Source organism: Hippocampus guttulatus, chromosome 9, assembly GCF_054856545.1.
Source record: "Hippocampus guttulatus isolate MCC_2025c chromosome 9, RoL_Hgut_1.0, whole genome shotgun sequence".
In the NCBI taxonomy this organism is placed as follows: Eukaryota; Metazoa; Chordata; class Actinopteri; order Syngnathiformes; family Syngnathidae; genus Hippocampus; species Hippocampus guttulatus.
In genome coordinates, this window is record NC_141269.1 from 8962377 (window position 1) to 9539092 (window position 576716).

At 41.6% G+C, this 576716-nt stretch overlaps 16 protein-coding genes across 44 annotated transcripts in view; 10 read left to right on the forward strand and 6 right to left on the reverse strand.

Moving 5' to 3' along the window:
* Positions 1 to 11384, reverse strand: part of clockb (clock circadian regulator b) — an 18808-nt gene extending 7424 nt beyond the window's left edge. For all 3 annotated transcript variants that reach the window (XM_086119032.1, XM_086119031.1, XM_086119030.1), the window contains exons 1-19: positions 11260 to 11384; positions 9415 to 9506; positions 8893 to 9035; positions 6253 to 6341; positions 5282 to 5341; positions 5027 to 5175; positions 4118 to 4209; positions 3906 to 3995; positions 3560 to 3680; positions 3171 to 3284; positions 2964 to 3082; positions 2782 to 2864; positions 2541 to 2647; positions 2285 to 2432; positions 2046 to 2121; positions 1522 to 1660; positions 1127 to 1224; positions 788 to 994; positions 499 to 657 (exon numbers count right to left, since the gene is read on the reverse strand). In XM_086119032.1, the coding sequence (XP_085975158.1) occupies positions 499 to 657; positions 788 to 994; positions 1127 to 1224; positions 1522 to 1660; positions 2046 to 2121; positions 2285 to 2432; positions 2541 to 2647; positions 2782 to 2864; positions 2964 to 3082; positions 3171 to 3284; positions 3560 to 3680; positions 3906 to 3995; positions 4118 to 4209; positions 5027 to 5175; positions 5282 to 5341; positions 6253 to 6269 (1779 nt within the window). In that variant the 5' untranslated portion in view covers positions 6270 to 6341; positions 8893 to 9035; positions 9415 to 9506; positions 11260 to 11384. The remainder of the gene's footprint in view (positions 1 to 498; positions 658 to 787; positions 995 to 1126; positions 1225 to 1521; positions 1661 to 2045; positions 2122 to 2284; positions 2433 to 2540; positions 2648 to 2781; positions 2865 to 2963; positions 3083 to 3170; positions 3285 to 3559; positions 3681 to 3905; positions 3996 to 4117; positions 4210 to 5026; positions 5176 to 5281; positions 5342 to 6252; positions 6342 to 8892; positions 9036 to 9414; positions 9507 to 11259) is intronic.
* Positions 11385 to 15664: 4280 nt separating this feature from the next.
* On the forward strand, positions 15665 to 18867 carry exoc1l (exocyst complex component 1 like). The gene is made up of 3 exons (XM_086120305.1): positions 15665 to 15870; positions 16219 to 16400; positions 17154 to 18867. The coding sequence occupies exons 1-3, from the start codon at positions 15750 to 15752 to the stop codon at positions 17421 to 17423; spliced, it is 573 nt and encodes a 190-aa protein (XP_085976431.1). The 5' UTR covers positions 15665 to 15749; the 3' UTR covers positions 17424 to 18867.
* A 1285-nt stretch (positions 18868 to 20152) lies between these two features.
* Positions 20153 to 28663, forward strand: smc2 (structural maintenance of chromosomes 2). Its single transcript, XM_086121108.1, has 25 exons — positions 20153 to 20421; positions 20509 to 20658; positions 20978 to 21100; positions 21174 to 21212; positions 21289 to 21399; positions 21483 to 21527; positions 21938 to 22171; positions 22271 to 22420; positions 22539 to 22772; positions 22892 to 23051; positions 23118 to 23235; positions 23351 to 23489; positions 23570 to 23689; positions 23763 to 23967; positions 24369 to 24504; positions 24600 to 24724; positions 24799 to 24992; positions 25076 to 25219; positions 26281 to 26355; positions 26555 to 26674; positions 26754 to 26954; positions 27116 to 27232; positions 27784 to 27944; positions 28015 to 28162; positions 28248 to 28663. The coding sequence occupies exons 1-25, from the start codon at positions 20254 to 20256 to the stop codon at positions 28407 to 28409; spliced, it is 3579 nt and encodes a 1192-aa protein (XP_085977234.1). The 5' UTR covers positions 20153 to 20253; the 3' UTR covers positions 28410 to 28663.
* A 723-nt stretch (positions 28664 to 29386) lies between these two features.
* Positions 29387 to 45842, reverse strand: ecpas (Ecm29 proteasome adaptor and scaffold). Of its 2 annotated transcripts, XM_086120302.1 has the most exons (49): positions 45716 to 45842; positions 43791 to 43921; positions 43120 to 43236; positions 42918 to 43036; positions 42365 to 42514; positions 42057 to 42237; positions 41834 to 41973; positions 41628 to 41706; positions 41427 to 41546; positions 41225 to 41310; positions 41063 to 41138; positions 40933 to 40982; positions 40536 to 40602; positions 40327 to 40449; positions 39980 to 40083; positions 39753 to 39876; positions 39588 to 39668; positions 39298 to 39514; positions 39136 to 39227; positions 38890 to 39024; positions 38659 to 38818; positions 38408 to 38580; positions 38216 to 38317; positions 38007 to 38130; positions 37476 to 37621; positions 37258 to 37312; positions 37048 to 37162; positions 36886 to 36954; positions 36682 to 36799; positions 35763 to 35930; positions 35587 to 35666; positions 35128 to 35233; positions 34853 to 34900; positions 34658 to 34776; positions 34426 to 34576; positions 34254 to 34319; positions 33934 to 34023; positions 33520 to 33586; positions 33351 to 33442; positions 32879 to 32945; positions 32613 to 32810; positions 32327 to 32538; positions 32186 to 32229; positions 31173 to 31365; positions 30922 to 31069; positions 30589 to 30694; positions 30421 to 30509; positions 30266 to 30337; positions 29387 to 30003 (listed from the first exon to the last, which is right to left on the reverse strand). In XM_086120302.1, exons 1-49 carry the CDS (start codon positions 45735 to 45737, stop codon positions 29864 to 29866), a joined length of 5532 nt encoding a protein of 1843 aa, XP_085976428.1. In that variant the 5' UTR covers positions 45738 to 45842; the 3' UTR covers positions 29387 to 29863. The 2 variants fall into 2 exon arrangements, with proteins under 2 accessions (XP_085976428.1, XP_085976429.1); XM_086120303.1 differs by lacking the exons at positions 29387 to 30003; positions 30266 to 30337; positions 30421 to 30509; positions 30589 to 30694; positions 30922 to 31069 and having other exon boundaries at positions 31268 to 32097.
* Positions 45843 to 46947: 1105 nt separating this feature from the next.
* kdm4c (lysine (K)-specific demethylase 4C) lies at positions 46948 to 70052 on the forward strand. 4 transcript variants are annotated; one of them, XM_086119560.1, is made up of 22 exons: positions 46948 to 47053; positions 48541 to 48707; positions 48785 to 48960; positions 49657 to 49771; positions 50264 to 50457; positions 52026 to 52075; positions 52406 to 52509; positions 52717 to 52854; positions 53227 to 53420; positions 53585 to 53823; positions 53960 to 55929; positions 56009 to 56120; positions 57064 to 57254; positions 58467 to 58710; positions 60607 to 60683; positions 61012 to 61067; positions 61193 to 61301; positions 65031 to 65225; positions 65616 to 65786; positions 65966 to 66085; positions 66704 to 66796; positions 69037 to 70052. In XM_086119560.1, the coding sequence occupies exons 2-22, from the start codon at positions 48564 to 48566 to the stop codon at positions 69202 to 69204; spliced, it is 4860 nt and encodes a 1619-aa protein (XP_085975686.1). In that variant the 5' UTR covers positions 46948 to 47053; positions 48541 to 48563; the 3' UTR covers positions 69205 to 70052. The 4 variants fall into 4 exon arrangements, with proteins under 4 accessions (XP_085975686.1, XP_085975688.1, XP_085975687.1 ...); XM_086119562.1 differs by having other exon boundaries at positions 66704 to 66781; XM_086119561.1 differs by having other exon boundaries at positions 53960 to 55920.
* Positions 70053 to 82924: 12872 nt separating this feature from the next.
* Positions 82925 to 273451, reverse strand: LOC147200216 (receptor-type tyrosine-protein phosphatase delta-like). 9 transcript variants are annotated; one of them, XM_086119019.1, is made up of 44 exons: positions 273249 to 273451; positions 244138 to 244245; positions 210730 to 210755; positions 197436 to 197511; positions 194481 to 194526; positions 152681 to 152830; positions 138061 to 138206; positions 137230 to 137371; positions 131080 to 131268; positions 125724 to 125834; positions 124421 to 124432; positions 123618 to 123887; positions 122512 to 122621; positions 121677 to 121874; positions 120816 to 120941; positions 120579 to 120726; positions 120364 to 120509; positions 120025 to 120169; positions 118758 to 119060; positions 117622 to 117815; positions 117483 to 117509; positions 117007 to 117124; positions 115234 to 115821; positions 114774 to 114868; positions 113958 to 114214; positions 112931 to 113024; positions 111512 to 111736; positions 111269 to 111429; positions 110675 to 110686; positions 109924 to 110036; positions 109801 to 109842; positions 108393 to 108490; positions 104393 to 104516; positions 102083 to 102258; positions 100164 to 100187; positions 98561 to 98680; positions 96832 to 96986; positions 93585 to 93870; positions 90079 to 90257; positions 89880 to 90006; positions 88937 to 89062; positions 88715 to 88869; positions 87437 to 87572; positions 82925 to 87347 (listed from the first exon to the last, which is right to left on the reverse strand). In XM_086119019.1, the coding sequence occupies exons 6-44, from the start codon at positions 152763 to 152765 to the stop codon at positions 87279 to 87281; spliced, it is 5832 nt and encodes a 1943-aa protein (XP_085975145.1). In that variant the 5' UTR covers positions 152766 to 152830; positions 194481 to 194526; positions 197436 to 197511; positions 210730 to 210755; positions 244138 to 244245; positions 273249 to 273451; the 3' UTR covers positions 82925 to 87278. The 9 variants fall into 9 exon arrangements, with proteins under 9 accessions (XP_085975145.1, XP_085975144.1, XP_085975149.1 ...); XM_086119018.1 differs by lacking the exon at positions 273249 to 273451 and adding an exon at positions 244372 to 244485; XM_086119023.1 differs by lacking the exons at positions 109801 to 109842; positions 273249 to 273451 and adding an exon at positions 244372 to 244485.
* A 2106-nt stretch (positions 273452 to 275557) lies between these two features.
* LOC147200217 (uncharacterized) lies at positions 275558 to 278497 on the forward strand. The gene is made up of 4 exons (XM_086120954.1): positions 275558 to 276608; positions 277271 to 277540; positions 277880 to 277997; positions 278311 to 278497. Exons 1-4 carry the CDS (start codon positions 275558 to 275560, stop codon positions 278495 to 278497), a joined length of 1626 nt encoding a protein of 541 aa, XP_085977080.1.
* A 1510-nt stretch (positions 278498 to 280007) lies between these two features.
* Positions 280008 to 287570, forward strand: tyrp1b (tyrosinase-related protein 1b). The gene is made up of 9 exons (XM_086120616.1): positions 280008 to 280134; positions 280803 to 281161; positions 281635 to 281743; positions 282149 to 282362; positions 282778 to 282982; positions 285011 to 285178; positions 286131 to 286310; positions 287042 to 287188; positions 287267 to 287570. The coding sequence occupies exons 1-9, from the start codon at positions 280121 to 280123 to the stop codon at positions 287470 to 287472; spliced, it is 1602 nt and encodes a 533-aa protein (XP_085976742.1). The 5' UTR covers positions 280008 to 280120; the 3' UTR covers positions 287473 to 287570.
* A 2873-nt stretch (positions 287571 to 290443) lies between these two features.
* Positions 290444 to 331362, reverse strand: LOC147200219 (multiple PDZ domain protein). Of its 6 annotated transcripts, none has more exons than XM_086119952.1 (43): positions 331091 to 331362; positions 330165 to 330264; positions 328805 to 328971; positions 327491 to 327712; positions 327197 to 327265; positions 326970 to 327092; positions 325457 to 325540; positions 325269 to 325373; positions 324701 to 324803; positions 324493 to 324584; positions 322699 to 322912; positions 322237 to 322311; positions 321625 to 321704; positions 321083 to 321229; positions 318240 to 318425; positions 317958 to 318119; positions 317277 to 317486; positions 316197 to 316358; positions 313536 to 313659; positions 310122 to 310320; positions 307152 to 307385; positions 305458 to 305622; positions 304149 to 304326; positions 303613 to 303723; positions 303183 to 303248; positions 302789 to 302860; positions 302220 to 302319; positions 300714 to 300922; positions 300027 to 300118; positions 299818 to 299941; positions 298412 to 298486; positions 298049 to 298333; positions 297820 to 297903; positions 296542 to 296735; positions 295239 to 295386; positions 295092 to 295163; positions 294805 to 294901; positions 294634 to 294686; positions 294156 to 294278; positions 293718 to 293822; positions 292778 to 292872; positions 292231 to 292354; positions 290444 to 291221 (listed from the first exon to the last, which is right to left on the reverse strand). In XM_086119952.1, the coding sequence occupies exons 2-43, from the start codon at positions 330178 to 330180 to the stop codon at positions 291078 to 291080; spliced, it is 5490 nt and encodes a 1829-aa protein (XP_085976078.1). In that variant the 5' UTR covers positions 330181 to 330264; positions 331091 to 331362; the 3' UTR covers positions 290444 to 291077. The 6 variants fall into 6 exon arrangements, 4 of the variants coding, with proteins under 4 accessions (XP_085976078.1, XP_085976077.1, XP_085976081.1 ...); XM_086119951.1 differs by having other exon boundaries at positions 294805 to 294928; XM_086119955.1 differs by lacking the exon at positions 307152 to 307385 and having other exon boundaries at positions 294805 to 294928.
* A 1614-nt stretch (positions 331363 to 332976) lies between these two features.
* Positions 332977 to 483545, forward strand: adgrl3.1 (adhesion G protein-coupled receptor L3.1). 7 transcript variants are annotated; one of them, XM_086119558.1, is made up of 27 exons: positions 332977 to 333468; positions 351334 to 351414; positions 373634 to 373757; positions 380846 to 381059; positions 397817 to 397926; positions 408488 to 408502; positions 409494 to 410282; positions 429415 to 429822; positions 430212 to 430315; positions 431804 to 431989; positions 433718 to 433756; positions 441869 to 442052; positions 448987 to 449109; positions 449197 to 449402; positions 450743 to 450919; positions 452238 to 452447; positions 457668 to 457888; positions 463320 to 463386; positions 465556 to 465647; positions 470029 to 470197; positions 474481 to 474657; positions 475132 to 475225; positions 476714 to 476842; positions 479220 to 479237; positions 479835 to 479891; positions 479958 to 480137; positions 481005 to 483545. In XM_086119558.1, the coding sequence occupies exons 3-27, from the start codon at positions 373703 to 373705 to the stop codon at positions 481643 to 481645; spliced, it is 4665 nt and encodes a 1554-aa protein (XP_085975684.1). In that variant the 5' UTR covers positions 332977 to 333468; positions 351334 to 351414; positions 373634 to 373702; the 3' UTR covers positions 481646 to 483545. The 7 variants fall into 7 exon arrangements, with proteins under 7 accessions (XP_085975684.1, XP_085975681.1, XP_085975679.1 ...); XM_086119555.1 differs by lacking the exons at positions 332977 to 333468; positions 351334 to 351414; positions 373634 to 373757; positions 380846 to 381059; positions 397817 to 397926 and having other exon boundaries at positions 408438 to 408502; positions 476804 to 476842; XM_086119553.1 differs by lacking the exons at positions 332977 to 333468; positions 351334 to 351414; positions 373634 to 373757; positions 380846 to 381059; positions 397817 to 397926 and having other exon boundaries at positions 408438 to 408502; positions 476804 to 476842; positions 479835 to 480137.
* A 43691-nt stretch (positions 483546 to 527236) lies between these two features.
* On the forward strand, positions 527237 to 537743 carry gtf2e2 (general transcription factor IIE, polypeptide 2, beta). The gene is made up of 8 exons (XM_086119799.1): positions 527237 to 527435; positions 528553 to 528733; positions 533717 to 533799; positions 535295 to 535402; positions 535511 to 535693; positions 535794 to 535887; positions 536240 to 536355; positions 537160 to 537743. Exons 2-8 carry the CDS (start codon positions 528574 to 528576, stop codon positions 537277 to 537279), a joined length of 864 nt encoding a protein of 287 aa, XP_085975925.1. The 5' UTR covers positions 527237 to 527435; positions 528553 to 528573; the 3' UTR covers positions 537280 to 537743.
* On the reverse strand, positions 529613 to 532501 carry smim18 (small integral membrane protein 18). The gene is made up of 2 exons (XM_086118967.1): positions 532239 to 532501; positions 529613 to 530074 (listed from the first exon to the last, which is right to left on the reverse strand). Exon 2 carries the CDS (start codon positions 530067 to 530069, stop codon positions 529731 to 529733), a length of 339 nt encoding a protein of 112 aa, XP_085975093.1. The 5' UTR covers positions 530070 to 530074; positions 532239 to 532501; the 3' UTR covers positions 529613 to 529730.
* Positions 537744 to 538359: 616 nt separating the features above from the next.
* Positions 538360 to 540975, reverse strand: dctn6 (dynactin subunit 6). Its single transcript, XM_086119801.1, has 7 exons — positions 540661 to 540975; positions 540399 to 540463; positions 540193 to 540298; positions 539655 to 539740; positions 539506 to 539553; positions 539273 to 539415; positions 538360 to 539145 (listed from the first exon to the last, which is right to left on the reverse strand). Exons 1-7 carry the CDS (start codon positions 540846 to 540848, stop codon positions 539053 to 539055), a joined length of 729 nt encoding a protein of 242 aa, XP_085975927.1. The 5' UTR covers positions 540849 to 540975; the 3' UTR covers positions 538360 to 539052.
* Positions 540976 to 541070: 95 nt separating this feature from the next.
* On the forward strand, positions 541071 to 548145 carry hgsnat (heparan-alpha-glucosaminide N-acetyltransferase). 3 transcript variants are annotated; one of them, XM_086119798.1, is made up of 19 exons: positions 541071 to 541285; positions 541760 to 541793; positions 542088 to 542206; positions 542279 to 542415; positions 542720 to 542835; positions 542917 to 542986; positions 543086 to 543155; positions 543285 to 543388; positions 543618 to 543694; positions 543774 to 543804; positions 543895 to 544055; positions 544117 to 544232; positions 544351 to 544472; positions 544868 to 544994; positions 545101 to 545187; positions 545933 to 546010; positions 546249 to 546319; positions 546396 to 546508; positions 546775 to 548145. In XM_086119798.1, exons 3-19 carry the CDS (start codon positions 542126 to 542128, stop codon positions 546954 to 546956), a joined length of 1743 nt encoding a protein of 580 aa, XP_085975924.1. In that variant the 5' UTR covers positions 541071 to 541285; positions 541760 to 541793; positions 542088 to 542125; the 3' UTR covers positions 546957 to 548145. The 3 variants fall into 3 exon arrangements, with proteins under 3 accessions (XP_085975924.1, XP_085975922.1, XP_085975923.1); XM_086119797.1 differs by having other exon boundaries at positions 541089 to 541173; XM_086119796.1 differs by lacking the exon at positions 541760 to 541793.
* A 606-nt stretch (positions 548146 to 548751) lies between these two features.
* Positions 548752 to 554753, forward strand: LOC147200225 (recombining binding protein suppressor of hairless-like). The gene is made up of 11 exons (XM_086120962.1): positions 548752 to 548994; positions 549433 to 549471; positions 549625 to 549720; positions 549831 to 549996; positions 550399 to 550573; positions 550661 to 550798; positions 550924 to 551036; positions 552021 to 552161; positions 552997 to 553152; positions 553245 to 553348; positions 553549 to 554753. Exons 1-11 carry the CDS (start codon positions 548975 to 548977, stop codon positions 553904 to 553906), a joined length of 1506 nt encoding a protein of 501 aa, XP_085977088.1. The 5' UTR covers positions 548752 to 548974; the 3' UTR covers positions 553907 to 554753.
* A 1372-nt stretch (positions 554754 to 556125) lies between these two features.
* On the forward strand, positions 556126 to 565352 carry LOC147200226 (stromal interaction molecule 2-like). 2 transcript variants are annotated; one of them, XM_086119958.1, is made up of 12 exons: positions 556126 to 556264; positions 558607 to 558737; positions 560670 to 560781; positions 560857 to 560968; positions 561068 to 561183; positions 561515 to 561692; positions 561778 to 561955; positions 562049 to 562210; positions 562657 to 562757; positions 562866 to 563119; positions 563607 to 563790; positions 563877 to 565352. In XM_086119958.1, exons 1-12 carry the CDS (start codon positions 556141 to 556143, stop codon positions 565330 to 565332), a joined length of 3108 nt encoding a protein of 1035 aa, XP_085976084.1. In that variant the 5' UTR covers positions 556126 to 556140; the 3' UTR covers positions 565333 to 565352. The 2 variants fall into 2 exon arrangements, with proteins under 2 accessions (XP_085976084.1, XP_085976083.1); XM_086119957.1 differs by having other exon boundaries at positions 556141 to 556264; positions 563601 to 563790.
* Positions 565353 to 576716: the final 11364 nt, after the last annotated feature.

Sequence of the window (576716 nt, forward strand, 5' to 3'; positions counted from 1 at the left end):
AAAATTTACTATGTAGAGAGGCCATATGGTTTTTACCTCTCCCATATGCTTCAAAAAAATGTAAACGTATTAAAATCCACTTTTTAAACACAATGTAACCATATTAGAACTAAATACATGCATAAAAAGAAAATAATGTATCCTGTATTGAGTGTCTGTGATACATGCATGTGCCTTTTAGAGGCGAGGCCTGGTGAGGTGGCGTGTGATGTGAGCGATTCTGAACATGAGATGTGGCAGGCATCATTGTATTTATGTTTTATCGATCTCCTGGCATTCAATAAACGGCTGAAACGTGCATCAGCGACTGTGACTGTCTTTTCCCACATGCAAGGGCATTACAGTAAGTCAGCAGACTAAAAACTCAGACAAAATGACCGCTTACAAATGTACTGTATGTTATAGTCCAGACAACAGTGAACTGCGATATAGCGTGGAACATCGTCCTTAAAAACCTATGGGTAAGATACAGGATATACTGTATTGCTTTTACTGTACCTGGATACCCTGGCCCTGGACCCTCTGCAGCTGTTCCTGGATGTTTCTTAGCTCCTCCTGCTGCCGCTGAATGTTGGCCTGTATCATTCTGGTCCTTTGCTCTAGCTGCTCCTTCAGATGCTGCATCGCATTCACCTGCGCTGAGAACTCCATCACGGGCTGCAGGGGAGGTGAAAAGAAACAGATCCGTCTAACAAGAGTTGTGATGATAGCTTGTACTCTACGAACGCATGATCGATCAATGATTTTCGACACAGAGAAAAGAGCAAGGAAAGCAGTCGTGACTCGCCTGTACGTTTGACTGCAGTTGCTGTGGTTGTGGTTGTGGTTGCTGCTGCTGCTGCTGTTGTTGTTGTTGCTGCTGCTGCTGCTGGTGTTGCTGCTGCTGCTGTTGTTGTTGTTGTTGTTGTTGTTGTTGTTGTTGTTGTTGCTGCTGTTGCTGCTGACTGATCATACTTGGCGTGACGCTCTGCCCAGTAGTCTGAGAGCTCATGGACTGCAGATATGGAAAAACAATTACAAAAAAAATTCTCTCAATTTTGTCTTTAAAAAAAATCTATAGAATAAGATTGGCAATGCAGCATCACAGTTTGCTACATCTAGATATTTTTGGTTCATTTGGTCTCACCTGGCTGCTAATGGATGAGCGACGCTGTGAGGTCATATCCATGGTTGAAGCCAGAGATTGTCGTGGAGGCGTGGCTGTATCCATATGTAGCTTGGAGGCTGTTGGTGCACAAAAAGAATCAGTGACTAACTAAAAAACAAAAACCAAATGAGGAGATTGAGGTTACTGTTTACATTCTTTGCATTAGAGACAATGGATTACACTGGTTATTATAACGGATAGGGTTGTGCACAATAAATTCAAAAAATGAAATGTCAGTTAAACATCACTCCTACTCAATAGATAAACTGATAAATCTCCATGTTTTACTATGACAAAGGCAGACATCAAGTCCCTTCCATTGTAAAAGTCAATGTTTATCTAATCTGGTATGCAAAAGCTAGTGTGTCACTTACAAGTGCAAGTGTTGTCTGATACATGCGATGAAGACTTCCGGGAACTTCGCGAAGAGGTTGAGGGTGTTCGGCTGCGGTCAAACCTTTCTAATGCCTCCTTGAGGCTGGATGTGTTCAGCTCTGAACCGGAGTCCTGGCTCTGTGTCAGGGACAAAAAAAAAAGGGAAAATAAAATCCGATTTGAACCTACAAAAACGTAACGTTACATTTTAATTGGAAAATGCTGCATCCACTTCAGTCACTTAAAATTTGTTATGTTATGGAGCCAAATGTTTCTCTCAAAACAGGCAGTGGAAGGTGGTGTCAAAGGCAGTATACCCCAGTTTACTGTATTAATACATTGAAGTCAAGAAAAAAAATTGTATTTATTATGTGATTTTAATGTTGCTGCAATATATTTGTTTGTAAACCAGTCAAGATGAAATTGCTTTCAAACACATGTGGGTTTATCAATTAATTATGTCTTGCTTTTATTCAATATAATGTATGTGATTCAATGAGGTGCCATGAAAAAAACATTTCACCTTATCCATAGTGACCTCGGGTTTGGACTCTTCAATGCCCAGCTCCCTTCGCTGCTCTGCCCTCACTTCTGCATAGCTACAAAGATGTTTTTTTTTTGATGGGGGGGGGGGGGGGGTTGAGAAGGAAGAGATTGTTGAGTCAATACGTGAACGTTTTAAGTTGTTAGAGTGACCTCATTCAAGTGATTTTCATTCAAGTGAAAAGGTAGAAAGGCAAGAGGTATTTTTGCTCGTAATACCTGACTACCGTGTGTGTGCAGACAATAAACTCAGGCCGAGAGTTCCATTGGTGATAGGTGATGTAGTAGTGCGTCTGCAGCCAGATCCACTGTTGACCTTTCGTCAGGAAACGGTAGTAACAAGACTTCCCTTTACCGTACTGCATCACTGAGCAAAGGAAAGACAAATGGTCCAATCAGAGATCTGTGAGCAGAAGTACTTTGGACATGGAAAGATTTTTAGCATTACAAAGTGATTTTACAAGCGAGCCCTCACAGTGTTCGTGGCACTTAGCAAGGGTCTCCAGGTCGTCCACGTGATAATAGTCGTACCCTGAAGTTCCCAGAACCTCAAATGGTAAATAGCCTATAATTGGTGGAGCTCTGAGAAAAACAAATGAAATGCATCAATTATTGCACAAGAGTGGCGCTGTGTTAATATAATACGGTATAATGTAATACATTGGCGTATCTGATGAATGAAGAATTATATACACATACAGTAGATGTTAATTTACCTGTGGTCTAGAAAAAGGAATTTCCATTCCAAACTGTGACGAGACGTGAATTCTTCATTGGGCTCTTCCACTGTACACATCTCCTATGAACATAATAAAAATAATATCGTAGCATTATTAGATATGCTGTAGCGTTTTCACCACATTTAATGATATTGTAGGGTGAGCATATCTGAGACTACCTTGATAAACTGAGGTTTAGTTAGCCGTACAGTAGCTACGAAGCACACTTGGTCATCAAAGGCTGGCTGAAGAGAGCGCTGTAAAACCCCCGCCAGACCATTCCTTGTCACGTTAGGAACTAGGAGAGAACAGCAAGCTCTGACCATAACAAATCAGGTGACAACAGCTGCTTCCAGCTAATTCGACTAATATGTGATATACTGTACCATTGTTGAGCGACTTGAAATTTCCAATGAAGCTGACATATTCATAGATAGGAGGTTCTTTTGGATCAATTGACCCTCGGAGCATATGACAACAAAATTCCATGTAGTTTTTACCTGGTGAGGGGAAAAAAAACATCTTTCTGTCAACTAAATTCTCAAACATTTAGGGGCCAAGGACTTGATATAAGATGTACAATGTGTACATCCATTCACTGTACGGATGTGCGAATCAGTCGCCCACCGTGCTGACTGACGTACAATGTTTGATAAAATTACTACGGTCGGAAAATTATATTCCCAATACCCGTACTTCATATGAAGTTGTATGGCAAAATAAAGCAGAAACCTATCAAGCTACATTACACATAAATTAGTTGTGTGTTACTGACTCTTTAAATAATCTGACGTGAGGGTTTCTGGGTCGTTGGGGTGTGTGGACAAGGCTTTGTACACATCTGAGTGCTCTCCAACTGGCAGGAAGTTTAACAAATTCTGGTCCACCAGGTCAGCCTGCCAAACCAAGAAAGAGAAAAAAAAAGTCAAAATGCTTTTGTACGGCGCATTCTGGCAACATAAAAAAACTGTCAAATATTGTGTGCTATGGAGTCAGATATGCAAATGCTGATCTTCCATGCCAGTTACTATTTGCTAACACAGGCTGCTAATGCTATCTAGAACACAAGGGTAAAAAGATTATTAATGACTTTACGATACAGTATCGCCTGGGATACTCACAGGAAGGTGTTCCAGTAATGATGTGACACTTTCTGACACATAGAGGATATTCCCATCAGTCATTATTGCTATGAAGAAGCCATCCAGTGCCTGAAAATGTCAGGGAAAGACAAAAACACACTCTTTACTATTGAGCTACAGCCGTTGGAGTACCAGGTAGTCTGTTAACTTGATTAGTATATTTAGAATAAAACTGAAGTAAGATATCTGACCTCCAACATGAGCTGGGTGAACTCCTCATTGCTAAGAAATGGCGGCTTCCAGTCCTGTCTGATCTCACTGGACTCAGACTGGGCAGCGATTTCTAATCAGGAGAAAAAAATATATATACAGGTATATATATACATATTTTGAGAGGGGGGAACCTAGTGTAGAAAGATAAAATAAAGAGAGAGAAATATGAGGCATCAAAAAAAAAAAGCCAGCAGTGCCACAAGAGGCATTTTTGGAAAATGTATTGATAGTGCAAAGCTCAGAGTGAAAACAAGGCAGAATGATCATTAGCGTGCTTAAATATAACACTAAATGATGTGAGATAAAGTCATCGGGCCCTATTTTGGTAAAATGGCATCTGTGCACTGAGTGTAAAAAACGGCTGTAATTTCATTCTCTTGCCAATGCAAATCTAGACTACCTTCTGTGACGTCTGACCGCTCATACAATATGAGCATACTATCAACCAACCATCAATAACAGTACATATACTGTACACGCATGAATTTCAACAACATGCCATGTTGAACATTATCACTGTCTATCAGGCGTCTTCCAACGGTGAGGAGTTTTACTTTATCTTAGCTTGTTTTTATGCTTTTATAACAAAATCGCTATCATGGTAAGCAAAACCTTGCCATACTGTCAAAAGAGCTGTAATAGGGAGACAGCTTGAACCTGGAACAATTAACACTTTACATCATGTATATGGGGATTTTCTTTTTTTTTTTAATTAGAACAATTCGCATCTAAAAATGAACTGCTGGATTCTGGATGTTTCACTGTAATAACATCAGGTCTCGATCAAGTTCTTACAATGAAAGTAAACAGAGACAACATTATTTAGGAAGCAGGAACATTTTGCTCTGTGATGCGATGCTCAGAAACAGGAAGTGAGGTGACCTGACCTTTGTGTTTACACAGGAAGTCGATACTTTTCTGCAGGATGGTGGACTTGTCCATCTTCCTGGTGTTGCCAGGCAACATGGTGCCAAGTTCCTTGATGAGGACATTGAACTGGTCTCTCCGTTTCTTCTCAGACTTGTTCCGGGAAACGCTACATTTCAAAGGCAGGGTAAGTTCAATATGTGAATAACTCTTCAGGTTTGACGTGGGAATCTTATTTAGTGAGTAATCAAAAACAGTATTTCAAGTCAATTTACCGTTTTGCTTTGTCCTTTTCATCTTCTTCCATCAACCCATCAAAGATGCTACAATCATCCCTGTGTGAGGAGAAAAACGAGTTTTGATGAGAAACTACTGACTCTTGCGCTTTTGTTTTCCTGCCCGGTCACACACTTGTGAGTGGCTTGAAAGCAGATAGGCATTGGCAATAAGAGCCAATAGAGGATGTTGGCTAATGAGAATTCTACATGCCAGTGGCTGGTTTATTTTTGGGTCACACAGAAAGCGAGGCAGACAGGGAAAGATCGAAGGAATGTGTTGTGCTCGCCAAGAAGGTTACCAGAGCGTTTGTAAAACCAGTGTGTCATCTTGGGCTTTCGGGCTTCCTCTCTTATAACCAAAATCAAATAGTATCTTTTAGTTTCTGCTCAGGCTTTACTGTCATCATACTAGACACACGTGCAGTTTCTTGAGAGACTTACATTCAAAGTAGAGAAAGTTTTCATAAACCACAAAAAGAATCAAATGCAGATGTCATGAACTACTGTGATTTCTTAAGTATAAGACACTTTTTTGCCCCCCCCTTCCAAAAAAAAAACATGCAAATAAAACAAACCATCCAGAACTGAAGGGGAGTATTAGACATAGGGTTCGAGGAAAAGAAAATAAATGTGGGTATCTAGTGTTTGTGAAAAAGGTGAACTTGAATGTCTAATGTTACAAATTTATACATCATAATGATGCGGTGTTGACATAATTTTCCCACTAAACTTAGACCCAATTAGCATGTTCCATGCATGTGGTGTGCTCTAGTTCAGGCCTTGCGGTCATTCTTGTTCATCCTCCAAGCCTTGCATAGTTTTGAAAAGTATGCTCAATAAAGAGTTGTCTGTGATTATAACTCAGACGGCTCCACAATAACATAATGGTCTCAAAGTATATATTATACTGTTTTGCATCACTGAAAATACAGCACGGTGTCACACATTGTATGTATGCTATAACATACGCAATGCTTGATGTCATGGTGGCTGCTGCTCAGGGCTGTGGTTGTGGTGACTTGCTCTTTAGGCGTGAGGTAGGCATTTGGAAGTCCACCTTGAAGGGGATGGAGGGAAATATGTATTAACCTACTTTGACTTAACGTTAAGAATGTAATTCAGATGACAAAAAAAAAACAAGTTTAGTCAAATTTCAATTGAGGGCTTTTAGTTTTGTAAACAAAAACAATAACACACAGTAAGTGTAAAGCAGCAGTCCCGAAAGACTGTCTCAACTTGGGCAGCTTCCCCAGAATAATAGCCTAGATGGATACAATTCTTCACTGAATAAGTGATGACAAGTCAAGTTGCTGTTAAAAATAAATAAATAAATACAATAAAAATGTCTCGATAATTGACAACACTGTCTTGTTGAAAAGTCATACACCCTTTGTGCAGCCTTGGTACTGACAAAAAGAATAAATATCATTTCAGGCATGCTGGCAAAGCAATGTTTTAAATCATATTCAAACATTTTTCCATCCGTCCATCCATTTTTTGATCCGCTTATCCTCACAAGGGTCGTGGGGCGTGCTGGAGCCTATCCCAGCTGTCTTCGGGCAGTAGGCGGGGTACACCCTGAACTGGTTGCCAGCCAATCGCAGGGCACACATAGACGAACAACCATCCGCGCTCACACATACACCGAGAGACAATTTAGAGTGTTCCATTAACCTGCCACGCATGCTTTTGGAATGCGGAAGCAAACCAGAGTACCCGGAGAAAACCCATGCAGGCATGGGGAGAACATGCAAACTCCACATAGGAAGGCCGGAGCCGGAATCGAAACCCTGCACCTGTGCACTGTGAGGCTGATGTGCCGCCCTCGAAAATTCTTAACGGTAAAAACAAACAAACAAACATAAAAATATGTTGTTAATAGTAAAACATATAATAATAATAATAATACATTTTATTTATAAGCGCCTTTCAAAACACTCAAGGTGTCATGTTTCGGTTTGTGACCAACAGGTGGCACTGTGGGGCTTTTTTCTGCAGCTGCACACCTGTTGGTCGTTAGATAATTAGTGGCTTTAAAAGGACTCCCAGCCCGAGCACTCATTGTCGGGTCATTGGTGCTCTTTGCTCCTGTCATGTTCGTTTGTTGCTGTTCCTTTGCTACTGTCATGTTTGTTCAGTCATGTTTTTGTTATTAAGAGTTTTTAGTTTCTGCCATGGTTTGTGTTTGTTACTTTGGATTTGTTTTGTTCTGAGGACTTTGTTCTGGATTTAGTTTTCTATGTTTTGATACAATTTGTCAAGTACACCCTGCTCCTCCCTCTTGCCTGCTTTTTGGGGTCCATCATCACGTTGCTAACGTGACACAAGGACATAAGCTTCAGTGTTAAAGTTGACGATGAAAGACTAGGGTGTAGTGCTGGGTGATTCATCGATATATTGGTTTGTTTTGGGGGTTTTCCCCTTTGGGGGGGGGTGGGGGGAGCTCACATTGTTTTAACAAAAACTACATTTCCCGCTTCGATTCCAGCTCTGGCCTTCCTGTGTGGAGTTTGCATGTTCTCCCTGTGCCTGCGTGGGTTTTCTCCGGGTATTCCGGTTTCCTCCCACATTCCAAAAATATGCATGACAGGCTGATTGAACACGCAAAAATTGTCCTTAAGCGTGAGTGTAAGCGCGAATTGTTGTTCGTCTCTGTATGCCCTGCGATTGGCTGGCAACCGGTTCAGGATGTCCCCCGCCTACTGCCCGAAGACTGCTGGGATAGGCTCCAGCACGCCCTGCGACCATTGTGAAGATAAAGCGGATCAGAAAATGGATGGATGGATGAATGGGCTATGGAGCCTGCTGACGTGCACTCTTTACACTGAAGACATGGTGGCGAAAAGAGAGGAGCTAGTGTCGTCAGTCATTTGGAATTGGTTCGGGTTTCCAACATCTGACAATAACCACCAGTCCACTGCAATGTATTTTTAAAGACTGTTGAAACCAAAGCGAGAAGCACAAAATCGAAAACTCACGCTATGAAACAGACAACAGCAGGCAATTATGAAATCGACCACAATGAACATTGCCCGAGATGTATTAAGTTGAGAGTTGAGTTGAGGTTTGTAAAAGCAGTCATTTATTCACACGCTGATCCACTTCGGGGGTGGTTAGCAGCATTTGTGATAAACGAGATACAATGTAACTGGAGTGCTGTACACTGAATGCAGGACCTTGTTTAGATCTATGTCAAAAAAGGTTGCTTTTATTTGGGGGCAGCATCTTGTACTTAGTGCCCTGCGATTGACTGGCAACCGGTTCAGGGTGTACCACTTAATTGTTGATGCTGAGTGTGGGTTTTATATATAATATATATATATATATATATATATATATATATATATATATATATATACACATACACACACACACATTCCGGTATTTATTTATTTTTAATGAAAACTTCAAATTACCAAGCATACATGTGTTTGTTGATTAGCAACATATCTATACTTTAAAATAAAACTACTTGGCAAATTCCACAAAAAAATACCACACGATGCTGTTGCATTTATTTACCTTGACGTAATCTGCATAATTTGCAAACTAATTACGACAACTAATGACTAACTATTCTCAATGAAGCATTTAGCGTGTTCACTCACCCCACAGCAGCTCATGCACGGTGTGAGTTAATAACCGTTTTTCCACGGGTTTAAGGATAGGGTTAGGAGTCGGAGCCCGGGGGTCATCAGGGGTCACCAGACCACGGGAAAGCCATAGTGGCCATCAAACCTGTAGGAAAAATCTGAACATGACACTGAGGGTCAGCTTTCAATTGATCGTTCAAACATCGGGCTACGGATATAGTAACTGAAATGTTGAGAAAAGTTTATATACCGAGTAAAAGTTAAGTTAAACATATCAACATGAAAAAACTGACAAAAAACTTTTTTTCATTCAAACTTTATGTTTGTGTCTTTTTTTTTCTCACAAAAAAACAATGACTCGACCTTGAGTGAGAAAGACAAGTAAAATGCATTTTTGTGCACTGTGTATACAGCACATAAATGCTGGAAATAAATAATTTGTCATGCTTCTATACTGTGGTCTTGAGAAGTGTTTTGGAGCACAGTGACCTAGTTATGAAAGAAAAAAAAAAGGATGATTCAAAACTGTCAACTTACTCAGTCACTGGAATGCCCCTTTGAGGCAGAGCCTGTTGTTTTAGAGGCTATCCTGAGAGCTTACAGATCTTTTTGTGTTAGCCACACCTCGCCTGCAACACACACACACAGACAAACAAAGCCTGTCAAACAAACATGAGACCTGTGCTCACTGTTTGACATGCATGCAAATGGTAGAGGCTTATTCAAAAAAGAAAAAAAATAGCTCAGTAACCTCAAAATGGTATTTAGTATTTTCAACATTAAAAAATATGATAGTAAATGTTACAATATTGAAAATAATAACTCAAATTGTCATATGACATTTAAAAAAAAGAAACTCATATTCGGCCTGTAGCTAGGACAATTGAACAAGCCCAAAGCGACACAAATATTCATTATAAATGATCATATTTTTTTAATTGTATCGACTTAGTTACGTAGTGTAACCCTCACAGGACCTAATAACATCTGAAATGTCCCAATAGGAAATAAATCAACCCTCAACATCTTCAAACATATTTATTGTACTGTCTACATGGGCATAAAGGAAAAACGCAATTTTTGGCAAGCACACTGGTGGTTTCTATTGATATTGTACTAGGTTCAAAATGATTTAGGCAACTACAGCATTTGGCTCACGATAATATATTTGATGAGAAACTGATAAAATCCTCACATTTTAAAAGCTGATGATGGTGAAATGTTTCCGGTAGAAATACATTTCCTTCACGATTAAAATCTCTCGTTTTGCAGTCATTCACACCATGTCAGCTACTACTGTACTAAGCAAGGACCATAACTCGTGTAAAAACATGACTTCAATAACAGTGCAGATGTCCTATGTGTACACGTTGGCAACAAATGAAAATTTTCAAGCAACGATTTCAACTCCGCCGATGAATGACTGGAAGTTTTACAGCAACCATCTTGACCCTGGAGTGGCTGCACTTCGGGAAGCGCTGCCATGACCTACTGTACAGTAATCCTCATGGCTAAGCTTTTATTTCATTGAGCCATTCTTTACAGTGGACACACGTTCAAAAAAGAGTACGGCAGATTTACACCGCATCGCACAGCTCGAAATCGAGTGAATAAAACAATAAGCAAATGTGCCACAGGTGTTCGTTATACAACCGGGAAGGCAACCCACATACTGTAGCTAGCTAACATGCTAACTAAGCTTTGCTACCGAAACCTGCCAATTTAGCTCACTAATCGAGTGACTCGATTCTTCCTACCGTTACATTCGCGAACGGCACCGACACGACAAATGACGCATTCGTTTGAACATTTTTGAAAACAATTTTGGCAGCATATCACACCAAAACTGGCTTTGAGCTCCGAGCTGTCACGCAACAACTGAGAACCAAATTATTCCATAAAATACCGCAAACACTAACGCGCGCCAAGCTCTCCACTAAATACATTTTTTACGCTTTGGGAACATTTACGTCCGTTAAAAAGCAAATATGGCAATGGTGGAAACATTTACGCGGCAGATGTATGGATGTGTGTGCGCGCACACACACGCACACACTTACAAATGTAAATATCTCTCTCTCTCTCTAAATATATATGTATATAAATATATACATACATTACGTACTAACACGCGCCACCAGCGGTTACGCACGTACACACACACACGCACACACACACGCACACACTCACACACACGGAAACGGACGCGCGCATAGACACAAGGCTGCTGAGAATGTGGGTCACTGGGCCTTGCTCGCCCTCCAGCGTGCGGAAACAGTTCCCAAGCCTCCGCTGCAGTCGAACCGCTTCCGCGCCTCTTTCCCTCTCGCACACAAACACCGAATAAAACGATAACTATCCACCGCACCAAAAGAGCCTCACCTCGCCTAGCGTTCGACAGCGAAGCCTGCTGTTGTGCGGTTCGCTCGTAGCCTTGCATCGAGAGGAGGCGGCGGGGGCCAAGAGGACTCCGGCTTGGGGAGAAAAACAGGAGGCCTACTTCATACTACGCCGTACAGTCATGCGCAATAGAGACAGTAGGGCGCACTATTTGGCAAGTACAGTACACAAGCAGCCAAGTCGGAGACCGCTGAGGGATCGTCACCTGAGGGAAATGACTGCGTGTTTTTTTCCTCTCCACTCTATTTTTTATTTATTTTTTTGGTAATGATTACAGTGACGACTTATATATATATATATATAAAACGTGCTTTATTTATTTATTTATTTTGGGGGGGGCAATATACGAAAATATACATTTTTGATGTGACATTATGATTTCAGGGTGCCATAAGAGGCGGGTTGAGGGTGGCCTTACCGCGGAGAGAGGGGTTCCCCTTTTATTCGACACCCAATCAAAAGCTCTATAAGACGTGACGTTGCACCCGTTCCTGTAATCCTGTATGGAGGTTCCCCTTATATTATTGATTAATTCCACCCTATCGACAACCTTTATGAAAGTTAGCGTCAGTCCGCAAAGTAGTGCATCAGATGCAGTTCACTGCCTATATCTTGATGATTTAACAGCGTTTGATCATTTTGCCTTGCTCAGTGTAAAATGTCTTATCCCATGTTACTGTATATATACAGTATGCTTGCCTATTGTTTCCTTTTTGTCCTTTTGCCCATTTTACCTATTTATGTTCTCACAATTTGTTCACTGATTGTGATATTGTAAGCACATTCAATTATAAGAAATATTTTACAGCAAACACGACATGAATATCATTGGCCGTCGTGGTACAAGATTTTAGATTGATACACTAATAAGGGTAAAATGTCATTAAAACCTTGTGAATTAAGGTGGGTCTGCCTGAGCCCTGAAACTCCAGGGCTGAAAATGTGCGCCACTCAGGCCTTGAATACAGCTCAAGTTTCGTGAACAAATACAATATACTGCACTGAAGAAAAAAAATGAAGAAAAGTGCAATACAAAATGAGTGGAAAATCTTGATACAATGCCTCCGACAACACCACATAACAATCCTCAACACACCTTTTCACACGATGGTGCTCATATTATTCAGCTATTTGAGGTCGAAGGGGAAATATGACCCTTATCAGAGTGCCTCGAGGGCCACATTCAGCCCTGCACATCATTTTAGGTGGCCCATGAAAGCAAATTACATATGTGTGTCAACTTCATGTTTCTTAGTACAACACCAAAATTGCATTTTGTCTTCACGTTAAAAACATTGAGAAATTGCAAACCTTTTTTTGTTACCAATCCCTACTTTAAAAATCAATGTAATGTTTGAGCACGTTTTACTGGCCTTCAATTTCAAAACAAGGTATTCATCAGTTCGTTTGTGTGTATGTAATATGAAACATTTATTTGAGTTCAAAGTCATAACGGCCCTGCGAAGGAAACCATTGCTAAAATGTGGGCCAAAACAAAAATTGAGCTTGTCACCCCTGCTCTATGCAAATAATCATGACAAGATGAATTGATGGGGTTAAAGATCCTGATAAGTAAGTACAATAAACCTCATGTGTTATGTATGAGATTCAACACGTTTCCCTCCCTGGCTACTTCCTGCTTGTACTCGCTCATCTTTCCATCTCAGACGCAAAAAGCCTTCCAACAATCAGGACCAAAACAATAATAAAAGCACTTAGCGGTGGAGCGAACCGTTGTTGTTTTCACAAATGTGACAAATCCAATGGAGCCACATTGCTTTAAGGCCACAAATCAAATCAGTCCTTTGGTCTTGTTCATTCCGCTGGGACTTGCTCTCTTCCAATTTAGGATCATATTTCTCATATAAATGGAACTAGAGAAATGATCAATGTGTTCTGTTGTTTTCTCTGATTATCGAGCAACATCTCTCGGCCTCGTCGTTAAGTGTAGCATCGTTTACATCCTTGTAAGGGGAGCACTTCACCCCGCACCTGTGCTCAAGGAGAGAGCCAATGACTCGTGAGGTTAATGGGAAGCATGCAGAGTGCTTTGGGAAATCCATTTCCCACACAACAAGCGTTTAATCACAGAGAAACACTGGGCAATGTGCCACATCATGCAGCAACGTCAATAAGGGAGTGAGTGGAGGGGAGACAGAAAGACCAAGGGTGGAACTTTACAGTGAGTGCTTGCATGAGAAGGATGGGGCATACAATGTTGTCTTGTGTGACACTGTACAGTTCCAATCAATGACGGCAGAGTCCGAAATTAAGCCTTTTTGATTGGTGGCCCGGTCGGCCACCGTGAGCTTCGTTGCAGTGGCCCTATCAGGACAGGTACTGTCCCTTTATATTCATAATGTAATACAATATGTTTCAATTAGTATTTTAAATTTTGCATATTTCTACTGTAAAAATGTCTTCACGGGCATGCACTAACCTTACTCAAGTCAAGGCATTGCAATTGCGCAGATTAACATTAATATACTAGTATGAATGCTTCAAAGAATAAATCACTTACAAAATTCTTGGAATATCGAATTAACAAATTAACACATACATTTAACAATGCATTATATATATATATATACACACATATATATCTATATATAAATCTATATATATTCATAGATAAAGGGCAGAGGAAAGCCGTTGTAGTGGATGTAGCGGTTCCAAGTGATGGAAACATCAGAAAGAAGGAACACGAGAAACTCGAGAAATACCAAGGGCTCAGAGAGGAGCTGGAGAGAGCCTGGAAGGTAAAGGTGACAGTCGTGCCTGTGGTGGTCGGAGCACTCGGGGCAGTGACCCCCAAACTAGATGAGTGGTTGCAACAGATCCCGGGAACAACATCGGACATCTCAGTCCAGAAATGTGCAGTGCTGGGAACAGCAAGGATACTGTGCAGAACCCTCAAGCTTCCTGGCCTCTGGTAGAGGACCCGAGCTGAATGAGGGATGGACACCACCCGAGGGGGGGTGAGACGAGGATTTTTTTTTAAATTTTATATATACTGTATGAATACAAACAAATTAAAAAATATATATTACAGTTATACAGTTATTACTCATCATTGGCTACTCTTTGATGAGACCGGTCATGTTTTATTCCCACAAGTGTTACAACAGGAAAGATACAGTCGTTTAGTTAGAACCAGTAATGCACTTTTGGGCCATTTTTGATGGCTGGTTTTCGGTGACTTAAAAATTTGCACTGGCCCATAACGGCCACCTTCTGAGACTAGGTGGTTGCCCGACACAGTGTCACACAGGCCCTGGGCCATAGGGCCACTATTAATGTTGAACCCTGAGTGTGGGAAACATTCGCCTTCAGTGCACTCCAATATACTTAAAACAAATTCTACTGTACTATTGTCCTCTTAAGTGGCATTTCTCTTTTATATTGTACACAAAATCATCACCTTTTTGTACCTAATGATTAATTGCATTTTTTGTATTTTAAATAGCAATAGACGATAAAAACGATATTCGGAAAATGAAACACACTACATGAAATAAAACAATTTAATTCAAATGAGGGCGCCCCGGTAGTCCAGTGGTTAGCACGTCGGCTTCACAGTGCAGAGGTACCGGGTTCGATTCCAGCTCCGGCCTCCCTGTGTGGAGTTTGCATGTTCTCCCCGGGCTTGCGTGGGTTTTCTCCGGGTGCTCCGGTTTCCTCCCGCATTCCAAAAACATGCATGGCAGGCTGATTGGACGCTCTAAATTGTCCCAAGGTGTGAGTGTGGGTGTGGATGGTTGTTCGTCTCTGTGTGCCCTGCGATTGGCTGGCAACTGATTCAGGGTGTCCCCCGCCTACTGCCCGAAGACGGTTGGGATAGGCTCCAGCACCCCCCGTGACCCTAGTGAGGATCAAGCGGTTCGGAAAATGGATGGATGGATAATTCAAATGAAATATGGATTAAACCATTTCTAGAACTTAAGAACAGTGATTACTTAGTAGTACTTTGGGAGTACTTTTTCATTTGTATCATATGTTATTGTTAGAAAAGTAAGACTTTCTACTGTGTTTCCAGATGTGCATTTGAGAAATAACTGTAGAACACTGGTGGGGAAACTGTAATGATCGCGAATATGATCATTGCAATGCGGCTTCTGTGACACAATAAAAAGAGAAAGGGTTTGGCCTTTATTGCTCCTCTTTTTGTTCAGTCCCTGCTGAGTTTTCATGAAGACAGTACAATAGTAAAGTAATGAGACATGGACGATCACACCTGATTCGTAAAGAGTGGAGCATGGACTGTATGTGTGTGTTTGTGTATGCATGTGTACGTGTGTGTGTGTGTGTGTGTGTGTTCTTGAGGAAGCACTCATTTCACACACCAACCAGAGAAGAACAAACATCCTGCCCTCCCCACCATCTGCTATCAGGTGTTGTCATTTCATCTTGCTATATTTGTTGCCCACATTTATTTATTCAGCCTTGACTGTGGTCCGCTCTTCACTCCGGTGATGTCGTCTCTTCTGAGGGAGGAGATGCAAAGGGTTTTATTTCGACCTGCAAAACAGAGACTGATGGAATTTATTGAGATTGAAGAACCGGAGATTGGACGACATTTCCTCTGCGTCTCAAGTAAGAAACTTTATTTGCTGCTGCTTGAAATTATAACAGCATCTTTGACATTTATTCGCCCGTCTCAAGAACTGTTGAATGATGATAAAATGCACATGCACACTGGATTTATTTCTCCCTGGCCATTAGTCATCCATTTTCAGGACTCTCAAGACTGTACTCCATGTAACAAACAGCCACTTCATGCACAATCCTATGCAAAGAGCCACATCGAAATTCAAGCCTAAGAAAGCTAGTAATGTTCACATTTGTCTACCAGAGAGGTTTTTATTTAGGACTATGTTTATTTGTACCTTGGCTAATTATTTGACTTACTCATGGGAATCAAACTGTTGTGTGTTTCTGCAGTTGGAAACAGAAAAAGGCTTGTGCAGTTATGCATTGTGCGGTGCCAGATGACACAGGCTCCCCTTAAATCTGGATCCAAAAGGGGCCACACCAAACGCTCCAGTATCCAGGAGTGCTATAGGAGGACAGAAATCTGGTCCCTGCAAGATCTGACTCTGGTGGATGGGCGAGACCCTGATGTGGTAATCTTTATCATGACTTACCGTATCGTTTCAATCAACAACATAACGAAAGTTAGATAGATATTTGAGGATGTTTTGCACGGACCACAAGATTGGCTTAATTCATTGTTTAAAATTTGTGGCACATTTGGGAGTAAACTCTTTGTTTGTAAATTACCCATTCTCCTGTTTGATCATTTAATATGACTTGTACAACATCCATCAAATTGCATTCAAACACTTGTGGAAGATTTTTCGTTGCAATAAACATGAACAAAACAGATTCAAAAGAAACCCTTTTGATCCAGAAGTATTCTACCATATCCACTGCTTAACTCTGATAGCTCTACAAATTAATTCAAGTTCTTATACATCGAACTTCCTACAACAACATTATATTGTTGGAGGCATTGGATATGGATCAGGGTTTTTTTTGGTATTTTGTTTAACTCTCAGTTGCAAAAAAAAAATAATTAATCAGCTTCTTAAAATTCTTTATATAATATTGTAACAGATGAGATAGTTTCAGCAAGCCAAGGACTTGTTGAAATCAGAATATTATATGAGCTGTTATGGAAATTGTTAATGGTGTGAAGTATTATTTTTCATCCCAATATGATGACACTGCTCCAGCCACAGCCCAACTCAACGTAATTTTTAAATTATAAATATGTTTGAATTCATCGAAAATCATTTAAAATCTAAAAGTTTTAAAAATAATCAAACTGTCACATGACATTTGAGTCTTATGTACGGTATGTGTTTCTGCCTCAGGATGACCCCTGTTTCTTGCTCCACTTTGACAAGGTCCGTACAGTACACGCTGTCAGCTGCTCGGCCAAATACGCATTCGTGCGTGCTCTGGTTCCTCTCAGTGAACAGCACTGTCAGAGGTCGCTGAACCTGGACAACTTTGACTGGGCCTACATCAAGCCCACATCGTTCTATTCCAACAGAGGAGACTGTGTGGTGCTATCACAGATATGTTTCTATGCGTTCAACTTGGTGTGTCTGTCCATGTGCCCTGTGCCTCTGGAAACATGATCGAGAGTCAAAATGATGTGTGTGTGTGTGTGTGTGTGTGTGTGTGTGTGTGTGTGTGTGTTGGGGGCTGGGGGGTATGGGTGTGTCACTGTGCGTGTTTGTGTGAGTGTTCAGGTCAGAGTGCGTGAACATGTTCACTGCACATACAGTACATAGCATCCATTGAGAAGGAAGAATTAATTGAATGGAGCTTATGTTGCATTATTGAGCCTTTGGTAAGGTGATACATTTCGATAAAACTGAATGCACGTTCATGATGAATGCAGGTTGTAACTAGCTATTTTTTTTCTGTTTAAAATGACCATTCACAGTCTGTACTGATTATAGGTATTGGTTCTTAGAGACAAGTCATGCATTTCAGTTCATCCGCAAGGAATATGTCCTGTAAATGTACTATCTAGTACCATCCATTTTCTGTACTGCTTCCTGTCATTAGGGTCATGGGTGAGCTTGAGCCGATCCCAAGCTGACTTTGGTTGAGAGTCAGGGTACATCCTGACTTGGTCGCCAGACAATTGCAGGGCACATATTGCTGGTGTCAGTATCTTCAAAATAATCACTTTTCAGCACTCCCCAAAAACGGCATGTTGCTTCATTTGTTTAAAAATGTATTGTCAAAGAGATGAGCCAATTTTCAACCATTTAGATTGGTCAATAATTTGTAAAAGTAACCCCAACATGTGTGGGCGCACGAATAGTATAGATTTGTGAAAAAATGACTTTCCAAATTTTGACAGGAGGTTCTGGCCCGACATCGGCGATATAGACAAACAAACAAACACTCAAACTGATGTCGAATTTACAATCTTTAACCTAATATTCATATTTTTGGAATGTGGGAGGAAGCTCAAGTGTCACAAGCATAGGGTGAACACAGGGAGAAAAGTTGGAGAACCCACACAAGAAGGCCAGAGCTGAGATTCAACTGAACTGTGAGGTAGACGTCCTAATCACGAGGCCCACCATACTGCACTATAGTATGTGTACTTATGGAATACAGAATGTGCACAAAGCGGTGTGGTGTATTTCCTGTAAAATCTCATGATGCACTGCCCTTTCCGGTATTGCCAGGTGTGGTTGCTTATATTCGTCAAGACATCGAAGAAGACGAGAGAGGACAGTACATCAAACTATCACTGCTGTGTGTCTGCCCAGATATACAGGTACTTCATGGTTTAACTCCGCTTTGATGAGCAGCAGAGGAAGTGGGGTTGTTAACATTCTCAGGGATACATTTGTAGTTACAAATAGCACCAAAGTCTGTTCTCTGCATTTTCTTCCTGCTGATGTCATAATGTAGCTGTCAACCATACAAGGGCGCCATTTAGAACTCCAGAGCCGTTCATTTTGACAGTTCTCAAGTTTTGATGTGTTGTTACACTGTTTACATAGATTCACAATGGTTTTGGCCTTTTAAGTTTGTCTGTGTGTGAATGTGTAAATTATTCCCTCACTGCCATTTTATTGTATTAAAAAATATATATATTTACGAGTTATTATTTCTATGCTGGGGTTCCTTCGCAACCACTTTTCAGGATTTTTGAGAAAACTCACCATGGTCAATAACAGTTAAAATGTAGAGGAAGCATAACATCTGTTTCAAAAATATTGACGAGGCTGGGTCTAAGGATGATTAAGACAGCGGGTTCGCCCAAGAGTTCTCCGCAAAATTGAAAGAGAGGAACAACAGACTTCTGTCTGAAGCTCCACCACCTAAACTGGCACCGTCTTCCGCTGAAGGGACGGGAGGTACTGGGTGAACTCTGGTGGTCCTGGGAGAGGATCCATCGTCCATAATTTACATTAAAAGATAGTCACAACAGACTTTTCATCACCAAAATGCCTTTCATAGCTTCTGAAACAGCAAGTCAAAATCATTTAAGGTGATGATGTCATTGTCAGAGCGCAAACTGTGAAATTTTAGTTGTATTCTTATAAATTCTTAGTATAGTACCACTAGAATTGCTCCTGTATTGGTGAGCGATCGTTATTATTATGTTTAATGATGACGAAACGTGTTTAGTTAACTCACTTTATTGATAATAAAAGTTCAGTTATGTAAATTTAGTGATAAGAATTACATTTACTATTATTACATATTTTTTTGATTTTGACCGATCATGTAACAAAAAAATAATACGCCCCAAAAACAAAGTGGTTATAATGCGTAACACGCCTGAGTTCATTCAACATCGCGCATGCTGCATCAACACCAATCGATATGAACAACACGACACGCCCCTTTTGAATTGCGTCCTTTTGACGACGGTAAACTAGGAGGCGCCAAGGCGTTATGCATTATTGGTATGGATGCCAAGATTAAAAAAAAAGATAACGTACAAAGCACACGTTTTTGCATTGACAAAAAAGGGTAACGTAACAATGAACTTCGCTTGAGTATCAAGCAAGTTACAACTGAATTTCAATGGTTGTCCCTCCCAACATGGCCGCAGTGTAGGCACGTCGGTTGACAGGCTAACAACAGCCAAATAAACTATGTTAGCTGCCCCAGAATATGCCTGACAAATACAAGTTAAAGAAACACCCAAGAAAAATGAGTGAAATAGTTTCACTCAATTTTTTTCAAGGTTTAACATTTTAAAACGTTTTCTAATTTTACCTGTTGTGTTATCATAACTAAAATTCTGTACTTGTGCTCTTTTTGGTACCGGCGCAGATAGAGTGCCTCGTGATTCTATTACTGCCGCCAAAATTCAAGTTATGAGAACAGTGCTGTCGGTGATACTCACTGGAAAACCTTGAAATTGTTATTTTGTGGCGAAAAGTACGACTCATTTTCTGAGGGCACCATCGAAGGGGCGGCTTAGAGATGCACATCAAGTCAATTATCATCGAAGGGTTCAAATCCTACGCACAACGGACTGAGATCAACGGCTTCGACCCGCTCTTCAACGCCATCACCGGGCTGAACGGTAGCGGCAAATCGAACATTTTGGATTCCATATGTTTTCTCTTGGGCATTACGAACCTTACTCACGTAAGTGGCATTTGGGGATCCTTCTCAAAGTCACATATGTGGCATTTTTATGCGTTGTGTGAATAAATTCGTGGTTCCACTGGAAAGGTTCGAGCCTCCAACCTCCAGGACCTGGTCTACAAAAACGGGCAAGGAGGTATCACCAAGGCCACTGTGTCCATCACTTTTGACAACGCAAACAAAAGTCAAAGTCCTTTGGGCTTTGAAACACATGATGAGATCACAGTCACCAGACAGGTGAGTAAAACTACAACTGTACAGGTGAAATTAATTTTGTCGCTCTCTAAACTTAACAATTTTCATACTATTTGCACAAACTTGCTGAACACCAAAGTTTACAACAGGGGTTTGAGTCATGAATGGACTCAATCTTCATCGTGCTATTTACATTTGAGCATCATTCTTAAGACCGCAAAAAGGACTGAACCATTTGGTCATGAGAGAATCAAATTAAGTTCACCTGAACAGTGTTAAATTTAGGTTAATTGTGAAAATTGCACACGGAAGTCGAATATTGCCAACTTTGTGCTTAGTAGTGTCTAACTGTCTCTTTAAGGTTGTAATTGGTGGCCGAAACAAGTATCTCATCAATGGAGTCAATGCTAACAATACCAGAGTCCAGGACTTGTTCTGTTCTGTTGGCCTCAATGTCAACAACCCTCATTTTCTCATCATGCAGGTAAGCCTTCTGTTCACTTTTCCCTTTTATTCTGTTTATTTGTGATACCAACATGTGTTACTTAAATCTTTAGGGAAGGATCACCAAAGTTTTGAATATGAAGCCACCAGAGGTAATGTCCGAACACGTCCAAACAGTTGCTGTTTTGCGATATGGCATAAAGGAGTAATGTTGTTGTGCTCTTGCAGATCCTTGCCATGATCGAGGAAGCTGCAGGGACCAGAATGTATGAATGCAAAAAGATTAGCGCCCAGAAGACCATTGAGAAGAAGGAGGCCAAGCTGAAAGAGATCCACACTGTATGTCGGCTCCCAAAACTTTACAACAGTGTCCTGTAAAATACAAAGAAAGTGTGTTGTCATTTACACTTTTAATTTTTCAGATTTTAGATGAGGAAATTACTCCAACCATGCAGAAATTACTTGAGGTATGTCGACCCACACAATACACACATAAGTTAAATGCTAGTGTTTTAAAGTCTTAAATTGGAAAAAGTGTTGGTTGCTTATTTGAGTAGCTTACTTTTTTTTTTTTCCATCCATCTGTACAATTTTTTTCCCGCTTATCCGGGGGTCGCGTCACAGGGGCAGCAGCTTTAGCAAGGCAGCCCAGACTTCCATCTCCCCAGCCCTTTCATCCAGCTTTTCCAGTCTCTTCAGCGTGTCCTGCGCTTTGCCACTGAGGAGCTTTTTAAACCTATGCATTCATTTCTTCTCTTTCTTTCAAACTATTTGGATCTAGCCCTGGTGCATTGTTGTGAATTTCTTAACCCAGTTACGTGCTAAAAGCTTGAATAATTGCATAGATCTCACTGAACAAGATGCATGAACCCTGCAGGAGCGATCGTCTTACCTGGAGTACCAGAAACTAATGCGTGAGATCGAACACTTGTCGCGCCTTTACGTGGCCTGGCAGTTCTTGTGTGCCGAGGAGACCAAACTAAAGTCTGCTGAGAATCTGAAAGTGATGCAGAACAACATTGCCGAGATGCAAGCTACCCTGGCTGAGAACGAGAGCAAAGTCCGTGAGCTTTCTGTGCAGATTCAGGAACTCAAAGACAAAAGAGACCAGGTATGCCCACAGAGAGTTTGCCATTCTGAGAAATAGGCCCCAGAAAAAAAGCATTCATTCTGGGCTTGCATTCTGTTTTTGTTTTTTGCTGATGTTCAGGAAGTGAACAGTGTGCTAAAATCTCTGGAGGAAACGCTAGCTGACGTGCAGCGTGTGGACGCGAAAGCTCAGAGTGCTCTCGATGTGAAAAAACAGAACTTTGAGGATGAAACCAAGAAGCAGGCGGAGCTTGTCAAGAGTATGCAGGAGGTCAGTATCAAGACGCCGTTTGAAATGTTTACCCATCCACTTTATGGTAATGATGATCTAACAGCTGAGTCATGTGATTTAATCAAAGCTGATGCGATATACTGTATATATATTTAAGGACAAGAAGATGCTGTTGGTGAAAGAAAACGAGATGTCCAAGTTGACGGAGCAGCTTCAGGCTCTAAAAGAGGAAGGCCAGAAAGATGGCGCGGCCCTTGAGGCTGCCGAGCAGCATTTTAAGGCCGTGTCTGCCGGCCTGTCCACCAATGAGGATGGAGAGGAAGCCACGCTGGCCGGCCAGATGATGGCCTGTAAGAATGACATGAGCAAGGCCGACACTGAAGCCAAGCAGGTGAGAGACTTCAACAGCATTCAGGGAACCGCTCTCTGTCTTTTTCTTTTTTTAAGATCCCCCTTTTGTAGCCTGATCAAAGATATCTTAAATGGTCATCCTCTGTCCTTTCCTCTAAGGCCCAAATGACGCTGAAGCACGCCCAAGCTGAACTGAAGACCAAGCAGGCCGAGGTGAAAAATATGGACAGCGGCTACAAGAAGGATCAGGATAGTCTGCAGGTTATCAAAAACCGCAAGGAGAAATTGGAGGCCGAGCTCGCTAAACTCAAATATGAAGGTACTGCCTAAGCGTCTTATGAGCTTGGCAGTTACTGTTCTTTTGAACGATTTGTGCCTAATGCAGATGGGAAGGAGGAGAGTCTTCTGGAGAAGAAAATACAGCTGTCCAGAGAGGTAGCAAGTCTGAAAGAGAAATACGAGCGGCTTGTGTCTCGCTTCCCAAACCTTCGCTTTGACTACAAGTAAGTCACATGAACTGAGCTGTGTGAGTAGAACAAAGAGTTGAGGCATCTATTTGCATGTGCGTTTTATTCACTACTTTAATTGCAGTTCGAAATTGTTAAAAATGTCTTTCAGAGACCCCGAACGTGGATGGGACCGCAGTAAAGTGAAAGGACTGTTGGCCAACTTGATTTCAGTACGCGACGTTTCCTATGCGACTGCCCTGGAGGTGGTCGCCGGCGGCCGACTTTATAACATTGTCGTTGACACAGAGGTGAGCGTACTGTGCGTGGATTGACTTCAGACACGTGGCTTCTCATATTTAACTCTAAGGGTGTGTGTGTGTGTGTGTAGGTGACAGGTAAGAAGCTGCTGGAGAAGGGGGAGCTGCAGCGGAGGTACACCATCATTCCCCTGAACAAGATCTCTGCCAAGACACTGAGTGACAGAGTGGTCAATTCTGCAAAGAGCCTGGTGAGCAAATCGAATCTTTCTCATGTGTCATCAACCAGTCTGTACTTAAGAGACTGTCCATTTCCTCTGTCAGGTGGGAGAAGACAACGTCCACACGGCTCTGTCCCTGGTGGGCTATGAGCCGGAGCTGCGCAAAGCCATGGAGTATGTGTTTGGCTCCACCCTGGTGTGTGACACTCTAGACAACGCCAAGAAGGTGGCTTTTGATAAACAGGTGCTGACCAAGACCGTCACTCTTGGAGGAGACATTTTTGACCCGCAGGGGACTCTGAGTGGAGGTGAGAGCAATGAGGAAGCGCACACACTCGCAGTTTCCAAGCATTTACAGGTTCTTGCTCAGCTACACGTGTGCCTTGTTTGGGAGAGATGTTTGCAAAAGTCTCATTTTGGTTCGGCACAAAGATAATTAGTCTGCTTTCATGGAGGACTTTCCCCTCCCCTCCCCTCCGTTGCCAAGTACCCTATTTGCTCATATGAGGTTCAGTTGGTTTTCTACCAGTGTATATAGTACAATTTATGTGGCTTGATCATTGTTTTGGAACAATTTGGAAGTCCAAACAAATCAGTATCTCTTACAAAGAACTATTTGTAAAGGCGGACTTTTGATCCAATCATTGTATATGAACTGATAGGATAATGCAGGCGTTCCAAATGTTTTGTTCCTTTCTCTTTTTTCCAGGCGCTCGTTCACAGTCTGCGTCGGTCCTAAGCAGCCTGCAGGAGGTGAAGGAGGTTCAGAGCAATTTGAATGAAAAGGAAGCCCAGTTGAGGGATACTGAGCAACAACTGGCCAGCCTGAAGGAAACTGCTGAGAAGTAATGAGACTCCAAAATAGATGGCGATGTTCTCATCAGTTATTTGGAATTGGTTCAGTTCTCTAAATGTTCTGTTCTGCGCTTGATTCCTACAGATATCGTCAGCTGAAACAGCAGCATGATTTGAAAGTGGAGGAAGAGCAGATTTTGCAGGCCAAGCTGCAGCAGAGCTCCTTCCACCAGCAGCAAGAGGAGCTTGAGAGGCTGCACAAAGCCATCGGTCGGACGCGTTTGAAACGACGCACCTTCTTGACACAACTACTTTTTCTTATCGTGTACATGTTGTGCAACCAGAGGAGAGCGAGGAGACTCTGCGTGTCACCAAGGAGGTGCAGAAGCGGGCGGAGGAGAAATTCAAGGTGCTGGAGAACAAGATGAAGAACGCAGAGGCAGAGAGGGAGAAGGACCTGAAAGCCGCCCAGCAGAAGCTGAATGCAGCCAAGGCCAAAGCTGACGCCTCCATTGAGAAGCTCAAGCAGAAGCAGCAGGTTCGCCCACATGCCACTCTCTGGATTTGCCTCGAACGTCCCAAATTCGTTTCGCAGTGACTGGTTGGTGTCTGGGTTGATAGGAGTCTGATGCGGTGGCATTGGAGTTGGAGGAGCTGCAGCGGGAGCAGGCGGGTTACGAGCAGCAGATTCAAGCTGTGGACGAGGCCACCAAGGCCATGAAGGAGCAGATTGACAGCATGGCCGTCACTGTGTCGCAGAACAAGGTACGCTTGGATTGATCAAGCAGTTACACAACAAGATGATTGAGCGTGGACCAGACATTGAAATTTAGAATGAATTAGGGCTGCAGCTATTATTTTAGTATTTGAGTGTCCTGCTTAAAATTCTATGGAATAATCAAGTATTTGGCTAAAATATATTTTTGCTAGGTTTAAGAGATACGGGGGTAAATGGGCTGAAAACGGCCGAACACTGCAAACACAGGACTGCTGCAAAAAAAAGAGAGAGAGAGAGAATTTGGTGCAACCAAAAAAAAAAAAAGATGTTTCTAGAGAGGAAAATACAGTTTGCTGCTATATACATTTTATGTTTCAAAGAAACTGTTGATTATCGAAAAAAGAAAATGTATATTTAAGTGAAATGTCTTATTTACTCTTATGTTTTCATAATTGTTCTTTACGGTGGCCGGCCGGAGCGAAGGCTGCTAACAGCTGAATGCTGCAAATATAAAAATATGATGCTTTAAAAAAAAAAAATACAAACACACACATGGAAACTAAAAACCACATAGATCAACTACAAGACAAAAATGATGCAAGTACAAAATGCTCCTAATGCTGCCAACGATCTTTCCTGTCTTGAAATATTGGCAGATGACATTTTGGGCTCATCGACGCCGTGACATCGGAATCACAGTAGTGATTACAGGAACATCCCAGCATGTGCCGTGAAGGCCAATTCAAACATAAAAGCCTCCCAAGGCTATTGCATTGATTTGCATGTATTATTTGCCAGGCTTTTATTTTGAAGTTGGCCTTCACAGCGCATTGGCGGCGTGCTACTGTTGTTCCGGTGGGCTTGACTCTCCTTTTGAGAGCACAAATCAAACAGTGTAGCCATGGCAGAAAAAACAACAACATTCTTTGAGCCATTATTTTTAATCAACGTACAGGGACTCAAGGACTCGTTTCACCTCAAGAATTAATAGTCAAATATATCATGCTCCTCCCACTGCACTACATTTCACATTGCGTATAACTGATTTAAAGACACTCAATTCTTCCGGTGCACAGCATGTGGTCAGATTGTGTTTGTTGTTGTGCAGGAGGCCGTTCGAAAGGCCCAGGAGGAACTTTCCAAGCAGAAGGATGCCATCATGGCTCAGTTCAAAGAAATCAAGGTGAATATTTGTTTTTGGACCACCACTTGCGAAGCTTTCTGTTAAATGTCATGAAGGGGTATTTAAAGCCACCGGTTGAGAATCACTGTCAAAATAACTGTCCTAAGGAAGTATTGGGGGAAATTGGCAGCGCTCCTCTACTTTGCCTCCTTTTAATGTGTTACATGAAGTGGTTGTTTCTGTCTCATGAATGTTTTAGGGGAAAACCACTGAAGCTGACAAGATACGAGAGCAGAACAATGAAGCCCAATTGAAGATCAAGGAATTGGAACACAACATCAGTAAACACCTCAAAGACAGTCGGGATGCAGCAGGCGAGGTATACAAGCATTCACGTGTGTCAGTTGTTAGCTGAGCACACGCACTTCTTATCCCTTCCTCGTTCTTCTTCCAAACAGGTTGCCCGGATGCTGGAGGAGCACGACTGGATCCAGTCCGAGCGTCAGCAGTTCGGGAGGCCCAACTCCTCCTACGACTTCAAGACCAACAACCCCCGTGAGGCCGGCCAGCGCCTCAAGAAGCTCCAGGAGACCACCAGCAAGCTGGAGAGGAATGTCAACAAGCGGGCCATGAACATGCTCAACGAGGCCGAGGAACGGGTGAGACAACACAAAGGGAAAATGTATAGAACGGCTCTTTGGAATACGTTTTACCTCCAATTCAGTGTGGGTGATTGATTCCAGACCGACTGGCCATATGGCACTATTGAGAGACCGTATCAAAAATCACTGGTTGATTGATGTATTGCCACCGTGTGCAGTACAATGACCTGATGAAGAAGAAGCGCATCGTGGAGAACGACAAAGCCAAGATCCTGCAGACCATAGAGGAGCTGGACCAGAAGAAGAATGTGGCTCTCAATGTGGCCTGGCAAAAGGTTTTCTCAACATTTTCCGCGGTGCAAATCCTCTCCTGAAACGAAATAAATCTCACTTCTGTGGCAGTAAATGAGATTATTTTAATAAGAATCATTATTCTTAAATGCCAAAAAGTAGCAACAGAGGGCAAAAGAAGCCAATGCTAATCACTAAGATCATATTTTGTGTTGCCAAACAACAGGAAAAGTGCTTTGGTGTACGCTATTCACAGAAATCTGGCTGAAACTGCTTATGAACAGCAAATTAGCAAGTACATCACATCGAGTAAAACAAACAAAAAGCAGAAAGAAGAATTAATCAGATTCTTTCTACCTTTTTAACAGGAAATATTTGCTTTTCACTTTTTTTTAAACTTCATTCATTTTATATGGTATGATTTCTGTCTTATTTATGAATGGTTTTGTTCATAGTGAATATTGTCCTGAAGCTTCATTTGGAGAGAGAGGGAAAAAAATCGTGAATTGAATTTGCAATTTCTGTCGGGGGGAGCATTTCAATCCTTTTCCTGTAATCGTTCAGCCCCAATCACATGCATTGTTTGATCTGCCAGGTCAACAAGGACTTTGGGTCCATTTTCTCCTCCCTGTTGCCTGGAGCCTCAGCTAAACTCGCCCCGCCGCAGGGCTGCGGCGTCCTGGACGGTCTGGAGTTCAAAGTAGCCCTGGGCAGTATCTGGAAGGAGAACTTGTCTGAGCTGAGTGGGGGGCAAAGGTAAGCGCAGGAACTTAATCTCACATATTCTTGTCTTTTGTTTTTACAATGTCAAACATCTGTCTTTAAGGTCGCTGGTGGCCTTGTCTCTGATCCTAGCCATGCTGCTCTTCAAGCCCGCTCCAATCTACATCTTAGATGAGGTGGATGCCGCGCTGGACCTCTCGCACACGCAAAACATCGGGCAGATGCTGCGGAGGCATTTTACACATTCACAGGTTGGCACGGCGTTAAAATGCCTGCATGAATTCCGCCTTGATGGTTAAGTTCCATTTGTTAAACATTTAAACACTCTTTCAACAGTTTGTGGTGGTCTCGCTCAAGGATGGCATGTTCACCAACGCCAATGTCCTTTTCAAGACCAAGTTTGTAGATGGCATGTCCACGGTGTCGCGCACTGCCCTCAGTCAGAGAGACACCAAAGGTCACGCACAACAAGCCACGGCTAAAAGACTGGCGGATTAAGTCGCTTGTTCGATCATCATCATCATCATCATATGTTGTACATTGTTCATTTTTGAGCATGAATAGTAGAAACTATCATCCTCATTGCGATCATCGTTACTGTTTCATTCTCATCAGCTCTGTTATGTTTGACATTACTTCAAACTTGTGAATATGTTTCAACTGGTCTTTTTGTGTCCCCTGCTTCTCTGCTTCACGTCTTTTTTTATGCCAATACATGAATGTACTTAAGTAAATAAAAATATTGCTTTGGACCTATTGCTTCATTTTTAAACTTGGGACTCATTTTGTGTTCAAGAGCTGCATTTAATTTTGAAAATGGGTCTCATCATTCGGTAAGAAAACTTAAAATGTGGACATATTGTAGGTACTATAGTAACAGTTTATTTTAAAATACTTTTTACTTAAAAAAAAATTAATCAGCACTTCAGTGTACAATTGTTTAATTTCTTCATTCATGATTCATTTAATTTAACTTAAATTCCAGTACATAACTGTTTTACTATTTTTTTTATATTTGCAACAAAAATACACTTACTGTATAAAATTTGCCAATTTGATTTAAAAAAAACATTTGCGCTTTTATAGAGACCAACAGTACCATTTAGAAGCGTAAAAAAATACAACCGGTTTATGAAGCTAATTTGAAGCTTCATTTTCCCATCACTAGTACAGGCACTAAATTGTCAGACTTCCACTCGGATCATGCACACATCACTGTTAATTTTTACCATGGTCACCAAATTTACTTTATTTTATGGCGTTCGTAATAGTTACCAACTTTACATATGCATTCCTTATCCGAGCCCCTTATCCTCATGAGAGTCGCAGGCATGCTGGAGTCTATCCCAGTCGTTGTGGGGCAGGAGCCGGGGTACATCGACACACCCGAAACTTAAGATCAATGCAGTTAAGAACTTTAAACATGCTATACTCAAACCACAAGACCAATTCAAACAAATTTCAAATTAGTCGAATCACTGCTGGGACAAGGTCGTTTTTATTTCACTTATGACAAAATGAAACAACTAAAGCATCTCACTTAAACAGGGCTGCAACTTAGTTTCAAGACCTGACGGAAAAAGTCACTTCATTCATCCTGGAAACAAGACTGGACCAAAGTTTTCACCTCCACAAGGTAGTAAAGAGTAATAGAAGTATTTTCATCTTTCAACATTTTTGGCAACAGTCCGCCAAGGTAAAACAGTTGTTGATATTTAACGAGTAGACAAACATACAACAGTAGTAAAAGCCCCTGTTGGGAGCCATAGTCAGTGTCAAGCACACTGGTTTATCACATCTAAATTCATTATTAGAACTGTCCAAAGAGTCAAATAGAAATACACTACAAAAGACAAATTTCACACTGTGGAACAAGTTGTGTAATTTCTTATTACTTTTACCATCGAGAATGTGTGGCTGGGTTATGTGTGCGTGCGTGTGTTTGTTTGTATTCAGGGCTGGCTCTGTATGTGCCTGCGCAGCTCTTGGGCTTTGTCCCTCAGGTCCGGTCTGCTGTCTGACTGAAGCGTAGACAGGGAACGTTGCAGCTGTTCCCGACTTTTCACCGACACACAATCCCACTGTTCGCTTTCTGTGTGACACACACACACGCACACACGTAAGTAAAACACTCCGTAATATAAACATCGACTGGATTCACCTCTGCTGAGAAAAAAAGAAAAAATAATCTAGAAACCAGGTTGATATTAAACATTTTAATTCAGCCCCCTTTCATAATAAATACGTAATTTTTGTTGTTTTTAACGATGTTTGAATAGAACCTTACCTGGGGGGAAAAAAAGCACGTCAGGCAATAACAACTCGAGCCCGCATTCCCCTTTGGGTGGTCTTACCTCCAGTTCTCTTCACAATCAGCTCCACTACAGACAAGGCCTCTGTCCTCACAGATGAATAACTTTTGTTTTCTGGCAAAAGAGGAACATCGCACGTACAGGTCAAGTGGAAGCACACTCAAGAGAACGACGACGATGTGATGCGCGACATTTACCCAAAGGATGAGTGAGAGCGGCACAGGTGTCGGTTAAGATGCGAGACAGTGTGCTCACGTCGCTGCTGTTCTTCTCTAACAATAATAATCTGGGGGTAGGAGGGAGAAAATATGCATTTCATGTAACACCATGAGGGTAATTGGACATGTTTTTGTAATCGTCCTTACCCCTGAAAATAGGCCTTCATGCAACGAAGAACGGCAAGCTGCACCTTCCACGTGCTCAATTGCAGCTTCTCACACATGAGGCTACATACCTCCACCTGGAAACGAGCTGTCACAAAAACAAGTTGAATCGGGTTGGGCTGAACAAATTTGCTTGCAAATACTGTACACCTAAACCCCATTTATCATGTTGGTCGTCAAAGGTATTCTTTTGTCATCAACCCCACAGATTTATTTGCTTTGGTAATACGTTTGTTGAATTGCAAAGTGACTTTACGGTCGTCCAGTTCAAAAAAGGTTTGAGATATCACAACTTTACATCATGTGAGAACTCACATTGAGTCTGGGGGTTCTTGGGCCAAGTCTTTCCCATGGTGTCAAAAGCACAGAGCACAACTTCACTCTGCAGTTCTTTCTCCTTGGTGGTGAGGTCAACCTCCTCCTCTCGTGACCTCGGTGAGCCTGCGCCGCTCTCTGGAGAACTCTGCCAACGAGTTCACACACTTGAAATGTCACGCCGAAGGGCTTCCTGCCCCCCCCCCTCCCTCCCTCCAAAAGTGGCGGTGGCTGGAAGACATCAACGTTACCTTCTTCATCAGAGGGAAGAGAATGTTGGTCATGTCGCTGAAGCGGTCCTCCTGGCTGCTGTGAAGCACGTCGCCAGCACAGCCCAGAGCGGCCATTTTGTACACTAGACTCTCCTTGCGACATTCCTTGAGGACCACCTCCAGCACCTCAGAGGTGGTGGGCTGCCCGGCGCAAGGCTTCTGTAGCTCTGTGCTACAGAGAGTACATACAGGATAACAAAGCAGGGTGACTTTAAGGTGGATATAAAACGTCTACACACCCGTTACACTGCCGGGTTTTTGAGATATAAATAAACGAAAGCGACATAAATAATTTTCAAACCTTATTCGAACATTAATGTGCCCTACAAATTGTAAAACTTGCTTGAAACATATCAAGCTTTTCTACCACATTTTGGCATCTGTCTGTTGGAATCTTTGATCCAGTCCTTCTAAAGGACAAATTTTGGTTTGATGGGATCTGGTTCAGGTCTTCCACACAAACTCTGCCTTTATGGATCTTGCTTGTGAACTTGGACATAAAAGAAGGCTTTCCCTCAACTTTTCCCACAAAGCTGGAAACAAAAGTATATTCATTTCACTCGTTTTGTTTGAAATAAGGGCGGCCCGGTAGTCCAGTGGTTAGCACGTCGGCTTCACAGTGCAGAGGTACCGGGTTCAATTCCAGCTCCGGCCTCCCTGTGTGGAGTTTGCATGTTCTCCCCGGGCCTGCGTGGGTTTTCTCCGGGTGCTCCGGTTTCCTCCCACATTCCAAAAACCTGCATGGCAGGCTGATTGGACGCTCTAAAAATTGTCCCTAGGTGTGAGTGTGGGCGTGAATGGTTGTTCGTCTCTGTGTGCCCTGCGATTGGCTGGCAACTGATTCAGGGTGTCCCCGCCTACTGCCCGAAGATGGCTGGGATAGGCTCCAGCACCCCCCGCGACCCTAGTGAGGATCAAGCGGTTCGGAAAATGGATGAATGGATGGATGTTTGAAATAAAATAATGAGTATAACAATGGTGAAAAGAAAGACCTGCATTTGGAGACAACTGATGCAATGGCCTTCAATAGTTCCTCCTAGAGGTAAAAAAAATAAAATAAAATAAGCTAAAGCAGGCCATCACTTAGTATTATTGTGTTTTCATAATTCTATGTTCATGTTCGAGGACATTACCTTGCCCGCCCACGTGCGTCCCACCAGGCCCTGTATTAAGGCAGTCAGCACCAAGCCCAGGTGTGGCGCCACCAACGAGCCAGTCTGTTCCTTGGCAACGGTTGCCATGGCAGCTGCGCCCTGAGCCTTCATCTTCCAAGACTGAGACTGCAGCGCCTTCTGGGTAATGGCGATGAGCTCTGTCATGTACAGCCGGATGCCTCCAAAACTTCCTGGTAGCCAACAAGGAATTAATCATGACCATGACCATAATTAGACAATATTTACTACTAACTATGTTTCTAACCCGGGACATTGTCTTGCCACACTTCAGCCCATAAGGTGGCGCCCTGACTCTCTCCTTTATCCTCGTCCGTGTCAGGTGCCTGGTGCATGCCCAGGAAAGCCAGCGGCAGGGCCACTCCTGCATGGGCCTTCAGCACATCGGGGCTATAGTGGCTGATGGCGTGGACAGTCAAGGCGCAAGCGGACTTGTACACAGACTCTGGAAATAAATCACAAGGCTTGATTATTGTTGAATATTCATGCAGGTTGGTTATCTTGCTGCCTCACCTTCTTTCTCCAGATACCACGTGTTGAGCTTCAGCAGCAGCTTCTCCACACTGCTGTCTTTAGCGGTCTGATGGAGCAAAACAACAAGGCTTGTTGACACACAGCCACAGGGCTAATCATTTTGGCTGGTATTGATTTGTGTTTCAAACAGATCAAAAGTTATGAAAACTGATTTGCGACTTTTCTTGACAGCCTCCCTTTGAGGTACAAACACTGTGGTACCAACAGGGTGGAGCTAATCACCCCGCAGTCTGTTCAGTGGATGTCGGAGAATCATCACGGTGGAGTTTAACAAACACAAAACTATTGTGTTAATGTAATACAATGCTAGATGTCCTTTGTCCAATTATTTACAGCTATCACAATTCCACGGTGAGAACACAAGTCAAATCCTTCTAAACTCAGCTTAATTGAACTGTAACACTTGGTGGGAAAGTACACGACTGTCCTAGATTCAATTCAATGACCTTACCCTGACTAGATGGCCCAAAGCAAAGGCAAAGGCTTTCTGAACCACAGCGCTTCTGTCATGGATGCCGCTGAGCAGAGCGCTCATCAGCTTACCTGAGAACACCACAAACCATTTGTATCTTGCTCGGATAAGACGAAACAAATGACAACAGTAGCGGGTAGTGTAGCACCTGAGTATGGTGTGAGGTCCTGGGGACACTGAACTGTAAGGGAAATAATAACACTGGCACAGCCTCCCTGTGAAAAGAGATAATGCATATGTGAAGACGTAAGTGAAACATCGCTCAGAAAAACCAATTTATTCTTGTAGTTTTGTGCTTTTTCTGTGAGGCATGAAAGTGCCACAAGAGGGCGCCAAGAGAGTTAATCTGTGTCAAGGAAGTATGTTGAAAGCCATACATCTTGAGAGATTTTGGAATAGCATAACATGAACATTTTAAACTGTTAATACAGCAATACCTTTTTTGGGGGGGGGGGGGGGGTGAATGGGGTTACTTGGGGGTTTTCAATTTTCTCAGCAAGGCTAAGTGTCTATCCCCTGTACTGTATTGTATTCCTGAAGGCTGCATTTGAAGGCCAATTACCTTCGTGCCAAGCCCGACTCCACTCTTTAGCAGCTCACACAGCCTAGGAACCAGCTCCCCCAACACTGTAACATCGAGGTGCTGCAAACACTGGACACAACACACACAAGCATTTTACATCATGTAGAAAAAAACACGAAAATGTGAGGTGAACAGGTAGTGTGCTCAAAAAGTCAGGGGTGACCCTGTCACAACTCTTGCATTACGTGAAGGCCGAAAGATCTCTTTATAGGCGCACTGGTTGATCCTCTGGCCACTGTCTCATAGTTTGGGCTTGAAATATATCTTTTTGTGACATTCACATCTCAAAATGTTATTACCATATTAATGGTTTCCATCATTGGAGAGGACTTGGCAGCGCTGAGCCTGGCAGCATCCATGGCACTCTATCAAAATGTACAAAAACAACAACGAAAAAGATGGAGTTTAAGTTGTTGAGGGCTCTTGAGCTGCCACAACTGTATGAGGATTCTTTCGGAGGGCTGCTGTTACCTTCTCCTGCTCTGTGGCTCTGAGGCTGAGGTAGTTGAGGACCTGGGGTTCCATGGTGCTCAGGGCCTCCAGGAGAGCTGGGATGAGTTTGGATGCGTGAGGCTTGAGTCGGGCACCGGCCGTCTTACTGATCTTTACTAAGGTCTGGATGCTGGTACAAAAAGATTTAGGAAAATAATTTGGGAGATGAAAGCCGCGCTGAACCCAATAAAAACCCAACGAATGGCATTACCTCAGTGAGCGAACCTCAGAGACATTGCTGACAATACCCTTCTCCAGCAAAGTGGGCAGAAGTGCTGCCACAGTTCTTTGGGCAGTAGAACCAGTGGACTCACACATACGAGTGCACACCTGCACAGAGAGTGAAGTCATCAGGGGGTTAACTTTACATCCATTAATCAGAGAAGGGAGTGATTGAAAGCTTTACCTTACTGAGCGTTTTCAGTGTTAGATCTGCAGCCTTCCTCACAGATTCCTGAAAGACAATCAATAATTGCGGGCTCCGAAAAAGAAGAGACTACAAAATCTGCAAAAATATATGATGATGCAACATCCATTATTTGGAGTCGAGAAATACTTTTCAGGCAAACCTTCTTTGAAACTGGACAATTTCCAGCAGCACATTTGAAGATCTTTCATAGCACAGTAATTGGCAATCACTGCTCTAAAGTAATTAAGATATTTCTGTGTCATTTTGCTCACCTTGATATCATCGAGAACTCTGAACAGAGTTTCCCACATTTCAGCCAAGTGATCGATGAGGTCATCAGCTTGGCGGCCTCGAACCAAGTCGTTGAGGGCCAAGCAGCTGTGAGGAAATGCCACTTATGAACACACAGGGCCTGATTTACTTACATCCTGAAAGATGCATAATCAGCCATTGCATCTCAGTCAGATTTGAGCAATCACATTGTGCATGCTGAATTCGTCTATTAGCGTTTGCTCCGTGAAGAAGACGCAAAATGAAACGCTGGGCAACTTAGAGGGTTTGGTCGGCAGACGCATTCCTGGGTGCGCCCTGTTAGTAGATCAGCTTCAACATCTGTGTGCGTGACCTCTCAGGTTTACAGCCGTTTTTGCCCAAGCAAGCCTTTCCCAAATCAGGCCCGAATAGAGGATATATTTTTTCATAAAAATCAAACGGGCATACAAGGCACCAACCTGGACTCACGCACTCTCCAGGTGTTGCTTGTGAGGTTAGAAATGACGTCGTGTAGAATGTCCTTCAGATATTTGTCCACCTAAACGCAACCGGGGAAAACAAGAGAACACTTTAATGAACACATACAAACGTCTGAGGATGTTTCACATTCGGATAGACACTCGGTTTTTCCTACCAGGGTCTTATCAGTAACTAAGGCATCCCAGATGCTGGTCATGGCCTGACGAATGCTGAGGTTGGGGTCAAATTGGTAGCGATACAATCGTGGCACCAGTTGCGGGAGAAATGAAGCCAGCTGCTCCCCGGCTTTGGTGGCAATCATATGAAAGCCAAATGCAGCGCCCTGAAATGGAGGAGAGCTCAGGTTGGAAGAGGGATTGTGAAATAAAACCACTACTGTCAACAAATATTGATCATAAATTAAGTTAGCTAAAATTAGTTTTTTTCACCTTACTATTGAGATGATAATGTTCAGTTTTGATTGACACAGTGAAATGGTAATAACAATGTTAATGATTGTGGCTATTGTTTGGAGTGGTTTTTCAACAGAGGTTCTGGAACAGCCTGCCACTGTAATTGACCGCACTGGCCTCCGCTGCTTTTCCAATATCAACAGGTGGCAGTCTACTGGGGCGGGATCAACTCAAGTGTGCAAGCCTCTGCTGCACAGTGCACACTCGCAGCGAGTTATGAAATTAATATTTTATGAGTGGCCGAGTCAATCAATCGTCATTACATGTGGTAATATTGCAAATTAAAGCCCATGAAATTTACAGAAGCTTTCACACAGATGGAAAATCCATTTTGGGGTTCAAACAAGAAGCACACAAAACATGAAAACACAGAATATCCAGTACACATATATTGTGTTTTACAACAACACTTAATCAAATTTACAATTTTATACGAACCAATGAATGAAGTAGTGAAACCTGCGGTACAAATTTTCACGAGAGGTATGCACGGCTCGCCGGGGCCATTCACTTGAATAAGAGTGATCTCAGTGTGGAAGACTATTGCCTATCCTAAAATGCACACTAAATTTCTGAACTCATGTTCCTTAGTTTTAATAGGAGATGGAAGGAGCCAGTCACCTTTCGAGAGTTCCACATGGCGTGATGGTTGGCTAGGTTCATGAATTTGTACACGAGATCAGGCTGGTTCAGGTCACTTGCCAACGAGCAAAGCTCTTTGTATGTAGACAAGCTGTGGCTGTCGAGCATAACATTAAATATATCACACAAAGTATACACACATGGAATAGGAGACATAACAGAAGTAAGTCGTGGAATAGTTACCCATCAGGTGTTTTGCCAATCTCCTCTCCTTGGAACACCTGTGTGTCTTCTGAAACAGCATGCTTTATTCTGTTTGGAAAGACAAATGTAATGTTAATGTAGAGTGACCATTAGTTCTTACACCTGTAGCAGAAATGGCTATTTTGATTTGACTCCTCTCACCTTTTGCCAGTCATGAGTGTTTCCACCAGAGTGGACACCAGTTCCTGCTGATCTGCCTCTCCACCCATCTCATAGACGAGGCCAAGGCCTTTCGATGCCACATCCTGACTCAACTCTAAAACAAATAGATGTTTTATTTATTTATTTTTATCAAAAGCATACAATGGTGCAACAATGCCTGACTGGTGTCAGAAATTAAATGCCTCTCACCATCTGGGTCTGAAAGAATTGAGATGAATGCCACCTGGATTTCCTTCAAATGGGACTGGAGGAGAAAAAAAAAACATGATGCAACTCAAGTTTCTATGGAGTGATTTGAAATGCCTGCAATGTTTCATACAAAAAATGTGGACCAATGATTAAAGTAAAATAACCCATTTATTTTCCGTATCCTGTTGTTCTCCAATGGGGGAAAAAAGGGCACATACCTTAATTTCTTTGTGTTGGCTGAGTTTCTTAACCAAGGAGAGAAGCCAGATGCAGGCTGCCTGCCGGACATGAGGGTTCTGGCTAGGAATGTACTTCGACAACACACAATTGAGGACCCAAGGAACCACATCGTTGTTTTGGACATCTGACAAAGAAAGCAAAGCACTCAGTGAATATTTCTGTTGTTGCTTTTGATTGTGAGCTTGAACGGTTGTTCGTGTATGTGTACCGTACGATTGGCTGGCAACCAGTTCTGGGTGTACCCCGCCTACTGCCCGAAGACAGCTGGGCTAGGCTCCAGCATGCCCTTGTCAGGATAGGCCGATTAGAAAATGGATGGATGCTTTTTAAGTGTCGATGTTGTCCACTGATTGTCAATGCGATGTACTCTTTGTGCGTACTTGAATATATTATACCCTACTGTCATTAGTACATCAAATTACAAATTTATATTTGGTCACTTTCTTAACCACATTTCTTAAGAACCTTTCCAAGTCACAAAGTGTGACGATGTGTCAGCTACAGCTTACTTGATGGTGGGCTGTACTGGTCTTCAGTGCAGGTCCATGGATCTCTTACAGCTCCGGAACTGGTGCCTAAAGCAGCAGTGGTAAGAGCTTCTCCCACTGTGAACTGCAACTCCACTTGCTTTGCCTTGGAGGAAAAACCAAGACATAATATGAACTTTATGAATCAAGGGGGAAAGTTGGGAACTCACAATCCCAATTATATGGCACACCTCGACTGAGTCCATAAGTCCCTGTAGCAGCTTCTTTTGATAAGGGAAGTCTCCATCTCCTACTGGTAGGTATCCCAAAGTCTGGACTGACCGCTCCTTTATCTAGATCAAGTGGATAGCATAGAGCCACACAGTAAGGGGCAAGCCAGTATTGATTACATAAAGAATAGTGCTTTTGGTAAATTCAGAAACCTTGGCACTCTCCTTGCCAGAGGGGATGCGAGCGAGCAGATTTTCTACAATGGACAGTTTAGTGAGGCCTTCCCCCTCTGCTGGAACCAGCAGGGCCCCATTCCGACCAATTTCTCCAAGGGCTGTACATGCTGCGACTGGCAGTAGTGCACTACTGTTCTCCAGGAAGGAACCTAAATTGTAACACAAAAACACTTCAAGATAAAGAGCCAGAATGGAAAGATGCGCAAAATATAAAATTGTGTACAAACCAACTGTCTTTGTTGCCATGGCAACAATGTCATCCTCTTCCTGGGAGGGGATGCTGTGCTTGTGGGCAGGCTCACTCCATGCAGCAGCCTTCTTTTTGCTCATATACCTTCCCACCATGTAGCCAAGCGCCAAGATAGCACCATGCTGGGTCTCTGGGCTCTGCGTTTTCAAGAAAACCCATTCGCAGTTAGGCAGGGAAGAGTTCAGCATATCAAATTAGAGTGGCTTACGCGGTTGTCTTTGGTGATCTTGACCAAGCTGTGCACGGCGGCCTGCAGTTCATTTCCCGTCATGGTGGAGACCACCACAGCGTAAAGCTGGGCTGCAAGCTCCCTCATGTCCTCCTTATTTGTGTTCATCAGACTCTGAAGAGGAAAACATACATACGTTATAAGATGAATAAAAGTTCCTATGTCATAATCACCGTTTTATATATGTATGCAGTTTGTCCATTAACACATCTCAATAACACTGACCTTAATCCATTCAATTTTATCAACAAACTTCAGAGCCAGTTTCTCTGGGCAAACAGACACCACCTCCAAGAGACAGTACATTACTGGAATCCCTGTTTGGAGAAAGAAGTTGTAATCCATATACGAAACAACAGTCTTACTTTGATGACCAAGTCTGGTTACCGCCAACGGCAGAGAGTAGCTGCTGCAGCAATACCAAGTAGATGTGAACAGGATTGGTTTCAGCGCCCTTGGACCCTGAAGATGGAGGTTCAGAAGACAGAAGTGTGCGGACATAGTGGCCTATGGCCGGCGCATCGTCTTGCATGTCTGTAAGTCGTATGGACTGTGGCGTGGCACCTGCACTGTACGCCAGACACATCCTCAGGTAGCGCACAATCTGAGGGAGGGGAAAATATATGGACTGGGCATTCGAGGCAGGAATTTAAGTCCAAATCAGTCATGCAAATTACCTCTGCAAAGGCAGATGGGTTGAAAGGAATAGTGGAGGTTCCAACAATGTATTTGGCAGGAGTCTTGATTCTCTGAGACGCCTGATGATTATTTTCAAAACAGTAATGAGAAAAGAGTTTTTAAATTATCTTACAACAGAATGTGTTGTTAAAAAAAAGTCGCACCTTCTCTTGAATGTAGGCCACCATGTCTGGAAAGGAGGGAATCGGTCTGGGTCCCTCCTTCTCAGGAGTTTTAGTTGGAAAGGTCCTCAACACCTTCTGAGCCTCCCCACACACCTCCTCGCGCCTAAAAACACAGAACAGAACAATGTTGTGGATAGGAAAAGGACTCAGGAAATTAAATGCATATGTACAGAATAGGGCAATAAAAGTGGGTGGTTGGTCCTTACGGGTCTCCGGCAGCGAGCAACAGCAGGTATCTTGATGGCACATGATCAGGCCCAAACACTGTACTGGCAAACTTCATGGCAACCTGGCGAACTTGGACCTCAGGCTTCAAAACAAAATAATAATAAACATTGTTGGCCAATTAACTGTTCCTCAAACAGATGTCTCCAGTCTACCAGACAGCAAGCACAATTTATTTGCAATTAATTGACAATTATTTGAACACTGATATAAATGAAAGAATGAATTTGCATATAAATTAAAGCCCCTGATGTGGAAATAGGATCCATTTTCGCGACCGGAATTATTGACTTTCACCAAGCAAAGATATTGCACTTCTGACACTCACCTTCACAATGTATGCGGCCACCAATGCCTCCATCAGGTTTAGTAGTGCCCCCTGCAGGTTGGCATAGGCTCCAACCATCATAGACAAAGCCTCCTGGATGGCAAGACGAACATCAGGCTCCTCCTGAAAAAATACATGCATGCATGATTTAGGAATCATATTTCACAATGTGATGCCTTATCCAGAGTTGAAAAGTCTGTCGAACTCACCTTGCACATTGACTCAAAAAATTGCTGCACTAGCGCAATATCCTTTGTGAAGAGCTGTGGCATACGGCTAAGGGGGGAAAATATATATAAAATTATAATTCCTGATAGCAGGGTCTCTTAAAATAAATAAATAATTTAACCCTGGAGAACCCATGGGGTCAAATTTGGCCCCTATAAACTCTGCTACTCAAATGCTACCCTTAAACCCCAAAGGGTCAAATTTGGCCCTAATCCTAAATTAGGATTAAAGCATTGAATATTTGAAAAAACATATATTTTGGTGTTCAGTGAACATATAGCAGTCATTTAATGTAAAATTCATCATTTTCCAAAGAAGAAAAGGGTTCTTGGGTTCTCCAGGGTTAAAAACAAAAAGGGGTGGGGTGTATATTTCTACCTTGACAGCTTTCCAACAGCAGAATATGCAACACACAGTAATTTCGGGTCCTGTGAACATATGCTCTACTTTTAGTAGGAGCTACAAAAAATGTAGTGCATGAAATTTCTAATCACAGTATAGGATTTACCTCTTTGTATTCATTAATAAGCTTAGTAAGGCCATTCAGCAACATTAGGCCTAAAGGCTTATTTGTATCAGGGCACCTGAAAGATGGAAAACTCAATTATTAAAAATATGTTTTTCATTTAATGTGATAGATCGATTCAGAGCAGAGGTGTTTAGTTCTTACACCATACAGATGTGATGGACAAACTGCAAGGTGAGAGAGAGCAATTTGTTGTTGGTGTTGGCTCCAAACAGACCATCATAAACAACCTATAAAGGCGAGTGAAAGGGGAGATAGATATGGGTCACTGGAGAAGACTCGAATGCAAACAAAATCAATCTGGCAAAAGATGCATTTTGTGGAATAAGGTGCCCATCAAATTCACCTGGATATTAGCTGGGAAGCACTCTGCGGCAAGACGTGAGCGTAAAAGATGCGGCAGGATCTTTAACTTGACTCTTGTGCTCACGGGCTCATGTTTCAGCTCATGCTTCATAGTTCCACCCTGAAAAATCATGCCACAATAGTTTTAAATATTGTACATGATTTTTACACTATCAGTGAGCATTTCAGCGAGCTCACAAACCTTTGTTTTGAGAGGAACGTCTCCCAGGTACACCTTGTACATCTTGTTAATTATTAAGGTGTTATTCCAATCGACAATGCTGTAAGACAAAATCAGTTCTGTGCATCAATTCTTTGACTTGCAACATAACTGTCAAAAATGTGAACTAATGTACTGTATGTGGCATTTTTAGTTTCACAGCTGCGTGTCTGACTCAAATCACCTACCTCTGTTTACTCTTGAGCTCCAGATCAGCTGCAGTGGCCACACTGTGTCGCGTGTCGCTGGACGCTACCACAAGGTGCACCACCGTCTCCACTTCGGGCACTTGCTTTGCTTCAATGAACTTCACGATGCCTAGTTTACACTGTTGAAACCAAACGTACAATGAAGCCTAACACAAAGGACAGGCAGAATGCCTGGTGCTGCAACAACCTTAGATGACTGTACCTGCTCTAGCTGCTCAGCGGTCCACTGGGCCTCGCCGATAACCCTCTTTGCGGCGTAGATATTCATCCCCGGGGGAGCCTGGGGAAGACTCTGTCCGGATGCAGCCGCAGCAGCCCCATCAGCAGAGCCTCCTTGGGAGGAGGACGGTGAAGGGCGAGTGGGAGACTCATTCAGTACAAACCTAAAGAGACAGCAAGTCAATAGCTTTGATACATTAGCAACGATTGCCTTGACCCTCCTCTATAAATGGAACGAATGTGCCACTTTTTTTTTTTTTTTTAAGTCGGACCCCTGGGACATCAACTCACCCATAGGGCATCAGCAAGACATCCAACATGAACTCCAACAAGAGCTGAACTGTCTTTGGCCGCTCACTTAGGTTAAAAGCAGAAGCGTTCTTGGAGGCGTCTGCTGGGTATTTCATATGGTAAAGAGTAGGAATCAGCAGGTGCATGAGGCTAGGAGAGGATGGAGAAGAGATGCAAAATAATAATTCAGTCAGGAGAGGAGTGGGGGGAAAAAAAGCTTCAGGTCAAATAAAGACGCTTGATACAAGCGGTGGGCTTTGTGATCTGGTGAAAAACTTCATGCATATAAAGTGGAAGCTCCAGGTTTGAATGCCCCTGAAAGTCACACTATTTGGGATGTTGAAATTAACTGCAAAGTGGTCACACGTTGGCTGAAGCCCTGGTAAGCCACCAGTAAACAAACAAGTGCAGTTTGTTCTCTGACAGTCGTTAGTGTGTCAATTGGAAAAAAAATTTCCACAACAAATGGGAGCTCAACCAGCAATCCAAGAACAAAGTGTTATCTACCTTGCATGTTACACTGTACAAGTAAAGCAAAAAAAGAATGTTTTACCTGTCCTGCTGCGGCTGTGGCTTGCCTTCCATAGCAGTTAGAAGGGTGGGGGCCAACTCACACTGCTTTCCCACCTCCAGGCGAGGGTAGCCCATTTTTATGTAGATGATTGTGAAATTCTAAAGGGGGGGGGGGGGGGGGTTAAAATCAAACCACCACTACCGGCAGTACAATGTCTGTATTTCAAAATGAGGCACCATACCGTAACAAATGAGGCTGCTGCAGGGTCTTGGTACTGCACCAGTAAAGTTTCTACTGGTAACTGAATCTTAGGTCTGCTTTTTATCCTCTTGTTCAGGTGGACGAGCAGCTCCATCACCTAGCACGAGTGACAGACAGTCCCCAAAATGCTGTTTCGTTAATTCGGACACTCACCAGTTATGACACTTGCTACACCTGCACAATCTTTGAAAACCCGAATGCATCGCACCGAGTTGTTCGATGCCACTGCAAAGTCAATCCATCCATCCAATTTCTATAGTCTTAACTTCATTGGAATGGGGTTTGTAATAGCGTTTCTTCATAGTTTCGAAGAAATTTGATTGGTAAAGAAAATTTGGCATTTCTATAAATGTCTTCATGTGCTTTATTTGGAGGCAATATCTATGAAGGCGTACATAAATGGTGCTAATGCAATTAAGAATTGTCCTGGTATGCATCTGTCCCAAACCAGTTTTGTCATCTCTGTTAAGGGAGAGATTTTGATGCAACTTTGGTAATGGATCTTACTAGATTATACAGCGCATGTACCTAATATGGTGGAAATGATTTGCCTTTCAGAATCTGTCTCCCGGTAGATTAAAATGATTTGGATTTTGGAAAAACAATAAAGCAAGGCTGCAACATTCAGAGAAAAAAAAAAAGCCATCTTACTTTCTTCCGCACACCCTCCTGCACACTGGAGAGTTTGAGTAGAACAGGGGGGAGAAATTTGGAGATAATGTCCTGAAGCTGATCATCAGTCTCTGCATGGCCCAGGCGCAGAAACACCCGCTCCAGTTGATCTGTCAAAAACAAACAGCCCTGTGTGAAGTGTGTGTCAACTGTTGTGCAACCACGATTTCAGTTTACTTGTACTTCGTCTCTTGATTTTTTTTTCTCAATTAAATTGATGTAAGGCGACACAGTGGCTGACTGGTTAGCATGTTGGCCTACTGTCCAAAGACAGCTTGGAGGGGCTCCAGCACACCCGCAAGCCTCATGAGGATAAGCAGTAAAGATGGATGGGTGGATGGACGGCCTCGCGTGGTGGGATGCCTCCAAGTGGCGCGAGGGGGGAACGCCGGGGCTCTTGGGCCCCAGTTGCGGCTAATGCCCACCAGCCGGCGGGGGAGGAGGTGGGGCCTCACCGGAAGGTGAGGCGCCCAGGGCTCACCCCGCTGGAACGGAGGGAAGTGGGAGTAGCCGCCCCACAACCCTCCTTAAACAAAAATCAGGCGAGGGCCCTTCCGGGGCCCGCACTGAGTGTGAACCTCGCGGGGCACCAGCGAGAGTCGTACCGGGTGTGGGACCCGGGAGGGGGGGCAAGTCCCTGACGGGGGCCGATTGCCCAGGAAGGAAGAAGGAAGGTGGATGGACGGCTTGGATGTATGAAGTTGTTGTAATTGTTACTGGTCACATTAATGGTGGAAAAACGTTTGAAATGATGTATCTTGGTCAAATCTTATATATATATATATATTTAAAAATCTGTCATTTGAACAGAGGATTGCAGATTTTCAGTTACATTTTGGTGTGTCTCAATGGTATCACTGTAAAATAAGTGCATTGGCTCAGTAAAGTTTAGGAGGGTCCCCGCAGGCACAGTTAGCTCCCAAGGAGCACAGAATTGTCCCTCAGGCCTGTTCTAAAAATAACTCCCCTGTGATGGGACAAAGTGGTTTTCAAGAAATGTTGACGCGATAATTTGAACATCACGTTTGTAGAAATAAAATGGAACTTATTTATCATTTTCCTAATTATTGTGAGAAATCATCAACATGATCAGTGTCTTCACAGAAATAAATTGCGTTATTTTATTTATAAAACAATATATTATTATTAAAGGTCATTTGAGGACATTTGTTATTTCAAGAATGGGTATGAAATCGAAAGCCCTGTGCGTTAATCAGTACCCAAGTACTAGTAGCAATTTTTACTCTCATAAAGGTTGGTGACCTCTCATCTACAGGAATCATTTTGACATGAGCACAGCCCTTCAATGTTGAATAAGGCTTTGGGTGTTACCAGCCAACCGGCACTGACAGCATCTTCCCGAGTCGACGAAAACAAAAATAATTTATCCAGCTGTATAGAGCTATAAAATACATGTTATCCATGTTTATGTGATAATCTGGTCCTGTCAGCTGCTGTGTATGCGAGTCTAATTCCCAGCCCTGCTTGCTGTTTCTTGGCATGGCTCCCTGAGTAGCGACAGCTCACACTAACCACGCATTTCCCCATTTCTCTCACATAAATCGTAGCTTGCCCACTCACGACACTGTGTACGAATATCACATACTGCCGTTTCAGGGCTTTCTCTATTCAATTATCTCACTCAAGCAATGTGCACTAAAAACGTTAATGGCACATTCAATTTGACCATGACTGGGCAAACGGCCTTGTCACGATAGTTAGCTAGCAAGTGCTAATTAGCATGCTAGCACTTTTGCATTTCTCTCTGAACGTAAAGTTACCTAAATCGTCTAAATTAGACCGGCGGTTAACGTGAAGCATTTTCATACTTTAGTCAACCTTAGACGGACAGTAAAGTCAACTGAATTAGATATGACTCACTATCAACGCACACAGAAACTTACTGAGTTCATCCTGCGCAGCCATGTTTGCAGAGGAGTCAGTAGCGACCCCTACAGATCGCCGAGGTCAATAACACCCACAGCTTCGTATGCGCTCAAACAGAACACAGGACTGTACGGAGCAGTGTATTTCACATCACTGCAATTATAGCCACCTCTGTAACTCAAAAGTCATTGTTTGTCATACCATCCACTCTCGGGGTTTCTTGAAAATAAATGCATGCATATACAGAACCTCGCCCAACACACTCATAGTACAAGCAGAAACAAGTCCAAGTAAAAAAAGCAACGTTTTGCTGAGCTTAATGTTTAATAGATACTACCTCATAGTCTACTTTTATCTCATTCACTGATTTGTTGTTAACAGCCAACCAGAGTGATTCATTGTCAGGACTGGCCAACGCCACTTTGCATACTGTGATCAATGGCTCATTCTTCAAATCATATATGAATATCTGCATATCATGATGCATTGGGGAAAGGTGGGAAATTGCATTTATCCTACTCTGACATTCCCAGTTTCGACTTCAACGCGTTCGAGGTGAATGTGAACAACAAAGATGGCTGCTTTCAGTAAAGTGTTTTAATTCTGCAGCAAATCTTCATCCATCCATTCATCCATTTTCTGATCCACTTATCCTCACAAGGGTCGCAGCTCTCTCGAGCCTCTCCCAGCTGTCTTCGGGCAGTAGGCTGGGGACACCCTGAATTGTTTGCCAGTCAACCGCAAGGCACACATAGACGAACAACTACCCACGCTCACACCCACACCAAGGGACAATTTAAAGAGTGTTCCATTAACCTGCCACACATTTTTGCCATGTGGGAGAAAATCGGAGTACCCGGAGAAAACCCACGCAGGCCCGGGGAGAACATGCAAACTCCACACAGGAAGGCCGTAGTCGGAATCAAACCCTTCACCTCTGCACAATCAGTCAATCAGTTATTCATATATATATATGTGCGTGATGTCAAAGAGTAGAGTGTGAAACAGATGTGGCATGAGGAGGCCACCAAATTCACCAATTTGACCAAAAGTGAGTGTAGTCTGAGCAGTTGTTTTGCCGTGACTATAACACGAAACAAAAGTAATGAATTTAAAATACTAACACAGCCAGAACAACGCCAAAAACTGGGTCAAATGTGCGACAAAACCAATACAAAGGGTCTCAATTTGCGTGCGCGCTCCCGAGAGCATTTTACTTTTGTCGTCGATGAAGACGTAACTCCGGAATACGGTGCACGCGCGGCACTGAGCAGCAGGAGTAGTTGTCATGTGAATCAGCTGGGCCAAACGACGAAGGGGAAATCCACATCGCGGCTCGCTTTTTCGAATTCAAAGTAATGTATATTTTTAGCATCTCTTTCCCGGCCTCACAGATAACCGCGTTTAGTGGCCTAAGTCTTTCTATTTCCACAGGCTTTGTGCGTTTCGTGACTCCTTTGCTCCAAACGGCTAATAGCTAGTCTTGCTAGCTGAATAACTTGGCAGGCGTTAATGCCAGTGGACTTCTCGTATTGTCAGTCCTCCCCTGTTTACTTATTTTTCGGAATAATTTCAATAATGTTTATGCTAAGAAGATTTAAAATGGAATTACTTGCACTTCACACAGTCGCAAAGAGTAGTAGTTATGGGCCTGTGTGTGTAGCCACCTTGCGTGGTGGGACCTTTAAATCCCTGTCGGTCCTTCTAGCAAGTTAGTAGAATGAGTGATCGGCACATGTTTGGCTGTTTTTTTTCTACAGCCAGCCGTCCCCGTTGGGTCTTTGCTCGTAAACACGTGTTTTAAATGAAACCAAATAGTTATTTCATGAGCTAGCGAACTGGGCTATTTCCTCAGCCATTGCTAGGAATCAAAACAAAACGTAGGCTAGTCAGCTAGCTGAGCAGACAACAAAGATGAGCCGTGTCGTTTATATTTGGTTAATGGTGACATATAAATAGAAGTTTACTGAGCAATGTAATTTAGTTACGCGCCATGATGTTAACCAATTTGATTTTTTTATTAATGATGTGCCGACTGACGTGATGCACGCTTTAAAAAGGATACCACGTTATGAGCAGGACAATGGGGGAGTAATGTAAACAAAATGTAGCAACAGTTAATCTTGTTCTAGAGCGATCTGTCCTTCGTTTCATCTTGAAGATTTGTTACATAAGCACGTCTCAAGCCATGACTATGCGACGCGAGTGGCTGTGCGTTTAAAATCCACAAAGGTTGCACGTTGCATTGTGTTTCTTTGTTTATGGTGGAATTGAATTCACTTTTGGGAGTGGGGTGGGAGGATGGGACAAATCCGACAGGGTCCCGTTTGGCATCATGAAAGGATTTGAGGCATCAATCCATTTTATTGGGATCTCTACTTCCACCTGGTGGTGAAAATGTAAATTGCATCTATACCCCATTCTGTGGGCAAATGTTTTTTTTAAATTGCAACATATCCGATTATATTAGAATGTGTGTCCGGACATTAGAAACTAAATAGTAAAAATATTGATACATAATAAGTAGTGTAAATAGAATTTAATGAAATCACAGTACCCTTGTGGTTAGCACGTTTGCCTCACAGACCCTGAGGTTCAGTGTTTGAATCTCGGACTTCCTGTGTGGAGTTTGTTTTGACACAATATTGCAGTTCCCTCTCAACGTCCAAAAACATACATGTTAGTTTGATTGAAGATTCTAAATTATCCAGAGTGTGAATAGTAGTTTGTCAAAATGTGTCTTGCTGTTGGCTGGTGACCTGACCTGTCCGTCATTTTTGGACAAGAAGTGCACTCCAACTCATCTTCAACACTAATGAGGAAAACTATTTTTTTTTCCCAGCCTGCATCTGATGAGGCGACAAGATGGCGGGAGCAGAGGTGTGCACCCCTGCAAACCCCACCTGCAAGATTATGACCTTCAGGCCCACAATGGAGGAATTCAAGGACTTCAACAAATATCTAGTTTATATGGAGTCTCAGGGTGCGCAGCGTGCTGGTCTAGCCAAGGTATGAAGACTTACCCATTTCCTATTGCTCTTCCCAAAAGTAACGGTCTTTTCATTCCATCTTTTTTTTTCTTGTAGGTGATTCCTCCTAAAGGCTGGAAGCCTCGTCGAACCTATGATGACATAGACGATTTGATGATTGACGCTCCCATTCAGCAAATGGTGGCCGGCCAGTCAGGGCTTTTCACTCAGTACAACATTCAGAAGAAGCCACTCAGTGTGCAGGAGTTCAGGCGATTAGCTAACAGCGACATGTGAGTATACTGACAATCTTATCGTGCTAAGGCACTAGTCCATTGCCACATAAGACCATGCAGCGGCTGAGTTTTCTTGTTCACATTGAGTGTGAGCTGCATGGCATGAATTACAAAGAGCTGTTGAGGAGATGCTATTCTGCTCTGTGACTACCGTCGAGCAAGGCACTGAGCCATCACCACTCAGCTCTCACCTCAGCGACGTCCCATTATGCTGACATCTCTCTTTGCATGCATGCATGTGTGCTTGTTAGGTTTATTGAAGACCTCAAATTTCCCACAGATGTGAATGTGAGTGTACAGGATAATTTGTGAGCCGGATGGCACCTCTCGCCCAAAGTCAGATTTGACGGGCTCCAGCTCACTCGCAAGATTAATGAGGACAATCGTGAAAGACAATTGATGGAAAAAATACGGTGTAATACTGTACTACAATAATGCTACATGAGACGGTCAGGGTTGTTACGCCTTTTACTTTTGAGGACATGTCTAAGAGTTATGTTATTATTTTTCCCTGCTGGTATTTTTTGGTGCAGAGATTAGCTACATTTTTAATGTTCTTCATAATAACATGTCACCAATCGCAAAAGTAAATGTTGGGAATTGGTTTATCTTGGCATTTCCAACAAAGCTGAAAGAGGTGAAGGTTTTACACTATGATCCATTTATTGTCAGTTAAAATTCTTCTTTCCACAGGTACTGTACGCCTCGTTACCTGAACTATGAAGATCTCGAAAGGAAGTATTGGAAGAACCTCACGTTTGTTTCGCCCATATATGGTGCTGATGTCGGCGGCAGCCTCTATGATGAGGTAGGTTGAATTATTTGGAAATAAAAATGCAGTAATCCTTGTATATTATGGTTCTTTATGTGGAACCTATCCCTAGCTGTTTGCGGATTTTGTGTTTCTATTCCAGGTCGACCCTAACAGGGTATAATGAACAACCATCCGCGCTCACAATCACACCTAGGGACAATTTAGAGTGCTCCGTTAACCTTCCATGTATGTTTTTGGAATGTGGGAGGGAACCGGAGAACCCACGCAGGCACGGGGAGACTATGACGTCCTACACAGGCGAACAACGTGCCGCCCCTTTTTAATAAATAAATAAATACACAAATAATTATATACTGTATTTCGACTATTTGGAGTCCATAGAATATATTATTGGCAAAAAAAAATGTTGCCTTGAGTTCCCCTTTAAAGGCTTACGGGTTAGCAGGTGACACTTTTGTTTCTTTATACTTTTACCTTGTTTAACATTGAATCTTCTAAAATCAGTGTTACTGTTTAATATTGTAGGATGTGGAGGAATGGAACATTGGACACCTGAACTCCATCTTGGACATCATCGAGGAGGACTGTGGTGTGTCCATCCAGGGGGTCAACACTCCATATCTCTACTTTGGCATGTGGAAAACAACCTTCTCCTGGCACACAGAAGATATGGACCTGTACAGCATCAACTACCTTCACTTTGGAGAGCCCAAGTCCTGGTTAGTTTTTGCTTTTATGTGCAGTGAGCGGACAGACAAATGAAAAGCACTTGGTACAACAGAATGCCACCGAGTTCGGAAATACTCCAAATTTTACTACCAGACCAAGTGTACCCCACTTCAATTTCCAAAACACTTACTTAGCCTCGCGGGGGTAGCCACAATGCTCGTTTTTTAAATTATTGATCTTTCAAAGCAGTACAGCTAATGCTTGTTTACTTCTGTCAAGTAAATAAAATTAAGCCATTACATTCAAATGGCACCACTAATCAAAATAAAAGGGCCAATGCATCTTAGATTAGGCTGATATAATGTACCGATATAACTATTGATCAGACTGCGGCTCATTGCTCAAGCAGAAACATTGGGCCAACGTGGGTCGGAAGGTTTATATAAACCCTGTAAATATTTCGACTTGTGCATCGAGAAATGTATGTAAAATCACATTGAAACATTGATGTTATGTCTTTGAAAAAATCTAAAAGAGTCATTCATTCTCTAAATAAATCTGCTTCGTTGTTTTCATTAGTGGTGTTCACCTCTATTTATTGGATGTTATTTTTATCATCTGTCATCTAACTTTTATGGTGGACCTGTCGTCCTGTTTTAATGCTTGGGTCTTGTTCTTCTACTGTTTGATTGATTAATGTTGAGGTGGCTCCCTGCAATAAGTGACTAACTACTCAGTGGACATTTCATTAGGTACATTAGGTAAGATGCAATGCATTTCAATGCAAAATACAATGATATTTTTATTAATCTAAACAAATTGTTTTGCAATTATTGGGCGATATTTCCTTTATCCTGTTTTGCTTTACCATCCCACATTTAAGGTCTTTACATTCCAGTGTTGGCGAGTCATGGTCCATCTCAGAAATCCCATGCTGAAATTACAGTATCATTTTAAAATGTGGTTGGTTAGGCGTAGAATCTTTGAGACAGTGTAATGAAGTCATTCTGGTATCAAATATTGTCACACAAAGAACAGGCACGGAGCAAAAATATGAGCTATTCATTTTTAAGTCCTGTGTTGAATGAAGAGACCTGGGTTGAGCCCCCACTGTCTGTTTGATACATGCTGTGTGCTGTTTCTACCCCTAGGTGTCAGTAATGCCGAAGGCTTGCATTTCAATGCAGCCATGATGATATTGTTCGGAGAAAAATCGAGACTTACTGACTTCAGGGCTTTGTTTTGATACGTTTCTATACACACTGTACTTTCCTAAATTTGAGAGGTTCTACAAAGTGTAAAGAAAGGTGTTCGAAAGATTAAGAGCCGCTTAGGAGAACAGATCTTTTTTCCTGAGACCTTGTCACATGCTCAAAAGCGAAGATGATGAGATATGAGATATGGCGGAACCCTAAAATTGTTGACGGAGGTGAGGTAATTTGCTTGCTTTTTCTTTTCTTCTTCTTTCCACGAGATGGCAGTCTTGAATTGACAATGCCTCTTCTTTCTGTATCACACACACACACACACACTCACACACACGGGCTCCAACAAGGAGTCAAATATTGTGATTGTTTTTGAAAGTCGCAAGTAAATCTATCCGTCTTTTGCTTGATAGGTATGCCATCCCCCCTGAGCATGGGAAGAGACTGGAACGTTTGGCTACTGGTAAATTTTCATTTGAATCCTCCTTATAGATTAAGTGGCTGCAGTTTAAACAATGGAAAAAAACGCTCTCGTGTTTGAATTAGAATGCAAGTATTGGGAAGTGATTTCTTTCCCCCATTAACTGCTCTTAAATCCAAATGTCACTCTAAATTGTATGTGTGTAAAACTGATCCAGTATCTATCTATCTGTCTGTCTGTCTGTCTGTGTCTGTCTGTCTGTCTGTCTGTCTATCTATATATACGTGTATATATATGTATTTTTTTTTTAAAGCAAACCTCTGTAATCTTTTAATTGTGTGTGTGTGTGTGTGTGTGTGTGTGTGTTATCAGGTTTCTTTCCTAATAGCTTCAAGGGATGTGAGGCGTTTCTCCGTCACAAGATGACGCTAATCTCACCTTTCGTGCTAAAGAAGTATGGCATTCCCTTTGATAAGGTGAAAATTGCTCTCTGTGCCACTTCTTTTTTTTTTTTTTCACCATTGAAATTATTATTGTTTAGGAACTTTAGAAAACGGCTTTTCCTGCCCCTGAAATGAGCCGTGCCTATTTTGACAGAGTGCAGATAACGGCAGTGGCTTTATTTTCATTCTTGTATTTATTTCCTTTCATATTTTTTCCTACTCCCAAATTCAAACTTTCAGATTACGCAGGAGGCTGGAGAGTTCATGATCACCTTCCCTTACGGCTATCACGCCGGCTTCAATCATGGTTTCAATTGCGCGGAATCAACCAACTTTGCAACCATACGGTGGATAGAATATGGCAAAAATGCCACACAGGTATCAAATCAGCTGTGATTGCCATGAAACTGCAGTAGTTATACCCCATTGCTTCATAATTTTTCTGCTTTCTTTAACGCCCTAAGATGCCATAAAATGGCGCCAAAGCCTTGCTAGTAGTAAAGTAGTGATTGTGTCAAGGAAGCCTGTTAAAGTAATAGCCTCAACTGAGAGACTGAAGAACGTTGTGTTATCATTGGGAGGAGCTAAATGTAGTCGTTAAGTTTTTTGTACTTTTTGCAGTCCCCTTCGATTTCTGAAATGAACCTACTATGGTGTAATGCAGAGAAATGCTGATGTTTTTTTTTTAAATGTCCATTCTAATTATATATTAAGTGAATTTAATGTGTGTCCTCCTTTTCCCACATGTAGTGTACTTGCAGTAAGGATATGGTGAAAATATCAATGGAGCCTTTTGTAAAGCGGTTTCAGCCTGACCGCTATGCCAATTGGATGCTGGGCAAAGATTCTATGCCCATTGACCACACACAGTCTACTCCCAGTACAACACCTGAGTTGCAAAGCTGGTTGCAGAGGCGCCGCAGGACGAAATCCTCCAATAAAAGGTATTGTTCCCATTTTCACAATGACTTTTGATGTTTTTTTTTTTTTTTTTTTAAATTGTCTGTATATTTGCGATTTAATTTCAGAGCATGGTAGAACTACATGTCCCCCCCCCCCCCCCCCCCCTTATATCCCCTCTTAAATGCTATTTTCATTGCTAATACAGTGGCGGCCACTCTCGAATGCGCTTAAAACGTCTCAGAACCACAGAGGAGCCTGTTGGCCTGGATGACAGTTCTATGTGCAGCAGTAAGAGGAAAGGCCTGTGTGGTCCGCCTGGGCCCAAAGTGCGACGGTCTGTTGAAGAAAGGTCCTGGAAATCAGAAAGGGCAGAGGAAGAGCAAGAGGAGGAGAAACATGGAAGAAGGGAGACGAGACAAAGCCAGAACTCTCTTCACCTTTCTGGTAAGACTTTTTCTCTGTGTTTTAAATGTTGGGTACTACAGTATTAAGTTTTTGTAGGTGGTACTGTATCCAGTGATAAAGTTGTGTGTTGACATTATTACAGATTAATTTTGTGCAACCTGCTATCCATTTACAGGTCGCTGCAGACAGATGTGCGTCGTCAAGGTAAACCGAGTTGAGGGCAACAGTTTGGGTTTCTCCACTATGGATCTCCCAAACTCTCAGTCAAGATCCAGTCCATCCCCGGCCTCCTCAGGAAAGCACGATTTGAAGGCAGAAACTGACACTCATAGTGACCCTCAAGACGCTTCAAGGCCTGAGATCAACGATAGGTTTTCCAAAGGACTCAGAGACTGGTCTGAGCCATCTCAAATGCATCTAGGAATGAACGCGTCACCTTCTGAACCTCAAGACCTCTTAAATTCTCAGGACTGTTCTCCCAGAGACCCTCCCACAGAGACCGCCACACTCACGTCCTCTTACCACACAACAAGCACCTCCACTGAGACAGAGATGGGCTTGTGTCCTCTTGATTCTGATGCTCAGACAACAAACTTATTGAGTACAGTAAACACTGCAAGCCCAGATCCAAGCACTAAAAGCAGCATGGACAAAGCATCTGAAATTTGCACGAACGCAATTGTTAATCCAGAGTTATCAATCACTTTTGACCAAAAACATATCCAATCACAATGCACTACAGAAGTAGATTATGATTCAGAACCTAAGACGGCAGAGGGAGGTAGTTGCACATCATGTGTTCCTACTGTTCCTTCAGGCCATGACTGTGTGTTAGAAAACAGCAGTTGTGAGCAACATATTTCTCCCCCTTTGCTACAAAGGAGTGCAGTGGATATGCCACACCTCACTCCAGAGCCAGTGGGTGCTTTTGGAATCAGTTCTTTACCCCCTGTACTGACCCAAGAGATGCCCTCCCTTACCCCAGCGGACGATGGGCTAGCTGCCACCTCAAAATCTTGCACGTACTCCCACCAGTTTGCACCCGTACTCCAGCGGGAGATGCCAGAAGCTTCTCCATCCTCCCATGGAATTAAACAGGAAAAGATTGATTCAAGGATTCCCAAAGAACCTTCTCATACAGAACAAATCCACCACTGGCATTTGCGTGCAGCAGATAATTTTCACAGCACAGAAATTCCAAGGTTAGAAATGGATACGGCTCATCTATCTGGCAATGCCGTTCACAAAACATCTGATTGTGCTCATGAAGGTGTTTTAATGTCTGAAGTAGATGCAGAAAAGCATGTGGTGGTTGGAAATATCGGAGAGAATGAGGTCTCCTACCAGATAGCACAGAGCGTTGCACCCCTAATTGAGCAACATTCCAGTTTAGCAGAGTTAGCAACGAGTGATCACTCCAAAGAGCAAGATCAAACAGACAAAACATTGAGTCTAAGCAGCATTGGCCCTCTTGAGCCTGGTACCTCAACCAATAATCTCTCCGACCCTCCCACCCCAGCGCACCCTTACTCAGAATCAGAACTCCATTCTCATTCACACTGTCCATCCCAGAGCCCACACAGAGAGCCTAAATATGACTCCAATAGCATTTGGAGGAACTTCAACTCACAGAGCCCTGCTGTGCTCATCCAAAGCCTCCAACCAGAACCCTCCTGTGACTTCACCCATGACCCCATACCATACACTGTGTGGACTGAACCCCAGTGCAAAGAGGTCACACATCTGGACGACCCCGAAGAAGAATTGCGTGAGAGCCAAGAGGGGGACGCTGGACCTCTTACTTGGGCTCAGCTTGAGCCCACCTCACTACTTTCAGTCACCGCCGCAGAGGATGTGGAGTTTTGTAGAGATGAAGGGGAACCCGATGATGGGGCCCTCTCTTCAAGCGGGGAGCTCGAAAGACGGATACAGTCCTCTGTTGGTGCTGTGTTACCTTTGGTCATGGGAGGAGGTGCGCAGGGTGGGATGTCTGATATGGAGCAAGACGAGTCCGATGAGGATGATGATGATCAGCAAAGCAGCGCCAGTGAGGAGAGCAGCAGTGACTCATCTGATGAGGAGGAAAGCGATCCAAGTCACTACGAGTGCGATGAATCAGGCTTAGAACCAGGGGAGGTTTGTGCTGTGAGTGTTTTGTCAAACAGTCCTTTGACACACAATGTAGAGATCTACTGATTACCACCCACCTTCTTGTTCATGCCAGTACCCTGCTCTGTCAGTCAAGAGGACCACTAAGAGCTGGCGTCACCCACTCAGGAAACCCACTGCCAGGGCTGTACCCACTGCGGTCAAACATCAGGCTGCCAGTGATGATGGTCAGTATACACACACTTAAAAGTTCATTGAGAGGTACTGTTGAGGTTTGCAGTAACACGTAAGCCAAGAGCTCGTCTCATTCGTAATGTGTGGTTTGTGTTGCATAGCAGGTGGTACCAAGCCAGAAACCATAAACATTTGGCTTCTTTGGTTCATTGCAGTGAGCCGGAAGACAAGTTGGATTTCATGACCGAAAATGATTCAACATCAACAACATAATAGCGCACACCATTTCCTTTGTTTAGGTAGTGAGGCTATCAAGAAAATTACCTCAGTTGTGAACAGCCTTTGTCTTAATGCGGTGAACAAGAAATCAAAGTAATGCCAGGTAGCGTTTGTGTTGCCTTTTACAACCGCTGAACGATTTCCCCGCTCCCTTCTCCCCATTTTTCACGTTTTATATGTCTCCCCAAATGATCCCGCTGACGTCAATGTGTGCATTAGGCAAAAAAAAAAAAAAACTTCTGTGTCCCATTATAATAAAATACCCTTGTGATATATACTCCCTTTTGTTTTCATGGTTTGGAAGCCAAAGGGCTCTCGATGATCAACTGTGAATACACATTTACACACAATCTCATCCTTCATCTCCGTGTTAGTGTTGAAGGATCAATCATTTGGCCGCCATCGTCATTGTTTATCCCTGCGCAACATTTTCACCATGAAATTACCGCAACTGACAAGACTGTTTTATGGTGACAATGGAAGCTGTTTGTCATTTTCTTTCTCATACGGGTTCAAGTCTGGAAAGATTTGTCTCCATAAGTGATGAGTTGAGATGTGATTTAGCAAATGCATGCCTAAATAGATAAATAAAATTTATATATATATATATATTTATATATATACATATATATTATATAAACACCGCACACGAGATGTCACTGGTTGAATCTGAATAAGCCAAATACTCACACAATGATCAATGTCATATATGCCCAGACCTAGAGCCTCCTGAAGCAAGCCTCGCAGATGAGGAAGATGAGCCTGAGATCGAAGCTTGGGCAAGGCCGCTGATCTACCTGTGGCAGAACAAGAAGAGCTGCTTCACAGCGGAGAGGGAATACAATGCTCATGCCGCCACCATGGAGCCGTATTGTGCTGTCTGCACACTCTTTATGCCCTACTATCAGGTGAGCTGGTGGTGTGCCTAGAATGTCCTCTTAGTGTGTGTGTGCGTGCAACCCCGCAATCATGCGCATTGATTGCAAGATGCTCACTGTGCATTAACACACCTTAAATCCAACTGCTCCCTGACTTCTAGTCACTTAGCTGATAATAGAGAACTCAATACGCACAGATCACTTTGTCAGACTGAAAGGTCTCCCCCCCAAAACCCCATTCAGAGGCGATTTATTTCATACAAGAAGTTGAATGTTACCTTCAATAGATTTTAGTCCTTTTAAAGCACGGTGGGATTTTCATTTCTTTTTTTTTTAATGGCTAACTCACTAATTATCAACACACAGCTCATTAGAGCCCTTATTAAACAGTTTTAATAGTGTTTAATAAACCAAAATAAAACGTTTGCTTCCTTCCCTGGGACTCGAGTTTGCCAAAACTACATCATGAATTATCACACCATATACTTGTTCAGTAAAGTATTTCTCACAGACCTAACACCAGTAAAAGCCCAACAGTAAAAGCCGACTTCTCATGGCCTGTTGTGCGTATTGCGAGCGAAGCCGTGAAAGATATACCGTGTTATTGCGAGGGATTAATGTATTGACCAGTATCATGAGATAATTGTACAAATGGGTCAGAAGGAATGGAAGACAAATGGTGGTAAATGTCATCTTCAATGAAAATACAGCTACCTGTTCGTAAGGGAAATTATAGCTACTTGGTTGCACCTGCTCATGCCTTAATTTGAAGAGAGGTGTGGATGACGCATGTGATGAGTAATTCAGGCATGCCGTATATTAGAGTGAACGCCGCAATGACAAAATGGGGCTTAATGACACCTAGGTTTGGGAAAGGCTGTTACAAGGACACATTTCACGGTATCTTGACATAATGAGGCTAGAGAAATAACCTGTTATAGATTAAAAACTGTTAGCTCACTTGTTAAGGTGATTCATGCCAATCAAACGTTTTTCCAAGTCTTTGTTGATGTAGAATAAATGCATTATGAGAGAGCCAAATAGCAAGCCACAACTCAAATGGCGGCTGTCTGAATCATAATTTGCATCGTACACATCACTGCTGAGCACATTGTGTTTTGGGCTTATTATCATTCCCATTATTTGCCACCTGTTAAAATAACATTTTATTGTGAGGATGGAGAGGAACGATTTCATTATCCACCATTCAAAAGCATGTCACAAGCTGGTTTCTTATCCTAGGGGGAAGACAAAGCAGAGGATGGTAGCCCCAAAAAAGCAGAGGACGCATCAGATTCTTCATCTTGCAAGGAGGATTCTCCGCATTGTTACCGGGGTCCGAGGAAATCCAAGCCCCTGATACCGGAAATCTGCTTTTCCTTCAGAGAGCAAAACTGCCCTCCAACGCCCACCAATCCTCTGATGCAGGATGATGGCATCTCCCCTCTGCTCTCTTGCCAAGAGTGTTGCCTTCAAGTACATGCAAGTATGTATCCTCCTATTTGGATAATGTAACCTGAGAGGCACTGTGAAGTTTCAGGTAGACACGTGTACTTAAAGTACAGTTGATAATGTTAAGACTGCGTTTGCCACCTACTCCATTGGGACACATTTGGTTTCTCCATCTTCTGCCTCTTAGAGGGTCAGTGAGTTTAAGCTGTGAATCATTTCTACTCAAAATTCCACCCCTGCTCTGAGTATTAAAAGTATATTATTTCCCTAGTCAATGGAACGAGGTTACATCTTCTGTCTGCGCCTCCCATACTTGGTGCCGAAAAGCTCCAAGTCAGATCTAAAAGTCTTCACAAACACTGTGGGAGACTTCCAGAGTCTCTCTGTACCCGATGTTGAAAAAGGCACAGTACATTATTCAAATCCTTCATTCATGAACTTTAATTACCATCCAATTCTTTCTCTAATCTACACACATTCTTCGAAAATCTTAAATCCTTATTTGGTCGTCTCTCTCTCTCTCTCTCACACACACACACACACGCACACGCACGCACACACACTTTCAAAACCCCTAAATGTTGGCCTACAATCCCCTTTACCTCAAAAATGACACAGCTTTTCCTTAAGTCACTTTCAATCCCTGCCGTGCCACTAGTGTTGATCCCTTCATGTTTTATCCTTGAGGGTGTAGGTGTTACTTAGGCGGTGTGGTGCAGCTAACCACTGCACACCGTGTATCCGACACAGGTTAAGTTGCTCCACATTCGCGTGGTTAGAGTGTTGGAGGACATTCTGTCATTTGACACTGATGACAAAACCACAAGTTTGCTTTCAAGACCTTCGGTAAGGGACTGGTTGAAGCATCTTTCGCTCTGTTATTTGATCTCCGTGAAGGAAAGGGAGCTGAGACCGGACATTATGCGTGGTTTGGTGATGGAAAGCCGAGGAAAAGAACAGAGACATATAGTCATACAAAAGCTTTATTACTACTAAAACGCCTCCCCCATAACTTCGACATCCCAAATCCCTCAATTCATTTTTCAAAACAATTGAATCCATAAAAAAATTAACTACATTGTGTGACTCCATTGCTTTCACTATGCATTATGGTCAACCTTTTATATTCTGATATTGGAAATTTTGTATTGTGATAACAATATATCCCGAAACAATGAAAACACTTAAATTTACATGAATGACGACTGTGGACTGTCGAACCACGCACCGCCCAAATGAACATGAAGCTTTTACGTGAACCAAAATGACCACATATTATTGCGTAACCAGACCAACATTCTCTTATTTAGATACCATCGATCTATGGTTGCCCTTGGGCTGCCAGGCTTTGCTGCCCCCCCCCCCCCCCCCCAACACACACACACATTTTCTCCAATTTTTTTCAAAGTCTCAGGAAACAACCTTATTTTCTTCCGTCAATGTGTCTGGCAATTGATTTCCTATTCTCTATCAAGTCTTTAGTTCTTTGTAAAAGACTCGCACAACTCTGCTTTTAAAGGAGATATCTGCCCCCGCACCCCCAGCCCTCCACCTCTCATTTTTCACTTAGAAACAGAAAATTGAGTTAGTCGGGAACATAAGAAAGTGCAGACACTGAGAAAAAGAAAAGAGCCATAAGGGAATTACAAAAGGCAGAATATTTGGCTTTATTGCTGTATCACAACAGCCGTCTCCTGAGCGTCATGTTTTAAAAACATTTCAGGGAATTTAGCTGTCGGGGTGCATTATATTCAACGTTGTGGCATGAAATTGTCCTTAACCAAGTGCAAATTGAGGAGAGTCTTACGGGAAATCCCAGAAATTATATATTAATAGCTGAACAGCCTTTCAGAGGCATATTGACTTAGTAAATATTACATGGGTTGTGTATTCTGGAGATGAAGTTTTCGTAATTCCAATTTCCTTTTAGGTTGCTATGGTGTTGCAGCAGATGATGCCAGCGACCAGTGGTCCTGCGATCGCTGTGCGGAGGGCATCTTCACAGCAGTAAGCATATTTATAACAGTGACATTTATGTTTTTTTTTTTTAAATCAAGATTTGTAAGCCCTTTGTCATATTGCTCACCTTTCCTTTCACAAAGATGTTCCATGTTGTTTATTCTGTGTGCTACCTGACAAAATAAGCTTAAGATCACTGTGACTGCACCTTTTTGATATGAGCTGAATAAAAGACGCTAACGCTTTAAACCCTTTGAAAGTGAATCATCCCTTTCAGCATGAAATTATTTTCCATGAAGCAGACTCCGAGCCACACATGAAAGCAGCCCATTTAAAACCTTCTTTTGCTTTCTCGTCCCTCTTAATGTTTCCCCAGGAATGTTATTTGTGTAACCTCAGAGGCGGGGCACTGAAGAAAACCCAAAACGACAAGTGAGACAAGCCTCGGTTCTGTGATTAGCTCAACAAACTCATCTCTGATCCCCAGAGCACAGACACAATAAATGTTCAAGTGTCGTAATCGCACCAGTGAATTAATTTGTTTGCATTGTGTGTAGATGGGCCCACATTATGTGCGCAGTCGCACTGCCTGAGGCGAGGTTCAGCAACGAAGTCAAGCGGGGTCCCATTGACACGAGTCGGATCCCCATGCAACGATACAAACTGGTGAGGCTCTCACTCGCATCCACAGACCGAGCGCAGGAATTCCCCAGGTCCTTAAGGACAGGCTTGGTCTAATTAATGAAGTGTTCACAGCTCCAATTAACGACGTGAGACGAACATGCCCGCAATCAAAGCGAGATAATTAACCACTGGTGGGATCGAGCGGGGACTTGTGTCAGAGCAAATGTCCGTAAGTGTGTGTGGGTGTGCTTGCATCTGCAGCGTGTGTGTTTATACGTTTGCCTAATGAGAAAGCCGCAGTGTGTCTCAACAGACTTGACATGTTGCCACCATAGTTAGCCCTGCGCTCCAGGCGGCACGATAGCTCGGCACAAAGAAAAAAGTAGCGGTGAGGTCCTTCCTCAGTTCAAGTGGATAACCAAGATGAACCTTGCCTGCTCATTTCAGCTTCGATTAGAGTCTCAAAAGGAAGTATTATCCTATATAAAGATCATGCCACGACAAGCCTATGCAACATGAACACGAAGCTGTTCTTTTAAGTCCACGTCACGACATTGTGTCATTAAATTTCTGCTATACCTTTCTTTTGTTTTAGTCTGTTCATTCTAAATCCTCCACGTGTTTTGAGGCCAGCAGTGGACCCGTTGCCCCTGTAGCAACCAACCACATTCATAATTCACTGTAACACAACACACACTCACGGAAGCGCACCCGCACACATCCATAATTTATTGTGGGAATGTTCTTAACGCATGGCTCAACACAACCACCCGAATACACCCCAGAGAGGGCACAGACATTGCACAAAGTGGGTTAGGCTCCTTTGTGAACGCACAAACGTTAGATGATGTTAATGTTCTCACAGTACTTTGAGGTCTCATGCACATTTGTTTTTCCAACAATTACTGATACGCATGTGCTCAGAGACAAAAATGGCGTTTTACGGATGCGTCGGTGGTCGCACGGCAGTCACAATCTTGTCATGCTGGCTTCAATAGGTAGACAAGATTCTCTGGCCAGCACTTCAGCGCATCAGCACACAGCCGTCCATAATGGAGGAGGTGTGGGAAAAGGCCTCGGGAAATGTAGGCCAAGTTAGACATCAGGCAAGCACGCAGCGGATGTCCTTCTGTTCAGTAATAGATGTGCAAAGCAAAGGAGACCGCATTCATAAGAAAAAACACAGAAAGGTGAACGTTTTATACCGAGCATTCATGTAATCTTTGGGCTACTTTTACAAAAATATTTAAAAAGGAAAAAAGAGTTTTGGGAAGTCTTTGTCTTTGATGCAGTACCTTTCGATCTGCATGTTGTGGCTAGACACGCAAAGGCAGCCCCGTTGGCAAGTTTACCTTAAATCAACTCTCTTGAGTTCGACTCATTTGGGATTGAATTATGATGAGACAAAGACTATTATATGCATTATACACATGACAAATTTCTTTCAACTCTTGCCTATGCAATACTGTTGTCAACAATATTATGCATTATTGGCAGATTGAATTTGGGACATGTCAAATGAAATAATTGCTTTTATGCGTTTGCTGGCTTCCCGGAAATAATTGGAGTGAAAGCCTTTTTTTTTGGCCTCTTCCAATTCCGTCACGACAAACTTAATTTTGCTTGCTGGGCTCTCACAAGTATTTCATGGTGAAAAACATCAGAGCAACCCTCAGCACAATAAACATCTTTTCAACATGGCTGTCACCACCACTTTTATACGTGTTGCTAACTGCGCGTGCAAACTGACTGCACTTAAATTCTGGCATGTTATTCCCTGGTAATTGATTAATGGACTCATTAATTCAAGAAATATACAATGACTAAAATAGGTTGTCTTTTTTTGGCCCTTAGCACAATAGCAATATAAAATATGGGCAGAACATTTGACTCTTACTGTCTTTTGTCCTTTTGTTCTAAAGGTAAACAACTATTAGTTACTTTGTTGTGTGTTTTACGTGTTTGCCTGTCATTATCTTTGTCTTGTGTTAGAATTTGTGAAGAGGTAAACACATTATAATTATATGTGTGAAACATGTTATGTGTTTCCATGTCCTTTTTAAAACGACTTTATCTACCGGCATGCAGAACATTGGCGCTGACAGTGCAGCGCCACAAATTTGATCAAGTGACCTAATGCATCATTAGGCAAGCCAAATTTACATAATTACTCACCAGCTAATTCCCATTTGGCTCATCAACTCCACTGACTTCATCATAGTCTATATAAGGTATCTTTCATTTTTCGTCAACACATACACATTTATATAGGGGTTGCTTGGAAAATAAATGGAGTAATCGCAAGGGACGTGAAATGGCGCCTTGAGGCATAGCAACTACGGCTTAAAAAAGTGGAGTCGGTTGTGAAAAAAATGGAGTGAGAAGGGATGCATACATCAGAGGTAGCAAGCAGGGCAGGATGTCGTCATTTTTTTACCGCCTTAGTAGGAGAGCGGAAACTACCATAGCGACGGGGTTTGGACTTGATGGGCTATTTAATTCACAAAAGTGGCCAGTAGGTGTGAGTGCGTTTGTACACATGTGCACGGTGGTAGCATTCGTGCGCATAAACACTGCTGTGCCGGATGGTTGCGGTCACCTCAGATGATGTCATCTGATTGCTCTTATTTGGGGCTTTCCTTCGATTGTAACGCCGGAACAGGACGTTTGGGTGGACAGCACTGCCGCTTGAGTCCCTTGCTCATCCATTTGTTTATATACACTGTGGTTTAAAATGACATTAGTCATTCAAGGCACGACCGCAAGCTGACTCACTTTGTCTTTTAATTAGTTGTTTCTGTTGCTCATTCTCGAGCACTGTCTAATGAAATGCAAAGCAGGCGTTTTGCCCAATCCAAAGACCGCACGGTTGATGATGATTAGGTGCAACACGAGGACTCAATGACGGAGTTGAAGATAGGACCAATGAGATTCTTTGCTCCAGTCTTTTTGCAAACTGGATTTAATTCAAGAACAAGTTATGTTTCCTTTGGCTGTCAGTCAGCTTTGTCGGAAACACCATCAGTGGTGAAATGTGTTCCTCATCTCTTCAGCACGCCATGAAACAAACATACGAATTGTAAGCAAACGTGCTTTAGTACTTGATGAATGTTTTAACATTTATCAGGTTTGTTTTGCAAAAAGCAAATCCGACTAGTTTGGGGGAACAGATTTTAGATTGTGCGGACTGTACCATTACATGCATGCATTCCATCTCCCTTGGTCATAAATTTTCTAAAACCACAATGTCAATATTTAATTAAATGTAACCTTTAAAAAACAACAATTTAATACAGCAAAAACAGTCATACAACAGTCCTAGGCCACCAAGAATTTTAAGCCCAAAATTATTAATCTCCAATTTTTTTTCATTGACATGTTCTGTCTGTAAAGGACAAAAATAGATTTTCATGGTTTTATTGTTAAAAAAAAATTATCGTATAATTTTACATGGATGGATTTTGATCAAAACTCATATCCCATATCTGAGCCTTTGTTCTTGGCCGTTTTGTAGAACTCTATTTTATATTTTTAGAATAATATTGCAGCCTGTGTCATTGCTGTTACTGTCGTGAACAATGTCCTTCAAAATCCTTCGGTGGCCTCAGACTGTAGCACATTACTGTGGGCTTGACGCTAAGAATATTGTAATTGGCTGACCGAATGTTGTTTGTTTTTCATGGGCTCTATGATAAGTGAGACGGAAGGAGCTGGTCGGCGTCAGTCACCGTCTGGTGTTGACAGCGTGCTGTGGTCTGTGTGTGTTCACAGAAGTGCATCTATTGTCGTAAGCGCTGGGCGGGGAAGCGGCAGGCAGGTGCGTGCATCCAGTGCTCGTGTGGCCGCTGTCCCACCTCTTTTCATGTGACCTGTGGCCATGCCGCCGGGGTTGTCATGGAGCCTGACGATTGGCCGTATGTGGTGTCTATCACGTGTCACAGACACCAGTCGCGGAGCTCTTTGGCCGTAAGTTAGTAGGACAGCTAGTTCCTGCTGCTCATTTATCATGGGCGAGGCAACGCAAACATGATTCGGTAGTGTGATGAGCTACTACATCAACACTAAATGGACAAAGGTATTGGAACGTGTGTCCATTGTAGCTAGAGGTAGTGAAAATGTGAGAAAATATGGAGTCGGTCAGTTTTAGAAGTTTAGTTTTTGTGAGACGTTCACAAGAATATTTACACTGAGCTGCTATTTTAGCGTCAGTTTTTTTTGGATTCTTGAAACTGAGATAAAAACCGAGTATTGATCCCTTAAATGCAAATGAGTTGCAGAATAGGAAAGGAACTTAACTTTTTGAGGTACTCTAATTTATGCACTAATCACTTCTTTTTTGCTTTCCTTCTTTTTTAGAAGCAGCGGGGATCTCAAGCGTCCATCTCGCTGGGCCAGACGGTCATCTCCAAGCACAAGAACCTGCGCTACTACAGCTCCAAGGTCACGCAGATCACCTCCCAGATGTTCTACGAGGTCATGTTTGATGATGGCTCCTTCTCCAATGATACCTACCCCGAGGACATAGTGGTGAGGATGAATTTGCGTAATTCCAAAAAAAGTCCACATCGTAAAGATCCCCTCCATCTTCTCCAGGCTCGATAAGATTCTGACATCATCCTAGAGAACAGATTGATGATACGTGTATATACACTGCATTTTATGGCGTGGACTCGCAGAGACTGACTGACTTGTGTCAATGCCGTTAGAGCCGAGATTGTGTCAACTTGGGTCCTCCCGAAGTCGGCGAAGCCGTTCAGGTGAAATGGCCCGACGGGCTCTTCTACGGTGCCAAATATTTGGGATCCAACGTGTCCTACATGTGCCAGGTATGATGCACACAAGTGACCCACTAACACACTTCCTCTTCTTTCTATCTCTACAAATGCAAAAGTTGTGTCTTGCATGGAGTCGAGGGTGTCTTGCATGGAGTCGAGGGAGTGCCTGCGAACCATTTGAACTCCCTCAACATTGCAGCCATCGTGACTCCGTCGACATGTTCGGGTCCACGTGAGAATAGCTGGAGGGAGAGAAAAAACACCATACGCCGCAGCTTGACGTAAAAGTGCTAAAGCTGCCGCGCTAGTCAACGCTGATGGGGAAGACAGAGCCGAGGATGAGAAGGATGCGACGACGTGCATTATTCAAACTCGCTGAAATATTCACCAGGCTCCGAGTCATGCGGCCCCCCCACTTAAAGCTTTATTTAGTCCAGCTGGGCGTCAGACGTTAGTTATGCGCTAATGCATCCGTGACGCACTCACTCGCATAAGTTGAGATTCTTTTAAAGAAGTTAGTTGAAGGACTTCTTGTCAGTGCCACGTAGTTTCACATTTTTTCTTTTTCACCTCTCACTGGGTGACGACTGAATGACCATTCTGTGTGTCGTGTGTTTTGTGTGCGTGTGCGTGTGCGTGTGTGTGTGTGTGTGTGTGTGTGTGTGTCAGGTGGAGTTTGAGGATGGTTCTCAGGTGCTGGCAAAAAGAGATGACATCTATACCTTGGACGAAGACCTGCCTAAAAAGGTGAAGCGCCGACTTGTAAGTACTGTATTATATTTTCACTGTGTGAGATAATGCAGTGGAACCTGTGGAGTCAAACCCAATACCAATTTTTGGTAGTTAGTAGTTATCGGAACTGGAACAAGTAATCAAATTCCAATCAACATTGGAGTGTAGTAGAATGCAAATTTCAATTTGCAAAGGCTGCAGTTTGGACCCCCCCCACCTCTGCTTCATTTCGTATATACATGTATATATTAAGTTGACTGGAGGGGTGTTACTATCGAATTATTACCCAAGAATGTTCCCCACAAAGTCAGTCTAGGTGTCAACACATCTTATTCTAAAGTAGCACTGCACTCACTTAACTCATTCAGTACCAGCCAATTCTGGACCAAGTCTGAAAAGATGGTTAAAAACGTCATTGGGAGTGAATGAGTTAATCGTATGAATTCATTGTAAGGAAGTAAATTAATCATCCAAAAACTAGCGAGCAGTTGAAGTAACCCTCGTGCAACCCTCTTGCACGAAAAATAAAAGCAAGCGAGACACGTGGCAGAACCCGATGTTTTCAACTGATTGGAACCTATCTTAACGCCGCTAAATCTATTAAATAATCATATGGTACAATTAGAATAAACAATTTATCATAAAACACTTTACAAACATTTTTCAATTTTAAACCCAGCCCATTTTATGTGTGATTTAAGAAAATAAAAGACCCATTCATTGATATTGTGCCTAATAATACGGGGAGCCAAATAGTTTGTAAAATACGGTCATCACTGTGCCGACACCTGATGAGACGTACCCTTAACATGGAATGGAAAATCTCACTGGGTGCCGTGTTAACTTTCCACCAAGAGAGAACACTAATATATTGTGAAGAGGTCATGTGTAGTGGTGCAATGAACTAATGTGGCCTGGAAATGTCTCTGTAGATGCCGTACAATAGCGCTGGCAATGCCTCGGGGCAAAATCTTTTAGTTTCTAATCAAATACCGGTAGTTTGACTTGTTTTTCCCACCAGCCCTAGTTGAGTGCTTAAGAAGTGCATGTACCATATTTTTTCATGACCATAAAGCGCACTTAAAAGTCTTAGTTTCTCCAAAATGGACGGGGTGCCTAATAATGCAGGTCGCCTTGTTTATGCACAGAGTTCCAAAATCTGTGAATGCTGTTCTGTGACTTCAATGAGCCGCTTGACTGACGGATGTTGTGCCGACACGCTGCTTAAATAGAGGAAGGGGAATTGAGCAGCTTTGAGTGAATTCAAGATCAACTAATCCAAAGTGCTTGGTGCTTTCGTTTTATGAAAAGGGGTGATCTAGCCATTCGGGTAAGGACGACCGTGGCACAGCAACATCCGCAGTAATACACACAACGGGGCGCGTGAAGTCGGCTTTGACTGCTGTGCTTGATTGATATGCTAATGGACAGAAACGGCCAAAATGAAGTTGCGAGAGGCATGGGAGCGATGGCGAACACAGCTTTACTAAGATTGGGAGGCGATACCGGGCGAGTTGTGGATGCTATGGCTAACGTGTCTGCTAGCACGGTTGTTGTAGCTATCGCAAAAGCCAGCATCATTTCTGAGGAGCCGCACGGCAATGACACTGACTCGGACGATAGCGCGCGTTTGATTGTGCACTTGCTAACCTGTTCATTACGGATACAGAAGATTAGGACTTTGATGGATTTGAGAATGAGGTGTGATAACAAAAAAACAACGCGAGTACATTGTTAAATACATCAAGAAAGCACAAACGAACTCAGTTTTGCTCCCGCTGCCTTTTTAAAAACATAGTCAGTCCTGAGTGTTAATTGCAGATTCAACTGCAATGAATGAGTTTCACTGTATTTGTGCTGACCATGTGTGTTTCAAGCACAGATCTGCACCGTAATTGACTTGTGCAGTTTGGCAGCTTGGTGATAGACGTTCTCCCTTTTGAGTGCGAAAAAGCTGATAGTGTCTTTACAGCTGCTTGCTTATTTTCCAAATTTTAGGCTTCATTTTTGCAAGTAAAAGCCACTTGCATCATTCAATACCATAGCTCTACCGTCGGTCGTCATAGTAACTTAGTAAAGTAAGTGAAATGTGGAAAAGTGAGATGTAGGGGAAAAAAATGCATCGTATGTGTCATTTGTTATTCCCTTTGGGCAAAATGGATTCTCGCGGTTGAAGAACAGACTGTTTGACCTCAGAGGTTCCACCATGTTCTTTGTTCTGAGGACTGACAGGTTAATTAAAGCTCCCCTTCCTTGTCTTCCATTGTCAGTCCACCGCCTCCAGCATGCGTTTCCAGGACGCCTTCTTCACCACGCAAGGGGAGAGGAAACGTCAACGAACTCCTAATTCTCGCTTCCAGAAGGACTACGTGGCGCTACCGGACCTCCGTGCCACTGCCAAAGGCGCATGGGAGCACCACAAAGGGAAAGAAAAGTGATTGGTGGGGGGGACTGACAGAGACAAATGACTGCACTGAGGTCACAAGCAAAGTCAAGGCGGGTCTGTGTGTTTGCGTGTGTGCTTGAGGTTATATTTGGACTGAAAAGGATTTCCCGGATTTCCTTGTGGCCTGAAAGCGAAGAGGGGGGTTGACTTATCCGGACTTTCCAATGCATTTGTACATTCTTACATCAATGATTGTTTTGGAGCGTTGTGATTGGCCAGTTGGACATTAAGGACATGGTGACTCGAGGATGTCATCTCTTCCGTTGCCTCCTTGTCCTTCCTCATCCGTCAGGGAGGGAAAAAAAAGAAGCAAACTGTGTCTTTACAATTGTCACAAGATTTTCCTTTTACATAACAACTCTAAAGTGGTTTTCCTCAGCAGCTTGCCCATGGTAAGTTTTTGGAGGTCTGTTATTTCGAAGTTTTGATTTTGATCATTTCTGCACCTTGCTTGTAGTTTTTTCCTTGTGCGCCCCCCCCCCCCCCCCCTCCTCTCCCCGGCCCCACCTGCATGTTTAACACTGTCGCTTAGCTGCGCCATCATGGCTTCCTCTCTGCTCTTGTTAGTCTCTCCAATATGCTTTAATGATTCTGTTTGTATTTGATCTTGACAAAAATACATGCACATTGAGATTATGAATTGGAAAAAAAAAGTGATTGTTCTTGACAGACGGGAAGCCATGCCTGCGTGCGCCTGATTAAACGTGAAATGCTACTCTGTTGAATGAAACTCGCTGTTGAAATTATTTAAATTTGTATTTATTTTTGTGCTTGCTATAGTTGAACTATTGCTAACTGCTGTAAGGAAAACAAAATAAAACTTTTTTAATTGCCAATGAATACATCGTGCACATCAGGCTACCACACGAATTAACTTTTCAGTGAGATTGCGATCCATTACTGGTGGTGTTGTTATAATTGACACAGGAGACAGAATGAAGTCACTGAAAAACCGGCTACCCTGTTTGAATGGTGACGTCCCTCAAGATAATCTTACCACAACCTTTAACAGGATCCAACAGTTCTCGACTGTTGCCTTTTACACAGAACCCCGTGAAGCAGTATATAGCCTTTCACGTTTGCAAAAAAAATAAAAGAGGACAGTTCGCGGGTCACTTGGGCATCATACCTGGCACAGAGGACACATTCTGTTGATTAATCCAACCAGCTCAGCATTAACAGTATCACAACTGGTGCAATATTTACATTGGTTGCATTCATATTTTTCAAGGGGGAGTCAAGTCAAAAGGTTTTCTTTACAATAGGCAAACTAGTCGAAACACAGCAGTCTGATTAATAGTGTATTTGTGCAATGTGATTTCAGCAGCAAAATCGACCTGTCTTTATCCATTGCAGGGGCGGCCATTTTAATGCTTGACGTTGACTGAAAATGACATCACGTCTGCTCAGGTCACAGCCGTTACGGCACATAGAGAGACAAGCATCCACACCATCACTAAGTGGGAACAGATCCCATGCTGCCTGCACATAACTCGGCTGAGTGTACCACTACACCATCAGCGAGTCTCAGAGAACCAATCTGGAAAAAGTTGAAACATAGAGCGGATCCCATTGACGAACGCTTTCCTTTTGAAAACATAGCAGCTAGGGGTTTATCAAAAACTCATTCCGTGCCAGTGGCATTGAGTGACTAACAGAACAATTTAAGTTGCCAAAGGTCCAATGAACCTGTGTATCCAGGTGTTGCTATTTTTACAACAGAATAACATTTGTGAGTAGGTTGACAGTAATCATTTGAATATATCTTTGTGACATTTTAGTTTGGTGGTGTGCTGCGTTGTGGGGTTTCTTGTACAAAATGGCTGTCTTGGCTCAATAAAGGTTGGGAAACACTGCTCAAGATGAAGGATGAATAGACTCGAGGTAGCAGAGCGTAGTCGAAGAACTTAAGTTAAAGCACAGCTGAAGGGGATCACAATGGAAGCAGAGATGTCAAGAATCTCATTCAATTACCAGCTTTAGGACGTGAGACGGTAATGCTCCTATCTTCAGGGTAGTTTCACTGCATTCGCCAGGAATTTCAATCAACTGAAAAGTCGTCTTCAAGGGTGGATGGGCAAACCCCTGAGGACTTCAATGCCATGTGATCAAAGGTTCCCAACAAGGCATTTTTGAAACAACTAAATTAATCCGTGGTTCTTGGAATCACTTGAAAACCTCCCAATAAAGAATCACTTTTAGACACCTGGGTTCTTCTGAATGTCCTTATGCTGAATGAGACTAAACATTAGGTCATCAAAGATGATACAACTTTCGCCTGACTTCAGTGCAGGTCGAGTTGGTTCACTTCACACTCAGTGTGAATTCCAGTATTATAAAAAGGACTCATACTAGTTATATATACAAAAAAAAAACCCAAAACTGCCCAGTCAGCAAAGGCATCTGGCCCGGATTCGGCATGAAGCTGGCACAGCTGGCCTTGAGTCGGCACTGGCATAATGCGTGTGGGCCGAACACGGCCAAGGAGGCACTTGCTTGACTCTGGCAAACCAGACGAGGGCCAGTTGTGGAGTGAAGTATTTGGGCCAGAAATCAATTTACAACTACGGCCCGTATATGGCCAGCCAGTATTGAGCCACCCTTAAATGCAGTTTCAGATTTATTTTTTCAACACACAGCCTTGCTTTACAATTGCACACCGATGCGGAATTCCATTCATCATCACACACACACACACACACACACACACACACACACACACACACACACACACACACACACGCGCGCGCAAGGTTCAATCAGGCCCGCAGGATAATTTAAAAATGAAAAAAATGAATAAAAGACACAGAATTAATATTTTTAATAAGGTGCAATTCATTGAGTATCCGCTAGGGAGACTGTTTTGACCAGAGAAGAAGACAACAGCGGCTTCAGTCCGTCACTGAGACATATCCATGACAGCAGACGCTATCAATAGCACTCTCACATTTACACATTTAATAGCACTCTCCTTAGTTTGTAAGGTGGAGGCATGGATTACATTTAGATTTTATATGCACGTGTAAATGGTTTAAAACTTACTTTCTTTATAAATCTTGTTTAATCATAAAGTGCATGACTATATTTTTCAATAACAATTACTTGTTAAAGTTTGTACAATCAATGGGATCAGTTGCAATGCATATATGTGAATGATAAAAGTAAATTGCACATTTGTTGAAGGAAATGTAAGGTGCTTCATGAAATGTTTTGTAAAAGATATGTTCATTAAATTTCAACATTTTCCAAATGTTCTTGTGCTTCTTTATACCAAAACAAAGGAAAGAAATATTGTTTTGGTGGTTTATAGCAAAGTATGGTATCATTTTAATGGTCTGGCCCACTTGACATCTACCGAGGCCGTATGTGGTCCACCATGTGAAATGAGTTTGACACCAGTGATGTATAGTAAGGCGTTTTTAGCTGAAAAAAACAACCATGTACAGAAAGGCGTTTTTAGACGAAAAAAAGACCATGTGTAGTAAGGTGTTTTTAGCCGGAAAAAAAACGACCATGTATAGTAAGAGGTTTGTCGATGAAAAAAACGCCATGTACAGTATAGTAAGGTGTTTTGAGCCGAAAAAAACGACCATGAAGAGTAAGGCCCTTTTGGACGAAAAAAACGACCATGTATAGAAAGGCGTTTTTAGCTGAAAAAAACGAACATGTATAGTCAGTCAGTTTAGCCGAAAGAAACGACCATAATTATTAAAAAAAACACAACTCCACTGCTCTATGTGGTGCTTTGGCTCAGTGGTAGAGTGATCGATCCCTGGTTGTTGCAACAATGTCTACTCTTTAAACACCATATACAACTTATTTGAGGAAAAACACAAAACAACCCAAAGGCTCATTGTGCTGGGTTAGCTCAGTCGTAGAAAGCTGAAGTCCCAAATCCAGCGGTTGGGTGTTCGATTCCCAGTGTTTGCAGCAAGGTCACATCTTTCTTTAACCACCATTTGCAGCTTTATTGAAGACAACACAAAACAAACAAGAAGTTATGTGGTGGTGTGGCTCAGGGCTAGAGAAACCATGTCCCAAACTAGCGGTTGGTTGTTCAATCCCCAGAGGTATGCAACCATATCCCTTCTTTCTTTGACCAACATGATAAGTAAGGCTTATTGAAGTCATTTTTTGTATCGTGAAGCGTTTTTCGCCGAAAAAAAAACGACCACGTATAGTAAGGTGTTTTTAGTCGAAAAGAACGACCATGTATAGTAAGGCGTTTTTGGACGAAATTTTTAGCCGAAAAAAATGACCATGTATAGTAAGGCATTTTTAGCTGAAAAAAACGACCATGTATAGTAAGGTGTTTTTGGATGAAAAAAACGACCATGTAGAGTAAGGCATTTTTGGGCGAAATTTTTAGCCGAAAAAAACAACCATATATAGTCAGACATTTTTGGATGAAATTTTTAGCCGAAAAAAACGACAATGTATAGTAAGGCGTTTTTGGACGAAATTTTTAGCCGAGAAAAAATGACCATGTATCGTAAGGCGTTTTTAGCTGAAAAAAACCGACCATGTATAGTAAGGCGTTTTTGACCGAAAAAAACAACCATGTAGAGTAAGGCATTTTTGGGCGAAATTTTAGCCGAAAAAAACAACCATGTATAGTCAGACATTTTTGGATGAAATTGTTAGCCGAAAAAAACCGACCATGTATATATAGTAAGGCGTTTTTAGCCGAAAAAAACGACCATGTTTATAGTAAGGCGTTTTTAGCCGAAAAAAACGACCATGTATAGTAAGGCGTTTTTAGCCGAAAAAACGACCACATAGAGTCAGGCGTTTTTAGCCGAAAAAAACGACCATGTATAGTAAGGCGTTTTTAGCCCAAAAAAAACCGACCATATATAGTCAGGCGTTTTTAGCCGAAAAAAAACGACCATGTATACTAAGGCGTATTAACCCGAAAATAACGACCATGTATAGTAAGGCGTTTTTGACCGAAAAAAACGACCATTTATAGTAAGGCGTTTTTAGCCGAAAAAAACGACCACGAACAGTCAGGCGTTTTTAGCCGAAAAAAACGACCATGTATATTAAGGCGTTTTTAGCCGAAAAAAATGACCATGTATAGTAAGGCGTTTTTGGACGAAATTTTTAGCCGAAAAAAACGACCATGCATAGTAAGGCCTTTTTGCACGAAAAAAACGACCCTGTATAGTAAGGCGTTTTTGGACGAAATTTTTAGCCGAAAAAAAGGACCATGTATAGTAAGGCCTTTTTCGACGAAAAAAATGACCATGTACAGTAAGGCATTTTAACTCGAAAAAAACGACCATGTACAGGAAGGCGTTTTTAGCCGAAGAAAACGACCATGTATAGTCAGGCATTTTAACTCGAAAAAAACGACCATGTATAGTAAGGCGTTTTAAGCCGAAAAAAAGGACCACGTATAGTAAGGCCTTTTTACACGAAAAAAACGACCATGTATAGTCAGGCATTTTAACTCGAAAAAAACGACCATGTATAGTAAGGCGTTTTAAGCCGAAAAAACCGACCACGTATAGTAAGGCCTTTTTACACGAAAAAAACGACCATGTATAGTAAGGCGTTTTTGGATGAAATTTTTAGCCGAAAAAAACGACCATGTATTTATTGTAAGGCGTTTTTAGCCCAAAAAAACCACGACCATTTATAGTAAGGCGTTTTTAGCCGAAAAAAACGAGCACATACAGTCAGGCATTTTTAGCCGAAAAAAACGACCATGTATAGTAAGGCGTTTTTAGCCGAAAAAAAAAATCGACCATATATAGTCAGGCGTTTTTAGCCAAAAAAAACGACCATGTATAGTAAAGCGTATTAACCCGAAAATAACGACCATGTATAGTAAGGCGTTTTTGGATGAAATTTTGAGCCGAAAAAAACGACCATGTATCGTAAGGCGTTTTTAGCTGAAAAAAACGACCATGTATAGTAAGGCGTTTTTGGACGAAAAAAAAGACCATGTATCGTAAAGCGTTTTTGGACGAAATTTTTAGCCGAAAAAAACGACCATTACCTATAGTAAGACGTTTTTGGACAAAATTTTTAGCCGAAAAAAACGACCATGTATAGTAAGGCGTTTTTAGCCCCAAAAAAACGACCATGTTTATAGTAAGGCGTTTTTAGCCGAAAAAAACGACCATGTAAAGTAAGGCGTTTTTAGCCGGAAAAAACGACCACGTACAGTCAGGCGTATTAACCCGAAAATAACGACCATGTATAGTAGGGCGTTTTTGACCGAAAAAAAAACGACCATGTATAGTAAGGCGTTTTTAGCCGAAAAAAACGACCATTTATAGTAAGGCGTTTTTGACCGAAAAAAACGTCCATGTACAGTATAGTAAGGTGTTTTTAGCCGAAAAAAACAACCATGTATAGTAACGCGTTTTTGACCGAAAAAAATGACCATGTATCGTCAGACATTTTTGTATGAAATTTTTAGCCGGAAAAAACGACCATGTATATATAGTAAGGCGTTTTTAGCCGAAAAAAACGACCATGTATAGTAAGGCGTTTTTGGACGAAAAAAACAACCATGTATAGTAACGCGTTTTTGACCGAAAAAAATGACCATGTATCGTCAGACATTTTTGTATGAAATTTTTAGCCGGAAAAAACGACCATGTATATATAGTAAGGCGTTTTTAGCCGAAAAAAACAACCATGTATAGTAACGCGTTTTTGACCGAAAAAAATGACCATGTATCGTCAGACATTTTTGTATGAAATTTTTAGCCGGAAAAAACGACCATGTATATATAGTAAGGCATTTTTAGCCGAAAAAAAGGACCATGTATAGTAAGGCCTTTTTGGACGAAAAAAAACGACCATGTATAGTAAGGACTTTTTGGACGAAAAAAAACGACCATGTATAGTAAGGCGTTTTTAACCGAAAAAAATGACCATGTATATATAGTTTTTTTCGGCTAAAAATTTCATCCAAAAATGTCTGACTATACATGGTCGTTTTTTTTCAGCTAAAAACGCCTTACTATACATGGTCGTTTTTTTCAGCTAAAAACGCCTTTCTATACATGGTCATTTTTTTCGTCCAAAAACGCCTTACTGCACATGGTCTTTTTTTTTGGCTAAAAATTTCGTCCAAAAACGCCTTACTATACATGGTCGTTTTTTTGGGCTAAAAACGGCTTACTATACATGGTCGTTTTTCTTTTGTCAAAAAACGGCTTACTATACATGGTCATTTTTTTCGGCTAAAAACGCCTTACTTCACATGGTCGTTTTTTTGGGCTAAAAACGCCTTACTATACATGGCCGTTTTTCTTTTGTCAAAAAACGCCTTACTATACATGGTCATTTTTTTCGGCTAAAAACGCTTTACTTCACATGGCCGTTTTTTTCCGGCTAAAAACTACTTACTATACATGGTCGTTTTTCTTTTGTCAAAAAACGCCTTACTATACATGGTCATTTTTTTCGGCTAAAATCGGCTTACTTCACATGGCCGTTTTTTTCCGGCTAAAAACGCCTAACTATACATGGTCGGTTTTTTTCGGCTAACAATTTCATCCAAAAATGTCTGACTATACATGGTTGTTTTTTTCGGCTCGAAATTTCGCCCAAAAATGCCTTACTCTACATGGTTGTTTTTTTCGGTCAAAAACACCTTACTATACATGGTTGTTTTTTTCATCCAAAAACGCCTTACTATACACGGTCGTTTTTTTCAGCTAAAAACGCCTTACTATATACATGGTCATTTTTTTTGGGCTAAAAATTTCGTCCAAAAACGCCTTACTATATACATGGTCGTTTTTTTCAGCTAAAAACGCCTTTCTATACATGGTCATTTTTTTCGTCCAAAAACGCCTTACTATTCGTGGTCGTTTTTTTCGTCTAAAAACGCCTTCCTTTACATGGTCGTTTTTTGGGTTAAAACGCCTTACACATGGTCATGATTTTTGGCTAAAAACAGCTGACTATATACATGGTCGTTTTTTTCGGCTAAAAAACGCCTGACTATATATGGTCGTTTTTTTCGTCTAAAAACGCCTTCCTTTACATGGTCGTTTTTTTCGAGTTAAAATGCCTTACTATACATGGTCGTTTTTTTCGATTTAAAATGCCTTAGTATGCATGGTCATTTTTTCGGCTAAAAACTCTTCACTATGTATTGTCGTTTTTTTCACCTAAAAACGCCTTCCTATACATGGTCGTTGTTTTCGTCTAAAAACGCCTCACTATACATGGTCGTTTTTTTCGGCTCAAAACACCTTACTATACATGGTCGTTTTTTTCGGCTCAAAACACATTACTATACATGGTCCTTTTTTTTTTTTTTTAGTTAAAACGCCTTACTGTTCATGGTCTTTTTTGTTTTGCTAAAAACGCCTTACTATACGTGGTCGTTTTTTTCGGCTAAAAATGCCTTACTATACATGGTCGTTTTTTTCGGCTAAAAGCGCCTTACTATACGTGGTCGTTTTTTTCGGCTAAAAACACCTTACTATACATGGTCGTTTTTTTCGGGTTAAAACGCCTTACTATACATGGTCGTTATTTTCGGCTAAAAACACCTTACTATATATATATATGGTCGTTTTTTTCGGCTAAAAGTGCCTTACTATACTGTACATGGTCGTTTTTTTCGTCTAAAAACGCCTTACTATATATACTTGGCCGTTTTTTTCGGCGAAAAACGCCCTACTACACACGGTTGTTTTTTTTCGGCTAAAAACACCTTACTATACATGGTCGTTTTTTTTTCGGCTAAAAACGCCTAACTACACATGGTCGTGTTTTTCCACTAAAAACGCCTTCCTATACATGGTCGTTTTTTTCGAGTTAAAATGCCTTACTATACATAGTCGTTTTTTTCGGCTAAAAACGCCTTCCTGTACATGGCCGTTTTTTTCGAGTTAAAATGCCTTAGTGTACATGGTCATTTTTTTCGGCTAAAAACGCTTCACTATATATGGTCGTTTTTTTCGGCTAAAAGTGCCTTACTATACTGTACATGGTCGTTTTTTTCGTCTAAAAACGCCTTACTATATATACTTGGCCGTTTTTTTCGGCGAAAAACGCCCTACTACACACGGTTGTTTTTTTTCGGCTAAAAACACCTTACTATACATGGTCGTTTTTTTTTCGGCTAAAAACGCCTAACTACACATGGTCGTGTTTTTCCACTAAAAACGCCTTCCTATACATGGTCGTTTTTTTCGAATTAAAATGCCTTACTATACATGGCCGTATTTTTCGGCTAAAAACGCCTTCCTGTACATGGTCGTTTTTTTCATCTAAAAACGCCTTACTATACATACTTGGTCGTTTTTTTCGGCTAAAAACACCTTACTATACATGGTCGTTTTTTTTTTTTTAGTTAAAACGCCTTACTGTTCATGGTCGTTTTTTTCGGCTCAAAACACCTTACTATACATGGTCGTTTTTTTCGGCTAAAAACACCTTACTATACGTGGTCGTTTTTCTTTCGGCTAAAAACGCGTTACTATACATGGTCGTTTTTTTTCGGCTAAAAACGCTTTCCTATACATGGTCATTTTTTTCGGCTAAAAACGCCTTACTGTTCATAGTCGTTTTTTTCGGCTAAAACGCCTTCCTATACATGGTCGTTTTTTTTCGGCTAAAAACACCTTACTATCTATTCATGGTCTTTTTTGTCGGCTAAAAACGCCTTACTTCACATGGCCGTTATTTTCCGGCTAAAAACGCCTTACTATACATGGTCGTTTTTCTTTTGTCAAAAAACGCCTTACTATACATGGTCATTTTTTTTCGGCTAAAAATGCCTTACTACTCGTGGTCGTTTTTTTCGGCTAAAAATGCCTTACTACTCGTGGTCGTTTTTTTCGGCTAAAAACTCCTTACTATACGTGTGCGGGTTTTTTTTCGGCTAAAAACGCCTTACTATACATGGTCCTTTTTTTCAGCTAAAAACACCTTCCTGTACATGGTCGTTTTTTTCTAATTAAAATGCCTTACTATACATGGTCTTTTTTTTTGGCTAAAAACACCTTACTATACATGGTCGTTTTTTTCGTCGAAAAACGCCTTGCTACACATGGTCGTTTTTTTCGTCTAAAAACTCCTTACTGTACATGGTCGTTTTTTTTCGTCTAAAAACGGCTCATCGTTCACTTCAAAGAGCCGGCTCTTTGTACCGGCTCGTTCGCGACCGACACATCACTTGTGAAATGTAGATGATTGAACAGTCAGAGGTGCTGCCAAAAAGAACCCTTTCTGCACTGAAATACAATGAAATTAATTTTGATTCCGTTTGCTGCAATACAAACAGGATACTTCATACTTGACCATAAAGTTAATTTAAAACTTAGTACCTCAATTCAAAAACAAAATCTGACGTTGAAAAAACGTCGTTTTGTATTTGTAAGACTGAATATGAAAATAAACAGAATTTAATTTTCAGTGAGGATCAAATACAGTTTCAAAGAAAAAAAAGTATATCGTTTCAAATTCAGATTTTACAATTCAGATTCAGTTATTCAATATGATTCAGAGTAAAATATACAAATCCATCCATTATCCGAGCCACTGACCTTCAATTCACGTAATTCAAATTCAGTATAAACTATTTAAAAGTTATTTACGTTTAGTTTTTGGTGGTAAATATTCCACCCCACAGCATCACACCTATTTTAGTTTTGGTTGTAAAGTGTCCTAGAGTGTCTTGAAAGACGCTTATAAATAAAATGTATTATTATTATTATTCTTATAAGAAATTTCAGGGGTTATTTTTACTGACCATTCATTGTTCATGACATGTAAAAATGTTTGTTTTCCTAACACACTGTCCATTCTTGTTTTCTTACAGTTCTTACAGCTGCTGTGAGACCTAACAGCCTAACATCTTGGGCCTCAGACCAGGAAATTGATGTCACAATCAAAAGATGTCTACATCTGGTTCCTGATCGGGATGGTGACAGGAAGGAGAGCATGAGAAGAAAAGAGGACATGGAGAGCGCCCCAATTTGATGGACAGAAAAATACCGTTCAAGAGTAAGCTGCATCCCAATTTGGAATTTGTGTTCACTGTTAAATAAAGAAAAGTGCATTTTTCCAGTGTATGTGGAGTTATATGTGAGGTTCACAAATTATGACAATAAACATATTTTTATAACAGTCGTTTTTGAGACTTTTTTTAAATGTGGGTCAAATATGGCTCATGAAAGATGTGGCTTGGTAGAGGTTGAATCCAGGCTGATATCAGGAACCTGTTCTGGCCCAGCGTCGGGCCGGAGTAGGGCCAGATATGGTTTTACAATGCGGCTCAGATCTGGGCCGAATGCGGCCCACATCATGGATGCCAGACGTGGGCCACTGCAGGACCGTCATTCATTGAGGTATGTGGGCCGAGTGTACGTGCCGTGTCTGCCCCAGAGCTGGGCCAGACCAATTTTGGTGACTGGGTTGTATAAGTATAAGGGTGGTGCCGAACGATAACTTGTATCTTTCTTTCCCCATTGAATGGAAATGCATTCAAGCCTCACAAAAAAAAAGTGCCATGTTTTATTTGAGCACTCCATAATGCACTTTATTCAAACATACAGGAATGACTGAATCAAATATAATTGAAAAGAATTGAACAGGTTTTGTCAAACCTCATCAATGGATTGGGCATTGTGCTCTTGCCCACCTTGCCCAACTGGGGGCAGTATAAATCGGGCAGACAGATTAGACCAGGGGTGGGCAAACTATGGCCCGCGGGCCGGATCCAGCCCGTTGGTCTTTTTAATCCGGCCCGCCGAGGATTGGTGCACAATTAAGGTTTGATTGCATTCATTTCGTTTGGACTTGTAATGACAGGTATTTCAACACCAGGTGGCGCAGTTACCTCAAGTTGCAGAGCACAGGGAGGGAGGGGAAGACAAAGAAAGAGGGAGAGAGTAATGACCATGGAAGGGAAAGTGATATGTACAGTATCTGATTAAACGAAGCGGGTAACAAAGTACGAAACATTCAGGAGACGCCTGGAGTCGGAAAGACTCAAATCTACGAGACTTTGAAAAACAAGGAAGCGATTCTTACTCAGTCCGATTCTGGCAATTTCCATGCTCAGAGTGAATTGCTTGTGGCTCGAGTAAATGAACATTTCCTAGAATGGTTTGATTGTTATCATGTTAAAAACTTTCCACAAACTGGACCGCTAATAAGAGTCGGAGAGCAGTCAAATGTGTAGAGCGTGAACAACAGGGGGCTCAGTACACATCCTTGAGGAGAACCGGTGCTGAGTGTGATGGTGGAGGAGAATGTTACATTATTACTGGCATACAAAGACATTGTGCTATCTTCTTTATTTTCTATTTCTAACCTTTGGCCCGGCCCTCCACAATATTTTCTGCTTCTCATTTGGCCCCCGCGGGAAAATAATTGCCCACCCCTGGATTAGACTGTACATGGACACCTGTGCAGTCTCAGTTTTTCTCACCTTTGTGCAGAGGAAGAAGAACATATAACTGTGAGTACTGTTACACTGGATGTCTAAGGGTGTAATTGCTCCATTTGTGCTCAAATATAAGTTCCTTTAAGGATTAGGGATACAATATATACGTTTCCCATTATGTGTTAGCATTAGCTTTAAGCTAGCAGACTGAATGGATGGATGGATGGATGGATGTTCTTTACTCAGTATTTGTACTTTGTTACCCTTTCATCGACTGGTGTCTGGAGTGCCTTTTTTGCCTGGAGTCACGCCTTTCACGGTTTCTCTTCCCAGTTTCTCATGTGTGGGCAGGTGAGGTTGTCAGCATGAGATCAAGTGGTAAACTGATATCTTCGCCTTTGGGTTCTTGTCACAAAGTACCCAAAGGCCTTCATTTCCGTTGACGCTGCAATAATTTGCCTGTCATCCTGATGTTTCATTTTACTCCGTGAATCCTTCTGATACATGATCTTATTCCCTTGAGGGGAATATGACTTTCTCCCACTCGAAGGAAACAATGAAGCGTTTTACAGAAGATAGCATCAGAGTAATTGTTGGCCTACTTGGGTTTGACATTCCTAATCTCTGAGCAGTTCTCTCCTTGGAGGAAAAAAAGCCAAATCCTATGAAGGTGCAAGTGAAGATCCTCCTGCAGATGTTTTCAATTCACCAACTTTCACATCAACCAGATGTCCAATGCAGCAAATGTGGTTTTAGGATTGGATGTAGTTGAATCCTGAATGCATGATTGTATTTGTGTTTAGTCATCATTTTTCTGCAGGTTGTTCTACGTTCATGGCCTCTTCTTGGAACTCTTATCATAACCTTGCCTTGTTTGACCCCAGACTTTATAGCAAAATAAACACAAGTTGGGTTATTAGGACAAGGAGGCAAAAGCATGACCCCTGTAAATGTGCAAAAATGGACCGAAATTGTACATTCACATACTCATAGCTCGCTTCCTGCGCATTTTAGGGTATGGCTTATGAGAATTAATATATATGCAATAACGTCATGGTGACTTTCAAAGGAAAAACATAATTTCAAAAATTGTCGATAAATAATACATAATGTGTAATTTCCCTCTAAAATGTAACACATATTATTCAAGGCCTTGTTAAGCACACATCCATACAAAATGTGGCCAACAAAATATACAGTCATGGTACAGAGCCAGAACACAGGTTCGGTGTCTTTTATTTTACTTGAGTTTATTTGTAACAAATAAAACTTGTGTCAACAAAGAACAGAAATTCATACAGACCCATGTGTGGTATTTACCCCCCCCCCCCCCCCCCTCCCATCCTCAGGTTTTCACACACTCCAAGAACCAATGTAATAAAATAAAAAACACTTGTTGACCCGGAGCAGAAAATGAAAAACAGACAAACTAAAACTTTACATTTACAGACCAGTTTGACGGGACTGATCCAAGCAACACACCATTATTTTTTCATTTTTATACAATTTATAAACGCCAGTATCCACTACATGATACATCGGGGCGGGGTTAAAATAGAACACTTTTAAAGATGAAACTCATTTGTGGTGCAACAAAGCCACAAGGTGATGTATTGCACATATTTCTGTGCCATAAATGGTGATTTCTGGTGCAATCCTTTGTTATATCACTCAGCATAACTGATATAATTCACTATTAATCTTCAACTTAATCGTTTAAGAATTTCACTTAGTCTCTGTGTTCGGTGTTATTTACATATACTGTACACAACTACGTGAGCATTTCAGGGTCCATGTTGAGCTAGTTCAAGTAAGACTTTTTTTTTTCTTTCCGTTTTGTTGGAGGGAGAAGGTTGGGGTGTGGGCGAACAGAGATAAGAGAATTTTGTGCATAGTACAAGAGAGAAGGTGCAAGTCTTCCCATTACTGGTGCGACCAACGGGGTACCGTGCATACAAAAACAACACCAGGGACACCAGAGCGGTGCCATGAAGAGAACAACATGGAGAAGAGGAGGGCAGGACAAGGAACACGATTGGCTGTGGGATTGACTTCGGTATGCACAAATGTCATCATTTTGCTTTTTTTTCTCCACCCTCTTTAATTTGACAATAAAAACGCCCCTGCTGCTTTGATTGCCTCATATAGTGGCCAGATGGTGTTTATTCACTCCCTGCAGGCGCACAGGGATTTTCAAATACTATTGTATATCATTTCACATTTTTTTCCCCATGGATAATGAGAGTTAATTATGTCCTTACTCTAAAGGGATGCCTTGAGATACAAGTGACCTGACTAATGAGGTTGTTGATATTTAATATTTATTTTTTTTGCTTTAACTTGCGAGCGCAACTTGAGACGAGTGTTGCGTGGTGGCAGTGACGTCAACTTTGCTCACAGCACCATAAGCAGCAGTTTGGCAAATCATCCAAAAAGAGGCTTCATGCTGGTTTATGCCCCTCCCACTCAAAGTTTAGTGTCAAACTAAACGTTAAACAAAGGAAGTGACACTTCTTACACCCAAATAACTTTGTCATAGGAATGCCCCAGCCAGCTTAATTCGAACGCCTAGCGGAAAACGCATGCTAATGGTTAGCATTAAGAGTTGCGGTTTTTGAACCCCTCAAGCAATGGTGGCGCAACACAGGTAGACAGATAACACTCACAGGAACACATCCTCTACATAAAATGATCTTACTGAGTCAATTACAATAGTGGTAGAATTATTATTCTTAATTTGTGACTGCATGAATGTATTATGCCGCCCCTGGTGGCCAAGAGGGGGACAACAGAAGGAGCAGCACAATAAACTGAATTGCAGTATTAAATCATGATGCACAAACCATTTATATCTCAACATTCAATTTAATTATGTTGATACTCTGTTTTTATGAAGTACAACAGTATAGTTCTTTATTTAAAACAAACATTGGTGTGTGTGGGGTTTTTTTTCGGGGGGGCTGCTGGAATAGATTCATGGCATTTCCATTCATTGAAATGGTTCAATTGCGTTAGTCGTGAGGTCACGGAACAAAATTAAAATCTCAAGGCACCACTCCATTTCGGTGTTATTGGTCTTTACCCCGGATGGAATAAATCCAGGAAAACCAGAAAGAAAAATCAGGTGAATACGAAAGATTCTATCTGAGATGTAACGCAGCCTGCAGTTAATGAGAGCGCAGGCCACTATTTGAGGAAATACGGTCAAAGAAAGTCTGCCTTTGCATCACGCAGACATTTTCTCGAATTGAAATCCTCATATCATTCATCATAGCTCATACTTTTGAAATAAACATTTGCTGTACTACAGTTGTGCTCATTTGTTCTCCTTCAGAGCGATATGACTGCATTCCTTTGAAAGGGATCTATCTCTATCATGAGCTAGCCTACCGTAGAAAAACAACAATACACCAGTAATTTTCAGATAGTGGAACATAAAATTATACATATTCTCTCTCTCTCACACACACACACACACACACGCACACGCACACACAAACATATTCACGTGTGCATACATAAAATACACAAGAACCCTTAAACATAACTTTATCAAAATAGGCGTGTAATATAAGGCACTAGAAATCTAAACTTAAACTATTCATTGGGAGTTGCAATCATTCGTTAGTTTCCTGATTACCGTGACGACAACATTGTCTACTTGGGGGTGGCTGTGTGATAGGAGGATTCAAATGCTTAACGTCCTCATATCTGGGACATGATGCACCATCGTTAGTAGGATATCTTCATCATCATGAACATCATCATCATCATCACAGCATGTAACTGCAGTAAATAAGTGGACATAAAAATATATATAATACATCTACTTATTGCACACTGAATCAGACAGTCACACGAGTCAGTGGTGAGCATTCCGGTGAGAACGTCGTCTCGACACATTTCCACAATTAGTGTTCTAAAATCTAGATGAACTTTTAAATAATTTTTCATAACCTCCCCCCTCCCATCCCAAAACAAAAACCACAAAACTGTGCACACTATTTGTGATTCCACTCTTTTGCGCTCAATCCCGTGATTTATACGCAGAATGGAGACTTTTCATTGGGGAAGCACACTCGGTCGTGATACTTTGGTCCCTCAATCAAACCTGAACCAAACCACCCATTTTCTATTGCATTCGGGTTGCGGAGGATCTGGAACCTATCCCGGTTGACTTTGGGTGAGATGTGAGTTACACCCTGGGCGGCTAATTGCTAATAACCTTCGACCCTAAATATAAGATGAACTACTACGGAACCCCAAAATGAAACCATATAGGCCTTGCCCGTGCACGAGGGGTCACCGACCTTTTGAAGATTGAGCGCTCCTTCCTGTGTACTGATTGTGCAAAGGGGTGCCAAATTAATACATGTCTGAATAACATTTGCTCAAATGCCCTTTAATAATATTAGCGTGTGTCATTATTAATACTTAATGATGTCTCACAAATCTGTCAGCGTTTGTAAATAATGATTTCAACACCATTCCTACAAAATCCGAATGTCTGAGCACTAGTGAACTATTTTTAGAAGAGCCCATGCTGGTGACCCCTGCACTACATCTTATTCCTGACAATACTGTGAATCAGAAAGAACATCATCTAGAGCCCCAATCCTGAACCTAAATGGATGCTTTGATCCTGAAATGTAACCCTGACCCGTACCCTATAGTTAAAACCATCAAGCAACAGGCAGGCAGAGACTTCATTGATTTGCTCATGCAAATAAAAGTGATTATAGAACAGTTAACGGTGGACTATTTTGAAACTGCAAAGCCCCATGACTTCTGATTGTATTTCTTTGAATAAACATATTTCATAACGTGAAGAAAATGCACAAGAAACAGAAATTAAAAAAAAAACTGAGTGACTTTAGCTGAGCCCCCATTCTTTTTACTTTTTTTTTTAAAAAAATGAGTCACAAGCTGCTATTTTGTTTCTGGTGGCGGTGGTGCTTTTTAAACCTCTCACAATTTCCATGTCTTAAACTGTGAAGTATTACGTATGAACTGGTGCTTTTTTTTTTTTTAAATTACTGTGAGATTGAAATGTCTTTGACATTTATAGGAAACAAGAGTCTACTTCTCTAAAAACAACAAAAAAGGGTGGGTGGGTGGGGGTGGGGGTAAACACTTCCTGGTGTCTATTGCGGGTCCGTGTATCCTTAATACTATGCGCTCGGTGAGTTTCCACTCTCCTGACAGAAATTCTCTGGTGCTCCAAAGTCCCACTTTGCGTCCGTCCACGAGACGTCCATATGATGGATGCCTTCGAGTTCATCTAAAGATAGAAAAATCAAACGTCCTGTGACACTCTATCAACCAAGGTTGGTGATGCTACACTGGTGGTGGATGAGGTGAACAGTTCCACACCCGAACAATGTAAAGCAACCTGGGTGCTCGGAAAATAGCACTGACTGGAAACGAAACGGACAACGTAGATTCTGATCAAGCATTGGAGCAAGTTGCTTCTTCAGACCAATGGGCGTGTTTGGGTCAAAGGGTGGGTGGAGACCCCTTGTCAAGCAGGTTGCTATGGCTCAGTTAGAGGTGCTCTTTGTGGGTACGCACGCAGGACTCCCCCTCCCCTCCATTTCACTCTGCATGTTGGTGGCGCTCTCATCACGGACACGTCGCCGCCTAACGCGTTCATCCACTGGCGAGTGGATTAGGTGGGACGTGCCGTGACACATTTATGTTGCATAGTGATCAAAGCTTCCAAGATACTCCAGACTGGCGCGGTAGCAGAACTGGTACTGGTCCTGGAGGAGGAACAACGCACTGGTGAGTATTACGAAAAAGGCAGCGAGAGAGAGTGAGAGAAAAAGCGACATGTTGATGAGGGGCCGACCTCTGTTTGAACGGTAGCAGGTCGCTGCGTGCGAAGCATCTTGACCGTCTGGAAGATGTCCACCACGCCCTCGTACCGCATCCTCTCCAGTACGATGCTTAGCGTGATGAACACGCCCGTCCGGCCCACTCCAGCACTGGTGGGAGACACGTTTGCAGTTCAGTAATGTGTCAAGTGAGGTAGGAAAAGGCAAGAACATTTTCAGGACTTCTGGAAAATTTCCATGTGGAAAGCAAGGCAAGGGAGTTCTATTTCTATAGAACATTTCATACACAAGACAACTCAATGTGCTTCACACAAACAAAAGCATTTACAAACAGCTAACAAAGGTAACTTGCGTGCAACATAACAGCTAAATGCTTCATCACTGTGTTGGTTTGAAACTCAGGCTCCACTTTATTGATCCAAGTCCGCAAACCTCAGAGCCCGAGTGGTTTTATAATCAATTAACATTTCTTGAATGTGTTCGGGGCCCAAATCATTCAGTGATTTACACAGACCGGTTGCAGAATTTTAAAGTACCGTACAAATACTGTCATCATAGCTTCTGCAAAGCCTTCAGGACTAGAATTTCTTTGTTCTACTCAGAACACGAGCTGCGGCTGTTTGATGCATTTATCAGTACTGTAAATTAACTGGAATTATTTGAAAATTGGGCATAGTTGATAGAAACTGTAACGTGTAGCTGAGATAGTTTGTGTCTATTTTTTAAATGCTAATGAGATTTAACCGGATTTTTTTTGGGTGGTGCATTTTGGTTATTTTACAGAAACTGTAGCATGTACGATCATATTAGTACTGTATATGTTTGCTTGAGTAGGAGTTCATAACATTGTGGAAAATCCTGGAAAAAAAAAGTCCACCATAAAATCAGGAAATTTGATATTTTTCCTCCTTTTGAGGTTTAGTTGGAATTTCAAAGTTATATATTTTTTAAAGTTAATAATTGCTCACTAGAATTTGGAATCTTTAGACAATTTACATGAAATAGATGAAGGCAATGTTCTAAGCAAAAAAAAAAAAGACATTTGTCACGCACGTGTATGTGAATACTGTCGTGGACAACCTACTAAATAGAAGAAACGTATTTAGATACATTTGCAATGTTGTCTCAAATGTATCAACATGATATTGCTACAGTAAAATTGATAAATTATACTGTACATTTGCACATTTTACACGTATTCACAATAACCCCCCAAATGGATTGGAAATAGAATTTCCTGGGAATATGCTTGCATGAATACCAATGAGACTTTTTTTGTTTTGTTTTTTTACCTGCAGTGCACAGTAATTGGTCCATCCTGGCCAAACTGTTCTTTAGTTTTATGCACTTGTCCAATGAAATCAATGAATCCTTCCCCTGACTTTGGCACTCCTTGTTCTGGCCAATCAGTGAACTGGAATTGACGAACCGTCCTTGATTGGCCATCCTGGAAGAAAGAAAGCACGTTGCTTGTTCCTCTCGGACCTTGAAACGCTTGATTGTGCACGGCTTACTCTGGCGTCTGTAACTTTAAATTCCCGGAGGATGTATTGAGGCATGTTGTACTCGGCCATGGGATCCACCACAAAGTACTGGTACCTAGCTGAGCGCTCTGCGGGCCAATACTGGTGACATTTCTCCTGCATGGACACAACACACAAAAACGCTACATCACTCGTGCTAGACTTCGCATGACTCTGGAGGCATCTACTTTTTTCCTTGCCGTGGTACTTTTTGTCAATATTCCTACAGTACAGGATGTTACTTTACGTTCACACTGCTACTGTTTGCTGGCCAGTTCCAGTGGGTATTAAACTTGATTATAAGATCCAGTTGTCGGTTGGAGCCACTTTTGTCAGCATCGCAAACAAAATGTGTGCTAAGAGTCGTGTCCTCTCAACACACGTCGTTTCCTCTCATTATTGAGTCAAAGGAAAAATGTGGAGACAATGAAATCAAAGCAACTCACTTGAAACGGGCAATTAAAGATGATCTGAGGCATATTCCTTTGTGAGTTCATCTTAACCCAATTAAACAACCAGAAACAACAGCTGATGTCTTGCATGTCAAATTTAAAGAAGAAAAAAAAAAGAAAAATAGAGGCTAAACTATGATAGGAATATTAGATTGTGTATTATTTAAAACTTACAGACTTCAAAATCAATGACAATTTGTGGAGTAACATATTACAGTTTGAGGGAAATTGGCAGAAAGGAAATCAAAGAAACAACCTGCTATTAGGTCATTTTAATATACACAATCGTGGTGGGCAAACCTTTGCGCTCAAAGGCCACGTTTGAATTTGAAACCGTGAGCCAGTTATTTCATAGATGAGGTAAAAAAAAAAAGGGCACATGCTCACGCCACAAAAAAACAAAACGGTCATGTTTATTGAGCCATTAACTTGGGCAAAGGGGACCCTTTAAAAAAAAAAAAAACTTGTCGCAACAACCTTACCCGTCCCATCTCCCTCAATTTGGTGAGCATCACAACAATGGTGGAGTTGTGTTCCCACAGCATCCTCCAGTAGTCCTCCGTAGTCTCCGCCAACGGGCCTTGTGTCGCTATGTAGGCCTTCTGTTGCCTAGAAGCACACAAACGAGGACCACCGCTCAGGCACCCAAGAACAAGCGCGTGCCTTAAACGTGCGACTGACCTGTAGCCATCGATGAAGCTGGCGTTGATGTAATCCGACCCCTCCACTCCTCTGATTGGCTGCAAGGGGACTCGCGTGGTCTCGTAGGGCATGATGTTGACCAGCCTGTTCTTAAACTTGTTGCATGGCAGGTTGGCACTGACGAAGCGTGACGTGTGGGCCTTGGCACTGGCCAGACGCTGGGACACAAACGACGGCGGCATATTTATGGATTAAAAAAATAAAAATAAATAAATAATAAAGCCTGACATTATGGCGTACCAACAAAAAAAAGTCATCATTACTCCCAGGGCAGACAAAGCTGGATAAGAATGGAGGTAAAAGAATGGAAGACAGAAAAGCAGCCCAGACGGAGCCTTGCTGAAATGTCTTTTCATGCAACTTTTCTGGCGCAGTGCACGAGTGAAATGAGCGGAAAAAAAAATCCTATTTACTGGCCGGCCTCGGGGTATACAGTCAGACAAGTGAATAAACAAGAGAATATTATGGGATGGGGGCATGGAAAGGCAACATGAGGAGGCGCGTAAGAAAGACAAATGAGAGAAACAGCAAGAGAATCCAAATTTGCGGGCAGAAAACCACGAGGCCCCATGTTGTCTCACTGTACATGCGTGACCCTTAACTGATCCCGCAGCCCCAAAACACGCACACACACACACACACACACACACACACACACACACACACACACACACACACACACACACACACAATTGTACTTTCTCACACTTGACCAATGCATGACGTCTCAAAACGAGAGAGAACAACAGAAAGCGGGCGGAGGGAAACCACAGACTCCAGGGGGAATGAAACAATACCCCTCGCTTGGTAACAATAGGGTCTCACAAAGTAAGCTTCCAATATTGGTGGCTAGGGGAATGCTGTGGGAGAAACAGACGTACTTTATTTTCTTTAAGACGGAACAAAGCGGGAAAATCCCCCCACCGCTGAAACCCCCCCCCCCCCCCCCCCACCACAAGTTTAGATGCCGTTTATTTTGGTTCTCGTTAGTCTGGTTTTGATCATCGACAATCAAGATGGTCTTATCAAGACAATCCGGGACAAACAGACCATTGTATCTCTTGAAAACATGTCATTATTTTCAGCTTGTCCGGATAAAATCATGCCCGGTTGGCAAACAGAAGGAAAAATAATCTTCATGTGAAGTGAGGCTGCTAAAGACGTCAGTGGAACCACGCTAAAGTTGAACCGTCGAGGGCTTTGGATAGAACTTGCGGAAAAAAAAGACGCCACTGAAGTCACACCAAACTGCCGTCATTTCTCAAGAATATCCACTCAACCAAAATCGAGGGGGTGTATTATACAAGAGTACACGCAGAATTACAAAAATTACTCGTTATATCAGTTCCTCGCAGTTGTGAAAATAGGTGTGTTTTAACTCAATATGATACGGAATGTGTCGCTGATGGTGTCGTGGTACACACGCCGGACTTGCGTGCGCGGGGAGCCTGGGATCGGTTCCCACTCACCGACGGTGTGAATGTGGGTGTGAATGGTCGTTTGTCTCTATATGTGCCCGGCGACTGACTGGAGACCAGTTCAGGGTGTCGTCTGCCTTCCGCCCGGAGTCAGCTGGGATAGGCTCCAGCAACTCTGTGCGACCCTGTTTAGGATAAGCGGTATGGAAAAAGAAAGGATGGCTACGGAATGTATAATGTTCCAAATTTAACAACATAATTTTCGCTGCTCACCAAGAATCATGACAGCCTCGTGAGGGGATTTGTGGGTCAGTTCGAGGAACATAAAAACAAACGCGTCTTTTTTTGGATGAAAGTCGATGACAGAGACGGCGAGAAGTAAGGCTACCCCCCCAAAATATCCATCCATTTTCCGAACCGCTTGATCCTCACCAGGGTCGCGGGGGGTGCTGGAGCCTATCCCAGCCAACTCCGGGCAGTAGGCGGGGGACACCCTGAATCAGTTGCCAGCCAATCGCAGGGCACACAGAGACGAACAACCATCCACGCCCACACTCACACCTAGGGACAATTTAGAGCGTCCAATCAGCCTGACATGCATGTTTTTTTGGAATGTGGGAGGAAACCGGAGCACCCGGAGAAAACCCACGCAGGCCCGGGGAGAACATGCAAACTCCACACAGGGAGGCCGGAGCTGGAATCGAACCCGGTACCTCTGCACTGTGAAGCCGACGTGCTAACCACTGGACTACCGGGCCGCCCCCCCAAAATATAATACTAATAATAATAATAATTTGTTCCAAAATTAGAAGTAATGGAAAATAATCACACTTGCATTCAAAAGCAGTAAGACAACAGTCTCGCCATTTATCATTCACAGTCTTTTTCAGTCCTAATACATCATTCTAATCCCTCTAAGCCCTAATCATTTTTTGAATTTTTATGATTACAATCGTTGAATTACTTCATTCAAGTTCCCTGACACCAGCAGTGAACTTTCTGGAACAGACTGTATTCTTTGAGATTCACGCGCTCCGTGTCAGATTTACAACTTCAGTGATGGAAAGTGGATTTCCATGTGTTGGTCCGTGGTGCCCAGTAACACCGAGATGGAATCTGGTGAATGAAGAAACCCTGCCACATGTCTTCCATCAATACAAGACTGGAAAGACAGCTTGGAGGGCGCAGAGTTCATTGTTATTCTTCGGAGACTGCTACTGCCAGGACAGGAATTCTGGGGCATCAGCAGATGCGATCATTGAAACAGGCTTTATTTGAGTGCATGAAGATGTGACCTTTGACTAAGAACTTAACTTCTGGGACAACATTACCGGTTTGTACCTTGGCTATCCACACTTGCCTCTGGAAAAAGCCAGTAAACCCCCCCCCCCCCCCAATCCAAAGGTGAAATCCCATAATCCTTTTCAATTTCGACCATCCATCTGGACTATATGAAGACACTAAAAACGGCTTTGCTGGAACTAAAACAGCCTCTAACTGCCTCAGGAAAGATGTTGTCAGAGGCTGTCAAGGTCAGAAAATCCACGGTTTGTCCTTGCGATGTGGTCTCTCCACGCAGATTTTCCAATGAAAAGCCACAATATGAAGAATGGCTAGTTTGGTGATTAACCATTCCAAGGACAAAAGGGCTTTTTCCTCTCATTAAAGTCATTTGACGTTTTTTATCATTTATTTGAGGTTGCCATTTCTCAACTTGGAGATCATGCTCTTGGATCATTAAACTCCTGTCTGACTGTGTTCTTTTTTTTAATTGTTGAAGAGCTTCTTGAATTACAAACCAATTAAAATAAGATCAACTTCAAATCATACGATTGCGCCACTGCGCTAACGGGGAGGCAGCAGAGTTGGATAAACGGTGCATGACTTCAAGATGGCGCCGCGAGAGTGGCTGCCTTTATAGCAGCTCCTATACTTTTTGTTCTTCTACTTTCTTCCTTTCGTAACTTTGCTACTGTAAATGGGGAATTTCTCCATTGTGAGACGAATAAAGGTTTTCTTCTTCTTATTATTATTCTTATGAATTTTACATTGTTGTCGGTGGCTCACCTTGAACTCCAGCTCCATGCCGGTGACGTTGTCGCCAGGTTCGATCTGTGTCAGCCTCTGGATGTATGAATACAGGTTCCTGGCGGGGACCTCCGTGTTGCCGCAGGTCACGGCCTCCAGCAGCGCGTCGTAGATGAAGATATACTGGTCCTCCGTCTGGACCATGTAGTTCCTCTGGGAGCGCATTAGCGTGACGTGGCCGTAAATGTCCACGGTCTTCTCGTGCTTGATTCGTTCCGCCATGGCGTCGATCACGATGAAGCAACCTGTGCGGCCCACTCCGGCGCTGAATGGATAGATGGGGAAGTTCATTCTATGTATCTTTAAACTTTCGAAAATCCTGTACTTCTGCCTTCTAGTCCAGAAGTTCAATGTTGGGATCTTGGCTGAGTCCCTCCAGTGTTTGAGTGAGTTTCCTCTCCAGTTTACTCGCATTTGTGCGGGGGGGGGGGGGGGGGGGCTCAAGTTTATATGACTTGATTTCTGACTTGCTAAGACCAAGCAATGCTTGAAATATTGTGGCGACTTGACCAGCCTTGCTTGATTTTTGCCACAGTAACTTGGAGCCTGCTTGTAACGTGAAGGTTAAGACTTGAAACTTTCATATCAGGTTAAGTGAAAATTCTAAAGTGCCAATTGATGTGGATGTGAATGTGATTGATTGTCTAGATCAGTGGTTCTTAAGCTGGGTTCGATCGAACCCCAGGGGTTCGGTGAGTCGGTCTCAGGGGTTCGATGGAGCCTCTGCCATGGAGGTTAATTAAGACACATCCGACTCAACATTACAATTAGTTATGGCACGCCCGCTTGGCCATCACTGGCTGCAGATGATCACTTAACATTGCTTGTCCAATCAGTGCTGCGGGAAATTTATTTCGCTCAGTAGTCACCGTGTGACTGTCGTGATCGTACGTCATACAAAAACCCCCCCAACAACCTATACTTAGGCTATGTAATTTAATTTACTTTTTTTCTGTTTTTAATAAATGTGTTTTTTTAAACGTCTTGAATTTGTAAAAAATCAAATGTTTATTTTTCACTAATATTCTGGCTCCTGAAGAGCCATGTAACATTTGTTTTCTGTTTCTATAGTCACAGAGCTGCTTTATTTTGTAAGGTTCATTCGTTATTGTGAAGGGCACACTGGACGTTATGGAGTGAGACACTTCCTGTTTCACGTTGCACGGGGAACCTCCGAACGATGGACTACAACTTCGTGTCGTAGGCCAAGCACAGCCTGTATGTACATTTATTATGTAAATGTCTGTCATATTACTAATATCAACGGTGTGGTCATTGAAGGAGTTATCTGTCTGTCAAGCCGCAACGGGCACGTGGCGAGGGCGGAACAACTAATGAAGGGTTCGGTGAACGTGCATATGAACTGGTTGGATTCGGTACCTCTCACAAGGTTAAGAACCACTGGTCTAGATGAATGTGATTGATTGTCTAGATGCGATTGGCTGGCAACCGATTTCGGGTGTGCCACAGCTTTTAGCCCAATGTCAGCTCGGACAGGCTCCGGCTCAAGGCGGACCCTAATGAGGACAAGTGCTGTCGAAAAAGGACGAAATTAACAATTCCCTACGGACACGCTTTGAAGTGTTTAACACCACTGCCCCCCTGATTCATTCCCTCCAATTTTGTCACTTTTTTTTTGCTGTCAGACTTTGCACAGTTGCTGAACATCCAATCCAAGGAGTGATCTTTAAAACAAGTGCATCTCTTCTTTTACGCGCAGTACCGGGAACATAAGTGAACCTGTCAAGTGTCATAACTCGAAGTTGTTCCGAATGTCTCATGAGGATGAAGTCGTTGCCTGCCTCTGACGAAATCTTGACACCGGGGTGTGTTAAGTCTGTAGAAGGAGAGCGATTCTCAACCTGCTCATAGTTAAAGAGGCCAGACATAACTTTTGTTGTGAAATAGCACGGCTGTGTATAATCGTATACTGCATAGCAGAAATTCTTGGATGAATTGTCAAAACATGCAAAGTAGCAACATTGGTGTTGACAAAATTGACATCGGCGACGAGTCAGCACTAGCTTAATATAGTCCGTACTCTCCTATCTACACAAAGTTCAAATATGGACTACTCTAAATTCCTACTCATTTCTGCTGTGCTGGTATCGAATTGGTAAAACATCCTTCGCAAGCAGGTTCGTATAAGCGACTGAAAACCCCTTTCACTGGCAGAATGAATATTGGGGCTGTGAGATTGACTGCGGTGGAATGAGATTTCGGCCCCATTGTTTGATTCCCAGGCTGCTTGATACATTAAGGCGCATTATGACAGAGGCTTGGCGCGATAATTAAATTTGCCTGTTAATCCTGTTAGATACTCCATCTGACTGTGAGCAAAGATTCGGAGGAGCCTCTCATCCGACAACCTTTTCACCCCTCCTCTCGCCCCGACCGCCCTCCTTCTTCATTCTCCCTCTAAGCACCTTTCACACACTCCACCATGAGCCTGCGTTTTCCCTGCACCTTTCTTCTTCTTTAATTCACCACTTCCATTCGCCGTGTCCACGGTTTGACCTCGCCTATTTCCCCTCGCTCCTTCCGCTACTCTCCTTCTGCTCATATCTCATCGTTTAACTCCCAGTCCCTTGATAACTCTTTCTCTCAATCATTGTCTCAATCCCCCCTTTTCCCCTTCTGCATCTCACCGCACTAATTCTTCCTCTCGGAGCCTCTGGCCCATATTCCCTGAGCAAACCTTCTCTCGTCTTTCCATCCGGGTTACTGCAAATAACAGCCTCCTTTCAACTCTCGGTAATGACAAGTCTTCCAAAAATTCTCCCTCTTCTTGATTTGACGGTATTTGAATATAAACTTATGAACCCATACCAGCTCGAGTGGTCAGCACTAAAATGCTGCATATGCAAAATAAGGTCAGCAAAGAGGCAGTTTTGACAAGAAGGAGGTTACTGAGGGAGGAACGCACAAGTTTTACGCAACGGCAGGTCCAATTGTGGTTTTTGGTTCAGGAACCATTAGTGTTTACAGTTGGATTGGACTGGATTTATAAAATGAGGCTGTGGAGTGAAGACCCACCACAGCTACGGTTAATTCTACACACGGATTGCCAACTTAATGAGCCTCCTTTGTGTTCTGCGTGCACACAAATCCAGACGAATAATCCAACATCATTTTGGTGATAGCATTGAAAGAGTGTTCTTGGACTCTGACTAAACCTGCGAACGATGTAAAAATAGAACATAAAACAGGATGAAGTGTTACTCACCTGCAATGGACGATCATGGGCCCCGCATCTGCAGGGTTGCAGGCCTTCACCCTTCGCAGGAAGGCCAGGAATGGAGTCGGGTGCTCGGGTACACCGTGGTCTGGCCAGGCTGTGAATTGGAAGTGACGAACCTCACGCTTCTCATTGGAGCCACTCTGGAAAACACACGCAGCAAATAAGCATAAATATCTTGTACCAGGCTACATGGTGGGGGAATGGTTAGCACATTGCCTCAGCCTCTACTGGGTGCTCTGACTGTGGGTTTTTGCGCCAGGTACTATGGCTTCGGTGTGATTGAAAATGCAAATGGTTGTTTGTTTGTAAATAGTATGTAAGAACTCGTTTCAATCTACAGCTATAATGTCGTTATTAGAAGTTGATCGTTTGATAACTCCTTCCACCCATGACGAAGCTAGCATCGAAGCGTATGACCGTATGCAACAGGGATTTAGCGTGAGAAGATGAAGATGTGTCTGTCCTCCCTGTTGGTCAAATGATGCACAGTGTCCAGTGGTCGAGTGACCCATCTTTCAAAGTAGGTCAGTAGTCCCATGGTCTGCCGTTCCAGTTTTAATTCACGTAGCAGCAAATAGAGCACTGGCTGATTCATTACACTTGATAGGGTGTGTATTAAGAGTAGCTGGAGGGCGTATGAGGTATTGATTCGACTACACTGATGTTGGTGTTGGTGTTCATGGTGATGAATTTAACGAGTGGCTTGGTTTGTTTGCGATGTGGACAACACTAAACATTCGGTACAACTCATGAGCCGATGTAGAGCCATAGGCCAAGATAAAAGTGGTATAAAAAATCTTTATATGAACGCTAAGGATGCTTAGTTTTGATTGTCATTGACAATGTGACCCAACACCCTGCAGCTGCATCTGTCCGATGTCTGATGAACGGAAAGAATGAAATCAAATAGCCGTTTCGTATTTCGCTATAGGAGAGGGGCAACTTAATTACATTTTTGATCCACGTGTTATAATAGATCATATTATCATGCACAAGTTTTCCAGAGAGTGTATATTCAGGGAAACCCTGCCAATTTGCAGTCCACCATACACAAATTCCCCTGTTCACTTTTGTTTTCACCGGCGGAACACATACTCAGCCATCATTATTGCCTAAAAATACCACAAGATGGAGCTAAAACCCGAGACAGTAGGAAAGTAGTTAATTAGTGTCAGGCATACAGTGTATTGAACCTCAACATCTCAATTTAGAAAGATCTTTTGGAGGTCAGGGAGAAGCTAAGTTTAGCCTGGGTTGTTAATGGGAGTTACGAATAGTCTTGTTCACATGTGCACATGCACACGCAGTTCCGTTTTCTTCATAATCATATTAATTTTTTTTAGATCACAGTCTGTGGTAAATGTATCGTTTCAACTATTACTACAGGCAATTACAAACACTTTCTATGTTTTATTTTTGCTATTTGTGGCAGGGATCCGTCTCAATCCCCCTTAAAAAGCATGAACTGAATTCATTTACCGTGTTGATCATTAAGATCGTTTCAAAAACTGAAAAAGCCACAGTTACCTTATTCGCTGACAGAATTAGACAGAAAAAGCTCCTCAGGTCAGGTGAGCGATGTAATGAACAACACACGCATGTAGCTACTGTCACGTGGCAGCAAGCACGCATCAATACACAAGGAGCATAAATATTTGAAAGGATCAATACGCACTGTAAACCGCGTCGCGGTTGACTGCACATGTCACATTACCTTGTAAAGTGCAAATGTCCTGACAGAGTAGGTGGCCAGCTCCACTGTGTCCAGCAGAGTGACCTGGATGAGGCCGTAGGTCTCTGTGCCTCGTGTTGGCCAGTACTGGTCGCACTTCACCTAAAATCCAAAGACAGTGAATATTGTGAGACATCAAGTGCTTGAGAAAGAAGTGCATGAGCACAGTGTGTACAAAAAAAAAAAACAATAAATAAATGAAAAGGGTTGGGAGATTAACACAGCTCAGTGAGACTTTGCAAGATTCAAACAGAAGTTTTGGACTAAAACTGTGCTTATTGAGGCAAACCAATGTGTGAAAGAGGTTTTCCGTGCGTGTGAGGAGTGATAGCTTTGTAGAATGTGTGTGATCCTGCGCTAGTAGTGTCTGATACCCTCAAACTGTGCGCTGGGAAGCTTCCATATGTCTGGCAAACTCTCACAGGGTTCCACCACAGAGCTGGAAAAGTTGAGTGAGTATCACTTGACTCGATGTGGCCCTAACGCTCCAACCTCACAAATCCCTGAAAGACGACATGGCATGCCTCGCCACTCAAAACACCTTGAAATTCCCCGCATCACACGACCGTACTTGTAGTTCTTCGGCTCAGCCTCGGAGACCACAAGAGAGGGAAGCATCCCAGCGGAGCGGGAGGGGCGTGCGAGAGCCTTGGCAGAATCAGGCCAAAGCAAACGCTGCTCGCTGATCCCTCTGGTCCTCACATCAGAGACGGAACGGAGCTCGGCTCAGCTCACTCTGCATTCCGCTGCTCCAGACTGAGGATTAAGCCTTTTGGCCTGGGACATTCGGGCTGTAATTACAGCTTTAACCGCCGTGTTCCCACCAGACCTTCAGACACTATCAGGACAAGAACGGTCTTCCATAGTGTGTGGGGGGTGGTTGAAAACCACACTTAAGTATGCCAACATATATGCAGACAGAGCATACCGTGTTGTGCAGAACTGGTGGCCTGCACTGTGTGGTTCGTTCAAAGAACAATTCTACTGTTCCCATCTGTGATCATCATTGTTGGTCATACATAAACACATAATAGCATAATGTAGATAGATGGATGTTAAAGGCGATTAAAGCACTCCCCCCCAGCAAGAGCTGATGAAAGGCAGGTTTATAGTAAACACCGGAAACACGAAGGAGCCAAGCAAATATTCAGAAGACGCAAATTCATCATCTTTATGAGGCAGTGGATGCTCTTTACAGTAAATATGTCACAGGGTTCCTTTTTTACCCATGCTATAAATTTGTCCTTTAAAGGCCTGGTGGTATGAAATGTAATGCTACGCACTTCACTGAACCACAGCTAGACAGGAAGCACATTTGTAGGTGTGATCATGCAAGTGTAGACACTAATGTGCACTGCTTCTGAACTTCAGTGGAAACAAGAAACCCAAGTCAGTCCTCGTTGACTGCGGGTGCCTCATGGTGCTTTGAAAATAGTTCAACTCATCGCATTTGGCTATTGCACAGAGGGGGAAACGGTAAAAAAGAGGCACTGAAAAGAGGGGGTGGGAGGGGTAAGGAGAAAAGCATGTGAGGAGAGGGTGCATTTGAAAAGGGATTAGCAAAGGAGAGAAAGCGAGATCTTGCCTTAGAGAAGAAATAAGAGGGCATCTGAGGGTCAAAGAGACACAACAGAGACAGTTGGAGAAGGTTGGAAAGGAAACAGCTTGGAGACAATGCACAGGTTAATCATAGGAAAAGAAGCACAGATGACAGGAGAGGATCATTTGTTGCAAAACACATATGAGCATGATTTATTATTTCTTTTTTTTCCCTTTTTTTTTTTTACCCCGAGTCTTGTTCATTTTTATTCTTACGCAACACCCAAAATGAACAAAAACAATGCCTTGAAGCTGAATATTTTCTAATTCATTACCCAATTTGACATGCCTGTAAACCCCACTCCATTACTATTAGACTCTCATTCTATGTCATTCTTGAGTAAGCAACAGCATCACAAAGTGTCCCGCTACTTTTCCTTAATGGAATTTCCTTTCTACTCACAATAAAATATGCTGGCTCTTCGATCTGGTTGTAACAATCCCCAGTATCCTAACTCTCGACCGCCCCCCCCCCCCCCCCCCCACCTCCCCGGTCCTCATTATGTCCCTATAAGATTACGTATATGTGGGATTGTTGCCATGGCCATTCGTAAATTTGACTGGAGGATCTGGTTCTCATTTTCAACGTATAAACTTTAAAATGTTCCATGATATTTCCTTGCAAATTGCCGCCTAACGAAGGAAATAAAACGCACAAACAACTTCTATCGCTGACGCAAGCAAATGGCTTGCCAACATAGCTAGACACAAGACATCACACAATGTCCAAGTTCATGTACAAAGTTGATATGTAAGAAAAAATATTTGCCAATGTAGGGCCTGATCCCAGGGAAGTTTAATTTAGACAAATGTTCCATGAGTCATAGAAATGTGTGTGTGTATTCGGGGTGTAATAAAAACACAATTTAAATGGGAAAATCTGTTTGGATTTTAAAAGAATGTGATTTGTCTTTTATTGACACTGTATGTCTTTGAAGAAAATGCCCCAATGGAGAGTACTGACAAGTTCCTTTACTGTATATGTATGTGAAATAAGAATCAATAAGAAACTCATTGCATCTTACCCTCTCCCACATCGAACTGAATCGTGATCCCACTGAATCGAATCGAAGCAAGGGTTAACCCTTTCATGCACCCTGTAACCCGACAACATGATTTTGTCCAATGTAGTGATCACTGTCCCCGAAAGGGTTAAAAACGAAACACCCTTGAATTGGTACGTCTTTTGTTTGAGATTTGCACACCCCAAGTACATATGTATAGACAGTAGTTTTTTTTGGAGGGGAATGAATGTGTTTTTTTTCCTACAAAACAATGATTTCTATGATTGGTTTTGTTATGGAATATTATGAATGTAATTCCATAATCCCTACAAAATAATAGATTTGGTTGGAATTTTGCAATATTTGAAATACTGTATTGTTTTTGGGTCAATGTGGAAATGTTTTGCAACTTTTGTTCCGTACAATTATTCATACTTCAGATTTGCAGATACCATGTCAGGTGTGGGTTAACACTTATATGATGACACATGTGGTATAAATGACCTTAAAGATAATTAGAACCACCATCATGTTTATTTTTTCCCCCTGGGGGTAAAACGTACATGATGCACCTGCGGGGCATACTGACCTTTAGAGCCGATGCTGCCATTGAAGCAAATAATGTAGTTCAATATCAAAATGATATTTCATGTAATTCCCTGTTAAATCCTTGTTCGAAAATATTGATGACTGTATTCAGTTCCAAAGCTTTGTTACTGAATCACAGAAACATTTATTTTTACCAATCACTTGTAAAGTTTTCCTCTGCTGGTAAAATATTATCCTTTACAATATGTCATAGTTTCCCCCTTGCGGTTAATATACTTCCTGCTTTTCAATTCCATCCGACCTGTTTGCCAGATCTGGTCTGTTTTTTGCGATTCCATCTGCCACATCTTACCCTTGACTTCTCCTCCAGCTTGGTCATCATGATAATGTTGGCCGTGTGCTGCTCCCACACCATCCTCCAGAAGTCCCCAAAGGTCTCCGGAAGGGAACCCTGAGTGGCGATGTAGGCATTTTGACGCCGGTATCCATCAATATAGTTAGCGTTGATGTAGTCACTCCCCGGGACACCTGAACGTGAAGAATATATGTTAGCAAGGGTGCATGAAGACATGTGACAAACATTTTCAAGCAATTCTCTTTCCAAATAATAAACCTCATTGCTATTCTGATTTGCCGTGAATCCATCTATATAGATTATTCCCAGTCAAAACGAATGAAAGCAGCTTTATGTCCCAATAATGAAGGATGTGGATCAACTGAGGTTGTGGCAGGAAGATTAATGTTTTCACAGGGCACAGTCCTTTGGTGTGGGATTGTTCAGTCGTCTTGTTTTATAATACATGCTAAGACGATCATGCGTCTAATCTGAGTATACTCTGATGTGTGGCTTTGAATGGCAATAGGACTGTAAGGCCGCTGGTGTGTAAGACGAGGCTGACACTGCTTGTGTCCTGGAAAGGATTGTGTGTGTGTGTGTGTGTGTGTGTGTGTGTTGTGAGAGGCCATCTGTGTGTGTTTGATTTCGGATCAGTCCTGCTCATCTGGGGCCTAATACCATAATCCCCAAAATCACTGAGTCATAGCTCAAACAAACAAGCATACACAAGAGATACACACTTGAAAACACACACACAAACGCAGTTAGCCGTGACCTGATTATGCCAAAGTGGGGCACACAAACTCCTTTTTTGCATCTTTTGATGGCAATTTACATTAACATTGACAGAATACAGACAGGAGATAGATAATGAAAATAAAGTCTGCACAATTTTTAATTTCTCTGTTGGCTGAATGAACAGCATTCCCCCAAAACATTTTACTGTTTACATTTGTATTTTATTGAAATTGGAAATGTTTTTTCACACCATCATTTAATTCAAAATTGTTGGGGTCCTCCCTGGCTCCCTTTCATTGACCCTAAATCTTTTGACAACGGTAGTGGGGATCCTGAGGGGAAAAAGTCTTGTAATTATTTCACATGCAGAACTACCAATTAAACCCACATGATATTTGAGGCATAATGGCAGCAGATTGAGCAGTATTTGCTTCTTTTGAAACGGGGAGATCATGGCAGACTGCAGAAGTGATACTCAATGTTTAGCAAAAGACTTTAAAAGGCAGCTTAGCTAAAAACTTTGACATGCTACAACTTTAGTGCTCGGGATGACAGCACACACACACACGCACACACACACACACACACACACACTCTCTCTCATGCACAGACAAATACATAAACATATTGACACAAATTTCTATGAGAGTCGTTTGGCTGCTGAAGAAGCTTCCCAGGAACTGTGTGTGTGTGTGTTTGTGTATGTGTGTGAGAGAGAAGAGAGTGAAAGAGAGAAAGAGAAAGAGAGAGAGAGAGAGAGAGAGAGAGAGACGTCTGTAAGTGATTGTGCACATCCGTTGCTGTGTAAAACTTCTGCATAATTATTGTTTCATGCTTAACTGTGTGTGCAGATATACGTATTTTACACAGAGATACAGACGGACAGACAGCGCTGAAGAACACATAGGGGTTGGGCTGGGGGAGCGGGGGGGGGGGGGGGGTTCCTCACACATGCTCTGCCCAGATAAGGCTCATCTGTTTGGGCTTGGTCTCCCACTTCCTCCCTCTCTCAATATTGTGGCTGCCAGATTCTCCGCCTCTGGTCTATCGCACCTGAGGTGGCTGAATGTGCCTCCGGGCACATTAAGGAGAGGAAGAGAGATTTTCTTTCACTCGCATACTGTGATATAAATTATGGAGATCAATTACAATACTTGTTCTGTTTGAGTTCTGGCTTTCTGAGCTCGGAAATAAACGAAACCTTCTTCGCTTCCTAACAACTAATTATTTATGAAAATTCTAAAAATTACTTTTCTGTGATGTGATGTCATCGGGGAGGCGGAGCAAAAAGAAAAGAGGACACAAATGCTATTTGTGCTGGAGCTGCAGGACAGAGTGACCGAGTGATGGTAATGGACTGGCTGATGGACGGGCCTGAAATCTAAGGTTACGACTAGATCCAGACACATCCGCATATCTCCATTTTGGCACGGAGTTTTCAGAAACCTTTGTTTTTTGTTTTTTTTTCCAAACAAAAAAAATCTCCGCGGATGTGTACAAACCGCAGAAAAATATCTCCCATTTGCAAAATACCCAGCGACGTGCAAGCACACGCTCACACACAAACACGCCGGCAACTTGTCTTACCCTCAATGCCAGAGAGTATCACCCTGGAGTGGTCATACGCAATGACGTTAGCGTAGCGGTTCTTTGGTTTGTTGACCTCCAAGTTGGAGTTCTCCCACGTGAACTGCTGACCGGGGTCAACCGACTGCAAAGCACAAAAAAGACAAAAGTTGCCGTCAAGAGTCGGCGAACAAACATCGGGCCTCATGCTTGTTTTGGATGATGTTCACAAGCATGTTGGCACTTGGCGGTGTTTTGACTCCAAATGAAAGATTGTTTTTGAAATGGTTCTTCCTGCACATTGGCACTTGACAGTATTTTGAATCCAAATGAAAGATTGTTTTTGAAATGGTTCTTCCTGCATATGGTCTGGCAGCTGTGCTAGTCTGACAAATCACCACAGCATGGATGTTTGGGTGCCGTGATGTGAAGGAAAATGTAGAAATGACATCTGGAACAGCATGTAGAGGAGCCAGAATGGCAACGTTTCATGTGCTGGAGCTTAAAGATCTTCTTGAGTATTAACCTAATGTACTTCCTCTTCCATTAGCTTCAGATTGATCATGGCTTACTGCACACCCGTGTTGACTTGAAGTGGGCCCTCTCCTCTTTATGCTACACACATTCACGAGCCACAATATTAGATGCATCCAGTTTAATAAAAGAGTTTTACTACAAAATAAATAAATCATCCCTTACAAAGAGGGTTATGCTCTCAGAGTACTAAATTGTTCGAAACAGTTAGACAACTAAACAGTCAAAGTAAATAGCGATCCAAACATTAGGAAGACCTCTCAATGGATTCGGTGCAATCTTACACCGCTACAAAGCAATGCCAACAAATCAAAAAATATGATTCAATTTGCATTATAACAAGCAGCGACTATCTTTGTGCAATTTTCTCGAAAAAAACCCCCCATCAGATGAAGTCTTCAAATGCCTCTAAAGTCATTAATAACAAATACATTCAGGAAAAAAAACAACTGATGAAAAAGCCTATTTATTTCTTTCTGCTTATCTTACGAAAAATAAATTGCGCTATTAGGCAATTTTAGGGTAAGAGACACCATTTTGAACATGAAGAGAATTTTGATGCATTGACTTGAAGAGCCCTTTGGAATTTTGGCCGGTACAAAAAGATTCCTCGAGTAGCAGATGAAAGCAATAGTTGCAGGAAGTAGGAAGTTGTACTCTTTCACCATTTAAAATGCGGTTGAGACCAGATTTGCTGTAGATGACATAACACAAAAACATTCCCCAAAATGTAGTTTTGTCCAACACACACACAAAAAAATCAATTACTCTCGAACCCATCATTTGAATTTTCAAAATTCTTGGTGCGTTGTACTCGTGTTGATGTCTAAAGTGTTGAAAATAACTTTAACTCTTTTTGAAGATGAAATGTTAACGGTTGGACGACAAGGCATTTTTTTTAGATGATTTTGGAGGTGTGAGAATCCCGTAGTAATATTTTAAAATATAGGTATATAGGCACCAGGTATTTGATGAAATAATAATGGAATAACAACAACACCACAACACCAATAACAATAATTCAAGATTCATATCATGGCCAATTCAAAGTCAATTAAATTCCGTAATTTTTTTTCAATTAAAGAAATTCATCCAATCCAAGGATTAAAGTTTGTATGGAAGAATAAAAATAGGAATAATGAGAATGAGTCTGGGACTACCTCTGTGGTTGGCAATCTTGGATGCTGTTTCCATCCACCCATTTACTATTCTTGTCGTCATTCCCATCGCAGGTGAGCAGGAACCTAACCCAGCTGACTCTGAGCGACAGGCCGGGTACGCCCCGGCCTGGTCGCCAGTCGATCGCAGAGCGCAGTTAAGGTTGCATTTTGGCCAATCGCAATGCACCACTGACTATTCCAAATCGAGTGCAACATGAACGTTGACATGCAGGCCAAATGGGATCTTGAGTTTCGAGACATAAAACAGAAAGGATGTCGGGACTTTCCGCTGTCTACAGAGGGGGAGAACTAGCAGAGAAAGATGATATGCGCTCAAAAAGATTCCTCCGGGAAAGAGAGGATAGTTGTGTTAGACCAACACATTAAGTTCCTGGAGGGTAATTACAGTGTAAGCATCTCTGCAAGCAGGGAGAGGCAGACATGAGGTCATTATGGAGCTGTCAATGGAGAGAGATGATGACGAGAGAGCCAGAGCAATTTAGCAATTGTGAATATTATACGACACATAATTATGGTTTGGTTGGGGGAAAATGGACAGGGGTGGTACTGTGGGTGTGCGTGTGCTGCTGCATGCGTGTGTGTGTGTGTATGTGTGTTTCAGGCTGATCCTCTTGCGCTGCCCAATATCATGTGTGTCTGATTATTTCACCGCAATCATTTCTGCTCTCCCCCCTCAATGCCTTCGCCATCCATCTCTCCCGCTCGCTCGTTAGGGGCTCGCCGACGAACAAAGCACACAGTCATGCAGAGAGAAAGCCGGGAGGCTCAAACCGCACGGCTGCTTCCTCCACCGGCTCGTCCATACTTCTCCAAGGCTTCTCCCAAAGCGTTTCAAACGCCCTCAAGCTGGTTTTCTACTCGTTTCTATAATGTGCTCTTGTCCTCCTCTATACGACCGCCACACACCATTGATCCCTCTCGTGTGGGAGCCAATTAGAGGCTCATGTCTCCATCACTCAATACAGCCCTGATCCAAAAACTCTGGTCAATATCTCTCTGTGGAGCTAATTGTGACGCTAGCTCTATTTGCTAAACTGCCAGTATTTTGGGGAGCCTTTTTGTGACGGACATCGACTGTGGTGCAAGAAAAACCTCCACCGAGCCCACATTGACTGGCTTTATGTGTCTCATGGTGAGGCTGCAGTGCCTTTATATTTCTATCTGCCTCTCCTCTTTCTGCACCAGTGGACCGGATAACGATCTGGCTGTAAGCAAACTTTCCTTGAGCCTTGCATTTTCAATTTCCATCTTTGGGCTGTGTGGATAAGAGCATGACAGCAGAATGGGAAATGGGCTCAATCTTGCGTGGCTTTGATCAATATGCTAGAAAGGCAAAAGTAACGGGACAGCCGGCAATAAGAAAACATGCAGTCGTTCCCCGTTGACATCTCTCGGGGAATTCTTGCGAGAATATTTTGAAGCATGTGCACTCATCCGGAACACGTGACGTCAGAGGTCATTAATGTGAGGTCGGTGGTCGGTACTGTAGTTCTTCCACACCAAACTCAGTCAAGCATTCCTCAATGTACTTTGCTTTACACGCTGATGACATAGAAAGACCTTGCCCAAACGGTTCCCTCAAAGTTGGAAGCATGCGATTGTCCAAAATGACTTGGCAAGATGATGAAGATTGATTGCTTAAATATTTATGAATCTATAATTTGCTGATCCCTGAGTGGAAATACTCTTGACACAAAGATGTCGAGAGTAATGGGATTGCACAAGATTTAGGGTTTCAGAGCCTTGGACTTGAGCTCTTCCAAGTTCTTGGGATGTTTGATCATGGCCTGTCCAACGACCGTATATTTCCACAGTGAGTCAAGAGGCATGGTGGCAAATGCGGTCAGCGCGTTTTACTTTCGCGTGACAAAAACCATGCGTGAGAGGTTAATGAAATTTGAAATTGCTCATAGTTATGAATGTTTTTGTGGCCTGTGATTCACTGATGTCCAGTCCAGGGTGTACTGGCCTCTTACCCAAAGTCAGCTGAGATAGCTCCAGCTCAACCGCACCTCTGAACAGGAAAAGTGGCTGAGAATTCATAAATGATTGAACGAATGAATCTTAAACTTGCAAAGCCAAGTCTTTACAGACTAGGCTATTACTGCTCCCACACCACCCAATTAAAGACGTTTATCCGTATAGTTGGCTACATGCATACTAGAATGCGAGGAAACTCTTCGAGAATTCGATCCAAAGTTATTACAACTTGGCAAGAAGTGGCCAATTCAAAGTGGATGCGGACCAGGCAACGTCCTCAAGTTAGAGCTTTTTGGTCGGGGGAGGCAAACGATTGCCATTCCTACCTCGTACTCTTGTGAGAACTTGAGATTGTCGTTTGCTTTGAGGCGCTCAATGTTATCTGCCAGTTCCGAGATGGGGACGGGTGGGTGACTTGCCATGCCTGCCGAGCACGAGGAGAGAGAGAGAAAAAAAAGAGAGACCATTTTGGAACATGTACAACTCAACTCGTTTTTGGAAAGGAGAAAATGTTAAGAGAGTTAACAAGATCCTCAGAGATGTTTTTTTTTCTGAGGTTGACCACAGTCACAGCGGAGAGTGTTTATTTGTTAAGTGACCATTCTCTCTCCAAAGCAGACAGAAAGAACAATGTGCGTGTTTGGAAAGTTACTGAGGCACAATAACATGTCCTTTGAGTCGATGCAACATGGCTGGTGGAGATTTAAAAAAAAAAAAAAAAAGGTTCTGACACAGACGGTTAAAAAATTTAACATTGCGGCAAGGGAAGAGCCACTTTTAATAAAATACAGTGGAACCTCTAAATTCGAATGCCCCTGAACGTTCCAGTTGGAATATGTTTACAAAAAATACACCTCTGCTTATCTCGCAAGACTTCAATCAATGTAAGGCAAGCGTGTTTCATGTAAACGTCACTTACACAAATATAATAATCAGTATGTTCTGACTGACACTGTTTTATTGCGGTTGGAGTTTAGAACTGCATTGCAGCAGGATCAAAAGCGCTTCTCCTATTTTGGACTTTTTGCATTTTCTTGCTTTTTTTGTCAAAATACTGTATATCTTAAGAATCTCAGTGAAAACCAGAAAGAATCATGCCTGGTTTTTTTTCTTTGCTTCTTGGGTGTTTTATTTTTTATTTTTTTTGTGATGACACTGATGAAGTCAAATGACAACCAAAGCAGCAGCCATTGAACTCATCGCAATATAGCGCAACACATTTGTCTCGGTCCTCGTCACTCGCAGTATGAGCCTGATGAAGAATGGAAGACACACTCCAAAAACTAACTGCATTGCGATTCATCTTGCAAGACGCAAGACGATATCTCCATCTGCGCCTCGGTCGTCAATGCCCGTGATCGTTTTTACTATTTTATTTTAGCGGCGTCACATCTTTTTACTCAATAGCTTCCATGTGGCGTTGTCTATTTAATTAACGAGATGACACCGGATCACTTTATTTTCGACGGGAATAATACATTAGTTCCGAAGTACAAACAATACCCAAGTCGACAAGTGTGCTGGGGAAAAAAAAGTGCATTCAACCTTAGACGGTTCCACTGTGCAACAAAAAGCTTATTGACAATATGTTGTCAATTCAAGTAGCTCCATCCTACGTGGGATGAAAGTTAGTTAGCACGAACATTTACAAAGGAGCACAGAATGAGAAGAAATGAACCGGCGAGGAGGAAAACGATGACAGCATATCTTTGCTGGACCGTGAGACCAACTAACTTGACAAACGTCGATAACCACGGTACACTGATACGCGGTAGGCTGAAAAGGAAACAATACCATCGTTAAAATAAACAAAACTAAAAAGGAACCAAAATTAAGTCTCTGAGTCGATATGCTTACCCGGGGTCTGGAAGTTGATTCTACGCAGCTCCACAGGATCAGTGGGATGGTGAGACGACATGGCTTTGCTGCAGGGGAAACTGCCCTTCCTGCCCTCGGCCTCGGCTCGTTTCCTGGCAATAAACATCAGACAAGTGTTACATGTAGCTTGACTTGATTTACTTTAGCACTTCATACTCAACTTCATTCACAAAGTTGCACGATGCTTGTTGTGTGAATGCTAAGAGACTAGCGGCGTGTAAATAAAAAACAAAAACAAAAACAAATTAGTCATTGGATTCCTTTTCTGCTTATTTTCAAGTATATTTAATAGCCTCTTACGATACAACGCAAAACAATATGTCTTTATTTATAAAGTGCTTTCACAACAGCTTGCAACTCATTCAAATCAGAAAATGAGGCAAGCTCTTATTTTGGAAATATTGGACTGAAGCTGTCAAAGCATAATCGTGCAAAAAAAAAAAATAGACAATTACATTGTTGAGAGGTGAAGACTGTAACTGTCAAGCCAAAATAATAACTACAGGCAAACAAGGGGCTGCTATGATATGTTGAGACATATCAACCGTTATTGGTTAATTGTCAGCATTCATTCGTGCCTTTACAGAATTTAAAATTTTATTTTAACATTGCCATTTTTTTAAATTCCAAAGACTGTGATTAGGGTGGCATTTCATTGACTCAAATGATTCATTAATATCCCCCCCCCCAAAAAAAAAGAAAAGATAGACAAATCCTTGGAGGTGGTTACCTGTCAGGTTTGCTGGATCCAGACGGGAGAAGAGGAGCACAAAAAGGAATAGACAAAGCAATTGGACAACATTATTATCTGTTTTCTATGATGTTACTTCCTCTTCTATTTTACAGTTACTTATTCGTAAAAATCAGCAGACAAAAATCAAAATCCGTCGTACTATCATTCTCTCATAAAAGGCATCTCGGATGAATGCATGCATATTTGAAAACATCACTGCACGACGCAGCTTGGCTTCAAGGTGCCTGCTAATATCTGGAGATCACCCTGAACTTTAAATCATTAGCATGGTGGAGATTCATTTCCCCGTAGCGCATCTGCTGCAGCAATTATTCATGCGCGTCAACAAAGCTTCAGCCGGGAGGCCCGATGATTATCCTAATGTTCGATAAATGGAGCTACCTCCAATTCATTTGGCAAGACAATCACTTTCACTGTTTGTAAACTGCAAATCAGATGAAATCTTTCCTTTTTATTTTTTCAGAACTAAGACTTACATGGAACAAAGGCTGATTGAAAGCAGTACAGATGCCAAATACACCTGCATGAATAGGAGTCAAAAGGAGATATCGATCTATTGCTTCTGCTTACCTTTTGAAGAGAAGGATGGCAATGACAATGCACACGATGAAGATAACAGCCAAGACGGGACCGACAACCCACAAGAGACCCTCTTCCTCATCAACGATCGGCTGCGGGTCCACACCCGATGACGTCACCGAATCAGAATACGGGCTAGTGGAGAACATGGTCTGTGGGAGAGCGTGTGAAAGGATATGAATGTTAATAACCGAAACACTTTGAAAAATTTGAGGGGGGTGCTTTGTATCTTACGTTCTCCGAAAGGTCGAGCAGGGCAAGCACAAAGAACACATATTCCTGGCCGTTCTGCAGTGGCCGGTTGCGGAAGTCGCCGTAGTTTTGCCCGTCGCCGAGCGTGAACTCTGGGGGGAGGGTTTTAAATTGAGCGCTGACGTAAGCTCTGGGATCTGATTGGCCGGCCTGTCTGCGGATGCGCAGGGCTCGGCTCACGCTGGTTCGGTTAATCTCTCTCAGCAACTGACGTGGAAGGACAGCACAGTAGGCAGTCAGTTGCGGGGCAACAGATTGACAAACACACATTCACACCAAGTGACAGTCTAGAGTCTTCAATTAAACTCACAAGAAAATGTTTGTTTGTTTTTTTACGATGTGGGATGAAGTTGGACTACCCGGAGAACACCCACCAGGAGACCACACAGGAAGGCTGGCTGCTCACTAGTCAAGTATGATGCTCCCTGTTAACCATAATTTCCTAAATATAAACTCTCTAGGATCCCACAAACCATTATCAAAGTATCAATGGTCCGTTCAAAGAGTATCACCAGACCCAACGGCCCACTAGCATCCCACAAATCATCATCAAAGTATCAATAACCTCTTTAGAGAATATCACGAAGGGGAATGCATCATCATCATCATCATCATCATCATCATCATTGGAACGGAAATCAAATTTCACCATGCAGACAGTGGACAAGAAAGGCATTCCCAATAAGTGAAATCATTCAGGCCAAATATTTTGAGGCACGTATCTCATTTCCCAATTCTAATTTCCTTTTATGTCAGTTTTATGTCATAGCGAAATATAATTTTTGGGGAGACAGATATCATCATTGCTTTGCGTAGATGCTAAAATTGAAACTTTATCGAACCCTCTTTTCTTTCGTGCAAGCATTCACTCTTTTGGGGAGGATTCCTACAAGCATGCCATCTTGTTTTGGCAATTTCTTGATCACGCTTCCTTGCAATATTGCATTTAGCTCAGGGTTGTGTCAAAATGTAATTTTTGTCAGGTAAAGCCATTCCTTTTTCATTTTGCCATGCTGAAATGTGATATTCCTTTTCACGCCGATGCTTTCGAGCATACATCGAAAGGTGTTTGACCCGAGACCGACTGCTATTTCGAGGTCTAGTTCTTTTGAGCGGAGAAAAACCTGCAGCGTGTGTATTCACTCTCTGTATGACCTGTAAACAACACTAACCCTGTGACTCAAAGTTCTTGGCAAGTATGGAGCCGAGTGACTGTTATTTGAAGGCTGTTGCAACGTTTTGCTGAAATCAGTCTAGCTCCAGTGTGTAAGCATACATTGTCAGCAAAATACTTCAGATGTGGTGCCCTCGAGTCCAAGATCATTCAAATTGAAAAGGGCAGCAGCTTTGATGAACCATGTAACATTTTTTTTTCCAAAATAAATAAACGAATGACTCTACCTCATCTAAGTTCATCTGATCTGGGTCCTCCCATGGAATCAAGAACTTCCCTCCTCGCTGTTTCTTCAGCGGCACCACCACGACGTAATAACCCCTAAAAGACAGGATGGGTTGAGTTTGAATGAAGAAGAAACTAGATGCGCTCTTTTCGATATCGCTCTATAAAGCCCCACAGCTTCAATTCTAAACATATCATAAAATTTAAAATGGTGTCATAGTGTGAATCAAAAATTGATGCTTATTCTATTTCTAAAAGTGCAACACCTGTACAGCTCTTGTCGTGGACATGATGTGCAGGTGTACCTAATAAAGTGTCCCACTTTCCATTGGAGAACAAAAGTAAAAGGCCATCCACCCCCCCCCCCCTTTTTTTTTTTATCAGCTGGAGCACCAATAGCTTCCGCCAAGCCATGAGGGCACTCACACTAAAATGATAAATGTGTCCCCAGTGCATGACTCACTCCCCCGCTTGCTGCTCGCACTTAATAACATAACTGGCATTACAGCAAATGTGGTGAAACGTTGAATTTGCAGCAGTGAGATGAACAGATATGCTCTCGGAGAGTGGAATTGCTGATGATGTATTTTAGTCATAAAATGAAACATGCAGCTGATTACAGTTTGTGTCTACATCTTTTATCAAAATGGAAAGAGTGTAATGAGAGCAAAAAAAAAAAGTGACAGGATGGCGGCAATGTAAAACCAGTGTGGGTGTTGCAGGGGAATGAATCATGCAGAGATTTACAGTGGAGAGTGCACCGGTTCTCTATATTTATTCTGGGTTTGGGTGAGATTACAAGCTTGTGCTTTTGCCATGTCTGCTGTGGGAGTTTGAAGAATTGTAAGGCCGCCGACTCGTAAAGAGAAATCCCTCCTGTTTGGCTAATAAACGTAAGACAGGATGCAAGGGAGGGATGGTGGAATTAGCTCAAAGGGCCGATAGAGACGTTAATGCTATTTTTAGGAAATTGGAGCATCTCTGTTGCATTCAATCACACGTTCGTCTCTCGAATGGGGGTTTCCTTACTTGACTTTAGCTGACGTCTGCACGGATGGAAGTTGTACAGTCACCATGCCATCAGCGTTGGTCTTTCCCACCACGATGGGCTTGCTTTTCAGGATGTCTGGAGCAGTAGTGGCGGTGACGCGGTGCTGTAGGCCGCCGGCGCTGTTGGCCCGGTTGGTAAGCAAGAAAGAGTACAGGGTGTCTGGCTGCAAACCGGTGATCAGCTTTTGTGTCTGCTTCCCATCCACCTCCACAGACTGGCCTTTTCCGTACAGGATCTGAATACGGAGAAGGTATGAATGTTATTTTTGAAGAGTAAGCAACACACTAAAATACAGCATATTGTTTTTGCAGAAGAGGTACAACTATTTTAGTGGCATGCCCCTTTTTTCTTTCCGATGCTTGATACCTTGAATTCCTATATACTTCAAATTTCTTTATTTTCCATGAAATATGCGATGAAACTCACATATAACCCCCCACCTCAAATCCTTATTCTGAGTAAAGGGAAGTAAAAATCAAACTGATTAATTTAAATTTGGTAGCATCAAATGCTGTGATGTCAGCCCAAGGTTTGTCTGAAATTAATTCCCATCGCGCCTTTTGCGGCAATATACATTTAACATCAAGGATCGGATTTAACAAATTGAGCTGTGAACTCGTTGTATTAGCCCACATTTTGCTCCCTTTCAGCCAACACATTTTTTGAAGCCAGAAGAATCAAATCGAATTGAATCATTCCACTTGAACAATGAACCGTCATGGAATGCTACGGCACCCCAGGTATCATGATACGTATCCCATCGTCTTTAATTGGAGAGATACACAGCCACTTACTGTAAATGGCTGTGTAGGATTCTTGTCTCGGACCTCCCAGGACAACAGAACTGAATTCTTCATGGCGGCCTTTACTCTGAAGTTGGTGGCAAAAACTAGGGTGAAAAACAGAGACAAAAACAAAATAAACGAGATTAACCAGAGGAGGAACTCTTGAATGCTGGACCCAGGTTAAAGGGAATACCTGTGTATTAGTCTCTAATAAAAGCCATCTACTCGTATTTGCTTGGGTCAACATTTGGTCAGAGTGACCGGACAGACCCAAGGATCTTACCTTGCTTTGGGAAAAGGAAGTTTTGTCTAAAAGTACGGCGACAAGACAATGAAAAAGGACACTTAGGATGTAACCAGACGTGTGTATGATTGTGTGCATGTTGACTCTAGAGTGATCGGTTAGGAAGTGTGTCTGGTGTCCTGGACGATGAAGATCAGTTATTAGGGAGAGCGTGTTGAGTCCTACCTTGGTCTAGCCGCTGCGTCCTAAATTGGACACCGGGGCTGTACGGACCAGGGCCGACAGTGGTGAACGCGCACACCATGACATCATACACAGTATCGGCACTCAGACCCTCCAACAAAACACTTGACCCTGGAGTGGGCACCACAACCTCCGTGGAATTGCCCCGACTGTTTATATCCTTGTACAGCACTGAGTACTTGACAATTTTTCCATTTTGTTCAATGAGTGGCACTGATTTCCATGTCAAGCGAAGGGAATTGGCAGACATCTCCTCTGAGATAATATTTTCTGGGTATCCGGTTGGGATGCCTTCAGGTGTGGTCACTTCTTGAACTGCCTCTTCTCCGTAGCCCATTTTGTTCCGGGCGGACAGTCTGAACACGTAATTTGCCCCCTTGTGGATGTCATGAGCTGTGTAGCGATTCTCCTTGGTTGGGAACTCCACCACTGTGAAGGGAAGGACGTCGACACGGCCAAAGGTGAGGCGGTAACCCAGGATTGGGGTGGAGGGATTCGGTGGCGGGTACCACTGAAGCAGAGCGGTGCCCGAGTCAGTTGAGCTTGCCATTAGTTTGGGCTTTTGTGGCACTACAAAAAGGAATTAGGAGAAAAGACTGTGAGGAAAACCAATGGCTAAACTGTGATGATGCATAAACCTGATTTTTGTAATGAAAAAACAAAACAAAACAAACTAATGCGTAACAGGTTAGTACTTTGAAAAGTAAACACGATATGATACATGAACCATTGTCAAAATTGTGATTAAAATTCTTAGTATTAGACAGAATAATATTGCTTTGCTCAACGTGGCTTTTGTAACATGACACGAGTTTGTTTGTCTTCACATTGACAAAACTCATTTGCAATCAACGGCAATTTAATGGGGGCATCAACCCTAATTTTCTTTACAATATGTTTGCTTTGCCTTCACTCGTGTAAACACGGCATTCTGATTAATATTGCACATGTGGAAAATGAGTTACGCACCCGTTTTTATCTATCTCAGTGGACGGCCATTTTGACACTTGCTGTTGACTGAAAATGACATCACAGTTGCTCGGGGCTCAGGTCCGAGACAAGAATCCTACACAGCCATTTACAGTAAGTGGCTGTGTATCTCTCCAATTAAAGACGATGGGATACGTATCATGATACCTGGGGTGCCGTAGCATTCCATGACGGTTCATTGTTCAAGTGGAATGATTCAATTCGATTTGATTCTTCTGGCTTCAAAAAATGTGTTGGCTGAAAGGGAGCAATGACCTGTCATGGCTCAGCTAAAGAAAACAGGCGAGCCGTGATTGGTTGTGGATTTCAGTGATTAACTCATATTCCACATACGCAATATTAATCAGAATGCCGTGTTTAGGCAAGTGGGGCTGCATAGAACATACATCTTGTCAAGAATCATTTTGGGTTGACTTTCCCTTTAAGAGGTGGCCATTATTTGTCCAGATGTTTGCCTAAGGGTGGAGCTATGCACAGTGATGACTGTTCATCGGTCAAGAATTGATACTTCTGTGTCAATTCTAAAATGATGCCTGAAATGATATTTGCCTGTCTTTCCATTCCTATTAAAATGAGAGGGCAGTTGGCATTTGAGCTATTTGTTCCTTTCCAAAGAAAGGAAAACTGGGACAACTGCTGAATCTGAAGTGGCCCCTAAAGAAGATTTGGTACAAACAGTACTAATTATGAACTCTCAAAAAAAATCATTAATGGTTGTTGTGCATGCTTATGGTATGAATGAATTGATATATTCCAGTAACTTACGCGGCAGAGCAGTGCAGATGGCAACTGGTTTGCTGCGAGCGCCATCTCCCTTGGCGGTGTAAGCTCCAACTGAGATAGAGTAGGAAGTGTCGGCCTTCAAGTCTCCAAGAAGCGCCTCCTGCAAGAGAATAAGTGGCCCGTCAGATGCATCCTTTGGCAATGTTGGCAAAAGGTGAAAAACCTAAACATCATGGTATGAAATTTTGTGCTGGAGATTTTGGGTGCGAGGTTGAGCTCGACTGGAAATGAAGCAGAAATATTGATCGGATGTCTTGCATTCAATTTGTGATGGGAAATCTTTTCAGCATAAAGCACAAATAAAGGGATGAGATTCACTATTGACCTCCACCCACTGTAAGTCTTACGGCCTTGCAATAATTGGAGGACATTTAAGACTACACTCCCATGAATATGACTGATTTTCATCTTATGCTTTATTACTGTCATGTAACATGTTTGAAGAAATATTTACTCACATATTGAGCTGTCTGGTCATATTCCCACTGAGTATTCATAAAGAGAAGAAGCAGCACAGAAAAGAAGCAATTATAATTCATATAAGACGATAAACTAACTTGAATTACATAGTACATGTATTCCATTTAGGAACGGTACCTGTGAGTCCTCTATGAGGATGTCCTTGATGGAGGGATGACCCTGAGGCTCGCCGTAGTTCATCCTCACGTAGTGGACTTGGTAGCCTCGGATCTGACCATGCTGCAGCTCAGGGGCTGGCGCTCGCCATTTCACCCTAATGGCTGAGGCGTTCACTGTCTCTGCGTCTACCCCTCGAGGAGGACCACTTGGAACTATAAATGCATTTTGGGATAGAGGTCAAGGGTCACCGATGATGGGCACTTAAACGTCAGCGCGGACGTATTCTTTTTAATTAAAAATAGATTGGGGGCAGAAAAATACACTGAAAAACGGATGTAAAAATGCAGCCATCCAAAAAGTCGAAATTGTCAGTGATGTCTGGCTGAAAAAAGGTCAAAATAGTTAAAAAAAAAATATGCGGGTGCTCGAGGAAAAATATGGAGGAAAAAGCAGTGAAGGATAAGAAGGAAATGTAGAGAAAGATAAGAATGGCAGATAGTAAGGGATTTGTCGCCACGGGCAGATAAACAGTGGCAGACAGTCAAAGAGAAAATACTGTTATCAAGAAGACAAAAAAAAAAAAACTCTCATGCTGCCAAGAACTACATTTCTCCCCCACAACACTGGAGTCAGTGTTATTGGTGGAACGCTAGGAGGAGGAATTAGTCAAAATATTGCCGAAAATATGACAAAATTAGGAAAACACATTGATGAAATGTGGCTAAAACACATTCAAAACAGCTGTCAAGGTGGAAGGGATTTGGCCGAGCAGTTAGGAGTGAAGGAAGGCCAAGGTTCAGCCAAAGTTATTGAGAGCTATTTGTTATTCCAAGGAAGGGAAATTCCAATGCTAGGAGTTGAGAGGAAAAGGGCAAAAAGCAGTAAAAAAGAGTAGTGAAAAAGTAGATTAAAAAAATGCAGCATGGAAAAAAGGGGTGCAGCTGATGGAGAGAAAGCGGTGGCAAGGGTAGAGAAAAGTTTTTTTTTTCCAGTTTGGGTGGTTGGGAAGGATAAACGTGAAGGTTTTCAAACGTTCTCAAGTGCATTGCCGCATAAGTTAGTCACAGGTGCCTGGAGCTCATTAGTCGTATTAGTCGGGTAGCGCGAGCCAGTGACAGCGGGGGGGAAAATCCTCCGACTGTTTGGAAACATACCATCTTCCTCGGTGCGGATAATCAGCTGTAAACTCTCCGGTCCGTCGCCGGCTTCCGTCTGCGCCCGCACTGTTATTCCGTACTCAGTCCATTTCTCTAGGTTTTCCAAGAGGTACGGAGAACCTTCCGTAGGAACGCCGTCAATCCTTTTGGATGTTTTGTTGACCCCGGTAGTGGAGTACTGGATGGTGTATCCCGTAATGACGCCGTTCTGAAACTCCACAGGTGGTGGTGCCCAACTTACCAGGATGCTGGTAGAAGTGGGGCTGGTGCATCTTATGTCCTGAGGAGGTGCTGAAGGAACTGATTGGCCAGTTTGAGGAGGCAGAAGTTGGAATTGTTTTGGGTAAGTGTGAAGTTGGCGGTGTGTGTAAGTTGTCATTGGGGTGAGGTGGAGGAATGGGGGTGGAATGGAGCAGACACAAGACAGAGAACAGAAGACAAAGAAACATAAAATGAAAACAAAACACTGGAGAACAGAAGCTATCAAGAAAAAAAAATGGCCCTCTGACTAGAAAGCAAGATGACTGAACAAAGATACTGAATGATGGGTGTCGACTTTGGTTTGACTGATGAAATAGAGAGCGAATGGCTTCAACGAGACGCAACACAAAATAGACTGAATAGAGCTTCGAACACACATACGTACCTGCCTGGAACTTACTTGTGCTACTCAAGTCTGAGCGCTTCATCCATGATGGAGAATGACATCTCCAGCTACAAACGTCTGACTTGTGTATCCATACTTGTACTGAATACTTACAGACCTCACATTGATATCCAACAATATGAATTACTTTTACCGAGTTGTACCAATCAGGAAAGAAAAAAAAAAGCCAGGTTTTGGAACTCACATTCGATGTTTGTTAAAATATCAAAACTGAGGTCAATGTAAGTCAGAATTCAGGTTGGCCTATTTGTCACAATGCAAACTAAAAATGCTGATCATCATGACAACGTAGTGGACATTTCTGTCTGCCTTTAAAAATATTTTTACATTGGTCTGAATATGCAATCATTTTCCAGGGGCATGAAATAAAGGAAAGAGGGTTTACAATTTTTGAGCAAACCCACGGCTTGCTGACAAAATTTCGGTCCATAACCCAGATGGTGGGTATCTACGCTGAATCGTCATTGGCCTTCTTGGTTGTTGGCACTCGACTGAGTGCCATTCAAGTCGTATCTCCACTATTTTTGCATTGTCCAAATAAAGCCTGACCCTTTTCACACAGTCCATCCAGACTGTACAACATGCAGTTGAACTTACGCGTCTGCGGCGTGTCGATGGAAATCTCGTTGGTATATGCGCCAATGCCATGTTTGCTACGGGCAGCCAGCTGGAAAGTGTAGGCTGAGAAAGGCTTGAGGTTCTTCAACAGGTAGGAGGTTGTCGGCTCAAAGCTTACTTTCTTCTGAAGGGGACATGACGATATCGGCACATGAACATCCGTCGCTTCAGACTTGGTAAATATCAATAACCAGAATAGAAATTCCATTGAAAGGCACTCCAAGAATGGATGTCTATACATGCCGTGTGATTGACTGGTGACATGTCCATTTCATCGAGACATCCAACCAACAATCAAGGAGCAAATTCAACGCTCACCTCCTCTGTATCGTCCGCTCGTCGATAAATCAATTCATATCCTGTGATCTGGTTGTCTGGGCCACCCTGGGGTGGCGCTATCCAGGACAACAGGATACTCGTCTCAGACTTGGCCTCTCCTTTGAACTCTGAAGGCTGCGATGGGACTAAAGAGTTCAAGAACGAGGTCGTTATTAACCTATATTTGTTAAGGGTGACATATCCCGGTGTCTTACCGCCAGTCTTGGCGATAATCTGCAGGTCTTGGGAAAGGGGACCATCTCCAACGGAGGTGAAAGCCAACACTCTGATGTAATATGTCTTGTTAGGAGTCAAGCTCTGAATGGTGATGAAGTTGGCACTCCGCACCATTTGCTTCTCCCACTGCACCGCAGCCATACACAAGTCAAGGGATGAACACAGGTGTTGACACAGAGTAGGCAAAGCTTGAGTCCCACGCGATGGGCAAATACCTGGTTGACCGGCAGCGTGTTGTCCGAGGTGTAGTAGACCCTGTAGCCCACTACCTGCCCGTTTGGTTCCTCCGGCTCATCCCAGTGAATGATTGCCGTTGTGGTGCTCAGCATGCGACCTCTGACCTGCAAGCCAAATAGAAATTACTTAAGATGTACTTCTACTGCCTCTAATTAATGCGAAGATACAGTTTATGCAAATGTATCGGAAAAACTCATCATTAAATTTAAACACAGTGATTAGAATGCCCTGACTTCCTGAGTGTTTTTGTGATTTTTTTTGCCTTGTTTTGCAAGCAATGACTTGAGTTATGAGAGAGCCTCAGGCTTGCCACAGCTCCAGTGAAGTTAGAGACAATGGAGCAATTATGGTGGAAATTTTTTTAAAAAGATTTTTTTTTAAAATGTGGCCTGGGATCTTCAAGTACAAATTTATGGTTGAGGAGAATGATGTATCCCACTCGGAATCCCCCAATTGTTCATGATAGTGAATCAAATGTATCAAAACCAGATTTCAACACCAAGGTCGTCTCATGTTAGCTGTAAATGCCAACTCTGACAAGCATCCTTTCATCATAACTGAATTAAATGACATTTTTGTTCCATGTTAAGATCTGAAGGACTGATACAAACGCACAAAATCTGGAAGAAAAAAAAATCCCCCAATGGAATCTCTGCAGCAAACATATGACCTAAGAATACAATGTACACTTTGGCTGATGTGAGATCAAGATCTTTTTTTTTTTTTTTTTTAAAACACATTCTTACCTCTAGGCCAGGATTAAGCATTTAATATACGTTATCACGTAATACTCAGGATGCCTGATAAGTCGCTTTGAACGTTCAAGGTGTTGCCCTTACTTGTCGGGGAGGTGAGGAGGGCGCCTGCTCCGCTGTGCGAGCCTCCACCGCTTCGCTGGAGGGACCCTGGCCGATGGTGTTAACAGCTGCCACGCGGAAGTCATAATGGGAGTACGGGCTCAGGCCACCCACACTGTAGCGTGTAGTGGCGATGCCATCGATCTCTTTATAGGGGTCCTCGGAGCCTTTGGAACGGTGCTGCAGCAAGACAGAGTTCATCAAGATAGAAGACACAATAACAGGCGGCCATTAAACCAACACGCTTCGATGATTTATGACACAAGATGATGGATGACCTGTGATCGAGCGTTTTGTCTCATAACATTACACAAATAAATGCCAGCGGTGTGAACTATTATTACCGTATTTTCCGCACTATAAGGCGCACCTAAAAGCATTCAATTTTCTTAAAAGCTGACAGCGCGCCTTATAATCCGTTGAGCCTTATATATGCATCAATATTTTGATTTCTCGGATGTAGTATTTTAAATGTTCTGTGAAGCCCTTTGTTACAGCTGCAGCGGTTGTGAAAGCGTTACACCCATAAAGCTGTATTGTACTGTATTCCATTTAGCATAGCTCCATCTAGTGGATGCATAACACAACCTCAACAATTATTGTAGCTTCTATTCTAAGCACCGTATAATGCGGTGTGCCCTATCTCTGAAAACAGTTTCAAAATAGGCCATTCATTGAAGATGCGCCTTATATATCGAAGCACCTTATAGTGCAGAAAATACGGTATTCTGTTTCCTTTTCATACACGTATTCAAATTTTCTGGAGCCAGTAGATGCAACTTGCACACGTCAGTGTGTTCGTGTGACTGTCACTTACTTGTATGATATAATAGGAGACAGGTTCAGGGTTGCCAGAATCCCAGGTGAGAGTGATGCTTGTTGCAGTCCTTTCGGTCACCACGGGTGTACCAGGAGCCTTTGGAAGGGCTGAAGGAATGACACAGTGAAAGTTTATTGTAGCTTGAAAATGGATAATTGATGATTCACCAAGGTGAATACAGTCAGTATGAATAATGAAAAAAAAATCCAAAACAATGTAACAGCACATCAAATTTGGACTTCAGGTTGGAGATAACTGAACAATCTCTTCAATTTATAATGTTATTTCTTAAATGCACTCAGACTACACGTCACAGTTTAGACTCCTAAAAATTATGGTAAACCTTAGTCAATTTTAAAACAATTACCATTGCATTTATCATAATTGCATGGGAATAAAATATATTTTTTCTTCAATTTATTAATAAAAAAAATTACTGAATTACAATACAGCTCAGTTGTACTGAATCTTTAAGTACAGAACATTCACTTTAAATAAATTTTTATGTGTAATACATTTCACTTGAATCGTTATTATACGTACTGGTAGTTTTTAATTTCCCTTTGCATCAGTTATGTTGGCGCTGTGCATGTTAAATTTGCACACCATAGAACCTATTACCGTATGCTACTGTATTTTAATTTCACTCATGATGAGAGCATTTTTTGATGTGAAACTTGTAAAAAGTTGGCGAACCGCTGGGTTCAGAGAAATCACACAGCTCACGCGTGCAGTGTCCATTCTGACTCAAGTTCAATGTAGCAAAGATGGTTGCATGCAGATGAAATGCTAACTAAAACAAATGCAGAACAATTTCATTCCTCATTTCCTTCAGAAGTAAAATCTCTTACATTTAAATGCCATTATACAATTTCTCATGAAGGCTTTACTTGAGGCTTTGACTTCGATTCTTTTGTTTTCCACGGAAAGGTGAGGTTTACAGTGCTCAGTTATGCATAAAAGAAAATGAAAATTGGAATGGAACTGACTGAAAGGCTGATTAGTTCCAAGGTCGAACCATTGCCTCCTTATATTACTTGGTTAAGCTCGCTCTGCGAGACCAGATGCATCCTTTTTTTTTTTCCATATGTTGATAAACTCACCTTTTACAATAATCTGCGCCACAGCCTCAATAACGCCAAGCGTTGACATGGCAACACAGGTGTAATTGTTGGACTGGCGCACATCCGTCAGTTCGAGGACGTTACGGCCGATGGGCATATCATCCTCTGGGGTCAGGTCCTCCGCTCCCAGCATCCACTTTACATAGGGCATGGGCGAGCCCACTGCCACGCAGGTGATATTGACGTTGCCCCCGGGCATGATCTCACTGTCCGCTGGGGGAATAGAGAAGCGAGGGGGGACGCGTCGCACTGGATCGCGGAACAATAAAAGCAGAAAGGCAGGAAAGGAAGCACCATTAGACATTTATGAGGGTGTTGCTGAGTAAAGTGCAGCGCAGTGGATGACAACGGGGACCTGTGCATGTGTTTTCATGGTGCCACGTGCTTTCAAATGATGTTTCATGGCAATCAGAAAAGACAACAAACATTCCAACAGTAAGGTAAGTCACCGCTTGGGTGTATGTGATATGTTTTATTCAGGGTGTTAGCACCGGAAAAAAAAAAAATATATATATATATATATATTTTATGCATGAAGACACAAATGCTACCCACAAAAAAACCCCAACCCCCAAAAAATAAAATAAATTTAAAAAAAACAACCCCCCCCAAAAAAATTATGATAATGAAAAAGCACAGCAAAAACGCACGTGCACTCAGGAAAAAAACTGCACAACACAGAAACCAGGCAGTAAACACCAACACAAATGGTATCTTAATTGAGCAAAAGAAACACTCAATACAGAGATTCAATAGAACCACATTGTCTTCACAGTACCAACCTTCTCGGAGCTCTGCGGAGCGAGTAAGAACAGAGCGGGGGTGGTGAATGGAAGGGGAAGGGGGGGGGGTAAAGAGGAAAATGGCCAATATCAGAGAGAAGACAGGGAGAGAAAACACGTTAGACAGCGGAGCGTGGCAACAGACAAGAGGGGAAGCTCCACAGAAAACGCAGAACAAAAAAACTGAAGCTGTGGTGGGCCAGGGTGTCGGTGAAAACCCGTCACAGTCCGTCAAACACTCACTTGAACTCGCTACAGTATTTTTGTGAACCTTCTAGATGCACATCACTGACTCTTGTTTTTTTTTGTGCACATAAATATGTCTGTTCGAGTATGACATTTATGTCTTTTAAATTGTACATCTTGTTGCGTGTGTTTGTTTCTAATTCCTTGGAGTGAGTAACAATCAGGCTGTTCAAAGGTTGCTTATTTTTTTCTCTCCTTTTTGAGTTGGTTGGCGTGGCAACAGAGCAAAAGGCCTCCGGATTAAAAACGTCTTCAAGACTCAAACATTGCTCGGGCGTGTGTGAGAGTGCATGCTTTCCAAGTGCCCGAAGAGGTAAGGCGCCTGTCAGATTTTGGCTAGAGACATGAAAAGTCTTAACCAGACGATGATTTATTTTCTCTTGGAGGTCTAAAGGCTAAGAAGGGAGGGCAGAGAGATTAATAGCCTCAGTAAAAATACTAAGCCCTGTGTTAACTGTGTGGAAAGACAACCCTTGTTTTGGAAACCTCCTCATTTATGACTTGGAAGTGAAATAGCATCTGGCGTTGTGTATAATATTTGTACAATAAAATATATCATTTGCTTAACTCACATTCCTGGAAACAAAATAATAATTTAAAAAAAAACTGTACTTCCATGTCCATAATTCATACAGTTTAGGTTACAACTATTTCATAACTTAACTGTACATGTATCTGACATGTCTAGGGCAACAAATAGGCATTATTTGATTTAATCAATTTATCAATCCATTTTCTTTAAAAAAAATCTTTTTAATAAAATGTTGAATCCGATTTTTTTTAAATTCTTTTTTTTTTTAACCCTTTCAGGGACAGTGGTTACGACAGTGGACACCTTATCAGGTTACAGGCTGCATGAAAGGGTTAATTTCCATCTATTTACTGAAAAACAGGAAAGTATTTCCAAATGTCATTGCCGAAAATGAATACAAGGAGTCTTCTTCTTAATATGCTCCGAATGAAAGTGCAATGGCATTTGCGTTTGGGGCTTTAGAGACAGTACACATATGTCTATAAGTTTTGATTTGGTTCCTTAGTGGCCTTCGAGATCTCTTACCTCGGACGTAGAGGTTTGCTGGGGTGGAATAGCGAGTTCCGTCGCTGTTGGTGGCAACACACTCATACTTGCCCTGGTCAGACTCCTCACTCATTTCAATCTGCAATGCACCTGGATGCAGGAATGAGGAAACGAAAATATACGGAGAGGAGGACAGAAACACACACAAAATTGAATCAACAGTTATTAAACGCATCGTAATCGTGTGCAGAACATTTATTATTGTAAAGGACAAATGAGTTTGAATATCAGCGAAAAGTGAACTCGGTGGAGAAGAGGGCTAAAAAAAGAGCCCGTTCAATGGGGACACATTTCTGTCACTGTCAGGAAAAATCTCCTCAAAACAAAGGTCAGCATCCTGATTTGGAAATGAGAGGGAAACAAAAAGTCCAAAAGAGGGAATATGGTTCTTCATGCAAGACAGAAATAAATAAGCCAAACAGTCAACAATCCGGTTACAAATAGACTTTTGAAAATTGTCTGAAAATTGAGTTGCGGTTATATAACTTTTCAAAACCAGTGCCATGGAAACAACACAACCCTGACTTTATCGGATCCACCAATGGGATCAGGAGTGTGATGTCATTAAATGCACACCCAATAAAAGTGGGAAAGAAACGGACGGACCTTTGTTAAGGCCAACAGATTAAAAAAAAAAATTAAACGACATACGCAAAGCCTTTGGAAGGGGGCCGATGCTTTCTCACTCCCTGAAAATAGAAAAACTGTCAAAAAAGTCAACCAGAGTTTTTTTTTTTTTTGATGGTGTTGGAAGGCAAAAAAGCGCCCATAAAAACTTTATCAAAAAGTGGTTGTTTGGGGCTTTTTATCAGTAATGAGAGAGAAGAGAGAAAGCAATGGTTGGAAAAAAAAAAATCATGAAGAAACGTGTATGTATTTGTGAGTGTGTGTGAGGGGGGGGTGCGCACGTGTATGCGAGCATACTAATGTCTGAATGTGTGTCTTTGCCATCTGGACATTTCGGGTTGAGCGAAAAACAGCTGGGAGGTGAAACAAAACTGGGACGTTTGATTGGGTAAATATAGACAAGGTAGAACGAAAGGGGGTGGGGTCAAGATAAGGTCAAAACCACCTCCCCCAAAAAAGAGAAGGAAGTCAGGTCACCCAAAAAAAAAAAGAAAGAAAAAAATGTGAATATTGTCACCCTAAACTCCGAAACATAAGAACACACCATGCTTTAGTTCGAAGGGAGGGTCAATGTTAGACGGCAATTGATATTAAAGTGATAGGTACAAAAGAGGGATCACTATATGATGATTAAGGAAGCGATGGAATTATGTTAACGAGTGTGGGGCTGACATGGTAAAATGAACAGATGAGCAGATAATGAAAAGATGAGAAGAGGGAAGGTGATTAAAAGTCATAGTATAATGAATTTGCTCGCTCAATTCCAACCCCGCCCTCCTCTTGCTCCTCTTCCCACTGCAGATGTGAAGCAGCCGGATGAGCGGTTACCGCTACGGCAACACGGATTTCACTCATTCTGAGCTGCTTCCTACACCGGCGCAAGAGGAAGCCGAGGATTGGAATGGAATCAGGCCACTGTGTCGAGTTGGTCCTCCCAGCGGTCTTACCTCGTATGGGCGTGCCACCTGAGTGGGCAATGAATGCACGAGATTAGAGAGGGAGAAGAAGAAGAAAATGTTAGTGCCACAGAAAAGGGGAAAGGGGGCAAGGGAGGGATACTGACAGAACTTGGGGGTGGGGGGAGTAACTTGAAAAGAAGAACCAAATTAGAGAGAAAAAGTCAGAAAGAGAAAATGTTAACTCAAGACAGAATAAGCTTGAAAGAGACAGATTGTAGAGAGACGGAGAGAGAGAGCTATAAGGAGATGGGTTATTGAGTGGGCCTCATTGATTTTCAGCAGGGTAGGATACGTGTGCTGCGCTCAGTCTCTAGATTTTGAATACATTTCAGTATTAGGCTACACATGCCCCCCTGATACGTCAAAATCAGTGCTCTGCTTTTTAAATTTTTTTTTTGGAAGGTGGAGGGGGAGGTCCAACCACCAACACGTTAATACTGTTAGGCACACGATGTACCATCGGGCAAAAAAAAAAAAAAAAAGACAAATGTTTCTGAAATGACCACAAGAGGTTCTGACATCGAAGACATTTACAACGATCTGAAACTTCGGCTGCAAATGTCAAGCTGAAGGGCCACGGAATCAGAGCACAACTGTGCAGACCCAGAAAAAGAAAAGAAAAGAAAAGAATTGAAGTCATAACTTATTACATTTCTCACGAGGTGATCACTATTTTGTGATACATTTAGCCAGAAAAAAAGATGGTATATCTTTAATGAATCGTGTAATTGTGCATTATGAGCCCTCAAGCGGCAACAGTGACTCGGCTGGCAGAAGTAGCGACAGAATGGCAATATACGCTGCTCTCCCTCAATTCCCTTTTCCATGACATGGCGTTTCCTTCTCATTGGCCAGTGTCCCAGGCATGCTGCTCACTGATCAGATCGCATGGATGATGTTGATTTGTCAGCATCAAATTAAGATTTGAGGATCCATGGCTTGAAATGACCAAAAATAAATGTGTATATTGTTTCTACTTGCGTGGCCAACTGCCATAGACCCGGCAATTAAAATTGGTGTTTTCTAGCATGTCTTGGTCCAACGGATGCCTTTGACATGGCGTGATTTTCAGTTTCCCACCATCCTATTTCTAATTGGAAAACTGACATACTCAAAACAAGACAAGCAGAACTCAGCCTGGACGATGGTTTTGAAAGGAGGCAACTGAGTTATAGTAGCTAAAGGCCTGTTCCTACCAAGCATTGCTTTTTTTTTTCCCTTTCCCAAGTATGACATACTAGTAATATATAGCAAGATATAAAAGCTGCAAAGTCTGCCAGTTGCAGTGCCTCAGTGCAGTATGCTAGTAGTAGGCCTACATACAAATATATCTGATAGTTGTCAGAAAAGAGGAATAAGGCACTATTTAAAAAAAATTAGGTCAATCGCATTGTATTTCTTGTTAATGAATAATGGTAAGCACAGTACCTCTCGGACTGATTTGATGATAGTGTTGCACTGATACAAGGGGTAAGTCGCAACGTCGGCACGTCATCACATGACACGAGGAGGCATTTTCAGTCACCACCGCACTCAAGGGTTTTCATTCGATTGTTTTATAGTGGCCTTGAAGTGTCTTTTCGTACTCATTTATTGTAATTACGACTTTGCTACTGCGTTAAACGTGGGTTGATGACAGACCTTCGTTGTATGCTATGCAATGACAATTAAGGCGATTCTGATTCTGATTCTGACTATGGTGTGTTCCAATCTACGATAAATTGGTTATGTCAAAGCCATAGGAAGGAAACTCATTATTATGTCTCCCCTTTTACCTAGTGGAAGCAACTACTGTTGAACAACTTGGCCTATATTTGGCTGTAAAACGTGGTAAAATACAAACCGAATCAAGTTTTGTTTTTGGAACAGCGAATTAAAAAAAAAAAATTGGCGGCCATAAAACACACAAGAGCAGGAAGTACCGGTTATTTTCAGTATCCCTGTTTTATTTAGAAATGCGGATTTCTGGGGATGGTAACACTGTCAGTTTTTTTCTTTTTCTTTTCCAAATTAAAGAATTTTTCTTGCACTGGTATAGAAAACCAGTGGTAATAAAGTTAGCCTTACGTGGGCTTGACTCTACAGTCTAGAAGTCTGAAATCGAGTAGCCATTGATTTTCTTTCAGTGGCTCCACTCAAGGCCTACCTAGGAGACATCAAGAGTTGATGACTTATTGACTGGTAACTGTATAGGGTGGAGCGGTGCGGGCGGGGGAAGGGGGGGGGCGTAAGTAGGTGAGTGAATGACAGAGTGAGTGAGGGAAGGAATAATTAAATAAGTGTAGGAGTGGAAAAAGTAAATCGGCAAGTGCGAGGGAAGAGTTTTTATAACTCCCTGGGTGTGGAAAGGCTGCAGGTGCACGGGTGAAGGTGAGGCCAACTACGTGTACGTCTAGGGTGACACAAATATGTAGGATGTTACAGCTACGGGTGCGTGTATGCGTGTCATTTGAAGTAGTCCGTGTTTCGTTTTATACCGAGACGTTGCAGCCTAGCGTCTGTATGCTTAATCTGTGTCCAGTGGAGCTGTTAGTACAGTGCATGCCATGCGTTTTAACAACGCTTGAATGTTGTAAAGGTGAGCAGCAGTAGGAAGAGCAGCAACATTAGTGAAAGGTATAGAGAAGAGTGGACAGTGAGGCAGTGGGCCTCGGGACAAAAGCACTTACCAAAGGACTCTGTGGTTAAAAAGATACAAAGAGAAAAGAAACAGCATAGACATGGCATTACAATCGGTCCATTGATTACACACCTTGACAAACACTGGAACTCCCACCCCCAAAAAGTCAAATAGAAAGGTATATTTTTAACCAATGACATGAAACATTATATTTGTTTAGGAATTAATTAAAATGATAGAAAATCTGTCAGATATTTTTAATTCAAGATGTAGCTTTGCAATTATTGTTATTTTTTTAATTTTGAAAAATAAAAAGATACAAGGGTTCTCTGAGCAAGGAGTTTGGGTTGAGCCAGCTGGTTAACAAGCAGGTAAAGAAGCATAGAGGGGTTTTTTTTTTCATCCACAAAGAAACAAAAAGTTGGGAGACCAATCACAAGAGAGGGTTTGGTGTCCAGAATTGATCCCTGGAAGGAAGTAGCAGGAAGGGACTGAGAAGACTCATTGGGGGTTTTCACACTACTGTGGCTATACAAAAAAAAAAACTTAAGGAGACAGAATTGTGAGGCCATTTTTGTTTTGGAGTGCCACAAACAGTCACTCTGATTTTCTGAGAAAAAAAAGAAGGACAAAGAGAGTTATTTTGCCGATTTGATTAGTCACAGCAGTGAGATTGCTTGGAAGAGGCAATTCCTTTAAAACACACCACCATTAACTGGGTTTACATTTTTGAAGACATTGTACTGACAAACTCTAACGCCACTTTCGTCAAATCAACCCTGTCGTAATGGTGATTTGTGCAGGAAGGCCTCCGAGTGTTTTGGAGCAAAGCGGAGAAAATTGGGAGTTTTCACTTTTCAAAGTCCAAGAAGAGTTAACAGGGAGAGGCAACCATCCAAGGCAACTCATAGCAGCAGCAGCGGTGGCGGCAGCAGCGGCAGAGAAGGACAGCAGAAGAACACGGCCAGTAACCACGGCAGGAAATGTTTGAAACAGCAAACGGGGCAAGGTTCACAAAAGGCCAACGGAAATAGAAAAAGGAGTGGGGCACTATTGAAGCTTGTGAGGTGGAACTAAATGTGGGACTTAAGGAAGGGGACAAAAGCTATAAGACTAAGTCATCGATTACCTGAGCGCAACTGCTTGATTCGGCCGTTGTTATTGGATGTGTTGACGGGCAGGAAATCCTTGAACCAAGAAATTTCTGGGTCAGGGTTTCCGCTGGCCGCGCAGAGCATGGTGGCGGTCCGAGAGCGTTCCACCACTTTCAGCTGGGGACCCATATCTATAGTGGGGAACCCTGAAGGCAGCTGGTCCTCTGTAAGGATTAGAGACAAGTGTCAGAACAGAGGTGCATGTTGTTTTCACCTGTTCATAGAAGCCAGACGGAGCATCTACACATTTTAGGATTAAAAAACTACAAAAAAACAACACCCCCATTGCATCACATTCAGGATAAAGCAGGATCAAATGTGGATGGAGATGTAATGGCTTCATCCTGAGGGGAATTTCACACACAGCCTTGCGTGTGTGTGTGTGTGGGGGGGGGGGGATTGTCCTGATGTCATGACATCACATTGTCATGCTGGCTGTTAAATTTACTACAGCTCAATGAGGAATTCTCCATTCCCGTTAGAGTTTACACAGATATTTTGCATTTTATGCAAAGTCGGTGATCGTTTGTAATTTCATTTAAAAAAACAAAATAAAAAATGAATTGAAAGTGTCAAACTATTCCAATAATTAATGCATCATCAACACTTTTTTTTTTTTTTTTTGGATGGAGGTTTACCGATTCCTCAGACATTTCAGAATCAGAATCGCCTTTATTGTCATTGTATTACATACAACGAAATTTGGGTGCCACTCAGTGCATATAATAAGAAAATAAAATAACGGGTGAATAAATACAAAACTCAACAACAACACACAACAACAGCAGCAGTAGTGGTAGTAGTAGTGGTAGTGTGGAACTGAGGCTTATATTGCACACAGGACACATATTGCACATGAAATGGCAATATGTATGGGACAGTCTCTCATCCATGACGAATCAACTTTTCTGACTAATCAAAAGTCATTATAGTACTCATAGTAAAAAATAAAAACAATACTGTATACGTGAAGTTTATTTCTGGAGTATAGCGAAGATTGAATTTTGAGCCAAAATATTCTTTTATCAAGAAATATCTTTTCTTCCAGGCTCCCTTTCAAAAGTCGAAAAATGGTTGCAGGTGACCATTATTTATTCAAATGAACATTCCCCAGTTGTTTTTGACATCGTACATGTACCAATGAAGTTGTTCAATAGTCAGGTTTCAAAAATAACAGTGGTGAAGAGTGAAGAAACTTGACTTGTTTTTTTTTCTCAAGTCAAGATCACTCCAATTTTTTTTCAGTGTACACAAATAAAGTGTGGATGGACCATCATGTATCTAATATATCCTCCGGTGGGTTTCAATCCGTAAACACACTGATGAGTCATCCATGACCAAAACAGACAAGGAAAGAGACGTGCGTTTGATCTTAAAGGTATTTTAACTTTTGGCCTTCCACTCCCCTTGTTGAAAAGAAAGAAAGAAAAAACAAAAAAACAAAAAAGAAAAACAGTATCCCTTGTGATCTCTTTCAACCACACCGAGCCTCATTAACGGGAAATCCAAGCACTGAACCTCACCAAGGAGATGCTAATTTTGGTTCTAACCCATCGAACTGTAGCCAGCGGGTCGTGAGACAGTAGCTTTTGAAAGCGTAGATGTGTGTGGCCTTTTAACAGCTCCGGTTTCAATCAATCATAACACCGGCAAATGGAAACATGGACATCATAAACCAAAGCGAACAGGCTGAGGTGTTGGGGCGATGGCCAGCATGTGCGAGTGGGTGGTTGGATCGAGGAAAAAAAAAAAGTGAAATTGAATAGCGAGACAAAGGAAGGAAAACAAGGCCCAAAAAAACGAAAGTAGGAAAGAACAGATAGACATGATGAGAAAGGGAGCGCAAGGGAGGGAATGCGGCATAACAATCGCGATTCACCCCGCTTTCATTATGCAAACACTTACTTCAAAGAGAGCCCCTCATCAGCTGCTATAATGCATTCTATTTCATCTACCTGGGGTGGGACACCGTGTTCAACGCATGCTTTAAAAAAAAAAAAAAATAAAGCTGCTCCCTGTCACAATCACGTGTTGGTGCAGATAGCTGGAGGTGTTCATTCATTTGAATGTCAACAGGTTTTGTCTCTAGATCAGCGGTCCCCAACCTTTTTTGCCCCATGGACCGGTTTAACGTCAGACAATATTTTCAGGGACCGGTCTTTAAGGTTTGACGGATGAATACAACAAAATAATATGACCCGCATGAAAACTGTTCGAAACACGAGGAATGTCCTATCTGGCCGCAACACTCTCTGGTCGCTATGGTCACGTTTAAACGTGCCTTCAAAATAAGATACACCACAAATTAAAAATGCATTAAAAATATGACTCACCGTCGCCGCAAATTACGCAGAGTGGGTTTGGTGCGTGGTAATCTCCCATTGATATAAATCCGTGTTTTCAGTAGGACTCCCGATACTGTCTATTAAATGTAGCCTACTTTTTCTTGAACGTCGTAGGCTCCTCTTCTGTCTCCTGGCTAGGCTTTTTCCACTTCCCAAAGAAACTTTCCGAAGACATTTTTTTTAAACTCAATTTGCTAGCTCCTGGGTTTTTAGCGGTAACCGATCACGTGACCGAAAAGCGCTCCTTGATCGCTTTTCGGAGTAAAGCGATAACACACTGTAGACGGATGTTACAGAGAATCCACTAACTTTTCAAAATAAAATATCTTTCAGATTCCGAAATAAATAAAACGGAAGTGATGTAAGTCCTTCATTCTTTCTGTGCGGCCCGGTACCAAATGACCCACAGACCGGTACTGGCCTGCGGCCTGGGGGTTGGGGACCTCTGCTCTAGATGACCAGATTGTCCTCTAGTAGTAATAGTTTTTTTTTGTTTTGCTTGAAAAAAAAAAAAAAGTCCTACGTAAGAGAAGAGGACATCGGCACATGTAAAACACAAGCTATTTGTCATCCATCATCGGGACAAGTGTAAAGCAACACCAAAGTGTTTTTCAGGCGAAGGCTGCTGCTCCTTGAGGTCAGAGCGAGACGAGTAACCCAACGCTCCCGTGTTGGCAGAGGCTCCCGCTGTTTCGTTTGGATGCGCTCTCACTCGACTTTTTCCACTGAGCATCGTCCAGATAATTTCACAGCTCATAGACAAAGCCTGTCCCGCAGTCATGGGAACTGCAGCGCAAACTGCCGCATCTGCTTTATAGGAGCTTCCAAAATGAAATGTGCGTACATTTGCTCGCTAGATTTGTCAAGTGTAAATGTGAAAAAATAAAACAAAAAAAAAACGCGTCTGGGGGGAACAAAAGCTTCAGAAGGCCCAAGTCGAAAACGTTCTCCTCACTGTCTCAACCATTCATGACACACTCAGCGGCATGTGCGTCGACTCAATAAAATAAAGGCGTCATTATCAGATCGCATCGCATTACGTTTGACAGCTTACAACTGAAGTACTTCATCATGTTGAATTTGTCTTTGACATTTTTGCACACCCGCGGGATTGAAAGAGCTTTGGCGAGAGCGCACCGACTACTGAAGGTACAATACATTGAACAAAGGTCACCTTATTTCACTATACTGGACAACCGCAGTCTTTCGGAAACATCTCTGAGAAGAAACACACACTTGTATTTCTTTAATATTGACCTCGCATCACATCGCTGAATGTTGAGTGGGAATAAGAGTATTGAAATATTTTCATTAGGTGACTACATCATATGTCAGAGATGGAACGCGATAATGAACAGACACCTTGACTGAAGGTTATAATAAACATAAACATTACTTGGCAGTTGCATATTTTGATCACAGACTTCAGTTGACTGCACCGCATTAAAATAAACATTTTTTAAATTTTTTTGTTTTGTTTTTTTATTAACTGGGAGAGTTGTGGCACGATGGAATTGTGGTTATTAAGCTGTTGTATTAGCGCAAGGTCAGCCAGGAAAAGGTGTCAGCCTTCCACTCCTTGAGGATTTGCCATTCAGGAAACCGATGAATGACAAAAGTCACAAGTTAAGAAATGCCTTTGAAATTGATTGGAAAACAGTAATCCATACCTTTGTTACGTCTTGGCTAAGTTACTGTAATGCAATTTATTTTGGAGTCAGACGGTCCGCCCTCAAGCGCCCATCTTAAGAATTCTTCCTAAAACACGTTTATTGTGTGACTTTTCAACATGAGACTGTGCGTTGTTTCAGTGTTTTATTGCGTTTTTCTTTCATGAATGTATTGTTTGAACACGCTTTGTCTTCATATGCCTGATTTTCATTTGATGAACAGCACTCTGTATGCAGCTGTGGTTGTTTTAAGTGCTCTTCAAATAAAAGTTGAGTTGAAGTGAAGTTCAGTTAACATAAATAAATTCATTTTTCGTTCATTAAGATTTCCTTTTTAACTACATTTCAGATGTTCTTGAAAGAATATGCGGACTTTATGACTACGTGCTCTACAAGGGCAAAACGTAGTGAGTGACTGCTCTCCATTTCATTATTATTTCAGGCTTTGCCAATCACAGCCATTACTGAAGGCCAAGATTTGGACTGGTTGTAATCCTCAGTAATTAAACCGGCTGACCTTAGCATCATATCCCTCCTGTCAGACACTTCGTCGCTGTACAGAGGCGGGGGACACATGACTGACACATCTGTGCTTGTGTGTGTGTGTGTGTGTGCGTGGACTGAGAGTCGATCAGGGCCTATTAGCAGTCCCCATGTGGCCTCTTCCAAAACAACAACAACAACTGCAACTCATAAGTAGTGACAAAAGAAACGAATCCTAACGTAAAGAATAACAACCGTAGACTGAGGGTGAACGTGTGCGTCTGTGGGCGTGCGCGAACGTGATGGAGCAGTGACTGCATGCCCTGGATGAAGATTGGAGAAAAGGTTCCCATCGAGGGAGCGCATACAGATGTGCATGCACCAGTGAACCTACGTACGCACGCAGCATGCGATGATAGTGAACAGCACAGAGGATGCAAAGAGCCATTTTACGTGAATAATTTAGACGTTGTGCGGAAGAGCACGCGGAGTGAGAGATGAAAGTGAGAAGGAGTAAGGTAAGAGCAGTTCAGATAAAGAAAAACAACAACAGCAACATGGAGACTCTGTGTATAGTACTTTAGAAAGACAAGAGAGAGATGAGAGGATAGAAACAATAGGCCGCTCGTCCTTTTCCCCCTCCGACAAGCGTGGACTATAAAGGCAGCCGGTGTGATTATCCACACTTGAGCGGCCTCGCTCGCTAAGACACTCTTGAGCTTCCAACTACCGGTGCATAATGTTCTCCTAATGGACTCCACTAACACTAACATCACCATCTGCATTAATGGACTGCTGCTAACACTAACAAAAGCACGTAGTGCAGCGGACACAGCCTTTACACTTATTGACTTCTAAAGAGACCCTTCTTCCGAGCTTTCAGCATTGTCAGCGTTAATTTACAATCTACGAGTACGAGAATGGAAATGAAAAGTATAACTCGCGATACTCTGAATTCTGTGTAAGGACCAGTCAATGGATGGATGATGCGTTCAAAGAAATTATAAATCCTGATGTGGTTTTTTTTTGGGGTAGGTATTTTTTGTTGATGATGGAAAAAAACCAAATACATTTTCATGAATGAGCAAAACCTACCGGTACATGAAACTATTAACTATGTACATGAAATAAGTGGTATGGAAAATACATGGAGAGGATGTACAGGATGTGAAATCTTACATTTGGCTGAGTGAAAGCAAATAAGCAAATCAAAACTGCATTATTATCTTTGTCATGGCAGCATTTAGAGAGCACCTCTTGTATTGGGTCATTGATGGCGGAGTGGTTCGCTCGGACCCGGACAGTGCAGGTGTAATCTACCATTTGCCCATTGGCAGCTGAGATAGGCTCCGGCTCCATACAACTGTAATCTTGTGTGATGGAACTCTTGTACTCTCTTTTTTGTGGTTAAAAAAAAACAACAACCCTAACACATTCTAAGAACTAAGAATATTATATTTATAGTATTACTAATACAGATACTGAGATAAAGGTCAAATAGGAAATAAAATGAGAAGTTCTGTTTTTCACGTGAGCTTTTTGACTCCTATCCAAGCCTTTGGATTTGAAAAACCGTGCTTGCCGAATGGATACAAATCCAGCTGTTTGCGCATGTGACGACACTGACCTCGTAGCACACTTAGTCTGGTGGAGGCCGTGAGCTCTCCTGCCGAGTTGGAGGCGTGGCATTCATAAATAGCCTCATCTCTGGGGGTCCTAAGAGGCTGGATTCTCAGGACAGAGCCAGACCCGTCGTCAAATTCAATTACCTGTGTGTAAGAAAACAAGAAGATCTACTGTTGATACGGCTCCTCTCGTTGCCTTTAAACTCAGCACAGGCGAGGCGTGTGGTCTACATGGCGGAAGTAGACCAGACTTGATGAAATCCTTAAAGGAGACTGGCACGGCCAAAGAAAGTATTTCAGGAACTGCAAGATCTCCACTTGCAGCTGATATTGGAGTTGGCTGTTTGAAAGTGGGCAGTTGGAGACTGCCTTCAACCTGCAATCATGCATTTGCCTGGGACAACCTTGCCCCCTCACATACATAATTCTTCCAACTGTCATGCTAAACTAATAACATATTGCAATTCTTGTCTACTGTAGGGTAAGGGTTAATTTAATTGTATGGCTCGCTGCCAAACACAACGGTATTTAGTTTAATGCATTTATATTTATGAGGCTTGTCGGTGGATCATGGCTTTGTAAATTTCTGTGAATGAGGTCAATGTCTTCAAGAATTGACCAGTCCGGGTTCTGTTCGAGTCAATTCAAAAATGATATATCATCCACCGCCATTTAATTTATTTTTATTTTATTTTTACAAACCAACTGAAATCACAGTTCACCATGTTTCCCATGGGGAAAAAAACTGCAACATTTTGGGAAACATTGTTCTCATTGGATGCAATATGAGAGACGTAAGCTAACAGTCAATAATTAGGAAAGTGGGGTCATACCTCAAATCTCTGGTTGCTGACTTTTTTGCCTTTCTTGTTCCACACAATCTTGGGCTGTGGCTCGCCGGCGGCCTGGCACACAAACGACGCCACTCCGCCTTGGACTCCTATCTGGTCTTCCGGGGTTCGGGTAAACCGTGGAGGAGCTGTGTGAAAAGAAACATTAAAAAGTCAAGACTAGTGTGTGTGTGTGTGTGTGTGTGTGTGTGTAGGTATGCATTACAACACGGCTATTGCGTATTTACACATGCATCCTTCAGTGGATTATTGTATTTTTAAAATGCACTCAGGCACCAAATACACTGACATGCTCGTGATGTACTGCCATAATCTTTCATTTGCACATCTGCAGCACTTACATTTGAACGACTGCTCTAATAAAAAGAGAGTTGAAGGCCATTTGAATCAGAGCATGTACGGTAAAGATTCAGTCCCTTCCACTCCTTCAGATTTAATAGATCCCATGAGTCTTGAAAATGAAAGAAGTTGGAAAGAAGTTGTCTTAAGAGTGTAAACTGATCGCTGGAGCATGCCTATGGCTGCTGAAGAAAGTTGTCTGCGTAGAGTACGTGTGGGTGGCTTTGTGTCTACAAGTGTCTTATTTTTCTTTTCTTTTTTATTTTGTGTATGTGTTCACGTTCCACCTCGTTCTGCCATGTTCCTCTTGCTGCCCCAGCACCGCCAAAGAAGCTTAATATTTCTGTGCCATAAAGGATTTATGAAGACTTACTTCTGACATGACCACTAAAGCCCCCTCATTCTAGGGACGCCAACAATATCATCACCGCTGCCTTGGCGGGATTGTGACATCACGACATCAAAAAGATTCGGCACGTCAGTCACGGCACGTCATCGGCCGCTTGCCTAATGGCATTCCCGCCAAACCAGAAAATCCCTACTTAAGGGCTTAGTGCCAACTGCCCTGACAAAGGGAGAGGAATTGCTTTTTGCTGTTTAAAAGGAAGGAGGCAGAGTGGCTAAGCTTCGCAGAGTGTGTTGGAAGCGTGGGGAGCACAGAACAGGAGAATGGCTGAGATAAAGAGAAAGATGAGCGAGACAGATGGAGAGGCGAATCAAGGCGGAGAGCGTCTGGCTACTACAAGTTGGAAGCCAGAGGAGGGAGAGACAAATGGCGAAATCCCAGTCACTTGCTTCCAATTCAACTATTGAACTTGAATCCGGTTGCAGTTTACAAATAGAAGAGCACAACAAGGATAAAAACGGGACCACTTTTGACTTTTGAGTCTGCACAGGCTCAAATTTTCCCTCTGATTACTCTCCAAAAAATGAAATATTCATGGAAGACTATGGGCTTGATTTATTATGGATTTGCATGTTCCAAAATTCAGCCAATTTATTTGCTTATGTAATCAGATGTGGAAGGTGATCGACTAACCGGCCGCAACTACGATGCTCTACCAAACACGCAACATTGCTGCACGGTTCATTTTGTCCAAATGAAATGATGGGATTAGCACACTGACTTTGATTCATCAAACTTTAATGGTTTGCGCTGGCTGATTTGGGGTCTTTGCGTGCAAACCAGTACACAAAGTGGTGCCAGCGAAACACAAGCAAGATGAGAGGAGGTGAGGAGAAAGATGTCACAAACAAAAAATATTATGACATTTACTCTTTTCAGCCATGCAATTTTGAGGCTTCTGAATGATCAAAGGCCGAGATGGGCAACTTCAATGCTGGAGAGGGCCACAATTTTTCATCAGTGCTACACTTTCAAACCAGATCAATGACAAACATGCCATTTTAAGATGGACCAACCCCCCCCCCCCCCCCAAAAAAAACATGCAAAATACATGCTCTCAATATAATTCATTTTTGATCATATATTTTTCAATCCAAGTATAATAGAGCTACTATCTTAACCCAACATCAAAATAATCCGCTTAACCTCATTCATGCTAACACTCAACATCTAGGGACAATTTCGAGTGTTCAATTAACCTGTCAAGCATGTTTTTTGGAATGTGGGAGGAAACAGGAGAAAATCCACGCAGACACGGGAAGAACATACAAACTACCACGCAAGAAGGCCAGTGCCGGAATCGAACCCTGCAATTCTGCACTGTGAGGTCGACATGCTAACCAGTCAATCACCATGCCGCCCACAAAATAATCACATACTGTAATATTTTTTTCCAGTGCAAAGGGCTCTCAGCATAAAAATGACCATTCTCTAAGGGCACAAAACTGCTGAACAACAAACCTACACGAAGTGCAACAACTCATTTTGTTCATTTTTTTTCTTCACAAAATGATAATATTTTTGAGGTACTAGTTTGTACTACATATCATTCCGAAGCACAAAAAAAAAATATACATATATATATACTGTATACTGTATATATATTAGGCCTACTTGCATTGTAGTATAGGGCAGTATAAAACCCGTTAAAACCCGCAACTAAGTCATGTCTGCAATCTAGTGGTGAATTTAACCTAAAACTACAGCTGACCCGTATTGGCTGTTCGGTACCTGTGCATTTGCATATTTGCCGATTTTATTTCTATTTTATTTAAAATATTTTTTTCATTACTTGGATTTTTCCCGTTTTCCCACGAAAAACGTATATTAATGGTTTATCAGAGTTGGTTTGTTAATATGGGTTGGTTAAAAAAAAAAAATCTATATTACCCTCCCTCAAATTTTTTAATGAAAATTAATCAATTGCCCATAATTGATCACAGGGCTGACTTGGCTATTCACCAGAAAAAAAATTCATGCCATATCACAGATGACAAAACGTTTAACTGCATTTCCGTGCGCCATTTCTGCGCAGTTGACAATTGGTGCTGGCCTCTCCCTGCTCAGATTTTGAAGTGCGTTTGAAATGCAGTGTCTCCAGGACAGGCACAGAAAGCCAGCGGCCACTCACTTTGGGGGAGTTCAATTAAACAAAACAAGGTTGTTATGCGGTTGACGGCTTTCCCAAAAGGAACAGGAGTGATTGAATTATTTTCTGTAACGTTATAATATTTTTGTTTGCGCGTTTCACTAACATTTCCCATTTCATCACTTCAAACTTCATTTTACGCTTGCGGCGCTCTCCCAAATGCTCCATGGTGAAAACCATCAGAGCTGCCAAAGGGCAAAACAAATACACAGTAGCCACCACTTCTACAACTGTTGCCAACAATTGCAATCTTCGTCGGGTTGGGGATCTTGGGAAATAAGGCCCTTTTATTTATTTTTTTCTGTTTGTATGTTAGATTGAAGGTTACTTTCTTTGGATGATACAGGATACAGCCATTTGCATTCTGGGTTGGGGGAAACACTTCCATGACAACTTTTCTTGACAAAGACAGCACGGCACAAGCCTATTTTTTGTTGAAAATGTTGGAGCAGAACTAATTTAGCGACTGGTATATCATTCCGCTTGCAGATTGTAGCGCTGCTGAAAATGTACTTTTTTTTTCATTTGAAAACCCATGCGCATTTGGAGCTTGTAATAAAGGATTCCATTCAAAATGATGCGCTGTAACTAATGGAAAACTTGCTCATGTTACTTCTGGAGAACAGTGACATAGGTGGAATACAAAAGTAACAAAGATGCTTCTTTTCAGTATGATATCATTCTTAATGATTTATCTGTCATTATCCAAGCACCATTAAGACATCACGCTGCGCTTAAGGAAACTGCCAAATGCATCTCTAATTCAACATTTACAGACTCATCCGAAACGATACAACAGATTGAGTAGGGGGAGAAAAAAAACAAAACAAAAAAAAACGATAAGCGAGCTGCAGCCCCAAGCACCCTGCGCACAAACTGTGCATTAATTTCCCGGGATGCACGAGCGAGTGAGCAAATGTGCTTGCTCCCATCTGAGAGGTAGCAAACGAGAGAGAAGAGAAAGGATGAGGAGCGGTAGAGTCACCCTCTTAATCCTCTTGCTAATCTCTCCCCCACAAAACAAATGAAAAGTGCAAAGCCAGTCGAGGCACACCGAAAGGAGCGGCGGATCTTTCAAGTGCATTTTTATGTGACCCCCCGCATCCCATTCCCCTTCATTAAAATACTCCAGCTCATGTTTGAGACTCCCCACAAAAGGTTGCTTTTCGAAGAGTGCACGCTCGAGTCTTCATCACCCTATCATGTCTTGCCTGCTCCGCAGCTGCTACCTCTTTCATCCTCCTCCTCGGTACTCTTTCTTCATCTCCTCCCTCCATCTCTGGGGTGTTATGTAAGTCCTCCTGTCACACTGACTGACTTAATGAGGGGAGGGGGTGCGTAACCGTATGCTCTTCGCTTGTCTCAATTCACCCTTTCACTTTTAACGTCCATCCCAACTCCCTCTTTGCTGACTCTCTTCTTCATTTCCCTTCGGTTACCTTTTTTTTTCTCTCCCATTCAGTAGCGATCATGTCTCATGCCGAGCGATGGAATTTACAGTGTGTGTGTGGAAGGGCTGCAGCTTTAATATTTCAGTGATGTTAAATGAATTGTTGGCCTGACAAGCGAAAAGTTGAAAGAGGAAGTTCAAGGTTTCGCAGGGAGAATCTATCTCCTTGGTTTGACCCAAGATGGAAATGAGGGAGAAATTACTGAGTGGTACCGCAGCGAGAGATTTAGATGGAATTAGACGGTGCCAATCTTCCCTCCTCTGTGTGTGCACGTGTGTTTGCGTGAGTGTGTGCGCGTGCGCATTTTTGTGTGTGCTCAATGGTCGGCTGGAGGGAGGATGGCCTACATAAAGGTCGGCATATAGTGGGATCTGATCTACACAGCAGATGGTGGGGATTACAGAGTCATCTCCCTGCGCTGGACAACTTTTTGAAGTAAAGATGTGTGATAAACCTTGATCTCAAGGTAGAAAATTGTCATTTGCTATTATTACTGAGGTTAGGGCAACACACAAGTACCGCCATTTATCGAGGTAAACACACAATGACATGCTTTAAAAACTGTCCCAAAACTGGGAATGGCCGGGGGGGGGCTGTTATACAAGGACAAAACAAAAAATTGTCACATTGTATAGACTTGAACCAGTAAACATTTTGCACTGCCCGGGGTAATACTGAAGTACCGTATTTCATTGATTATACCCAGGCACTTAACATTTCATTGTTTTAAAAAGGATTGTAGGAAAACAAAATGTTACTTTTCAAGAAGCCGCAAGGTAGAGCGAGGACATGCTGGAGAGACTGTGTCTCTCAGCTATCTGGGGACTTTCTGTCTGGGGATGCCCCCTGGGAGAGTTGACGGGGTGGCTCGGGAGACATAAATCTGGGGTCCTCTGCCTAGGTCGTTACCACGGCAACCGGCAAGAGACAACAGAAGAAAATGGATGGATGGCTAGGTTGACATCAAACTTGATCAAAATCTGCAAACGTTAAATACAGAAGGCAAATGGACTCATAATCCAGTACTGAGTTCTAAATTGCTAGATGGCTAAACTAAATCAAATGTAAATCAATCACCATTGGTGAATTGACAATTACCAATCTATCAGTGAGGACATATCTACAGGTGCTCTTTCCTAGTAAGCAGCTGACACAGGTCAGCTACTGCATTAAAACTGAGTAGTAGGTGGTGTGGCGGTTCATTCCTGATAGCATTTTTCTCTAACTCAGTAAACTGTGACAAATTTGGTTAAGCTCTCTATGAGATAAAGTGCACACTGCACAGGGATGATATAAATTCCACAGTGCAGGGCTTCCAACAAATAAGAACAAGATTAGTTTAAACTAAGGGCAATGTGTACAAAGATACCATAGCTGAAAAACAGTGTTTTAACCCTAAGGGCTATGTCTTGAGATTTGCAGATGGAAGCACAAAACCTGTGGGGTGTATGATGTATAAGAATATGGATTTATTCTTGAAAAAAAAATTGAGCATGGATGGAAATGAAGAGAAAGGTGACTAACAAGAGCGGGATCAGAGAAAATGTTCCAACTAGAGGGAGATTAGACTCCTCAGTCTCATGGAAATGTTCACACCTCAATATTTGTTGGTGTTGGGGACAGGGCTGTTCGTCGAATTTGGACCAAGGTGGTTTTCGTTGTGGTCATACAACACTGGGCCAGCTTGGTACACTTTCCAGGAAACTGTAGGACAGGTGCTTGACACATGTGCTTAGAGCATCCTTGTGGTCCCTTGTAGGGCTCTGTGGGGGTTATTCCTCCTGGATGCTTCCCTGGTGAGGTGTTCCAGGCATGTCCACCCAGCAAAAAACGGACACGTCGGAGGGACTATTTGTTGCGGCTAGCTTGGCAATGCCCCAGTGTCCTGTCTGAGCAACTGGAGAAGGTGGCCAGGCTTCCCCCTGAGATCCCTTATTAGACTGATGCAGCCTCGATCCAGACATGGATAAGAAGAGGAACATGGATCAACTGACAGATGGATGAAGAACTTTGCTAGATTAAGGGCCAGACAGACCACTTGGTCATGATAATTCTAGCATACCCCAACTGACTTCGGACGAACGGCAGACTGGTCTGATTGTCGGTCATGCACTGGGCGAGGGAATGAATTCCATGCCAGTTGCACAAAAGTCAGACATGGAAACCATAACACTACCAAAGGCTTGCCAATCAATACATTATTCTAAAATCTCAGAATGATTCTTCTACTCACTGCTTCTTTTAGTGTTACCTCCTCAAATCCCCTAGCATGTGCATCGTTACAAAAAGTCTCCTAAATGTTACAATCCAATTGCTCCCTGAGCTGTGTGATTTCTTGCCTTAGTCGCTTTGGAGATCTGACTTTTAAAAAGTATAAAGCAGAGAGTCCTACCCGAAAGAATCAGATCAATGGCCCTCGCAGCATAAAGTCGAACCACACTGCCTTTTTACGGTTTGTAACAAAGCTACAAATTGAACATTACAACCATCCGCTTTCGAGAATATGGTCAAGCATTTCATTTTCTTCTTCTCCATTATAAAGAAGGAGCTGCAGGGTCCAGAAATGTACACTTGCTAATCCAGAATAAGTGCTGGATTGTTACTGCTCACAGGTGGAAAACTGGATCATCCCTCAGAGGATGAGGAAAATAATTGTTTATTAAACTTCCTGATCAGGTCGATATCAGGCACCTCCTGATGGTTGGACAAGATCCCTTTTTGTTTCCCTTCCAAGTGGAATTTAAATAGCATTTGGGACTTTTTATGCCTCTGCGCTGGATGTTTTGATACCATCTGAAGAGACTGCTTTAGATGCAAGTGCACCTTGCCAAGCATCTGTGCCTGCACCCCACATTTGTACGTGTGCGTTCTCGTCGATCGTTAAGCATGTAATGAGTCATTTACAAGCTTTGCCAGGGAAGATCCCGCTGCACTGTGCTGCATGTGGTGGTGGGCGGTTAGCGGATGACTTCGCAAATGAGAAGTGAGTCAGGCTTGTCAAATAAGTTGAGGAACGAGGCCAAACGTAGAGCTCCATCCATGCCCATGATAGTGGGCCTCAAGAGTGGGCGGGAGGCTAGCCAGAAGCACAACATATTAACATCAAGCCGACACATTAAGAGCAAATTATCAGCTGCTCGCATTCGTCCTAGAAATGAAATTGGATGGCTGGAGCCATTAAACACGGAGAGACAACTATTATCCCCCAGCAGTGCTCAAATGCGTTTAAAAACATTTGCCAAAACAGCCTGTTTAGGCAGTGAAAATGAATTTACACACAAGTAACTGCTAGGAAAATTGCTATAATTTTTGATAGATTTCAAATTACAGATATTATTGGACGGTGAATCTCAGCTGTGTCTCAAACCAACGCAGAATACTAATTTGAAACACAATTCATTTCAAATCTATGTGTACTTGCTTGCATGTTTTTACAACTTCCAGTTGATGTAACAATCATCACTTGAACAATGCCATAAATAACACAATCCTGCTATTGCTGGTAGTAATGTACATCCAATTAGCAGGCCACTTACTTGCTGTCACCGCCCCTGGGTCTGGCTAGTGCCGAATTAATCAGGGTTAATTTGTTCCAAACACAAGGGGAGGAATTCATCGAATGGAGCTTCCTTTTCCACTACACAGGTCATTAGAAACATGGGCTCGCCTGCCCGGTACCCAACTATACTGGGTCACGACTGGCTTCCCATAAAGAAGAACAGAGGAGTTTGTGGTCAAAGCGCATTACTCAAACACAGGCGCGCGGCTAAGCTAAGCTAACGATAAGCAGGGCTCTTCACAGGACGGCGCACCTGCTAAAATAACCGTAAGCTAGCATCAGTCAGTTCATGTTAGTCATGGACAGATGCACATCTATACTAGCTGCTAGCAGAAACAGCAACTTTGCTGAAACCTGTTTTAAATATTTATGTTCAAGTTCTCAACATGGACTGTTCTTGTCTCTGCCCAGGCTGCCCGTTTTTACCCTCCGCTGTGAAACGCTTACATGACTTCAGAAATTTTCTGTGCTGCGATTTGACTGAGACATTTATTTTCTATTCTGAATACTACAGTAAAAGGCTACTTTGTTTACACAACTGTAATGCAATTAAGGATATGCTGACCTACATGGTCTACTGATATTGAATACAAGAGGTATTAAAACGGCTGTTAATGTCATTGTCGGAAATGGAACACATGTTAATTGTGCTTGTTGACCATGCTTTTTTAGGATACTGGATTTTTCTAGATAAAAGGGCTAAAATATGAGATACATCTCAGTATGACTGAGTTTTATTTGGGTTCCATAGAAGATCATTAGGGATTGAAGCCCGAATTCAATCTTTTTGACTTTTTAGTGGAAGTGAGGTTGTCAAGCTTTCAAAATGATGTAGATAAGCATTACGAGAGTTTGATTGATGTAGTCTATGAATAAAACACTTTTGTGTCACACTGTGAAACATTTTTATGGAACTTATTTGTCAAGATAGACATTTATGTCAAATGTTTGTCTATTATGTTCCAAAGAGAGTGAAAGAAACAGCCAAAATTGGCAAAAAGAGCATCTATAATATTATACAAAACAAACCATGAGTTTGTTATTATCATTGTTAGTTAAAAACAAGTTTCCTTGTACTTGGCTCGGCATGTTTATTCCATTACATGTATCGTCTGGATCAAGAATACGATGGACATTTGCGCAACGCATATGGGCAATACACATCAATCGCACAAACATGGGCATGCTTTTCACACCCTAATCCCTCAGGGCAGGACCCTAAAATCTGTGTCACCCTGATAAGTCTTCCTCTATCAGCCAAGGTTGACGCTTGCACGTAACAAGATACTTACTGCAATGTAATCTTTTGTCTACTGGAAGAACTACTCCAAACGTAAGCACAGAAACTCCATCATATGTCATTAAACACTAACACATGCACAACAGAGCATTGTGTGGCGCTGCTGCAATGACATGCTGTCATATCAGTGGTCATTTAGCTTTATGATAGTGTTTCTAAAGTCAACTTATCGATGAGCAAATTGACATTGACAAATGATTTCATCAACAAGTAATGTCAACAAATAATGTCAAATTGTGACACTCTCGACAATTTCAGTCTCTCAGCAGTACATATTGTCTTATTTCTGCAGTCCTCCGGAAGCAGACTGATTATCTTTGTGTTGATCTAAAACATCATTTTGGGGAATTCCTCCCCACCCCAAAAAATGGAATGAACACTTCAAATGCCTCTAAACCACCTTCAGAAGTTCTCTGATGACTCTGCGATTGTTGGCCTCAGTACAGAGGGGGACGATCGGGAGTACAGGGGAATGACGAAGGACTTTGTGGACTGGTGCCAGCAGAATCTCCTCCAGATCAACCCTAGGAAAACTAAGGAGTTGGTTGTGGATTCCTGCAGGAAACAGTCCTCACCAGCACCGATGAACATCCAGGGTATGGACATAGAGAGGGTGACCTCCTACAAGTACCTAGGTGTTCTTCTGAACAACAGACTGGACTGGTCTAGAAACACGGACACTCTGATTAGGAAAGGACAGAGCCGACTCTTCCTACTCAGGAAACTGAGGTCTTTTGGGGTTCAGGGGTCGCTCCTTAAGACTTTCTATAACTCGGTGGTGGCCTCGGCCATCCATTATGGCATTGTCTGCTGGTCAGGCAGCATCTCAGCCCGGGACAGAAAGAGACTGGAGCGACTGGTCAGGAAGGCCAGTTCTGTCCTGGGCTGCTCCCTTGACACTCTGGAGGAGGTGGGCAACAGAAGGATGCTAACTAAGCTAAAAGCTATGATGGACAGTCCCTCCCACCCTCTCCAGCCCGCCCTGACAGCACTAGGTAGCTCCTTCAGCCAGAGACTGTTACACCCGCGCTGCAAGAAGGAGAGATACCGACGCTCGTTCCTACCAACTGCTGTCAGGCTGCTGAATAAAAAATAGCAACAATAATATTAATAATAATTAAATGATGTGGAAAACAACTGTAAATAGCACTGCGATTTATCCATTTTGTATTTATATTGCACTTAATTGAACGGTGTTTGTTTGTTTTTTCTTCTTCTTTCTGCCTACATTCTTGCTGCTGGAGGCTGTAAATTTCCCCAGTGTGGGACAAATAAAGGATATCTTATCTTATCTTATCTTATCTTAAAATCCTCCATAACAAATCAAGTCACAAAATAACAATTCAGAACATTTCCAAACCTTATGGAACAGATGCTCGAAACAAGATACAGTCTAAACAGAACACTCTTCGGTAGTTATTTATTTTATACATTTACGGCTGTTGAAAGAAAAAAAAAAGGAAGGAATATTGTGTGTGCCTATCCGATTTTATGATGGTGGCAATTGAACCTCCAGGTGAAAAAATGTTTGTCCTATGTGGTCGATCTAAGAGGTTCCATATAAGTTATGACAATCGCCGCTAGCCTACATTCCTCCCACATACTTCTGCAGCTCAAAAATACATACATATTTTGTGTTCTGAATCAGACCACTGAGCAAAGTGCTCGAGGGACAACAGCGTCACAACCTCGCAGACCACCTCAGAAGGCTCCTGTCAAAGCCGCTATTATTTGCTGCTTCGCTCTAGGGCTCCTCAGCTTTGGCAGGTAATGGTTCGGTCACTGTGGAGAACTGACCCCAAAACCTTTCAGCTTCTGGTCAAACCACCACCTCAAAGAGTTCTGGTAGTCGGCTTGAATGTTGACAGTTCAATCAGTCACTACGAGTGCAGCTTCTATTTCGTCATTGAACTACTGTGATAGTTTATGACGGAACCCCCGCCCCAAGAAAAAAAACGTATAGCGTATTCTATAAGGTATGTTGTATACATAACATAAAATGCAGTAAATGAATGAAACCGTTTGGGTAAAGTGGTTGGTTCAAGTCCTGATTGTGATCACACCAATGAATTACACTTTAAACCAGTCCACTTGCAACGTGGCCAAGTGGGACAGTGACCCACTGGAGGCCTGTTGTCATCATCCACATGCTGTACACACACACTTTGTCTCTGATATGTGCATTTCAGACGGTTCAATAACAGAGTGTGAGTTTAATATCCTCTCTCCGGAACTATAAAAAGGTTGCTCTTCTGTTGAATCACAAAAACTGAGTTTCGTACTGTACAAAGATTCTTAAAAACAAATGAAATGGCCTGCTTACTAAAACCATTCTGCAATATTTTGTAATGACTCAAAAGGGAATTTTTAGGGGTCATATTTCCAGCCAAGCAGTCTAAGGTGGCACGACAGGTTGTCTGTGACGCAAAACAGGGGAAGAAGAAATAACAATGTGTGCCCATTGTACACATTTGCCTGAACGACAGACGGAGAGATGGCGTTTCTCACAAAGGGCATCTTGCCGCGTACACGGTGCAGTGGCCTAGTTTGCGACAGGATCAGGGCATTACTCTTAATCCACCAGATAGATGACATTTGCATTCACATGACGGCAACCGCGCGGAGAAATCCAAAATGGTGACAAGTGAAAGGCAGAAAGTAAAATCAGGAAATGGAAAGGGAGGATAAATAATATATACATGCATTACAACGTGCAATCCCCCATATATTGGTACAAAGGGCACACATACGGTGTAGCGTCATGCAACGTTTCCACGGGATGCACTTCCATCTGATTGCATCTTAATACCCTTAGTCCATGAGCGTGTATGAGTGCAGCTTGCGTACCGAGCATGAGATGGAGCTTGCAAAAAGTGAGAAAAATATTCAGATCCTGAACAGATATACTGTCTATTGTCTTCCCTTCATGTCGCGTTACATCGGAGACTCTGTCAGGGAGCGTTTAACATTTCAAAAATATGTTGACACTCGCATTCCAGCAGTGACAGTCTATGCCTCAACTCTCAACACAGCCTCAGAGGCCCCGCTGTTGATATTAAAGGAGGCATGGCACGTCACACACAGTGAGATTAAAGCGATGGGAGAAACCCCAAACCCTCCGTCCTTCCTATCTCACCACATTATGAGGATGTGACAGGAAGCCGAATGAGAGGAGGGTTAGAGGAAAAAGAAACAGAGAGACTGAGTACAAACGCATCCCGCCTTGTTGGAATCTCCTCTCGCCCTCGCAAAAGAAGTCTGGGACCATCATCGTTTTGATGGATTACTGGACCGTTGCAGGCCGACCGGGCAATTTACACATGGGTCGAGAAGGCAGAAGGCTGATAGGAAAACAAGAGTGTTTGTTGATGGAGAAGATTTTACTGTGCTCTAGGTGACCATCCAACCCCAACACTGTCTCGAGACCATTTTTTTTTTTGGGCAGTAGGCGGGGGACACCCTGAAACTGTTGACAGCCAATCGCAGGGCACACATAGACAGACAACCATCCACGCTCACACTCACAACTAAGGACAATTTAGAGTGTATATATCTTCTACATCATCCCCAACCTCCACATCTCCTCCTATTCGTATGAAAATTTTTAAGCATCCCTCACTATATCCTGACATTTTTTTTTTCATCCGCGGTCTCAACCCAAATCAGTCAATCCATTTCATCGCCAACATTACGAGAGAGGAATCCTCAAAGCTAATCTTCAACCTGACAGGCCGACATCCTGTCTATCAAAGCGTCGCCTGTAGGCGATGCAATTTTGAAGCGACGCACCTCGATTTGCAATTGCTTTCGTTTTGTAACACTTGTAATTTCCAGATACCCGGTGTGTTCATTTCAGGTACCCTTAAATGATTGTCAATCATTGTAAAACAAATACAAAGAGAATGGGAAGCAGAGAAATGGACTAGAAAATCGAGCAGCAGTTTTATGGGAATTTAATTTAAAAAACAAAAACATTTATCCTTTCCCGTGTATCCAACGTATCAATAGCATTTTCTGAACACGTTTATCAGCTCTTCCTTGAAAGGATTTGAGAAACTATTTTAACTCGTATATAAGATAATCCATCTTTTGTAGCAGGTATTTGTTTTTTTTGTTGTTTTTTTTAAAGCGATGTTTGTATGCAGGTTTCATGGTGTCGGCCGCATGACTTTTGCATTTTTCAAAGTTCACGGTTTAAATAAGATTATGACACATAGTTGTATTGAACGTCTTTGTGCATTTACATGACAATTTGGGATGATACAGCAAAAGCATTTCAATGATTGTTGATAGTAAAAGTGCAACTGAAACAAAATAAATATTTCAAATGCAGACAATTTATTTGAACATTTTGGTGTCATTGAGTTGTTCCTTGCCCCGACCTGATTTGGGACAAAGCGCTGATGAGGTTCTCATGATTTTTGATGAGCAACAAAAATGATGCTTTTTGTCGTGCCGTAAAATGGGAGTCGTAAGAGATGTACCTCAAGACACTTCACCGAACATACTTCTTGAAGCTACACGAGGGTCTCAGAGGATAAATAAGGAAGTATGTCAAAAGGTTCTTTGTTCTATGGGGGAATTATGTCAAAATAACCACATTATTATTCATAAATTTGTTTGATGAGATGCCATATATCATATTGGAATGAAAGTACGAGTAAGAGTTTTTTACAAGCCCTAGCTAGGTACTGGTAAATATAAATCTATACAACTTGACAAATTGTTGTTTTCCCCGCAAATCCATGTATAAAATGTGTGTTCTTGAGAATTTCTGAATAATTTTCAATGAGCCATTTCTCTGCAAAACTTAGCGACAATTCACATTTTCAGCACACACACAGTAATTTTAAAGTCAAATGTATGTAAATTAGAGTCGAGCAAGCTAAAATACAAGAAAAAAACTACTGTGGCTTTGTGCAGATTATAAAACTTGAGGATAATCTTCGTACTGGGCGATGAATAACTTGGTTACTTAAGGTTGCGTGTCGACATCACATCCTAATACTTGAACAAGGAAACATGCATGAAACTAATGACTAGGTTGGCTGAGCAAAAAAAAAAAAAAAAATCCAAACATGTTGGTTGGACATGAGCAGGCGAATCTCCCACAAACACACACGCGCATCAACGCAATCGCACAAGCCGCGGCGAAATTATCTGATCTGCCATATGTGGTCCGACTGTCCATGCCAAGTAATACTGGGATGGACAAAAACAACTGGCCTTGCGTCAAGCCCGCTTGCCAAACTATACAGATAAACACACACTTGAATAGCGCAGATGCAATATCAGAAGATAATGCCTTCGTTCGGGCCAGATTCATACATATGAATTTTGGACAGGCTGTACCCTTGAGCCAACACGGGCGATGTGTTGTGAATGTGAGAGCACTCACAGTCAGCGTCGGCGAGGAAGAGGAAACTGAGGAGGAATAGACCCGGGCTGGCAGAGTGCATTGTGGGGTACGCCGACACATGCATGCTGTATCCTCCGTCAGCTCACTGCCTCACTGTACAACGGGATGATGGAGACAAGTCCTCACAACCTGCGTGGGAAAGACACAAAGGAGAGAATGCACTCATTAGGATTGTTTTCAAAAGCCCAAATTTTGACAGGGAATGTACTATATAAATTGAAGATGCGCACACACACACACACACACACACACTTTTGAATGTGTGCGATTTCCCTCGGGGCCTCACACTCCAGTTATGCAGCTGCCCTTCCTCTTCGCATTTTATCAAGACCTTACATTGCCCAAGGTGCGCGCATGCCCACGTGTGTGTGTGTGTGTGTGTGCGCACGCGTGTGTGTTTGCAAAATAGCCGCCGAACTTCAACAAACAGCCAACATCCTGCTTCAAAACATCACTCATCCTGCCTGCTTGCTCGCAATTTGTCCGTGGCAGGTTTACCTGCTTCACAAGCGGCACAACAGACCCCGTTTGGGTCAAAACACGGTGATTGATGAAAAGGAACAGAGGATGCGGACTGGGAGGGATTCATGCCGGCAAGGAGACAGATTATGTTGCACACATTGTTCCTCGTACTCTAAGCGGGGCCTGCTTTTTTTTTTAAAACATCCTTTTCATCACACAAGTCCTTATTCCATGTCGCTGCGATTCTGTCTTTTTCCGCATCACATATTTTAAGCGTATTCATGCCATGCTCGCGATCGTATCATCCCTCAGTCAGTCAGTCAGTCTGTGGGTCTGTCTGTCCGCTATCAAGCAAGTCGTCTGCGACAGTCTGGCATCAGTCGAGACGGGGCGACGTCTTTGAGTGTCAGAAAACTCACAGCTCAAATCGCATGACGCGATTGGACATGACGGATGAGTGTTCCTCTCCCAAAGATGACAGACTTGAAGTGAGAGTCGGACAGAGTGAGCAAAAGAGAGAGAGAGAGAGAAAAAAATCTTGATTCATGCATATTTATGCATTTGCTTCCTCTGTAATGTATAAGTTAGTACATCCGTATGCATGAGCCAGTTGTTGTTTTCACTGAACTGTGGCACAACAGTGTAAATATATGTATGCGGGTAGCTCAGTGTCATGACTGTTGTCTCTCACGGCACAGCGCATGCAACAAAATCTTAAGGGAATGCGTCTCCAAAAGGGCACCATGATTTTTACATGCAGAAACAGCAACAGCGGTCCGAAGTCTATCGCCTCCTCTACAAAACTTTCTGATTAAAAAATAAAAATAAAAAGAGAAAGAACGGGGCAGGGAAGAGATGAGAGCAGCAGCCTAAATCTCTCAACCTTCCTGCGAGCCAAAGCAACAAACTACCATAAACCCACACTGGATTTTCCATTAGTTTTGCTTTGAAACAATTGCTTTGGGATAACCTACACCCCCACCTACACTCATTGAGTCATGCCAGATTGTAATATGACTACAATACTACCGGCAGAACTACGGTCACAGACATGGATTTGTGTTTTACTATGTATCGTAAAAGCATGTCATTGGTTTGTCCGCCTACGGATTGAGATCTTCACTCTACCAGCACGAATCAAAGAACGTGTAGAATATAGACTATAGGTATTGTCTGAGAAAGACAGCCTGGATTTACTAAATAAATTATTGCAAAAAATCCAGCTCTGGCCTTCCTGTCTGGAGTTTGCATGTTCTCCCCATGCTTGCGTGGGTTTTCTCCGGGGTCTCCTCCCACGTTTCAAAAAACATGCACGACAGGCCAATTGAACACTCATAATTGCCCCTAGGTGTGGTTGTTCATCTCTATGTGCCCTGCGATTGGCAAGCAACCAGTTCAGGGTGTGTCCCCCGCCTACTGCCCAAAGACAGCTGGGATAGGCTCCAGCACACCCCGAGGATAAAGCGGATCAGAAAATGGATGGATGGGTAGATTATTCAGAAAAAGGGAGTTGAAACTTGTGCTGCTCACCAGTTCCCCAAACTATTTTTCAGAAGTCAACTTTACAAAAGCAATCCCATGAAACAAATGCCAGGGCTGATCGAAATAGGTTTGGATTATTCATTGTCCTTTGTATGTATATTTTCGCTAATTACAGTTCCCATTATCTTCTGCGAAATGAAACGGACATTACAAAAAAAAAAAAAAGCAACATCTTTGTGTTCGTGTGTGTGGCCACTAATCACGCCAGCTGATTTGACGGCACTGGAAAAGTCTGCATTATTTAGTATCTCACTTCACAGCGTGTCACGTTAATTAAAGAGCTTGAGATAGCGGAGAGTGAGAGATAAATGGAAAGAGAGGGAGAGAAACAGAGAGATAGATAGAAACAGAGAGAGAGCAGAGTCGACCTGAAATGGCAAACAAGCGCACACAAAGAGGCAACGTGAGCTTGAAAGAAGACGGAAAAAGAAGAAAAGAGACAATCAGTAAGGTAATGGCCAGATGGTAGTCTACATGGTTGTTGTTGTTGCTCATTACTGAGTGGGGGGGGGGGGGGGCCCTACCAGGAAGCCTCCCGCTGCATCCGAGCTTGCGGAACGCCGTGGTGCTCGGCCATTCACTTACATTAGTCCCTATCGCTCAATTATATCAACTGTCTGTCTGGCTGAGCCTGCAGCCATCAGTCACACTTATCTATGCGATGCCTTGTGACAGAACAAAAACTGATTTAGTGACAGTTTAACACATGGAGAAATGGGAGGAGGAGCGCCAAATGACATGATATGGAGGAAAAAGTAGAAGATGAGCAACATTACAGCGAATGGAACATGTTTTTGAAACCGTCAAATGCCTAATGACCGCAGCCGTCCCAGTATAGCCTCGTCAGTCTCGTCTGTGTTTATGACGGCGGTTGAATGTGCAGCTAAGCAACGAATGAAAACGCGATTTGCAACACCATGTTTGTTTTTGTTTCACATCTCGCCAGTTGACATACAAACTTGCACACGTTCCCCGTCAACTCGTATGAGAGAGTAGAGAGACTTTCAAAAAAAAACTTCTTTCCTTGGAATTAACAGAGTGCCGACCACAGCATTTTGAGAAGGTGATTGAAAAAAGAAGTATTGTTTTAGTGGATCCAAATCAGGTGTATGTACAAGAAAAGAAACGATTTGTGATGCAGAAGTTGACTGATAACAGTCGTTTGTGGGCTGATCGCCACTGATTTTTGGCAAGAGACGGGTGAAACGCTAAAATGGTTGCCAACCAATTGCAGGGTACAAATAAACAAAAACGCCTTCCGACTCACATTCACACCTCGGGACAATTTTAGGCTCTTCAATTAACTTAAAAAACATGTTTTGGGAATACCCAGAGAAAACGCACACGAGAAATTGCAGTGCTTCCACGCAGCATCAAGGCTAACCACTCGGCAACCAAAACGTGGTATACACGGTTGTGATTGGACAACGACTTTTTCACCTGTGTGGTTTGTTTATTCGTTTGCAGCTGATTGTCTCCAGTTTTTGGTATATTAACCTTGGTTTTGTTCTATGCTCGTTGGGTTTTCTGCCAAGGACGTTCCCATCGTAAATAAGAGTTAACCTCTGCCGGCATCCTGTGTGTGGTGATAATGTTCACCTTCTGACAGTTTTCGCAATGATCAAAAAAAAACCAAAACAAAACATTCTGAATCTCCATCCAGATGTAATTGTGGTTAAGATAAGATAAGATTCGCTAAGATAAGAAACCCTTTATTAGTCTCACAATGGAGAAATTCCCGATTCACAGCAGTAAAGTTATGAAAGGAAGAAGTAGAAGAAGAAAATATAGGAGCTGCTGTAAAGGCAGCCACTCTCGCGGCACCAGCTTGAAGTCAAAATAACAAAATAATACAACGCAACACATAAGACACAGACAGTCGTGCCATCTTAACCACTTTTCTGCATACACTTTGTTGTATGAAGCAGTTATAGATGAAAGAGTTTTCGTGGAAAGTGCCAAAATGGGTTTGGAATCAAACCAAACCAATTTATATAGATCAGATTTATATTTGGCAGGGGGTTTCGATTTAACACTGAACATCTTACTTGACAGACACCAAATTTTCTTCTCATGTGCTGTCAAGATCCAGGATGGAGGCCTTTCATCATTGATTTTGCTTGTAACCAATCACAAGTTGCTTATATATGTACCAAACCGAAGCGTATTCAGTTTTCCCTTAACTGGTGCAAGATTACAATGGCATAAGTGCAATTAAGAACGACTTTAAAGAAGAAACTGAAAAGAGGAGGGTATAGAAAACGAATGCGTGGTTGGATGATTGAAAGCAGGGTGGGACTAGACTGAAAATGCGATGGCGTCGTTCAGCTGCATCGGAGGCTGACAAGATAGAGACGCAGACAAAAGGCCGATCCTGAAAAGCGTAGCTTAAGGCAAAGTGCGCGCCGCGGAAAAAAACAACACTCAGCTTCATAATTTGATTTGCAATAGCAAAGCTGAGACATCGAATGCAATCAGACACACTTATTAACTTACGCTATTCGCTACGTTGGCACAGCGGCTGACTGACAGAAATGTCAACGTGGTGACAATTGGGATTTGTTGCATCACAACAGGAAACAGGAAGTCTTTGGGGCCTGAATTTCCATTGAAAAGGAAGGTGACGAGTGGAAAATGTACTGTACCCTATTTGTTCACCGTGATGTTGGAGAGTGGGAAGTATCTATGTCAACTTTGTCAAATTATCTGTCAACATTGATGTTGTTTGTACAGATGTCCGAAGCTTAATTTGATCCTTTAATTTTAAAGTTCCTGCCGACTGCTGTCAGGCTATTGAAGAGACAGACCTGAAAACCCGGACTCACCCCAACTCACCAATTTTTAAGATGCTCATATCCATATTTGATCAATTATATTTATTTGTATACTTTTTGTTCTACTTCTCCCTTTCATAATTTTGTTGCTGTAGCGCAAATTGTATATGAGAAGCAGTGTAAGCAAAAGAAGGGGTCAAGCACTTTAGTCAGAAATCGTTTCTCATTGATTTATCTGTTATGGAGGCGTTTGAATTGCAAATTTCATATACATATCACATTGATATTTGCATGTTTTTTATTTACATGATTCATTTTTTTAGCATTAAGTTTTTTTTAAAGTCTGAATGAGTGTTTAACGAGTAACATAATTTACTATACTTTTAATTTCAACCCACTGTTTATTTCTGCAACGCAGTTTACAGCCTAAAGAGCAAAAATCGTGAACCCGGAATAATCCAAATTTTTTGGCTTGATTAACATATTTGCTGGCTTATTCAATATTGAATATAATACAAGCTGAAAAACAAAGATGCTACCGATGGATAATACAAATGCAGATGCGTATTCATGGTGCATGCTGATTGCTGATAACCTCTCATCTCCTCTGACACACACACACACACACACACACACACGCGCGCGCGCGCGCGCGCAGGTAGACTTGGAGCAGCCGCGGAGCAAGTCAAGAGCAAGGCATTGATCAGAAGCCAATGTCAAAGTCTGTGGGGATGTCATCTGATTACATCACCTTGTGACAGCTTTTAATTGCTTCCATGCAGGGCTGACTTATTTTCCCTTTGCACCCACAGCAAGCTCTGCTGCGTTGCTCTCATCCCCTCAGGTGGGTTGATCTGGCAGGTGGAACTAGAATATCTGGTTGGTTGGTCAAACAGCCCCTACCGTTATAAAATAACAATTGTTGGGAGCAGGGTCTGACCGGTTTGTCACAATTCAATTAACAGCACGGTGAACAGTTAAAAATAGGATAATCATTTCAAAAGTAACCTAATAGCTGGTGAGATTTCTACTGCGATGCCAAGTTAGAATGTATAAAGAGTGTCATGACTCAAAGGGTTTATGGAGGGGTTGTCAGGAAAGTGTTGTTTGTTTTGACTGCCACGGCATCAAACACCCTATCTATAATGGATGATAATGCATTCTCTCTCATCAGAGCTAGCCCCCCCGAAAAAAAATGCAACAGCAGTGATCACATTCTGATTTTGCTGGGTTCACTTGACACCTGATGTGCACAAAGCCACTCCCTAGCGACATACTAAATCGTAATCTGGCCTTCAAAAATGAGCTTTAGTTAGCTTGGAACATGTCAACTGCAGATTACCACACTTAAAGCCTGATTTATTCAAGGTTTGCACGTGCAAAAAAGGGTGCAACGTTGACGAGATGTGGAAGCTGATCTATTAAATTATTAAATGAGTGAACCACATTTTAAAGGGATACTTTAAGATTGACTTGACATAGAGCCGATCAGCTGGATCATGATTCGTGATTATTGTAATGTTATGATTTGCTGATCGATCAATGACATCACCGATCGGATCTGCAAAATAAAACATGACAGCAAAGACACTGTGCTGCCACTGTTTGTAATCCAAAATTTCTCATCTTATAAACTCTGAATTTTTTTCCCAATTTTTTTCTAAATTATATTTTGGGGGGGGGGGGGGTAAGCCCCAAGAAGATTAAGAGAAAAAAGAAACAGAGCACAGGTAATTCACAAAATAATACCCTCAACATTAAATCTGCCTTTTTATTCATTTTGGAAGATGTTGGCCTCTACACCACAGGTCTTTATTGGTTCACATAAAGGAAAACCTCAAGTGTTTTTTTTTTTCTCCCGTTACACTGAAACGAAATTAAAGTGCGGCATCAGGACAGCGCTCAGACTTATAAACTTTCCTCTTGACCTCTCTCCAATTAAAATAGCATCAGCATGTCGCAATTTCTCCTATTTTGAAACGAGCAATAGCAGTTTTCTCAGGGAGACGAAAGTCTCGAAAACTCACAGAAGTCATTTGAGCTTTGCTTTCAGCACAGTGGCGAAAACAAGAAATCAATAGGACAAAATGAGAGGAGAGGAAGGGAAAATGTGATTGATTGAGAGGAGGATTCAGGCTGTCTGGTATTGCTCAACTTATCACTTCCTCGGCATCCTTCTTCCCCGCTTCTTGTTCTATTCAACCGTTTCCACTCTTACTCATTTCCATCTTGCGCTTGACACATTTGCGTCTCCAAAGGCACACACAAATGCTGAAATCACTGTCATTCTTTGCGCTGCCTTCTACCATTTGCATATTTGTGCTTGTCACTGGTGGCTTCCATAACAGATGGATGATGTTGATTGCATTGTCCCCCATGATGTAGCAGACAAACCAAAGACTAAAAACGGTATCCTTTCACTGAACAAGAAGTGACGCTAAATGATACAAGAAGAAATGCAGCCTTTGGACCGTTGCCGATTGACAAATGTCTGGTGTGTTCTGACAAAGTATCCCAAGCGTTGGGAACACATTGATCCGTCTCTATTAGCCAGCTGTGCATTACATCAGCATTTATCCCAATGGTGCCGCCAATTGTCCAATTGTAATGATAAAGTGTCTCCGCTGTTACGTTTCAAGAGCAGCGTGCAAAGAAAGGCAAACTGCCCACTAAGCAGAATGGTGAAAGTGGCCAATCGAAGGTTTAAGCCAACTGTGACTAACGGGCCCACGCTGGGCCTCCACTGGGCCATCTCTGGTAGAAGGGAACAAGAGATGGAGAGAGAGAGAGAGAGAGAGAGAGAGAGAGAGAGAGAGAGAGAGAGAGAGAGAGAGAGAGAGAGAGAGAGAGAGAGAGAGAGAGAGGGTAAAGTTGAGTGGATTAGCAGGAGGTGGGGAAACGACAACATGTAATTACCTATTTACCCGGCTTTCAGTGGAGACCTCGTTGAAGGCTATTTGAGCATTAGTGCGAGTCTCATAAATGACAAAGCAAGAAGTGGACGGAGGAAGTGAGAGAGCGACGATGGACGAGCACTAGCGCAAGGGTTCGGGGAAGGGTCTACGAAAGAAGACATTGAGATGAAGGGTGCAGTGAGACGGAATGACAGAGACATAAAATAGCACAAGACAAAGAAGAGAGTTGGGGTGGAAAAGAATTCACTAATGTCAAACTTTGGAGCAGCTGTGCGCTATATAAGGCAAATAGTACAAACCCGCAAAGGCAACAACAAAAAAATAAGTACTTTTCCAAGGACAAGCAATAACAGTCGTCTTGCATGGAGCGAAACTTATCATTTGAAACAGCGGTAGTAGCACAGTTGCTACTACTGTATAGGCTAAACGATGTGGTCCACATACAGTGTCTTCGTTTTTAGTTTATGCTTCACATTTCTTGGCAGATCTTTTCAACATGTGCTGCGTCAATCATTACATTATGATTTGTTGGTTATGCCACGTCTTTATTGCTTGGCAGTCATTACAGTTTGCAACCAAGCTTAGTGTCCACACCAGTTGACCTAATGTGCTTGCTTGCATTCACCCACTGTGTCTGGCAACGTAATGTTTTTCATTTTTTAAAAGTACTGTAGGCAAAACAAAGCTCACCATACGGACTGAATGTTAACTGCTTGTAGCTACTTCATTATTGATTCTTTTTTTAAATTCAATTTTAATATGTGGCAATAAAGTGAATGGTTATTAAGATGGTTATTATTTGAGAAAAGACAATTTCCATGGAAAGGAGGCCTATTAAATAGATTGTTTTGGGGTTTTTTTTGGGATGGGGGACATTGTCATCTTGTTGCCATTGTATTAAGATAATAATGGTTACCTTCGCTAAACAAAAATGTAATTGTCTGTGGTCAATATGCGTTTGTTAAGAAAAGAGCGAATGGCCCATCTTCTGGGGCTAAAAGAACATAAGAGGTGTGCAGGCTGGTCTACCGATACTTTAGTCCTATAAAGTAGGTCAAGGATGGGCAATTTAAATGCTGCCGGGGTCACACTTTTTCGTCAGTACTACTCGAGGGGCCACATCAGACCAAGCACTTGCTTACTAGCTATGTGACAAAAAAATACCATTTTAAGCATGGACTAGTGTGGAATACTAGCATATGTGCAAAATAAGTGCTCATTTTTAAATACATCTATAAAAGATACACTTTAATCATTAAAGTGTATCTTTTATTGATGGATTAATAAAAGCTTTGGAGAAAACAACAAAAGAACCACACAGGGCATTCTTGCATAAAAATGACCATTCAAGGATCGCACTAAATTGCTGAAGAAACCAACATTAAAAGTTATTTCTGCCATCTAGCGGTGAATGGTGCTATTACAACTTAAAACTACAGTCGACCCCCGCATACTTGCAGTTCGGCACTTACATTTTCGCAAGATTTTTTAAAAATTTGGTTTTCAAATTATTAGGCACAGCTCACTTAAAAGTACAACATGAGAAACAAAAGAAATATTTGTATATATACTACAGTACTTATGGCACAAGACAAATATCTTCAGTGTAAGACCGCACGTGCGAGTACTTTGTCCATGCATGCGTGCGTCTCATTGTGTTGCGGCAAGCTCCCTCTGGCCCACAGCTGCATATAGTGGTGAGCCTTTCGTGCTGGGGGGAAAATGGCCCATCTGAGGCAGTCACCTATGTAATGTGTTTTATTACATGGATGGATGGAGGGTCGGATGGAGCTACAGTATGGATGAATGAGCATGCGGTATGGTGACATTGCCACTGCTCTGGCTCGACTCTTTGGGCCAACCGCACGTCCACAAATGTGCGCTTGCGTACGTACGCGGACCCACACGCACACCTGGCGATCAAGATGGCTGGCTGACCCCGACAAGCAGGTGGAATACAGCAGTAATAATTTACAGGCCTTCAGCAGCTCCGGCGTCAAATAAAATATGAATTTGCTGGTGCCCAGAAGCGGGCTAGCCCTTCAATAACTGAACCCTTTATCCACATGCTGCTCTCTTTATAAGCTACCTAGTCTATACCTTCCTACAGAAACAGACTCACTTGTTCCCTCCACTCATTCATCGAAAATGCCACAAATGACATCATCCACATTCCAATGACTGTAGGAACTGCACAAGGATCCTCTGATTTCCCTCATGCATTCATCGAATTACAGGACACACCGCTTAAGTTAAGAGAGTGTCTCTCTTGTCAAAGTCGACTGAAGACCGACTGTGTCAGAAAACGGAGCCGCACTCGCTCCGTGCCCACTTTAAAGGCATTTCATGCGGTGTAAACTGAAAACAACGCAGCTTCTCTGTGATGCAAGCTCAGAATAACCAGAGGAATGTTTACACATTTGGATGAAAAACAAGGCGCGCTCAAAACACCCCGGAAAAAAAAAGATGCAGTCCATTGAAAAATAAAGACTGTGATCTACCCAATATAATGTATTGGTAAAACTCACCCATCGCCATCAAGGTCAAGGGAGAGGCGGTGGAGAATTGAGTCCAAAAATACATTTCTTGATCAATCTTCTCCGATGACATAACGACTGAAAGAAAAGGATGGGGTTACATAACCTTTTCCCCATCATTGATTTTGGCCGGCCCAACGCTGCGAGTACACAAGTAAGATTCAAAATAACATGCAGGGAATTGCAAAGGAGATCCGCTAACAGATTTCAAAAGTAGAAAGTAATTTGGAATTCAACCAGAATCTTGAGAAAACCTTTGCCTCTAAAGTTGTGATAGATTTACAGGATTGTACAGTGACATGCGCCACATGCACAGATCTGCATTTTAAGTGTATTGCAGCGGCTGGGTGATGAAGCGCTGCCTCCACAAGTGAAAATACAAGCGCTTGGATGCAATTTATTTAATTTAATTTTTTTTTTCTTCCCCAAAAGTGAAATTATTATCTCGGCCTTAGAATAGCTACTCCCCCAGTAATCATGCTAAGACAAATCCATCCTTGTATTATTAGAGGGTGGAGAAAGGATCAGTGGCTCATTAGCATGATGAAGAATGTGCCTGCGACATTGACTGATGTCAACAGGGCTGTAATTCTTGATGCTTGGGATACATACATTTGTTTCCAAAGCATGTCAGAGATCTCCTATTTAAAAAACTAAAGCTGTTTTGAATAAAAAATGACATATGTTTCTTTTAATGCTCTGTGATTGGCTGTCGACCAGTCCAGGATGGTGTCACGTTGCGAGGTGGTGGTGGACCCCAAAAAGCAGGCAGGAGGGAGGGAGGAGCAGGGTGTATTTGAAGAATTGTATTTAAAACAAAGAAAACTACATCCAAAACAAACAAAGTCCAAAGTATCAAACAAAAACCATGACTAAAGCTAAAACATAACAATGAACTAAACATGACAGAAACTAAGAGCAAACAGCAACACACATGACAGTAGCAAGAAGCAACAATGACCCGACACCGAGTGTTCGGGCAGGAGTCCTTTTATACGACTAATTACCAAATGGCCAACAGGTGTGCAGCTGCCGGGCGAGCCCTACAGTGCCACCTGTTGGTCCCTAAACCAAATCATGACAGGTGGACTCTGCCCTTGCCCAAAGTGGGCTGGAACAGGCTCGAGCTCAACCGCCACCCAAATGAGGTTAAGCCATACAGAACACAGATGGACAGATATGAACTTTAAAAGCTTTTCTGTACAGTTAGTAAAAGCTTTACAGAGGAAAGAGAGAGAACATGGGAAACGGTTTGTGTACCTTCACAGCAGTTCACAAGCGTGGCTTTACAAATGCCAGTGTCATAAGTGCACTGTAAAGGGGCTGCGCAGAAGGAAAGAACATTGACGACTTGTCGCATAGGCAAATTCTTCTGGTTTTGGCTGGAATGTTTGAGCTGTGTGTGAAACGTTCCATCACACCGGCCTCTTGAGTGGAGCAGACGCTAAACATCACATTTTCCACTGGTGCTTGCTTTATATGGATATGGAGTGGCACAGCTTTTAAGGACAGTGGGGTAGAAAGGAAGAGTGAGTGAGAACCCACATCCCTTCTCGCTCAATAATTAAGACTACGGACAATAAATACGTAATGGGGGCTTTTTCCACAAAGAGTGCCTGCCTATTCTTCTTGGAGATGAGGCCGTGGGGAGACCGCCTCGGGAAGAGCCACTAAGTATACTGGCTATTAAAAATGAATGCAAGGAACACCGGCTATGACCGGTCCTGTCGAAAAATCGGCCGAAATGTTGTGATAGGAGTTGCCGTGGTTACAAGACTCCCAAATGGCCCTTGGTTGTCAAGGTCAATCAAATCAGACATGGGATCGTGAGCGCCGGAACCTCCGCCCTTCTCTGAGTTTCGGCTGCTGGGTGCACCATTGATGTCATGAAGGAATAAGTTTGACGGAACTGAGGATCACGGGGCTTGAAAGTGTGTTTGTGTGTGGGCGGGGAGGGGGGGACTCTCTCTGGTGTTATTAAGCGTTTTCTGGAAATGACTTTTGTCAAGCGTCAAATTGGCTTTATTTATTTACTTAGGAGTTACAGCGTCACCGGTTGCTGCAACGTGTGCTTGAAATCATATGAGGGATTCTTTTGAAAGACCAATGATATTTTTTAACCTTGAGTTAAAAAAAAAGAAAGAAAGAAAAAACACAACTGCACTAACCCCCCGAAATAGGCCTCTCACGTATTTATTTGACACATTATGTAATTGTCCCTGTATGTGTGACTGCTGAATTCTTGTCTGAGTAACTTTTGCATTTACAGTAATGGAATCTGAGGGATTGTTTTTCCGTGCACATTTTTTCTAAATTGTGCCAGAACTTGTCACAAAAAGTGTGCGTCTGCAAAGTGCAAGATGAAGGAAACTCCCTTCAGGCAAACAAAAGAGGTAGATTAGTGCGCGATTGGTGCATCCTGCATGTGGCCATATCAGCATCTGCGCCTTTCATCTGGCATAAATACTGTGCTTGGGTATGTGTGTGAGTTTGATCTGTGGTCCACAGAGGAGAACGGCCCTTTCCAACTCTCTATTTTACAATGCCTTTTGACAGCAATGCAGAACTTGTCTTAGAGTAGACAACTCCATGGGCCGTGAAGAAACTACCAAAGAGGCCGGCGCGTGTTCGTGCACGGCGGGAATCTCGCTCTCGCTCACACACTAATAGGCAGTGGTACTGTACCCACAATCATATGGAAGGAGACCCTTTTGACTGCTCACAGCAGGAATATAGAGCAAGTGGCTGATATGATGAAGATTCAGAGTCCCAACACACGAAGGCACGAGAATGATGGATGAGGGCGAGTGGCCGTCCATCAGAGCCAGCTTTCATTTTCATGTGTCACTGATGTCAGTAATGATGTCATCAATCATAATGCTGTGGGGGATGCGAGGGATTTACAGAGTGAGGGGTCAGGGAAAATGCCTTTGGGCTGAATGAAAACACAGGTACCCTTCTTCCACCCAGCAGCTTGCAAAAACAGCACCGCACCATTTTTGCAATTGATGTCAGGGTTAGGGTAACAATAGCAAGTTTAAATATTGATGCCGCGTCCTATAATTGTGAAGCACTTCTAATGCGTTTGCTCAGAGACCGACAGAAATGCAAGCATGTCAGTATCTCAGCGAGATAGTGTTCTAGGTTTAAACACATTTAGTAAAGGCACCAGCATCAAAATTCAAAGCCTCTTAGAGCATGACCATCCACAGTTTTGATCTATTACATGCACAAGATTAGTAGACTGCCAAAGAGAAGTAGATAAATATGGCGCAGCTAAATTACATATATTAAAAAAAACAAACAAAAAAAACCCCGTCACTATTGCATCAACTAGATCAGCCTCAGGATTAGCAAAATGCATGCCCTATTTGCTCACAGTAAAACACGATACTAGAGATCCACAATGCAACTTTGATTCATTATTCTTGAGCAGATATGGGATGACAATGAGGAAATAGCATGCTTCTATAAGTCGGCCAAATATTTCATCTTCTGGTCTTATGTGATTTTTATACAATAATGATTTTTTTCCCCCCCGACGATAAAACTGTGTTATGGAATCACAGATTTTCTTTTATATCCTCGTAAGATTGTCTGTGCGTCAGCCATTAAAGGAATTTAAGGCATTCCCTGGTAATTTGGGACCAGGAAATCCTTCACAGTAATGTTTCATCTTTCAGTGGGAGAAGGTTGTTTGAAGAACACACAGTGGAGAAAAGGTGATTTTTTTTCCCTTTGAAAGCACAACCCCTGCACACTCTCAATAAGTCAAAGCAACATTTACAGTGCAACCATTAAAGTCAATCTATTAAAAACATGACAGATATGACAGTTTTGCATAGGCGCACTAAAGTCACCCCTATTATTAGGCACACTTGGAGCTATTGTATGTTGAATCTCCGGATACATAATTGTACTTTGAGTATCATCCTCAATTGCTCAATTGTTTGTCTTAAAAATGTTTTTGTTAACTTTGTAAAGCAAATGCTCATATGTGAACTCATTATTCTGTGAAGAAAACCCTCTCTCCGGTTAAAAAAAAAAGAAAGAAAAACAATACAAATGTGTAATTATGATAGATTGGAATAACCTTTTAATCTTATGCACTTCTTGTCGGGGCACTGTTGTGAATCTCTCTTGTATTCAATTATCCCAAAAAACAAACAAACAAACAAACAAAAAAGCATCTACATCACGATACATTTATCATAAATGTACCTAATAATGCAATCTGTCACTTCTCCAAAATCCGATCAAGGCAAGAAAGCTAATCTATCACATGGCGGCACCGGTTTAAAGCGTGAAGATGAATCGTGGAAAGAAGGCCGACTTGTCCTTGTCAGAGTTCCGAAAGGATCAGGGGGAAATGGGAGCGGTTGTGTGCGGCTTGACGAAATGAGCGGCGGTTGCGGGCTTGAGAGGCCGCACACACAATAGGTGTGCCAGAAGACCTAATTTTTCCACCCCATAACAAACACTCCGAATGCTTTGTCAGTCAGGGACAAGGAGGCGGGAAACACCCACTGATGACAGTCGCGTGTGCACATGAAACCGTACGCAGGAGAGTTTGGCGTATGGTCCATCATCTCGCTGATTGCTCACTAGGGAATGAATATCGCTGATACGGAAAAGAAAACAGCATATACTGTAATGTGTGTGCAGGCACTCCCATCCTGGGGAATGTGTTGCGGAATCTAAAGCATTTGACCCCAATCTGTGTGTTTGCATTATTTATAGTTCAATGCTAGCTTTCCTTTTGTTTGTTTTTCAAAGCTCGTCTTCGGCGCTGAACGGTGGGCAAACAAAAGGCGGTTATGGAAAACTGAAACATGCAGTGCAGATAGACATAATAAAAGCATGCCAAAATTATTTTCGAGAAAGCCCTTCGTTCTCGGGTGTCTATTTGAGTAAACACACAAAATATTTGGGGGATATAGATGCTTCACTCTCTACGGTTTTGACCATTTCACAGCAAGCTGTACCGTTCTATTTCTATTGAATCCCAGCCATATCGTGGTTCACCATTTGTACCCTGTAATATCACACGTTTATTGATTGATTGAGTATTCTGATAAGAAATTAAACAATATATATATTTTGCTTGGTTTCAGAACAATTGTGAATACAGAAGAGAAAATAACACTTTGCATTTCATTTAATCATGAATGACCAGTCTCTCATTTTTTTTCCTGAAATTTAACCTGTGCGTAGCGGCAAACTGTATTTTCATCTCTAGAAACCTGCGTGAGATTTTGGGCTGGGGTCCAAAGTGACATCAGAACCACAGGAGTGATTCTGGCTACTAAAACAGCACGTTTGAGTAAGGCGGGTTTGTTTCAAAAATGATTAGTAAGAATTGCAACTGTGTCCACCTGTCAGCATCAAAGTCTGTTACACGTTCAGTGTCTTTTAAACAGCGGTTGAAGATTAGCTCTTGCCATATACCAAACACTTACTTAGAAGCTAGCTGCTAGCCACTAGCCGCTAACACTGGCAACATAGCTCTCTCTCTCTCTCTCTCCCTACATATATATATATATATATATATATATATATATATATATATATATTGCATCCTTAATTATCGATTGATCGTGACTTCAGATGAGGTTTTGTTGATGTTGGTGGCAACGGTTTGTGGTGGCAATATAAACTTCAACTGGGCTCAGACTAGCCTTCAGTCGGGAAGATGAGTCAAGTCAGCCGCTATAAATTGCCAGGAACAAACAAGGCACTGATGTCCATGTATTATTTGGAAACAATTTATTTTTAAAGTTGGCGTTCTCAATGCATTGGCAGTGTGTTACAGGCACGCATAGCATAAACAACTGCTGCTGGTTTGACTTCATGATGGTGTGCTGTACATGTGCACCCAAAGACCATTTTCAACAGGAAAGATGGCTATTTTTCCCCCAGTCTGAAAAGTATGTAATTTTCAACCTCTACTACTATAAAAGTTTCAGGGTGTATTTTAGTTTTTCATGAGGGCAAGTCACGCTTCAACAAGGATTCAAACAAGAAAGCAGTCACTAAACCTTGCATGCATGCATCCTCCATCCCAGAGACCTGCTGGAGCAAATCAATGGCAGCCACAATGAGCGCCACCATTTTGCTGGCTGCCACCCAGCACCGAAGAGAAGAGGCTAAAGAGCGTATGAACACCGCCGAGCTTCTTGCAGTGAGCGACAACACAACACAAAACAACGCAACGGCAAACATATCAGCACACTCCAGAACGCGCACACAAATTTGTTGTGCGAACCTGCGCTGCTTGTGCGGTGGCTTCTGTGGACACGAGCGGTCCGTCTGGAGTGAGCGAGCTTATCACAAACTGCCATGCTGTGCCTGTGCCTGTGCGTGCGAGAGTGATGGAGTGTGCCCGTGTGTGTGTGTGTGTGTGTGTGTGTGTGCATGCCAATACAGCGGTTGACAGTTTGAAATATGCGGCTTTGCAATTCTCATTCGGATGATTGTTCTCTTTCATGTCGTCAAGCAGGCAGCATACGTTAAGCTTGCCTGCAAATAAATCCCTACCACCACAACCACCAACACTGACACACTCATGCGCACGCACACACACACAAGTGCACAAACACATTATCAGACATTGCATCACTTGTTGTCACACAGACACACAAATGCTGCTGGCGTGGCAGACTTGTTTCTAATCGGTGAATCATCATATCGGCCAAGAAATGTCAGATTAGGTTATAATCCTGCATTTTAGTGCCCTTAACTTGCCGTTGACACCACCTCATTATGTCTATCCCAACAAAGAGAAACACTAAGGATGCCACACACACAAGCAACGTTAAGAGCAACCAGTTCATTGTGAACCTGAAGTGAGGCTGTGCAGCAACAACTGAAGGCCAATTATATTTATATAATGAAGCTACTTGATGATGGGAAACAGCTTAATAAACTCTCTTGGTTCTCCTAAACGCCTCACATGAAAGCAGTACTTTAATTAAGCTTTCACCATTTTGAAGGGAAACACCAAAAGAGCAGATGTAGGGGAATTTGTTTACGGTAGTGCCTTTTTCTTTTTTTTTTTCTTTTTTCAATCAGCACCGTATTTTTTTTTCTCTCTCCTCACTTGTCTTTGTATGTTTTTCCTCACTTGTATGTTGTCAAGCGATACATGATTTATAGCACGGAGAAGAAACAGACATTACCTCTTGGAAGGTACAAAATCCTCCACAGTTTATTGACGTCCAAACTGAGACGGAGTCTGTAACTCTAGGAGACAACCTTGTTATTTTCAATAATCTATTAAAGGAGCTCCTTGTGGGAGGCACAGGGGAGGCCGGCAGTTTGTTAGGTGTCTCGTCGCTTTAGTGGAGACATTCGGAGGATGCGCATGGAAAAGCGATGCCGATCCCTTGACCGGGGAGGGGGGCGTGGTGTATTAAATGACAGTTCAAATTTAATATCGGGAGACCTGCTAAGGCACTTCCTGTGTCTGAGGGCTGTCCATGGTGAAGTGGTTGCTGAGTCGAGGGGTTTGGGATACATTAAGGAGTGTGCAAAGAACGGAGGAGAGCACAGATATGGTATCATAATGTCTGGTGGCGGGGGTGGGGGGGGGGTTGGCTTCATTTCCTGCAATTTCACATTGCCTCACTGACAGGTTCTTTACATCCATCACAATAGTCAAATATTATGACACTATACACACCGACACTAACGTTAAGACCATGCCATAGGCAAGACAGCCTAACTCAAACAGCGCCTTTCATACAAAAGATCACTCAATGTTCATCACATAATTAAAAGTACAACCATTTACGAACAAAAGGGTCAAAGACATTCAAAAGCAACATAAAGACATAGAAAGCAGCTTCCTAAAATTACTACAAGAACGTACAGAGCAAGAACATGATTTTCAAGAACATGATTTTGAAAATGCTTTGAAAGACCTTTGTTTGTTTGTTTGTTTATTGAACATAAAACATATATACAGTAATAATTTGACAGAAAATAAGGTAGATAAAAAAAGTAAAAAGAAAGAAATCAATCTTCATTCAACACAGTTATTATGTTCAAGGGAGTAGGAAGAAGTAAAAAACTTATCTAGTCCTACCCCGTTATGTGATTGTATCTAATAAATCATTTTTATATCAATCAGAAAAGTAAGAAGAAAGAAGTCTCCATTAAGGCTCATACTTTACCCTTAACCGTGATATTTTTACAACTTTTGGTTTGTATCGGGATTATATACTTCCACACCCTGACACTCTTGTGTCAATTTTCTCTTAAATTCATAATGGATATTTATATACCTTTCTCTATTTATCAACTTAGTTCTGATTTATCATTATATTTAATGTTTTGAATTTATCATTTTAACTCTGATTGATGTAGGTTGTTTGTACTATTTTTTTGAATTTGTTTTTTAACTCAGCAAGCGATTTACTCATTTTCAGGTCCGTTTCGAGATTATTCCACAGATTAACACCTTTGATAGATACACTTCTTTGCTTGATGTTTGTTCTTGTTTTGAGTTTTTTGAATAAGTTGGTACCTCTTAAATCATAGCTGCTTTCTCGAATTTCGAAAAACTTCTGAATGTTTTGGCAGAGCAGGTTATTGTGTGCTTTGTACATTAATTGGGCGATTTTAAAGTCAACCAGGTCATAAAATTTCATCGTATTTAATTTGATAAATAGTGGATTTGTGGGTTCCGTATATTTTGATCTATTAATAATTCGAATTGCTTTTTTTTGTAGGTTGAGAATAGGGAGTGTGTTTGTTTTGCAGGCATTTCCCCATATTTCCACACAGTAGGTCATATATGGTAATAATAATGAGGTGTACAATGTGTACAAAGATCTCTTATTTAGCACTTCCTTGGTTTTGTAGAGGATCCCTACGGTTTTGGCTATTTTTCTTTTTACGTTATCGATATGTGGCTTCCAACATAGTTTTGAGTCTATTACTAATCCGAGAAACTTGGTTTCATACGCTCTTTCTATCTCAATTGAGTTTACCATAATTTTAGCTTGGTGTTTGATTGGTCTTGTGCCAAAAACAATTAACTTCGATTTTTTCAGGTTAAGTGACAATTTATTTCTGTCGAACCAGTTTTTTAATTTGTTTAATTCGTTTTCTACGGTTGTCAGGAGCTGTTTCAGATTTATTCCAGAACAGTAGAAAGTTGTATCATCAGCAAATAGGACACATTTAAATTGTTTTGAGACCTTGCAGATATCATTTATATATAAGATGAATAGTTTTGGACCAAGCACTGACCCCTGAGGAACTCCGTGAGTGATTTTTAGTTGATTAGTTTTTTTATTGTTGAGTTGCACGTACTGATATCTGTTTTCTAAATAACTTTTTATCCATTTATAAGCTACACCTCTAATGCCATATCTTTCTAGTTTTTTCAATAATATACTGTGATCTATTGTGTCAAAAGCTTTTTTTAGATCTAGGATTTTGTGTGTTTATCGCTAAACACACAAAATCCCAAAGATCCTACGGGACATTTGAGGTCAGGTTTGAATTGAAGCTTGTTGGCGTTCTCAAATGTGAGGTCGGAGCACGTCTAGCAATTTTAAACGTTTGTTGCTTGGAAAGAGATTATTCATCCGCATGGGACTACCACACACAGACACACACGCACGCACATCCAAGAGCTTGCGCAGCCCACATGGCACAGCAATACTTGGCATTCTGTAAACCTTTAAACCTCATCTCAGGTCCGTCTTTACCATGATTGTTACACAGAGAAAGCCCTCACACAATCCCGACTCATGGTGGATGATGACGGAAAGGGCAGACACTCTCACACACACACACACACACACACACCCACACACACGCACTCACACACACACACACGCACACACACACACACACACACACACACACGGGCACAGACAGACACACACATTTAATCCCAGGTGCCGTAGGGACTCTGAGGGGAATGAAGGGGCAGCACATAATTCCTGAACACGAACAAGAGGAAATGGGATTTGCGCCGCCAAACCCTCAGTCCCCCAAAGAGAGGGCGAAGGCAAGAGAATGAGAACAGGATGAAGAGCCGGACAAAAGAAATATGGGAGCTCATCAGTCTTATCCTGATTCCATTCGTGGAAAATAATTAAAATAAACAATCGATGTCAATAATTACACATTTCCAACCTGGGCTGCTAATCCTAAACAAGCAGATTAAGTAGAGATGGAGGCGGAAGATCGGTGGAAGACGGGCCCAGAGTGAGTCATCTGTACGTTGTGTTTTATTCCCGCTGGGACGGGCTGCAATATACGCTGTTTGACCCGCTACTCTCGAAAGCCCATTACATTTCTTACAGCTCGCACATTAATTCCTTCCGTCTGGCGGATCCATTCTGAAATCAACAAATATAATGTATCGACTTCACTTATAACTAAGTATTACCTTATTGTGCATTTGCATTTCTATTTTTTGCAATTGGCCATTCGATTATATATAGCACTGGCTACCTACCTTCCCCTTGCTCGGTGAGCCATCTTTGAGAAATAAATGTACCTTGTTCGGAGGAAAATGTCTTATCCGATGTTATGGACACTTTCCTCTTGTTCTCTTTTTGCCCTTTTGGCCGTTTTAACTATGTATGTCCTCAGACTTAGTCTTTGAAGGCAATGGTAAGATATTTTTGATTGAAGGAAAAAATATATACACCGTATCATCATTAAAACTTTTGAACTAAAGTGGGCCGGTCTGAGCCTTGAAAATCCGGGGCTGAAAAGAAGTCCCACTCCAGCCATTTTGAGGCCTTTGGGTGCCACTTGGATATGAATGGGAGGTTTGTGCAAGAGGCGGTGAGGGCTGAAGCGGAGGGAAAGACTCCCACTGAGGACACAGAGCAAACACTCTCTGCTCATATAATGGACTGGAAAATTCCTGGCTGTAGCCTGAAGTAGCCATCCATGAAGCGTCCATAAAAATGTCAGTTCTGCTTTTCTACTGCTGATTGATAAAAGACAGCAGCCTTTCATATACATCCATCTTTAATAGCGACGACCTCACTAGGTTTGCGGGTGACCTGGAGTCGATCCCAGATGACTTTGGCCGAAAGGCGGTGTACACCCTGGAATGGTCGCCATCAGATTTGTTATATTCAACTCACGTGACAAATCTTTGACATTTATTGTTCCCGAAGTTAATGTCCTGTTCATGGAAGCCCAGCAAGTCAAGCAGTCTGAAGTTGCGATCAAAACTGTTTCACTCCGGTCCTGGAGGTGGCAGAAGTGCCAATTACCAATTGCTTGACAAGTAACAACTGTCGAATCGGAAATTTCACAATGCAATATTTAGATCATTGATCCTTGTCTATGCAGATCATCGTGAATATATAATGAGGTCCTTCCACCGCTCCCCAAAGTCATGTGAAAAATTCCAACCTTAACTGTTACCTCCCAAGCGGAGCTTTAAAGAAGGAAAGTTCGACTGTGTTTTAAAGAGGTTATTTTGAGATACAGCCCGAAGGGGGATTTGGCAGGCGAGTCGGCTGCACGTTGCCAAGATCCAGCTGTGCTGCTCCTTGATAGGAAGTGAGCGGCTAGGATATTATCGATTTACCAGGAGGCCAGAAGGGGAGGGAGGCCGGCTCCCGACGCATCTCAGCCTCCCCTTCATCTGTCCGTCATGTCGCTCCTCCTTTTGACTTTTTTGTCCTTTTCTCTACAAGTACAGTTTGACAGGGAGAAAGATGAGGAACAATGAAGACATCTTTTTAAGCCTGCTACGCTATCTCAAGCCATGGTAAAGGCAAAGAGGATTTCTTGTCATTTATTGCGTTGAGAATAGACACAGAGTGACTTAAAAGCTCCAACTCAAGATGTTGAAGTTGGTCTAAAGACAGGGTAGGCAAAGTTTGGCCTGCGGGCCACATATGGACCACAAAACATTGACGTTATTACAGTCCTGTACTCATTTTTGCATTGATTTATCAGTGTTTTCTGAAAAATTGGTTAATTAAAATGGGATTATTCGTTTTTTAGTCATTCCTCTTATTCAATAATTGGCTTACTGATTTATTGTAAATAATATAAAACATACTGGCAACATGGAAAAATACATATACAGTACATTTCACATGTTTCATGTTTTACTTGAAAATATGGTGATGATCATTAAAATAATTCTGAATAATATAATGAGAGTTGCAACGATGAATCAATAATCAATCAAATGTTAATTATTATGATAATCAATTAATCAATTTGAAACATTGTTTGATATAGAATTGTCCAAATCCTTGAAATGCCACCCTCTCAACAGGAGATATTTTCAGATTTCTGTAGCCCCCCATGAAAGCAGACCGATTACATTGGTCAAGAGCAAATTTCAATCAGAGATGGTGTTTTGTGTCTCGAAATGTATTTTTGATGAATAAAAACATGACACTGAATTATTATTCTACTATTAAATCGTGCTGTTCTGGTTCCCTATGCACTTTATTTTTTTAATAATGGGGCAACTCAAGGCGAGGAAATGTTTTCTGGGGGGGGGCAGACGGACATTTTCAGCGGACTGTTCCACAGCAAAGGCGTGCTGCCATCACATTTCCATATTTATTGTTTTTACATGTGCTGCATGTGCCTGCTCTGCATCGCTGGCTCTCCCCCAGATTAACAATGGAAACACTATGAAGATCAGACAGAAATCAGGGAAGGAGATATTCAGAACTCTTTTTTTTTCTTTTCCCCTTCAATAGGGGATTGCTGGCCAGTCCAATCAGAGCAAACCAGGCAAAGCCACAACAATTCCATTTTCCAACCCTACTGCTTAAACTCACACTTGCGCATATTATCTGAGCCAAACACGTTGTGCTTTTCCGCAAGGATTAACACTTTCCCACCTCGCCCTGCATTTTGAGTCTTCTTAAACGTTTGTCCTAGTCCTTAATTATTATCACTGTACTGTCTCCTGCTCATCCATGCTGCACCGCTCCAGCTTCAATCCCTCCGGCACGCATCATGGTTTTACATAGCAAACTGGCGCCACACCGCAAAGTCTTATTTTCTCTACGCTCCATCTTCTTTTTCTTCTCCTCCTCACCCATCCTTACCACCATACGCTTTCATCTGCTCCGAGGGGGTGGGGTGAGGAGTGGGGGGGGCTTAGTGGTGGCACAGATGCAGGACTTCCACATCGCTTTGTGTTTCCTTTCGACGACACTCACCGGGCAACTCTCGAGATACAACCGCTCAAGATAAGGAGATTGGATGCACGCCCCATTTTCTGCTAAGCTACTGAAGCTTCACGCAGTGGTGAAACAGTTCAAAATGTTTCTCTGTATGACGCGCTGCAAAGGGCAACTCTGACTACACGGCTTAAGATCAATGCTCGTACTGGCAATAAATGATTAGTACATAATACAACGTACAATCACTGCTGTGCTTGAGCACCATTTGCATGCACACGCTCCAAAGCAATGCAATGAAAACTGCGGCAAGTTTTGCAAGCAAAGTAATACTCGGCTAGCAAATTTGAAAATGCGAAATGCAGATGCAATGCTCCGCCCACCCTTCCAAAGCGGTTAAGGATTTAACATGAATTTAAAAAAAAAAAACACGCTTAATCAAGCTACTCACAATAATGTACAAATATCCCACCAAATTTCTTGTGAGGACAGGCTCTGATGCTGAACTTTATTAAAGTAATCTTTAATCATGGTTCTCCCCTCAGGGTACAGCGCATATGACGCCTGGAAAATTGCTGACACGGAGTGCTTTAGCCGATAGATCCACAGATAAGACTGTCATCCAGCATTGACTGCAATGTTTGAGGAGACAGAATATTTAATGCTGTTCACTTGGCTTGGCGGCCATCCATGTCTTTGTGATTTAATCCTCTTATTTTGGCCTTGAGCACCCAGGCAGTCCCAAAATGTACTTGTCAGTCTTTCATTGTTCTTTCACGACTTAACTTGAGTTTTCCTGTGGTCCAGCGAGAACCTTTTAGGTTAAGCAAAATTTTGAATGCTGATAAATATTGATCACTGGTTGTTCATGACATTCTCGTCTGCTTCCTGACTGCTGTTGCAGTGCCCTGGACCAAGAAACTGAACCCAAGCATTAAAGGTGTGCATCTTTCCACAAAAGTCGATTTGAAACGCTTCTTGATACAAAGGGTACGACACGACGTCACAGCTGTTTTTCATTTGATTGTTTTGTATTTAGAGCACTGAAGTGAGGTTTCCAAAAAAGCCCAAAGAAACAATGAGATGGAAGAGAAAGTGAGTTGCAACGACTACAATGAGCTGCTGACTCCGAGTGACGAGTGACTCCTTCAGTTCTGGAACTCAAAAACAACAACACACTCCACCATTTACTCAAACTGGGTGTTGGACAAGGACCGTATTCTCCGCACTATATGGCATTTCTGGGTATAATGAATCGCCTATTTTAAAACTGTTTTCATATTTTGGGCGCACCACATTATAAGGCGCATAGAATAGAAGCTACAATAGTGCATTATGCATCCGCTAGCTGGAGCTACGCAAAGGGGAATACAATACAATACATTACATGATCTAAATAGAGCTTTCCCAACTGCTGCCACTGTAACAAAGCGCCTTACAGTACATTTAAAATACTACGTCCAAGAAATCAGAATATTGATCCAGATATACAGTAAGGCACATCAGATTATAAGGCACACTGTCGGCTTTTGAGAGAATTGAATGCTTTTAGGGGTGCCTTATAGTGTGGAAAATACGGTGTATATGTTTGCTTAGGGCTGCAATAAACACATATTTTAATAATGAATCAGTTGAATTAAGACAAACGAACAAACAAACTATAATTTTTCATTTCCATGAAAAAAAGAAAGCACAAATATAAATTGTCAGTATGTGCATCTCTGCATAAAAGACAATTCGATAAGATTCTCGATATGCATGGTACGATATGATACAAGGATGCAACGATCTTAAAATGTAACTATTCAAATTCGTTGAATTCAGTAAGATTATGTTTCGATTCAATGTGGCTGTAGCTTTCGTCACGTTTATTAATATGCAACAAGTCGGAAAAGCGCTCCAAAGCACAAACTTTCTGAGGTGATCAAATTCCAAGAGACAACAACTCATTGGCAGCTTCAAACCTATTTACATCTGGTGGACATCTCTCATTAAAGACGATTTGATATGTAGCACGGTCCAATTCAAGTCAGTTTTTGTTACACCCATAATAAACTGATTAGGGTTCAGTTACTGGTTCAGTCCTTAACATGTCAGAGAATAGACCAAAATCAAGACGATCTTTGCAGATGTCTGATTTTGATTCACTGCAAAGACAATAATTCTGCTTTCGTGGAGGGCTACAAAAGGTCTGAGGATATTCACTGTTGAGGGACTGAAATTCCAAGGATTCGGACAATTTTAAATTCAACGAGGTCACAAAAAGATCGATTGATTATTAAAATTAGCGATTCATTTGATTTGTCAAACTGAAAATTAACATTCGAAGGCCTTATAGTCAACATTACTATTCTAGGCGACGCTTATTATAGAGCTCCACTCTACTTCAACATTTTTTGGCTGCCGTTTTTGTTTGCTACAGGCAGCAGTCTGTTGGCCTGCTTGTGCGTTCCCCGCTTTAGACTGCGTTGGTCTGTTTTGTGAGAACCAAAGTGACCGTCACTATAATTACCAGGCCGACCCATAACATGCATGACCTCGGTGTTACCTCCCCTAACCTGACCCAGCCTTTGGTGTCATGACACAACACTTACCACACATACATGCAAACATGTGCAGGCGCGGCGTCATGCGTCCTGACATGCAAATATGTCGAAATGCGCTGAAGCACACGTGCACACATGCACATGTACATACAAACACACACACACACACACACACACACACACACACACACACACACACACACACACAGCTGGCTCTACAGACACTGGTGTCCATCACATCTTGTGAAACTTAATCTCTCTGAAAGGAGGAACAGCTGCACTGGCACGCATGTCTGCGTGCATGCACTCAGACACACACAGTAGTCCAGCGAAAGATCAGCTGGGGTGAAGCAAGAACTTGTCAGAGATTGGCATATGACAAAGCGCCTCTTGACCCGGGAGTCGCTGGCAGGGCCCATAAAAAAGGTTGGAGTCCCCTTGCTTAGGGAGCCATGTCCATCTAAGGGAGAGTAACATTTTTACAAGCGTGTACAAAGGGCTCCCCAAACCTAAATCTCGCCAAAACATAGGATGAAAGGCGTTTTGGCATGTCCACCAATATTATAGACCAGCGTTTCCCCAAACTGTTTGACCTCAAGACGCTTACCACACAATGTGTTTCCTCCTTGGAGCCCACGTTTATAAAACATCATGTAATCATCATTGCGTATTGCCACAAAATGGTCATTTGCAGAAATAATTTAAATACAGACCACAGGAGACATGAATGGATTGCACCAAACATAAACCAAACAGCGAGAAGAAATAATTGTGAAAGACAATTGGGGGTGCATCGAAGATTGGGAAACCCCGTTTGTGGTGAATTCAGGGTTGCCATGGAAATGCCAAATGTGCTATGTAAGTGTATGAATGTATAGGTACATTCAATTCTGAATTCTAGACATTCCGAATGTGCGCGTTTTTATTTTACGGGACCATAAAGCCATTTGGTCATGAAATCATTTGAATCAACACATCCATCACTCTCCTAATGACGTATATACATACAGTGCCAACCGAACACACCGCTATAGATGCCTGGCGCTATACAGTATACAATATGCTCTCATTCACATCTGCCTCACATACTCGAGCCTAATTGCTGCAAAAGTACTTGCATGACTGATTGCCAGCGAGCGAGGGCCATAATATGGCCATAATGTTGGCGCGAGACTGCTGACGACCGTTGAATACACAGACACACACATAAACACACAACACTAACAGCACATTACGGACACTCGGTTACGGTGTCAGCAAAATAAAACTACGCAACGGAAATAACACAAATGAAAATGCCACGCATTGCAAACACACCTGATAGGTGAGATGAGATCATGAAATCAGATAATATGAGCATGATGTTCCTCATCATCTGCAATCATGGTGTTCTAATTTGATTGGAAAGAGGTTGGTGGAGGACAATACTCCCCAGTAATCCACAGTATCCCCCTGAGTCTAAATTGTTCATGCAATTTTTGCACATATTCATTGATGCTCAGGTGCAATTCCCTAAATTCCCATATGGTCGGTCCATTCAAAGCTGGAGGCTCTCGAAAAAGCCCCCTGAGCAGTTTCCAAAAACCAGACGGGCACCAACGAAAAAGCAAGTCTCAATCAGTCATCATTAAGCATCAGGCTGTAAAAGCCCATTTGGGAGGGTCGCCTTGTACCATTAGGACATGTGACATGGACATGGGTGCAAAATAACATGCTCCAATCATTGACCAAGTGCTACCGTTGATGTAAAGATCCATCAATACACCGATGGAGGAAGAGCGAGCTCACCTGACTGATCGCCAGTTCCCACGAGAGCAATATAACGATCGGCACATCAATCAAAAGCATTCCGACTGTTGCAAAACAACCCGAAGAGGAGGGCTGAGGTGTCAGTCATCAGAGGTCCGGGACACACGACTTAGTGGATGTGTGCCGTTGCATTCAGCCACATATCAGCAGAAGTTGATGTCAAACAATTGTACGCACAAAAACGGGACTCACCGTATCAGCATCCTGCCTGTGTTGATGGAAAAGTCAACGTGAGCAGACTGAAGCTGTCCGTCCGTTGCCTGCCTTGTGTTAACATCCACCGTGGCTGCAGCCGCTCTGCCCAAATGATCCTGCCCGCGCGTCTTTTCCCTCCCTCCCTCTCAAGCCCCTCTCTCTCTCCTCCCACACCCTCACATGCTCTCTCTCTCCCTCTCGCTCACTCCCTTTCTCGCTCAATCATGCGCTCTCTCGCTCCAATAATTTCCTGCCCAGTGTGAACACGACTCAGTAAAGGCAGATGCCGTATTGACGGTTTAGTGAAGTGAAGTTTGGGCACATAGATTATATTCTGCAGGATTCCACAGTGATTCTCTGCCAGCCTTCCTTCGTCACTGGTTTAAAAAAAAAAAAACCCTGTGCGAAAGCATTTTTTTCCTCTTAAAATCCAGGCTTGCAGTAATTTAGTGTCTCAACATTGAGGGTCCAATGAAACCACTTAATTTCTACATTATGTATGATCCAAAGTTCCAAACCCTCCGGTCCAGTCTCAAAAGCTATTGTTCATTCATTTCGCCTTACAATTAAAGTCAGGTGGGTAAATCATTTTAATCTGGTGTTTTGACCCTAGATAACAAGGGAAGCACTGTATCTGTACCATCCAAGTCCTTTGACAAAACAATGAGGTTCCAAAATTAAGGTCGGCTAAATGTCAAGATTTAATTGCCGTTTAAATAACAGCGACTGTGAATGTTTTGAACACCAGTTTCCATGACAGTGTTGTATTGAGCCAAAATGCATCCTCGAGGAGATAGCCAAGACTTATGTGGATGGAGTTAAGTGTCCCATTGCTGAAGTCGAGTTGTCTTTCTTTAGATAGCAAATAAGTTGAGACCGAAGCAACAGCACCCCTGCTGGTTGCAGCCATGAAGTGCACTCTCTTTTCCCTCAATTGCTTGAAGACACAATTACTGAACAATAAGTTATAAATTTAATCAAGGCAATTTTCAAGAAGCAAGGACTCATTTATTGTGCCCGTTCCTTCTGTGGTCTTTTACTCTGACCCTGGCATGAAGTATTTCCCACAGGTTGGCAAAAGTCGGCGGTTTCCCCTTTTTGTTTACCAACCTGCAGTTTCAGACAAAATCAGTCATCAATGATTATCTTGTGTTGTTTTCCGGTTCGCAGACAGTGACCCACAAATTGTTTTGTTTCTGGGCTGGCCCGGAACTAATTGCTTTGATTGTGATCGATCATTTTTTCGCTTTATAATTGTTTATTTTCCTTCTCAGTAAACCGAAAAAAAAGATGATTGGAAACCGATGTAATTTTTCCATGTTTTCCTCAAAAATAAACAAATATGTGTCAGTACACCACATTTTACTCACATGCAACTGAAAATCAAGCAGCGGTACTTTTTTTTCTTCCAGTGTAGTTCTCATGGTGGAAACAACCATGAAGGCAGTCACAAAGGGCGATTATTAGTGCTTTTTGCTGATTCACAAGCGATTCTCTCTGCTTGCTTTCATTTGAGAAGTGACATTCTCAGAATGTTCTTTTTTTTTTCTTTTTGGTCTGTTTTGCAACAATTAGCCTTTTCCGTTATTCCTCGTATACCTCCGTTTTTCTTGTTGGTCCTTTCACAAGCGATTGTGTGGCGAAAAAGACAAAGAGAAAACTTGACTTGGCAATCTCCTATAAGCAGTCATTCTATGTCCAAGTTGAAAAAACACTTATGCTAATTCACCGCCATCAGAACCTCTGAGCTGCCCTGAGCATTTAAAAGAGAAGTTGTAATTTGATGTCATGACTTGGCTTTGTGCATCTATGTTGATGACTCGAATAAGAAACGCGTGTTTAAATTTGATGCGTTAGTCAATTGGATGGACAGCGTTTATCTGTTTGCCAAAGAGCTCACTTCAAAAGATACGTCCTCCTGGCAAGTGCAGTTTTGTGGTTCATTTTATCAAACGAGTGATACAGGGAATGGCGGCAAATGATTTTCAGGGGTTGGGGGATAACTAGAAACAGTTGGGGTGAGCAAAATTTCAACCACAAACTTTTGCTGACACCATGTTTGTGAGGGTCTTCACAGGACTGTTTGCATAGGGGATAAATGGGAGCTGGAATTTTAAACAGAACAATGCTGGTGCACAAGACGACATCCAAAGAGAGAGAGAGAGAGAGAGAGAGAGAGAGAGAGACACACGCACACACACTGAGCGACTAATCTGGGTGTGCTGACCTTGAACACCAAATATAATCAGTGGTGCAGCAGATTCCCATTAGAGCGATGTAAATGAGATGGAGGAGCATAAACGCGCTTTTGTTGCAGAAACTCTTCAGCTCAGTGGATACAAGATAACGCAACCTCAGGCTGGACCGCACACACGTATGCAGACACATGCGCACACTCACGGTCAGGCTTGAAAGCTCTCACATTGTGGGAAAAAGAAAAGAGAAAACACACCGCAAGTGAAGGTGTTATCAACACATTTGGAATAGAAGCAATCAGTCACAATGGAAATGACGACAATCTTGGCCAGGAAAAAAAAAAAAAGGGCAAATGCATTTAGCAAGTCCAAAAATTGCTTTGCAAAATGTACACATGGTAAATATCTACACATGAATCAATCTGAGTTTGTTATGATTGTTTTTATTCACTGTGGGGTTAGCGAAAGCGTTCAAGGGTTCAAACCTTTTCATGCCTTTGTGTGAATCATGCCAAAGAATTGAGACAGCTCGAGGTTTTTTTTTTTTTTCCTGATACTTCGGAAAAATGGAGGCACATGTTTGATGGAGGCCTAAGTGTTCCCTTACAGGAACATATGCCGAAAAAAGTGATGACTTTTTAATTGCTTGATGAGAAATATTTGGGTCTCTGCCCCATAGGCTCCTCCGCATGCACAACTTCAATCACACACAGGCATGAGCGCGCACGCACACACGCTCAAAAGATAGTAACTCGGCATATTAAAGATCAACGTCTTGCTATCAAGATAACTTCAGTGGATGAAAAAGGACGTCGAGCTGTATTTGATGGGCCTTCTTGTCGGAGCCCCCACAATGCACCGCGGGCACGGAGCTGTGAAGGCATTGCCGTCTATAATCGTACAGAGCTCTGCTAAATACTTGCTGTGCCTTTTCATCAGAGAGTGCTTCAGTCAATTCACACCCCTGACAGTGTAAACACAAATCTATGCTTCCTAGCAGCTCTCCATCACATAATCAGGGAGCTGACTGATGAATATTTATCAACGCACGGTACGGGTTCAGAATTCAGAAGGTTTTGGATATACTGCGGTTGTTTGTAGAGGAATGGAACCACAAAGACACACAAAGTCGTTTTACCCCTTCCCTCAAGGCACACCGCACATACCATCAGGCAACTAATTTATCAGTTGTCAGTGGTTGTAGTCATGCATGAACTCCGCATTTTCTTGACATTTCTAGTCACCACACTACGCGAGCTCACTTGATCAGCGTCTGTCAAAGCCTGCAGCTCGTCTCATCTCGTTATCGTAATGTGATCTTGGAAGTGACACGTCGCATTATTGGAGACACTGCCTGTGACTGACTGCGCTTTGCAAACTGAGGCTGGCTAAATTCTCTTGGCTCATAAGCACAATCACGGAAACTGTGTTCTCAAATATGTGCTTTTCATATTGGAGAAATATCCTGCTCACAAATCGTATCCCCCAACCATATTCCACGGTTACCGAAATGGAAGTTAAAACTGTGTCTTTAAAAAAAGAAGACTAAAAAGTATGCAACAGTGTAGCTAAATGAATTGGCAATGTCAGCTTTTTCACTGCACATCTTCCTTTTTATCTGGGAAGATGTGCTAACTTGCCAAAAAAAAATGCTGCCCTCTTCTGATCTGGGGTGGCATTGAGGAGGCATTTGTTTGGCTCTCACTTTGTCAAACCAAAAACCTCAGGTGCTTCTTTATATGTCATATGTGTGCTACCTTGTGACAATACAAAAATCAAGTCCTGGAATTTGAATTAGCCCAAACTGCAAAGCCACCCTAACAATGAACAAGCGGATTAACAAAATATTTATAAAAGAAAGGGGAGGCCTGGCAAATTTGTCGTGTCACCTTGAAAGTTCAGCTTGTGACTTATGAGGAGGGTGCAGAGCGGAATGGCCATTAAAGCCATGACATTTGAATTAATGTCAGTATCATAGCTACAGCCGCAGCGCCTTCCATTTGCGCAGTCACACAACTCGCCTCAACCGCTGACGGTTCATGAGTAATGATGCTGCCAAAAACCTGCACGCGCCACCCTGCATAAAAAAACTTGACACGCACGTCCATGAATATCCATTCACTGAATATTTTTTGGATGCACTTTAAACATGGCTGCCTCCTGTTTGACCGGTAACTCTCTTTTGTAATGACACGATTGACTTGTTCATTGTCTTAGAAGCACATTGCAGGTGCTTAAAATGTGCACAACTGAAGAAAAAAATGTAGCGGTAAACAAAGACGCTAGCTAGCCTGTTGCACGGCCTCCCTCTCTCTTTGTGCAGGGATTGTTGAAGATATAAAGTTATAATTGAAAACAGGAATGGATCTATGACCGAAGAAGCATTTCTGAAGAGAAACGCGTGTGACAGAAGTTATAAATTCATGACAATTAAGTTGTAATGGTTGGAAAACAACGTTGTACATTTACATTTGGAGAAAACTTATTTTGTGACGTCAATAAATTGTAACTTTAACAAGTCAATGCCAAGATTCCCTCTGCACATGACCAGACCAGCAGAGAGACTTGCCACATCCATATCTTTGTAAGGAAATATAGTTAAATATTACTTGAATAGGCTTCAGGTTGATGGTTGAACAAAGCCAACAAATGAGGCCATTTCCTTGTCGTCACTTGACAAGATCCTCAACATTCCTCATCTTAACAAAGAGATAACTTTATATTTTAAAGGTTTGCATTTTTATGTAAAATTAAAAAAAAAGTCATGCCAAATTAAAAACTTTCTTCTATGAATACTTCACCTTCATTTGTAAAGTTGGATGAAATTGTCATCTGTTTTTTATTTGCACTCCCTTTGCCATTATGACATGGATCATAAAAGCACAACAAACGAGACAAAAGCACACTGACGGTGTCGACATGTCTTATGTGATGTCCCCTATTGTGGAGTTAAGAGGCACCGCTTTTGACTCGTGTTGTAAACACGATCATACTGCACTCACAATAGCGACGCTTGCACTGGCTGAGCTGCAGAGGAAAAAGGTCAGTGTGATCCTTTGAAAACGCAAATTGATCAATTCACTGAAGCAGGCGCTAACGTCTGTGACTTCATTTTATAAAAGCTTTGTCATATTCATCGTTTGAGTGATTTTTTTTTTTTTTTTGCAAACACAAACTCAAGATGCGCTCGGTTGGGCTGCATGGCAGCGTTACCAGCTCGGAATGTAAAGCAGCACTGCAAAACAACTGTCAGGGACGAGCTGCGATATGCACTTTAATCATGTGCAAGAGATGGATCTACGACTGTACGTCAGAGCTGCACAAGGCGGGAAGGTATAGCCCTGCAGTGCATGTGAGTTTGTGTACGTGTGCGTGCTTGTGACAAAGGACTGAAATTGAGGGAGTGATGTGGTGGGGAATGGGGTGGGGCACATGAGAGACAGCAGCCTCGTAAGCGTGAAGATGTTTTTATTAAAAACTAAGAGAGGGGCCACAGAATGATGAACATCCAGTGTGCTCTTTCCACATGGAGAAAATTGCATTTGGGCATATTGAGCTGGTTGGAAAGATGAAGTATGCACGCTGATGTGCGCATTTTCATGGTAGCACTTATTAGCAACTGATAGAAAAAAAAACTGATTTGCAGAGTATACTGTACGAGGAGCACACACGCTTATGCGTGCGCGCACACGCTGTATAAACAAAGAGAAGTCTGTGTCTGTGTTGGATGAGAGTGAAAATGCCGAGAGTAAGAAGGGGGGAAAAAGTGAGTGAGGAAGAGGTGACAGACATGCCATGTGAAGTGAGGAAAAATGAATGACAAAACTTGGCGAATGATTAAAGAAAACTTATATTAAAAAAAAAAAAAGCAAGCATGAGTATAAAATGAGTCATTCTCCATATGTGGCATGAGTGTGGCTGGTGTAGCTTGATGTGTTTTCAAGAGAATAAAACAATGTGTTCAAACAGAACAGAATAATACACCTGCAGAGATCCGACATTGCGATCCACATTCACCAAACATGGTTGACATGCCAGAGCTAGAAAGATATTTTTCATAATTCTGTAGTTTCAGACTCATTATTTTCACACTAGTTTCGTTTATCGACCCCCCCCCCCCCCCCCCACACACACACACACAAAGCTAATAACTGAGAACAGATGAAACTCAGAGGAAAGTCGAAAGCCCTTGACACACTTCAATTGAGAAATCAAATCGTTTTGAGCGGGGTGGGGGGTGCCTAAAGTCGCAGTATGTGAACGGTAATCATGAGAGACTCCGCACGAGACGTTAGTTGAGCAAGCAGCAAGGCTGAGTGAGCTCAACACGTGTTTAGCATTATCTTTTCGGTCGTACCAAAATAAAGAATCTGCTTCAACAAGAGTGTTAAAAATTGAAAAAACAGTAAACCTGAAGCAGCAGCGTTTGGAGACCCCCTCCATCCAAAACCAACCAAAATCAAAACCAAGATGATGGATGATCAAATATATGGCTTACAGAACTGAGGAAAATCAATCAACCAGAAACAGCAGGCATGCCGGATGAGGTGCCAATCACACGGAGTAGACTTTTGGTGGGTTCTCTATGCTGCCTTGGACTGACCTCTTACTTTTGACTTCAGAACACCAGCTGAAACTATGGTGTCCACCACTGAAAAAAATCTAAAAAGGCCCTTGCCTCATTTGCCAAGAATTGGGCATACGACTAGCAAATAGAAGCCAAGCGAAGGGATTTCACGCAGCTGAGAAGATTCAGAAGTGATGCAGTAATAGCAACATTTCTGCTCTTTACATTTCAAAAAATAAAACTTGAAATTGATAACTTTTACAGTGCTAATTCTGTACTCATATTGCTAGCGCTGCTAATCTCGTTGAATCTGAACAGCGTTCTCTGTGTCTTTGTCACGACTATGCATTTTCATAACGGCATGCCATTATGAAAGATCATGTTTGACAATCACATTCATATCGGTTAGTAAGGGGCGTGGCTTTAGTCAGAGACTTGAGGTAGAAGAGGGATTAGTGAAGAGAGGCTATATGCACATCTTGCTAGCAGTTTTTGCACCACAAACTCCCCTTTTAACAGTTACTCCTTTCTTTTCGAATATCTATTCTTTCAATTCTGGTTGACATGCTACTTAAAACATCGCTTCGATGAATTTTCTAGGGCAAACATAGTTTCCAAAACCAAAACAAATTGCACGAGCTAAAAAGGACTAAAAATTATCATTATGTTTGACATTAAACGTCCTACGGTATTTTTTTCCTCTGAAATCATACTAAATTCCGGCTCTGTGGTTGGTGTTTTATGTGAACCCCGCATTCCCTGCCCCCCCCCGAAAGAACAACATTATGTTGGGAGTTTGGAGCAATTGGAGTCAACGGGTTCCCTGGCAAGATGACAGCCCATTAACCAGGGCTGCTGACTCTCTCCAAATGGCTGACGAGTGACAAGCTGAGCAGCGACCACATTAGTGAGGAAGTGCATGGCTGCATTTTGTCACGCTGCAAGACACAAACCTCCCCTTGAATGCTTATAACGCAGTTGAATAGCTTATTTAGACTTAGATGTAACCATGAAAAGGATGTAAACAGACAAGAGATGTGCACTTTGGATTGGCCAGTTTTTCAAAGCTGTGTACTTTGCATGCGTGCAGACACATTCACGCAGGTCCCCACAAAGCGGTTGTCACTGTGATTGGTTCCCTTTGCCAACCCACAATAGCCAATTATGTGTTATTATACACCATGGCAGCTCTTGTGGTCTGTATGCGTCGAGTGTGTGTGCGTGTGTGTGTGTGTGTGTGTGTGTGTGTGTGTGTGGACCCGTATACATGGGTGTCATCGTGGGCGTGATTGGCAAATTGCTGGTTATGTATTACAATGTGCTGAAAGAAGGGGAGGGGATATGTCAATGAGATGGTGGAGGCCAGGAAGAAACATATAGAGTGAATTGAAAAAAAAAAATTAAGGACATGAAGAGGCTGATTGTATTTGACAGTGTTAGAAAGGACAACCTCATAGGGAGCCACAGACCTCCAGTGAGTTGCGTGCTGATGACAGATGTCTGGTGGCCCGAGACATGCGAGACGCAGCCAAGCCAAAGCAGAGCTCACCACAGACTGAGCAACTCAGTCAGAGAATGACTAGTGTTCCATCATGGATGAGCAGGATATGACTGAGTGCTATGCGGCTGGATTTTTAAACATCATATCAAAGTGTCTAGAAAGCACGATGGTGGCCAAGAGCACACAAAGAATCGCATATACTGCAAAATGTCAGCCTGATTGAAAGCAGCGCATTGTGAATAACAACACAAGTCCATGACAACAAACCACAACAAGCCCCCCCCCCCATTTCAGCAGAGATCTAATTAAAACAACTAAAACACCTAACATGATTAAGCAATCCATTCAGAGCGCTTTATTTCAGGGAAAAAATTGATTCTGACATAACTTCTTGTCCAATGTCTGTCTATTATTATCGTCTTCTTTAAAATGTACATTAATACCCCCTGGTTTTTTTTGTTTTTGTTTTTTTGCCCAGGGCCCTTAAATCAGATGCATCTGCAGTACGAATACTTATCTGCACACATTCAACCTATACGTCATCAATAGCCAATTATGCAGTCCGCGCGGACGGGGAAGAGTGCTGGGGGGAGAAATTTACAAACGTTCTTGAATTTTATATTTAATCCCACCGGAAACATGAAGCATCAACTGGATATTTGTGGTGAGAGTAGAAATTCATCCAGACATTTATTACACGCAACACTGACATGACATCATCTTTAGTAGACGTCTCCATTAAATTCAGGAGATGAAGGAGCACCATCTTATTTCCCCCAAATATTTCTACCTCCCCCCGCCTCGCTCCTCTGTCATTCTGAATTGAGCCGCAACAAATGTGCCATCTGACGTCATTTTTGTGTGTGTGTGTGTGTGTGTGTGTGTGTGTCACTCGATGTCATGCTTTGTGCGCATGCGTGCCACATCACAGACGCATACCGTTCACATTTGAAGTCACATTTGTTTTAGCAATGCGAACATGTACGTCAAAAGATCAGTTCGGTCGGATCACAGAGCGGTATATGAGAAATAATTACGTGACAAATGTCTTCAACCTTAAATGAACTACACTACTACAATCCATCGGTATAAACATGCAAACAAAAACTGAAGTACAGTGTGGATTTATATACAGTACTCATTTATATTAAAACTGGTAAAGGCACATTATGAATAGATTATTAGAGTACTGTATTTAAAAAAATACATATTTAGATTTTTTTTTTTTTTTTTGCTTGCCTCATTTTAAGTTTGAGTAAGCCATCAAGACATCCAAATCCATCCTGACTTACTGTACATTCTTAATACTGCTCCAGTCTTTATGTTTATGAAGGATGACAGTGATCTGTCTCGGCCTGAATTGCAGCTATAGTACGCTTCCGTAATCCCCACCCTAATCTATTGCCCTTGCGTGTGTGTGTGTGTGTGTGTGTGCGCGCGCGCGTGTATTTAAGCTTTTGGAGGGCCTCTTTCCCACGACTTGCCCGCTACATGTACGTAAGTAATACCATAGATTTCCCCCCAACATAATATTCTGAACAGAGACTCTTTGCACTGAGTTGTCAGTATTTCCATTAACTTGTCAGCCAGTAGAATATATCCAGTACAAATTGAAAGGTTTTGAGAGAAGAGATATGAGGAAAACAAAAGAGAAGCTGTTTTTAAGCACCCCTGTGAGAAAGCTTTTATCACCTAGAGAATGGATGACAAGATAGAATTTGTCCCATGGCTTCTTTTTTATGGCCAAGCGCAGATTTACTTTCTCTCTAACGGGACAGCCTAAGTCAAACTTCACTTTGGTCATTTTAATAGTGAAGTATTGGGACTATTTTGACAGGAACTAGCACAGAAACACCTGTAAAAACCTGGCAAGCGATGTCATTCAGCCGTCTGCACGCAGTGAAACAATACAGCACAAGCCGGATAGAAAGTGGACTCACAGCGTCTGTTCTCACGATCTCGAGATGTTTAGTTGGGTTGGGGTCGGGGCTACCGGGTTCTTTCACGGCAAACTCATCCAAGCATGCATTTATGAGTGCTGCTTTGAGAGCTGGAGACATGCTAGAACACGTAAGTATTAGGATGGAATTATGTAGATTTCGGAAGAAACTAAGGGGTCTAGCCCAACCCCCGATTGAAAAATATAATTGATTCGGAGGAAACGTGAAGTCATGTGGTTGATGATTAATTGTGAGCAAAACACTCAACCGACATAATCTCATTAGAATTGCTCGGCATGCTAAAACTAACATTTATGTGTTTGTGTTTGCGTGTGGGCCCCCATTGAGCGGGTCCGGGGCCATCCTAATTATGTGGTGTGACTCATGTGAGGGTAATTACAGCATGTGAGACAGTGGGAACAAGGCTACTAGTGACCCAGAAATCCGCGGACTAATGAAGCGATAAGACACACACTCTTCCTCTCCTCTCGCCCACATGCTCACCTCACAAGAAGGGAAGCGGACAGAGCTCGGGAAAGAGAAAGTCAAACAGACACCAGGGGGATAATGTCTGCCTCAGACTTCATTAGGGAGAGTGGAGAGATTTGGGAGGAGCCGCCAAGAGACGGCCTGTCAGGCGCCGACCTCTTCCTCGTGCCCACTAATCTGCCTACTCTTTGTTCTTCGTCATATCTGGCCAAGGCTCCACAGGACCCAGGTCCCACTCCACATGGCCAGATTAAGCCTGACTGGCCGAAGTTAAATTCTCTTTTGAAGAATCGTCGAGGTGTAATCGCCGGGTGAAGCCACGTCTTGCAAGGTGCAGGCTGCGCATTGTGCAAACACAGGAGACAAAGCGACTTGTGTGTAGATGCTTGGCTAGGCGTATGCTGAAAAGACTCAAGGCTTCTTTAAATGTCATCTAAAGGTTCATGTCAGGCCGATTTATCCCCTTACTGTCAAAAGTCATGGCAGGTTGTTGTTGTTGTTTTTAACCTGAGTGTTTAAGAAATTAAAGATTTAAAAACACGTCTTCTAGTTCTGACATCTGAATAAATCATTCATCTTTTCTCGACCGCATCGCTCGGCATCAACCTGAGCAATCAAATATCACGGCTTTGTCCGCACATCGTCAGTAGCAGCAAGTCTGGAAAGTCTAAATTATATATTAGTGAAAATATGACATCATTTTTGGCATATGTCAAATGACCATTTTTGCTCATCTATGACAATTTCAAGAAAATTACTTGTTATATTGTCCCACTTCCACAATAGTAGCAATGATATGTATTCTTCAGTTGATTAAAATTTACACGTTATTAATTAATTCTGCATTGTTTAAAGAAAAATATTCTATAAAAAATACTATGTATTGTAAATGTGTATGTAAATACTGTAAAAAATGTACATATATATACGGTATATATATACAGTATATATATATATATATATATTCCCATGCATATTTGAAAATCAGAAAAACAAAATGACCAAAAATCCTATTCTCCAAATTGTGAAAATTATCTGTATTTTTCTAACACAAATACAATGCTGAGAAACGATCGCTTCTTTAGCGAATTAATTTTTTTCTGTTCGCAAAAGAAGCAACCATTTTTTAAATACGTATTTTTGAATTATTACTAAAAATATTTTTAACAACAACAAAAATGAAGCAACACTCTACCAATAATAAAAATCTACAAGAAAATATACGATCAAGGCATCAAACAAATCCTCATGTGCAGTTTGCAGAATAGTCGGTGACACGTTAAGTGCTTTCATTGTTCTGATTTGCTATTTCTGCAACATGTGCAAACATCATGTGCACAACAAACACCAAAACATATCACATATTTGTGCCTTGGCAACAACTTGTCGTGGCCATCCAAATCTTCACATAAATCACAAACGCTGGCCATGATAATGCCACATTCTGGGATAGAAATGGCAAAATGTCATAGCAAGAGAGCGCTCCAGCATCTTTTCCCTCAGCACTGTGTATTAATAAAAAGAGGAAGCAATAAAAAAAAATGCCCCAAGATAACTTCAGCACTATTCAAATAGCACTGAAATGATTTCAACATTGCCTTCATTTAGCTGAACTCGTGTGCAAACAGTGTGACATTGGTGCATAGCGATGAGCTTCAGAGAAGCACAGGAACAAAAGAGAGTGGTGTTTCCGCCTTGCACACACTGTTGCCAGAACATAATCTTGATGTTCCAGGCTGAATTAATTTAAATCCTTGTCTAATGATATTAAAAAGGATCATTCTCACTGCAGCTTCAAGTTAAACGGCAAATGATTCAGTGGTGTTTCTTTTTCTAGTGGAAGTCTGAGAGCGTTTCACCGCAGCTGCCGTGTTACATAACGTTTTCTGGAGCACTTGGAACCGGAAAATTCTTCAATTGTGATTCCGGAAAAATGCTTCCGCTGACAGTCATGATGTTGACCTCTGCTTGAGTCAGAGATAATAGACTGGTTTAAGGTCACACAGGTTTGATACAATTTTGTCTCCTTTTGATGCTAAAATGCAAAAGCGAGCCACAAGGGGGCAGTCGACACCTTTCATCTTTGTACAATCACCACTCTGCCGAATGGAAACAAACAAAACCATTCTTTCGTTGCAATTCATTCAGAGATATCTAGTTAATATAGTTACAAACCTGTGCCAAGTGTTCTGTGTTATTCACAGAAAAATAAACAAGACTTAAAGGCAATGTCCTTCTGTCTCAGCCTGTAACCCACAAGATTGGGTCGGTAGTTTGTGTGTAGTCCTGCAAAATAATTAAACACGTAACCAAAACTAGTTCTCAGCGGAGCACAAAGCCGTTAAGTTGAAATAGTTATTAAAAGCTGAAGTAACGAAATATTGAAGCGCTGTTTCTTCATTCTGAGAGCAGTTGGTTGGCTGTATTTTTATGTTTTTTTTTTTTTATCTACGTGTCTCTATTGCTCCCCCCGAAAGTCTTCACAGTCTTCATCAAACAACGACAATGTCCCCATATCAGGATGCAATAACTGCCATGACTACCACTGCCAAAAATACGGCCTAACTTGACAAAATATTTCTCATCTTCAATGTATTATGTGTCAAAACATCTCCACTGATGTGGCAAAGGAAGTGACAACAAACACAACCACCTCGCGATGTCTCTTGTTGGTCGGTGAGGCACATATGCAGGTTATTCACAACCTACGCTCCTTTGCAGACACAACATATGCATATGCGTGTATGTATGTGTGTGTGTGTGTGTGTGTGCGTGTGTGTGTGCGTGTGTGTGTGTGTGTGAAATATCCTACCCCCGTCACACCCTTTACAAGATGACACCTTGACGTATACAAGCACCAATGCGCTCACACGCAGACACACGCAGACACACACACACACACACACACATGCACTCATCGGCTGGAGGCACTTAATTTCCAATTCCACCCCCTCGCCTCACCCTGTGCACCCCTCATATCCCACTCAGGCCCAGCACTAATGTGCACTGTTACTATAGAAACCTGACGCACTGAGCCTGGCAGCCATTTACGGCATAAGTAATAAAATCAACAGCAAAAGGCACACCTCCAACACTTATAGTGTCTACCTGGAAGCATACAGTCCCACATGTTATCAGCACGCATATATTTACATTTTTTTACATTACCTTTAGTCATGGTTCATCACTGAGCAGGGCAGTTTTGAAGTGGGAGCTGAAATACCGGACAAGAGAAGAGTATAAACGTTCTGCAAACGTGATCAATCAACAGAAAGCTTCATCTGATGAACAAATAGTTTCTCTTGTCATCCAAGAAGAGTCATTTGCTTGATACGCTTGTCTGTTTGATGAAGACAAATGAAGTGAGGCTTGCGGATGCCCCGGTTGCCAAATTGGGCCAATCAATTCCTCCACATTCATGTTTCACAAACTTTCCCAGCTCGAGACCCAAATTAGGACCGTGGTTCTTCCTCCTAATGATACTGCAACGAATAACAATATTTTTTTGCATGCGGTTCTTATGATGTGTTTTTTACACTTTAACGGAAGCATCTTTTTTTTTTTTATGTATCATGAATTGGTTTTGAATTAATTTTCAGTTGGTACAAAAATTACGAGGGAAAAAAATAATGTCGTGACAGAAGCAAATATTGTTGGAAGCTGACAAATATATTTTTATATATGTTCAAATATTATAGACACAATCATCAGTGTTTGTTGCCAATGTGAAAGTAATGATACAGAGGGACTTCATTCATGTGCCAGCTTGCTGAGTAAAAAAACAAACAAACAAACACTGAGTGACACAGTAAAAACTGATCATTTAGGCTCCATGTTTGAAAAAGGAACATACCCGTTGGGTATGTTGCTGCTCTGCCACCTAGAGACAAAATTGAATACTACACCAACTGTGACCAAGCTGACGTCAGTTAAATCGGAGTTACTTTCCTTCTTTTATCTTTTTTTGAAAGTAATTTATGAACCATCCAAAGCTATCCTGTTAATAACGTGAATTCCTCCTGTGTGCATTTTTTTTGGAAATCCCACAGAGGGCCCCTTTCAAAGAATGAGATGAAAACTCTGCTTTTTTTATTTGCAAGTTTTGAGGCTCTGACAAAGGAGGAAGAAAATGGCACTGGAGAGTCGTGCACACACAGTCTCTGCTGCATCTTTTAACAGGGTAGAAAGGGATGAACACATGCTTTATATTTAGAACGGTGCCGCCATGCAAAAGTCGACATGAGAGGAAAAGCTCGGCGATGCGTTTGAGAGCTACATCGTCAATAATGTATAAGAGGCGGCCTTTTAAAAAGAGACGAGGATTGCCACTCTGTCTTGTCTGCTTCGTTTGCAAGTCTGTCCACTCTGTAGCGGATGTTGGTTAAATTTTCATATTTCGGTCCCTCTGGAGTCACATAGGCAGTTTACACACACGTACCAGCAATCAGGCTGTATTTAAGCATTTCCCCGATTTGAATGAATGTTCTCAAAAGATGATTTTGAACTGGTGTGGGATGTTTTCAGTCTGATTCTTCCCCCATAATCTGGAGAAGAGATGGGACTGACAATCGCACATCTGTCTAACTCTTCTCTTTACCGCTTATTTTCACCTGGGTCGCGTGTGTGCTTTGGTCTAGAGGCGGGGTACACCCTGAATTGGTCGCCAGCCAATCGCAACCAGTCAGTAAGTTCATGATGAAAGGGATGTGAACGAGAGTGATAGTCAATTACGAAGCAGCTGTTGCTGGAGACAAATTGATGTTATGTCATTACTTCATCATCATCATCATTTCATCATCATCAATTAGATCAATGGCATCATATTTTGTGGCAAAATATAGACAAAAGGAAAAATGCAGAGGTTGACTGTAGTTTTGAGTTGTAATATCACCAATCACCACTGGATGGCAGGCAAGTCTTAGATGTGCTGACACTGGGTCTTATACTGCCCTATACTGTATTACTAATGTGAGTGTGCCTAATCACTTTTTTTGCAAATTTTTAATTATATACACGGCAAACATTCAATAATAAAGTTCTGAGTGGCTTAATTTTTCTCAAAACATTTTGAAAAATTAGTTCTTGCACTTAATCTCCGTTTCTTGTTTAGCAGTTTTGTGCTGTCCTTGAATGATGATTTTGATGCAAGAGAGCCCTTTGCACTGTAAAAAAAAAAAAAGTGGTTAGTTTGTTGTTTGCTTCAAACCGTTTGGTGTTGGGTTAGGATTGTGGATCGTATTAGCAAAAATGAAATATACTAAGAGCATGTATTTTGCACATATGTGCATATTTTGTCCAAATTTAAAATATAATTTTGTCACATACAGTACATTTGTTTCGGAAGTGTGTGGTCCTAGGTGGCCTCCCAGTCGCTGTGATGAAAAATTGTGACCCCTGCAACATTTAAATTGCCCATTTCCAATCTAAGTGATCATGTCGATGATGCATCAACAATGATTTCACAAGGTAGGAAACCCATGCTTACGTTTCCAAATGAACAATTTTACAATATTCCTAGGAAATCACAATATATTTTACGATATAATACGCACATTATACACAAATATTTTCAGAACAATCCTATGGCCTGTAGACACCATGTCGGCGATGTTAGTGGACAGGGAGATTCCGAACGCTGCTATAGATTTCTTAGTCGCAATGTAACTACCAGATATGCTAACAGTAAGCCTTCTATTTTTTCTTCCACCACGATTCTTTCTGCTTGAGATTTTCTGGACGTCTTCCCTGTGGTGCCTTGCTACCTCTCACAGGTCAGTCTTGGTACTACGAATAGACATCTGGTTTGTGGGAGGACACTCGCCCTTGTCGGCCGAGATGTCCGATTATGTGTGGTGTGCTGCGCTATCTCATTTACTAAACAGACAGTAAATATGTAAGGTCTCTCACACTTTAAAAATTGGTTAAGACGTTAAAAATCAGTATGTGTGTGCCCCGTTCAACTTTCTCATGGACCAAATCTTCTCTGTACAATGCAAAAACTCTCTACAATTCATAAACAAAACAAAAAAAATAGACTATGAGCAAACCGCATCCAACAATCTTTCGAGGCTTTGTGTGAAAACGTTTTTGCATTTGGAGGTCATCGAAGCAGTGAGCCCTTACCCGCCTCAGTGAACGGGTCCCCAGTGTTGCTTCATCTTTGAGGATTGAAAGAGTCAGAAATCTCCCCAGAATTCTCCTGCAACACAGAGGGAGGGTGGGAAGGTGTGGGAAAGGGATGAGGAGATTAGGAAAGAGAGTCTTTGCCTTTCAAAATTCAACCCTCTTAAAATCAACTCGGGCTTTGGTGCCGAGTTCCCTCTGGTGCTCACATGGATGTGTGTGTGTGTGTGTGTGTGTGTTTATGCCACAGCGTTTGGATCGTAGGAACTGACGTGCATCCCGAGTTCAACTGCTACAGCCAAGTTCTAAAAGCACACGGGTCAAACGGGCAGCCCTGCTTCAGCTCCCACACTGGGGGGCTTTTAAGGCTTTTAAAAGGCTAGTTTCTTCTCGCCAGCCAAATGGCCTGTGCATTTGTGTGCGTGTGGCCGAGAAAGTCAGTGTGGGAAAAGCATGCAGCACCTCTGTATGATCAGCACACATTCTGACAGATCAAACGGGTTGCATTAGGACACACATGTGAATACTGACGCGCAAGTGCATGTAACGTAAGCAGCGAGGCACCGTGTGCAGTTGCACGTTCAAAATGTGAACTCTCTCGTGGTTTCCTGCTGGTGTCATCGGTTGCAAAATATGAAAAAGATGACCGGGCTCAAGATTAGAAATGTTATTTTTCTGTAGTCTTAAATACATCCATAAATCCATTCATAGTTTATACTGCTTGTCCCTATTAGGGACTTGGTCTGCTGGAGCTTATCCCATCTGACTTCGGACAAGAGTTGGGCCTCTCTCTCTCTCTCTCTCTATATATATATATATATATATATATAATTTTTTTCTAGATCAATCATTGCCACTGAAATTCTAAGATGTCAACTTTTTTCAACCGGAGTTCCTGGAGAAAACCCACACAAGAACAAACAGAACATGCAAACTCCACCCAGGAATGCCAGAAGGGTAACAGTAAAATCCAAGTCCAACCATGACATTATAAAGCCAAGCAACTTCAGTTAGCACAATCATGTTTCATTTGCAACTGGAGCAAGGTGCCATAACGCATGTCTACCACTAGGCTGTGCTGTTACACCATTCCTCCATTTCTGCTTTGTGACCGACTTAGTAAATAAGGCCAGATGATGATGGCAGCATATATTATTGCCTGATGTAACGATCACTAGGGACTGCCATCTGAATTAAAACTACAACACTTGGCTTCAGTGCGTAGCATTTCTGACCGAAAACACCTTAGTTTTGGGTCCAAATGTCAAAAATTATGACACGTTCATGTGATATGTGCAAAAAAAAAAATGAGGACGTTCAAACACATCGGTACCATCAAAGAATTGTGTTAAGTTTACTTTTAATGAACCAATTATTTGACACTACAATTTAAGTTAAATTTTGCCAAAAAATGGCACAGTCAACCAAACATTTTATGGGAAAATGTGGGTCAAAGGGGAAGAACACCTTCACAAATTGTGTGACAATTCAGGTGAGTGAAAATCTAAAGAAGACGCTCCTCCGCGGGTGTGTGTGTGTGAGTGTGTGTGTGCCTCAAAGGTTTACCAGTGTCAGTCATGGAACATGTGATGGTAACCATTGAACCAGAAATTGAAATTTTAACTCACAGCTGGCTGTTCAGTAAAATATTCTTCCATTTTCAATACCACCTCTCCTCATTAGGGTTGCGGGCGAGCTGGAGCCTCGACCATCTGACAGTTAGATTCTTCAAACTCACACGCATGCTTTTGGAAAGTGGGAGGAAGCATCCGGAGAAAACAGGCACAAGGATGGGGAGAATATGGAAACTCCTCACAGAAAGGCCACAGCCTGGATCGATGGTTGCCAGCCAATCGCAGGGCACACAGAGACGAACAACCATCCACGCTCGCACTCACACCTAGGGACAATTTAGAGCACAGGTGTCGAACTCCGATCCTGGAGGGCCGCTGTCCTGCATGTTTTCCAAGTCTGCCTTTTGCAACACACCTGATTCAAATGATCAGATCATCAGCAAGTGCTGCAGAAGCCTGACATTGAACCTGTTCATTTGAATCAGGTGTGTTGCAACAGGGAGACTTGGAAAACATGCAGGACAGCGGCCCTCCAGGACCTGAGTTTGACACCCCTGATTTAGAGTGTTCAATCAGCCTGCCATGCATATTTTTGAAATGTAGGATGAAACCGGAGTACCCGGAGAAAATCCACGCAGGCCCAGGAGAACGTGCAAACTCCACACAGGAAGGCCGGAGCTGGAATTGAACCCTGCACCTCTGCACTGTGAGGTTAATGCGCGAACCACTCGAACACCGGCCCACCAGATTGCCTCCTGTACAGTATTTTATTTCTTTATTTTTTGTAATGGTGGAGACAAACTTTATTTGACATGAATTCCTGCAAGACATTTGTTCTCCCAGTTCAAACAACTTCAATGACAACCAGAACCACTGAACAGATTAATTAAGTTCAACTTTGGAAATTTATAGACCGGGTATTTTCTTTCTTTCTTTTTTTTTTCCTCTGGGCTTTCACTAGTCCCCATGTGGAAAATCACCTTGTTAATCATACCTGTCCTGGGCCAACCAGAAGTAATTAAGACATCAGCAGCCTTGTTCGGAAGAGGAGAAACCAGATCATTTGGGAAACTTGCGTCCAAGCGGGCATTCATACTTTACACGACCTGTGCATTAAGTTGTGGTTTTGTAGTTTCCATTTTCTCTCACGATGGGAACCTTAAAAACAGTTTAAAGCAATAATATGGAGTCATTTAAGCCCTTTCTCATTCTGCCCAATCCCCATCAAAAGAACCTTTGAATTGCTGGATTTACCTGTGATATGAAGTGAAATACTTGAAACCAGAAATATGCTGTGAGCTGACCTGAAAATTAATAACTGCTTGAAAATAATCTTGGTCTCGGGCCGCCCGCTTGTTATATATACTAAGAACAGCATCATGGTCATTGCCATGGTGACTTCTGATTGCCTACTCCCCAAGTTCATAGACTACAAAACAACATAACGGTGAAGAATCAATACTTAAATTCCTCTTAAAAATGTTGTGCAAAATAATTATACATTGTGATTGCTTTAAGGTTTTTCAGGCTTTGATTTCCCAAAGGGAATCTCACAGGAAATCCCTCATGAAAGCTTTCACTGAAGCGACAAAGAAAAAAACCCAAATAAGTTTGAGTTAAGTTAATTCCATGAACCAAACGATTCATGCAAAACAATGTCCCAGAAAAACTGTTTTGATGTGTAACCCCAAGCAGGTCAAATCAGCGAATCTTCAGTCACTCAGCATGTGTGAAACATTCTTCTTAGGGTTCTGTCAACTGGCCTCAACATCAAGGAAAGTGGGTAAGCAGGGCAGCAGATGTGCTGTCTTTTCAAGTAAGGACTTTTTGGAATTTTTAAGTTTTATTTTTGGCAGCACTATAGGAGGAAGGGACTGTTCCTTTTTGGACAAATGGACAACTTGCACAATTAGAAGGCACATACAGAAAAACAATGACAGTGCTCGAGCGGTTAGCACGTCCCCCTCACAGTACAGAGGTCCACGGTTCGAATCTGGGCTGCGGACTTCCTATGTGGAGTTTGGATATATAACATGAGGTGCGCAAAGATCTTTTGTGAAGCCATGTCATGTTTTTGCAAAATAATTACATATTCTTGAATTCGAATGAAATAACGATGACAGAGCAGACGTGCTTGGAGGGGGGGGGGGGCACGGGAATTATAGATAGATGGTGACAATTGTGAATCGTCATTTGGTATATGGCAACAAATGACTCAGCTTTGTCCTACTTTTCAAGACGTATTCCACATTGCTGTGCTCGAGGCCAAAGAAAGGAAAGAGCGAGCTAGCCAGGCACATTAAAGAAAGTGTCTCCAAATCCAGACACGGTGCAAGAATACTGAACACGTTTAATGGAATTGCACCGAGTAAAGGAGATCGAGAGTGCCAATGAGGACGTGCAAATTAAGAATAAGGGCCAGAGATTTGACATTGATACAGTTGCTATGTGGCAAAATTACAGTATGGTAAATTTACTTCTTCTGCGCGAATTCTACCAGCTCCACTGTTCTTTCACTGTTCGGCAATTCTGAAGTTTTTAGTTAGATAAGAAACACCTGGCATTATTTGCACCATGGCAGGTGAGGATTAATTTCAGCGGAATTAGCACAAAAAAAGTGGCAAAAATGTCATGCAGGCGTTATTGTGTGAGATCCCCATGACTCAAAGTACAAACACCTTCTTATTTTTCTTTACTTTAGATGAAGTTACAAATGTTAGACTGTGATTGGAATTCCAGCCGTGCAGGAATATTAAGCAGAATTAGAAGAAGCCCCAGAATGACTGAAAAGGATTTCCTAATGAAGCCTCACAGACCCTGCGCCAAAGTGACCCATTTTCTGTCTCTCCTCTCTCTTCTTCCTCTCCTAACATTGATGCGGCTGCCCTAAATTCGTCACCGGTTGAGAATAAACATAAACGTAATCAAAACAGGGAAAAATGACTGGTCAAGATTCTTCTATTCAATTTCGCCAAACCATTAGTTCTTTGGATTACTTGGATTCGAGTGGGTGAGGAGTCTGACGGGGGTCAGTCTGCATTGGCGGCAGGAAATGTCACCGTGGAAATTACAATAGCACAAATGAACTTTCATTTCAAAAGGCCGAAAAATGAGATTGAGTTGATGACATCACCGTCGATGTCCTTCTACTCTTTAACTCAAATCATTTCATGGTGCCAATATTGGGGGATTCATTTCACTTTCCAAATTTAATCAACTGCAGAGAGTATGCGGGGTTGACTGGAAGTATGGCTTTTATTTGAAGGGGAACAAGTGTTAGTACCTGGATGGAGCTCAGCATATTTTGGACGGGAATGGAATGTGTGAGTGGTTTTTTTTTTTTTTTTTTTTTAAATTCATTGCATTGCCTCAGCTGCAGATCGTGTTGGGCAGGCATCTATTTGGGCCACCTGCAGAAGGTCAGCACCACAAAAACCATGTGTTATATGTGTTTTGGTTGCATCAGCGTGTAGCGCGACTCGTCTCCATGCCGTTGGCATTTAGAGAGTTGTTCCTGGGTATCCTGCTGCAAGTGAAAGTTTTGACTTTTTGGTTTGGGAGCAGTGTACAAATGGCACATTTTGTTGACATATTTCCAGGTGTCGGAGCCTTGAGTATATAATACGCAAATGGTGCATTCCAAGTTTGCAGCTGAAGGAAAAGTGGACAGTTAAAAGCAGCAATTCAAAAACGGAGAGATGAAAACATTTACATTCATGCTTCTGCCAACCGGCACCGGACCAAAGTGCAAAATATGCTACGAGACTATGTGGTCGCTGTGAATTTGAAAAGGCATTAGGACACGAAGCACAGGAATTCTGACACATTTCCTCAAACTTCTGAGGTAAGAATTAGAAAAAAAAGTCACAATGTAGTCATCTTAAACTGCAAGAAGGATTCTTCTCATACTCTGAAAAAACAACATCAAGCAACAGAGTGCTCACTCAAAGTGTCTGGGATAAGGATCAATGGATTTGTGGGTAGTTTGAAGGATTAATTTTATTTATGCGAGAAGGTAGGGGACTGACTCTCTCTCCCATATATATATATATATATATACTGTATATACAGTCAAACCTCGGTTTTCGTCCATAATTCGTTCCAGAAGGCTGTTCGAAAACCGAATTGTTCGAAAACCGAAACCACGCTCTTTTTAAAAATAAATGTTTATTGAACACGTCTGCTCACAATGGAAAGCGACACGAGGAAGCGTCACTTCCTCGTCTACCCGAGGAAGCATCACTTCCTCGTGTAAGGAAGGCGAGAGGAGTCAAGTGATGCATTCAAGTGCGCTCAGTTTGTTTGAGAACCAAAATTTGTTCGTCATCCGAGGCATAAAAAACTCAAAATTTTTGGTTGAAAACCGAATTGGTCGAGAACCGAATATATATATATTTTCACACTTATTCACACGAAGGAGCCTATCCCAGCCGACTTCGGGCGGTAGGCAAGTTACACACTGAACAAACATTCATACTCACATTTACACCTAGGGACAATTTAGAGTGTTCAATCAACCTACCATGCATGGTTTTGGAATTTGGGAGGAGCCCGGAGTACCCAAAGAAAACCCACACAGGCAAGGGGAGAACATGAAAACTCCATACAAGAACCCCTTGACTTCTTGTATAAGAGGTGGATAGGCTAACCAGTCGTCCACTGTGCTGCACGTGTGGAGCATATTCTAATGTGTGTGTGTGTGTGTGTGTGTGTGCGTGCGTGTGTGTGTGCGTTCTCTCTATGGCACTTGCTGTCATTCCACCAAAAACGCCCTGCAGTGAGAACAACACACACACACACACACACACACACACGCGCACACACACGCACATGCACACACACACACACACGCACACGCACACTCACACACACACACACACACTCACACGCACACACACGCGCACACACACACACATGCACACACACACTATGGCTTTATCGTCCCAAGCCTTCAGTGCCTTACCTTATCCCATAAAAAAATTCATCCTTCAAACTATCCACAAATCCACTGATTCTTAGCCCAGACATTTACCTCAGACTATTTCTCCTGCTTTCTCCCGTTCCTCATTTCACCCCCCCCCCCCCCCTCTCGTCCTGTGTTCTCCCCACCTGCCGAACGGGATTTCTCCCCTTGGTTTAAAACAGCCTCTCACGTCCATTTCCCGCTTTCTCTCCACTCCAAGCTTATAGCTTGACCTCACACCCTATTCTCCTTTCCTCTCCTCTTTCTCTCTCCGTTCTTCTCTAAACTTTCATCATATGCCTCACCGCTTGATCTATTAATCTCTCTGTGTCTCTCTCTCTGACTTCCTTATGCTCTCGGCTCCTTTCCTCCCTTGCCACCTTTTCCCTCCTCCTGTTCCGACTCACCCCATTTTTCTCACCCTTCCCAATTTCGGCACCTGCTGCTGCAGACGTCTAGACCAGCGATGGAGTGAGCGAGGAGAGGGAAAGACAAATAAGATAAAAGCAGAAAGAATAATAAGGCCGTGAGAAAGGTTCAAGATTGGACATGCCAATGTGTGTGTTTGTGTGCGTGCGAGTATTGTGTGCGTGGTTTGCGCGTACACGCGTGTTTGGCTCCAAGGCAACAAAACAGCAATCATTCGCTGAATCACGCCCACTTCACACCTCTGTCCGCTCGGTTGTCATTTCTTCTCCAAATGTGCTCCACTTTTTGAGACCTGCCCAATTCGCACATGCTATCAAAGTGTAAGAAATATGATCCGAGGGGAATTTCGACATTTTCCTGTCACAATAGGCGCTCGCATTGAATTGAGTGAATGTCGGCAAAGTGACGGCAAGCACGGCCTCAGCCAAGTGATGAAGGAAACGAGGACAAACAGATGCTAGATTGCATCTTTATACGACACACATACACACACACGAAACAGAGCAGCGTCTTTGATCGACTTGTGTGCTTCCTACCGAGTGTGTGCGAGTGCGGTAGGATGTGTTAATTAACCTTTCTCCTGCTGAGCCGAGCTATTAAAACTGCGACTGTAAAGGGCTTTTGTCACGATCATAAACCATAACACAAGTTGGTTTGTTAAGAGCTGTTGAACACATTCAATGACATTGTGCGCCGGGTTGTGCGGACGGCATTGTTCCAAGTCCAGATGTAATTTTCTATACAACTAAATATAGCCTCAGGCTTTCACCAACACTGACGTGTAAAACGCCTTGACATACACAAATCCAACAAACACAATTATACATCTTGCTCTTGCAATTTTCTTTTCAGAAATTCCTCCTGAAAGTTCCCTGCTTCGTTTTACATGTTATGTTTATCATTTAATTTGATTCATTTTATTATTTCTTACCCCCCAAACGCAATATATTAGAACCTTTCTAGGTGAAGGCCCATGAGGTCACACTGTGAAGCCCCACAAGAGCGTCAAATGATTAACTCTGACCAAATTGGATATTGCTTTATCTTTATCTTTTTGTGAGGACCACCCTCGACAAGAACATGACCACAAGAAGAGAAGAATACAATGATGTGAAGAGGACGCTTCAGTCTAATTTATTATATCAGAAACAGCATACAACGAAAAGAGCTAACCAACACTTGGGGGGCTCGTTATTTTACTGATTTATTTTCTACCTCTGCTTACAGAGATGAATGCATACACATGAAAAAGTCTCAAATTGGGGCCAATGTGACAGATGGGCCAACGCAAGTGAAACAAGCGCCTTTGTGCCCTCAAGTGCGTTTAGTGGACAAGCACTAGCCAAAGCTTAGCCGCTAATGAGGTTCGACTCATAACTCCAACTGAGCCCACTCCAAATAGTGGTGACCAGACACACACTACAGGAGGGAGGCTGAGCTGCAACACACACACACACACACACACACACACACACACACACACACACACACACACACACACACACACACACACACACGCACACACGCGCACACACACACGCACACGCACACACGCGCACACAAACAACCTTGAGCACCAAAGCAAATCAAACACCAAGGGGTACACTAACACTGTATCGCTTGGCAGTCTCATGTAGACGTTTAAAAACGGTTTCATATTTTTTTTTCAGTATCAGAAAGTAAAATATTTAACTATTAGAGCTAAACTGATTTATGTCATTGCTTTCGTCCTCCTCACTCCCATCCAAACAACAACAACACAGAACGAGTTTACACTTACCAATTTCTGACTAACAACTCTCTTTCAGCAAATAGCAGCCAAACGTACAATGTGAAAGAGCTGTTCAATGAATAAAAGTGATTGTTTGTTCTGCAATTTAGTTATGATGAATGGTAAGCAACACATTAGAAATAAACAGGACGTCATCCGGAAAGATGCAGCAAAATATGCAGTACTGTGACATTCGTGGTTTCATTTGATCAGAACCTGATTTCAACTCATGCAGGCCAAAAAATAAATAAAAGTACCGTTTTTTTCCGCAGTATAAGGCGCTTTGGATTATAAGGCGCACCTTCAATGAATGGCCTATTTTCAAACCGTTTTCATATATATGGCGCACCGCATCATGAGGCGCATAGAATAGAAGCTACAATAGTGGCTGTGGTTGTAGTATGCATCCACTAGATGGAGCTACACTAAAGGAATACAATACAATACAATGCAGCTTTATTTATGTCGCACTTTCACAACCGCTGCAGCTTGAACAAAGTGCTTTACAGAACATTTAAAATACTACGACAAAGAAATCAGAACATTGATCCAGAAATAAGGCACATTGGATTATAAGGTGCGCTGTCGGATTTTGAGAAAATTGAATGCTTTTATAAGTGTCCCTTATAGTGCGGAAAATACAGTACTACTTTGGTGCCAATTTTTGTAATTTTAGTGTTGTTATGTTCAAGTCATTGATTTTGCTTTTTCATTTGCTTTTCACACTCTTTTGTTAGTAGTCCTTGTATGCACTTTGTACACAGCTCTTCTTTCTCCATGTAGCCAGGATAGTCTTATTTTACCCTACCTTGTCATTTACCTGGATTTCCCAACCTTGATTATGATCTGAGAACGCCAAAAGGTGAATTTGATGACCAACAGTTGTTGTGAGGCGCATATCTTGCTTACGTGTGAAGTCACGTCAGTTTGTGCTAGCGTAGTAGAACGGCTAGGATTGATAAAATAAGATAAGATAAGAAGATGAGATAAGAAAACCTTTATTAGTCTCGCAATGGAGAAATTCCCAATTCACAGCAGCAAAGTTATCAAAGGAAGAAGTAGAACAACAAAATATAGGAGCTGCTGGAAAGGCAGCCGCTCTCGCGCCGCCATTTTGAAGTCAAAATAACAAAACAAAGAACAGTGGCTTGTTTTCATTGAATCATTGAGCTTCTGAATTTAGTTGTTTATGTAATATTTTCATGCATGCCGTTGATGCTGGTTATTCTTTGTCTGTGTTTTTACATAACGCAGCATATCAATAAATTAATATGGAATGGCAGTGATGGTGCTGCTTAGTCATTTTGAATAAATGATGCAAGCAGCGAGTAGTCAGGGTGAGAATTGGAGAAGAGATGGCTGCGAAAAGTCTTTGCATGAAAAGTGTTTTAGCATATTGACCATAAATAACAAGACGTTCCCAATGAGCACATACCTTGGGAAAAAAAAGAAATCTTCCCAGAGCTTTCTTTTGTTCCTAGTACAAGGCATATTTCTTCTCAACTTCAAGTATGGTATCCAAGTCGACTATTACAACACATCATCTCCGCCCAAGAGTAATAAGTTTGAGATACACTCACGCTGCAAGCCCTGATCCGCAAATAAATAATAACAGCGGATGTGCTCAGTAAAAGTTGGAGGCGGTAATGACTAATAGTTTCTGACAGTCAGTTAGGAAGCACTGTGGATTATTGTTTTTGTATGAATTGTACAATGCAGGAACACAGCCCTTAACCTCACATTCTCAATGTGATAATTCAATTAGTGTAAAATTCTTCAATTATGTCTTCAGAAAAAACTATTTTTTTTCTACTACGATACTAAATGGCGTATTAATTCATTTGCAGGTAAAAGTCGTGAGCCACTTAAGTGGATGGGAGAATCTACGCAGCCAGAAAAGCATGCGGCTGCCTCCTTTTCGAGAACAGAAATGCGAATTATGGCCTCATTAAAGCAGAAATATGAAATGTAATGCAACCTTAAAGCAACAGCTCCAAATTCACTTTGATGATACACTGGGTGGCAATAAGGAAAAAATATCTCAGCGATTGACATGGTACCTCGGATGATCCAATTTACTGGGCTTTTAATGTTTATTGGATTACCCAGGACGCCTTGTATGTTGTTTTAGCATTAGCCTTGAGCTAACATCAGTGCATTGGTTTTTGTTTGGAACTGGGTACTTGTTTCCTACTGGAGACTTGGTTTTTGCATAGTGGCTTCGTTGACTTTAGCTTGCAACAGTAGGGGAGGCTGTATAGCAAACTGCAGTGGTTACCTCGATTTCTGACTGAGCCCACCTGACGAGGTTTCAAGTTAGAAGCTGTCCCTTGGTCGATTTGTTTTTTCTTTGTGTTGTGAGGAAAAATTTGAGTGGAGAGCAAACTTCATATTTGCGACCAATCCAGTTAAGTGGAAAAAAAAGCACAGCCCTTCAAGCCATTTATAAACGGTACACAGTCAAAAATAAAATGAAAATATCTACAGAAGGCCTAAACTCATGCCCAGACACTCACACTGCCCATATTCCTGATGTAACTCTTTAGGCTGCACCCCTAAAAGGCACACAAATAAAGTTTCTGCACATTGTATTCAAGTAGAAATTACTTTTGAGAAATTTATCTTGGAGTTAAATTACCAACAACCCAAAAGAAGATATAATTAGAGTTAGGGTTTCAATATGGCAGAGTGCTTTTTTTCCCCCTTTATTAAAACACGTAACAAAAACTAGCTTGGACTGGAAGAGATGATTGGGTTTTCAATGAATATCAATGAGGAATATTCATCTCACAGAGGAGTAAACTGAGTTACGAACTTGGTCACGAAAAGAACTAAGCTTTTCTTATTTTTCTGCTTGGCTCTTGACGAAGGTGGACGCTTTTTTGCTCTGCTCCTGTCCCCCCCCCCCCCCCCCCCCCCACTTGCTCGCCACTCAGTCTATGTGCTGTCTTTGTCTGACTTTCCTACCCTCCTGCCGTATTTTCATACTAAAAACAAACCATGGAATTGGTTGGCTGGTCTTCTCGATGAGAAGAGCAGGCAGTGGGGAGCCTACTTGCCACTCGGGACATTTGCTCCCGGGTACACCCTAAATCCCTGGAGGAAGTGGAGAATGGGGTGCCTGTCAATACTGTCTGTTGAGGATGTGGAAGACATCTACATTATTGGCCTTCTGATAGCAGGTATGCTGCTGTTTGGTGTTAACAGTTTCCTGATCTATCGAAAAATTCAACCGACGGGAGCAACTTTATTGGATGTGTAGAAGCTGCCGGTCTTTTTGGATGGCACGCGCGGATGTCCAACACTCAGACTCAAGTGGTGACTGAACTCAACCGCAAAATGGATGCGGTTTGGAGCGTCATTGCAAGATGGACAACAACTCGGAGAAATTGGGATCCGCGCTCAGGAAAAGAAATCGCGGATTTGGCTGATCGGCGCCATTGAAGAGACACAGGCCACAGACTCAAGGCTGTCTGGAATTGTTGGCAGCCGTTCCCAAAACATCTGCTATCTCGACCTTTCCCGTGGAAGAACGTACGCATGGAAGCTCGTGCCCTACCATCACCCCCTCCTTCTCGGCCATAGACTGATAAGCCAGGACTGTCTCCATGAGAAGACCTTGACGTAGCAGCTGCGGCCTGACACGCACACACAACCAGACAATCACACGCGCATACACACCCTTGTCATCACCGCCTTCATTGTTCCTGGTTTTTCCCCGCGATGAGAACTGATCTGCTGAGCGCTGAAATGGACTGGCAGCTCGCCGGTCGGGCCGTGTCCCCCCCCATCCATCCGCCCCCTCATTACATGTCATGTCTTGTAACTTGTAACTGTCATATACTTTTTACGTGCTGGGTCTTTTTTTTCCTAGACTTAAATTATCCTCAGAAGAGGATCGTTCGAGCATGGTTTTTTTTTCGCTCTCCTTCCCGAGTGTTTCACTTTCTCAGCTAAGATCTCGGGGCGCTGTACATAGCGAGTACCGACAGGCCCTTTGCACTGTATCCCATGTTCGTCATTGTTTTTCATGTTTCTTGTGCAGAGCGTGGCTGCTAAGTGAAATTTTCGTTGCACGAACGTGTAATGACAATAAAAGCCAATCCAATCCAATCCAATCCAAGCTTGTACGTCAAGGTACCACTATATATCGTTTGCTTAGCTCCACAGGGATCCTTGCTGGGGAATTAATCACTACAAAAAGAGACACTAGACCCATTTTCTCCCCACAATTTCCCATAGCTCACCTGAAATGTACTATACCACAAAACATTGCTAATTTTGTCATTCATGAAAATGGTAAAAATTCCGGTCTGTTCTTCTGTTAGTTCAAATCACCTGGTTTGTGTCTGCTAAGGATATGTGCGTTTGCGAAGACAACTTGAGCATTTCGTATCCCTCCTTTAGTGTGAGCACAATGTGCAGTGAGCTTCAACATCATTTGCCAATGGAGATTGCTTTGTCACAGGACATGGGACAACATGCTGTTGGCGTGCTGTGTTTTGGCTATCAGGGCAGAGCCAAAATAAGTCAGGAAATAATGAGACTCTCTCTTACCTGAAGAAGCACTTCTATACGTCAAACTGTGAAGAGAGAAAAGGAAAGAGACAGTGGGCGGGGGGAGGAGGGAGAAAATATGTTTTAATAGACATGTCGGCATGGATACAAAAAACATTGAAGCTGATTTTAAATATGTGGCTGGTAGATTTAATTGCACAAGCACAAGGAGGCTAAGCACAAGGAGAAATATATATATATATATACACACATACACACACCCACACACATACATACACACACGTGTAGTGGTACCTCTACTTATGAAAATAATTGGTTCTGGAAGAAGTTTTTTAACTAGAAAATTTTGTAAGTGGAGACGTGTTATCCATGTACATGCCCTAATGTGTTCCAAGCCCCTGCCCCTCTCCCAAAAATTCTGACATAAATGTTTTCTAAAGCATAAAAATGCATCAAAATATGTAACAGATAATGTCATGTTATAAATAGATTATTGCACAATAAATGAGAGTTGTGTAAAACAAAGAATAAAGAATAAAAATGATAGTTATTTCAATGAACTGCGTCCTCATTGTTTTGCCCTCTTTAGTTCATGTTCTCTCTCATAAGTGGTTTTTGCCTGGCGTTTTGTCAAGATCCAAGGACGTTTGCTTTTGTTGGCTTTTAACAATCCTTCGAAAATGTTCAAGGCAAACATCAGCAGAGTGAGCGATCGCCGGACTGGTGAACTCTTTTTTTGGGTGAATCACATTTACGTAAACTATCGGAACGCCTCTTGGCCCGAGGGGCGAATGACAAAGACGCCGCATAGACACATCTCTCTCTCTCCCTCTCTAACTTTTTCAACAGTAGCTTCTGATATTGTTATTATCTGTTGAAAAAGTTAAAATCATACAGAAAATGCCAGAAGACTGTGCGTTGAGAACAAGGACTGTGCAAACCTCATCCAGCCTCACCAGATCTTAAGAGTTCTCTAACTGAGAGGGAAACCCCTTACTTCACCAAAGCACCGCTTGCAAGTTGAACGTTTTAACCGGGAATGATGCAGATGCAGACAGAAGCAGTACAAAGCCGCACCAATGAAAAGCATTTGATAGCGATGTCATGAAATAATCATAATAGAGGCTGCTCCGAAAGATTACTTGAGTCCATGGGAGAACTAGCAGAATTCAAACAAATAAACACACACAAACACTGCGGGGAAAAAAACAGCCTTCGTTTGCTGAATCCCTGGAACATGTACAATATTTATTCCCCTAAAACCGCAGCAGAGCAAGGCTGAAAGTGGGGCGATAGTGCTGGTGCACTGTGCGTTGTCCTTCTTCTTTGTTTTCTCATGCCAGACGTTAAAATAACAATGTGGTACAGTGCTGTAATTCTTATTGCAACACCTCGCTTAAATTGACCACAACATTATGTACTAGGATGTGGGATACTTTTTTTTACAACCGATACCAGTACGAGAACTCAACTTTCGAGAGACTGTTATATCAAAAATATTTTGATGTTATTTCGCCATTGAGAAGGGACAAGCTAGCAAAATAGTTCCCAGTATGAGTGCAGCTTCGCTACTGCAAAGCATAATTTGATATGAATACCTCTCGGAGAGCATTATTATCTACAGTATGTATTGTTTTATACACGTCTAATGTCGGATCAGATTAGATTGTGCAGGCATACACCTTGTAGTGTTTGGTGAGGGCAAAACATTTGCAAACGGTCCCCTCTCAGGATTACAACGATCCGTAATTTGCTTCATTGTTTTCCTCAACAAAAATCGAAATTGTGACTGAATCTTTGTCAGCATTGCCATATGAGGATGTACAACAACATAGTGCATTGTACAATATCTGGGCACAAATATAAAATGAAAGTGTCTCCAAAAAAAAAAAAAAAAGTATCGCGTAATTGGGTTCTTTATGAGAATATGAGAATTTAATTAAAGTGGGTGCCTCATGCTGCAAATAGAACTAATCTGTAATTAACTGACAAGCAAACAGAATTACAACATATCAATAAACGCTGCTGGACGTGTACTGTTATATTCACACACACACACACACACACACACACACTTGAGGAGAGATCAGAGTGTTTCATTAGTGAGGTGCAGATAGATAACCCTCCCAAAGGAGCCATTGACCAAGAGGCCATTGATCTACTGAGCTAAGCTATTTTGTGTTCTTGTGTGTGTGTGTGTATAAGGGTGACTAAAGTAAGTACTCTACTTATGGAGTCTTTAAGTTGTTAAAGTAAGGAGAGTAAATGTAATCCAGTTGTGTTTAATGGCGAGCGAAAGAAGCAAGCTGTCGGCATATTCATTAGGTCCATTTACTCTGTCCAATCACGACCAGCCAACCAGAGCAACCAAGCCACCATCACTGATATTTATGCTCAGGATAACCACCAGCAGATTGATCACCTTGAAGTGATAAATAAAATGAATTCATGAGTTTTACCGAATGACAGCGGAGAGTGCGAGGCTCTCTCTTCTCATTTGATCTACTGGCAGGAGAAGTCAAGTGTAAATCAATCTGGCCAACACTGCAATCACAGTCTTATTGATGACTCAATAAAGATCACTGGCTCAGAGGTTGTAATCATCATTTATGCTAATAATATAACAACGGCACAAATTCCTATGATGAATGTGCTGTAAACAAACAATCAAGCGACTAGAAAGTGCGTAAAGTGATGCGATCTCCAGTGTGCGTGCTCCAGTGTTTCCCCGTCTCCATGTGGCGGCCTTGTAATTAGCTTTGCAGCTTGTTGTCTTACATTGGATGTGAAGGTAATTGGGGCTCTTGGACACACACTCTCAATCTCTGTCAAAGCCAGTGTGTGTTGCATACTGGAGCACGGCCAAGGATTTACTGTGTGCTCAGCCTGCGCCGAAGCAGCTTGTGATTCATTAGTGATGAGTGCATTTAGGAGTGAAATGAGAGTCTGAGTGGCCCAATGGCTGCGTGCATCATGATCGTGTCCACTTGGAACGCTAAGTCTAATGCTACAGTCTCGTACTAAAACAGTACGGCATTACTGTCGGATTTTCGATTGCTCCGGGGCTTCCACTACTGTCGTTAAGTCTATCTTGCTAGCATAATTAAACGATAATGAAGGCAGCAGGTAATAACTCTTTTTCTGGTTTGCAAAGGACCACCGAAGTATGTTCCTTGGTGCTCATTTTTTTTAACTTGGAGTTTTTGTTTTGTTTCATTTTGAACAGCTGATTTGGCACGGTTTTCTAGGGTAGCGATCGTCACCCCTTTGTTGCACCATGGACTTGTTTCAGGCAAGTGGCGTAAAAAACATAGAAGTAAACAAACGATTAACCATTATGCTGAATGTAGCTGTACAGTAATTAGTGAGACCTCTATGTCGTGCTCCCCCTTTAGTTTTCTTTTTTGTGTGGGACACATCACTTGCGACTGAATTCAGCTGAACTGAGAAAGGACCAGATCATTTCTGGAGAATCACTCCTGAAGGGATTCCATCCAGTGTCTTGTTCGTTTGAACCAGTTGTTTGAGAGCTTCAAAACTACTTGAGTGACAAATGTTTTGTTTTGGGGGTTTTTTTTTCCATATCTGTGCTGCTCAGGTATGGTGCGGGCTGTGCAGAGAACACTCGCAAGGGAATTCCTGGTATCCGCCAACTGACGTACATGGGCATGACCCCATTGTAAACTTGTACCTTGACAGTGGCCACTTGACTGACACCCATTATGTCTTCCACTGAGCTAAATCACAAGCGTCAAACATTTGCGTCTACTATGCCCTGCGCTATCCAATTTGTCCCTGATGAATGAATCCAAGGAAATTTTATATTTATTCTGTTAAAAGCCGGCCACTGGCTCATACTACGTCACTGCAAAATGCATGGTACACAAATGTGCAGTAGTACACTTGAACTAGGTGCACTTTTAATATTCACAGTACGCATGCACACCTGACTATTATGTACCTCTTCATACAAATATATGTATGCCTTTTTCATCAGCCTGTAAGTAGACCATGGTTGCCACGGCAACAACAGAGATGCTACTCTCCCTGTTATAAGCCAGTGTACCATCAAGTGATGATGATGATGATGATGATGCTACTATTTCAGAGTCCAAGAAATACACTCCCATGGCATAGCCTATTTAGATTTGACAGACAAATGAAAATGTTTCCAATGAAATGATGGGCATTTGGGAAATCAGATTTTTGCTGTAAAAGTCAAGCAATCATTGTTTTGATTTTTGACTTTTCCTGTTCAGGGTTGGGAGGAAGCTTCCATAAAATGATGATGAGTCGCAAGAGGAACAGGATTCAGCAGTGCATCACTGGGTTAATGTATTAAGTAACTGGTAACCCTGAAGAAAACACCACTCAAACCTCTTGATGATGAGGCAGGCACGCCAACGACATGGTGGACCTGAGAATACACAATTTGGAATTTGTAATACATCAATGTCCGGATTCGCCCCAAAATGGAATGTTACTAATTCCATTATTTCCCAAAATAATGAAATTATTTTGGAAAAAGCCTGATTTTCTAAATATATGGATATGTTAAAACTTCATTGTTCACCCCCCCGCCCCCCAAATGTGGAAGTTGATCCAACTGGTCACAACCAGGACTGTATCTGCCAGAGTGCCAAATTTGACGGACAGTCCATTTGTCGTGTTCTTCGCGAAGTCTAGGTATTTAGATGAATTCAGAAGATGCAATGTGATTAATCAAACTGCAAACCAAATTTTCTGGTGCAGACAGGCATGCCCATGCAAACATTTCTGAAATGCCAGAAACAAAAATGATTACGAAATATCATCTATTCAGCAATGCAAAAGCTTCTGAACGATCGTAAAGCCTGCGAGAGCGGACACGCAATTTAGCAAACCCAATTTGGGATGTTAGGAACATAGGAACACAACTTAGAATCAATCTTTTTATAATATTTTGCTGCTTGACGGCATTTTGGTTATCATGTTGCGTTTGCTTTTGTGTATACACGTGTGTGTGTGAGTGTGTGTTATTATCAGATTGCCATGCAGAAAAGCATGTCAGTTGTTTCATTAATTGCTGTTTTACACCCGCTTGTCAGAGACTAATCACAGACACGCACATAGAGAAGAACAAGTTCTCATTTTCATGGAAGGGGTGAACGCACTTCTCAACAAAGCCACCTTTTCCTCGCACCTGTACATGTGTCCCCACACCTCCTTTCTCAATCACGCCTTCCTTCACTTCTCACGGTCTCACCATATGCTTTTACAGTCTAGTGTGTGTGTGTGTGTTCTCCTAACCCATTTCCTCAACAAAGGCCATAGCTGCTGCTGGTTTGCTGAATAAAAGATGACAGTCGCAATATCAAGAGATTAGCGGCTCACGAAACAGTCATTTTGTTCAACTGAAGGAGCGTCACCAAAGTGATCACAAGCACTTCAGAGCATCAATTCTTAACTGTTGATACAAAGGATTGCGGAACTACACTGAAGAAATGAAACATCACGCATGTGCAGGTATGCATGCATGTATGAATGTGTGTGTGTGTGTGTGTGTGTGTTTGTCTGGGGGGTGGCGGGGGGGTGTTCAGTGTGTTGAATGTAACAGTACTTGTCCAGCAGCGTTTATTGATATGCTCTCTCTCTCACTCACTCACTCACAATATCTCCGCAGAGAAACACTTGATTTCAATTGTTGCTGTTGAGGGTGGCATAACTGTTTGCAGTTACGCTCATTTCCTTGAAGAGAGGCGCATGAGAGGCACACAGTCATCGGCAGGGTGGAAACAGAAACAGATTTGCTGGAGTGCATGCAAAGTACGAGACACCACCGTTCTCTTAAATGGGAACAAAAGCACAAGGTGACAAACTTGTGTTGCCAAAACTCCGGTTGAATGATATGTGTTCCTAAACGTTACTTGAAGCACTGCTGTATTCACTTTATTTCTTTGAACTTCATTGGATTCCTTGAAAAGAAGTCCATCAGCTTTGTGTTAAAATAAACAGACCGAGCATATTTGAGAGTAAATCGCCATTGCTTTTCGTCACATTTTTGATTGATGGTGTGTGCCGTCAAATTTTGAAAAATGTAGAATACGATCCTGGCTTCAGCAAAAATTTGGGGAAACACTCTTCCAGCGTGACTGCCACACTCCCCACCAAAGGAAGACTCCGTACTCCCTCATCCAGTCTCGCCCACTTTTGTTAGTGTGATCTTGATATCAGTCTCCCTGCACACATTTGCTCGCACACCCCCACCTTCCGTCTTTCACACACTCTCATACACTTACACGCGCAGAAAGCACGTCGAGCATATGGCTATTCCTCTGCTCTTTGAAGCCTCGCTTTGAAGCTATGGCGCTTGTATCGATTGGCGCTCAGATGAGCTCACTTCACCAGAGCCCTGCGATTATCTGTCGCTTTATTTCAAACAGTGCGGCTGGAGACTTGAGGTGGGGAGAAGGGTGGGGGCGAGGCGGCTTACCTACCCCACCCATCACTCACTCACACACTCACTCAAACACACGTACAAGCACCTAAACGGGGAGATAATGAGACGAGCTTACGTGCCCGATCCCGATACTTAAAGTGAAGCCGCGCGTCAAAACTGACAAGTGGGAGCAGAGCGTTGAGTGAGTGAGGAGGACACGATGATAGAAAAAGAGTCTGGGAAAAGTGATGAAACTTAAGTGGAAAAAAAAGAAAGTTCCACCCTACAGCGCTGCTCTGATTAAAAACAAAACCTGCTCCCCAAGGGGAGATTTAAGGCATTACTGGTCAAAATGAACAAGAAATGTTGGAATTCTTGCAGGTTCAAGGTCGGCAGCCGCTCACTCTTAATGGTGTTTCTCACATAAAAATAATATCGGGTCTCATCACAATATATAAAATACGCTGCACTTTTGCAGAGTGTATTATTGAAAGAGGTGCTTTCTGCATGGCGCCCATGGGAGTACGTCAGAGAGGGAGTCAGGGTGACATGAAATGTTAATGGTGTGCCCAGAGCAGCAGAACTTCATAAAAGACTTGATTTAGAAACTTCAGTCGCTTTCAGGGACATTGAACATTGTAGAACCACAGACACACACACACAACACATACACAGACCTACACTCGCCACATGAACTCTCCAGTTTTCCAACCCATGGACCATTTATTGAGAATAAACAGTTTTAGTGGAAACTATAAGCGAAGTGAATGCTTGATAATATGTGTTCAGGAAACATATTATCAATGACGCATCTGCATTTTTTCTGTGAAGGCAACCATATTGGATCTGTTGACATGCTCAGCGGTACGGAAAATAAAAATGTAAATATGTTACAAAGCGACACTAAAATAACATGTCTAAAATGGCGGTGGCAGCAAACTTCCCGCCCATGTCCCCAGTTTACTAGAGATTGTTGTTGAAAATATAAAAACTTTTATCTCAGCAATGCAATTTATAGGATTATTTTAGTTGTGGAGGATGACTATGTCTGGTCGATGTGTTTTATTTTTGGGGGGCGGGGATGGATTGAAAGAAATGATATCGTTTTGTATTCCGTAGAGTTAAAAATACAATAACAAATTTCATTGAACCATTGTTTCTATGTTGCTACAAATGGATTCATCAGTTTTATTTCAAAAGCATATTTTTTAACACCTTCTGTATATTATGACTAAACTTTAGGGGCCCTAATTCCATGCCCAGCGCAGGTCCAACGCAGAGCACAGTCTAACTGTGCGCATGAGTGTAGTTTTCTTACGGGAGAGAGCTTCCCAGCTGATAGAAGCGACTCCTCTCAGTCCCTTTCAATCCAGCACACCAGAGGCCCGCAGCCTTATTCTTGCAAAAATGGAAATAGACTCGCTGGCGTCCATGCAGAAGACCGAAGTGTGCAAAGTCTGTTCATCGGGGACTGTAAGCAGATCTTCATGGGTGGATGATGTGAAGTTGGCCAGGGCGATCACTGCGTGAAGTATAGGCACTGGCAGATGGCCTTTTCGTTTGGATCTGTGTGTGGCACCCTTGCCCTAACAGCTGTACCATGGCCAAGGAGAGCGATTTAAAAAATATCATTAAGATGACAATAATAATAATAATAATAATAATAATAATAATGCATTGAATGAATTGATTTCTACAGTGATTCAGAGTTTGATGCATGATGTCATTTTTTTAGCTTTCACTTTGGTAAGGGAGTTGAATGAGTAATTGTATTCTTACCAGGGAATTTATATTACGTCTTCTGAAGTATAGTTTGATATAAATCATGTGTGAGGCTTGCTTCTGGTTGAGATAAAGTACCTTACATTACACACTTGAGTAGAAGAACTCACACCAGTTAAGCGCTCACGTTTAAACAAGACACCAGCATCAGCATATGCTCATCACTTTCCAAAGGTAATGTGAGTTTTTTTTTTATTGTCGGTATTTGTTTTCGATTTGTTTAACAACTGAAAATGAGATCCACGAGTTGTCAAAATGTGACATTGATGTAAATGCTGAGTGTTTTCCGTTTATGTTTTAATATGATCAGCTGTTACTTTTTTGATTATTAAGAACGTACAAATTAACATATTGAAATACTTACTGTATATGTTGAAATCTGGTCAAATCGACCTTCGAGGTTCAACTATAATATTTTTTCAATCACAAAGAATGAGTTCCTTTACAGTATATGATGTAGGTCAAGAGAGGATCGTCTGGGCGAGTGACTCTTGTATATTAATTAAAGGGGTTTATGTGCATTGGTACCACAGTGAAAGTCTGAGAGGAATGAAACGCACGCGTGTGTGCTTGTGTGCGTGCCTCTGCCCTCGTTAGGTCGGCATCCAACCATAGCAATCAGCAGTGATCCAGACTCAGCATCAATTACGGCTCCATTAGCCACAACCCCCTGCTGGTGTGTACACACTTTACACACATAGACACACCTACACACACGGACATCTGTGCTCAGTAATGTGTATGTGAACACACACGCACACACCACCAAATGTACACGTTTCCTCTGGTGTAATTACCAAACGCTGCATGGACAACGAGCCGCTAATGAAGGTGTTAAGCTGTATTGATTAGAATGTAAAAATTGCAAATGGCAGCCAAGTTACTGTATGCCACTGGTAAATTCTGAGGACAAGTCATGTTATTAAGAAAATTAACACAGTTTCGGCAAGAGGAGAAGCTTAGATGTCTTTTGTCTATTTTTGACGATGCAGCATCAACAATTGCTTTTTTCTCCACTGAATTCAACTCAACTGTATTTATAGAGCATTTTAAAACAGCCACCGTTGTATACGAAGTGCTGTACATGGAGCAGAAATAATTCATAAAACAAACAATAAAACACTAAATTAAAATCAAAGACAGTAGAAAGCACAAAAACAGTCAAACTAAAAAATCAAGGTCATTCTCATGCTGAATCAAAAGCTAAAGAATCAAAATGACAAGTTTTAAACAGTGAAGAGGCTTGCCTGACGCTCAGTGGGAGGTCATTCCAAAAGAGAAGGACCAACAATGGAAAAGGCTCAATCCCCTCTGAGTCGCTGCTGAGTTCTCGATACCTCTAATAGTGTCTGGTCTGTAGACCTCAGACATCGTTCAGGTGCGTAGGGGTGGAGGAGCTCAGAGAGGTAAGGTGGGGCGGGCGGGGCCATTTACAGATTTGAAAACAAAAAATAGGATCTTAAAAAGAACTGTAAAATGCATATGGAGCCAGTGAAGGGATGTCAGAGTAGGAGTTATGTGCTCCCTCTTACGAGTACCAGTCAAGAGGCAAAAGGCAGCATTCTGGACCAACTGGAAACACTTGATGGAGGATTGGATCACTCCAAAGTCAAGTTCATGACAGTAATCCAGCCGAGCTGTGAAGAAGGCATTAATTACTGTTTCAAAGTTGTCTTGAGAAAGGAGAGGCTTTACTTTAGCTAGCGACCTAAGATGAAAGAAGCTGAATTTAACAACAGCACCAATTTGCCGGTCCAATTTAAAATCACTGTCCAGTTTAAGACCCAAGTTTGAGACTGTTGGCTTAAGATAAGTAGCCACGGGGCCCAAGTCAGCAGGACAGGATGTTCAGTCCAAGGGCCACTGAGACCAAACACCATTACTTCTGTCTTCTTTTCATTGAAATTCAAGCTATTCAGTGGCATTAAGGTCTTGATTTCCTCTAGACAAAGGTGAAAGTGGCCTCAATTCGAAAGTGTCTTTTTTTTCTCTGTGCGAAATAGATGCGACAGTCATCAACATGGCAGTGGAAGGAAATACCATGCAAACTCCATACAGGAAGGCCTGAGCCGAAATTCGAACACAAAACCTACTAACATTGAGTGGTAACCGCTATTCTATTAATTCATCAATCCATTTTCGACCGCGCTTCTTCAGTTCAGAGTTGTCAGGCCATATCATAAGAAGCTAAAATCTTCATAAAAAGGCACATTTACAACTGCTTGGTTTTACCTGGACAGTAACAACACCGTTAATTCAGTTGACACTGGGGTATTGATACTCAACTGTGCGCGATAACAATACAACACAAAGCAATATTGATATTTTGTCAGAGAAGCTATTGTGTAGGTATTAATAGTAAACAATGGCAATCATTCTCATGAATTGGTGGCTTTGACCAAATGATGTACAGTGTTTCGTTTACTATTGACATGAAAAATTAATGCTGATGGCTTTTTTCCCCCCTTTTTTTAGATCCCTTTAATATATAATTCATCAAACGCTTCATGGATTCTCTCAGGAGAAAACATTCAAATGCACTCCGTAGTAGCGTTAATCCAATAGTGACGTCTCTTTCGCGCACACAATGCAGTGTTTCGGCATGCATGATCAGTGCTCTGGACACATTTAATGTCTGTCCGACAGAGGACACTGCTCTGCAGCTTAGAGCCAACTTGCCTCATGGAAAATTCAATGTGTGTACATTAACCAGGAAGACAGAGAGAGGGAGAGAGAAAGAGTAAAGTGATTAGGTGGTCATCACTTTAACAACAGTACAAAACCGTAAAGATGACAGCGCCACAAGTGTAACCACAAGCGTGTACACAAATACAGAGTGGTGTGGAGGACTGCATCAGTGGAAAGCCATATTGCTGAGAGGGTAAAATGTCATTGGTCAAATGTCAAAGGTTAAATTCTAGTCAGCAAGAGTTGATGTCAGAAGAGACCTCACCTCGACTCACACAGTCTTTGCCGTGTCGAAAGATCGTGTGTGTGTGTGTGTGTGTGTGTGCGTGTGTGTGCTTTTGGCCTTCTGTTTTAGGCTTGCTGCGCACTGAGTGACGCAAGACACAGTCGAAACCGAGTGAACAGTGTGTGAACACTGAACACAGTGAACGGAACACAGTTTGCAGGATGCAGGAACTAATTTTCAAATGTCTGAGCCCCTCCCCCAAATAATAAACAAAAAACAAAACAAAAACGCTGTTGATGATGTTAACAGTCATGCCATTTTTTTAGGCTTCTATAGTCTTTTGGACTAATATTAATACAGTGATATCTCGACTCACAAAATTAATTGATTCTGCAAGAAAGTTCTTCACAAGAACATTTTGTAAGTTGAGACGCGTTATCCATGTAAATGCCCTAATCCGTTCCAAACCCCCACCAAATTCAGACAAAAATGTTTTCTGAAGCATAAAAATGCATCAAAATATGTAACAAATACATGTTACAATTACATTATTGCACAATAAATGGGAAATGTGCATAATGTAAAAAACAAAGAAGAAAGAATAAAAATGATGGTCATTTAACTTAACTGCGTCCTCATAGTTTTTTGCCCTCTTTAGTTCATGTTCTCTCTCACAAGTGGTTTTTGCCTAGCGTTTTGTAAAGAAGTGATCCAAGGACGTTTGCTTTTGTCGGCTTTTAACAATCCTTTGAAAATGTCCAAGGCAAACATCAGCAGAGTTAGCGATCGCCCAACTGGTGAACACTTTTTCTGGGGATTCACATTTACGTACACTATCGGAATACCTCATGGCCCGAGAGGCGAATGACGAGGACGATGCAAAAACACATATCTATCGATCTATACACAAAGACACGTACAGTAGAGGTCCCTCTTCGCCAATGGGGTGCCAGGAAAATGCTAGGCAATAGCCAATGGCAGAGCAGCTATAAGTATGTTGCATTCACGAAATTGGGAGCTGTGAGTAGCAGCCCATACTGTATTTTTACCTTTCGTATCTTGAAATTTCTTTTGTAACAACAGGCAATATTTTCCTATAGAGGCGTGTGTATGTGCATGTGTGTGTGTGTGACCCTGTGCCTTAAATCCTGACAGGAGGGCCAGCGGACCCCAAGGTGCCAATCACAGATTGTGACTGACAGACAAGTTAGCCACCATTGCTCTCACATTCCTCCCACAAAGACACACAAAGTCCCTCTCAGGAGCACACTGTCATTCTCTCCTGCTGTCCGTCTTTCACTCCCTTGCCTCTGTCTCACATTCTGCCATGACCCGTTCTGGAGTGTCTGCGTCTCTCAGATGGTTCTGGGATGTCCACAATGTCTGCAAGTGTTCTCTCAAGCCAGTTTGACAATGTACAGTAGGAGGGGGGTGGTAGGTGCCAAGAGTCATTCGTTAACATTTACGACAGCCTATCCAAAATGTACTGGTCGCTCAGAAACGAGTTCTTATGAGGTGGTACAGTGTCGGTGTGAAATGGCACAGTAAAAGCTATTTTAATGATTAAGAACACATATAAAGGCAAAATGCCGTTTTGATTGTGAAAATGGGTTGTAATGCATTCATCCCTATTGAATTATTCATTCTGAATGCATATGCAAATGTTGATGTGATGGTATGGATCATGTGACTTTGAAAGTTTGAAATTTGGGCAAAAAAAAGTTGGAAAGCTCTGCTTTATGGGGCACCTACTGAATTACTTATGAATTCCAAATGTCAAACTGTGGCAAGATTGACTACAATTTTTATTATAAACATCCAAATAAAAAAATCTCTCTCTCTCTCTCTCTGGTCCTCTCACACACACTCTCTCTCTTTCTCCCTCTACTCTAATTTATTTTATTTATTTATTTTTTTTACCTCGACCAAGTTTAAGGCAAGGGCAAAGATATGTTTCCATCATAACTCAAAAACTACTTCTACCAAACTCTGTGGAGGCCAAGGTAAACACCATTACGTTTTGGTAACGGGTTTTTTTTCTTATTTAACACTTTTATCAACTCTGATCCATGGGCATCCATTACCATCCACAGCACAGATGAGTTCAGCAGCGGCAATCAACCTGAAGGCCATTCTAGATTTGAGAGTTAAGATTGACACTTAATGTTATCATTACTTAGTCACATAATTCTCTCAGTGAGGATTTTGAGGTCAAGTTTAAAAATCCAATTGTTACAATTTATGGTTCCTTAGCCAATAAACAACAAAACAATATACATACTGTATATAAAATTCATGGTTACTCTACCATTGATAAAAGTCTCTCAGCCAGTGAGCGTTACACACACACACACACACACACACACGCATATTGTATATAATGTATAATAAATAATATTTTTTACATTTTTATTCTTCTAAGTCAAGAAAATCAGTTATTGATCGGTCCATTGAGGTATTCATTTGTTTTTTTTCCCACCAAAGGATGAAGGCTGACAGTCTTTTCGCCATGTTTCTGCTCCATTTGCTTGACAGTTGGGAGGATAAAGTCCTTATTTACCGCTGCCAAGTGGTAATGTCACCATTCTTTTGTTTTCTCCTCAATAGAAATGTCGTTTTGGATTCGAACACATTTACTTGTCAGCAATATAACTGAATTTGTCAAGGTTGTTAAACTGTCAAACATAAAAATAAATAAATATATCTCTTCTAACTGTACCGTTTGTTGCAAAACCACACAGTATGCCACAATTAGAATTAGTGTCAAAACCTAAGATGTAAAGCTAAAATAGGTTGTTTGTTTGTCTGAAATGCCACAGTGCTAAATAAAAATTGGCAGTTATAAATGTGAAATTAAACCAACAAAGATGGATGAAAAGTAGCTTCATATGACAAGGCACTACAGAAGGATGCTGACAAAACTCAGGCAAGGACTACCACTATCAATTATGATGACAGTTGATGACCTTTAACAAGACAAAAATGCCAAAACGACATATTACTGCAGATAATGATCTTCAAAGCTTTGTCATGAGTGATGTTCTTCTTGTTTAGACTTGTGTTTGTTAGTTTTTTTTCTCAAGACAGAACAATATCCACGTACCTTGTTTGCCTTTTAAATTAAGTTCCCCTTTCAAGGAAGCACTCCTGTCTTGCCTCTCTGCACCTGGTTCCACAACCATGCCAATCCATGACAGGCTTATTGTCCATTAAAGTCCGTATTTAGCAACGGCCAAAAAAAAAAAAAAAAAAAAAAATTGGGCATTTGCGTGGTGCTACCCGGTAAAAATGGAAAAATGGGGCAAGCAGATGATGTAATTCACAAAGCACCCGCCGATGGTGAAATGCTTCACTGACTACGCTGCCAAGTAGATTTTATCTTGGCACGCCAGTGTTATTTGTGTATATTTAAATGAGGCAATAAACATATATTTGGCAGAGAAATGGCCCACCTCTATGCAAATAAGCTTCACAAACAAGCTACTAATTCACTAACACCACCGCTAATAGCCACACACAGTTTAAGTGAGGCGAATCACGTCTTGAGAAAGCTGGGGTCGGATTGCCACTCCTCCGTGGAGGCCTGATTATGACAGCGGCGATTGCAGCACGGAGAAGGTATCGTCATGCCAGGGAGAAGTCGTTTTAATTCTTGCCTGGAGTTCTGAGCCAAAACGCTAAAACATTGAATGTAAAATCATTGATGACCGAAATCCACAACAAATCGTTACATAGATGATTTTAACACAAATATTTAATAAGATGATCATAGATTTTTTCATTTGAGGGCCACTGAGTGTTTTTCCTCTCCATAGGAAAAGCGGCACTTGATGTCCGAGAACTGTGATCAAAATTCACGTGGAAAACTGATTTCCATTTCATAAACTCCAAAATATTGAGGTGATCATTTTAATATTTTGGGGGATTTATTTGAACATCAGTACAGATGTGCACATCAGTTTTGGTGACGACTATTAACAGTTTTCGCTCGCACCACCTTGATCAGGACCTTAAGCTCATGCTTGAAAATGTGGCCAGTGACAGCATGCGTTAAATATGGGAGTGGCCAAACATTGGTTCCGGGTGTCGCAATGGTGGTGTTAAAATTTATATTTATAGTTTTGAGACAGACATTTTGGTTGTTGTTGTTTTTTTAGCTAAGTTAGCAGATTTCCCTCCCCCTCCACCCCTAGTCGGAAGGTTGGCTCTAATGAGAAATGCAAGCCAGAGTGTAGTGGAATAATGAAAACAGAGAAAGCACTTTAAATCTTGCCCAGACACTTTATGTCTGTTCAGCTGTTAACGTCGGTCCTCTCTTAGGCTAAAAAAAGAGCCTCAAATTAGAAAAGCATCCTGTGCTATTTCGTATTGCATTTTGGAAGGAAAAAGGGTTGCACAATGGGTAAGCGTAATCGAGAGCATTAGCGATTGTTGCGTTGGGTAGTTTGAATTCCACCGTTAACCTCATTAGTGTTTGGCCACATTTTTGCTGACAAAGTAGACTACCTACAGTATGTGAAGTTGAAACATCCTGCCTCAAGGGCGTATGAACTACTGTGCAATGTTTTGCTTATGGTACATCTTCAGATTCTGAGCTTTGGCATTTTTATCTGTGCAAAAGAACACATGTGCAACCCCATGTGTTCTTTTCTTTATGCATTCTCGGGTTGTTTTTTTTAAGAGTGGCAAGAGGTAGAACACTTAATGAGATTTTTTTTTTTTCAATACAGCTATAAAATAATTTTCTAGTAATCATTATACAACAGAAGGCACACATTGTTGTTTTACAGTGCACCTTCTTCCCCTATAATGTTATTTAGTATGTGGTTAAATGTCTTAAAGTGCTGGGCAAGTACAGTTTTAAAAGCGTTCAAGAGGGGTCTTCCTGCTCCACTCCGCTAAAAATACACACCCAATTCTAATTTGGAATACAGGCTAAATAAATATGAAAGAAGCTCTTTTAGTCTGGCAGGAAGTGAGGCACGTACTCAGATGAATCACTCCCCTCATGGGACACAACAAATGAAATGTACAATTCAAGCACTGAAATCAGAAATGTTTCAATGTTACTTAAAACATTGGAGGTAAATGGTTGTATGATGGTGACATTTTCATCCCTGAATGGGTTTTCCACCGTTTCCTCATAATGCTGTTCGATCTTTTGGTTACATGGCACATATAATTTCAAAGCTATTTTTGAATCTTCTTTTGTTTTTGTAAGAAACAAAAACACTAGGTTAGGGAATGTTATTCTAGTCGCTTTTGCATAAAGTCCAACTAAATTATTTTAAGAACCGCGACAAAACTGCTTACGCATCAGTGATTGCCAAATATTTGAAATATTTAAAAATTCTGGGCAAGTCGATGCAGTTATATCCTGTTGAAGTAAAGTGCTTATTTATAGACAGGAGCGAGATCGCTGCAAAGTAGAAGACGAATGATGTCTGCGAACTGTACTTAAGGCAGTCAGTCTTTAAAGATGGATGTAACCTCTCGGGGCCGTAAAACTGTGTCAATAATCTATTAGATGGTTAAACATATTCACTGCAACTCAACTTGGCTGCAATTTGAAGTGGTAAAAAAAATCCCCAGCGCTTTACGGTTGAGAGCTTTAAACAAGAATTTGACGTGGCTCCATTTGCTACAGGATCACAAATTGGTTTGTGGTTGCCACGGGCCGGGCTTTCAAATGTGGGAGCTCCCACTCTGTGGTAAGATATAATGGTTGACCTCTTTTCCTCTTTGTCCGAAGCTCCTGATACAATTATGAATTGTATTGTATACGAAGCTCCTGTGGTGGATTGACAGTATGCGGGGGCGTGGCCAGACATTTTTCAATGGGGTGGCCAGAGTGACACAACACCTCAGTGAGGGGTGGTCGGGGATGTCCATTTTTGTTTTGTTTTGTTTGGTTTGGTTATGTTTTAATCACACCACCCACAGTCAGGGTTTCATTCAATAAAATTCACGCCTATTTAAAACAATGACTTCTCAGCCATGTTGTTTCCTTCATATGGTGTCAAAGTAATGCTTTGTAGTGACGTTGACTGTGAGAATAAAATGTTTTTTTACTTTTAGAGTTTGTGTTCAGATCAATAGTATATTTATACTTTAAATATGCAGTAAATATAAAATAACTTAAGGCAAATATTAACAGGACGGTGAATACTATATTCATGTGAAAATGGCAGGAAGACCATAGATATCAAAAATTTCACGACCCCACGGAGGCCGGGGTGTGGCTTTCAAGGGGTTTATTTACTTTGCATATAAATAAATAACACACACACACACACACACACTCACACACGTATATAAGAGATACAAGAGAGAGAGAGAGAGAGAGAGAAAGAGAAAGTTAAGCAACTTTGAAACATGCTGATGAAATTCTATTAATTGTTCAGCGCCACTGTTCATTGCATGCCATTGTACCATCAATATGTTTTAAAGCTCTTTAATTTTGAAGGAAAAAATATGATCTTATTAGATTCATACAGTCGAGTGATTCCGATTAATTAAAACCTTGTATGGGCCATTGACAACTATTGAGCTGGTTTTCATTTTTCTCTCCTTTGTTGTCTTTCCTGAACGTGCAAAACATAATTTACTCTTTCTTCTCACACATTCTATGATTCTCTTCCCCTCCCCCTCTTCTTCTCTCTGCGCCCTGTTCCATCTTCCATCTGTTTCTCCCTTTTATTGCTTTCCTTTCGTTTCCACACCTGATAGAGATGGGATCCTGCCATAATTCTCCTCAAGCACATCCACCATCGTTCTCACCGCAAAGCAGAAAAGTATGACAGAGAGAGAGAGAGAGAGAGAGAGAGAGAGAGAGAGAGAGAGAGAGAGAGAGTGAAGTCACACGAGGGGGGTGATGGAAAAAGGGACGTGGGTGTTGGGTGCGAGATTGTTGAGGAAAAGAACGAAACGATAGCGAAATAAGAACAAGACAAACAGACATAAGTCCGAAGACCCGGGGCATGAGCGGATGAACAGACAGATGGTGATGGAGGTGCTAAAAGAGCAATGGAGGCAAAGAGACAGAAGGGGAAGGGAGATAAAGACACAAGCTTCCACATAACTCACACGCATGCTCTGTCAAAGTGCACGCACGTCACAACGGCGAGATGAGCAACATGATTAAGAGTTTCCCAGAGGCCCCAACACATCCTTCTCGGCCGGCTACAGAGGGACAAGTTAGTGAATGGCCACTCAGCGATCAGGGATTCAGACGCATGTGTGGGTACATGTACAGTGTGCTTCAATCCACACATACCCGAGATCACCAAATAGAAAGGGAAGCGACAAAATTGAGCGGCGACACAATGCCAGTAGACAATATCTGAAATAAATGCAGATGTCTGCCATTTTGCCATAACAGTTGTTGAACTTGAATTTAGTCTTTTTTTTTTTTTTAGCTAGAACATCTTTATGAGAAGGATAATATTTGGCATACGGTGTTCCCACGATTACTTGCAGTTGATTGCTTGCAAATTGACCAATTGAAGGATTTTTGCAGTCTTTCTGAAATGCCCTAAAATGGACGAAAATAGCTCCAAATTCCTGTCTAATACAAAACGAGTCCTACTTATCCTGTAGAGATGGATATGTCACCATCTTGGGTCATTAGGGTGCCAAGGAACTACTGTTCAATTCATTCGGTCATACCTCAAAACATTTGTACATCAAATCAACTTGCTCATTAAAATGAATGGAATGCCATTAATCTGTTCCAGCCTCCCACTCTATAACCTAGCAGATAAAAGTTTGTTTCTGTTTTATAAAAGTACTTGTTTTTACCACTGCTACTATACCTGACTCAGTTATATGTTGTAAATGTATTCGTGTTTGATTATTTGTCGACATGTGTTGCTCCACTGTTTGTGTTCAACTAAGGGTTCTAAACCGCAATTATTGATAGCTCTATTTGCATGTCAAAAGTATTTTTGATTACATGTTATCATTAAAACACAAAAAGCTGAGTTGTTGTTAGTTACAAGCAGGAAGTTGTTCCTCAAATAAACATTCGCTGACCGGCTTATTTTCACGTTTCTCCAAGCTCTGCCAGCTCTCCTTTGCAGCAATTACATAAAAAATTATTTTGGTCCTTTTTTTAGTTTAACAAGACCCCAGCTGATGTTTTGTTTTGTTTTTTTCTCTCAGCCTTACAAGCAACCGTAACACTCCAAGTTACTGTGTTAAAACCAACAAGCAGACACAAGCATCATCCAAACTCATCATGTGCACAGACTGTTGAAGTAGTGCCGTTGATCCTTTGGTTGTCACTGAGAAAGGATGTGGAGGGAAAATAATAGTCATGAACATGCATGCGCATCGACAAATTCAATTTGAGAAGTTGGCTTTCATCACCTTTTTTCATGACCCGGCTGAGCATACAAAATCAATGCACACAATCACACCTAAAACACCCGATACAAACGTCTCCGGAAAGAGCAAAAGTACGCCGTGTATATCCCTCACATGTTGGGCTCTTCCTGATTCTGCATAATGTGAGTTGTCTTGCTGTATATTAAAAAAATTGTGGCTGTTTTTTCAAGAGGAAAAAAAAAAAACATTTGCAACAGCGCATTTCTTAAAAACACATCAAAAACAACCTATCACTTGGAAGTAAGAAACACACACACACACACACGCACTCTAAAATGACAATTTAACTTTGAAATCAATTCATTAACCTTAACGATCAAATGTCAGGAAACTGTTTGATATCTTCTATAAATGATTTTTTTTTTTTTTTTTTACACTGATTAATTGAATTGCTGAACTCAGGACCCGGAATTGAAATATTTAGCTATTTTCCACTCTTTATTTTCCAAAGAGTTTTTGAGTGACCGAAACCTCATGAAATAAATAAACAGACACAGGGAAACCCATTACCTTCTCAGCCAATAGAGGTACAGTAATAAGACCTTAAATGAGCACAAATAGTCCCGGTAATTATGAAATGAATGACATTTGAAAGATGGTGTTTAATTTCAATGAGTTTAGAATTTGCTGCACGGTGTAAATGTGATGCACATTTTTTGGCTATCACCAACATTTTGTATATCGAACAAAAGTCTTTTTGGCATGGCACCATCAAATACATCATCACGAATCCCCGCACCCTCAAAGATAAATTCAATCCATTTGTCTCTCAACAGAACAGTATGAGCTCCTTCTGGACTTATTTCTTCCACTTACTGCTTCTTTGTAGGCTTGGCAGCAATGTCAGAATCCGTTAAACCCCGATTTAGGCTTCTGATGCCATAGAACATGACCTGAATGCATTTACAGGTGCAGTTCAGCTCAAATTTCAGTCGTTTGTGCAATCCATATCACATGGATGTTACTTCCTATTGAACACAGAGTGTACAAGATCTTTTCTAGGCTATCGCTGGTCAAATGTATGGATGTGTTCCCCTTGCTTGCCGTTAATGCCTTCAGTCAAAACATTCCAGCACCGGTAGTTGCTAACAAGCCCTGTGTTTTAATTTCCTTCTGTATGCTATCCCATTCTTCCTCATAAAATATTACATGTCTTGAGCTTTAAGCACCACGTGACATTTAACGGCGGTTGCCTTGATGTTTAATCCATTCTATGTGCCGCTTGATATTTTTGCCACAGACTGGTGTGATGGAATTCAGATGTATCGTGTCATCTGATAGCGTGTCACCCTGGAGCGGAGGCAAAGCAAATGATGATGCTACTTGTCATGCTACCCGGCTGGGATAAGATTATCTGGCAGAAAATGAATTGTTTGGTTGTCACCAATCAAAACAGATCGAACTACTTTTGTCTCATCTGTCTGAATAAACATCTTCCCAAAGCGCTGTCCAATTCGAGGGGAGTTGAGCTGAGGTGTTTTGTTTTTTTTTTAATTTAAATGATGTCTTCTTTGCAGCTCTCTGGTATGAGCACCATACAATTCTTTGGGGTGTGGGGAGTGGGGAGTGGTCTTAGGGGGTAGGATGACAAAAAATGGAGAAGCTTGCAACATTTTTGTGTTAAAAAAAAAAACTTTTTGGGAACAATAATCCAACCCAAAAGACAACATCAAATCCTCTATCTGCATTTTTATTCAGAATTATTATAACATCATTTGGATCTTGCACTTGGGCGACCCCTCCTCAAAGCTCCATCAAAACCAGATTTTGCCAACTAACCAAAAAAAAAAAAAAATGATGATCAAAATGTTGTTCATTACCCTGTCTTACCGTAATAACAGTAAGAGGACTGATTGCAATTTTAAAAGACCAAATCATGGTCAACAACAACAACGATGGACAATTTAGAGTCTTGAAAGAACCAAACGTACAGTATGTTTTGGAAAGTGTGAGGAAGTCAAACTGGGAAAGTGAAAATCAGCAGAAGCAAGGGGAGAACATACAAATTCCACACAGCAAAATTCAATACAAATTCCGTAGCCATTTCAACCCCAAACATTAGAACTGTGAAGCAGTTGTGCTAACCGAACGTCTACCGTGCTGCCCACCTCAAAACGAGGAAAGAAAAACAAAACAAAAAAGAAGCAAAGAAAAAGCAAAGAAAAGAGACGGCAGCACATGCAACCGAAAGCAATTGGTTATTTTCTGTGGAAGCTCCTGCCTGACTTGTGAACTAAATCCACCTGTAAGCACATTCCGGTCATGTTCGATGGGATCAGCAGCATAAATCAGGATTTATCACTTCTGACATTGCTGGCAGCACGCTAACAGTAGGGTCGCTGACTTTTCCCAGCCAGTGATTTACGTTATACTGTGATAACAGCTGAAGGCCACAGAGGGTTCAGCGGCTAGCTGGGGAAAAGGAAAAGGTACAGGTGGGCTGGGTGCAATGTGTAAACTCACCTGTAAGTGCAACTCATTTGGACAGTATGCTCTGTAAATGTTGCAATGGGCAAGAAAGATATTTTGCCACCATGAAATAAAATGTTTGTCTTTTTTTTTGGGTGCACTAACATCCATGTTGAATTTACTCAATTTGATTTTGTCAAGTGGTTGCTCCAAATAAAATCATCTGGAACCAGATGTAGAGGTTATTTGAATAGATGTAGAAGGCTATTTTTTTAATGGATCTTTGTTTGGCACAGCCACTTGACAAAAATAAAATGGAGTAAATTCAACAACAACAAAAAAAAAAAAAATTCAGTACTCTCGAAATATTTAAATCTGAATAAAATTTAATTCTCTTGTACTAAAAAAGAAGCTGATTGTAAGATTTGACATGAGTGTGAACACACTGGTCCTTCCATCGAGAGTTGTTGCACATAATTATACAAGTACTACCTATATAATGATTATTTGTGGGTGCCGCTGAGGATGAATCTTGTCCCTTAAGATGCATTCATAATAACCATTTCTACAATGACCTTCTCAAAATACCATTACGGCACTCAGTAAGTTCTATAAACGACACAAAGGAAAAAGAACAAGACGAGCATGCGTCATCTTGTGACGTTACGTATATGGACTCCAGCCAGGGGGGCCATCATGAGATGGCGGGGTGTGGATGGCCTTGGAACGGCGATGCTGGGATGTTGACTTGTTGAAAAGGAGCTTTTGAGCCATGGGAATTTGAAAGAGTCAAGAATGGGCAAGAGGACAAAGACAGGTAGAGGGCAGGGGGCCTAGTGAGCATTGAACAATGAGAAAGGAAAGAAAGACAATAAATAGACCTGGTGGACTCAAGTGTGGAAAAGACACAGGACTGTGAAGATGGACATCATGTATAAGTGTGCTGGGGAGGCTTGTGCAGCGACTCTCTCGTGTGCAATTTGAATAGAATTAACAATGCACCATCGACTCAAAGGCAAGATGCTTACTGTTACTGTCCACTTCTTTCGACCAATGCTAAGTAATCAGATGGCGTAGGAAGTCGTATTTTCTCGCGCACCAACTACACCATTAGACACGCCCACCGTTGAAATAAAATCCAATAGGATGGAAACAAAATAATGCACAATCTGAGAGGGATTAGATCGACAATGCGTTCATTAGAGTGGTTGTACGGCAGTGTGCTGTTGTTGAACTGCACCGTTACCTAATGAAGTGGCAGATGAATTTCTACTTTCATGCGTGTTTGCGCCTCGTGAAAGGTGCACCTTGTTGGTGTGTGTGTGTGTGTGTGTGTGTGTGTGTGTGTGTGTGTTAAAACCAAGGCTTGGTTTCTTAATCACACCCATCTCAGTGCTGTACAGGGACTATGAGAAGCTTTCATGTACTCTCCCTCTCTCTCTCTCTCTCTCTCTCTCTCTCTCTCTCTCTCTCACTCCTAAACACACACACACATGCACATCTTCACAAAGCATCCCCTCATGCCTTCTGTTCTAAAATTACACCTAACATGAGAACAGGAGAACGGGGGAGGAGGTAAGGTAAGGCGGAGGTAGAAAGGCGAGGTACGGGAGTGAGGAAGGATGGGTGGAGAGGGATAGACCAGCAGCGTAGGCCAGAAGATGGTGGGTGGAGGCGTCGGGGGACGAGTCGAGGGAAAGTGCATCAGGAAGAAGCGCGGCAGACAGGGCAAGAAGTGCGGATGGGGACGAGGACTAGCCCAACTTATGAAGAGAGGAGCCAAATTTGATTTAGGTAGACCTATATGGGGGAGAGAATTGTGTGTTGTTATTTTTTGGGGGTGGGTGGTGGGTGGGCTTGAGGCTCAGATACAGGAGGGAGAAGTACAGCGGTATATTAGTCAAGGTGTCCAGTCTACGTATTGCCTGCTGTGCAATACCTCCCCTCTGATTTACTCTGCCGAGTGACTGATGAGCGTGAGGGCGAGAAGGAGGGATGGAGAGATGAGGAGAGGAGGGAGGTCTCGCAAGGAGCGTTTAGGCCAAATTAACGGCGCCTCATAAATTAGACTAACAGCCCAAGTGGAGGGGCCGCAAAATGTGTGTATACCAGCTTGTAAAGATGTCTTCACATGTGCATGTATGTGAATGATGACACGTCAAGGGGGGAGCCGTTTGGGCCGGCACCAACAGATTACTGTCTGATAAAGTACAGATATCGAATCACTCGTTGGCAGAAACACAATCTCGCTGTGATTGCTGCACGTCGCCGAGTGCATTTGGCCGCAGTCTAAACGGAAACAGCAGGGACACCCAACGCACCAAAGATGTTGAATGTCGGTTGCCATGCGTTTTATTTAAGACATACATTCTCATATTTGCACGAGTGAGAGAAGGAAGTAATTCTCCCACAGCCGTATATACATCCAGGGCCCTATTTGTGTAAAAATTGGTGCATCTTCATTTTTGTGCCGGGAGAAATCTAGTTTAGATTTGGTGACAGAGTGTCGACAAGACTTTAGACCAGGTGGAACCAATTTCAATGGATTTTATCGAGGCACAGGCAGTCAAGTTCTGCGCTCCTCTGATATGTGCGGTGGATGGCATCATATTTAATTTCATTTTGAAACATGATATCGAACATGTGTATCGAAACATCTGAATCATTGCTGAAATCAAATCATTGAATGCATTAGGATTGTTATTATTATCATCTTTAATATATATATTTTAAAAGCACCCCAGTACTGTGCGTCACAGAGACGCATAGATTGGGTGTTGAAAGCAATATCGAAGTGCCCACTTCACACTGGCCAACTTTACAACATCCGCAAGTGGAGATCTTGCAGTTCAGTTTGTAAAGTTAAAAAAAAATCTTTCTGTGTAAATAGCGCATGTGTACACTCGTTCCCAACTCGTTTATTGTGTACCTTTGTATCACAACAAAGGTAACCCAACACGTGTTGATAATTGTCCAAAAGTAGAATGCAACACAACTGATTATTAAAGTAATTTGATTTCATCTCCTTTTGAATTTAATTCTCCGGCATTGTCTTCCTTTCAACTCAAATTACACATACAAATAAAAAAATTAATATAAATTAAAAAAAAATTGAAATCAAATTCAATAATGAATCTGCCATTTAATTAATCGGTTATCAGAATTTTATGCAGCCAAATACCGCAATCAAAAAATCCAAATTGGTCGGGCCCTTGTTTGATGTACATTGCTCACTATGCAATCCAACATGTTCAGATCGAACACACTGATTTCTTGCAACATCTGCCACTGATAAGAAACCAAAGTAAAAATTTCAAAGGTCTCTTAAAAGCTGCCTTCAAGCTGACTTAAGAAGGGACTCGTGATTTGTTCACAACATTCCAGATGGTTAATTTCCCGAACGACTTTGTGGTTAAGCAACTGAAAGAAACTGTTTGAGAAGGACAAAAAAAAAAAAGAATACAAAAACAAAGCACTCCAAGCATTCTCCAAAGTAACATCGCATTTGATGAGTAGCCAAAGAGAAGGGTGATAACATCTTTTCCATCAGGAAACGCCTTCACTGCTGTTCTATAGTCCAATTTTAATGAATTAATGTTCACCTATGATAAAACCTCCGCTATGGAAACTTCCAAATTAATCTCGAGGGCCGCTCACTTGCAGTACTTCTAAACCACATCCACCAACGCTATCCACACAAAGGGCTGCGATTGGTCTTGAATCGCATCAGTGTAGCACATATCTATAATCCATATACCTCACAAGTTCACCGTTAACGAAAGCAATTGAAAGGTGCTGTGTGAAGACGGCTTTCAAAGGGGCGAGAGGAAAAAAAAACACACTGCAATTTTCTTTTTCAGATGACTTTTAATTATCAGTCAACACCTCCAACTTCTCTCCTCATGTGAACTTCCACTCGCGACACAGAATGTCTTCACATGTGACAAATCTAAGCACACCTCACCTTAAAGTCCAGTCAGGTTAATTATAGAGAACCCAGAGTTGCAATTTAGTGAACTGTGCCACAGATTGCTAGAAAACTCGGATATTAAAGGTTAAGAAAAAAAAAAGACGAAAAAAAGACACAATTTCAGTATTCTTTCTCATTCGGTATATCTCGCCCTTTTGGACAACCGGATGCTTCCAACTTTATGGGACCAATTTGGAGAATGCCCTTTTATGTGCCGCTACGCCCATGCTGCAGTGTACAAAACATAATGGCTCGCTTGGGTGAATCTGATGTGGAAGAAACCGAGATGCCAGATTTCCATTGCTGGATTAAGGTGGTCAGGGGCCCCCTTCGAGACTACGTTTTATCAAAATCTTCCATGTCCAAATGCCACAGCGCGAGTGTCCAGCTCCCAAATCAATTTGCAGGCAGCACAACGCCCAACAAGACACGCTGTCTTTTGTCCTTCTCGGGTCACTGTACTTTCCCAGGTTGCCGAGCAAGTGAGCAAAATCAAATCAAGCTTTTTCACGCCCAGCGCAAGTCCAGCACAAAGTCTCGTCTCACTGTGTTACTTCCAAACACGGTAAACTAGACTTGCCCCGGCATAAAAATGAAAATGTCCCAGTTTTTACGCCGACCGCAGAAAATATAAGTCCCTGAATATTAAAAAAAGAAAAAAAACAGCCACATGGCATTTGTTGCCATGTGCCATTATATGCACACACAAACGTCAATCTCCTGTGTATTATTTTCCTCTTTTGAAACTGGGCTCCTAAGTCGGTGTGAAAGGTGCAACAGCCCTCACTGGATTTGCCCGTGCTCCAGCATGAGAAGCATCTATTAAATCAGATTTTTTTTTTATGGATGATTGGTATTGAAATGTTTCCACACCCTATAAAGATTCAACAAACAATTGTTTTGGTTTTTTTCAGTAGGCTTTTGGGAACCCGGCAACACACATCAAGCCACAGGCTTCAGCTTGCGCAAGCCAGCTGACCTGAGCTCCATTACAAACAAATGAAAAAAAAAATCTGCATTTGTGAGCCAAATCCCGAGTCAGGTCCAACATCAGTAAATAGATAACTTTAACAAAAAATAAATTTAAAAAAAAATCCACAGACAGTACAAAGTCTTCCCCCGAGGACCCTGAAATGCCATCCCGTTATTACTACCCATAATCAATAACTTATTAGTGTAACGGCAAAGTGTTTTTGCCTCTGTGTAAACCTAATACAGGAAGGTCACCAGCTATATGAGCCCTAAATCCTTCCCCCTTACACAATATTTATGTGTTGTTTATTTACATGGCAGAAAAGTGAACTCAGAAGTCAGAAGTGTGTGCTGATCACTGACTGATTGCAGCTGACTGGGTGAGATACTAGAAAGGCGCACACACACACACACACACACACACAAAAAGGCCCACACACACTCCTCTCGACACTCTGGAGTTGATGCTCGGAGTGATTAAAGTGGGCTCGCTTCTGAGTGTGTCACCTGGGTGCTGCTGTATCTTAAATCAGGACAGTGGGGCTCAGATTGGGTATTGACTGGCCCGCAGAAGTCTCCATCCATCACTCTGAGAAATGACGGTAGGGACGCCGCCCTGAGGTAGCCGCCGTATATATATATGCACCGCCGTGTACATCCTCCCCGGCTGTCTGAGGTAACTTTAGGTGAGATTAGGATATGAGGTGCTATGTAAATTGCAGGATAAGCAGGTAGAGGGGGAGGTGGTAGCTGTGTCATGACAAGTCGCTCGTGTCTTGCCGCGGAACTAAAGATGAACACACGCTGGCGAAGACAACGGCCAGGCCATAAACACGGGCTGACAGCTACATATGCTCGAGTGTGCAACGCTGACGGTATTCCGAAAGGAAAGACTTCCATTTGCGTTTCCGTTCGGTTTTCTCTCACTTTAAGCGACACGCATACACTTTGTCTTGAGGGCCCGAGCAGCATTCTTTTGACTGTGTGCCTAATGATAATAAATGAGCCATCATGGGTGGGAAGGGAGGCACTAAGTCATCCCCTTCATCGACAGGAGGAAGACAGGGAGCCCCAAGGTCACCCCACTGTCAGCATCACTCTCCCTAACGACCCCTCTCGCTCCCTCACATGCATATGCGCGCACGATACACACAAAGGCGACACAAAAGACCCGCAGACGCAGGCGAACGACCACCCCGGGGAGAAACGCCCGGGCGCACCGTGGCGGATTTGCCTTTAAGTGTGAAAATGTGACATCTCGTTTTGTCTCTTGAAACCGAGAGGTGAAGCTTTCATTCCGTTGCATTTTGGCATTGGAAGCGTCTCGATAAAACCAAGCGCTGTCTAGTTGTTTCCCCTTGCCGGAGGCTGCATGCTTCTGTGAGTTTTGTGCACTTCCCTTCCTCAAGACTCAAGAGTTTTCAGAGGTCTGAAGAATTGCAACTCCTCACCATTTCGCAGGCAGAAATAAAGAAAGAACTTTTCAAAATGAGGGAAAAGATGAGACAAGAGTCAACAAACTGAATGTGTGCTGCGCACAAGCCCAAAGGGTCTCTCCACGCTCAGATTTAGAAACCACGTTCTACTTTCTCTGTCATTTTTAAGTTTCATAAAGAGGGGATAACTCACTTTGAACAATCAAGTGGCAATGACACGCTTCAATCAGTTTGTCGGTGGTTAGAAACGCTCATGTTTAACTCCGCAATGCGTGCGTTACACCAAATGACATGACCCACTTCAACATCACCCGAAACAGTACGACAGCTGATCTGATCCACAGTAGATTTCGTCAATGATTTAATTTCGAGGGAAATACTAATTCACATTCACAACTTGATGTTCAAGTGCTGCATCGTCACAAATTTTCACAGCAAAAGATTTCGTGGCAGTCTGGAGCCCTGATAAGTGAGTTTTCATATGACAATGTTAACAGTCATATTTATTTTTACTCTATTAGGTGTTCAAATGCCACTTGCAACATTGTCTGTCCAATTCACAAATGTGATCTGGAATGAATAAATTAAACAGCCTTTATATTTTTATTTATATTATATTAAAGAAGAAAACTATGTCCTGGTCTCACATCTCACTATATGGCGTGGTCTCACATCTCTCCTTAAAACACCCAAGGAAGGATGAAAAGCATAATAAGACTCTTTCTGCCACTCAGTGCCCTCCAAACATGCAAACGTCGTTAATGCCGCACTAAAAATATACTTTTGCGGGACAGAAGTCATGTTGGAGGTGCAAACAGGATGGTGGCGCCTTCACTTAACTGTGGGAATTCTTTTCACCCTCACAAGCAGACACGGGTATGTAATGCGCACGCACACATACACACACACACACACACACGCACACGCACACGCACATGCACACACATGCACACACACACACGCTCACACAGAGACTGAGACTGGAGCTGTAGAAAACTAATTTGCACCACATTGAAATGCATCTCAATTAAAAGAGAAACACATCGAGGTGCCAGGGGAGGTGAGAAGAGAGAGATGTGAGAGAACGGGCGGGAGGAACAGGGTGTGAAACAGATAGTGTGCCAGCATATGAGAGCAAGAGGAGAAGGGGGTTAGAGCTTAACTCTTGGCAAGACGGAGAGAGGAGAGGGAAACCAAGGGGAGTGTGTGTGTGTGTGTGTGTCAATGTGTGTGTTTTCTCTCTCGGATAAAATATCGCAGTTTGGGATGAATAACGGTTACAAAAGGGGTTAGGAGGTCGACTAGTGAGCAAAAGTTAAGGTTAAAGTCAAAACATCCCCCTGAGGATCGTGGATGACTGAACGAGCATGAAATCGTCGGCGAATCATAGTCATCATTTGAGTCTGTCTCCCGATAAGTGCGAATGAAAGTCAAAGAAAAGAACCTTTACTTTATTCATTTCACTGACAAGTTTTGGATCATTCAACTTGGTGCAAACAGTTTTTCGGAAGGCGCTTTTCTGTTCCCAATGCACAAAGCAAGGTGAATAAAGGCATGCCTGGATGAGTTTGCTGTGGCACAATGTGTGAGTCCTCATCTTTAACCAACCCCAAAAATTTGGGATGAAGTCTCCAAATGGATTTTGCCCATAACAGGAGTACGGATGGTGCTGGAATGTGTGATGGCCTAAGCATGCATCTCAAGAACAACCAACAACTGGAGCACACACACGCTCATTCGCGCACACCGACAGGTGCAAGAGCATGAAAACACACACACATACACACACACACACACACACACAATCTGTCACATGGAAAAAAAACCCAACCGATTTAGCTTTGTATGCCAAGCATTCTGCATGCAGACTGTCATGTTCTTCAGGCTGTGATGACTCTGCCAGCCTGCCATCTTCCCAGCAACACCAAACACAAGCAGCCCATTCTTTCTTTCTTTCATGCTGTCAGTGCCACCGTTTGGCACTTAGCGGTTTAACCCTGTGTTTGCCTCCGCCGTGCTGAAATAACGTCACTTGGATCTTATTTAGCAGCAGATCTCACCATTACGTAATGAAGGCGTCGCTCCTGCCTCTTGCGATGTTGATGCGAATCACATCAACACCACATTCGTGACACGACGTCAGCACATCACCTTAAAATACATCATCTCATTTACACCTGACATACCCCCTCCCCCCAAAAAAAGGGGCGCGGGTTAAAAAGGCCGACTCACACTGACATAAAAAGATTTAAGTCATCGAAGTGAACTAAACAAAGAGCAATTGTTATGTCACCTTTACCTCACATGGATGGGAACGGAGTGGTCGACACACCACTGAAGGCCTCCATCATGATTGAACAAGGTCACTGTGACCACTGAACCGCACTTAAAAAGAGATATCTGACCACTATATCAACAGATGAAAACAGGACAAAGGCAATCCATTCTGGGATGCTGTTTGACCTCTCCATTTGTTTAAAGCTGGAAACATTTTTCCCCATTGGAAATATTGAAAATGAAAATGTGACCCTGGTCCAGTGTCAAACTGTCCCGACAAAAACAAACAAACAAACAAACAAACCCCCCCCCCCCAAAACTTTACAATGTTTCAAGCAACAGTTTAACATTTATATTTGCCATACAAGTGCAAAATTTAGAAAATAGCTGCTGTTAATAGTAAGAGGATAAAGTCAGACAGAAATGTGTCTCCATCTTATTTACTCTGCGCAAAGGCGAAATGCAAACTCGAGCGGCATTGTCGACGCGTCTCACGTGGCGTTGTTGACACGCACGCTGGCACGACACGATAGAAATTGTGGGTCAGCTCAAAATTTCAAGGGGGAAAACGGCAATAACATTTTAAGTTTTGCAATTCACCTCAATGTTTTCAGTTTTGCTGTGGTAACATTTTGCTTTCCTGCATTTTACACACACAAAAACGAACGAACATTGTCGCCATGAATGTCAGTTGGGGTTGAATCATTTTCGTGAAAAATAAATTGCCATTTTTATGACTGATATTGCGATTTCGTCTCGATTTGCGATTTTCTTGAAATCAAGCTGCAATGAAATATTCACAATGTACAGTAACATTTACAAATATGGCAAAAAATAACATGGAACCCAAAATATCCAAACTATTACTCTAGTAATGCAAGGAGTGTTGACGTGAATTTTAACCCTTTCACGCATCCTGTAACCTGATAACATGATAAGCTGTCCACTTAGTAACCGCAGTCCCTGAAATGGTTAAAGTCATTCCAAGTTTAAAAAAAAAAAAACGTTTTTCACAGTGTAGTGAGTTATACAGAAGTCTCCCATAATGAGCTGATGTTTAGTCTGACGTCATGTGCGACTTTGGGAGGACATTTTTTCTCTAAACGTTGGTGGACTTCCAAATTTGTACAACCTCAGGGGAATCCGCTGTAAGGATAACGAGTCAGCCTTTCCTTTGCAATTCCACCTGCTCTCTCTCTTGGTCAACATTGTCCCAAGATTTTGAAGCACATCTGCTGGAACTTTTGTCATTTCATCCTGATTATTATATATCATTATTATATATCATTCAAGGACACCTTTCTGAGCATTGCTTTGTGCATGGGGAAAGGTAGAGAATCTTCATCAAACTGTTCGTACAAAGTGTCTCGTTTTCCAAAATGTCATGATACAATGAACAATATTGAGTGAAGGAAACCACGGGAATTGTGACTGATTAATGAAATGATTGATTAGTGTGTCCCCATACTCCAAATAGTGGAGTACTCTGTCCCTGCCTATGCCAGGCTAAAATAAGCCATCCGCATAAACCTCAAGCTGGTGACAAGCATGTCACACCCCAAAGAGCCCGTCAAGCAAAGGCCCTGACAGCTAAATAATGATATAAAAGAAAAACTGCTTACATGGGGTTTCCGCTTCCTGCCATACTTTTGACTTTGCATAATCTCACTCTCTTTCGACTCACTTTTTCTTGCTTCGAATATGTGACTGAGCAAGAGCACCCCCCAACACACACACACACACACACACACACACAAATTTCCTGGGTACACAGTTCACAGTGATGCCCTTCACTGTACATGCACCATAAACCACATCGGCAGATTACTCTGACCATCTCTATCCTGTGTGTCTCCGTTTCTGCTTGATGACTTTGCTCATGAGCCTTTAAGCGGCCCCCTGGCCTGACAAGAACCATGAGTCGCCATTAAAGTTGAGGAAGGCACCTCTTATAAGTGCAAACGGTGGCACATCACCAGCTAATCGGCTGTGGACAGCAAGTGTGGCTATGTGGGAGGTGCGATGCCGGCGGATGGTGTGTGGGAGAGGAATGTTTTAGCTTGGAGGGAAGTGTGAGATCGCCATAATAGACAAGCGTAATTGATAAACAGAAGACAAGTGCCCCCCAAAATCCACAGGAAAACATGGCGTGAACTGCCTATTAGAATGAGGTTGAAGAAAAGGGGGGTGCAAACTTTTTCCACCAAAGGTTTGCTAACAGAAAATTCAAGACGTCAACACCACTTTGATGGTCTTCAAATTTTAACATACATATACAGTATATATATACATATATACACATATACATACACACACACACATATATATATACAGTATATATATATATACACACCATATATGCATATATATGGTATGTGACTTACATTGTGAGTGTAACATTTCCATTTTAACTGTCCAATATGGCGCATATACTGTACTCCTTTGTATAATTGAAATACAGGCCTTAATTTTATCGTCAAAATATGTGATTAAAACAAGTTGTATGCGCAAATGGCCCACAGGCTGGACTTTGTACTCCTGTAGAATACAAGACAATGGTGATAATTGTGGAGCCAATTAACAATGGGCCCAATAAAAAAGGCAACCTCCCTGAGGCATCCCAAAAAAATTTTCTTTCATCTCCCACACTTTCCAAATACGGATCTCTAACCAGACAACATTTAAATTGTTGTGTATCAGAAAAACCAACTAGAAGTCACTTTACTTTGAAGAAAACACTTTTTTTGTCAATTCGTCATCACCAGCTTGATGATTTGACTGACGCATTTTACGCGCGAGTCAAGCAGAAACACGACACGTGGACTACTTTTCCATCCATGCCGTCCAAATTATTATTTTTTTTTTAAAAAAGAGTGCTCACCGGAGAGTGCCAATGCGTAAACGGTACGCGGAGAATTCCAAGGAGTTTTCCACCGTCTTTCTTTGCCTCAAGTTGAAGACAAGCAGCGCTCCCACAGTCCCGAAGCAACTGCAAAAGAGAGCAGGAGGGGAGAGGTGAGAAAAAGACCTATCGCATCCTTCGCCGGTAATCACACAAGTACAAAACAATGAGGAAAAAATAGAATAAAAGAAAACTGCATCCATAATTACACACGTTTAACGTGCTAATTGATATCCGCGGGGTGAGGTGGACCAGCGAAGCGGCAAGTGGACCAGGCCAGGCGGCAGCTGTCAGACTTCACTTCAGACTGGAGCTGACGATGTGGACCGAGATAAGCACACCGTAAGGGAGAGCGAGCGCGCACCGGCGCGCGCGCGCGCGCGAGGCACAGAGAGAGAGAGAGAGAAAGAGAGCGAGAGAGAGAGAGAGAGGTGTAGCCAACATAAATCGCGTAAAAGTTGCTCATGATGATAAAATATATGAATCACAAAGTAAACTATGTGCATATGTGGTGGAAGTACACTGCGGGCTGAATACATAAATTAAACCAAAAGCCATGCATCGTAATGATAGAATTGTTGATACAACTCTAATATTGGGTCTAATTATAGAGTGTGTAGAATACTCAATGTTTCAAAAGTAGGTAAAAAACAACGACAACAACAAAAATCTCAGTATAAAGTATTAGGCCACTATTTTAGGAGCTTGAATTTGCAATACCATTTCCACATCAGAACGTGACATTTGTTTTAATGTGACATGAACATTAAAGGAAATTACAACCCAGTACACCCACTAACAGGGACACACACGTCGAGGTGGAAATTACTCTCTGTGTCATCTCAAAATGTACAGAACATCATGTTAATCTGCCAATCCGAATGTCCTGAGAAGCATCAGGTTTGGTTGCATTTATCAATCCAGATTATTCTTTGTTCAGTATATGTCATGACTGGATTCTGGACTTCATTTCCACACAAAACAGATGATCACCGCAGTCACAATACACATTTATGTTCATGAAGACTCGGGTATAGAGCCATCTCTGGCGATCTGGTCCGGTCTTTGGTGTGCAACACAAAATATGAATGGAAAAATAATAATGGAAAAAGAATCTTAATGTGGGTGGTCCTCTGTGATTCGAGAATCAGACAATCACACACGATATAACCAAAACTGTTTACTACCTGATTTTCTATCTTTATGTCTGTCACAGATGACCAAAAAAAAAAAAAAAAAACAATTTAAGTTTTGAAAAATTCTTATGTTTGTACTTGGCCTTAAACTAATGACAGTGGCCACTTTGTGTACTTATACATGGCCAATAAAAATGATATACCGGTACATCATGTTTTCCAGTGGGCAGCACAATGGCCGACTGGTTATTATGTTCACCTCGTTCTGAGTTCTGAGGTGGTGTGTTCAAATCAAATCTGGTCTCTGGTCTCCCGGTGTTGGATTTTGTATGTTTTCAATGTACCTGCGTGGGGTTTTTATCCCCCCATTTCTGAAAACATGCAAGTTAGGTAAATTCAAGCTGCTCAATTGTCCGTAGATGTGAATGGTTGTTTGTTTAAACCAGTTGAAGATGTATCCCAAAGCCAGCTGGGGAGGCACCAACACACCGTGACCCTTGTGAAGAAAGGGCAAACAAAGAATGGGTGGACGTCTTACAATTTTTACGTCTTAAACTATTGACATACGCTATCGTGCCATGGGCTTCGTATCCAAATATTTGTCAAACTGAAATGTGCCTCACCATATAGTAAACATTATTTACATTTCAAATATTTACTCAGAGAAACATGTTTGGAATCATAAATCAATCAGAAACAGATTGTGTTTAAAATTAGAGCTTCCACTGCATTCCCACTTGGCATGAGAAACAGCAAGCTGGTGAATCCCTCATATTTTGTTATACTTTTTTGAGCCTTTTGATTTCATTTTTACCATACTGGAATAATCTACTAGAAGAGAAGGCATGTCCTCTATCTCCGACATCACAAGTAGCATAAATAGGTTGGACAGGAGACATAGGTTAGAAGATAAATGGCACAAGTGAAAAAAGGTCCAAGTTCAGGGTGCGATCCAGATGTAGCTTCTTGTTTCTTTTGGAGAACTGCAGGAAGAGAAAGAGGAGATGGAGAAATCCAAACACTGGGTCTTTTCATGTCTCATTCCTGACTCACTGGATATCTTCTCTCCACCACGCCTCTCTCTCTCTCTCTCTCTCTCTCTCTCTTCAATTACTGTGTCACTCCACCTTTTATTTCATAGGTTTCCATGCTTTTTGCTACTCCATCTGCCTCCCTCTCTTTCCAGGAGCATCTCATTCGTTTACGTGCACAACATCCTGCTCCCTATTGACAGACCACGTGGGATGAAGTGTGCGTATGCGTGCGAGCGAATGCGTGTTCCTTTTGGCATGTGTGCAGCCCCTTTGTGCTCTCGCTGGAAATAGCCTCAGCCATTGGCCACAGCATTACGTCCAGCAGCACAATTTAATTGAATAGGAATTCTTTAGCCCCTAAAAAGATAACAATGGTCATTTGTGCTTGTTTCATTTCAGTTGTGTCGAGCTGCACTGATGCAGCTAGCTGGTTTTTATCACGTCTGCTTGCGTGCGTGTGTTTGCGTCCATTCTCCTTCCACTCTCTTGCGTTCACCTGTGACCTGCCGCTGATTGTCCTTTTCCAGTCGCCAGTTTGTTGTTCCTCATCTCCACATTTCCAGCATTTTTAACTTATGCCGCTGACTTTCACAAGTATTGACCGTCACAGTCTTTTTACCACGTCTTTTTTTTTTAGCACTTTTAATAGCCGTGCTTTCACTGACTGCTTACCCGTGTACCAAACTCAACCAGTTATTTTTTTTTAAAGGGTGTTTTTCAAACATTTTATCACTTTGGGTCCTATCTCTCATGACTGTTCATTAGTTTGTAGTCATCGACCTCATTCCTCCAATGAATGAAGGCAATCAAAATATTAGCGTAAACTCCAGTCACTGTCAACTCCAATTTAATGTGAAATTAAGTCAATCTTTTGGACTTTGAATGCTAGCAGAATGCCTGTCCTGTGTGACGTGACATTTGTGGTACCTTTCCTGCTTCTGTATCCGAATTTGTTATCGTGAAACCAGGCTTCATGTCCGCCCTCAGAATGAACAGTAATCTTGTTTGGGTTTACCAGAAATACAGACATCTGGGCAACTCATCCAGGACTTAACAAAGCTCGAAGCTCTCGTCCACGTACGTTAGCATCCATGTGTTGTGTCCCAGCCACGTGAAAGAAACAACGAGGGAAAGCAATGTGGAAACGACTTGTCCCTGCTGTGAATGAATCAATGAGTCAACTTGGTCATTTTCAGAAGTGCTTAATCAATCACATCAGTCTGACTTCTCCTTGTGGGGGCCGTAAGGGCAGGAGGAGATGTCATTACTTTGCCAATTGTGCTCAGCTTTTTTCAAGATTCTTTATTTGATTGTCCAATGCAAAATGACTGTGGAACAGCTTTGCTTTTATGTCTGCATGAACCTGTCCATAGACATCGGATGATTGAACAATTTCGTATGGACCAAACAAATGTGCAGTAATTCAATTAGAAAATTATTATTCATCATATTTTGGGGACCCAAGTGTTTTGCCTTATCAACTCAAACTGTAATGGTACATCGGTATTTTACATGATAACCTCAAACAGCCAGAATTAAATAAAGGTGAAGAAAGGGAAGCAGCAAATTGGAAAGGACGTTTGCATGTTAGGTTAATGTGCTCCAATGCTGCCAAATAGTGAGCTATTAGAGCTCGCTTTCCTTTTCAGAGGAATAAATACCTCCTGTGCGTGTACAGTTATAGCCGATTGGCTACCGAGCTCAGCAAAGGATCTATATGGCAGTGAACGGTAGTAGATTGCAGCCATTACATTGGAAAACAATTAATGTTGTCGTGAGGGCTGATTCTTCTTCTCTCTGTCTTAATTATCCATCCCTTGGGCTGTCATCATTAAGGCTCGCCAGTGGAACGTGTGCGGTGCTATATTTTTAACGCGACGACAAACCAGCTCAGCAGAAAAAGCACTGCATATTATTCACAGCGTGTGTCTTGGCTCTGCACCATACACTGACATAGTGGTATTATCATTTGGGCGCGCCATTTTTTTTAAAAAGTTCTTTCTTGACCCACCCCCCACCCAATTCCCCTTTTCCCTTCTGTCACTGTTACTCATACTTCTTGTCCTCAATAAAATATGAAGGAAAGAGTGCTTTCATTCACATTGTGTTGATGTGCTTTACAAAGTCTCTATTTCATGTGTTTGTGTAAGTTGGGCTGACCGTGCATTGTGCATGTGTTGGTTGTTTGTGTGCAGCAGGAAATTCAAAAAGTAGGCCATAGCGACCACCCAGGGGTTTGAAGACTCAGGGGGTGCAGCGGCAACATGGATTAAATAAGGGGGTGGGGGGTGGGGGGGGGGGGGTGCTTGAAACACAAAAGTAAATAAATAAATAAAAAATAACACACATGCGCAATGTCATCGCTCCCATCTGATAGTGCAGATTTTCCCAGAAACACTTCATCTCACGCACATGCTAATAAATTCTTTCCGGCCTTGTTTTTTTTCTTTTGTGTGTGTGTGTGTGTTCACGATCTTCATCCAACTTCTGCAAGTGCCCGCTCATTTTCTTCTCGCTCACGGTTCGCCTCGCTGACAGGCCCAGAGCGATGAGCCCCACGCCTTCTCGCCATTGATCCATTTCAAAGCATAATGGATACGAATGGGATTGGCTCAGGTTGCCTTTAATTTGATCACAGAGGCGACAGTTACACTCACACAGTTGTACACGTCAGAGGTTTGAACTCATTTAATCAGTTTGGATGCTGGCTGCAAATCATAGCGACTAGTAAAACGATATCTTTCTGTAAATTGCGATTCATAATGATACATTTGTCTCTTCAGAATATCCAAAACATTACAAAAACAAAAGCAGCGTGGCGTTTGGTTTGGACTAGAACAACAACAATGTCAATATAGCTGCCAAGGCGATGACAGGTTGACTTCCAATACATAGGAGAACCCAGTGGCAGCTGGTGGAGTTTTCGCCAGAAGGGGGCGCCATTAAGAAATACGAATATACATTTACCTCTAATTACGAACGTCTCTTCATACGAAATGTTCAAGTTACGAAACCCCTCAACGGGAACGGTGGTGCGAACGAAATTTCAAGATACGAAAGGTAAAAATACAGTATGGGCTGCTACTTGCCGCTCCGAGTTTCCTGAACGCTACTTACTTATAGCAGCTCTGCCATTGGCTATTACTTAGCATCTTCCTGTCATCCCATTGGCTAAGAGGGACCTCTATTCAGTGTATTGTATGTGTCTATGCGTGGAGAAAGATCGCTAGATTTGTGTCTGTGCAGCGTCCTCATCATTCGCCCCATGGCCATGAGGCGTTCTGGTAGTTTTACGTAAATCACCCAGAAAAAGTGTTCACCAGTCGTGCGATCGCTCGCCATGCTGATGGTTCCCCTTGGACATTTTCTAAGAATTGTTAAAAGCCGACAAAAACAAACGTCCTTGGATCAGTTCTTTCCAAAACGCCAGTCAAAAACCACTGCTGAGAGAGAACATGAATTAATGAGGGCAAAAAAAACGATGACGACGCAGTTAAAAATGACCATCTTTTTTATTCTTCACTCTATTCTTTGTTTTTTACATTAAGCACAACTCTCATTTATTGTGCATTAATCTAATTGTAACGTGTATTTGCTACATATTTTGATGCTTTACAAAACATTTATGTCTGAATTTCGGGGGCGGAGGGGGCGGCTTGGAACGGATTAGGTCATTTACATGGAAAATGCGTCTCGACTGACAACATTTTCTCGTTAAGAGATTTCTTCCAGAACGAATTAATTTCATAAGTAGAGGTACCACTGTATATAGTTCACAAATAAAATTAATTCTGTCATCCTTTTATATAAGATAGTGTTTTGTTAGTTTATTATCATTTAAGAATGTGTTGGACAACAAACCAGAGCGGTGCAAAGAGCCAGTGAAATGATCTATTGTCTGCTTTTCAAGACAGAAACATTATATACTGTAGAACATATGTTTCATGCATTTATTTGTCCTGTCATTTATATGCTGAGTAAACAAGGGGAAGAGTTGCACGGTGTTTGTACTGTACTGTTTTGTCTGAATTGTTTTCTTGACTGCCTCGCTCCTTCTTACTTTCTGTTCAGTATTTCAGTGATGAGACAAATCATTCTTTTGTTTTTACACTGCGAGAAAGCAAATTGCTTTGGGCACAGTTTCTAAAAAGATCATTTCACTCAAATTAACCAAATCAACACGAGATTTTCGAGTTTATTTTGTGTTTGTTTTTTTTTAGTACAATAAACAAGTGTTTGCTCTTTACTTTGTATCCATGCCGCAACTGCATTAGCATAAAACGGCAAAATTCAGAGACATTTATCATACTTTACGTTTTATTACATTTTCCCGGAAGAGTGCTTATTGTGGAGAGCTCAATTAAATGCTGTCCGTGAACATTTTAGAAATATATTTTGGCATGAACTTTCTTGATCTGGCAGATACATTCATCCATTAAATAAATATTAGTGGGAAACCAGAACGTTTTTTTTTTTCTTGATGCACCAATGGAGAATTCCTCCTACCAGTGCACCAGATCAGCAGGTCCTGTACATGTACATTAAAATGCTATGAACCGGTTTTCACACCTGTTTCACCGGCGACTCAAACATTGAACTTAATGGATATTTGATGCAGGATTTTCAAGCTATCTAGATTTTTTTTTAAAAATGCACGCATCTTCTATCACGCCTTTGTAATCCTCACTGTCATTTTGAACTGAATGAGAATTTAAGGGATTATGACAGCAAAAGATTTTGAATTAAAGGAATATCCATCGGAAGTTTATTAAAGTGGATTCAAATTCAAAGTAGGAAGTGGAGGCAAAATGCGGAGGACCCAAATGCAGGGAGTGAGGCTGCATGAAAAAAGCCCCTCCACGCTTTTTTTTGTTTTTGTGTGTTTGTTTTTTGCGAGGGGGGGGCTGTTTGTTTTTCATTCAGTGATCCCTCGCACGAATCTTTGGGTCATTACCATTGTCAAATCTCTGAGGCTGCCATGCTGTCAGAAGACGACGTGCAATGTGTGTACAGTTGCTCTCCAAACCCTGCCAAGTTATTAAAAAAAAAACTCTGCTTGGCTTGTGCATAAATAGCAAGTGGCCAAGTACAAATGGAGATTTCAGAGACACTGATTCATTCCACCCTATGCTACGGTACGCCATCGAAGAAAGTACAGGAAGAGCATTAATGGGAGCAAAAGCCCTTCTTTGCAGTTTAGAATGTTGGGTATGAAATTTACGAACTGTCAAAGGATTGTGTGATACTCGTTCTGTCTGTTTATTGATATCACAATTCAAGCTAAGGACGCTCCAGGAAGGAAGACCGGGACGAATTGCAGAGATGTTGCTGCAGGTTGTTCTGGTGAGAATAAATAAATAAAAATAGGAGGATGAAATGCAGGACGAAGACTTAAAAACGGCGGTGAACTGAAAAACAATTCACCGGGCTGCCACTGGGAGCTCACCTCTTGGTTTAACATGAACTCAGAGCCTGGCTGCTGTTGAGGAATGAGTTAAAACCTTAGTGTGTGACACACAAGGCGAGAGAGAGAAGAATGAGCGTGCCCATTGGCTCACGGAGATGCTCTCACCTAGTTGGAGATGAGTCACCGTTTGCAGGGCATTAATTAAGCCTATGGCTGAATAAAAACTTTCAGACCGAGAGCAGCTGCCTGTACATTTACATTTCACACACTATACATGTGGAGAGAGAAGGGGGCGGGTGGGGGCGAAGATGGGGAAAGACACGAAAGTCGACAGGGAGGGAAGGAGATAAAGGAGGAATTTCCACAAGAAAGGAAGTAAAAGTGGAGATGGACTTGAAGGTTTCAAAGAGGAGAAAGAGAGGAAATGAAGGGGCAGGTGCTGTGTGTGCGTGTGTGTCTTGGGGGTGGGGGGCATTAGTGCAAGATGGCGTGAGGTGGTGGAGCGATGCATCACTTCATCGACGGCGCGAGTTGTGAAGGTGAGGTTCCCGGGGGTTTCAAATACAGTGGAATTTATTTCCGATAAAATAGCTCAACATACAATCGCCAAATCTAAACGGTCGGTCACACTGCTGAGATGGACTGTTCAAGTCGTATTCGACTAATCAATTCTGATACTCAACAAATACAGTAGCGGTTGTAGTCACGCTATTAGTCGAAGCAGAAGTGTCGACTAGCTCATTTTGGTGCCCCCTCCTCCTGTACCTCCTCTAGAAGTTTTGTGAAAACATGTTTATAACTTAAGATATTTTAGTAGGCTTTCCACTACATTTTCTTTGCACGTGTTTTTGTTTTGCTTTGAAGCCTGAAGATTGTATGCTAGCACGGACTGCTATTTCAAACTTAGCATCATTCCATCCATTCAAACTGAAGAAAAACAGTTCACTAGACCATCATAAATGCCAAACACATACGGCAAAATGTGTTGTGTTCCGATGAAACCAAGATTGAACTTTTTGGCCATAATTCCAAAAGGTATGCTTGGTACAAACACACCTACGATCATCGTCAAAGAATTCCAAATTGAACCCAAAAGTGAAGCACGGTGGTGGCAATGTCATGCTTGGGGCCTGCATGTCTTCTTTTTTTTTTCTAGAATTGGGGTCTTAGAGAAGGTGGATCGAGTGGTTCGATGTAACATAGTCCTATATTTAGTAATATTTATGAATTAAAGGTTAGGTGCAGCAAGAGGTGAAATATTTTTTTTCTGAAATGTCATAGCTATAAATTACAATGCATGGCGAAGTCCATATTGCGCAAGCTTTTATAGATCAACCAAAAAAATATATACTGTATATGCTCGAAAAAAAAAGTAAAGACATTTTGGAAATCTTCAACGACTCAAAAACCTGAGTTTGTTTCAAATAGAGAAGGGTGAGTTGACTCTACATCAGGTGACAATGACAAAGTCCCATTCTACTTTTTCTGCACGTGCTGTGCGTCAGGGTCAAATTCCACCAAGGTGATTTCCAACCTCCACTCGAGCTTAGAACACTCACACCGGAACCACTTTAAAATCAACTTTATGATCTGTTCTCCATCAAGCAGACTGGGTCATTGCTTTTTTTTGGCCACAGTGTTTGCTGATCGTGAGGAGAAGGCCGATGAGGTCGTTGCGTCAATCACAAAGACGTCGTTCATGGCAAGCAGGTGCGGGGGGGGGGGGGGGGGGGATCGGATTTGGTGCGTGTAGGCGTCGCAATGAAAAGTCTCCTTTAATGGTTGTCACAGACCAGTCTCTCAGATGAAGGAGCGAGAAAGAAGTCAGGATATGACTTCATGTTGGGTTTTACAAACTTGCTGCCGATTGTCTGTCAAGAACACCGTGGGGTAATATCACCCCTCCGAGGAACATGCAACAAGCAGTCTCGCCACATGATGCTTTACTCCATGACAAAATACGATGAAACCGCTGGCCATGTAACAGGCTGCTCAAATATGAGGTTCATTGAAAATGTTCGATTGCCCATAGGTGTGAAGGGTTGGTTGTCACCCGCCTCCCACCCAAAGCCAGCTGGGATCAGCTCCGACTCACTAAGTGGTTCAATGCAAGTACAGTGTAGACACACATTAGTTCAAAAGGTAACAAAAAGCTGATGTTCTTTTGCCATTATTTTGTTTTGCATTGAATAATCTTTAATTCGTTTGGCTTGAATTCTATCTCATATGTTCGCCAAACTTGAAAAATTTGCCTGTAAAGGTTTAAAAAGTTCAGTGTACCATCCAGCAAGATTTTTATTCAGGGTTTTGATGTAATCACACATATATATACAGTATATAGATATATTTTTTTAAACATGCGGTGCAAGATTTGCATAGATTCAAATCTTCACTTGTGAGTTCAAACGAGCTCAGATTGAGAGCGAATCACTTTAGGAAATGATTCCGGCGAACTCTCAAAGGACGTCCGACGCGTCTTTGTGTAAGACAAGGTCATGCAAAAAGCATTTGCAAGAAACAGAAAACTTGGAGGTGGCTTAGATCTAATAAGTTCTTTGATGCATGTAAAGGTTATCGCAAGTATTCTCAATCGCACACAGAAATGTGACTTTTGTTGAAACAAATGAATTACAGAAAATATTGAAAGCCTGGTAACATGATCACCAGCTACTGTGCGGCATTGAGTACACTTGTACAACATAATGAGATAGGATACAAGAGCTGTATACATACGCATCACTTTCGGTGCAGATGAACCAGGCTAACAAAAATAACAACAAATAAAAGCCAAACATTAACCAATGGAAAAAAAATACATTTAATTAAATAGGTTCCAAAATTATTACCAAGCATTATATATTATATACACACACACACATATACACACACACAGCACAAGCACTGTTGCGATCCAGTCCAATTTCCCCCTAGTTACCAATTTTAAGAAATTGATATCCCCAAACAGATAGTAAAATAATAGAAATGATTGAAAGGAGTCATTTTCCCATATGAGGAAATTGGCTATTGCTGACCGGTTCTAGACTGGACTCAGTCACCTACTAATTTTGAAATGTGCTTTTCAGTGATTATTTATGATAATGATAGATGATAGTAATTAATAAAAACCCAACAATTTAAGGGCATAAGTTCAAACTGCTGAGGAGCCTTCTCAACTCAACTGTATTTATAGAGCACTTTCAAACAGCCATCGCTGCATACAAAGTGCTGTACATGGAGCAATTTAACATATACAACAAACAGTAAAACAAATCGGTAATAAAGACGGTAGAAAGCACCGAGCAGCAAAACCAAGAACAAATCTAAGTCGTGCTGAGTCAAATCTTCTGCCATTAACTTGATTTTTCGAGGGCCTTGCACTTTTATTGCACAGGAGCATTAGCAACTTTCAGGAACCCGGAGGAAGGAAATTAGAACAAGTGTGTTAATAGTCTACTTTGGAGGTCATTAATAGGCATGCCTTTTGATACCCACTTGAGTGTGCTCAAACCTGAAACAACACATTTCACAGGAGTACAGTGTGTGTGTGTGTGTGTGTGTGTGTGTGTGTGTATGGGGAGCGGTGCGTGTGGGGCCTGAGTAGAGCTTAATGTATGGGAGCAAAGAATTTCACAATGTTTCAGAAGATTTGCATGTATAAAAAATATCTAAGTATAAAAAAATATATATAAATATCAAATATATAAAATATTTTTTTCTTTTTTCGGGACAAAGAGAACACAGAGGGACATGGATAAACATTTTACCCCCTCACCCTGTTTTTTTTTTTTTTTTTTTTGCAAATTCATGACAAACTGCTGCTTGAATGCATTAATTATTGCAATTTTTTGGACTGTAGCTTTATGTCTAATTTTAAAATGGTGCATGCTGAGTAGTGTCTGTTTGGTACCATTGCTGTGAATGTCTATGTTCTTGTATGTTCAAATGGTGTTGCAAAGTTAAAGTGTGTTGTCTATTTACCGTGGCCTCATGATGAACTCTCCCTTGTGGATTCTAATAGAACATCAAGGGTGCTGCATTCTGTGTTTACACACCGACAGCAGCACCAATATTGTGGGAACAACGTGGTCGGATTTTAATGAAAACTCCATCAACAAGGCAGTGAGTTATAACATGGAATTAATCATTTGAAAAAATGATTCCAGCGATGTGGGGGTAAAAAGCCGTGGTCTGAAACTGATAGCATTTGATATGCAGTCTGCATCCCCAAAATGTATTTACGCACTTCTCCACACACTTTTTTTTTTTACAAGCAAAAACATGCTGTTGAAATTTGATTGCTAAGCAGGCAGCATACTCTATTGCTGTTTGAATATAAATGTTTCAAATAGGGGCGTGGGGGGGTGCGAAGAGGAACGTGATAATGAAATCAAAAAGAATTCTACAACCACAAAACATGGATTTGCACCTTTTTATGATGGTAACATTTCCGTATAAAACTTTTAAAGATACTAGAACAGTGGTTCTTAATCTGGGTTTGATCGAACCCTAGGGGTCCGGTGAATTGGTCTCAGGGGTTCGACGGAGCCTCTGCCATGGAGGTTAAGACACAACCGACTCAACATATCAATTTCTTATGACACGCCCACGTGGCCATCACTGGCTGCAGGTGATCTCATTACATTAATTGTCCAATTAGTGCTGCAGGAAATTTAGTTTGCTCAGTTGTCAAAGTGTGACCGTCATGATAGTACATTGGTCATTTTGTGCACATTAAAAAAAAATTATATATATATATATATATATATATATATATATATATACTTATGTCTACAAATTTTATTTCCTTCTTTTGAGTTTTTAATTAATGTGTTTTTTTACTTGTTTAATTTTTTTTTAAAAATCATATTTTTATTTTGGGGCGGCCCGGTAGTCCAGTGGTTAGCACGTCGACTTCGCAGTGCAGAGGTACCGGGTTCGTTTCCAGCTCCGGCCTCCCTGTGTGGAGTTTGCATGTTCTCCCGTCTATGTTCTTGCGTGGGTTTTCTCCGGGTGCTCCAGTTTCCTCCCACGTTCCAAAAACATGCATGGCAGGCTGATTGAACACACTAAATTGTCCCTAGGTGTGAGTGTGAGCGCGCATGGTTGTTCGTCTCTGTGTGCCCTGCGTTTGGCTGGCAACCGGTTCAGGGTGTCCCCCGCCTACTGCCCGAAGACGGCTGGGATAGGCTCCAACACCCCCCGCGACCCTAGTGTGGATTAAGCAGTTCGGAAAATGGATGGATGGATATTTTTATTTTTCACAAATAAAGGGTTCGAGGAATGTGCAGATGGACTGGTTGGGGTCAGTACCTCCAACAACGTTAAGAACCACTGGACTAGACATTCATCTAGGTGGAAATCACGGAATCTCAAAATGATTGCCGAACAACATTACAAAGACTAGCATATGCTTGAAATGAATGAGCATAACCTTTGAGGACATTGACGAACGTTTTCTTTTCGGCTGTGTTCATCATAATGATAAAAGCCTCCAAACTTTCAAGGAAGAGGAGCACAACGGTCTCTGTCTTATATGAAGATGAAGCATCTCTTGAGATTCATGCGCCGATTGTGTAAGGCTGAGTGCAGGTAACATTTCACAAAACAGCCACAAGGAAAATAAAGACATTATTAATGTGTAGGTTGGCAGAAGTATGTATGTATTATCAACCATTAAGGCAGTTACAATGTAAAACTTTTATGTGATAGAGTTGGTTTGTTGAAATAGCAGATCATCAGGCGGAATCCTACGACCTCTAAAATCATCACTTTTCAGGAGGTTCCAAAAATGATGTTTGTCGACTCATTAACATTGCATTGGCGAAAAGAGCAAGCCATTTTCAGCACATTAGATTGGTCATTAATTTGTCAAAAAATAACACCAGCAAGTGTGGATTGACCTAGTGTGAAAATGTGAGAGAAAAAAAATACTAATAATAATAATAAAATTTTACTAAATTGTGACATTTGAGATTTATTTTTTTTAAATGAGAAGCTTTATGGGAGAATGAAACGTGTACATGAAGTCTTCTAGATCACATGCATACATCTCACCGTGCAGCCTTGGCCCAGAACTGTCTCATCATTTGTGCACACAAACATTGACAAGCTCCTAATATTAATGCGGGTTTCCAACATATTGGGCTTCACCCACACGTGCGTGCGAAGAGGCTTTCGTGTCTTTGAATGTATTGACTGGAGCTGATACTGAGTTACTCTTCATACATGGTCTTCAATGTTTTCACAATAGTTTGATCGCAATGCATTTTTATTTTGATTTTTTTAGATGAGAAAGACTATAGAAAAGAACACTGTCATAATCCAAACTGTCACACAAGTGTAAAATGAAGTTAACCCCTATAAAATGTGAAAACAAATCCTATATGTGCAATTTCGCTTTAGCAGAGGGGACACTTGATTGAACAACTTCATTGATTTTTAAAATGCGAGGGACCCCACATATGATGAGGGAAAAAATGCAGTGTGCGCTTTCTGCCTGTGGCTGTAATGCAGTTGAGTCTTATGACTTTGGCTCGAGTTGCTGATTTTATGTCCTGCAACTAGCTTGACAAAAACAGACTTGGTTTGACTGTTTACATTTGAAAATCATCTGTTATTGTTTTTGAGATAAATTGTTTTTTTGTTTCTTTGTTTTGTCAAGCATGCCACCAATCAACCTTAGGATAAAAAAAGGGCTGAAGTTGACTCGCTAAGTGAGCAAGTGCTATGGCGGACATTCCAAAGATGAATACATTTAGATTGAAGCATTGTCTTCTTGATGAAACTGGGAAAAGTACAATAGCGTGCAACATTTGCAACTCGAACCGAGGAGACACAACATGTACAACATTTAGTTAGTGAGGTAAGCTAGCTGTATGAGCTATGAATCTAAGCTAGGTTAGCTTGACAGTTTAGCTAACCATTAGCTGATCAAATATTAACTAAACATGTCAAATATGTACACGATTAATATGAATCCCATTCGATTAGGACGTGTTAAACATAGTGGACAGAAATCATGATAATTATCCTGAACAAACTGGCCCTATTTACAATTATTTTGCCGAATCACCTTTGTACATTTTTTTGTTTGGTTTTGACTAAGATTTGTGTATTTATATTTTATCCATGACAAGAGTCTTGATAGTTTTTGTGTACTCCACAAGTACCATTTACGGTCGCGGGTGAATCGGAATTTACTCTGGGCACCTACAGACAATTTAGAGTCGTCACAAAACTTTAAATGCATTCCTTTGCCAAGTGGGGGAAAACAGAATTGGGAGAACATGCAAGTTCCATCTAGGGAGACGGGAGTCAAGATAATTGTGTTCAGCAGAAATGATCTAGTGGAAAGTCTTAAGAATAATTAACTGCTAGAAACATGCGCCTGGGTTTTCTCCGAGTACTCCGTTTTCCACCCACATTCCAAAAACATGCATGGCAGGTTAATGGAACACTCTAAATTGTCCCTAGGTGTGAGTGTGAGCGTGAATGGTTGTTTGTCTATTGAGATTTGAGAATTGTGAATGGCTGGCAACCAGTTCAGGGTGTCCCCCGCTTACTGCCCAAAGACAGCTGGGATAGGCTCCAGCACGCCCCACGACCACTGTGAGGATAAGTGGATCAGAAAATGGACGGATGGGTGGGCTCCTCGTTTACACATCAATGACCTATAATTATTTCTTGTGTTATACCAGACAAAATATACATCTTAAAAGGAAAATCAAGTGCCCGTTTGACAACGGTTGCGACCCAATGCTCTCTATTGTCGGTATGCGCTCGTGGTTGTTGTATGTGCCCTGTGATTGGCCGTCAACCGGTCCAGGATACGCTCACCCAAAGACAGCTGCGATAGGTTCCTAATCACCCACAACCCTAATGAGGACAACCTTTATAGAAGATGGATGCATAAAGTGCATTAGCATCTTAGGTGAGCTTTTCTGTCCTCGTCACATATTTATTGTCATAAAGTGAACAGTTTTCCAAAATGCTTTGTTAAGCATCCACACGCATAGTGTTATTTTACAAACACTCATTGATTAAAACAAAGAATGAAGCTTGATCTACTCATCTCAAAATATCTTTTGACTAATTATAGCAATTTGCTTTTTGCACATATACTGCAGACATTCTCACGAGAACGGGCACCTCGATGTTAAAAAGTTTTCTTCTCAAATCTCAAAATCTCGAATAAATGTGATTGTTCAGCCTCGACTTGGAAAGAAAAAAAATGATGGAGTGAAACATAGTGTGCGTCTCCCAACGCTTCTCTTTTTTGCCTTTTTGCATCTGGGCATCCTCGCATCGTCATTATTTTTCTTTTTACTTTAAGACTTTTTGTCAAACATGTGCATACAATACATGTACAAACATACAAAGAAACAAGAGTGACATGTGCTTTGATAAGCTGGAACCGCCAGCTAACGATGACTGCTAATTAACTGGTTCTTCACGTTTTATATATAGATGAAGTGCAGGGAACACACACACACACACACACTGTAGGTAATGGTGAGAAACACTCACTCATACATGAACAAACGGGTGTCAGTGTTTCCACAATGGTGAAGAGAAAAGTGAGCGATTGCTTAATTTCTTCAGAGGAATGCTAGCGGGAGAGCAAGCGAAAGGCAGGAAAGATGTCATCCCTCCTCTGCTGGCAATGGGATATAAATAGGAAGTAGGTTCTCTTAAAAGTGCAGATGAAACAGGCTTTGTTTGTGCACGTTGCTGCTGTAATGCAGCTTTGAGATCTGCAGCAAAGCACAAGAAAGTTCCTTCATGCCTCCCTCAACCTCAAAATAAGAAACCTCCTCTGAAAACTCTGACTTAAGAAGACAGCCAGTCAAGAGAAACTTTATGTGCTATACCGTCCAATGTTTAGAGTAATATGAAGTTACAAATGTCAGAGTAATCACAATCACCACACAATATAATGGTAACTGAATTCAGGTCAATTTTATTTCGAGAGCCGTAATCCGCACCAAACGTGATCTCAAGGCGCTCCACCTGGAGCAGGTGAGTACATTGTACGGAAAAATGTCAACGCATCATTTGCTCGCCATGCTTCACTGCATGACATAATTCAATAATCGCTCCAAATACGTCTCATGACTGTGACAAATCATTTCCTCATTTGCTCAAAGTAGCTGCATGATTGACACTTGCCAAGACAAACTGTGTTACTCATACGCGGTGCTCGAAATAGAGGAAGACCCCTTTGAAAAGAGGAAGTTGTGGGACATAATGAGCTATTTTATTCATGAGCTGGGCTCTATAAGCGTTTTCTTATCATCTCGCGTTTGGTGAGCTAATCAACATCATCCAGTGTACACAGTCTTTGTTCTCTGTGTAATGCATTCCGATGGGTTGAAAACATGGAAAGAGAACGTGAGACGAGCGATATGTGTGTGTGTGTGTGTGTCTTTGAGCGACTTCATGTGTCAGGAGACCAATTACATCTCCAAGGTTGCTCTTCAAATGAGGCACAGCGAATCACTGCCCTACCCCGATTTCGCTTCCCCGAGAATGAAAACACACCTCGGCAACGTGGATGCAAGCGCAGCACATATACGTCTACAAAACAGCTTTTTTTCCCCCCTGCGCGATAAGTCACAGTCTCATTTTGGCGGTCTGGGTGCGCTGTTATATAAGCCCCCCCCCCCCTGCAATGGCATCTGTTTTGCTTAACAGGTGAGGATGTAACAAAAATATTGATTTGGGACAAACAAATAGCTGCCAACTCACTGACTGGAGAGAACCCGCAGGTAAACAGAATAAAAATACCAATATTGATTGGCGAAAACAAATAGCCACTGACGAACTGACATCGGTGTGTGTAAACAACACGACATAAATCCCAAAGTGGAGGGAAATGTAGCATGACACTCATGTGTTTTTACACAGAACAAATGCCCCAGAAGTTGTAAAAAATATTTAAAAACGTCATCATGGATGTCTTGCATCAGCAGACTTCAGTTGAGTGATCTTACATTGGATTACCAATAACTCAATGGTAAAACATGTTGCGCTTTTTCTTCTTTTTTTTTTTTTTTTTGCATTATAGCGATGTCACTAGAGAAAATAATTATGACAATCAGACATTGAACTTATAACACACATCTCTGTCCTGGCTGCTCCGTACTGCAGTGGGCAAAGTGACAATAGTCTAAATCAATTAAAAAGTGATTAGTGTTGATGTGAAGGGAATGACCAATCAGGCGTAAGCAGCGGTGTCCCTCAGCATGCTTTCAAGGTTCAATATAGGCTGAGGCATCTCTCTGTCCGTTTTCAACAGTGCCTGTCCTCATCCGGGTCTGAGGTGAGTTGGAACTGATCCCAGGTGACTTTGGGTGAGACTGCACATGCGAGTCTTATCACATTAACATGAAAAAAAGTATTCCAATTCCAAAATAATGTGAGGCCAACCAAAATCTCGAAAACAGATGAATTCGACCTTCATGGCTCCGCTGTATTTCGATTTGCTAACTAATCGTCATCCCGCCAATTCCCACGGAGTTCACAGTAACTTACTGTAAGGAGCTTTCTTTTTTAAAGCACATACAACGGTATAAATATACATGCTTACAGTAATCCAACATTACATGCATCCATTAATCCGTGGTAGTGTGCTTATCTTCTTCTCCTCCTCCGCTACGGGACTCGGGACGAGGCTCCCACTGCAGGTAAACCCCATTCCCACACCTCGGCCACGGCCACTAATCCCGCACCCAGATACAGATTAAGAATGTTGAAGGAACTGCAGAGAGAGAAAGAGGAGTTGGCAGACTTTTTTTGTGCTTGTTTTTATTTTGTTTGGACCTGGTTATACGACACCCGCATAAAACATGGAGAGTAAATTCAAAGCCTTCCGTCAGCAAGTAATAACTCGGGTGGCAATAACTCAACTCCAAGTACATTGGTGGTGGGTTGCCTGGATTAAAGGTACATCAGATGTTTGGAAAACGGACCAAAGGTGGACTAAAACTACTTCGATTTAGTAAATATGTGACAAACAAGAGTGCTCTTTGAGATAAATGGGATGAAATATGCAACCGCTCTGAAAAAGGGCATTGAGCCCTCAGCCATCCATCTATCCATTATCCGGGGCCTATATCAGCCGTCTTTGGGTAGTAGGCGGCGTACACTGGTTGCTAGCCAAGCACAAGCCATGCAAATACGAACAAACCATTGACACTCACAGTCACACCTCGAGACTAATTTAGAGTGTTCATGTTTTTGGAATATGGGAGGAAACTCTATTGTTAAAAGCCATGATAACCGCGATCAAGTAACCCTGTTAAGTGCTTTAACAGAAATCGTAACATGTGGTGATGTGAGCCGAGGAGGAACCAGTCCTGGACAAGGACCAAAGACCGCTGGAGTTTACCTCAATAAAAAAACAATTCCTCAACTTCACCACTCACGAGTCCATGACCAAAAAAAAAAAAAAAAAAAAAAAAAAAAAAAAAGAATAATAATAAAGAAAGCGGCGTCACCGTGTGTCGTGATACCATACTATCATAATGGACTGTTACAAGATCTCTTTAAGTGTTCCAAGGGTGATGGAGTCATCTTGCAGCTTGGCTCAGAATTCCACATGCTGGTTCCGGTGGAGCCCAATATTGTTCCACACTATTGTCTGCCATCATTTTTGGGCTACATCTTCAGTGATAGCCGGGGTAGCTTTCTACCTATCTGTTTGCAAATCTGGGAAGAGAGCCTAGGGTTTCGTGGCCATGGCAGGAACATCAGAACAGAGCGAGAGCAGCACATTGTTTATTTGTCCTGCCAGTACTTTTTTGACTCGATGCTGTAAGGCAGTAGAGTGTCCACCTGCTCCCGTGGTGGCACTGATGTGCGCTTGCATCGGTTGCAAAATGTTGCTTTGGAAAACAAGATGGAGGAAAACCCCCTTTTCCCCATCCCCGCGGTGTGATTGTGAAGACGCAGAGCGCATAGCAAATGAAAGGGATCCAATGATTTGCTGTCAATGGATACAGCGCGGACCGTGGCTCTCTCGTTTCTGGTACATCAGCTTTATGAAATAAAACCACAGGAGTCTCCTGTTTGTAAATGAGGCTGCAGGTTTGACGGTTCTAATGCACCCAAATCCAATATCTGCCCCGGCCTCATCATTATGGTTTAGCAGCAGGCATGTGGCCTGCAGGGTGATATGAAGTCAGAAAGAGGAGGCTAACTCCCTTGTCAGTGGACCTCTTCAGCATCCTAACAGGTAGTAAAAGGATGTTAATGAGTGCCTGGAACTTAGCATTGCAAAACATGACAAGGAGCGTGACACGTTCGCCAAACAGATGGATTTTCATGCAGGCCTATCATGTTGGCAAACAAGTCCATTGTTTATCTAGCAGCAAAGCTAGTAATGCTCCAGCTGTCATCTATCCATTCGTACTAAAGCTGCAATGCTTTCACATCATTTAATTGCAGTAAAAGAGAAAAACATCCATCCATCCATCCTCTATCCTGCTTATCCACCTTCCGAGGCGTAAGATCACATTGTCAGCAAAAATATCACGGGGGATCGGCTTTAGAAAAATACATCATCAAAGCAAATATTTTGTTCTCATAATGAGAAGAGGCACTTTTAATCAACCTTATTTACTTAATATTCAATATGTCATTTGGCACATGCTACGTGCAACCTCAAACCTCCTAATTTGAACCCGCAAAGATTGTTTTGAGATAGAATGGAAAATCCTGTTTTTGAAGTTACAGCGCTTCATTTGTCATTGTTTCACATTACATTAGTACCTTGGAACAGTTCCCAACCAGGATTTCGATCTTCAGGAGTGCCACAGGAAATGATCCCCTTTGATTTAATTTGCCCCAAAATATCGTTAATTAATTACAAATCTATCTTTGCTCAAGACAGCAGTGTATAGTAACAGGCAGAATAATCAAGTGCTCTTCCATTGGACGGCAGAAGGTTACTAAGTGCCCTTTGGCCAATTGAAGGGTGCGCTATGAATGTAAGTAATTCTTCTCCTTCTGATCTTTTGCATCATTCAAATATGAAGCAGCTGATTTGTTGCTGCAGCACGTGAATTGGACATCATTAAAGTGTGCAGGTGTGCCGAAAGTAGTAACTAGTGAGTGTACAAAACACCACTTGAAAGCAACGTTACAAATCTGCATACTGAAAGCAAAAACAAAGCGGAGGACCAGCTGACTCTAGAGACCCTGAAGCTCTCTGACCTATTTTTGCCCTGGAGTTGCTGCTTCATCATAAGCAGACACCTCGCACTGCACCTGGATAATGCATAACAATGTACGTAATGATATACTTGTACAGTATATAAAAGTGTATAATACATGTTCACAACTACCCTGCTTTCCCAAAACCTCTCCTTTTGTTGCCTTCTGATGTGAACACTCATTCCATTCTCCTCTCTCATCATCATCATCATCATCTTTCTGCATATTCTCACTCTCATGTCCGGTGCCGAGTGTTGCTGCATGTGCGTTCACAGAGGGCCGTGCGTACATGCGTACCCTCGCACAAACCCACACGCACACCCACACAGATCCTGTTACACTAAATGTGTTCACAGCCAGCTCAACCTGATTCAAACAGCCAATGAGAAAAGTCTAATGATTGATGATGAGGCCGCAATATTCGCATCCGCAGCAGAAATGGCCCAAACAGGTTATCTGGGACCTGCAGGCACTGAGCTGCTTTTCACATGGTGGAGGAGTGCTCGGGACCATTAGGGCAACCCCCCCCCCCCCACACACACACAAGTCGACCTGAGCTAAACATTCAGAATTTCCCATGAGTGCCCCCCCCCAAAAAAATAACTCTCGTGTGCCGCCTCCTTCTCTTGTGTACTTTCCGACTACTTTGTGCTGAGGAGGCAAGCAGGTAAGCAGACACATCAGCATCAGAGGGGCAAAGGTGTTGTTAGTTTGATGAGCAGTAAAGCTGTCTACAGTTGCTATGAGGAGCATTGTGCCTCTCAGCATTCTCCTTCATGCTTGACACGAGTGTGAACTGCGATGTCATATCGTCCAAGACTGATGAGAGCCGACAAACGTGTTGTATAGTTCACACAAAGCTCAAAGCTTGGAGGACCGCGTTTGTTGAAGCGCGCATGAAAGTGTTGCTTTTCTAAACGATGCATCGGTGTCTTTCCCACTGACGTATGCCCGAGAGGAGTATTCTACCAAGAGGAGGTGATGTAATGGTTTGTGAAGGTACAAGTCAGACTCTTTATTTTCGCTCCTTCCTCCTCCCCACCTTTCTTCCCTGTTGCTGGTTCATCCCCACTTCCTCCTTTGTCATCTCAGCTTCTCTTTTTGTCTTTGGCAGGCATCAAATCCTCTGGGAGCATTGCAATGAAACTCAACAGCGCCTTAACATGGCCGGAAATAGAAACTACACTTTTCTTAAATCAAAGGAACACTCCAGTCGTCCGTTCGCGGAAGACCCTTTCAGAATGTGTGCCAATAATAGGAGCCAGGATGGGGGGCAGAAAAGTGAATGGCTAACACTGACCTGAAACAATGACAAAACTTGATATATTAAGGGTTGTATTGCCAGATATATCTCAAAAGATTTTTTCGTTTGTTTATTAAACATAAAACATATACAGTGATAATTTGACAGCAAGTAAGGTAAGTAAAATAGTAAAAAGGAAAGAGAATCAGTCATCATTCAACACAATTATTATGTTCAAGGGAGTAGGAGTAAAAGTAAAAAACTTAACTAGTTCTACCCCGTGTTATGTGTTTATATATAAATAGATCATTTTTATATCAATCAAAAAAGAAAAAGTAAGAAAAAAGAAGTCTCCATTAAGGCTTGTCTCCATTAAAAAAGTCAAAATTAATACAGCAGAACCTGTGAGCGAGGGGGTTCGATTGAATTGATGTAATAAATAGTTCTTGTACATTAAAAAAAAAAAAATCACAAGACTGTCTGGTGGTACAGTAGTTTCTCCTAAAGGGAGAGACTAGGAATCAAACGTTCATCAGTGGCTTTGTGGAGTACTTTTTCCAACAGGATTAAAAAGGTTTGGTTGGCTTGTCTTTGAATAATTTTGCACCACATAATGGCTCGCCTGCTAGTTAACATCATGCTGTCCATTTCACAGTTGAAAGAGCCCATCTGCGCCTTTTATCTGAGCAACAGAAAATTCAATGAATGAGGTCATCAACTACACATACATCATTTTTGATTAACTATATGTCCGAATGAGCAGCATTTCTTGAATCAGGTTTTTATTCTTCAGTAATGAAGGGTTCGGTGAATGTGCATATGAACTAGTTGGGTTCGGTACCACTGCTCTTGATTGTTCCTAAGTGTGATTGTGAGCGCAAATGTTTGTTTGCCAATGTGTGTTTGCCCTGTGATTGGCTGGGAACCAATTCAGGGTGTACCCAGCCAACTGCCCGAAGACAGCTGGGATAGGCTTCAGCATGCCCGCGACCCTCATGAGGATAAGCACATTAGAAGATGGATGGATGGATGTCGCAATTTCCACCATGTCTATTTTTAAATCAACTGACCCGTTGAAATGTAAATTACGTCCGGCTTTCCGTCTGCCTTCGAAGTCCTGTCTACCTCAGTATATTCTTCTTTTTGACTGACACTTCACATATTCAGACTATAGCAGTAGCGAATAAAGCAAGCCATTAACTGGCTCTCTCAATCACTCTGCCTTGGTCAAATGACATGAAAAGGTTTCCCTACTAGCGATGGAATGGTCCAAAGTGCTCATCCTCATTAGAAGAGCGAATGAGCTGGAGCCAATCCCAACTGACTATGGGTGACAGGCGGACTATATCCACTGGTTGCCCGGGAACACCGAAGACAAAATTCAAACACTTAACCTCATAACTGTCTGTGAGACAGACCTGTTAACCACTAGGCAGACCATGCAGGTCACCTCAGTCAGCTGATATTGACAAAAATACTCCAGTTCTATATCTTACTTGATAACATAGTGTTGATAAGAACTAAAGAATATAAGAATGATCAATGTAAGCCCAAATTCTTGACTGGCTTTAAAATCATAATCAGTGGAAAAGTTAGATCACAGTCTCATTTCCTCACTGCTGTGTATGGCCTTCACGTTCCTGTATGCAATCGGTACAACGTCCGGGCATGCTGTTGATGTGACGGATTGTTTCCTGTGGGAATCGCCTCCTAAAATTGGATCAGGCTATCGGTCAGCTTCCGGATACACCAAGTGGCCTGCCAGAAGTCAATCTGTAAGGCTCCTTGTTGTCTGGTTGTGACACAGAGGCGCGTACACGACACATGTTATTAGGCTTGGGGCGAAATGTCAGGATGAGCCTAAGATGCATTATAACCTTTACATGTGGAAAAAAATGTGATATTCGATCGTCCATCTGCTCACTGTTTCAGTAGTTGCGCTTTTGTAACAGGGAACCGAAGAACTAAATTCTTCACAGGCGTTTATTTTCTGGCATTCAAGAATATCCACCTCTATGCCTTGAAGTTGCTCTTTCGGTTTCTTTGCAGCTCGGTTGTGAGCTGCCGATGACGTCCCGTGACACCGTAAGCACAGTGGCCACTTCTCTTTGACAACATCCTGTATGAAGCCTCACGATGCCGGGGGTACTGTTGATCAATTGTTTGGTTTAGTCTTGATCTCATGATGTCCAATGTGAACATCACGATGAAGGCAACCGTTTCAATATCAGCTCCCTTCTGTCACTGTCATCTTGGTCTCATGATGTCAGCTGTCTAAACACCACTTCTCTTTAAACCATGGCAGGTATTGCTCCATTCGTGGATAAAGTACCTGTTGTGAATTTTGCCATTCAGTTCCACAATGATCACGGTTTTCTTCGAGTTTCATCATTGAGATTTTTTATTTTTTTTTTGTCAAGATACTTTTACACAAATCCTATGTCACGACTACACTGAGACATGAAACATTTATTAGGCTTCCCCACTAAGGGATTCCAAACTAGCGCTCCTCCTCCTCTTCTTTTCCGCCGATGTTCTCGATCTTCATCAAAGTACTTTCAGCTCCGTCGGCGCCTGAGAGACAGCGCAACAACTCTTTTACATGCCCATCTCTTTGTGAAGTTTTTTTTTAAGTACCGCAAAGCTTCCACTCTTGACATACAGAAGTACATGGCACATGCATGCTCTTAAATTCAACGTTTACTCTTTTTCTCTCTCATATACAGGTATATATACACACACACACACACCGTCTAAATCGCCATGTGGGAGAACTCAACATATATATCCAATTACCAGACACATCAAATGCATAGAAAATGAAATATTGATAACCCTGAAACATGTTATGTAATCCACGACAGTGCCTTTATATAATTGTTCCATTTACAAGGCATAGAGGTATTGTTTCTTCTCCATCATATGTAAAAAAAGGGGGGTTCTCTTCTGTATGTTGCCAAAAAGTACGAGTGTGTTTATCAGACAAATATGCTCCCTGTATTTGTATTTCTCTCTCCAATCAATCCCTGCACGACGACAGCATGCCTTTGCATTTGTTTAATTCTGCAGTTCGTTGTTCAGTGAGCTGATTGAAGTTTCTGTGCTTACAGCTCTGCTTTGAGCGACTGATCACAGAGCCTTTGCAGGAGCATAATCATGCCCCGAAATTTGAATTCTTTCTAATTAATTGTAAACTGTCAAGGCTTGCTTGGAGTGTGTGAGTGATGCACACAAGTTGGGCCACGGCTTCATGTTTTCATGGGTGAGAGAAAATGAGGGGAGGACTGAATAATGCGACCTAACTTTCACGCCTTATCAACATGCCATTTTTCCTTTGAAAAGGCTGTTCCCCACCAAGGCCGAATAAATTAAAAGTCTAGATAGGAATAATAATGAGAGCATACATTATTTCTCCTGCTTGGCACTGGTGGGTGATGTTGTTTGCGTCAACAACAGGAAGTCTCAGATCTCCATGTATGCAAAAACAAAAAAAAAACAAAAAGGGAGTAAGTTTTAACTATGGCCCGAAAAACATGGCCCAGAAATTTGTATTAAAATATTGGCAAACTACTGACCCAACGATGGAAAGCAAAGAAACAATAGGAGATAAATCAGTACTTCTTGCACTGTCACATTGTAAATGCAGTAGGGTTTTTTTTTGTCCTCTAAAAGTGCAGAATACGTTTTTTTTGGGGGGGGGGGGGTGCGGGAGCTTTGCGGTTGTGCTTTATGTTACCGTTGTGATAAAGCTCTGATCTACATTAACTGCTGCAGGCTGAAGTGGTCACCCAATGCTCACGGTCATTGGATCATTACACAAATTGCTGATCCCAGTGACCGAGATGAGGCAATGCGTCAACACTACTGCCAATTTCAAGGGGATAGCCCCCTCTGGTGGTGTGTCATTCATAATGACCTTAACCCAAAGCCGCTTGGCCTCAGTGGATTCCATCATTTAAGCCACCGCAAAATTCCAATCACTCATGCCCCTCCCCCACCTCCCCGCTCCCACCTGTTAAGTCCTTGTTCCATTTTCTAAAAAGCCAAGTAGCCTTTTGTGTGACCCATCACCCACTCCTGACTGTGTGGCTGAAAGTCTATGGGTGGTTTCTCTACATTGCGCAGTTCACTGGCAGCGAGTTGAATCGATACAGTTAAAAATTGTGAAGATGAGGCGGACGGAACACCCGAGGGCGTGCGTAGGCCTCATCATGTGAGCAGGTGCTCTTGGTCAGCAGGTCACCAGGGCACGTTGCTTTGGGGGTTAACACGCTGGACAGCGGCCCTTTCGGGCGGGAGCTGGACATGGCTGCTGTCGACATCTGATAACAATCCTGATCATTTGAATCCGGCGTATTGGAGGAGGGAAACTTTTTTTTTTTTTTTAAATGCAGAAATGGGGCCCTGGAGGACAGGAGTCGGCGACCACTGTTCCACATACTCTATTCCCATTTGCACCAGACTGCATATAATGTTCCTTTTGATGTCAGCAGCTCCTGTACATTTGGCGCAATGTTGCAGAACCACTTTGGGATGAAACTATGAGACATTTGTGGCCAGGCCAAGTTTTGGTCACTGTGATTAAGAAAAAAAAGTATGGTTGGTCATATTTCATATTATGATAGTGATTGGTTATAGCTACAAGGCTGTAGCTGAAGCGATAACATTTTACACACATCGACTCATTCTAAATCAAAATACATCTCGTATTATAAATATTCATCTCTGACTATAAATAGTTAATTTTCATGCCACAACTGGAAAATACTATGAATAAAACCATTTATATTCACATGTTTATCATTTTTTGATGATCATAAAATTAGCCTGTTGTATGGGTTATGTGGAGTTAAAAACTGTCACAAAACAACTCTTTTTGCACCACTCAAGATCATGACAAAAAAAAAGATGACATTTCAACATTTTGGATGGTGTCTTTCTAATGCCAATGAAACATCAAAGTACTGTATCCTGTAGGTCGTGAGGTTTGTAGTTGCTCGCGTTAGTAATGGACGATGCCGAGTGTTGGTTACACACCTCAATCATGTGCTCCATTCATGGAGAGGAGGTCTGAAATTCCAACAGTAACATGTGAAATACAGACAGCAACTCCTATGGTTTTCCTGTTACTCCACAGGTTGCTTACTCAAAGAATCTGTACACGGTTTTACTTGGGCAAACATTACTTTGCCGTTTTGTAATGTAATCACCCGAGTTTAATTGGTGAGCTGCCTTTGAGCAAGCGTGCCTTTTAAAAGAATAAAATTACACTTTAAAATCACCCTGTGGCTTATGAAAAAGAAATAAATGGACCACCAGACACTCAAGTCCATATTGGCAAGATATAGCACAGGAATAATCCACACCATTTTTAAATTCCAATTTCTTATTGTTGCTCAGCAAAGTTCATAGGACTATCATAACTGCCATAACTTTGAAAACAAAATGCATATGTTAATGTTGCCCAATAGGTTGCTTGACAAATGAAGGCATTTTCGTGGAAAAAAAGAACAGAAAACAGCAGCATATGATTACGATGTGGAATTCATTTCATACAGAGAACAACATCCATCCACTTTCTAATCCGTTTATCCTCATGAGGGTCGCGGCGGGTGCTGCAGCCTATCCCAGCTGTCTTCGGGCAGTAGGCGGGGGACACCCTGAACTGGTTGCCAGCCAATCGCAGGGAACACATCGACAACCATTCACACTCACAGTCGCACCTCGGGACAATTTTGATTGTTCTAATGAATGCTTTTGGAATGTGAAGGAAACCAGAGTACCCAGAGAAAACCCACGCAGGCCTGGGGAGAACATGCAAACGCCACACAGGAAGACTGGAGCCGGAATCAAACCCACAACCTCTGCACTGTGAGGCCGACACGCTGACCAGTTGACCACTGGGGTGCCCAGAGAACAACATAACTAAACAAAATTAATACTTTCATTTTGTCAAATTTTAACCATGATGTAAACTCAGTCACTATCATGATGCATTTCATGTATTATTTTCAATTATCACAAAATGCCGCATCATTATCACTTGCTATATGTGACAATGATATCATAGCAAAAGTTGCATTGCGATGACCTCTCCCAGGAAGTGTGTTAACAATCTTAAGCCTGTGCACAACCATTCGTGCATGTTGAGATATGAAGCTAAAGTGTGTGAAGCATGTGAATGTGCACAATAAGCTTCATTATGATAATCCCGTGCGCCTCCAACCCAGTCACAAGCTTTGTATGTAGTGCTACTGCCTGGTAGCACAAAGCACAATGTGGCGCTCATGTGACTGTATTAACCTTCCCCATCTAATCCTCGGCAGTCACGAATGAAAGAGAGCCAGAAGGATCAGTGGTTATAAAACATATTTGAAGGTGGAATTGCAAAGAATGAATGTTTCACATATAGTTTTTCCTCATGGCCTCACTTGTTTGTCTCAGAAGGTTTGGCATTGATTTCAATCAAGCATTCAAGTTGAAGAAGGTTCCATTTTTTTTTTTTTTTTTTTAGCACCCACCCATGACTAATTTTGCTGAAATTACATCAAGACCACAGAGAAGACAAAATGAGTTAACACATCAAAAGAGAGCTGTGAGAAGAAAGGGCGAAACGCCAAACAAATGCTCAGGCTGTTGGAGCTCCCACGTTTCATGACATAAGCTTTTTTTTTTTTTTTTTTAAAGCACACGGGTCTTTTGACATGAGAATCAATGGAGCCTTTGGTTAGCATCACCTGATTCTAGAAAAAAATACCCCCAGCAAATTTCTAAGGACACATCACAGGGCAATGATGACTGAAGCCAAAGTGCTGGACAGAACCTATGCCATTGCTAAGAATCATCACTTGCTATCCTCTCAAAAAAACATTTTTTTTCACAAGATCATCGAACCCTGACTTGCTCTGGAGACTAAAGCGCTACATAAATTCATGACATTTACCATTAAAAAAAAAAAAGCAAAATAAAAGACAATAAAGTCACGCAGAATGTCATTGCACAGCAGAGGATGAAACGTGACGATGACCATAGATAGAACTGGAAATGTTACTTACCGGTGCTGTAACATTGGCTGTCATGTTGCGTGATGGTAGAGGATGCAAAAAAAGCAAGCAGGCAGGAGAAGCAGGGTGGACTGAACCAGAAGTATGAACAAAACACTGGAAAAATTCAATCCAAAACAAACAAAATCCTGAAAACACCAGGAAACCAAAGTAACAAACTAATAGAAAACCCATGGCAGACCCAACAAAGACTGACACAACCCAGGAAACTGAAACAAGCAAACTGACGAGACAACAAGGAACACCTGGGCAAGACACAGCTGGTTGAGGGAGCTGATTGGTTAACGCGAGGGACCCGGATGACAACAGGTGGACACAAAACCAAATGAGGAAGAGAAAAGCACATGAGGAAATGAAACCAAAATTTCATCTCTACATAAACGGAATCATGACATTGTCTAGCGACGCACACATCTGAATTCGAAGCTGCTCGCTACTACAATATATGGCTAAAACGACATGTAAACAAACAGACAAACAAACAAACAAACACACAAATAAATAAATACACTTTGCATGTTCATCACCATGTCTGCTACTCACCAGCAGATGGTGAGTACAAATCTTTATTCCTGCTCACAGCAGTTGATATTTTCAAACTTCAGAATTTTAAATACAGTATTACAAAAACATTATTATTATTATTATTATTATGAAAGGTTATTTGGGATGGTGACAGTTTGACCACGACACAGATTTATTTCAATTCTTTTTCATGGGGAAAAAAATATTCCTAAATCTGAGATTTGACCAGTAACTTGGTACAGAAAGATCTTTTTGCAAGGTGGTTTAGATTAATGTATTGCAAGTGGAGTATGATCAAGTCCATTAAGTGCCCCTTTCAGAAGCACCACAACCAGTCCAGGGTGTAATCAAATTTGACTTTTGGATTGCATTCAACAAATCAATTAAAAAAAAAAATGATAAAAATGGTGAGGTTTGTGTATGTATTGAATCCCTTTTAGTTTCTAAATAAATCTGCTTGTCATATTAGTTTCATATGTTTCTGCTGAAGCAAATCCAAACATTTCAGTCGGAGTTTATGCTGTGTTTAGCGAGGGAGTCTCCTTGATGCTAAACTGGAATTAAAAGTAAATAATCTGCTCCTCTCAAACCCATCCAGGAGATTTCTCGATGCCTCTGGCAATGCACATGGTGGACATTGAATTTCCAAAGAGTTACCAATTATTCCAATAGCTACCGCTGATTCCTGTTTATTCCCACAGTAACATTGGCAAAATAAACAGGTACATGCTTGACATCCACGCAACATGAGCATCAGCCTTTGCCTTGTATAATATACAAAGTCACAGTTCTATTCCTAAAAAATACACTGGTCGAATGTGATGGAAACAGACAAGCGTCCATAAAATGCCCAATGAGATGAGGTACTTTCACTCACTGATTACAAACGTCTGATGTTTTTATGATATCCCCACAAACTTTCACGATTTCTCCGTCAAGGCATGGTAGCATCACTCATTGACAAACTCACAGCCCGCTTATAATTACACCGCCACAGTTCACTCTGTGTGCGACATGCCACCAGGGCCTCACCACAGCCCATGTCAAGGTTCCGAATGCATTTAACAATGAGGTGAGACTTTACTTACTCCAAACCCGCTCATGACCATCTCTCACTAAGACACCTGTAGGTTCGAGTCGGCAATATTTAACATGGCGCTGCTCGTTTTTTCACCCACCCTCATTTCAGCATCACCTGCTAACATTGCCCTGCCTGCCCAGACCAAATTTACTGTCCAAGCGTCAAGAGCCTACACATTCAGTTCATGTCTTGTGGTGGTGTGCACACACTTGACATTTAAAAGGAACCAGAAGGGAGACGGTGAAGAGGTTTTTATAAAAAAAACCCCGACTGGGATTGTGTTTTTTCCTTGACAATATATTTTCCTGGAACCCATGGAGTACTTCTTTTTAAAAGGATTCTTGGTGGTTTTGTTCATAAAAAACTGCACAACATCTGACGGTAGGTTGGGGTTGGCCTTTCAGCAACATCACAAGACATGCACTTCATATTTTTTATTTTTTTTTCTACACGCACTAGTAGTGTACTGTTATACATTACAGCATTTCACGGAGGAAATACAGGTTTGGTTTGCAGCTCGTCCTCAAACTCGAAGCCATTGGAGATTTCCACTACTGCTCCCAAGGACTGAATACTGGGAAAATGATTAGATAAGAAATTGCGAAAACATTTACAAAATAACCCGTTATCATTACATTCCTTGTGACCTTACCACTATCTGTCCCTTCCTCTAAATCTTACCTAATTGTTTTCAATGTTTGTAGGCATTACTACCTCAACCCAGTCTTCCAGGGTCACGCTTGAAGATACACACACCTCACCCCGTGAACCTGGGTGGAGTCCAGCTGAGGTTGTGTCAGTCGTCGCCCCACCAAGCCTGGAAGAGGTGCAACAAGCAGTACAGGAGGCCTCTGAGAAGGTTGAGGGTGGCGCAGCTGAGGAGTTCCTGAAGGAGCTTTTGGAGAGGGTGGTGGAAGCAGCTCTCGGACAAGTGGAAGGGAAATGGGATGAGCTGGCAGTGCAAGAAGGGGCAGGGGAGGATGCGGTGGGGGTTGAAGACGACACTCAAGTCGAGGTGTCCGAAAGGATGGTGCTAGGGACAGATGCTGGTCATGAAGAGAAGCAGGAAGCAAAGGAAAGTGAAGGAGAAGCACTTGCTGATAGTATGGAAGAGACCACAGTTGGGGTAGACACTGTTGAAGTTGAGGCTGCGATTGTTGAATCCGTAGATGCCAAAGTCAGTCAGAAGGGTGTGGAGGAAACAACCTTCGAGGGGATGGGCAAAGATGTAGCATTAGACGATGAAAAGGTAGAAGACAGCAACATGCATGTTGTAATGTTAAATGGTAGAGTCCAAACAAAAACAACTCCAATTGTTCAAGCGCTAGACTTTGGTGGGGAGCCAGTGCGGGAGACTGGTGCAGGCTCTGAGCTCAATCTTGTGGCTGAAGAAATCGGCACAGTAGGGGAGATAGAGGAAGATGCTGCGGCAGGTGACGTGGACGGTGGAGTGATCGCACTGCCATCTGATAATCCTGACATCGAGGTGGTGGAAGAGCTAGCAGTTAGCAAAGAGAACTACATAGTCAAGGACCCTCAAAGCCAAGATGATGTCGAGGAAAGTTATGTTGAGGAAGAAGTGGAAGCTATTGAGCTTGTAGGTGTGGAAGTGGATTCAAAAGATGGAGAAAGTCACCAACACATTAGCGAAGAATATGAAGTGTTGGTCAACGGTGGGGATGAGCGACAAGCTGGAGTCGAAGAGGGTACATCACAGACTTCAAATGACCGAAAAGAAGGCCCGGGTGAGACAATGAGTCCTGATTGAGACACTTTTAACTGTTAATTGAGTGGTTCTGAACTGGTTACATCTACTCACCTACTAGCAAACAATGATTTACGCTCAATTTTTCAGGACCACTGTAAGTGCAGTGGCTCATGTGCAGCTTCCGTGCTGTGCTGTTCTTATCACAATCAGCCTTTAATTGATTGTCAACCCTTTCTGGGTTTAGTATGCTCCAAATCACCCGGGAAATGCTCAAGCACCTTCTGTGACACTGAACAATATAATAGAATAACAGAAGGCACATGATGGATGCATGGAAAACATACATTTTCCCCACAGGTTTGAGTTACAAAACACAGAGCCTGCTCCGGATTAAGCTATTACCTTGATCCATTTACTGTAACTGACTTGAACAGAAAGTATTGTGTAGCACTTTTTTTGTCTAGATGTCTACTGAGAAGATCTTGACAAGATATCGGTGTGTGAGATGACAATAACGATGTAGGCACTGCAAAGGTACCAATGATATGAGTCATCTTTTAGAGGCATGCAAAGCAAAGTCGACCAACACGAAACATATCCCTGCATCCCTACATTCCATAGGTCCACTTGACACACCTCAAATCGTGGCCTCTGAGCTTCATTTTCATTTCTGTGTCACATACCGACTTCCCATTCTAGAAACAACAGTGATCTCTGCCCCGGAGCCTGGAAATGATGCCGGAGTCAACATTGAGCAGAGGCCCGACAACCAGGGTGCTGCCGACCCGAGTGCAGCACTCAGTGAGGTTGCAGAGAATGTTTTCAATGAGATCCTTTGCCCAACTGATGACCTCGTGGCCGCTGACCCCAACGTGGCCCACCCGACGCTTGAGTATTTCGTGAAAGATGTCCTGGCAATTCCTCCTCAGGCAAGAGAAGAGCTGATTGAAGACACCGCTGAGGATCCGGGTGAGGAATCGCGTTGTTATTTTCCAATGCTTTTTTATTTGTATCCTTCTATAATGAAGATACATTAGGTGCTTTTGGGTGATAACTTTTTTGGGGAGGGAGAGTGGTGAATAACAACAACTGGATTAAGCAGTGCATGGGCTGGCCTTATTTGACCCAACTAAACAATGAAACAATGAGTTCCAGCCACTGTTTCCATCTCATTGAAGTCGATGATATTTATGATCAAGATATTCCTGATTCGCTTTTCGCAAATTCTTTTGAAAGGTAGATTGTGCGTGGCAAAAACAAACTGACCTTGTGTTTTCTTTTCTCATGTCTATGAATTTATGTGCTAAGAAATAAAGGTAATGGTCCTGGAAGCGTGGAAGATCGGCGCGACAATTGCTGTGGTGTTCTTGCTTTTGGAGACGGTTGTCATTATCATCTATATCTTTAAATGTCATAACAAAAACAGGTATCGTTTATGCCATATTCCTTCTAATAAGTGTACTTATTTTCACAATCACGTTAAATTACTCAGTTACATCTTGGCCATTTGATATATTTTGTTGTCATATGACTTTTGTTATTAATTAGAAAATAATAGAATATACCGTAGTTGTATTTTCTGACAGCTTAAATAATACCTCAGTGACTCAGTGCAGTGTTGGCCGGCTTCTGTAGTTGCATATTACAACTATACATTGAAAAAAAAAGTTTTCAATGTGAAATTCCTTCGTTGTGGGGACATCTTGTTATCATTATTTTTCAAATGTACTTATCTGCAGCGGCCCAGCTGAACAACGCTCATGTGAGGAAGGGTGTGTTGAAGCAGAGGTGACCACGGGCGGTGACAACAGTGACCACACACTCCATGCAGGAAATAGGGACCTTCAACAGTATGTAATGTGTATGCGTGTGTATGATGTCACTCAGCCTCATACCGGTCACCTCTCAGCGCCCAATGGTTTCTAAACATGAATGCCCGCAGCTGTCCTCTTAACTTCCAGAGGCCCATTTATGGGCCTCTTAGCTGATTTCCTTCAAGCTGTTTTGTCAGGTCATACACTCCAAAAGGTACTCAGTGCGCCATACATGTGATGCCATGATGACTTGCATGAATGGGTCAGAGAAAGCCCGGGGTATGACTGTTAGAGGAAAAGAAAATCTCATGCTCCACCGTCCAGTAATGCTTTTGCGGATATTCCAACACGTTTACATCTACTGCATATATCCGATACTTAAACTGGATACAGTACTCTCTTTTCAAACATTGTTTTTTTCTATCACTGACAGAATTAGAGCAGCAGAGCAATACGATGCAGCGGCGACCCTGGCACAAAACATCAAAAAGCACAAAGGAAAGCATGTGATTAGCATGTCAAACATCCCAGACGGCACCGCAGAGGAACCAGCCAGTGGTGGACGAGGACCGCATTACCCACAAGAAGTCAGGACTTCCATGCTCTAGGGTGGTCCGATTGTTTTTGTGTTGTTATTAAAGTGTAAGCCCCTCTTCGCCCTTGTTCCAAAGTATCCCAAATACCTCATGAAGTATTACAAATTGTCCGACAGTACTCAAAGCAGAGTACCTGATTCTGAAAGATGATCACGCCAATTTGTATGATGTGTGTTTGAGCGAACCATGTGAATGTTTGCGTCTGTGTGAGTATTTGTAAAATTCCCGGGGGGAGTGGGGAGAATAGTCTGGACACATTTTACGCGTGTGATCATGTCGAGGAAGTGCTCAGACGTGAGTAGCGTGTGACTGGAGCTGACATCTGACTCTCTGTAAAAGGGAAAGAAGCATTTTTCTTGTGGCGTTTGCATTTCTGTACAAGCATTGTCTTTGTCCTATCCAAAAGTAAAACGTTTAAAACGGAGACTTATATTGTTCATAACTTTTGACATTTGCATCAACAACTGTTGCACAGTCTAAAAATTAAAGAGCAATGTTTCTGCTTTTCTTGTACAACGGCTAGAGTCCACTACCTGTTTGAAAAATACCACATCACCAAATCCACTTATCTCATGAGGGTCACGGGCGTGCTGGAGGTATCTTGAGGCAATAGGCAATGTCCATCCTGAACCGGTTGCCAGCCGAACGCAGGGCAGGAACAACCATTCTCGCTCACAATCACACCTAGGGACAATTGAGAGTGTTTCATTAACCCTTTCATGCGCAAATAATGATAACCTGTAACCTGATAAGATGTCCAAGAAGTAGCTCTCACATTCAAAAAGGTTGATGACCCTGAATCTACATTTTTATTTCGCATTTTATTGCCAACATTATTACTTCCATCCCAACTTGGATGAGTGAACATCCACAGACAAAAAACAAATGATCTGACAATTACAGGAGGGACAGTCTGCCCTAAAGTTATGATCACAAGATTCAAGCCTTTTTCTGGTCATCCATCTGGACCCACTCTGTGTGTGTGTATATGTGTGTGTGTGAGAGAGAGACTAGGGGCATGGGTGAGGAGGGTGGTGGGTGCAAATACTTTAGTCATGCGCTCCATAGCTATTTAAGACAAAGAAGCAGGATGAACTAATTCTTTGGGGGCTACAGTTGGTCGGATCACGACGAGCAAGATGCACACTCACAGGTAAGGAAAAAAAGAAATTCTGAATAAAATTGGCATTCAAATTATTCATTTTATTCTTTTCAATCTTCCTGAATGTTTTCTCTCATGATGTACATAAAAAGACCACTTGCGATAGATACTGCTCATTTCTTATCAAAGAACCGCTGAATAAATAATCTCAATCGTTTCCAGCCTATGTAAGTGCTTCTGATTTTCTGAGAGTTGGAAGCTAATTGCCCCTTGAATTATGAATAAAGGCTCAGACCACCTGAAGGACAAAGCTTCAGAATGGCGACAACAATCTTTTGCCACAGAATTTAGTACTTCGATGAAGCATAAGTGTCTTTCAGTGTCTTCAATGCAGCATACATTTCACATCTTTGAAAATTGCAACATACTGTGAATCTTAAAATAAACGAATGACCCTCAAAAACGCTGTTGAAGGCTATTATTTTTTTTTAGCATTAGTATACAAAATCCAGAAAACACGTTGTGTCTGGAGTTGTGGTACATGTGCCAAACAAGAACACTTGCATTGTTTGTGCAAATGCAGTAAAAATACAACAATCTCAGTCCTTGGCCAAAAACAAACAAAACACATTATTGTCATCTTCCACCTGCTTCTATTCCTGTTTAAACCTAGTTTCCTATCACAACGACATAATGAGCCTCTTCTCTTACCTGTCAAGCATTTGGACAGCGACTCTCCTGGTGGCCACCTTGTGTGTCACAATGATTGTGGCCCAGTTCCCTCGGGAGTGCGTCACCCCGGAGAGGCTCCGCAGTGGCCAGTGCTGCCCCTCCCTGTCAGGCCAAGCGGGGGATGAATGCGGATCCAGTACAGGACGGGGTCAGTGCGTGCCCATTGCTGCCGACAATCGGCGCCATGGACCCCAGTACCCCTATGCCGGGCGCGACGATCGAGAGAGATGGCCGATGCGATTCTTCAATCGCTCTTGTCAGTGTAACGGCAATTTCAGCGGCTACAACTGCGGACGATGTCGACATGGACTGACTGGACCGAACTGTGACCAGCGGATCTCTGTGGGTAAGAGAAAGGAAAATATTTTGTATCATGGCATAGAGAATGCATTTACTCTTGAAGTTAAGCGTAAAATATAGATAGTGTGCCCCAATTAATCACTGGGTGTTTTCCACTTGAATAAATTAGAACTCCCCCCCCGGAAAACTGTCATCACATTCTGTAAATGCATGGCCCACCACCAAACAAAAAAATGCCACATGTAGTGGAAGAGCATGTCATTGCTCTGCTTGTCACTGTACATTGCTGCCATAGAGAGTTGAACAAAGATATGTTATTTGTGGTAAACAAATCGTCGATAAGTGAAACTGGATCATTTCCCGTTGCACACCCGATAAGCTCTCTCTCAGTATTTCACCAGAAAACAAGCACGGGAATGACAACAGCATTTGTGGCAAGGGAATAGACACGTTTAATAAGAAATAATAACCTTTCCTCTTCTTTTCTGTTACTCTCCTCTCTCCCCAACATTCCTGCAGTAAGGAGAAATTTAATGCAAATGAGCGCAAGTGAGAAGCGAGCATTTATCGACGCTCTAGACCAAGCAAAGAGGACCATCCACCCCGACCTTCTCATCTGTACAAGACGGTATTTATGCTAATGTGCCTTATTATATATTCATGACACATGAAGTCATCATTCGTCGTCGTGGGAAAATAACAGATTGTTTTGAAAAGATTTATCCGTGGAAGCCGCAGGTAGAATAATTTCTGGAGCAACAGTACATAAATATTTGAAGCTGTTCTCGACGGCGCTAAGTGCCAACCTTTTGACCTCCTTGTCAAAAGTGACTTTCCTGCTGCACTCAGAAAGGCTTTTATCACTTGATGTCTCATTGGCAGCTACTGTTGGGATTTAAAAAAATATATTTATGGACTTCACTGAGCGACGACCAAACCATAATAATGCTGTTAATCTCCCAAACAATATCTCCAAGGATGATGTTGGAGAGTAAAAACGAATTTGCCATCCTGCTGCTTTTCTCATTTTTAGGTACCAGGAGATATTTGGGCCGGATGGCAACACGCCTCAGTTTGAGAACATCACCATTTACAACTACTTTGTGTGGAGCCATTACTACTCTGTCAGTAAGACCTTCCTGGGCCCAGGCCAGGCCAGCTTTGGAGGAGTGGACTTTTCTCATGAGGGCCCTGGTTTTGTCACCTGGCACCGCTTTCATCTGCTGCAACTGGAAAGAGATATGCAAGTGGGTAGACCGTAGAAGACAAAATACACGAAGAGAAAGAAAAAGTATGTGGGTGACACAGGAAAAGGGACGACAATACACTAGAATGATCGACTTAATGGGATCAAATGAGATCTAACACAAGAGCCACATTAAAAATTAAAAAGACGCTTAAAAACCCAAGGTCATAGATCTCCAAAATATATCCCGCAGGGGATCTTCCACCTGTTTGTGAAGCTATTGTTGGATATCTACAAAAAGCACATCTCCAAATCACAAACACACAGTGTCAAAAAAGGGGATGGAATGATGTGGCCAAAAGCACAAAAAGCAAATAAGAGATTTGATTTGATCAGTTAATTACCTAGTCACCTGGATTAAGACCGAATATCAGACTAATAGAGGCGATTGTCAATATTTTGCATATGCTACATAGGACATGCTGGGTGATTCATCCTTTGCGCTCCCCTACTGGAACTTTGCCATCGGAGGCAGCGATTGTGACATTTGCACGGACGACCTTTTGGGGGCCAGGAGCTCCTTCGACATGAACTCCATCAGCCCCAACTCGGTGTTCTCCCAGTGGAGGGTGGTCTGCGAAAGCGTGGAAGACTACGACACGTTTGGCACCATCTGCAACAGTAAGAAAGAGTCTCTCACTCGCTAGCTTGCGATAGCTCAGCACGTAAGGGAGTTGTGCGAAATGAGGTCATCCACCTCATAAATAGAGCACGAATGACACAAGCTGCTATAAATACGACCCCCTTGCTGCTGTGCCGTGTTGGAAATTGCTCACAATTGCTAACAGTCTGTCAGAAACACAATTTGTTAAGCTACTCTTCAGGGTTTCCCAAAGTTTTCAGCTCAAAATCCCAAGTTAGTTCTCTCCGAGACCCAAATTTAGGAAAATACATCATCCTCCAACTTTTTCCTCCACTTATCCGGGTCGCTGGAGCTGCAGTCGAAGCAGGTGTGCCCAGACTTTCCCATCTCTGGCCTCCACAGATGTGTACCATTGCTGGCCAGCTCTTAGACATGAATTCCCTCTTGTGTGTCTTAATACTGCCCTGAGGTCTCGTCCCTTACCTGGAACACCTCCCCAGCGCAGTATCCGAGAAGCGTCTTATATAAAACCACCTTTACTGACTCCTTTCTCCCCATGGAGTCCCTTTTGAATGACCGAGCTCTTTGCTCAATCTCTGAAGGGTCAGAGCGCCGACACCCTGCAAAGGGAAACCATTTTCAGTCACCTGCTTCTAGCTTGTCCTTTTTCATGCGTTGACACACCATCCGTTTTCGAGCTGATCAGGTTTGCGGGGAAGCCGGATCCCAGCTGACTGTGGGTGAAAGGTAGACTACAGCCTAAATCGGTCACGCGCAGGGTTCAAATAGTGACAGCTCAAAAATTGCACTCGCGTTCATACAAGCAGTTAATGAGCGGGAATTTATCCGAAGGTGGCTGCACGGAGGTCAACCATGTGACCCACTACATTATCCGCTATCAACACTGGACTAATCTACCAATATGTAGCTAATCACTGGACTCAGAGATAATTTTTTGTTAGCTAGGTACACACTTAACACTTCAATAACATTTTTAACAACGAAGAAGCCCCATCTCCTTTGTTCCAAATTTGTAGATTACTCTAACCTGGATTAAAGATCACCCACAAGAGGCACCAGGCACTTTAATGTTCTTGATTTTAATCAGTTAGTGCACATTGTATCACACTTTTGTTTGCAAGCAGTCATTCTGAATAGTTTTAGGCTTCGAGACTAGAATAGGGGAAATTGTATGTGAGACACTGAAATAAATCAGATTTAGGTGATCAGATTTACATAGACCGGCGCTTGCCTCACACTGGCACCAGAGTTCAAAACCACCCAAGGCACCATCAGGCTTCCAGTTTTAAAATAAAGCTCTTCTTTTGAAGATCATATTATGGAGTAATTCTGACTATCAATCCACTTTGAACAAAACCATAATTGGTTCTTTCAGTTCAATGGCAAATGTACAAGAAAAGTGGAGGGATTTGGAGATGTGAGTGGCTGAGGTGTGAGTGATGTGTCAGGTTAATCCCTTTGGAGAATCACGACAGGCTTGGTATTTCCTGCATCAACAAGCAACTTCTCCTTAACTGGGTTATGGGGGGTTGTCTCATTTCTGTGTCTGCTTGTCAGAGATGGGAATCTGGCAGACTTTGATCAGTGGGAATCATCTTCACACCGACAACTTTGTTATGTAGCTGACTGATTGCACCCTTGTGTGTGTGATGCAGGGGAAGAACAGGGGGGGGGGGGGGGCTGGGGGGGAAGGAAAACAAGAAGGAGGTCACACTTGCAAAGAGACTTCACAAAGCTCCCACTCACTGTTGTTGGAATTTAGGGAACAATTACCATGCTGTCATGTTAAAGACTGATCAAACCAGTCGAGTCTCCCACATAGAATTAGAGAGTTGTTGAATAATACAACATAACTCATCGCATCCCCTTCCTCTCCATTTCCATTGGGACAACTGACCTGGATCTGAACCGCAGTTTGAGTGCCCCCCTTGGAAAAATCCTTGAATACAATTATTGCTTCCAGCTAGAAAGATTTTCTTTTGCGCAGCGCTTGTTAACACACAAGTGAAAACACTAACTCTGACCTTCGGTCCGAAAACTCCCAGACACAGAGACCAGCCCCATCAGGAGGAATCCGGCGGGCAATGTGGCACGGCCCATGGTGCAGAGGTTGCCCGAGCCCCAGGACGTGCTGGACTGTCTGCAGCTCAACACTTTCGACACCCCACCTTACTACTCCACCTCCTCCGAGAGTTTCAGGAACTCCGTTGAAGGTGTGCAATGACGTGTCACGATTCCTTCTGCTCTGACCTCTGAGAAACACAGTGAACTTCATTTGCATTGCAACCTTCAAATCCATAAAACATGCGCTACAAAAGTAATATTTAAAGGCAAGAGTCATGTGCTTATTGAGCATAAAGGTCAGAAATATAATACCAGAGAAGACATTAATTATAAAAAAGGACAATTCTCCGTTACTGGTTACATTATAGACCTGTCAAAGAAGAAGGGGTTGAGACTAAACATCATACACAAAATTAATTAAAAAACACTTTCAAATTTGGGGAAATTTTGCACAGACCGACGGAGTTTGAACCCCACAGCCCACAGAAGGATACACAAAGATACACACATATATAAATACCTGTAGATACATAGCCAAATAGCTAGCTAGCTTGATAAATAGACTGCTCACAAAAATAAAGTGAACGCATATGTATTGATAGATAGATAGCCAGATAGCTAGCTTGATAAATAGACTGCTCAAAAAAATAAAGGGAACACTTAGCGCAATGTAACTACAAGTGTTGCCTTTATTATTATTAATATTTTTTAGCAGTGGATATATATGTATGTAAATATATTCTACATAACCACTTGAAGTGCATTCCAAAAAAAAGAAACTCTGATGCCTTCTTGTGATTTGCCGATGCTTTTCAATGCAATTTTGAATTCATTCACATGAAGGTTGACCTCTCCTAGCCTCGCTGTGCAAAAAGATCTCATTGATAGCATTCACACTTGATTGAATGAGCTATTCCTTCAGAGCTCTCGCGCCAGAGTTAGTTTCAGCTGAAAGAAACCTGTGAACAGTGTGTACACGTGACTTAAAACTTTATTTCCAAAAAGCCTGACACAGTAAGAGTGAAAAAACTTTTGGAAATCACTTCATATTGTTCTGTACTTTAAATGTTTTGCCATTTTTTTTATTTGTATTTCTTTAAGGCTACAGCGCTCCCCAGGGGATGTATGATCCAGTGATCCGCAGCCTCCACAACCTGGCCCACCTCTTCCTCAACGGCACAGGCGGACAGACTCACCTCTCCCCGAATGATCCCATCTTCGTCCTGCTGCACACTTTCACCGACGCTATCTTTGATGAATGGCTCAGTCGGCACCAACCAGGTAATATTCAACCCAGCATATCATACTTGAACAGGGTTAGGCAAAGTATGGCCTGGGTGGGGTGGGGGTGGGGGGGGGGGGTAGATCCAGCCCATTCCGTATTTGGAGTTGGCCCACCGAGCATTGTTGCCAAGCATCCAATATTTGTTCCATTAATTTAGCCTTTCTTCCCTCTAAATGGCTTCTCAGAAGTTAAAAACATTTTTGGGTTTTTTTTTTATGATGTATTTTTCAACTACTATTTTCTCCAAAACTTGTAACAGATATTTACTTGAGTAAAATATTGGAATTAATCTAAGACGGTCAAATACAAAGTATATTTTGATTCATATGCTGTTCTAAAAGCTTTCTTTGATCCTTGAATCAGATTCTTTGAGTCAGCATTTTTTTCTATTCTTTTCATAGAAAAAACAAAACATTTCTGAGTTAGAGGTTTCGTTCTAATCTCAAGGACCACAATCCAGCAGGATTGATTTGCGAGGTCCCGTGGAGGTAACTTGACTCAGGTGACTCAACTAATAGGCTGTTTGAATTTGGCTTTGCAAAGTGCAAAAATTATTTTTGATTTCTCCAGTGAGCCGTCGAGCAAGTTTTGGAAGTTAAAATATGGTACATAAAACTTTGTCTTTGTCCTTTTTCGCACCAGTGACTGTCCTCAGCACAAAAGTCTGTCTGCCCATCCTAGAAAGAGCAATCGTCTGAATTAATGTTTTTTTTTTCCCTCCACACAGGGGAGATTGTCTATCCTGAGGAGAATGCTCCGATTGGACACAACCGCCAATTCAACATGGTTCCTTTTTGGCCTCCTGTCACAAATGCCGAGATGTTTGTGTCCACCACTCAAAACTTGGGCTACTCCTACGAGGTCCAGTGGCCAGGTATGGATCCATACAAACACACAGATAAGTGACAATCCAGCGAACCCCCCCTCACCTTGACCTGTTTTTTCACCACAGTTCGTGCCTACACTCTGTCTGAGATCATCACCATCGCCATTGTTGCGGCGGTGCTGGTCATGGCAGTGGTGGGCGGTGTCATCGCCTGTGCGGTGCGAGCTCGATCCTACCGCTCGGCGGAGGCCTTGGAGCCATTGCTGGGGCAAACCTTCCGGAGATATTCAGAGGATGACCGGAGGCTGGACAAATCACAGTCTGTTGTCTAAATCAACGCCTATATAAAGAGCCCTGAACACATTTAAGCATTTTTTTTTAAAGAAAGCCCCAATGTCTTTTAATAAAGTGTCACTGAGTTAAAACCTTTCTTCCAATTGCGTGTATCATTGTTTTGACTGTATTCTGAAGGGCGAAATGTGTCAATGAGAAGTAACAAAGTACAAATATTTATTTTTCTGAACACGTTACACTGAAAATGGTGTGTTGGATTTACTCAATTGTATTTTGTCATGTAGTTTCACAAAATAAAATCATCTGGATGTCGATGGATTTTTTTGAAGTCGAAGCATAGGTGACTTAAAAAAACGTACCGGTATCTGGATCCAGATGATTTTATTTCGTGCAACCATTTGATGTCATAAAATGGAGTAAATTCAACAACAACAAAAAAAACCTTTTACTGTGTCTTTTTTATTACTTACACTTTCAAGTACTTATTTCGTCAAATTAGGCTGATTACTTTTTTCATCTTCTGGGAATGATGACATGGCAAACAAAACCTGTAAATAGAGAAAGGTAAAGTAAACCGCAGTTGCGATCTTGGTCTTCAAAGGCTGAAAACAACAGGCATGGCAGTGACATAGAGGAATGTGAGCCAGGCAACATTAATGATGACGGAAGCACATTCAAAGAAGCAAACTCTCAGTCATCAACTCCAAGAAGGATTTGTGGCATATGCACCATTCTAAATCTAAAATCCACCAATTTCTGCCATTCTAATGTATCTGACTATCTTTATAGTTTGAACCCCCCACATATCTGTACTGTGCTGGTTCCATACATCTTTCGCTTATTTCAGCTAATTTAGTGTTCAATTCATAAAGCCATGGGGGAAAAAATGATGGCGTGAAAGCCTCAGTCAATGCTACAGTATAGTTTTCTCCCCTTTTCATTAAGAGCAATACACGTTATTTTGTGTTTTGAAAAGTTTATTGTGGTACCAAGTTTTTAAAACGGCTAAAGTATATCAGTGACAGTCTTCTTTTTGCCTTGTTGTAAAAGCTGATTTTAACGTAAAGGATTTGAATCATTTATATTTAACGCATTTGTACTTCAACTTGAGTACTTTTGCCACGTCCGGAAAAAGAAAGGGCGTAACTGTTACAAATGCATTGCCAAAGTGATATATTTGGGTGTGACACAGTAGTTAACTGAATAGCAGGTATAGCCGCAGGCACCAAATTGCTCATCTGAGCCTCAAGGCTGCCTCACAAATCAAAGCATTTAGATACCACTTATTTTGGACAGATGAGTCATGTCGAAGCACAGCCAGTGTCATCGGGCGAAAAGAGCACAGACACTGCACTCTTGTGGCCAGAACACACAAGTAATAACTCTTACAACTGTACAGGACGTTACACGCGGAAACATATGTTAACAAAATAGATCTATATTTTTGGAGCTGCAGAAAATAGAGCTAGTCTGTATAAAATGGCTGTAATGCCTTAATATTGAAGAGAATATTTTTGTGCAATCACAAAAAATAAAAATACAAATAAATAAAGGTGAGAGTCTATATTTAATCATGTTGATCAGTTTGTTTCGAATACAATGTGCGGCAAACCTATTCAGTTTTCTGTAGAACAGAGGGAATCTCAACAGTTGCCGTCTGTAAAAAAAAAAAAAACTCATTAATTACATGATAGTTAAGAATCAAATCATTATTTCGTTACTTCTAGTTCTAGCCGCCACATTCTGTCAACTGGCCGACCTCGCGTACCCTCTTGAGTGAGGATCATGAGTTCCTCGCATATCAATTGAGCACTTTTGAAAATTTCTTTAGTTGCAATGGGGGGGGGGGGGCACCCCCTCAAAAAAAACAACAACACTGAGTTGTGACAGCGGGGTAGCAGCACAGTTTCTGAAAAAGAGCCATGGATCTTAAAGGGCATCAAATCAGTCTGTTATTTGTGTTCTCCTGATCTCGCCTTAGTAAATAGTTGCCTAATGATTGAGAAGAATGATTTGGATGGACATGACTGACCGTAATCAAAACTACATTTGATACTTCTGACATGTATAAAATTCTTTCCCACAATTTGGACTTTGAGAGTCATTCTAATGCAGGAAATAATAGTCCACATTTAAATGCATAAAGCATGTTGGCATTCAGTCACTTTAAAAGGCTCTTCATAGTCAATTGTTCATGTGGAGAGGGATGAAGCAGACTGTCATGGCTGCCTTTCAATAAAAGTGCCGAGGCGAGCAGATGGTGTTGATGAATGCAGAGAGCTACAGACAGGATCTCTCTCGGTGCTTCCTACTTCCTAAATGAGACATTTGTGTGCAAATGGATTACATGTCAAGTTGTCACCAGTTCTGCGCAATTAAAAAAAAAAATACAGGCCAGGTTCACTTGCCCGTTCTGTATTTCTCTGATTTGTTCTTGTAAACATCTGCTGAAAGTTGAGCCAGCTGCAGTCAAATTAACAGTTGCCATCACACACTCGTTATTATTGCACTTAAAAGGCCTTCTGATTCATCAAAGAAAAGCAAGAAAAAATGAAATGAATACATCGATTTCATCCATTTATGATCTAGAGTGCTTATCCAAGCATATTTCAGGGGGATGTTTCACCTTCGCCATGAAATGTTGACCCTTAAAAACCTATACGTACGTGTGTGGTGATAGCTCGTCGGTAAGGACTTCACTCCTCTATAGGCCTACTCTTTGCCGACCCAAGTTTGGCGAATAGTTAACATGGAAAGAAATATCTTTTACATATTTGACATTGAGGATTCAAAATATCCATTATGTGTTTGGATGCTATTTTTCGTCATGTGAGGGCAAACAAACAAACAAAGAAATAAAACAAAAGAGAAAAACAAATGAGCAATTGTTCGGCCACTGCCATAAAAAAAATTAAAATCCTACCTCAAAGGCTGCTTCTCCCCACACAAAGGTGTGCAACAGATGACGTAATTTACTAACAAATGATCATTTAATAAAAACACTTACAGCATATTTCATTGTTGTATGACTCCAAACACTGCCTTCCCATAACAATCATGGAATACATTACAGAAAATAAGAATACAGTAACATATTTTAACATAGTAATAACACTGTATAACATAGTAATACAGTACCGGTAATTAGAAAACTATCACTCATCACAGGCACACTTCCTAAAACACACACACTATGCAATGAAAATGAACAAAACAAAATTTGCGTTAAAACATCATTCACACAGTAGCTTTGTACCATCATTAAATAAAACTTACCATACTTATCACAAAATCGTCCTTCCACCTTGATGCCACACAAAATATTGGCAAAAGCACTTGGCATATTTCAGATTTAGGAAAGTTGTTTAGGAATTTAGGATATTATTCAAAACTATTCAGGCTCGCTCTTAAAGTGAAATTCATTTGAGAATTTTTTTCATTGTAAAATGCAATTTGATTTTTGAACCCCAAAACCCCCAATTGAATTATGATTAAATTTTATATGTTATTATACAATATACAGTATATTGGGACTATGGAGTACCCGGGCTGTGCTCGAAGTTAAGAGGTAGTTCATCTAAAATAATTGACTTCCCTTTTGAGGCTCTTCTCCATGAATTATGGGCTCTGCTGGTCAAACTCATTAGAGGACAGTGAGAAGCACAGTCCCTTTGGTCTTCTTGAGGACGTCCACTGCTTCGGCGTGTGTCACCCCCTCCAGACAGTGTCCGTTCACCGCAATTATCTGATCGCCTCGTTTCAGCCTCCCATCCTCAATGGCTGCTCCCTGCGGAGCAAAATGATGGGAACGATCCCTCACAGAGGTAAGACTACAAACTGCATGCACAAGTATGATGAAATGCAGGTTTGTAAGGAAAAAAAAACCCTCAATGTTTTGAAGTGTGAAATTCATGGATTCATAATTTTCAATTTCATCAGGCCTCCCAGATGTAAAAAACAAAACAAAACAAAAACAAGCCAACAGAATCCTTCCCAACGAGGGTGCTGAAGGACACAAATGTGGACATTAATAATATATGCTTGTGTATCGATCCAGACCACTGACATAGATTGACAGGCAGAACAATTAAATGCTCTTTTGTTCAATGGTAGAAGATATAATAAACCTGTGAATTTACCTGTGGCTATTCAGACATCAGAATACCGTATTTTCCGCACTATAAGGCACTTCGGAGTAGAAGGCGCACCTTCAATGAATGGCCGATTTTAAAACTCTTTGTATCGCACGATAAGGCGCATGGAATAGAAGCTACAACAGTGGCTGTGGTTACGTTATGCATCCACTAGATGGAGCTACGACAAAGGGAATACATACAATACAGCTTTTTTTTTTATACAGAGCGCTCACAACCACTGCAGCTGTAACAAAGCGCTTTACAGAACATTTAAAATGCTACGTCCAAGAAATCAGAATATTGATCCATATATAAGGCGCATCGGATTATAAGACGCACCACACCGTCTGCTTTTGAGAAAATTGAATGCTTTTAAGTGCTCCTTAGAGTGCGGAAAATACCGTATGTCACGCTACCTCTGAGTATGTCAGCTTTGTGCTCAATTAAATGGACACAGATTTTGCTCAGTGTAAATTAAGACAAAATTGTTATATTTCATAAATTATACATTCTGTGCTGCTGTCGTTTGATGGTGTGTGTAAAAACGTCTAACTTTGCTCAACTATTGGTGTAAAAAAAAAAAAAAAAAAAAAAAAAAAAGAACAATTATGAGTGTGTTGGATATGACTTCATGTTGTGTCCGCATGGACTGGGTCTGACCTTGTTAAAGATTGTTTTGATGTAGATGGGCAGGTCTCCATGTGGGCTGCCGAAGCCTCCCACGATGCTGAAGCCCAGGCCTGAAGAGCCTCGATCCAGACTGACAGTCTTATACATCCGAGTGCTGTGAGCATACAATGTCAAACAAACTTTGTATTGTTTTCATACTGTGTTTTCTCTAAGCGCTGCACACAAGCAACTGATATCGCGCTCTCTTCACTACAACTACTTACTCACTGAATGGGGAATGATTACGACACAGTGAGGTCACTACTCGGTAAATTTTGTCGAGTACATTTTACTCTAACAAGACCAGATTTGGTCCAATGCCTCCCTCGGCAACTAGAGTGGGAGTCAATCTTCAGAATGGATCAACATCTCTTCACTCAGAGTATGTGAGACTATCATCCGTATAAAATATGGGTGAGTAACTTATGTTCTCATCAAATAAAAGTTGATTAGAATCGTTTTGGAGTACAATTAATCCACTACTCTAAATTGTTTCCTCTCTTCCAAGTGTAAATTTGACGCTGTTTAGACTGTGTACCAGAGGTTGTTGTGAAAGCATGGCAGGCTATTGGGTTGGCCCGATGGTCGCTCATGTACACCGCTGGGATGATGAGGGCTGCGTCCAGCTGCCACCTGCAGTATACACACACAAAATAGTTCTGTTCATTTATAAGGGCCTGTGTGTGCCCCTTGGGGTGCAAAGGCGAGTTTGAATTTGCTGTTTATTATTGTTACTGGCCGGACATTTCAGGTGCCTTATTCGGGGATTAGTTTTGCCTGGAAACTCTGAAATTTTTCACATGCACAAACACGTGTACCTTGAAAATCTACTTATTCAAGCTGTCCTGAACATCCAAAAAGTCAGTGGCCCCCAGAAAGATGGAACAACTCCTCACATCTGATTCACTAACATGTGTATCATAACAGGGCACACAAAAATACAATTTTGGACAAATTCCCAGGCTCATATTTTATATAATCCTTCGAGAGAAATCATCCAAATGAGCCCCAACTGGCAGCAGGTAGTCTATCTAAGAGAGATGGATGATGCTTAATTGCAAAACTTTTTGGCCCGCATTGTCATCACGTTGAAGGTCAAGTGAGGCATCAGATTTTAAAGCATGTTCATTTTAATTAATTTGACCTTTTGCATTGCTTTATTTGATAAATCGATGATATATTCCAGTAACCTCTTGACAAGTCGCAATTTTCTGCCATTTCATTCCTCTCTGTCTAATTGAAAGCCGTCATGATTGAAGACTAAAAGCAATCAAAGGAACGTGATTGGAGTTAGCCAGTTACCATTAGCCACTACTGGGAAACAACTAAAGACTCTCATATGCACACATTATGGAGTTATTCAATTCTATTCTCAGTAAAAAAAAAAAAAAAAAAAAGACAAATATTAGACAAATATTTGATCATGTTGGGGATTTAAACATGTTTTGACGTTGTGGTACAGGAAACGGTGACATTACCTGTAGGGTGACGGCACCAATGGCATTCTTAAGCAAGGCTCCAGCCTGGATGTGAGTCATTCCCTCCACGGAGACGTCATTTATACTGAGGATCCTGTCTCCTAGCTGATGGGAACACAGTACACTAAAAAATGTACTCTGACATTTTTATTTTTTTTTTGCGAGGACATTTCAGTGACGTGAAACTGTTTCAAACGTTTCGCTTTAAACAATTTGTCAACTATGAACAAGTCTTTGGGTTGTTTGAAATATTTGTCAATAATTAGATACATATGTATGAGTAGCATGTCTTGTGAGAAATAAAGTTGGCAGATGAGTCCTCATCGTTTGATGGAAATGACAGATGTCTTTTCCTGAGGCGTACAGTAGTTTAAACAGACAGACACACACACACACACACACGCACACACACGGACGCATGCGCACGCATACACACACCTTTAATTGCTGTGTTTTGGCAGCTACTCCACTGGTATCCATGGTTGCAAGAAATAGAGGTACGTTGCCATGGGGACTGCCCACTCCTCCTGCTAAAGTGATGCCGAGGGAGTCACGTGGACCCTGTGATGATGCCACACACACGCACGCACGCACGCACACACACGCACGCACGCACGCACGCACGCACGCACGCACGCACGCACGCACGCACGCACGCACGCACGCACGCACGCACGCACACACGCACACACGCACACACACACACACACACACACACACACACACACACACACACACACACACACACACACACACACGCGCGCAGGCACACATGGTGTGCATAGTGTTGGACTAATTTCACTGAGCACATGATTGACTCTGCTATGCTCACTGAGAGTACTTTCAAATGTGTCTAAAGTTTCTCTTGCACACTATGAAGCTCTTGCAAATACGAATGTATTCATGAGCCACTAACCTTTTTAATAACTACTTTTCTGTAGTCGGGGTTGTCTTCAAATGCTGTTGGAGCTGAAAGTGAGCTAAGTTATCATGGTGCCTTTTCATTTTTCAGCCTTCTCAAAATCCTTTTTAATACACAGCTCATTCATATTGTAATTTACCATGACAAAGATAACATCGGACTCACTGTGGGTCGCTGCTCTGTGTTCTGCCTCCCTCTGTTGGCCGACACAAGCAGTGGAACTGCTTGAGGGTGTCAGGGTGGAACAGTCTGAGTCTTCACTCTGGATAAAGCACAACTTAAAGTACTCCTACATTCACAAAGCAACATTGTTAAAATATTGCATGAGTTTAATGCGAAAACAGCAGGTATATTTCAAATTAGAAAGTTGATTTAGAATAATTCGATGACCTAATAACACAACTGGTTTCATTCAATAAGAATCACGGAAGTTGGGTTAGCAAACAGTTTACCTGGTTCTGTTCAGGGTATGGCAACCCGGCTTTAAAACGAGCCACCTCCAGGTGAAACACACCACAGCAATTCTGTGACATCAAACAAACAAAAAGTATGGTTTTGACTCAGGGGTAATCTCACGTGCAAATTGAAATCTGCCTTACCTGCAGAAGCCTCTCGGCAAGGTCTTGTGATTCTGCACGGATGTCCTCGCCGTTGATTGACAGAATCTGGTCACCTAGCATCAACCTGCCATCCAAATCCGTTACGCCTCCTTTGATGATATCTGACACAAAGATGCCGGTGTCATTACTGTTGGAAGAAAACAGAGGTCAACGCTGTGTCTGTCGCACGTAAAGAGAACACACGACGGGACCTGAAAGCCGGCTGTTTTGCATCACGTCACACTTATAGTACAGGAAGAACCATAAAAAATTAGCACTCATTAAGTATAATTTATCACATGTCAGTGATGCAGTGTGAATATGAGCTGCCTCTTGCACTGCTATGGTTATTAGAGGATGCTGCAACTGTGTGATTTCGTTATGTCCTTATACATATATTGTGGGCCTATGCTAATACACGTTAGTAGCCACAATATCAGGTACACAATTCACGTCAATATCTATGTTCCCAGTATTCGTGACGTTATAATTCATAACAAAATAACTTCACCGCATCATTGGAAAGGGCAGTTCAAAAAATTCTTCAAAAATCATTGCAAGAACAAGTATGTGAACCGTTTGAAATGACATGGGTTTAAATTAGTCATCAAATGTGATCTGATGTTCACGTCGCAACAGTAGACCAGCATAGTTTTCTAAAATCAACATGTAATTGTTAACATTTCAATAAACTGTTATTACTAAATAGTTATCTACCATACTGTGTAATATAGAAAGGTAAAGGAAACAAGAGAACAGTACAGTAGAAAGTAGAAAGTGAGGCTACGCGCTGACAGGCACTGATCAATTCCACATGATGACACCTTTATCAATCCTTTTCCTAGGTCAGAGCCATCATTCATCACATCATATGAGACATCATCGGGAAATTCACAACATAAAAAAAAAATAACCTCATCCATCAACTGAAAGCATCAACATGAAAACTTCCTCCACCTGCCTTCATGGATCAATAAAGTCCCCGTCAAAGGTGAGAAACTACTTCAGACAAGAAATCAGGTTCAAATATCATAAAGAAGCACAGTTTCTACTGGAGACGTGTGGTCGTCAATCACCACAATGTACCCAATTAGGTATCCTTCCGTTTTTTTATAATAGTCTTTCTGAAAGTCGTACCTTGTTTTTTCAACAAAATCTGAGATTTCAGTAGAGTAACAGCTGAAGTGAAACTGTTCACTGGCTTTTGAATGGTACTGAATTATTATGAAAAAATTGACCATGGTCGACATACACATCGTTTAAAGTTTATTGTGGCAGTGTGATACTGTTCGGCATCCTGTACCTTTTACCCACAGTGGTGAAGCCAAGGCCCTTGACAGGATGTGGCCTCAAGACAAGACTGAAAACATCCCACAGGTCCTCCTCCCTGTAGGCCGCCTGGGGCCTGAAGACACGCAGCTCAACGCGTTGGGTGGTGAGTCTCAGTACACTAATGGCCTCGTCGTGAGTGGCCTGCCTCAGGTCAATCCCGTTAACCTGAAGCAAAGGGAGACAGACATTACAGAGGGACGATGGCACTGTGGATTTTTTAAAACTCGCATTCACTACCAAAGTGCAAAGGTGCCTTTAGATACTTTGATATATAAATTTAATTCGTTCAGTGACCACGAAGCTGAAGTAAAAAACACTCAACTTTCCAATAATCCAAGAATCTCATTGAAATTAATTTCCAATGTATCCCAAACGTATTTTAATGATGAATGTCGAACGCCATATGATTGTACTTTATCAAAACATACTGTGATATCAGAAGTCATTGAGCCATCTCAACTCCTCTCAGTTAATAAGAATGGTAGTATGAGCCATTCTTTGCAGAAGATCAAGAATATATGACTGTGAGTACTACTATTCTTTCTGTCTAAATGCACTCTTTGCGTTCACATGTTACACCACCAAAACATTGATGCTATTTAGTGTTGGAATTAAGCTAGTAGACTAAATGGCAGCTTTGTGGTTGTTTTAAATACAATAAATATAGGTGCAGGCGGCCCGGTAGTCCAGTGGTTAGCACGTCGGCTTCACGGTGCAGAGGTACCGGGTTCAATTCCAGCTCCGGCCTCCCTGTGTGGAGTTTGCATGTTCTCCCGGGGCCTGCGTGGGTTTTCTCCGGGTGCTCCGGTTTCCTCCCACATTCCAAAAACATGCATGGCAGGCTGATTGGACGCTCTAAATTGTCCCTAGGTGTGAGTGTGGGCGTGAATGGTTGTTCGTCTCTGTGTGCCCTGCGATTGGCTGGCAACTGATTCAGGGTGTCCCCGCCTACTGCCCGAAGACGGCTGGGATAGGCTCCAGCACCCCCCGCGACCCTAGTGAGGATCAAGCGGTTCGGAAAATGGATGGATGGATGGATGGAAATATAGGTGCAATTAATAATACAAAATGTCAAAATATCAACAATAGACACACTTCTGTGTACTTTCTAAGACTTGCCACTAATAATGTGCATTACTCTGCATGAGTCAAACAAATTTTGTGGAATTAAGTCAATTGGATGTTTTTGAGGCACAGTTTCTATTAATTTGACTGACTTTCAAGTGTCGCAAATAATTGTTGATGTTACCTCGAAGATCTGGTCCCCAGCCTGCAGTCTTCGATCTCTCTGCGCTGCTCCTCCATCATTCACCTCATGGATTATTACTGACCCCTAGTGGATAATATTAGAAAAATACATTTAGAACTTGATTGCAGTTAGAGGTGCTTAAAGGCAGACATCAGTGTCTCCTATTCAGGAGGAAAAAAAAGAACACTTTAAAAGAGGTGACAACTCAATTATTAATTATCACTCTCACCAGCAGAGTGTCACATCCTCCAACAATGCTGAGACCCAGGCCCAAGTTTCCCTTAAAAATCTCTATGGCGGTTTCTTTGCCAGCCACAACGGGACAGTTAAGAGGGTCAGACGCTGAAGTGGATGCACGGCAATCACAACGCTCCTTAGGAGTGGTCTGCTTCGCGCTCAGGGCCATGGTGGTGGAGCAGTCCAGAAGGGGCGATGGTACTTGATGAGGCTTTGACAAGGAGGCTGAAGCGGCTGAGGCAGCCTCAGGGCAGCTGATAGACCCTTTGACAGTGGCCTCGTGTATGAGAAGCAGAGTAAGCTGTCAATAATTAAATACGCCTGATGAAATCCTCCGATGAGCGAAGCTTTGTACCTTCGCCACCTTCAAGTGAGTCCCTGGCTCGTCATTCACTGCTTTGACACTGTCCCCAACCTTTTCGGTGTTGTCCTGCAAACAGAGCTAAGTGCTGAAGACAAGTAACATATACGGGAATTGATGTCACACAGGAGCGGGATTAAAATTCAAACACCCTCTGGCCAAATATCTCAATAGCTGTAGCCTTGGGCCCAACATGAAAGCTTATTAGTGTATGACGACATCATGAGTGGGGGATGGCAAGCACAAACTCAAGGTTAATCGAGTAGAATTAGGACCGGAAATAGCAAGGGAGAAAACTCATTTTAAGAACCTTTACTGATGCATACATTATGCGCAGACATGGCCCTCATTATTGTATTCTATTATATTGGGACACCTTACAGCAAGATAAATTATGGATATAGCAATGAAAGCGTCTTCCAACAAGACTGTTGTGTCTGTGGGAATATTTGTTCATTTGTGAGGTCCGAGGTCACTGACGTGGGACCTGAGAGGGGGCCCGGCTCACAACGTGTGAGCTTTTCATCCTGAGAGTGTTCACACTGGAATAGAAAAGGGCATTTTTCAAACACTAATTAAATGTTCATTCATGGATGAAGTGGTGTTTGAGTACTGCACAGTCTGTCTATTTAATAAATGGTGATTATAGCTTAATTTAAGCAAAAAATAATAATAATAACCTGATGGAACTATGTGTGCAACTGGTTTAATTAATAAATGAATTGGATAAATATTAAGCTGAACTGAGGTTAAACTCTATTGGGCATTTAAAATTCACAATTTTTTTTCTGTTTTGAACTTCCCTATTGTTTTTTCTCCTTTATTCATTTCACCTCCCCCTCCATCCTCAATTCATTTAAGAGAACCCAACCCCCACCCCTGCCCACCCCCCTCGGTCACAGCAGCAGCCAGCAATAAGGTCCCTGAGGTCTGGACTAAGGTAATGATTTTCCTTCCCAGTGTGATGTTTACATAATGTAAATATGGAAATGGATATAGTGATGTGCAATGCCACAAACAAATGCGATTAGGTTTTCTCTGCAGTCCCATTTTTGTTTTGTTTGGCTCACTTAGAAATATGGTGGCTCCCAGGTTGAAAAGAGCTCTTTACCGACTGATGGATCCACTGAATGCTACAGGTCCACGGGTTAGGTGGTGCCATTAAGGTTCTAGTTACAAGTAGTGAGCTATTTTGGGAGGAACCCTTTTATTGCCATGGTTTTTACAGTTGACAAGCATTTCACAAAATCTGGCTTCTGTCCTAAAAGCTTTACTCTGGCACATAGTCAGCTGTAGGATACATTTTAGATTTTTGCTACTGGTCTATGAAGTGCTGAATGGTTTATATTCTGGTTATATTAAAGAAATGCTGATGGAATATATTGTGTTTGAAAAAATACCTGGATGATGTTCTGGACATCTGTAGAGATTTGTTTATGAGCTTCCGAGTCAGTCTGGCTGCTTTGAGTGTCATCACCCACCATTGTGCAGCAGCTCTGGGGCATTTCGGTCGCTGATTTATTTCTGTGGAAACAACATACAGTACAATCTCATGTGGTCGTTGGAATTTATCCTGTATGTGGCTAAGAAAGGCTTTGTGTGGTGTCACCTGATGAGAATGATCTTGACTTTAGAGGGAGTATTATCGATGATGGTGGAGGCGCTCTGATGACTGCGTCCATACAAGATCTGACCGTTGATCTATCAATCAAAACAGCCAGTGGTGTACTTTATCCCATCCATCACCACATGAATCTGATTCCTGTCATCTTCTCCTGTTTCCTGTCGATCATTCCCTTCCTACACATTTGTCCCCAACTCCTCCCTGTTCCTTCATCCGTCACTGCAAGAATTCCAAATGGCACTAGCAATCCTTCAAGAGGTCATTTTTCTTCATGAAATGCTGTTTCCATTTTTGCTGCTCTCATCTTTGAAACCTGTGCAGTGGAAACACTTCTACAAATCTGAAATGTTGTGAACAATTCTTTTGTGTTTCTTTCTTCATTTCATGACATCACACGAGATGCCTGCATATCACGTACAATCTGACAAAGCGTCAATTCAGAGCTTTTGTGGAATTGTTCTTACGCACTTTGCTTTTTGTTTGTTTGATGCAAAAGATGGATTGCTGTCTTACAAGACTACAGTACGTACAAGACGGCAGCATCACTGCATCTCATGAAACCGAAAAGCCAAACAAATCAAACTTTGACCAGAGTCCTGGAATAGATACGTTTTCCACCTTAGTGTTTGCTCTCTTTTTCATCCCACCATCCCCATTCCATGTCCTTCTTACCTCTAGTAACTCATCCCCGACCCGTATTCGCCCATCTAAGCCGGCAGGTCCTCGAGGGTCTATATCCGCCACGTAGACGCTCATGCGGGCCCTGAAGCCATCCTTATTCCCTGCAAGGCGGATTCCCAAACGCTGTTCTGCCGTGCACTTCTCCAACTCAATCATATGAAGCTTCCCTGACAGGGTGCCATAACGCTGCAGCATCTTTTCTGAAAAGTGGAGAGACAGTGTTGGCAAAAAAAAAAAAAAAAAAAGTGATTGTGAGGAGAAGAGTAGACGATAAGGTGAACCTCAAAAAGTAAAGCATGCTGAAGGTAATGAGTGACACTTCATGTGGAGGGCAAGCAGCACACTCCAGAGGGGCTTGCGTGGGTGTGTGTTGCAGCAATTTGTCTGGAGGGGATGATGTCAGACGCGCTGTCAGAATGCTGAGGGATGACTGTGTTCAATACCGAGTGCACATATCCAGGATGACAAATGTGTGCGTGAGAGATGTGCATGTCCACTTCATCAGTGTAATCATAGTCACGTACATACGAGACACAGGAGAGGGGACGGTCATTTATTTGTGGATTTATTGAGGCTTTATGATGTTTTAATGAATACAATTGACAAGGTTTCACTAAGTGCGTGATTGTTGCTTGGGGTCATTGATTCAAACATTCAAAAGGAGTTGCTGTTTCAATCCTTGGTCAAAGGGATAACTCGCATCAAGAGAACATTTGAAAATGGGCCACAAGACTGACTAGGACTGCCAAGATTAGTCAACTAGTCATGATTACGTTGATGTAAATTGTCAACAATTAATTTAATAATTGATGTTTATTCTCAAAACTGCCTCCGCCGGTGTCTGTCGTTGACACACATGGAAGAGGTATGGGTACCTAGCAACGGAGCGTTGAAAGTTTGGGAGCATTTCATCAAGAAGAATGCAATATAATGTGGATCATTTATTTTTAGTCCTTTGTTTTTGTTTTTGTTTTTTAGAACACGTTCATATGTTCAAATTTTACAGACTATATAGTATTTATTGTTGTTCTTGAGCACAGTGTCTTGTTTTCCTGATTTTACTGTAGCTGCTTGCGTTCTCTCCGAAATTAAAACAAAACAAAACATTTTGATGCTTGAGAAGAGTTAAGTAAGGGTACAAGTATTTAGTTTTGTTTGTATTCAACCAAAGTATTGATGTGCAACTCTGTGGATGTTTTTTATGTTCCATTTTTGTTTCCATTTTAAAATGCATGCAACATTTACAAATACAAATGTAAAAGGCCGGAGTATCGCCTTCATTTTGATTTGCACAATCATATTTAAATATTCCAGGAATGCTGGTTCCATCTGAAAAGTTTCTTAATAAATTTGAATCTACTACTCTCTTAATAGTCTTTAATATTCGCGTGTACAAACTCTATGTGTCCCAATACTTCTGTTCATGTCATGCGTGTGTGTGTGTTAAATTCTAGTTCCGTAAACCTTTTGAAGAAGGTCTTAGTAAAGTTTGCTTACTTTTGCCAGTGTCGTCCTGATCATCAGAGGCTGCAATGCTTGGTGTCTTCACAGTCACAGGGCTTCGCCGACCTGCTCGATTGGAAGTCTGCTGAGGCACCTTGGGAGAGGTTTTGCATTATTGAGCAGGTTGTTGGAGATGCCCCGGGGGATCCTTGCGGCATGAGTTGGACTACTCCTGAGGCCTGTTCAGAATGCTTGTGGGAGAAAAACTGACGCCCGCGATGCATTAATGCGTGCTATTTCAACGCGGGCTATAAATAACATGAAAGATGGCCAAAATCATGCATCATTTTTTGAACACCGTTTACAAATGCATGCAAACTTACTTCAAAAGAGCACACTGTTTATTCTAGCGTGTTATGAATCTCCATCAAAGAGTGAAAACAAAGGGTTCGAACAAACAAGGTAGCTATGAGGGACTTTGAACAACACGGGCTCTATCCACAAATATGTACGTTAATTAAAATTTGGGGAAAATTGGCTTGGCACAGATGCTAATGCAGAGCTGCTTTTATTTAGTATCCTGATTATCCACAAGGATGCACACAACGAAACAAGGTACTAACCTTAAATGGAGTAGGAGTAAACGGGTTTGTAGGGGGGAGACTAAGGAACAAACCAGTAAGATGCTGCACTTCCTATGATCATGAGGGGAGACACATAGATGCCAGCTCTAAATCCATCATCACCATTAAAAAAAATAAAAATAAAAAAATACCGCCAAAGCATCTTCATTTCTAAGAAATGCCACGTAGGAGTGAATGACTCACTATATACAGCGGCCCCGATACACCACAGTCCAACAAAAATGTGGGAGAAGAAATATTACATCATGGCCTGCCTTGAAAAGTTATGATTGAGAAGCAGATAAAAATAGCTCTTTTCCAAACTTTTTCCCCCTCCACCCTCAAATCTTTAAGACGCGGCAAACATCACAGCACTGACAAAATTAGTTTTTACCTGGCTGTTGTGTGAGTTGGATGGCAAGGTTGGAGTTGCTCTTTCATGGTTGAAAAGCAAAGAGGACTATGGAAAAAAATAAAAACAAAACACAAGCATAATTATATCAGATGGCCTGTCCAGTTTGGTTGTGTAGTGGATGGCTGGGTCAGGGAGAGAGAGAGAGAAAGAGAGAGGGAGAGAGAGAGAGAGAGAGAGAGAAAGAGAGAGAGAGAGAGAGAGAGAGAGAGAGGAGTGCGAGCTAGGTAGCTAGCTAGCTCGATAGATAGAGTAGACAGACAGACAGAAAGGAAGGTAGGAAAGGGAATGATAAATGAATGGATCGGGTTCTGAAAGGACTCAACTGTGACACAATGTGTGCTAAATTCTTAATACATAAATAAAAGCAAGCAGTATTGCTGTTTTGCGGTGGGTTTAAGCTGCAGCCTACCTGTGTTCCCTGCTGTCTGGACTGAACCAGCAGGTCTAAACAGTCTCCAGCCCTGCGGATAGCCTCCACCGCCTGCTCATGGCTGGCATCACTCAGGTCCACACCGCACACCTTTGACCATAAACACTCCATTGCTGTCAATCAATACGGGCCACATCTTTAATTACTGCTACGCATTCTACAGCGCTCCGACACGAGAGCTGTATGTGCCTTCAAGACGTTGTTTCGACTGAATCCAACAATATGTCTATTAATACATCAAGACATTTGACCAACATACCTTGTATGTTTTAATTTGCATTTTCAAAAGCGTGAGAAAGTCCACCGCCTCAATGGTTACAAAGCTTCGAGGCAAGCCTGACTATAAAAAAACTTCCCATGGGAATATTCAGTGGCAGGACATAGTTTCTCCTTTCCATCTTTTGTGGCTATAGCTTCTCTCTCCTTTTTTTTTTTAACACCAATTTTTTTTCAGTCCCTCTGCTTGCAAGTCATCTCACACACACACGCACGCACGCACACACGCACACATATACCTCCAATATCCTGTCCCCAACTTGGATGGTGCTGTTATGCGCTGCTGGGCTATCAGAGCTGATGTACTTGATGAAGATGCCCCTCATCATCTCGCCACCACTCAGCCTCTGGCCCATGCCTTTGCCTCCCATAATGCTAACACCAAGGGACTGGCCTGGAGCTCGATTAAGCTGCACCCTGTAAGGCAAGTAAAACACACATGCGCCACAGGATTGTACAGTGACCGAGAGTAGGGTGCTGTACTGACGACGGGGAACCCTGCCAGAGTTTATCTGCCTTTACCGAGATCAAATTCTACCCCATGAATAGGAACATACTTCTTTTTTTCACAATTGAAGAGCAGTATTTTTTTTTTCAAACCATAACATTCACATTTGTAATAGCCCAAGGAGAAGAAATGGTGCGCATGAATGGAAAAGATCATTTTTATGTTCAGGCACTCTAGTTTTGTAATATCATGGAAATTGGAAACTCAGCAATAGAAGCTAAACCTGTTCCAAGTAACACATACATCCACACATTTGTAGAGATAGAGAAAAATGAGATGTTGTTTATTTCCTTCAGAATGTCCATGTTTCACCTGGTTGGATGAAGCTTGGGATATCGGCTTTTATAAGGAAATGACAATGACATTATTATTGCAATGCATTATTATTTTAACAATTATCGCGATAGGCCGACCCAAATAATTTATTTTATGACTCCATCTTAAAAACAAATATCGGTGGCAGATAGCGAGTAACTGTAAACATAATTTCGCCTTTCCAGCACTTTATAAAACATTTAAGTATTTTTCAAGGCTTGACACACATTTTTCAAGGTAACAGTCAAGAATGCCAAACATGTGTGGGAAGGGTGTGAATGCATTTTTCCTGTCTGCCTGACAGAGGCCTATTTTGGCTCAAAACAGTACAGTGAACATTTACAGGAGGGACAATTAATCCAGGGCTATTTATTTTCGCTCTTTCAGCTTTCCGTATTCGCCGCCTTGGGCTGAGTCTTACGGATTAAGTCGAAAAAATAGAATATCATACCTGCTGAGGGGAGACTCACAAAAGCGCACAAAAGTACACATTATGTGATTTATTCAAGCAGGATGTGATCATGAATACCACAAGAACAGATTGAGATGAGCATTTGTAATATGCCTTTCGTCTACAATGTGCTTTGAACACGACCTGGACACGTTGAAGGATAGAAGCTAAGAGAGGTGAATAAAATCAAAACAAAAAGAAAGGAAACGTGTTACATTAATATGAATGTCTATTAATGGGAAGATACATGAAGTAGCATCAAGAAATCACTGACCTTCTAGGTTGGTCCCAAGACACAGGGGTGCGAGAATGATGATCTTCTGCCTCCTCGTTTGCATCCAACTTCATCAGGACTTCACCATCCACACCATTCTCCTCCTTTTTCTCTTCCCTCTCTGGGTCTTCCTCCCCCCTTTTTGTGAGGTAGAGATTTTGTTGGCTGAGGAGAAAAATACCGTCACTTTCAGAGCTGAAATGTTAATGAAATGAAAGAGCGTTTACAACAAATTTCTATGATAGACTGAAAAAAAGAATAGTTGCAAAAATACATATTTTAAAGGCTTCCACATAAATCAGATATATTTAAAAAATGCAATTAGCTCATCCCGAGCACATTTTTAGGAATTAAAACAATCCTTCTAACAACTCATAGAACAATAGAACAGCAATATTAAATAATGAACATGAAAAGTGAGCAATAAAGTTTAAAGACTAAACCATAATTTGGGTCAAATAATTGAAGAAGTATTCATCCGACTGACAAAATTCAAGCAAATGAAGAAAGTTTACAAATTGGTACTGATCTAAATCAGGCTTATTTTTGCCTTGGCCTTTGCTGGTCTGGTGTTCTTTTTTATTTATTAATGACAAACTAAGAACATTATAGGGGAAAAAATATGAAACTGCAGCACCAACCGAGTCCTGCCCAAAAGTATGTTTGGCGCCCACAGTACTTTAGGTTCAAACAGTCCTTAAACACTCAATTTTCAGCCAGTGAGGTCACAGTAAGGTAATATATTTGTGTGTGTGAAAGATTTTTTTTCATGAATATATTTAACGGTCGAGGGTTGTATTAAGCCTGTTGAGGTGAGTGATGGTGTTGCTATTTGCGCACCATGAGCCTATAGCCCGTTAGCTCACACTGAAGTAGGCTGAACAAATAGTTCCAAATGGGCTGATAGGGAGTGGGGGCATGCAAAAGGGAGAGCGTGAGGACAGGATGAAGACAGGAAGAGGAAGGAAAAATGAAGCGAGAGAGCCGACCGAGGGAAAGAGATCGAAATAAAGCAAAGACAAGGTCTTGAAAGATGGCAGTGAAGAAAAGGCTGCAGAGAGAAATGGGAGCGAGGTAGGGGTGGTGAGGTGGTCGGGCTGTCGGAGGGAGAGAGAGAGAGAGAGAGAGAGAGAGGACGAGTCAGGGAGACGAAGTGAAAGCAGGGACAGACAGAAGCGAAACAATTCATTTTCGCTGACAGTCAGCAATGAGATCCATAAGCGAACAGCTAAATATAACTCAAGCGATTCAACATGCAGGCGGTGAGAGTGAGAGGAATCGAGAAAGTGAGACAGAGAGAGAGAGAGAGCGAGACACGCACTCACGTTAGCCACAAAGGGATGGAAAGGAGAAAATATGGACTGGAGACTGGCACTGAACATACTCACGGGTAGGGGTAATTAAAGTGTCAGAGAATAACTCAGCGCATTAGCACGAGTGAGGCTGCTGGGAAAGTGAAGATGTGTGATGCGTTACACTCATAAATTCCTAAGGTGAACACATTAAAGGATTTACATTCCCCATAATGTATAGCTGCACATTTCATAGCCTCTCTGCAGCAAACATATCAATATGTGATAGAACAGCAGCCTTGCGGTCCAATAAAGTCATAAAGCCCGGACAGGTTTATCTTGCACCAGGTCGGGATTAGGTGAGCATGAATAATAGGCTGGGAGCTGTGGCGCTTACATTACCTCGAGTCGGCATCTGATTTCACACTAGGGACGATGGCTGTGTCTTCTAATGGGAACCTGGTTTTGCCTGCGGTCACACCAGGCCCCGCGGTTTTACACTGGACAGGGGACCTGGCCGACAATTGTTCTGGCGGTGTGGGGGAGCAAGGTGGGTCTTCTAGGATGGATGCCAGTGGGGGCAAACGCAGTCGGGTACGGTGCTCATCCACCCGGTGTGCCGGCACATAATTTATACTAGAGGGATGGAGGATGAGATGAAAAACACACAATCGTTACAAACAGAAACGCACAGTACAATAATGGACAAGTTACGTGGGAACACAAGCGCAAAACATCTCTACTTTTAGACACGAATGGGAATAGAACAAAAATGCAGTCTGGGCCGGATGTTTGCGGACATTCAGTCTATGACGTAAAAGTCATCTATTGCCTCGTAATTTTGTCAGAGCAGATGGCGCTTGCAGTATTGATTACGTTGTTTATTTTTTATTTTTTGCTTTCAGTTCAAACCTGACTTTTTGATAGCGGTGGTCTACTGGCTCTCGCTAAATTGTGCTGGTGTACCTTATGCTGTGTTTGCTTAATAGAACGCTGAAAGATATTGTGTAGTGTGAAACAATATACTGTATGCTAGCTGATTAACTTGTGATCCACTTTCCAATTTCAAAATGTTTTCCAACGCTTAACTTGCATCATGTTTATTCAACTCAAGTGTCAAGGAGACATTAAACGCTCCCTCCCGCTTTCCACTCTTCTGCCAGCGAACACGCAGTTTGAATCGGCCGAACGGGCCAATTTCCTCCTTCCACTCATGATAGCAGATTGAATATGTGGTTACTGAACTGTTGTGACTGAGCCATGTGGACAGCCTGGCTTGTCTCAGCAGAAGCACTTTTTATAATGACAAGCCCTCACCCTTGCACGTCTGTCTTACTTGAAGGCTCATCTGCCTCCACTCCCTGCTAAGTTTGTCTGCCGTGTTGTCAGGAGGAGGCAGTGTGAGCCTGTGTGTGTGTGTGTGTGTGTGTGTGTGTGTGTGTGTGTGTGTGTGTGTGTGTGTGTGTGTGTGTGTGCGCGCGCGCTAAGCTTTCATGCGCATCTATGAGTCGCTGTTTAAAACATTCCTTTATTCCGAAGAGCGGTGTTCAAGGTGAGATGAGAGATGAATTATTCACAGATCCCCCCACCCCCTGCCCAATAGCAGGAAAAAAGTGTTTTGGGAGGTTAGGCCATTAAAAGGCTGCATGTGTGTGTACAAGCAAGCATGAATGAGAGCAGTTGAAAGGAATGAGTGAGTTGATATTTTGTATGGCCACCGTGCAATGGGGATGAGGGACATCTTCACTCATACCCACAACAACTGAGAGTGCAAATACAAATGTAGCAAATACGCCTTTAGGAACTACTTAAAATGTTATTGTCTGAGTTCATTCAATCCAGCTGTGATGCCGCGGCAAACTATGATTGCAGTTTCAGTGTTTTCACCCCCATAAGGTTCACATTTTAAAATCCCGATTTCACGTAATTCATTTTCCATTTGCCAATTTTGATTACAAGACCTTTATAACATACATTTCATTATAACGACCAATTTTTCTCCACAAAATTGTGCAAAGGACTTCATTATGACATACCGTGGGAAGCTAACTACCGCCGCAACCTTGCTTATGGACAAAATGCAGAGTGTGGGGTTCCCTTCCGTACAGAATGTATTTAAATCCAGGATTTCTAGATCACAGATTCTACTTATTGCGGTTGTGGTGATGGAGGAGGGGTCACTACATCCCATGAGGATATTTGCAAAGGGTGGAGCATGCGTAGAAAAATGTCAAATGTATATTTTTATGTTTCAGATACAATAGGCAACATACCAATCATATGTTTGGAAACTTGGGGCCCACAATGAATATTCCTTGCAAACTGAGTTCTGAAAATCAATCTGTGTTTTTCTTGCAGTAAATATTAATAGCGAGATCACTCCGAGGTCATTTCTATTTCAAAGCTAATTTTCAGGTTTAATACCTACTGGCCAAATCAAGTCACGTCATATTCAAGTGCCTCATTTAGCTGCACGTTATTATAGACAATTTTATGTTTGCGAACTAACACTAAAAATAACATTTTATGATAGGATTGTTTTATGATATTGTGTTATTGTATAATTTTACAATTGTTTGCGAGAACTCCACATAAAGTCTGCGATGATGCAGGAAGACCCCGTTAACGGTTTATTATCGCCACCTTGTTAAAACTCCTGCAATCAAACCTCCTTAATGGACCAATATGTATGAGGTCATTTTATTGTGAGCACTGGTGAATGGATTGAACTAGAGCACTAAATGAGGAAGTTACCTCCCCCTTCTTTCTTACAATCGCCGTAAAAATTGAGCATTGCCAGAAAGTCCCTGTGAGTCAAGGGAAGTGCATGGTGGCAACGGGAGAGTCTGAATCTGAACCTTGGGGTCATATTCGATCATCCTTTTTGAGGGACATATGAAAACTGCAACCTTTTCCTAATTTTTCTACCTCCAAAATATGTCTCAAATTTGGACCTTCGTTGCGAATCGTGGAGGACATTTACTTTTGAGCGAAGAGCTGCTCATTTTTGAAACATCTTAAAACACACATCCCATTGTCACTCATTTAAGCAGACTGAAGAATCCCGGTAGATTTTTATACATATGTTTCATATTTTAACTATATTAACCACTCTGTGATTCCTCTTTGTGAAAAGTGCTGCATCAATAAAATGACTTCTTTGTTTAGCTTGGACAACCGAGTAAAGACAAAAATCCGATTGACAAATCCGCTTTTTGCGACTTACATGCTATTGACTGGACTTTTGGCCGATGTTCCAAATGTCAGTGTGAACACTAAGTGACCCGGGAGCAAAAGTGTATCTCATGTTTGTGTGTGAATATGAAATACATTTTTTCTTGGAACACTGGGAGAAAGTGATGCATGCCTCACCTGAGCTCCGGACCAATGACAGAGTGTCTCCGCAGCATTGACCGGGCCATGGCGTTGGTCAGGTTGGACGTAGATTCGCCGTTGATCGCCAAGATTGCGTCACCAACCTCGAGTCTGCCATCTTGACTGACAGAGCCCCCAGGGGTCACACTGCGCACCAGCATGCCTGAGCCATCCTTGATAGCACTCACCGACATCCCTGCCAACGCGCATGTGTGTGCGCGCGCGCACACACACACACACACACACACATAGGTGAGAGGAGAGTTTTCTAAGCGTCTTTGAACACATGCCAAACAGACAGACAGTTGTCCAAACAGACACCTGACAGCGGCATAATCAAGACAGACACTAGGCAGATTAGCACACAAACACGGCTAGCCACACATGCTTGACATTCACACAGCATCACCCCTGGCACTCGCGACTGAATCAAGAACACCCACGCACACACCCACGGGGGTCATAGGTCAGAGGTGACCAGAGGGGTAACACATTCGAGTTTGCGCAAACACTCGACTGCGGCTTTATCCTTCGGTGTGCTAGGCTGATTACAGGGTTGGGTTAAATCACGCGCGCACACACATCACTGTCTCATGAAAGACACATCCGCCACACTATGGTCGTACATAATTTGAAGCTGGTCAAAGAAATGACTGCTTACTTTTTGGTCAAATAGATATTTTATTATTTTGCATTCAAATTACAATACAATCATAGTGCATGGGAATACAATGAAAAGCTCGTGAAGTCGACAGGACAGAAGAGAAGACAGATTTCAAAGACATGACTCGTGAATGACAGTGATGAAGATCTCAAAATCCCAATGAGTTGAAACACAAACACAGATGGTTTTACTGCCAAAAATAATACTGCTGTTACAATTTAACTGCCTGTGAGGTGATTAGACTTATAAAAGTGCTAGTAGGTTTACGCTACCCAAGACCGACTACAACATAAACTTAATGAGCAAGATGAAGTTAATTTAAACCCATCAAAACTAACCATTTGTTCAAAACCACCATGTCATATATTAAAAAATATTTGTATTGTATGTCTGATCTCGGAAAATTGAAAAATCGTTCTCGCTAATTAAGTGGTTTTACTGTAAATGGCACCTTATAACAACATATACCAAAAAGGTACTGTGTTATTAACCACCATTCTGAAATCTTACACCTCACTCACTTGATAAGAATAGATAGTTAACATTCACTGTAACGTTTTCTATAATGATACAATAAATGCATTTCGCTAACCACTGAAAACATGCATACACTGTAACAAACACAACTATGTTTTGGGCTAAAATAATTATGGTATATAAAATAGTTTGACTGATATTTATGGCAACAGTGTGAGTTAGCACAACATGGCAAGCAAGTTGTTAACTCCAAAACAGTTTGCTGAATTGTTTTTATTTACTGTATATCTTTAAGTTGAGGAAGCAATACAAGGGACAACTGTTCTTTAAACTCTTATTTCTTTGGTGTGAAATGCGAGAACGCCAATATTCACAACGGCAAACACTGAAAATATTTAGTTGAATTGCCCAACTTGAAATTGTATTGAAAATTGTTTTCTCTTGTTTTTTAACAGTGTACAGGTACAGCAGAACATCTCATATTGAACGTCCAGACAGTTATTAATTTTCACGGAAATAATTTCTTACAAGAAAATCATTCGTGCATGACACGAGGCAAGATTTAGCTTTTTCTTTGGATTTTATATCTTTTTGTGACGCCACCAAAAAGAAGTACCAGAAAATGTGATGCTGACCATAGAATTGCACAGTGCAACTCAGGACTCGATAGCTCTAGTATGTCAATAATATTGAAAGAAAAGAGTGTTTACTATTTATATGAATTGTCTCATCAACGATTATTTGAACTATCAAGTATATTGCTGCGATACATGAGTATAATCAAGGATTAAAACATTGTTTTCTCACGTAATATGTGGCACCATTCATTTGGTGGGCTGTGATATACTGTAGAAATACACTCATGAAATACTCCCGAGGTATCTTTTTCCAGCATTTATGGCACTTATTTTTTTCAAGGTATTTAAATACACTTTAAAATATGACAAACTCATCTAAAATAATTTGATATATTGAGAGAGACCACGAGAAATGAATAAGATGAATATATTATACTGTGTAAGTGTGTCGCGTACTATCCGACATCATCATCATTCCATCTCATCCCATCATCATGCAGTAAACAAATCCAGTTTTGGGGAAAACTAACAGACTTATCATCTCTCAATAAAGATCAATAATCATGCCCAAAGATGTACGTTATAAAGTGAACCTACAGTCGTTTCTTTATTGAGTCGTAAAAATGGCGGATGGAAGCGGATTGAGGCTTTGAGGCATCCGTGAGACTGGTGTCGGAGGCAGAGAACAAGATCTTTGAGCCATAGTAGTATGTGGGTTTATGCGCACTTATTATTATTATTATTATATTTTTTTTTTCACCATAACAACCAATTTGAAGTGGTTAAAATTATTTGAGAACAACAATTCAAAGCTCCTGAATGTTCAAAATGTCTGAAAAGTAAGACAGTCTGCCGATTTCCGTGTTCCGTTGAAGAAAGCCATGCAGGTTTTTTTTTTTTTTGCCGATATTTGAACATCTAGAAGTTATTATTATTATTTTTTGACAATAACAAGTGAAAATAGCGAGGATGGATACATTTGAGTCGGCTTTTTTTGTTCAAATCGATACCTGCAGCAAATAAAGAACAAAGGTAACGAGACACTGCGCTGATCGTGTCCGTTCAGAGTGCACCTTCACCGGCTACAAGCAGCATCAGACAACATGACATAACTTTGTGCAGATGAGATGTAAAAATATGAGCAAACAATGCAACTTTAGAGTATATGCATGCCTTTGTCTACACTGGCTACAGAGTGAATTAAATGTCCAATTTGTCACTGACATGTACAGAAAGAGACGTGGGCGTATTAGTTTTGTTGGGTTTTTTTTTTCTGCGACAAAAGTGGGGCATTCGAAGGGCTATTATTTATTTAAAGACTGCTCCAAAACTGATTGATAGCAATGACACTTAATGTCAGTTTCAGTTTCCTGAGCAAAAAATACATATAGTGAGCTTGTTCGTGAAAAATGGACCGTCATAAAAATATATGTCCTTTTAGGTCAACATCCAACATTTCCCATCTTTGGTTTACATTTCTTCATAATCGGATCTAATAAATAATGCACACACGCACACACACACGCGCGCAAACACACCGTAGTGATATACTTTCGAGTATAAGAACCACAAAATTTCACCATTCCTCTTCAGGGCGGTCATCATCACCACTGCCTATTATCGCCATTATGGCCATTCCTGCAATGTACACACACCAAGACACCATCACCATGAGTAAGACGGAGGACATACCAAGGCTACGGTTGCCCCGGACAACTGTGATTGTCTTTTCGAAGCTGGTGCGTGGGGGCAGAGGAGGGACGGGCTGCATGTCGTCGTCTTCTTCGACACCAAAACGGAGATGCGGCTGGATTTCCTGAAAGGGTGTAAACAGTGATACCATTCAGGTAGCTAGCTTTTAAAATCATTTTAGCTCTTGTTCTGGCCATGAAACAACATTTTCTGCAATCTTTAAAGCAGAGTGATAATTGTGTGAATATTCTCAGCACTGTGACAGCGACAATGTGCCTATGTGCGTGTGTCAAATCTGATCTATAGCAACTTGGTGATCATTAAAAAAAAAAACTATTAAAGTAGCCGATTCTGTTTTTCGCTAGGCTTTGTTGGTGATGTGTAATGTAATAACATTAATTTAGTTACTTGAGATAACGAAATGAAATGAAACTTAATTGTACTGACTGTGTAAAGATATGCGGCTATCTCTCTGCATGAAGTTATGTGAGATGTATGAACAGCTTTTAAGATGAAAAATTCCATGACAATGCTCGTCTCTGTGATGAGTCAAATTTACAAGACATCTTTGGAGTCTCGAATGTTCCAATTCTACTTACAATGAAATAAAGATCTTGTGCTGACCATGTTTTGACGTGAGAGCGGCTTAATTTGGTTTCCATTCATAACTGTCAAAACATTTATTCTAATTGGATTTTGAGTAGATTTGTGGAGAATATATTCTTCAACCTTGGCGGTTCCACTATATTTTAATGATTGCCAAATAAAAGGTTCAACACTGAAAAATCCTCTTTGCTTGAGCAATCCAAACTACAGAGGGCTTGCACAAGATATCTGAGGATTTTGTCATTGCCATTAATAACCCAGCCGGCGGTTTATTGAATATAGTGCCTGCTCGGCAAATAGGAAGGTCTCATGAGAAACAATAGCACAGAAAAAATGCGCAGGAATACAGCCGCTCCTGTAGAGAAACGTGTTCGCTTCAAGATTTTGACTCCAACGGCATCCTGGGAAGCACAGGAGGCGCGGCATGACAAAAAATAATTTAAAGGGTAATAACTTTGCAGGCTGAAGGCCTCGGGATTGCTTCTAGGATGGAGCGCACCAACAAAGGTAGACTTCTCTGGTCCCGGTGGATGCTTTCATAAAGAGAAAGGTTCAGTGAGGAGAAGTTCTTTGAACCTTCACAGGCAGCACCGAAGTTCAGACGCTACCTTTGCAACATCTTTGATGAGAAACCTCAGCGAGTGCAACTATACGTGCGAGACTAGGGTAGATCATGTTCTTGTGCCGCACCGGGTGCCAACAGCGTGCGCCAGGCATACACTTACAGCGCCTGCACAATTGCAGGCAATTAAGCAAAGTCCAGCACAAAAGGCTGCCACAAGAGAGAAACGCGTCTTTGACATGGAGCACTTTCTCCGCACCTGACGCAGTGATATAGAGACAGCCGGCTGTAAGCTTCCTATACAAAACACTTGAGAGAACGGTCATGGTGATCTACTTTTAGACACGCCTGAGCACTCCTTGCTGCTTGTCACACTGACGCAGTGCAATTTTTACAATATTGCGAGCTACAAAAGGCAATACCATTGTGAAATGTATCCCCCTCGGACAATTCTTTCAGATTTCAGAGTGCGCCATATCATTGCTGTTTGATGAATAGGTATATGATGTGAAGTGTTCACCAGCACTCTGAGAAATTCTTCCGGGTCATTCAGAAGATTTATGTATTTCAATAGCATAGGAAATTTTCATCGGTTTGAATTACTGTATTTTCCGCACTATAAGGCGCTTCGGAGTGTAAGGCACACCTTCAACGTATGGCCTATTTTAAAACTGTTTTCATATATCGGGCGCATCACATTATAAGGCGCATAGAAGAAAAGCTACAATAGTGGCTGCAGCTGCATCCACTAGATGGAGCTAGGCTAAATGGAATACAATACAATACAGCTTCATTTATGCAGAGCTTTAAGAACCACTGCAGCTGTTAAAAAGCGCTAAACAGAAAATTTAAAATACCTCGTCCAAATAAATAAATTAATAAATAACTCTGAATATTGATACATATATCAGGTGCATCGGATGATAAGGCGCACTGTCGGTTTTTGAGAAAATTGAATGCTTTAGACGCGCCTTTTAGTGCGGAAAATACAGTACGTAAAATTGAACAAAAAAAAGCCCAAAAACGTTATGTGCTGTATATTTGCCTGCTGTCCTGTTTTAAAATTAGCTGCGCAGTGATGGGACATTGTGATTTTCTAGGAATGTTGTAGAAGTGATCATTTGACAGTGAATATGCTCTCAGAAATTAAGTGTTGCATGATGATATGTGTATGTTTCATACCTTGTTAAATCAGTGAGAAATAACGTTTTCAGTCGATAAATATCCATCCATCCACCCATTCTCTGTACCGTTTAACAATGTAATCAAAGGTAAACTGAGAAAATGTTTACATGTTTCAAATGTGTGTATCAAAAGTGTGTCTCCAACTGCTGGCTAATCAGTACACAAGAAGTAGCTCTCGGTTCCAAAAAGGTTGGCGACCTTGACAGTAGAAAATGAGGAAGAAGCATTGGCAAAACACATGACAGCATCAAAGGAAAACAGCTGTCAGAGCCACATTGGTTCGTTTGAATGCTGTGCATAGAGCTTACCGAGTTGTTGTAATACGGGTGGACGTTGTTATCCGCCAGATTGCAAGCGTTGGCCTCAGCTTCCTCAGCTAGCAGCGTGACCTGACTGTGGCTCTCGCTGTCATCGCAGGATTCCCTGGTGCTTCTCTCCAAGATGGGCGTCAAGCCGCCGCAAAGTTCCAACTGACATCACACGAAGAGCAATTTGAAATGTAACAGCCTATTATAAGAATATCCATGTATCGCCAAGCTGAAAAGTGTCAAAATTATAAACGCAAGAGGCAAGCGAGCTAGAGAAGGTACACTCGACACCCGTCACTCCTGCTCCTCTTGCCTCTCCGTTTCGAGGGTGTTTGAGCGTTGTGTTCACCTTGGAGGGGCATTAAATATTTAGATGGGCTGTAACTGAACCCCGTGGACCTTGTTACTAGGCCACAGTCGACAACAAAAGAGAACTGTTCTTAACCACACTCAGTAATTAACTTATTTTGGGGAATAAAATATCTCGGTGTATTCTAACGACAATATTTATCACTGTTGGATACACCGGAATAAGTTGATGCCACGTATGTACACTTTTTAGCTAACTTGTTATTATTACACCTACTAGGCACAGCTGTTTGAAATCTTTCGTTTATATTTTGCGACATCAAAAGGGCGAGGTCACATCATGACACCTGTGAGTATGACAGCATCGATAAAAAAACTCAGCAAACACAATAGTAACCTTGCATTTAATGAATGCTTCTCTGCCAATGAAAATGTACTTTTTTTTTTTTCAACTTCATAAATTTAACAGTTTTACCGAAGTACCAAATAAAGTGACAGGCCATCTGTCACTTTTGGGATACTTTCTCTTTCAAGTCAGGCGCATACTGTACTTTCAAGTGGACAAAGCTTCAGGCAATTTACTGAGACAAGGCTATTGTAAATCACTACTGTATTTTCAGAACGACAGAATTAAAAACCGCCTCAGTGTCACTTAGTCTTGGCGTGTTGAACAATGTTTTAGACGGTGATCTTGAGGCATTGTTTCCATCTAGCCTGAAATCTTTCGAAACATCCAGTACATGAACTGCACAACCTGTTTTGCTGACATACCGGCAGCGGCTTGGCAACACCAATGTGGACAGGGCCGTAACCAGTGGACTTCAGCACATGCACGGCGTAATCCAGACTGGAGCCTTCCAAGTCAGTCTCATTAACAAACATGAGGCGATCTCCAGGGAGCAGGTGGCCATCTCGGTCGGCGACACCGCCCGGCACCAAGGAACGGATTACCAGCACTGTTTTAGTGGCATCCTCCGGATCCTGCAAGACAAGCATATGGATGAGGCACATGAAAGAGCTTGACAGGCGACTTGAAAAATCTGTTTTATTGAAAAAAGGAGACCAACAATTTATCTCTGATGTTCCTTACACAAACATATACATAATAAAAGCTTGTCCCCGTTTCTATTTATTTTTAATTGTGTTATCTGTGGGAGCAGTGTGGGAATAGCTAACTTGGGTTGGGTTGTTTTGATCATTATATTTTAAAATTCTTTCAAACAGTTTTTTTAGTCCCGTGCAACTGCGGTCGAAGTTTGTTTTTATTTTTTTCCCCCCTAAGAAAGGTTCTACCCAATTTTATCAGATGAACTCTCTTCTGGGCTTTCACATACACAAGCTCTGCTAGATTGCCTTCTCCATTTTCTTCACTAAGGTGACGCTAATGTTGTGAGACTGCAGCTTATTCCTGTCTGGTCTATTTTTAGAAAGGCTAAGGGCCTTGTCTATTACCTGATAGTCCAGGATGCTGAAGCCCAATCCTGACTCCCCTTTCTCCAGCTCTACCACCTGTGCCTCTCTCTCCCACATGGCCAGAGGAGGTGACATCGGGGGCACACCACGCTTTGTGATGTCCTCGGCCGTAGGACAGGGAATAACGCAGCCCTGGTCCAACTGGGAGAAGAAAAAGAAAAAAAAAAGAAGCTTTTATTCAGCTGGAGGAAAAAAGAATAAAAAGCATCCCTTCCATTCTCATCTGCCTCTAAACACATATCTGCCCATTCCTGCATTCACCTTGTCATTGAACTCAGCCAGCAGCTCTTTCAGGGTGAGTTGGCCATCGTCCTCTTCTTCCTCATCGCTGTCGGGAATGGCAGGGGGGACAATGCGAGAACACACCAGGTAAACACACATGGGCAGCTCCTTGAGGATGTTGACCACCTCTTTGTGTGTCTCTCCAATGAGTGGGATACCGTTCACCTGCAAGGGAGATTAGAATATGTGCATGTTTCCACAAACACCGTATTTTTAAAAATGTCTAAGTTTCAGGGGCCCTTTCTTCAGGTGAAGGAAATTGGACTTTTTCTAGATTAGGAGCGGCCAAAACGTCGATCACGATCAGTGGTCCCAAGGTGGTCGCAAGGAATGTATGGGGAAATGGGGGGAAAAAAAAGAGACTTTCACAAAAATAAGTATTTCAAAAATAAAATCACATTTTAAAAAAGCAGGTCACCTTTAACCTACGGTGGTGCATGATCTGCATCACCGGACGTTGTTAGCGGTCAGCAGTCTGCAACCGCAGCTTACGATCAGAGTTGTTGCTATATATCTTTTTTTTTTTTAATTATTCTTATTGTCATTCAAAATTTGTTTCATGTACAATTCTCTGATGGGAGTCTGGAGCGCCAGGAGAAACATTTTAAAATGCTACTCATACGTACGCTATTTTCTGCACTTAACACGCTGCAAAAGTGCGTCCCATGCCTGCGCCTCAGGTCTCTACTCAGATTTCCTTTTCACAAACAACTGGGTCTATTTTATTTTTCTATTTTGTTCATGTTAGGGGCTATTATGGCTGTTGCCAATCATGGCCTGCATGTGAATGTGTGTGTGTGTGTGTGGGCGTATGCGGAAACGGGTTGATCGCGGGAGGTTTGTTGCTTTTACGGTAAGTACAGTATTTAAATACAGTATCAGTAATGTTAGTCAAGTCAACTGCATGTTGTCATGATATCATGGAATACTTTCTTTGCTTTTTTAGCAACACCTTATACAACAAGTGATAAAATTAACCACTAGTCTGATATCTATTGGGTAGCTACTAGTAGTTAACTGGTAACTAGTTATAGCAGGTAAGTGTTTTATTGGTTTTAGATTCATAATACAGTTATAATCCATTTGATTTACATTCATTCCTACGACACAAATTGTTCACACCTTCACCAATGAGAGTCATCAATCGCTGTCATTGAATTCGAGGTGTGCCAGAAAAGTTCTGGGACAGCTGTCACAAAAAGATATATTTCAAACCCAAACTACCAATTTTTACTTGAAATATAATCATCCTCAAATATATAATGGTGATCTCAGCGCCCTGCAGCCATTGGACTTTTTCTCACATACTCTTATATATATACTGTAGCACCTCTTCTATGTGTCAATTTGTCACGCAATGACAAGTTTGAGTGATGATGAGACCGGACTTGCTCGGGAAAGTCATCAGCGGTGATGAGTCATGGATCTACGTCTACGACCCGCCCGGAGATTCCAGAGCCGAAAAACCCAAGACGTCAAAGCCATATTGATCACATCCTGCGACGGGAAGTGGCATCGTCTGCTGTGAATTCTTGCCACATGGCCAAACAATTAACCGGCACGTGTGCAAAGAGATCCTGCTGCGTTCATTTCGTTAAGTGCTTATGCATTTGTGGCAGGACAACTCGTGGCTGCTTCAGCATAATTACCGCACAAGCTCACAATACCCTGAGCATCAAAGTTACTGGCTGAGAAGAACACTGCCATGCTGGAGCAACCTACTCACCAAACCTGGCTGCGAGTTTTTTTTTCTATAACCCCAGATCAAGGGTGTTATCAGAGGGACCCTTTTTGAAGACATAGACAAGATCAAGATGGCCACAACAATGGGAAAAAAAAAAATCCTTCCAGGAGCGCAAACAGGCGTGGCGGAGGAGGGCGGAAAAGCACGTTAAACTTCAGGAGGGTTACTTCGAAAGGGAAAATTTGCATTGTGTTGTTTGGATTTTACATATTTCTTTTTATAATTCCAGCCCTGGCACTTGTCTGTCATACCTTGTAGAAAGTGTTCACCCCTGGAGATTGTTGCTTGATACAAGTGAACTAATGGTTAGTCAAAGTATGGCAATGTATCAAAGCTAATTCTCATAAGCTGCTGAAACATTACTTGCCATGTGTAAATAATTTGAATACAACTGAAATGAGAGTTGCTCCACCCTACAGTATATTAAAACTGTTATACTTTGGGTCAGAGAGTACAGTTTCTCTCCTATGCTGCAAAATGATGGGGCTAGTTTAAAATTTGAGAAGTAAACCAGCTTTGCTCTGCTGGAATTGTGAAGTTAAAATCTAAGTGGGACGTATAGACTGCAGGAGGACAGCAGAGTCCCGCAAATGGCTGCAATATTTACGTGGCTTTGGAGACCGGAAATGGTTTACAAATTCAACAGACAAACCTCTCTTCACGAAAGACGAGTATGTGTGCATTCATAAACTTATTCAGAGCACCCGTGGGAGTGCCGCACTCACACCCACCTTCTTATTACCATTTGGCCCCCTTGAGGGAAACCAAGTGTTGGTTGCTAAACTACACTGTTGCTCTCAAAAGCTGCCCTAAATGAAATGTTCATAGTAATCACAAATAAATAAACGTGCAATGCTCATGTCATGAACTCTGAGATAAACACATCCCGACTCAGTTTGAGGCTGATGACTTTCATTGGCCTTGACCATGTTTTCTTCCTCCGCGCACTGCCTGCATGTATCCAGGCGAGCTAAGAACAAATCCATCCATCCACTTTCTAAAAGGTGTAAACTTTTCTTGTCCAGTAGGACAGTTAAGAATGTAACTGTTCATTTTTTTCCAAATTCAAGTTCCTCACCTCGAGTATCTGATCCCCAGTGAAGATCTTGCCACATTGTCCAATGGGGCCCTCGGGTAAAACGGAGCACAGGTAATGATGCCCGGCCCGAGCCTCCAGGCTGATGCCGAAGCCACTTGTCTCACTGAAGCGCTCCAGTTGACAAACCTAAAACGGCATTATAAAAAAATGAAACATTGGCCAACACTGGGTAGCTTCTACTTTTTTTTTTTTTAATGCGAGTGAAGCTGTCACAATTTTCCTCATATCTATTCCATCATTCCTAAGGCAACCCATTTAGTCAAACTGTGGAGACTGCTGACTTTATCATCATAATGTACACAATACTGTAAATATACAGGAGAATGCCCAAAGGATTGAGGCTCGCTAAAATTGTGTTTCATAGCTACTAGTACAACTAAAAACACAAGACAAAAAAAGGATATCATATCAGCCAAAATAGGTGATCAAAACAAACACACGTAACACTGAAATGTGCACGTGTATATGTACGTATCGTATACTGAATAAAATGGAATGCTTCAAGTTGTAAAGAGACGTACAATGACTTCATATCTCGGTCCAACGGCACGTTGCCACCTCATCCTGAGGTCTTCTTCCTCTGCCGGTGTCAGTTGCACTCCTGGGATCAGAAACGCATGTCCACATTTAACACAGTTTAATATGTTCATATACCACCTGCCAGTATTCACACTGGGTTAGGAGAGAAAGTGTTGAGTCATTATCTCTACTGTTCAATACAGAGAAGAGAAACATCTGACCCTGGGGGCACTGCATGATGTCTCGACACAAAAGCTATTGAAGTGTGCGTTATCACACCCGCTATCAGATTTCTTGGCAAACAAATATTTTCTTGTACTTGATCTTTAAATGCCTCACAGCAATCAAGGCCTATTGAACAGAGCTCCCCAATCAAACCCGAAGATCGCTGTCTAAATAAAGTCGTGTAGGCAGGCAGGCTGAGAGGCAAATCATCTGGAAGGAGCAGAATGAGTTGGATAAACACATGATTGCACAAGACTATAAATAGACTCTCATCAAAGAGCATGCTTCGCCGCCACATCGCCTTCCACAAGCCTACTTAAGAGTATCAGAGCGAGTCTCATCATCCACTTTGCAGACTGCAGTGCAGCGGAAGGGAAGCGGGAGCTTACCGTTTCTTGAATCATGTCGGGGTCGTCTGTTGGCGTATGCTGCGCGGCGGGAGATTTCACGCAGCGAGCATATTCCTGGAAGGCAACACGGATTTCAACAACCATGCATGTAAACACGCAACAAATAAACTCAAACGTATACTCATTAGGCACCCATAGAATTTAATGAGTGCTGTATCACATGTTCTGCATATACAAATATCGCCCTGTCCGGGTCGATCAAAACTGAGTATTATTACCTGAGCAAAGATAGCATTTGTACAGAATGTCAATATAAGCTTACAGGTTCAACAATAACATGGTATAACGTGGTATTTTTTTGTTCACTGAAGCTCATAAGCTTAAAAGGCACCGAGGAATATTTAGAGAATGCATGTAGGGCCTGTGGGTGTGCTTCGCCATCGGATCAAATCGATACTGGGAAAAATACACCGTGTCTGTGATGCTTTTTCCACATATCACCTGTCTCATAAATCTTGTTCCGTCCCACTCCGTAAGGATTGCCCTCGTCGAAGCTGTGGGAGTGTCGTAGAGGCTGCAGTGGAGGCACCGGGGGCAAGATGTGACGAAGGCAGACAGCCTTCCTCAGCAGCCTCAGTCTGACTACAGGACCCGTCCGCCTCAGCACCTCCATTGCACGCTGCTCACTGCAGCCCTGCAGGCTCACCCCATCCACCTGGGGAAGGGACGGACATGGATAATAAACTATTAAAACAATTAAAAAAACCTCAGACTTGACTTCACTGTCATGATGAAAGCGTAATACGAAGGCGCATGTCAGATATGTGTTTGATCTAATAAAATAAAGCAAAACTGAAGACATAAAGTGACCACCTACAAAATCTCAAAGTCTATGACATTCTTCCATCATTTGCAAAATGAAAAAAAGAACCAAAGCACAATTAAAAATCCGCCAGTCATACTTAAATCAATCTATTTTTGGGGGGAGGCAAACCTCTCGAATACATTTGTTACCAAGACAACCAGTGAGTCAGAGGTAGGGCTATTCAGTTTTGACAATGAAATACAGTGCAGCAACTTTTCCAACCCCTCTGGTGACGAGATTTCATATAAAGCGACTCATTTTTAGTGATGTTATTGGAAACCTCTGGAGAGTCTGAGATTCCTTCCAGGCTCACCTTTCCGCACACATAGTGCAAATGAATTGCGCTTGGGGGAAGCCACCACTAGCTAATTTAATTATTGTGACAACACTATTTATTTAAGGTCATGACACATTTTTTGGAAATGGCAGCTAATGAAAGATTTACTTGGTTGTTTAATTTCACACTTGATGGGTGAGCAGGCACGCCAGAGACCTAATTATTTGGACGCAAACAGTTGAAAAGTCCATTTCCCAGAACATATCCTCTTTCAGGCTCCAGCTTATGCGCACTGCTGTTATTCTGGTCTGTAACAAGAACCGACCTAAACTTGTGACTTTGTGCGAACCTTCCACTGGCTGTTCCAGGACATTAAAATAAATAAACAAGTGGATTTGAGCTTGGATACTTCTGTGTACCATGAGAGCTACTTGTTTGAGATGTTTATTGTGATTCCCAGACTTTTTTGCTTCTTTTGCTGTAATCTTCGAGCAAAAACAAAATAAAACAAATCAATGTGTAGCGGTACAAAATGTATCGGTACTCTGAAATATATATTTATATATATATTTTTTTGCTCATGGAGGGTCACAAGGCATCAGAAACAGGCTTACGATACATAGATGTGACAATTAGGGCTACAACACTGCTGTTTTTCTCCAAGCTAGTCAGATCATAACATGTACCATTGGAACTTAGCGGGCTTCAATAGCAGTGCTTTTTTTGCTATTACCGTTTGGGAGCAGACATTGACCTTGAAGGTACAAACGGCTACCTTTCAACGCAGAATTTGGGTACATACTGTACGAACATTAGCATGAACTCCTTATTTCCAAAAGTATGTGTTAGTCTTCCCATGTTGTATGCATACAAGTCCATTTTTTCCTTTGGGTCAATACATACCGCAGGATGTGGATCTCAATCCATGTCATATAGTGATGTTTTACAAATGGAAAACCAATAAATCTCTGAAAAATGGAGCATCAAAAGGTTCAAGCAATATAATGTCTTTCATTCTTTGTTATGACAGATGAAAAAATAAGAGAAGGAACTAATCTCAAACTATTGAAGAGGTACAAGTGTCATTGTTTATAAGTGAAACATCAGTTCTCAATCCCAGTGGTTAAAATGATGTTTTTTTTTTCAAACTTACGGACAGGATGATATCCCCAATGTGAATCTGCCCATCTTGGTCGACACTGCTGCCCTTCAAAATGCTCTTCACTGTCACGCCCGCACTGTATACTGAGGAGGATAATAAATAAATAAATACAATAAAATAAAATAAACTCAGGACAACACTTTTTGGTTGTACGATGTATTTGTGTTTTGATATTCAAATCGGAAACATCTTTTATTACTTGAGTTTAGATCGCCTACATAGCTGGAGATGGTGAATCCCAGCCCCCGGCTGTTTTTCGTGAACTGCACACTGAACTCATAGTCATCATTCAGGTCGAAGAGCTGGTGAGAAGCAACACAGAAACACCCACCGATTAAGAATAATTTGACAAGAGTGATTTTGACAGACGTATTGTCATAACAATATATTGCATTCATTATTGTGCAGTGAATGTTAATGAAATGTTCTGTATCATATAATACGTGCTGCTGCTCAAATGTGTGCCTCTCGTGACAAAATGCTCGCTCCTGCCAAAGTCGAACAAAGCTAAACGTTCGATGACAGGAATTCAACCACTGGCGTGTGTTTATCATCCTTAAATTTCCCCAAATTATTGTTGTCTCCACCGAGAAATGGAAATGAAGTCATCAAAATACAAGAAAAAGCTCTCCGAATACTTGCAAACTAGAAGCACATGAAAAAAGACATCGCTTACAGCCTTACACAATCAAACCTTGGTATTGTTGTCTGGAGGGCAGACTTTTTTTTTTTTTTTTAATATTGAGTAGATTGTAGGATAAACCTACCTCACCATCCAAGGACTCCTGGCTGAGGACAGGAGAGCAAAGGCTGTCCTTGTTGATATCCCTGGCGATGAGTAGTTTTACCTTGCTACCAGCATTTCGAAGCACCTGGGCCAGGAAATGGGCAATGAATATGAATGAGGCTGTCTGTCTATCTATCCATCCATCCATCCATCCATCCATCATCTCACCTGCGCCACCTGCTCGCTGTTCATGCCAGCCAGATCAGTGTCTCCAATGCGCAAGATTTGATCCCCACTGTGCAAACGTTTATCCTTGGGGTGGCAAAATGTAATCAAAAGACATTTTTCTTTTAATTCATTGAAGGTGCCAGTGTGCTCTAGTTCATCTGGGTAACAATGAACATTAGGTGAGAAAACCGCTGTATTCAAAGAGAAGGGGGAAGCGGCGGAAAGGTGGCTTAAATTAGCACGAACGACATCGTAACAGGCTACATCAAAACCTTACATTCATTTGCCTGGTCTTAATTGGTGAGCTTTAGAGGCTTTTTACTGGCGCAGCGGGACAGCACTTAGCACTGTCACCCCACAGCATGGAAACTGTTTTAGTGAGTCTTTTACGGGAAAAGAAAATGGTGGGGCTCCCACCAATTAGCTTGGCTGCACAGTGTAGGAGCAAAAGTATGGGTATTTTACTTGCTGTCTTATCAGCTTTTTCAACTTTTTATTTCTTCCATTGGTGACTTTCCACGTCGCATTCTGTCTCATAGATGCACAAACCATATTTCAACTACAGCATCGAGAATTTACATTGAGAGTCTTCTGGTCACATCATGCGTACCTGATCACTCGTTGCTTCCCTGGTTCCTTTTTTTTTTCAAGACAAGCCCAACATTAAATGTTCAAGACTTAATTGGAAGAGACAATGTCGCCTAAGTCCGAGAAATCAAAACAGCTGCAGTCCATCGTCAAAGGCAATGTTGATCGCATACTTTTCGGTCGATCATCCACAGCAAGTTCTTGCCATAAAGCCAGACAATCAACTACGAAAAAAAAAAAATCCTGTGGCGTTGACTTTGTTCTGTCGGCTTAAAAGGTGAGGAGACAACTCGTGGTTGCTTCACCATGACAACGCACCTGCTCAAAATACCAGAGCATCCCGCAGTTCTTAGCTGAAAAATAAAAACATGGCCGTGCTCGAGAAACCATTCCTACACATTGAACCTGTATCAGTATGATTTTTTTTCCCCCTTTTGAACCAAGCTTAAGGGATCGTCAAAGTGAAGATAAGGATGAAGATGACAACAAAGCTGTGGAGGATCCCGCAAGAATCCTTCCAGCAATGTATGAAGACGTGGCAGAAAAGGCTGGTAACATCGGTGAGACTTCAGGGGGATTAATTTGTGGGGAAAACTTTTAGTTTGAATTTGAAATATATTTTTATGACACAATGTCTGGAAAACTTCATAGTGCAAAACAGTTTTCTGGATTTTATGGAAAACATTGAGGAACTTCTGTGTAGTAATTGTTGCTGGTAAATGAGAGTCATAAAACAATTGTCGGCACTTCTAAACAACGATTGAGGACGTAAGGCAACCAATTAGTCAAGTTGTCTTTCATTCTACTTTTGTGCTTTTGTGCTATGACTGAAAACCTACACTGACCTTTATTGGATTGTAGCACTGATGTTGTTATGTCCCAACACAGCCGGCCAATTCAAACATTGAAATAATCTTCAAATTACCTGTCCAGCTGCTCCACCGGGCAGTATGGTCTTGACCATGACTCCTGTGCTCCGTCCTCCTATGATGCCAAAGCCAAGCCCCTTCCCATCATTGGTCAGTTCTATGATCTCCAGGTGGCGCTTCTAAAAAATTATATATATATATATATATATATATATATATATATATATATATATATATGGTGGGGGCGGGGTTCAGAGAAAGAGAGACAGAGAGTCTTGTTTACCTCATGCGCAATTGCTGCCAGATTCCTCCCCATAGACATGGTTCTGGATATCCGAGGTGGTGTGCAGTACTAAAAGAAATGACAAAGAAACCTGAAGTGACAGCAAGTAAGCCGAGCCAGCATCACACAATTTTATACCCAGTGATGCTGATGTCACTTGAAGCGATATTCTCTCACAAATGGACATTTTTTGATAGGCAATGCGTTGCGTCTTGTCATTGAGCGTGCGCCTCGGGAGTCACTTGCTCCCATTACGAGGAATAATCTCCTTCTTATGACTCAAATTTGACTTACCTGGGATTCAGTGTGTGTGCAGTTGTCTGGGTAGATGTCTGAGAAGGAGATATCTTGCGAGTCCAGGGAGGAAACACTCCCGTCCCTGTGGAGCGACCTGCTGGGTCTTTGGTTCTCTATCGCCCATGTGTAGGAGTCACTGTGGCTGAGCGTCGTGGCGTCCATTGCCACACCCGTGCACTTGCCACAGTTCATGGACAATGATTTGGAAAGTCCCTTCCCCTGGAAGGATTGAATCATACAGGGAGGATTGGAAAGAGGAGGGCAAAATACGGATTATTGAGGAAGGTAACGGGTGATAGGGAAAGAACAGATAAATGAGAGATGGATTGATTGACGCAAGGGAGAAGGGGAAACATCGAGAGGGGAATGGATGGGGCGATAAGGGGATGGTGAAGGTGGAGACATTAACTGTCGAAAGCACATACAAAGACAGAGAGGAATAGGATAAGTGCAGCCCTTGTAGTTAGGATAAAGCATAAGAGGGGGGATTATTCCGTCGAGATAATTTGTTTGGTTTTACATGCATGAAACCTAGAACCTTTTGTGCTGCACTGATCCATAATAAAAAAAAAAAGGATAGATTGATATATAAATGTGCTTCATGTAATTGAATGCACTTGCTTTCTTTACTATGGTCGAAAACAACAGTCGGTAAAGGCTAATTAATCCATTGAAACAGATATTTGAATCGGTGATGGAAAAATCAACAGAAAACCTTGTGCAGAATTTTCACTTAAAATATCTGCTGTACTATTTTTTGTTTGCATTATTTTGCACAAGGAAGTTCAAACTTTGAATTCCGGCTTGACCACTTGATGGGGGCCACTGTAATAGGGAGGAGACGCATCATGCTACTCCTCTCATGTAATGATGCTTGTGTTGGTCTTATAGAGTTAGTCTATCAAGGCTTAATCACACTTACCAAACCTTGATTCCCTGCCAGGCAAAATAACCTTGATTACGTCTTGTTCACATGCTACAAGCTAGTATGTGGGATGCAAATGGGTGTAAAAAACGATTTTCAAGTACCACTTGCACCAAGGCCACAACCCACACACAAACAACAATTGGACCAAAAACTTAGAAATGATTATTGCAAACTCCTTGACATTACATACTGTACAAACAATTCTTCCTTCACCCCTCCTTCTCAGTCCCTCTCTCTGTCTTCAGGCTTTAGCGCTAAGCCAAGGTAAGCTGATTACTCATCCGGTTTGCTTCCTGCATTCAGTATTTTGGGAACGATTCCAGCTCCTTCTTCACCATTCAATGTACACCAAACACCCACACACACTTGAGCTCACGCCGTACCTTGGCTGAGGGCTTCCGCTGAGCCTTCTGTAAGCTGAGAATATGAAAGAAGAGGGGGCTCCGTAGGACGGTTTTCAGCAGGCTGAGTTTCTCCTGAGCGGGGCCCTCCCCTTGCTCTTTCAGCTTGGCTTGAAGTCGCTCCACAGCCTCCAAGGCACGCTGAGTATCTGCACAGAAATTGTACATCAATAATTTGTCGGTCATTCAGCTACAAGGTTTCTCCTGGATGACTTTGCATTCGTCCCTAGAGCTGTGTGGTGTGTCCTTAATACTCATACTGAGCATATTCTGGTCGCATTAATGGAAGCTTGTCCCTTTGTCAGTGTTATACGGTGGAACCTTGAAATTGAAACGCTGCAAACGTAGAATTGTGACACTGACCAAAATGATCAAGGAAAAGGAGCCTCAACAGGTTGAACGTTATCAGTTTCACTTTCATTCAAGTTGTGAGACGAACGTACTACAGGTGACCATTAAACGGTATATTCTTTGCACGTGTCGTGCTTTTTCTTTGAATTTTTGTAGTCGTTTCGCTACACTTACTCCATATGTCAAGAGATGAGTGTGCCAGCCGGCAAACTATTTGCTTTTAGTGCTTTCACTTGTTATATAGAGCTAGATTGATTCATTGTTTTAATTATGATCATTACATGAGTGGGCATATTTTTTACATTGATGATATACTGTACGATAATAAAAACTATATATTTTGACACTTATGCATAGTGCGGTCCTCATTCCATTTGCTAAATACTGTATGTGTTGAAAAAATGCTTTACTTTGGGGTATACCCATATTACAGTGGTTAACTGAGTTTTACACTTACAGTAAACAGGCATCAAAAAAGCTGAAATTTTAATAAAACATAAATGTAATAAAGTTAATGTATAGAAGGAGAAAGTGTGACTCTGGAAGTTATTGTTTCCACATGATTTATTTCCTTTGCGAATTGCTTTTTTAAATTCTGTGAGCTGCCCTAATCAAATGACAGATAGAAATTCCGATATTAGAAAATTGGGTAAAATCCAATGAGATTTACTTGCAGCTGCGAGCACCAGTGACACTGTTGTTGGTGGTGGGTGTCTGGGTTGGTTGCAAAACCCTGAAAGGTTGCCCGGGGTCAAGTGTCCCTGCTGTATTCAGTAAGGAAGTAGCTAATGAGCATGAGCCACAAATTCAGTAATTGCACATGGCAGAGGGCTAAGACGCTGTAAACTCTTTACAAAAACGTTGTGAGCATCTTTACTATGAGCCTAGAGAAACTGCATGTGGAACTCTTCACTATTGTAACCTTGCGTGACCTCTAAGCCTTTATATATGGAGTATGTGTGTCTGGTCTAGAAGTCTTTAATGTACTTACCCATGATCTCCATCATAGATTTGCTTGGTTGAGCACTTTCTTGGTGACCTCCCGTCTCAGTTAAATGTCATTTTCCTTCTAACACTGATGATTTCAAGGCCTAAAAAAATAAATACATATGTGAGAAAGGTGCCACCATACTTTGGAAGTATCTTAGAGCAATTTATGGCAAATGCACACGGAATCATCTTCCCATCATAAAGAAATGCATCCAATATGCGTTCCACATCTGTTCAACAACACACTTCATTTCCCTTGCCATTTTTTAACGAGCAAATGGCTTGTCAACTAATGCTCTTTAGCAGGATTTAAATCTCCAAAAGGGTTTACCAACCCCCGATGGTAATTAACTGCGACATACTGCCTCTACATCAGTCAACTGTATGTAATTATACAGTCGCTGGTCACTTGCACAACGCCACCTAATATGTCGGCAATCACATTCAGTCCGGACACCGCAATTATTTATTATCATTGTTTTAGAACTCAATTGTGTGATCGATTTTTAGTGAATCCGTTGTCGGAAACATTTGTAATCAACAGAATAAACTAAATGAACACTTCTCCCAGCAAGCAGGTGTTGTGCAGTACTGCATTACCATCTTCATAAAGCCAGAATTTGTGATGGAGCTCTTGTATTTGTATTTGAATGTGCATATACCTAATGAAGTGTCCGTTGAGTGGAAACTGCACAAATGGTTTCAGTTGGCAATGACAACGTCTCATTGAAATGCTAATTAAGGGGCAACCGACAGGTACGTCGCAGCCTAAATGTCCTTCACGGCTTATTTCAAACTTATTTTCTCTTAATAAGGCGATGCAGAATAGACAACGTCAATATGAGCATCATTTACACTAATTAAATATGCGCGTTAGCTATTAATTTGACATGACATATACAGACAGCATCTAGTTCCGTCCATTACCGTGACGAGCAGACGGTCATCGTGGACGATCCGTAAAGATCCATGGACACATGCCGGGGGGGGTGAGAGCAACAGGTGCCGGATGTACTGTGGACGTTCACCGCGTTGTCCAGTTCGCCGTGAGACGACAGAAAAATACACTAAACACCAAAGTTTCCATAAACAACAAGTGATGATTACAATGCAATGGCACAAGACCTGCTACCAAAGAAGCAAACTGTGTTTTATTTTGCAGCCTTGCTTGACAGGACGCCAGTGCGCATGTCGGCCACTGATCCTATCCCGAGTCTCTGTCACTCACCGGACACGACGTTACGTACACTTCACCACAGACATGAGCTGTCTGAATATTTTTAGCGTAGTATTCAATTTAAAAAAAAACTACTCAAGTATCAAATAACGAGTGAGTAACTTCTGATTTATTATTTTCTTAAATAAGGGTATGAAAGTGAAATTGACAAAAGTGATATAAAATGCGAATGTGCAAATTCGATTATTGCACAACAATATCACTTTAACGAAAATAAAAATAAGAATAAAAAAATAAAAATAAATAGTCTGAGACTAAGTGAAAACCTCGACGTCTTTTTTTCGGAAATGAAGTGGAGTTCTTGCAGACTGAAACGTCCATGTTTTTAGGCAGACATAGATGACAGCGCAGGCCACTTCCTCTTTGGACACTTGACCGTGAGAGGGCCACAGAAACTGAAACATGTGTACTTGAATGTAGTCCAAATGTAGTCAAGTAACTTGACTACATTTGGTTGGTGAAATGGAGTCAGAAGGCAGACGTTTCTCTGTCAAACCAAAAACAAACAAATAAGCACAATTGGTAATGCATTGATTGGAAAAAATATATATAAAAAAAACATAAAAGAAGCCAGGGGAATGTCGCTCAGTGTAACAGAATAACGTTGTGGTTATCTTTTTCACAGAAAAAATTATATTGCATCAAAAATACTCGGAGAACTACAACTCATCTAAAAAGTTAATAAAATCGAATAAATCTTACACATTACGACACAGCTTACATTTTTGTCGAATAATTGTTTATACAGTATTGACTTTGGTAGCACAACAATAGCACGTATTTTAGAGATGATATGAGATTGATATTACTGCGATTAGCAGCCAACAAACGAATCAACCACCAGTCTCTCTCTCCTTCCTCCTCCACCCATCCATCCATCCATGTTTTCAACTAATCAATCAGCAGTGAATTCACAGCAAGGAAACTGAAAATAGATACTCATTATTCTAGTGCAGTTATCGCCTCTACGTTTTGTGACATTTGACATTTTTAGGTGCTGTGCCAATTAGATGTTTCTAAGTAAAACGTAATGCCTTCACTCAAATAAAGTTGGCAAACACTATTGTAAGGAAATACGTCGTGGGTTTTGTGTGTGCGTGCGCGCCCGGATGCGTGCGTTTGTGCGCGCGCCCGTGTGCGCGCGCGCGCGTGTGTGTGTGTGTGTGCGTGTGCGTGTGCGTGTGTGTGTGTAAACCGGGTACTACACAAACGAACATTACTTTAAAAAGGTCATCATTCGAGTTCTGGGGAGATGAAGATTCGGTTTCTGCTCACGTTCAAACCGCTTCCCTGCGTGTTTGTGTGTTTACACACGGTAGGTGGAGCCCTAACTCAAGACATCTCGGAGTCGGATCCAGTTCCGCGTTTTCCACCAGATAGCCCACTTGATCGCGTCGCTCTTCCCTTCTGGCTTTCTTTCAGTGTGCATCCCCTTGGCAGAAATCATCAGCACCTCCCCACCCTTCCTAAAACAAGCCACCCATCCATCCTGGAGCTCACCCCCGCCCGCCTTGCCACACAAGCCTCATGTCGCCTGGCTAGGCGCTCTCAATCCACCTAGCGTCCCCTTGGCTACTCCGAAAAAAACAAAAAACAAAACTGGTTTGTCATCGCTGACCCTCCGCAAAGTGAGTTGAGCGCGCTCTTTTGGCGCTGATGGAGAAAAGTCAGTGAAGGCGATAAAGGCGTCTGACGAAGATAACGAGGGATACAGGAGAGAGAGAGAGAGAGAGAGAGAGAGGGAGGAAGGACGGGAGGAGACAGGCGGAAAGAAATACGCCTCTATCCTCCTTCTCCTGCACACTCCAGCGGACTTCCATCGGTCTATCCTCTCGCGTGCCGTGGGATACCAAGCACGCTACCTTACCGCTGCTTTGCAAAAAAAAAAAAAAAAAAGAACAACCCCAACGTTTTCTTTGAAATATTATTCTTATTTTAATAGAAAAGACTCCAGACTAAAGCGCAGTCATTTCTCACCCATTTGCATCCAAGGACTGGAGAAGAGAGGGCTTAATTTCGCTTCTCGTGTGCACTGGATGTATATGAATGTGCTCTTACTGGTGAGACGGTAAGCTTCTCATTTCTTCCTTTCAATATGCGGCTGTTCATTATCAACCTGTGTGCGGCTCTCCGTGCTAATGGCATGGCAACCCTGACTTGCTCATGGGAATGTGGCCTGTAAGGCAACACTTGACCGGTCCCATTGGATTGGGGGGAGGGGGGGGGGGGGTATCGAGTGTAATGTAATGTAAAGGATTGATATAGCGTACACATCCAATAGCTTGTGTGGCTGCATGGGCGTGATGATGATACCACCATGCTAAAAAACTAAGCAATGTAATCAAATTACAGTATTCCGGTGGAGGATGAAACCAGCACATTGTTATTCTGTTCCGCGTGTGTCTGTCTCACAGCAAGGTGCATATGCACTGCACTGTGCCGTGATGGATGACAGGCAATCTTCATCTTCTCAGCATTTCTCCAATGTTAGCGTGCTGTCATTTTGCTATACTGGAATGCAATACTGTAAGTTTGTTTTTTTTGGTGTGCACGCAAGTCTTAAGATCCCAAATCAATGCAGTTATTCTGTAATCAAAGCAGCAAGCAGCAGGCCAGCGTACATAGGGATATGTCAATCATGCGGATTCATGAGTGAAAGCTACTGCTCTTATTTATTGAGGCGCCCTGGGTCGTAAATGACCTTGATGAAAAGTGCTAAAGGTGCCACTGTGTTTTCCTGTTTAGGTGCTCTTTATTATCAGCCCGAAACACACGTTCATATGCCTCATTGTTGATGCGTTATCAGGAGCACTTCCTGTCAGAAAATGTGGATAAAGCAAAAGAACACCCTTGTATGACCCTCAATGGAAATTTGTCCTCAGTGTGTGCTTGAGTGTGATTTTTTTTTTTTGCACTGACCCATGTGAGTCACTGGCGATTCGCACTCAGCATCCAAATGACTCTCAGCTTGGACTTTTGTGTGCAAATTCTTTACGAGTGGTTACAAAGGCGACATGGATTGAAGTGCGAAGACAATTTCTTGACTCATCTGTCATTGCAACAGTTTAGAAGGAATACAAGTGTCAGGTGGGCAACGCTGGGTGTGTGTGTGGCGAGGGGGGGGTGATCAGTGCGGGCTGCTGTGGATTCCTTTTTGTATTTAGATGCTGCAGCTTTAGTGTCTTTTTTGTATCAATGTAGATTTGCTTGAATGCCATTTTGGCAGCATCTGTTGAAGCGTCCGTCTCTGAGGACTTCATTATGTTTGTGGATGACATAAATATCACTAAAACATCTGTTGTCAGCACATCTGTGAAAGTCAAAGTGATCTCACCATGCATTGCATTCAGTTGTCCGTAATTCCTGAATTCCAGTGCACTATTTTGCATGTCAGCTTCCTAAATTTTCCCAAGAGTTCAATGTGCAGTTCGGGGCTGCTTTCATTTTTATAAATTCAGAGAATGGCGATCAGTCAGTTATTCCACTGTGCATTGCCTTCATTTGTCCGATTTCTACTAAAACACACTTGCGGTGCTTTCCGTGCAAAATTCGAACACCTCGAGAAGAGTTCAAATCATGTCAAATCACACTGTACCCCCCCCCCCCCCCACTGTAAAAAAAAAAAGGGAAATTCTCTTCAAAATCAAATACAATAAAACATAACAGTCATCTGTTCATATCGAGTCAGGCCTATAATGATTAGCTTACTTTGAAAAAAAAACCGCCTGTATTTTCCTGAGATTAGAACTATGTATGCGTAATCAAGCTAAGGCAATGAGCTTTAATCAAAGAAGTGTTCAAACCAAAACATATCAAAACCCTTCAAAATCAAGTGTTATCAGCTGGGATGGGAGAAAGGGGACACAATACTTTCAACATTGTTCCATTAAACATAATTGAATTCCTGTTTCCATGCCAGCGTCATGTGGAGCAGAGTGATACTGCTTGTAGCATTTCTTGACAACTAAACCTGCTCAGACTGAATATAGAGCGCATCTCTACTCCATTTTGCCTCAATTGATCCAAGTCATAATTCAACAACAATACTTTTCGCGCAACTGACACATGGTCAATTCATGAATTCATCAATTATCATGGCTATCCCTCGTGTGTGGACTGGTCCCATAAAGTCTTTCTTTCATTGGTCTGTTTTCTAATAATTACTGTGCAATGCTTCTATCCCTAAAATGAGGGCTTTCACAATGGAATCGTTTTAGAATCGATTATTCTATCTATGGTTATTTGGTGATGTTTCGTAATTATAAAAAAACACCCTAACAATAATTGGGCAAAACACATAAGAGAGAGGATATTGTACTCACCATCCTTTTCGAAACTGATTCAGTAACTGGTTTGGATCTTACGATTGCAAATGTCCTATTTTGCTGAAAGAGTTCTGCTTATCGCTGGCTTGGCAATTGTCTGTGCCCTATCACACCATGAAGGTGTGTCAGCGCACCTCTTTGGTCATGGGCCGCAAGAGCAATGGTCGCATTTGCGATGTGCTGTATGTGAAGCACTCGCTGTAAAATAAGTGGACAATGCACTGAAAAGGCATACAAGCAAGGTACTGCAATCAAGAATTGCTCCTTCTTCCTGTTGGTTTTAACATCCTTCTTTAATTAGGTCACTAATCCATTTCACTTGTTGTGTTTCATAATGCAGACGGAGCTGCTTGTCGGGGGGGGAAACGGCAAATTATGATGGTTGTGCACATTCAGAGCGTTCCACTTCATTGGCTAATGGCTTTGTTTGTTTCAGAGCTGTTAATGCGACACAATATTTGGTTAGGAATGTGGTGAGGGATACAACAATATTAAATCCCGTGATGGAAGCACCATGTGATTTGATTAAGAGATTCATCGTCATATGTTCTTGTGGTCTCATTTAACCCAAAGGTAATCCTTTGCATGAAGATACGCTTATCGCTTATACATACATACAGTACATACACAACGTGTAGGCGTGAATTCAGCTCATTTTTAGCTAATGCTGATGACTCAGTTTTAACCAGACTTAATTGACAGAGAAGCACGGAGAGGCATGGAGCTATGTTTACAAAGTAATCAGTGATCATTTGAGATGAGATCAGCTTTTAGTCAATTTGCATTATCAGGTCATCAGTATGGTAACAGGACAATATTGATAAGTTTTGTGTAGATCATCATCATCATATTCCTAGTGCGCAGTGTCGATTTTTATCAATTGTAAACATGAAGAGTCCTGTTTTCGTGCCCAGTGCAACTAAAGCGCACAAAGCGCCATCGAACGGGGCACATGGATGAAGTTTTGTTTGTTTTGGTATTTTCATAGATGCGCGTAGTTAAAAATGGGCGTTTGCACCATTGTGGGAGTGAACACAGCCAACTTGAATCCCAGCCAGTGGAAGAGGCTCCTTTCAGTCCCTTTAAATTCAGCGCAGGAGACACACATAAAATATGTTAATAATAAGGCACTGTGAGAAGATCTGCACCTGCAGATGATGTGAATTTGGTCACTGTGAAGTAGGTATTTGGAAACCGCCTTGTGACGTGCCCGTGTGACATGTATTCAGAAATTGAACTAAGTGATGCAGTGTATTAGGTACTGTATGCCACGATCCAATGTTTCACTTGTGCTATGAGACCTTGAGTATAATCCTTATTATTATTTTGTAATAAGGATTGGTAGAAAAGACTTAAATAAAAGAAATAAAACATAAATAGGAAAGAATGAAACATAACTTCAGTAAATCCAATCAAAACAAAACAATCTATTTTTCAAGTGAAAAATAACCACAGTGTAACCTGAACTTAGACACAATTAAATAGAATAAATCATACATGAAAATACTGAGGAAAATAAATACCCTCAATAAATGTAAATTACATTTTTAAATTGCAAAGTAACAATTCAAGTTCACTTTTGTTGTTTTTTTTACTGTCAGTGTATGGTGGGAAAGTTGCTTTCTCCAGATGTGCAGCAGTACAATTTTGAACTTGGCATCTGAGGTATAGTTTTATCAACTTTGTAGTCCGATACAATCCCATATTCATTTTTCTGTTGTTGTTTCAATCAATCTATCTATCTATCTATATATACATACTGTATATATACTGTATATGATATGATATGATATATTTTCAATGATTCTATAAAAACAAAGAAAATAAAAGCATACAACATTCCATGACTGCTTACCTTTTCTCAGTTTATTTTGAAGTGACCTTAAACACACCTGTATTAAATAAGAAATGCAATACAATTCAAAAGATAAAACAATCATTTTAAAATATGTTCTCCATTGTAACTAATGAAGGCAGTACATACTGTATCTGCTTCACAGTAGAGAGGTTTTGGGTTCGAATCTTGGTGGGGGTTTGATGTGTTGAGGTGGATTAAGAGACAGAATAGTGGAGTATACACTCACTCAATATAAAGAAGCATGAAGCAAGCACAAGATATCGTCAAGCATATTTAGGGCGGCCTGCATCCTCCATATGTTTTCTCACCGCAGGAACTGTAAAAAGTTTTGGGTGGGGCCTGACCCTGGACCAGAATCTCACCCTGACGCAATAATTTGGTGACAGCTCTTGACCTCAACGTACTACGAGAGTGCGTCAAAGAACGACAACTCAAAATTAACTTTGAGTCAAGTCAGAGAGTTGCTGCAGTGCAGTTTTTCACGCTCCATTTTGCACTTCTCCTTCTGCTTCTTTTCTTTGCTCCACATTGTCGTCACATGACAGAGTCCAGAATTTAGGATGCGCTCGATGCTGCTGCGTGATCATAACGTCATTCTGAACCAGTAACATGCAGACTGGAAGGGTTGCATGTAAATTTAAATCGCTTGGCAAGCTTTTGAGTCTCCCTATAGATACAATACTGGACGTGACACAAATTGCCATGTGACAAAAGCGGAAACTGAAAGTCAGCCAATGGCAGAATGTTAAGGGGGGCATTATACATGAATAGCCTGTAATAAACTAGGTAGTGCTGATGATGAAGAGGTCTCAAATCAGACATCAAAAGTCAATGAAGCTATCTTGCAAGAGGTAGCCAATTGTTAATCATGTATCACGTTCAAAACAATTTTATTTTACTCTCAGAAAAAAATTGCTAAACTGATTTTCAAAACAGATTTTTAATATAATATACATACTCTATTTGGGGTAGACAGTTACGCAGTGGCACAAAATGTTGATGTTCACAACAGCTTATTAGCATTCATTTTTTTAAAAGGTTCTGTTATTTTTACATTCGTGATATTAATGGGTCGTGTTTGGTCGGAAACATTCTTCTGCATTCAGAGTCATACAAAAAGGCTATTGTTTTGCAGTGAGGGCATAGTATTCTTGTTAAAACTCACTTGGCCAAAAAAAAAAGTAAATTAAAAAATACTTAACACACACAACCAACTGACTGTTATGAATGGCAGATGCAAAAAGCGGAATGTGAGTTTTATGTTCTGAAAAACAATAAACAAATCAATAAGAAATTAAAGAACCGAGCCCTGCGATTGGCTGGCAACTGATTCAGGGTGTCCCCCGCCTACTGCCCGGAGACGGCTGGGATAGGCTCCAGCACCCCCCGCGACCCTAGTGAGGATCAAGCGGTTCGGAAAATGGATGGATGGAAGAACCGAATCTCCGTGCTACTGCTGAGTTTTGTTTTTATTATTCAAGGGTTACTCGAAATGCTGAGTCCAATGTGATGACAAAGAACCTTGGAGGTGATTTCCACAAAATCACTTATCGAAGAGCTCTGAAAGGATCTGCACTTTCACTGATCTAGCGGTTAACTTAGTTTTACACTTTCACAGCAGTTGAACTGTAACGCAAAACATTGCCTGTGTTGTTATTGAAGGTTTAATCGAGAATAAAAGTTTGCCCGGGGAATGGAGTATTCAATTACCATTTTTTCCTAGGGGAAAGTCCGGACAATCAGCGTCAGGAAATGGCTTATGTTCAGTCTCAGAGGTTGGACTGTATTCTGTATAAGAGTCCTGCATTTGTATTCAGAAAAAAGGCTAACCGTTTTTGTAATAAGTGATTTTTGGACAAGGGCAAATTGTTCTCAATCTACTCACTAAGTTAAAAAAAAAAAGGCTAAAGACACAAAATTGGCTGCTTTGAATGTCAGATGCAAAAAACACAGTGCAATTGTTGTGTGCTTGAAAAGATCAAATAAATCAATGAAAAAATCAATCAATTGTCAAGCTTTATTTTTGTTAGTCAAGGGTTGCGGGACCTGTCTAATGCCTTGACAAAGATCCCAGGGGCTGATTTCCACCAAATCACCTTTATCAAGAATCTCTGAAAGAATGTGCACTTCCATGACTGGTGCTTTATTCGGCTAATTTATGCAATTCGAGATAAATGTTTGCACCTCAGAGGCAAACCAGGAGAAGGTTGATTTTCGCTCACTGAGACAACAATCTTTTCTACATAAATAAAAGGTCACCCTCGGCTTAAGCCGCGAAACGCCAACTTCTCGCTGTGATTATAATGTAAAGTGCCAGTGAGAAGAAAGAAGGCTGGATTTCAAAGCCTTACTTCCTAATGTGACGATGGTCCACATTCACAGTCTGAACCCCACTTTAACCTCATTCAAAAGCCCCCTTTTCAAGTGCTGAACGACATCTCTATGTTGTATTGAATTAATGAGGCCAGATCCTCGACGGTCTTCTTCACCCAGCCAAAGCACTCGGTCATGTGTTAACACATCCTTCCTTCGAGCATCCATTACCCCTCAAAGAACTACTGCGGCTCCTTGCATTTTCCACCTCGGACAACTCATTTCTCTCCGCACTCGTGAAACTGGCCACGTCTATAATTCAACCCCTTTCGAGGTTCACTCAGCGTGAGAGCACGACGCCGCTACTTTGCAACCTGATTAGACGTCTGCCAGGCTAAAGGGGGGCAACAGGACTCGGTAGCCGGCTTTATAATCTCAGGACTCTGACTGACTGACTGCACCGGTGGCCTTGACAAGACCGACCCCGAAGTGAAAGATATCTTATTCAGCATAAAGTGTACAACTGTTGGGAAGCCTGCAAAAACGCTCCATCTTTTGGATTGTTTGGAGAGAGTGTAAAGTGGTGCTCAGGTTCTTGCTGTCTCCGAAGTGGAATTGTGTCTATACAAGTATGTGTGTGTGTGTGTGTGTGTGTGTGTGTGTGTGTGTATCACCGCTTGTGATACATGTCGTAATCCAGCTCAATGGTTGTATTGTTCAACAGGAAACTGTAATCACATTGTTAAACAGCATCTGCGGAGATGCATTGCCCAATCGTCTGGAAGTACGGTATTTATGTTTTGGTGGACAAACAAAAGGCTATATTTGACCAACTAATACTGATTTCAATCTACTTATTATGTGGAATAATTATGTTATCAAATACACACAAAATAGATGGATAAAGCAGGATTTTAAAAACAAAATACATATTTCCACCGATACAGGAAGTTATTAAACTGTGTTACTTGATTTTTTATTTTATTTATTTTATTTTTTTTACAATTCAAAGTTAATGCTTTGACAGCAAACGTGCTATGGACTGTTTGTGTTCCAGGCAAAATTTTGGGATCATCTGTATCTTTTCTACTCCGTCCAAACAACTGTCACAGGCAGAGGCCAAAAGAGTAATACCATGCACAGTTGGGGTGTGCAAGCACCAACACTCAGGCTCGAGCTGTCCTATCGAGTCTATGCACATGAACCCATGAACCGTGTTCGGATTGGAGGTGAAAGGTCTTTCGAAGACAACCTGAACAGTCCACTTGAGATCGATTAAATGACTTGAGAATGCAATGACCGGCAAACACAATGACTTGGATGAACAAGAAAATTCACAGTAGTATTGGGCAATTCTGGAAAAATAATAATCAAGATTATTATTATAATTCTTTATTAGTTGTTATTAATTGTGATTTCAATAACAAAAGATCGTTATTGAAATCACAATTAATGAACACAATCATTCATTGATTTTTAAAACTTTTCATTTCTTCAACTATCGAAACTCAACTTTAAATAATACTTGAAGGAACAAACAGAATTTGAAGGAAAAATAATAATCCTATCATAATAGCAATAATAAATAAATAAACAAGTACCTGGTGTTCCTACTGTGCGTGTGTGCCTTGGCCTCTTCGCAATGTGGTGCATGGCATGCCTGAAGTACACGCTCATATTAAGCTAACATGAGTAGAAGAAGGTTTGATTGAGCTTTATTACTTTCATCAGTCTTTCACGGATTACAAAGACTATATACAGTGTATGCCTTTGAGTTTTGTTATATTTCCTGTCTGTATATGTTCATACAGCGTTTGCGGGAGACTAATTATTATTTGAACGAATGCCACTCCCGGAACTCGATGCTAATTGCCTATTAGCATATCAATGGGATTTTACCTTGACTGCTAGCATTAGCACTGGTAATGTTTCTAAAACCAAATACTGTATGTCATGCAAAATGTAGGAATGTGCAAACACATACTCTGCGGTACAGCACATTCATCGTTTTTCTTAGTTTATGATGTTTATGATTGTCAGAAGCCAAAATTGAAATCACAATTAACCTTTGATTAATTGCCGAGTTAAATTAATTTGTAGGTGTGTATGGGTCTTTAAATGTCACTTAAAGTTTCCGCCGATTTAATGGATATCCGTAATGTATAATACAAATAATGTATTTTGAATTGTCAAGGTGGTAATTTTTGGGGGGGACTGATGACATCACATAACATCAGTCTTAATTAATTTAGGTGAAAGTAATTCACAAGCCCACTTTTTTTTTGGTCAATGAACTTAGCAGGCCCTGAAATGATTTCATGTCTGTCTTTTACTCTTATAAAATTGACTACCCTTTAAAGTTAAGTCAACAAATGTTCATTGTGTCTTTAAAAAAGGTGCTGTGTATTGTGGAGATGGTTATTTTATACAATGGTTATAGGTGGTAATCGAGGAAAAATGGGTTATATGCAGTCTTGATGATTTTTAAATTGTTAAATTATATTAAATTCGAATAAGGGAGAAATCATCTTGCATTTTTTGTTCATGATAATCCTGTTTTATTAAGTATGATGATTCTGAAGTTATTATCCTGACACGAATCCCAAAACAGCATTTTCTGCAATAAACAAAGCCTGTTCATGGAAACCATCTCACTCACTCATCAGTAATCTATCCATCTTTTACCCAAAATGCCTTTTTCAATCTCCTCTTCTGTATGCCTTTCATCTTACTCTCTTTCATTGTAAACGTTCATTGTGCAATAGAATTACACAAACACACATGCATGCCTTTCCTTCTACACGGAGACTCCATATACAGATCCCTGAGGCGTATGTCAAGTGCCGTCACTCTAAACACCAACATGCTAGAGTCATGGCTAGCAGCTGTGCACATAGTGAGGCACATGATGACACACATACAAACACACGCGCACACACACACACACTCAGTGCTATTAGATCCAGAATGAATGAATAAGACCGAAGTGATTGGAAGAGGCAAACTCAAAAGGTCTGACGATTATTTTTGACTCTGCAGTGCATTTACAATAGCACTTAGGCCCGGCTCCCCTCTTCCCAGTTGAGTCAATTTAAACTGGATCCTGTGTGTATTTGTGTGTTTGTGTGTTTTCGTGACTTTGGTCCATCACCACAGTATTGATGGGGGAAATTCCGAGCTGCGTCGCTCGGCCTTTTGCCATTCGCATGCTTCGGAGGCCCCCCTTGTTTAGCTTGGGAATGAGTCATCCACAATGTGATGCAACACAGCAGAGCAGATTTGAATTATGGGGCAATGAACAATGAGGTCACGGCAGGGCTGTGGGCATAAATCTCTCGGTCCCGTGTTACAAAACGGTCTCTTATCAATGGAGGAAACAAGAGTCAGAAAATTTGGCATTGTTTGGAAATGCTGTAAATACAGACAATGTCGTGTGACTTCAGACAATGGATGTTGAATGCTTTTTGCATGGGCTTGGATCATGTTTTGTGGGTGCAGCAAAATATCGATTAAGTGATATTGTGATGTGGCCTGAGTGTACGATATTTTCATATATATATATATATATATATATATATATATATATATACACCCTATATACTATATATATATATATATATATATATATAGTATATAGGGTGGCCCGGTAGTCCAGTGGTTAGCACGTCGGCTTCACAGTGCAGAGGTACCGGGTTCAATTCCAGCTCCGGCCTCCCTGTGTGGAGTTTGCATGTTCTCCCCGGGCCTGCGTGGGTTTTCTCCGGGTGCTCCGGTTTCCTCCCACATTCCAAAAACATGCATGGCAGGCTGATTGGACGCTCTAAATTGTCCCTAGGTGTGAGTGTGGGCGTGAATGGTTGTTTGTCTCCGTGTGCCCTGCGATTGGCTGGCAACTGATTCAGGGTGTCCCCGCCTACTGCCCGAAGACGGCTGGGATAGGCTCCAGCACCCCCCACGACCCTAGTGAGGATCAAGCGGTTCGGAAAATGGATGGATGGATATAGTATATATATACATATACAGTACTGCATATATATATATATATATATATATATATATATATATATATGCAGTACTGTATATGTATATATATATATATATATATATATATATATATATATATATATATATGCAGTACTGTATATGTAATACTTTAGGCTGTTTTGGTTTGACCATCACACATAATCAGTGAACTAATTTTGAATCTAGTTTGATACCCAGCACGATCATGCTGCTGCAGTTCCATTTGACGCAAAGTTATGCTACCTTGATTACAAACTTCCGCAAAGCCATTCTTAGTGGTTCGCATGCCTCTTGCGTATCCACCCAAATGCATCCTCTGATATTTTCCGTGTCTTTTCCTTCTTCAGCAAATCGTCCACAATCAGAGCCTGATGTAATATCATCATCCCCAGGCTCCTCTTAAATTTCCTGCTTACTGGGCTTTTATTCTAACTGCATTACATTCATCTTCTTTCGCTCTCTGTACATCTGGTTCTTTTTAGAGTTAAACCCCGATACAAAATCAAACTTAAGTTGACGTCATTTAAAAGTACATTTTAGAAAAGAGCAATAAATGCCCTTTTTTTGCTCGTGGATGGTGGCACAGCTAAGATGGAAATTGACATGGTGGTGTTTTCATTCCCTGCTTTTTGAGAGGAAGAACACGTGCCAGGGAGTATTGATCTGAAGCTTACTTGATGGTGCGCTCTGATTGGGCGAAGATAAGAATGAGGGCCAGGCTGTCATGCTCGATGGAACAAAGATATTATCAGATGCAGTCATGATCGATGCTTTGACAATCTTTTGTATTGTTTTGTTTTTGCCCCTCAAGCACCCGTACTTGAAGTGTAAATATAGAAACTCGTTGGGCCGAAGGTTGAATCCCCTTTGACGAGCTGGTGAATAACTGCAGAGATATGTGGTTAAATCAGCGTGCTTACTTTTAGCACACTTAGCAGCAGGTGACGTTAAAAGAAGCACAGCGGTCTCGTCTCAGCTGGGGACAGGACGGTCATTTTAGATAAAAATCAAGCATGGCCCTTTACATGGGACATACCAGCGCCGGTCACGTTGCCTCTGACGTATCTTCTGCCTTGTGTAATATAATCATTTACTCCATCCGAGTGTTTTTTCGTAAAGAAGTCTGATAGTGTCAGACCAAGACGGATGAGCACCGCTGTGGCCTGCAGCCCTGCAGCGCTGCCTCACATGGACCATGTGCATTCTAACCATGTGAGAAATTGCCTGCATGTTTATCCAGGAGAGTGTTCACGCTCTGAGTCTCCTGATTGGCTTTTTGCTCAGCATTATGTATGATAGATGACACGGCATCCATCACACATTGTCTCTAGAGGGAGCTGGACCAGAGCAGGTGTCGTGAAATAGCCAATGATAAATTAGATTTGATCTTTTAAAACAATCTTGATTTGCGTAGTTTACAGCAAAGGAAGTACATGGATGCGTATTGGCTCGTGGGACTCGCAATTGAGACAGGAGGTCCCAACATCAGGGAGACTTCTGAAACATTGATTGTTAATTTTCCCTGTAGCCAATCAAGTAAACCTTGTAAAATTGCTTTTTCTCACCCCAAAGTAATTTGATTCGACTGAAGTCAGAGCTCTCAAGACATTCCAAATGGAACTCCCCTACGAGAAACCTTTTTGGACCTGCAATACGAGTACAGTTGCTGGAAAAATAAAATGCTTTCAAATGATCCTCGTCATCCAATTCATTGTCCTCCTCGCAACTTAAATGAATGTTGAACAATGGAGTGCTTACAATTTGCAATTTATTATGATTATTTATAATTGTAGATGAGCAGATATTAAAGACAACTCTAAACATATTTTTTGATAATATGATCCAGTCAGTGTTGATATCCCAAACTCTGACGTGGCATGGCAGCTTCTGGTGCGCCAATCACTATGAATCCAGAGAACATAGCATTGGGGATGAGGATTCCAATTTGTTATTCACTGTTAATAATGTCTTGTCACTATTCTAATTTGGAAGCGTTTTATTGTCCAAAAAGTACAAATCAGATCTTTCCAAACCCCTGATAAATTCATCAATTCATTAAAAGGTGTGTTGCAATACCGTTGTCTGTGTAGTTTTGCCAGGATCGGATCGATTTGATGGTGTGTGTGTATGTGTGTGTGTGGGGGGGGGGGCATACACTGAAAAGTCTCATTGTATTGGTGCTGAGTGCAGTTGATTACAGTTCACTGACTCACAATCACTGGACAAATCAAGTATTTTTAGTTTAATCACAGACCTCCCTCCCCTGCTCTTTCTCACTTTCACATATTTATGTGGGACACACGGACACATCTTTAATTTTACGCTTGGCTAGGCCACATCGCCGCATGACTCGTCCATATTGCTTATCCTTAGCGTATCGGATCGCTTCGAGTCTCGGGGGAAAGTTTTGGCCTCACAATAAAGGGGACCACACCCATTTAAGGAACGCACCGCATAAATCTGTAATTGGCATCCCAACCATTTTTGATGCCTCACGCGCCAATCTGTTGTCGAAGACATAATTACAGTACAAAGGGCGTTGTACGTTAAACAGTAACATGAGTGTATCGTTTGTGCTTTAAAGTCATCCTACTCCAATCACAGCTTGTGAGTAATGGGGGTGACATGGGACTTCAGCACTAATAACAGAAAAATATTGTTTGACTGTGAAGGGGGGAAAAAAGCCCACTCAGTCAGGAATGTGAGGGGTAAAAATATTTCAAAATTGAGTAGAGCCTATATGCTCAACAAATGGAAACTGTAGCTTGTTTTTGGTTGACTTCCCCTTTAATTGGTTTTCCAAACCATCTTACTCATAGCAAATAATTGAGAAAAAATGTGTTCCGGGGTGAAACTGTCATTGTCATCACCTCGATTCACTCTTACTTATCAACATTCTTAGCAGAGATTCAAATATGTAGTGTACAAGAGAAACAAGAAAACAATACAACTTTTAGTCGCAAGTTAAGACATTTGAATCCGTGATCTTGTTCTTTCGATTCTTACCGACAGCTCTTGACCATAAGTCGCCCTGACTTATGGTCAAGAGCTGTCAGGAGGTTGTGTGAGGGTTTAGACCTGCAGAATTGGTATTTTGCAATTATTTGAGGTGCACGTGGAAAGGATGGATTTGATCCAGGTGTTTTCGTCTCTTCACGCTTCCATGACCCATACCCAAATTGTTGCCACTTGAGAGTGAAAAACCTAAACGGTGTCACTTGAGCCAAGGTCCCGGTGCCCTTTTTTTCTGGTAAATAAAAACAGTGACTATTTGTAGATGTGTTTTTTTTTGTTTGTTTTTTTTTTTTTTACCCCCACTTGCTGTCTGGCCAGTAATCGAAGAAAATGTTCAACCCTATGACTTGTTTACTTTTTCTGGACCACAGGAATTTGACCTTTGGGAAAGCAAATGGGACCAATGGGAAAATTGAGACGATGTATCATCCTCACATTGGTTTGATTAAAGAAACTGACCTTTAGATTTATTATTGAGAAAACCTGGAGAAATGTATGTTTTAATCTTTCTTTCTACAGTCAGTGTGCATGAAGGTTAAGGTTAGGGCAAGGTTGTGGTTATGGAAAAATAAATTGTTTTTGAAGTTGGGCTGTATTGACTACAAGTGTGCAGTGGCAAACAGATGGACTACAAACCCATCTGCCATGCGATGGCCGCAGATAGAGGACAAACTATCTACTACATTGGCAGTGGGCGTTGGTCGTGTAGATGACATAGACGAAAAGTTATGTCTTGAAACCAAGCAACTGTGGGAAGCGTTTGGACTTCTCTGTTGTGAAATTTGAACAAATACCGTGTTTCCCTTCTGGGAGCGAACCAAGCAAGAATTTATGTATGCATGAAGTTTTGCAATGGCTGCAGCTTTAATCTAGTCATTTGAGTTCCCCCGCCCCTCCATCATGCATACCAGGCCTAATGAAAAATCTCATTTCATGCCTTGTACCAACCTGTTTCTTTCACACCTACGCATTTAGATCAGTTTCTTTCCACCTCTGTTCCTCCGTTCGTCATTCATTGATCCCAACATTGTTGACCAGCTCAGTGTGAATAATGCATTCTGTGTTCTGAGACAGGCCAGACACGAATTAAGATGCTGCATGGGCGGGCGGTGAGGGAGGAAGGGGTTTGGGGGTGGTTCACGCCTTCCTTTTTTTCTTTCTGTTGCTCCAGGCACTTTATCCATCATCAAGTTCATGCTCACACACATGGTGCATGCAGTACATGTATATTTCGGAGTACGTGTGCATTTGGACAAACACAGTGCACAATGAAGGCATCCTTTGTTGCAGTCTCTGGCCACTCAACCATAAAGGTATTGCTCATGGCCTCTTGTACTGCCTAATAGACACAATTAATGCACAGCCCCGCTGGAATGCTCCGTGGAGGTCGTGGCCGTGATGCTGGGTGGATATTCATGTGAGTGCTCCAGTCTGTTAATGGTGAGAGATCTGCATTTGCATTGTGTCCATTACAATTATTTTCATGAGAAACGGGACAAAATATTGATCTGGCAGAGTATCACATTGGTATCTCTCAAAATACAGTACTTATACACCGGCATAATGATACTGTCGCTGTCGGACGTTGAAGTACGCTTATACGCTGAATAATGAGTATTTTAATGTGATTTGAATCTCGTTGTTCGCCTGCATTCTGAACGATCAATGAAAACGTGTCTTAATTGGCACGCCGGTCTGTTGAATGATGTTGGTTTGAGAAGGTGATTGACACAAAAGTAATGACTGAGGAACTGCCGAAGCAAGTCTGATTAGTGCACATGTCAAAAAATGGGCGGGTATAGTCAGTATTAAATTGCAATGAATTATGTTATGCACATTTCAACATTTCAAACAAACATTTCCAAAGATTAAATGTACAAACCTCATTTCCAGTGAGGTTGGGAAGGGATATTGTACATCCATCCATCCATTTTCTAATCTGCTTATCCTCACAAGGGTCGCGGGCGTGTTGGAGCTTATCCCAGCTGCCTTCGGGCAGCAGGCGGGGTACACCCTGAACTGGTTGCTAGCCAATCGCAGGGCACACAACCACCATCTGCGCTCACACTCACACCTAGGGACAATCTAGAGTGTTCCCGTAAACTGCCACGGATGTTTTTTGAATGTGGGATGGAACCAGAATACCCAGAGAAAACCCATGCAGGCACAGGGAGAACACGCAAACTCCACACAGGAAGACCCAGAACTGGAATCGAACCCTGCACCTCTGTACTGTGAGGCCGGCGTGCTAACCGGTCGATCACCGTGCCGCCTCAAGGGATTTTGTGTGAAATGTGAATAAAAACAGAATGCATCCGTCCATCCATTATCTGAACCGCATTATCCTTACGAGGGTTGCGAGCGTGCTGGAGCCTGACTACGGGCAGTAGGCGGGGTACACCCTGCACGAGTAACTGGCAAATACACTGCTAGAAGAAGACATTAAATGAGTCAATTGCTGTTTTTTTTTTGTATGCAAAATAATATTAACTCATTTCAGATTTTGATGACTTCACATTCCTAAAATGCTGGGACAGGCGCACGTTTACGATTATGTTACACCACCTTTCCTCAGAGATGCCATGGAATTGCCTCGAATCAGAGCCTCAGAGCATACCCTACTAGTTCAATCAGATTCCTCTCCGAGGTTTCTACAATGATGGCGATGATGGTCTGCTGTGTATCCTCACAAAATGTATTTTTGAATTCTCGCTTGGTATCAGCATTCGCACCAAACGCAATTTCTGAATTACAATTCCTAGTCTTTGTGTGTCGGTCTGGCATGCAACACTGGGCAGAAATTGTTGCACGGCAAAGCCAAGGCCAAACGGAGAGGTGCTTATTCCGCTGCTCCATCAGTTGTTGCAGTAAACAACAACGCAGCGCAGCTGCCAACATGAGCGCACATTGCGTCTTTCCATTTAAGACATTGTCACTTTGAGGTTGACCTTGGCGAGATGAGTATACATAAGCTTAACCATCAGCAGAGTGGAATTCGCCTTGAACAAATGGGATACACATTGTGATGGAAAACAGTGACATGGAAGGATTTTAGTCCAAAGTGTGCATTCACACAAGCAGCCATTCATTTTGTTCAAACTCAAGTTCATTTCCCACCCGGTGCAATTCAGATGGTCAAAGGTGTAGGCAAACTGCCGCGGGTCAAATCAACCAGTCAAATTGCAAGAGGTTTTCTCCGTCCGCATTTAAGTGACTTTTGCACGTGATGTGAAAGCCATTTGACCTGTCAGCTAGAGCCTGCACATTAATTCATTTTCACCCTTAATGCCTTGGTAGCCATTTCCTCCTTGCATTCTGTAATGCAGCATGCAGGCATAAGTGCAGCGGAATTGGTGATAGCATCGGCAGCAAGTGAGGTGTTCTGATATGCTCCACACTTCAGATGGCATCAAAAAAAAAAAAAAATCTGATAACACCATTGGTTTGATGGACGTTTTTTTGCGTTGAGCACGTCAACATTTGGTACGTTGTTTTCATTTGAAGGTCTGATCGCAGCACATTCCGGTCCTGAAGATTTTCAGCAACGGACTAACCCGTAATGTGTTTTGAGTCGTGCTTTTTAAGTGCACTCAGCCATTTGTTGGCGCATTGTACCCTGCTATCGTGTTCGCATTTACCAGAAAACGTCCGTTTCGCTCCTGTTTGTGTTGCTTTCCTTGCTTATCACCCGCTAGTCAATACGACAAACCTTCTTCCTCTTTACAGTTCAGTGACCAATAAGCGAAGAGAGCAACGTTGCGTGGTTTTTCTCTTTGACACATTTTTGGGCACTTGTAAATTTTACTGCGTGATCAAAGTGCACTTGAACCCCTGCAAATGAGCCAGACCAGAGACAGCGAACTAAAGACGTGAATAAAATCCCAACTGAATAAATGCTACTTTGCGTGCCAGGAAGAGAGCTGACAATTTGACTGACTGGAAAAATGGACTCTGGTGTTCGAGAAACAGCCTGCATTTAACTCAGTTGTCTTGGCAAGAGATAAAGCAAACAGCGTGGCGATAGGACCATTACGCCGTTCTGGACTTTTGATACCGTGTCACGTACAGAGTCCTCATATATGGCAGGGAACACAGGCGCACAAGGACCTTGTGCGCACACATCCCTGCGAACCCTAAACAAGCAATCGGGAGTGAAAATGGCCTCTTGCGTCTTGTCTTTGAGTGGCTTATGGCTATTCAAACAATCTGGAGGGGGCCATTATTCTCACAGTGCACACCATATTCACTTCACATTACGACTTTCTGTCTCTATTGTGAAAAATGACTTGAGCTTAACTTCTGTGAGCTCCAATAACCTCCACTACCTCCCACTATCTCTTTGCTTTATCGTTGTTCTCTCTCTCTCTCTCTCTCTCTCTCTCTCTGTGCGTCTCTGCAGGACTCGGACGTCCAGCTGCCAGTGAGATGTGATTCCCTGGGCATTCATATCACTTTGACAAAGCAAAGTGTGCTATAACAGGTAGGAATGTGACAGTAGGTTCTCTGAAGAGGGTAATGGGAAGCCATATGGAAGTCTAAAGCGCTGCCTTTCTGGACGAATTAGCAGCAGAGTGATCGTTGGATGAACCCCAAATAATTGCTAAAAGGACCTACCGCAACATCACAACAGCCATGCCACATTTAAAAAGCTTTGTTTTGCTATGACTTTAATGAGCCACTGTGGTTTAGCTAAGCTAATATTATTGTCTTGACATTTATTCATAGACGATTATTGTTGTTAGGTTATTTTTTTCACGTGGTCATAAACAAACAAACAAAAAAAACCCTTGGGCTAATTGCTGTGCGATTCTATTATATTCAAAATCCCACAAAATTATTGCGTGGCTAATGACACACAATGCTCGCTACGATGATTTAAAATGTCATCAATATGAAAATAGCTTTTTCAAGCGGTTCAACAAACTTTCACCATCCAAAAGCCTTGATCAACTGTTGGCCAAATGAACAAATCTCACTCTGAATGTTCTCCTTTCAATGCATGTCTTCTACTAAAAATAAAAATTGTGCTCTTTTGAGTTTGACAAAATTGCGGAGGTCTGAATGGATTGAGGAGTTTACAAAATAGGCAATGTTTCAAGAGGCAATTTGACCTGATCAATAATCATACACTCTAAAGTAAGTTACCCACTGTGATATTGAAATATTAAAAAGTAAAGTAAAACGTTCCCAACTCTCTTGTAATTTTAATAAAGAATGACAAGGTCATAATAATTTGAGTCAAAGAAGCACCTCAAATTTCATTTTTTGTCATTCATCTCTAAAGAGTATGAGCAAGGGCAAAGGGTCAATACTGTAAAAAATAACAAATAGCTGCTCGTGCTCAAGGAAGATTTTAATTGGATTCACAATTCTACCCCACAACTTCAAAAACATTCAACTTGAGGTTTCCATATATTGTATAATTTTATGTATGAAAATAATACAAAATCTCGTTCTTTGTGACAGCAGGCTGAACACACAGTCCATCCATCATCATATTTAACTCCACCGAGAAGATGAGTCACAATGTGTTTCCATACACAGCATAGACTGGGGGCATAGTCACAAAAATATACCCACGCACCTGGTGTGCTTTTTTTTTTTTTTTTTTGCAGAAGCTACTGTATGCATGATGATGATATTTTTTTAAGGACCTAAATTTGACCCATTGTTCTCTCTGGGGATCTCTGGGCTCCATCTGTGCCAGAAAGTGCACTAATTGGCCCAACAAATGTGCCCTCTCAGACTGGTAATGCAATCAGATGTGACAGTGTGATGTGGGAGTCCACAAAATAGCTAGCATGCAGTGTGCGGAGCTCGTTACATACAATTGAACGGTCTAGATTTTCCATGTTGCCACTTGGAAATAATAGCCGCTTCGACCTCCTCATCTAGTCAAAGCAACTTTTGTTAAATAATAAATATGTAAAATAAGAACGGATCCAGTTGAAGAAGTCCAACAGCACGGAAGCTGCACCATGTGGAGCACAGACAGCCAGGCAATAAATTTTCATTAGTTGTTAAGTTTTTAGAAGTAACTCGGCTTATATGATAATTGGTGACAGATGTTTTAGGCACTTGTTTGCAGATGTTGTTATGATGGGTTTGAAATTACCACGTCTCATGTGAAGGCCACATTCTAAATATGACCACATGGCGGGAAGGGAAGCATCGTCGCGTCGCATTCGCTTGTCCACGTTGACCCTGTGCGAATGTTACAGAACACAAAGCAGCGTCGCTATCGGTTTCATTTCAGTCAGCCCGCTAGTGCTTGAAGGCATCAAGAGGAGTTAAAGCGCAAAAGCGGGCCTTCATCTGTCCATGAAGCCACTCAGTGCAACTTATTTACAATGCATTTACAAGCTGAGCGAGGCCTGTAAAATGTCGGATTTATGAGTGTCTTTTTAATTAGAAATACTGTCTTCTAGAGTCAGCCTGATGAATTGTACGTTCAATTTATTGACGGTGGAAGAGGATGCAACTCCTGGGTATCGGCCGGAAGCCTTAACGTCCTTATTAACATGTTTTTGTACTAAAAGAAGAAATATGTAACATCTTTGATTAATTAAAAAAAAACTGAAAGTTAATTTTATTTAGTTGTTTCTTGTTCAAGGTCACTAGAGTTCTTGCAATTCAAAACAGGTTTCGCAAGTTGTCATATTATGAAAGATGAATGCATCTCATTTTTCAAGTTGTACTTTGATTTTTGAAACATGTTTTTAATTTTTACAACAGTCCGTACACTCCTAAAATGATTCAGTAGGTACACTTGCACAATCTAATATCATACAGGGGCTGAATGAATACAAAGATTATGCTCCGTGAGCTAGATCTGTCCCTCACATGTAGCTAAACAAGGTAAGCAAAATTTTCAAAGTACAAGGCAGTACAGTTTGACCTCTCTGTGAAATAACCCCGCAATAATGTCGTTCATGTTCTTAAAGTAATATCTCTATCAATGTCATTCAAAACCAAACATTATTTGTAAAAAAGATTTTGTAGTGGCTTATGAGCGGGATTGTGCTGGTCTACCTTATATTGTGTATCCATGTGGGTATGTGTTGGCATATGCCTTAATGAACTTCCTGTCACCCCTAATGTTTCCCTTCCTGGCTCTCACATGAGTCGGAATGCTTCTTTTGAAATCTAATTCCGTGGTCCAAATGCTTCATTTCACCAAGACAATGAAGCAAAGAAAGAACAACAGGAAAGGGGACATATCAGTCGTCATGTTGGGATGTGAGGCAGGGCATGTGCTTCCCGTTGGGTATGCGCAATTGAAAAAAAACGTAATTTGGTACATTAGCGGTCAGAACCCACATTTAAACACTTATCAGTTTCATCCAGTAAATAATCAATGCGAACATGATTGAGTGTGCAAAATAAAAGAGAGATTCTTATTTTTTAACTTCAATCAGACCTTGATGTGAGGAAATGACCAACACACAAATTGGACACGGTATGAAGTATAACAACGACACATGCAATTTAAAAAGCAACATGTAATACCTGCTATAAAAAGCCACAAAATATTGAACTCACAATTGCCCACCATAATGAAAAAAAAAAAAAGAAAAATAAATGGCTGCATTTACATTTTTTTACTGTGGCCCATAGCATACTATCCAACAGAAATGGGCCCCTGACATCAATCATAAATTCTGCCAGGAACAGATCATGTTCAGTTTTTGACCGACACTGTCCGCCAGGTATCAATTAACAATTTGTTTATGACTGTGGTTTGCCACGGTGCTCTGCTTCATACTGAGAACGCTTTCTAATTACCTCGGTGAGTCCATTGTATATTTGTATGCTATTAAAATTCAAGGGCCAGCTCTATCAGCCCTTACACTCATTTTATTGGATCTCTCTCACACACATGTAAATGCTTTTTTTGCTCCCCCGCCATCAGTCGCCATTAATACACGCTTATTGTTCAAGAATATGACCTTTTGTCTTGAGTGAAGAGGCCTTTGTCCTGAAACAATGGGGTCCATATTGGAAACCCTGCCAGTCAATGCTGTCCCTCCAGCTGCTAGAGGAATGGTACAGATTGTGCGGGGTTCCAAGTTGAAGGCTTGGAGGAAAGAACTTGTGCAGTGTGTGTATGTGTGTGTGTGTGTGTTATTTTTCTGGATTGTTTGTTTCTGTAAGATGCAAGCCTGTTCTCAAAATCACCAGATGGGCTAGCACAATTAAAATCAGACATCTTCCCTTGTGTGCACATATGTGCATACGCGTTCACGCGCGCACGCATGGCGCGGATATGCGCACAAACAGACTTAGAGCGCAGGATACAAAGCAGATGTCTCTGAAAGACGAAACCTGATAGACACTGTAATGTGGTGGAAACTTGGGAGTGAGTATCCCAAGCAAAACGGAAGTCAATCAATCAGTCAGTCAATCAAGAGATGCTTGTCTGGCTCTCTATCCACAACTAGCAAGCAATTATTATTATTTATTTATTTTTTTTTTTTTCTTTGTGGAACCACCAGTCACCCAGAAGGTCAAAGGATTCGGAATTCAACCAAAAGTTGCTGCTGCAGCTGTCACATACCCAAGCAAAAAACAAGGTTTATTCTACATTTTCTTTGTCTTATTGTAGCTTTTCGGTGACAACGGGCTAATGGATGGTAATATTTCCATGAAGGAATAGATTACTTACAGTGCCGTGTTTCCTTTAGGTAAGATTATTTCTACTTTTTTATTTCCTGTAAGAACAATAACAAACATTTCCCGCCCCCACCACCTCAATGATAGACAGTAAAAAATTGGGTGATGGTGGTTATAAATCAGTGATGGGAACTTGTTTGACCGACTCTAGTTTGTGAAATAATGCCACAATGTCAACAAAGTTACCACAGTATTGGCTGTTCTGTAATCTATCAGACTTGGTATCTGAGTCGCCCATCTCTCCAAACCCCCTTTGGACTTGTATTGACTCGCAGTAACATATCAGCTCACAGGAAATGAGCTTGGGACTGAAAGGTCATGCTTTGGTATCCGACTACTACAGTGGCTGTGAAAATCTTGGCCCTTGAAATCCCTCAACAAGCACCATCAGGGCTTTGACCTCTCAGCACTTAACCTTTAGTTGTTCCAGCTGAACATCTTGGTGGCCAGCAGTGCGCGGGAGCCTTGGCTTTGCTGAGCAGCGCCCAGGTGCGATTGTGTTCAATGTGCAAAAGCCATCCAACCTTTTCCTCCCTCTCAAGCCCCCCCACCCTACCCCCACTCCCGCCCCCACCCCCTTAGCCATTCATGCAACACTTTTTTTTTCCTTTTCTTTTTTCTCTCGGTCAGTGAGCCGGCTTAAATGGGACTCGTGACTTGGCAGCATGCATTCATGTGCTCTTTTGGCTTTTGAATCCACCTCTAAATGAACAATAACTAAGAACCTCTTTGTCTTTCAGTTTAATTGTTTCATTGTTTCGCAGCTGAAGCAAGCAATGGCCTCCCTGTAGTTTACTCTTAACAGAATTAGTATGGAGGACTATGCACTATGGAGCATCATTAGAATTCCTTACAATGTTAAGCAACATTATAATATAAAGGATCACTAAAGTCAAATAATGTCTATTCAAAATTTTCTATTACACCCCCCGCTGCCAGGAACAACATAATACAGTCATACCTCGGTTTTCGAATGTCTCTGTTCTCGACCAAATCGGTTTTCGACCAGAAAATTCTAGATTTTTACACCTCGGATTCCGACCTAAAATCGGTTTTCGACCAAACTAAGCAAATCGGAATACACCACTCGATTCCTCTCGGCTTCCTTACACAAAGAAGTGATGCTTCTTCGTGTAACGTTCATTGTGAGGAGACTTGTTTGTGGTGATTTACGCAAATCTGACAGTTTTTTGGTTATTTCTGCATAGTTTATTAGCCCCCAAACATGGTCGAATAAAATTGTTTTGGATTTCGAACGAATCGGTTTTCTAAAAGTCTTCTGGAACGGATTATGGTCGAAAACCGAGGTATGACTGTACTTCGGCCAGAACTCCCTGCTACAGCTATACATAGTGTCATTTGGCTATCAAAATGGTTATAAGTAAAGCTCGGCATAACATTGGATCCCCATTAACATGAAAGACCACCCCCCCCACACCAAAAAAATATATAGATCTGCTGCATAACTTTATTAACCTTGTTTATACTTTTATACACACTCTGACAATCAGAGCACCACTGCCACCTCTGTGGATGTGCAATTACACTTTATTTTAGTACAGGAAAAAAAATAAAAACATGTTCCCTGTGCTGGATTTCACATTTGACGGACCCCTGGCATTTAGAAAAAAACAAACACATTTATTGGGCGAATCAAACATCTTTTAACTGTAGAGACAATGTTATAAGTGTATCTTTTAGTTGCAACACAAGAAGGAAAAAAACTTCACATTGATCAAAAATACTAATTAAATAAATAAATAAAATACTATTAACTTTGTGACAAATAGTTGTTCCTATCTCAACACACCTTATTCCAACTAGTCTGTTTTGGAGGAAGTTTTACAATCAAAACAAATTTAAACAAATGCTGGATTTCATAGTCAGTAATTGTCAGTGCCAGCCTGTGTTGATCCTAGTTTTGTTCACCACTAATGTATGATCCTTGACTGCATCTTATCCTGTTGACTGTGCCAAAGATACCAGCCTGTCCCTTGTGGAGCCTTAATTTCCCTCCAAGGATCATGACGAGGCCCCAGCATTGCACACACACACACATATACAGGACTTATGAACATGAATACCGTGCGCTGTGACCTGAGTGAGGCCCACAGTGCTCCATCACCAGCGCATCCACACACACGCGCGCGTACGCACGCACGCTTGACAACAGGGAAATAGCCTTCAGAGATAGCTTTTGTCAACAATTGCATCTATTTAGCATCACTGTATTCCTTGAAGCATACGCCATCTTATTTGTGAAATGGCTGTGTCAAACAAAAGAAACGATGCCGGTTTGCCATGTTTCACTTGCTCTTCCCAGCTGTTTCTCCTCCTTTTGAGTTGCTCCACTTTGGGCTCCGATGCTCAATGGGTAAAGTCACAACTAATTTGAAGTTGAAGGAGGATCGTGAGTTGAGACTACAAAGTAAGACCTCCTATTACTTCTAAAGTGGCTGCAAAAGTCAGTGTTTTGAGTTGACGTTTTACGATAAAAAAATCCCGTGGCTATGCACTTGGCACAAGCCATGTCCATGTGTGACTCCCATTTCAATCGACTCGTAGAAAATTGAATCTATTCAGAACTTGTTCTGACTGCCAATCAGTGTTGAAGGCCTCGAGCGGCTCCCTGCATTATAGATGTGAGGAGCAGGCAATGAAAGTTTCATCACAAATTCCTTGCACAATTAAACATTGATAAACATCGAGTACACATACAGTTACACATCAATTCTATTTCATTTGGGCAGGAAGAGAAAAAAAGTAGTGTCACCATCCAGTGGGCTCGACACTAACTTTTGCACGGGTAGCACTGGATGCAACCAACTTTTTCAGTGGGTCGCACCAGTACAGATTCTTCTCGCTCTCTTTTTTGGGGTGGTACGGCATGACCATATTTGCTGATTTATAGTCATCTCAAATGGCATCATGTCGTTTTGTCTCACGACAAGATTGACAGTCTCGGAAGGTATATTTAAACAATATTTTATTGTAGCAACAACTTTGTTGCAACAAGTTGCGGCTGACAAAACATGCCAGTTGCTTTACTGTATATAAGTTTCAAAGAAGACAAAAAAGGAAACAATACCGTTTTACGTTTTTACCACGGAGAGAGCAGTAAAATAATACCTGGCAGCTAAACAACTTCAAATTGGTATTATTTGTATAAGTTGAACAAAATACTAGAACATTTTTATTAAAATGCTTTCAAGAACAAAAAAAAAAGACGAACCATTTTTAACAATTGGACGAAGAAAATAATATTCAACATTTTTCACACCCTACTACTTTTATTTATATCCAGGATTTAAAAAAGTCTTTAGGACATCAAAATATTTGTTGTTTATTAATTAAAACTTTGGGGAATATACAATCTCATTTAATAGTTCATGTTTGATATTCTAACCACGAGACGAATGGAAGCAGAGTGGTGTGATGTGAGAATATCGAACAGTGATTGTAATTTAGTAAAGTAGCAAAGTAAACGCACCCCCATCATTCTTCTGGATATATGTCAGCCTTTTTTGATTGATAGAAAGCCCACATTATTCAAAGCTGAATATAGACAAGTACCTAAGCCTGCATCGCCAAAATGCATAGCAGGTCATCAGAGCCTCGGTGAATGGGAGTAAGCTGGCTGGAAAGCCTGTCTTTAGAAAGCAAATAGCGCTGGTTAAGTCTGATGGCCGCCAAAGAGGCAAAGTACACATCAAGGCGTTGATGGTCATTTTTTTAAATTCACACAGAAAGGATTTAACTTGACGCGCGCTACGCCTTCTGAGTAGAGTCTGACAGACGGACGCAAGGTTGGAGCGCCTTTGCAGCATGTACTCGTAGGGGCATCAAAACACGCACTAGCACGGTGCAACTGGATTTTTTCCGGCACACACTGGAAAAAAATGGCAGCATTTGCGAGCAAAATGGTCACAATCTGCAGCCCTGTACTTTCCTGAGTGAAGTGGGGGTTGTTTTGTAGAACCGTGTGCAAAACTAAATAAAATTGGTTTTTCAAATGGTAAATAAAAGATCTTTTTTTTTTGTTTTGAATTAAGGATGTATGTTGTAAAATATTAACCGGTGTTATTGTCGTTAATTTATCTTTCATTCTGACCTGGTGACAATATCTCTCAGATTTTTTTGAGTCCATATGATAGTTATTAGGGGTGTTCACACGGCACACATTTGCTCCGGCGCTGCACCGATGTATTTTGTTGCGATATATTTTGCACCGCAGCAAATTGTGTGGAGCGTTCACACGTACAAAGCCGCTGAGCGTGTCTGCACCGGCACAGCGTCGGTGCAGCCCCACTTGCGTTCACACGGCAGTTTCTGCAGCGGGGCAAAACGACAGAAAACAAATGAGCTGTCGTGTTGGTTCTTTTTAAAACGTATACACAACTCAAACGACTACTGGACAGGCACGTCCTTCTCCTTCTCGGTCTCCGTGCCTTCTGCTCGAGAGTGACCGCCCCCGAAAACGTAAATCAACGATGACTTCAATGACACTCAGAAAAGCAAACACGTAATGCGCCAAACAGAAAATCAAGAGAGGAAATCACATAATAAATTATATGGGGAGCGGGGGGTTGTGAACACACAACAAATGAACAAACTACACAAACAACTCCGAGACAGTCCAGTCTTCTACAAAAGGAAAGATGTTACCAGCCAAGTCTTGTGTCGTTATTAAACAAACACATAGCGGAAGTCCAACAGAGCACGAAAGCAACGCATTCTCGCCGTACGTAAACTCTTCACAAGCATTTGCTCTGGAGCAAATTTAACCCAGTTGCGTTCACACATGCAAATTTACACCGGTGCTGCTTCGCTAACGAGCATTTGCTCTGGAGCAAATTTTTAAACCACCTCCCTGAGGTGGATCAAATTTGGTCCAGTGTAAGCTGTTTTCCGGGGCTACGCCGGAGCTAATTTGCACGTGTGAACGCTCTACTGGGGCAGCCCCGGCGTAGCACCGGACCAAATCTTGCCGTGTGAACACCCCTATTGTTGCCAAAACCCATTTGAAGCAATGCAACCTATGTACATTTGCAGGGAAAGGAAATCAGTGCCTCTAAGTGATATGAAGACACAATAACACGCATGCGTGTAAACTATGATGTATTACACCTATAGCACAATACAAAGCATAGAGTAACCATAAAATAATCTATTCTAGGGGAGAGATGCACTTACGGAAGAGCCATCCTCCATCTGTTCCTTTGAATTACTGTATTTTCAATGCTGGTGCCCCTTTGCTGATTGAAATATATCGGCACACGGAGGATATGAGACTGCAATAGGATCCAGACCTCTCCCCGGCGTGATTTGAATATGAAATGATTCAATTATTGATTTCAGTTATTTGGGTCTTGCGCCCCGAGGTGATATTGTAGCCGCGCAATCACCGCCCTGACATTTAGCGTCCGTGTTTACCTTTCCTGTCTCCGCTGATTGCTTCCAAATCGCTAGCCGTATGTCCTGGCGGAGCCCATTGTATCATCAGTTTTGCGCTATTTAGGGAAAAGTGATGGATGCAGCTGATCAAATATGCAACAGTTTGTGCGGTCGGTGCTCGTGCAGAAAATAATAATGTGTCCTCGCCATCGCGGAGGGGTGATTGATACAGAAATGCAATTGAAGATTATTGAATATTGCTGTCATAAAAAAATAAAAGAACTGAAACGTATGTCTACTGGCATAGGGATACAGTTTGAAGCGCTCACCTTGACAGTGATGGAAACGTGAACCTCGATCCCGAGATATGCCTGCAAGCTGTGCTCTTAAGCTCAGCTTCAGCTCTGCGGGGACAATAAACGCCTCGATGTTGATCTGATAATATTCCAGGTACACTTCTGAATAACTGCTGCTGCGTCGCCTCGGTCCCTGTATTCTTTGAAGAAAATGGTTTCTTCGCTTTCCATTCGTTTGCGTGGAGAGACGTGCAAATGCAATATCTGACAAACGAGTTTGCTGACAAATATTCCCAATATCGCTGCGGACATCTGTCGTGAGACATTTTACGCAAGCGGTTGCGCTGAGCTGCACGGCTGTCAGAGTGACTCCAAAAGAGGTAGTTTTAATGTCACTCCACTCAACAGAAATATGTTTTTGCTAGCACCCACTGTTGAATTTCTTACTTGTGAGTCAAGTTAACAATGTGGAAAATGAAAGCAGTTCTCCTCGGTGGATTGCTCCACATTTTTGATGCCATTTTCTCAACAGTTAGACAATCCAATGTTAAGTGGATGTTTTATACCAGCGTTGGTGTTCGTGCATTATTGAATTATGAACCGGGCCCAAGTCTGGAAAGGGCCTTTTTGAATGAATATTTCAATACCCTGATTTACCCAGTTCTTACCTGCTTTGTAATGCAAGTGGCAAGGGACGGACCATAACCTCTCAAGCAAAAATTTTTTGGTTTCCGAATTGAATCAGTGCAATCTGCATCCACGCTATTATAACTCAAAATTGCTGATTCTGAAGAAAATCTATCACAGAATTTCTGTGAAAGTTAAAACATTGTTACTTTATCGAGGTCATCTCAATCTCTAGAAGTTGCATGAAACAGGAGAACAATACATTTAAGGAGCCCGAGGATAGCAGACATTTTTAATCTTCTTTGCGCAGCATCAGGCACAGCTGGAGTGAAGGACACAGAAGACAGAGGCAGGCGCTGAATGCCAAAAAAAAGGGCATATAATATGCAGAGAGATCAAGGTAAAGATAACACAGCAAGCTCATGATGAATCTGGTTGGTTTAAATAGGCTCTTCTCAAATAGTGTGTGTGGGGGGGGGGCGGCTGGGACAGTGTGGTGCGTTACTCGGGCGAGCAGGTGGGACCGCAGGGACTATGCTTTTTTATTTCCTTCTCCATACTAGAATAAAGTGTAATTGCACATCCTCTACAGTAGGTGGCAGTGGCACTTTCATTGTCATAGTGTGCACAGGGATGATAAACAAGATTAATTAGTTATTCAGTAGATTTAAATGTGGTTTTTTTGTTTGGTTAAATGTTAATAGGACAACAATGTTGTGCAGAGGTGGACTTGTAGTTAATTTCATAGACAAATTATACTATTTAGGGTGGTGAGTTGGGGGGGGGGGCAAAATATTTTCTTTTTCCGAGAGGGGTGTGTAATAATACAGCCATTTGATTATAGTTTTTTTTTCCACGTGTCCCCTCATCATTTTGGTCCATTGAACTTATCTGAAAAACTTAACAGAGTTGCAGATCACCAAGCTTAGGGAAAATGATACTACAACATTAATGAAGACTAACCTTTCCCCATTCCAACCTTCCAGTTTCTATTCCGCTTGACCTCATTTGCACTCTCTTATTGGAAAACACCATTTTCCACTTTTAAATAGCATTCATTTTATTGCTTTGTTTTGCAATGTTGTCAATTCCCAGCTCTTCAGAAGGATCATAATTATGAAATGAAATGAATGGAAATAAGGGCGGCATCAAAAATGCTAAATGGGCAGAACAAGATGACCGAGGTCTTGGCTTTTGCTGGGGGTTTAAATCTAGGCCACACGTGTCATTTCCTGCCTGTTTGTCTGCCTCCACTTCAGTGCGACATCACTCACTGCTGAGGTGGCTGTTCTCCCGACTGTACAGGACAACTTTCTCCCCCACATACACACACACACACGCACATGCACACGCACACGCACGAACTTTGTTTCGGCGCGCCTGTGGCTTTAAGGCAGGCCTTTGATGGATCCACTGTGACAGGACTGGGTTCGGAGCCCAACGACAGAGAGAGAGAGAGGAGCGAGCGAGTGTGTGACAAAGAATACAGATGAATCAAAGAGAAGAAACCAATGGCTGTGGCAGTGGAATCAACATCACTATGTCTCAAGTTGACATAATTGATTGTTTCAGAGGCGGTTTTGTAAACCATTAACTCTCCCCTAACGTGAACGAAGGACTATGTGGATGACTGTATGTGGCAACTGCGGAGGAATTGAACAAACTTATTTTTACACGAGCAATGGAGGGATTTTCCCATCTTCTCAAAAGGAAAGACTCCATGGAGTACATCTTGATGACATGTCAGTCCCAACACAGAAACATTTTAGAGCACTTATCTGAAAATCAGAAATGACAAACCCAACAATTAAGTAGTGAATAATCTCCAGTCTAATACTTAATTGAAATACTATTATCTGAAACTGGTTTGAACTGCTAAAATGAGCTCCCTTTCCACACGTTCATAATGATAATCTTAAAATATGTGTTTTCACTGGGATATTTTTCAACTACTATAGACTTTAAGAGAATCTTTAGTGCTCACTATTAGTGCCAGTATAAATAAAAAATATTAGATCAACTTTGGCTTGCTTTTTACATAAACTAATCTATATGACTCAACTAGTGTACTATCATTAAAATAGCAACGAATATCAACATTTCACACACCACTGCACGAATGGGGGTGGAAGGCGGTCTTGAAGGGCCTGTCCCTAGCAGCCAACTTAACATGATCCGCAAGTGGAGTTCTTGCAGTTCCTTTTAAATGTACTTTGAGCACGCCAATCGCCTGCATCTATCTACATGCTACATATGTAGACTGCTTGGCTCTCTCTGCGCTGAATTTAAAGGGAATGAGTGGAGCTGCTTTGATTGGCCAGGAGTCGGCTGCGTTCCTTCCCACAACGGTGCAAACGGCAACCATTAGCACAGTCAGAATGCCCTTTGCGCTCGACTTTGGCTGGGCAAGTAAGTCATCATTGTTTTAGTGTTTTATGGTGTTTATTATTTTAGTGTCATTAATGTTTAGTTTTTGCCATCTTTTTTGTATGTCAAATTTTTACACAATTTACAACACTGCAGTGACGGTTGTTTTTAAATTGCTCTATAAATAATGTTGTGTATAGCATTGTGAAAAACAGGCTAAAATTGAATTCTTTATGCCTCTTCTAAAAAGCACGAAAAACAGTATTGGGGATATTTCTTATTTCATTAAGAACCACAAATAACAAATGTTTCTTGATATGTAACATTTCCACCGTTTGATATAGATTTGCCACATGGAATGAGATCAGTTACAACAGCAGAATCAATAAAGCTGTCCTTAAAAAGACAGGTTCAATGTGGATTGATTTACTTACCGGTGGTCTTATTTTTGCCATTTGACACTCAATATTATCTTTGTAGCGCAAAGTTACTGAGTGAATTGAGCAAGTGGACCAAATGCGGCCTGCTCTTAATGTATTTATTACCTTGCAAATAGGTGTCCAATTATGGGAGGGTACAGAATGGCATTTGGTTGATTCAGATCACTTTTGGCACTCCCTCTCCCACCAACTGCATCCATCCTATCAGCCACCATCCCTCTGTCACTGTTTTATCCCACACTTCCATCTCAATTTTCCTCAGCCTATTTCTTTCTCGACCTCTGTATCTCCTTGATCTCGCCTTCTCTCTCTCCAGCTCTCATATTCTTTATCTCGGTCCCTTATCCTTCCTGCTCCCTCCTTCCATGCCGTCTAGTCTCATGAGGGAAGGAGGGTGCGTGCAGTTGATTAGACGGGAGCATTAGAAAGTTCACATTGGATCAGAATGTAGTGTCTCGCCGCCAGGCAGTGAGGGATCCAAACGCCGGAGCATATAGACGAGGTCGTCGGCGGTGGATTTTCAGGGTGGTTTTGGGCGCATCGGCTTTCTGGGCGCATCCTTGGAGCGGTTGGGGGCAGTCATGCGGAAACGGCAGTGGTCCGGTCAAAGCCGAAACTCTCCCAGAAGCAATTTATTGACGGGCATAGAATGTCTAACATGGAGGGAAAGGGGGGGGGGGGGGGGTGCTGAGCCCTGAGCTTTGAAGTATTCCGGAGGGAGAAAATCATTTTTAAAGGGATGTATCTTTAACTAGGAATTGTAATTTCCTCCTAATTGGTTCTGATTGCTGAGAGATCCTGTTGCCAGATATAAAGACACAAATAAATTAATGACTACTGATCTAGTTAAAGATAGGATATCATATACATCCCCAAAGCACATTCTTATAGAAGGCCTTGCAAAAGTTGGCTTTTATTTTAATTTTTTTTTTAATTGTTTGTTGTGGAACAATTTTACGATCCGTGAAACCATTTAAAAACCTTGTAGTTTTGACCGTTGTTAAATGCATATTCTTTCATCTTGGGCAGCTGGCTTGAGTAAAACCTCTCCTTTCTCATGAGCACTTTGAAACAGTAATTCATGCCTTCGTCACATCCCGGCTGGATTACTGTAATGCACTTTACTTTGGAGTCAGCCAGTCCTCCATTAAGTGTCTCCAGTTGGTCCAGAATGCTGCTGCTCACCTCTTGACTTGTACTCGTAAGAGGGAGCAGATAACTCCGACTCTGGCATTCCTTCCCTGGCTCCCAATACATTTCAGAGTTCTTTTTAGGATTCTATTATTTGTTTTCAAATCTTTAAATGACCTCGCTCCACCTTTTGTATACAAATGCTTCACCAGAAAGGACAAATATTTAGTGAGCATCTTTGCGGTTTTTCTCTCCAGTCAACTACTTGTGCAGCATTTATATTACAGCATTTTGAATTGTGTCATTTCTTTGGTATCTACATGTTCATTTTTTTAGTTCTGTTTGATTTTCAGGATAAAATTACTACGATTGCTTATCTCCACACATCCGCTGCAGTGGATGTTGCAGTGGCATTAAGGGTGGTAAAACGCAAATGTAAATATAATTTAAAAAAACAAACATTTGAATCCTGTCAGTAGCTTTCAAATAAATTCTCATCTCTTGGCATTCATACGTTATACATATAAATATATTTTTTTTTTCATGCTATTTGCAGGAAGCCACAAATGTGCCTTCTCTATCACAGTCAATTATGACAGATCAAAAAGGTCTGAGGCTATTTTCATCATCATAATAATAAAAACGGACTACAACTTCAAATAAAAAGACAATTAAAACAAGGATCAAGCAAATGGAATTACAAAATAAATACCAGGCCACATTTGACGAGCCAGACAATGCCTCAGAGGACTTTAAATGCACCATAGCATGTCAGACTGATGAAGGGGTGACCTATTGCTCTAAGGCTACACACTCCTGCATTCTGCACTTCTTTGCTGGGAAGCAACACACAAAAGATTTACAACGCACACTGTATGGTATAAATTGCCAACCAGGCCACTTGTCTTCAGGGCACCGTGACAATAGCGCACATTCCTACACTGAGGCAGCCCCCTCACCCATCTAATCATGTGTGCGCGTGCTGTATTGTCACATAGAAATCAACTCGTGGGTGTAGCCACGGAAGCTGCATCAGGCCAAGGTATACAACCAATTACCTTCAGTGATACTGGTTCACATCGGATTTGTTGGCATAATGGAGTTAGGAGGAGGTGGGGAAGAATCTATGAAAATGGTAATATTCAAACTGCCATCCAAAACCTTGAGCGACTGGAGTCAGACAGTAAACAAAATCAGATACTATCCGATTGACTCAAAATGTGGATGAAAATGTGATAAGGTTATCTGCAAATGTAATACAGGGATATCGCTTCTGCCCGATGAATTTAAGCCTGATGTTGTCGGATTTTGCTGATCGTGGACATATGCATAACCGTGTCTGCTCAAGCATGGCAAAAAAAAAAACAACAATTATTGATTGATGCCAGTGTTTTAAATGTTTTTTTTTTTCACATTTACGGTGAAGTGATAATTTTACGCCCCCCCATTTGTCAAGAGTAAAATCCAATGATGATGTGTGGTATTATATTTTTTTCATGCGACTGTTTTGTTGTTCAGAGGGGATCGAGCCTTTTCCGTTGCTGGTCCCTCTCTCTGGGATGACCTCCCACTAATCACGCTGCCCATCTTGCAAACCCGCCTCAAAACTCACTTGTATTCTTTGGCATTTGATTCAGCATGACCCAAATTCTGATCTTAGCGATACTTTTTGGTGCTCTCTACCGTCTTTGTTACTGATTTGTTACTCCATGTACAGCACTTTGTATGCAGCGATGGCTTTTTGAAAGTGCTCTATAAATACAGTTGAGTTGATTTGTTTGTACACAAAAGTGTAAACTAAATTATATTTTCAATCACATACATAGACTTTTCCCAAACATTGTCCTGTATTTAACTAATAAATCCAATGAATAAAGAAAAAAAATCACAATATCACTTTATCCATCCATTCCATCCATCCATTTTCCGAACCGCTTGATCCTCACTAGGGTCACGGGTGCTGGAGCCTATCCCAGCTGTCTTCGGGCAGTAGGCGGGGGACACCCTGAATCGGTTGCCAGCCAATCGCAGGGCACACAGAGACGAACAACCATCCACCCTCACATTCACACCTAGGGACAATTTAGAGCGTTCAATCAGCCTGCCATGCATGTTTTTGGAATGTGGGAGGAAACCGGAGTACCCGGAGAAAACCCACGCAGGCCCGGGGAGAACATGCAAACTCCACACAGAGAGGCCGGAGCTGGAATTGAACCCGGTACCTCTGCACTGTGAAGTCGACGTGCTAAACACTGGACTACCGGGCCGCCCTATCACTTTAATATAATGAAACTGAATTCAGATGCAGCAATTTCCACTCTAATTATACTAGTAAACACATTTTTTTACAATGTTTTAAAATCTGAAATGAAAATACATTTTGGGGAATACTTTTTCCCAATCACCCTCATGTTTTTCTCTAGAGCATCATTTTAATAATAATACAAAAAAAATCATAATAATTATATGCAGCAATATTAGCAATTCATCCATTCAAAACCGCTCACGGTGGTTCAACGGTGTGCCTGGTGTATTTACACAGTATCCATCCGATGCACTTCACTGTGCATTCATGTTTGCAAGTGCTCGTCTCGCTTATTACAGGCCATTACAGGCAATGCAAAGAACACCCACCCACCCTTCCTGAATTCTTTTTAGCTACCTGTGCGAGTGTGTGAGTCACTCTAATCAAATTTCTGCCTGTCTGCCATTCCGGTACTGATGATAATGTGCTTCACTGCCCTCTCACACTGTGTCACCCACACAACCTCATTACGCACACACAGGAAGGGTCCGTGGTGGTTTAACCCACCCTAGCGCGCCAACTGGAGGTAATTTACCATAGCTTGGCAGACACATGCCATTTTACTGAACACAGCGCACGTCCCCCTGAGCTTTGCTCCGTTCAGACTTTTCACTCCAATGGAGCACAAAAGAGTGAGAGTCTCAAGAAAGACGACAAGTGCAGGAAGAGCAATAAAAGAAGCATTTGTTGTCAAGCGCCCCCTTGCAGAGGTGCAAGGCATTAAGATGCTAAAGTAAATACACCCGCACACAATTATGCAAATGAACTCCAATTCAAATATTTAGAAAGCGCTTGATGGTCACCAATGATTGACTTTTAGGAAAAATAGAAACAATATTTAACTATGTGTTTAGAAATGCAACTGTAGCATTGGGGTATAAGGACACTATATCAATCATTGAACCGATCGATTAATTTCTTTCACTCAATTCATATTTTGTAAATGTACATTTTATTGCAATGGGATTTTTTTTCCTGGGTTTTCTGAACTCACCTGAGTTATGGTTGGTGGTTAGCTGAGCCCTGAGCAACTGTGAGGTCATTTTCGGTCAGCAAGTGGCAAAATGGCTGCCCCCTGAGATGGACAAAGATTGGTGGATTTTATTGCTTAGCTCATTTTCCACATACGCAAAATGAATCAGAATGTCGTGTTTCGACTAGTGTGGCTGCAGACAGAGATCATATTTTTCTCAATAATATTTTGAGGTTGACTTTCCCTTTAATTTCCTTTGCAGAGGCAGAATATGCAATACAGGTTCCACATATTAAAAATTAATATTACTTTTGTAATTTTCTTTTATGCTCTTGAATTGCAAAAAGCTATTTGTCATCAGGTGTTTTTACCAGTGGGTTCTGAAACTCATGGTTTGCTTATTATGTGCATGCTTGCCTCTCACGATTGAATTCCACAGTATGATTTAATTGTAATGAGGAAAGTACAATGAAAAAGAAAATGATAGCATTTGTTTTATCTTTGTTTAACCTCCCCCGCCAGCCCCTTACACACACACACACAGACACGCACACACACACACACACACACATACACACTAACACAATATAATTCCAGGGCATGGATGCTGGCTTGGTTGCAAACACAGCATGGGCACATTTGAGAATCTCCGCCTCAAGGCTAAGGGGGAAGGCCAGTTAGTGCATGTGTGTGTGTGTGTGTTGGGGGTATCTGGTCTTCTCGTGATAAGCATGTGTGTAAATGTGTATGGCAGACTGTTTGTGTGTGTGCAAACGCCTGTGTTTATGTGACATCTGTTGACAAGGTAGCCTAGTCCGGTCAGCATTCATTAGTGGAAGACAGAATCCCTGAATGAGGAGTCCTATGACAGACAGGACTCTCTCGTTAGGGGGTAGCGCACACGAACACGCGTGCACACACACGCTGCTAGGGTCAGACTGCCTTGGTGCACAGAATCTGCACAACATCAATTAGTTCATAGATGGTAGCAATCTATCCTGCCAGTGTTGTGGCCCTGGCAACAGCCTGCAACAAGTTATTATTCAGGGCTAGAATCTAACAGGACGTAAATGCTAATTCTCCAAAGCATGCAATGTATCGAGGATTGGGTGTTAAATTCAGACATGTTGTTTTCATCAGTTTAGACTCACTTTTCAAGATGTATTGAACAGATGAAATGCAGCGGGGCTCCAAAGATGAACACAATCTGTACTGAGACGCTAGTTGAATATTGCAAATTCCCAAACTATTTTTCTCAAATGTAAGTAATATAAATTAGTATCAGAAAAGAAAAAAATAACTGTATAAACACATTCGGCAAAATTTTGACCATTTCATCATTGAGTCCTACGAGTATCAAGGCAAAACAAGGCAGAAGAGCCAATTTCATATTCAAGGCAAATCGCTGTGCTTGTATCAAAAATTTTCAGAGGTCTGAATGAATGATAGCAAGGAAACATCCTGATTGTATTAAACTCCACAATTAGTTTTCGAGGCAAATATGAACTCCACAGTATTCAAATTGCCTTGGCAATCCCACTGTAGCTTCAAAAATGCCAGCAAATGAAAGTGCCAAAACTGCCATTCCCCCCAGCCCCCCATCTGATACTTCAGTTGTTAATTTGCAACATCAAGTATAACTCACCAGTTAAGGGTAATGATGCAGCACTCATCCGTAATGTATATCTCAGTTATTGTATCAATTTAACACAGAGCGGATTCAAATGGCGCACACAATGTTTACCAAACCTTACGACAGACACTGTAAACACATCGCATATGTTCGGCTGATTAGCACTATGACTGCTCATTTACCTCATCATACGTGAACCAAGATCAACATGGAAGATGAAGAACTGATGAAAACACATCAACGCTCTGAGCCATCTACCATCAAATGCAGACAATGAAAGTTTCACGTAATTAGCCCGGCATATGTAAGAACGTGACTCTCGCGAGTTACGAACTTGAATGATTTCAAGTCGGATTAGCTTGGGGCTGTCACGCAACTGCTCCTGCGCGCAATGTCAAATCGCGAGCATGGTGCAAATGAAAGGGTTAATTAACCGACGGGGGTGACGGTGGCTGAGCAGCATACGGAGTGATAGAATAGCTTTTGAATTATGGAACAGTGAAAGGCTGCGGCTGGTGGCGTCCGGCCATATGTCAGCGAATACCGCCTGTGTCTAACCGAGGGACAGCTGGTCAGATTGCTCATGTTCAAGCGAGTTAGAGAGCAATCAATCAAAATGGGGCAGCTTGTTGAGTTGTTTAAACGGGTCTGGAATACAGCGCTTGTCTATTGTTGGTGCCATTCGGGATTTGTCAGGTGTCGAAGATTACGAAATGGGTCCTCAAAAGAAACATCACCTTGAGTGTATCACGTACAAGATGATTTCACATAAAGCCGCAGTTGATGAGACGCCAGTCATGACATTATTACACATACGATTCCGGAGTTACATCTGCTTTCGACCGACCGTCGTTGAAAGCATTCAAGGCAACGGTTGCTATACTTTCTTCCTTCCGCACCCTTTAGCTGTTGGCAAGTTGTAGAATGGGTATTTATAGATTTGCATCAATATTTGAGAGACTCTATTTTGAGCAGAAACCTTCAGTGCATAGCAATGTGGCCCAGTCTCTCAATTTGAAATGTGAATCAGAAAATGCATTTGTGACTGCGGTCGATTTTCAAATTGCTCCCACTAACGTGACCAGTGAGGCAGACGTATCAGTCGTTCATTGACCAATTAATAATTGTTTCATGGTTCAAAATTTACCATGAATGGTTTATCAGATACAATAAAAAACTAAGCAAGATAATATATTTTTTTAAAGTTTAAAAGTTGACTTGCACCTTAAATAATAGCCCCATACAGTATAGCCACCAGATTTATATGGCTGTAGAGTAATCTGCAACAGGTTGAGCATTTATCCAGCTGCTAGGTGCTAATTCAAATTTACTACTATAATTTGAAGTGAATTTTCCATTTCTAGGATTTATTTGGACCCCTTCGAAAGCACAGTGTCAATAAAAAAAACCCAGGTGGCCACACTGCTTGCGTCGTATCTGCCTCGTGTGAGTGTTCCCAGTGAACCGCAATCTCAAGTGTGTCCGTGTCTTTCTGTACTTTCTCCAGCATAAAGCTTTTTTTTTTTTGTCATTGAGGCTGCCCAGAGGATGCATTATGCATATGCAGCGTGTCTCTGGTGCTTACAGAAGGTCAGCGTGTCAGCTTGACAGTTTAAATCTATGAAATAGAAACCTGCTATTCGCATCACAGTTGCAGCAGAAGCAATGCGGCTACTTGCCTACACAGCATGACATGATGGAGATGCACTCTGTCTCTCGGTCTCTGCTGGGTCCCAAACCGTATGGTCACCCTGATCAATAGTCTCTGTTACACATGATATATTTCCCATGGCTCCGACTTGCTGCTTTGCTCCATCCGTTCCATTCGCCAGCCTGTGCTCCCCCTCAGCTTCCCCGCGAGGGCTTTTAGGTATTTGAACCGCCGTTACTGTTGAAACACTCCCGTAAACGGTCATATCATTTTAATTGGACGTAACCTGGAAATTTCTCACCGGAATGAGAGATCAATAAGGTTAAAAGGTGGCCATTCAGAAATGCACAAAGAAAAATGTTGCATTGATGGTGTGCTGAGTTTGCTGCAGTACAAAAAAAAATAAAAATAAAAATGAGGCTTAACGAACCCCCCCTCAAAAAAAATATATCACAGCTACCTTCCTCTCATTAATTGCTTATCATTGTTGCACAATGAGACACATGCATCAATACGATTCCTACTTTAGAGTTGATTAGAAACACTCATTGAAGTGTGCCCTGATTGAGATTGAGGCACAGTTCTCCATATGAAGCAACATTTCACTTGTTTTGAACTGCACCGAATTGTTCTTTTTTTGGGGGGGGGGATTGGCAGACTCTATCTCGGGATGCATGTATTCTCATTAGTGCTTCAAACTTTCAAAACATCATTTACAACTGTGAATGTTAGACCTGTAAATAGAGCAGACCTCTATTTCATATCAGGATTAGCTTTTCATGCGTTTGCATGCTTTTAAACATCTGCTCCCCCCCCCCCCCCACACACACACTGGTGATATTCAACATATTGCACACCATTATTAGATTATGAAGCAGAAAACTAGGAGTTGATGCGTGAACACAGTAAGCGGCAGGGGTTGTTTAGTGTGCTTGGATGTTTGTGCAGCTCGGTGCAAAAATATGAAGAACGTTTTTTTTTTATTTTTACGATGCATTATTAAAAAGGCTTTTACTAGTCCCAAGTGTGTTCTGGGGATTAGAAAGCATGTGGACAGCAATGTCCTTAAAACGTGCAATTTCAAAATTTCTCTGTATGTTTTGTAAGCTCTTTCTGTTACTTTCAACATAGTTTTACACCATTGCATAGTACGGCCACGATCATAAACACAATAAATGACGTCTGTCGTTTTTGTGTGTTACTTTTCAGGCTTGTGTTCTAATAAGTTGTGAGAAGCAGGAAGGACATCCTCCTCTACTTCCGGGCCAAGTGAACGTCATGTGGACCAGATGCCTCCTCTTCCTGTCAACCTTGTTTGCTCCCATTGCCCTCGGTAAGAATGCACAGAAGCTTCATTAGGCTACTTTTAGGGCCTTATTTCCATTCTGGGCGGCGCAAATGTAGCACAAAGCGCAGTCAAAATGTGTGCACGGGTGGAGTTCTCTTTCTTTTGGTTTTTTGTTTTTGTTTCACCTTTGTGAGCCACTGTGGGATGTAACGTCGTGTTTTCCCGGCCAATCTTCACGGCATCCCTCATTTGCATCAACATCAGGGTGACACGATTTTCTGTCCTGCTTTTCCACATTCGGGAAGTTGGCGATTATCGCAGCTGACGTTGCGTGCGAGATCGGAGTACATTGACTGCTTGTCAATCACAAGATCAACATGACAACCCTTCACTTTTACATTTATATTTTTGGGTGGGTCTTCAGTCAACCTCACATGTAAACTCCACAAGGAAAGCCCCAAGCCGAGTTTCAAAGCCACAACTGGTGTAATTTTCATTGGAGTCCATACTGCACTGGAAACAAAGGACATTTTCAAACGACCGCCCACGTGAAAACATTTGCATCGCAGACCAAGTACACTCCGTGTTGGTACAGTACTGTGGTTGTTATTTTACTACACTTCTTTGTCACATTCTCCATCTCATTTGAACAGCAGCCAAACACATCTCAGAAGAATTTAGTGTCTCGACATGCGCGTGACGTCGTCCAAGACAATAGTTTCAACTCCAATCTGTGTGATCTCAGTGGCATTTCAAGTTTCCACTGCAATAAGGGCTTCATTTTTTTTTTTTTGCAAAACAAATTTCCATTTAGTTTGTAGCAGGATTACCGATGTGTGCCATTTTGCGTCTCTCCCACGATGCATGTCTATTTTGCTAAAGTGATTGCATGCACACGCGAGCAGGTGCACAGATGCCCCAATCGCATGTCTGTATATTTTCCCTGTTGCTGCTGCACTTTGAAGTCTGCTAGAGGGAGCTCTGGTCCTCTTGGACTTAATCTCATTAATGGCTTCTGTCAATCACCCCGTTGTGAGGAAAAGCTGCTGCGGATGTGAGCGCACACATGCACACGTCCCTCACGAGTGCACCTGCACATGCAGACTAACGGTGCATACATGGGTAATGGTGAAATTAGCAAATGTGCTATATACACACACACACACACACACATTTTTTTTTTTTAGCTTTAATGCCGCAAGATGAGTTTCAGTCAAAGGTATTTGCATCAATGTCTAAAGAATAAGTCGACATATGCAAATGGTGCTTGTTGATACTTAAGCAGGATTAGTTGAAACAAAGACCGTTTAGCTTGAGGACACACAGGAACCCGCGCTGCAGCCTCTGCACGGAGCCGTGGCTTGTCATTAGGCTAAGGGATGCATGCATGATGGGGAACATTCTTCTTTGACATTACCCGTGTAAATCACCGCAGTGTTCTTCCTGGTTCTACTGGAGCGTGACTGCTTGTATAATTATACTGTACATTGAAGGATCTCTGGCAAGCGGTGCTCTCCAATGTCTATCAACCCATCCAGATGATGCCATCCATCCATTTTATACCACTTATCCTTTTCAGGGTCATGGGGAGATGTGGCCTCTGCCTGTTGACACCGTGAATTGGTTGCCAATCAACCGTAGGACACTCAGAACTGTGGTCATTGAGAGAGAATCGATCCTAGGCCACCAGCATGAAATTCAGCCGTGGCTGACTTACAAAGCAATGCAGTCTACATGAAATGTACGATAAATAAAACTTGCAGGAAAAAAAAAAATACCCATTCACGAAGAGTCCGCAAATCCATCACTGAGATTTACGCAATCTGCATCGCTACAGACTACTTATGTTACGATACAATCAATTCTCGGTTAATCTCGAATAATTCTCCGGACTGACTGAAGATCGTTGTTACTTTTATGTCTGCCTCCACGATGACAGATGTTGTGAATTGTTTCGTCCAGGGGTCACCAACTCCCGTCCTCGCGGGCCCCTATTCTGCATGTTTAGATGTTTCCCTCCTCCAACACACTAGATTCGAATTATCGGCTCATCAGCGAGCTCTGCCAGAGTCCGATAACAATCCCGATCGGTTGAGTCAGGTGTGCAGGAGGAGGTCAACATGACTCACAGTTTAAACCACAGCCCAAGATTTGGATCTGAGGAGCAACTTTCCTAACTGAAAGTGCTTGAGCACCATCTTGTGGCATCATGGTATATTTCAGAATGAGAACAGAAAATGTGAAGAGGTGAATTTAGAATAGTAAAAGTCGAATTTGTGAATAGTGAAATAGCAAAGTTTGATGGATTACCATAACGCCAAAAGTGATGAATCTGTTTTCCATTTCTAGCCACAAGTGTTCTACTGCCACCATCAGACCTACTTTGACAGACAAAAAGGTCACGATTGCCTGACAACAGGTTTATTTGTACAAACGTGACACTGAAGGCTGTCTACTTTCAACAAACACGCGACTTAGAACTTGACCTTCTTGTACACAGACGTGTACTGTGCCACGTCATCAATCAAAGTTGTCCAAAGTGAGTTGAAAACAGTCCAAAAAGGGACACGTCACCACAGTGGGAGCGCTGTATGCCATTTTTGGCCAAAACCAAGGACTTGCGATATTCGAAATAAGCATATGGATGGAGACTACATCCGAAGTGTAAACGTGGACGGATTTAAAATAAATTGTAATGCGCACAAAGGGTCTCTTCTGTGACCTCCAAGTGACAGTCTGGGAGTTTTAGGGGGTGGCTGATTTATGTGACTTTGATAGTTTTTTTGACACTGCAAGGAAAAGCTGCTGCACTGTTCCTGTCTAAACCGAGGCAACATTTCAGTCACTTGGGACCACTGTAGAAAAAGTCGCGCCTCTATAAAAGTGCACATGCAGGGAATGCGGGAATGCTTTTTCTATAATATGTTGCATCTCAGCCCCAAAATATTCTTTTATAACTTTTATGGCTGGATAGATTGCAGCACACATAAATTGTCTGGTGCAGGACAGAGGAACACACAAGCTCTTGTTAGATGGTTCTCCTCACTGCTGTTTTTTTCATTCGTTGACAATAAAATGAAACTCGAACTAGAAAATGTGATTCCATCAAAAATAGAGTGAGACTACCCTGATACTGTTTCTGAGCTAACATGACAAAGAAAATAAGTCTGTCACAGCATATCAAAACCATTCTCAGATACAATGCAAATACAGTGTGTCCCCTAAAGTCGATGAGAACAATAAAATAGGAGCCGGGAAATGTGATTTGATCTGACAAAGATCTGCTTAGGTCTTTGAAGGAGAAATATTCAAAACATTCCTTGATTGGTTTATCACATAATGAGGAAAAGAAAACATCCACAGTAATACAAGTTTTTAATCCAACGACAAAACTAAAGGTCATTTTTTTATTTCTATCCAAATTGCAGTGGAATCCCATTTTGCTTTTGATGACCTTGCTTTTGTCAGTCCAGCCAAAATATGCTGATTCAATTGCAGCTCTATATTCATCATAACACACCTATTGAACAGGTCGAAGTGCACACGGCTGAATGTGGGGGAGAGGTGCAAAGCAATCCCTCTCGCTCTATTGCTGCTGAGAACAACATCAAAGTGATACTTTGACTCTCTCAGCAATGGCACACTAACACGTGCTTTATCCTTTAAAATATATTTTGCAGCGTTTGCATCAGTTGCTCACACATTAGCAAAAGCCAAAAACACTTGGCAGTTCAAGCGAGGGAATCGCCTTATAAGTCCATCGCCTCCTCTCCCTCACCTTTGCCTTCTCCTTTCCATCTCTTCACCTCATCTGCCACTCTCTTGTTCTTGGCCCAAATGTAAAAATCAATATCCTTTTGTTTCAGTCCCCGGAGGCGACGAGAGCGTCCAAATAAGATTGTCTGTGCCGTCTGCGCCTGCCAAGTTTGTGTCACCACTTACACCGGCACTGACACATTAACATGCACTCACACCTTGGCGCATGTGTGCTCAGACACATGGCTGAACGTTAGCCAGGAGCAGATCTCCTGTATGGGAGAAGGCTGTGCGATTGACACGAATACGCAATAGAAGTGAGTCTTTGAGAGGCGAGTCAAACACCGAGATCGGTTCATTTGGTGAGGATGCTAATAGAAGAAAAAAAAAAAAGATGTCATAGAATAATATGTCCTACGGACAGAGTTTAGTACTTTACGATTAATTTCAAGGTCTCTTGTTTGGAATGATGTGTTTGTGTCATCATGCGGCCTTTATGCCCTATGGAGACCCTAAGTAAGGCAAAGCCAGTCTAGACTGGTCGCATCACAATACAATGTATTGATCCCAGTGGACTTCAATTAAGCCCTCTCTTCAAAACTGACATTCATGCTCACGAAGACGTGATAAAGCCATTCAAGGAAATGCATATTAACAGAGTAATGACCCACTGGCCCACTACGCTGCTATACAATACACACACAAACACAAAGCTTCTGGTACCACGATGACACACATCTTTTCTGAAGTTTTTCTGAAGGTTGAGTCATACCCTGTGGGTCCGCATGTGTGTGTGTGGGTGCGCGACTGCACGACCATGATCATTAGAGAGGACCTTTTCAGTAAATGTCATTTATATATCAGTCTTTTCTCAAAGCCATCTTTTGCCATTATCACTGCCGAGCCCTCGAGAGATATGCTGATATTACGCAAAGCATGCCGTGAATTTATGTCTCTACATGTCATCGTTTGCGTATATATACGTGTGTGTGTGTGTGTGGTGAAGGGCAGCATTAACTCGAATCCGGGCAACGTGTCATTGAGCTCATTCAGATTCTTCGCGGTATCTGTGTAACCCTGATGCTAGTCCAACCAATGGCAGAGCCAGGGATGACGAGGTTACAAGAAAAGGGAACGCAAGAAAGTTGCTGCTCAACCGCACTTTTCTGGGCTGTTTTCATTGGTTTTGTTGTTTGTTTTTTGCAGAGTTCAGAGTATTAACTCATTCAATCCCAGCCATTTTCACTGGAGCAACCCCCTCAATCCCAGCGTTTTACTTTATTTTGACTGATCTTGCAAGGCCCACAGAATATTTGGTTCTAATGCTATATAAACATGGAGCATACCAAAATAAAGTCTGGACTCTCTTCTTTCCATTCTTCAGCAATTGGCATTACAAAATGGCTAAGTTTCATGAAAATGGCGATTCCTGGACAAAAAAACGGAGAAAAAGAGCTTTTTGTAAAAGCATGCATTTTAATCACGCGAGGCACCACTGCCACCTACTGGTCGCTTTTTTACATGATTTACAATGCAAACGGCTTATTCTCATTCACAGATTGCATCAGACCATCCTCCTCTCTATGAAGCAAAAAAAAAAAAGACTTAGACATACAAGTACGTCCTTGGTAGGTGGGGCCAATTTTAAAAAGACGTACAAGTACGTCTTGTGGAATGAAAGAATTAATCACTCTGTAGAAACTTTTCAAAGAATGTGTTCAACAACAACAGCAAGAACAAGAAAAAAAGATGTTCATCAACAATACCAGAGTGCTACCCACTTCTCAGCCAGATCATGCATTTTCCGATGCAATCAACTTCTGCTTGTAGATCAGCGGTGTCAAATTCATTTTTGGCGCGGGCCACATTTTCGTGACTGTTTCACTTGGAGGGCCGTTATGACTGAAACCATATAAAGAAGTCAAGAATAACTGTTGATTGAACTATTGTTTAAGTTACTACCGTGAGGGGTTTGGTAACAAGAAAATGCTTAGAACAAATCTCTTATTTATTACATATGAGAATTTAAAATTTTGGTGGACATTTTAGAAAGGATCATGGAAGTTGACATGTTTGAGCTACTTTCGCGGGCCACCTAAAATAATGTGATGGGCCAGATCTGGCCCTATGGCCTTGACTTTGACACCTGGGTTGTAGATGATCGCGGAATCAAAAATTAATTCTAAGTGTCGCTAAGAGAAGTTCTTTTGATGTTCAAAATTTCTCAGTATAATCTTTTGTTTCACATGATGGTCCACGATGTGCAGAGAATCCAAAGAAAAATTAACCCCCCAAACTGATCTTTGTTGTTTTTTGAACTAAACTATTCTGAGAAACTGAGCATTGTTCCCATTTTTAAAGGTGAGCGTTTTGCTTCAACTGCAGGCAAGGTTGATTAGTGTATTTGTCACTGCACACATTTTTCAAATGGAATGGCACACACAGCTGGTCCAGGCTCATTGGTAACATGGATAAAACAGAGTACCTCGGCAACAGCCTCATCTATCAAGGGATGATATCAGGCGCTCACAGGGATCTTTGCACTCCACGGATAGTGAATAACAACATCCAAATTATTCCACAACAAGCAAAATCCCCCTTGGAGCATTCAGGTACACATCATCAGTTTCAGGCGCCAGATATTTGCCACATCATTAAATTGACGTATGAGTGTTACGATTATGGGGAGTGACGAGAACTAAGCATCGGCATATTAATAACATTTGAACAACGTATCAGCTTCAATAAAATCCAACATCACGTAAACAGCACAAAAAAAAAAAAAGATTCCGCCAAGTACTTTGACTTGATTTCAAATTTAAATCTGACTATATGGAGCGTGTGTCTAGTAAGTACAAAGCCTGCCCAATTCTCTTTAGTGAAGGTCCAGACAATGCGTTTTCCCCCTTGGCAAAAAACACATTGAATCCAGGTCAAACAAAATCCAGACAGACCACGTCAGCAGCAAACCAGTGCATCTCTCTACTTTTTTTTAAAGAGTCTGACAGATGTTTCGTCAGCCAATGGGGCATCATCAGATCAACTCATTTAAAAATCAAGGGAGTGAAAAACAGCCGCCAAAGAAGATCTGGGGCAAATCTGTCATTTTCAGTCTCACTGGGATTGGTGACATGTTTCCTTTTTAAGCGCTGAGAAAGTGGACATTTGCATTGAATCTCAAGCCAGAGAGCATAATTAGGCATCAACAACTTTGAGTTATCTTTTGTAAAAACGATTAATTGCCAGAAAATGAAACTGTGCTGTTTCTCAAATGGATAATCGCTCTAAAAAAGAAGAGCATGAGGAATCTGAAAAAAAAAAAAAAACACGGTTGTATTTAGTGTGCCAATCAAAATAACTCCCCGTGTATATTGCAGCCTCCAGCCGCGCTCCAATCCCCATGGCGGTGGTGCGCCGGGAGCTGTCGTGTGAATCCTACCCCATTGAACTCCGCTGCCCTGGCACGGACGTCATCATGATCGAGAGCGCCAACTACGGCCGAACCGACGACAAGATCTGCGACTCGGATCCGGCCCAGATGGAGAACACTCGGTGCTATTTGCCTGACGCCTACAAGATCATGTCGCTCAGGTCAGTGAGTGTGCCAAATCATAGCTGGATGTGTGCGATGTGTTCTTATATGGGTGGCCTTCCTTTTGGAAACAAGTCTACCATAACACCAGCAGACCTCAGCTAAATTGATTCCATATTTACAATTTATTATGGACCTCAATGAAGAAGAAAAAAAAACATATCTACAAATGAAGATGCCAACAGAATCTAGTCAAGTGCAAGGATGGGCAACTTAACTGATGGGGAGCGTGGGCACAATTTTTCATCAGTGCTACTTGAGGGGCAAAATAGGACCATGCACTTCCTTAACAGACGCATGACAAAATGCCATTTGACATCTGGACAAAATACACGGACATCTGTTTTTTACTGACCCAATGTTCCTCACAGTATCTTGATATATTGCATTCTCAATGCATGTTGAAAAGATCCAGCCATCCACAACAAAGAATTTGAACAATCAAAAAAAAAAAAATAACCACACACTGCGGTTTCATTTGTACAGTGCAAAGAGCTCTCAAGCATAAAAAAAAAAAAGTTTCCATTCAGTGATGTGTACCAAATACCGTGGTGGGGAGTATAAATTTGCACTGTGAGCATTGCTACTTTTTAAGTATGGTTTAAGTTTTAAGTTTTACTTTCATATGAGGATTATAAATATGTAAAAAAAAATAAATAAAAATAAAAAATACAAAAATAGGTTACTGGATGACAACTTCCCTAATGCCTGTCTATTAAAATAAAAGCTGACTTCAATGTATGTGACAAAACATAAACACTAAAAAAAAAAAAAAGGGACAGACAACTCTCAATGCCATCTGATACGAGCGGGAGAAGTGAGCGCGTTGTCAACCGCTCATTTTGTATTCATCCTCTTAAAGTATCAGTGTCAAATTCTACACTACCCACATGCTTACTAACTGCACTGAACTTGACGGCAAACAAACACAACATGGAAATGTCACAATATGGCAGCACTCCTGTCACACCTGGTGAAATGGCAGGGAGGGAAAAAAAAAGGGAAAAGTCTGACGTAGAAGCCAAAGTAAATTGTCTTCTGCTGCACAGCGTCATCCATTTGTCACATTTTAAGGAGAATTACCACCCTTCTTGCAAGGAGACCCCCCAACCCCACACCACAGTTTTTTATTTATTTATTTATTTTTTTTGTCGTCCATAAATGAGTCACCGGTAGATGCCAGTGGAGGCATAAACAGCGGAGCTCATCTAAACAATTCATCATCTTTCCCTGAACCAAAGCAGGTGTTTTTATTCGGAAAGCAATTCACACCGCGGATGCAACAAAACATACAAATCTTTTGGCAACACATCCTCGAAGACACTGGCAGTGGGCCATGTAATTACACTTGTTGCGGTTGAACTCAAGTTATCGAGCGCCTGGTAATAACCTCTGCGGAGGAGCTACAATTTTTGGTGGTTTGTTATGGATTTAGTAAACAGTTTAGATGTTGTAATGGCATTTTCTTCCCTGTCATTTGAATGGTGACTTGATCATGCATTTTAACTACGCCTTTCGTATTTGAGTTGATCAGTGCGGACCACAGCACTTTTTATTTTCTTGTTCCAATTTTTAGGGGTGATCCATTTTCCCTCTTCTCTTAAAGTGGAAAGGGAAAGAGAAAGAATTTTCAGGATGGCGCTGAGTGGTATTAGTCTTTGGCCTTGGTGGATGATTGTGCTTTACAAAGCGTTCTAGCTCAGGGATGTGGTCTTTGAGCTACAACTATAACAGCATGTTTTCAAAGGAAATGGTTAGCGGTAAATGATTCCCTGCGGCCTTGATTAAATGTGACTTGGAAATTCCATGTGAATCTGCTATCTACCGGTGTTGCCGTCGTGCAAACGAACAAATTAGCTATGTGGTAAATTTGAGCTGGACGTCCTCCAAGATAACATGAAAACTCCATTGAAAGCTTGGTGGTCACCATTTAAAAGGGAACAAATGGACTGACAGAGGCCATTTTGGTTTTGCTGGATTTACCTTTGTTTGAAGATAAGCCGACAAGAGGTTCGATACCATACGTTTGTTTACTTCTATGTTGTCACTGTGGCTTCTATAATGGCTTAGTATTCAGTAAATGCAAGTAACGTTAGATATGCGCCACTTGAAGGTAGAAGTAATCAGACAATAGAAAAAAAAAATCAAATAAAGGCACTAAATCATAATTGGGCATTAAGACCTGCAGTGCAAATCTAGCTCGAGAGGCTTGATGAGAAGTAACTGGAACATTATAGCGGAACAAAAAGCAATGCTCTGTGAAATGAGGATGTCCAGACAGAACTAATTCATTATGGCACCATGAGTAACTTCATTTCCTCACATCAAGTCCCATCCTCTCATTATTTTCATTTGTGCTACTTTCATCCTCACCTCCCCTCCAATTCCCCCCCCCCCCCCCCACACACAGCATAACGTATCTCTATCAAGCCACCTGTCTTTTTCACGAGACGGCGCTCTGATTGCGACTGTTTTGGCCTGCCTTCCTCTCACCATTCTCTCTGGCAGCTGCAGCTTGTGTGGCCACTTTTCCTACTGCACTTGCCATCCATAATTTAGATACCATACTTGCACAGGTATACACACACATTCATGTTGTGTCACATGCAGCTTTCACTGCCAAGAGGCAACACCAGACTTTAAGTTCCAATTAGCAAAGCCAGAGACCAAACTAAATCTTAAGGGATACCCTGTTAGAGATGACTCAGACCAAAAACTGCACTTTAGCACATCTGCAGTCGTGCATGTCTGTTTGTGTGCCTGTGTTTCAGTGTGTGTGTGTGTGTGTGTGTCTCAGAAAATTGTGTGAATTTGCTTAAAACTCGTCAATGAGTAAGCCCTCACAATGGGGCTTTGAAAACAGTACAGAATTGGTCAGGTAAAATGCAAAAGAAGAAACAAATAACAGATTATTAAATTGCAAAAACAACATTTCATTCAAGGAAGCCATCAGCCAAAATCATTGACAGAAACACGATCAAGACATTAAAAAAAAAAATCCAATTGACCTGACACTTAAAAATTCATTTGATTGAAATAAATCATCCAAAGTAACAAAAATAAGACCATCCATCATTAATATGTATATATATATATATATATATACATACACACACACACACACACACACACATTAATACCATTTGTAGTTGTAGGTGAGCCGTAGCCTATTAGAGCTCCACCGGACAAAAAGGACTGGTGAGGTCGCAAGCCAGTCAGCTGCAAGGCACATAAAGGTACCGACAACTATTTATGCTCTCATTCACAAAAATAACTCGGACATTCTAATCCGCAAAAGCAAGTTAGCCTTAATGAAGGTTCCACTTCCACCCACGTCGATAATAACTTCCAAATAGACCCAAAAGGAAGCGAAAGGAAGTTTATACCTAAGAGGCTCCAGATGTTAGCGTTGGTACATCATCAAACAGCACCTTCTTCTGCCCTGTGTTTCATTTTAAATGACTTTTTTTTTTCCTGAAGGCGCCTCTGCCTTAACCATCTATTCCTTCCCGACTTGCGCAACGATCTCTGGGGAAGCTTTGCTCCCGGTGACACAATCCTAATCGAGTTTTTGTTTTCATTCAATCATTTTTCCATCACTTATCCTCTTCAGGATCACTGGTGACCTGGAGACTCTCCATTCTGATTCTGGGCAAGAGGCAGGCCCACCCCTGGGCTGGTCGCCAGCCAATCACAGATGACACATAGCCCACTGTGTAAACAGACAACCATTCACACTCACATTCCCACCTACAGTGTGTATAATTTAGGAGTCTTTAATTAACCTAGCATGTACTGTGTGGTTTTGGAATGCGGGATGAGGCCGGAGAGGACACAGACAAAAGGCACTCAAGGATGGAGAGAACATGTCAACTTCACACAGGAGGGATTCAAACACAAAACCTCTTGACTGATGTCAATTAATTACACTGGTCAACCATTTTTTTTACAAAATTTCAGTGATATAAGTAAATTTATAGATTTTATTCATAGTCAGCCCTTGTTTTTTTTCCGCAGCAGCAAACTTTTTTTTTTTCTGAAACGTTAAAGCTGTAAATTACAACGCTTTGGATTGCAAAAGTTCTTATGGGTCAACCTTAAAAACAAATCATAAAAATAAACCTAAAAAAACGTATGTGCTAATCTAGCACATACGTTTTTTTAGGTTTATTTTTACTTGTGTTCTAGCACTGCTTTTTTTTTCTAATTAGCGTCAGAAATACGTTTCGGTACACATAAAAGCCATCTCTAAATAAAATTATTTGTAGACCATTGTTGTTTTCATTTTTCATGTTTCAATAATTCCCCAATTTTAACAACAAAAAAATTAACATTAAAGTTAAAAAAAAAAATCATGGTCTAATGTCATTCAACTCAACACAACTCAAATGTATTTATAGAGCACTTTCAAACAGCCATTCAAAAAGAAGAATATGACAAGATTAGTGAAATACTGTGCCTCTTCCTCATTTAGTCTGGCACGCTCTCATTGTGCGACTGTATTGTCGTTGGAATTCAACTCGACTGGGTGATAAAATCAGAGCATGTTCCGCCTGCCCAGTGTTTCCTCAATATCACATCCTCGCTTTGCTTCCTGCTCCAGCTCACCGAGGCCAAAGAGCTTTTGTGTGTGTGTGTGTGTGTGTGTGTGTCGGTGTGTGCGCGCGTAGGTGTATGCGTTTTATGTGCATTGGTGTTGTGTGAGTGTGTGCCCGTACCACATAATTGGTCTTGATATCAAAGCCTCATATCTCCAGAGGGTCTCACAAGGCTTCTCAGGCAACCCGGAGAGGACCTGATATTGCAGCATTTCCCAGATTATCTCCCCTTTGGGGGACTGGTGGGTTGAAGGTTGAAACAAAGCGGCGACCATGAAAGTCACGCCAAATCTGTTTTAAGCGTGATAGTGGCATCACTTGAGCCGGGCCACTAATACACTAATACAAAATGGCTCCTGGTAATTGTATTGTTGTGTTTTTTTCAGTTCCTTCCACTTCTTTTGTTTCTTATAATTCGGTGTCCCGTTGGGTTTCAAGGAAGTCATGATGGTTAAATCCCTGCAGGTTTTTTTTTTTTTTTTTCCCAGTTGGGTGCAGATTAAAGCATGTCCAGCGGGAGTTGTAAGGAGGCGTGTGATTCTTGCTGCAGTTCAGTGGTGCACTATAGGAGAGTACAGCAAGCCGAAAAGGTGTGATGCCTTCAAGTGATGCTGTTGTGTTGACACAAAGCTAGCCTGATGGCTTCTCAGGATACGCTTCACAATGCGCCACTTGTCCCTTACCAATACTTGAGTGCTACACGGCCACCTTTCAGCACTCTCTCTCTCTCTATCTCTCAAGACGAGTCACTTGAGAGGCGCAAAGTGTGGACACGATGGCCAATGCGAAGTCTAACACACCCCACACACTCCACTTGGCTGCCTCCCTCACCGCTTTCGGCTTTGAAAATTACTTGCGGACTTCAAACAGACTTTCTCTCGACAGCCCCGCGTTGCCTCTCCCACCTTCTGTCACCTTGCAGGCCCCTCCTCGCTTTCTTCCTCCCTCCTCTTTGCATCTGTCACTGCACGATTCTGCCTCAAGCGATCCTTCAGCGCATAAGAAAAGACACTTGTTTTTTCCAGACCTGTCCAATACAAAATAATCTATTGGTATTTTACGGTGGGGCCAAGACGTATTTCTTCCTAACGTACTCTCCCTTCTCTGATGTTTCTTTTTTAAATGCGAGTGCATGGCAATTTACTAAAAAACACAAAGGCAGCATTTTTTCTTTTTAGATAATCAGAATTGTTCAGCCACTTGTTGCTTGCCAGAGTACTTAGGACTGAATCAAAAACCTGAGAAAGGTTTTGCATATTTCAGCCACGTTGAGACTGTTTGAATGGCATTCAGTGTCTGACATTGAGCCTTTTAGAGTGGCAGCCATGTGGAGCCTCCATGAGCCACGTATTAGCGGCCCTGCCAGAAACGGAACTGGTCTCACATAGTCATGATAGAATATGATTTCAGTTTCAGTGGGGGGTGTGGGGGGGAGGGGTCATATTTGGTGTCTTTATTTAAGAACTGCCGTTTTATTTAAGAACTTAAGATGTGTTGTAGGGCTGAATGAGAATCAAAATTGTAATCATGATTGAAATTTTTATTATGATTCTCGAATTTCAATAGGTTTTATTGTGATTCTTATTTTTCCATAATTGTCCAGCCCTACTGTGTAGTTAGTTGTCTTGTAACAATGTTGATACTAGCCCAGTCGGGGAGAGTGCGACACAGTGCCTGGGCCATCGGGCCATCGTTAATGCTGGACCCAGTGTATGAAAAAAACCCCAGAATGTGGTGTTTTTATGTTCATTCATTTTGCACACGCGTTACAATTCTCAGTACTACTAAATATAAACACATGCCTAAATCAAAGGAAAGCCAAATTTTCTGTCAGTGTATACTTTCATTCCTGTCATGTTTTCGAGTTGGGAGGTAGAGGACCCCAAAAAGCAGGGAGGCAGGGTGGACTTAACAAAATTGAAACAAAACCAGAAACACAAACACGAGCACGAGCAGATACAACCAATGTCAAACACAATGACTCGACACCGACTGGTCAGGTAGGGAGTCCTTTTAACAGAAACATTAACTAATGACACAATGACCAACAGGTGTGCCACTGCAGGAAGAGCCCAACTGTGCCTACTGTTGGTCACAAACAGAACTACCCTAACAATTCCCTGGGTTTGACTGCAATACAACCAGGTCTATTCCCAAACTGACATGGCAGGCATGCAATAAAAACATTGTCATCCTAAACTTATGAGAATGAGGAAAATCAATGTAGGGTCATGAAATCCCACTGTCCAGAATATCGTCATTCATAAATAGATTCAAATTGTATGCATACTTTAGCCTATCACAAATACGGCACGTTAATGTGTAGGGAATCTTTTTTTTTTTCTCGAATATCTTCAATATTGTGCAGGGAAATAATTACACCTTCTCCAAGGGACTATATCCAGTATCACCACAAACCCCAAAAAGATTGCTTTTATTCTGTCATTTTGTGACAGGAAGGCTGATATTCATATTTTCATATGATTGTATTATTATTTTAATTATGGATTGTCGCATAGTAATCATTGCCACAGAATGGGGAAGAATCACTGTTGTTTTCTTTCTTCTGGAGGAGTATTGCTCTCAAATCATTTTGGCTGTGTTGAAACAAAAATGATAACGCTGCGAATTGCTGTCACTCAACTATTGAAAATTATCGTTTGCAAAAGCAAAAATTTGTCGTAGACCAGCAATTTACACGCATACCCATTAAACGGTATGTTTTAATTGAAAGCTAGACTAGAAAAACATTATTTTGTCCCTGAAAAGAAAATGTGATTTACCTTTTTTCACTGTCACATTCTGTTTTCTGAATTTTGATCGCATTTTTCTGCTCTCTCTCTCTCTCTCTCTCTCTCTCTCACTCACTCTGGGCATCATAGCTTTGAGGTTAAAGTGCAGGGGCTTATTACGGGTGTAGACCGCTGCTTGTATTTAGCCTGGACCTTATCTTTACCAAATGTGCCAGGCTGCAGTCACACATGACCCCACGCCAAAGCCCAATATTAAAGTGTTACGGAGCATTATAAAATCACACAACCGTGCCCAAGCTGTGCGCGCACACACACACACACTAGTGGATGCACACGCATGCATAAACATGCTTGCTTTCTCACACATGCATGCCCACACATTTTCTGCGCTGAGTGTCATTTTGTCTACTTTCTCATCAATTATTTATTTATTTTTTTGCTGTATGTTTCAAGGCGTTTTTTGCACACATTTGACCAGGAAAGTGAAAGGGACCCTCTGAAGTTGTCTGCCTTTGACGCTTTGAATTTTAGAAAACCACTTCAATTTAAATGGGGGACTATAGCGTGAGCCATGTGCTGCAGGCTGCCAGCACTGTATATAAAAGCAACGGACTACGCAGCCTTCCTGTCTGGTATTTTCTTTTCAGATGTGCGTGCACTTCATCTGCCTTCTCCATTTGACTCTAATCCATCTCAGTGAGAGGATGTATAAAAACCTCTTCCACATTTTATTTATTTATTTATTTATTTATTTGCATGGCGGCTCTAAGTATGATTAATGATGCCGCAGTTGAAGCTTTGGCGACTGTTATGTGTCTTGCTAACTTTCTTTTCTCTTCGTATTATTATTTCTACAATAATTGTGACTCTGTGATTTCATTGCTGTCTGTGATCTCGTCTCTTCTCTCCGCTCACTATTGTGCACAGCGATAAATGAAATGAGGTCATATTTGGAAATGTCCTTACATAATGTGGCAATGCATACATGTGGCTATATTGTCGACATGCCGGCACCAAATGACCCGCAGCCTCCTGTGGGTTTAACTGTCATCTATTGCTCAGTATGCTTAATACAGCCCATACAGTACTGCACAATGCAGACACAATGGCACACTAACACACACCTCTTTATTCCCACCTGTCACGTGTGTGTGTGTGTGTGTGTGTGTGTGTGTCACAGTGTCGTGAATATATGATGCTATTTTTAATGATGTGTTTTTGCCTTTTTGCGGGTAAATTGTTTCACTGGAATAACTCCACCTTGCCATCGAACACAAAGCATGACCATTTTGCCGGATATGCCATTGTGGCTGCAAACTACTTTCAATTCATTAATCAATTTCCCGTTTATATAAGTTTGCAGTAGTGAATAGCAACGACCATGACAGATTGTTTACCAGCACGATCCTAAAGCTTCTCGTTGTAAACAGTTACAGTTTACAAAAGGGACAACTGCGCATCAATTTATGCTCCAAAAGATGCAGCATTTTTCTCAATTGTTATTTGAGTGAGCAAATATTTTTGTAGTGGCCTTTCAGGGGCAGATTTTTAATGAGGATCTGTACAGTACAGGTTGAGCTCCCAATTTTGTTCCATTGATATCAACAACAAAATATTGCTTTTGCAGGAAGGTCAGTATCTTTGTTTTCTGTGGAGGAGGTCAGTCTCATGGCAAAAGGATTCAGCAGGAATTAGCACCACAACATCATGCACCTGACAACCGGGAAATGTAGTATTCTGTGTGCGCAGATTATAATGATTGTTATTATTTGTTTTTTTAAACACCCCTGGCGCAGGTAGTGTACGTATGGACAGTCTGACACATTCAGGCTGAGTCAGTAACGGAAAGCGGAGATGGTACCACTGTGACGCTTACGTGACCCGCAAAGTCAGGCCGGGACACACGATTGCAAATGCACATTCACGCATCAGGTTGACAAAAATCCCACAAGACACGGCACTGACTCGCATTGGTGTTCTACTTGCCTTGCAGAGAGCAGCCTCACTGTCTGACATGTTAGCTGTGTTTGAGCTTTGAAGGGGATTTAGAGTCTGGGCAGGCAGGTGGTCTTGGATTAAAGCGTGGAGAAAAAGTGTTTTTGCACCCAGACACACTGATGTACGGAGAAGCGCAAGGATGTCAGTGAAGGTGGTGGAATGAGAAGGAAAACTATGCACGTCCTGGGATCAGACTAGGAGGAGGTTGCCATGGTTACTATTTGAGGAGGCGAGGAGGACGGCGGGGCTCGAAAAACTATACTTGGCTATATGCCCACCTGTTAAGCATTTTGGAACCCGGTATTAGTTATGGCATTGGAAAAACAATCTGTTTGAGATTGCTGACAAATTACCTTCATTAGAGTGCATCACTTTACATCTCCGCAAATTGAATTACATGCCAACGCCATATTAACAACGCCTATACATTTCTCCACAGCGTTTAACGTCACGGGCATTATGCACGATGCACAAATGTTGGGTACGCTGTGTCACCTTCAGAGCATATGTGGCGTAGCCAGTCTGAAATGCGCCGCTTGTTGCATGTCAAAAATGACATGTTCCAAAAGAAGGAGGGAGAATTGGGAGAGAGTGACATCCTCCAGCCAAACATTAATAATGTAACACATTTCAAAGCTGTTTCCCACTGGGAAAAACAGCATTATTTTACCCGTGGCTTGTCTGACAGGCTGCTCCAAAGCTGACAGAATTGTATTCTGGGACCGCACAGGAGTGTGTTGGTGTTTCTGAATGTGAGAGATCTGTCATTGCTTCATAAGTACAGCTTGGTGATGCTGGCAAAGAATGTGATGCTTGACTGTAGCACCGGCTAGACACACATGCACCCGCACCCGCGCACACGGTCTCCTTTTCATACCCCTGCCAATCACAATACCTGCAGTGCTTCCTCTGCAGTTCTGTTTTTTTTTTTTTTTTTTTTTTGCTCATATTTGACATGCAGCACTCCATTTGTCCGTTTCCAAACAACACAGCACCACATCAGGGAGGTAATAAAGCAGAAACATGGATAATAGCATTGGAGGTATGCGCTCGATGGGTGTGAGAGAGCCAGGGCACGGTCAGCTTAACCACATTTTTATTCTGGTGCAACATACAGTAAATATCCTGTCTGCTGTCAAATGACTTTCCTGGAGTCCCAAAGGGCCCGCGGATCCTGAGGATAATGACATTGCCCCCTTCCGTTGGTTATTTTTCACCAACTGCGCTCAGTTTTTATGTTTTTGCAACTGCTCTGTCCTCACACTTTAATGTCTCCCAGTGTGAGGATTGCGACTTAATTTGTTTTCAGAATCTGTCACAGTATATGTTTGATTTTAACCTTGGGAGATGGTTTAAGGCTTCACAAAAGAATGATGCCAATCATGCGTTTATTGCAGTTTTGTGGATAGTTTGACCTGGATGTATCTATCTTCGTAACATAACGTTGTAGCAACTGAAAAAAAATATAGCGTAAAGCAGTGGGACGATGAGGTCGATAGAATAGTAAATACGTGCAATATAACTAATAACTAATTTGGGGTTAAATTTCACCCAATTTCTATGTTGAAAAAGGACCGACCCACAAAAATGGGGTTATTCCGTTTTTGTATTAGGGTTAATTAAATGAATAGAACAAATTGGGCCAAAACAATTTTTTAAAAATGGGTTATTCCATTTTGACCCAAATTTTAGGGTTAAATGGATGGCTAAATGAATATATCTATTCTCAAAGCTTTGCAGCATTTTAAGAACTACTCTACGTCACACTGAATAATGATGCTGTGCTTAGCTAACATTCACCATTTTTGGGAGGTTTTGTGCTATTTGAATAAGCATATTAAATGTTATGTTGAAACCAATTTTGAGCACAGTTACGTTTTTGCATGAGCACCGTCAGCCTCTGTAGAATGCTCAGTCGCATTTTTTCCCAGTTTATGCTATTGTCCCGAATTCAAAACGTTATTTTCAGATACAGTTGCTACATAATACTGCTTTAATGGTGCCATATAAACAGCAGTTACGACACAATGAGCACGGATACAAAGTGTATAAAACAGCGGGACATAAAGCTCCTGGTAATTCCACCAGTGGAGGGAAACAAGTAATGGGTGTCGACTTGTGTTACACGTCTCCTTGCTAACAATGTCTGAATGGAATGCATTACACTGGTGTTGCCCTGCTCATTATAAAGTGAAGCATTGAGTGTCTATTTTCTAAAGATCAGTGAATGGGCAAATAGTTGTGTTGCTTTTCTGTAATTGTCAATTCTATACTTGCTCTATTCATTTCTGGTGCTCCATTAGAAAAAAAAAAAAGATCATTGAAGGTTGTGGTTTGATTTGGGGGGTTTTGTTTGGAATTGTTGGATTAGGGAATGTAATATGGCAACTTCTGTCCTCACAAATGCCTCTTTTCACTGGGCGCAGAACCAATACTAGTTTGTCTTTTCATTGGCAAAAGATGACATCATATACTACAGTTTTGTTAAGTTGCTGACTCGTTCGAAGGAGGCAGGGTCATTTTACAAATTGTCCTTTTTGAAGACCAGATTCAGCAACAGAGTTTGAAAACTGGAAAGAGAGCGGGTTTGCGTTACATTTAACGGAAGATCATTCCAGAGGGAAGGGCCGACAACAGAAAAAGGCTCTTTCCCCTCTGAGGCTCTGCTTAGTCCTTGGCACCTCCAGTAGTATCTGACCTGAGTCACCGGGTAGATGCGTAGGGGTGGAGGAATTCAAAGAGGGAACCTGGGGGGAGGCCGTTTAGAGATTTGAAAAAGAAATGAAACTATCTTAAAATGAATTCAAAAATGTGCTGGGATCCAATGAAGTGAAACGAGAATTGGTATTATGTGCTCCTCCTCTGAGCTCCAGTTAGGAGGCGAGTGGCAGCATTTTGGACCAAGTGCAGATGCTTGCGGGAGGAACCGGCTGACTGCAAAATAAAGTGCATTACAATAATCTAGTTGAGATGTAACAAAGGCATGGGTTACTGTTTCAAAGTGCTGCTGAGAAAGGAAGGGCTTTAATTTAGCCAGCTGCCTAAAATGAAAGAAGATGGACTAAACAACAGCACCAATTTGCCGGTTCAATTTAAAATCTAAGTTCTAGACTGTTGGGTTTAGGTAAGAGGCTTTGGGGCCCAGGTCAACAGGGTGGGATGTTTTATAGATGAACCATAAATGTCAAATACATTACAAACAATAAGACAAATATTCAATTACAAGCATTGGCGTGTTACATGGTACGAGTGATCCAAGAGTCTATCAGCCCACTCTTACTTTTATACACACTCACACACACACACACACAATGTATATGTTTGATTTTTAGCTTGTGATCGCTTGATAGATGGAGACCCAATTGCCCTGAAACATATTGTGTTTTATAACAATACCTAATAATATTTATAACACCACATGCACCACACTGGATGACATGCTGTATTTTCTGCACTTTAAGGGCACGTAAAAGCATTAAATGTTCGCAAAAACCGACGGTGTGCCTTATAGTCCGATGCACCTTCTATATGGATCAATATTCTGATTTCTTGGACGTTGTATTTTAAATGTTCTGTAAAATGCATTGTTACAGCTGCAGCGGTTGTGAAAGATCATCAAATCACTAGTCAGTTACGTTCATGTGAGGAAGCGAGGCAGAGACGGAGTGAAGGGAGGCCTGCCAATCTAGTCCTCCATCTAGTGGATGCATAACGTAACTGCAGCCACTATTGTATCTTCTATCCTATGTGCCTTATAATGCGGTGCGCCCTATATATGAAAACAGTTTTAAATTGGGCATTGAAGGTGCTCCTTATACTCCAAAGCGCCTTATAGTGCGGAAAATACGATAAAAAGCGCCTTGACTTCATGGGCGCTTCCGTGAATAGTGGCGATCGAGGCTCAAACACTTTCCAGTGGAAAAGAAGCAAAAGCTACTATATAATCACTCGACTCCATTCTCTGTGTTTAGCATGTCCATACTGTGTTCTATTTAAATGTTGATTCCAGAGACTCTCGGGCAACTCTTTCTACTCATGAGGATTAGCTCCCTGCTCACACGTACGCTGTAATTATTTAGTTCTTCAACACATCTGCAGTCGTGCGGGTGCACGCTTGCAAGCTGACACCGACACGCACACTCACAAATATTTATTCCATTTTGAATCTGCTCCCCCCCTCACCACACACACCCACACACTCACACACCCACCCCCACACACACATACACACACACACACGCGTGCATCAAACATGGGCACACTTGCACGCACATACGCACGTTCCATCAGCAGCTCCGTCAGCCTCATCAAATCATTAGTCAGTTACGTTCGTGTGAGGAAGCGAGGCAGAGACGGAGTGAAGGGAGGCCTGCCAAGCAAAGTGAAAAACATCACAGATGATAACAACAGCAGCACCCATTGCAGAAGCGCGGCTCTGTCTTCGCCTGTCTGCCACAGCACAGCTTTGTTGCTAGTTTGTTTGTATGTGTCGCAGGGAAGAAAGCCAGCAGGCAAGGCTGTATCCAGGCCACTGCCTTGTTTTGATGTGGTCATGCTAATTAAAAAAAGAGGGAGCTTTTCTGCCAACACCAGGCAAAGCATGGGAGAAACAGACAAAGCTATTTCCACTGTTAAAAGAATGTTGAAGAAAGGCGGATTCGCATGTGCACATGAAATTCATCACAAGGGCAAAACACGACTCATGAATTTTTGCTGGATGAACGCATTAGGAGGTAAGGAGTGTGTTGGCTTTGGGGGGCGTTGGAGGTGCGTGGGACATCAGGGAGTCTTTTTTGGCTATGACTCAGACAACTGGCTCAGACTGAAGTGTGACGTCAGCACAAGCTTGACTAAAGGGAAGGAGGGAAGGAGGAGGCGGTGGGGGGAACTGTAGATGATGCTCCGGGGGAGATTTGGAAAGCAAAAGCTGCTAAGGAGGATACGCTGTGGGCCGGAAAGAAAGTGGGAATAGGAAGTCGGGCAAACATATCTGGGTACGGAAGCTGAGTTTAAGACTGATAAACAGACAGATGGAATGAGAGACAAAGATGAGGGACGAGAGAAGAATAATTCTCTGGCAGGAAGGATAAAGGCAAAGGCAGTGAGAGAAATTGGTTTATGATCTTGGCTTAGACAGCATGTGGAGAAGAGAGAGATGAAGGAAGATGGTGCAGACAAAAATAGAGAAGGAAGCAGTGATAACAGAGAGTGATGGAGCAAGCAGGAAAGATTGTCAAATCTTTGCTCTATAGCCTCTAATTAAAATAGTAGTCAAAATCCTTCAGTGTTTTATGACTCAGCCGAGAAAGTTCGAGGACCTGAGCTGTCAAGAAGCAGAAATAAACATTCTCACATGCATTCAAATGTTCTCTCTTTTTGCTCTCTTCAAAGCTATTTGCACTTTCTATTTCTTCTGCATTATTTGCTGATTTAATGTGGGTCAGCTGTGATTGCATTCTGAGTTTAAAAAAACAAAACAAAATCTTGCACTTCTTTTTTGATTTTGCTAGCATAAAGTTACACAACTGCAGCGCTAAAATTGATGAAATGTGTATATCCATATGAAAAGCTAAAATAATAATAATAACAGTGTACATTGGCTATGTTCCCACTGCAGCTCAGTTCAGATTTGTTTCCCCCTTTTGTGACATGCATCAGATTTTTTTCACGCCATATAAACAGTACAATTCCATTTTTTTTTAATCTGACCCAGGCCTCTTTCATACGTGGAAATAAAATGCATACGTATGCAATGCGTCTGTAGTATGATCCGTAAGGGTTAAAATAAGATCTTTTTGAGGTATGAAGCAGAGGCCATACGATTTTCTTAAAATCAACCATAAAGGTTAAAATGAATATTTATATTTTGATTTATGAATTTATTTTTGCATCCAACCAGAAATATGTTACATTTAGCACCAATAGCTATCAAACCAGTGGGCAAAAGCTCAACAGGTTGATGCAATCGCTTCCATCATAACTACAGAAGCATTTGTTCAGCTTGCAGGTCGTTAAATAATACTCCCCCCCCCCACTTGTGCGGACTAATCATTTGAGTCCAATCAGTCGGTCTTTTCAGCCAACTTGCAATGGTGTGTGCCTCCCCGCCAACGCCACCGTACACATACGCAGTTAGACACGCGCAGTCTGCAACTTGCACTGGTGACAGGTGACCGATGATGAAGGCACCGGGGCAAGAAATTAAAAAGCAGAGATGCGAGACAAAAGAAGGGAGGGTGAGCGGCATGAGGACCGCAGGCTATTGTTATTAGAATATGACAGACAGTACAACAAATACAATTTTAGACCTGTTGGAGTGCTATCATGCCAACAGAGATGCGGGCGGTCAGCAACAGACGCAAACCAGAATCCCGCATGATTTCTCATAGCCAGATAATAGTTCAGTATGTTGGACGTGAATATTGAAGTTGAAATTAAATTAGTTTTCATGCATATTTCATTATATGCAAATGATACAATGGAACTGTAGCAGAAGAGACTTGAGGCGGGTTTGACACGCTCATTAAAAATACCTCAATGGAAGAAATCGGAATGTTTTTAATGGAAATGTCGCCTGTGTGACAGGTGCACAGAGGGAAAGACTGAGGATTGGAACAGTTGTACTAATTGAAAGGAAATACTCACTAGAGGAAAGAAATACCTCCACATCCGCCTTAAAATAAGTCTTCCTCTTCATGCGCCCCAACTCGCGCACATTTTTTCTTTCAAATAGTTTTACTAATTATTTTTAAGACCAGGAGTTCCCATGGAGATGTGTGCACCGAAGGTAAAACTCCCACCAGCCTACAAATCATCCTCAGTGGTGAGCAATGGCTTTGGCAAAACATTTTAATGCAAACATTTGCATTTAATAGGTCATGTTTGCCCTTTCAAAATGTTTTTTCAGTAGTGACGCAACCACAAGCGTGTAAAACGCTACACCGTAGACGTGTCAATATACAAAGTGTGCTCTGCGATTTGGAACCTGTGTTAACAAGAAAAAGCAATACTTATTTTTCTCATGTCAGAGGAGGATGAGAGCCCCCCTCCCTCCCCTTGATAATTGGAATTCATTATCTGGAGTGTGTGTCAAAGCACTCTTAGAGCCATAACTTATCGTTACTGTTCCTGCACACACAGACACGCGTACGCAATCTAATGGGGTGAAAGGAGCTTGTCTTAAGCATTGTCCTTGGGTGGACTATCCAAAATGTACTCCCGCGGAAACAAAAAAAAAAAAAAGCCATTTCTGTGCACTTTGGTCAATCTAGACGGGCTTTTCATGCAATTTGTGTGTTTACCAATGATGTTGTACTGTTTGAGTGGCTGCAATACATTTGATCTAACACCGAAGGTCTGCGTATGTTGATTTAACATGTACGCTACCTGTTTACTTATGTGGTGCAGATGCAACAACCGTACACAGTGCGCTGTGGTGGCCGGCCCAGATGTTTTCCCAGATCCTTGTCCCGGAACATACAAGTACCTGGAGGTCCAGTATGAATGTGTTCCTTACAGTAAGTATGTTTCCTTCATTACCAAAAGAGAAAATTAATGATCACTTCATATTTTTTAACATAAAATTGTTATATGGCAAAGAATACTAATTCCTAATTAGCTAATATCACATTAAGACGTTAAGCCTGCTTGTTAACAATACTCGCATGAGAATTTTTTATTCCTTTCATTAGATTATGAAAATGTAACGTCTTGAGGTACATGTTATATATCGCAATATGGATATCGCAATTTACAACATTCATATTGCATAATAAATATTTTTCCAGTATCATTGAGCCCTAATATGTATAGCATCCTGGAATGTGAACAATCAACAAACTATTCCACACGATCGATCATAGTTCACACAATCGACCAAATTCTGCGGAATGAGCAATGTGTTATTGTGCCCACGCCTTGTTCACGTTGCACGAGAGGTCGAACAATGTTAGAAGCGGTGCTCATGTTGCTCTGCAGTTCGAAACCACCTCAAACTACTTGGACAAGATATATGACGATAGCAAACTTATTATCCAACGAATACCTCTCTGACAGTTTGGAGGTGTCGTTAATAACTTCAGAAAGGCACATTCTTAGGCACCTCAGGCACCTCGTTCCAGAATATCGGTAGTGGGTAAGGATAGATGTCATCCAAAATCCAAATATCAGTGAAATGAATGTCTGTCATAAATACTCCAGACAAATGCCCAGATCGCTTCATCAATTCATGGGAATGTGGATTTGTCATGTGCTGACGGGAAATGAGGTTGGCCTGGTGCTCGCTGGGAAAAGTCTGAGGGAAGTATGAGAAGTCAAATGATGACAGATGGCCGCATGACCTTTGACCAAGTGATAACTGACTGGGAGGTTATATCCACTGGAGTGAAACTTTCCTGGGACATGTATGAAACGTTCATTTTTTTTGTTCTTCTTTCTTCCAAATCTGGGTTCCAGCTTTAGGCTCAGCAAATGCTTGGGAGTTCAAAGGAAAGCCTTGTGGTTTGAAGACATCTATTTGTCCTTGATGTTTCCTGTCACATTTAAGCTTTGAGGGTTTGTCCAACGGCACAGATTGAACCACAACTTCTGTTTTAGTTTTATGGCGCGATTGTGAATGGATTCCATCCGTGCTTTCCTTTCTAACACAGGAGGTCTTAAAAGGAGCTCACACAGCCCAGATGGGATTGATTTTTGCCATATGTCAAAAACGAGACAACAGCACAACATCAGAGTAGGAGATTGACGTACCTTTTTGGAACAAAAACAATATCCGAAAGAACTGATTCAACATCAATTTGAATTCACATGGAGTGAGTTGGGAAGCATATTCTTCTTGTTTTTCCGAGCAGAATTTAAAACGTAATTTTGAGTGAAAAATGATCATTGGTATACCATTTTTACGCCTTCAAAGTCAAATTCACAATTTAACTTCACCATAACATTTATCAACGATTGTACCCGCCTCCCCCTCCATACACACACACACACACACGCGCGCACACACACACGCACACACACACACACACAGACACACATTTGCAATTTTTTTTATTGTTATTTATTATAAATTGTTAACTCAAGTAATCACATAGTCAAAGAGAAATCAGCCTCACTTGCTTTAAACAACAAATTTACAATGGCGGGACACCATTAGAAAAATTTCTCACAAGAACCTTGTTTGATTTTTGTTCAAAAACTGATGATATTAATTTTTTAGACATTTATTTTGTGTCTGTTGATTTAAATATTCACTATATTCACTAAACAATCATTATTTTTGTTAAAAAAAACAGGAAAATAACATATGTACCCAAACTGCTTTTGATGAAAATGAAAAAATATATTAAAAGAAATACAAGGATTATTATTTTTTTTTTTTGTAATACAGTAAATATTCTCTAGTACGGACTCGTGTTTGCGCTGTCCAATTTGTCCTGATAACAGAAATTCCTCATTTGGGAAATGAGCATGGTACATGTCCTTTATGAACCTGCAAGTATGTTGACAAAATGCACGTGTAACAACACAATCAATAAAATACAAAAATATACTGTCCAAAAACTGTTTATATAACAAAAACTGCAATACAGGTGTATCCCCAAAAAATCACAACAGTAAAATACGTACAGTATTTTAATGTTTATTTTTTTCTGTCTTGGAAAAAAAATGTGTATTTTGGATTGTTTTGTTGGATGCATTCTTTGGTTTATGACAATGTTTGCCTGCGTGTCATACAGTTTTCTTGCTAGTTGCAAGTAACTGTCCCGTTGATCACCGATGTCTGGTAATTCTTGTGCATACTGAACGATTTTTGTTGCCATTTGCATTGCTTCCTTGCTGGATGGTGGCTTGTCATCAGGAGTTGAATCGATGCCTTGTTTTTTAAAGTTTCGTAGATTTGCGTCTTTCCGACTCCAAGTGTCTGCTGGATGTTTTTAACTTTGTGTCCAGCCTCGCTCAAACGGATGCATTTCACTCGCTCCGCTCCAGTCGTTACAGTTCTTCTACGTTTCGATGCGATGATCTACACGACGTAAGTGAATAAAGTTAAAATCTTTCGCAAATACAGTAAAACGCACGCCAATAAAAAGTCGCTTACACGTCTTCGTTTCGAATCTGATGAATGAAAACGGCGAAGCGAACACGTTTCTTCGGTCATGTCGAGTGGGTGTTGCTTTTAAGCTAGTGCCGCGTTCTCCAGGACGTAAGTGAATAAAGTTAAATCATTCACAATTACAGTAAAACGCACGGCAATTAAAACTCGTCGTCGTTTAGAATCTGATGATCGAAAAACGCGAAGTGAAAACTTGTTTCAGCGTTATGTATTTTCCGTCGCATCGGGTGGGCGTTGCGTGTATTTAAGCTCCCGCGGCATTACACCTCCATCCGGGTTACGGGTAGTGGAATTTCCGCTTACGCAAGTTCCGGTAACACGTAATATCGTAGTCAAAATGTTAATGCATAGGTTTTTATTCCGGGTGAAGGATATTCCTTTCCATAGAATTCCGGGGATGGGAATATTTATTGTATAACAGTAAATTGTAAATGTTTTATTTTTTGTTTTTGCTTATGAGAACACATTGAACAACTGTTAAGGTGACTTAAGTTTTGTGGTTAGAATTCGGTTGCGGTCGTAATTCTTGATGTCACCATTCATGTACCGCAAAATGCACATGTGTCCTTTGAACGTTTCTCAAAGTGCTACAGATATCAGATACTTCTTTGGAGTCTTTTTTTTTTCTTCTCAGTGAGCCTTGACACCCAAGTCCTTTCAGCGACCAAGGTGATTGCCCACTCTGAAGCATTCAATTATGTCTGGCTAAATGGCTCTTGCCTGCCGTCTAGAATGACCAGCAGATTAAATAATATGACTATCAAAGCCCTCGCTGGAGCAGATGGAAACACAACCTGATACCGCTTAATGCCCTACCATGCATGGGCGCTCGCCACACATATGCAAAGCTTTAAAAGTAGCTCTGCGGTTGTTTTTACGCTCTTCATCTTGTTCCCTTTGAATTTATCTGCTCACCCAGAATTGTACATTTTAGTTGCGAAGACATACGTCAGCAAAAAATATTCCATGCAAGCATATACAAAATTTCCAAAAAAAAACAACAATATAAAAGCAGGCTGAGGCTCATTTCTGCCTGCCCTCTCGGCCTGATCATTTCAGTCAGAACAATGAACTCAAACATTCCACATAAATAATCATTGAATAACTCGAAGCAACATCAAAATATCACCCTGCTTTCCGACACGTTTACGCAACCGTTGAAGTCGAAAATTGTCCGACACACTTTCAAGTCATCATTGAGATTGTTCCATACCTTCACACCATTTAGAAATGCATTGATCTTTTGTTTTAGTCCCGGATTTTATATCTCCATGTTTTGTTTCCCTCGGTGCTCCGAACCAAATTCCATTTTCTTGAACATATTTTCGGTATGATTAAGTCGCTGAAGGTGGCACGGTGGGCGACTGGTTAGCACGTCTGCCTCACAGTACAGAGGTGCAGGGTTCGATTCCGGCTCCGGCCTCCCTGTGTGGAGTTTGTATGTTCTTCCCCATGCCTCTGTGGGTTTTCTCCGGGTACTCCGGCTTCCTCCCACATTGCAAAAACATGCATGGCAGGCTAATAGAACACTCGAAACTGTCCCTAGGTGAGCAGTATGCAGTACAGTAGCCGCAAACTGCTGTTTGGAGGCTGGGATGTCCCCCTCAACTCAGTTGTTTCACACAAGAATACCTCTCCCAAGAGTCACTACTATGAGCCCTCGTATTGTCCCCTTCAAATATTTATGAAATCAGTTTTCCTTGAAAGGCACAATAATGTCTGAAGCTCAGAATACGATACTCCTGTCCGAAGATCCCAGCCATCTTTGATCAAGCCGCCGCGCTTGACATAGCAAATCAATGTTGTCAGCGCCTTTGTTGGCAAGATAAATTTTACGAGACATTAAGCAGTGAAATATCTCCAAATTGTTGCTGTAAATCAGGACAGATCAATGGAAGAGGGCCCTTTTGTGAAATATGTGTCAGACGACTTAAACTCACGCCTTTCAAAAACACTCGCAAACTAACGGGCGGGCATATTTACATGTAAAAGCAGATGACTTCATTCGGCATCTCACGAAATGCAACACAAGAGCTGAATCAACAATTCGGCCTTCATCAAGGTTCACAATTGATTTATTTAAATTAGAGATGGCGGAAATTCAAAGGAATGTGTTTTTCCAATCAAATGTTTTGAAAATAAGACAAATGCATTCTCCCAAAAGAAAAAAAGCGCGCGCACACACACACACACACACACACACACACACACACACACACACACACACTAGTTGAGTCTGTATTCAAAGAGCATCTGCCGATTGCAGCCAAGGACTGCACTCAATTTTGCCTGCACACAATGACTCAACATTGCTTTCCATCCAATTGACATTAATCTTAACAATCAATTAACTGATGACTGGACCGATCCCTTTGTACCGCTAAACAACCCAACTGACCCACTACTGCTCAGTTGACACCAGGCTTGAGCTTGCACAATCGCACCCGACACTGTAACGAGGGAGTGCATACCTTCCCCCTTTGCGTGCATTAAATGCAGTGGAAGGGCTCTTTTTGCAGCGTGGGATCACTTGACCCCTGGCAATCACCTCTGAAACCATCTGGTGTTCATCAGAGCTTGATTATGAGCGTCGCTGCGATGAGACGTCACTTCACGCTAGCGGGCGCGTTCCCATGGGCTTCTGAGGTTAGAGTAGTAGCAGGTACGCTCGCCCCTCTGCGGATGCCGTAAGCACATCTCAAAGAGGGTTGTAAAACAGGTTTACATTATACAAATTATAATTACATTATGTACGGTTGAGTTTTCCGGGAAATTTGCGCCATCGAGGCGACCCTCTCTTTTTTGGCTTCGAGTACTTTCTCAACTCCTCATCGGTTTTCACCGCTCTGCTGGATTTTTGGCGTTTTTCCAAAGCTAAAATCGTGTGCTCTCCCTCTTTTTGGCTCGTCCTTTCTCCAGATCTCTGCGGTATGACTGTTTGACAGTTGCATGCCAATCGAGCCAACAAGCTTTGGCCACCTTTGCCAGCTCTACTGTACATAGCGGCTGGAAGTAGGGCAGGCTCACTAATATGATCGATATGGTAGAAAATGCTGCTTCGATGCAGCAGCCGTGCATGGATATGCTTCATCTCCGCTACACTACACAACACATCTCTATCAAGACATGCATTGTTTCATTCATGTTCGTCCGTGACAAACACTTGGGATCATGTCTATCCATTTTCTCATCATCATCACATTCACACAGTGGCTCTCCAACTGCAGTCCTGATGCAATTAGCCTACTACCGCATTTAGTGTAATCATCAAAAAATGTCAGTGATATGTTATGCAATACCCACACTGTCTATTTTAAACAATAGCAATTGGCACGGAAGGAAAGCTAATTAAAAGATAAAATCACCTTCTTGTCTGTGCAATTAAAGACTTCTGTCAATTTCTACCCTTGGAAGAACTCAATCGTGATGACATGAGAAGGCCGATATATTTGTGCGTCTCTGTGCGTGTGTGTGTGTGTGTGCGTGCATGCGCGAGCATGAGCATGTGTTCTCAAGACCATGCGAGGGAAGATGGAAAAGGAACCAAAGGAACAGAAGGAGAGCGAAGGAGGCAGAGTGACAGCCGAAACAGCGATAGAGAGAAATAGGTTAGACAAGGCCAGCAGACAAAGAGCAGAAATAGGGAATTAACTGATAAAAGACGCGTGGAGAGGTGGACAGTCTCTGGGATGGAAGAAATTGTCGAAACGCAGGGAATGAGATGGCACAATGTCAGGTGAGGAGGAGTAGGCCGAGAAAAGAAATGAGATAATAATGAAGTAAGAACGACCAAAAAAAAAAAGAAAGAAAGCAAAAAATGCCCGTAATTGACCTTGGTCTATAGCAGGCTGATTGGAGATTAGAGATAATCGTGGTAAGGCTTCTGTCACCACTCGTCTGCGGAGGCACACACACCCACAAAACACACTAATACACGTACACGTCGGGGACACACACATTACATGCGCGCGCGGACATGCACGCTGTCTCTTTGCCCAGTCCGATACATCCTTAATAAAGCATACGTTTTCAATAAAAATGGTAATTATCTTCACACCGCTGCAAAGTAAGCTGAACATTACTTTGTCTGTGCGTGTGTGTGTGTGTGCGTGTGTGTGAGTGGAAGGAAAAAGAAAAGAGGAATGGTACTGCATAAATAAACCAAGCATTTCTTCTACGCAACAACATTCTACAAACATTAGAATTATTTTACAATTTATCATAACATTGTTTTTTTAAATTCTATTCTTTTGGCCCCATTAAAAAAATAAAAAAAATTTAATTAGATCACCACTTCAAACTAATACAGACCTTCCGGACTACAAAATGAAGTGCTCCAGCCGGCTTATGCAACCCAAGAGCTGTATCAAATTTACAAATAATAACACTGGTGAATTAATTGAAAAACAAACAATGTTGAATGAGATTTTTATGCTGATTAAAACTAAAATTACCATGCTGTTTCCAAAACGGCAGTCAGTATTTTTCATGGGGTTTTTTTCAATGTGGTTAAAGGAGAGCTAATTACCATTGGATCATTTTTATCGACAAGTGCAAAGCAACTTTTTTGTGCAGTCACAAGACAGTGCGGTGAGAGGTGTGTGCAGCCCCCAATAGGTCAGTCCACTCAATATCTGTAAATTGATAATTATTTTTTATTATTACTGTATTTTCTTTCTCAATGTTCTGAACTCCTGTTTCAATTCCAATTTTAAGCAGAACAATGTTGTCCAAAGAAGCTGTGCCATAGCAGGTGCAGTTGGAGCGGAACTTTCCATAGATGACGACATCAAGTGTTTTCTTTAGCTACAAACCAGAATCAAACATGCCTGTGCTAGCTGCATCCAACTAATGCGCTCCAATTTTGCCTTAATTGCTTTTGAATCAACAATCAGTTACACACACAAACGCACTCACACACTACACAAACACTCAGATATAAAATTCTTAACAGTCAATTGCATGATAAAGTGGATCCAGTTTTGCCACCTTTTCCTTGAAATTACAAGTCAGGATATCTAGAAATTGTCCTGCAATGAGCCCACTGAATGACGGTTCCGCTCATGTGGGAACACAAGAAAGAGAGATACAAATTGAACGGCATTTGTGTGACATTTGCTATGGCATTTGCTACACTTGTTGCTGTCGCTCTATTTTCATTTGTGCAATGCAACCTTGGAGCAAGTACATTTCTCACGTTTTGAAGGCTACGAAAGAAGCTCGGTTGAATTGAAGTCCTTGTTCGCTGTCTCAGTTCCCATCTGCAGGATGCGACCAGCAAGTGTTATATGGGCATCCGAGAGTGTGTGATATTTGTCATTCCATCACCCCACACCTCTTTTTGCATATATCATCGGCTTTGTCCCTTCAAGAAGAAAGTGGAACTTCAGAAGTCAAATGCCACTGGAGGCCTGCATTGATTTCCCCCCCGGTGGTGCGTTTTGCTTTATTTTTGGCTTTTTGTCCTATTTTTGTTTGCAACGCTTTCTCAAAAAGACCAAATAGTGTAACTTCAGCAAATGCTGCTTCAAAAGAAGTGAATTGGAGTCTGAAAACTTACTTATTGTAAATAACGATTTCATTTTCAATGAAATACAAAAAAACAAAACAAACAAACACATTTTTCTTTATGTTAAAACAAAAAAAACAATTGCCTGAACAGCTCGAGGTTTACCGTACTTTCCGGACTATAGAGCGCCCCTGATTATAAGCCACACCCTCTACATTTTTAAAGGAATAAGCATTTTGTACACACATAAGCCTCACCTGTCTATAAGCCGCAAGTGCCCACATTGTAAAATGAGATATTTACGAAGAAAGACTGTAACGCGCCACTATTTCAAGTAATGTTTTTTTTTTTCTATGGAAAAAAATCCTCACTTGCACTCGGTCAACCTTTTCTTCATTCGACTTTCAACCATCGACGCTTTCATGTCAACTTTCACGACAATGTCTTTCGGGAGTAATCCTTGGTGAATGCACTGCAGCCCAAAACAGGTGAAATGTGCCCTCTCATGGCCGATTGTTTTCAAGATGACAGCGTCTTCCTCGACACATGTATATCAACTTGTCTCATTCTTACCTTTTATGCTTGGACGCCCCCTAGCGGCCATTATAAAAATCAATATATAGGCCGCTTCAAGACGCAGAGTAGAAAGCTTGTGACAAAAAGTCGCGGCTTATAGGCCGGAAATTACAGTAATCATGTTGGCGTGATGGTTTGACAGTGAAACATATTCATCCTTACCTATTTCTAAAGAAAATACTTTCATCCAGACAAAGTCGACATTGACCGGGATCTCACAATGAACTGCCTTTATTCATGGTTGACAGTTTTCTCTCTCTCTCTCTCTCTCTCGTTCTCTCTTTCACACACAAAAACGGTTGTTTCAAGTTTCCATCTCCATCAGAAGTTGTGCTAAGCCGCACCAGTGTCCATGCATTTTTCATGAGCTAGGGATTTAATGGTTGCATATGTGCGTGTGTGTCTCCATATGTTTCTGTGCGTCACGCGTGTCTGTGGGTGCTGATGAGTTTTGACTTTAATGTGTTAAACAACATACATCATGGACAGAAATAGAAACGTCGGACCCTCGTATGATAAAAAAAAAAAAGGGTCCCAAAGTCCTTCCAAATATTATACCTTGAAAGCATCTTCCCTGCCTCCGTTCCTCTTCTACTCTCTGGGGAGCAGTTCCTTTCAGCAGGTAGCTAACGGTCTTGAAAGACACAAGGGGAACTGCTTGCAGGATTAGGTTTCTGCTCTGTTCACAAGCCACTCATCCCCCCCAAGGGACGAAGGTGGAATGGAATTCATATGTTTTAAAGGCTCTGAGCAAGTGTGCACATTTCACTGAGGGGGCGACGTGAATAACCCTCAGCCAAAGAGAGCTCTGAGGGGAGTGCTTTGAATATAACGGAGAGGGAATTGGTTTGTTGGGAATGGAGCAAAGCAGCGCAATCAGCGTGATCCCAAACATCTGAACAATCACACACACACACACACACACACACACACACACACACACACACACACACACACACACACGGCAGAGGTGAGGTGAGCATCAATTCACCCGTCGTGCTCCGCAGACGGTTTTTAACGCTTCCATATCAGTTGGTCCACTGAAATGGAATCCCAGAAATCGACATCACTTTAGCGGTTTTGCGTTACTCTGTTGCATTCGTTTACATTAAATCCGCATCATTACATTACATCCGCAGTTCATTTCATTTTTCTGCATGGTCCTATTCTCCACTATAAATAACATTTCTTGAATCTGGCATATATCCTCAAATTCTCCGCACGAACAGATCCCGTTATTTGTTGCCTCCTGTCTTTTCCACTTGAACAAATAAATGTCTCTGAACACATATATTTTTCTGCCCAAATTGACGTCTCTGTTTTTACACCTCGAAAAAATAATATCAGATTGTGCAACTAGGTAAAATATTACCTCCCCAGCTGTTTGCTGGGGGGAGGGACCAGGCCGGCCCGCGATTCGTGAAAATCTGCATACGCTTGATAGCCATTGAAATGCATTGGGATTTTTTTCTTCACATTCCATTCCTGTTTTGACCAATTGATGGACATTATCACCACACTGTCGCAAGCATTTGTACAAATAACACTCCTTTGTCGGTGAGTGTCTGAGGCACTCAGGGACACTGTATCTCAAATATGTGAGAGCATAACACATGAGAGCTGTCAGATCACTTCCAGGTTGTAGCACAGCCGCCTCCTTTGTGTAATCTTATTAGACATGCCACATGGAGAGCCTCCTTGCATTTTCACAAGGTTAGGATGAAATATGACGACGATTATAAAGATTGGAGATTTTATTATTAATCGCGATTTCCTTATTATTGCTTCATTAATCAATTTTTGTCTCTTGTCCTTCTTTCTTTCTTTCTTTTTTATTTCTTTTCCCTGTCTGTTCAACTTTCATCAATGGCCCCGGCAGAGGTGGAACAAAAAGGTAAGCCCAACATGCGCAGTCCATGTTCTTAAATAGCATTGTGGGCCTTATGGTCAAAACCCATCCATCTCATTGTCATTGTGGGTATATTGATATTAAGACAGCCTGATCTCAGCATGTCGAGGCAATTTTGAAACACTGGTTCTCATTAGATGCACTTCATATTATTCCATGGTATCGGGTAGAACGTCACTTAACTAAACCCTCCAAGGGTCAAGCACATTTTTATGATGAGCCCAATGAATAGAGGATTGCTTTGACATTTAATATTTCACATTCTTCCTGTGTGATATGAAAATGACGCCAGTGCTTTGAATACCCAATCAGAGTTCAATTAATATTCCCAGTCGGTTGCATACGATCTGGAATCATATTTTCGAGAAGAACTGGAAAACCACAATGAGCAGCTAGCTTGTCTTTTTCTGGTTCTGGTTTCCATCTACTGTACTTTATAGTCTGTGTGTACAAAGGGGACACCATTCAAGTTACTGAAGTCCCGATGACTCTGGACACACTTGACCACCCACAATTCACTGCATCGCCCACATTGCTCATAAAACATGACCTCAGTATTCCAAGATGGGAATACCAAACACAGAGCGGGAAATTAATTGTCGCAGCAATTGCAGAAACAGCAGGGAGGGAAAAAAATACTTGACAGAAGGAGAAAGGCAGGAAGAAAGAACCATGCAACTAATGAGGAGTTGGGATGGGAGGGAAAGTGGGACTTGGAGAAAGTGGGGAGGGATTGGGGGGGGGGGGGGGGGTGAGCAAATGTGCCCATTTTGTCCTCGCTACAATATGCTGGTATTATCTGTTGCTGTGCTCTGCAATCATAGCGGCTCATCACAACACAATCTCAGCCAAGTTGAACCCCAACGTAAAATTAATTGTAAAAAGTCACGCTCGTTGACATTGTACATTTTATGGGTCAATTAAAAAAAAACTAAATAAAACCCATAATGTAAATATGGTGTTATTCATCCTTTAGTGTTTCTCTGCCCGGGGATTCTGCGAGGAGTGTACCAAAGTGAACATCTCTTTGAATCCGACCACCAATCCGGCGCCTGGTGCAAGGACCCACTGCAGGCCTCAGACAAGATTTACTACATGCCCTGGACACCGTACCGCACAGACACATTAACTGAGTACTCATCCAAGGAAGACTTCATTGCAGGCCGGCCAACCACGACATACAAACTGCCGCATCGTGTGGACGGCACCGGCTTTGTCGTTTATGACGGCGCGCTGTTCTTCAACAAAGAGCGCACGCGCAACATTGTCAAGTTTGATCTCCGCACACGTATCAAAAGCGGTGAGGCCATCATTGCCAATGCTAACTATCATGACACCTCCCCTTACCGCTGGGGGGGCAAGTCGGACATTGACTTGGCGGTGGATGAGAACGGACTCTGGGTGATCTATGCAACCGAGCAGAACAACGGGCGCGTTGTGGTGAGCCAGCTAAACCCTTACACCCTACGCATCGAAGGCTCCTGGGACACCAGCTATGACAAACGCTCCGCTTCCAATGCCTTCATGATCTGCGGCGTTCTGTACGTCGTCAAGACTGTCTATGAAGATGATGACAACGAAGGGACTGGGAATAAGATTGACTACATGTACAACACAGACAAGAGCAAAGAGACGAGCATAAACATCCCGTTCCCCAACTCATATCAGTACATCGCTGCAGTGGATTACAACCCAAGAGACAACCTCCTCTACGTATGGAATAACTATCATGTGGTCAAGTACTCACTCGACTTCGGCAACAACGGTGAGTTCCAAATCCAAATTCCAGCACTTTCCGTGCTGAGCTTTCATCATTATACCAAGGTATTGTACATCCGATGAGAAATTAGTCAGTGGGAAGGCTGTCTTATTTTCTTAATAATTGTAGTACCTTGGCATTTTTGTAATGACTCTAATAATTTTAATGCCAATTGCGTTTTCTGTTGTGACATATGGGATACTCACATTCACTAATCTGATGCCAATAATGACATTCTGAAAAATACCATAAAGAGGATGGGAAAGAAAAAATCACCATCTGTGCATAAATAGTTCTAAATTATGACTCCCTCCATCACCCCATTCGTGGTATCTGCATTTTTAGTGATTAAAGAAAAAACATGAATACTTTTAAAGTTGGATACCACTGCCTTCTTTGATCCGAATCAAAAAGCTAGTTGAAAGAAAATATGCATGTTTTGCTGATCTTTGTGTGGTTAACAAGGCTCATGAAACAACTCAACACCTTGAAAGTGCTCGATTATAGCTCAGATGTCAAATGATGAGTGATATTATATAGTACAGTGACATACGGAAGTGCAGTATTTTCTTTTTTTGATGTAGGGGGAGTGATAATGGTAGTCAGTCCGTATTCACTGTGAGCTAACAAAAATTATGATACCCCCCCGGACTTCTTCAATCTGCGGCAACGCTACCCTTTGCTGACCGTACCATACGCTAACATTGAAAAATATTTTCAGAATTTACCTCTAAAAACAAAGTAATACGCAATCTAATTGCGCCACGGGGATAAATAAAGTTTTCTGAATCTGAATCGTATACCTGTTAATGTGGTGTAAACAATTTTGACTTGGCTATGTCATTCAATCGTACTGCGAAGTCGTTTGAACGTCCTACAAAATGGTTCGACCGTATTTATAAAGTAGTTCCAACGTATTGGTAAAATGTAAGCCAACTGGTAAAAACATAGCATTTTTTTCGTCATACTACATGGAATTGTACAGAAGCGTGGAACTGTTAAAAACTGAAGGATATTCCTATTACTTTTGCTTTTTGACACTAACAATTTAATGATGCAGAAAACAACATTCAGAATTTGCAGCATTTTCTGTAAACAATGATGACCGATTTGATTATCAGTCATGATAATTAGTAAGCTTCATCCTGTCCAGCTGTGAAGTGACTGCAGTGCACCATTCACACTTGTGCAAGTCAAGACCCCGTGGCATTAATATTTTTAGCATTTACCCAACGTTTTACCGATACGTGCGAACAACTTTACCAATACATTCCAAGTAATTTATCGATACATTCAAACAACATTGTTTGTGTGTTTGAACAATTTACCAAGACATTCGAACGACTTTGCAGTATGTTTGAACGATATAGCCCAGTCAACACTGTTTACTCCACAATGACGTTTCAACCCTTCCATATAATGGTATACTAGTATCGTTTTAATTGTGAGTATTAGCATGCTAACAATAACAACATTTAGCGCACAATTGTTAGCGATACGATTCAAGCCCTAAGTGAAAACGTTTACTGAAGTATTACTAAATTCATGTTGTCCAGTGATTTAGCTGCAATTAGGAGACTAAAGAAATAGATTGACAGTGAGAATTATAGTCATTGTTTCAAAAACACTTGAGTCAAATATTTACATGTGCATAATGTTAATCGATGCAGCTATGACTCATGTGATGTTAGCTCCTTCTTGTAGGCTTCTGTAGTACCAACTGCTTTTGCATTCACATTCCAGATAATGTACAGTGTTATTGTTATATCACATTTTATTTCCTATTCACTCATTTTGGTGCAACAAAGCAGCTGTTCGATTCGCGTGATTGATTTGTTGTCTTATTGCTACCAGACACCACTGACAATGAGCCACCTACGCACAATACATTGTTTTGGGCTCTGGTGTGGGAAGAGGTTCAGTCTCTGTTGGTTCAAAGTTTAGCTAACAAAACAAACAGGCAAATATTAATATGCAGCTGTTTGGTTTAAAATATCCATGCATACGTTACTCATCTAATCGGATGGATGACCAGACGAACCAGGTTGTTTTTGTGAGAGTTTGTGCTCAAGTTGCATCAAGTTGAGAGGTCTTTTTATACTCTGTCGTAATGTGATGTTTGAACCAACTCTTCTCTCCTCTGGACACATAATTGTGTAAGCCTGAGACCATAAGTACTATTTTCCAAGTTTAATCTTCTCTCAACCCTTTCAATGTAGTCTTCAAGACAGTCTGGCTGTATGTCTTATTAAATGTTGTCTGAATTAACACATGCACTTACATGCAGTTAAGGGGAGGTCAGCAGAGAGAATTACAGAGAAAAGCGGCATCAAACTTGGTTTATACCGATCAGCGCTGTAAAAATGTGCGATCGTGTGCATCACGCGTGTGTAATGTAGTTATCCTATTCCAATCCTATTCATGATTGCGCATGCATGTTTATCGGTGTACACTTGAGTGTGATCATTGTCATAATGGAGCTCTGAGTGTGTCAGGAGGCTCTAAAGAGGAGATCAATGGGGATTCAATACAGAGAATGACCTCCAATGCACATCAACAAGCCATACTGCTGACCAGCGAGGGATAAATACATACAATCAATGAGGCCTCGCTGCTTTACTCGGCGCCTCCCTGGATGCCATCACTCAATGAAGAAAAGGAATCAATTATCTAGCTCAACTGCATGATTTTCTCATTGAGGGGAAAATCAGGTGACAAGTAAGCCTCTTTGACAGAGTTCCCACAAAATCGCTGCATTAGAGGCGTAACTCTCAATTCAACTCAATTTCATTTGTCGAGCATTAAAAAAAAAAAAAAACGTAGCTGAATAAAATGCTTAATGTAAATTTAAAAAATGATCAGAGCACATAATATTATTCCTACTATGACTAATACTACTCCTAAAAAAAATATTCCTTTTACATAATGATATATCTCTTTAAAAACATAAAACCAGTCGGTGACATTGAAACACTTCTTCTAGTTCCTCTCTTCTTGGTCTTTAAACCAAACTGTCAAAATCCTTTTTGGCCAGCTGCTGGTCCACCAGCAGTCTGTTGGTGCTTGATATTTCCGTTATTCATTGCGCTTTGAAGGACTGAACACAGCCGATTTAAGACGGCCAATCCAAGCGACTCCTCTCATTCCCTTTAAATTCATGGCGGAAACATAACGGACTCACTCCCTGGAGTCCGTGCAGGAGATTTATAAGGAACTGCAAGAAAACCTCCATTTGCAGATGATGTCAAATTGGCCGCTGTGAAGTGGCTACTTGGACACACACACCAGTTGTGCCACCGGCATGGGGTGTTAAAACTATATTAAAGATGATAACAACAATGCATCAGTGGCGCACAGAATCTGTCCGCCTGCGCCTGGATCAAATCTACCAAAATCGCATTGCACCACCTGCGCCACAACTTAAACCTGATTTCATCTGGTCTAAAGTCTCCTCCACTTTCTATCACCAAATTGTCAGGTGTTCCGGGGGAAGAAGTCTAATAGAAAACACCCTCTTGTCCGTCGAAATGTATTGCAAGCTTAGCGCCGCCCGGTCTGCCAAATTCTCAAACATGATGAAGTAGACTTGCCCTGGCAACAAAATGAAGATGCGGCAGTTTTTTTACGCCAAATGCACATGCGGCTGTCTATGAAAATAGGGCAACGTATTTATATGTCTTTGTAGACTCTACACGTTCAGTTCCATGTACTTATTTACATTTTTTAAAACAGTTTTGATTTTTTTCTTTTTCAAGACATAGATTAAAAAAGGGTCTGAAAAGGTCTGGTACTGATTAATGTAGTGTTAAGCTGTTCGTAGATGAGTGACAGGAACATGATTAAAGCCTCTTCCGGCCAGTGTGAAGGCGCCGGGAGGCTGAAATCACTCGCGTTGAATGTAGCGGCTGATGGTTGATGGAAACAAACAACTGCAGTTTCCTCACTGCCGTTTATTTGTTTGTTGGCAATCGACCTCACTTTCCCCGTTATGATCTATCAAAGGAATGGTTCAAATCGCCCGTCCCAGTCCTGTCTCATTTGACTTTACTTTGAGTGCCGCCTCTTTCTCCTGTTCACATCTCCGAGATACATTCTTTGCTGGGAGTAAGCCAGATATCTCTTGTTAGAGGCAAGGCAGTAGCTCGTCGGGGTTGTAGGCGAAGCATCGTAAACAAGAGGGAAATACGTTCCAAGAAAGTAAGTTGGAGCTGCTGCAACAGGTCGCCGTCGGTCAGATAACAACTTCAACAAAGTGTTTTTTATCGACCACCTCGTGAAGTGGGATAATGCCGCAACTGTGTGCGCTGTCACACTCAACGTGGATCCATCAGAAAATTACTCGTGTAACGACATAGTTATGTTGTATTTTCTCCCCTTTTTGTGGAGTTTGATTAATTTTTTTTCCAATATTATGAATATATAGTCGACACTAAGAGCAGTCAAATTGACACCGTTCTAGTTTTAGTGTATTCCTACATTCCCACATTGAGGCCAGGAAGCAGGCCAGAAAAGGGGCCATGTGAAGGTTTCCATGTCATTACTGATTTGGCTCCACTTTTGTCTTGCCTCGTATGGATTTCTTTGACATGTCAAACAAGACAAAACGTGGGGCCATGAAAAGAAAAGGAAAAAAAAGTCTCTTTTTTTTTTAAACAGTTGAGGACACTGTTTCTCAAGGATGACTTTCAAATGCAACTTTTCAAATGATCGCCATCATAAAACAGAAAAAGCACTGCGGGGAAGTGAAGGTTAAGATTTTAGATTGATTCATTAAAGGTATGAATTTATCCACCCCTTTAATGGAGCAATCTCACACTCTCACTCGCTCAAATACATTCGGCGGCTCAATAATGTCAAGTTGTCATTCACCTTTTTCAAGTGAGATTCACAAACTTGAAACATCATCGGTGACAACCATTTTTATTTCAGTCGTTTTGTCAGCTGCGCATTCTGACCTGCTTTGATGAAACAGACTTTCTGATATTCATTTGATTATGCTTGAACAAGGAAACAGTTCTTCGAAGCAGGGAGGCTTGCAGTACGCAGCTGTGGCCCCTCTGTTGGATTCTGGTACTGCATGTCTTCAACATTACCTTTTTGTTGTTGTTGTTTTGTAAACTAAAATACGATTTCAGAGCTTTTCAGATATTTGGCTTAAACTAAAGCAGCTATTCCCTAGCTCCGAGCCCTGCCATATGATACGTGATGATCAAGCTGTTTTGCTTTAAAAGTTGACGATAATCCTCCATGAGAAGATCCCTTATCTATCTCCAGAGGGGATATTCAGGATAGGTTCACTAAACGGTATGTTTGAATGGAGAAATTTTCTGCGAGGCCATCAGTGGGTTTGCTCTTGAGTGGACTCCCATTTTTAACAATTTGGTCACCGGTCCTCATTTCTTTTCCCCTCCCAATTACCTCAGGTGAAGCGGATTTTCCAAAACGTTATCGAAGTTTGATCATCAGAAGCTTGAACTCATCACTCAGAAGGGTTGACCATTTAACTGAATTTAATGGATTGGCAACAGAGAAAAATAGTGATAAATCAACGTTGCGTACTCGTTGCCCCAGTCTAGATTTCCTAGAGTGAGTGTGCCTGGAATAAAATATATCTGATATGGAAGTCAATTATTCTGAACCAAATTATGAACAATCAATTCCACACAATTTAAATCATTGACAGCGTTACAAGCTGAATGCTCGACACATCTCACCAACCTTCCATAGTGTTTTACTTTTGTCAAAATGTTTCTGCTTGCTTGAAGAAAACTTTTCAATTGTTTTGCTAAGTCTTACTTTGTTGTATGTCGTTTCTTCTAGGAAGAGAGAGGGCGAGTCTTTAAAATTCTCATCAATATTCAACCAGCTTACCTCTGATACAGCAGCACAGTTTGGAGAAAAGAAAAAAAAGACACTCTTGTAAGGTTTCCTTTAAGAATCAGACTTTGAATATCACAGGCAAGAAATCTTCTCAGGCTAAGCAAAAGCTGACACATAAATACCCCCATGTAATGCGCCACATTGACACAGTAGGCAGTGGAAATTTGGCTTTTTGAAATGCATATACTTTTTTTCTCCTGGCACTTGAGAAGAAAGTGAACCGTCGCGTTTTTGTCCCACGTCTATTTGTGTTTAGTCTTTGTTGAGTCCCCCGTTCTTTCACTCGTCATCGTGCACACAAACACTCACAATGGCAGGAATCTCAACATTTCCCCTTCCCTTATTCATATATCTCTCTTTTAGTCAGCCCTGTTTTTCTCTCGCTTTTCTCCTTATCTCCTGCTTAATCTGCACTCTTTTTTCTCTTGCGGGCTCTTTTCCGGATCACATTGGATCGTCCTCAGATGTATATACGATTGAGGTTGTGCGCATGAATGTCTAAAGTCAAAGTCACTTGTCGACTTTGCCCTTCTCTCCCATCCTGCATTCCCGAATATTCCCATGCAAACTTCACGAATATTCCCATGCAAACTTCACGACTGTTTATGGACTTTTTTCATCACGTCTTCTTACATGCATATTGTAGAGGCCGAGCCTACGCAACCAGCGTGGCGCAGATGAAACATTTGAATAATTTAACACCTCCACTCTGCTTTGCTTTGCTCTTTCGAAAAGTTTTTTTCTCCTTTCTCCCCAACAAAGTCGCAAACGTAATTCATGTTGCCTCTGCATCCATTCCCAGATTTGTTTCGCTCGTTTTGCCGCATCCTGCTTTACAGTGTTATGCTCATCATTTCTATTTAAGCTCGGGTGACAGAAGCCGCTTGGACAGTATGCGCATGAATTTAAAAAGGAAGGCAATAGGGGTGTGTGCCTGTGTGTGTAGTACACACACAGGCACACACCAAAAACCAACCAACCAACCAACCAAAAACCAACCTCAGGACCTCCCAAGGGAATACCTAGTGCGAGTTAGCTAGCGTGGCTAAACACTGTCCTTCAATGTAGCATATTTACTTCCCACAAATCCTCGTCTCCATGGTAAAATAGCAACACTTCTAGCAAGTTTTGTTGTCACTAAAGGAGGGCACGGACCTAAGCATGTGATGGACCGAGCAAGGAGAGAAAAGACAGCGAAGCCATGCTAACTACTAAGCCACTGTGAAATGCAGTCGTGAAACAGCGCAATAAGTGCTTTGGTGGTACCGTACACTTTTCACAAGTCTGTTGAAACCATATGACAGTGGAGGGTAAAAAAAATTAGAAACTGGAAATAAAGTTAAATTGTTTCGAGAGAAAATTATGCGCACAGGTCCAAAAAAACTGAAATTAATTATGTTTCTGCATAAGTCAGCTAGCAGGAGGAGCCTACGGTGTCAAAATTATATTTTCGTATCTTAAATATCACTGTCAGCAATGTTATTTATTTGGTTCCAAGTTAGAGTGCTAAATTGTTATTTTGAGTTTGGAGATCGATACAATAAGCCATGGTGCCTAGCCACATAAGGCAATAGCCAAAGTGCCTACTTAATTAGCAATGGACTGTTTGATACACTGACTGACTGATTTACTGACTTACATACCGATCTAATGACCTACACAGCTTCCGTGTCGCATAAGCACTAATTTCCTTACTGACCTACCGACAGTATCTTCAGGCTTACACACTTAACAATTCACATCCTCATTTACTTCCATCTTGGTACGGTATTTACTTATTTCCACACCTATCTACTGACTTACAGGTACCTATTTACCAGCCTAAATACTTTTCCAACTACTGACTAAAAAAAATGTGACTCTGTATTATGTATTACAATTACTGATGGTTTCAATAAACTTTGTTTCCTCACCACTGTACCACAGCCTGATTACAGTGTTGCGGTAAGAGATGACCTCTTGAAGCAAAAAAAAAAAACAACAACAACAAAAACCTCAGTATTTCGCATGAATGTTCAAAGTGTCATCCTCAATCACAGAGAGTAATCAAATTTTGGTGTTATATCATTGTGTTTAATAGATGGTCATACAGGGGTGATCTCGACTTGGCCCTTCTCGACACTCCGTCAGTTAGCGGTAATTTAAAAGTTCACCTCCCAACCTCGAATGGCTGAGATCACAGTGTCCCATTTCCTTGGGAAGTCAAGCATGGAGTAGCTATTGTCTTCACCCTCGGCCATTTATTTACTCCCTTCATGTCCTCTCCTCGTCCCCTCTCTCCTCTCCTCTTCTCTCTTCTCCTGTTCTACCTCTTCCCCATCTCTCCTCCCCTGCTGTCGTTCACTCCCCTCCACCCCTCTGCCCCTCCATTCCACCTCTCCTTCCTGATTGCAATCAGCCAGTAGGGATAAGCATGGCAGGAAATGTTGGAAACAAGCTTAAGTGGAGAGAATAACACCGTTTTATGGCTGGAGTGGAGAACCCTCTTTCACCACATCACTGATTACGCTGAGCCTCAGCACACACCAGTTCGTGTGTGTGCGCCGGTGTGTCCTTGAGCTGCTACTGCTGACTTCTTTTTCATCCAAAGTGTCGTGGGGGTGTGGGGGGATGAGTGTGGGGGGGGGCTACATTTTAACGTGATAAATCATATTTTGAGAACATTTGTGAATCTTGTTAAATCTAAACTTTACCAACTTGCAAAGTGTGATATCACAATCTTACACCTTAATACTGCTGTTCTCACTGCTCTCCTAAGGGGCATTTATGCCACACTTACTCTCCTCTCCTCATGTCTTCCACTTGCATTCATCGCTTCTCTCTCTGCTTTTTCACTCCCCGCCTCATCCTCGCCTCTCCTAAACAGATTATGACACAGTCTCCTCACCAGAGACTTTGGTTTAGAAAGCCTGCAACACCTGTTCTTTGCCTGCGGTGTGTGTCCTTATCGATTGAAAGGACCCTGCCAGGCCGTCTGTGTGTATTTGGCTTCCAAGCAGCTTTTCCGTCTACCCAGAATGACTTATCCAGAACACCACCAGGGTGGAAGGGAGACTCAGAGTTTTTTCAAGAAGTGTATCTACGCATATACAAGTATTATTCCAAACTCAAAAAAATTACAGCCGACGACTATTATTGTTATGATTATTATTATTATGTATTTATGTATTTATTTGTTTTTTTTAAATTAACCTCATGGGGACTATCAGCGAGGAATAAGCATGCCTTCAAGTCGTCAGCCGTATGAATTTTTTGACAAGACCCGCCCTCTCATGTGTGTCTTGACCAAACAGACTGAAAATGCTCCGTAAGCACCTCATTAAATAAACGGGCCGAATCCAAATGGCATTTCATTCAGATTCACAGGGGCGGTGTTATACTTTTGCCATTCCGCACAAGTGTCATGTAAACACTTAAATCTGAATATCTGAGCTGTGTCCTGTCTGCACATGTCCTGTCTTGACGGAAATGAGTAGGAGTTGTACACGCACGTTAAAATGGCAGCCATATTGAGCTCTTCTGCAATGAGAGAAATTGTTTCAAAGGACTTGTGACTTGTTTTTATCAACATGTTGCTTTAATAAAATTGTTGAAACAATCACACAACAATCAGTGTGAGTCCAACCAATATAAGTGCAATATAAATATAAATATAGATATATACAAGTATATAGTAGCCGAGCAATGATAAAACCTGATATCATCTGTGTAGTTTAGAAAATGGAAGTGAAATTCATTCAACACAGTGAAAACAGCATTAATTGAAAAAGGTGTTTATAATAATAATAATAATAATACATTTTATTTATAAGCGCCTTTCAAGACACCCAAGGACACTTTACAATAACAAAAAACACAAAACAATACGGGTTTGTTTGACCTGCTCACCCACAAATAATGATAACCTGTAACCTGATGAGCTGTCCACTGGAGTAACCGCTGTGCCTGAAAGGGTTAAAAAATAATAATAAACACGCTGGGCATAGAGATGAAAAGCCTTTCGGAAGTCGGTGCCACAAATTGAAGGAGCCAGGTGATAGCTTCGACAGCCTGCCCTCAAGAAAGTTGGTGTTCGGCAGTGGCGCGATGAAAGTGCTTGTTAGCCAAGAAAAGAACCTCAGCCACAAAGCTTTGATTCATGCTCTCAATCGTACGAGTACATTGGGGCGATGTACATCTACGGCTGCCAGAGCAACTTCAATGACTGACCGTGAACATCAAATACACACGCACATTCAGAGCCAAACAGGAATGGTCATATAAAATTGTGTAGCCTCTGGTCAAACTTTGCCTTCAACTTTTCAAAGACAAAGAAGCATTTATGGAACTGTCTATATGAAATTAATTTACATTAAACATAACTAGGAAGACATTTTAAAAGATACAATGAAAAACTATCGAAGCCACATTCTTCGTGACAACCAGAACACAATTGCGTTAGATGTGAACTTTTTGAACATGTCATTATCATGCCTATCAGACTGTTCCTTTTCCTTCTCAGGTAGAGTACAAATAGATAGTAACCAATATAACAACAAAACTAATTAAACGTTGTCCCATCAGCCTTTTGAACAAGCATTGGTTCTCAAACCACAGCTGACCTCAGCATGCCGTGTTTATGTAACTGAAAACCCAGTTCGGGCTGGATGTGTTTGTAAAGAAAAATCAAACTCATTAAATAAATGTGCATACGAAATTAGCAGTTGAACTTGTCAGGACCTGCCAGCCATTTGGATGGAGGCTTTATTAGCTGAGGTGGCTTTCTATCTCCAAAGTATCTCTGCTTTGAAGTGCTCTATTCTGTCTTATCAGCAAGCTCGAGCCACTCGCCACAAGCTGTGTACGTGTGTGTGTGTGTGTGTGTCTGCCAGGCCATAGGGACGGTGTGTTATCGCAGTATGCAGCCCCGTCCAATGTTTGTGCTGCCATGCAGCCTCGAATGCTTTGTGTCCTCCAGTTAGATTATCGTTTTGCCTTGGAAGCGTCCCTCCCCACCCTTCAAGTGCTCTGTGTGTGTGTGTGTGTGTGTGTGTGTGTGTGTGTGTGTGTGTATGAGAGGGAGAGAACCAGAGAGAGAAACCAAAAGGCCGTTCTGTTTTAGGACACTGCATATTGTAAAGCCCATAGCACCACTTCCTAAATGCACCCCCCCCCTTTTTTTTAACCTACCGGTACTTCCTGTCCTTAGGCCTGTCTTTTCCTGAGCATGTGGGAATCCCACCGGGCTTTTTTATCTTCTCTCTTGCTCTTTCTTCCACCCCTTCAACTGTTTGGTGTTGACGATTTACGGGTCCTTTGTTTATCGAGTGAGAAGTCAACAATAGGACTCCAGGCTGGCGGAGTGCATGCGGGCAGATATATGCAGTCTTATAGCCGTTATGGCGAAACTTCACGTCTCAAAGATACTAAACACACACACCAACATCATGTCTGTCTACATGTTGGAGGATGGCATGTTTTTTTATTGTTTTTTTGGTTTGTTTTTTTCCAGGATGACTTTTAGCCCTTTGGTGAGGTGACAAGTCTACCATTGCGAACTGACCTGAACCACTTGTTCAAAATGTGTCTTACTTGTTTTCCTGTTGCTGCTGACATTATTGGCTCTCGGAACCAGACTTGGAGCCTTTGTGTGTAGTTTGCATGCTTGTTTTCTCCCACAACTAAAAAAAAAAAAACAGTAAGGTTGATGATTTTCTTGTCAGTTTCATTGATCAAGGCCCAGAGTTGCTGTCTACTGCTATCAAGGATAGTTTACATGTAGAGAACAAATGCAGTCTTGTGCCTAAAACGTAAGTTCTGATGTTGAACGTGTGGATAATGTATGGTGATTTTCATGATATCTTGTTGTTGTATTGCCGTCGAAACAAAGTTTGGTATTGTTATCCTGGAGCAATTTGCCCCAGGCGATAGATGAACATCGCTTTCGAGCTTTCAACTTTCCTTGAAAGTGTTTGCTGCAGCTTAATAGTCGATAAAAACAATCTCATCAAAAATAATTAGCGGACCATTTGAAGATTCTGATCCTTTCACATCATTTTACTCAGCTGTCAGAGTCTCTTAAGTTTAATTAATTTCATTTTTGCCGGGCATGTGAAGAACTATTAATCTATGTGATATGAAGAACTCTCGCAGTATTACATTTTTTTTCCTGAATGATTAACCTCTGACAGTGATTCTTGTTACACAAGTTCTAAAACTACTAAGATCTATCGCGAAACCACTCTAGGACTTTGCAAAACTAAGAGCACAAACAATGCTTTGTACGGAGTTTGTAACGTTGTTAACACCCCACTCACTCATTTACCCTCAATTTAAAAACGATCAACACACTCCTTGCAAAACTATACGCCTTTATGCTTAATATTTACACTATTCCACCACACTGTCACAGGAGAAAACAGTTTTAGACCCTGTAATTAGTTCACTTTGTAAGCTGGACGTGCACAACAATGGAGGGAGCGGGAAGAGTGAGAAGAATGAAAATTAGAGGAGGGCCAAGGAAGAAGACGTGGACTGAAAAAGCAAGAGTGGGACGAGGAGGATGCGGGCAAAAAGGTGAAGGAGGAAGGAGAAGGAGACATAGAATTACTGATGACATCAGAGCTGCAATCGTGGACCATGTAATCAACCATGGAATGACCCAGAGGGATGACACCATGTAGACCGATTTGTTTTCCCCTTCTTTTTCTATCTCTCCATGACATGACTGTCAACACTGGGGGTGTTTTGATATGGGAAAAATACATTTTGTTTTGTTTTTATGTTAACATTAGATAGTTGGATAAAAATACGTGAAGCCTCAAAAATTGATCATTTTGCCGCCGTTCATCCTTGCACGCATTTGAACACCGAATAAGCATCTCCTTTATCTCCTTATTGTCTTTATTTATTTATTTGATTTTATGATTCTGTTTTCCATTTCAAGATTCTTATAGTGCCAACCTGGGTTTTCGAGTATCGTGTTTCTTGCCGTCTCATGTGGAAATGTGTCTTGGTCTGGCAATAACAATTCCTTGAATCAAGTTTTATTCGGAATAAAACTTGAAATAACAAATACAACATAAATGAGTAACAACGTAAAATAAGAGTATACTCACATAATAGCAATTAAATAAATAAATAATAAATACCAGCTCTTCCTGCTATGTGCGCATTGGCCTTCAAGGGGCAGTCTGGATCTGCGCATGCATGAAATACAAACTCTGATTCAGATATCGGGGATAGAACTTGCGATTGGGCTTGAATAATATAAACTCTTTTCATGTGCCTTTGAGTATAACCTATCTGGATGTCTTCATACACAGTTTCTGTGTAGATATTTGTTACTTGAAGGAATAGCACTTCTGAATGGCAATGGCTAATTACCGTTAGCACAGGGGTGGGCAATTATTTTCCCGGGGGGGCCAAATGAGAAGCAGAAAATATTGTGGAGGGGTGGGCAATTATTTTCCCGGGGGGGCCAAATGAGAAGCAGAAAATATTGTGGAGGGCCGGGCCAAAAGTTAGAAATCTACTCCTGATTTCGATTTTATTTCTACGTTGAAATAAGTTAATGACATTGTTTACAGAAGCAGATAAGAGTATGTATTATTTCTAGATAATGAAAGTGCAGTTATTTTACAGAAAAATGATTTCTTCAGTGAAATTATGCAAAACAATTCTAATTGTGCAACACTTGTAACTCTTTTTCAGTAAGATGAACACTACAATGCTTTCTGATTTAAAATTTCCCATGAAGATAGCACAATGTCTTTGTATGCCATTAATAATGTAACAGAACTCACATTTTTTTGTCCTAACTGCCAAACAATGTAGAAAAAATATAAGCAAGCATGTTTCAGTGTTTTGATTTTTTTTCTTGTTCAGGAGAGATCAATCTAGCCCAGGGGTGGGCAAACCTTTTGGCTCGGGTGCCACATTGATTTCTAAATTTGACAGGTGGACCGGGTCAGCATAAGATACAGTACATATAAAAAAAATTATATGTTGACAGTCCATACCAAACATCAACAGAACAAAAGTATTAAAGTATTACCATACTTTTTTTTTTTTTAATGAGAACAGTGAAACAACTGTGATGAACGTCCAAGTATGTTAACAACATACATGTGTGACAACACAAGCAACAAAGTGCAACAATATATTGCCCATAAACTGCAGCATACAGTACAGGTATATGACAAAATATAACAAAATTAGGACTATTATCTCCCAAATGAGACACGTAAAAGACCTGGTGGCTTTCTTTCCACTCACTGTCTCGACCTTGACCTCCCCTCGATCACCACACAAGACAGCGTGGCTCAGCTGATGTCGTGTATTGAACTTTTGAAGCCAGCCACGGCCATACCGCTATGGAAATCGATTGCTCTCTTAGTAGCGGTCCAGTTTGCGGAAAGTTTTTAGCACGATAACAGTCAAACCATTTCAGGAAACGTTTATTTACTCGACTGTCCGTCGAGCCGCATACAATTCACCCTGAGCATGGAAACACCCAGAATCGGACTGAGCAAGAATCGCTTCCTTGTTTTTCAAAGATTTGAGTCTTTCAGACTCCAAGCGTCTCTTGAATGTTTCGTACTTTGTAACCCGCTTCGTTTAATCAGATGCACTTCACTTACTGTTCCTCTTCGTTTGGATGCCATGATCTACAGGACGTAAAAATGTTCGCAATTCCAGTAAAACTCACTGCAATAAAGAGTCACCCATGTCGTCGTTTTGGAATCAATGATTGAAAAAAGCGGCGCGGACACACTTATTCCGTCGTATCGAGCGGAGTTGCTTAATTTAGCGCTACTACTGCGGGCTTCCGTATCGTCTCCCCTGCCCTCTCTGTGCTCTGCAACTTCAAGTAACTGCGCCACCTGGCGTTGAAATGCCTGTCATTACAAGTCCAAATGAAATGAATACAATCATTTACATCGAACCTTAATTGTGTACTGTGCCAACCATCGGCGGGCTGGATTAAAAAGACCAGCGGGCCGGATCCGGCCCGCGGGCCGTAATTTGCCCAGGTTTGTGTTAGCATGTCAATGGGATTTTACATTGACTTTAGCATCAGCAATGGCGATGTTTTTAAAACAAAGCATGTCTTGTATTTAAATACGCAATGTGTGTAATTCTTTTGTGGTGTGTTTTGTTTTACCGTAAAGTGTCATGAAACAGCTTAAAGCATCACACGCTTGCTGCACAGGCAACACAGTGAAAGGCTAAAATCAGAATCAGAATGAAATTTAGATTAATTGTCCAGCCTGAGAGGCAGCTATTGTCGTGACGGATAAAACGTCAGGCTGATATTTTCAACGTAATGTGTGACACACAGCAAAGCAAGCTAACAGCTTGGATAGCATTACTGTATTTATTGACAAAGCAAAGTGCCTACAGAGGACATTTTTCATTTTAGGTGTCCTCGTGACATGTAGTTAAGGCATAAGTGCATGACATGGTGGTCCCAACAACTACAAACATGCCCCTTTTCTTTATAAAACCTTCATGCAGCTGATATGTCGTATTCCAGTACTTCCCTGCAATTTCTTTAAAAGTAGCTTGAGTGACAGTCATGATTAATTCATGGCATGATTCGCCCCAAAAAAGATGTGGAAAAGGGATAAATGGGATCAAATAAGAGTGTATTTTTTGCAAATAGAAATCAGAATAGGGAGAATAAAAGTGTGAACGTCAAAGTTGCGAGTGAGCAATCAAGTCAGAAAATGTCAGGTGGAAAATGTCAAGAGAGCAGCAGAGGAAAAGAAAAGACAGAGATGCTGTGGCCCCTTGCCTATGATCCTCGCAGGCTTTTATGTTGCCTCAACTCTCGCTGCCAGCCGTGTTTTCAGCCTTGTACTCAAATGACAGTAGACATCACCCTCAGACACACACACACACACACACACACACACACAAACACACTCACACCATTACTGTTGTGGCAGGGCTTCAAATAACGCATCCCCCCTCCCCCCCCTCCACACACACACTTTTTTTTGTCAAGAGCACCCACACACACACACACATGCACAAACACACACAGACTGACTGACAGCTCGTCCCTCGGCCACTGCTGACACACATGATTGATGGCAATGTTCCGTGGAGAATGCATAAGGCAGGGCCAGCAATAATTCAGTAAAAGGGAGCAGCTCTGTTTAGGTTGAGGAACACTCCATTAAGTTATGGAGAGAGTGAACGTACAGAATGTACAGTGGGATGTTTCACGGCTGTCAGTCAAGGAGGCGGGCGAGGAAAAAGCACATAAGCAAGGTGGTTTTCATTAAAGTCCACAGGAAGGGTCAACTTTTGGTCACAATGAATAATATAGACACCTACTCATTGCACCCACAAAGATATTTTTCTCATTCCACCGACTCTTTTATTCATACCCAAAGGACTGTGCAAATATCGTTAAATCAATGGTAACAAGTATCGCCGTGAAAAGAAGGTGATGCCATGACCTCACACAGATTTCTTTCGAAAAAAGCTCATTTAGCCGACTCTCATTACAACAGTAAACATGACAAGCAATCTCATACCGAGGCACCAGGGGAGAGATGGAGAAGGGTGTGTGTACTTTTTGTCTAGTCCGTTTTGTTGTTGTTTTGTGGTCCAATCGAAGGATGGGTATTTGACTCCCGTCCAACTCCCATAAGTCATATTTGTGGTTTATCCCTGCATATTCAAGAGATTTGGGGGGGGGGGGAGAAATCCCCATCCTCTGTACACTAGTTGCATTTCAGAAAAGAGCACCTCTGCTGGTTGCAGCCAAGTAGCGCACTCTCTTTTGCTCCTCGATAGATTTTTCAGTTTATAACAAAAAAAAATTAAAGTGCATCAATTTGCAATTCAAACAAATATCAAATCCCTTTTTAAACTAAACATTTTTTGGACCGCCTAACTGAACTACATGAAAAATAAAATGTAAAATCAAAAAATAAATACACATTGATCAGGAACATTAACTCATGAGTACAATATTTAAAGTACTTTAACATACAAAACGAAAATGAATGAAACAATTTATGCAGATTTTTTTTTTTAATAAAAAATTAGGAAGTCCGAATCAGTTACTAAAATGAGCATGTTTTGCAGTGCAAAGCTATTCAAAGTGGGTTGATCACTAGGACTCACCATTGTAGTTCTTGCACATGTATCATAATGTCCTTTTTATCAAAGTGAGATGTGAATTCACTTGGACTGAATGTTGACTGATAAACGCGAATTTTATCACTGCTCTCCATTGTAAATCCTTCATCTGCCACCGCTACTATCCTGGCATCATGGCTGCATAAACAAGTACACGCAAGGATGAGTCGTGGGATATCCCGAACTCTGCACTCTACGCATATACGCTGACGATGAGAGTGTCACTGTCTGTGTAGTAGTAGTCGTGCAATCATACTTTCTGTCCCTCGTACGGAAACAAAACAAAACAAAACAAAAAAAAAACATGTCAGACACGCCACCCCCCGTAGGATCTCATTTTGCCCTCCCCTCCACATAGTGGGCACGCTATTTGGCAAGAACTGGTTTAAAATGCAGAAGGACTTTTTGCATCATTCAAATTTCAAAATTCTAATGTGGCTCGTCTGACCAGAGACAAATTCCTTTGGTGTTTTACATACTTGACCAATAAGGATGATTCTGATTATGAAATAAAAAATTACAGCTACCCTCCCAAGGTCTCACTAAAGGGTTTTGTTTCAAAGCCTTTTTAATGAAAGATGTAAGGTGAAGCTCTGCCTTGACCTCTATGAAGGCGATGTGTAAATATTTCCCTTTATCTAACACTCTGTAATGCAATATTGATTAGCACCATGCAGAGCTGCAGCTGCAAGTTTAGAGATAGAATGAACAGGTTAACTTTGCATCAAACACTCTTTCCATTCTTTTCAGTCCTGCCATTTCTGAGCTCAGTGTGAATAATGAATATCTTTTTATATAAAATGCAGAGGTCTTGGGTTCAATCCCAGCTCCAGCCCTGTGTGGAGTTTCCCTGCTTGCGTGGGTTTTCTCCGGGTCCTCCGGTTTCCTCCCACATTCCAAATACATGCATGGCAGGCCGATTGAACACTCTAAATCAGGGGTCCCCAACCTTTTTTGCCCCGCGGACCGGTTTATGTCAGAAAATATTTTCAGGGACCGGCATTTAAGGTGTGGCGGATTAATACAACAAAATAATATGGTATGAGCTGCATGAAAACTGTGGTGTTTTCGAAATATCATGATAAACACAAAGAGCGTCTAATCTGGCCGCAACACTGATCGCTATGGTAATGTTTAATGCCTACAAAATACGATACAACGCAAATTCAAAGTGCATGAAAATGACGACTCACCACAGCCCCGAGCTTGATTTTCTGCAACCAGACGGTCCCATCTCGGGTTAATAGGAGATGACACACATCAAGTGTGTGGTTTATGTCCAGTCGATTTCGTAATTTTGCTTTAGTCGCCGTTGCTGCAGAAAACCCCCACCTCACACAGGTAGGAAATATCAACAGTTCTATTGTGGCGATCTCAGAGTATTCAGCCATAACTTTAATCCAGTTGTCTCGAACGTACTTTTAAGGCCGCTGTCATTTGCGATCTCCAGCAGTTTTTTTTACTCATTTTGCGAGCTCAAGCGTTTTGTTTTTAGCGTAATTGGTCACGTGATGGAGAAGCGTGGCTTGACGTTAGTCAAGCGTGACACAGACGGATGTAACGGAGAATCCGGTAATTTTTCAAAATAAAACAACTTTCGTATTCCGAAATAAATAAAACGGAATTAAGGCAAGTTATTTCCGTGCGGCCCGCTACCAAATGCCCTGCGCACCGGTACCGGTCCGTGGACCGGCGGTTGGAGACCTGTGCTCTAAATTGTCCCTAGGTGTGAGTGTGAGCGCAGATGGCTGTTCGTCTCTGTGTGCCCTGCGATTGGCTGGCAACCGGTTCATGGTGTCCCCCATCTACAGACAGCTGGGATAGGCTCCAGCACCCCCTCCTCCCCCCGCGACCCTTGTGAGGATAAAGCGGATCGGAAATGGTTATATATTAAATAAAGGACCAAAAAATAAAAATTATGGATCACGTAAATTTTGTCCATAGTGCAAACCATCTACAATTTTATTACTCTGATCATTTTTGTGACTTAGACATTGAGCAAAAGTGTTCCATTAATTAGATGATTGAAATAGGTTGTGGATTTTATGATAGCCCGATTAACCGGGTGAACTCTACTCTTGGCTATTTGTACTGAACTTTTGCCTTTCTTCCTACATAGACTTCCGCCCGCCCATGATCCCTCCTAACAGGGGAGGAGGGAGTGCAGTCGGAGGGGGCTCCTCATCCTCAACCAGTCGTTCTACCACCACTCGCGCTCCCCCCTACTTCACCACCCCGCGTCCTCTCCTCACGACTTCACCGGGACAGCGTTACCGAACCACCACAACTGTTCGCCAGCCTGTCATGAATCCGGCCGGCGGTTCGTCATCCGACACCAATCAGATCCCAGACACCAACCGTAAAGCCGCGGAACGCTACCCGCCCGTGCAGGTCCCCCCGGCTGCACCACAGCCCCCGGCTTTGCCTCCCCAGGACTTCTGTAGTCCTCGAGTTACGGCTGATATTTCCTGGCCCCGTACCCAGCAAGGTCAACTTGCCAAGCAACCATGCCCAGTTGGGACACTCGGTAAGGAACATCGGTGGATGATGTCACTGTGTGAAATTTTTATGTTCAAAGTGTCTGCTCCCGATGAAGACTAATGAGGATATTTACGCCCTTTTGGGAGAAGGTTCAAATGATCAAGATGTAACAGTGTAACTCGTCTTGGAGATCAAGACTAAATGTTTTGACAAGTGTTGAACATATAAGTGAAGTGATTAATCATGTAGGTTATACACTAGGTCTATTCATCACAGCACGCATGTAGTGTACCTTGATGGGGTACATTGTTCATGTTAATTTGCTTACATGACAAAGACCTCCCTCGTGTTTCCCTGTGGGTACCGCATGAGGCGTTCAAGTCTTACAGTGAATGTCAGAGCGGTCTCACCTTATTAGTTTTGCTGCTCTTGCAGGTGTGGCTACATACATGTGCATGGCCCATTTGGGCTACTGGGATCCTAAAGGCCCTGACCTCAGCAACTGCACGTCTCCTTGGGTCAACCACATCATGCAGAAAGTAAGTGTGCATTTTTATTTATTTATTTTGCCCGCCCTTGTTCGGATGTGTGGTATGATAGTTTCCCAGAGTGTCATTTCCCAAGCATGGATCTACAATGGCCACGGGGAGTGATCGATCCCGCGTGTATCCATCTCCATTTGTCAACCTAACAACTAGAAACAGAAGACATTGTATATAGCTGTTGGGGAGTACCGCTAAATCCAGGTTTTGCAGAAAGGACACCATTTGTGTTGATGTTTTGCTCTCCGGGATGCCAATATTGTGTGAATACTGTGAGACGAAAAATGCTAGCGGCGAAACACAATGAGAAAATGTTGTTCGGAACGGTAAGCTATTCCTTTGCACCGTCCAAACACTGCTTCTCCGATCATTGACTTTGTCGGTAAACTATGAACATTAAACATTAGCCGGTTGCAGCAATGATGCATCCAATCAAGATGCCGTGATTATATGCTAATTTTGTTCACAGCCACTCGGTTGTATTTGCATGTAGACCAGACATTGTTGTGACAATGTGGCAAGCAGCTTTCTGTTGGCAAGTAGAAGGAGAGAGCCCTCCAGAGCAATCTCGAAAAGCGGTCCTCATAACTTGGATGATAATTAGAATGTGAAATATGTATTTTAAGTTATACGAAACTTTGGGGTTGAAGGACTGGATGTCAAGAGTGATGCCAGCATTTGACGCAATACCTCATTTTACTATTAACAGTGGCTATAGACTAATTACGATCAATAACTTATTTTGATACTTGGCCATAAAGAATGTTAAGTGAGATGTTTGAGCGACAATCTGCAATGTAACTTATTTATTTCATCCAATGTCGAATTATAAATACTGTTAGGTTCTGGTGCAAAACACAATTTGTACATAGCTTTTGGGTCTTGAATAATCAAGTGATCGCAATTCCCAGAAACTTTTTTATTGTGTGTTTGTGAAAGCGAAGGTAGATCACTGTTGGATCACTCGTGCCATGTAGATGCTTGCAGACAGATGCTTGTCAGTGAATATTTATCTTATCATTTACAATAAACCCAACGTTTGTGGTTAAAATGGAGAGCATCATAATAGAACATGGATGTCTCTCGTGTTCGGCATGAGACGTGACAGATTCCAAGACCGCTTGCAGAGTAAGACATCTGAAACAGACAGGAAAAAAATGGCATTAAATGTTAATAACTACATATATCTAAACATCTTTTGCCTATCGGGTTCCCCTGTATGTAATTGCTTATCATGACTGAAATACAAATACTCTCCAGTATAGACTGTATGCCATGAATAATGCAGAATTGTTTTCATGACATCTATTCTACGAAACCCTCTTTCACTTTTCCTCTCCTGCATGTCCCTATCTTCCACTTTGCTCTCAACTTTCCCTGCAACTTTTTCTCCTTGCTCCATCTCCCATTACGTCGTCCGCAACTACATCCATCATTGCCTATAACCCCCTCCGTCCCCAATTGTATTCCTGTGTTTGCATCCAGCTCCGATCGGGCGAGACGGCAGCCATCGTGGCCAGGGAGCTGGCAGAGCAGACCAAAGGGCTCCTGCGTCCTGGCGACGTACCTTCCACGGTGCGGGCTATGGCCCAGCTGGTGGAGCTGCTCGACGTGCAGCTCAGGAACCTCACCCCTGGGGGCAAAGACAGCGCTGCCCGCAGCCTCACAAAGGTACTGCATTGTCAGGGAATGTGTGGAAACATGAAATAAAATAGCATTCCAAACTAAACATTTGAAAGAAACACATGATCCTAAATTTTACATTTTCAGATGCCAGCCTCTGGTATCATTTTTCCTTGAAATTAGTCCAAACTGCACTTTCAACCCAAATCAGGACCTCTATTTAAAAGCCACCATTACAATTACAATTACCGTATTTTTTGAGCATAAGGCGCATCTTCAATGAATGGCCTATTTTAAAACTGTTTTCATATATATTTATATTTATTTTTATCGCACTTTCACAACAGGAGGCAGCTGTAACACAGCGCTTTCCATAATATTTAAAATTCTTTGTCCAAGAAATCTGAATATTGATCGATATAAATGGTGCACTATTGAGGAAATTGAATGTTTTTAGGTGATCCTTATAGTGCGGAAAATATGTTAGCACTTGTGTCTGTTCCTAAAAAATTTCAAAATGGACTTGATATTTTTATTTTTTATTTTTTTTTGCAGCTGCATGGCTCATACTATAGACCAGAAAAAAATAAATTGAGGTCACTGTGGAATTGCATAGGTGGAAACTCAACCCTGAGTATGCAGAGGATCTGTTTTATCATGGTGAACAAGGAAGAATTTAGTTCTGTAGTTTGTTCATGTAGGCATTCATTAAAGTGAGCCAAGTCATTGGGGACTCGCTGACTGGCTGCCTTGGCTGCCTAATTGACTGGCTGACTCATTTAATGGGAGACTGTTCCTTGATTGTCTTTGCTGAGGTCAACAGTGATAGGCCGACTTTGGGAGCGAGACTGACAGCTGCTGCCAACTCTTATATATTCACTATTTCTTTTTCTTTCTTTTTTTTTAAACGACTTTCTGAGTCATTGGACCTGCACCTGTTTACTCTCTCCCAATTTACCTTTCTGTCTCACTGCAACCTGTGCCCTCTCTCTTCACTGATTTGAAATGAACACGTCAAAGCTTTTGCCCAAGTGGAATCCATTAATATGTGCTTTACTGTTGACCAAATGGCTAGTGAGAGGTAGAATTGACAGAGAAGTATTGCTCACTGTAAGAGGAAAAAGCGGTGCTCCTGAACTCATTAATGACCCAAATACATAATTAAATCACCGCATGTTAAAATGATGACCATTCTTGTTTGAGTGGATTACAATAAAAAGCCAGAAAAGCCTCAACGGTAGATGCAGAAAATGAATGGAAGAATCTGCGCTTGTGAAAAAAATTGAAACGTCACCAAAGGAAAATGCCCATTCACTGATGATGACTTTTTGATATCATTAAAGCATTCCGGATTTAAATATCATTAAACGTTTGAGTCAGTGTTTGCTTCAGCATATCGAAACATTAAATTCGCATGGCCAACTTATGGCTTTAAATACACAGATCAATGTGTCTTGACCAAAATCGTGTCCGTCTTCATGAACCACGTTGCTGTAAAAAGTTCTGAAACCAAAATATGACTGACAGTTTAAATTGGAGAGAGACGCTCTATTTTTTTACATGCCTTGTCTCTAAGATTGAGGTCACACATAGTGACAGTTGGCAAACAAATAAGAATAAGAGAAATGAGGGTATTTGGGAGATACATTGAAAACAAAGGTGAGTAAGAAGAATAAAGAAGTTTGTGCAAGTGTGTGTGTCTGCTCACCCTAGGCCAGGTGCGTGTGTGAGATGGAGGTGTTACATCACTAACAGTTGAATTGTTTGAATTTACAGCTTCAGAAGAGAGAGAGGTCCTGCAGGTTTTTCACACAGGTATTTCCGCTTCCCGGTATCCGTTGATTGCTTTGCCACACCCTGCTTTTTGTGTGTTTGCGCATACGTATGTGTGTTTTTCACTTTCACGTCCGCATGTAATTTCTCAAGAAAGCCTGCGTGTGATATCACACATTTGCGATGCGCTATGTTGATACGTAGTAGGCTGCAGCGGAGATTTTAGAATTGGAATTGAAACCCTTTGAGGAGGAGACTCATTTAACTCTATCCTCCACCGTAATTATAACAAATCCTCAGCATCAATCACCTGAATCCGCAGGTGTTGGCCGACCATAATTTCATCTCCTCAAAGGGTATGCTTCTTTTGTTTTCATTTCCATTTTCCTTCTATCATTTGCAATAAGCAGTACAGTTAAGAGACCATGATCAATATCAATAGTAGCTCATCTATTTTGCAAGACCGTGTGCTGGGTTGTAAACGGCCTGCCCTGGAAGCAAAATGACTCGCTATCCATCTCCATTCATTGAAATGTCTCCGCTGCCACTGCTGTATCAGAGAAAGTGAAGTGGAATGATGGATAGTTTGTTGCACACCAGTTCTTGATCATGGTCTTGTTCCTTTAAAATCATATCCCACGTGTGTCTTGTTGGCTCAGTATTCATGGCTTCTTTGTCCTCTTCGCTCTGTGGATCGTGGTTCATGTTGCAACCTTGAACGCACAACGTCACATCTCCGAAACTTGTTTTTTATTTGTGTTAGTAAACATTGCCCTGGACTAAAATTGCTTTCAGTGAAGTGCAGACCTTAACCAGAGATGGAAAAAATAACATTGAGATACAAAATCAGTCAGCTTCATCTTTTTATGAATTGAGTAAACTTTTCTTTTTTTGTGTGTTTGTGGTTTCAAGTCAAAGATAAAAATGTAGTGCAGTGTATAATAACGTAAATCCAGCAAGAAAGAGACTAAATTTGGAAAATTCCAATTTTTATTGAAGTATTTTATGGAATTAATTCTGTTTAAAATTTGTCACATGGATTGCACAGAGTCTGTGATCTTCTTTGTTGCTCCTCTCCTCAAGATCATGTTGCATTTGCACTTGATTTTGAATTTACAGGCGACATCAGCAAAAAAGGTCTCACTGAATTTGTGGACCTGATTGCCGAAAGCGATTCCAGGTGGGAAAGTTTCCCCAAAAAAGAACCTGTTCTTTTGGCTCGGCTCCCTGAAACAATTTCCGAGCAAATAAGGTGTAGCGTGCAAGGCTCTATTGTTGTCTAAATGGTGCGAATTAACTTTTGCCTTTGAACTCTTCACATGCTTTCATATTTCCTATTAAATGCTATATGTGGGTCACCGCAGCTCTAGTCACAACTGATGCAGCTGTCAATTTCAGGTATGATCTAAGCGCTGCCATATGCGTGACGTCAATCACCGCTCGTCACTCATTTTAGGGCTGGGCAATTAATCGAAATATAAATCGTGATTTTGATTTTGGCTTCTCTTGAGCTTTAGAACGTTATAAATGACGTAACAGAATTAATATTCAGAACAGTGTGGTGCGCTTACAAGTTCCCGACATTGTGTAAGCAACCTGAGTACAGTATGTTGAATTGTGTAGCAAGCGTGTAGCGTATATGATTCTGCCATCTGTGAACATGCTTTAAGAGGTTCAATGACACCCAGTTGGAGTTAACTGCAAACAATCATTCAAAATAATGACGCACATTGTATACTTAAATTCAAAACACGCTTCATTTTTTTTAAAACTTAGCTGATGCTAACATTAAAGTCATGTAAAGTCCCGCTGACATGCTAACAGGAGATTATCATCATTTGTGGGAGTGATATTCCTTCAAATAACGAATTTTCACACACAAATCTTGTATAAACACACACTGACATGTCACTTAACAATAATCCAAAACACAAATTCTTGGTTAGCCCTTAGTCACGTTTAAAAATGTTCACAGAAGTTAATGTAGGAGATCGTCGTTTTCCTCCATTTTTGTGATTGGTACGTCTCAATCTTGGCTGAGCGGGGTTTTCTTTTCCTGAAGCCGTAGTTGTTGTTGTTGTTGTTGTTGTGACTCTCGGCTTGACTGATTTCAGCAAAACAGTTTGAACGTATTCTGAAGTGGTATACCGACCACTCCAATGGGAAGCGAAGCGAGACAAGTACATCCAGGCTACGCTGGTACCGTGCTGATGAAAGAGCCAATCGATAACCACCAAGAAAGTAGAGTGGAAATTGGCAAAATATCCTGTGTGTAATCCTCTTCGCAAAACAAAGAAACCAGAACGGCACACTGGAATTTGAACTTCATTGGAAGAGGTAATAACACAAAGACAAGGCACTGCAGCACCTACCTCGTCTGTGTGCCGGAGACAGCCTGCAGCGTCTCATTTTTGCTCTCTTTGCTCTCACGCACGCATTCATACGCACCCTTGATGGGCTAGCTCTTTTTCTCCTGATGCAGGCTGTTTTTCCCAACCCCCCCCCCCCCCCCTTTTGCAAAATCTATCCACGTCAGCACCAGTCAGCAATGTCACATCATAGTCCACGGCTTGTAACTATATGTATGCTGACACACACGCGACACACACGTCGCCAATGTATAAATACAAACTCCCCGATGATCTTACACTGTCACATCACAGCGGCGTGCCGTTTTTTGATGCAGTCCCTTCGATCTTTTACGTCGCCCGTACATCGGCTCTGCACCTTCAGACATCTCCTTCCAGTTTCAGAACATTATGTCACACACGCCTTCTGCGTTGATAGGGGGTTGGGGGGTGGTGGAAGTGATCGATTATATAATTAGCCCCTGTAATGCAAAACAAAATTATAGCAGCAATCCCCTACTCTGCCAGATAGAAATGTGCGTGATTAGGGATGTGGTGTGTTGCTGCCCTCTCCTCGTTAATTATCTGCAGCACTAATTGTCAAGTGAGGAGAGCGTGCAGGAGGTTTGGGTTCTTAATAGAGATGAAAAATAATTGAATTCTCTTCCCTCTCTCTCTCTCTCTCTCTCTCTTCTTTCTCGCGCACACACACACACACACACACACACACACACACACACACACACACACACACACACACACACACACATATACAGTCCGTTTGGGGAACAGGGGACTCGTTTCATGTATACTAAATTGGCAATTTATTCATTATGAAGTTGGTTATTTGAAGAGGCTTTGATACTGCAGGCTGGTTGATGGAGGGAGGTAGCGTGTGCAAGGTACACTGAGTGAGAGAGAGAGAGAGAAAGAGTGATGGAGAGCATGCGTGATAGAAATTAAACAGAAATACAACGGGCATTTTACTACTCTTCTTTGAAGGCCCACGGGAAAAATTTGCAATCAAAAAATTGATTGGTGATTATTTTTTGAGGGCACACGACTTGATGGAGGTGTGTGAGAGTAAGAAGCAACAGTCAATACAAATTCCCAAGGAGGTATCTATGACTCGAACATGACATGAAGACGGACAGCAGTGCTGTTTTGAAGTCCGTTCTCCGAGCAACAGCAAGCCGGATCAGCGGCCTAAGCAAAAGGTTCCATTCCCCGTTCCTCGTCAAGACTCGAGCAGCGGCATTCTGGACATATTGCAGCTGTCTCATAGCTCGTTTAGAAAGCTGAGTGAGCAGGCCGTCAGACAGATGGATTAGGTCAGTTGCAGCTTTGTATTTTTTTTGGGGGGGGGGGGGGTGGGCAATGTTTAGCCATAGCAAAAGCCGATGGTGATATGGATTTGAATTACCGGTAGTTGAGGCTGAGTCAACATCACCTCTACTGGTTGCAGCCAAGGTGTGATGAATCAACAATCAATTCCATGCGATTGCCAGAATTTTCAAGGATTAGCTCATGCACCAATCAGTTCACGTGTCGCTCCCTGCCTGCAGAAACAGAAATGGATTCGAGCAGACAAAAAAGAAAAACGGGCAGTATGGAGACAGCATTGCTCAATGACAATGTCTAATATGCCCTCTATTTATGGATGGCGGGTCAGAACATGACACGCTGTGAATGTAAAGCCCGATTTAGCTCTAAACTCGTTCTGTCAGGAAGGACAGAAGAGAAGTCCAACAACAAATGACAGAAAAGCCTGCTTCTCGGATGAAAACATTCTCAAAATCATGCACTTTCTTTAAGCGCAGTCAAGCGAGAAAGAAAAGGATTTTTTTCTCGACTTTTACATCCGAATGCCGTCAGTTTACAAGTGTGCCTTGCCGTGCGCCAGCGTACACACTGGCCGTCCATGCACGAGCGCCCATGCGTGTGCGCGCGTGGCCCTCGCGTAGCTGCGAGAAGTAGAACAGGCCGCCTCTCGTCTGTCTTGCCGCTCTTGTTTACGCTGGATTACCCCAACGCTTCAAAGGATTTCACTTCTGCCCCATTTACTAGTGTGTGTGTGTGTGTGTGTGTGCGTGTGTGTGTGTGTGTGCGCGCATTTACATGCACATCTTTGTTATGCATACACAAGTGCACAAATGAACACCCTGATCTGATTCTGCAGAGTGAGTAACCCCTAAAAAAAATGGCCATAATTTTAAATGTTGAGTCGTCAGATTTGTGTAGATGTCACCAAAGGCATCTGTGCTTTAAGGCGCGCGCGCACACACACACACACACACACACACACACACACAAATATCAACTTTTATGATGTGGAGCTGTCTGGACCTCAAGGAAATCACAAACCTTTTTTTTTTTCCTCAGATACCGGTTCTTCTCCTCTGCAGATGTAATCTCGACACCGGAGAATTACATTTCAATGAAAAAATATATATATATGGAATAGAAAATGCAAGATAATCAAAAGTTCAATGAAAAGCTTTGAGAAGTTTAATGAGAGTTAGATGGGAGGGTGGGTGTCAGTTGGTGGTTATCCGAAACACATCAAAGTGCAGCATGAGGGAATGGAAAACAGAGCCTGCACTGAGAATAGTCTCAGCAAGTGGAGCAGAATGATGCACTGCAAGGCCTCTCGTCTCAAAGCCCCCCACGCGCGCGCTCGTACACACACACACACACACACACACAAGGCTGTACATGCACATACACAACCACATCTCATCCATTTGTAAACTTGCATATTAAACAAAAAGGCACCCACACGCTGTTCCTCAGCTCTTGTCATTTTTGTTTGCTATCAGATGTAATTCCGAATATGTAAAAGAAAGCAAAAAAAAAAAAAAAACACTGTAACTTATTCTTATCTAAATGCTGCGTGCTACACATCATTTCGCAACAGCTAGAAAATTGTGGACAAGCCCAATGCGCCCCAATCAGCCGAGTGGATGAAGAAACTATTGTTGCTCCACACAATGCAAACATGTTCCCGGTAAAACTGTGACCTTTGTTCTGCGTAGAAGAAATTCTCTGTGGTGGATGAAGAACTTTGATGAAGATTATTTGTAATAATCAGGATGAATCCCCCTTGTACAATTTTGTGGGAAATTCTGCCAACTTCAGGGCAAGGCCTTTCAATCATTTTGACAAACAGCAAGCTTGCAACTCATGATGATTGTTTTTAACTGTTCAATCATCAAATCACTGTATTTAAAAAAAAATTTTTTCATGGAAAAATTTTAACAGTATTCAAGGAACAGTAATAGGAATTGAATATTATAACACAATCCGAGAAGTAATATTGGAAAAATGAACCGTTATCTTCACAGTGATATTACGTTGCCAAAGTGCCCTGTCACACCTCTTGAAATGTTTTGTCTGCGTTGTGTTGTACAGCACAGTTGCTTTGTCCTTGTGTTGCAGTGTATGTCACATACAGTAGATGTGATATATTGAAGGAAATGATTGGAAAGGTTGAATCAAAGGCGTGGATATGAGATATGAGTCAGCATGGTTTGTTGCAAATAGATTTTTGACCTTGGGGATTCATTTTGAAGCTCAGGTTTAGTCACCTGCAATAGATGAGCAATTATCAACCCACTTTATGTCCGCCCTGTTCAAGAACAAACACAATAAATGGCATTCTTTTTTTGTTTTGTTTTTTTTGGGTGGGTGACAAGATTGACAAGATAAATATTAATTAAATTCCATATTTCATTGTAATGTGTGAAGCCGCCTACCAGGGGCTTTGTTGAAGCTTGATGTTGACTAAACAGAAAAAAAAAAATCTATTGTTTTTGCGTGCGTACGCATTTGTGGGCTTCATATTATGTCCAACTTCTACTTGTTTGCCGAATCACTGGCTTAATTAGTTTGGTTTACAAGCAGCCATCCCTCAACTCATGCAACATGCATCACAGCTAATTAGCTGCTAGCTGGAGCGGAGCGTCACACTATAATTTTAGCATCCCAGATTTCAAATGTGATTATACCGAGGATTATTTGCCATCATGAATAAACAGAAAAACCCCCCAGTTTGGATTGAATTTAGCGGTCATCTTAACATGTATCGGAGTTGTCTCTTTCATCTCCCCCAAATTGGTTCTATCAATAAAACAACCTAAATGCATACGGAATATAAAATTCCATTTAATTTGGTGGGTATGGGGGGGGTTGCTTTTTAACTTAAGTTTCCTTTTTTTGAATCAGTAAAGCATCTTAACGACAACATTCAAGCATCTGCAGAACATTGGTGCACATGAAAATGAACATATGGCGCCAATCCAAATCAGATTGTTGCAAGCATTCACTCAACTTAGTACCATTTATTTTTGTGTCCACTGCGGTCCCCTTTCAGATCACCAATGAACTGACATAATTCATTCCACTCCCCCAACTCGGCCATTCCTCCTCACCAGAGAGCCCTTATGCTTGTATAAGGCCACCTGCTCTCCTCCGGCTTCCTTCTCGAAAGGCGGCGAAAGAGTGTGACATAAGTGAGCAATGCCAGGACGTTTGCAGAGAGGTTGCTTTACAAGTCGAGAGTGAGAAATACAGGAAAGATTGAGAGGCAGATGGGAGGGTGCGATGTATGCCTATGATAGCACCTGTATTCGCTCATCTAGTTTTCCCAGAAGGCGCCTGTCACCGTGGAAGCACTGGACTGTTTTATCGCTCTCCCATGACTCCTTTCGTGTCTCTTCCCCCCTCCGCCGGCCGCCCCTTTCTTTTCTGAATTTCTCTCGCTCTCCCAGAGTCTTTTAAAATGTATCTGAAACTGAAGAGAAGTGAATTCTTAAAAGATTGAAGGAATGTGGGCTGGAGACAAAACAAGTATTGTTTCAGAAAGGTTATTTCTTCTCCTTTCTTTCCATTTCCTCCACGAATGCTTTTGAACTCAAAGCCGCTATGAATCGCTGAATATGACCCAGTCGACAATCGCATACAGCATTTCTTCTCTGAACCGTCCAGCAAAGCGGCAACTCAAAAATAGCAGTGTTTGTTTCGGAACATTAAAGATACCCCTGCATGAAGCCACAATCAGCTCATTAGCCAGGTTTGATTTTCAGAACAAACAGATGAAGGATGTTTACTGGGGCTTTCACACGAGCAAACCCTCTTAATAGGACTGCAGTTGAGCGTTTACGAAACTTTGGGGTCAGGTCCAAAATGGTCTGGTCTGGTTCCTTTGTGCTGAAAAAGATCTGATTGAATTGAAGAAATCAAGTTGAAGCCTGAAGGGCACAGTGGTGAGGTAGCAACAAGTGGCATCTGAACAGATGGCAGGATAGCAGGCCTTATAGCAGCCGGGTGAAGGCTTTGCTTGAGATGGGTTTTTTTTTTGAACTGTGATTGGCTGGCGACCATTTTGGGCTTTATCCCGCCACAGCCCCAAAACAGCTGAGATAGGCTCCAGCACACCCATGACCCTCTGAGGATTTCGGCAAATGGATGGATTTGTGAAAGGCAACTGTACTTTGGGGGGGGGGGGGGGGGGGACACCACAAAAAGCAAATGATTGGATCCCATTTTTGAAAATGTGCTTTTTTTAAATGTTGCTTTTCTTTTGCAATGTTTGCATGGGAATGCCGCATTTGCGTCCTTTACATTTTTGTCAACATAATTTATCAACATGATAAATGAGAAGCTGCTACGTTCCTATTGTCTTGTGTTATTGACTACTCTTGTCACGGAACACTAATGTTACATGCACTCTTAATGGATTGGCAGTAACTGGTCAAGTTGGAATCATTTATTAAGTGTTTCCTTCGATGTTTGTGCCGCCCCTCAGGCCATGGTGGAGACGGTGAATAATTTGCTGCAACCGCGAGCCCAGACTGCGTGGAGAGAGCTGTCCACCAACGAGCAGCTGCACTCGGCCACGCTGCTCCTCGACACGGTGGAGACCGGTGCTTTTATGTTAGCTGACAACCTCCTCAAGACCGACACTGTGCAGGAGACAACCGACAACATCCGTGAGTCGCTTATTCTTCTTCTTTTTTTTTTTTTCTGTGCACAAAAGCTTTCGAATGCAGACTGTCAAAAAGGAAAGTCATTTAGCAGTGGACAAAAGATCTAGGTATTAAATTCATACGGCGTTACACAATGGATGAATTGGATTTTTTTTTTTTTTGTCCTCTGTGTTTTTCAGGTGTGGTTTGCTCCAAATTAGTCAAAAACTTTTGACTTACACTTTTTAAAAGTATTCATTAGAAGTTGGCTCCATATTGTTACTTATTTTTAAATGAGCTATACCGTATTTTCCGCACTATAAGGCGCTTCAGAGTATAAGTCGCACCTTCACTGAATGGCCTATTTTAAAACAGTTTTCATATATAGGGTGCACCACATTATAAAGTGCATAGAATAGAAGTTACAATAGTGTCTGCGGTTGCGTTATGCAGATAGAACTACGCTGAAGGGAATACAATACAATACAAAACAGCTTTATTTGTAAAGAGCTTTCATAACCACTGCAGCTGTAACAAAACACTTTACAGAACATTTAAAATACTACGTCCATAAATCAGAATATTGATCCATATAAAAGGGGCATCGGATTATAAGGTGCACTGTCGGCTTTTCAGGAAATTGAATGCTTTTAGGTCTGCCTTACAGTGCGGAAAATGCGGTACCTTGCTAAGATGCTTTCAAGTACTTAGCTATCTATCCAGCAACCCACCCAGTGACACCTCAACATCTCCGTCAACAATCCGACACCCATACATTGAGCTACTGTATAATCTAGTGAGTCTTTCATCATTCATCTTAATTAGTGAACCGTTAGTCTTAATTAGTGAACCCCTTTGATCAACCCCACGTTAACGAGCATACGTCCATTCATAAGATAACTAAACACCAATACAGCCATGTATTCACTCTCTTCACCCCACCCTTCATCCATTCATCTATCAATTCACCAGTCAATCAATAATCCACCGATGCATCACTCGATGCAAAACGCAACAACAAATAAACACACGAGCAAATCAAAAACCATTCACTGCCACAAACGCATTCACTGTATTGATGACATGTAACACAGTCCGTGTCTCATATTTTGAAATGAATACTTTTGAGCTTTTCCATTTTACACAACTAACCAATTAAAATTACATTGTTGCATAGTTGCAATGGCCAACTGTCCTCGTCATTTCCTCATCGAATGGCCTCTGTGGTGCGCTAACAAATAAACATACCGTCATGCTGTTACAGCGCATAATAACCTGTTAGCATTAAAAAATAATAATAAATAGCTCGGGCATAAACATTTCTCAAATCTCGGTAAGTACTTTCTCTCCAAAATTTGATTTAGTGGAAGTAACCCATTCGGATTTGGCATCATGTGACAAGTAGTATTTGTATTCCACTGTATCATTTAGCTGCCCTGAATTTAATAAAAAAATAAATTAAAGAAAAAAGAAAAAAACCACCACTCTGGCAAATGTGAGGTGTTTAATGGTGTTAATTTTAGCACTTGGAACGTGTCGACATTATTAGAGCACAAATTGAAAAAATAAAAAGTTGCTTAACTATATTTGTCGCTTTGATACCTACACCCTAGGCTCCGGAATCAAAGTAAATCTTTAATAAAGATATTTAATTGCTTTTCACGGTGATTATCACATTGGCCTAAGATAATTCTTGACAGCATGTGCAAAGGGAGAGCGGCTTCTAGAATTTGCTGGATGCATGCGCATGCCTTACACCGAGCAGGCGTGTCACTGTCAAAAACAAGGCAGGAGGAAGAGCTTCACTGAGAAGCTTTGACTCCTCTGAGACCTGCGCTGAGTGAACACAACACAGAGGAGAAAAATGACCTTGAGGCTTCCAAAGCAAGGAATGAATTTGTCAAAAGACACCTGTTTTTTTTCATACATAGCACACACACGCACACACACACACACACACACACACATACACACCCACACACACACACGCATATTTCTAGGCAAACAAAAACAAATCTAGTTATTATAGCCTTGTGCATACCGCCTTCTCTCCCCTGGCTCGAGCTTCCGCCATCATTTCTCCTCATTGCATCTCACTGATACCATTGTTCTGAACAGTCGACGTCAGAGAAAATGTCTGAAACATGGCCGAGCCAAAAGCCGAAAAGCCTCCATGCTTCGAACCTGACTTTAATTGTAGTCCTCGTAAAGGGACTGAACTGTGTAGGTTTGGGTCCACACTGCACCACATCCAGCAGAAGATGTCACGTGAGCATTGTGTGCTTCTCAGCTTCTCGCCACTTGGATTATTGTTCTATATTTAAGGTGGAATCGTATTTGTTTAAACTTGCATAGGTGTCAAACTCAGGTCCTGGAGGGCCGCTGCACTGCATGTTTTCCAAGTCTCCCTGTTGCAACACACCTGATTCAAATGATCAGATCATCAGCAAGCTCTGCGCAAGCCTGACATTGAACCTGTTCATTTGAATCAGGTGTGTTCCAACAGGGAGACTTGGAAAACATGCAGGGCAGCGGCCCTCCAGGACCTGAGTTTGACACCTATGGTTTAAAGGGTTAGCTAATATTAAAAATGACAGCGATTGCTTGTGGTAGCTGAGTTGGTTGTCAGTGTTGGGCCGAACTTGCAAGCGTTCGACCCAGGGAATTGTGTTGTATGTTTAAGTCAGAACCCAATTTTGAATGATATCTTGCAAAATGATGCCTTGACTGGATCGGTGCAAAAAGTTTCACCACTCTGCTGTGTAACATTATTATACGGACTGCTTTCAGAAGATCATTCAGAGGACGCCTATATGTGGCTGCCCCTCCACTGCTGCCGCTTGTTATTCTGATCTTGTGTTTGAAATATGCGCATAGATATTCATATATTTTCTATTCTCTTGTGTATCATCCACTTTGCTGGTGCAAAACCAAACTTCTCCATCATATGGCAAATTTTAAAAAGCAGCAAGCATTACTGGATATTTTTGGAAACCAACTCATTGAAGTTAATATTTTACTTTGCATTAAAATGTATTGCAAAAAACATTTTCTGCCAATGACCGTTTATTGTTGGAGTTTATTTGATATTGTTTAGTGATAGAAAAACAAAACAATTAAGCAGTACCACACGAGAGGAATTACCGTTGTACTCGCCAATCTTCTTGAAACTGATTCGATTGCTCCATCATTGTTTTCCAAAGTAAAATCAGATGTTTTGCAAATGTCTTATTTTGATTGAACACGAAAGGTAATCAGTCTGCTTTTTCACGAAAGACTGCAGAAATTAGAGAATAATTACTGTTGAGAGGATGAAATCAGAGGATTTGGACAATTTGAAGTTAAGCAATGGCTCGAAACGATTACGTGATTCATAAAATAGTTGATTCATTTGCTAATTGATTAGTTCTCAAGGGAGCGCCACGGTGGTCGACTGGTTACTCGTTGGGCTCACACTGCAGATGTGCAGGGTTCGATTCCGGCTGCAGCCTCCCTGTGTGGAGTTTGCATGTTCTTACTGTGCCTGTGTGGGTTTTCTCCGGGTACTCCGGTTTCCTCCCACCTTCCAAAAACATGCATGACAGGTTAATAGTACACTCAAAATTTTCCCTAGGTGTGATTGTGAGTGCGGATAGTTGTTTCTCTATGTGTGCCCTGTGAATGGCTGGCAACCAATTCAGGGTGTGTACCCGTCCACCGCCCCAAGACAGCTGGGGATAGGCTCCAGCACGCCCCGCGACCCTCGTGAGGAGAAGCGGAATAGAAAATGGATGGATGGATGAGGTGTTGATTCATCGATTCATTTTGACATTTCTACAGCAAATTTTCTTTGTTATGCTAAGGCTTCATCTCTTCTACATCATTGTGTCCTATTGGTTACCATATCAAAGATTATTGTTCGACCCCAGTTATCGATCAGTTGCTTCTCAAATTTTCCAAAATGACTGTTGTGTATCTATCAAAGTACATTATCTTCCAATTTGAAACATTATCCAATATAAGTGGTCCAGGTCGCCGAGTGCATTGTACAAAGTAGTTTTTATATTTCTAACCATCGAGTTGAAAGTGAATTTTCCTTACTGCTAACCAGCGATGGCTTCACAGGTGCAAAACGGGGTGATTTGTAGTTTGGGTGTTCACCTTCATTTCATTTGCACCCACAACCTCAAGTGTCATTCTCGTTTTCCCTCCTTCACCCCTCTCCTCCTGCTCACTCGCGTGGTTTGATTTGACGTCTCCTGCACAACACATCAACAAGCACCCCCCACCCCCACCCGCCTCGGTTCTTGTATGTTACGCCATCAGAAGTGAAAAGGAGGAGCAGGAAAGGAAATTAAGCAAGAGATGACGAGCAATGAAGACTCTGTGAGTGCCTGCTGGAGGCTGATGGCAGTGGTGGAATGTCACATGATGCTCTGAGAGTTTTTCTTTCACATCACTAAGCAATGAAATCACAGCCATTCACCTAATGTGGTTCTAACGTTACACTTTACCCACTTAAGTTGAAATAGGTTTCATTGCCACGAACTGTCATTTTCTTTTCCCTCCATACCACTGAGCACACACCGAAATGTTCGATAGCTCATCTCCAAAGAACTAAAAACAGGAAATAATCTTGTTGTGTGCTCATTTCTCCTTTTTGTGCCGTTAATCTTCCCTCCCAGCTAATCCAGTGGGCAGATCCGCCGCGATTATCTCTTCTTTTTATTCATGACTGGCCTGATCGCACTTTTCATCGTGCTCCTCTACTTCCCCTCCCTTCTATCCCGGCTTTTCCCCCTCATCTGAGTCTTTCACGGATGCGTGCAACAGGAATCTGAATGACACATCCCGAAGAAACCCGAGAAGCATGTGGTATCATTGAATCTGTGACTCTACGCTTCAATAATAGACAGATGAATTCATTATTAGCAATAGCAAAAGAGTGATTTGAAGGGATAACACAGCGGCATCAGCATGCACACGTGTGATAACAATAATGAACAAGTGTGTTTCTTATGAAGTGGATTGTCATGACAAGGATGCTTTAATTAGCGTAGACGCAGCTTGTTTTGATATCCTGCTGAGATGCATATGGATGTGCGTGTATGTGTGTGCATGTGTGCGTGCATGCGTGTGTGTGTATTGTGCCTGGATCGTGTTGTTTGAGCCCCAGCAAGAAAACAAAGGTGTTAGGCTCCCTGCTAAAGTTGTCTTTGGTTGACATGTTTCCCGAGGTGATGTTAAGTAGATACTGAGTAGTGGACAAATTTTACTAAAAAGCAGCTCAACAGTAAAAGGCCCTGTGATCGACTGGCACATCCATTTTCCAATCCGCTTTATCCTCACAAGGGTCACGGGGGGTGCTGGAGCCTATCCCAGGCGTCTTCAGGCAGTAGGCGGGGGACACTCTGATCCGGTTGCCAGCCAATCACAGGGAACACAGAGATGAACAACCATCCGCGCTCACACTCACACCTAAGGACAATTTAGAGTGTTTAATCAGCCTGCCATGCATGTTTTGGAATATGGGCGGAAACTGGAATACCCAGCGAAAACCCATGCAGGAAACCGGAGTACCCAGAGAAAACCCAAGCAGGCCCAGGGAGAACATGCAAACTCCACACAGGAAGGCCAGAGCCGGGCTCGAACCAACGACCTCTGCATTGTGAGGTCGACGCACTGACTACTGGACTACCTCCCCCCACCTTCTCTCTCTCTCTCTCTCTCTCTCTCTCTCTGTCTCTGTCTCTCTCTCGAAACTAAAGACCTCTTCACTGATTGATTTACTTGGTTGTGTGGTTTGATGGTGAATGAAGGCAAAGTAAAACCCTGGACATAACTGTTTAATGCAATGGTATCCAAACTATGGTTCGAAAAACTTTTGACATGGGTTTTGGGTAAAGTTAGTGTCGCTGTCAAACTGTCGAAAAAGTGAGGGGATGTGAATAAGGGTGCCTACCACTGACACTATCAATAAACCTTTTTCGACGTGCAAAGAAACAAATACATTTAGAGCTAAAGTAGTCACAGTGGAGAAAAAAAATAGATTTTTCATCTTCAGAAACAAACACATTTTCCTCCACTTTATGCTTATTATCCAGGTCCAATTTGTGAACATGTCACATCACTAGTCATACAGAAAAATAAGTGATGTCCTGGCTGGTTGAACAATGTTTCAAGGTAATCGTAGGTTGCCGTAGCAATATCAGTGATGCTACAGTACGTTTAAAAGCCCAGCTTCCGTCCCTACGATGGAAGGTTTTTGTTAAAGGTAAAATGAAAACATACTTTTGCTTTAATATACACTAAATGATTGCAGATGAATTTGGTGTGTATACCAATGAGGGACCATTGCCGTTACCTCTGCGTGTCTTATCTCCATGTATTACGCTTATCTCACTCCATTTCCTACTAACCCTTTATCCCAGTCCTCGAACTAAAGTCTCTTATTTTCAGCTCCTTTCAAAACCTGACTTTGACCTCGCCCTCCTACCTCAAACGCCTCCTCGTTTCATCTAATATCCATGTCCTTGTGTGGCGTATTTGATGTGTGAGCTGCTTTCCCGTTGAAAGCAGTGTCGGAATCGTCAAATGGCTCTGAAACCCAAGATTTTGATAGGTATAATTAGTTGTTAATTAGAATCTTTATCTGTTACATTACACAGCCCTAATCAAGGATTTTCTAACAAACTCCGACGGCAAAATTAGATTTCCACAATGTAAGGATCATCTACCTGAAGACACTTTTGACAGTGTCCTTTTGGAAAGTATAATTTCCATGACTTTAATGAGCGCCGGGTATTTTTAGCTGTGTGCGGACTTGAGTGAGAATTGCTTGAGGAGCAACGTCTCCGAAGCACTTAGTGAGAAAACACGGTTTGCACAAGAGGCTACAAAACAAACCCGATGGAACATGCTGCGCAATGGCTTGATTGGAGGGTGTGTTGGTGTGTTTGTGTGTGTCGATGTCTTCCAGAGCTGGAAGTGGCTCGGCTGAGCACGGATGGGAGCCTCAGCGACTTGACATTCCCTCAGTCCGAGCTACACGGAAACTCCATACAACTGTCAGCCAGCACTCTCAAACAGCACGGTAGAAACGGTAAATGTCCCACGTCTCACCGCGACCGGTCTCTCACGCTAACCCCTGCTCAGGGTGATCTCGCTCACCGTGTTGTTTTTCCAACAGGTGAGATCAGGATGGCCTTTGTCCTCTACAGGAACTTGGGCTCCTATCTCTCCACAGAGAACGCCAGCGTCCGACTGAGCAGCGAGGCCGTATACCCCAACTATTCGGTCATTGTCAACTCCCCCGTCATCATGGCATCCATCAACAAGGAGAGCAACAAGGTTTACCTGTCGGAGCCTGTCATCTTCACGGTCAAACATCTACAGGTGGGTAAAAAGGCTCGCGGCGCACGGGAACGACGTGCCCCGGTGCCACTGAACTGTGACGCGGCGCGCAGGCCTCTGCAACTCGTCTTCACGACTGACATTGGGTGTACGCGATTGTGCAGCAACATGATCTCATTGATTTATTTGTACGAGTTATTGGTCGTATTGATGACCACTCCAATGATAGTAATCGTGGCGACTAAGTGGTTGAAAGGTCCCTTGACTAATAATTACATGACCTGATGCTTTTCTCCATAAAGTCAATAAGGAAGGGATTTCTTTTCCTTTTTTTTTTTTAACTAGCAAATCCCAACACAACACTTAACAAGTAAATTATAATTACGAGGGTCCGGGGCCTTATTTGTGATTAAACACTCTCCAAAACACATTAGTACTTTAAGTCATCATTCCTTTTATCATGTGTGGCTTTTATATACCCTAATTGGCCTTAAAAAGTCATTGTAGTCCCAGAGAAGCAATTGGGCTAAATTGTGTGGTCCTCTCATGTCGGCTGGTCTCGAACTTTTTAAACAGGTTGTTAATAGTTTTATCAGAGATGACCTTATTATTGGAATGTGGCTGATGTATATGTAGAGTACTACATAAATGTGAGGCTGCCCAGCGGGATACATTTTTACTGACCATTCAACTTTTTAGTGATCTGATAAAAGAGAGGGGTTAAAAAAAACATTTTTAAAAAATCTGACCATTACAGGGCTTTCTTTTTTGATGGTAATTTCAGGGATTATTGTCCTACGCTATATGCTCTGGTAATGTAGTGGTACATGCCACTGCCTTTGGTGCAGCCGGCGCTGGTTATGATGTCGAGCACAGGATGCCTGATTTGAATGCTGACTGTTGCCAAAGGTTTGAAACCTCACATCTGAAAAGGAGTGGAATAAATTAGCACTCCTCGATGATTTTATTCCCAATCAAATTACAATTGACCGTTTTTAAATACTGTACCTATCCAATTTGTCGGCCGTAAAAGAACGTGCCGTGTTTTCCGGTTGGTCCTCATTTGGAAAGTAACATGCAGATTCCTCCGTTTTCACACCACCAGCAGCAGCTCCTTCGCTCACAATCTCACACACAACAAGCACAGCCTTTGCCGTCACCTCTTGACATGACATTTGTTGCCGCGTATTCTGTCCCTTCTGTTTGTTGTACTCTTGTCTCTTTGACCGCCTCTAATCATTTCACCGCGTCCCGTTTGTTTTACTGCGCTCTCCAAATGTTTTCTCACACAATTGCATTCTTCTGTCATCTTCTTCTCCATTCCTGCCTCCTGCTTTTGATCCCAACTTTAAATCTACTCCTCTCTGTTTCTGCTTCCCCAGCATTCCGAAGAGAACTTCAATCCCAACTGCTCCTTCTGGAGCTACTCCAAGCGCACCATGACAGGATTCTGGTCCACGCAGGACTGTCGTCTGCTGGCCACCAATCGTACCCACACCAGCTGCTCCTGCACTCACCTCACCAGCTTCGCCGTGCTCATGGCCCACGTGGAGGTCAAGGTAAGCTGTGACTTGGGCTGGGAATGGCCAGCGTGGTTCTGGAAAGCATCATGACACCGTTTGATTTGCAACCCAAGCTGCAGTAATACATTTTATAAGGGAAGGAGGTGGGTGCGCGAGAGTACATGAAGAGAATGGGACCACAGCATCTGGCAATGGATTTAGTTCTCTCTCGACTCCACGACTTAGTATTTTGGAAAATTTTACAAGTGATTTGACGATCTCTATTAGGAGATCCTGATCAAACGTTACTATTTAAATTGTCAATAATTAGGGATGCCTGTGGGGGGGTTTTCGTATCAAACACCATTGACATATAGTAGAGAGCAGCATAGCACCACTTATATGTCACAAAAACCATCAAAACTATGCAAACAAATAACTATATAACAGCACACAGTGCACACTTCAATCAATCTAATAACATTAAAAAAACAAATAATTGAAATACTATATATTATACTCAAGAGAAATACTGAATGTTTAATGTATTGTTGTGGATAGTAGCTACAAATGTGTTGTGCTAGTCAAACTTGACTTGCTCTAACCAACCAATCAGAATGCAGAAAAAATGCTGACACCAGTGAGGGTCTGTCCCTGGAACGACGAATCCGATTGGTTAAAGAACCAATTCCAACTGCTTATGTGATGCTCAGAATGTTGGGAATTAATTCATGTAATTTTATGGCACAAATTTAGGTTATAAATGCCCACCACTGTTAGCTAGGCAACTATATTAATGCATGGCTCAGGTTTTGTGAAAACTTTGCATCAATGTAAATTCAGAACAACCCAGGGGTCTTCATCAAGTTATCTGAGGTAACAGCTCATAAATCCGTGCGTATCCCTTGCCATCACTTTATTTTCATATTTATTTCCCACAGTGTAAGCAAGCGTATCATGGGTGAAACCTTTATTGCCCTCATTTTATCTTGTCTTTTGCACTATTAAAAATCAGCAGTTGTGCATATGGACGAATGTGGACGAGTGTTTTTTGGGTTTTGTTTTTTCCAAAGAGAGGTCATTGTCAGGGCTCGCTTACTTGGCGGCCGTATGTGAATGCCGCATGAGGCTTTGAGCGGCGTATCGATCACGCCGCTGCCGTCTTCAACACAGATCAGCGTGCCAGCTTACGGGACGCTGATAGATAGAGCTGCAACACCTGTGCAGCACTCTGGAACGCCCTAACTCTGAACGCTCAATGACACACAGCCAGACCGCCATCATTCACGCCCGGGGGGGTCATTTCATGTTCCTGTTTGTTTCATATTCTGGTAAACTAGACAGTCGATGTGATTTGCTCTTGCGTTGTTCACAGAAAGCAGACAGCATCCACGATCTGCTCCTGGATGTAATCACCTGGGTTGGCATCCTGCTGTCTCTGGTCTGCCTGCTCATCTGCATCTTCACCTTCTGCTTTTTCCGCGGACTGCAGAGCGACCGCAACACCATCCATAAGAACCTTTGCATCAGCCTCTTCATTGCTGAGTCGCTCTTCCTGGTAGGAATCAACAGAGCAGACCAGCCGGTAAGTAAAAAAAAAAAAAAGTGCAATATGGTTGGACCAGGCATCAATTTTTTTTTTTAACAGAGAAGACCAATGCTGGCATTGCTGAAAGTACTGCTGATATATGCATTATGTGGACAAAATACTTAACCTCTTAATTAATCCATCAAGGGTTGGGCTTGGGGATTTAGTACTTAATCAATGGAATGTCTCTTTTTTTTCGTCATCGGATAGTTTTGCACTGCCCTACGTTATCTTTGGTACGTGTTTGTAACAGTCATTGGCCAAAGATTTCGACACTTTCTGTATTTTTGATGTTGTGTCATTCAAAAGATACTTGAATTTGAGCTGACTTTTTTTGTTTTCTTGAGCAACATTTATGGTATCATCATTTGCAGCATCATTAACGTGATTCCCACAGGGACACATTGCAGTCATCAATGACCAAGCATTTCCATTTGTTTAACTCATTATAATTCCTCAAGGGGAAGTTCACCTCACTCTGTTCTAGATTCGTGTTACATACCATGCAGAAAACCAGATCGCATACATGCAGGCATGAAAGGAGAGCTGTTACAGTTAAAAGGGCGTGCTCAAGCGATGTACCGTTTGAGCTGGTGAACGGGGTCAGTGCCTTGCTCAAGGGCATCTTAACAGGGGTTATCTCTCCAACTGCTAGTTTCCATTTGCCATTTTCTCCATAAACGGCCACCTTATGGTTCCAAAGCCTCAGTCATTGCAAATGAGCTGCAGTCGTCATGTGCAGGAGCAATGTGTGTGGCACAAAATGGCTGAGGCAGCTCAAATTAAAATTAAAAACTTAGTAAAACAGGTTTCATTTTATCCCGACCCACCAGCTACTCATTTTTTTTCACAGGATAATTGCCTGCAAAACTGACATTAAAAAAAAAAAATCTCCTTTTCAAGGCTATGGAGTGAAACCGGTATATCAGAACATTTTTTTTAATTGTGTGGAGTGAAAAAAAAAATCAGTAGCAGAAGTAACTTTGTGGAATTGAATTTTTGGCTTATACGGAATGCAGAAGACCTCTTTTTCAAAGAACGGGTGGGAAACCATTTTCTTATGAGAAGCTTTTGTTTTATAAGAACCACAGTATGGTATTTTGGGGGACAAAAAAATGGGCTGTAGGCTCTTCATTCCTGCCGTTCTGTGGACATTGAATTTTGGACTCCGTGCACATGCATATGTATTTGCTTTGCCTCTAATAATGTGCTACTTCAGTCCTGCTTCACTTACTTCCATGAGTCATTCACCCTCAGGTTAATATGAATATAGTTGATGTTTTTTTTTTTTGTTTTGTTTTAATCCCAAAATCCATTTGGTTCTGCCAAGGATGTCAATACACAAATTTCAGTTCAACCTACATTTTACAAGCTACTCCATACAGACACATTCAACACACAGACACTAACCAGACACATTTCGCCACTGCCGTTTTATGGTGTAAATCAAGTATGTTTGGGACGTAAAAGGAATAAATATGGAATATGTAAATGATGCCTACACCGTAGCACGCCTGTCTTTTTAATCTTCATATTAAACCTGAGAATCTGGGTTCATATCCAATAATACAAGATCATGTTGAGCAGTTTTATTCTGGGTCACTGTGTAAGTGTGAAGTGGAGCCTTTTCATGGTCTTGCTTGTATTCATCACGCTCACTGATGCAGTGCTTTCATCTGATTAAGGACAGCCAAGGCTGGCCAGACCCTTTGCTAATCTCAATTGACCAGGCTGACACGATTCCAATAATTTCTGGTTGAAAACAATCATTCATTATGATTTGCAGGCTGGCAATTAGATTGTAGGTTAATTTGGCATGTCAAACCTAGCCCATTTAGTGTGTTTTCTCAAACTCGAATTATATATCTTTTGTTTCTTCCTACGCAGAGAAACAATTGATTTTACATTTTCAACCTGCTTGCTGACTCATGAACTGAATCTACTTAATAAATTTGGCTCATGTTTACCCATTTTACAACAGCGGATCAATTGTTGTATATACTCTGTGCAGGCGTAGGCGCGAAACAAAAATAAGTCCATTTTTGTTCTTCATATGCCATCAGTCACGTAGCTCCAAAAATAAAAACAAAAAATAGCAATGACAAAATGAAATCAAATGTTCCCATTACATGTTATCGGGATAAGAATGTGATCGACTTGAGCCACATTCTTAACATGGCCAAAGGAAAAAACTAACTAACTATATATATATACAGTATATATATATATATATACAGTATATATACATATATTATACCAATCACACATAATCATTTGCCTTTTATCAAGGTCAAGGTCATCTTTATTGTCAAATATGCTTACGTATGACATGAAGCACAGATGAAATTTCTTATTATTTTCTTTGTAAAAATAAATAAATAAAAAATAAAAAAACATCGGCACTCAGTGTTTGCCAATTGGCAAACCAGTTGCCGCCAAGCTGGGTGGGCAGCCACAACAGAAGTGTCTGGAAGATGCTCCTGGCAGAGTGACGAGTTGGTGGCTGAAAGTCCATCTAAAGCTTATGCCCGCTAACACCAGCGCAGGGGAGACAGCATCTATGATGTGTTACGTTCAGGAATATGTGAGCAACAAACCTTATAAATCATTGTATTATATTTGTTAAATCATCCCCACTGGGCAGCACAGCAACGGGGAGGGTGGGAACATGAAGGATCGATGGGTGCGCGGCGGTTTCCAAGTGTAAAGGGATAAAAAAAAAAAGACTGTTTGATTGACGTTGAAGTCAGTTGTAACCACTCCCATGGCTGCACAGCTATCCTTCTAACAAATCCGCCAGCCTGTGTCCATGTTCAAAATTACGATCATCGAGTCTAACTAGCCCCCCACGCAGAGTCATGATTTAAAAAAAAAAAAAGGAGGGTCAAACAAATCATTTTGGTATTCGCAGACTTTGTGGCCCAAATGTCATATGGACATTGTGACTCAAAGAAGGCATTTGCACAAAAGCTTAATTAATTCCTCCGAGCAAGGTCACCCAATCGTCAAACTTTTTGCTCCAGCTCTGTGTAGGTAATGTAATTATTATTATTTTTTTTTTTTGCTTTAGAAACTTTTATTGATGGACCGCCTGTCTGGTGTGCCGTCTGGCAGCATCATTCATTGCCTCCACAGAGCGTAGCTGAGCATCTCACCGAGCGTCAATTAGGAAGCGCTTCTAATTGTCAATGGCGGAGAGGAGAACAATGTGTTTAGACATTGTCTTTTGGAGTTGTGTGCTTCTTTGTGGCTGCGTGGAAGGTGCTCATGTGTCTTTCTATGCATGCTAGCTGCTGTGCGTGCGCAGACCACTCACCCGTTAATTACCGGTGGCTATTCGTGACCTCCATTAACATCTTGAGCGTCACTTAGTTTGTAGCCGGTTAAGCCGGTAAATCCATCAGGAAAACCAAATGACTCCGCATAAGCAGCACACTAGTTTTTTGTTTTTTTTTAATACCTGTGTGTGTCTTTGTGTGTGTAACGCTAAAACGTGCCATCGTTAGAAATGGAAATGAGCGACTCCCTGGCTCCCTAAACTCATTGTCTGTCAGACATTAGGTAATTGTCTCCCTGTGCAAGCGCTTTCATTATAAAAAGTCACACTTTGAGCGGTTTCATTCGACGACTCTTTAGATCACCATGGAAATGATGGCCCAAATCGCACGGATCATTCTTCCGACTGCCTCTTTTCTTAAGCACCGCTCTTTCCTTCTTGCCCTATTGCCTCAATTCTAAATGCAGATTTAGGATTGATGTTTCTCTTTTCATTTTGTGCTCATCTTTGCAGGTCTCTTTGTGTGTGTGTGTGTGTGTGTATATATATTTATATATATATCTATATATACAGTATATATATATATATATATATAGATAGATAGATAGATAGATATGCACACACACACACACACACACACGCACACACCAGATAGTCTTACTTTCAATGCTCTTTAAATGTCTTTTCCTTATTTTACGTCTTCATCATTTCTCAGGATGTGCTGGTGACCACAATTTAATGAAAACGCATTTGTGACATTCCGTGTCAACATTTCGCCATGCCTTGGCGGAGATGAGTGCCATTATTGGTGTTTTGTTGTAAATGTTAAGAATTCCACTTCAGAAGTAAAGGTCCATTTTTGGACTCCTGCTTATGTCTTAAGGGAGCCCTGAGTGCTGTAAATTCTTTGTGAAAATTTTGTGGTGCGGATCACACTGTAATATTAATTTCATTAGTTACGTGACAAGATTTCAATTCATTCATCTGATTCAAACATAGTTTAGCCCAAACTGAGTTGGAATATTTCCTAAATGTATGTTCAGAATTGAGTGTTTTATGGTTTTGAGTAGAGGAAGGCACCATTTTCAGACAGCAATGGTGCTATGCTCATATTGGTGGAAATATAATGTATTGTGATACTTACATTTATTTTTATGCATTATATCAAGTCTCATTGCATTTTGAATGAATTCTGTTCAATTGCAGTTTTTCTTTCCTGGCAATTGAACAGAATTGACTTTTACCTGAGGTTATTTATTTTGAATGATACTGTATGTACTTGTCTGAATAATTTGTTACCATAGTGAAAGCCTTACATCAATGTTTTCATTGTCATCTCAATGTACCTGTATACTATTTGGTATGGATTAGCTAAGGTTATTGATGCCTTTCATGTCTTTTTATTGCTGAACTATCCAAAAAAGTGTTTGCTCTGATCTTCTTTAGTCTCCATAAAAATAAGTTTTCCTCTCTTCCTGCCAGACCCCTTTTGAGCGGTGCGCTTGTCTCATCATCAAGTGTAAATCAGCGGATGTGGCGCCAGCTTGTCACTTATATTTTCTCGCCGGTCTTCTTTGGGGACGTTTTGACGTTGAGCAACGGCTGCATTATTAGTGCTCTCTTGAAGTGATTCCGTTGTCTGTAATTGTCATGATATGTGATGATTGGGAGTGCGGCGTTTTTCTATTTAGCCTACAGTCAACCCTCCTGTCAATTCCACTGTTGGCAACCTAGTTTCCAAGCCCTCGCAGTTCCTCCCTTATTTGAAGATGATAAACGAGTGCTTTAGGAATCTGAGTCGCAGCCAACGTTGCGTTGCCTTCTTTTTCAACTTTCGAAAAGACTGTGCAGCCATCAGTTTGAATATTATAAGTGTTGTGATCGTCTTTATTTATTTATTTACACCCTCTTCTCTTTTTTTTTTTTTTTTCCATCACCAGATTGCCTGTGCAGTCTTTGCGGCCCTGCTTCATTTCTTCTTCTTGGCAGCCTTCACCTGGATGTTCTTGGAAGGAGTGCAGCTATATATCATGCTGGTGGAGGTGTTTGAGAGCGAACACTCCCGGACCAAGTACTTCTACCTGGCAGGATATGGCGTGCCTGCTGTCATAGTGGCCGTCTCCGCTGCGGTGGACTACAGGAGCTATGGCACCGACCGAGTGTAAGCAACATGGGGGTGGTGGGGGGGGGGGGGGGGTGATGGGGTGTGAAGGAAGGATGGGATGGAGGGAGTGTGCCTACTGTCGTTTTGGCTGTGGCACTGGACTCTACAAGCGCTTGAGAAGTGTCACTACAGAGAGGCTGAGATAGGGAAGAAGCAGTCAAGGATGGCGAATAGGGACATGGAGAAGTATAGGCGCACAACAATGTGGCCATATTGAAAGGGTTTGAAGCGAAAGCTTGGCCTCCTTGTGTGCAGCAGATTTATTCCCGGGAGGGAGCGTGCTGTCGTCGACGTACATGACGACATACTAACGCATGCTTGACTGAATCACGGGCTGAATCCAAGAGAGAAGGCAGCCAACACCTCATTCATACGAAGCATATGCACGCACCACGTGCAAGAGTCAATCTCATGAAAGTTTCAACATGTGTGACCTATGCCTGGGAAATGAGGTCACCGTTGTATTCATAGGTGCTCATGCGCTCGCTGGCCACAACATTACATAAGGCCGCACCTCATAAAAATAATACGACGTAAGAATTTATTTTGTGACATTACAAAACCAAAAACACCAGGAACAGCTTCCAGTGTGATGTCGTGCAGTTCATACGTGATGAAAAAAAATGAACACCCGATAATAAACATTGTTAGACCACATAGTGAAGTTGATATCTCGTCGCAATAATCGAACAAAAGAATGGCCATGAGGCTCTTTCATTCTGCACACCATTTTACAAATCCACGGATGCTATGTAACTGTATCATATGATGTGAGAGATTCAGCATTGACACTACAACAATCTGATTGGACACAATAACCTCATGTCTTTTAGTCTTTGAAATGTCATGTATTGATGACACCGTTGTCAAAATGATCCCCGTTTAACAATATTCACCCGGGCCAGTAGTTGTCACTTTGTAAAGATGCAGTACCCCGTCCCAAATAGTGTGAGTTTGAGTACCGTTTTACAATTTGACGTGTAAGTAATGCAATTCAGTTGAACGCAGTAGCAGTGGTAGTACACTTAGGGGATACTGGATAAAAAATGTTCACCTTTTCAGGGACAGCGGTTATGACAGTGGACAGCTTATGTTATCAGGTTGGAGGCTGCATGAAAGAGTTAAACACAAATGGCTGTAGTCTGGCACGGCGGCTGTATGAAGTTTTGGTATTTCTACAGACCCCTGCAAGCAGGCACAGCATGGCGCATTCAAAGAAAGGCCGTTGTGGGTGTGAACACAGCCAACTTCATTCGCCGCCAATCGAAGCGACTCTTGTCACTCCCTTTAAAAGCGCCATGCGAGAGAGGTGCTGGTCGTCCTTGACATGGCGGAAGAAACCGATTTGCTTGTGTTTTGCGGCAGCTTGAGGCACGCAAAGTACATTCGTGCAACTGAAAGCAAACCAGATCATGTAAAGTTGGAGAGGGAGATCACACATCTGTGAAGTGGGCAATTGGAGAGCTCCATCCACCCGGAATGCATGTCTCCCTGCGAACAGATCTTTGAATGGATATTATCATACTCAAGTGGGGAAAATCACTCCAACTTGAATTCCACGGGGTGCCTTTGATTGCGTAATGAAAACGGACATTGAAAGGGCACCACACGTATTTGACAATGATGCACCGCCAAACACAAAGACTTTGTATGACTGTTCAATTTTTCAAACTTCAACATTTATGTTAAACATTTAAAATCTCTTGCTCGCATGCCTTATAAATAAGTGCTTCCATACAGGCAGTGAACAATGACAGCACATTATCAAGCTGTTAAATGATTCACATTTTCGCTCTGCTGCTCTGGAGACCGTTTGTAAAGTTCAGCTTTCCACGGGGTGCTCGTCACTCTGTGGAAGTTGGGCGAGCGGGAAAGGGTTGAATCTGATGTTGAAGGTGCACCGATGCCACTTAGCTCAATATTTCATCTCTGGATAATCAATAAAACATGAATCTGCATGGCGGGCTTCTGATGAATGTTCACAGCGTGTACTTTTGTGGGCTAGTTGACAGAGCTCTTTTTAGACGATTAAATTTGTTGCGCAGTAAAAAAAAAAAAAAAGCAAAATTACGACAATAGACTTCGGAGCGTTGTCACAAAACAGCAAGTTTCAAAAACATGTCTTTGTTAGAATAATAGATTAGAAGCTATCAATTTATCACAAGTCGTGCATTCTTATGAGCATCAAATCAAACACCATTCATCTTCCAAATTAAACTCGGCCTGAGCCCAAAATAGGAATTGCTTTCGCAAGTTTAAAATTCCTTGACGGTGTCAATAACAACAAACAGCATTAATCAGATTAACTGAAGATGATTTCATGAAAATAAAACTGTGTTTAATTGAAGTGCTTCATATAATTCACTCGAAACTTCATTAGGTTCAACTGATCCATCAAATTGTCACGTTTTGCGAGGTGGTGGCTGAAGGACGGCAAGGGTGGAGTAGGGTGGACTGAGCAAAATGTATTGAACAAAAATACAAACAGGAGTAGACTGGAAAAGTATCTGAAGTATACAAACAAAGTATTGAAAACGACACGAAAGCAAAGTAACAAAAACCTAAAACAGAAACAAAACATGACAGTGGCACTCAGACACTCACAATGATCCAGCAAAGACTGACAGAACCTGCGAAACGAAATACAAACAAAGTGACGAGAGGACGAGAAACACCTGGACAAGACACAAAGGGTTGAGCGAGCTGATTGGTTCAACACAAGGGACCCGGATGACGACAACAGGTGGAGACAAAAAGGGCACATGAGGGGAAAAAAACCCAAATGTAACCTAAAACAAACATATAATACAAATACCAGTAATACAATATGAAAAAGGCAAGCAATTACAAGGCACAAGCATGCTCAATTTTTCACTGTATTATTTTTGAAATATGATAATTTCTCTGGTGCTATCCTGAATCTGCAGTGCGCCGCATAATACTGAATGCTGTTTTGAAGAGTCTCCACACCCTTGTACAAATGTGAGTTGTAATGTAAAGAAATGAGACCCAGATAAATTATTTAGAAACTCTTTCCACCATTATTGTGGCGTATAACAGCTCAATTGGGGGGGGGGGGGGGGGCTCTTTTTGAAAGGGCATGTAAAAATAAACGACTGAAGTAATGTAGTTGCACAAGTGTGCACACCGTCCTATAACTGATGATGTGAGGTGATTTTGTGTTAATTGCTCGTTGGCCAAAATGTTCAACCTTGGTTTCATCGAACCACTACGAATTCTCTCACTCCCTTGTGCAAAATGAGTCAGTATTAACACAAAACCTTCAAACTGCGAAAAAGCAAACATATAAAGGTATGAAAAGCCTACTTGGACTTTCCAAATGTATTTGAGGTCAACCAGTGGCACATTAAATGGTGGGTGTCATGTGTATAGACTCCTATTTACCTTCAATCATAAGAGAGACATTTTCATTTATTTTGGTCTCATTTAATTTCTGTGACAAAAGACCTGGCATTTGAACAGGGGTGTGTAGACTTATTCTAAGAAGGTCAAAATATGAGAAACCGCTCTCAGTATAAAGCAGTGCAATTTTACACCGCTGCAAACTACCACAAGAATATCAGTTTATATTCATTATAATTCATTATAAATGTGCATCGCACTGACGGCATCAGTGAAAACTGAGTGATATAATCATTTGTCAAGGCAGAAATTGTCATTATGATTTCATATACAGCTCTAACTTATATATTACATATGTATCACATTATTCATGCAATACGTTTGCGACATGTCAATCAAATCTCAAGATCCATGCCAAAGCGAAATTGTTGATATCCCTATTCAAGTTGGCACATTCAGTCTATGTGTGCCACGTGGTGGCCAGTTAATGTCATGCTTCACCCAAACAACCTGTGTCCCTACATGTAAACCGAACTAATTGGATAATAAATCCAGCTAATAACGTACCTTTTATAGAAGCAAAACATGAGTTATGTGGCACATTTACAATCCACCGCCTTGAAAATGGCACCACTTCTTGCCTTTTTGAACAAAAATATGACACGACGCCCCTTACTGCGCCCCAAATCTCGCTCACGTCTCCTAAGGAAGGTGGGGAGCAATGACTTGATGCAGGAGGCCATGGCGGGAGATACAATGACACAGTGCGGGGCCCCCATAATGGGGGAACGCTCTAATGTGGTGGAAATTGAAAGATTAATAATTCAAAAGTAGCCGGCCGTGAATCAGTCAGCCATTTTGCTTCAATGGAACTTTTTAAGCGCGGAGTTGTAACCCGCCGAGTGGAAGGTAGACTTTCTCCTCCCTTACATGCCACAAATGAGGAAACTTTCGGGGTAGCAGCAACATATGCAATTGTGCATTGAGGGTGGATTAAGGGGTAGCGAACGAAGAGGAAACGTTGTCGCGGTGTATGTGACGACACATGAGTTGGCTCATTGAACCATTCTTTTTTGAGACTGCGGCAGAATGGTTCGGATAGACTAAAATGGGACTTCCTCAAACAATGTGAAAAATTGTGTCGTGCCGTAATAGTAATTTCTGCTTCACGGAGGATATCCGAAGGCCACATAGTGACTCCAAATGGCAAAAAGCCCCCCCCCCCCAGCCCCCGCCCCCAAAAAATAAACCCAAAAAAAAGGTTGATTCACCATTATCATAATAATTTCTCCTCAAACTTTTCAAAATCCCCAACTCTGACCATAACTACCATGCGCACCCCAAAATTTCATAAAATCATTTATTTGTTATTAATGACTCGATCATATTTAAAAAAGGTATTTGGCTCATTATATTTGTTTTAAGTCGATGTGCATTTTTTTTCGAATGACATAAGTAATTGCAAATTATTTTGCTTCCCCCTCGAGCTATGGTCCTAGGACCTCTGACTCAGTTTGAGAATCACGGAACTGGTTCACCACAACTATTCAGTTGTGGTGAACCAGTTCTTCTTTGGTTTCTTTGAAGTTTGATGGAAATTCGTTTTTGTGTAATTCAGCAATTTGTGCGCCTCCATTCTCCACCGTAGTCCCAACCCCAGACTCCATAAAAAGAGTCTTCCAAGGCATACCTCCGTATTCAAAGACCACATTGTTATCTTTCCCCAACCCACCATGTGACGGTGTCATACACAGCCCTTGGGTTGGAGTGAAGGTATATTTATCACGGGTGATCATCTCTCACCATCTCACCTCCAAGAATATGATGTATGTTGGAGCCATGTGCTTCCTCTCTTTCTTTCCATCATTCCTGTGTTTCTCACAATTTGAAAGTCATGTCAATAACTTGTTCCCCATTCCTTCAGAGCGTGTGTGTGTGTGTGTGTGTGTGTGTGCGTGCGCGTACGTGTGTGATGCATAAACTGTCATCTGCTGGTAAATCTTTTGCCATCCAGCATCCCTCTGAGACATGTTTTAATCCCCCTGCATCTTTCCGCTCTCTTTAGGTGCTGGCTGCGACTGGATACATACTTTATCTGGAGCTTTATAGGCCCTGCTACACTCATCATAATGGTGAGATACACACACACACACACACACACACACACACACACACACACGCATGCTCACTCTCAGCACACTTGGCTTAGCTGCCATATTGTTTGTGCAAGTCACGTGGAAGTGCCAAATCTGTTTTGGTTTCCCCGTGCATCTCGAAAGTGTGAAAACGGATCAATTTAAAATCATCCGTACATGTGGATTAACTCTCAAATTGTAGTCCAACAAAAGGGAAATATTTTGGATGGCAAACCATTACCCAAAATTTGAGAAAATCTGACTAAGCAAAGTAAAAACGAGAATCAAAATGTGTCAAATCAATCCCTGTCTTGAAGGAGATGCAAAAATGACTGTAGCCTCTTATTTGTATGCCAGGTGATCTGCTTGCAGAATCAGCGTTACAGGGGGGCATTTACGGGCAAATGAGCCCCTGTGACCGCAGACCAGTTTTACAATACAATACAATACATCTTTATTTATATTGCACTTTCACAACAGATGCAACTCTAATAAAGTTTTGGTATATCCTTCTTGGCGGCCCGGTAGTCCGTTAGCACGTCGGCTTCACAGTGCAGAGGTACCGGGTTCGATTCTAGCTCCGGCCTCCCTGTGTGGAGTTTGCATGTCCTCCCCGGGCCTGCGTGGGTTTTCTCCGGGTGCTCCGGTTTCCTCCCACATTCCAAAAACATGCATGGCAGGCTGATTGGACGCTCTAAATTGTCCCTAGGTGTGAGTGTGAGCGCGCATGATTGTTCGTCTCTGTGTGCCCTGCGATTGGCTGGCAACTGGTTCAGGGTGTCCCCCGCCTACTGCCCGGAGACGGCTGGGATAGGCTCCAGCACCCCCCGCGACCCTAGTGTGGATCAAGCGGTTCGGAAAATGGATGGATGGATATATCCTTCTTATTCCTAGTGCACATGTGCCTTTGTGTGAATTGTGGGTGCAACTTCCAGTATGAACATTTATATTTACATGGTAGCTATTCGTGCGAGTCCACATTCTATGACAGTTGCAGACGCAGACAATGAGGGCATGCCAGTTGTCGCAGCTCAAACGAGTAAACATTACAATCATAAATTCATAAAATTGCTCTTATAGCCGCAAGTTCAATTTCTTCTGGTTGTTTGTACAACCGCCAACAGCGGAACAAGTTCCCAAGCTGTGCAACACATTTTTAAATGCTACGGGGGTTTACAATCGTTTAGAAAAGGAAAGAAAAAATGTTCAAACAAACCGCTCCTGGAAACAAATGGCTAACTGCTACTTCCGGTGTCACACAGGAAGTAGCGCCCATAATTTTTGGGCATCAGAGCCCTCAGTAATAAGGTGGATAGCCTGCCTTTTTGACCACAGTCAGCTGTGATGAGCTTCAGGTCCCCTGTGGCCCTTAACAGGATAAAATGTTAAAAACTAAATGGATGGTAGTAATGTGTCTCCACTGGTTTCAGTCCTTGTACACTTCACTGAGGAAGCTTTATTAAGTTCATTATCTTGAGGAGCACGCAGGCAACAACAGCCTCGTGTTCTGCCATGTACTATACGAGAGCCTGCTACCACAAACATTTGAAATCTCCTACAGCTTATTTCATAAAATGCCAGCAAAGTGCAAATGGAACAAATGTGAATGTTATTGCCCCTTCAGAATCTTGCAGCCGACAAGGAACAGCTTATGTGCTACTTTGACTTGTACACAGAGTTGGAAATAGAGCTGGAGCTTTTGTCAGACGCAGATAAAATACAAAATAGTCACAAAAACGCCACGGTAGCAATAGGACGTGTTCCCAATTAAATTAATGCCAGAATGCACGCTGCTGTGCTCTGTGCTTGTCTTGAAGTCAGCCTGCTGACACTGGCTTCTATCGCTGATCTGACCAAGATTATGAGAGGGAGCAGCGTAGTGTGCAGACTTTACACCCGCTGCTCACCAGACAGCCTCTGAGATGGAGCACAAAAACGGCTTTATTAAAACACTAAGGGCAACTGTGAGACTCGGATCTGTCCTCTCACAGTGGTCCTGAATGGTTTATTATAACTTCAGGATGTTCCAAGCTTTCAGCACATCAGGTGAACTTTAGTGAAACTGTGTCAGCAAACTTACGAGTTACTCTTGGCCTGTGCCTTGAGAGTGAATTGTGTGTTTGAGTTGGGACGAAGAACTAACTAGTATCTGTCTGTGTGTTTCAGCTCAATGTAATCTTCCTTGGCATTGCTCTCTACAAGATGTTCCATCATACGGCCATCCTCAAACCAGATTCTGGGTGTCTGGACAACATCAAGTAAGTGTACATTCGGTCCTGCTAGCTGCTGATGGTGCACACTCGTGGGCATGAAGATAGGGGGACATCAATACATGAGTTTTAACTGTCGTTTTAGAATGCGCGATAACAATTCGGAGACAGAAAAGCTGCCCTTCTTCTCTCCTGGAATCCACCTACAGCGGCTTTAAAGCCCATCAACACATTATGTACTGTCTGCCTGATCCATAAAAATGGACTTATTGAAGAGAGTGGCTTGACTTGGGCAACATCTAGATGTGTTGCTGTTGCCCAGCAACACGATGGAGGCAAAAAACCCCCCCCAACAACTGCTTTTATAGAAAGTGCAACACCTTCCAAATCGAAGTTTGTTCTTTCTTTTTTTTTAACCGCACACATCCGCCACCACATTACGTGCACACGCACAAATCACACTTGTCCACTATTTATATTACTCGTAACCTGTAGCAGCAGCAGCTTTACTAAATCTGCTTGTCCAAGATGGTAATGATAGTTGTGAGACTCTCCGAGTGGTCTACATTTCAAGTTTTAAAATGATATGTGATCTGTTGACGAGTCATTTAAAACTGGACTGCACCCTATTCACCTTAATACAGATTTTTAAATACAATGATAACAAAATATAAATATAATTGACCCCCGCATACTCGTGGTTCGGCATCCATGAATTTGCATGTCTGTAGATTTGTTTTCAATGTATTTTGTTTTTCTTTTCTTTTTGTCAAGAGTCAGGTGGGATAGGCTGCGGCACACCTGTGGCTCTGACCCGGACCACTGGTCTAGAAAAGAGATGGATGGATATACTTTACGCCCCCCCCCCCCCCCCCCAAAAAAAGTGTAATACCGTTAGCTGGAAATTACGCTCCATTTCAACTTTTTTACTAATTTCATACCTTATCTTCATACTTCATTTCATTATCATAGTGTGAATGCACTCAACGATTTTGGAAAATAATCACTTTTTTTACCCTCAAAATTGCGTTTGATATTTAGTATGCAATTCTTTTTTCAAGGTCCTTTTCTAATATAGTTTTTCACAAACAAAGTCTTAATTCATTTTTATTACATTTAATCTTCATATATAACCGCTGACAGCCTAGCAGGGTGTTTTCATTTTCAAATCATCTTACCCGAGGATGTGTTTTGATTGGTCACCGCTTAGTGGCGCGCATGCTACTGTGTGTGCGCAAACATCAGAGACTCATAAATGGAAGTCAACACTTTTAATGTTATATGGGGGCGGTACGCTAAACAGTGGTGGTGGCTCAACGACACAAAATAAATGGCGCACACATTGAGCTTTTATTTATTGTTTTTTTGTTTTTTTTTAAGCCTTGCAAGGCGAAAGAGATCAAACATGTTACGTCCTCGTGGCAATGATGAGACATAAAACGAAAAGCGAAAATCACGTCCACATAGGGCGGCAGGTTTTAATTACAGCGCTCACGCCTCCCTTGACTCTAAATTTCTCTGCTGTCCTTCTCTCTGAATTTCAACATGTTTGATATAGTTATCCACTGATGTTTCTTTTTTTCATTCTGGTCCCCTGTGAGCATTTTACTCATCATTCAGCTACTCATCTAATGACATAGTACATTTAAAAAAAAAAATGAGACTCCAAAAACAGACACCATACATTGTTGTCTCGTGCATTGGACCCGTCTGTCTGTGCCTCTTCAGCTAAGCTGTCTGCATTCTGCCTCCACGTTCACTGTACAAACCCAAAGGGAGATCTGTCTGAATATGACTGCTCCTTCCAATCTCGTACCCATTGTCTTTCTTTAATTCAGCATGTTTGTACAAAACACATCTCATTTTTGTCTGACATCATCTCAAGAGGCCTCTTATTGAAATTCGCGTCATTATTGTCTGCATATGACCCTCTGAGAACGTTGCTTGAAAATATGACTTCATTCCAGAACGAGCGAAGCGTCTCTGTCTGCCTGTGCTAACTAATCACGGCTGTGTTATTCTCCCGTTCCAACCGACGCGCGAGACAAAAGGCTTCGGTCTAATTTGAGCAATATGCCGCAGCTCCGTGGCGAGTGGCCCGCCGACATGCGGCGCGCAATGTTTAAAGTCAATCACGAGACGGTGGGATCATTCGTTGTTGCCTATAAACACCAACGCCGCCATCTCCTTTGGCGACAGCGCTCGGGGGCATTTCAGAAATTAAGGAGCAACCACAGGATGTTTCCTTCAGTGCCTTTCTGGGGGATGTGATCAAAAGGCCTGATGATAGATTAAAATCAAAGAGCACTTTAAAGAATCGGACGCCCTCCCCCTCCAACATTTTTAATGGAATTCTCGCTTTCTCTGAATGTGCTGAAGGTTGAATAGATTGTAATCTAGTTGGCTTTATTAGTCATGTCCCATTTCCTCATTAATCATAATCATAACTGTGCCCTTTTTTTCCTCTCCTTCCTTTTTGTTTTCTTTGTCTCTTTAATTTCAAGAGATCATACGTTGCCTTTGGTAAGGCCGTTCTCCAATCAAGATGCCCCGCAGACATTTTGAATGGTTTGCCTGTCGGCTTATGTGTCTGTAGAAGCAGCTTCCCTTCCTTAATAGACCCGGTCGTGTCTACTCATCTCCCTGGAATATGAATTACTTGAGCACGTGTGACGTTTGTGAGCTGTTTCTTTGACCCATATAACTTGCCCAACGTGCTGTTGAAATGTTACACTGGTTAGATGTGAGCGAGGGGAAGCAGCTGAGAGGCTGACTTAAGGGAGCACCGAGGGGGAAGAGAGGGGGCACAGAAGGAAGGAAAAGAGGGATGAGCGTGCTCCTTTATTGGAGAGGGTCGGCAGACGGGCTTTATTGGCGCTTATGTCTCGGCTGAATGGTGCCAGAGAGGGCAACATCAAATCAATCACCCCAGTCGCACTCACTTACTCTCTTCTTTACTTTCTCCTCCTTCCTCCCGACTCTCCTAATATCTCGCTAAAATCCTTTGCTATACCCCCCCCCCCCCACACTCATTCTGTCTCTATTCCTTCCATGGGAGGTGATCGCTGGCCAGTCAGCCAATCGCATTAGAGGCCATTATCTAAGCTGAAGTGGAGCAGAAACTGTGACCTTTTATGGGGAAATGTCGCTTTCTGATGCCCGTAATATCCCCCAACCTGCTGCCCATTGAATCCCCACACAGGCTGTATGCATGCCCGTTGTAACCAGCTCTTATTTGGATCACACCTTTTGACACACTCTCATTATGCTCGGCTGTGCAGTGGAGGCGTACTGGATTTTACACGAAATCAACCAGCAAGGTTTGCAAGTAATTAAACGGCTAGACTAGCAGTTGGGTCTGTCGAAAAATGTTGCAAAGTTTGAAGCAAGATCATCTGAAGCAAAAAAAGAAAAAAAAAACATTCCCATGGGGAAAGTGATCTGAGTGGGTCCCAGTTTGCAAAATGACCACGTCAATACTGCAAATAAAAGAATAGAGTGGAATTCACAGCAGGCGAAGCAGACCGAACTGCAAAATAACATTTGGCACTGTAAGAATGCGGCAACCTTAAAAAGTAAAAGAAAATCTGTGCCAGACAGAAAATAAATAGTGTTTGCTTTCCCAGGCTAGCCTCTATATGTCTGCATAGGGGGGAAAAAAAACTGAACGGAAGGAAGTGAAAAGCAATACAGCTAAATTTAGAACAGACCGATTTAAGTTAAAAGTAAAAAAAATAAATAAAAATGTACAGCATGAAACAGGGAAGTAAAGTGTGACAGCACCTTGTGGCTTGGCCATTGATCTGTTTCCCTTGTCCTCTGTTATTCTGCTTTTTTGATAAATGTAGTCTATATAAGAAAGGGCAGCACGGTAGAAAGGTGGTTTGCATTTCTCATAACAAAGTAACGTGGTAGAGTAAATGGATTGATTTCGAATATTAATTTAATGGAACTTGAAAACGCCTGTAAGAGCCGATCCCATTAAAGATTTCAGGATTTGGAAAAAAGTCTTCTCGATAGCGCTGCTATCAGCGAGGTTATGGCCTCTCCCACCTTCCTCCGCATCTGTGATGTTTGACGCTTCCAGGTCGAGTTTGAAACTCTTCAGGAAAACCACGATCGGGTTTCTTCATCCAACTTTGTCAGGGATTTAGGTAACCCTCCCTAACCCCTTTCTCATCCTTTATGGCACCATGTTGCATCACAGTTGGCTGAAGAGCATTTTCTGATCGAGGGCAAGCGATAAGGTTAGCATAGCGCAAACGGAAAAGTACTCTGTCTGAAATAGGGGTCCATTATCCATGGCTTCTACTGACCTTTATGTTTGACGCATTTAGAGAATCATCATTCTTTTCAAAGACTGTAGTGTGCGGAGTGCAGCACAAGGAGGGGAAAAAAGCTTTTCTCACAGATCCTCCCTTTCCTGCAGGTCTTGGGTGATCGGGGCCATAGCCCTGCTGTGTCTGTTGGGCCTCACCTGGGCTTTTGGTCTGATGTACATCAACGAAAGCACCGTCATCATGGCTTATCTTTTCACCATCTTCAACTCGCTGCAGGGCATGTTCATCTTCATCTTCCACTGCATTCTGCAGAAAAAGGTGAGTAACATGCAGTGCATAAATGGATTGTAGTGAACAGAGTGATCGAGGCGCACAAATGACGTACTTGATATCCAATCGGTAAATCTGTGTCTCCGTTGATATAATTATTCAAATCACATGGTATCCATTTCCTCAACTTTTGATCCCGCATTACAATTAATGCACGTGGATATTTTTGAAATATTATTATCGGAGTAGTTTTTAATTTGATCAGCAACAAAGCTCCTCTCAGAGACACAATGTCCTTACGAACCCCTTTATATATATATATATATATATATATATATATATATATATATATATATACAGTACATATATATATATATATATATATATATATATATTGATATATTGGGCTATGGTGACCTAATGGATGAGAGAGTTTAGCATGCATACTGTACACAACAAATACACAAATAAAATACACTCATCCTTCCATTATCTGATTCGCTTACCCACATGAGGGTCGCGGGCGAACTGGAACCTGTCCCAGCTGTCCTCGGGCAGTAGGCAGAATACACAAAATAACCATTCGGACTTACAATCACACCGATGGACAGGATAGAGCAGGGGTGGGCAAACTACGGCCCACGGCCCGGATCCGGCCCGTTGGTCTTTTTAATCCGGCCCGCAGAAGATTGGTGCACAATTAAGGTTTGATTGCATTCATTTCGTTTGGACTTGTAATGACAGGTATTTCAACACCAGGTGGCGCAGTTACTTCAAGTTGCAGAGCACAGGGAGGGAGGGGAAGATGAAGAAAGAGGGAGAGAGTAATGACCATGGAAGGGAAAGTGATATGTATCTGATTAAACGAAGCGGGTAACAAAGTACGAAACATTCAGGAGACGCCTGGAGTCGGAAAGACTCAAATCTACGAGACTTTGAAAAACAAGGAAGCGATTCTTACTCAGTCCGATTCTGGCAATTTCCATGCTCAGAGTGAATTGCTTGTGGCTCGAGTAAATGAACATTTCCTAGAATGGTTTAATTGTTATCATGTTAAAAACTTTCCGCAAACTGGACCGCTAATAAGAGAGGAGGCGAGTTCCATAGCGCTAACTATGAGCATCGAAGACTTCGAAGCGTCCCGAGGCTGGCTTCAAAAGTTCGTTGCGCGGCATCAGCTGAGCAATGCTGTCATGTGTGGTGATCGAGACAAGGTAAAGTTAGAGACAGTGAGTGAGAGGAAAGAAAAGCCACAAGGTCTCTTACTCGTCTCATTTTGTAGCAAATAATCCTATTTCTAACTTTTGGCCCGGCCCTCCACAATATTTTCTGCTTCTCATTTGGCCCCCCCGGGAAAATAATTGCCCACCCCTGGCATAGAGTGTTCACTTCTACCATGCATGTTTTTGAAATGTCGTAAGACACTGGAGTACCCGGAGAAAACCCATAAAGGTACAGGGAGAACATCCAAACTACACACAGAAAGGCCGGAGCCCAGAATGGAACCCATGACCCTCTACTGTGAAGCGGACATGCTAACCAGTGCCGCCGCTCTTGAAAACAATCTTTTTTTTTTTTTGCAGATTTTCTGTCGACTGTTAAAGACCAAACCTATAATGGAATCATATTTCATTATTCATCTTCACTACTGATTTGAAATATTGTTTTTGAATAAATGGATGGGAACTAAGAATAATAATTTTAATATCTGATTCATCAATTAATCAAGATGATAATTGACGGGTTAATCGATTATTAAAATAGTGCTGGTCAACAAATGTTTACCGGTAGTCCTTTTTTTAACCAGAGATGCAAGTAAACTTTTCCAGATTAATTTTTTTGCAGTGATTCCACATCTGCCCTAGTTTTTTTCTCTATTACATTAGGTTTCCATGATGATAATAATATAATAATAATACTTCCGTATAATAATGATAAAACATAGTCATGTATATCATAATGTGAATTAAGGGTTAGGTTCAGCAACAGGTGGACACAAAAAAATGGAAATATCTCAAAAACCTGATGTGCTCAAAACAAAGTAAAGACATTTTTCAAATAGCATCATAAATATGTTAAGGGACACATCATGCCATTTCTCATTATAATTTACACAATAATGCAATTGTTAATTGAATTGAATATACAGTATGCTTTCTTTTCATATTTTTTTCAAATTTTAATTACATGCGGTTTGCGGGAAGAGTCCTGTCATATTTCCACAGCTCCCACACTTTGTCACTGCCTATGGAAGAAGAGCAGGATCTGGCGATAACATTTATGCAATACTCAATACACACTTATGTGGCGTCAGTCCCATTGAGGGTTTTGGGTTTTCAGTGTATGCGCGTGTGCGTGCACGCATGTGCATGTTTGTGCGTCTGCGTGTGTCGCAGATCTACTTAAGGTATGTGTAAGGCCATCAGATCAGGTGTCTAGAGAGATATCCTTCGAACCGTGCTGAGGTTTTCTTTGGCTGCAGCCCAGCATGGTTTCTCCCAAGATGCACGGCGTGGCTCTCCACACAGCTGTTCAAACAGAGCATGCGGCGAAACACGGCTGCCAATCCAACAAGCTTGTTAAAAAGTAATTACGGTGCTATTTGTTCTAACTTGATTAGGATCTAAATGCAGATGTTTTGTGTGTACAAGTGCATCATATGACTCCTGGAGGAATATGGGCATTACAAATGCAGTCATAAAGTTGGGTCAGTGATAATGGGGAAAGTTCTAAAGTTAATCCTGTAATACCGACATTTTGATGGAGTCGATGTTTGTTCAGGAAACCTCAGCAGTTCACAGGGTAATATATCAAATGAAGCCATTATTTTTGTCCCATCGAAGCTGCGGGTAGACTCAGGATGTGGCCACAGTCCACTCCAGTCCGTATGGGTTTCTTGTCAGTGCGGCACATAACCATAATGTTCTCCGAAATGTATCTTTTCTTCGATGTCAAAAATGTAAAAAAAAAAAAAAGAAAAGAAAAAATAAAAAGACCTCCGAATGGCAGAGAATCACATTCGTATTTGTTCAAATGCTCAGCCACAATTGTCAGTCTTCCAGCTTTCATCCAAACTGTACATTAACTGCAGTGAAATTAAAAAGGTCATTTTTCAATCGTTTTTTCGAAATCGTTGTTTCACTGTGCTGACTTGGACCTCAGTGTTACAGTGAAATACGGTGGGAACTTAATTTTCTCCTTGTTGCTGGTCAAAATTATAGAATACATTCTCAATCATTGGAAATAATGGAAATAGAGTTATAGTGGTGCAGTGAGATACAATTTTTTTCAAGATATGTGCTGTTGTTCGGACAATTTAATATTTTGGGGGGGTTTAATTTTTTTTTTTTTTTTTTTTTACATTCAGTTGAAGTTTACCATCAAAATAAACATAAAATGAAGAGAATTGTTGTGGAAATGTTTCATATTTAACCAAACTTTACCTTCGGAAAGTCTGTAATTAATGCTAACAAGCAATGCAAAACGGAATGGACGGGCGAAAGAAAAGCAATGGTGATGGCCATGTGTTATCATCAGAAATTTGTGTAGCCCTCGCTAACCCCCTCTAGCATTTTATTCGATATTCTAAACTATAAATGTAAAAATAAAATAAAATATACATTTACTCAGCCTGCATTTGAAATAATTATTGACAAAAAGGTATATACTAAAAACAAATGCGACATTAGAGCAGCAAAATTCTCTGCACCTTTTCTCCAGCGTTTGTTTTCCCGTTCGGGTCTTTAATTCAATTACACTTTCTTGGTTGAGGGTATACATTGGTTTTGCCATGTCTGAAAACAAATTGTCATTAGTCTTCCTTATATGCATACTGTATCAATATCAAGAATAATAATTAGAGGGAAACCTATGCAAATCATAATTGAGATAAATGGTGACTGCACTTGGAGCGGTCAGCAATGGCCCGCCATATCCAGCAGATGAGTAATTTTGTTTGCCACAGCAGTTTCGCTGCAAAAGGAGTGTGTCAGCCTGTCGTTGGGTGTCATCTGTATAGCTGACTGACAGATGTAAAGTTTTCCATTAATTAGCCTTTGGGGGATAAAATGATTTTCTCAACAAATTCTACAGTTAAAAACAAGAAAGGTGGTCGGTGGGTAGGGGGTGGGGGGGGGGGGGGGTAGTCTATATCTGAATAATTGTGATGGTCTGTGTCAGTGCCGTCTTTTTTGTACATTTTTTAGCGAATTGCTGAAGTTTAAACAGAAAGAGATTTGTAGTTTTCCTGCAATCTTTCATTTGGGCTTTATTTAAAATATGGTCTACAACTGACTTCTCCAATAAGAACGAGTATCTCCCCCCATCTGTAGGTGCGTAAAGAGTACGGCAAGTGTCTGCGTACTCACTGCTGTAGCGGCAAGAGCGTGGAGACTTCCATCTCCTCCTCCAAGACCACCACCTCGCGTACACCTGGCCGCTACTCGACAGGCTCACAGGTGAGCTTACCTGCCTGCACACCTGGACGCTACAGCACAGCAGAATCTCAGGTGAGACAGCTGCACGCTAGCAGGGTTTTGGGCTATTGCGTTTCACTTTCAACTGTAGATCCAATTTGGCGCGTTGAACTGATTGTCGCTAGGTACATTTTTAGTTCCTTTTGAGTTGAAAGTGGAGCTAGCCTCAGCCTTGACTCACAGCTGTGCCTATGCTGTAGATGCTGGCAAACTGTTTTGAAATGTAAATTGAAGAGACGGGTGGATACCCCCCCCCCCACCCCACTCCCTATTATCCCTTTACTGCTTGTTGTTTTCTGTTTTTTTGGTTGCCCTTCCATGCTAATTGCCCATTTTTTGAACATCACACCCTTTGATATTGTTTTTTTTTTTTCCAAAATGTGTGTTACATTGACCCAACACTGCCTTACTGTTCTTTCTTCCTTTTCTCATTATGGTTTTGCTTCTTTTTCCACACCACTTCCTCCTCTTCCCTTTTCTGTCTGGCTTCCTCCTATGTGTTCGTAGAGTCGAATCAGGCGAATGTGGAATGACACCGTGAGGAAACAGGAGTCTTCCTTCATCACAGGAGACATAAACAGCTCCGCCACACTTAACAGAGGTAACTGTGTGATACCACACATTTTCTTCCCCATCACTGTCAATGTATCCTCTTTATTGCTAGCACAAGGCTCAGCTATCATAAGCTGCCATTTAGCGAAGTGGTAGGAGTCCACACGTCCCACAACGGAACACTGCGTTCGTTTCAGCATTAGGGTGCATACTGTATTTGATGAAACAGCAAGCACGCTTTCATTGAAAAGAATTTTCAAAACAAACACATCATCTTCTTTTTCGGATTTGCTAGAGGGCGGATCAAATTTGAACAACGCTTCAATTGTGCTTCTAACCACTTGTGGAATGTATAAGAACATTTCAGATATCATCTAGGGCACATTTTGTGGAGGCAGACGTTGCTGATGCTCTTTTATTGGACCTCTGCATGGCTCAGATCGACCCAATGAAGTATCCAGTGAGTGCGCGTGTAACAGATACGTGTAGTATAGTTCACTCAGTGATGCATTCAGTGATATCTCCTGCCGCCGCTCCCGTGAAGGTCAAAGCAGTGCTATAAATGAAGTGTGTGTCATCCAAATAGTGAAATATACTCGCACTTCCATTTGTTAGTCTCCAAGTTGAGGTGTGCTCTCTTTTCCTCCAGGCCACTAATAAGCTGTTAGCATGACAGATGGATGCTAAAGCAGACGCGGAGTGTCAGCGTCTGAATTATCACACACTTAGAGAAGGAAGTGTTAGCACCTCCTTACCGGCATACCCATCTACTCCTCCTCATCTTTGTCACACCTACTGTACAGTGTATACAGTCCTGTGAAGTGCAGGGCGCTGCTTATCATACACAGTGCAAGTTCTTGGACACTATATGGCTTCGGAAATGGCATGGTACCATTCCCTTTTTGGAACCATTTTGTCGCTAACATTCAGGTCATTTTTAGCTGTTATCCACTTTGCCCAAGGCTGCCATAACATGCACTACAGAATACATTTTCACCTGAGTAAAAATGACATTGTACAATCAAATATTTTTGAAGGTGATTCCCTTCATTTTAACCCGCAATAATGATGAATTGTCGCAAAAGGCTTTTTATCCAATCATTCGTGTCAGGGTTTGCATACAAAAGAATTTAGTGTGTTTACTTTACTTGCTATATTGTACATCTATATACAGAAGATGTCACATGAATGAGTTGCAACATGTTTTTGTAGCAATGGCAAGTCCACTGTATAAGTGTGCGTCTCCTCCCCTGCTTTGACCTGTGGCTGCAGGAATGACTTGACTCGCTTTTCTCAGGCTTTCTCCTCGATTTGTGTTTGCTCGTTTGATTCACTTGTCCTCTTCTCTCCCTCTTTCCTCCACACACTCGCTCTTCATCTTTTTCTGACTCTTGCTGTACTCACTCCCACCGTGCCGCATCTACATGCTCTCTCTTGCCTTCAATCTCCAAATGCCTCCTCTCCTCCTCTTTTTCGTCTCTTAACTCGGCTGTTGCTTTTCCCCTCCCTCCTTCCTTTCTCTATCTGCCTGTACCAGGAACCATGGCTAATCATCTTATAACTAATGCTCTCCTTCGTCCCCATGGTACTAACAATCCTTATAACACTCTCCTGGGGGACTCTGCAGTCTATAACAACCCTGCTGTGGGCATGTACAACACCCAAGGTGTGCCTGATGTTCCTATTCTTAATGTACTGCATGCAATGCATTAGCAAATGTCGATGAAATTCATTTTGGCATGACTGTGTTCGTGTGATGTTGAATTCTGCGGTGAAATAATCGGGGAATCACTCTGCAATGGCGATGAGCAGAAGAATTTATTCGCTGATCGTTGGCAATTTTTGTCTAAATATTAAAGAATAATGATCTTAGTTAATTGGTTTGAGGCTTTGATTGACAGATATGCTATTCGCCAAGTTTCAACTACTGTGCAGTCAAAAGAATAACATGATGTCAGCCAAGGCAACTTGAGCCAAACGAACATCACGTCACTCCTCTGGGCAACATTATTTTGCTCAATACATTGTGGAAACGGGAGCTTTCCAGAGTGATTCACCTGTCACATAAAAACTAATATTTAAAAAGATCAGACTTTTCCTTTCTTCCTTTTCCCCATCAAGCAAGTACATCCAATAACGAATGTTCATCCCTACTTTAGAATATTCACATTATTCGGTGAAAAATACCAGATTAGTGTATCGCCAAAGGTGCTTACACGCTGCGATGAGTTTGCACGGCTTGCTCTACAAGGGTAGGGGAACAGGACGGTGCAGGGATGATGGCGGCACAGTGCAAGCTAGCCCATATTTGGCACCTGTGACAAAGTGACAAAGCAGGAAGTAGCATGGTGGCTTTCCCCATTGCTTACAATGAGGAAGATGTGGAGGAAGATGAGTAGGAAAAGATGAGCAGCAACGAAAAGAAAGGTATGAGCTCATCCGATTCTAATTATACAGCAGGATGTAGGGTGGTTTAGGCTCATGTGTGAAGCTACAGGTTTACAATAGTTTTGGCGTTTTCATTGGAGTTAGTTTTTATTTCATTTTGACCGTTTTGTTTTGTTTTGTTATGTCAAGTCAAGTCAGCTTTATTGTCAAATATGCTCTCTGTGCAACATACAACACAGAAGAAATTTCTTCCCTCACGACCACAGTGCAACCACTGGAAAGAGAGAGCCACTGCGGGTACCCGCACCGCCATCAACAGAACAGTTAACATAAAATAATACAACATATAAGACACAGACAGTCATGCAATCTTAACCACTTTTTCTGCATACACTTTGTTGTCATTATTATTAATTGTGAATTTAATTTGTTTTAAATTATTTTTAGAGCAAGCTTGTTAGGTTGTATTTATTTATAATAAAGATTGTTCTAGTACCATGTTTACTAGTGTTAATCAATTAGTTTATTAGATTTTCTTTTTCTTTTCTTTTTTAAATATATGGGGTATTTGTGGAGTACAAGATGGAAAAAATAAAAGGTCACTAAGCGCTGTGTAATAAAGTAAATTGCATTCCTCAAACAACTGTTATATTTGGAAAGAACACCGAAAGGTCAGATATATTTATTGACAAAGACAAAAACAAAGGACAGTATTACGATCATTACAATCACTTTTAGTTTTACAAATGGAAACGGTAGTTCCAATTAGTTTTGTTTGTTTTTCAAGCTTTTTTGTTTTATTTTTCCTTTATTTCCTTTTGTTTTAGTTTTTTTTCAATTGTAGTTTGAGTTATTTTGTTCATTTCCATGAACTGCAATAGCCTTGTTAAATTACAGCCAAATGAAGAGCATTTCACGGTGACCTTCAGGTTGAGCAGGTAGCTAAAATCACCCATTTCGACCACATCCAACAAACAGTGTGCACCCAAAGTAGATCTCCCTGCATCGGTGTGCCTTTTTTTTTTTTCAACCACATCACATCTGTCTTGTGTCTCGGAGCTCAGACACTGAGACATTGCATTAATTATTGATTCCTCCATTTCTCCTCCATGCTGTTTTCACTGTTGAACATCCCCAAATATCTTGCGGTTGTCACTCTGAAATCACTCCGCCATCATCTCTGCGATTGGATGCATCGAGATGTCACAACAGTGCAGCGATTCATTTACAGTCCGCGTTCCAACTGAGCATTTTTCGATTATGTCGCACGTGTCCATCCGGCATGGCATTGAACCCTCGCGCCAAGGCAGCGCATACGCATTGAATGGGTTCGTTGACGGCATGTAGTGGGATAGGGTTTACGAACTGAATTGCTTTACATGACAGTTAAACACTGCATGGCACATTCACTATACTTGGGAGCGACCATGCCATTTTTTGCACCGTCACATACTCGCTTTGGCTCTGTGCATGTAGTGTGGAATGTTTATTCTGTGTGATAAATGTTGTAAATCAATGATAGCATATGATAGCAATATGCTAACAATGTAGCAAAACAGAGTACCTTAACCATGCCTCCGATTTGCGTCTGTTGTTCTGATGTCTGACCTCATATCTATGTCTCTTTTTTCTCTTCTCCCTCATGCGTCCAATAGCATCTTACCGAGACACAAGTACGGGCTAAATTAATACTTTAATAACATCGACTTCCTTTTCTCATGTCTCGCTTCTGAGGCAAATTTGTTTATCTCCTGCCAAGAAGATTGGTTTTGCTGTCAGCCTTTGCAAAGTATCGTTTCATTGGCTGATTCGATTTCATACAGAATCTCTGCATTTACTGGCTGGGAAAATGCTTTTAACGCATTTTCTGAAGCCCCTCAAATGTTGTAGATCTCATTTATAGACATGTGAGTGGCTTGAATGAAAGTGCAATAGGTTTTGTCTTTAAATTGAGTTCTAATTCATTGACATTCAATGTTACTTAAACTTATTTTACTGTTCAATTCGCATTTGTCATGACAGTAATTTTATAAAATCTAATTGGTTGTAGTATTGGACAAAAAAATATATATACTGTATATATACATACATATATATGTATATATACTGTATATATCAGTGCTTCTTGTTAATCCTCAATTCGATGCAAACTCTATGCTATCACATGCGAATAGTTTCACTTATTCATGTTTCCACTGAGATATCCACTTAGTACATTAAAAGATTTTAATCCATTTTTTATGTTTCATTTTCCACCATTTGTACTTCAGAGGGCATCTTGAACAACGCAAGAGACTCCAGTGTTATGGACACACTCCCCCTTAATGGTAACCATGGCAACAACTACAGCATGGCCAGCGGCGAATACTTGAGTGACTGTGTGCAAATTTTAGACCGGAGCGGCGGCTACGGCACCCATAGCAACCACAAAGAGACTACCTTGGAAAAAAAGATCTTGAAGGAGCTCACTTCCAATTACATCCCCTCCTACCTCAACAACCACGAGAGGGTCACCAGCGAGCGCAGTCACAACTTGATGAACAAACTGGTCAACAGCAGCATGGCCAACGGAGGTGACTTCTTCTTTTGAAATTCACAGAGGCAGGACATAAACAGCAGAATGAAAATGTTGCAAACATTTTTAACGTGTTTAAACTTTCTTGACGATAAGAAAAACTGTTTGTGACATGTAATACCTGTCTGCGACCACCTTTGTAGCCCTTTGTGGCCTTTAGCAAACCCTGACAAAAATCCCCAATTCGCTATATGCGCAAGCGTTCACAAATATTTGCCACTCAGTAAGATCCCATCTTCAAGCAATCCCATTTCATGTCTCATAAGAAACCAATACTGTATAGAGGTCAGACCATGTACTCTCAAAGGCGGAGCGCAATCCCTTGAAGGATGCTGGTCAACCTCCAGTTATTCCCATGGGAAATATTAGCTACAAAACATAATATTTTTTTACTGATGTTAATGTGTTTGTTAACAATCTCACCTATAGCATGAACTGTAAGTGTAAAAATCAGTCAGCTACTGTCAATATTGAGACATAAAAACACTTAATTGACAAAGGTGTCGTACAAAAATAATTCACACCGCAGATGGGCCTCACACATTGGCACTCAAATCGCACAACTGGAAGAGAAGTTAACCATTGTGATGAAAACGTTAAAAACTACATGACACGAGGCAATATGAGTGGAGTCTTACACTAATGAACACACCTAATTGGTTAGATCATGAGATGATGAGTCCCACCTCTGCTTGACTTTGACTCGGCACTGAAAAAGAGTTGCGACTTCGAGTGATGTTTTACACGTTCAGCTGATAAAACGATGATTGTACCTGGACATGTTTGAATGGAAAACAAACGCTTGTGGCGCAAGGTGTTTTTGATTGCGAAGAGTGAAATCCGAACCACAAATCTTTTCCTTTAGGGAGTATGGCAGGAGGCAGCAGTAGCTCCAGTAGCAGCGGGGTCAGTGGCTGCATGGGCAACGGTAAAGAGGATGGCGGTCCCATGGTGCTGGACAACCCTTCGGCCTTCCCCCACGAGGAGAACCTGGGTCTGGAGATAATCCGAGAAGAATCCAACGCTCCCCTCCTGCCACCGCGCCCCCCTCCACCCGACAGCCACCCGCCACTGCCTCCCCCGCATAGCTACTCAAGGCCGCGCCGCATCCCGCAGGAGACCAGCGAGAGCTTCTTCCCGCTGCTGACCAATGAGCAGACCGACGAGCACACGCACTCGCCCAACCACAGAGACTCGCTGTACACCAGCATGCCGGTTCTCACGGACCTCCCGGATGGCCAGATGAACGGCTTAACAGACGGCGAGGAAGACAGCTCCGGCGAACTGCAGCCCTGTAAGAGTGCCACAGCTCCCGAGTTAGATGACGTCTACTACAAGAGTATGCCGAACCTGGGTTCCCGGAACCACCTGCACGAGTTGCAGAGCTACTACCACATGGGCCGTGGAGGTAGCGACGGATACATGGTGTCCGGCAGCAAGGAGGAGTCTGATTCTTCGCCGGAGGAACCCCCTCTAGACCCTTCCCACCTGGTCACCAGTCTATAGAGCTCACCGAGAGACTCCTATCCCTCCCTGAGCCTACTCTCATAACCTTCCACTCGTGTGTTGTTGACTGACAGACCGAACAGGTCCGCCCCTGGACTGAGTCCTGCGTTTAATGTGTATGGTTCAGGACAAGACAGGGGCTGAATGTATTGTCACGCTGGGAGACACTTTGTGAATTTCAAACAGGGGTAGAACCATGGAAGGGAGAGGAGAGGGGAGGGATCTGTAATTCTATGTGTTTAATTGGAATCTTGGATTAGACCTGAAAGTTATCTAATGTGGACCTCCAGCATATCGTATAGTCTCTCATCACGACTGAGGTTGAGCAACAATATCAACCCTCAAATCCACCCCCACCCAACTCCCCTGGTGAAAGGATTCATGCTCGCGCCCGTATGCCGCTCACACGCAAAAGACACGTTCTGGGGTGATCAAACAGAACAAAGCCACAACGTGGACTGGCTTCGGGCAAGGCCTTGCACCACTACCTGCCAATCAAGTGGGGGACCTGCACACGTTTAAAAAAAAAAAAAATAAAAAATAAGAAAGAAAGAAAAATATCAACCATACTGTACCCATATGTTTTCTGATGTTCTCAGTTCTCTTCCTGTTCATATCTGCTCAACGGGAGTCGTGTCCAGGCTGGTGTCATATGTTCCTTCCTGCGAGTTCTTGTGATTGCGGCTGCTGTTTATTTCGCTAACAACAATGAAGAGAGCTTGTAAATCCGGGACTATAGGTTAAAAAAAAGGGAGAAAAAAAACAAAAAAAGGAGGGTTGGGGTTGACAATGGGTTGTTTCTTCTTTCTTCTGTAAAGGTTCTCAGTTATCAAAGAATTATAATGAAATGATAAAATCATTTCGATGTATTGTACAAAAATACAGAGTCAAATGTTGCATATGACCAATTCTTATTTGTCAGTTGTCTGTGGAACTATTCGGAACTGTCACCGATGGACAACGAAGTGGAAAAAGAACAATCTTTCATCGAGACAGTTTTGCACTCTGACTAATATGCATTTACCCTACGCACACTTCTTTCTGGTCCTTTTATAGTGACACCGCGCTCACATTTTGCAAATGATTACTATATATTTTACACTATATAGTTAAAAGGGAAAATAGGAGCGATTACCATGGGAACACGTTTACTGGAAGTGGGGTCCACTGACTTTTTTTGTTTTAATTTAATTTTTAAATTTTTTTGTTCCTTTAGGCACAAGGGGGGAGGGCAGTTGGGGGTGGGGATGGGGACGACACCTGGGTGAGAAAACACACCAGGTATTTTTGAACAACTAATACACGAAGCATATAATTTTTATTGCCAAATACTCTCACATTTGACTAGCTGTACTACCGATAGTCAACATGTCATTGTTCAGAAAAACATGTTGGGATCAAATGTCCTCGAAAGTAAAAACCAGAAAAAAATGCCATGTTTTTTTTGTTTTTGTTTTTCAAACAACGTCAACGTGTACTGAAAGAACTCTCTACACACTGCAGCGCTGGCTAATGTTAAAGCCAATGTTTACTTATTTAGGAGGGAAATTTCAAAAGTGTATTAAGAGTAGCTTGCACATATATCCCACAAGCCCCTTCCAAGTTCCCCGAGAGAGAAATTATTTATTTATCTGTTTATCCGTTGAAAAAAAGCAAAAACAAGCTTGGAGGAAAAAGAGCTGACTTTATGCAGGAGTAAATAAAGTGGCACTGGGTGGTTCTTCTTTATTTGTTTGTTTGTTTTTTAATTTTATTTTAAATTATTACGATCATGTTGATTATTACAATATTATTGCTGATTATTTATTCTTTTTGTATGGGTTCCAAGTTGAATGATCTCATAACTAATATTTGTTGTAACAGTGAAAGTTGTTTGCCAACAAATAAATTACTGACATAGCTTTGAGGCTTTTTCTTCCACCTCGCATACTTGAGATGGAAATTTGGGATGAAATACAAACACTGTTGGTGTACCTCATGCTCTGCTATGTAGCTCATGACATTCAAGTATAAAAATGAAATATAGAAAAACACTTCCTAGGCATGGTTTCGTACTTATTTTTGTTTAAGTCTTTAAACCTACTTTTCAAATATTAACATATATAGGATACTGCGAGACAGCAAGAGCAATGGATTACAAAAAGATTTACTCTAATTCTGACATGACGACAACGCTATTGACAATCTACAGTACTTGCATACAAATATGGGTCATATTGCCGCAGAAGGAGCGAAAAACTGAGGACCCCTGTACTATCATTCTCTCTCTACCAGGGAATTAATCTCTACAAATTCCACAAATACCTACAGCCACTGCTTGATAATTCACTGGACTGATTAGACGACACAGACACCATCCACAGGAAGGGGGAGACATATCTAAGGCACCTAGCTAGCTAAATAGCTAGCTAGCTCGATAGAACGGGTTAGCAAGATGATAGTGAGATAGATAGAATTTCAACAAATGTCCCCATTTTGGGATTGATAATGGTTATATCATCTATCTATCTAGCTAGCTAGCTAGACATCTAAAATATACTACAATATGCACCTTCTCAAGCTATTGAATGAGAAGCCACATCCACATTCTTGACCGATGGTGTATATTATCATTATTATCATGATATATCCTCACTGAATAGAATCACTTTTAACTGAGGACAAACTCTTCAGTAAGTAGAAGTGGAAGGTCGACAGTATGGAAGTTGTGTTTATGGCCGCTGCACTCACTACATGTCGCACCTAAACCTGTAAACCCACGAAAACTTTTTTTTTCCTCGCGGAATCCTATTGCATCATGATTTTGATTTATACCTTTACCGGTGCTTATTTATGACCAAGTAGGCTACAAAGCAGCTGTCCAATGAAAGCTGGAGTCCAGTAAAATAGATGGAGGAATGATTTGTGCTGCTCTTCTTTCTTCTCCTGGGAAAATAAGCTATGGCCCATCAGTGGCCTCAGGCTTGTCTCCTACTTTTAACATATATACGGTATAAAAGACAGAGGCCGTGTATTGGTCACACCGGCTGAGGTTCGCAGGAATAATTTGGATGTTGGACAAGCTCATATGGGACCATCTTGACTCCAAGGCAAGACTTTTTGTTGCAGTTACTGAGTAAGACATTGCAGCACTTTCCCCAGGAGACTCTAATGTTTTGAGCCTGCACTATGAGTGGGCCTTAAGGGGAGCCAAGGTAGCAAACCTTACTTTTTAAGGTTAGTAAAGGAAGTAGTGGCTGCATTGCTAAATCTCTGGGCAAGAAGATAGAAGATTGCGAGAGTAGAGTTGATTTCTCAACAACAACAACAACAACAAAAAATCGCAGCGGTTCAGCAGCAAATAAAAATAGTGCAAGCGACATCTAAGGCACATCTATTGTACTATTTTCAAAGATCGCTGCTGTTCGTGATACAAGAATAGGAACTTATTGTAACCTGCTGTTGGTAGCTGCTTTCCGCTTGTCTGATTCAATTCAAAATTCAGGCCTTTCATCTGTGCAAGCCTACAAGTGCAGCTTGCAGCACAGTGTGTCTTGCACACCTGTCAATCCCAACAGGGCACTGGCTGAATTTTGACTGCGCAACATCAAGCACATCAGTAGGCCATTAAGCCAAAGGTCAGACAGAAACATGTTGTGTTTGCGACGAATTCCCTCAGTTGGGAACCATATCCGTTTCATCTACGGGAAAGGCAGCAACATGTACCACTACAGCACCAGTGCAGGTCATATGCTAACTACACTCACAAGCAAACATGACCGTCATCATGGTTTAGTGTTTCAATGGCTGACTTTAATACTGCTCGTGTAAGCTCTATTCCTTCCGGGTCAGTGCAACCAGTCCAGGTTCTAGTTGTACTGTTATTTTTTTCAGCAAAGGATGTCCTCCTTTGCTTTAAGATCACCTTGGACTTAATAATCATTTATTGCAACTAACGGCAGCAAGGTAGCTTAGTGGTTAGAATGTATTACTGCTGGGGTTCGAGTTTCGTTCCTAGAGTTAGCTTGCAGAGTTTCTTTTTCCCCCCCACGTATTTCAGCTAACTCACCTATTCCAAAAATTGGGACGTTAGGTTCACTGAAGACACTAAATTGTCGGATGATTGTTTGTCAGTATTTGCACTGCCATTGAGTGGCGAGCAAGACCAGTCCACCACCTCTCTGGATGGATGGATGAGCCATTTGGTCCTTAACTAAACTGTGCCGCTTGGCGAAAACATAGTTTCAAATACGCTTCATGGAAAAATGAACGGACATAAATTAATGATGAGGGGAGAAAGAGAAGACGAAACATCAAAAGACTGTTTTTAATAAATGTATTTTTGCTGTCTTTAAAAGTCATTGCAGGCCCCTAAGAGCTACCCTCCCTCTGTCACCTCCTCTCCTCTTTGTCTTCCTGCCAGTCACAGGCTGACTAAATGAGTACTGGTCTATGTGGGTCATATCTCCGCTGGAGCACTCTGATCGTTTAGTGCTGCCTGGCTGTGTTATCTTTCCGGTTTCTCAGTTTCTTTCCTTCAAGCGAATGTATTCGGGATGTCTTACAAGGTGACATGTTTCTCAGACTCCCCTCACACACACACCAATCACAGAAGCCTGTGTGTGTTGATGTCGTTAATTAATATATATTCAATTTGTTTTTGCCCTTTAGTTCAAGACAAAAGTTGTGTGTTTTTTTTTTTTTTTTTTTAGTAGGTTCAATAGGTCGAGTATGGTTATTCTTACTGTAGTTTGCGGCGTGCAATGTGTCACACAATGCTTTCTTGATATTTGAGAGGGTGTCATTAATTTAATTGCATGCATTGTATTTTGTTACGTACCTCATTTTTTGGTCACTTTTTCATCACATGTATTACATACACGGACTTATATATATATAGATGGACGAACAACGGCGCTTTCTCGCCATAGTGAGAAGTGAGGCCATCGGCAGTCATCTTGCATTGTCATTCGCTCGGTGGGCGTAACTGGATTACATCGATTTTTCGGATATATTTTCACGTTTTATATCGTCTGTCTGAAATCCCACAGTGCACGGCCAACCGTTGCACGAATAAGTCTGAGAGAAGTACGACCATATACACATTTCATCAATAAGAGTGTGGTAAATTTTCTCTTATAAGGTATATACTCGAGTGCTACTCAAACATTTGATTACAGTTAGAATAACATCAACAAAAAAGTCATTCTATAATCTTTATCCGTTGTTTTTTCTGATTAAAATTATCTTTTGTCTGATGGTCACTGATCTTGCAGTAATACATTCACCTGAATTTGGTGGCTCATTGACGGTGTGAATACGAGTGTGACCGATCGTCTGTGTCCTGCGACTGACTGGTGACTGGTTTAAGGTCTGCCTTTCGGCGGAAGTCAGCTAAAATAGGCTCAAGTACCCCATAATCCTGAGCAGGATAAGCGGTATAGAGAATAGATGGATGGATGGATTTTGTCGAGAAGAAAAGATTCAACACTTGTGCTCCAAAGTGCACGCTCCTTCTCTCCCAGCCACTTGATTAAGGGCTTGATGTATGTGAGTAGCAGAATTCAGTGTTAGTGGAAAGATTGGCACAGTAACGAGCGCTCTCCATTGGGGAGCCAATATGACATTGTTCTCCCTCTTAATAAAGGCAACTATGACATTTAAAAGCTGAGCTGGAATTTGATTCAATGCAGAAAATCAGCCCATTCATATATGCTGTGGCATTTCAGGATTTCCATCCCATTTACCTCATCCGTGCCACTAAGCACTAAAAAGTATGCAGAGAATATTTGTCCCCCATTTGTGAGTGGAACTGCTATCTGTTACATGAAAACAAAATGGAACCTTCAGAGGTGAATAAAATCAGTCACGAGATACTGGACAGCTTCTAATTTGTTTGAATGATAAAAATATACTTGTGTGTATGCAGTATATTTATAGAGATAACAAGAATCAGTCCCACGGTCAATCTTTATTATTATTATGGTCATCATTTGGATGCTAACTGAGCTGAGATATGCAGGGATGTATTTTTATTTATTTTTTTTAGTGGAAGGTAATAGGTTTTCTGTCACGGTTCGAAAACGAACTGAATAGTGTTTTAGGATCCCAGAATGGTAGACACCAGACAAAACTTCGTAACAAAAAATATTTATTCACACAAAATGCACCGAGAAAGTAGAAACAGAAATCGCTGGTCAAAAATAACCAGGGAAAGAAAAACAATACTTTAACCAAAAGCGCTTGCAAAAGGCAAGGAGGAAATAACCCAGAGACTACCAAACGAAATGCCAAGAATCCAATTCACCCGAAGCAAGAGCAAATAACGAAACTAAGACTACACTTACAAAAACATAGAACCCAGAGGACCAGAACAAATACGACAAGAGCGCGAGGTCTAGAAAAATTATCACTTGAGCAACAGTAGCAAGGCCAACCGTTTGTAGGTCCTTAAATACATGGCTCCATAATGACCAAATTGGCAGCAGGTGTGCACACTGCAGGATGGGCTCCAGTCTGTCACCTGCTGGGGGAACAAGAACAGGAACAGGAACATGACATTTTCAGAGTCCCTTTCTTTCAACCGGGAAATCGAAGTGCCAAGAGTGAATATTTAAGTGTTCCGACTTCTCACATTCATTAATTACAAACGTTTTTTTTTAAATCTATCCATGCCGGCGATTTATGTTGTATGTGAATAAAATAAGACAAGATCCTCACAGTTTCAGTATTCATACTTTTTGTGACATTTTTGTTTCAGTGAGATTTTTTTTTCTCAGGATAAAATGGGTGCCTTGCCTCTGTAAAGGTTTGGAAACACTAGCATAGCTAGCTAGCATTAAATATCATACTGTTAACATCCAAGGAATGGATGTACAGTACAGTAGTATTCATAACTGCAGCCATTCCTTTGTTGATTAGAGGCGAAAGCTAATTAGTATTTATCGTATCCAAATCAGATCTGCTTCAGAATGGCCGGCCTGGCCTTTGACTTGTGGAATCACATCAACATGCACGCAGGCTTCCCTGCCCTGACCCGAGCACGCCACCGTGCTCTGTGTGCATGCGCAGCTCATCCTAACGCCACCTCATCTGCTTGCATCGGCCAGTGTATGTCTCAGTGTGCGCACACTTACCGCTCATTGTCTCCTCACCTCAATTTTCCAACAGAGAGCACATGGAAGAAAAACACTTAACAGGTATGTGAGGGGCCAACCTGAATAATTTGCTGTAATTGGTGAGACACTGAGGGAAGGGGCGCGCGGGGGTGGGGGTGGGGGGGGGGGTTCAAGAGGGATTCAGTGTATGTGGGGATATCAATCCTCTGGCCTTTTTTTTTTTTTTGAGGTCACATACACCCCCATGCATGTTTAATTGGCTTTGGGATGGCAGTGTTTCGGCTGCCTCTGCGGTGAGTCACACTCACTACGCCTTTTCTCCAGCGTGCCTTTTTCGCAGCGCCTCAGCAATGGAGATGCTATTTCAGGAACACATTAGGAGCCCAGAAAACACTGACATTTAGACTATTGCCGGGGTGGCTAAGGGGGAGGAAGAGATGTGGGCTTGTCATTGCTGCATATGATAGATACAGTAGAAACACTGGCCTACTGTCGCTGTGCCTTTGTTGAGAGCAGGTACAGCCAAGTGAAATTATTATTATTTTTTGTGTGTGTGTCAAACTTTCTTATGGTATCAGTAAGAAAAAGGTTTTAAACACATTTAATGAAGAACACAAACATTCAAGACCCAAAGGAGGATAAGACAATGCAAATGAGAACATGGAGCATTAAGGCTCATAATTCGTCGACTCAAAAACATCTGTTACGATTTTACATTTACATTACAGGCTGTATTTTCATAGACAGCACATCTACACCGAGACAGATTTTTGTTTTTCCTCTCCGCTAAACTGGCAGCAGCAGATCTTGAGGAATAAAGTAGATCTCCACCTTACTCCTGCTCAGACCACTTCCAAGCAGCTGGCACACGGTAGACGCTGGTGTATTGTGATGTATTGCACCAAACGCTCTGAATCATTGTGTATTTATTTATTTTTAATCATCTCACTGGGCAGCACAGTTAAGGGGAGGGTACATCCACGATCGGGGGTGTAGGGCAGTCTCCAAGTGCCCACCTCATGTTGCAGATGTGCTTCTTTAATGTCGAGATTCTAGTCCGTGATTGCCACGCTACATTTAAAGGGATTGAAAGGAGCCGCTTGGAATCACTACGATTGAACTCAGTGCACCAACGCCATATGAAAGACTGGTGTAGCAGATGCTGTATATACTAGAAATAGAACCTGACGGAAAAGTTGTCTCCTTCTCATCTTTTGATGTCATTTTTCAGGAATTTGCCTCACTGTTCCAATACTTATGTTGTCGAGTGCATCCTTTTTTTTTTTCTTTTCCATCATGTTATTTTATAGTTCTTCTGGTGGTGCAGTGGTTAGCGTGTCGACCTCACAGTGCAGAGGTACAGGGTTCAATTCCAGGTCCGGCCTCCCTGTGTGGAGGTTGCGGCCTTGCATGTTCTCCCCGGGCTTGCGTGGGTTTTCTTCGGGTACTCCGGTTTCCTCCCACATTCCAAAAACATGCATGGAAGGCTGATTGAACACTCAAAATTGTCCCTAGGTGTGAGTGCATGGTTGTTCGTCTCTGTGTGCCCTGCAATTGGCTGGCAACCGGTTCAGGGTGTCCCCGCCTACTGCCCGAAGACAGCTGGGATAGGCTCCAGCACTCTCTGCGAACCTTGTGAGGATAAGCGGATCGGAAAATAAATGAATGAATGAAATAACTAACTAACTAACAATATTAAAAATTGGGGTGTTGGAAGCATTTGAACAAAAGTGTATGTATGTATGTATAAGGAGATAAGACAAGGTGATCGTTCGTATCATAAATACTTCACTTTCTACTTTGAACTGCTCTTGCACCCTAATGCTGTAAATGTGACAAAGTAGATCATTATGCACAAGTACATTCATAACCCAGTTTCATTTTCAAGTGAGACAAAGAGATTGATGCTTAAAAAGAGAACTGCAAATGTTTTCAAATAAGTTGGACTTCCAAGGATGTGGGAAAGAAAACAGTGTCAAGGAGGGGAAAGACAAAGTGAGAGAATACAAAGATGTTTTGCTGCCAAGCAAAATTGAAACAATGTGAGTGTGAATCTTAGCAGACAGTGTGAGAATGAGCATCCTGCGCTTTGTCTCCACAACAGACCAAAGTGGTGTCTCTCAGAGAACCCGGTCTCTCTTGTTCCTCTAATTGGTAATGAGGAACAGCTTCCTTCCTGCGGACAGCCCCAGCAGGAGCAGCGTTGACGGCTAACGCTGACAACAGCAGGTCAAATGTGACAAAGATGACCGCATTGCATCGAGGGACTTTTCCTGTTTGGTGGCGGGGTGGGGGATTGATGTTGAGATCTCCGTCTTGCTTGTTATGAGTAACATTGCTCTTCCCAGCTTTGCTCCGCTCATTTCTCATGTACTCGGGACCAATTGCTACCAAATGTATTTCAACTCTCACTGGTCCAACGATTTTTCTTTTTTCTCTTTATTTTTTCTTTGCAGCAGTTGGCGTGCCATCCACCTATATTGACTTTAAGAACAAATGGTAGAAAACTAGATCGCAACAATTGTGCAATGGAATGTATTCAAAGATTTCCTTGGACTGTGAGGCCATAATTCAGCTGTGCTGGTTTTTGGAGGATTTGCTCTCCAGCCAGACCAATCACCCCGATGCCTTCTTGGCGATTTGTAATAAGCGAATACATTTCACTGATCTCGAGCATTGGTAGGTTTATTGATGGACCTCTAAGCATACAGTCAGTCATCGGCACTTGTTCTGAAACCACCACTGTAAATAATCTCAAATCGGTCGAGGGCCTCCTGTTTGGAGTCTACATGGACTCTCCGTTCGTGAATGAACAGGACCTGACTCACAAACAAATCTGTTGTTATTCTTGAGTCCTTCATGCTGCCATAACGTAACGCAAAATGTGTCAGTGGAAGTCCAAATGGTTGAGATTATTAGAGGCAAACATTGAGCAAATGAAGAAGGCAAGTATTTGTTTTCTTCTTCACTCTCCTTCGTGCTCCTCGTGCAAGCTGTCGGCCTCCCAGTCTGGGGGTGGTGCTTTACCTCGGTCTATTTGGATTCTCTGGCTTTTGTTTGGCTATGATTCACAGATCCTTTTCTCATTCCCATCAGGACATGTTGGCTGCTTGTTGCTATGGATACATTACATGACAGGTTGGAGATGCACCTTGGGAGAGAAATTTTAACTTTTGTCAGTGGCTGGGAGCCTCTTGACTCCTCGGCATCAGATGTTGTAGGACTCAAGTGAAGGTTGAACAGAGCACATCTCCAAAGTTTATTTCTGCTCTCACAGCGTTTGAGTGGAATTTCCTTGTTACTGGAAAATATGCTTTTTATCAACGGTAGTAGTAGTAGCAGCAGTAGACTATTACAGTATTATTATGAACATTCTCTCTCAACTGACAGTGATTTTTTTTTTGAATACTGAGCTCACTCAACTGTCTCTGTGAGAAATGCAACATGCTTAAATCCCAGATATAGCGTCACGTCCATTTCAAGGAACATTGGCCGCACACTAGATACTAGATAATACTGAAAATGAGATAAGAAGTTGGCTGCAAGATGGCACTCTGTGACTGATAAGCACGAATTGTTGGTTTTGTGTCGCCTGGAAAAAAAAAGGAGTTGGTCCCTTCCTTGCTACTCTAACAGCCTCTATTCTTCTGGGAAGACTTTAAGATTTGACATGTCTCCATGGGATTTCTTGTCCATTTGTCAAGTCAGATGTCAGAGCTGAGAAAGCCTGACTCACAGACCCTGATCTAGTTTGTTCCAGCGGTTATTTCATAGGGTTGCTGTAGGGGTTGGTCAAAAAAATAAATAAAAATACAGAATGAGATGCATACAGATGTAAGCCATTCTGAATTCATTGAGAAATGTTATTAATCATTAATAATTAATTAATTAATTAATTGTGCAATTCTGGCAAAGCAATAAATAAATAAATACTGTATAGAAATCAGAAATGCGGCAAATAAATCTTAAGCGTCGCATCTGGATTGTAACTGGAATTAAATTGTGAGGCGATGACCACCATTATATTGAAATGAATGCTCTTTGGTTACACCAAACTCATCCAGTCATGTCTTTATGGACTTTGATTCATCAGCTGAATGCTCCGACCAAGTTGGAAGTGAATTGCCCAAAATGATTTGTTCAAATACAGATCACTACCAAAAAATAAAAAAAAAAAAAATAATCCTGGGGAAACAAATGATTCCAACCTAAAAATGTCATACCCGATCTTCTTCAAGAGGCACGCATAAATGTGCCAAAATGCTAAAACTACCTGTATTTATTTGTTGTATTAAGTATCACAATTGAACACAAACTACTCAAATCTGCACTGCCAAAAAAGATTACGTTTGTTGTCGGGACTGTTGACAGTTGAAATATTGATTCACAAAGAAGATATTTTCTAATTCAAGGTCATCCTTCTCTTTTACATACTTTTTGAATACATCATTTGACGGGGTCATTTTTTTAAGGAGGGGTGATTTGACGATAGTTGCACACCAAACTGCAGGCAAGACAAATTCTGCCAAATGTATGTGTTTAGTAAGAACAACAAATAATTATGCAGATATGCGGGGGGGGGGTTGCATATCTCTAATAAATGACAATTCGATATGTATCTCGATACATGGAGTTCAAGGACTGTACATTTTAAAGCGGAATGGTTTGATTCGATGCACTCGCATCTTTTGAATCCGAAGCAATTGTCCAAATCAACGTTATATCCATCCCTAAGAGATCGTTTTTAATTTTAGTGATGCCATTTTTGTGTGACAGGTTTCTGACACTTTGTAAAGCTGATGTGAATGTAAAGTGGCATTGCACTACGCTTTTCCGAGTTGGCGGCTCCAAATTTCTGAAATTCAATCTAAGAACAATATAGGCCTACCTGTGCATGTTTCAACCTCTATAAATGTGATCTTATTTCACTATACAAATGGTTAAGACAATCAGAGAGCCCCCCAAAATTTGTCATTTTTCATAGAAATGCATAAACCAATGCATCAACTTTGAGATCCTCACCTCCACTTTTTGTTTTCATCTTTTTAATGTAAAATGCATCCATGCATCCTAAATAATTTACATCAATTCCACCCCCCCCCCCCTAAAAAAACCTCAAACAGCCTGACAGGGAATGTGATGAGCTCTCTCTGTTACAGCTACTGTATATGAGGCATGTTGTCAATATCACAACTCCAGTCAGCTTTGGGGAGCGTACAGGATTTATTTAGCTCACATAAAGCGACGACTGTGCGAATACTGAGCATCCTTGCAAAATGCTTGGCTCAGTAGTTGTGGGGCTGAATAGTGGGCGCAAACATTTACAGGGCTCATATTTCCATCCTGCATGTACCTGGCATTATTTGCATAGATCATGGTTGTTTGCATAGAATCAGTGGGTGAGCTGAGAGGGTTCAGTGGAGTATTGACAATAACCAACAGGTACTTGTGTGTGAGAAGCGGGTGTGTAAATGTTGGCGTTTGCACATGAAATTGCAGCAGAATCATCAAACATTCAATTTGATTACATTTCTGAGGGCATGATTACCTGCTAGAAAGGATGTGCCTGAATGAAAGATGTTAATTAATTTTATACAGCTCACAAAGTGAACACGCACACACACACACACGTCATTGTCAAAAAGGATTCTCAGCACGAGTGAGGTGAGCAGAAATGTGACATCTTGAATTCTGATTGGCTGCCTCGTCCCCAACTGATAAAATACACACCAACAATTGCACATTCCCTCCCTCAGTGAGCGGGACAACACATTTGTCAGCTAACTGCAACACCTCATCTAAATTTAAAATGTAATTTAAGAACCATTCAAACGTATAAGCTGCAATGCACCTCACAATATTAACAATGTACCCGCACTCTCTCAGTATGAGGTCACCCGTGTTAGTTGTGTATTTGCGGCTTCCATTGTGCAGATCTGCTCCATTTCGATGAATGCATGTTTTCCGTCATTTTTTTTTTTCTTTCTGGTTCCCTAATGTGGCCAACGTAGAATGCTCCGATGCTGTCCGAACCCCAAGGCAGGAAAAGGATTAAAATATTGGCTGTTTACTGAAGCATCCAAGGACTCTTCATTATGTATCTGCTGCCTCTTTTCAAATCACTGATGAAAAAAGTACGCTCTCTTGACAGCAGTGAGCGAGCCAGGAAGAGGGGTGCGCGTCTGAGTGCAGGAATGAAGATCCTTGTACTGCCATGTTCAAACAAAGGTTTCCACGACAACCGCATGCACCATTAGTGGCCTTATCAAAACTCAGGGCCCGGGAACCTCAATTACCCTTCATTGGCATGCGCGTACACGTGCATGTACGTACACACACATACGTGCTCTCTTGCCTCAAATCTGTGGGCATGTCAACCTTTGATTGCTTTGAATGCTATTAAATCATCCCAGGAGCTTTCTGAATGAGAGGAGCAAGTCCATGCTCGGGGATAATGGCTGAATTAGTGGCAAACAATATTATGAAAGGATCAAGAAAGGTATTCCGGAAAAGAAACTGCCCCTGCATATTCATAGGTCACTTGACTGACTTGCTGTCCACTAACATCAAATGAGGTTGAAAAATGACAGATCACTTGCAGTTTAATTGCAATACACAGTGGATATAAAAACTCTCTACAACCCCGTTTAAATATCAGGTTTTAGTGATGTGAAACATTATGAGACCAAAACCAATCATTTCAAAACTTCCTACACCATCAATTGAACCCATAATCTGTACAACTCACTTAAAAAAAAAAGGAAATATTTCCATGTATCAAAAAATAAACAAACAAGATAATGTGGTTGCATACACATTAAGTGAGTATGCGGCTTTGTTCAGAATTGACCAACAAAGTCATGTTTAACAGGACTTAATGCACACCAGCCACCTTTTAAACTGCCACCGACTAACACCGCGTAAAGTTAAGATGTTCCAGGCTTTTTGTGATATTTTTGTATCTCCGTCTTAGAGCACAAACCATGGTCTGCAGAGAGCCTCCACAGCATCAGAGAGACCTCATTCTTCTTAATGATCAGTCAGGAGAAGAGTACAAAAGAATTTCCAAGGCATTCAATATAAAATGGAACACAGTTAAAGGCAGTCATCATGAAGGCCATAAAATATGGCACAAAGGGGCAGAACCAAAAATTGGACGGCCCTCAAAATGGTCACGATCACGTTCTGTTAGTCTAGTCTCTCTCTTATCACTCTCGTTCCGTTTTTGCTTTTGCCTTGATTAATGTTTTCTCCATTTTTTTGTCTCTTGTTTTTGTTTATGTTCTTCGTTATTAGTAAGTAGTTCTTGTTGTGTTTAAGTGTATCCACTGGTTTGTTCTCCCCACGGTTTGGTCTTTCTTGTATTTTTGTTACAAGCGATTTTCATTCGTGTTTTTCCTTGGCTTGTGCAAGGGCTTTTTTTTTTTTGTTTTCTTCGCATAATTTCTGGCTTGTTGTCCAGAGTCATTATTTGTACTTTGTCGGTCTTAAATATTTTTGTTCGATCAACTTTCCCGAGTTTCCGTTTGTAGGTTCCGATTCTGTCCGGAACCTTTCAGACCCCCGACAAAAACTGTTTAAAAAAAAACTTGCAGTCTCTACTAAAAAAACATGAAGATTGTCAGGAAAAGCCGACCGCAACAGCATAACTTTATTTGGAGTCTTGGGTCACTTCAAAATGGTAACAGTCGCGTCTGACATGTGTTTGAATGTGTTCTCAGGGTAATTGACTTGATTGCAACTGGACTGTTCCGGTTCAGTTTGAGAACAGAGCGGAACAGTGCAATAGCGATCGATTCAGCACCCTGAGAAAGAAATGAGCTGGATGAATGCGAATATTCACAGGCTGGATTGAATGTGATTGCTAAATTCTAAACATAGACACATCCCCAGTTAAGAGAGTACATCACAAAACTTGTGCAAACACATTTTATGCCTTGTTTTTACTTCCCCCATGTAAAAGATTTCTTTATTTCCTTGGTTCGATTGAGCCATGGAGGTTATACTGTAGGTCACATCATCCAGTTTTTAAATGACTGATGTTGTTTATATAATGGTGTCTGTATTTTATGGACAACTAACACCACAATACATGTGTATAAAGTTCCACTATATACAGTGTGAGTGTGTGTGTGTGTGTGTGTGTGTGTGTGTATATATATATATATATATAGTGGAACTTGATACACATTTATGGTGGTGTTAGTTGTCCATATAATACAGACACCAATCGATGTCTAATTTTGAGCGTGTGGGTGTATGTCTAGAAGTGACTTATGAGATCTAGGAAAGGGATGTTATTTTAAAAGAGTACCGGTATACACTGAAGAAGGGGGAAACAAACGTGTGTTTAAGCTGTTTAGATTTTAGTATTTGATCTGATTGTTTAACAAATGTAGTCATTCAAGGAAGAATCTCACCCAACTGGTATTGATGCTCATACACCACTGTTTGCTCTGACAAAATATTTGCACATTACACATGGGTGTTCCATGCCCCCAAAAAAATGTTCCAAGACTGGAGCACAGGTAGATTATTCGATCATTGTGGCACATTGATGCTTAAGCAGAATAGAAGCCTTAAGTTTAAAAGCATATTGTCTAAAATGTCCTGGTAAGATGAAGATTTAAAAAGCAAACAGACATGACAGACATGAGGTGCTTGGTTGAAGCTAATTGATTTTTTAAAAGGTTAAAGGCAGGCCAGTAATTTGTATTAACAGGCATTACAGTACTCAATTAATTTCTTCATTTGTCATTTAGACTTCAGGGTTAAAGGTTCTTGTTTGGTTTGAATATAAGACATTTTACTGAATTAATTGAATTTGACTGCCTGAAGAACACACGTAAAATGATCATTTCATTTTAATATGCCAAATTTCCAATTGAAGCTCCCTTCGTACCTCTCCCCAAAATCAAACTCTAACTACTCAGTTTTGAGTCGATGTTTTAAAATAAACATCACTGAATCTTCCTGATGATAGGAGATTTTGCAAAGAAAATGTTAATTCTTACAACTCGATATTTTGCCTTAAAACAAATAACAATAATGACATGTCCAGGGATTGGCAAACATAACAGTTGTCTATTATTGCTACCTTTCATCCAAGATTGAGGAGGTCCAATTCTTTTTGATAGACTTGTAACACAGAAATACAACTTTAGAGATGTAGATCTTCAGATTGAAGATTGAAAGTATAAAACACATCATTTTCCATAATTATGCCAATGTGTCTGAATGTATGCAAAGTGACTGAAGGACATTGCATCAAAAGAAATTGTTCCCTTTGCCCATCACATTTAAGAGAAGTGCTTCAGAAAGAGATTGTTGACTCCGCCAGAATATGCGTAATAAGTCCGCACCTACTTTATGCTCCATTGACTCATTGTAACCTCTTGAGGGACAAATAGAGAGAGCGAGACACAACAGGCAAACTATAGCTTGTTCAAGATCATTCGAATTGTGTTTTTAAAATGATCCCACAATTTAGTTCTCATTCCAAATCATTATGAACTGTTCTTCCGTTCGAAAGGTCAAGCCGGACTTTAGGCAAATCTATTACAAAAAGCGGAGAATGCAACATAAGGGGCATCAGTATGGAGAGCATTCGACTGGATTTCTTTATTTCACGTCATATAAATACAAGCTGAAAGTAGGCACAAAGCGCGCATTTGCCTGTGCCATCCATATCAGCTGGGCCTGGCGTCGACAGACAATTTGGAGATTGCGGCGTCATCAGACCACCACAAAGGATTCCGTCTCATCTGGACAGACATCTGTCTCAGCTCATCAGGTCAGGAGCAGCAGACTGCCAGGCTGAGTGCCTCCAGCTTCAATTCGAGCGGAATACCAACAGTAGTGCCACATATCCCTTCAACAAGATCCTTCAGCCGTAAAGGGAAGAGAACAAATTATTTGACTATGCTCTGGATTCTGTGGGGGGGCAGAATTTCACAAGTCACACCTTAAATTGGTTGGGGGTGGGGCTGGTAAAAATAAAGGCTCAACAGCTATTACGACAAATAAATATCTGAAATAGTTTACAGTTAGTGATCTTTATTCGAATAGTAGCTTTGTCAATGTATGTTCTTTTAGTCATTTTTGTAAACTACTGGGGGGCGGGGGGGGGGGGGCTCTCTGCTTTGCTCCTGAAAGTCATTCATGTGTCTGTAAATGCGTGTTAGGTGTTATTTCCTTGCTTGTGTGAAAAACGTTGAGATGCCTTGTGTATGAAATTTGCTATCTAGATGAAGCTGCGCCGTGCCTATAAGAATTTATTTATTTATTTAGTTTGTTAACTCATGGACAGGTTTGTGCTTGTGTATGTGTGTGCGCCAGTTGGATTTACTCCTCATACGTAAAATCTGAGGAACGTGATGATCAATTAAGATCACAGAGGCATGAGAACCTAATTGTGTCCCACGGGATTGGACTGTGCAGAAGATCCTCCAGACTGTAGTCAGATTGCATAATTGCTTCATTTTACTTTTTGCTTGACAATTAGATAGATAGATAGATTTTAGTTAGCTGTTAAAGCAGTCTTTGAATCAAATGCGTTGAGGTCACGGGCATGGAAGCAGGTAATGAAATGTCCCAGATTTGCCAAGTGTGGAGCTCATACAGTTACTGCGAGACTTTAACAAGGCAGAGCCCTTAAGATATCTACAGCATCCACGGTTCTGCTGTTTGGACAGAATTCAACAACGCCATTTTATTGAAAGAAAAGCAAACAACAGCACTCACGGATACTCTTGATACAGTCTTTTTCTGGCTGCTTGTCAAGATAGAGCTATTGTATGGAGCCCGTTTTTATGCATCTGTCCATTTTACACACAGTTTCCCTCGTTGGAGACATGAACAACACGGTTTCATTCATTCATTCATCCATCTCTTTTCACAACCACACCAAATCACAAACCGTCTTCTACCTAGCCAGCATTACACTGACTTTACCAGGCAGTAAGCATTGACTATATACTGTAATGCGGGGAAAAAATAGATTTTTTTTTTGTTTTAACGGAGAAGCGTATGTGCTTCAAAATAAGATAAGATAACCTTTATTTGTCCCACACTGGGGACATTTGCAGTCTACAGCAGCAAAATTGGGGGGAAATAAAGTGTTTCATTGCACAAAATAAATGTTTCAGAAAAGAACTGTACACAGTTCAATATAAGTGCAATATAAAATAAAGCATGAGCAATTTATTTGTAGAATAAATGTAATAGATTAGCAATAGCATAGAAAACAAATGGAGGGCAAACTGAAAATGAACCCTCTGCCACACAAAGTGGAGTATAAAACAGCATACCGAGCAAAGGCATAGCAACTAGGTAAGCTAAGATTAGCATGTTTGGTTTTGCTTTTGTCATTTCGAGCAAAAATATTCTCAATCTGCTCAACTAAAGACAATCCAGCTGTTGTTTTACATCCCACTAAAATCATAACCCTGGACTGACCGCTTATTAGAAATAGTGCCTTGGTTTTGCCAATCTTGAAACGTCAAGAGCAACTTTAAGCGTGGTGAACTAAAAGTGCCATGCAGTGGAAAAGAGACATACAGGGGTTGTAGCATGAAGCTAAGTCGTATTGAACACAAGTGAGCGAAGACACTGACACTGGACACATCAATGATGGCATATTTATTTCTTGGTATATTTTCTCATTATCCTGTAGCTTTTCTTTTTTATGTGACCAATTCACACACTCAGGCTCATGCGCATCACTCACACAAACAGGAAGTTTAATAATAAAAGCATTCACTATCTCATCTGATCTGAGACAGTTATTGCCCGTATCATTTTATTAACGGTGCCCTATCTATCTAAAGCCACCCACAAGCAATCGCCTGCAATATATATCTGCCTCAATGTGTCTTTGGGTTGACTTAATTCACAAAGTTTGGTCCTTGTCCAAATCTGCCCTGATTTTGTTTTTCTCCAAGGCAGGGGGGAAAAAAGATGCTGTTCATCCTATCACCAGGCAGCATCCAATTTCTCAGAACTTTGTTTGCTGGAATAAATGCAGGGTTATTTGAAATGTCCATATTTTTAGAGCTATGTGGCACATCTACTGATGGAGACATGAGATCTAGTAGAATGTGTCCAGAATTTGAGTGGAACATGAAAGATGGATTAGATCCAAGCACCAAGCACATAAGGTAAATGATAGCAAACACCACCCACACACAGAGAATCTGAGAAACTTAATGTTTATCTGCGTTTTTTTTTTTAAAGACTTCCTTGAGTTTGTTGAAAAAAAAAAATCCTCAAAAAGGCAGGGACCCATCACTAGTGTATGTATAGTAGAAAGATTGAAAACAAAAACGTTTTGATTGAATTGTATGATGTTCACATGTGTCTATTATTCTACAAAAATCCAATCGAATTGTAAAACAATATTTACTGTGTCAAATATATAAGAATAATTAAAAACAAGCACTTGAAAGATTGTTTCAGTCCCACCACTAATAAACATGACTGTCGTCTTAATCATTTTATTTTTCGCTGGGTCTTGCATGTGCGAATATTCACTTTGGTTGTTGCTGTTGTTGTAACGTTAAAAAGTATTTAGGGTCGTTGAAGAAAACTTTTTTCATCTCTTTATCTACACACGAGCCTCTTCAATGGAAACTATTCAGAATCGGTATGGTTTCTCGTTGACTTTGAACAATTAAACTGTTTATCAACTACTGATTTGATGTTTTGAAAAAGCTACAAAAAGCTTTGCACCGACACAGTCCTCACAGTCACATTCCGTTTGAACCTCATACATCTTGCCTTTGAGTTTGTTTACGCTTACTTTATTTCTCACACATAAAATCCCTGAATGTTTAACAAAGATTGGCTGCAAATGTGAAGTCGGACAAACCTGTCAAGAAAAGTCTTTACTTCAGTTTTTCACACATCCCTTGTTGAAAAATGAATGCAAGTTTACGAGCTTGATCCAGTGCTGTATCTCTCATGGTGGACAGCTTAAAGTGAATAAAATGCAGAATTATGGTCATAGGAGGTGGGAGAGAAAATTAGCCCACGCGGCGACTCATTAATGTCATACTGCAGCAGGATTCAATTGTGTGTGTGTGTGCGGTTGAACACTGACTGTCGGCTCTGATGTTTATGCTTTTCGACTTGTACCCGCTGCTAGACGTCGAGAACTGAACATAACAACACAGCCGACGCACTATAAAAGTCCTGCGTCCTTTTCCAGTGACTGAAATTTGTCAGACTTATGTTATGAGGTACAGTGCAGTGGCTGTTATTGCATGAATGATTTTAAACACATTTCCTCATTTAAAAGCCAGACAAACAGGATTAAATTTGGATTTCTAAGGAGGTACTACCTGCTGGAATTGACACATTGACATGTGTGGTGGACAGTCCAGTGCTATTTGTGTGCTCTCTGTTCATGTATCCGTGGGCACATGCATTCAACACGTTTCACTCCAAACACCCAAAGCCCAACAGTTAAAATTATACTCTCATTCTTTTGAGTGAACACTCAAACACATAGTACCACATGCACACGCACACTTAGACACACACACTGTGGCGATAGTTGCCTCACAGATCTATGCTCTTTTTTTCCTTTACGCACCTGCTCAGTTTCCCACCTCCCACACGCACACACATACAAATTTAAATACACACACACTGGTAAACAAAGCACACTAAACAAGCTTAGCTCCCATGAGAGCAGTATGCATGCTTGTTGGGTGGTATATCAAGTTAAAGTGAGAGAAAAATAAAAGCAAAAAAAAAAAAAGAAACATTCTTTGCACTAGTTCCTACTTTTTCTGCACCCCGCTATCAACATTTTTTTTCCACTTGCACTCTTGTCTTATCCTCTTTACTCCTGAACATCCTATTTCCAGCTCCCCGACTTGCCTCTTCCACTTCACTGTCTCTTCTTTGCCCTCCATACATCCTGTTACAACCAGCGAAGAGATTCTCATCGGAAAACTCCAAATTTAGCCCCTTCTTGTTCCTCCATTCCTCTGCGTGCAGGACGAGAACCTTGCCCCAGCCAGACGACACGTGCTTTCAACCACTGAAACGGCTTTAGAACTGCATGCTAGCCTCCGTGTTTGCCTCCCCGTCTGCCAAATGCTGAGATTTTCTCCATTTCAGCTGCCAGAACACTTTGTCCTACTTTCCCAGTGTGTAACTCTTAAAGAGTTGATTTGAAAATGTATGAGAGTACAAGCAAACAAGCATTCCAATGTCTGTATATGTAGCAATATGGCTGCACGCTACTTGTCTTGCTTGTCTTATTCTTTCCGGGAGATCACTCACAGGAAGCTGCTTTGTCTGTCAATTGTAAAGGCAAACTTTCTTATGTACTGTACATAGATACATATAATTGTTAAATGATGCGGCGTTGTCGGGGCCCTCCTGCAATGCTTGTAATTATGGCTCTATCCTTTTACCGTCTCCTGCCTAAATACAGTATATCTTACTTTCAAATCATATGTTGACTTCAGTATATTGCCACTAACTCAGCATCCCCTGCAAAGGGCTGATGTTCGACGTCAGTCCAACCATGCATGGCTACTTTTTATTTATTTATTTATTCGTTTGTTTTAATCTTCACCGATGAGATGTCTGTATCCATGAGAATACATTCACAAGCCAAAGTAAGCGGTGTAAATAATGAACAAATGCAAAGGGAAGCATATCAATATCGTGGAATGGATGGAAATGGCCTACAATAGCTGTGTGTAGAGTACGGGTCTCCACCAGGGTGAAAAAGACTAACTTTGAGATTTTTCGTCACAGTTATTTTTCTTTTTAAAACAGGTTTGTGGGTTTTTTTTGTCATGCATTGTTGTTGTTTTATTTTTGTTAAAGTATTAATTTACGGTACTTTTATTAATATGGAGTGTTTGCCCAGTGCCGGATAAAAAAAAAACATATATATATATATATATATATATATATATACTGTATATATATATATATATATATATATATATGTATACAATTCTCAAACGACTGTTTGAACTTCCTACTTTTGTACGAACTTGAAGCAATAGCAAAATAAAAACATCCAAAATGAGCTTCAATAACTCATGTGTAATATTTACATTTACAATGATGAAAACTGAGGACAATTTTGCGATGATTTTAGTTTTAGAATTGTATTCCATAGTTCGTAGCAGGAGGTTTTTTTAAGCATTTGTGTTTATTTCATCAACAAAAATGTTTTTAAGTTGTAGTTGTATTTTTTCGTAAGTTTTCATTCACTGTAATAACCTTTGACCTCGACTAAGGTTGAACATTCAATATATGCCGGGGGAAAATCATACAATGCCATTGCTGTTTCGACACATTTAGGCATGAATACATCAGCAATTGGCAGTGGGTATTCTGACATTAAAGAAGCAGTAGATGTCAGTGATTAAATATCAATATGTCTGTTCTGCTGGCAGACAGCAATATAAAATAATGTCATTTAAAAGTCAATATGAACAACAGACTTTATTCAACAACACAACTGTTGCCCGAAATGGGGGAGCAGGCAGGATGGTGAGAATTTGTAGCCTACCATTTTTTATTGAAGAATTGATGATTGATGAATTTGAATTTGGATGATGTGATGGAACGCCAGAAAGACAAAAAAGATCCTTAAACCACAAGTTCAGGTCACTGAGACTGATTTACGGGATTAGGATTTTGACGCTGGGACAAAGGCTAAGAAATGTAATTCTGACCTACATTTCTTTGTATTTTCAACCAAAAGTGCTTGGACATCGATTCAGTTTTTGCAAAGCCCCCAGCCAAGCCAGGGCACATAAACACAAATTAAAAAAAACATTCACACTCACATTCACACATATGGACTATTGAGAGTCTTCAATAAACATAATGTATATGGAATGTCCGAGGTAGCCACAGTATCCACCCAAGCATCGGGTAAACATGCAAACGCCAAGCAGAAAGGCCAGAGTTGCGATTAAAACCACAAACCTCAGAACTGCGAGACAGGGATTCGAAACACTCCTCCACTATACTGTCCATTCCATCCTGTTTATTTTAGAACGAGCCTCATCCATCAAGGAAACTTAATTTGCTCGTGGTACCGCCAGTCACAAATCCCCAAGGATCGGCGAATCAAGGGCTCGTTGGCCAAGACAATACGCTGCTCATCCAAGGGCCTTCTTCACTCTAAACTGATTCGGGGGAGTCCCAAGCGTTTAGCCACGCTAGGGTCGTTATCAAGGTCACTGCTACAGCTTGGTTCATTAGTTCTCCCGACCGCTGTAATGACAGCCCTGAGAGAATCGTTTCTGTCACCTGAGGCAAAGAGGAAATGACAGCTGTTGGAGTTCTGGGAGTCTCAAGGGGACAAAATCTCCAAGGGTTGGGATGAAAGAACATCGCTGCAGGTGGGAGATAAGTGGTGTCCTCGACCTCCTTCGTTGTTACCGAATGGTCTCTTTTTGTCCCTTCTGTCTCTATCCCGTCTCTCTAAAACCATCAGCAATGTGAGACTTTCTGAAATAAAGTGAAGTCGAAAACTTATGTACGGTATTGTTCGGCATGCACTGCATGACTGGATCACCATAAGATTTTAGTCTTCTTCTAAATCTTCCATCCCAAACATCCATCATAACTGGGCCTGTTTCAGAACCGGGCGAAGATCAGGTTTTTGACATGTTGTGTAGCGGTAAACAGAAATAATGGATGCCTAGTGTCATGCTGTGTAACAGATTTGCTTCCCCATCTCGACACTATCTGTCACATTCTTAGTGAGACTGCAGCAGACTTGATTTTTCACTGTATGAGCTGACACAGTAATTGTTAGGGACCAAAACATGGGGGAAAAAAACACAAATAAAAAGACGGGAGGAAAAAAAATAAACATGACCCTCATTTAAATTCTGACTTTAGAAGCCACCTTAGCAACCCCATGTTGATCTGACACAGTGTTAATGTACCTGCATTATTATTGTCTCAATTGCAGTTTGCGGGGCAGTGATGTAAAACTGATCGACGTTGATTTGTCTCCTGTTTGAATTTCTCCGTGTGATGCAGTGCAGTTTTATACTACTGCAACTACAACCACCATAATAAACACATTGTTAAAGTAATACTGTACTGTATGTACTTCTCCGACAGTGTCCAAACTGAGCGCTGCGTTGTTTATAACTTTATACAGCTCTTGTATTGCAGGAGTAGCTAATGCGGTTGCTCAGTGTGTGATTATAAATGTCTATAAATGTTTTAGTACCCACCCATCATCAGAGGATCTGAAAAATGCAATCAGATGAGAGTGCCGCGACATAAAACATATAACAAAAAGCATAGAAATAACAATGCTTAATTTATTGGGCCAATGCCGTTACTTCGACACTCTCATAAGTCCCTTGCTAGATACGCAGCAATGTTTCTTTTCTGCCACGTTGCAAAAATTTTGACTTGCTTCTGATGAGTCGTATTTTTTTTTCTGAAATTAAATACCGTATTGGTTGAACCGGTGAAAAAACAACCACCTGCATATTCTGTTTGCAACCTTGGACACAAACTGGAATGATGCAATCAAAAGAAGCTGTGACCTTCGTCAGCCGAGCCCTCATGGAGAAGAAGAACAATATCAGCAGTCCCGAAACACATCTGAACCTTCAAACACACACACACACACACACACACACCCTCAGAGACTCACTGATAAATTACGTATGCAATAGTGGAGAGAGAGAAAAGTGCTTTGTGTTTATTCGTCTCGCTGCCACCACCACAGTACTGCAGTAGCATAAAGAAATGGGTTCCCAACATCACTGCACCTGACCTTCAGCGTTATTAAGGAGCCTGCTTTATTCCTGACACTCTCGCAGCCTTTACCCAAAGAAAGCAATTCATCCATTTTCCAATAACTTATCCCTCTAGGCAATTACGTCTGTTCTTCTGCCACCTCTCTGCTTCTCAATAAAGTCTTCATAAATGGGGGATCAAAGATCTGAATCAAGGAAGCGAGTCTGAAAAGATTGCTAGGAGTGTGAGGAAATGAAAGATTCTTTGTGTGTGTGTGCATGTGTGTGTGTGTGTGTGTGTGTGTGAGTGAGACAGAGAGAGAGAGAGAGAGAGAGAGAGAGAGAGAGAGAGAGAGTGAGAAATGGCTCTGTTAGGAGAAGTGTGAAGATAGCAAGAGTGATATTCAAAAAAATGGGAAGGGTTAAAAGAAGAGCGACTGGTTGGAAGAAGTTGTGAATTTGATGCACAGTGGATGCATCAGGCTCAGCTGGTTCTGAGATTGTCTTCGGAACGCCTGCAGTTGTCGAAAAATGAAAACAAGCCAATGCAAATTGCACAAGCTGCAGTGTAAATGTTCTCTATCATGTCCCTTATTCAGGCAGTAGCTTCACCATACTCTACATTACAACATTCACATGGATGTAATCAGCCATTCATTTATTCGTCTAAAGCAGGGGTGGGCAATTATTTTTTCGGGGGGGCCAAATGAGAAGCAGAAAATATTGTGGAGGGCCGGGCCAAAAGTTAGAAATAGAAATAGAAAATAAAGAAGATAGCACAATGTCTTTGTATGCCAGTAATAATGTAACATTCTCCTCCACCATCACACTCAGCACCGGTTCTCCTCAAGGATGTGTACTGAGCCCCCTGTTGTTCACGGTCTACACATTTGACTGCTCTCCGACTCTTATTAGCTGTCCAGTTTGCGGAAAGTTTTTAACATGATAACAATCAAACAATTCTAGGAAATGTTCATTTACTCGAGTCACAAGCAATTCACTCTGAGCATTGCCAGAATCGGACTGAGTAAGAATCGCTTCCTTGTTTTTCAAAGTCTCGTAGATTTGAGTCTTTCCGACTCCAGGCGTCTCCTGAATGTTTCGTACTTTGTTACCCGCTTCGTTTAATCAGATACATATCACTTTCCCTTCCATGGTCATTACTCTCTCCCTCTTTCTTCATCTTCCCCTCCCTCCCTGTGCTCTGCAACCTGAAGTAACTGCGCCACCTCGTGTTGAAATACCTGTCATTACAAGTCCAAACGAAATGAATGCAATCAAACCTTAATTGTGCACCAATCTTCGGCGGGCCGGATTAAAAACACCAACGGGCCGGATCCGGCCCGCGGGCTGTAGTTTTCCCACCACTGGTCTAAAGCATTATAGTGCAGTCGGTGTCTTCTGTATCACGAATGTCTCACTTATCTGTGAAGCCAACAAAAGTCCACTTCAGTGAAATAAAGCAACATGATGGCACATTTGCTGTTATTTGTTCAAGTTTCTTGTCAAATGCTAAGTGAGAGCAATTTTTTTTTCTCTGCAGGTTTCTTCCAAACAGTAATTAAGATAAGATAAGATATCCTTTATTTGTCCCGCAATGGGGAAATTACAATCAGAATTCAGAAAGGGAAAAAACGCTGGGTAGGGACAGGGAGAAAAAAAAAACTATAACTACGGTACTATAGCTGATCAGCATTAGATGAAAGACTCCTGATATGTGGACATACAGCATATGTACACCCACAGTTTAGGCATATGTGTTTCCATAGTGATGGTGGAACTGGTTACTCATCCTAAGTTGTTATCAAAAACAAATGCACAGTGTGAAATGCAAGTATATCAGGTAGTTGTGAAAACGAATGGTGAAAATGGCCGTGTCGTCAGTAAATGTGAGCTACAATTTTATTCTTCAGTCCCCACACCTCATGGTTCTGAAATGTTGCGCTTTTCCTTTTATTCGAGATGAGTTTATGGACGAGTGGCCCGGTGGTCGACTGATTAGGATGTCCGCCTCACAGTGCAGAGGTGGAGGGTTCGATTCTGGGTCCTGTGTGGTTTGCATGTTCTCCCAGTGCCTGAGTCGTTTTTCTCCAGGTATTCCAGTTTCCTCCCATATTCAAAACATGCGTGGCAGGTTGATGGAACACTCTAAATTGTCCGTAGGTGTGAGTGTGAGCGCCGCTGGTTGTTCGTCTATGTGTGCCCTGGGACTGGCTGGCAACCAGTTGGGGATGTCCCCCGCCTGCTGCCCGAAGACGGCTGGGATAGGCTCAAGCACGCCCCCCGACCCTTGTGAGGATAAAGCGGTTCAGAAAATGGATGGATGGAGTTCATGAACAAAATGGTCCTGCCATGATGTGTTAAACCTCATTGCAATTGTTTATTCCAATTGTCAAACCATTTGTTAAGCCAATTGTCATGGAACTTAATTTTATTCAACCCTATACCTTTCATCACTTCATCACACATGGCGCGTCTGTAAAATCCTGCGTGCTCCTTTTCAACCCACAGTTCCTCCTTATGGCATGTCACCGCTCCACATGACGGATATCATACTTTCTCCGGGAGATCAATCACCATCCACCCACCCAAAGAAAGGACACGTGGGCCGAAAGGTGTCTCCCGTTCCCTTGCAATGCCTACCCCCGCTGGCAGCCAGACCAGAAGGAGCCTGCAGGCTCCAGCCATGAGCCTAGTGATACCCATGTTCCATCCCTTTACTATGATTACCAGGTCCCCAACCGGCAGTCATTGTCCCTGCACCATGCTGGATGATGGTCTCACGTTTTTTTTAATTGATAATGACTGATTTTGCACTGCCTGTGTTGTCACACCTGTGTTGTCGATACTTTGATCCCCATCGGGCATGAGGTCTTTTGGTTGTCAGATCTCAATGCCACCTCCACACGACTCACAGTGGGAATGCAGTATCATGGCTTCCGCCACAGCAGGAGGGTAGCTTTGAGATAGCGCAAACAGTTAATGCTTGGTGACAAATTAACAGCACACTCAGGTCGTGAAGGCTGCTAAGTCAATGTATCAGGGAACTGGGCGTGAGGCGCTTTCTGCTATCCCTCCCAACCTCCTCACTCTGTCTCTCTCTCTCTCTCTCACACAGACACACACACACACACACACACACACACACGCGCGCGCACACGCACACCCCCCCACACACACAATGTCATTGTGCTTGTGTTCCTTTCTCTTGTTTTTAGTGTGACTGAGTGTGATTGCCTGTGCTTATTCATCAAGGCCAGTTATAGCAGCACACATAGAGGGAATACAGGTGAGTCAGTTGGCCTTTCAGCAGCTAGCCTGTGTTCCCATTCTGGCAGTTCTTTTTTTTGGGGGGGGGGGGGGGGTGAGTATAACATAAACAAAAATGCTAAAGACTATTGACATGTAGCACAGCTGAGTTTGTGGAAGAAATCAGAACACCTTAAAAAAAGGGCATGCATTTCAAGTGGTCTTTCTTGTTTAATATTTTGTCATTAATTATCTAGTCCTGATTTCAGATTCTCACTGTTAATTTTACCTCTCGTAGAAATCAACATTGCTTATTTGCAGGTGTCACCAGGGAGACTAATAATAGCCACAACTGTAAAAAAAAAAATGTCCGTCCATCTTCTGCTTGATCTATTTCTCCTTCTTTTTATGGAGCTGTCTATATATAATCTGTCTGTCCATCTCTTGATTTGTCCTCATTGATGTCAGTCCATCCTTAATCGCATTGTCCTATCCACCAATCACATGTAGTATCTGTCTGTTCGTCTGTTCACACGGCTATGGCTCTGTCTGTCCACCTGCCGCTAACTCTCTGTCTATCCCTTGGACTGTCTGTCTAGCTATTCTTGCAATCTCTCCCTCAGTCTGTCCATCCGTCCATCTGTCAACTGTATTTTTTTGGTCTCTTTGTCTGACCAATAATTCATCAAAATTATCCATTTTCAGTATATGTGTCTATCAAACGCTCGAGCAATCATCCTGTCTGTCAGTCCATCCTCATATATATGGGTCCATCTGATGATTCACATTTCTCTTCATTTGTCACTTAGTCTATTTGTCCAACCAATTATTCATTTAAATTGTCTATCATTTGTATCACCATCCATCAACCTTTTGATCTGTCTAACTATCCGTCTGTCTGTCAGTCTGTCAATCTTTGCCTGCCTCTATCTTCTAATAATCATCTTGATCTGTCCATCCATGTTTTATCTCTTGATCTGCCTGTCCCATCCATCGATCCACAAATGCAATTATCATCAGTCAATCCATATATCTATTGCTCTGATGTGTTCATACATTCATGCATAAATCACTCTTTCTGTCATCCACCCCTTTGTACCTTTCCATCTTTCCACCTACATCTATATCTGGGTCTATGTGTACATCCATCTGGCTATCATTCTGGGCCCTACTTTGGTATGCTGGTGCCCATGCACTTGCCGTTAAAAACGGGTGTCACTTCATTTTCGTGCTAGTGCAAGCCTTGTCTAGTGTGTTGCGCCTCCCTAGGGGGTTTCATCACACGGAGTTGCCTCGCCCCCGACTCATCCAAGAATTTAGTCACTGAAAGTAGTCTGCCCTCTGCGTTAAAACGGGCACATTTTTGTGCCGAGGCAGTGGTGTAGTTCAACATGTACTGTAAGTGAATTTGGTAGATGTGCTTTGCCTCGCTGGGCGTTACTTACGCACCCTCCAGCGCATCGCGCAATTTGGTGACAAAAAGGTGACTACATTTTAGAATAGCTAAAAGGAGGTCTATTGTGCAGTGCAGGCTCTGTCAAGGGATTTAGGTGAATTTGATTGAGGCGCAGGCAGACAATTTCAGTGCTCTGTGGACGTGAGTGGCCGATGTCACTGGATTTCTTCCATAAATATAACATCAGTTTGGGAAAATCCTTCTGAATCATTGTAGAAATCAATTAAGTGAACAAATTACAATCATTATTATTTAAATAAGACTAAGAATCACCAATCATCATTCAAAGATGTTGGTAAGTGTAAGGATGTGCAGCACCATTAAACCACCTCCTAAAAATCAACACAACGAAAGGATATCCTTCTTCCCAGATGGAATATGATACACATCCATCAATACTCAAATACACTTCGCCTAAGTGCAGCAATTCATATTTCCGTGTGGACTTTTTCCAGTGAGTTTTGGCATCTGAGCCGCTTACAAACACAAACACGCTAACGTGGCTTTCATGTTTCCTCTACTCGCTTCCTGTCATGCTCAAGTGTCATCTGATTGCTGTCACTGTGCTGAACTGATATTTCAGGCCCTGGATATGAGCATGAGCAGAAGTGCTCATCTGTTTGAGATGCAGGTTCTCACGCTTCCACACATAAGGGTGAAACAGCAGTGAATGAGTTATTAGAGCATCAGCTTCACACAGATGATCCGGATGGAACGTAGTCTCCAAGTGCTCACTTCACAGAGCTGATCAACTTCATAGCATCTGCCCATGGAAGTCTGCTTGTGGAGGTCTGCTTACAGTTCCTTATAAATGTAATCTGTGTACTAAAGCAAATCTGTGTCTTCTTCCGCTGTGTGAAGGACTATCAGCATGTGCCACTTAAACTGCGAAAAAGAGCTGCTTTGATTTACTGCAAAAGTCAGATGTGTTCACACCCACAATGGCAAAACCCCTTTTTTTCTTCTTTTTTTTTTTTTTAATGCGCCAGGCTGCAACAGCTGGCAAGGGTCTGCGAAAATGCCAAAACTTAGTCTGCACCCATGGGCAGATTTAACCCGCACATCCTGTTAGAATCACTTTACAAAGTTTTTAAGTGATGTAACGTATTGATTTGTCTACGTTTTCAATGATACATTTTCGAGTATTATTTCTATTATTATTTCTATTGGTGGAACAATGGTCGACTGGTGAGCATGTCCTCTTTACAGTGCAGAGGTCCAACGTTTCACTTCTGAGCCCCAGCCTTCATGTGTGGAGTTTGCATGTTCTCCCCATGTCTGGCAACCAGTTCAGGGTGTACCTCGCCTACTGCCCGAGGACAGCTGCGACCGCCTCCAGCACGGCCGCGACCCTCGTGAGGATAAGCAGCTGTGAAAATGGTTGGATGGATTATTTCTATTGTTCGTCTCTCCTATTATTCTATTCAAACTATAGTCTGGTTTGTGAAAATACTGATTTGGCACTGTTGCAGAAATATGTCCTGGAAATATTATACGTTAAATCATAAATACAAACAAGCAGATAGATATGGAATAATTTTGCAATGTCCTTTAGGGGCTGTCTCTAATTTGCCATATTGTCCAAACCCAAACAGTGGTTGCCTTATCATTGGAACAGATGATTGGGGTGAAAAGTGAAATATTGTGCCAAATAGAACCTCATTATTCAAATGGTTTTCCATTTTGGTCTGGGAATCACTTATGAGAAGGATTATGAAAGAGGCTGACAAAGTAGCGGCTGCCATCTGATATCAGGGGAATCCCTGAATAAATGAAGCACACAAACACAAACTGACCCTCCAACTTCCCATGACATCTGCTACCACACAGTCCAGCTGGTCAACGCTGAAATGATCCAACCTCAGCAGAGGAATTAATCATTGCGAATTGGCCTGGAACAATAGAAGTACTTGAACAAACTCATTACGGACAGGAGATTGATAAAATAAGGTCATACTTTCTCTTATTATTGGTGATGCAACTGAAACTGTGATTTTTGCTCGTAATCGTTACAGCTGCCTTCACCGACTGAACCTAATGACTTCAAACCAAATAAAATAAAGAAACAGACTTTTGAAACCCTTGTTTCTAAAAGTTAGAAAAGCAAGAAAAGGCTTTTCTGTAAGTGGCCACTTCATACAAATGAAAGTATTTGGCTATATGCCTCTGCTTGGCCAATGACCATCATCTCATGTTATGTCTTGTGACTTGTTGTTACTGTCATATGCTTTTTACGTGCTGGGTCTTTTTTTCCTAGACTTAAATTATCCTCAGTAGAGTCGAGCATGTTTTTTTTCCACTCTCCTTCCCTAGTGTTTTACTTTCTCAACTAAGATCTCGGGGCGCTGTACATACGGCGAGTACCGACAGGCCCTTTGCACTGTGTCCCATGTTTGTCATTGTTTTTCATGTTTCTTGTGCAGAGCGTGCCTGTTAAGTCCTAATTACCCCATGGGGATAAAAAAAGTTTTCTGAATCTGAATCTCTCATTTTATTCAATCATGTGTTTGAGGTTATACAGCATGTGACAAAAATGACAACCGGTTTTGCCAAGATTTTTTGGAAGTGCATTTTTAACTGGAGTATTTTTTTTTAAATTTCATGTGAAAATAAAATTAAGACAGTATTTCTTGTCTTAATGTCAAGATCCGATGCCACAATGATTAAATTGTTAAATTTCAACCAAGTATTTACTGCGGTAGCTGCTGCACAGAGAGACTGAGACGCCTTCGGCTTCCTGCATTGCCTCTCCGCACTCAGCAAACGTCGTTACCCCATTGATGCAGGAGTTTATCGTGTGTCACTGCTCGCAACTGAACTCAGTTGAACTGAAAAAGGAAAAATGATTATGAAGTCATTCAGTGTATTCCCTCTAAAGATTTGTTGGTTTTAACAAGTTGTTGGTAAACAGCTCAAAACTATTCAAGTCATGTCTATGGCTCCGCCCCAAACCGCCCCCCACCCCCAAAAAAACAGAAGATGTAAAATGCTTGGTACGCAGCTGAAAACCAGTGCGCTTTTAATATTTTCAGTCCGTATACGCACCTCTACACCACCTCTGTACACCCTTGTATATAGCTTCATTTTACTCTTAGCTAATGTTTATTTACTATTGGCATTATGGTGTTGCAGGCTGAAATCATCAAGGAAATATATTTCTGATGTAATATTTCATCACAATTTTTACATTCATTAGCTAACTGGCTTTCTAGATCAGCATTTCCTAAGTTTTAATCTAAATATTATGATAATGTGTCTTAATTAGGGCTGATAATGATGACTGGAGTTCTCCAAACAGATGGACTGTAATGCAACCCCCCGTGAGATTTTCAACGATGTAATCCTTTTTTATTTTACTTGGTCAATTAGCATTTTTGCGCTCCCAGTACAGTAATTTGGCAGTTGTGTACTGGTGGTGGGAGTTTTGTTGCCCTCATAATTACAATATTTTTGCCCATTCCCGTGATTTCAAACACAATTATTAGAGGTTCTGGTCATGAGTATGACAACCCGTTGTGTCATTGTTGTTATAGAAACCAATTCCGAAGCCTCTCTTGCTCTTTTGTCCTTTGCACAACCCTCTCAACCCACCTCCTGTAGCGTTTTGACTACATTGGCTGTATGCTAATTTATATTGCCACATTTCAAAACTACAAAAACCCTCATTTTGTTCATGTGGATTTTAGAAATGTGGTTTTTAATCAATATGAGACGGGTAGTATGTGGATGAATTTTTGAGAAAACCGCATCTAGGCGGCATAATCAATATTTTATTATGGGCTACCTGTGTGTCTGGACAGTATAATCATCAGTGTTTGTAACTCAAATAATAACTTGTCAAAAAGAAATCAGCCTCAGAGAGCAGTGGGGGAAATAGAGCGAGAGAGGAGATAGCCAAGAAAGAATACATCAAGCATGGCTTGTTTGCTGTGGTGCATTGTCTTATGCTTTGTAGAGTCCCAGCTGCCAGAAAAAAAAAGAGGTGTTGCTGAAAGCCTCCCATGGAAAATCAAAACAAACAAACATTAGCATCATAAAGCAACGCTTGACATATTCTGTTTTCTGTCTCATTTGGCAATGATGGTCAACAATTCTTGAGCGAAAATTATGGATTTGGACCTCATTTAAGTGAATAAGAAAGGGCCAACTGGTGACAGACTGTAGGCGGACAAGCTGAGCCGGCATCCAATGCCTTGACCCCCCCCCCCCACCCCCGCACGTATTATTCACATGGACAAGGCAAGGGATAGATTTGCATGATAAAATGTGGCTTTCTGAATATTTTTAAAGAGTTTAAAATTATTATCAGTGTATAAAACATTTGTTATAGTTCACAAACAAGAAATATCAATAAAAATTCAATTAAGATGTCTTACTTAAAACAAAACCAATCATAAATGAAACAAAACAAAAATAATCAGGTGACATTCATTTGAATGTATTATTAGTAGTTGTAGTATTGCAATGTTTGAGGATGTCTCAATGGTGGTGTGCAGGCAAACAAGTCATATGGACCCAAGAGCAGGAAAGCAGACAGATCAAATCAAGCAAAAACTGTTCAAGGTTCAAGAGGTCGATGAGGACCTGGACTTGGGTACAACCAGGGCTGATGCTCTGTATACGAAGAGTACACACAGTGTGCAGTGTGCATCCAATTTGCGCAAGGAGATGCACTGCGACCTCAGCAGCTGCAAATGTTATGCATTACACATGTCATTGAAATACCCGTCAGCATCTGCTTTGAAAATGAGAGCGCCACTACCACCTACTGTAGTGGATGTGCCATTACACTTTATTCTAGTGCGGCAAAAAAAAAAAGCAAGGTTCCTGAGGTCACACATGCCGCTGCTGCCATCGCACCTTGCCCACCCTAATCATTGAGAAGGTCTCATGTTAGGAAACACATAATATTATATTGTGCATGTTGCACATGCACTGCACAGAACTGTGAACAGAAATGTTTGCATTAATGCCAGGCCACATAAGTAGGGGATCTTGGGTTGCCATGACAATGAAATAGTCACTATTCTTCTCATTACAAGCCAGTGTACCAGTAAGATTATTGTAACCCTAATTTTTAAAGTCGAAATAGCGCATATTGCAGTAGTTCTGTTGTTGCTTTTTGAAACAAAATGTAACTTTCATGAACTGCACTCTCCACGCTCGCTATTAAAGATGCACTGAGAGAATCAGGAATAGGATGCAGAGGAGAGACATTGGCCATGCACGAACACGCACGCAGGCACACACACACACACACACACACACACACACACAAACACTCAGATGAATACACACTGAAAACATCACTGGTGTATGTGTTTGAAGTGTTTAAGACTGCAGATTAACATCTCTCTCTCTCACACACACACACACACGCACGGATACACGTGTCATGTGTTGGATCCACAATATGGCCCCACTCCCCAGGAATTGGCCCATCTGTGACATTTGGAAAGGGCAAGAGAAGCATCGCATGCACACGCACGCACACACACACACACACACACACACACACACACACACACACACACACACACACACACACACACACACACACACACTTTCACCCGGTTTTGACCTCTGTTCCATCAGGTGTCAGCATGACCACCTCCTCCCCATCCATACAGAAAGAAGCTCAATACCCAGATTAACATCAGGAACTGGGATTAAATGACACCCGCAGGGTTTGGACACAACACACTCGTTTTCGCCGAACAGTTCGATAGTGACACAGCACCACATGGAGACACATATAAATTTAACACATATATGGCAACAACACTGTTCTACATACAAACCCTGGCATTAGCAGATGAAGGATAAAAATGCAATTAGCAACATAAATAACTTTAAAAATTCAAAATAATTTTAAAAAATGTATTTATTCATGTTGAGTGGCACCTCTGCTATTGACAGTTTTCCAATGGTGTCACGTACCTCTGGACATGGTCACAGTTGTCATGTTAGAGGTCCATGAGCAATGTTCCAATCCATCTAGAATGTGTAACGGGAGAAATTTGATTGACAGCCAGTGTCAAAAATGGTCAGTGACTGTGTGGTTTGGGCTGCAACACTAAAGGTGGTGGGAGGAAGAGTAGACTTCATTATTTTAATGGTCTTTTGACTGGGCTCCCTCAGAGGAGCATCAAATAGCTGCAGTCATTCAGAACGCTGCAGCTCTGGCTCTGACCAGAACAAAGAGATCAGAACATATTATTCCTACAGACTTTACATTTGCTCCCAGTCAGCTAGAGAATAGATTGTAAAATTATATTACAAGCCTATAAATCACTGAAACACTTGTGAAACATAGTGGATCAGCATTTCGCTGTTATGCTGCATGAAAATGGAATAAACTGCCAACATAACTGATGTTATAAACTAGCATAAATGCTTTTCCATCCAGGTTAAAAAGTATGCTTTCTTTTCTTCTCTTTCAATTCTTTTTGAGCATTTGTATCATATTTTTTTTCCCCAAATTATGTTCTTGTGCTACATGTTATTTTAGTCATTTTAGTAAATTCCTTTTTACTTAATTGCTTTGCTTTTAACTATCTTAAATTCTTAAATGCTTTAGTTTGCCTTTGTTGTTTTGCAACTATGTGAAGTACATTGAGTTACATTGTTTACAAAACGGTCTTTCTACATAAAGTCTTGTCTACTGACATGTCCAGCTGAAGTCTAGCGCAAAACACAGTCTGACTGTGCTCATGGGTGGAGTTTTCTCTTTTGTTTTTCTTTTTTACAGACAGGCTCAGTCGCAGTTAAAAATGAATCGTGCAATCAGATTTGTTTACTTGCTCTGACGTACGTTCACATCACTTGTTTGCTCAGGTTTGTCTTGCCTCAGAAATTAGCTTGATGCAACTCAGTGGTACAGTGACGAGTCTGGATTACCAAACTAGCAACTCCAACCATTTTGGCATTGCTGGGATTGGCATGGGAACCACACTTCTGACCTTGCTATGCAATTCTGACCATCGAAATGACAAATCAATGAAATATATATGAATGTATGCTTCTGTATAGTTAAGTGTGCTTATCCTGCTATCTTTACATTGATGAATCAGTGAGGCCATCATAATAAAGCGCATTGCCTGTGACAGCCCATTTCTGGTCATGTTTATGACATAACAATGTAGGTATATTGTCAAAAGTAATATCCTTGGTGCATAAACTTCAAATGGGTTTCAACATGAGATGCTTTCAGCCAAGGCATGAAATCGATGCGAGTTTTGAATTGTGAAATCCACAAAGGTTTTAAAAGGACAGTTAAATGGGCTCAAATCTACAATATTTCACATTTGCCTGTCCTGAGTAGATAAAAGAGCTCCCCTTTTATGTCCTCCCTCTTTCCAAAAGCTCTCCAAAAATCTCTCCTAAGCTCTCCCAAAAGATCGCAGCACTCTTTTCCGCATTTCTCTGACGGCACTGTCTGCTGAAAGACCTCTTGCTTCCCGGCAATCTTTATTTTTTGCTTTTTCACTTTTTTTTTTCTTTTGCGCTCCCAAGTCTCGCTCGAAACCACTAGCGGTGAACTTCTAACTAGCTCGAATTTGGGGTTCTCAACCATGCCGGCTGTCAGGAGTACGAGCTGAAGCACTAAGCCGGCTCTGCAACTTGCCTGAAGGCCAACCACCCAAGTGTGGTCCTGATGAAGCTCGGAAACTGCCACGAGAGACCCTATAAGGCTTTTGTTTTCCTTTCCTCCTTTTTCTTTTTTCCTTATCTTCGCCTGCACACAAGTCCAAGTTTTCTTCCACCTGGGCATCACGTGAGACCGCTCTGGCCAAACCGCTGAGCATGAAACCGTCAAGTAGGGGGCCACCAGTTTTATTTTTGTTTGTTTTTGCACACAATTAGCTCCACTGTCAAGTTAAAACTCCAATAGCTGAACCAGACAGAGGACAGAACCAACGTGTTTGTTGAAATGTCAGGTAAATTAAAACCATTGTACAATGTCATATATAAAGAAACCACAATAGTATACTCCGAAGAAAGACAAATAGCCAATCAGTCAGAGCAAACGTTGATGTTAAATCGTGTATTTCCATTTTTAAGTACTGTAATTAATCATGAATGATGTTTGCTGTCTGCGTGGTTGAGTGCACTGCTTTCATTAAAGGAATATTTAATAATAATTTAAAAAAAAAGACTCATTTAGCACCCCCAAAGTGATTGATATCTCACTAAATTTGCTCACACATCTCCGCTTTTACTCTTGCTGTATATTCAAGAAAATGTAATATCTTCAAGTTACATAAATGTGTGTTTACTTATATAGCTATTTTCTACCTTCAAGTTACTCAAAATACTTGAATGCTGTCCATATTCCCCAATTTATGATGCAGCGTTGGGAGCAACTGAGTGTTCAGTATCAAGAATTGAACCAATATCAGGTTGGCCTTTGAGCCACTGCATCTCATGAAAACCATAACAACGTATTTATGTTTGTCCTCTTAAAAATTCATACATGTAAGCCTGCGAGGCCTTGGATAGTCTGTCTGTTACAAAAAATGCACCAAATGCTTGGAAAAACTGCCTTTGCAAAGAAACTCTCCCTGCACCGTACTTGTAGTGCCTTTGCTGTCTTACATAACGATGCCTCACCAGCCACCTCATAGTTTGCCCTGAAATCCATAAGAGGCATCACTTCCCCACTTCTAAATTGTCCAATTTAGCCAGGGATCGCCACCTTTGGATGATGATACCACATCAAGCCTTTTATGCCTCCTCCATAAAACATGCCTCTTGTTGTGATCCATTTTACTCTTATTGAGCGAATGAAACCAGGATGATGCTCTGTTGCAGACAGGCGGTGCTTTTATCCAGGAAGGTTAGCAGAGGAGTTGCTGCTCTGAGACCTGGGCCAGTTGAGCAGGTTGGCCTGTTATTTTTTTATTTTTTTTATCCCCTCTGTCCGTCTGTCTGAGTTGCTGCTGCTCCTGTATGACCTGTGACTCACTGGGCCTGCTGCAACTGATTATAATGCTGTGCTACTGCCACCCAATGGACACTGAATTTAAAGTATATTCCACAGCAAGTATGAGAGAATAATCACGGTTGAATTTTCCCAGAACTATAACTAATAACTCAAACAAAAACAAAAAGACGTCAGAGATTCAAACAAAACGTATTGAACCTAATTTGGATAGAAATTGCATTTGTAAGTACATTTGTAATGCTATAGCGTCTATCCACTCTGCGGTTCATACGCCTCTGTGCTCAGTTGAAAAGCCTAGATGTTGCAGTGAACTAGGTATCATCAAAGAACAATGCAATGTTTGTCGAATGAAATGCTATAAACGTTGACGGTGTTGTGGTGTTGTGGTAGTCTCGCCTGACTTCAGTGAAGGCAGCAAGGGTTCTGTTCCGACTTAGCGAAGTCTGAATATGGATATGTGTCTCACATGTTCCCTGTGATTGACTGGAGACTTGTCCAGGGTATAGTACAGTATCCCGTTTGCCATAAATCTGCTGGGAAGGTGATTGTTTTAATCTGAACTGTAAATTTGTAATAGCATCACTGATTTTATATGTACATACAGTAGATAGATAGATAGATAGATAGATAGATAGATAGATAGATAGATAGATAGATAGATAGATAGATAGATAGATAGATAGATAGATAGATAGATAGATAGATAGATAGATAGATAGATAGATAGATAGATCGATAGATAGATATAATGGACGGATAGATGGATTGATGGATGGATGGATACCTACTTTTGCACCGCCCTGAAGATATCTCTCAGCATGATGCTATGCCTATCTATACTACTGGAAATTGCAACCTGGTTATATTCTTAATTTAAGACCTCTTCACCGACTGTCACGTTGCGAGGTGGTGGTGGTGGACCCCAAAAAAGCAGGCAGGAGGGAGGAGCAGGGTGAACTTGAAGAAGTGTATTGATAAAACACAGAAAACTAAATCCTAAAGTATCAAACAAAAACCCTAACTGAAGCTCAAAACTATCAATAACAGAAACATGACCAAAAACATGACCTAAACATGACAAACAAACAAACATGACAGAAGCCAAGAGCAAACAATGACCCGACACTGAGTGTTCGGGCTGGGAGTCCTTTTAAAGCACTAATTACATAATGACCAACAGGTGTGCAGCTGCAGGGGAAGCCCTACAGTGCCACCTGTTGGTCACAAACCAAAACATGACACCGACTAACAGTAACTTGAACATACCGGTAATTATATTAGCAAAGGCCAATTGTAAATACAGCTTTGGTTGAATTTTAGTGCATTGTACAGATTCTGAGTACACCTGAATTTGTATTCTGTTTTTATCTGGAAGACACGTCCGTAATGATGTCCTTGTTTCCAGTTAAAGGTAAACAAAATACTGCAAAATAGTCTGAAATTACAGTCAATCGGGGCGTTGTGGACCATTCCCTCTTGTAAAATTAAAATGACCTCATGGCCTAAGTGAGGTCCATAATGAGCACTTTTCCAAGTTTGTTTTGGATAAACCTCTGCGGCCTGCATAGATTCCAGGGGCCCATGTATTACCCATTGAATATATTTGGCATGAATTAAAACGCTGACTGTGAGCCAGCTTGAGCTCATCAGTCTCTGCAGCCTGGTTCCAAGGGAGACTATTACAGCTCATGGCTTGTGAAAGATATATTCATTAATAAGGTATTGGCACCAAGCTCATTATTTTTATACAGCGGGTATAAAAATTCTACACACGCGTGTTCAAATGCCGTTTTTATGATGAGATAAAAAAATGACCCAAATCATCCATCCATCCATCCATTTTCCGAACCGCTTGATCCTCACTAGGGTCGCGGGGGGTGCTGGAGCCTATCCCAGCCGTCTCCGGGCAGTAGGCGGGGGACACCCTGAATCAGTTGCCAGCCAATCGCAGGGCACACAGAGACGAACAACCATCCACGCCCAACCATCCACGCCCACACTCACACCTAGATCAGTCATTTCAAATAGATTTCCACCATTAATGTAACCGATAACTTGTACTATTCAATTTAAAAAAAATCTTTTTGAGAAGGGAATTGAACTAAACAACTGACATGTGGCTGGGGGTGAGTCTGTGCTAAGAACAAACCACTCATATTGAAACACGTTAAATGTTAAGCATGACAGATCTTCCGCCAGTCAAAGTGCTTCTAATTAACCCCACTTAAATATCAGATGTTCTAATCGACCCTCCCTGAGCCATCACCTTATCACGGTTAATTGTTTGGGGTTTAATACCCGTAGCAGAGTCATCCAGGGCGATCGGGTTTCTAGGTAAGGAACCAGATGACGCACAGCTCAAAATAAAAAAGCAAACAAAACAAAAAAAAAACGAACATGATCACAAAATTTGGACCTTATTTCCCCTTGACTGGATGCAGATCATTGGGGCTGAGTGCTTGGAGGTCAGGCTTGCACCCATGGAGCGCAGCCGGGCACAGCCAGAAAAGGTAATGCAGGTAAAGTCTCTTCTCATGGACTTCCTACTTGTGGGAGGGGCCAATGGGTTTGGGTGCTGAAGAGATTCCCTGTCGTCCCGGTAACGAAGTGATGGATGAAGTGGCTAGAGTGTTTTCATCTGTGTTTCAGCTGGAGTGGTGTGCCGTTCCCTCCAGCGGCGCACCTGTCACGCATCTCAATTAGTCATGTATAAAAGGACTGCCATGCTGATAATACATTGTTCTTCATCTTGCTCATAACTTTGTCTCAAGTGTTGAATTTGCTCGACGTTCGATCTCATTCACACCACCTATTTTCTCTCCTAGTTTCTGCTTTTGCATTGTAAGTATTTTTGTTGTTTCAGCTGCTTCTCGGTTTTGTATTTTTCACGGTTTGGCTTTACTCTTGTCTTTTCACGACAAGCTATTTTTGTTTATATAATCCTTGCCTTCTGCAAGCATTTTTGGTTTGACTCCTTTTGCTGTTTTTATAACCAGCATCACTTGTTTTACTTTGTCAATCTTGCCTATTTTTGGGTGGATAAAAAAAAACTATTTTGTTCAAACCCTTCTGAGTCCTCGCTTTGAGAGTCCAATTCTGTTCCGGAAAAAAAACTTTTTTTTGCCAGTCTTTATATACAGCAAAGAGAAAAACATTTTCGCATATGTAGTACGTCACAAAGCGTGTTAACTGAGTCAGTTTTTGCTGGAGCCTTTTTATGACAGGTCTAAATAAATTTGCTTATAAAACCCAATTCCGCCTAGCTCGTTTCGTTTGTTTATTGAACATAAAACATATACAGTAATAATTTGACAGAAAGTAAGGTAAGTAAAATAGTAAAAAGGAAAGAGAATCAGTCATCATTCAACACAATTATTACATTCAAGGGAGTAGGAAGAAGTAAAAAACGTGTTATGTGTTTATATATAAATAGCTATACTGTATATAAATAGCTCCTGTATTTCTGGGTGTGAACTTTTACAGAGATCTGCACCAAAATGTATTATTGTCTTTATTTGTCCCACCTCAGAATTGGACACGTATTTTTACATGATTCTGCTTACTAACAAACTGATATATTTCTTAAAATAACCGGTTTCCAGTATGTAGAAGGGGCTTTTGTTATTTTTGGCTTTAGAGCCACCAACAGTGCACCACAGCCAACAATGTAGAATGTGATCAGAAAAAATGATCCTGTCAAGTATTTGTGTGCAGTCATGTCCTTCATATGTACACACCAGGTGATTTCACTCAAAACTTCACTTGAGATACTGAACTGTCAGCGAGGTGCTGACAGGGAACACACACGCACACACACACACACATAGTTTCTTATTGAAAGTTGTCACTTTCACGCCTCTTCTTCATGCAGAATTTCATTAGTTGACTGAAGGGGTGTCATGAGGGGAAGAAAGGCGATAACGATTGTAAGGGCCCATGACTGACAGGGGCAGAGCAAAATAACATTTTCAATTTGCGGCATTGAAGAGGTGACGTATAATATGGTATTTTTTCATGTGTCTGTAAATCCCTTCGGAATGCCTGTGGTTGGTTTAATCTTTCCGACCTCAATTCTCTCACTCTAGCACTTCTGTCTCACAGTTCTGAGGTTTGGGGTGTGAATCTCGTTTTCAAGCCTTCTTGTGTGGATTTCGCATGTTTTCCCCACACTTGTGTGAATCCCACCTCCCACCCCAGTTACTCCACTTCTCTGTCACATAAAAAAGGACATTATTAATAGATTACTAAACTGTACATGGGAATGGGTGATCGTGTCAATGGTGGTCTGTATGTGCCCTGTAATTGACTGGGCACCACTATAAGGTGGAGCAGTGATAGGTCGACCTTAACTCAGACCCTAATGAGTGGGCTAGCCACCATTCTAGGACAAGGAGTATCGAAAAGGGATGGATGGACCTCTCTCGCTAGTTGGTGCATCATCTTCACTTTTCGTTCACTCATGCTGTCCGCCACCCTCATTCACACACACATGAATGCATAATGTGTTTGAAAGTGCATTCCCGGCTCAGAAATGACCCTTCATTGCAAATTGTAGCTGTGAAACACAAAGTGAACATTCAACCTCCACGGGGGAATAAAGAGCCCACGCTGACACAGAAAGTGAATTGAATTCATTCTCTGCTTTGGTTACATCATCACTCTAATTGGCAGTGCCTGTATCTTGATATGACCAAGGTTTTGTGGCTCAAAAGTGACTGCAATTGAAATAATGAGGATCAGCACTCCAATGCAGAATAATTAATGTTTGCCACTTCATAAGTCTTCATATTCTCTGATGTCTAAATGGTCTCCCTCATTCCCGCGTGCAGTCTATGCAGTGACTTGACAGTGTTTCATTCATTATGAATAAGGGCCTGAAGTAGGCTGCACAGACTCAATCATTCTTGTGCCTGACCTGTCGAATAACAGTCATTTGGAATTCTGGAGAGGCTAATTTGATTTCTGATCTATATTAATCTGTGAAAGTTGGAGGAACATATGGAGGCATGTTTCATCTTGTTTTTCAAGGACCGGACATAAAATAGTCACTTATATCAGGACCAGACTGTCGGAGGATGATGAGAGGATGTTTGCAAAAGTAGAAGTTGACACTTTTGTGGTCTACAATACATCAACCATAAATTCTGGTTGTAGAAACACCATTGCTTTTGGAAATTAAACTCTCTCAAAATATAACATTTTACAGGACAGATGACCAAACTTTCCTTTGTTGGGGAAATGTGAGATGTCACATGGACAAGAAGCATTTGAGTTTGACTACTGGAGAATGAAGATGAATATGAGACAAGCGATATTTAGACCTTGAGCTCATTCTAAGCTTAGAATGAAACATCTGTAGCTCGCCTGTGGCCCATTTCTATCATTAAACGCTTGCATTTTTCTTCTGTGATGTTTTTAATGCTTTCACCAAAGCCTCAAGTGGTCAGTCATTTTGCGCACTTTTGCGTAAAGGTTCATTCTTTGCCACAAAATGTTATGCATGGATATGTGCATCGTGCACCAACAGAGATCAAATTTGCTTTTTAAGCCTCTTTCCTCACTCTTTACACTGCTGCACTCTGCGGCTCATATTTTACTTTTTGCTTCTTGAACATGGTAGGTTCTCTATTTGCTTTTAGTGACCTGGATAGTCGGTGGCCTCGTCTCACCTGTTCCCCCACCTCATTACCCAGCAGCACATTTGGCAGTCAGCAAACTTGCAGTTCCAGCTTTCTGCACTGATGCACTGAGTCTAACAACAGCAGCAGTATATCTGGAGAGTGGAAGTTATGGCTCGTTAGCTCTCCGTGTCAGTGCATGTTCGTAAGCTATTATGCAAGGTGCCGACATATTTACTGATCAATGTGCAGAAATGATTAGAGACAAAAATGCAATACAGGCACATGAATATAAATACTTGGGGAAGTAATAGCCTTTTTGTCACACCAGTGGTCAAAAGAAGTACCGGTACTTAAAAATTGTACAGCCTAGTCACTTGCCAAAACATTAGGTACAACTGCAAAATCACACAGGTTAGGTGATACAAAAAAAAAAATAGATGAATGTTGTTATTCAGTGACGTGTGATGAGGCTGCGAGTGGCCTATTGATAGTGAATTCATATCTAAATCCATGGTTGTGTCCGAATGTCCACCTTTGGCTGCCGACCACATGAGGGCAGAATCCTGTCTGCCTCGCTTCGCAGAAAAATTATCAACAGAAAAAAACATACGTATGCAACATACATTAAATACATTAGCCTGGCTGTGAAAAAACAGAATGCATATAAAAGTGTCTAAAAACATTACATAGGAAAAGTGGAGAGAAAACGAGAACTTGGTAAATGTCTCCCGTAGAAGGGGCTATTGTGTATTGTGCCATTTCTGCATCCGTGAGGAATCGTGCAATATGAGTTGAGAGTGGCTGCTCAATAATGTCGCACCCCGTATTTCAGGAGGAAATCCGCAAATTAAGCAATTTGAACAATGACATAGTGGGAATAAAATCATTAAAACGCAAAGACTAGGAAACTGAAATTGAAAATAATTGTAACAATAATTATCATGATTATTATTATTATTATGTTATTATTTTATTTTAATCCCTGACGCACATGGAGATTCTGCATTCCAATGCACTTCCCTGCAATTCCAACTACCTGGATGAAACTGAAAAACTCATAGATTCAGCAATACACGAAAATATATTTATTTTAGACTATTCACTTTAGATGTACTCAAAAAAACATATGTGTACTGTGGCATGGTGATTATTGGTTCATGAAAATCAATGGAAACAATTTTTTGTGCTTTAATAAATGAAATTGGCATTTAGGAATTGCGTTTTGTATTTCCTTGGGTAGTCTCTGTATGATAAATTAGTTTCTGTAAAATTAGTTTGATGAACTGAAACCTTTATTTGTGATGAATATGCAAAGAACACAGAAATCAGGAAGGGGTCAAATACTATTTCACATCACTGTATACTGTAGCACAAACGACGGACATCAGTACTGCGATACACACGCATCGCCAGTAGGAGGTACTAGTGTGATCAAAAGTTGTTAACCGTCACGTTTTGAGCCACACCAGAAGAAGAAGTAAGGGAAGTCAGACGGAAGCACCGCAAACCCAAACAATTAATTACGTTTATCAAGTTATTCAATAAAGTCTGACAAACATTTCAACAGGAACGAAAGGCGCAGTAGCAAATCGCTGTTTGAGTTTAAAAGGACGACTTTTACGGTCTCCCTCCTGGACTAAACCCCGGAGAGCAACAGAAGTGTCCGCCTGGTAAGCGCACTAGTTTGCTAACATTAGGTTGAGAACCATACCTAAGTAACTGACAAGCCATTATTGTTTGCTTATTTGACGCGTGTTGATTGTTTGTTTGTCGTTTATAAAACGGGCACGGTTAGACGGTTGTCTGGAGAATTTAGATGGCGCGATATTCTTAAAATTTACCAAGCATCTGTAGCTAGATTTAAACGAGCTAATTTTAATAAACCTCAATTTGCAACCGTAAAGGTATTCCTAATTTAGCTCAAACATTGCCGTGAACTACATTCATTCTACATACATTTTTTCTGAATGTATTTTTATGTATTTCTTTATTTTTACCTTGGATTAATTTCATTACAAGGCTGATATTATTTCGTAGTCTTCCTTTTATTTATGTTTGTATAATGATACGTCGCTTGTTTGCATGCAGTTTTGCTCCAGATTAATTCAAGTATCAACAAGGCGACATATCACCTCTCTCGAACATTACATGATGAACCAATAACATTTTATTTTGTTAAATGTATTGGTGCTCATCTTTTTCTCTGCTCTTTTAAGTAGTATAGATTGTATTAATATGCTGCACAGAATAGGGTCACTGACCTTTTTGAAGGTGAGAGCTACTTTTGGGGACTGAACACACATATATAACAAGGATTAACATTCTCAACTTCATTAATTAAAAGGATTGCGCCACGTAATGCACTCTGGGAACAGAGTGGCAAGTTTTGGCATTGACAAAAAAAAAAATCTGCCTCATGAAAGGTGCTTGTGAATTGAGCAAACTGTGGCTTATTTTTCTGTGCACATGCATTGGCTTTGCCTTTTATGGGACCGAGCCTCACCACAGGTGGAGGGCAAGTATTAGCATTAGCATCTCGCTTCGTTGCGGTCAACTCAGCAGTTGGAAACCTTCGATGGCCACAAAGAGTTTCAGAATGGGCGGCGGTTGCTGTCAGGACCTCTCTGGACTTGTTAACATTCAAATTTGATCACTGGAATAATCTCTATAGTCTTAAATGTCTTGATTAATTTACATATTTATGGCGCAGCTTCAGTTACTCATGAGGTAATGAAACAAAGTGTACGTATGAATAAATATGAATGCATTTCACTTTGTTCTGTTCAGATATTTTGACAATTGTTCAGAATGGATCCTGCTCTTCTGAGGGAGAGGGAGCTCTTCAAGAAGAGAGCTCTGTCCACGCCGGTTGTGGAGAAGAGACCAGCTGCATCGGATTCTGGATCACACAAGAAAAAGAAGCCTCGAATCGAAAAGGAAGGCTCTTCGGGTTCTAAACCGAGTGCTGGTGAGTGATCATGAGACCAACAGAAAGTGCTTTGCTTGCATTGTGCTTTAAACATATATAACCCTCAGTGTTCCTACTTGCATGATCCACAGTTGTCCTTAAAATATGACCATTTACATAATTTAGTTTGTCATACAGAATTTGTCTAAACAAATCCAAGAATTCGATTATTTTGGATACAGAAATCGGGTGTAGAGGTGCGGCGATCGATCGATGAATCGATAACTTATCGATTAATCATTTTGGATAATGAATCATTTCAATAGCTTTTTTATTTTGGAATTGTCAAAATCCTTGGAATTTCAGTTTCTCAACAATATATTTTCTCCAACTTCCATGGTCCTATGTAGACTTTGTTGAATCAAAATAAAATACTTGCTTTCACTGTAGAATACGATTAGCATAATTTTTGCCTATTTTCTGACATGTTACAGATCAACCCAAAAACCAGTCATAAATAACACTTTGGAACAATAGCAATAACAATCAAATATGTTCAGTTAGATCTTTATGCTGTTTAAAACAAGAATGAATATTAATACATTTCATTTTGAATGCGCTTTTCATCGTACTCAGACACTTTACAAGAGTTAAATAAATTGACATGCTGATTCCAAAATTGCAGTCAGTTTTTTTTTTCTAGCATGCCAAGTTTTTTTTTTTTTTTTAAACCAAAACTTAACAGGTAAGCAACATTCCACTGATTAGCTGTTGGGAGTAAGACTTGCCGGCTTATTATGATTGGACTCATCCATAGCTAGTGAACTGAAACGTGTGAGACAGTTCACAGCAATCTGAATGTCATGAATTTCCAGTGTGTTTTTGCTTTTGTTTTCGTACTAAGGTGTGTGTAAAAGGAATCTAGACAACTTGTCAGTGCAGATTTGCATTTATCTTTTTATTGTCCATTGAATTCATTTTGACTGGTTCTTGAGCATCTTCTCAACCTTTTGGCAGTTTTTGAAGCCCTAAATGCTTTCCCCGCTCCACGCAGCTTCTATACCACCTCCGTGTGCGGTTCCGATTCACTGGAAATGTCGGTCACCAGATTGCTGCAGTTGCCTGACTCCACCATCTGGAGTTGCTGTTGTTCTTGTTGCTGTTCTTGTTGTTGCTGCTGCTGCTGCTGCGTTTTTTCTTTGGCAAAGCAGCCGCAGTCCAGGAGTTCATAGAGCAGGGCCAAGGCCGCCAGAGAGAGCACGGTGAGGATGAACAGCAGTATGATAACGAAGCAGGCCACATTCCAGCCTTGGTGCAGGGGCACCTGGGAGAGAGGAACGGATTCTGGGTACCAGCGCAGATTGTTGGTGGTGTTCGTTGTTGTGATGTTGGCCATGGTTCCTAGATGAAAATAGAAGTGGAAAGAAAGTTATTTTCCAGTTTGCCTCTGGCTACAAGACATGATTTGTAGATGGGCCCCATCGATCCATAAACCGCAACATCGATACACACATTGCTATTGTAATTTGCATTGATATTGATCGATGTCAATGTTTCTCTCCTTCATGGACTTCTGCAGTTTTATTTAAGTGCTGATTTTGCTGAATGTTTTTGTGTGTACATAGCTCCTCACTACAACACTTAAACTGAAGTGCTGCTCTGGGCGGTCACAGGCACTGAGATTTGATTGAATATAAACAATTTGTCAATACATGCTGTATTTATGCTCTAGCAAGTAGATATAAATATACTTTTACTCTTGTGATTATTAAGTTGTTTTTTTTACTTACTAATCTGCTTTTACACTTAAATTTATTCTTAGCATGAAAGTTCGATACAGCTATACATCACACCCATCTCGAGTTTAGATATTTTGTTCACTTGAAAACCGATGAATATCGGTCAATATGCACAAAAAGATCCAACCTCCAGCTACCATGGCATTTGTGGCCCTGGATCGGATAAGTAGGAAAAGATGGATGGTTACAAGTTAACGTCCATACATTGAAAGATCAAGCCAAATTTCCCGTTTTATTCACAGGCCCATCGTTTTAAAATGTTTCCTTTTGAGCGAATGCCGACTGTTCAAAATCCTCAGTCTGCCAGCGTATGCACACACATATACCTCGAAATACAGACATCCTACCCACTTGACACACATAACACTCAGACATGGAAAGTCACGTACTGCACCTGACCCAGTTTCCTGAAACGAGATTTAAAAAAAAAAGTAATCCCGGGTGCCTCTTGTTGTAACATATGTTTTTCATTATGATGAGTCTATGACTGGAAATACCATTTTTCCATGTGAACGGAAACAATGACATGATCACCTGTGGTAGAAGCCACCGTAGGTTCAAGAAGCTGTATGCTTAGGTCTCAGAAAAAAAAGAAAAACAAAACATTGGTCAACATGCTGGCCAACTTTCTATTCCTAATTTTCAAGTTACTTTGTTTACCGAAACAAATACTCCTGCTAGCTCAAGCATTTGATGTACCCTCAATGTCAATTCTTAATGTTTTTATGTCAGGCAAAACAATGAATCAGAATCAAACCTACTTGTAAAAACAAGTTTACATTATTTCCTGAAGTGACAGGCAAGAACAACAGATTGATCTGTGATTTTTCTGACTGTCACTATTTTCCTCAAATCAAGTTTCACTATGTGCAGTAACATTTACAGGCTTGACAGAAAAATGATATCATACAATCAAGACGTTAAAAACATTACTGTAATTATGCATAGACACTAAAGAGGCTGTGCGTGGGAGACAGGCCTTCAAGGTTTTTAAAATGGTTCAATAAAAGTAGAACTGCTTGCTGTCATACATGTTTGCAAATATGTGTAAAAAATATTTTTGAAACTGAATTTTTAAAATTTACTTTTTCTTTGAATGTAAGTAAATAAATCTCATATAATAATACATTTTTGAGGGAGAAAGGGAATACAGTACTCAAGGTAACTACATTTCCAGTGGGCAGATGGCTTATTCATGGCAGACCAATGCACTTTTGTTTGTTGTTGTGTATGCGCTGTTTTTACATTGGTTCTGATCATAGTAAGTAGCTCAAGTAGGGAAACCTATAAAATCCCACATTACCATACTAATGCATCTGCTGAACCGAAGTGAGCCCCACCCCAGTCCTCCCAAAAGCGCTCTCGACCCACTTGTCTGGACACACACTTGGCAGTCGGCTCTCACTCATGCACCATCTCTCATTGGCCTGGCTCCTCACAGCTGTCTCTCCATCATTGATTTGTCAGTGAAGGCTTCAGTTTCCACCTCAACGTGCACATGAGTGCGCGTTCATGCTTGGCAGCCTCGTTGAAGAGCCAGCGGACACATTCATGTTTATTTTATCGTGGGCATGTTCCATTTGGCCTCAATGTACAGGAAGCGTGGCTGGCTTTCATTCTTCATCCATCTTTGCTCGGACGTAAATATTACTCTGGATATGAAACCTCCTTTGCCGCGTAGTCTGCATGCCACACATTCCTGCCACCCCCCCCCCCCCCCAAAAAAATACCCACCACACAACAGGAAAAAAATAGAAGAAACCCACCTGCTTATGTGGTGTTGTGATCGCGCAAGTCAATAGATGCTCTCGCTTCCTTTCGCTGCCCCACCTATATCCTCTCCTCCTCTTCCTCCCTCCCTTTGCGTTCACTCCGCCTCTGAGCTCTCATGCAGCACCGGCCGCCGCTCCTTGCAGAGCCTCATGGCTGAGAATGGTCTCCTCACAGTCATTGGCTCTTTCCCCCCGGCTTTGTCGCCGACCCATTTGTCACCCGGCCTGTCACAATTCCAGTAGCCTGCCCATGAGCAAATCAACAGTCGTAGTTGCTCCCGCCCACTTTGTTCATCAATCATGAATCACTGCATCGCTCTGCTCTGATTGGAACGTCTCTGCAGTCTCCATGGGCTGAGTTTTTTCATTGGGCTCCCGGCACATAATGGGACGAGTCGCGAAGGCTTAACACAGAATTCATTATTATATGAGTGAGTGTAAAGTGAATTGTAGCATGATTGATGATATATGTTCTTGAGAATGCAAATGTGTTTCGACTGAATCAGTGCGTCTGCTGGTTGCCATCAAATAGGCACTTCAATTTTGCGTCAACTGCCTGTAATGCGATTATTCCAAAGTACAAATCATAGAGGTTGTCAAGTTGATTGATTTTGCACGTTAGTAATTTATTAATTCTTCCGAACCATGAATGCAAACTGCCCCCTTCCCCTTTTCATTCTTTTTAGCCTATCACTGAGCTTTCGTTAAAAATCAATTGAAGTAACACACAAATATCTATCCACAGTAAGATTCCAAGTTTGATATACTTCCATACACTTTAACTAATTTCCTTACTATTTTCTGAGCGTTGTACTATTTGGGACTGTTCAATCAACCATTTTCACTTCCTGCTACGGCCGCTGGTTGTCACTTCTCGTTTACTGATAACACTACTCTTACAACTTTTCTTGAGATTCTAGTACAGGGGTGGGCAAACTTTTTGGCTCGGGGGCCGTATTGACCTTTAAAATTTGACAGAAGGGCCAGGTCAGCACGAGCTATGGTACATTAAAAAAAAACTGCATTTGTTGACAGTCCATATCAAACATCAACAGAACAAAAGCATGAAAGTACGGTATTAATATACTTTTTTTTTAAATGACAAAAGTGTTGTTGATGACCTATTTTAGCCTGTGCATCGCTGCAGATGGGTTGTGATCAGACCAGTAGAAGTAGAGCGATACAGAGGTACTCGGTGGTCGAAAAGATTGCCCCGCCCCCCCCGTGTTCTGCAACTTCAAGTCAATGCGCCACCTGGCGGTGAAATGACTGTCATTACAAGTCCAATTGAAATGAATGCAATCATTCACATCGAACCTTAATTGTGGACCAACCTTCGGCGGGCCGGATTAAAAAGACCAACGGGCCGGATTCGGCCCGCGGGCCATAGTTTGCCCACCCCTGTTCTAGTAGTTAGTATTGATGGCGTTTTATTGAATCTAATCCAATTTTCTTCTCTACTTTCTTTACAGAGTCTAGCAATGGCACTTTCAACATTAAAACTAGCTCTGGCTACAAGTTTGGTTGTCTTGCAAAGATAGTCAATTACATGAAGGTAAGATGGAAACTGTTTGACCTCCCTGAACGATAGCGACTCGATGTAACAGTAATATTAGATGTATCGTACCCACTGCCACAATATTAGGATTAGACGCCCTTGCATAATCTAATGAGATCCGGTGGTAAAAGTTGTCAATAATTCAAATGCATGCATAGTATTGCGCAGTTTTGATTGATGCTGTCAGAGAGGCAATCATTTAAAGAAATGGTTCTTGTTGTTTGCTGAGGCATATTCCAGCTTTGTGAAAATGGCTGTTTTTTGTGTGTGCAATAACCATCAAACAAGTAAAGCTTGATTTGCTGTTCGAGTCCACTGTGATTTTGCATATTAGAAACCAATTTTTTCTCTGGGGACACAAACAGCTTGTTGATCATGCTGTTGTTCCACAGAAGCATCCCATAATCTGACTCAAATTGACAGATTGCCTGCAATATGGGCATTTGATTAGATTTAACACAGATCTGATTGGCTGGATTGAATCAGCCTCTATTTTGCATGTAATGCACATTTTCTTTTTGATGGGCCGTAATGTTTTTATTTCGCCGATCGATCAATGAAATACGAAATAAAGTCAGTCAGCTTTATTGTCATATATGCTCTATGTACAACATACAGCACAGATGAAATTTCTTTCCTCTCAACCACAGTGCAAACATGACAACTGCACACACACACTCCATTACTACTTCAGCAGGCGTAATGGTGATCTTGTCACTGTCTCAGCAGGCGTAATGGCGATCTTGTCACTGTCACAGCACACTCAGCGCTCCTTTTGTTATCTTGTCTTGCCTTCAAGAAATACATATATGCCAAAGCCCCTTGTCAATCAATGCAGTATGACTGCTGTACAAAATCAGGAGTTCCAACACATATCGATAGGTTCTTCATAAAAATTTTCAAAATGTTCCAGTAAAAGTATTCAGTGATATTTTATTACGTTTTGAAAGCAGATACAATGTAACTAAAAATCAAGTTTTGCTTTTTTTTACTATTCAAATGACATTCCTTGGTTTGATTATTCATTTATTTTATTCTTTTTGATAACATTTTTAAATGTACATTTTTAAAAAAATAATATATTGCATATCATTGGTCAGACTCCTGATTGTGTAACGCCTAATACCGTACAGAGTCCCCTTCCAAATAAAGTGCCCCCTTTCAATTACATTGTTTTTTTTTAAGTATATAGTAAATAAATCAGGTTTTTGGATCCACATATTGCTCCATCTCGTGAACGGATCGGTGATGAGTTATTGTTTTTGTAAACTCGCTGATCGGCTCCAAAAATCCTTCTCATTATCACATCTGTCAGCACTGGGCTTTTAAACCTTGGGTACAAATTGACGTGGGCCTTTGGTTCATCCTCTTGCTAGTCTTATAAATGCTTCTTCTGTAGTTTTAGAATCTGTGATAGGAGATGAATTTGTCCATTTTGGTACAAAACTGAATTTATCGTTCAACTTTGTGCGGACATGTTCTGGTTTCACAGACCAGACATCAGAATGGCGACACACACTTCCTAACATTAGAGGAAATTCTGGACGAGACCAAACTACTCGACATCAGCATGAAACAAAAGCAGTGGCTCATGACTGAGGTCTGTATACACAACATTGCCCAAAGTACTGTATTGTCGTTCATCACTTGTCTTTGCTGAGTTCTGCAAGTAAAAATACTAACTAATGCTATTCTCTCCTCGCTGCAGGCTTTAGTCAGTAATCCAAAAATTGAGGTGCGGGATGGCACGTATGGTTTCAAGCCCAAGTACAACCTGAAGGACAAAAAAGCTTTATTGAGGTTGCTGGACAAACATGACCAGCTAGGCCTGGGAGGAGTGCTGCTGGACGAAGTGGAGGAGGGGCTCCCCAACTCGGCGAAGGCCATCAAGGTAAGTCCAATCAAACATCCCCCTCATGATGGTCATTTCCTTGAACAGCAAATTACATTTTTACCAGGTTTCACAGAAATTAATCCTCAAATGTTTTCAGGCATTAGGGGATCAGATCACATTTGTGACAAGACCAGATAAGAGGAAGATTCTGTTCTACAACGATAAACACTGCCAATTTCTGGTGGATGAAGGTCAGTGTTTTTACATGGCTCTTTGTGTGCGTCTGCGCAGTCACATTTTTATGTTGTTATAGGTAGTAACAATTGAAGTTAAGTGGACAAGCGGTATAGAAAATGATGTGGTTTTTTTCACAATCCTTATCATTTGACAAGGTTTGTGAAAATAAATAAAATAAGTATTTATACCATATCAAAATATATTTATATTTTAAAATAAATACTATGGTTTTGTAATTGTAATATATGAGGTAACATTCTACCACAATATGGAAAACTGTTTTAACAATCCCTGAGTTCTGTTAGTGTAACATATTTTATTAATTCGGTCAAAATCATCTTTTCTCTTTCAAATCTCTCATGGTAGAATTTCAGAAACTGTGGAGGAGTGTTCCAGTTGATTCCATGGATGAAGAAAAGATTGAAGAGTACTTGAAAAAGCAAGGCATCACCTCCATGCAGGAATCGGGGCCAAAGAAAGTGGTCAGTATCTTCCTGGTTTTGAATCAATTTGATCTCCAAATCCTACATTACTCCTTAACTTCAATATAACAAGTTACTGGAGAGAGTAACTATTGCATTACTTTTTTAGGGGGGAAAAAAATGGGAAAAATGCCAGAAATCTTAAATATTTGACAGAGTAAAACTGTATAGATGGTTACTTTATTGAATATTGATTGGACTTTCAACAAAATTGGTAGACATTGGAATTTGCTATTCGTTAAACTACTTTAAGCTGTGGATTTGCAAGCAACTCCCCTAGTCACCGTTGCTCTCGTTTGTCAACATCTGCCCAGTACAACACATTTAACACTGCCTGAGCCAATCATCACTTCTTTAGTTCTTAAAAGAAATGCAACTCCATTCAGGAATATAGATGGTTGGATAAACAGATTCAATGATCTAATAATTGAAGTACTGTAGCACCTAATTTGCCAGTCATGGTGTTATCATGATTCATTGCACAAAAATAACACCATTACTTAGAATCTCGTTTGTCCATCACTGGAACTTGCAAACGCACACCTGCAATTATAAATGAATAATTTGAAGCCAACATGAAAAGATGCTGATTGGCCCCATTACTTTTTGAGGGTACACAATCTAATCGGCCTGAAGCTCGGAAAGATGGATTTCTGAGTCCATCTGCCTCGAGAGGTTTGGCCAAGCCCCTTTTCCGCTGAAGCTTCGATTGCCTCTCATATTTCACTGGAAATGAATGAACAGCAAACATTTGTTGTAAACATCACTGCCAAGCCTGCACTGACTGTTCTATGCTCCCTGCAGTTACCAGTTCAAAAGAGGAAGAAGCAATCTGGTCAGCGAAAGAGACACTTCAAGACCCACAACAACCATTTGGCAGGAGTATTGGAGGACTACGCAGATGGTGTGCCGGTCAAAAAGTGAAATCAAACACTTGGAAAGCGGACGGCTCAAATACTGTATTAGCTTATTTTGCAGCCCGTGTGAATAGTGACTGCTTTGTGGTATCCATTTTAGCTATTGAGCAAGAAGGACGCTTGAAAACAGGATATCAATCTTTCCGGACAAAGCCATCGTTGAAGGGGCTAACACCACTTTACAAACAAAACCAGGCTGAAATGTGTGTAAATAGCTTTTCTTCATTATACTTTAACACAAAAATCTGTGTATAGAAGATATTTTCAGCAATGCTTCTTAAATACAGTTCTATACTGATAGTTCACTTTCCCAAAAAAAAAAAAACGCACAGAAGAAAAAATTCTGTTGTGCGTCACAGATGTCATTCCAGCATGGATCATATTTGATGTCAATATGAGCTAATATTTCAGTTGGTTTACTTTGCGGGGCCATTCCATTCTGCTTTTAATAAAATACGACATTTCTTTCTATTCATTCATTCATTCATCTTCCGTACCGCTTGATCCTCACGAGGGCCGCGGGGGGTGCTGGAGCCTATCCCAGCTGTCTCCGGGCAGTAGGCGGGGGACACCCTGAATTGGTTGCCAGCCAATCGCAGGGCACACAGAGACGAACAACCATCCGCGCTCACACTCACACCTAGGGACAATTTAGAGTGTTCAAACAGCCTGCCACGCATGTTTTTTTGGAAATGTGGGAGGAAACCGGAACACCCGGGGAAAACCCACGCAGGCCCGGGGAGAACATGCAAACTCCACACAGGGAGGCCGGAGCTGGAATCGAACCCGGTACCTCTGCACTGTGAAGCCGACGTGCTAACCACTGGACTACCGGGCCGCCACATTTCTTTCTAAGGTCTTCTAAATTGTCTGTTGTGATGCATTGTGGGTTTTGTTGAATTAAATATGCACTAAGATACTAGATGTGCTGCATTACAAGGCAGCAGTGTTCAAGTGTAAGGTGTAACACTAAGCTTCAGTAGAAACTGCCATCCACACATATTTTGGGCAAAATTGATTGCTATTTGGTTCCGACAGTGAGAGATGGGTCTGATGAGTACACCCATCTACAAATATACACCAAATATCAGGTCACAACAATGACAATGTAATTTTATTCTTTTCATAGGGCTGAGTGATATGGTTGCAAATTGTATAACAATAAATGTTTATCAGTGTATACACATTAAGTATTTTTTAAACTTTTTTAAAACATGAGCAACAATACTCTTCAAAATATCTGATTGCGCTTGTAATTGTGGCACAAATCGAACACCATATTGTACAATCTGCCGCCAGCAGAATGACTGGGTTGGCTTTCTGCCCCGCCCCCCCTTTTTCTTTTTCAATCAATATTATAATGAGTGCAATTGATAATGATCAGGTCTCTATTGCATTAAATATTGAAATACTGCCCAACCCAAATTTTTTGTGTTTAAATTGGGCGAACAGCAGCCATTTTATGTTCTCTCCAGAAAGCTTCACTGTCAGTGACACACTTAAAAATTGCTCTAATCAATCCCAAAGTTAAGATTTGAAATGAAAACAGTGCATTCCTGTTGAAGAAGTTGAACAATTAATCACCATGAGTACAAAACTGAGCATGTTTAATTTATCAGATTATATAGTTTAGCACAGAGGGAGCGGTATAAAGGTGTTTGGCTTCATAGAATATACCAGCAAGGAAAAGTACTGATGAGAATGTTGAGTAATATGTACATATGTCATTTCACCTTGACCTACTTCAGATTTTGCTATTCACAATTCCAATGTTGCATGTTTAACTAGCAGTGTGGCTGGCTTTAATGGTTTTCTTCAAGTGATGGTAGTTGGGCAAAATCTTCATTAAGAAATCGAGCTGAAGTGTTTGAGGCTGTAAGACAAAAGAGAAGAAACATTTATGCAGGGTGATGATTTTTCTGATTTTTAACATATCAACATTTTTAACCATTGTGAAAGCAATCCTGCCAACCCATTGAACAATATTTGCATCCATATACCTGTGGTCTCTCAGTCTGCACCCGCCTCATACATCCAGAGCCATAAATGACTGTGTTCTCTGGTATGACCTCACAGGTGTTCACCTGGCAGAAGGCGCCAATGATGCAGCCACTGGTTAGGATGACATTCCTACCTACATCAGCTGGACAGTACAGTAGAAGACACAGAGTAATTACAACAGGGTATAATCAAGAGAATGCTTCTATTTCCAATCTGTGGAAGGAAAACTCACCTTTTGATTCGATAACATTGTTGTCGCCAATTTTGAGGGCTTGTGACACTGCAGAATCAGTCAGGGCAAATGTGTAATGTTTGGACAGGCGAAAAGCCTTACAAAAGGTCAATTATGATTCAGAAAGGTAATGACAAAGAAAAGGATACAACAGCCAACTTCAAATACATTATTGATACCAATGGTCATCGTCTTTGGTTCCACTTCAACATCTGGGGTGATGTTTTCTGGATAACTATTAAAACAGAAACAAGGATGTAAAATAGGTATTCTGTGATATATATATTTTTGAAAGACTAGGTCGTTTTCGGATTTATTCCCTCCACACTTCCTTAATCCCTATACAGTAAAGAGGATTTTATGTTGATCGTTCACTCCTCAGTCAGATGAAAAACAGTTTTGACAACAACCTCCCCAACTAATCTCCGTCTTTCCCTTGATAAATTCGATCTTCTCATCCTGATTCAAAATTGGTGCCAGTAAATAGTGCATTTAATTCAGCTGTAGATATATCCCCTAAAGTGAAATACTGCTATCTGGAAATGAATTGGAAATATCAAACTACGGTTGGCGAGAGCTACAATTTGGTCGAGGCACGAATGAGTGAACAGGGAGTGATTGCGAACAGACGAATATTTATATTAATTTTTTTGGTTTACATCAGTCGTGACTGACATCCAGTGTCACCTGTTAATGATGACAGCTTGTTCCTCGATCAAATTGCCTTCTCCGATCACAATGGGTCCTGCTTCTGCAATAATTCGTGCTTTTGGGTGAACCACTGTCCTTGGGCCTGAGTTAAAGCAAGAGAATACAGCGTAATTGGATGCAATGTACCGATAGTAGTTGCTACATTATCAACCGTGAAGCTGCTTGAAAGCGAAGCATCTTACCTATAGTAACATCCCCTTTGATCTCACTTTCAACACACACCACAGCCCCCGCTGCAATCTTGACGCTGCAAAAACGAACATATTACATACACGTTTGCAAAAATTGGCGAACAACCGAGCACCGCTAACAAGCCATACACAACGTAGACGCCCAACTTAGCTACACGTTAGCTACACGTCGGTTTATTCGTCTTTTGGTTAGCCTCAAGCGCTAAATAACGTAGCCCGGCGACGTTAATTGGTAGGTTTTCCTCGCCCTTACCTTTTCTGAGAGTTTTGTTTATCTGCCATTGTGATAGATGAAATCAGAAAGGATCTGTACCTTGACACTCGACTGCACTCGATAATCGACTTGACAGACTTACCGTTGAAGTTAGGGGCATGCGCAAATTCTTCCCCTCCTAGGCATGAAACAGATTTCCGAACCACTCTTGTGCAGTCATTGCTCATCAGTTATTTTTAGACGCACAGAAGCTGCAATACTTCGTTGCTTGTTTGATTATATCAGTAAAATGATGTCTGTATTATCCACCCAACAGCGTTATAGTGTTGTCTTTGCGACCAATTCACCAACACAAACGTATATCGATCGAAAGGCAAATCACAAAAATAATTAATGCTCGTTTGTTGGCATTGCCAATGTACTTTGACCCTTCTCACTTCCACTAATACCAAAAAAACAGGATCAAGTCGGAAGTGGTATTTGTCTGCCATGGGAAAAAGGAACATAAACAAAAATATTAGGGAAGCAACTTCAGTCACCGCGGTTAAAAAGGTACAAGAGAGCGAAATGGCAAAACCGAAGAAATATAGCATGCTTTGCTATCCAGTTATTGCCTCACTAATAGCCATTTGTGTAGCACCACTGAAAGCTGAACTGTCTTCCTGTAAGTATATTCGGTAGAATTAAAGTCGCATTGTCACTTGGATGGCAAGGTTAGCAAGCTAATAGCTAATTCAATCACACAAATTTCCACGTGACTGAAATATCCAATTCCTTATCTCGAGAGATCGTTTTATTTCACTGAATCCTACATATCTACTAACTATAAGGCATTTGATTCAATCCCGTGTGCGCAAGATAACAAATTAGAGACATGTTTAAACTGGCAATAGAATTCAGCAGCGTCTATGCATTCACGCATTCAAGTCATCTTTAAAAAACGACCTTAAGGCTTTTAAAATTCCCTCTCGGGGGTATTTGTCGGATTAAATGGGCATGTGACTGCAACCGTCACAAAGCCAGCCCACTAGCTCACATGCTTCTGTCTTGAAGGCATTAACATTAACCGTGTCATCTCTCTGTGTACTCATTTCCCCCTCACCATCAAATTCCACATCCGTTTCCTTTGGTATATTAGTCAAATCATGCTGATTGGAAGTCAATTTTGCGAGGTGAGTTAAAGTGCATTTCTATCTGACTTTCTAATCAGTTTTAGGATATCAAAATAGCCTTTCTCTGATTTGTGTGGCACGTAATTCCATCTGCACATCATTATATTGGTAAATGTACTGGTTCGAATTAGATTTTATTGATATAATATTCTTGTTGTTGTAAAGAATATGAGGGTGTGGCCGGTTGCAGAAGACAAGGAGGAACTTCACCATCATTGCATACTCAGTGCACACAAACGCATACACGCAAAGTGGATGTCATTACTCATGATGTGCTTCTGTTTCTCTCTACAGTTGGATTATCTCAGTCCAAGCAACACTTAAACCTAAAGATGGATGAAGCTTTTTTGACAGTCATCAATGAACTGGATACCGAGGTGGCAGTGTCCTGGGTGTCACAGCGATGCTATCAGGTAAATGTATGTCCACGTGCACCTAATTGTCCGAATCTGTATGTAATTTTTCTTCTGTTTTGGATCCGTTAGTGTCTTTATCAACAGCTTGGAGTGGTCCCTGCTGTGACAAGCCCAGGTCAGCCGAGCTCGGAAGAGTTCATTGTTAGCACACAACATGAAATTACACTCCAAGTCAACACCACCCCTGTCAGCCTCAACCTCTGCTCGTAAGTTGGAAAAAAACACAATAATTGCTTTTAGTAGAACAGTAAATGAAATGGAAAAAAAGAATAATGTAAGAAACAACAACAACCAAGTCCAATCTCTTTGCTTGTATTTCCATTGTTTCAGAGTAGACCTTTGTACTTAACGTTCTTTCTTCTTTGCTCCATATTGCAATCTTTGTACTTTCTTGCTGGCTAAAGCTTTTTTGGCTCCTCACTGCTAAAGTGGTTCTCTTCAGAATTCTAACCGCCAATTGTTTGAGTTGTTTTTGCATGATGTGACAATGAAGTTCTTTTTCATCTGCAGCGTCCCGTTCCACTTTGGGGAGCAGGGCAACTATTCTCTATGGCTGACAAATATAAATAACTCGGCGGTCAACTGCTCAATTGTGACTGATGCAGACCCAGTAAATAGTTACATACGTAAGTCCATCACACAAATTATACTATAAGCGTGATTTTAATTGTTGATGCAGTGTAACTCTTGTCCTAAAATCTGTGCAGCCCTTTTGGTGGCATTCCTTGTCTTTGCTGGGCTGGGAATATTGACTGCTTTGGGAAGAGCAATATTAGCGTAAGTCATGAGATCATGTGTAAAAATAAATAATGGCCGAATTTAAATACATTTAAATGTAAAATGAAATTCATAACCAAATATTTATCTCTTCAAAAGACTTGATTTAGTAAGGAGCGTCCTCTTCAGAATTGGGGGTACCATGGAGACCGAGAGGCTGATCAACTCTGTGAGTATTTAACCAAGAACTTGTGGCTTTTACCTTCATTTTCAGAAGCATGATGTGTGTCTTCGACTTTGGTCCTTGAATGAGGTAGCATGTATTCAGTGGTGCTATTAGCTGAATGTCTCTCTCCAGGAGCTGGGCTCCCCTGGCAGGATGGTGATGCCAGTGACTGACAACATCCTTCCACCCCCACCCAATCCCAGCAAGAGGCTGCGATCTCTCGACACATTCAGAGGGTAAAACTGGCTGTCTTATTTTGTGCCATGTGCCCCACTCGCCTACTTAAACTTTGTTGGTGGACCTGTTTGGTTTGGCAGTTGTATCACCTCTTGACAAGTAACAGAATGGTGGTGTGGTGTGCTTGGCAAAGGAATGTAACTTCTGTATAATTTATTTAAAACCAGAGTTGGAGAAGTGTTGATTGTCACTAATTTGATTTATGCTATCATGTTAATGACTTGACAGGATCTCCTTGATTATTATGGTGTTTGTGAACTATGGAGGAGGGCGATATTGGTTCTTCAGACACGAGAGCTGGAACGGTGAGGAATTGTTGCATTGTCTTGAAATACCCCCCAAAAACAGATCCTGAGGGACTATTTGCTCTTTGTTTCATTGCAGGCCTAACTGTTGCAGATCTGGTCTTCCCTTGGTAAAAGTCCAAGTTCCAACCGTCATTTCCATTTTCATGCACTTCCCATTTATGTTTGTCATGGTTTCTAGCGCTCACTTCTCTTTTCAGGTTTGTTTTCATAATGGGAACATCTATCGCACTTTCAATCAATTCCATGCTCCGCTCAGGCTCCAGCCGTACTTCACTGCTGAAGAAAGTAGTGTGGAGAAGCCTGCAGCTCTTCATTATTGGCGTCCTCATCATCAATCCCAACTACTGCCAGGGATTTTGTGAGTGTTTTTGCTACTCTGCTGTGTTCAGCTCTGTAAACAGTTCTACTCCACACCGCAGTGTCATGGGACAACTTGCGGATCCCAGGTGTGCTGCAGCGTCTTGCCTGGTCATACTTAGTTGTAGCCTGCCTGGATTTGTTGGTGGCAAGGGCTCATCTTGACATCCTACCAACGGTTAGACACGTTTATATACACTTCAGAGCTACAAAGGTGTAAATTACATCTAATTGCATCCTGACTGTGGTAATGTTTTGTTCATATATCTATGAGGAAATATATGTCTTTTCCTCAGGATGCATGGTGGTACTCTTGCATTGAAGTATTGCTCTACTGGCCAGCCTGGATCTTTGTGCTCCTCTTAGAAATCCTTTGGCTCTGCCTCACTTTTCTGCTTCCTGTACCAGGCTGCCCAACGTGAGTTAAAGATGGTGGAGTGTGTTTGTGTGTACAGTTTGGGTACTTACGATATGTTGTCATGTAATTTCCGGAACGGATGGATTACCACCACTAAAGCGGTTATCTTTTTGCCTGGTTGGTTTGTTATTGCCACAATCCAAAAGGTTGTGACCCAAAACTTGTACAACTGGAGCCTAAACCAAAAATAACAAAAGAGTGACTTCGCCAGATACCTTTTTTAGCAAAAGTCCAGACCTAATTCCACTGAAAAATCAATGGCTGATCCAAAGTGGGCTGTGCACAAGATTTACTCAAAATCCGACGCATTTTTCGGCTTCTGTAAATAGTGGCTATTTGTTTTCAAAGCCAAACTTTGCCATGGTGATAGGTCACATTCCTTTCTTTTGAAACAGTGGCTATCTTGGTCCAGGTGGGATTGGCGACATGGGCATGTATGTAAATTGTACTGGTGGAGCAGCTGGTCTTGTTGACCGCTGGCTGCTCGGAGAAAACCACATCTACCAGACGCCCTCTGCAAGGGTGAGTGACAGACAAATACAACTGGCTAACTAAAATGGACACATACCAGACACTAGAAAATATTCTTATTGCAAACTTTGTGGACAAAAGTTATTTTTCATTGAAGGTCATTTATGCCACTCACATACCATATGATCCTGAGGGTGTTCTTGGCAGCATCAACTCCATCGTCATGGCTTTTTTGGGGTTACAGGTACATATTTCTGGCTCTTTCTTAGCTATTTTTGTTTCACTTATACACAAGTAGGCCAAATTATTGTGACACTGCCGTTTAAGAGCGAACAACCCACAATGGTCTCTGACAAGAAAGCAATGCATATTTGACATATAAGTCACGAAGCCACAGATGGAAACAAAGAAATACCGTAACCTACCATGAAACATGGAGGTAGCTTGGTGATGTTCTGGGGCTGGGTTTTTTTTGCACCCAGCAAAGGGTGTCTTCAATCTGTGGAAGGTACAATTGAATGTAAAGACTGTCATGTACTCAGCTGCAGGTAATGGCTCTTCCAAAAGATGACACATAACACAGATGCAGCCAAAACACAAAAAAAATGGCTAAAGAACAAACCATTTACCTTTTCTGAGGAGCATCCAGCCCAAGCAGTTAAGAGGAATGGGGAAAAAAATTCATGCTAACAGGTGCACACATCCCATTGAGTTTTGAGAAATATGATCGATTGCCTCAAAAAGTTGTGCAACACAATAATTAGTGAAGTGTAGTGTACGCAATGTCTGATTTCCAATTGCTCATTTTCAGTAAATTGTTAGAATCCCCCTCCCACCTCCACCCATGTTAGTTCAGTGAACATTGTATGTACCTTTATATTTCAAAACAGAAAGGTACCAACAATTTTCTTTAGATGTGTATAGCTAATGAGAGCAAAGAAGAACTCTACTGCAAAATGTTTTAACCATTGTCTCTTCAACTTTCTCAGGCAGGAAAGATCATTTTACACTACAGAGATCTTCATTCAAGTATTATATCAAGGTTCCTCATTTGGGGTCTCTTTTTGGTGAGCTTTTATAATGCTCAGGCGTGTGTTATTTTCGAGAAATTGCAGTCCTTTGATATGATGGAACACTGTACAGTACTTGGATTACATTAGTGATGACATTTTTTGAACATGTTACTTTATTAGAATATATTTTTAAAGTAACCATTAAAACTCTGCTCATGGAATACTTTGTGAACCACACCCGCACGGTCATGACAATCTGGTATAATATATCAGTATTTTGTGTCACATACAGGGCATCATATCAGCTGTTCTCACGAAGTGTTCCACAGACCACGGATTCATACCTGTCAATAAGAATCTATGGTAATTATGATGTTCTCTGGTCTTTCAAGTTTTTTTTTACTCAAATACTTGAATACAGCATCCCCTTTATTTCTAGGTCTCTGTCCTATGTGACAACACTGGCCTGCTTTGCCTATGTACTGCTTGTTGTGGTCTACTACACTATAGATGTGAAAAAATGGTGGTCTGGAGCACCGTTCTTTTACCCAGGTGAGCACTGCACTCATTGTCGCGACGCTAGATTCCAGTTTAGCAATGCAGAAAACACTTAATAGACCTTTCAAGCCGAAAATTGGGTACACCTGCATGGTCTTATGGAATTAAATACAAGTGCTGTGGCACACATTCTGTCGTGACAAAGATGGTGTGTGTTTCAGGATATAAGAACAAAAAAAAAATCCCAAAGCTAAACAGTATCACAACTATCTTCCACCTATGTTTTGTTTTGTTTTGTTTTGTTTTGTTTTTTTAACCAGGCATGAACTCCATCCTGGTGTATGTGGGCCATGAGGTGTTTGAGGACTACTTCCCCTTCCGCTGGCGCATGGCCAACACTCAATCCCATGCTGAGCACCTCACCCAGAACCTGGTGGCTGTTTCTTGTTGGGTTCTCATCTCCTACGTGCTGTATAGGAAAAAGATATTCTGGAAAATCTAAGAGGTGCTGTGATTTTGGACTCAGCCTTGCTGGATTAATCTTCTAAAATGCTCGGAATTGGAAAGTAGGGGACACAACCGCATCCGGGCTGTATTTGAAAATCTCTATGACTGTTTGTATGACTGTTTGCATGACCTTGTTTCTTAATGTTTTTCTCACATGCATACTGTATAAAGGACACGGAATGATTTTCGACATGGCTTTCTAGCAGCTGACTTGTGCTAGATATCTTGTGACTCAGGAAGTACTGGGACCAAAATAGATTGTTATATTGGGAATATGATGATGGTCAGAGTTAATCTTTGTTTTCCTCAACACTAATAACTGATTTTTAATTCCTGATTTTGCACAGCCTGCGAGTATGAAAGTAGTCACGTGTAGCTGTCTAGCCCCTTTGTAGGCCACTTGGACCTTGATATCCCTCCAGTCGTCACCCAGCAGCAAACATTCACCTTCACGTTTGATATTTCTATTTCATGTAAAACTGAAATTGTTTGAACGTATAGTCATGAACCAAGTGCTATTTCAGACCTCTGCAATGCCATAAATTCTCTGTAAAACATTGAAGTAATTTTGGTATTTTAGCTCATTGTTTTGTCTGTTGGGTTTTAAAGCAGTAGGCATGACTTGTTTTTTCCCCTCAGGTATCCAAAAATAGTTACCACAAAATAAATTGACTTCTGTGCTGAAACACTATCAGTTAGTTTGTTTTTGGGTAGCCCATCTCTGAAATTGATCCACTTCATTTTGTCTTGACTGATCTTTTGCTTGATGTATTTGCCAGTGTCTTGTTCAGACTTCCTAAATATTGCTTGGTCATACACAAAGCCCATTGCTGTCAATGATATTATTTTGTTTTGTAACCTATACTTTTACTGTTCATCTATTGAAAGGATATTAATATAAAACACACACACACAAAGCAGAATTTTGTTGAGGTTGACTTTAAATGTGAGTTGCGTGTTTACAATTTACCTCTGAAAAATGTATATACCGGTAATAACTGTTCATATCTGTGATGTTTACGATGTATTTGGCATGTCTACGTTAAACTGCATCTCGTTTAAATGCATTTGATTTCTCATGTACCTGCTGACTGAGTACACTTTTGCATAATGAACGCAGGTCAGTTTTTGTGGAACATGTCAGCAATGTTGTCTTTATAAAAAAATAAATGTAAATAAGGGTTTCAGATCTAATCATTGATTAATAACTGTATTTATTTTTAATTTGCTAACAAAATAACCCTAAAATTTACCAAAATATGCACTAGCTAGAGCAGAACCACTTGTTTGAGTAAATGCCAAACATCTGCATTTGGAGGGACATGTTACTGTTATTGCAATTGTTAGTTTCTCTTTTAAAACAAATTATAAACCTTTTCTGAATGGAAACAAATGGTGGCATTGTTTTGACTGTTTCAACCCCCTCCCCCCCACCACCACATCCACAGCTGTTCTGTTGCAAACTATACAGTAGTTTTATTTTCTTTGCACGAAGATTTCAATACTTTAAAGCAAAAATGTTTCCTTTTTCTTGGTTTAACATTGGATTTGCTTATATTGATGTTTCTACTGGTGTGACCAGTGAGCTTGTGTGATATTTAACCGTTGTCCTGTGTTACAACACGTCTCCATACTTGTTTCATTGCTCAACACACCGTGGGAATGTAGACTGTAACGTCCTTGAGAGGAAAAAAACAGATGTGTGAGTGCTTGTTGATCTCGCGATAGCACTGAGCGCTGTCAATGGGTGTCTATTGTGAGAATTTTCCTATTCACGCGCGACTTTACAACTTTCCCACGCTTGTTGTTTGGGCGGCTCGTCGCGGCTACTGCCTCCCTCACTTTCTCACCATTCGGCGCCCTCTTGTCAACCCCCGAATTTGGACCGTACTCCTGCTGCCTCCAGTTTGATTCCGTTGGCCCTGGTGGTATGGTGATAGTAGGCTCGGTGTGGGGTGCCCTCAGGAGGGGTCTCGCGATTATTCGGGGAGGAAGGGGGGCGTTTTTTGGAAAATGGCGCCTGTTGTTACTGGGTAAGTGGAGATATTATTGAGTAAATGTTTGCTTGCTCAATACTGGTGTAGACTATCTGGGTTCGCGTAAGTTTGAGAAGGTTCTGTGCTCCAGAGAGGTGCTCAAACAAAGTTCTGGTGGCAGTACCTGCCGCATGTGGTCGCACAGTGTCAAACTATGTCAACAAAGCTAGAGACTCAAACGTGGATCGTGCATGCATGTATATTTATTGAGGTCCCATAAGCGAATTTTTTTTTTCCTATTTACAGTACAAGTTTTAATACTGTACTTATCAATAAGTAACTTTTGACATTCATCCTGACTCAATGCCTGATCTGTTCCTGATATACATCTTCATGATTCCTTAAATGTTTTTTTCTAGGTAACAATACTATCACTACATGTGTAATAATAATTCTAATTTTTGTAGTCACGTTCAACTTGCATTCTTTTTGTAGGAAATTTGGTGATCTCTGTCAACCCCAACGTTTAACAAGGTAAACAAAATATTAAAAAAAATAATGTGTGGCATTTATTATTGTTACTCTGTTAGGCTCTGATTAGGTAGAACCGGACTGCATAATACTGAGAGCTGTTTGTAACTGTAATGTTTTGTCCAACTCAAAGTGTTAACATGATCTTCTTTTCAGGGAGGCAATGCGAGTGTACTTAAAGGAAAAAGATGATCAAACAGTCCTTATTCTGCATGCAAAAGTGGCACAAAAGTCCTACGGCAATGAGAAAAGGTATGTGTGTGTGTGCGTGTGCGTGTGTATGTGTGTGTGTGTGTGTACTTGGTTTCACAAAGAATGTCGTTTTTGGATGATCATCCCTATTTATTTATTTATATGGGTAGGTTTTTCTGCCCTCCACCATGCGTCTATCTGCTGGGAAGTGGCTGGAAAAAGAAGCTCGAGGCGATGCAGAAGGAGGGCTGCACAGAGCAGGAGGCTCAGCCCTGTGCTTTCATCGGAATTGGCAACAGTGAAGTGGAGATGCAGCAACTCAATTTGGAAGGGAAGGTGAGAACTCTTGTGCCACTGAAGGTAGTGCGATATATGAATACAATGTTAAGTACCACTACATATATATATATATATATTATACTGTACTACATATACATATTATTGCGATTCTATGCTACTGCATACTACAACCATAATAATAAACTTTGTTAGATTAATGCCTCTGTCATTGTGAAGCAAAGTGGAAATGAAGTGTTATTTTCCTTGCACATTGTAAAGACGTAAAAGATCTACGTAGACGGTACAGCATTGTATGAATGATGTGTGTCCTTTTAAGGTGAGCCATCCCAGAACCAAAAGAAACTTCATAATTCAGAATTTCCCCACTGTAGGGCTCAGAATGTCACGCTGTGTTTCACCTCTGCTGAAACAATTTTGGTGTTTTTGTCCCCGCACTAGAACTTCTGCGCTGCTAAGACCTTGTATATCAGTGACACAGACAAAAGGAAACACTTCATGTTGTCTGTGAGAATGCTGTATGCCAACAGCGCAAACATTGGAGGTTTCCTCAGTAAGAGAATCAAAGTCATCTCCAAGCCTTCCAAGAAGAAGCAGTCCTTGAAAAATGCAGACTGTGAGTATGAACGTATACACAATATGCTCTTTTTTGGAATGTGTTCGATAGAGTACCTATTCTCGTCTTTGCCGCCGTGTCTCACAGTGTGTATTGCATCGGGAACAAAGGTAGCTTTATTTAACCGCCTGCGATCACAAACAGTCAGCACCAGGTATCTACACGTGGAGGGTGGAAACTTTCATGCTAGTTCCTTGCAGTGGGGGGCCTTCTACATCCATCTCTGTGAGTCCTTCTATCCACTTATAATTGTCTGTTCTGTCGAATTCCCTTTCCACTTGCTCTTTTTCAGCATTGTTTCATGTCATGATGTCATACATCATCATGATGCTTTTTCTCATTTTCTTCAGTGGACGATGACGAATCTGAAGGGGAGGAGTTTGCTGTGCGAGACGGTTACATTCATTACGGCCAGACAGTCAAACTGGTCTGCTCTGTAACTGGCATGGCACTGCCCAGATTGGTATGCATGTGACTTCACATACACTCGATGGACAAAATAATTGGGTAACTTGGCCAACCTCCAGGCAAAATGGAAGACAAATAATTTTGGAATGTGTCTGCCTAGTTATATCTATGCGTTTGTAGAGAAGAACATTTCTGAAGTCAAATCAGAGTCACAGTCTCCAAATGAGGAAACTATCTCCATTCTAGTGCTTCACAGTGTTCTGTGCTTTGATAGAAGCGAGGATTGTTCAAGATGAAGATTTAAGCACTTCTGTGTCTCCATTTTGTACCTGATTAATTCATTTCAACAAATGTCCCAATAGTTTTGTCCATACAGTATTATCAGAATGATGTTGCTGATTCAAGAGAGAATTACAAATGTTGAATAACTAGTCTTGCCATTACCATGATGCATGGAGGATTTGGAATGTTAGTTTTCAGTCTAATTTAATGGTTGGTCGCTATACTACAGTTGCGTGTATTTATTGATTTATTTTTTAATCGGCCTTCTGTCAGGTCTTTCCGGAACACTGAAGGTTGCCATTGTACAAAATGTTTTTCTAGGACAACAAATTAACCCTGGAGAATCCACGGGGTCAAATTTGGCCCCTATAAATTCTGCTACTCAAATGCTACCCTTAAATCTCAAAGGGTCAAATTTGGCCCTCATCCTAAATTAGGATTAAAGCATTAAATATTTGGAAAACCATATATTTTGATGTTCAGTGAACATATAGCAGTCATTTAATGTAAAATTCATCATTTTCCAAAGAAGAAAAGGGTTCTTGGGTCCTCCAGGGTTAAATTTCGGGAAGAACAAAAGAGGTCTAAGTCAATTAAGGAATACGACTTTACAAGGTATGCCTTTTGTCACTATTTTTTATGTCCATACACCGTATTTAATGAGATTTGATGTTTGTACAACTGATGTGCCATGATGCTTCCAAGCTAGTATGTGTCTACTGCTAAACGTGCCCCCCCCCCCCTCTTAATTTCTAAGGTCATCCGTAAAGTGGATAAGCAGGCAGCGTTGTGGGATGCAGATGACCCGGTGTCACAACTCCACAAGTGTGCCTTTTACCTGAAGGATACAGAACGGATGTACCTCTGTCTCTCACAGGATAGAATAATTCAATACCAGGTAGGCAGCTAAAGCAATGCACTTCAAGTTGGCCAGAGATCACACCAAGTATGATATACTGGTACTTCCAATGATGAGTAAAACGGTAGTCTGCACTTGGCGGAATCTTAGGCTGCTCAATGGGATTTTGATGCCAATTTAAGGCTGCTTTGTGCAGTGTAAAAAACAAAACAAAACATATATACTGTATATATAGAGAGAGAGTGAGAAAGAGAGAGAGAGACACACACACACACGAGGCTATGGCGCCATCTCCTGGCAATTAGATTTTGTTTCGCTCAGAAACAGCGAGTACTGTAGTACTTTTTTAGTAAATAACAGGATAGATTTTTAAAAAAGGCGATAGGTGAATTTGCATGTACCGCATTGTGAATGGACAGTGGAACACCGTTTGCATTGTTGAATGAATACCGCTCAAAACAGCAGTTCCAATTCCTTCTTTTTAAGTTTTGTTGCTGACAGGAGTTAAACAATCCAACCAAGAAACTGAAATAGTCTGCATGTGTCCCCACAAGGCTTCGTTAGTGGCGCTGCATGTGAGCAAATGATTGAAATGAAATTGAAATCCGATGGAATGTTTTTCATTTTCTGCTTAAATCGGTCATCAAATGTTGATAGAACAGAATGAATAAACTGTCAGCTTAAACTAACACCATAAAAAATGTATAGCTTTTCATATTTTTATTGAAAATACCATGTAAAGCATTCACAGGACAGGGAGGAGAAAGTAAGCATACCCTTTGATTTAATAACGAGTTGAACGTCACTTGATAGAAATAACCCTCAACCATACATCAACGTAAGTGTAAAATGATTATTTTTTTTTTTGCTTCAGGCTGCGCCATGCATCAAAGAAGGAAACAAGGAGATCATTAACGACGGCGCCTGCTGGACCATCATCAGCACAGACAAGGCTGAGTATACATTCTATGAGGGCATGGGCCCTGTGAGCACTTCAGTCACTCCTGTACCTGTCGTGGAGAGCCTGCAGGTGCGCACGCACACACACACAGAGTTTGGACAATGTGCTTTTTGTTGCCTTGAAACAATCTTTTTTTAAGTTTGATGGCTGTGTCGTTTCAGTTAAATGGCGGAGGAGATGTAGCCATGTTAGAGCTGACCGGACACAACTTCTCCCCGAAACTAACGGTGTGGTTTGGAGATGTGGAGGCTGATACCATATATAGGTATGATAGTTGTGAGTACAAATGTACACTACTCACAAAAAAATAGTTAGTGATATTCTTTCAGGTTTTGTCTTAAGTTCCTGGTTGAACCTGAAATTTCACCTTAAAGCGCAATATCCCCAAGTCTGTGTGAGGAGTATACTTTGTGTGTGTGAGGACTTAAATCCGGAAAGCTTTGTGATATTCATGTGTCTTCCAAGATGCGGCGAGATCATCCTGTGTGTGGTGCCGGACATTTCGGCTTTCAGAGAGGGCTGGCGCTGGGTCAGGCAGCCAGTGCAGGTCCCGGTCACGCTGGTCCGTAACGATGGAATCATCTATGCCACCTCGCTCACCTTCACCTACACTTCAGAACCAGGACCCCGACCTCACTGCAGTGTTGCTGAGGCCATATTGAGGACACATGCCAGCTCCTCATCAACAGCATCAGCATCCCAGACCTCTTCGTCTTCACCTCCCTCCTCACTGGGCGCACTCACAAATGGCCAGGTGGCTTACCGTAGTTGTGACTCAGGCATGTTATCAGGGTCATCAGCCATGTCCATGTTGTCATCGTGATACTCATCGCAAGCGTGTTATTTTTGAAACATGCACAATGACTAAACTGTTTTGCGTTTCTGAGGAGGGGACCTTTGAGAACACTTGATGGAAGCGCAAGTGTTTGGTTCCATCTAGTGGAGTATTTTGGACACGCATGCCCCTTTCAGGCTTTTGGACTCAAGGCAAGGGATGGGCCTTTCAGCTCGTTTAAACCCCGTGTGTTACAATTTCTACAATTTTTGTAGATTTTTGCGTATTGTCATCTTTAAATCAAAGACAAAGCATTAAAATTGTGTGATATGAAATATTCCAATTCATGTTGTATATATAGATTTATATATATGTTTTGGGCATAGCACAGTACCGCTTTTATTGTCCATAGAGGGCAAAAATATATATACTATATGTGTATGTATAGCGCTGATGCCACTGAACATGTCGAGTGGTTGAAAGTAAAAAAAAACATTAAGGAATAATACTTTTACAATTTTTGTAAAATTGTATTGTTGCGTTATATAAACGTATTTACATTGACTGCAGCATATGGGTTAAAAACCGTAAGGGCAAACGACATTGTTCATTGTTGTGTGCCAGGAACCATTGCTGCGGCAGTTTTTTTGTATAGAGATCGAGTACAAAAGATTTGAATTCTTTGTATTCCTGCTTTGTTTTACAAGCTTTTGCTGAGGTTCAGTTTACATACCATTCAACATAGAAATGTTGCTCTTTTGAATCTATAGTTACGTAAATTTTATTTTGATTACATTATTGAGCAACATGAGCAGTACAATATATTAGAAAACCTCTTCGTATGATTCAGTTACTGCACACTATAAACAATAATAAACATATTGTTACATTGAAACCTCGGTGTTAATTCAGATAAAGGTATTAGTGATCAGGGATACCGATCATCCGTGAGTGAGTCCTTCTGATACCGAAAGGGCAAGGGGATGTGTTGGCTGCAGGCTATAAAGTACGAGCTGTAAGTGATCGTTTTTTTTGTGTTTGGCAATGAAAGCCATTCATTGTCATGCCGATCGTACTTTTCCACAGAAATCGGCCGATCATGATTTGGCGGCCGATTGACCTAACGGCGCACCACAAAATTCAACACACTTTCTTGTCGGTATCTCGGGAGACCCAATACAGCTCTGGTCATGGGTCTAATTAGATTTTGTGTTCCTATTCAAGAACCTAGTGCACCCTACTTAGCTCAATGCTGCAGGGGCCCTGTTGGGCATGGCTACAGGTCAACGCCGTGCCACTATTTTTAAACTGGGAGGAGATTGCTGGAATGAAACCTTACACTTTGTTAGGCTACTGTTAGCGCGGCTGTGAGACTGTTTGTGTCCTTTTGCGCTATTAATGTACTTGCATAATCATATGGGTTCTACAGCCAGACTAGGTTGTGGAGCATGTCTGCTGAAACACACACACACACACACATAGACCGCACCAATAACATGCAGGCAAAGTTAATTGGCATAGTTGTTGAAACGAGTTTCATCCGAGTCTCCGACCCAGCAAAGCCATGACCAATGTCATGCTATTCCTGTTTGTATCTCAAGCAAAAGCTTAAAATGGAAACTTTTTATGCCACCTAAATAAGATAAGATAAGATATCCTTTATTTGTCCCGCAATGGGGAAATTACAATCAGAATTCAGAAAGGAAAAACGCTGGGTAGGGAGAGGGAAAAAAATAAATAAATCAGCACTATAATCCGAAAACAAATCAAAGACAGAAAATAAGTATATGGCAGTCAGCGGAACAACTGTTAACGGCATTTCTTTTTCACCCTCAACACATTTGGGATGGGGGTTGGCGTATGAGGAAACCTAATAATGTGATGAGACCCTGCTACTGGACTGAGACAGAGAGAGATAGTGAGAGCAGTGTCTTGAGGTCTTGACACGACTGTGAAAGAAGACTGAAGTACTGGATTTTGTTTATCATATACAAAATAGATACCAAGTGAACACTCGGAAGCAGGATTAAATACATCATTTGTTCATCTTCATCCTCTGGATTTGATATTGTTCTGTGATCACCACATCGATCTTCAAGATGGAACAATTTCTGGATGCGCCATCATCGGCTTTGGTCTAAGGAATATAACTCCGAGATTTTTCCGGAATTCCACTGGGCAACCAACGGTTTAGGCACCGTGCAGTTGCCCTCGGTACTTGAAAGTTTTGTTCATTCCTCAGTCCGCACTTCATTTTTTTCAGGATTTCCTCAACTTTCGACATGCTTCCCTTTGTCCTGTTTTTATTCCTCATTTTCCCTGCTGCTCTTTTGGTCGTTGTGCAAAGTGCCGATGAGCTGCCAGGCGTCAGTTTCCCAAGTGGGGGTACAGGTTTCAATCCAGGGGGTAAGTTGACTGAATGAATCACACAGGAATTCCTGTAAAGCATCACGAAGGAACATGGTACTCCAAGTATGCATATTTGTGAGTAAAGACCAATTCATTTTACTTTTACGTACTTTTTCTAGTCAAGTAATAAGACTACTGTTACTTTTCTAACATCACAAAGGATTACATTCTAGAATACTTCAACATGTGGGTAACATCAGAATTTCTGAAAGTGGCACCTTTCACCATCACCACTAACTACCGGTAGTTACTTTTATAATCAAGTAGCAGAATTAGTCAAGAACTGAGTTACCTTTAAAGTAATGAGTATAGAAACTAATTTACTCTTTCAAATTTAGATTTGCTTCCAAAGGATTTCCAGCTTGTGGGGAAAATAAAACAAATTGTGCCCCCTACCTGAGGGCCAAGCATACCCCCCGCACCCCTCTCATTCCCCATCTCCTTTTTATTGGATTTGTCCAGATTCGGAAAATGGGTGGAGATACTTTGTTGTTTTCTATAGCAGTGATTCCCGACCTTTATTGAGCCAAGGCACATTTTCTAAGTTCGAAAAATCACATGGCACACCACCAAAAAAAAAAACTGTCACAAAAACAGAATACAAATGACTATTTCATACTTTTTGCCATCTCATCCTTTTTTTTGCCATTTATTTGTTCTTTCTGTCACTATAAGTTGCTGGCATAGATGGACAACAATACATTATTTTTTATTAATAAATAATTGTCTCATCAATTAAGTGAAAGTTAAGCTCTCAGGGCACACTAATGTGTGTACCGGGGTACACTGGTTGGGAATCACTGGTCTATAGGCATGCATTTCTGGGCTGTGACTGTCTTTAAATATTTAGAACATACCTTTGTAAACACTGCAATATAAAAGGCCTACCTGTGTTATGTAAACGTCTTAAAACAAAAAGAAAAATACTGTACATACACAAACTCGCACATGTAGCTCAGACAGTCTTTGCCTTAAACACTATTGAGAATTAATAGCCACCATCAGCGAAGAACTGCAGGATTTCATCAGAAACCAAGGAAGCGTGACCCTTGCTTTGGTTGTGGCGTACGATGTTGAACAGTTGGGAAGATGATTTGGCAAATAATACCTCAAATAACCTCATGGCATCGAGCAATAAGGTTAATGTTGGTCCACCGTTACTCACTGAAACAACTTTTCCTTTAATTCAACATACAGACAATCGTATTATTTTTCACAGAGAGGCAAGCATGTCAGTAGCTTTCTGGTATACGCGTTTCACAAGCAGATCTTTTGACTTGTTGTCTCTCGAGCCGCCCAGAGCACAAAGATATCTGAGTCACGGAGACAAAAATGGGCTGTGACTAAGAGACCTGGAAAAACAATAATCTGTAGGTCATTTTCCACTACAGTATTTTGGTCTTCTCTATTCAGATCCTAATTTCGGAACATGCCATACAGTCCAACACCTACCCAAGACGGTTTGTTTTGATATGTTGAATGATTAACCAGGTCAACATTAAGCACGTATTTTCTAGAATTACAGTATATGACAGCCAAACCGTCTTCCTCTTACATCATATTTTATAACACCCCTGTCCTAACCTCACGTAGAACATTCAGTTCTGACAAATATTTACCTTATAACAAAGGGGGTGGGGGGGAGATGGTAGCGCAACAAAGTTGTGTTGTCTAATTGTTTAAAATTAAAACAAATGTCAACAAAAATAAACTATCTCATTTGTTTTTTTAATAAAAAGAAAAAAAAATAAACGAAAGCGCCGTCTGTTGGAGCAACATCAGCAGAGCAATCATCTAAACAGCGTCTGTCGGTTCGAGAAAACATTTCAACAATACAAGCAAGGCAATTCTCCGTTAGAACTGCAAAATAATTGCAATATGTTGTTTTCAAACTAAAGAACCAGTTAATCGCTTTAACTGTGACTTTTTTTTTTTAATTTTGTTTTTTACTTTGAACATGCAGTACAAAACACAGAGAACACTATGTCCTGTCAGTCCAAAACGTAGTAGGAATAGGTTAAAATTTCCTAATGAAGCATTCATTTATGTATTGATTGAAATAGTGTTGTATACTGTACGGCATAGGTGTCAAACTCAGGTCCTGGGGGGCCGCTGTCCTGCATGTTTTCCAAGTCTCCCTGCTGCAACACACCTGATTCAAATGAACAGGTTCAATGTCAGGCTTGCGCAGAGCTTGCTGATGATCTGATCATTTGAATCAGGTGTGTTGCAGCAGGGAGACTTGGAAAACATGCAGGACAGCGGCCCTCCAGGACCTGAGTTTGACACCTATGCTGTACGGTAACAGTGTCATTTAATTTTCTTTTGGACCTGTGTAGACCCATGCATGGTGGTGTCGCCACCGTGTATAAGTGAAGCCGATCGTTACAGCCTGGAGGCTCTGCAGAGCATCCATCAGATGATGGATGATGACAAGGATGGAGGGATTGAGGTTGAGGAGAGTGTGGAGGTACGATGTTTTCTCATCCTTCCTGAAATAATTTCATATCCTCACCCAGTTGCAAGAGACATGCAGGATTAAAATCAACGACAACAGGTGCTTTGGCTGAAGAAAAAGTGCTACTGCAAGGATAGCAACAGTTTAACTTGGCTTTTGGCCCCCTGACAAATATGGTTTGCTCTCATACATTTGGCACTCTTAAAATATTGCAGCACACTGACCCAATCATCTAACTCATAGGTGTCGAACTCAGGTCCTGGAGGGCCGCTGTCCTGCATGTTTTCCAAGTCTCCCTGTTGCAACACACCAGATTCAAATGATCAGATCATCAGCAAACTCTGCGCAAGCCTGACATTGAACCTGTTCATTTGAATCAGGTGTGTTGCAACAGGGAGACTTTGAAAACATGCAGGACAGCGGCCCTCCAGGACCTGAGTTTGACACCTGTGATCTAAATGTTTTTAATTTCATAGTGCGCATTGCACGTTTGTGTATGTGATTTTCGTGATTGCCCTTTCACCTTCCAGAATGGACCTCCGAGCTCCATTATATAAGGCCTCAAATTACGGTTGCCGTAGAGACATCAAGGAAGTGACATGAGCTCGTCACAGCTCAGTCCCAAGATGTCTTCAGTCATCAAATGAAGCCTTCATCTTTATCCAAGGCTACATTTCTAGACACTATGCAGACAAGTGTCTGTATCTATTTTAAATACAGAATCAAACGACGCCACGTGAGGTCACCCGGGGCAAAGAAGTCCGAGGTGAGGGACCAGATAAAACCCCTATGGTGAGACAAATTACATAAGGGTGAGAAGGGTAAGACGCCCTTCCACTCGCCCTCGGTGAGTGGCGCTGAGCAGGTGCGGGCATGCTTATTGCCTGTAAGTCACCCAAGTTGATGAGAGGATAGAAGCATGCGGTTGATGGGATGGGATGGGTTCGAAGTGTAGTTGTTGCTCCTCTGCATCGAGACGAGCCAGATGAGGTGGCTCTAGCGTCTGTTTAGCATGCCTTCTGAACGCCACCCTGGTGAGGTGTTCCGGGTCAGTCATAAAAGGAGGAGACCTTGGAAAGAGCCCAGGACATACTGGAGAGACCATGCCTGCCGGCTGGCCTGGCAGTGCCTCGGGAACCCTCCGGAAAAGCTGGACGAAGCGGCGCGAGAGAGGGCTTCCCTGCTCGAACTGCTGCTCCACTAATGAAACCCATAAATCATTGACCAAATTTGTTCAGTCTGAATGTATGCATTTAGCTGAGATTTTATTTAGGCTGTGAATCAAATGGCCTTCCTGAATGTCAAAAACATTGGTGTGCAAATTATCCAATTACTAAAGCAGGATTCAGAGCACGCGATCATAATATTGTATATCAACCAGAAACAGAAACTGCATTTATATGAAGTGTGGAAGGCAGAAGTGTTGATCCATATGTGCAGCTCAAGTTCATGAACTTGAAAATGCTTCACCAGCCAAGTGTAAATGTATGCTGGTAAGTGGAGACACATTACTTCCATAGCCCCACTCCTCAATGTATACACAGACTAGAATGCTAAAAATACACTTTTCCAGTCAGACCTGGACACACAGTTGGTGAGCAAGCACGTGTTACTTAGCCAGTATGCAGATAAAATGTTTTCATTTGCTTTTGGAGCGCCATGTAAATGAGGATAATGTTGACAGACCATAAAACTTGCAAAGAAAAATGCACAGGAATAAAAACTGTGGAATTCTAGCTCAGAATATGGAGACCTGACTGTATCTTGCCAACGCCTTTTCAATTTGATAAGTCTAAAAAAACAAAACAAACAAATGATCCTAAAGCAGAAAACATAAACAAAGGAACAATACAACTGATCAATTGATCAGATTAGTATTTTGGATTTCAAGGTGTTTTTCAACCTGTTGCTGCTGACTCCAAACCTTTTCTTAAAATCTTGCAGTTCATCATTGAAGACATGAAGCAACAGCAGACCAACAAACATAGCCACCTGCACCGAGAAGACCAGCACATCACAGTGGAGGAGCTTTGGAAAGGCTGGAAGTCATCTGAAGGTGTTTGTCCAGAAGATGAAATATGTACAAACATTTGAAACTTTACCAAGTGTCACTTGTTTTCTCACTTCCTAGTTCATAATTGGACCCAAGACGACGTTATCCGCTGGCTCAGGGAGTTTGTCGAATTGCCGCAGTACGAAAAGAACTTTAAAGACTTCAAAGTCAATGGAAACACACTCCCGAGGTGATAATATTCTGTGTCCAAGCAAATGTCTGAAAACACACTCATCTTAATTAAAACAACAAGAACAACAAAAACAGCATCCCTCTGCCTTTTCTATAGAATTGCAGCCAATGAGCCTTCATTCCTGAGTGGCCAGCTGAGAGTTCAGGATCAGAGAGACAAACAGAAGCTCAACATCAAAGCTCTTGATGTTGTGCTGTTTGGACCACCGACCCGTAAGGAACATGGATGAAGGCTTGTCTCTTTTAACACAAGTTTCCTCAAAATGTGAAGGACAACTCATGACAATGACGATGCTCGGATTGAATTTTTACTCTCAGAGAGCTCCAGAGATTTTGCAGGTCTTAAATGATCAATGTCTGGATCAATAAAGCCCCTAGCTCCATCTTGCAAAATTGTACTCGTATTTACGGTACATTAGGTGCAAGATAACACTTCATTTCACCTGCTATTGATTATGACGACGTTGCAAAGAAGCAATCAACCACTTTTCCATGATACATTAAAAATCATTTTTTAATCACAACCATTTTTTTTTCTTCACAGGCCCCCCTCACAATTATATGAAAGATCTACTGCTCATGGTGTCAGTGGTGATGGGAGTTGGGGGCTGCTGGTTTGCTCAGGTCCAGAACAAAAGCAGCAAGATCCATATAAACAAGATGATGAAGGATTTGGAAAGTCTGCAGCGGGCTGAACAAAGCCTCCTCGACATGCAGGAACAGTAAGCACACAAGGCAAATTCCACCGTTCTTCATCACCAGGAATTGATGTTATCAACGTGACGATGCAATTTGCCTCCTATTCAGACTGGAGCGGGCCCAGGAGGAGAAACGTAATGTGGCGGAGGAGAAACAAAACTTGGAGGAAAAGATGAGGGATGAGATCATAGGGGCACAGGAGGAAGCCCATCGCCTGCAAGAGCTGAGGCAGGGCGCCGTCAGTGAACTAAGTCGCCTCCGATATGCAGAAGAAGAACTTGTGCAGGTACCTCACATGCATTCATAGCTAGCACCGTGCAAAGGTCACTCCAATTTAAACAAAGCATTTAAAAACTGAAATGAAATATCGTGGCCTCAGGTCCGTGCAGCACTGAGGCAGGCGGAAAAGGACATGCATGCTACTTGGACTGCCTCAGAAGTCCTCCAGCAGTGGCTCCAGTTGACACATGAAGTTGAGGTCCAGTACTACAATGTCAAGAAACACAGTGCTGAATTACAGCTCGCCACTGCCAAAGAAGAGGTGAGACATGGAAAAATACAGTCGAAACAGGTGTGTCAGAGAAGTTCCGGCTGCTTCATCAGGACAACAAAATTGTGGCTGCTTCATCAGGACAACACGCCTGCTCACTAGAGAAGTGTCCTTACTCACCCTAGCTGGCTCTGTGTGACTTTTAATTTTTTTCCTCCTCCCCAAAACTCAAAACGGTAATCGGTTTAACAGGTTTTAAGACCTGAACCACATCAAGACGGTCATGACGACAGAACTGTGGAGGATCTAAAAAAAAAAAATAATAAAATCCTGACTAGAGTGCACAAAGGCGTGGCAGAGAATGCCCGGGGAGCATGTTTGATTCCTGGGCGATTGCTATACCAGTGCCGGAACCTTTCTGACATTCATTGTACGCAAAGCAACTAATAGTGACTCATCATTTCATTCTGAATATCTTCTTGCATCCTTTTCTTCAGGCAGAAAAGATTAAGAAGAAGAGAAGCTCAGTGTTTGGCACTCTGCATGTCGCCCACAGTTCATCTTTGGATCAGGTTGACCACAAGATTCTCGAGGCAAAGTGAGTCGCATAGTAACTATAGTTAGGTTTGACTTTTAGTCTCCCAAAGTAAACGGGTCTCTCCAAGAGGAGATAAATAAAGCACTAACGTCTATCTCTCTCCAAAAGGAATGCCTTGTCAGACGTAACCGCATGCCTGCGGGAGCGTCTCCATCGCTGGCAACACATAGAGTGCATCTGTGGCTTCCCCATCATCAGGAATCCTGGCCTTACCAACCTCACCGCTCTACTCTACTCAGAGTCACTTGCTGCTGGTTTTCCCCGAGTCCCTCAGCCATCTCACTTATGGCACAGCTCACTTCATGGGTCAATCGAGGACCTGTTAGAAGAGTCTTCCGCGGCGCTGCTGTCTCAAATTCCAGGTGAGGTACCACTGCAAGTTTTGTCTTTGTTGTTCAGCGATTATGTGGAGTGACTTGGTCGTTAATTTGAAAAGTCCGCCGACACTGACTCCGAGTTGCAGCCCTTTCAAATCAAAAGTTATGATTGTATACTATGTGTCATGAGTAAAATCAGAGCCTTCATTTTAAAATTGATTCTGTAACCTCAAGTAGAGGTTGCTTGCTAGATATTTTTATTGTTGCGCCCCAATAATCTTTGGGAAAAGTTAAATGCAAAGAAGTCATTGGACAAAATTGGACAAAATTACGCAGTCCCAACCTCCACCCTTACAAATGAGTTTAAAGCAGTGCCCAGCATGTGCCAAGTAGTAATCGTAAGTGTTCATGTGAAAATGAAATTCTAATGATGTGTTAGGCGTGGCCCACCTTTTTGTACTTGTTTCTGTTTGCTGGTTTGCAACGATTGGCTTTGCTGATTGGCTTACACGATGTCTTACTCTAGTTACAGGTGTACCACTTAAGAATTCCCCTCGACCTCGAACGTCTACCATACGCCGATCACGCCGTCACGGCGTCACACAACCGCCTACCACTCTAATCTCGGCAGACCCTGACCTTCTCATCCCAATTCGAACTCCCTATCCTTGTTTCGATGAGGATGACGGAGTCTTTTGCAAAACTGTAAAGAAACAGTAAGTCTCTGGTACCTTCATATTCCAGTACAATGTTTTTCAATCTTTGATTCAAATTGTCGTTATCCTTTTCCTTGTTTCAATAGAGACTCCCAAGAAAGGTTCTCAGATTCCGACCATTCCACTTCACCTCCTCATAGCAAAATGTACCCTTGTTCCCCTGCCGATGGCTCCCATCGAAAGCTCTACCGTGACGAAACAGAACCTCTTGTCGAAAGGTCTCTGACAAAGCCTGCGACTAAAGAAGCGGAAGCCGACGTTGAATCTCCTCCAGTTCGAAATAATTCTCTGGAAGAACTTGAAGCTCCTGTAGATGTTTCCTGCCGGAAGATGGTGAAAGATAAAGCTCTGGACTGTTCTTTGGAAAATCCTTCAATGATGATGTCAAAAGATGGATCGTTAATTAAGGCGTCATTCAGGAGGCGATCCAGAGGTGGGAGTGAAAGTGCACCGGATTTTGTAATTAGAAAGGTATCGGCCAGTGAATTAGATGCAGAATTCCCACCTTGCAAAATAGAAATAATAGAGGACGTAACAGACAATTTATCGAGGAGTCTACCAAAAGATCGAGGTGAGTTTCCACTTGAAGTCAGGAAGATTGTTTGGGATGAAGTGGAGGCATCAGAATTTGGACAAAAGAAGTTATCAAGAGCAATGATGGGGGCTTCGGTAGACACTGCCTCAAGAAAGCTACTGGATGGTTCAGAGGGTCCGTTTGACTTGGTCGCCAGAAGGATTACGAGAGACTCAATGGGAATGTCCTTGGATGGAAGTCCTTGTTGGCAACCTGATTGCTCTGTGAGAGGGACACCCAAAGACAAAATGGCTGAGGTGCCTATAATACCCTCAAAAAAAATCTCAAAAGAGGGGTATTTTGCAGACACTTTTTCTGCACAGGCTGTCCCCAGAGAGGAAACAGAGCAACAAATGCACCACACATCTTCAACGGAGAAGCTAGAATTGGGTTCCGAAGCCTCAATAAGTCGGAGGCAATGTAAAGTGGAATGTGACGTACCTCTGAGAAGGAGAGCACCTCGATTGTCGAGAGATGAGCAGCTTACACAAGAAAATAACCCCCTCGAATCACCCATAGAAGCACATCGTCATCAAGTAGTGAGGGACGAATCTGAGGAGTCTGAATCAAACTTAGCGCCCGGTGAAAGTGAGCAGCCAGACCTTACCGCGACCTCCGACGTGCCATGGAAGCCATCTGCAGATATTTTTGCAGTTGGTCCATTGAGCCGGCTTGTTTATGACGGCATCCTAGAGAAGTCTTGCAACTCCATGGCAGCAACCCCAACGAGCCTTTCTGCCTCACCTCCCAACGTTCCCCAGAACTTTCCCAAGATTCAGGCAGTGTCAGAGCCACCAGTGGCGCCAGCAAGAGGAACCGACCAAACCAGTCCATCCTCGACTGAAGCGAAAGATGACAGAAACAGGGATAAAGAGAAGAGCAAGAAGTCCTTGAAGCTTAAAAATCTTTTCAAAAAGAAAAATGAGGCAATGACAGAGAAGGTACAAAGCGGTCTCCAGAAACTCTGACGATGGGATTGAGCACACATTTATCGTATCCACTTTTATTTTTTTCCCCCCGAAATGAAATCATCCAGCGGAGGTTTCATTTGAACCCTTTCAGGTCCAGCGGTTACTACAAGTAGACAGTTTATCATGTTATCAGGTTACAGGGTGTATGAAAGGATTGAGGTATTAATGAAGCAATATTTTTTGAGACATTCTTCACAAAACATCAAAGTGATGTTCTGCTATTGTCTCAAAGTAATGGCCCGAGATTTGAAACAAATAAGCACCTAATCCCTTCAAAAGCCTGCTTTTTTTTCCCTTTCAGGAAAATTTACATTTCACTCGGTCATTTGATGGATGTCCGTTTATGTTGACATAGGGATCATAATCATGTAACTGAGCCCAATTGAACTCCAGGTGGGTGCCCAGCGTGCTTTGAAGGGGGTTAGTATTTTTGGACATTTTGACATGGGTTGGTTGTACATTTCTACCTGTTTTCTTGGCTGTGGATCGGAGATCAAGTCACAGGGATGACACATTTATCAAAAAAAAAACGGATTCGATGACACAAAGGTCTTATAGATGTGTAGCTTATATATGAATGTGATCATCGAAAGGCGCCCTTAGTATTATTGACAGATGAATGCGCAAATATGTAAATAATTCACTCATAAATCTCTTACACTTTTACTTCATCATGTTTTTGTTTGATGATTAGCTTTGTACAGAATGGCCAATAATTGTGTTGTATTTTCATGGAAAACGCTGCATATTTGCTGACTATATTTTTTGTTCATTTCCAAGCAATATCAGCACTTTGGATGTGTTTTGTCTGAAAACTAAAAGTTTCTAACTACTGCCACGCCCCCTTTGTAATAAATACAATTTTCTGTCATCACAATCCCATTTATGTTTTGCCAGATCTAGTAAGCATGTTTCGGTGAAACTTGAAATATTGATGTCATTTACGGATCAACGTGACCCTCATTGTTTACAAACTCGATCAACTTGAGCAATGTTTCTTAATTATATATACCTGTTCATGAGACGTGTCACTATCATGTTTAATTGAATTGTTTCAAAGCAGATTTGAGCTTTTATTTATTTTTTCATTGCATGATAAACTTTCTTTGTTTCTTTATTTGAGGCCTACAATTCTGACGGAACTGTAGAAAGCGTAATATTATTGATTGCTGATGCCGCACATGTCCTTAAGAATAAAAGTCATTAAGCATTATGAATGTCCTACATTTTGCCCTCCTGTGCATTTTTTTCGAATCCGTTTTGAGTCACGGCGTTCTTTTGCAGCGTGCGCGTGAAATGCAGTAAAAAGTCCTCTCTAAGTCCTAAAAAGAAGAGAATAATTATATTTTAGAAAGTCATTTGCGAAGAAATACAAATTTACATGTGATGCACAAAATAACCGTTTAATTATTTTAGCATTTTTTTTCTTTAAAAAAAAAATAAAAGGGAGGAATGGATTTAAATGAGAACTGTACTGTACAGTTCAAAGCTTGACAAGTACTGCATCGTTTCTCCACCAGGGGTCAGGAGTGCTTCATCGAGACCTGTTTATGATTTGTGGTTGTTCGAGTAAATCGGATTTGGCCCACAATGACTTTCAGGTACAAAACAATAATGACCAAATATTGTCCATGGTAAATAGTATAATAAAGTGTTTCATTTGAAGGTCACTTCTTAAAGCGAGCAAGCCCGCGCTGGTTAGTAGCAAAGTTTTAACCTGAAGGGTAAAGACAGTAAGATTTCAATTGCACAATGAACAACAACTTGCCACTAAGTGGCACTTAGTGGCAAGTTGTTGTTTTTGGCCATGATCATTGGCTAAAAACGGCTGACTATATACATGGTCGTTTTTTTTTCTGTTAAAAACGCCTTACTATACACTTTACATGGTCATCTTTTTCGGCTAAAAACGCCTTACTATACATGTTTTTTTTCGGCTAAAAACGCGTTACTATACCTGTACATGGTCGTTATTTTTGGGTTAAAACGCCTTACTCTCCATGGTCGTTTTTTTTTTCGGCTAAAAACGCCTTACTAAACATGGTCGTTTGTTTCGGCTAAAAACGCCTTACGATACATGGTTGTTTTTTTCGGGTTAAAACGCCTTACTATACATGGTCGTTTTTTTCGGGTTAAAACGCCTTACTATACATGGTCGTTATTTTCGGGTTAATACGCCTTACTATACATGGTTGTTTTTTTCGGCTAAAAACGCTTGACTACATATGGTCGTTTTTTTTCGGCTAAAAACGCCTTACTATACATGGTCGTTTTTTTTCGGCTAAAAACGCCTTACTATACATGGTCGTTTTTTTCGAGTTAAAATACTTACGATACATGGTTGTTTTTTTCGGGTTAAAACGCCTTACTATACATGGTCGTTATTTTCGGGTTAGTACGCCTTACTATACATGGTTGTTTTTTTCGGCTAAAAACGCTTGACTATATATGGTCGTTTTTTTGGCTAAAAACGCCTTACTACACATGGTCTTTTTTTTCGGCTAAAAACGCCTTACTACACATGGTCTTTTTTTTCGTGTAAAAACGCCTTACTATACATGGTCCTTTTTTGCGCTGAAAACACCTTACTATACATGGTCGTTTTTTTCGGTTAAAAACGCCTTACTATACATGGTCGTTTTTTCAGCTAAAAATGTAGTCCAAAAATGCCTTACTATACGTGGTCGTTCTTTTCGGCTAAAAACGCCATACTATACATGGTCTTTTTTTTTTTGGGCTAAAAATTTAATCCAAAAATGCCTTACTATACATGGTCCTTTTTTTCGTCCAAAAAGGCCTTACTATACATGGTCGTTTTTTTTCGGCTAAAAACGCCTTACTATACATGGTCGTTTTTCTCGGCTAAAAATTTAATCCAAAAATGCCTTACTATTCATGGTCGTTTTTTTTGGTCAAAAACGCTTTACTATATATACATGGTCGTTTGTTTCGGCTAAAAACGCCTTACTATACATGGTCGTTTTTTTGGGGCTAAAAACGCCTTACTATAAATGGTCATTTTTTTCGGCAAATAAATTTGTCCAAAAATGCCTTCCTATACATGGTCCTTTTTTTCGTCCAAAAATGCCTTACTATACATGGTCCTTTTTTGCGTCCAAAAAGGCCTTACTATACATGGTCGTTTTTTTCAGAAAAAAACGCCTTACGATACAAAAAACGACTTCAATAAGCCTTACTTATCATGTTGGCCAAAGAAAAAAGGGATATGGTTGCAATCTCTGGGGATTGAACACCCAACCTCTAGTTTGGGACATGGTTTCTCTACCCCTGAGCCACACCACCACATAACTTTGTTTGTTTTGTGTTGTCTTCAAAAAAGCTGCAAATGGTGGTTAAAGAAAAATCTGACCTTGCAAAGACTGGGAATCGAACACTCAACAGCTTGATTTGGGAGTTCAGCATTCTACGAGTGAGCTAACCCACCACAATGAACCTTTGGGTTGTTTTGTGTTTTTCCTCAAATAAGTTGTTTATGGTGGTTAAAGAGTAGACATTGTTGCAACAACCAGGGATCGAACACTCAACCACTCGTGTGGCACTCCATCACTCTGCCACTGAGCCAAAGCACCACATAGAGCAGTAGAGTTCTGTTGTTTTTATTAATTATGGCCGTTTCTTTCGGCTAAACCGTCTTACTATACATGGTCGTTTTTTTTCGGCTAAAAACGCCATGGTCTTTTTTTTGGCTAAAAATTTAATCCAAAAATGCCTTACTATACATGGTCATTTTTTTCGTCCAAAAACACGTTACCATACATGGTTGTTATTTTCAGCTAAAAACGCCTTACTATACATGGTCGTTGTTTTCGGCTAAAAATTTCGTCCAAAAACGCCTTACTTTACATGGTCGTTTTTTTCGTCCAAAAACGCCTTACTATACGTGGTCGTTTTTTTCAGCTAAAAACGCCTGACGATACATGGTCGTTTTTTTCGACTAAAAACGCCTTACTATACATGGTCTTTTTTTTCGGCTAAAAATTTCGTCCAAAAACGCCTTACTATATATACATGGTTGTTTTTTTCATCCAAAAACGCCTTACTATACATGCTCGTTTTTTTCAGCTAAAAACGCCTTACTATACATGGTAGTTTTTTTTGGCTAAAAACGCCTTACTATAAATGGTCGTTTTTTTCGGCTAAAAATTTCATCCAAAAATGCCTTACTATTCATGGTCGTTTTTTTCGGTCAAAAACGCTTTACTATACATGGTCGTTTTTTTCGTCCAAAAACGCCTTACTATACATGGTCGTTTTTTTCAGCTAAAAATTTCGTCCAAAAACGCCTTACTATACATGGTCCTTTTTTTCATCCAAAAACGCCTTACTGTACACGATCGTTTTTTTCGGCAAAAAATTTAGTCCAAAAATGCCTTCCTATACATGGTCGTTTTTATTTTGGCTTAAAATTTCATCCAAAAACGCCTTACTGTACATGGTCGTTTTTTTCGGTCAAAAACGCCTTACTATATACATAGTCGTTTTTTTCAGCTAAAAACGCCTTACTGAACATGGTCATTTTTTTCGGCTAAACATTTCGTCCAAAAACGCCTTACTATACATGGTCGTTTTTTTCGGCTAAAAACGCCTTAATATACATGGTCGGTTTTTTTTCGGCTAAAAATTTCAGCCAAAACGCCGTACTATACATGGTCGTTTTTTTCGTCCAAAAAGGCCTTACTATACATGGTCGTTTTTTTCGGCTAAAAACACCTGACTATACGTGGTCATTTTTTTCGTCTAAAAACGCCTTCCTATACATGGTCGTTTTTTTCGTCTAAAAACGCCTTACTATACATCATAGCTGTCAAAATCAGGTCCTGGAGGGCCACTGCCCTGCATGTTTTCCAAGTCTACCTGTTACAACACACCTGATTCAAATGAACAGGTTCAATGTCAGGCTTGCGCAGAGCTTGCTGATGATCTGATCATTTGAATCAGGTGTGTTGGAACAGGGAGACTTGGAAAACATGCAGGGCAGCGGCCCTCCAGGACCTGAGTTTGACACCTATGCTATACATGGTCCTTTTTTTTCGGCTAAAAAACGACTTACTATTCATGGTCGTTTTTTTTTGGGCTAAAAACGCCTGACTACACATGGTCGTTTTTTTCTGCTAAAAACGCCTGTATTATTATTATTATTATTATAATTACAAGCAGCCTGGACAGCTAATGCAACAATCCACACAGGCATATATTCTTTGTCCTCTGTGAACAATGACTATCAAAGCATCTTACTGAGTGACAGAGTGGTTGTAGAAGTGGAAACTATTCTTCATTAGTATTTGCATTACTATCGTATCATATTGCCTATTGTGGCCAAGGCGGGCACATTAGAAAGAGAAAACCATTGTGGATACATTTTAAGACCACAGTTTCGCTCCTCAATGTTGTATGTGTTGGCGTTAGTGAGTGCGGCCGCAAAATCAAGACCGCTAGCACACTCAGAAATACAAGAGTTGCTTTACAGAGATTAATAACATGAAATGAAACCCACCTAAAATAAATGACAATCAATTTATGGTTAACATGTGAGCCAAGTGCAGAGCGGCTAAACGAAAACTGACAGGCAGCGACCAAAGTACAGTGTGATGCGGTGATCTACATTGATAACTTTGATTCATTAGCACTGACCAAACGGTAAAAGGTGGGACACACAGATGCCACTGCTGGCCGTTCTCCAGACAAACACGCGCACACAACGTGATAACAAAATAGATTACTGGGTCCTCACACTCAGTAGGTTCCAGTCCATCTAAATCATTTGACGGACATGTTTGCCATGCCCCAAAGCAAAAGCTGGCAGAGACTTGACAGCTCAGTAACTAACCTTGAAGTCGACTTCAATTTATGATGAGGAATGACGATTATTAATTCGACTTCCAGCCCACGTTCCAAAAAAAAAAAAAAATAGGCTGGTGGTTCTTGCAGGCAATATGCTGAACTTTTTTTTTCTGGGAAATTGTAAACTTGCTCCTAGTTTGAGTGTTTTGCTCTCTTCAAGGACACTCACGTCCAACCATACCCTTGAAAATACAACATATTTAAACCCAAATAATGAGCTCTCCTTGAGCACATTCAGTTGTGTTTTTCGGCCTCAGCAGAGCTGAATCACTCACTGATTCCTTCCAAAATATTACAGTTTGGAATTTGTAGCGGCGGAGATCACTGCAGCTACATTGCTCTCACAGTGACATTACATCAATGCATCAAATTGTACTTGCTGTGATACATTGCAATTTAACTTATTCCACCTGGCGTTGCGAGAAAGCACTTTTAACTCCAACTCAATTCCAAAGAGGGAGCTAAACAGAAATTATGTATGACTGAGTGGAGCCTGGAGAGCCATTGGATGCAAAAGCTAAACTGTGCTGAAAATTTTCACGTCAGCAATGCAAGGCGGGCTTGCAAAGGGGCCATTTGTGTGCAAATTGACGAGTTCCCAACTATAATGTGATTTTGTCCTTGCACTGCGGTTGCCGTGCTAGTCCAACATGTCATCGAGTATTTTTGTAACTTTGCTTCACCCCCTCAAATTCTAAGCAGTAACAAACCAATACAAACGAGGGAGTGGAGAGAAGCTATAAATATTTTCAGCCACTTGTCAAATGTCAATGGCGCGGTCGACCACTGGAGCCTTGCATTGGTGATTAATGTGGGATTCACATTTCTGTTTCCTGAAACGCCACAGGAAATTAGAACCATAATACTTGTCACATATTTGTTATGCCCATCAGCTATTCTTTACATATGTACATGGATGAGAGATATAAAGCTAACATTGCTCCGTATTATTTGGACTTTCTCCTCATATAGTGGCCGGGGTGACTTCACTGTGTCATCCACAATATTACTGCATGTGAAAGGTGTAATGTACTTTATCCAAAGATCAATAATGCCACTTAACTATCTCCACTACATGGGTAGATCTTTGCTTTTGTCTTCTTTTCAGACATCAGATCATTCTTTTTCCAAAATCCAAATTCTTTTCAGGTCAGCGTTTAAATGATGAACAGTTTTTGCCGTGGTATGCTTTCTCTTCAACCCGCCCCATTCTTTTGAATGTAATTAGCTTTTCTTCCAGACAAGAGAATAAAGTTTGCTGCCGTAGACAATGTTGAATACATTGTCATATTTTGAAGGGATATTTTACAAATTTTGGTATTTTCAGAAGTTAATATTTGGGCAATACCGATTTTGATAACCTTGATCATTATTTTTCATGCACAGCTTGCGAACTTCACATGAGCCGTGATTCGTTGTCAACAGTCTGAGTCAAAAGCAAGTGACAAAACGCGTTTATAAAGGTGTTAATTGTACATGAAAAATAATGGAGTGATCAGATTCATTATACAAAAAAAAACGCTTTTACTTCTGAAAATAAGAAAAGGTTATTATCCCTTAAATAAAACATTTGATTTGGTTGCCTGAGATTAACCTGCAAGAAATAATAATAATAAAAAAAATTTTTTAAAAGCCCCACCATTTTAGAAAGTTGCTCCTCAAATAAAGTTGTTGATTCGCAAAATTGTCCTACAAAGAAAAAGGCATCATCATCATCATCATCATTATTATTATTATCACCATTATTATCATTACTGTTGCTGTCGAGCTGAAACAAAAATCTCCTTCTGGTGATTGAATGCCAATCCTATCCCGGTGATGACCAGGAGAGTTTGAGAGCACGGCACTGTGAGTGTGGGTGAGCGGATTGATAGCGGCCGACTTTGGAATACAGTATCCTTCAAAATGAAGGAGAAACAGATGTGGAGTTGTCTTTTGTGATTAATCGTCGGACGCCCAGCACATATTTTCATATAAAGCACATCTCGGAGCGTCAGAGCAGCCATCTGTAATTGATGATGATAATAGAGAATTGTGCAGACAGTCTGCATGAGTGCGTGAAGATGGCACCTGCTTGCAGTTGTTGAACAGAAAAAAAAAAGGCTTTAATTTCAGTTCTTTAACAAGGAGAGCCTGAATGCAGCCCAACGGCCCTTAAGATCCTCGGTGGAACTGCATTTCAAATGAAAAGCCTTTCGCTTTGTGCGTGCGGGCACTTTTCTGTTAATTGTGTTTCATATACTGTATGCAACCACTGGGCAGCATCACTGCTGATTCATTCCTCTCTGGCTGCATGCATCACCTCAAGTTCATGTGCTCGTTTTGTCTGCATGTGGGAAAGTTGAATTGATGTTTATGCGCTCAATGACATGCACAAGGTCAGTCAGTGCCTCTGCTTCGAATATGAGACTTTCACTGTGTGCTTTACAGCTGCTGTTGCAGTCTGTTTGTCACTAGATGGGGATGTGGAGCTTTAATGAAGCCAACTGTGATGGCTGAACTCAAAGTACCATTGTCTGCCCTTCAACTTTGTGTATACGATTGATACAATTTGAGAAGCATCATTTCTTCCTTGCCACTGTACCCCGCAGAGATTGTTGAAAACGAAATAAATAAATTTAAAAAAGCTAGTTAGTTCAGCGCAGAATTTAAATCAGTCTGGAATTGTCCATCTTTCTCTTGCACGTTTCAATGTTTCATGCATTATTCACCGAGAAATGATTAAAAATGTTCAAAAAATGAGGGTAACAATGTTAATGAATGTGAAACAAATTTGAAGGCCATGAACCCCTTTATGTACCCTGTAACCTGAGAACATGATACGCTGTCCACTGTTGTAATCACAGTCCCCGAAAGGGTTAATAGCTCTCTTGACAGTGTCAATCATCAACACCAGGCTTTTCTTTGACAGCTCATTCTCCACCAAAACTCACAGCCCTTAGGATGTGGTGTGAGTTTAAAATAATATTTTGAGCACCAGTCCTGGAACTTTTTCGACACATCATGTATAACTTAGTTACTTGTTCAGTTACCAATACAAGCGACACAAATAACCTTTCCCACAATCACTCACTGAAATTCAATGTGTTGCCAAAGTTTTATCCAGCAGTCCACAAAATGCGTCAATCTGACAGCGAATGATCTCCATATTTGCCTAGAGATTGACTGGCGACCCTGAAATCAGCCTGGATAAGCTTCAGCTCCAGCTCCTGATGTCTCTGAACTGGATAAGCGCTATAGAAAGTAAGTGGATAGATGCTGACTTTCCAAGTCACTGATTGAGAAAGTAGTTCACTCGTCTCACTTCCATACAAGCATCCCAGGTTCTGTTACTACTCAATAACGGTGTGAATCTGCGAGTGAATGGTCATGTGTTTTGATGCAGTATGTGTCCTGTGACCAGCCTATGGTGTAGTCTGCCTTCGGCTCAGAGTGAGCTGGAATAGGCTGTGGCCCCCTGCGAGTGGTTTTGGAAAATGGATGGATTGTTTTTAGAAATTCCTACTGACTCACAAACATCTCCTGGCCAGCACAAACATCTCATTTTTGGAAGAAACCATCCATCCATTCATCTATTTTCTAATCCGCTTATCCTCACGAGGGTCGTGGGCATGCTGGAGCCTAAATGACACAACATGGTAGACATCAACCGGCAAGTATGGTCAGAGAGAGTCAGTTGCTGAGCAATTTTTTTCCTCGCTTTTTCTTTGGCTTTTGAGACACCAACAGAGCCTCAGTATGGTGTTTTGGTGAATGTCAGAAGAAAAAATAGAAAGGTCTACTCTACAGGGGACCAGTCCAAGGTGCAAAATATAAGGCAGCTTTCCCGTGACCCTAATGAGGAAAAGCAGCTTATAGAAAAGGGAAGGATGAATAGAAACAGCCACGATTGAAAGACCACCAACTAATTTGCACCCAAGCATCAAAACATAGATGTTAGCACATATATTTTTTTATGTTTTTTTTTTTATGTGGCCATGGCTCCTTTCAAGGGTTGCCAAGGTGATCGTGAAGGTTACACAATGAGCCTCCGTCAGACTTTTTTTTTTCCAAGTCTTTAAATTACAAAACAGACGAAGTCTAAAACTTGACCGCTCAATTTAAAGTTGAAATGATGTGTCACTGTAAAGTACAGAGAAGAGCATTTGATCGTTCTTCGTCCAATTATCTTGTTCGGTTGCCGAGCAGACATGTACAATCACTCAAAAAAAAAGAAAAAAAGAAAAAACACTCGCTGTAATTGCATTGCATGGAAGAATAATAATGGCTATAAGGCAGAAAATGATAAATGTGTTCATATGTGCAGAGCACATTATTCTTAGATTCCAGGTGTGCGTCTATCACTTTCTTTCCAGATGGCCAATATATGTTTGCGTATTCATTGTCGATTATTGAGCAGCACAACATAATGTAGGTACCGACAAATGTGACAATCTGCTCCCTATATGCAGTGCGCAAACCAAAAACAACGCTATTATTCATTTCACGGCTGTATTTTCCAGTCAAGGAACGAAATGTCTGACGCATTTTCTACACCCAGCCCAGAAGAGTTTTTCCATGTCCTTGTGCGATCCAAACAAACTCATTACGATGTTGTTTTTACGGTCGAGGTTGTTGACATGCCTCGGATTCATCCCAAGTGGTTACGTGTCATTGAGTAGCATCTGTGAATGTTTTGGTATGTTGCTTGAATGCTCTCTGCAACTGCAAAATGTTGCATGGCTATCACATTGGTAAAACGATCTTGGCTTTGTGTATAGCAGTTGTTTTTTCAATCCAAAGAAACGTATTATTTCTTACAGGGGAGTAAGTTAAGGCCACACTTGAAAAGAAAATCAAATCATTCTATTTAAAGATTGAAACAATATTTTTGAAAGTAAGAATAAAGTTGCAGACTGTGAAAATGAACATATTCCGTCTACATATCAAGAGGAGGACTGTCAAGTGTTTCACGCGTACTACCGGGTGGCAAAAGCTCAAGTCATCTCCAATTGCACAATCAGCAAACAAAGCTTCATTTAGCTAAGTCAAGGCGATCAAGAAAATACGGCAGGCAAATTGCATCAACGATGATTTTAGCCTTCTGTACCGCCGTAGTTTAAATGCGTTAAGTGCCAGTTGAAAATAATAAATAACGTAAGCTAATTGAAAGTGGTTAGCGCGTCGACCTCACGGTGCAGAGGTCGTGGGTTCGATCCCGGCTCCGGTCTTCCTGTGTGGAGTTTGCATGTTCTCTCTGTGTTTTCTCCGGGTGCTCCTATTTCCTCCCACATTCCAAAAACATGCACGGCAGGCTGAGTGAACACTTCAAATTGTTCTTATGTGTGAGTGTGAGTGCGGATGGTTGTTGGTCTGTGTGTGCCCTGCGATTGGCTGGCAACCGGCTCAGGGTGTCCCTTGCCTACTGCCCGAAGAATCCTGGGATAGGATCCAGCATGCCACGCGACCCCTGTGAGGATAAAGCGGATCGGAAAATGGATGGATGGATGGATAATATGGTATGAACAATCGACAGGTCT

Excerpts from the sequence above, each read along its gene's own strand:
- hgsnat (XM_086119796.1), top strand. The coding sequence starts at position 541,111 with ATGGGAAAAAGGAACATAAACAAAAATATTAGGGAAGCAACTTCAGTC. Across the intron at positions 542,836-542,916 it reads CCCAGTAAATAGTTACATAC|CCCTTTTGGTGGCATTCCTT; the intron begins GTAAGTCCATCA and ends AAATCTGTGCAG. Across the intron at positions 543,389-543,617 it reads TCTCTCGACACATTCAGAGG|GATCTCCTTGATTATTATGG; the intron begins GTAAAACTGGCT and ends ATGACTTGACAG.
- kdm4c (XM_086119560.1), top strand. The coding sequence starts at position 48,564 with ATGGCGGGAGCAGAGGTGTGCACCCCTGCAAACCCCACCTGCAAGATT. Across the intron at positions 60,684-61,011 it reads CGGAGGGCATCTTCACAGCA|GAATGTTATTTGTGTAACCT; the intron begins GTAAGCATATTT and ends ATGTTTCCCCAG. Across the intron at positions 61,302-65,030 it reads CCATGCAACGATACAAACTG|AAGTGCATCTATTGTCGTAA; the intron begins GTGAGGCTCTCA and ends GTGTGTTCACAG.
- tyrp1b (XM_086120616.1), top strand. Across the intron at positions 281,162-281,634 it reads TGACCAGCGGATCTCTGTGG|TAAGGAGAAATTTAATGCAA; the intron begins GTAAGAGAAAGG and ends ACATTCCTGCAG. Across the intron at positions 286,311-287,041 it reads GCTCAGTCGGCACCAACCAG|GGGAGATTGTCTATCCTGAG; the intron begins GTAATATTCAAC and ends CCCTCCACACAG.
- LOC147200226 (XM_086119957.1), top strand. The coding sequence starts at position 556,141 with ATGCTTCCCTTTGTCCTGTTTTTATTCCTCATTTTCCCTGCTGCTCTT. Across the intron at positions 556,265-558,606 it reads TACAGGTTTCAATCCAGGGG|ACCCATGCATGGTGGTGTCG; the intron begins GTAAGTTGACTG and ends GGACCTGTGTAG. Across the intron at positions 562,758-562,865 it reads CACAAGATTCTCGAGGCAAA|GAATGCCTTGTCAGACGTAA; the intron begins GTGAGTCGCATA and ends TCTCTCCAAAAG.
- LOC147200219 (XM_086119951.1), bottom strand. Across the intron at positions 303,724-304,148 it reads TTGGGGACAGGATATTGGAG|GTGTGCGGTGTGGACCTGAG; the intron begins GTATATGTGTGC and ends TTATGGTCAAAG. Across the intron at positions 291,222-292,230 it reads TCAAAACAATCTTTAACAAG|GGAGCAGCCATTGAGGATGG; the intron begins GTCAGACCCAGT and ends TTTGCTCCGCAG.
- exoc1l (XM_086120305.1), top strand. The coding sequence starts at position 15,750 with ATGTCGTCTCTTCTGAGGGAGGAGATGCAAAGGGTTTTATTTCGACCT. Across the intron at positions 15,871-16,218 it reads ACATTTCCTCTGCGTCTCAA|TTGGAAACAGAAAAAGGCTT; the intron begins GTAAGAAACTTT and ends GTGTTTCTGCAG. Across the intron at positions 16,401-17,153 it reads ATGGGCGAGACCCTGATGTG|GATGACCCCTGTTTCTTGCT; the intron begins GTAATCTTTATC and ends TTTCTGCCTCAG.
- ecpas (XM_086120302.1), bottom strand. The coding sequence starts at position 45,737 with ATGGCTGCGCAGGATGAACTCA. Across the intron at positions 39,228-39,297 it reads GCTACTCTCTGCCGTTGGCG|GGATTCCAGTAATGTACTGT; the intron begins GTAACCAGACTT and ends TTCTCCAAACAG. Across the intron at positions 38,581-38,658 it reads CATGGCAACAAAGACAGTTG|GTTCCTTCCTGGAGAACAGT; the intron begins GTTTGTACACAA and ends GTTACAATTTAG.
- smim18 (XM_086118967.1), bottom strand. The coding sequence starts at position 530,069 with ATGGCCAACATCACAACAACGAACACCACCAACAATCTGCGCTGGTAC.
- LOC147200225 (XM_086120962.1), top strand. The coding sequence starts at position 548,975 with ATGGCGCCTGTTGTTACTGG. Across the intron at positions 549,721-549,830 it reads TCCTACGGCAATGAGAAAAG|GTTTTTCTGCCCTCCACCAT; the intron begins GTATGTGTGTGT and ends TTATATGGGTAG. Across the intron at positions 552,162-552,996 it reads ATAGAATAATTCAATACCAG|GCTGCGCCATGCATCAAAGA; the intron begins GTAGGCAGCTAA and ends TTTTTGCTTCAG.
- gtf2e2 (XM_086119799.1), top strand. The coding sequence starts at position 528,574 with ATGGATCCTGCTCTTCTGAGGGAGAGGGAGCTCTTCAAGAAGAGAGCT. Across the intron at positions 528,734-533,716 it reads GGGTTCTAAACCGAGTGCTG|AGTCTAGCAATGGCACTTTC; the intron begins GTGAGTGATCAT and ends CTTTCTTTACAG. Across the intron at positions 536,356-537,159 it reads AATCGGGGCCAAAGAAAGTG|TTACCAGTTCAAAAGAGGAA; the intron begins GTCAGTATCTTC and ends TGCTCCCTGCAG.
- LOC147200217 (XM_086120954.1), top strand. The coding sequence starts at position 275,558 with ATGTTTGTAGGCATTACTACCTCAACCCAGTCTTCCAGGGTCACGCTT. Across the intron at positions 276,609-277,270 it reads TGACCGAAAAGAAGGCCCGG|AAACAACAGTGATCTCTGCC; the intron begins GTGAGACAATGA and ends TTCCCATTCTAG. Across the intron at positions 277,541-277,879 it reads AGACACCGCTGAGGATCCGG|AAATAAAGGTAATGGTCCTG; the intron begins GTGAGGAATCGC and ends TTATGTGCTAAG.
- dctn6 (XM_086119801.1), bottom strand. The coding sequence starts at position 540,848 with ATGAGCAATGACTGCACAAGAGTGGTTCGGAAATCTGTTTCATGCCTA. Across the intron at positions 539,554-539,654 it reads TGTATTTGAAGTTGGCTGTT|TGTCACAAGCCCTCAAAATT; the intron begins GTATCCTTTTCT and ends CTGATTCTGCAG. Across the intron at positions 539,146-539,272 it reads TGCAGACTGAGAGACCACAG|CCTCAAACACTTCAGCTCGA; the intron begins GTATATGGATGC and ends TTTGTCTTACAG.
- LOC147200216 (XM_086119019.1), bottom strand. The coding sequence starts at position 152,765 with ATGCATGTGTCGGCGTACCCCACAATGCACTCTGCCAGCCCGGGTCTA. Across the intron at positions 102,259-104,392 it reads GATACTCTCTGGCATTGAGG|GTGTCCCGGGGAGTGACTAC; the intron begins GTAAGACAAGTT and ends CTTCACGTTCAG. Across the intron at positions 100,188-102,082 it reads AGCTGGAGGAGAAGTCAAGG|ATGCCCTCTTATTTCTTCTC; the intron begins GTAAGATGTGGC and ends TTTGACCCTCAG.
- adgrl3.1 (XM_086119558.1), top strand. The coding sequence starts at position 373,703 with ATGTGGACCAGATGCCTCCTCTTCCTGTCAACCTTGTTTGCTCCCATT. Across the intron at positions 449,110-449,196 it reads CAAACAGCACGGTAGAAACG|GTGAGATCAGGATGGCCTTT; the intron begins GTAAATGTCCCA and ends TTTTTCCAACAG. Across the intron at positions 474,658-475,131 it reads ACAGCACAGCAGAATCTCAG|AGTCGAATCAGGCGAATGTG; the intron begins GTGAGACAGCTG and ends ATGTGTTCGTAG.
- smc2 (XM_086121108.1), top strand. The coding sequence starts at position 20,254 with ATGCACATCAAGTCAATTATCATCGAAGGGTTCAAATCCTACGCACAA. Across the intron at positions 22,172-22,270 it reads TCAAAGACAAAAGAGACCAG|GAAGTGAACAGTGTGCTAAA; the intron begins GTATGCCCACAG and ends GCTGATGTTCAG. Across the intron at positions 25,220-26,280 it reads TCACTGTGTCGCAGAACAAG|GAGGCCGTTCGAAAGGCCCA; the intron begins GTACGCTTGGAT and ends GTTGTTGTGCAG.